This window comes from Vidua chalybeata, chromosome 1, assembly GCF_026979565.1.
Source record: "Vidua chalybeata isolate OUT-0048 chromosome 1, bVidCha1 merged haplotype, whole genome shotgun sequence".
Taxonomy (NCBI): domain Eukaryota; kingdom Metazoa; phylum Chordata; class Aves; order Passeriformes; family Viduidae; genus Vidua; species Vidua chalybeata.
This window is the reverse complement of record NC_071530.1, coordinates 151,707,750-152,195,829: the sequence shown is the minus strand read 5'-3', so window position 1 is coordinate 152,195,829 and position 488,080 is coordinate 151,707,750. Positions and strand designations below refer to the sequence as shown.

At 50.3% G+C, this 488,080-nt stretch overlaps 33 protein-coding genes, 1 long non-coding RNA gene and 14 pseudogenes across 47 annotated transcripts; 32 read left to right on the top strand and 16 right to left on the bottom strand.

Annotated features, from left to right (window-relative positions):
* Window positions 1-954: 954 nt before the first annotated feature.
* LRRC14 (leucine rich repeat containing 14) lies at window positions 955-10,289 on the top strand. The gene is made up of 4 exons (XM_053962841.1): window positions 955-990; window positions 2,137-2,455; window positions 5,442-6,071; window positions 9,381-10,289. The coding sequence occupies exons 2-4, from the start codon at window positions 2,163-2,165 to the stop codon at window positions 9,943-9,945; spliced, it is 1,488 nt and encodes a 495-aa protein (XP_053818816.1). The 5' UTR covers window positions 955-990; window positions 2,137-2,162; the 3' UTR covers window positions 9,946-10,289.
* Window positions 10,290-13,031: 2,742 nt separating this feature from the next.
* On the bottom strand, window positions 13,032-21,918 carry C1H8orf82 (chromosome 1 C8orf82 homolog). Its single transcript, XM_053959344.1, has 3 exons — window positions 21,663-21,918; window positions 21,108-21,156; window positions 13,032-13,575 (listed from the first exon to the last, which is right to left on the bottom strand). Exons 1-3 carry the CDS (start codon window positions 21,777-21,779, stop codon window positions 13,100-13,102), a joined length of 642 nt encoding a protein of 213 aa, XP_053815319.1. The 5' UTR covers window positions 21,780-21,918; the 3' UTR covers window positions 13,032-13,099.
* Window positions 21,919-23,227: 1,309 nt separating this feature from the next.
* On the bottom strand, window positions 23,228-32,804 carry LOC128801731 (leucine-rich repeat-containing protein 14-like). 2 transcript variants are annotated; one of them, XM_053967817.1, is made up of 5 exons: window positions 32,730-32,804; window positions 31,614-32,046; window positions 29,512-29,950; window positions 27,338-27,979; window positions 23,228-24,986 (listed from the first exon to the last, which is right to left on the bottom strand). In XM_053967817.1, the coding sequence occupies exons 3-5, from the start codon at window positions 29,883-29,885 to the stop codon at window positions 24,413-24,415; spliced, it is 1,590 nt and encodes a 529-aa protein (XP_053823792.1). In that variant the 5' UTR covers window positions 29,886-29,950; window positions 31,614-32,046; window positions 32,730-32,804; the 3' UTR covers window positions 23,228-24,412. The 2 variants fall into 2 exon arrangements, with proteins under 2 accessions (XP_053823792.1, XP_053823794.1); XM_053967819.1 differs by lacking the exons at window positions 31,614-32,046; window positions 32,730-32,804 and adding an exon at window positions 31,567-31,580.
* A 1,158-nt stretch (window positions 32,805-33,962) lies between these two features.
* ARHGAP39 (Rho GTPase activating protein 39) lies at window positions 33,963-150,687 on the bottom strand. Its single transcript, XM_053967832.1, has 11 exons — window positions 150,621-150,687; window positions 84,661-85,092; window positions 73,049-73,129; window positions 62,650-64,051; window positions 56,986-57,547; window positions 53,678-53,770; window positions 44,262-44,335; window positions 42,650-42,849; window positions 41,752-41,843; window positions 41,496-41,665; window positions 33,963-40,017 (listed from the first exon to the last, which is right to left on the bottom strand). Exons 1-11 carry the CDS (start codon window positions 150,629-150,631, stop codon window positions 39,823-39,825), a joined length of 3,312 nt encoding a protein of 1,103 aa, XP_053823807.1. The 5' UTR covers window positions 150,632-150,687; the 3' UTR covers window positions 33,963-39,822.
* Window positions 150,688-158,835: 8,148 nt separating this feature from the next.
* On the bottom strand, window positions 158,836-160,368 carry LOC128789508 (feather beta keratin-like; annotated as a pseudogene).
* A 2,524-nt stretch (window positions 160,369-162,892) lies between these two features.
* LOC128790834 (feather beta keratin-like) lies at window positions 162,893-163,495 on the bottom strand. Its single transcript, XM_053947947.1, has 2 exons — window positions 163,450-163,495; window positions 162,893-163,266 (listed from the first exon to the last, which is right to left on the bottom strand). Exon 2 carries the CDS (start codon window positions 163,244-163,246, stop codon window positions 162,893-162,895), a length of 354 nt encoding a protein of 117 aa, XP_053803922.1. The 5' UTR covers window positions 163,247-163,266; window positions 163,450-163,495.
* Window positions 163,496-165,296: 1,801 nt separating this feature from the next.
* Window positions 165,297-166,411, top strand: LOC128789451 (feather beta keratin-like). The gene is made up of 2 exons (XM_053945494.1): window positions 165,297-165,421; window positions 165,611-166,411. Exons 1-2 carry the CDS (start codon window positions 165,297-165,299, stop codon window positions 165,981-165,983), a joined length of 498 nt encoding a protein of 165 aa, XP_053801469.1. The 3' UTR covers window positions 165,984-166,411.
* Window positions 166,412-168,434: 2,023 nt separating this feature from the next.
* On the bottom strand, window positions 168,435-169,525 carry LOC128791184 (feather beta keratin-like). The gene is made up of 2 exons (XM_053948549.1): window positions 169,409-169,525; window positions 168,435-169,218 (listed from the first exon to the last, which is right to left on the bottom strand). The coding sequence occupies exon 2, from the start codon at window positions 169,196-169,198 to the stop codon at window positions 168,860-168,862; it is 339 nt and encodes a 112-aa protein (XP_053804524.1). The 5' UTR covers window positions 169,199-169,218; window positions 169,409-169,525; the 3' UTR covers window positions 168,435-168,859.
* A 2,762-nt stretch (window positions 169,526-172,287) lies between these two features.
* Window positions 172,288-172,957, bottom strand: LOC128791084 (feather beta keratin-like; annotated as a pseudogene).
* A 2,774-nt stretch (window positions 172,958-175,731) lies between these two features.
* LOC128783533 (feather beta keratin-like) lies at window positions 175,732-176,401 on the top strand (annotated as a pseudogene).
* Window positions 175,799-209,870, top strand: LOC128783652 (feather beta keratin-like). Its single transcript, XM_053934601.1, has 2 exons — window positions 175,799-175,850; window positions 209,515-209,870. The coding sequence occupies exon 2, from the start codon at window positions 209,535-209,537 to the stop codon at window positions 209,868-209,870; it is 336 nt and encodes a 111-aa protein (XP_053790576.1). The 5' UTR covers window positions 175,799-175,850; window positions 209,515-209,534.
* Window positions 179,712-180,334, top strand: LOC128783637 (feather beta keratin-like). The gene is made up of 2 exons (XM_053934576.1): window positions 179,712-179,782; window positions 179,976-180,334. The coding sequence occupies exon 2, from the start codon at window positions 179,996-179,998 to the stop codon at window positions 180,332-180,334; it is 339 nt and encodes a 112-aa protein (XP_053790551.1). The 5' UTR covers window positions 179,712-179,782; window positions 179,976-179,995.
* LOC128783632 (feather beta keratin-like) lies at window positions 183,824-184,543 on the bottom strand. Its single transcript, XM_053934562.1, has 2 exons — window positions 184,455-184,543; window positions 183,824-184,262 (listed from the first exon to the last, which is right to left on the bottom strand). Exon 2 carries the CDS (start codon window positions 184,240-184,242, stop codon window positions 183,901-183,903), a length of 342 nt encoding a protein of 113 aa, XP_053790537.1. The 5' UTR covers window positions 184,243-184,262; window positions 184,455-184,543; the 3' UTR covers window positions 183,824-183,900.
* Window positions 186,448-187,114, top strand: LOC128783549 (feather beta keratin-like; annotated as a pseudogene).
* On the bottom strand, window positions 191,698-192,033 carry LOC128789389 (feather beta keratin-like). The gene has a single exon (XM_053945373.1). It carries the CDS (start codon window positions 192,031-192,033, stop codon window positions 191,698-191,700), a length of 336 nt encoding a protein of 111 aa, XP_053801348.1.
* LOC128783643 (feather beta keratin-like) lies at window positions 194,525-194,912 on the top strand. Its single transcript, XM_053934589.1, has one exon. It carries the CDS (start codon window positions 194,574-194,576, stop codon window positions 194,910-194,912), a length of 339 nt encoding a protein of 112 aa, XP_053790564.1. The 5' UTR covers window positions 194,525-194,573.
* On the bottom strand, window positions 197,582-198,394 carry LOC128783621 (feather beta keratin-like). Its single transcript, XM_053934536.1, has one exon. The coding sequence runs from the start codon at window positions 198,359-198,361 to the stop codon at window positions 198,011-198,013; it is 351 nt and encodes a 116-aa protein (XP_053790511.1). The 5' UTR covers window positions 198,362-198,394; the 3' UTR covers window positions 197,582-198,010.
* LOC128783542 (feather keratin B-4-like) lies at window positions 201,158-201,851 on the top strand (annotated as a pseudogene).
* LOC128783525 (feather beta keratin-like) lies at window positions 204,810-205,925 on the bottom strand (annotated as a pseudogene).
* A 2,518-nt stretch (window positions 209,871-212,388) lies between the features above and the next one.
* On the bottom strand, window positions 212,389-271,553 carry LOC128783602 (feather beta keratin-like). 5 transcript variants are annotated; one of them, XM_053934491.1, is made up of 5 exons: window positions 271,405-271,553; window positions 236,091-236,239; window positions 235,847-235,985; window positions 220,242-220,645; window positions 218,770-219,299 (listed from the first exon to the last, which is right to left on the bottom strand). In XM_053934491.1, the coding sequence occupies exons 4-5, from the start codon at window positions 220,285-220,287 to the stop codon at window positions 218,953-218,955; spliced, it is 393 nt and encodes a 130-aa protein (XP_053790466.1). In that variant the 5' UTR covers window positions 220,288-220,645; window positions 235,847-235,985; window positions 236,091-236,239; window positions 271,405-271,553; the 3' UTR covers window positions 218,770-218,952. The 5 variants fall into 5 exon arrangements, with proteins under 5 accessions (XP_053790475.1, XP_053790494.1, XP_053790485.1 ...); XM_053934500.1 differs by lacking the exons at window positions 218,770-219,299; window positions 220,242-220,645 and adding an exon at window positions 212,389-213,206; XM_053934519.1 differs by lacking the exons at window positions 218,770-219,299; window positions 220,242-220,645; window positions 235,847-235,985; window positions 236,091-236,239 and adding exons at window positions 212,389-213,206; window positions 259,933-260,019.
* LOC128783564 (feather beta keratin-like) lies at window positions 214,924-215,902 on the top strand (annotated as a pseudogene).
* Window positions 221,497-221,893, top strand: LOC128783627 (feather beta keratin-like). The gene has a single exon (XM_053934549.1). The coding sequence runs from the start codon at window positions 221,530-221,532 to the stop codon at window positions 221,875-221,877; it is 348 nt and encodes a 115-aa protein (XP_053790524.1). The 5' UTR covers window positions 221,497-221,529; the 3' UTR covers window positions 221,878-221,893.
* Window positions 222,828-224,494, top strand: LOC128783556 (feather beta keratin-like; annotated as a pseudogene).
* Window positions 226,822-227,648, top strand: LOC128783536 (feather beta keratin-like; annotated as a pseudogene).
* Window positions 229,619-230,903, top strand: LOC128789341 (feather beta keratin-like). Its single transcript, XM_053945242.1, has 3 exons — window positions 229,619-229,632; window positions 230,276-230,347; window positions 230,537-230,903. Exons 1-3 carry the CDS (start codon window positions 229,619-229,621, stop codon window positions 230,901-230,903), a joined length of 453 nt encoding a protein of 150 aa, XP_053801217.1.
* Window positions 233,348-234,042, top strand: LOC128783585 (feather beta keratin-like; annotated as a pseudogene).
* LOC128789292 (feather beta keratin-like) lies at window positions 235,696-237,175 on the top strand. The gene is made up of 3 exons (XM_053945099.1): window positions 235,696-235,739; window positions 236,459-236,534; window positions 236,726-237,175. Exons 1-3 carry the CDS (start codon window positions 235,696-235,698, stop codon window positions 237,062-237,064), a joined length of 459 nt encoding a protein of 152 aa, XP_053801074.1. The 3' UTR covers window positions 237,065-237,175.
* LOC128783581 (feather beta keratin-like) lies at window positions 239,357-239,998 on the top strand. Its single transcript, XM_053934437.1, has 2 exons — window positions 239,357-239,460; window positions 239,647-239,998. The coding sequence occupies exons 1-2, from the start codon at window positions 239,357-239,359 to the stop codon at window positions 239,996-239,998; spliced, it is 456 nt and encodes a 151-aa protein (XP_053790412.1).
* LOC128783591 (feather beta keratin-like) lies at window positions 242,449-243,160 on the top strand (annotated as a pseudogene).
* Window positions 245,379-246,017, top strand: LOC128783599 (feather beta keratin-like; annotated as a pseudogene).
* Window positions 248,771-249,197, top strand: LOC128783680 (feather beta keratin-like). The gene has a single exon (XM_053934668.1). It carries the CDS (start codon window positions 248,792-248,794, stop codon window positions 249,101-249,103), a length of 312 nt encoding a protein of 103 aa, XP_053790643.1. The 5' UTR covers window positions 248,771-248,791; the 3' UTR covers window positions 249,104-249,197.
* LOC128783575 (feather beta keratin-like) lies at window positions 251,397-252,038 on the top strand (annotated as a pseudogene).
* LOC128783569 (feather beta keratin-like) lies at window positions 254,560-254,971 on the top strand. The gene has a single exon (XM_053934397.1). It carries the CDS (start codon window positions 254,601-254,603, stop codon window positions 254,910-254,912), a length of 312 nt encoding a protein of 103 aa, XP_053790372.1. The 5' UTR covers window positions 254,560-254,600; the 3' UTR covers window positions 254,913-254,971.
* Window positions 257,372-258,183, top strand: LOC128783574 (feather beta keratin-like; annotated as a pseudogene).
* LOC128783664 (feather beta keratin-like) lies at window positions 260,768-261,241 on the top strand. Its single transcript, XM_053934628.1, has one exon. The coding sequence runs from the start codon at window positions 260,930-260,932 to the stop codon at window positions 261,239-261,241; it is 312 nt and encodes a 103-aa protein (XP_053790603.1). The 5' UTR covers window positions 260,768-260,929.
* On the top strand, window positions 263,862-264,511 carry LOC128783660 (feather beta keratin-like). Its single transcript, XM_053934614.1, has 2 exons — window positions 263,862-263,997; window positions 264,180-264,511. Exon 2 carries the CDS (start codon window positions 264,200-264,202, stop codon window positions 264,509-264,511), a length of 312 nt encoding a protein of 103 aa, XP_053790589.1. The 5' UTR covers window positions 263,862-263,997; window positions 264,180-264,199.
* LOC128783674 (feather beta keratin-like) lies at window positions 267,192-267,939 on the top strand. The gene is made up of 2 exons (XM_053934654.1): window positions 267,192-267,270; window positions 267,461-267,939. The coding sequence occupies exon 2, from the start codon at window positions 267,481-267,483 to the stop codon at window positions 267,787-267,789; it is 309 nt and encodes a 102-aa protein (XP_053790629.1). The 5' UTR covers window positions 267,192-267,270; window positions 267,461-267,480; the 3' UTR covers window positions 267,790-267,939.
* Window positions 269,976-271,101, top strand: LOC128783669 (feather beta keratin-like). The gene is made up of 2 exons (XM_053934642.1): window positions 269,976-270,429; window positions 270,597-271,101. The coding sequence occupies exon 2, from the start codon at window positions 270,617-270,619 to the stop codon at window positions 270,923-270,925; it is 309 nt and encodes a 102-aa protein (XP_053790617.1). The 5' UTR covers window positions 269,976-270,429; window positions 270,597-270,616; the 3' UTR covers window positions 270,926-271,101.
* Window positions 271,554-275,066: 3,513 nt separating the features above from the next.
* Window positions 275,067-280,250, top strand: GFUS (GDP-L-fucose synthase). 4 transcript variants are annotated; one of them, XM_053944401.1, is made up of 11 exons: window positions 275,076-275,534; window positions 276,396-276,545; window positions 277,455-277,569; window positions 277,777-277,905; window positions 277,982-278,055; window positions 278,252-278,369; window positions 278,473-278,574; window positions 278,749-278,815; window positions 278,887-278,966; window positions 279,097-279,196; window positions 279,720-280,250. In XM_053944401.1, the coding sequence occupies exons 2-11, from the start codon at window positions 276,406-276,408 to the stop codon at window positions 279,773-279,775; spliced, it is 981 nt and encodes a 326-aa protein (XP_053800376.1). In that variant the 5' UTR covers window positions 275,076-275,534; window positions 276,396-276,405; the 3' UTR covers window positions 279,776-280,250. The 4 variants fall into 4 exon arrangements, with proteins under 4 accessions (XP_053800396.1, XP_053800376.1, XP_053800386.1 ...); XM_053944411.1 differs by having other exon boundaries at window positions 275,078-275,534; window positions 278,252-278,385; window positions 278,510-278,574; XM_053944421.1 differs by lacking the exon at window positions 279,720-280,250 and having other exon boundaries at window positions 275,067-275,534; window positions 278,887-278,982; window positions 279,097-279,184.
* LOC128789002 (uncharacterized) lies at window positions 280,202-283,495 on the bottom strand. 2 transcript variants are annotated; one of them, XM_053944376.1, is made up of 10 exons: window positions 283,286-283,495; window positions 282,816-282,900; window positions 282,629-282,736; window positions 282,373-282,516; window positions 282,125-282,295; window positions 281,939-282,038; window positions 281,265-281,344; window positions 280,960-281,069; window positions 280,612-280,682; window positions 280,202-280,501 (listed from the first exon to the last, which is right to left on the bottom strand). In XM_053944376.1, the coding sequence occupies exons 1-10, from the start codon at window positions 283,433-283,435 to the stop codon at window positions 280,375-280,377; spliced, it is 1,146 nt and encodes a 381-aa protein (XP_053800351.1). In that variant the 5' UTR covers window positions 283,436-283,495; the 3' UTR covers window positions 280,202-280,374. The 2 variants fall into 2 exon arrangements, with proteins under 2 accessions (XP_053800351.1, XP_053800361.1); XM_053944386.1 differs by having other exon boundaries at window positions 281,276-281,344.
* A 471-nt stretch (window positions 283,496-283,966) lies between these two features.
* On the top strand, window positions 283,967-287,544 carry PYCR3 (pyrroline-5-carboxylate reductase 3). Its single transcript, XM_053937344.1, has 6 exons — window positions 283,967-284,078; window positions 285,283-285,347; window positions 285,608-285,787; window positions 286,532-286,744; window positions 286,837-286,929; window positions 287,202-287,544. Exons 1-6 carry the CDS (start codon window positions 283,997-283,999, stop codon window positions 287,382-287,384), a joined length of 816 nt encoding a protein of 271 aa, XP_053793319.1. The 5' UTR covers window positions 283,967-283,996; the 3' UTR covers window positions 287,385-287,544.
* Window positions 287,545-288,723: 1,179 nt separating this feature from the next.
* TIGD5 (tigger transposable element derived 5) lies at window positions 288,724-291,436 on the bottom strand. The gene has a single exon (XM_053937332.1). It carries the CDS (start codon window positions 291,363-291,365, stop codon window positions 289,722-289,724), a length of 1,644 nt encoding a protein of 547 aa, XP_053793307.1. The 5' UTR covers window positions 291,366-291,436; the 3' UTR covers window positions 288,724-289,721.
* A 5,210-nt stretch (window positions 291,437-296,646) lies between these two features.
* Window positions 296,647-307,363, top strand: EEF1D (eukaryotic translation elongation factor 1 delta). 4 transcript variants are annotated; one of them, XM_053937278.1, is made up of 9 exons: window positions 296,647-297,803; window positions 299,493-299,616; window positions 301,288-301,359; window positions 304,459-304,527; window positions 305,629-305,725; window positions 305,817-305,920; window positions 306,150-306,386; window positions 306,955-307,149; window positions 307,262-307,363. In XM_053937278.1, the coding sequence occupies exons 1-9, from the start codon at window positions 296,647-296,649 to the stop codon at window positions 307,298-307,300; spliced, it is 2,094 nt and encodes a 697-aa protein (XP_053793253.1). In that variant the 3' UTR covers window positions 307,301-307,363. The 4 variants fall into 4 exon arrangements, with proteins under 4 accessions (XP_053793253.1, XP_053793274.1, XP_053793263.1 ...); XM_053937299.1 differs by lacking the exon at window positions 301,288-301,359; XM_053937288.1 differs by lacking the exon at window positions 304,459-304,527.
* A 1,183-nt stretch (window positions 307,364-308,546) lies between these two features.
* Window positions 308,547-315,170, top strand: NAPRT (nicotinate phosphoribosyltransferase). Its single transcript, XM_053937323.1, has 13 exons — window positions 308,547-308,744; window positions 309,728-309,855; window positions 310,393-310,475; window positions 310,956-311,086; window positions 311,164-311,279; window positions 311,857-312,050; window positions 312,215-312,355; window positions 312,509-312,593; window positions 312,723-312,803; window positions 313,654-313,756; window positions 313,834-313,991; window positions 314,179-314,286; window positions 314,404-315,170. The coding sequence occupies exons 1-13, from the start codon at window positions 308,558-308,560 to the stop codon at window positions 314,461-314,463; spliced, it is 1,575 nt and encodes a 524-aa protein (XP_053793298.1). The 5' UTR covers window positions 308,547-308,557; the 3' UTR covers window positions 314,464-315,170.
* Window positions 315,171-315,427: 257 nt separating this feature from the next.
* LOC128799545 (ubiquitin carboxyl-terminal hydrolase CYLD-like) lies at window positions 315,428-327,399 on the bottom strand. Of its 2 annotated transcripts, none has more exons than XM_053964052.1 (15): window positions 327,285-327,399; window positions 325,130-325,596; window positions 324,762-325,046; window positions 324,479-324,548; window positions 323,623-323,843; window positions 322,953-323,106; window positions 322,469-322,607; window positions 321,758-321,868; window positions 321,272-321,363; window positions 320,481-320,547; window positions 319,314-319,446; window positions 318,986-319,094; window positions 318,718-318,836; window positions 317,900-318,119; window positions 315,428-317,155 (listed from the first exon to the last, which is right to left on the bottom strand). In XM_053964052.1, exons 2-15 carry the CDS (start codon window positions 325,583-325,585, stop codon window positions 316,971-316,973), a joined length of 2,361 nt encoding a protein of 786 aa, XP_053820027.1. In that variant the 5' UTR covers window positions 325,586-325,596; window positions 327,285-327,399; the 3' UTR covers window positions 315,428-316,970. The 2 variants fall into 2 exon arrangements, with proteins under 2 accessions (XP_053820027.1, XP_053820023.1); XM_053964048.1 differs by lacking the exon at window positions 327,285-327,399 and adding an exon at window positions 325,822-326,102.
* A 1,802-nt stretch (window positions 327,400-329,201) lies between these two features.
* On the bottom strand, window positions 329,202-347,907 carry LOC128792415 (1-phosphatidylinositol 4,5-bisphosphate phosphodiesterase gamma-1-like). Its single transcript, XM_053950826.1, has 32 exons — window positions 347,362-347,907; window positions 341,818-341,967; window positions 341,614-341,707; window positions 341,453-341,500; window positions 340,639-340,723; window positions 340,428-340,508; window positions 340,302-340,336; window positions 339,776-339,848; window positions 339,580-339,681; window positions 339,378-339,496; window positions 339,222-339,307; window positions 338,914-339,034; window positions 338,655-338,823; window positions 338,341-338,460; window positions 338,055-338,162; window positions 337,773-337,960; window positions 337,383-337,583; window positions 337,145-337,264; window positions 336,688-336,871; window positions 336,341-336,418; window positions 335,044-335,147; window positions 334,742-334,838; window positions 333,777-333,843; window positions 333,325-333,488; window positions 333,111-333,207; window positions 332,781-333,005; window positions 332,012-332,160; window positions 331,685-331,799; window positions 331,350-331,511; window positions 330,552-330,640; window positions 330,267-330,451; window positions 329,202-330,188 (listed from the first exon to the last, which is right to left on the bottom strand). Exons 1-32 carry the CDS (start codon window positions 347,579-347,581, stop codon window positions 330,137-330,139), a joined length of 3,888 nt encoding a protein of 1,295 aa, XP_053806801.1. The 5' UTR covers window positions 347,582-347,907; the 3' UTR covers window positions 329,202-330,136.
* Window positions 347,908-357,626: 9,719 nt separating this feature from the next.
* ZC3H3 (zinc finger CCCH-type containing 3) lies at window positions 357,627-484,342 on the top strand. The gene is made up of 13 exons (XM_053938266.1): window positions 357,627-357,733; window positions 359,724-361,038; window positions 362,696-362,889; window positions 407,931-408,081; window positions 442,027-442,220; window positions 453,592-453,673; window positions 455,242-455,397; window positions 457,117-457,186; window positions 461,977-462,108; window positions 473,967-474,145; window positions 475,702-475,910; window positions 483,843-483,917; window positions 484,073-484,342. Exons 1-13 carry the CDS (start codon window positions 357,688-357,690, stop codon window positions 484,102-484,104), a joined length of 2,835 nt encoding a protein of 944 aa, XP_053794241.1. The 5' UTR covers window positions 357,627-357,687; the 3' UTR covers window positions 484,105-484,342.
* LOC128785565 (uncharacterized) lies at window positions 470,024-471,995 on the top strand. Its single transcript, XR_008429926.1, has 4 exons — window positions 470,024-470,207; window positions 470,968-471,119; window positions 471,469-471,630; window positions 471,740-471,995. It is a non-coding gene; the product is annotated as an uncharacterized LOC128785565 (long non-coding RNA).
* Window positions 484,343-488,080: the final 3,738 nt, after the last annotated feature.

The following is a 488,080-nucleotide window of genomic DNA, read 5'->3' as shown; positions in this document are numbered from 1 at the left end:
CCCCGAACCAACTCCCTCCAATCCATGACCCCCCTTAAACCACCCCAAAGACCCCAAAGCCACCTCAAGGTCACCCCAAAATCACCCCCAAAACCAGCTCGACCCCAATTCCCGGGGTTCCCCTCAGGAATTCCTCCCTCGGGAATTTTCCCCTCAGGAATTTTCCCCTCACGAATTTCCCCCATCACGAATTTCCCCTCAGGAATTTTCCCCTCACGAATTTCCCCCTCAGGAATTCCTCCTCATGAATTTTCCCCCTCAGGAATTCCCCCCTCACGAATTTCCCCCATCACGAATTTCCCCTCAGGAATTCCTCCCTCAGGAATTTCCCCTCACGAGTTTCCCCCCTCACGAATTTCCCCCTCACGAATTCCTCCCTCACGAATTTTCCCCCTCAGAATTTCCCCCTCACGAATTCATCCCTCACGAATTTTCCCCCTCAGAAATTCCTCCCCTCACGGATTCCTCCTTCACGAATTCCCCCCTCAGGAATTCCCGCCGCGGCCCCTCAGGAGTACCTGGGTGGGTTTGCGTCGCCGCTCCCGCAGGAATTCCGCTTCCCAGCGCTTCAGCAGCACCTTCAGCTCCTGCTGCCGCTCCATGGCCGCGGGATCGGGATCGGGACCGGGATCGGGGATCTGGGATCGGGGATTTGGGATCGGGGATTGAGGGAGGCTCCGCCGTGGAACCCTAAAGTCTCCTCAGAGCGAACCTCCCGCTCCCGCCAAGCGCCAGCCAATAGGAAGGCAGGGATTAGTGATTGACAGCAAAGCAAGCCGATGGGAATGCGGAATGTGAAAGCGCCCCGCCCATCTCGCTTGGAGCCAATGAGAATTAAACAAAACACTGACAGACAGCTGTAGCAGCCAATTAGAGGAAAGGAATCCGCCCCCAGGGCGGGTCTCGCTCGTTGATTGGTCGCCACAATGAGCAGACACGGAAGTGGCGCTTCCGTACGGGCAGGGACCAGCGGGGGCTGCGGGCGGGGCGGTGAGTGGGGGGCGCCATGTTGGGGGGGGCGCTTTTTGGGGATCCCTGAGGGGACTTCGGGATCCTTTGGGGATCCCTGAGGGGATTTTGGGATCATTTGGGGATCCCTGAGGGGACTTTGGGATCATTTGAGGATCCCTGAGGGGATTTCGGGATCATTTGGGGACCCCTGAGGGGATTTTGGGATCATTTGGGGATCCCTGAGGGGACTTTGGGATCATTTGAGGATCCCTGAGGGGATTTTGGGATCATTTGGGGATTCCTGAGGGGGCTTTGAGATCATTTGGGGATCCCTGAGGGGATTTTGGGATCATTTGGGGATCCCTGAGGGGATTTTGGGATAATTTCGGGATCCCTGAGGGGATTTTGGGGATCTCTGAGGGGACCTCGGGATCATTTGAAGATCCCTGAGGGGTCTTTCAGATAATTTGGGGATCCTTGAGAGGATTTTGGGTATCCCTGAGGGGATTTTGGGATCGTTTGGGGATTTCTGTGGGGACTTTGAGATCATTTGGGGATCCCTGAGAGGATTTTGGGTATCCCTGAGGGGATTTGGGGATCATTTGGGGATCTCTGAGGGGATTTTGGGATAATTTGGGGATCTCTGAGTGGATTTTGGGGATCCCTGAGGGGATTTCGGGATCATTTGGGGATCCCTGAGGGGACTTTGGGATCATTTGGGGATCCCTGAGGGGATTTTGGGATCATTTGGGGATCCCTGAGTGGATTTTTGCGATAGTTGGGGGATCCCTGAGAGGATTTTGGGATCATTTGGGGATCCCTGAGGGGACTTTGGGATTATTTGGGGATCCCTGAGGGGACTTTGAGATAATTTAGGGATCCCTGAGGGGGCTTTGGGATCATTTGGGGATCCCTGAGGGGATTTTGGGATAATTTCAGGATCCCTGAGGGGATTTTGGGATCATTTGGGGATCCCTGAGAGGATTTTGGGATAATTTTGGGATCTCTGCGGGAATTTCCACATCCCCGGGGGGAGGATTTTGGGATCCCTTTGGGATTTTGGGTGGGGTGAGGACAACTCCGGGACCCCCCATTTTGGCGAGCGCCGCTGGGGGGGTCCCCTCACACGGCGGCGCCGCCATCTTGTCGGCCTTGAGGTCACCTTGGAATCCTTTGGTTCTCCAGCGTCCAAAACGCCACCAAAACCCGCCATGGATTCCCTCCTGTTCCTCTGCGCCCGCCGCGTCGTCACCCAGCGCCCTCTCCCCGCCCTCCCCGCCGATCTCCAGCCCGTCCTCTTCCAAGCGGCGTTCCTGGACGGGAGGCCCCTGGTCCTGTGCGATTTGGTGGCCGCGTGGCCTTTCCCGGTGCTCAACTTCCGGCGCCTCGTGGGGCGCCAGGAGCTGCTCCGCGATCACCCCTGCAAGCTCTGCGTCCAGGCCATCATCCTGGCCGTGGTGGCGCAGCTCCGGCGGCAGCTGGAGGAGCCCGGCCACCATTCCAGGTGGGTTCTTGGCGACGTGGCGATGGCGGCCACCTCCGTTCCTCCGCGTCCTCCGCGGCTTTCGCTGCTTTCGTCTCGGTTTTGGAGCTTCTTCTCCTTTTTGATGGTTCCTTCCCGTTTTCGATGGTTTCATCTTGGTTTCGATGGTTTCTTCTTGGTTGTGATGGTTTCATCCCATTTTGATGGTTTCTTCTCATTTTTCGATGGTTTCATCCCATTTTGATGGTTTCTTCTCATTTTTCGGTGGTTTCTTCCCATTTTTGATGGTTCCTTCTTAGTTTTGATGGTTTCTTCTCATTTTTGATGGTTTCATCCCATTTTGATGGTTTCTTCTCATTTTTCGGAGGTTTCTTCCTATTTTTGATGGTTCCTTCTCATTTTTTATGGTTTCTTCTTGGTTTTGATGGTTTCATCCCATTTTTGATGGTTTCTTCCTGTTTTTCAGGGCTTCTTCCCATTCTTGATGGTTTCCTCCTTTTTTGGATGGTTTCTTTCCATTTTTTATGGTTCCTTCCCTTTTTTCATGGTTCCTTCCTGTTTTCAATGGTTTTCACCTGTCTTTGATGGTTTCCTCCTGTTTTTCATGGTTCCTTCCCATTTTTGATGGTTTCCTCCTGTTTTTGATTGTTTCTTCTCCTTTTTGATGGTTCCTTCCCTGTTTGGATGGTTTCCTTTCCGTTTTAGATGGTTTCATCTTGGTTTCGATGGTTTCTTCTTGGTTGTGATGGTTTCATCCCATTTTGATGGTTTCTTCTCATTTTTCGGTGGTTTCTTCCCATTTTTGATGGTTCCTTCTTAGTTTTGATGCTTCCTTCTCATTTTTGATGGTTCCTTCTCATTATTGATGGTTTCTTCTTTGTTTTGATGGTTCCTTCCCCATTTTTGATGGTTTCTTCCTGTTTTTCATGGCTTCTTCCCATTCTTGATGGTTTCCTCCTTTTTTGGATGGTTTCATCCCATTTTGATGGTTTCTTCTCATTTTTCGATGGTTTCATCCCATTTTGATGGTTTCTTCTCATTTTTCGGTGGTTTCTTCCCATTTTTGATGGTTCCTTCTCATTTTTGATGGTTTCTTCTTGGTTTTGATAGTTTAATCCCATTTTTGATGGTTTCTTCCTGTTTTTCATGGCTTCTTCCCATTCTTGATGGTTTCCTCCTTTTTTGGATGGTTTCTTTCCATTATTTATGGTTCCTTCCCTTTTTTCATGGTTCCTTCCTGTTTTCAATGGTTTCCTCCTGTCTTTGATGGTTTCCTCCTGTTTTTCATGGTTCCTTCCCATTTTTGATGGTTTCCTCCTGTTTTTGATTGTTTCTTCTCCTTTTTGATGGTTCCTTCCCTGTTTGGATGGTTTCCTTCCCGTTTTCGATGGTTTCATCTTGGTTTCGATGGTTTCTTCTTGGTTGTGATGGTTTCATCCCATTTTGATGGTTTCTTCTCATTTTTCGGTGGTTTCTTCCCATTTTTGAAGGTTCCTTCTTAGTTTTGATGGTTCCTTCTCATTTTTGATGGTTTCTTCTTGGTTTCGATGGTTTCTTCTTCGTTTTGATGGTTTCATCCCATTTTTGATGCTTCTATCCTGTTTTTTGTGGTTTCCTCCTGTCTTTGATGGTTCCTTCCCATTGGTGATGGTTCCTTCCAGTTTTTGATGACTCCTTCCCATTTTCGATGGTTTCGTCCTGCATTTGATGGTTTCCTCCCATTTTTTATGGTTTCCTTCTGTTTTTGAAGGTTTCTTCCCTTTTTTGATGGTTTCTTTCCTATTTTGATGGTTTCCTTTCTGTTTTTGATGGTTTCTTCCCATTTTTGATGGCTTCTTCCTGTTTTTCATGGCTTCTTCCCATTCTTGATGGTTTCCTCCTTTTTTGGATGGTTTCATCCCATTTTTTGATGGTTCCTTCCCTTTTTAGATGGGTCCTTCCTGTTTTCAATGGTTTTCTCCTGTCTTTGATGGTTTCCTCCTGTTCTGGATGGTTCCTTCCTGTTTTTGATTGTTTCTTCTTGTTTTTGATGGTTTCTTCCCCTTTTTCATGATTTCTTCCCATTTTTGATGGTTCTATCCTGGTTTTTTTATGGTTTCCTCCTCTTTTTGATGGTTCCTTCCCATTTTCGATTGTTTTGTCCTGCATTTGGTGGTTTCTTCTCATTTTTCCGTGGTTTCATCCCATTGTGATGGTTTCTTCTCATTTTTCGATGGTTTCATCCAATTTTGATGGTTTCTTCTCATTTTTCAGTGGTTCCTTCTCATTTTTGATGGTTTCTTCTTGGTTTTGATGGTTTCCTCCCATTTTAATGGCTTCTTTCCTCCTGTGTTTGAAGGTTCCTTCCCCTTTTTGATGGTATCTTTCCAATTTTGATGGTTTTCTCCCATTTTTGATGGTTCTTTCCTCTTTTTGATGGTTCCTTCTCATTTTTGATGGTTTCTTGCCATTTTTGATGGTTTCATCCCATTTTGATGTTTTTTTTTTTTGTTTTTTTATGGTTCCTTCCCATTTTTGATGGTTTCTTCTCGGTTTTGACGGTTTCTTCCATTTTTTATGGTTCCTCCACGTTTTTGATGGTTTCCTCCTTTTTTTGATGGTTTCTTCCCTTTTTTGACATTTCCTTCATGTTTTTGATGGTTTCCTCCCCATTTCTGATATTTTCCTCCATTTTTTCATGGTTTCTTCTTGGCTTTGATGGCTTCCTCCCATTTTTGATGGTTTCTCCCTCCCATTTTTGACGGTTCCTTCCTGTTTTTGATGGTTTCCTCCAGTTTTTTGATGGTTCCTTCCCACTCTGCATGGTTTTTTTGTTGTTTTTGATCGTTCCTAATTTTGATAGTTTCTTCCCATCTTTGATGATTTTTTTCCTCCTGTTTTCGATGGTTTCTTCACATTATTGATGGTTTCCTCCCATTTTTTATGGCTTTCTTCCAATTTCTGATGGTTCTTTCCCATTTTTGATGGTTTCATCCCACTTTTGACTGTTTCCTCCTGTTCTTTCCAGCCTACGCGTGCTGGACATGACCGGGATTCCGGATTCAACGTCCGGCCGCGCTCCGGACGGGATGAGCGTCTGGTCCAGCACGGTGGCTTTGGCCAAGGCTTGCGTGGAGGTGTCCAAGCACCAGCGGGAATTCCAGAGGCGCGGATCCAAGCGGCACAAAGGCCGCTCCGGAGCCGCCGTTGCCGCGGCAGCTGCACAGCCCCCGGGCGTGGAGGTCCACGCCGACCTGTTCGTCAACGGAACGTCCTACGGGATCCTGCGCGACGCCCTCCAGACCGGAGCCGCCAGCCCGCTGCGCCTCAAGTGCCGCGAATTCCAAGCAGAGGAGCTCTCGGCCTCCGGGATCGTGGCTTTGTTGGAATCCTTGGATCCGTCCTTCGTGCGGAGGGTGGATCTGCGCTTCAACAACTTGGGATTGGCCGGGCTCTCGGTGATCCTGCCGCACCTCTCGCGCTTCCCGGAGCTGCGTAGCCTCAAGCTCCAGTACAGCAACGTGGACGTGCGGCGCCCGACGCCGGAATCGGCCATCGGAATCCGGTGCCTGGCCGGGCAGCTGGGAATGCTGCCCAGCCTCCGCGAGCTCAACCTGGGATCCTCCCGGCTCTCCGGGAATCTGCGCCAGATCCTCTGGTGAGTTCCCCACGGAGCAGGGCTCGGCCGGGCCCTTCCCGTGCTCCGCGGGGATTCCCAAGGGTTGGGGATCTTGGGGGTCTTTTCCAGCCTGAGTGTTCCCGTGGTTCCAGGATTTCATTATCCCGATGTTCCCATGATTCCGTTATCCCAGTAGTTCACGAATCAGGGGTTCCATTCTCCCATAGTTCCATGATCACAAATTCCAAGATCCCAGGATTCTCAAAGGCTGAACTTGACGATCTCGGGAGTCTTTTCCAATCTTAGTGGCCCCATGATTCCAGAATGTTGTTATCCCAATATTCCCATGATCCCGTGATTCCGTTATCCCGATAGTTTATGACTCAACGATTCCGTTATCCCATAATTCCATGATCCCATAATTTCAGGAGTCTCCAAGGTTAGGCTCAATGGTTTTGGGTGTCTTTCCCAAGCTGAGTAATCCCATGACTCCAGGATTTCATGATCCCGATGTTCCCATGATTCCCGTATCCCAAGAGTTCGTGACTCAGTGATTCCATTATCCCATAATTCTATGATCCCAGAATTCTGTGAGTCCAAGATTCTCAAAGGCTGAACTTGACAATCTGGGAGGTGTTTTCCAACCTCAGTGATCCCGTAATTCCAGGACTTTGCTATCCCAACATTCCCACGATCCCATCATCCCGATATCTTCTGACTCAACGATTCCATCATCCCATAAATTCAAGTTCCCATAATTCCTTAATTTCAGGATTCCCAAAGGTTGGGCTTGAGAGTCTTTCCCAACCTGAATGATCCATTGATTCCAGAAATTCTTTATCCCAATGTTCCCATAATCCGGTTACTCCATTGTCCCAAAAGTTTACAACTCAAAGATTCCGTCATCCCATAATTTCATGATCCCATCATTCCTTGTTCCATGATTCCCCACGTTTGGGCTCGATGGTCTTGGAGATCTTTTCCACCCTTAACGATCCCAGGTTCCCATGATCCCATAATCCCAATAGTCCGTGACTCCACGATCCCATAACTCTACGATTTTGTAACTCCATGATCCCATAATTCCTTGATTCCAGGATTCCCAAAGGTTGGACTTGATGATCTTGAGGTGTTTTCCAACTTCAATGGCTCCATGACCTCGTAACTCCACGATCCCATCATTTCATAACTCCCTGATCCCAGAATCCCAATATCCCATGATTCCATAACTCCATGATCCCAAAACCTCAGAACTCCACAATTCCACAATTCCCTGGCTCCGTGACCCCAAAATTCCCTGATTCTCAAAGGTACAAATTGACAGCCTTGGAGATCTTTCCCAACCTCCGCCATCCCATAATTCCATGATTCCATGACCACATAACTCCATGACCTCATAATCTCATGGATCCATCATTCCATAACTCCATGATCCTCAAATGTCAAACCTGATGGTCTTGGAGACCTTTCCCAACCTGAGTCATTCCATAATTCCAAAACCCCAGGATTTTCAGAGGTTGAACGCGACGTTCTTGGAGATCTTTCCCAACCTCAGTCATTCCAAAATTCCATGATTCCGTGATCCCATCATTCCATGATTCTCAAACCTTGACCTTGATGTTCGTGGAGACCTTTCCCAACCCCAGCCATTATGTACCTCCATGATCCCATTGTTCCAAAATCCCAGGATTTTCAGGGGTCAAACTCGATTTTCTAGGAACTCTTTACCAACTTCAGCCTTTCGACAATTCCATGGGTCCCATAATTCCATGATTTTCAAATTTTGAACTTGATGAACTTGGAGATGTTTCCCAACCTCAGCCATCTCATAATTCCATGATTCCATGACCATGTAACTCCATGACCCCATAATCTCATGGATCCATCATTCCATAACTCCATGATCCTCAAATGTCAGACCTGATGGACTTGGAGACTTTTCCCAACCTGAGTCATTCCATAATTCCAAAACCCCAAAATTTTCAGAGGTTGAACGCGACGTTCTTGGAGATCTTTCCCAACCTCAGTCATTCCAAAATTCCATGGCTACGTGATCCCATCATTCCATGATGTTCAAACCTTGACCTTGATGTTCGTGGAGACCTTTCCCAACCCCAGCCATTCCGTACTCTATGATCCCATCATTCCAAAATCCCAGGATTTTCAGGGGTCAAACTTGATGTCCTTGGAGATCTTTCCCAAATTTAGTCATTCCACAATTCCATGGTTACATCATTCCATGATTCTCAAACCTTGAACTTGATGGTCTTGGAGATGTTTGCCAACCTCATCCATTCCATAATTCCACTATTGGATTCCACAATTCCACAACCCCATGATCCCATCATTCCATGATTCTCAAACCTTGACCTTGATGTTCTTGGAGACCTTTCCCAACCCCAGCCATTCCGTACTCCATGATCCCATCATTCCAAAATCCCAGGATTTTCTGAGGTGAAACTCGATCTTCTTGGAACTCTTTCCCAAATTCAGTCATTCCACAATTCCCATGACCCCATAATCTCATGGATCCATAATTCCATAACTCCATGATCCTCAAATGGCAAACCTGATGGACTTGGAGACCTTTCCCAACCTGAGTCATTCCATAATTCCAAAACCCCAGGATTTTCAGAGGTTGAACGCAACGTTCTTGCAGCACTTCCCCAACCTCAGTCATTCCACAATTCCATGGCTACGTGATCCCATCATTCCATGATTTTCAAACCTTGACCTTGATGTTCGTGGAGACCTTTCCCAACCCCAGCCATTCTGTACTCCATGATCCCATCATTCCAAAATCCCAGGATTTTCAGGGGTCAAACTTGATGTTCTTGCAATTCTTTCCCAACTTCAGCCATTCCACAAATCAGTGGCTCCGTGATCCCATCATTCCCTGATTTTCAAACCTTGACCTTGATGTTCGTGGAGACCTTTCCCAACCCCAGCCATTCTGTAAGTCCATGATCCCATCGTTCCAAAATCCCAGGATTTTCATGTGTCAAACTTGATGTCCTTGGAGCTCTTTCCCAAATTCAGTCATTCCACAATTCCACAATTCCATGATTCCATGATTCTCAAACCTTGACCTTGATGTTCGTGGAGACCTTTCCCAACCCCAGCCATTCCGTAACTCCATGATCCCATCGCTGCAAAATCCCAGGATTTTCAGGGGTCACACTCAATCTTCTTGGAGCTCTTTCCCAACATCTCCCCCATCCCACAATCCCACAATCCCAGGGATGCAACCCCAGCTCTCCTTCCCCGCGTTCCCCCCTGGAATCCCGACGTTCCCGGCTGCCGCGGATCCTCCCTGGGGCCTCACCTCTCCCTTTTCCCTCCCGCCAGCGACCTCCAGGCTCCGTTGGAAAGCTTGGAATTGGCCTTCTGCTCCCTCGTTCCCGCCGACCTCGCCTTCCTCTCCCAAAGCTTCCACGCTCCGGCCCTCAAAAGGTTGGATCTGAGCGGCCACGACTTCTCCCAAGGCCTCCTGGAGCCGCTGCGGCTGCTCCTGGAGGAAACCTCGGCCTCGCTGCTGCACCTGGATCTCATGGAATGCCGCATGGCCGACTCCCACCTGGACGCGCTGCTGCCGACGCTGCGGCGCTGCTCCCGCCTGCGCTTCCTGGGACTCTACGGCAATTCCCTGTCCACGGCCGCGCTCAAGGATCTGCTCCAGAAAACCTTGGAGCTGCCCGATCTCCACCTGGTCGTGTATCCCTTCCCCGTGGATTGCTACAAGCCGGAGCCGCCGTCGGAATCCGGTTGGAATTTTGAGGAACCCGTGGACGAGGAACTTTTGGTGGCGACCACCGCCGAGTTCTCCCAAATGTTGGCCGATTCCGGGAGAACCGACCTCGTCTGGACTTCCAACCCCTACGGCCACGGGACCCTGGACTACTTCTCCTTGTGATTTGGGAAAAGCTCGGAAGCTCCGGCGCGGAAAAGCGCCGCCGCCGCCGCCTTCCCAAAAACGTGGAGTTTTTTTCCCTTTATTTCGGTGTTTTCTGCCTGGTTTTTATATTTTTCCACCTCATCCCGGTGTTTTCTGTCTTATTTTAGGATTTTTCCATCCCATCCCGATGTTTTCTCCCTCATCCCAATATTTTTCCACCCCGTTTTGGTGTCTTCCCACCCCAACCCCAAAGTTTTTCCCAGATCTTTTATTGTTCAGAGGGAAAAAAAATCTCTGGAATTTGCTTCATTCTCATGGGACATGAAGTAATTGTTAAATAAATATTAATTATTCATCGGTTATTAATTATTAATTAATAAGCTGCCACCACTCAACTTGTATCCAAATCCCTGCCAAATTCCCAAATCCTCAAATGCTTCATCCCAAATCCTTCATGCCAAATCCCCAAATCCTTCACCCCAAAATTCCCAAATCCCCAAATCCTTCCTCCCCAATCCTCAAATCCTTCATCCCAAATCCTCAAATCCTTCATCCCCAAGTTCCCAAACTCTTCATCCCCAATCCCTAACCCTTCATCCCCAAATTCCCAAATCTTTCATCCCAAATCCCGAAATCCTTCATCCCAAATCCTCAAATCCGCAAAACCCTTAATCCCAAGATCTGCAAAACCTTCATCCCAAATTCCCAAATCCTTCATCCCAAATCCTCTAATCCCAAATCCTCAAATCCTTCATCCCAAAATTTCCAAACTCTTCACCCCAAATCCTTCATCCCAAATACCAAATTCCCAAATCCTTCATCCCAAATCCCCAAACCCTCAAATCCTTTATCCCAAATCCTTCAGACCAAATCCTCAAATCTTTCATCCCAAAATTCCCAAACTCTTCATCCCAAAGCCTTCATCTTAAATCCCCAAATCCTTCCTCCAAATCCTTCATCCCAATCCCCAAACCCTTCATCTCAAAATTCCCAAATCCCCAAATCCGTCATCCCAAATCCCCAAATCCTTCATCCCAAATTCCGAAATCCTACTTCCCGAATCCTTCATGCCAAATCCCCAAATCTTCAATCCCAAACCCTTCCTCCCAAATCCCCCAAGCCTCAGGTTCTTCATCCCAAAATCCCCAAACCCTTCATCCCAAATCCTCAAATCCTAAATCCCCAAATCCTAAATCCCCAAATCCTTTATCCCAAACTCTCCATCCCTAATCCCCAAACCCTTCCACCCAAATCCCCAAATGCTTCATCCCAAAATTCCCAAATCCTTCATCCCAAATCCCCAAACCCTTCCATCCAAGTCCCCAAAGCCTTCATCCCAAACCCCAAAATCCTTCACCCCAAAATTCCCAAACTCTTCACCCCAAATTCCCAAATCCTTCATCCCAAATCTGCAAAACCTTCATCCCAAATCCTTCATCCCAAATCCCCAAACTCTTCATCCCAAATCCTTCATGCCAAATCCCCCAACCCTTCATCCTTCATCCCAAAAGTCCCAAACCCTTCATCCCAAAAATCTCAAATCCTTCATCCCAAATCCCCAAATCCTTCATCCCAAATCCTCAAATCCTTAATCCCAAAATTCCCAAACCCTTCATCTCAAACCCTTCATCCCAAACCCCAAATCCTTCATCCCAAAATTCCCAGAATCTTCATCCCAAATCCCCAAAATCCTTTATCCCAAAATCTTCATCCCAAATCCTCAAATCCTTCATCCCAGATCCTTCATCCCAAAATTCCCAAATCCTTCATCCCAAAAATCCCAAACCCTTCATCCCAAATCCCCAAATCCTTCATCCCAAAATTTCCAGAATCTTCATCCCAAATCCCCAAATCCTTTATCCCAAATCCCCAAATCCTCAAATCCTTCATCCCAAAATTCCCAAATCCTTCATCCCAAATCCCCAAATCCTTCATCCCAAATCCTCAAATCCTTAATCCCAAAATTCCCAAACCCTTCATCCCAAAAGTCCCAAACCCTTCATCCCTAAAGTCCCAAACCCTTCATCCCAAAATTCCCAAACCCTTCATCTCAAACCCTTCATCCCAAATCCCCAAATCCTTCATCCCAAAATTTCCAGAATCTTCATCCCAAATCCCCAAATCCTTTATCCCAAATCCCCAAATCCTCAAATCCTTCATCCCAAAATTCCTAAATCCTTCATCCCAAATCCTCAAACTCTTCATCCTAAATCCCCAAATCCTTCATCCCAAAATTCACAAATCCTTCATCCCAAAAATCCCAGAATCGTCATCCCAAACCCTTCATCCCAAAATCCCCAACCCTTCATCTCAAATCCCCAAATCCTCAAATCCTTCATCCCAAAATTCCCAAATCCTTCATCCCAAATCCTCAAACTCTTCATCTCAAATCCCCAATTCCTTCATCCCAAAATTTGCAAATCCTTCATCCCAAAAATCCCAGAATCTTCATCCCAAACCCTTCATCCCAAAATTCCCAAACTCTTCATCCCAATTCCTTCATCCCAAAATTCTGAAATCCTTCATCCCAAAATTCCCAAACCCTTCATCCCAAAGGTCCCAAATCCTTCATCTCAAACCCTTCATCCCAAACCCTTCATCCCAAAAGTCCCAAATCCTTCATCCCAAAATCCCAAACCCTTCATCCCAAAGGTCCCAAATCCTTCATCCCAAAAGTCCCAAACCCTTCATCCCAAAATCCCAAACCCTTCATCCCAAAAATCCCAAATCCTTCATCCCAGAAATCCCAAATCCTTCATCCCAAAATCCCCAAATCCCCAAATTCCCAAACCCTTCATCCCAAATCCCCAAATCCTCAAATCCTTCATCCCAAACCCCAACCCCGCAATGAGCAATCAGAATTTTTTTGGGGAATTTCACGGGAAAACCGCGGCGTTGGCCGGCCTGGAATTCTGGGATGCTCCGATTCCTCGGGAATTCCCATTTTCCGGGGCGGGGGAAAAATCGGGCGTTTCACCTCATTCCACGCGGGATTTCAAGAAGGTTTTTGGGATTTTTCTGGGAATTTTAAGGAGGAAACGGGGATTTGGGAAGGGGGGAACGCTTCCTGAAATCAATCTTTAAATCCAAACCAGACTTCTTAATTAATTAATTAACGATTTAATGAACGAGGCAACGAGCCCGTCGGGATTTGCTGGGCGTCTTCACCGATTCAGGAGGCGGAAACCGAAGCTTCCGCCTCCAACGCCGATTTCTCCGCCCGCAGAACGCCCAAAATTTCCCCGGAGAGCCGATACTCCTTCCCTTCCCACCAAAAATGCGTCGGCGGCTTCTCGGGCCCGTCCTCGAAGCGAAACGCCGAGCTCAACTCTTCGGCCAACGCCGAACGCACCAAGCCGACGCCGCCGGCGTTTTCCGGCGCCGGGTGATAGAGGCGCCCGTTCTCCGGGAGCACGGCCAACGCCTCCGGCCGGAAGGGCACCGTCAGCTCGGCGCCGCCGCCGCAGTAGGACAGGAGGGAGCGGCCGCGGGAGCCGGGCAGGATTTGGGTGAAAACCACGGCCAGGTCGGAGCAGCGGAGGAAATTCCGCTCGCGGCCGCAGCGCGACACGAAGGGGAAGCGCTGCCGGTAGCGCCCGCCGCGGTTCCGCTCCAGGTGCCGGAAGAAGAAGGAAAGGAACGCGACGTCTGCGGGGCGGGAGAATTCGGGGCTCAGCGCCGCCCATTGGAGGGGTTCTGGGGCTTTTTGGGTTTTTTTTGGGGATTTTTGGGGTTTTTTTGGGGTTTTTTTGGGGTTTTTTTTGGTGTTTTTCGGGTTTTTTTTGTGTTTTTCGAGGGGTTTTCCGATGATTTTTTGGGGTTTTTTTTGGATGTGTTTTGGCGTTTCTTGGAGGCGTTTTGGGATTTTTTGGGGGTTTTCCGATGATTTTTTTTGGGTTTTCTGGTGGTTTTTGGGATTTTTTTATGGTGTTTTTGGGGTTTCCTTGGGGTTTTCCAGTGTTTTTTTTGGGGTTGTTTTTTGGGTTTTTTTCTGGGTTTTTTGGGTGTTTTGGGGGTTTTTCCAGTGATTTTCTGGGATTTTTTCAGGGGTTTTGGGTTTTTTTCCAGTGGTTTTTTGGGATTTCTTTGGGTTGCCTCCAGAGTCTTTTGGGGTTTTTCTTGAGGTTTATTCTGGTGTTTTTTGGGGTTTTTAGGGTGTCTTTTGGGGTTTCTTAGGTGGTTTTCATGATTTTCCAATGTCTTTTTGGTGGGTTTCTTTTTAATTTTTTGGTGTTTTTTTGGGTATTTTCCTGTGGTTTCTTTTTGATTCTTTTGAGGTTTTCATGGAGCTTTTTTAATGGTTTTGGGGTTTTTGGGGGGATTTTTTGGGGAGTTTTCTGAAGGTTTTTAGGGGTTTTTTTTGGGTGTGTTTTGGCGTTTCTTGGAGGCGTTTTGGGATTTTTTGGGGGTTTTCCAATGTTTTTTTTTGGGTTTTCTGGTGTTTTTTGGGATTTTTTTATGATGTTTTTGGGGTTTCCTTGGGGTTTTCCAGTGGTTTTTTTGGGGTTGTTTTTTTTGGTTTTTTTCTGGGTTTTTTTGGGTGTTTTGGGGGTTTTTCCAGTGATTTCTTGCGATTTTTTCAGGGGTTTTGGGTTTTTTTTCAGTGGTTATTTGGGATTTCTTTGGGTTGCCTCCAGAGTCTTTTGGGGTTTTTCTTGAGGTTTATTCTGGTGTTTTTTGGGGTTTTTAGGGTGTCTTTTGGGGTTTTTCAGGTGGTTTTCAGGATTTTTCCAATGTCTTTTTGGTAGTTTTTTTTTTTTATTTTTTGGTGTTTTTTTGGGTATTTTCCTGTGGTTTCTTTTTGATTTTTTGGAGGTTTTCATGGAGCTTTTTTAATGGTTTTGGGGTTTTTTGGGGGATTTTTTGGGGGGTTTTCTGAAGGTTTTTTGGGTTTTTTTTTGGATGTGTTTTGGCGTTTCTTGGAGGCGTTTTGGGATTTTTTGGGGGTTTTCCGATGATTTTTTTTTGGTTTTCTGGTGTTTTTTGGGATTTTTTTATGGTGTTTTTGGGGTTTTCTTGGGGTTTTCCAGTGGTTTTTTTTGGGGTTGTTTCTTGGGTTTTTTTCCGGTTTTTTTGGGTGTTTTGGGGGTTTTTCCAGTGTGTTCTTGGGGGTGTTTTGGGGTATTTTTAGGGTTTTTTTCTGCGTTTTCTGGTGGCTTTTGGGATGTTTTTTATGGTGCTTTTGTGTTTTCTTGGGGTTTTCCAGTGTTTTTTTGGGGTTGTTTTTTCGACTTTTTTTTTCCAAGTTTTTTTTGGGATTATTTTTGGTGCTTTTGGTGGCGCTATTGTGGCGTTTTCTGATGCTTTTTTGGGTTTTTTGGGGATATTTTTTGGGTTTTTTTTTGGGTTTTCTGGTGGTTTTTTGGGATGTTTTTACGATGTTTTTGGGGTTTTCTTGGGGTTTTTCCAGTGTTTTTTGGGGTTGTTTTCCCAGGGTTTTTTGAGATTATTTTTGGTGGTTCTTGTAGCGCTATTGTGGCGTTTTCCGGCGGTTTTCCGATGCTTTTTCGGGGTTTTTTTGCGTGTATTTTGAGTTAATTTTTGGGGTTTTTTTTGGGTTTTCTGGTGTTTTTTGGGATTTTTTTACGGTGTTTTTGGGGTTTTCTTGGGGTTTTCCAGTGGTTTTTTTTGGGGTTGTTTCTTGGGTTTTTTTCTGGGTTTTTTGGGTGTTTTGGGGGTTTTTCCAGTGTTTTCTTGGGGGTGTTTTGGGGTATTTTTAGGGTTTTTTTCTGCGTTTTCTGGTGGCTTTTGGGATGTTTTTTATGGTGCTTTTGTGTTTGCTTGGGGTTTTCCAGTGGATTTTTGGGGTTGTTTTTTCGACTTTTTTTTCCAAGTTTTTTTGGGATTATTTTTGGTGCTTTTTGCGGCGTTATTGTGGCGTTTCCTGGCGGTTTTCCGATGCTTTTTTGGGGGTGTTTTGGGGTATTTTTGGGGGGTTTTTTTGCATTTTCTGGTGGTTTTTGGGATGTTTTTACGATGTTTTTGGGGTTTTCTTGGGGTTTTTCCAGTGTTTTTTGGGGTTGTTTTCCCAGGGTTTTTTGAGATTATTTTTGGTGGTTCTTGTAGCGCTATTGTGGCGTTTTCCGGCGGTTTTCTGATGCTTTTTCTGTTTTTTTTTGCGTATATTTTGAGTTAATTTTTGGGGTTTTTTTTGGGTTTTCTGGTGGTTTTGGGGATTTTTTTATGGTGCTTTTGGGGTTTTCTTGGGGTTTTCCAGTGGTTTTTTTGGGTTTTTTTCTTGGGTTTTTTTCTGGGTTTTTTGGGTGTTTTTTCCAGTGATTTTTTGGGATTTTTTTCAGGGGTTTTGGGTTTTTTTCCCGTGGTTATTTGGGATTTCTTTGGGGTTTTTCCAGCGTCTTTTGGGGTTTTTCTTGAGGTTTATTCTGGTGTTTTCTGGGGTTTTTAGGGTGTCTTTTGGGGTTTTTTAGGTGGTTTTCATGATTTTTCCAATGTCTTTTTGGTGGGTTTTTTTTAAATTTTTTGGTGTTTTTTTGGGTATTTTCCTGTGGTTTCTTTTTGATTTTTTGGAGGTTTTCATGGAGCTTTTTTAATGGTTTTGGGGTTTTTTTGGATTTTTTTTGGGTTTTTTTTGGTTTTTTTTAGCGTTTTTTGGGGGGTTTTCCGATGATTTTTTGGGTTTTTCTTGGGTGTGTTTTGGCGTTTCTTGGAGACGTTTTGGGATTTTTTGGGGGTTTTCCAATTTTTTTTTTGGGTTTTCTGGTGGTTTTTGGGGTTTTCTTGGGGTTTTCCAGTGGTTTTTTTGGGGTTGATTTTTGGGGTTTTTTTTCCAGGTTTTTTTGGGTGCTTTTTGGGTTTTTCCAGTGATTTTTTTGAGGTTCATTGGGGTTTTTCCGGGCTCTTTTTGGGATTTTGGGGGGATTTTTTTAAGGTTTTTGTGGTGGGTTTTGGGTTTCTTTTTGGGGTTTTTTGGGGGTTTTTGGGGAAATTTTTGTGGATTATATGGAGGTTTTTTGGGGTTTTTTTGGTGTCTTTTTGGGTTTTTTTGGCGGTTTTTGGGGTTTCTTGGGGGTTTTTCCTGGGACTTTTTCAGGTCTTTTTCGGTTTTTCTTGAGGTTTTATTGATGGTTTTTGTGGTGATTTTCAGGATTTTTCCCGTGTCTTTTTGACATTTTTTTGGTCGTTTTTTTTGGGTCTTTTCCTGTGGTTTTTTTTTATTTTAATTTTTTTTTTTTTTTTCCAGTTTTTATGGAGTTTTTTTGGTGCATTTCTGGGAATTTTAAGGATGAATTCTGAGGCATTTGGGGCTTTTTTGGGGTTTTTTTTCAGGATTTTTTGGTGGTTTTTGTGGCGTTATTGTGGCGTTTTCTGTGGGTTTTCTGATGGTCTTTTGGGGTTTTTTGGGGTTTTCTCGTGGTTTTCAGGACGTTTTTATGGTGGTTTTGGGGTTTGAGGTTTTTCAGGGTTTTTGGATTTTCCAGTGGTTTTTTGGGGTTTTTCCAGACTCTTTTTGGCTTTTTGGGGTTTTGTTTTTTTGGGTTTTTTTGAGGTCTTTCTGGAGGTTTTTGGGGTGGTTTTTGGGGGTCTTTTTTGGGGTTTTTTTGGGGGTTTTCTTGAGGTTTTTGTGGTGTCTTTTTGTGGTTTTTGTGAACTTTTTGTGGCGTTTTCAAAATTTTTTTTGGGGGTGTTTTAGGGTTTTTTGGGGTTTTCTGGTTTTGGGGTATTTTTATATTGTTTTTTTTTGGGTTTTTCCAGTGTCTTTTTAGGGATTTTCAAGGGGTTTTCCAGGGTTTTTTTAGTTTTTTTCGGTGGTTTTTTGGAGTTTTTGTGGCACTTTCTGGGGTTTCCCAATGGGGTTTTTTTGGGTTTTTTTTGGGGGGGGTATTTTGAGGTTTTGGGGATTTTTTTTTTTTTTAGGGTTTTCTGGTGTTTTTATGGTATTTTTTTGGGGTTTTTTAATGGTGGTTTTTGTGGTGTTTTTTTGGGGTTTTCCAGTGCTTTTTTTCAGGTTATTTTAAGTTTTCATGGAGTTTTCTTTAGGGTTTTCTGGGCAATTTGGGAGGGTTTTATTGGGGTTTTCCAGGAGTTTTTTTTGGGTTTTCTGGTGGATTTTAGGGTGGTTTTATGGGTTTTTTTTGGTGTTTTTGTGCTGTTTTTTTGGGTCTTTTCCTTTTTTAATTTGGGGATTTTTTTTTGGGTTTTCCAGTGTATTTTTAGGATTTTTATGGGTTTTTTTAGGGTTTTCTGGTGGTTTCTTGGGTTGTTTTGGGGTTTTTTTGGGGGGAATTTTTTGGGGTTCTCCTGTGCTTTTTTGGATGTTTTTATAATGGATTTTTGGTGCTTTTTGATTTTTTGGGGGATTTTTCCAGAGTTGTTTTTAATTTTTGTTGAGGTTTTTATGGAGGTTTTTTGGGGTTTTTGTGGAGTTTTTGTGGCATTTTTTCGGGGTTTTCCAATGGTTTCTTGGGCTTTTTTTGGTGTCTCTTTGGGGTTTTTTGGGGCATTTTGGGGTTTTTTTTTGAGTGTATTTTTGTTTTTTTTTCAATGGTTTCCTACTGGATTTTTAGGGCTTTTTTTTTGGGTTTTTTTGGTGTTTTTTGTGATGTTTTTGTGGCATTTTTTGGGGCTTTTCAAATGTTTTTTTAGGGTTTTTTTTAGGGGTGTTTTGAGGTTTTTTTGGAGGGTTTTATTGGGATTTTCCAGGAGTTTTTTTGGGTTTTCTGGTGGATTTTAGGGTGGTTTTATGGGTTTTTTTTGGTGTTTTTTTTGTGCTGTTTCTTTGGGTCTTTTCCTTGTCTTTTTGGGGATTTTTTTGGGGTTTTCCAGTGTTTTTTTAGAATTTTTATGGTTTTTTTTAGGGTTTTCTGGTGGTTTCTTGGGTTGTTTTGGGGTTTTTTTGGGGGGATTTTTTTGGGGTTCTCCTGTGCTTTTTTGGATGTTTTTATAATGGATTTTTGGTGCTTTTTGATTTTTTTGGGGTTTTTTTCCAGAGTTGTTTTTAATTTTTGTTGAGGTTTTTATGGAGGTTTTTTGGGGTTTTTGTGGAGTTTTTGTGGCATTTTTTGGGGTTTTCCAATGTTTTTTTGGGGTTTTTTTGGTGTCTCTTTGGGGTTTTTTGGGGCATTTTTGGGTTTTTTTTTGAGTGTATTTTTGGTTTTTTTTCAATGGTTTCCTACTGGATTTTTGGGGCTTTTTTTGGGTTTTTTTTGGTGATTTTTGTGATGTTTTTGTGGCATTTTTTGGGGCTTTTCCAATGTTTTTTTAGGGTTTTTTTAGGGGTGTTTAGAGGATTTCTGGAGGGTTTTATTGGGATTTTCCAGGAGTTTTTTTTTGGGTTTTCTGGTGGATTTTGGGGAATTTTTATGGGGTATTTTTTCTGCTTTTTTTTGGGTCTTTTCCTTTTTTAATTTGGGGATTTTTTTGGGGTTTTCCAGTGTATTTTTAGGATTTTTATGGGGTTTTTTTAGGGTTTTCTGGTGGTTTCTTGGGTTGTTTTGGGGTTTTTTGGGGGATTTTTTGGGGTTCTCCTGTGCTTTTTTGGATGTTTTTATAATGGATTTTTTGTGCTTTTTGATTTTTTTGGGGGTTTTTTCCAGAGTTGTTTTTAATTTTTGTTGAGGTTTTTATGGAGGTTTTTTGGGGTTTTTGTGGAGTTTTTGTGGCATTTTTTGGGGTTTTCCAATGTTTTTTTGGGTTTTTTTTTGGTGTCTCTTTGGGGTTTTTTGGGGCATTTTTGGGTTTTTTTTTGAGTGTATTTTTGGTTTTTTTTCAATGGTTTCCTACTGGATTTTTGGGGCTTTTTTTTGGGTTTTTTTTGGTGATTTTTGTGATGTTTTTGTGGCATTTTTTGGGGCTTTTCCAATGTTTTTTTAGGGTTTTTTTAGGGGTGTTTAGAGGATTTCTGGAGGGTTTTATTGGGATTTTCCAGGAGTTTTTTTTTGGGTTTTCTGGTGGATTTTGGGGAATTTTTATGGGGTATTTTTTCTGCTTTTTTTTGGGTCTTTTCCTTTTTTAATTTGGGGATTTTTTTGGGGTTTTCCAGTGTATTTTTAGGATTTTTATGGGGTTTTTTTAGGGTTTTCTGGTGGTTTCTTGGGTTGTTTTGGGGTTTTTTTGGGGGGATTTTTTGGGGTTCTCCTGTGCTTTTTTGGATGTTTTTATAATGGATTTTTTGTGCTTTTTGATTTTTTTGGGGGTTTTTTCCAGAGTTGTTTTTAATTTTTGTTGAGGTTTTTATGGAGGTTTTTTGGGGTTTTTGTGGAGTTTTTGTGGCATTTTTTGGGGTTTTCCAATGTTTTTTTGGGTTTTTTTTTGGTGTCTCTTTGGGGTTTTTTGGGGCATTTTTGGGTTTTTTTTTTGAGTGTATTTTTGGTTTTTTTCAATGGTTTCCTACTGGATTTTTGGGGCTTTATTTGGGTTTTTTGTGATGTTTTTGTGGCATTTTTTGGGGCTTTTCCAATGTTTTTCTAGGGTTTTTTTAGGAGTGTTTTGAGGTTTTTTTTGAAGGGTTTTATTGGGATTTTCCAGGAGTTTTTTTGGGTTTTGTGGTGGCCTTTGGGGTATTTTTATGGGGTTTTTTGGTGTTTTTGTGCTGGTTTTTTTGGGTCTTTTCCTTGTCTTTTTGGGGATTTTTTTTTTTGTTTTCCTGTGTTTTTTTGGGGTTTTTTTTCAGGATGTTTTTGGGGTTTTTCCAGTGTTTTTTTTTTAAGGTTTCATTGGTGTTTTTCTGGTGTCTTTTTTGGTTTTTTGAGGTTTTTTTTTTCAGTTTTTTTGGGGTTTTTTGGGTGTTTTTCCCTGGAATTTTTTTTTTTTTTTTTTTTTTTTTTTGTGTTTTTTATGGAGTTTTTTTTGGGGTTTTCTGGGAATTTTAGGGATGAGGGAAAAGAAAAATTGGGAAGGGGAAACGCTCCCTGAAATTAATTTTTGAAATTTAATCCGAATTTCTTAATTAACTAATTAGGCAATTTCTTAATTCATTAGCAATTTAATAATTAAGGACTTTAACAACAGAAATTAACGATTAAGCAATCAGGGAGTGATTAATTAATGAGCAATTAATATGCAAATGAGGGGCTTCCACTTTTCCCACCCCCTCCCAAAAAATAAAAAATTAAGGATTAAATCCTAATTAAAGCTCAAAGTCCAATTAATAACCAAATCCTATTGCCATTCCGCTCCCAATTAACAAGGGGAATAATTAAGGAGCTTAATGAGGGCGGTACCTTTGAAGCAGGTGACGAAATTCTTGACTTTGGTGTCGTCCAGGAAAAGCTGCAGGGGGGGGGGGAAAAAAAAACAAAAACGGGAAAAAGCCTCAAAACGCTCGAGTTTTCCCCCCAAAAAACGCCGGGATCAATCCTGGATATTTTTGGGTTTTTTTTTTTAGGGCGATCCAGCTGGGATTTGCCGCGGGATTTTTGGGGTTTTTTTTCAGGGATCTCTTCCGAGTCTATGGAAAGGTTTTTTTTTGGGATTCCTTTGGAATGCGGGTGGGATTTGTCTGGGATCTGGTCAGGATCCATCTGCGATGAGTTTGGGATTTTTTTTCTGGCTTTAATTCGGGTTTAATCCGGGTTTAATTCGGGTTTAATCCGGGTTTAATCTGACATTACTTTAGGATCGGAGCGGGATTTATCTGGGATCCATCCCGGATCCTCCCTGCGGTTTTTTTCGGGATCTGCCCAGAATCCAGACGGGATCCGTTCCCCAAAACCCCCTCCGGATCCCCCCCCAACAGTTATCGATCCCTTATCGATCCCTTATCGATCTCCCCTCACCTGGCCATGGTGATCTACGTAATAAAAATACTCGCGGATTCCAGGCCCCGGCCTCTGCCCCTGCTGGTACCGGAGCTCCGGGCGGGCGCAGAGCCGCAGCACCAACCCCGCCCTCATCGCGACAGCGACCGGCGACCCCCGACACGGCCGGGCCCCCTCCCTGTCGCGACAGGCGACAGCGACAGCAGCGCCACCGCCGCCACCCGGAAGTGACCACCTGGGGGACCGCAATGTGTGAGCACCTCGGTTGGTGCGGCGGCGAAAAGGTTCCGGGGGAAAGCGGAAGTTGGAAGGAGAAGGGCCGGCGCGGGGCGTCCCGCCGCTATAGGGGATCCTATAGATTTCCAGATCCTATAGAATCGCCCTAAAGACACCCCCCCCCCCCCAGGCATTCTCTGTAGGGGTTCAGAGCCCTACAAAGCCTCAGCGACCCCATAAAAATCCCCTATAGAGCTGCGTGCTCTCATCCCCCCCCATCCCCGCAGTTTCCCGCCATTTTCCCCTCAGGGCCCCGCAGGCGCCGGGAGAAGCTCCGGGATGAGGGGGAAAAAAGTTGGAAAATGAGGCGGAAAAATCTCGGCGTGAGGGAAAAAGCACCGGGATGAGGTAGAAAACCACTTGGGGTAGGGCGGAGAAATTGAAAAACGAGGGGGAAATTGGGAAATGAGGGGAAAAAAATTGGGGAAATGAAGGGGAAAGTTGGAAACTGAGGCGGGAAAACGCCAAAATGGAGGGGGGGGGGGGGGGAAACACCGGGATGAGGGGAAAAACACTGGGATAAGGGGGAAAATACCGAAATTGGGTGAAAAATCAAAAAAATAAGCACTGAAATGAGGTAAAAACCCGGAAAAAAAGAGGTGGAAAAGCACCAGGAGTTGGTGGGGAAACACTGGGATGAGGCAAAAATATGAAAATGAGATGGAAAAACAGCGGGATGAGGGGAAAAAATGACTGGGATAAAGGGAAAAAAACCAAAATTATGTAGAAATCTGAGGGGATAAGGGACAAAGCACCAAGATTAGGTGAAAAAAAAATCAAAATGATGTGGAAAAACAGCAGAATAAGGCCCAAAATGTTAAAATGAAGTTGAAAACTGCAGGAATGAGGGGGAAAATACTTGGGTAAGGTAAAAATCTCCCGAATTTAGGTGGAAAATCATCAAAAGGAGAGGGAAAAATATTGGAATGAGAGGGAAAAAAACGGGATGAGGGGAAAATACCGAAATGAGGTGGAAAAGCACCGAAATGAGGTGGAAAAGCACCAAAATGAGGGGGGAAATACAAAATTGAGGTTGGAAACAACCAGGATGAGGGGGAAAACATTGGGAAAAGGTGGGAAAATTCTGGGAAAAAGTGGAAAAATACAAGGATGAGGCAAAGCCCGCCAAAATAAAGTGGAAAAACAGCGGTATAAAGGGGAAAAAAACCTGGAATGAGGTGGAAAATCACCAAAATGAGGTGGAAAATCACCAAAACGAGGTGGAAATGAAGGAAATAATGGAGGAATTTCGGATCGGGATAAGGATCGGGAGGGATCCCACGGGAAATCCCATCCGGGCACGACAGACTCGGGATTTGGGGTAGGATGAGTTTATTTCCAACGGAATCAGAGCAGGATAAGAAGACCCCAAATCCAACTTTTCCCTCCCCCAATTCCCTCGTTCCCGGCTTTCCCTCGATCCCTCTGGCAGCGCTGGAGGCCATCGCAGAGGAGTTTTCCATGGATTTCTCTGAGGTGAATCCATCCCACAGCGAGTTTTCCATGGATTTCTCCGAGGTGAATCCATCCCACAGTGAGTTTTCCATGGTTTTCTCGGCGATGGGAAAGAGTTTTCCATGGATTTCTCCGTGAATTCATCCCAAGGTAAGTTTTCCATGCATTTTCTGACGCAAATCCATCCCACGGCAAGAGTTTTCCATGGATTTCTCCAAGGCGTCGTTCCCGTGGAAGACAATTCCTCGTGGATTTTTCCAAGGGGTCAATCCTTTGGGAATATCCTGCTCCAAAGGTTTTTTTCCTCCGTGGGATTCCTCGCAAGAATCTGCTCCCTTTTTTTCCACGGATCCACAGGTCCTCGCCAAGGTCCAGCTCCAGGATGAGCTTCCCGTGGGATGCGCCACGGAATTTTTGGGAATTTCCACTCCAGCGCCTCGGAATCACCTCCGGAGTCGTTCCTTTGCAAAATTCCTGCTCCGGAATTCCATCTGTGCCTGGATTGGTTTCTCCCAACTTAATTCTTACTCCAAGGGCGTCGCCGCCGTTCCTGACGGGATCGGCCGGACACGGGAGAAGCTTCTGGAAGCTTCCCATGAAATCCAGCCCCGGAGCCTCCCGGAATTTGGCCATGCAAAGCCAATCCTGATGGAAAAACACTGGGATGGATTGGAAAAATCATAAAATGGGAGGAAAACCATCGGGATGAGGCGGAAAAATAATGAAATGGATGGAAAAATACCGGGATGAGGGGGGAGATATCGGGAGGAGAGGAAAACTATTGGGATGGGAAGGAAAAAACTCCAAAAGGCAGCAGAAAAGCTACGAAATCGGGAAAAACTTGGGATGAGGAGGAAAAAAAGCGGGATGAACTGGAAAAATACCAAGAACTGGTGGAAAAGCACCGAAATAAGGGGAAAAAAAAAACCACTGGAATGAGGCGGAAAAGCACCGGGACGCGGCGGAGAACGCCCGGATTTTGGGAAGGCGGCGGCGGCGGCGCTTTTCCGCCACGGAGGCTCCGAGCTTTTCCCAAATCACAAGGAGAAGTAGTCCAGGGTCCCGTGGCCGTAGGGGTTGTAAGTCCAGACGAGGTCGGTTCTCCCGGAATTCGCCAGCAGCTGGGAAATCTCCGCCGTCGCCGCGGCCAAACGTTCGCCGTCCATGGGCTCCTCGTAAATCCGTCGGGATCCGGGCACTCGGCGCGGAGGCTCCGGCTTGTAGCAATCCACGGGGAAGGGATACACGACCAGGTGGAGATCGGGCAGCTCCAAGGTTTTCTGGAGCAGATCCTTGAGCGCAGCCGTGGACAGGGAATTGCCGTAGAGTCCCAGGAAGCGCAGGCGGGAGCAGCGCCGCAGCGTCGGCAGCAGCGCGTCCAGGTGGGAGTCGGCCATGCGGCATTCCATGAGATCCAGGTGCAGCAGCGAGGCCGAGGTTTCCTCCAGGAGCAGCCGCAGCGGCTCCAGGAGGCCTTGGGAGAAGTCGTGGCCGCTCAGATCCAACCTTTTGAGGGCCGGAGCGTGGAAGCTTTGGGAGAGGAAGGCGAGGTCGGCGGGAACGAGGGAGCAGAAGGCCAATTCCAAGCTTTCCAACGGAGCCTGGAGGTCGCTGGCGGGAGGGAAAAGGGAGAGGTGAGGCCCCAGGGAGGATCCGCGGCAGCCGGGAACGTCGGGATTCCTGGGGGGAACGCGGGGAAGGAGAGCTGGGGTTGCATCCCTGGGATTGTGGGATTGTGGGATGGGGGAGATGTTGGGAAAGAGCTCCAAGAAGATCAAGTGTGACCCCTGAAAATCCTGGGATTTTGGAACAATGGGATCATGGACTTACGGAATGGCTGGGGTTGGGAAAGGTCTCCACGAACATCAAGGTCAAGGTTTGAGAATCATGGAATTGTGGAATGACTGAATTTGGGCAAGATCTCCAAGAACATCAAGGTCAAGGTTTGAGAATCATGGAATGATGGGATCATGGGGTCGTGGAATTGTGGAATCCAATAGTGGAATTATGGAATGGATGAGGTTGGCAAACATATCCAAGACCATCAAACTTAAGGTTTGAGAATCATGGAATGATGGGATCATGGAATTGTGGAATGACTGAATTTGGGCAAGATCTCCAAGAACATCAGGTTTGACCCCTGAAAATACTGGGATTTTGGAATGATGGGATCATGGAGTACGGAATGGCTTGGGTTGGGAAAAGTCTCCAAGAACATCAAGGTCAAGGTTTGAGAATCATGGAATGATGGAACCATGGAATTGTGGAAGGACTAAATTTGGGAAAGAGCTCCAAGGACATCAAGTTTGACCCCTGAAAATCCTGGGATTTTGGAATGATGGGATCATGGAGTACGGAATGGCTGGGGTTGGGAAAGGTCTCCAAGAACATCAAGGTCAAGGTTTGAAAATCATGGAATGATGGGATCACGGAATCATGGAATTGTGGAATGACTGAGGTTGGGGAAGTGCTGCAAGAACGTCGCGTTCAACCTCTGAAAATCCTGGGGTTTTGGAATTATGGAATGACTCAGGTTGGGAAAGGGCTCCAAGTCCATCAGGTTTGACATTTGAGGATCATGGAGTTATGGAATGATGGATCCATGAGATTATGGGGTCATGGAGTTATGTGGTCATGGGAACATGGAATTATGGGATGGATGAGGTTGGGAAAGATCTCTAAGGCTGTCAATTTGTACCCTTGAGAATCAGGGAATTTTGGAGCCAGGGAATTGTGGAATTGTGAGGTTCTGGGGTTTTGGGATCATGGAGTTATGGAATCATGGGATATTGGGATTCTGGGATCAGGGAGTTATGAAATGATGGGATCGTGGAGTTACGAGGTCATGGAGCCATTGAAGTTGGAAAACACCTCAAGATCATCAGGTCCAACCTTTGGGAATCCTGGAATCAAGGAATTACGAGATCATGGAGCTACAAAATCGTAGAGTTATGGGATCGTGGAGTCGCGGACTATTGGGATTATGGGATCATGGGAACCTGGGATCGTTAAGGGTGGAAAAGATCTCCAAGACCATCGAGCCCAAACCTGGGGAATCATGGAACAAGGAATGATGGGATCATGAAATTATGGGATGACGGAATCTTTGAGTTGTAAACTATTGGGACAATGGAGTCACAGGATTATGGGAACATTGGGATAAAGAATTTCTGGGAAAAAATGGATCATTCAGGTTGGGAAAGACTCTCAAGCCCAACCTTTGGGAATCCTGAAATTAAGGAATTATGGGAACTTGAATTTATGGGAAGATGGAATCGATGAGTCAGAAGATATCAGGATGATGGGATCATGGGAATGTTGGGATAGCGAAGTCCTGGAATTACGGGATCACTGAGGTTGGAAAACACGTCCAAGATTGTCAAGTTCAGCCTTTGAGAATCTTGGACTCACAGAATTCTGGGATCACAGAATTATGGGATAATGGAATCACAGAGTTACGAACCCTTGGGACAAGGGAATCATGGGAACATCGGGATCATGAAATCCTGGAGTCATGGGATTACTCAGCTTGGGAAAGACACCCAAAACCATTGAGCCTAACCTTGGAGACTCCTGAAATTATGGGATCATGGAATTATGGGATAACGGAATCGTTGAGTCATAAACTATCGGGATAACGGAATCACGGGATCATGGGAATATTGGGATAACAACATTCTGGAATCATGGGGCCACTAAGATTGGAAAAGACTCCCGAGATTGTCAAGTTCCGCCTTTGAGAATCCTGGGATCTTGGAATTTGTGATCATGGAATTATGGGAGAATGGAACCCCTGATTCGTGAACTACTGGGATAACGGAATCATGGGAACATCGGGATAATGAAATCCTGGAACCACGGGAACACTCAGGCTGGAAAAGACCCCCAAGATCCCCAACCCTTGGGAATCCCCGCGGAGCACGGGAAGGGCCCGGCCGAGCCCTGCTCGGTGGGGAACTCACCAGAGGATCTGGCGCAGATTCCCGGAGAGCCGGGAGGATCCCAGGTTGAGCTCGCGGAGGCTGGGCAGCATTCCCAGCTGCCCGGCCAGGCACCGGATTCCGATGGCCGATTCCGGCGTCGGGCGCCGCACGTCCACGTTGCTGTACTGGAGCTTGAGGCTACGCAGCTCCGGGAAGCGCGAGAGGTGCGGCAGGATCACCGAGAGCCCGGTCAATCCCAAATTCCGGAAGCGCAGATCCACCCTCCGCACGCAGGAGGGATCCAGAGTTTCCAGCAGGCTCACGATGCCGGCCAGGGAGAGCTTTTCTGCTTGGAATTCGCGGCACTTGAGGCGCAGCGGGCTGGCGGCTCCGGTCTGGAGGGCGTCGCGCAGGATCCCGTAGGACATTCCGTTGACGAACAGGTCGGCGTGGACATCCACGCCCGGGGGCTGTGGAGCCGCCGCGGCAACGGCGGCTCCGGAGCGGCCTTTGTGCCGCTTGGATCCGCGCCTCTGGAATTCCCGCTGGTGCTTGGACACCTCCACGCAAGCCTTGGCCAAAGCCACCGTGCCGGACCAGGGCGTGCTCATCCCGTCTGGAGTGCGGCCGGCGGGATCGTCCGGAACTCCCGTCACGTCCAGCACGCGTAGGCGACATGCGCTGGGAAAAATGGGAAGAAACCATCAAAAATGAGAAGAAAGCATCAATACCTTGAAGAAATCATCCGAAATGGGAAGAAAGCATCAAAAACATGAGGAAACCATCAAAAATGGCAGGAAATCATCAAAAACTGGTAGGAACCGTCAAAAACGGGAGGAAAGCATAAAAAACGAGAGGTACCCATCAAACAAGAAAAGAAACCATGAAAAAATGGAGGAAACCATCAAAAATGGGGAGAAACCATCAAAAGTGGGAAGTAGACATAAACAGGAAGATCAAGAAATGGGAAAGAACTGTAAAAAATAGGAAGGAATCATTAAAAACAGGAAGGAACTGTAAAAAATGTGAAGAAACCATCAAAAACTGCAGGAAACCATCAAAAACGGGAAGAAACCTTCAAAAACCAGAAGAAAACCATCAAAAAAAAGAGGAAACAATCAAAAAGTGGGAAGAAACCGTCAAAGACAGGAAGGAACCATCAAAAATGGGAAGGAACCATCCAAAAAAGGAGGAAACCATTGAAAACGGGAAGGAACCATTAAAAACAGGATGAAACCATAAAAAAATGGGATAGAACCATCAAAAACGGGAAGAAGTCATGAAAAGGGGAAGAAACAATCAAAAATGGGAAGAAACAGTCAAAAACAGGAGGAAACAACCAAAAACGGGAAGGAATCATCAAAAACAGGAGAAAACCATCAAAGATGGGAAGGAACCATCAAAAACAGGAGAAAACCATAAAAATGGGAAGAAACCATCAAATGCAGGAGGAAACCACCGAAAATGGGAAGGAACCGTCAAAAACTGGAAGGAACCATCCCAAATGGGAAGGAACCATCAAAGACAGGAGGAAACCATAAAAAAACAGGATAGAAGCATCAAAAATGGGAAGAAGCCATGAAAAACAGGAGAAAACCATCAAAAACGGGAAGAAACCATCAAAAACAGGTGAAAACCATTGAAAACAGGAAGGACCCATCAAAAAAGGGAAGGAGCCATAAATAATGGAAAGAAACCATCCAAAAAAGGAGGAAACCATCAAGAACGGGAAGAAGGCATGAAAAATAGGAAGAAATCATCAAAAATGGGAAGAAACCGTCAAAAACATGAGGAAACCATCAAAAACGAGAAGAAACAATCAAAAAGAGTAGGAAGCCATCAAAAACGGGAAGGAACCATGAAAAACAGGAAGAAATCATCAAAAACGGGAAGGAACCATGAAAAACAGGAAGAAACCATCAAAGACAGGAGAAAACCATTGAAAACAGGAAGGACCCATCTAAAAAGGGAAGGAACCATAAAAACTGGGAAGAAACCATCCAAAAAAGGAGGAAAGCATCAAAATGGGATGAAACCATCACAAGCAAGAAGAAACCAAGGGAAACCATCGAAAACGGGAAGGAAACCATCAAAATAGGGAAGGAACCATCAAAAAGGAGAAGAAGCTCCAAAACCGAGACGAAAGCACCGAAAGCCGCGGAGGACGCGGAGGAACGGAGGTGGCCGCCATCGCCACGTCGCCAAGAACCCACCTGGAATGGTGGCCGGGCTCCTCCAGCTGCCGCCGGAGCTGCGCCACCACGGCCAGGATGACGGCCTGGACGCAGAGCTTGCAGGGGTGATCGCGGAGCAGCTCCTGGCGCCCCACGAGGCGCTGGAAGTTGAGCACCGGGAAAGGCCACGCGGCCACCAAATCGCGCAGGACCAGGGGCCTCCCGTCCAGGAACGCCGCTTGGAAGAGGATGGGGTAGAGGTGGGCGGGGAGGGCGGGGAGGACGGGCAGGGGGTGGTGGGCGACGATGCGGCGGGCGCAGAGGAAGAGGAGGGAATCGGAATATCCCGGCGGGAATTGGCGCTTGGGGATGCACGGCGGGATGTGGGTGGAGCGGCTGCGCGACGGAGCCATGGCGGCAGTCGGGGGAACGTTCCGGAATTCCAGCGATTTCTTCCCGCCGCCGCCGCCGAGGGAAGCTGGGGGAGAAAAGGGGTGGGGGAAGGGAGGTGAAGGGGGAGTTTGGGGGAAAGGCGGAGTGGAGAGTCCCTAAAAATGGGACTGGAGCGTCCCCAAGTGAGGCGCACCCCCAAACCAGTCTGGGGACCCCAAAACCAGTCCGGGGACCCCAAAACCAGTCCAGGGACCCCCAAACCAGTCCAGGGACCCCAAAACCAGTCCAGGGACCCCCAAACCAGTCCAGGGACCCCAAAACCAGTCCAGGGACCCCCAAACCAGTCCAGGGATACCAAAACCAGTCAAAAAACCCCATAACCACTTTGGGGACCCCCCAAACCGGTTTGGGGACCCCAAAACCAGTCCAGGGATCCCCAAACCCGGCCCAGGGACCCCTAAACCAGTTTAGAGACCCCACAAAGCAGTCCATGGACCCTAAACCTGTCCAGGGACCCCCGAACCAGTGCAGGGACCCCACAAACCAGTCCAGGGACCCCCAAACCAATTTGGGGACCCCTAAACCAGTCCAGGGACCCCCAAACCAATTTGGGGACGTCAAAACCAGTCCAGGGACCCCCAAAACCAGTGTGGGGATCCCCAAACCAGTCCAAAAACCCCATAACCAGTTTGGGGACCCCTAAACCAGTCCAGGGACCCCCAAATCCGGTCCAGGAACCCCAAAATCAGTCCAGAGATACCCAAACCACTCCAGGGACCCCCAAACCAGACCAGGGATCCCCCAAAACCAGTTCAGAGACCCCAAATCCAGCCCAGGAACCCCAAAACCAGTCCAGGGATCCTCAAACCACTCTAAGGACCCCAAAACCTGCCTAGGACACCCTAAAACAGTCCAGGGACCCCAAAAACAGTCCAGGGACCCCCTAAGCCACTCCAGGGACCCCCAAACCAGACCAGGGAACCCCCAAAACCAGTTCAGAGACCCCAAATCCAGACCAGGAACCCCAAAAACAGACCAGGGATGCCCAAAACCACTCTTAAGAACCCCAAAAATAGTCCAGGACCCCCCCAAACCACTCCAGGGACCCTCAAACCAGTCCAGGGGTCCCCAAAACCACTCCAAGGACCCCAAATCTGGCCCAGGAACCCCAAAATCAGTCCAGGGATGCCCAAACCAGTCCGGGGACCCCAAAAATGGTCCAGGACCCCCTAAACCACTCCAGGGACCCCCAAACCAGTCCAGGGACGCCCCAACTTCCCCCAAATCAGCCCCGGCACCCCCAAACCTTTCACGGGACTCCCCAAATCCCCCCCAACCCAGCCCAGAGACCCCTCCCGGCCCCCCCAAAACCCTCCCCAGGGATGTCCACAAACCAGACCGAGGAACCCCAAAACCCAACCCCCCCCCCTCAGGGCTCCCCCTTCCTCTGGGGACCCCAAAATCCCCTCAGGGACCCCCCCCCCCCGACCCCCCAATCCAGCCCGTCCCACCCACAGGGTCCTTCTCATCCTTCCCAATCCAGCCCGGGACCCCTCCCCAACCCCCCTAAACCCCCCCATGAAGCGCCCCCAGACCCCCTAAACTCCCACAGGGTCCCCCCAACCTCCTGAACCCCCCAGGGACCCCCCGAACCCCCAAACCCGCCCCGCCGCCCCCCCCAACATGGCGCCCCCCACTCACCGCCTGCCCGCAGCCCCCACCCGCCCCTGCCCGTACGGAAGCTCCACCTCCGGGTCTGCGCGCTGCGTCGGCCAATCAGCGAGCGAGATCCACCCTAGGGGCGGAGCCTCGCGGTTTTATTGGCTCTTCTAGCTGTCCATCAAGGTTCATCGTAGCTTCTGATTGGTCGTGGTTGTGTGGGCGGGTGCTTTGCTGTACTCTGATGTTCATTGGCTCGTTTTGCTGTCGATCACGAATCCTTGCCTTGCTATTGGCTAGCGCGCGGCAGGAGCGGGAGGTTCGCTCTGAGGCGGCCCCGGCGTCCTCCCCGGAGCTTCTCTCGATTCCCGGTCCTGGTCCCGATCTTGATCCCGATCCCGGTCCCGATCCCGGTCCCGATCCCGGTCCTGGTCCCGGTCCCGATCTTGATCCCGATCCCGGTCCCGATCCCGGTCCCGAGGCCGCTGAGCCGCACCGGGAGCTGAGGGCGCTGCCGAAGCGCTGAGAAGCGGAATATTCTGCGGGAACGGCGGCGGAAACGCAGCCCGGTCCTCCCGAGGGCCCGCGGCGGGAATTCGTGAGGGGGGAATTCCTGAGGGGAACCTCGGGAATTGGGGGCGAGCGGGTTTTGGGGTCCTTGGCGTGGTTATGGCGTCTGTGGGGGTTTTTAGGGTGGTTTAGGGGGAGTGGGAGGACTTGGTTTAGGGAGGTCTTGGGTTTTTTTTGGGGTGACCTTGGGGTGGTTTTGGGGGGTCCTGTATTGGGGGGAATTGGTTTAAGGGAGTTCCTGAGGGGAACCCCTGGAATTGGAGGGGGTGTGGGGCTGGTTTGAGGGTCCCTGGGGTGGTTTTAGGGGGGCTCTGCGATGGTTTTGGGGGTCCCGCGGAAGTCTCTGGGGTGGTTTTGGGGCGCTGGAGAGGGGGAGGATCCCTGGGCTGGTTTGGGGTTCCCTGAGGGGTTTTAGGGGGGCTCAGGGAGTCCCTGCGATGGGCGGGGCCGTTTGGGGCTTTCCTCTATAGATTCCCCTATAAAAATCCCCCACTGGCCCCACTGATCCGGGTCATAAAAGCACTCGCGGCTTCTTTGTCGCGACAGCGAGCGGCGACCCCGCGGGGCCGCGCCCTGTCGCGACAGCGGCCACCGGAAGTAGCGGCCTGGGGGACCGCAATGCGGGGAGCACCTACCCCGCTGAGGTGCCGCAGTAAAAAGGCTCCGGGCGGGAACGGGCAGCGGGGGGACCGGAGGAACACGGCCTTGGGGACATTTGGGGACATTTGGGGACAGCCGGAATCCCAAATCCCCGCCTCTCATCCCAAATCCCCGTCTCTCATCCCAAATTCCAGCCTCTCATCCCGAATCCCCACCTCTCATCCCGAATCCCCGCCTCTCATCCCGAATCCCCGCCTCTCATCCCAAATCCCCGCCTCTCATCCCGAATTCCAGCCTCTCATCCCAAATCCCCGCCTCTCATCCCAAATCCCCGCCTCTCATCCCAAATCCCCGCCTCTCATCCCGAATTCCCGCCTCTCATCCCAAATTCCAGCCTCTCATCCCGAATTCCAGCCTCTCATCCCAAATCCCCGCCTCTCATCCCGAATTCCCGCCTCTCATCCCAAATCCCCGCCTCTCATCCCAAATCCCCGCCTCTCATCCCGAATTCCCGTCTCTCATCCCAAATTCCAGCCTCTCATCCCGAATCCCCGCCTCTCATCCTGAATCCCCGCCTCTCATCCCAAATCCCCGCCTCTCATCCCAAATCCCCGCCTCTCATCCCAAATCCCCGCCTCTCATCCCGAATTCCCGCCTCTCATCCCAAATCCCCGCCTCTCATCCCAAATCCCCGCCTCTCATCCCGAATTCCCGCCTCTCATCCCGAATCGCTGCCTCTCATCCCAAATCCCCGCCTCTCATCCCGAATTCCCGCCTCTCATCCCAAATCCCCGCCTCTCATCCCAAATCCCCGCCTCTCGTCCCGAATCCCCGCCTCTCATCCCAAATTCCAGCCTCTCATCCCGAATCCCCGCCTCTCATCCCGAATCCCCGCCTCTCGTCCCAAATCCCCGCCTCTCGTCCCAAATCCCCGCCTCTCGTCCCGAATCCCCGCCTCTCATCCCAAATTCCAGCCTCTCATCCCAAATTCCAGCCTCTCATCCCGAATCCCCGCCTCTCATCCCGAATCCCCGCCTCTCATCCCAAATTCCAGCCTCTCATCCCAAATCCCGGCCTCTCATCCCGAATCCCCGCCTCTCGTCCCAAATCCCCGCCTCTCGTCCCGAATCCCCGCCTCTCATCCCAAATTCCAGCCTCTCATCCCGAATCCCCGCCTCTCATCCCGAATTCCAGCCTCTCATCCCAAATTCCCGCCTCTCATCCCGAATTCCCGCCTTTTCCCGCTCCAAAGGCACCGGGAACGAGCAGCGCTTTCCATACGGAGCTTTATTCACACGCGGGGGGGAGGCCGGAGCCCCCCCAAGTACAGAATTCGGCGGCCCCTTTTTGGGGGGACCCCAAAATCCAAACCCCCCCCCCATCTGTTGGGGGGGTGGGGTGGGGGGAGGGGAGGAAAATTCCCGTAGGAATTCCCGAGGGAATTCCCCGGATCGGGGGAATCCTGGGAAAGCCCCGGGGAGGGAGCGAGGGCCGGGTCCGTCCCTTAAATTCGGATTTTTATTTTTTTTCCGGTCGCTTTTTTTTTTTTTTTTTAATAATAATAATAATAAATAAAAAACCTCGAGGTTTTAAAAGGAAAAAAAAACAAAACAAAACAAAAACCGGCGGAAAGAAAGGAGGGGAAATGATTTAAAAATGAAAACGAACGAAGGGCAGGAATTAATTAAGAATTAATTAAAACTTAACGAAGCGGAGGCGGAGGAAAAGGGGGGGTCCCCTGGCAGTGAGCAGAGCTGGGAGGTAGCGCTGGCTTGTCCCCACCACCCCCAGTTTGGGGACCCCCCCCACACCCTAATTTGGGGACCCCCACCCTAATTTGGGAACACCCCCCCCCCCATTTTGGGGACCTTCTCCACTTTGGGGATCCCTCAGGCCTTGGGGACCCCCCCATTTTGGGGACCCCCTCCAGAGGACGCCCCCCCCCATTTTGGAGACCATCCCCATTTTGGGGGTATCACCCATGGGACCCCCCATTTTGGGACCGCCCATTTTGGGGACTGTCCCCCCTTTGGTGACCCCATTTTGGGGACCTTCTCCACTTTGGGGAACCCCTCCATGGGATCCCCTCATTTTGGGGACCCCCCCCCCATTTTGGGGACTGTCCCCCCTTTGGTGACCCCATTTTGGGGACCTTCTCCACTTTGGGGAACCCCTCCATGGGATCCCCTCATTTTGGGGACCCCCTCTTTTTGGGGACCCCCCCCCCATTTTGGGGACTGTCCCCCCCTTTGGTGACCCCATTTTGGGGACCTTCTCCACTTTGGGGAACCCCTCCATGGGATCCCCTCATTTTGGGGACCCCCCCCTTTTTGGGGACCCCCTATGGGGCCCCCCCCATTTTAGGGACATCCCCACCTTGGTGACCCCCTCCATTTTGGGGATCTTCTCCACTTTGGGGACCCCCACCCTAATTTGTGCCCCCCCCCCCATTTTGGGGACATCCCCACCTTCATTTTGGGAACTTCTTCCAATTTGGGGACCCCCTCCCATTTTGGGGACCCCCCCTTTTGGAGACATCACCCATGGGACCCCCATTTTGGGGAACATCCCAATTTTGGGGACCCCCTTCATGGGACCCCCCCCCCCATTTTGGGGACTCCCCACCGTGGTGACCCCATTTTGGGCGCCTGCCATCCATGGGACTCTCCATGGGACCTCCCCACTTCAGGGACTGTCCCCGTTTTGGGGACCTCCAACCCATGGGACCCCCATTTTGGGGACCCCCCCCCCCATTTTGGGGACTGTTCCCACCTTGATGACCCCACCATTTTGGGGACCTTCTCCACTTTGGGGACCCTCCGGGCCTTGGGGACCCCCTCCCATTTTGGGACACCCCCATTTTGGGGTCCTCACCCATGGGACCCCCATTTTGGGGACCATCCCCATTTTGGGGACCCCCTCCATGGGAACCCCCCCCCCTTTTTGGGGACCTTCTCCACTTCAGGACCCCCCCCCCCATTTTGGGGACCTCCCCCATTTTGGGGATCATCCCCATTTTGGGGATCTCTCCATGGACCCCCCATTTTGGGGTCCCCCCTCGCACCTTGGGGACCCTCCCAGGGTCTTGGGGACCCCTTCATGGGACCCCCCCCTTTGGGACCAACCCCCATTTTGGGGACCCCCCAGTGTGGGGACCTGATGGACATTGGGGGTCATCAAGGTGGGACCTGGTGGAGATTTGGGGTCACCAAGGTGGGACCTGTAGAGATTTGGGATCACCAAGGTGGGACCTGGTGGAGATTTGGGGTCACCAAGGTGGGACCTGGTGGAGATTTGGGGTCACCAAGGTGGGACCTGGTGGAGATTTGGGGTCACCAAGGTGGGACCTGTAGAGATTTGGGGGTCACCAAGGTGGGACCTGTAGAGATTTGGGATCACCAAGGTGGGACCTGGTGGAGATTTGGGGGTCACCAAGGTGGGACCTGGTGGAGATTTGGGGTCACCAAGGTGGGACCTGTAGAGATTTGGGGGTCACCAAGGTGGGACCTGTAGAGATTTGGGATCACCAAGGTGGGACCTGGTGGAGATTTGGGGGTCACCAAGGTGGGACCTGGTGGAGATTTGGGGTCACCAAGGTGGGATCTGTAGAGATTTGGGGGTCACCAAGGTGGGACCTGGAGGAGAATTAGAGGTCACCAAGGTGAGACCTGGTGGAGATTTGGGGTCACCAAGGTGGGACCTGGAAGAGATCTGGGATCACCAAGGTGGGACCTGGAGATTTGGGGTCACCAAGGTGGGACCTGTAGAGATTTGGGGGTCACCAAGGTGGGACCTGGAGGAGATTTAGAGGTCACCAAGGTGGGACCTGGAGGAGATTTGGGGTCACCAAGGTGGGACCTGTAGAGATTTGGGGGTCACCAAGGTGGGACCTGGTGGAGATTTGGGGTCACCAAGGTGGGACCTGTAGAGATTTGGGGGTCACCAAGGTGGGACCTGGAAGAGATCTGGGATCACCAAGGTGGGACCTGGAGATTTGGGGTCACCAAGGTGGGACCTGGTGGAGATCTGGGGTCACCAAGGTGGAACCTGGTGGAGATTTGGGGTCACCAAGGGGGTCCTGCTGGAAGTTGGAGGGTGCCAAGGTGGGACCTGGTGGAGGTTGAGGGGCACCAAGGTGGGACCTGGAAGATCTGAAGAAGTTTAAAGGGCACCAAGGTGGAAACTGGAGGAGATTTGGGGTCACCAAGGTGGGACCCGGTGGAGACTGGGTGCTCCATCAGGACGGGATGTGGAGGACCTGGAGGAGATTTGGGAGCACCAAGGTGGGACCTGGAAGTGGTGGGGTCACCGAGGTGGGACCTGCTGGAGATTGGGGGTCACCAAGTGGGACCTGGAGGATCTGAAGAAGATTGTGGACCAAGGTGGTCCTGCTGGAGGTTGGGGGTCACCAAGGTCAAACCTGGAGAAGATTTGGGGTCACCGAGGTGGGACTTGGAAGAGGTGGGGTCACCAGGATGGGACCTGGTGGACATTGGGGGTCACCAAGGTAGGACCTGGAAGAGGTTGGGGTCCATCAGGGTGGGACCTGGAGGACCTGAAGGAGATTCAGGAGCACCAAGGTGGGACCTGGAAGTGGTGGGGACACCAAGGGAGTCCTGCTGGAAGTTGGGGGGGCACCAAGGTGGGACCTGGTGGAGATTTGGGATCACCAAGGTGGGATCTACAAGACATGGAAGAGGTGGAGACACCAAGGTGGGACCTGCTGGAGGTTGGGGGGCACCAAGGTGGGTCCTGGAGGACCTGGTGGAAGTTAGGGGGTGCTCTGGTGGGACCTGGAGCAGATGATGGTGTCCTAAAGAAGACTGAGGGCACCAAGGTGTGACCTGGAGGAGATTGGGGGTCACCAAGATTTGGGTCCTGGAAGTGATGGGGGAACCAAGGTGGGACCTGGAGGACCTGGAGAAGATTTGGGGTCACCAAGGTGAAACCTGGAAGAGGTGGAGGCACCAAGGTTGGTTGGGGTCACCAAGGTGGGACCTGGTGAAGATCTGGGGAGACCAGGAGGACCTGGAGGGATCTGGGGGGTGCTCAGGTGGGATCTGGAGCAGATGATGGTGCCCAGGTGGAGATTTGAGGGCACCAGGGTTGGACCTGGAGGAGATGGGGGCCACCAAGGTGGGTCCAGGAGGAGATCAGGGACACCAAGGTGAGTCCTGGAGGACACCGGGGACACCAAGGTGGGCTGGGCAGAACCAAGTGGAGATGGGTGCCCAGGTGGGTCCTGGAGGAGATGATGGACACTAAGAAGGGTCAAGGAGATGATGGACACCAAGCTGGGTCCAGAAGGGTCAAGCTGTCCTGGGTGGATTTTCCAGGACCAAGAGAAGCTGGTGGGTGCCAAGGTGGGTCCAGGAGGAGATCTGGGCCACCAAGAGCGGTTGGGCTGGATCTGGAGGAGGGGAAGGGCACCAAAACTGGTCCAGGAGAAGCTGGGGGAGATGATGAGGGCCATGATGGGTCCAGGAGGACCAGGAGGAGATGATGGACCCCAAAATGGCTCCAGGAGATGATGGTGGACCCCAAGATGGATCCAGGAGGACCAGGGAGAGATGATAGACCCCAGGATGGCTCCAGGAGTCAATGGTGGACTCCAAGATGGGTTCAGGAGATGTTGGACCCCAAGACAGGTCCTGTAGGACCAGGAGGAGATGATGGACTCCATGATGGGCCCAGGAGAACCAGGAGGAGATGGGAGGTCCTGGGACAGGTCCTGGTGGTGCCAACGTGTGTGGGACAGGATGGACATGGTGACACGGGGGACATCCAGCCCACCCAGCTCTTCCAGAATGGACAATCGGCCACTGCGACCCCCCCCAGGCCACCACTCCCATGGGGACCTCCCAGGTCTCTTCCCTGTGGGGGGCAATTGTCACTGCAGTCCCCTGGTGTCCAGGTGAACTTCTCCCGCCTTCCCAAGCCCATGGAGACCCCACAGAGCCAGGATGTTCCTCGTGACTCCCCCAGCGAAGAACCAGGCAGTGACACAGCCAGAAGGTCGGGATGGACCTCAAGGACTTCTCCTTGTCCAGGTGGGAAAGGACGGAGACAATCCCTGGACGCCCTCTGTCCATGAGAGCTGACTGGAGATGGAGCTCACCACATGGTGAAGTTGGAGAACCTCATGGATCTCCTGGTTCTTGGTGAAGATGGAGCTCACCACGTGGTGGAGTTGGAGAACCTCATGGATCTCCTGGTTCTTGGTGAAGATGGAACTCACCACGTGGTGGAGTTGGAGAACCTCATGGATCTCCTGGTTCTTGGTGAAGATGGAACTCACCACATGCACAGTGAAAAACCACATGGACTTCCTGATTCTTAGTGGAGATGGAGCTCACCACGTGGTGGAGAACTGCATGGACCTCCTGGTTCTTGGTGGAGATGGAACTCACCACATGGTGAAGAACCTCACAGACCTCCTGGTTCTTGGTGGAGATGGAACTCACCACATGGTGAAGAACCTCACAGACCTCCTGGTTCTTGGTGGAGATGGAGCTCACCACATGGTGAAGAACCTCACAGACCTCCTGGTTCTTGGTGGAGATGGAACTCACCACATGGTGAAGAACCTCACAGACCTCCTGGTTCTTGGTGGAGATGGAACTCACCACGTGGTGGAGAACCTCACAGACCTCCTGGTTCTTGGTGGAGATGGAACTCACCACGTGGTGGAGAACCTCACAGACCTCCTGGTTCTTGGTGGAGATAGAGTTCCCCACATGGTGAAGAACCTCACAGACTTCTGGTTCTTGGTAGAGATGGAGCTCACCACGTGGTGGAGAACCGCATGGACCTCCTGGTTCTTGGTGGAGATGGAGCTCACCACATGGTGAAGAACCTCACAGACCTCCTGGTTCTTGGTGGAGATGGAACTCACCACGTGGTGGAGAACCTCACAGACCTCCTGGTTCTTGGTGGAGATGGAACTCACCACATGGTGGAGAACCTCACAGACCTCCTGGTTCTTGGTGGAGATGGAACTCACCACGTGGTGGAGAACCTCACAGACCTCCTGGTTCTTGATGGAGATAGGTGCCACCACCTGGGGACTTTGACCCTCGGAGGGGACAGGGGGCCGGTGGCGGGGTGGGGACAGCGCGGTGGCAGCCGCTATAGGACGCCCTCCATGAAGCTGGTGTCCAGGTGCTGGATGAGGACACGGATGAAGGACATCTCCTTGCGCGTGTTCTCGAAGATGATCCGCGGGTCGTCCGATTGGCAGCGCAGGCAGTTGGGGGCCATCACCATGGCCAGGTTATTGACGTCCATCTTGGTGACGGCCACGTTGGCCGGCTGCACGAAGACCTGGAGGTGGTGGGAGGAGAAAGGTGGAGGTCAAGGGGTTGGTGGGAGATGGGTGGAAGGACCAGGTGGACTTGGTTCTTCACCACGTGGTGACCTTAGAGAACCCAAAACCATCTCAAGAGAAGGAAGCAGGAGGGTCATCCAGGAGGCCACGAACACCTGGGGTGGGTGGAGGTGATGGGACTGGAGGGAGATAGGTGGAAGGACCACATGGACCACCCAGTTCTTGAGGAGATGGGGGTCACCAGGTGGTGATCTTGGAGAACCCAAGAAGACCTCAGGAGAAGGAACCAGGAGGGTGACTGGGCACGTGAATATCTGGAGTGGGTGGAGGTGATGGCACTGGTGGGAGATGGGTGGAAGGACCACATGGACCTCCTGCTTCTTGAGGGAGATGAGGGTCACCATGTGGTGAGGTGGGAGAACCTAAAACCACCTCAGGAGAATCAACCAGGAGAATGAGCTCATGGGGTGGGAGGAGGAAGATGGAGGTGATGGGGTTGGTGGGAGATGGGTAGAAGGACCACATGGACATCCTGGTTCTTGGGGAAAATGGGAGTCACCACATGGTGACCTTGGAGAACATAAAACCACCTCAAGGAACCAGAACGGTCAACCCGGAACACAAATTCATGGGGTGGGAGGAGGAAGATGGAAGTGATAGGATTGGTGGAACTCCTGGTTCTTGGCTACCACATGATGACCATGGAGAACCCAAAACCACCTCAGGAGAAGAACCAGGAGGGTCACTGGAAACACCAACTCGTGGGGTGGGAGGAGGAAAATGGAGATGGTGGGGTTGGTGGAACTCCTGGTTCTTGCCACCGCATGGTGACCTTGGAGAACCCAAAATCTTCTCAAGAGACGGAACCAGGAAGGTCACCAGGAACAGCAAGTCATGGGGTGGGAAGAGGAAGATGGAGGTGATGGGATTGGTGGAACTCCTCGTTCTTGAAGGAGATGGGGGTCACCATGTGGTGACCTTGGAGAACCCAAAACCATCTCAGGAGAAGGAACCAGGAGAATCCACCAGGAGGATGAACTCATGGGGTGGGAGAAGGAAGATGGAGGTGATGGGATTGGTGGAACTCCTGGTTCTTGAGGGAGATGGGGGTCACCATGTGGTGAAGTTGGAGAACCCCAAACCCCCTCAGGACAAGGAACCAGGAGAGTCACCAGAAGCACAAACTCATGGGGTGGGAGAAGGAAGATGGAGGTCATGGAGCTGGTGGAACTCCTGGTTCTTGCCACCACATGGTGACCTTGGAGAACCCAAAATCTTCTCAAGAGACGGAACCAGGAAGGTCACCAGGAACAGCAAGTCATGGGGTGGGAGGAGGAAGATGGAGGTGATGGGATTGGTGGAACTCCTGGTTCTTGGCCACCACGTGGTGACCTTGAAGAACCCATAACCACCTCAAGAGAAGGAACCAGAGCTGGAGGTCGCCTGGTGGGCCAGCAGAAGGCGCTGCTCGTACCTGGAGGAAGCGGATGAGGTAGCACAGCACCATCTTGTTGATCCGGGGCAGGGAGTGGACGACGGCGATGGCGGCCTCGGGGTTCTCGTAGTGGGAGATGCACTGCTCGTAGAACTCGTGGGGGATCAACGGCTCCTCCAGCTCGCGGTACCACAGCTTCAGCAGCGACGCTGGAGAGGACACGGAGAAGAGGACAAGATGTGAGATCTTCTAGATGGAGGTTCTGGTCCCACCAAACATCGCCCCAAGATCCTACCGGGAACGTGCGGGTCCTCCAAGCCGGTGGGGATCTTCCATTGGTCCACCTGCAGCTTGAGGGCGTTGACCTCATCGATGTCACCGGGGACCCTGTGGGAGGAAGAGGTGTCGGTGGCCGAGTGACCAATGGGGACCTCCCAGCTCAACAGCTTTGGGTGCTCCAGGAGAACCAGGGGGGGACATCAGCTGGGCATGGAGCTGGTTGGTGCCACCAAGACCCCATTGTGGGGGACACCATGGAGAAATCTCCATGGCCTTGGAACTGTTTTGTGAGCTTGGTGGCACCAAAACCCCACCATAACTCTGGTGGCCACTGTGGAGAAACCTCTATGGTCTTGGACCAAGGAGAAGCTGGAGGAACCCACTGGATGGTGCCACCAAGACACTGCCATGACTTTGGTGGTCACGATGGAAAAATCTCCATGACGTTGTAGTAAGGAGAAGTTGGGAGGATCCACCTGGTTGGCGGCACCAAGACCCCACCATGACTCTGGTGGCCACTGTGGAGAAATCCCCATGGAGCAAGGAGAAGTTGGAGGGACCCAGGGATGATGCCACCAAGTTGCTGCCATGAGAGGTGGCCACCATGAAGAAACCTCCATGGCCTTGGAGCTCTTTTGGAAGCTTGGTGCCACCAAGACCTCACCATGACTGTGGTGATGATCATGGAGAAACCCTCATGGAGCAAGGAGAAGTTGGAGGTACCCTCTGCATGGTGCCACCAAGACCTTGCCATGACTCTGGTGGCCACCATGAAGAAACCCTCATGGCCTTGGAGAACCCACCGGAGAAGAACACCCAGAAACGTGAACTTGCCCCGTTTTGAGACAATTCTTATGAGAACCTCCAGCTTGCCACCACCACGAGATGTCCCTGTGACCGTGGGGTGGCTTTACCTGAAGATGCCCTCGGTCTGGTCCCCGTTGAGCGCCAGGACCTCCTCGGAGAGCCGGGTCTGCACCCAGGGCAGCTGCCGGTCCGGGTACCGCTCCTTCTGCATGGCCACGATGTCCTGCAGGGAGCTGCCGAACATGGACGGGTTGAAGACGGCGTTCTTGGCGTGACGGATCTCCTCGATGTTCGGCTTCTTCAGGCCCTGCAGGAGACACCAGAGGTCACCGGTGGCCTCCGTGGTGGCCAGGGTGGGATCTGCTCAATCCCACCACCCCCCCCCCGGTTGAGCTTCCTGGAGATGGTGATGGAGACATGGATGGACTCCAGGCAACTTGGTCAAGGTGGTTCCACCATCCATCCATCCATCCATCCATCCATCCATCCATCCATCCACCATTGATTCGGAAGTGGATCCAACCCTTTGGAGCTTGGTGGGACCATGGACACTCTGGAGGATCTCCACCAATGGATTCTGCCAGGAGGAGAACGAGCCACAACTCTGGGATGCTTCTGGAAAGCTGAACATCGGCGCTGGGCTTCCAGAAGGTCTCCAGAAGTTCCTTAGAAAGTTCCCAGAAGGTCCCTCCCTGTAAGGTTTTCAGAAGGTCTCCAGAGAGTTTCCAGAAGATCTCCAGAAGTTCCTTAGAGAGTTCCCAGGAGGTCTCCAGAGAGTTTGCAGAAGGTCTCCTGAAGATCACCAGATGGTCTCTGGAATGTCTTCAGAAAGTCCCCAGAAAATCCCCAAAAGGTTTCCAGAAGGTTTCCAGAAAGTCTTCAGAAGGTCACTAGAAGACTCTCAGAAGTTCTCCTGAAGATCCTTAAAACGTTCCCAGAAGATCCCTACAAGATCTTCAGAGAGTTCCCAGAGGATCTCCAGAAAGTTTCCACAAGACCTCCAGAAGATCCTCCGTCAGTCTCCAGGACGTCTTCAGAAGATCCACAGAAGGTCCTTAAAAGGTCTCCAGAAAGTCTTCAGAAGGTCTCCAGAAGAATCCCAAAAATTCTCCGGAAGTTCCTTAGAAAATTCCCAGAAGGTCCTCCCTGCAAGGTTTTTGGAAGGTCTCCTGAAGATCTCCAGATGGTCTCTGGAATGTCTTCTGAAGGCCCACAGAAGATCCTTTAAAGGTTTCCAGAAGGTTCCTTAAAGTTCTTCACAAGGTTCTCAGAAATTCTCCAGAAAATTTCCAGAAGGTCTCCAAAAGTCTTCAGAAAGCTCTCAGAAGTTCTCCAGAAGGTCTCCAGAAGATCCCCAGACAGGTTTTAAGAGGTGCCCAGAAGGTCCTTTCAAGCTTTCCAAAAACTTCCCAGAAGGTTCTTGGAAGTTCTCTAGAAGATCCTTAAAAGCTTCCCAGAAGCTCCCTACAAGAAGTTCTCCTGGAAACATTCCAGAAGGTTCCCAGAAGTTCTCCAGAAGGTCCTTAGAAGATCCTCAGTTGCTCCCAAGAAGATCTCCTGGTCTCCAGCAGATCCCCAAGAGTTCTCCAGAAGTTCTCCTCACCACAATCACCACCCCCTCCCTCCTCCAGCCCCTTCCCCAATCCCAGAAGCTCCTGGATGACCCTGGTGGGAGGTGACCTCCTTGTCCACCCCTTCCCAAACCCCATTTTCTGGTACCTTCTTGGCCCCGGTCAGCGCCGCCTTCTGGAGTTTGTTGTAGCAGTACTTGGCGTAAGTGCTGATGGCCACCCCTGCAAGAGAAGACACGCTGGGTGGCGGGATGTCACCTCCAGGATGGTGGCATGTCACCTCCAGGACCTGGAAGAGGTCCTGTCCCCTCCCTTTCCCCTCCCCGTGGTGCTGCTCCATCTCCATCCTTGCCACCACTCGCAGGGGGTTTGAGGAGGACCTCATCCTCCTCAAACCTCCCAAGAACTTTGGAGGAACCACCAAACGTGGAGCTCTGGAGCTCCGTGGTGGCTTCATCTTGGGTGGCTTTTGAGGGCCACCACTGCCATGGTCACCACTCCCATCCCATCTGTCTTCTCCAGATCCCACTGCTTCCATCTTCATCCCATCCCTTCTTCCTGATGTCCTCCAGGGAGGAGATGACGCCTGTCCCAACAACCCTGCAGGCTTGATGGGACCTTCTGGACCATCCCAGAAGAAGCCCGGGAGACCTGGTGGCACCTTCTGGATCATCCCAACAGCCCCAGGGACCTGGTGGAACCTTCTGGATCATCCCAGGAGAAGCTCTGGGGACCTGATGGAACCTTCTGGATCATTCCCAGAGCCTTGGGGACCTGGTGGGACCTTCTGGACTATCCCAGAGGAAGCCCTGGAGACCTGGTGGGGCGTTCTGGACCATCCTAGAACAAGCTCTGGGACCTGGTGGACACTTCTGGACCATCCCGACAACCCTGGGGGACCTGGTGGAGCCTTCTGGATCATTCCCAGAACCTTGGAGACCTGGTGGAACCTTCAACCTTCTGGACCATGCCAGAAGTAGCCCTGGAGACCTGGCGGGACCTTCTGGACTGTCCCAAAAGAAGCTCTGGGACCTACTGGCACCTTCTGGACCATCCCAGCAACCCTGGGGACTTGATGGAACTTTTCTGGACCATCCCTGAAGGAGCTCTGGGGACCTGGTGGGACCTTCTGGACCATCCAAGACCAGGTGGCCTCGAATCACGGGATCTGCTCATGGACGGATGGAATGGTTGGGGTGGGAAGGGACCTCTTGAGGACCAACTCGTCCAAACCCCTGCCAGGAGAGCGGGCTGGATTTCGGGATCTCCAGAGGACCTCCAGAGGGTGGGGTTGGTGGAATCTGATGGGGTTTGGTGGGATCTGATGAGATCCAATGGGATCTCGTGGGACTTGATGGGGTATGGTGGGACTTGGTGGGATCCGGTGGGATTTGATGGGATCCAATGGGATTCAGTGGGACCTGATGGGATTTGGTGGGATCTGATGGGACTTGGTGGGATTTGATGGGATCTGGTGGGGATCTGATGGAATTCGGTGGGATCTGGTGAGGATCCGATGGGGCTTGGTGGGATCTGGCGGGGTTTGATGGGATCCAATGGGATCTGGTGGGATCCGATGGGATTTGATAGGATCTGATGGGATTTGGTGGGATCTGGTGGGATCTGGTGGGACGTGGTGGGATCTGGTGGTGTTTGATGGGATTCAATGGGATTTAGTGGGATCTGACGGGATTTGATAGTATCTGATGTGATTTGGTGGGATCTGGTGGGATTTGATGGGACGTGGTGGGATCTGGTGGTGTTTGATGGGATCCAATGGGATTTAGTGGGATCTGATGGGACTCGATAGGATCTGATGGGATTCGGTGGGATCTGGTGGGGTTTGATGGGATCTGGTGGGTTTTGATGTGATCCAATGGGATTTGATGGGATCTGGTGGGATCTGGTGGGATTTGGTGGGCTCTGATGTAGTTTGGTGGGGTTTGATAGGATCTGATGTGATTTGGTGGGATCTGGTGGGATTTGATGGGACGTGGTGGGATCTGGTGGTGTTTGATGGGATCCAATGGGATTTAGTGGGATCTGATGGGATTTGGTGGGATCTGGTGAGGATCTGATGGGATTTGGTGGGATCTGGTGGGGTTTGATGTGATCAAATGGGATTTGGTGGGATCTGGTGGGATCTGATGTAGTTTGGTGGGATTTGATAGGATCTGATGGGATTTGGTGGGATCTGGTGGGATTTTATGGGACGTGGTGGGATCTGGTGGTGTTTTATGGGATCCAATGGGATTTGGTGGGATCTGATGGGATTTGGTGGGATCTGGTGAGGATCTGATGGGACTTGGTGGGATCTGGTGGTGTTTGATGGGATCCAATGGGATTTAGTGGGATTTGATAGGACTCGATAGGATCTGATGTGATTTGGTGGGATCTGGTGGTGTTTTATGGGATCCAATGGGATTTGGTGGGATCTGATGTAGTTTGGTGGGGTTTGATAGGATCTGATGGGATTTGGTGGGATCTGGTGGGATTTGATGGGACGTGGTGGGATCTGGTGGTGTTTGATGGGATCCAATGGGATTTAGTGGGATCTGATGGGATTCGGTGGGATCTGGTGGGGTTTGATGGGATCTGGTGGGGTTTGATGTGATCCAATGGGATTTGATGGGATCTGGTGGGATTTGGTGGGCTCTGATGTAGTTTGGTGGGGTTTGATAGGATCTGATGGGATTTGCTGGGATCTGGTGGGATTTGATGGGACATGGTGGGATCTGGTGGGGTTTGATGGGATCCAATGGGATTTAGTGGGAATCTGGTGGGATCTGGTGGGATCTGATGGAGTTTGGTGGTGTTTGATAGGATCTGATGGGATTTGGTGGGATCTGGTGGGATTTGAATGGGATCCGGTGGGATTTGAATGGGATCCGGTGGGATTTGAATGGGATCTGGTGGAATCTGGTGGGGATCTGGTGGGATCTGATGAAGTTTGGTGGGGTTTGATGGGATTTGGTGGGATCTGATGGGAGCTGGTGGGGTTTGGTGGGGATCTGGTGGGACTTGAATGGGATTTGGTGGGATCTGGTGAGGATCTGGTGGGGATCTGGTGGGATCTGATGGAGTTTGGTGGGGTTTGATAGGATCTGATGGGATTTGGCGGGATCTGATGGGATTTGAATGGGATCTGGTGGGATCCGATCCCGTTTTTCGAAGGACCGGCCCCACCCGGAGCTCCTGGAGCTCCCCAGGCCCCTCCTGGGTGTCCCCTGGAGGCTCCTCCCGGGGGATCCCCGTTGTCTTAAATTAATGGTACTAATTAATTACATTAGTAGCGTCAATTAATTCAATTAATTACATGAATTAATTCAATAGATTATATAAATTCTCTTATTAAATTATATTATTCAAATGATAGTACATCTATTAACTCTATTAATTAGATTAAAGTAGTAAATAAATTAATAAAATTATTTAATTAACTGCAATTTCCTTGATTAATTATATTCAATTGATGGATTTATAAATAGTATATGTATTAAAAAATATTAATAATAAAATAGTTTTCTATTTAAGGTTAAAATTATACAAAAATTAGAAATTCATCATTATTAACTTTTAATAATTATTGCCATTATTAATACTAGAATTAATAATCTATATTATAACTTATTTTAGGGGACTTTCTCAATTAAATTAATTATTTAATTATATGAATTAATTAAATATATATGAATAATATATATATAGATTATATATATTAATTATAAAGTAATTAGATTATTTGAATAAATTAAATTATTTTATCACTCATATTAATTAAACTATATTATAAAATTAATATTTGGTAGTAGACATAGTAATAGAATTAATTAATTATTAAAATTATTGGTATTAAATGGACGAATTTATGAATAATATTGCATGTATTAATAATTAATACATTAATTATAAAATAATTAGATGTAATAATGTAAAGTATAATATTAAGGACAAAATTCTATATATTATGTATTAATTGTTATTAATAACTCTCAATAATGAATACAATTATAAGTATTATAATTATTGCTAATTAATATAAATACTTATTTCAATAATTTAAATTAATTATAGTAAGTTTAATTATTGTATTATATAGAAATACATCACTGTGTATACTCTATATATTAAATATATTATACTCTATATAATAAATAATAAATGTTTATTAACAAGAAAATTGTTTAAGATGAGAATTATTATTTAATAAGAAAATATTGTGTATAATGCTATATTTATTAAAATATATGTTATTTATTACTATGTCTATATAATGATAATTAAAGTATAAAGTAATGATAAATAAAGTAAAAATATATAATTTATAAATAGGTATATATAATTAGAATTAGTATATAATACAAATGCATATATATAATATATAACATATAACATAAACATAAACATATATAATATATAATATATAATATATAATATATAATATATAATATATAATATATAATATATAATATATAATATATGATATATAATGGTATATTATATATTATATATTATTTATATATTATTTATTGTATATTATATTATATATAATTATAAAATATATAATATATGTGTTATATATGATATATAGATGCTGATTTTATAATATTATATAATATTATTATGTAATTATATAATTACATTATACTACATAATGTTTAATAACCTATCATATATAATAAGTTGCATTATATGTTATTATGTTATATATTTGATGTATTAATTATTAGAAGTATACAATTAATAGAATAAAATTAATATTACTATAATTAATAATGTAGTAATAATATATTGATGTAGCAATAGTAACAGTAATAATTATAGTAAAATTAATTTAGTATATAATTATACATTATATATATAATATATATAATATAATACATATATGTATATAATATAATATAATATATATAATATACATAGATACATATTATGTATATTATTTATATAATATAAACTATTTTATCATAAAATAATAACGTTATTAATAATAGTAATAATAATGATAATAAAAATAATAACTATGAAAATAATAATGATAATGATGATAACAATAATAAATATATAATGGAATAGGATATACTATAAATTATAAATATACAATCAGTCCCTGTGTGTTCCACATATTATAGAACATAACCCTATACATTCTATTTATAGAAATGATAGAGATATTAATTATATCTAATTATTCTTTATTATTTCAATGCAATGATAATAAAGATTTTAAATTATAATATACTTAAAAGTAAAATTATAATATAATTGTTATAATATAGAAATAGAATATAAATAATTATAATTATAAATGAAAATATAATAACGAGATTATTATTATTATTATTATTATTATTATTATTATTATTATTATTATTATACTAAAACTAGTATTTATAATTCTATTAATATTATTTGTTACTTTTACCATTTCTATTACTACTTCCAACATTATTATTTAACAATATTACTATTTATTTTTAATATTAATTTTAACGTCCAAATTGTGATTTTTCGAATATAGTACTAACACTAACACAAATATTAATACAAATAGTAATATTACTATTAATATTTATAATATTTTAATTAATATTTCTAATATTTTTGTTGCTATTACTACTCCTACCATTATTATTTACTAATATGACTGTTATTAATAATGCCATTAATATTATCATCCATATTACTATTTGTTATTAATGAAACAGTAATATTATCCTAATGCTAATTATACTATTAATATTAATACTACTAATAAAACCAATATTTATAATTCTAATAATATCATTATTGCATTATTTATTAATATTGCTATTTGTTTTTGCTATTAGTATTACTACTAACTCCATATTATAAATTATTAGTTATTTAATAGTGATGCTGATATAAAATTAATTCTTGTATTAATACTAATAATAGCAACTATATGACGGCATTATTTAATTATATTAATATTTTTATTAATATTAATACTAACATCTCTATTACAAGTTGTTGTTAGTATAACCCTAATACTACAATTAATGCTTATAGTACTACTAATATTAATAATAATATTATTACTACATAATTCACACCAACTGTATCGCACCCCTATTAATTACCCCAATTAATAGAATACTATTAATACTAACAGTGCTACCAATAGCAATGCTAATGTTAATCTTAATAATAACACTAATTATATTAATACTTCTACTACTACTACAATTACATAAATTACACCAACTGTATCGCACCCCATTAATTACCCCAATTAATATTAATACTAATACCAATAGTAATATTAATACTAACACAAATTATATTCATCCTGCTAATAATACTATTATTACATAAATTAAACCAACTTTCTTACCCCTATTAATTACCCCAATGAATATATTAGTGTTAATACTGACACTAATAATACTATCACTTCCAATCCTAATAAATACTATCACTAATTATATTAATACAACTACTACTACTAAGATTATTGCATAAATTACACCCACTCTATCTCACCCCTATTAATTACCCCAATTAATGGAATAATAACTAATACTAATACCAATACTAAGAATACCAATGCTAGTATTAATACCAACACTAATATTACCAATATGAATAATGTAAGGATTAATATTATTAATTCATAAATTACACCAGCACTATCTCAACCCTATTAATTACCCCAATTAATATAATATTAATACTGATACTAATAGTGTTGCCAATACTAATACCAATACTAATAGTAATTATATTTATGCTACTAATATTGCTATGTAAATTACACCAGCTCTATCTCACCCCTATTAATTACCCCAATTAATAGAATAATACTACTAATAATACTAACACTAATTATATTAATACTACTAATACTACTTCGTAAATTACACCAGCTTTATCTCACCCCTACTGATTACCCCAATTAATATAATAATGTTTGTACTAATGCTAATAGTGCTACCAATACCAAAACCAGTACTAATACTATTATTAATATTAACACTGATTATATTAATACTACTAATATTTCAACATAAATTACACCAGCTTTATCTCACCCCTATTAATTACCCCAATTAATAGAACAATACTAACATTAATTTTATTAATGCTAGTAATACTGCTACGTAAATTACACCAGCTCTATTTCACTCCTATTAATTACCCCAATTAATAGAATAATACTAACACTAACATTAATTTTCTTAGTACTACTACTACAACATAAGTTACACCAGCTTCATCTGACCCCTATTAATTACCCCAATTAATAGAACACTATTAATATAATAGTGCTGCCAAAAACAATACCAATACCAATACGAATATTAATATTAACACTAATTATATTAATGCTAGTAATACTGCTATGTAAATTACACCAGCTCTATCTCACTCCTATTAATTACCCCAATTAATAGAATAATATTAATACTAATAGTGCTCCTAATAGTGCTACTAATAGTGCTCCTAATAGTGCTCCTAATAGTGCTCCTAATAGTGCTCCTAATAGTGCTACTAATACCAATATCAATATTAATTAATATTAATATCAACACTAACTATATTAATATTGCTAATACTACTACTACAACATGAATGACGCCATCTCTATCTCACCCCTATTAATGACCCCAATTAATAGAATAATATTAATACTAATAGTGCTACTAATAGTGCTACTAACAGTGCTACTAATACCAATATTAATATTAATTAATATTAATATCAACACTAACTGTATTAATATTACTAATACTATTACTACAACATGAATGATGTCATCTCTGTCTCACCCCTATTAATGACCCCAATTAATAGAATAATATTAATACTAATAGTGCTACTAATAGTGCTACTAATACCAATATTAATATTAATTAATATTAATATCAACACTAATTATATTAATATTGCTAATACTACTACTACTACATGAATGACGCCATCTCTGTCTCACCCCTATTAATGACCCCAATTAATAGAGTAATATTAATACTAATAGTGCTACTAATAGTGCTCCTAATAGTGCTACTAATACCAATATTAATATTAATTAATATTAATATCAACACTAATTATAGTAATATTACTACTACTACTACTACTACTACATGAATGACGCCATCTCTGTCTCACCCCTATTAATGACCCCAATTAATAGAATAATATTAATACTAATAGTGCTACTAATAGTGCTACTAATAGTGCTACTAATACCAATATTAATATTAATTATTAACACTAATTATATTAATATTACTAATACTACTACTACAACATGAATGACGCCATCTCTATCTCACCCCTATTAATGACCCCAATTAATAGAATAATATTAATACTAATAGTGCTACTAATAGTGCTACTAATAGTGCTACTAATACCAATATTAATAATAATTAATATTAATATTAACACTAACTGTATTAATATTGCTAATACTATTAACACAACATGAATGATGTCATCTCTGTCTCACCCCTATTAATGACCCCAATTAATAGAATAATATTAATACTAATAGTGCTACTAATAGTGGTACTAATACCAATATTAATATTAATTAATATTAATATTAACACGAATTATATTAATATTACTAATACTACTACTACAACATGAATGACGTCATCTCTGTCTCACCCCTATTAATGACCCCAATTAATAGAATAATATTAATACTAATAGTGCTACTAATAGTGCTCCTAATAGTGCTTCTAATAGTGCTACTAATACTAATATTAATATTAATATCAACACTAACTATATTAATATTGCTAATACTACTACTACAACATGAATGACGCCATCTCTGTCTCACCCCTATTAATGACCCCAATTAACAGAATAATATTAATACTAATAGTGCTACTAATAGTGCTCCTAATAGTGCTACTAATAGTGCTACTAATACCAATATTAATATTAATTAATATTATTATTAACACTAATTATATTAATATTACTACTACTACTAGTTCTACATGAATGACGCCATCTCTATCTCACCCCTATTAATGACCCCAGTTAATAGAATAATATTAATACTAATAGTGCTACTAATAGTGCTACTAATACCAATATTAATATTAATTATTAACACTAATTATATTAATATTACTAATACTACTACTACAACATGAATGACGCCATCTCTATCTCACCCCTATTAATGACCCCAATTAATAGAATAATATTAATACTAATAGTGCTACTAATAGTGCTACTAATAGTGCTACTAATACCAATATTAATATTAATATTAATATTAATATTAATATCAACACTAATTATATTAATATTGCTAATACTATTAACACAACATGAATGATGTCATCTCTGTCTCACCCCTATTAATGACCCCAATTAATAGAATAATATTAATACTAATAGTGCTACTAATAGTGGTACTAATACCAATATTAATATTAATTAATATTAATATTACTAATACTACTACTACAACATGAATGACGCCATCTCTGTCTCACCCCTATTAATGACCCCAATTAATTAATGAAGCCCCATCCCTCTGCCCTCCCTGGGGAATTCCGGGCTCCCTACCCGGGATCTCCTCGCTCTGGGGCTTTGGTTTCTTTCGCAATTTGGGTTTCTTCTGATTGGTCCTTGCCAGGAGGTGCCGGAGGTGCCGCGAGACTGGGGAAAAGCACCGGGAATTCCCGCGGGGAACGACAGCGGGGGCGGGAGAACAACGGGAATGGGCGTGGGATTGAAATGAAATGGAAATGAAAACAAGAAATTACAATCGAAATTAAAATCGAAATTAAAATCGAAATTAAAATCAAAATCAAAATTAAAATTAAAATTATTTTTTTTAATATTTAAATTAAAACTAAGACTTAAAAAATTAAATTAAAACAAAAAATTGAATTAAATTTGAAAATACAATTGAAATGAAAATAGAAATAATTTATATATAAATATAAATATATTGAAACTGAAATTAAAATTTGAAACGAAATGGAAAGGGAAAAAATAAATTAAAATCGAAATTAAAATGGAAATTAAATTTAGAATCGAAAATTGAAATTGAAATTAAAATTAAAATGTAAAAAAGGAAATGAAATTTGTAATTACAATTGAAATAGAAATAGAAATAAATTAAATTGAAACTGAAATGAAAATTTGAAACGAAATGGAAAGGGAAAAATAAATTAAAATTGAAATTAAAATGGAAATTAAATTTAGAATTAAAATTAAAATGTAAAATGGAAATGAAATTTGTTATTACAATTGAAATTAAAATAGAAAAAAATAAATAGGAATAGAAATTGAAAAAAAAAATTAATTGAAACTGAAATTAAAATTTGAAACTAAATGGAAATTGAGATGGAAATCTAAAAATTGAATTTGAAATTAAAATTGAAATTTGAAACTAAATGCAAATTGAAATAAAAAATAAAAATAGAAAATTGGAATTACAATTTAAATGGGAGTTGACACTAAAATAAAAATTGATACAAAATTAAAAATTAAAAACTGAAATGTATTACAATTTGAAATTAAATGAAAATTGGAAAGAAAACAAAACTTGAAATGAAACAAAAAAAATTTAAATTAAATTTTGAAATTAAATTCAAATTAAAACTGAAAAAATGAAATTACTGTAAAATTGTAATAAAACGAAATTAAAAAACTGAAATGAAAAATTGAAATTAATGAAAATTAATAATTGAACTTCAAACTGAAATTAAAACATTGAAATGAGATTAAAATTGAAATTAAAAAACAAAATTAAATTAAAGGAGAAATTCAAGGGAAAATTGAAATGAAAAAGAAATTTAAATTAAAGCTGAAATTAAAAGAAAAAATGGAAATAAAAGGAAAAACTGAAAGGAAAATGAAAAAATAAAATGGAAATGAAAATAAAACACTGAAATGAAGTGAAAATGGGAATGGAAATAAAAATTAAAATATAAAGTTCAATAAAAATGAAAACATAATTAAATGAAAACATAAAAATAAAAAAAATCCATTAATAAAATGAAAATAATCAAAAAATCAAATAAAAATAAGTAAGCAACGATTAAAAAAGTAAAAAAAAGTCTTAAAATTTAATGGAATAGAAATAAAAAATGAAAATAAAAATAAAATTGGTATTAAAGCAATTATTACAGAAAATAAAGATGAAAATAAAAATTACAAAGGAAATCAATTCAAATGGAAAATAAAGTAAGAAAATGAAAAATAAATAAGATAGAAATTAAAATACAGATTAAGAACAGAAAAGTTAATAAGAAATTTAATGAAAAAAATAAGAAATAGAGAAATTAAAAATTAAAACAAAAATTAGATTTAAAACCGAAACTAAAAGGAAGAAAATAAAAATAAAACTGAAATAAAAACCCGATTAAAATGACAATGAAAATGCAAATTCAAGCAAATGAGATGGAATCGAAAACGCAAATTCAAACAAATCAACACCGACAACGAAACCAATCAACAGAAAGACAACGAAATCCCCGGAAAAACCACGGAAAAGTCAGAACGAGGGTGGAATTCGGGAATTCCCAGGGAAGGGCTCTGATTGGCTGGGGGGGAGTTGGGGGCGGAGCCTCTCCTTTGGCGGGAAATGACTTTGACACCTCTGGTGGGACCAACTCAAGCCATCGCGACATTCCCGGGAATTCCCATCGGGAATGCTCCGGCGTGGGGTCATCTCCACCTTCCGTGGCCACCTGGGGTGGGATCATCTCCTTGTGTCCCCACCATGTCCCTGCTGGTGTCCTCCAGGAGCTGAAGGACACCTCGGAAGCCCGGGAGAAATTTGGGATCCAAAATCCCAAATCCTCCTGGATTCTTGATCCCACCTCATCCCCGACCCACTGGGAGGTGGCGTCAACTCACGGGGACGTCCAGATGATGAAGGATTTGGGACAACCGATCCCAAGGCTGGAGAGGATCTCCTAAAATTCCCAAATTTCCCAAATTTCAGTCTCCTTCTGTGGCCATGACCAAAAACCTCAGGAGATGGGAATCTTCTGGGTTCCATCTCAACATTGGGGATTTTTTGGGATCCAAAGCTACTCGAGAAGAAACATCTGGAGGTGGGAATGATGGAAACCATGGAATCACGGAATTTTGGATCCGAAGCTACTAGAGATGAAACACCTGGAGGTGGGAATGATGGTGAAACCATGGAATTGTGGAATGGTTTGGGTTGGAAGGAACCTCTGAAGGTTGGGTTGGAAGGAACTTCAGGAGACAGGAGAAGTTCCAGAAGTGGAGGTGACGCTGATCCCACAAAAGTGTCAAAGCTCATTTCCTCTTGGATCTCCCGTTGGATTTCCGGGAAGGAGAAGGGTGGGAAAGGTCCCACAGCACCGGGTGCACCTCCAGGAGGTGTTTTGGACAAGTTCCTCATCCACGAGGAGATCAGCCAAGAGGAAAGGAACCAAATCACCGGGTTGGGACATGGAATCAAGGAATGGTTTGGGCTGGAAGGGACCTCTGAAGGTTGGGTTGGAAGGAACTTGAGGGGATGGGAGAAGTTCCAGGAGCAGAGGTGAGGATGATCCCACAGCAAAGGTGTCAAAACTTGGTTCCTGTTGGATTTCCGGGAAGGAGAAGGGTGGGAAAGGTCCCACAGCACTGGGTGCACCTCCAGGAGATGTTTTGGATGAGTTCCTCATCCGCCTTTCCACAAGGAGACTCAGCCAAGGGGAAAGGAACCAAATCAACGAGTTGGGACATGGAATCATGGAATGGGTTGGGCTGGAAGGGACCACAAAGACCATCCAGGGACACCTTCCACTATCCCAGGTCCTCCAATCCCCATCCAACCCAGCCTGGAACACTTCCAGGGATCGAGGACCACCACAGAAGCCACCGGGCCGCGGTTCCTCACTTACCTTTGGTGTCATTCACCGGATCCATGTGCCGGTAAATGTATCCTTCAAGGTAGGAATGGAATTTGGGAGTGGGTGGGAAAAAGGCCAAACAAATGGCCATGAGCTCCCAGCCGCGGGCCAGGCTCTCGTAACGGAAGTTCTCGGTGGTCTGCCGGCACAGCTGGATGTAGAGCTCGTCTCGCAGCCCCTGCATGCTCCAACCTTTGGTGGCGATCTCCAAGGCCACGTTGAGCTGGTCCGTCTTGGCCCGCCGGTCGCCCATGTACATCTGGATGAGCTTGAAGATCTCGCACGCCTCCTTCTTGACGTTGCGGTCGTTGGTCATGATCATGGGTTTCTTGATGGATTCGCTGCTCCAGGCCAGCATGTTGGCGATGGAGACCTTGCGCCGGAAGAGCCCTTGGGTGTGCTTGTTGAAGTGCTTGGAGGCCCAGTTCTCAATGTCCGTCTCCGAGGAGGGCTTGCGCAGGTTGAAGGTGGGGAAGACGCAGCTGGCGCTCGGCATCATGTTCCGCGTCTGCCGGCTGCTCTCGAACTGCGCGCAGGCACCGAGGTCCTCGGACTGGGGGACAACAGGCGGGACAGGTCAGCGGTGCTGGTGGGGTGGGAGTGCCGATGGAACGATCGATCCATCGATCAATCGAGCAACAGATCAAAAAACCGACCAGCCAATAAACCAATGAACCAACCAACCGATGGCTCATTCAATCAACCAACCAACCACTGGCTCAGTCAATGAACCAACCAACGGCTCAATCAATCAACCAATCAACCAATGGCTCAATCAATGAACCAACCAACCAATGGCTCAATCAATGAACCAACCAACCAATGGCTCAATCAATGAACCAACCAACCAACCAATGGCTCAATCAGCCAACCAATCAACCAATGGCTCAATCAATCAACCAATCAATCAATGAACCAACCAACCAATGGCTCAATCAGCCAACCAACCAACCAATGGCTCAATCAATGAACCAACCAACCAATGGCTCAATCAATGAACCAACCAACCAATGGCTCAATCAATCAACCAACCAACCAATGGCTCAATCAATCAACCAACCAACCAATGGCTCAATCAATGAACCAACCAACCAATGGCTCAATCAGCCAACCAACCAACCACTGGCTCAGTCAATGAACCAACCAACCAATGGCTCAATCAATGAACCAACCAACCACTGGCTCAGTCAATGAACCAACCAACCAATGGCTCAATCAATGAACCAACCAACCAATGGCTCAATCAATGAACCAACCAACCAATGGCTCAATCAATGAACCAACCAACCAACCAATGGCTCAATCAGCCAACCAACCAACCACTGGCTCAGTCAATGAACCAACCAACCAATGGCTCAATCAATCAACCAACCAACCACTGGCTCAGTCAATGAACCAACCAACCAATGGCTCAATCAATCAACCAACCAACCAATGGCTCAATCAATCAACCAACCGACCAATGGCTCAATCAGCCAACCAACTGATCAATCAATCAACAAACCAATCAACGAACAAACCAACCAATGAAACAACCACTAAACCAATCAGTCAACCAATCAAGAGATCAATCAATGAACCAATCAACCAACAAATCAACCAGTCAACCAACCAACAAACGGATCAATCAACCAAGCAACCAACCAATGAATCAACCAACAAACCTATTGATTAATCAATCAATCAATCGAGCAATCCATCAACCAACAGATCAAAAAACTTACAAAAAAAACTTACAAAAAACAAGCAACCAATAAACCAATCAACAAACTGATCAATCAACAAACTCATCAATGAAACAACCAGTAAACCAATCAATCAACCAACCAACAAATGGATCAGGCAACCAAGCAATCAACCAATGAATCAATCAGTCAGCCAATGAACCAACCAAGAAATCAACAGACCAACAAACCAATCAATAAGGCAATTGATGAAGAAACCAATGGATCAATCAACCAAGCAACCAACCAACAAACTGATCAATCAACCAAGCAACGAACCAACCAAGCAACCAACTAATCATCCAACCAATAAATCTGCCAACAAACTGATCAATCAACCTAGCGACCAAGCAACAAACCAATGAACCAACCACCCACTCCATTAATCAATCAATCAAGAAACCAATCAATCATCCAACAAATCAATCGATCAACCAACTGAGCAGTGGAGAAACCAACAGACCAACCAACCAACCAATGCATGAATGATTGAACCAACCAACCAATGAATTGATCCACCAAACCAATCAATCAGTCAGTCAACTAACCAACAAACCAACTGACCAGCCAACAAACATGAACCAACCAGACAAAAAAAAAAATCAATCAATCAACCAACCAACCAATAAATTAGCCAACAAGCCGATCAATCAACCAACTGACCAGTGGAGAAACCAAGAGACAAATCAACCAACCAACCATCCAATGAATTGATCCAACAAACCAATCAATCAGCCAGTCAGCCAACAAATCGATCAGTCAATCAACCCAACCAACCAACCGTTGCAGCATTCAGAGGTCTTCCCATAAGGCTCGTCCTCTCCAAGGAGGTTCTCCTCAATCCCATCATGGCCAGGTGGAGCTGACCCAGTGCCAGCAGCCAAGGTGGGCTGTGGCACCGATTGGCATCAGGAGGGAGGGGACTGGTGGGGACAAGTGACAGGCTGGGCTCTCTTCACACTTGGTCAGTGGAGTCGTGGACAGAAGAAGTTGGTGGCAACGTGGGGGAAGCAAAGGCCAAGTGGTTTTGGGTTCCACCTGTCCTTTGGGGACACATCCACCTTTAACAGCCCCCCAGGAAACCCCCTCTACCCAAAATCACCTTCCAGGGCGGTTCTCCAGCAGCCACAGGAGGAGGCTGGTGACTCCTCCAAGGCATGAGCAACATGGATGGTCCTTCTGAACATCCTGAGGGACAGGAGATGCTCAGGGTTTAACTTTGACCTGCAGGACAGCCAGTTGGGAAGGACCCAGAGGACCCCTGTGGACCAGTGTCCTCCTCCTCCAGGAACCAGCACAGCTTGTGGATGTCACCCCAGGAGGTGGAGGGACACCCCAACAGCTGGTGACCAGCATGGAGGAGGTCAAGGGACAATTGGGATGGACAATTCTGTGGTCCTGCAGCCAGCCAAGGTGGCTTCATCATCTCTTCTGCAGCAGCCAGGCCGGGACCACGTGGGTTTGGGGTCCCTGGGGATGTGACCCATGGCAGGGAAGGACATGCCACACCATCCAGAGGTGACACCGCTCTCCCCACCTCGTGTGGACGAGCAGTGTGGTGGCCCTGAGCAGAGTCTGTGGGCAAGGTGACTCCAGTGCTGCCATGGACTTGGGGTGGGGCTTCATATGAGGAACAGGAGAAAAGCAGAAGGTGGAAAGACCCAAGGGGTGGAAAATCCAGGAGAGGACAAGGAAGCCACCCAAAGAGCCACCAGAGCTGCTGTCAGATGACTGAGCTTCTACTCCTTCAAACAAGTCAAGCTTCTTGTCTCTTCAGCAACTCTTCCAATGTCGAGATCTTTCCATCGACATCGCTCCACTCCCATCTTGACCACGGTGACGATGGATGGGACATGGGATGGGGACACGGGAGCTTCATCCCTCAAAGGGACCCAGCCCTGCTGTCCCTGCGGAGGCCACTTCACCCCAAAGGTCCTTCTGTGTCCTCCAGCCTGGTCAGCTGAAGGCCTGTGGCATTTCCTGGGCGGAAGGAGATGCAGGAGATGCTCGAAGGGCTCTCACTTGGCAGCTGCTGGGGACGTGGCTCTTCCAAAAACTGGTCCATGGGCTGCACCAGAGCCACCAAGAACACCCAGGGAGAAGGAAAGGACCACATTGGTTGAGGACAGCAACCTTCTCCAGCCAAGGAGAGTGTGGTCAGGCCAGGGAGTGGCACCAGAAGTGAAATGTGATGGATCTTCTGCTGCCAGAGCTAATAGGAAATTAACTTCAGCCCTAATTAGCTCTAATTAGCACCTAAATGAACTTGGGGGATGCCCTGGCCTACAAGAAGGGAATAAACCATCGGGTGTCCACTGCAAATAGCCGTGACCTCCTGCCTGTCCCATGGGGTGACCATGGTGTCACCTCAGGAATTCGGGAATCCTCAAGGGAGAAGGTCCTGGAGCCACATGGATGGGGCTGGGATGCACCTCAGTGTGGGGACACTCCACTGGTGACAATCACAGCCATGACCATGGAAGGGGCTGGGTTGGAAGGGACCTTCAAGATCGTCCCGTTCCAATGGCCAGGGACACCTTCCACAATCCCAGGTTGCTCCAAGCTCTGTCCAGCCTGGCCTTGGACACTTCCAGGGATGGGGCAGCCACAGCTTCTCTGGGAAACTGGTGCCAGTGTCCCACCGCCTTGGTGTCCCTGAGGTCGAAGAGAACAGATGGGACCACCAGGACAGAAATCTCTGGGGAGTGGAGAAGATTCCTACCACGTCCCTAGCTCTGTGAAGAAGGTGTAGGATCACTAATGGTGGCAGCTTTTTCTCCTGGCATGAAGATCCAAAGCGGATCTGGAGCTCTCCAGTTTTGGGTTTGGACCTCCTCGTGCAGCACGGAGTCCTTGTGCTTCAGGAATCTTCTTCTGCTGCCTTTCGATGCAACGCTCCACCGATTTCACTGCACATTTCCATGGACAAAAAAAGGAATTTTCCAGATGGTTTGCTGTTTCCCAGGTCCATGTCCAGGGTCTCCTTCCTGCTGACACCAAATTCCACCTTCCAGGAAGTTTTCCAGGTGGGGTTTATCCCCACGTGTGGCGTCATCACCTGTTTTTTTGGAAGCCCTGACAGCCTTTCCCTGGAGGAGAAGGGACTGATGGAGGACATCCAGAAGCTGATGGAGGAAATCCAAGAACCAGGGAAACACCTGATGGGCTGGAATCTGGGCACATGGGATGCACCAGCTCCAGCAACTCCAGGTCAGAGCCTCAGGGTCTCCTCTGGAATGGGAGTTTGGGGCTGGAGGGATCTCCAGGGAAGGAACAGGCAGTCCACAACGCTGGGAAACAAATCCTGGAGAACTGGTGGCTCTTTCATCCCAAGGTTTTGAGGGACCACCTTGCCAAGGACCAACTTTGAAGGACCACCTTGGCAAGGACCAGTTTCTTTGAGGGACCACCTTGCTAAGGCCCAACATTGAGGGACCACCTTGCCAAGGACCAACTTTGAGGGACCACCTTGCCAAGGACCAATATCTTTGAGGGACCACCTTGGTAAGGACCAACTCTAAAGGGCCACCTTGACAAGGACCAACATCTTTGAGGGACCACCTTGCCAAGGACCAACATCTTTGAGGGACCAGCTTGGTAAGAACCAACTCTGAAGGGCCACCTTGACAAGGAACAACATCCCTGAGGGACCACCTTGGCAAGGACCAACTTCCCTGAGGGATCAGCTAGGGATGGGCACTCAGGAACCTCCTGGGATCTGCTTGGATCCAGGATCTGCCCCACACCGAGGCAGGAGAAGCCACGGCACAGAGCTGAGGCCACCATGGCACGGGGTTCCCCTGCCCAATCCTGGTGTGGGATCACCGCAGGGACCATCCCACTGGATCTACACTGGAGGAGAAGGACCTTCAACCAGGATTGGCCATGCGGTGAAGACCCCCAAGACCGAGAACCTTCCCAAGGGCGTTACCTGAGATGGATGCAGGTAGGGCTCGGGCGAGGCCAGGTTGGTCTGGACGGAGACGCTCTTCTCCAGCAGGATCTGGGGGAAGCCCAGCTTCTCGAAGGTGTTCCTCTTCCAGTGCTTGTTCTCCTGCTGCGCCAACGCCTCGTCCTCGCTGAAGGCTCGCACCACCGGGCCCGGCATGGGCAGCGGGAGGGCTCCGTCACTCTCGTAGCCCGAACCGTCCTTTTGGGAATCCCAGCTGCTCCGTTGCTTCATGTGGTAGTGGGCCTGCTGCGCTTCCCACGCCAGGCGCGCCTGCGCCAGGAACGGCTCCGGGAAGCCCCGCGCCGCCTCCGCCTCGGCCGCCTTGCTCTCCGTCCGGTTCATCGGCGACCTGTTGGGCCCCGGCGTGGCTCGTTCCTCACCCAGCTCGCCCAACACCTCCCGCTCCCCCGAGCCGTCCGTGGAGGAGGCGTTGGCGTCGTGGTTCACCGAAGGCTTCCGGCTTTTCCTCTTCCGGGTGGAGGGTGAGTAACCGGTGGAGGACAAGGTGTCCTGCTGGCTGGACCACGACATGGAGTCCTCGCCCTGGGCCACCTGGGCCCCGGTGGGGCCGGGGCAGAAGTCGGGTCCCTCCATGCTGCTGTAGTCGCCCGATTTGATGTCCAGGCGTTGGTCCCGCACCAGGCAGGGGCTGTGCTGCAGCGAGTAGGAGCCGCCGATGGGGTTGGGGGAATATTTGTGCCTCAAGCCCGTCTTCATCTTGGGGCTGGAGCCCGACTGCTCCACGTAGACCAACTGCCGGACGTACTCCTTGCCGGCCGGGCTGTATTCCAGGCTCATGAAGCGGTCGGGACACTTCTGCTTGGTGAGCACCAACTGTTGGTAGGGCGAGTTGGAGCCTTGCTTGGGCGACTGAAGGAAAGGGTGAGGCTTCCGGATGGGCGATTTCTGCGGCGACCCGGCCTTGTAGCTCCCGCTGGCTTCGTACTGCATGTCCACGGGCGGCTCGTCGTAGATGGGAGCCTGGTATTCCATGGGGGGCTCCTCGTAGAGCGGGGGCTCGTAGGCGTAGCGGGGCGACGAGGGCTGGGATTCGCTGGAATGTTTGCGGTGCTGGGCTTGGAGCGGCGAGCAGAAGGAATCGCCCCGGCCCAGCAGCGGCGAGCAGCTGCCCACGTGCTCGGCCCTCTTCAGGAAGGGCGACTGCTTCCTCTCTGGGAAGAAGACGGAGTTGTCGGCGTCCGAGGAGAAGGTTTGGAGGTTGGGCGACTGTTGGCCGCCCGAGGGCCGGCGGGAGCGGGAGCCCGGTTGGTTTTCCGGGGCGTAGCCGTTGCCTTGGTGGAGGAGGAAGCTGGGCTCCCGATCCGTCACCTTGATCAGCATCCGCTCCTTGGTGCCGGCGTTCCATCGGAGGGATGAGGTCCTGCGGGGAGAAACATCACGGAGGGGGGAGAGGGGTCAGAATGCCACCAAAATTTGGGATCGCTGGTCCCAAACCTCCCGAACCGCCGCAGAGCTTGGAGGATGGATATTCCCGTGAGATGGAGATGGGAGGGGTTGGATGGGACAAGGCATGGAGGGACAGGACAAAGGGAATGGTTTCCCACTTCCAGAGGGCAGGGTTGGATGGGATAATGGGAAGGAATTCTCGGCTGTGAGGGTGGAGGCTCTAGAGTGGAATTCTCAGAGAAGCTGTGGCTTCTCCATCCCTGGAATTGTCCAAGGCCAGGTTGGACAGGACTTGGAGCAACCTGGGATAGCGGAATGTGTCCCTGGCCTTGGGATTGGATATTGGGAAGAAATTCTCCCGTGAGGAATTCTTCCCTGGCATGGTGGATTTTCATCTCCTCTCTCCCTGTTCCAAGCCCTTGGGACACTCAGGAGGAAGAGCAAAGATGGATTTTATGGAGCTGCCCGGCTCACAGGAGGGATCCGAGCTGGAATTCGCTGTTCCCAAGGCACAGGGAAGCACATCCTGTCACCAATCCCACGCTGGAACAGAAGATGCCGGAGGCACCGTCTGCTCTCCCACTTCATCCCTCTCCAGTTCTCGTTTATTCCCAGCCATTTGTCCCTTCTGTCCCCCAGGGAAAGGTGGAGTGAGTTCAATCACTGCGGTTTGAGAGAAAAATTCCCACAAAAAGCCACAAATCCCTGCAGGAGGCTCCACAGTCTCTCCTTGTTTGTCCACGACTTTGTCCTCGCTCCAAGGGATTTGGGAACAATTTATTCCTTCCTTTTCCACCTTTGGAAGCGCCTCTGGAGCTCCTGGGGATTTGAGCCTCCTGCCAACTTCTTGCTGCCGAAAACCTGGATGAGTTTGGGTTCTTCCGCCTTGGTTTGATGGATCTCAACCCCTTATGGAGCCCTTCCAGACCTCAAAATTCCATCCATGACCACAAAATCATGGATTCATGGAATGGTTTGGGTTGCAAGGGGCCTTAAAGCTCATCCAGTTCCTGCCATGGGCTGGGACAACTTCCACTATCCCAGGTTGCTCCAAGCCCCTTCCAACCTTGCTCTGCTCCTGAAAAATCTGCTTTTCCTGCTCAAACCATGCACAAAAATCTTGGATGGCTCCATGTTTCTTCTGGAAGAGGTGGAGGTCTTTAATCCTCATGAATAACCTGATTTTTATACACAAAAATCATGAGGAAAGAAAATAGAAGACCCACAGAGGATTCCCAGCGGAACTGGACTGGAATTCCCAGAGAAGCCGTGGCTGCCTCATCCCTGGAAGTGTCCAAACCCAGGGCTTGGAGCAACCTGAGATGGTGGAAGTTGTCCCTGCCCATGGAAAAGGGTTGGAATGAGCTGATCCGGAAGTTCCGTGCAGAAATCCACGTTTCCACATTTTCGCCACCCCCACCCGAACTCAAATCCCTCCTAAATCCAGGTGTTTTCACTCAAACCAGGTGAAAACACCACTTAATTCCCAGATTTGCAGCTGGCATTAATACTCCAGCCCGCGGCATCTGGCAGCAGCGGATCCGAATAAAAATCCCCAGCGGAGCAGCGGCGCTTCCGTCAGATCACCTCGTCCGGGCCGAGCTTTCAATCCCAAATATTAAATATTTGGAAGCAATATTCCTGAAAGCTCCGTGGATTATGGCTAACCCCCCACCAAAAAAAAAAACCAAAACAAAACAAAACATGGAATAAGTGGAATTTTCTGCTGGTAAAAAGAATCCCAAAAAGGCAATTTTTGGGCTGAAATCGCTGCCCACGAGCGGCGCGGCCGCTCCAGGAAATTCAAGGGATGCTGGCACGGGGCATCGGGCAGAAATTCCAAGTATTCCTGTTATTTCTGGCTTGGCACCGGCTTCTCCTCTCCCTGCTGCTTTCTCCACGTGGGGAAGGTTTTTTTCTACTCCGTACATTTCCATGACAAAACTGCTTCCCAAATTCCTCTGCATCTCCTCTCCAAGAAATGGATTTCTCTGGAAATTTGCGTGATTCCCGCATCATTTCCATCTGGTTTAGGGCAGGATTTTCCCATGGTCTCCTAAATTTCATTCCCTGCTCCAACGCCTCCTCCTCGATCTTCTTCCAACCTTTGGGAAGCCAGCAAGGGAGGGGAGAGGAGGAACTTGGATCCCTCATCCAGGAATTCCTTTGCTTCCTGTTTTTTTTTTTTCCTGGAGAGACCCCACACCTGCAGGTAACCCCCCCCCTCATTTACATATCATTATTCATTCCAGCAAGAGTTCCAACCATACACAGCTCAGAATTCCTTAAAACCCCATGAAAGCAACCAAAATTACGGATTTTTCACATTCCTGATGCTTTTAACGGGGCTGAGGGGCAGCTCCACTCCATCAAGGTGGGACTGAGGGAATAAATCACATCCGGGCTTAAGCAGAATTATTTTAAAATAATATTTCATTATTTTAAGCCAAAATTATTTGGTTTTTGATGGAATGAGGCAGAGACCTGAGGTTTTAAAAACAAGAATATTTCCAAGACCGACCCAAACCATGCATTTTTCCAAGATTTCTTCCTCTGCCTTGGTGTTGTTTAGACTTTGCAGGTGAAGATTAAAATTTAGAGCTGGGATTAAGTGGATTTTCCCCTCCCTGGGAAAAGGGGAAAAAACCCTGATTTGAATAATTCCAATACCGGAACGCAGTGGGATTCTCCAGGAAAACCAAAAAATCCCTGGGCACCCCCCACCATCCCGGCTCCTGGTGCCATCCCAAATTCCCAAAATCCCAAATTCCCACCGTGCCCTTGCTCTTCCTCACCTTCCTCCCCCGGCCGCGGGATTTGGGAGCATCTTCTCCCTCCGCCTTCCACCTGAGCTTAAAATTCCCTTTTCCAGGGCTAAACTGGGATGGGAATGAGGGAAGCAGCCCGGCCCCTCTTCCCTCCCAGCTGGGCACCGCCTGCTCCGAGCGCATCCCGCTGGGAGCTCCGGGGTCACGGATGAGCCGGCGGCGGAAAAAAACCCTCCCTGTGCCTGGCACGGTGCCCGGCGCCGCTCCGGCAGCACGAAAATCTCCGTGAAAAAAAAAGCAGGGAATGGTGAGCAGCGGAGCCTGAAGACGGCGAGGCTTCTACCTGGAATATCCTGTGATCCATCCGGAATTTTCCAGCTGGGAAAACGTCCTGAGGACAGGAATCCAGCGTCTAAAATAGTGCAAAACCTCGTATTTTATGTTAATTTATAACTCAATTAAACTATATGATGAAACGCTGAAAACCTCCGTCCTTACGGCTTCGCTGCTCTTCACCTGCAAGTAGTGCTGTTCCCAAAAATTGACACGGAATTCTGTGGAATTCCATATATATAAATATCCCAGGGCTTGGACTGGAATTTTAAACCCTGCATTTTAAAATTTCGAATTTTGAATTCCTGCCCAAGCCCTCGATTCTCAGTTTTTGTGGGATTTGGGGTTCTCACAACCCCACCATGGCCTCTTCAACCCTTTTCCCACACTTGCAATCCCTTTTCCCATCTTTAGGAGCCTGGAAGCGTCATTTCCTCCTTGGAGTTCATTTTTTTAGGAAGCCTTTTGATTGGTTGAAGCTGATTCTTAGAAAAACCGGAATGACCAAGGTGAAATTTGCGTAATTTGGGCAATAAAATTGATATTTGGGAAGAAGGTGAGCACCAGGATGGAGTTTTCCCAGGATGATTTGACGGATACAACACAATCCATGGGATATCCAGGAAGGGGAAAATCCAGTTTGGTGTCCCTGTGGGAATTTTGGAGCGATGGGAATGTTGAAGCCCAAAGTCTGTTGACATCCAATCTTGGTTTGATGGATGTCCACGACCTCCTGAAGCTCCTCCGGACACAATTCCGTTCTCCAGCTAAAATATTCCCAAAGGATTATACCCATCAAAATACCATTTAAAAAAAAAAAAAATTCCTATTATTTTTCCAAAATTCTCAGGGATTGTCCAGTCCCTGTCTCCGGATGGCGCCATGGCATCACTTCTAGCTCCAAGCCCTCAACACCAAATCTCTCCGCGAAACATCTCCGATGTTCTGCTGCGCCGGTGGCATCGTCGCTAATTAACATCCACGTAAGTTGATCAAGACCGGAGGGAGGTAATGACCCATCCCAATCCCTTGCTATCCCATTCCCACTGTTTTTTTCAGGAGAAGCAGGGCCTGGAGGATGAGTTTTTGCCATTTTCAGGCAGCTGTTGGGGTGGGATGTTCAGGTCGGGCCGTTGGAGGCCACGAATCCATAACCAAAGGATTTTATGGGATGTCGATGATGAGGAAAACACCAAAACGAACTCGGATGATTGCTCTTGATGAGTCCCTTGGCTGAAGATCAGGTTGACCTTGCTGAAGGTCACCCACCTTGTCCTCTTGGTTTGGGACATCAAGATGGCCGCGGGGGTCCCCAGTGAGCTCCTCCGGGATCAATCCCATCAGGAACCCACCAGGAGGAAGCACAAGACCAACACAACTGAGCCGGGCACGGACGACACGGACGCCAAATTCCCGGGAGCCAGTCGGGGCTGCTCATCACAATTAAAGCAATCCCCCAAAAATAGCTTCATTCCCGAAAATCCAAATGTCACCGAAAACAAGAGGAGATCTTTCCAGACTGGGGAGGGAGGAGGGAATGCTGCGAAAGGAGCACAGAGGAGCCTTTATCGTTCTGAGGAATCAGCTGGGAAGAACAAAGAGACCAGAAGTGACATTTCCCGAAATAGCCGATCAATAGGGAATCTGTCCCGCTGGCTCCGGGAGCGCAACAAAGGGTTCCAAAAATGGTGATTTTTTTTTTTTTAGCTCTTGCCTATTCCGAGTGGATTTCACATTCCCCTGTGCCAAAGCCTTTCCTCCTCTTGGTGTCTCCAGCCTGAATCGTTCATCCCCGACGGGACACAGGGAATGGCTTCCCACTCCCAGAGGGCAGGGTTAGGGGGGATTTTGGGAAGGAATTCTTCCCTGTGAAGGGTTGGAATGGAATTCCCAGAAAAGCTGTGGCTGCTCCATCCTGGAAGTGTCCAAGGCCAGGTTGGATGAGGGTTGGGCAGAAAGCCCAGCCCAGGAGGTCCCACCACTCTGATACCACCAAGAGCAACCATCAACCCTCATCCCTTTTTTCCTAAAAGATGGGATTTTCATCTCACGACTCCCCAGGGGATCACTGGTGTCAGTTCTGCTCCTCTTCCTCACTTCCAAGGGAACCAGGGAATGGATTGACCACTGAAAATCAGGAACGGTCACATTTATTAACTCGTGGTTGGAACCGTGCTCAAAATCTGGCTTGGTGGTTCCTCACCTCCTTCCCAGGTTTCTCCAAAGCTCCTGCAAGTCTCCTCCTGAAGTTTGGGCCTGGATTTACACAACTCTGCCGAATTACGGCCATTCCCTGAATCCACATGGCACTAGGACAACAAATCGGGATGGAGAAGGGCAGAACATGGCCAGGGCAGGACTTGGACACTGAACCATTTGGACACTGAACCTCCAACCACGGAGGATGAATCCAAAAACTCCTGTGGGAGCCAAGAGGTGAAAACAGACGGAAAATCACAAAATTTTGGCAAATTACGGCTGTCTCCCAAAACACAGGTGGCCCCACCACCATGACCACCTCCTAAACCCAGCAGACACCAACCCACCTCCGAAACCACCTCAGGTGCCTCCACGTGAGGTTCTGTGGAGCTCCGAAAGGCGGTGCCAGGATTTTTGGGAGCCAACCCCGATTCTCTCCTTATTTCCCCAATTTCTTCGCTGTGAAGTGATTCCTGTTGACCGCAAGAAGACTGAAGACCTCTTCAAACATTCCTGGATGTGGAGGTCCAGGAGAAATGGAGGAAGACCAAGCCAAGGATCCTGTGCAGGTGAAGCAGCCACCATCTGCTCTCCTAAAACACCCATGGAAGGACCGGGATTCTCCCTGCTCATGGATTGGACATCCCAACTCTCTACAAAGAGCTGGAACACAACAGGGAACCTTCTCCTGCTCCAAAGCCTGGAATGACGGATTCCCCGCAGCTTTGGAGCCATCCCTGCTGTCGGGAGGAGAAAAGGAGAAGAAGGTCCTTAATGTCGAAGGTTTTTGGTTTAAAGTCCAGCTTGAGCAGCCCTGGACCTTTCATCCATCGATTAGCCAATGCAACCGTGGGATGAAGACAGAAATTTGGGATTTCTCCCACAAACAAGCGGATTTCCTGATGGGAATATTGATTGATTGATTGATTGATTGATTGATTGATTTTGGATTAGCAAAGAGTTCAACTCCCTCAACGGGACGAGGACATGAAGCAGCTCTGGGGACCACAAATCCAGAGGGAATGAAGAGGGAAATGGTTAAGAGCAGGGAATTATGGGATTTGGGATTCCAGGGCTTCCCGACAAAAGCCTTCCAGGCAGACGGAGCACGACGTCGTTCTCTTAATGACACCCACTAATCCTCATTACTTAGGAAAAATCTCCCGTAGGAATTGTTGGCCGGGAGCTCCAAGGAAGTGGAAAAATCCTTCCCTGCTCCCGAGGATGTTGCTGCAGCTCCTGGGGTGATCCACCAGAGCTGCACCTGGAGGTGGTGGTGATGATTCCATGGGTGAGGATCCCCAGCTGAATCCCACGGGATTTCTCAGTCAAGATCCAGCTTCTCTCCACAAGCCACCTTGAACCCACACTTTGTCCCAACATCTGGGAGTTCTCCTTTCCCGTCAGAGGGGGTGGAGGAAGGCAGGAACCATGAGCTGGGTCTCACCATGCTTTCCCAGAGAAAGAGAACCATGGATGAGTTGTGGGACTCAATCCTGTGTCCCTCTGCCATTTTCCAGAGGAAAACCTCTGGAATTAATGCCAGACTCAAGGATAAGAGGGTTGGAAAAGACTGTTGGCTGGCAGACCTGATTTTTCCAGCTGACCCCGGAACCTCCAGGATCGATTCACAAACAGGGTTTGAAAGCGAGGGAGGTGTGGCAGCTCCAGTGGAAGCATTTTGGATCCATCATCCCATTCCATGATGGATCGATGAGGCTCTGGTTGGGTTCCGTCCAGCTCCAAATCTGTCATCTCCATGCTGGGACAACCAGAGACTTCCCAATCCCTGTCCAAAGGTCCTGGAGCACCACTGCACTTCCATCCCAGGAAGTGTCCCAGGCCAGGATGGACAGGGCTTGGAGCAACCTGGGATATTGGAAGGTGTCCCTGCCCTTGGAATGGTTTGGCTGGGATTGGACAATCTTTGAGGTCCCACCCAACCCATTCCATGATTCCATGATTAATTACCCCCCTCACAATTAATCCCATTAACAGGAATTCATCACGAGCTCTGATTCCGGCTCATGGCGCTCACGGGGTTAAACCAAAGGATGTCCACTCACAGCTAATTAAGCAAAGCTGCTAATTAGCTCCTTGGCTGGCGGCGGGCAGGGGGAAGGGCGGCCAGGGCTGCTCCGTGGGTTTTTATGGGATTGGGAAGACGGAGGCGCCTCCTGCGGCACGGCTGATGCCAACAGCTCATGAGTGCGGTGACACCCAAGCTTTTAATTGCCACCAGCCCAAATCCGCGTTGTCCCTGTCACCGACAAATCCCTCCGGATTCTGGCTTGGCTCCCGCTGCCAATCCCTCTTTCCCAACCGAACATCTCCACGCTTCCCAGTTCTCGCTCCTTCCCACCCTTCCTGGGAATTGCATCTGCCCAGCTCGCGGGTGGGATCAGGTTGTCCATGGATTCATGGACAGCGTTCAGCCGGCCAGGATAAAAAACCCGATCCCAACGCCCTGCTGGTTTTCCCTCCTGGAAAGGTCAGATTTTTTTTCCCCTCTTTTCATAAAGTGGCGATTAATTCCGACGCTTCCCAGGAGATCACTCGGCGGCAGTGAATTCCGGGGAAAAGTGGGATGGAATGTGATTTTTCACCCGCACGTGTCTTGGATCAGTACGGAGATCAGCTTGGAACGGCTGGAAAATGTGCCGGGAAAAGGGATGAGGAGCATCCCTTGGGGCCTTCCCGGTCACCATTTCCAACTTGGAAAGCAAAGGAAGAGCTGGAGGTGCCTCCACTCGTCCCCAACTCCTGAAAAAATCTGGGAATTTGGGGTTTTATCAAAACCTGGAGCAACCAGGCAGGGTTACTCCATAAATCCCCAAAATCTGTTCTTATTCCCATCTTGGATTTTTGGGGTTTGACAAGGACCTGTTGGGGTCCAATGGTGACTTGTGGGGTTCAGTGAGGACTTGGGGGATTCAAGAAGGACTTGGGGGGGGGGTTCAAGAAGGACTTTTGGGGGTTCCGTGAGGATTTTTGGAGCTCAAGAAGGACTTGGTGGGGTTCAGTGTTTGGGGTTCAGTGAGGATTTGGGGTTCAGGAAGGAATTTTGGGGTTCAGTGAGGATTTGGAGTTCAAGAAGGAATTTTGGGGTTCAGAGAGGATTTGGGGTTCAAGAAGGAATTTTGGGGCTCAATGAGGATTTTGGGGGTTCAGTGAGGATTTGGAGTTCAATGAGGATTTTGGGGGTTCAGTGAGGATTTGGAGTTCACTGAGGATTTGTGGTTCAAGAAGGACTTTTGGGGTTCAATGAGGATTTTAGGGGTTCAGTGAGGATTTGGGGTTCAAAAAGGAATTTTGGGGCTCAATGAGGATATTTGGAGTTCACTGAGGATTTGTGGTTCAAGAAGGAATTTTGGGGTTCAATGAGGATTTTGGGGTTCAGTGAGGATTTTGGGGGTTCAATGAGAATTTTGGGTGTTCAATGAGGATTTGGGGTCCAAGATGGACTTGGTAGGGTTCAAGAAGGATTTTAGGGGTTCAGTGAGGACTTTTTGAGTTCCTTGAGGACTTTTGGAGTTCCACAAAGACCTGAAGGCAACACACGAAGGGCAGGGATGAGAAGAAGGATTGAAAAATCCTTCGGGAATAAAACATCAGTGATGTTCACTTCCCCACCCATCCCAACCCCGATCCCGGAGGGAAATTCCGGCTACCTGTAGTGCAGGAGTTGTCCTTCCGTGCTGTAATCCCGATAAATGTCGTACTCCTTCTCGAACACTCCGGAAGGCGACGAACTGGAAAACAGGAACGGTGGACGAGGAGTTACCAACGGAGACATCAATGTCTCCTCTAGGATTCATGGAGATTAATCCCCATCAGGATGGGATCCACCTGTCCTGGATCTGCTCCTGGGACCTGCTCGAGCTTGGAGTCATTGATTTTTTTTTATTTTGAGTTGTTGGCCGGATGATGACCAAGCCACCCATGTCCTACCCTTCAAAGACCAAATTTTCCCTTAAAACATCTGAGAAGGTACCAAACATCTCCCGGCTTCATCCCACCCTTTCTGAGTGCCGCTACCGCTCTTCAACAACCTCGGATGGTCAGAGCCAATGTGGGAAGAGGAAAATCCAAAAAAAACCCCATTTTTGCCACATTTTCATCAAAATCTGAGCATGCAGAGCTCTTGTTCCCAGAAGATGGGAGATGGTCACATCACCAACCCACTCCAAGAGACACCACACTTGGAAAAACATGGCGGGGGGAAAAAACCCCATCTGGAAGTGCGGGATGGAATTTCCAAACTGATTTTTGGACTTGGTGGGGTCAGGAATTCAGACTTGGAGTCCAAGAAGGATTTTGTGGGATTCGAGAAGGATCAAACCCACTCTTGCTCCATATTTTTGGCTCCACACTTTTCCAACAGCCGTGAATCCATGCCGAGACCCTCCGACACTCCCCAAAAACCAGGTATTGATCATTGTCTTTCCGATATTATCCAATCCTACTGCAAATGAGCACAGGAAAAGGTTTATTTTTGCCTTAACAGCCCTTCCCGGTGGGAATGTGCTCGGATTCGGTCCCGTTTGGAAAACACAGAGCAAATATTTCTCCAAAAAAAAAAAAACCCACCCCTAAAATCCCCCCACGTTTCCTCGTTAAGACTCTCCCGTTAATAAAATTCCGATCCGATGTTGGTTTCGGGAGGAAAAAAAGAGGGAAAAGAAACAAATCTTCCTAATAGGATAAAGCTCCAAAATTTTAGTGGAGCAAGGAGGCAATAAAATTAAGCTTCTGTCAAAGCTAATTTTAATGGGATTTAGCCCTGGAATTACGGCTGTGTGGAATTGCTTAATCCCTTTTTCCTCGCCAGTGTGTGTGAATGGAATTCCTCCTCCTCCTCCTCCTCCTGCTCCTCCTCCTCCTGCTCCTCCTCCTCCTCCTCCTCCTCCTCCAGGATTCCTGAGACAAAGGCATCACCTCTGATCCCGGTGTTGTACCTAAATCCATGGTGGAATTTAGATAGATCCTCAATTCCATGGCGGAATCCAGATGGATTCCCACATCCATGGTGGAATCCAGATGGATCCCCACATCCATGGTGGAATCCAGATGGATCTCCACATCCATGGTGGAATCCAGATAGATCCCATCCCTGGAAGTGTCCAAGGCCAGGTTGGAGCAACCTGGGATAGGGGAAAGTGTCCCTGCCCAGGAACTGGATGAGCTTTAAGGTCCTTTCGAACCCAAACCATTCCGTGATTCCAGGAGAGTTCAGGAGCTGTTCAAGGTCCTTCCCTACGGATCTGCTTCCCATCATTCCACCCCCTCCCATCCCGTACAGAAGCATCCCTGGGGAAAGTCTGGCAGGAACTTTGGTTTTTCCATCTAAAAACTCCACTGGAATTCCCCGTGTGGGATGGACCAAGAGCTCCTCCCACTGCTCTCAGCAAGGTCCACACCGCTCCAGGACGGAATTCCCACTCCTCTGGATCCCAGGTTTCTGTTCCAGGTGCCAGGATCAAGCTCCACATGCTCCTCCATCCTTTATTTTGGCTGAGCCCGAGGATGGGTGGCTTTTTTTTGGGAGTTTTTTGGAGTTGTTGCTTCCAAGATTTTCCCAATCCATCGGAGCCGTGTCTTGGTTTCCATCCCTCCTTTCTCCCGCTGTTCCGTTTCCCATCAGCACTAATTATCCCCGTCCAAACGAACTCCAGGCCTCCTGCCATCCATCTCCGACGAGGTTTCTGCGCAGACGGAGCTGATGGATGAGCGAATCCGTCCCAGAGATTCCGACTGGGTGGGGCTGGGCAGGGAATCTCCGCAGGGATCCGCGGGAGGACGGAGCCGTGGTTGCACATTCCCACCGGCGGCCGAGCCGGCCGCGTTCGCTTTTCCGGGATGAGCCGAGTTTTTGGGAATCATTAAAAACCACCTGCTGAAGTTCCAGCGTTAACGAGCAGCCTCTGGAATTGGCCGGAAAGCCTGGGGCAGGATTCCCAGCTGGTTCCTGGTTAATATTTAAACAACAGCTCTGCTGGATTCCGGCTATCCCGGCTTCCTGCGGGCAGGGATGCGACGGAGCGTGGCCCCTACCCTTGGCCAGCTGTTTTTCCAAGGTTTTTAAGCCAAATCCTTATGGATTTTGCTCGACTAACAGAGTCGTTGGATTAAAGGAGGAATTTTACTATGAGGGTGGTGAAACACGGGAGAATCTGTGGATGCTCCATCCCTGGAATATTGCAGGCCGGGTGGGATGGGGCTTGGAGCAACCTGGGATAGTGGAAGGTGGCCCTGCCCATGGAAGGGGGGTGGAACTGGATGGTTTTGAGGTCCCTTCCAAGCCGAACAATTCCATGTTCAAGGTCCTGCAATCTCCACCTTGGCCCGGTTTGTGTCCTCAAGCCAGACACTCCCACCCAACCTGGCCTCGGCCAACCCGGAACAAGCGGGATAATCTGGAAAGCTCAACCCAAACGAATTCCCAAAGTGGGCATCAAGGGCTCCCACAAGCACGGGGCTACAGGCACTGGATCGCATCCCAGAAATCCCGACGGATAAAATCACACCGAGCTGATCGCAGGAGGCAAAACCGGTTCCAACCAAAAACCCGACCGGTTTGGAAACCCGGCATTGGTTTTGGAGAAGTGCCCTGAGGTCTCCCCAAAATCCTTCTCCATGCGAAACCAGCTCGGCTCCCTCATTTTCTCCTCACACATCCTGTGTGCTCCATCCCGGTGATTCCCCACTGGATTCTCCCAGGTTTTTCGGGTTTTGGATAACCCAGAGGTTGCCCAGTTGTGGTCAAACGAGTACTAAAACTTCGCTGGACCTTCTGAGGTGTTCCCAACTTCCCTTCCTCACCTGCCCTCGGGATAACGCTTCCCAGCATTCCTGAATCCTTGGGCGGCCACCGGTTTGTCCATCCCGTGGCTACACCCGGCCTTGCTGAGCTTCAGGAAGTTCTTCCCAACCTGTCCTTGATCCATAGAATCCCTCAGAGCTCCAGCCCTGCCCTCCAGCTTGTCTGGAGCCGGGGGCGGCTCCGCAGATAATTATTGATAAGGATGTCCAGATTATTGATAAGGATCGTGAGAGGAGCCGGGATCGGCCTGGGAGGAGCCAAACAGTGGGAATGAACCCCAACCGCCACCCTCCGAGCCGGACAATCCGGTTTTTATCCATCAAATCGTGTCCCTGGCTGTATGAGGGATACATCCAAAACCTTTCTGGGACACTTTGAAGGTGGTTTTCCATAACTAAAGGTGATTTTCCATTAATAAGGGTGATTTTCCAATGAAAAAGCGTTTTTTCCAAAAATTAATCTGATTTTTCCACTAATAAAAGTGATTTTCCTGTAATCAAGACGGTTTTCCATTAATAAGTGTGATTTTGCAATAATTAAGGTGATTTTCCAATAATAAAGGTGATTTTCCATTAATAAATGTGATTTTCCAATGAAAAAGGTGATTTTCCACTAATAAAGGTGATTTTCCACTAACCGAGGTGCTTTTACATCAATAAAATTAATTTTCCCTCAACAATTTTCCCTAAACCACGGCTTACAAAGCCTCCAGCACGGACCCGTATTTATCCTGGGAACCTCTGGCGCAGCAACAAAACCTAACGAATTTTTTTTAGCAAAAATCAATAAATCCAGCAGGTTTTTTTTTTTTTTTTCCCCTGCCTAGAACAGGAAACGGCACCATTCCCCAGCTTTTGGAAAATCAGGGAAAGTGAGCGGCCTGAAATAGCTCGGCTCCATGGCAAAAGCCAGGAATAGAAATGAAATCCCGGCTCCAAATCCTCGGCTTTAATCGCCGCCCTTCATACTCTTAATTACGGCCCCCGCTTCCGATAAAATTTCAAAGATGGTTTTCTTTGGAATTATGCAACCGGAATTTTTGGGGCCGGCCGCCGACGCAAGCACTCCGAGGAATTAGGCAAATATCCGCCTAATCCGGGGCCGCGTTTCGCAACGGGAAGCGGGGAATTCAAGGAAAGGATATTAAAAAGCTTCAGCCCCCGAGTTCCACCCCGGCTCGGAGCAAGAAATGCCGGATATGAGTGTTTGTTTGTTTGTTTTTGTTTTTTTTCTTTTCCTGGGAAATATTTGAGTATGGAATGAGGGAGTTCAATCTTGTTTGGGTTATGCCGGGAATGTGTTTTCCACTGGTTATCCCCAAATATTTCCTTGGATGGTTCCATCCCTCCGGAGCTTTACGGTCTCAGTAAACTCAAGGATCATGGCGAGGAATTGGATTAAGGAAGGAGCCTGGAAAACGGATTTGAGGATCTCGGAAGTCTTTTCCAACCTTAACAATTCCATGGAAAACTCGCCCGGCACTGTTGGAGCACCCCCAGTGCTAGAGAAGGGGAAAGGAAGTTGAAGCCAAAGGAATTTTGGAGTAGGGAAATCGCCCGTGGAGAGGGGGAAATCAAATCTTTGCATAAATTTGGGAATGCTGGGAGATCCTCTCAAAGAATTCCGGCAATGCCCCTTCCCTGGAAGTGTCCAAGGCCAGGTTTGGAGCAACCCAAACTGTTGGAAGGGACCTCAAAGACCACGGAATTCCGACCCCTTTGCCATGGACAGGGACATCCAGCGTCACTCGGAGCTGGATTTTTGCTGTGAAATGGGTGGGAATAAATCAAAACCCGGGATAAAACACCACAAAAAAACATTGGAAGACTGAATTTGGGATCCTTCCCAACATCCGGCCTCATGATTTGGGAAATTGAGGATCTCGTGGAACCAGAGGAATAGGCTGAAGCCGGGGAATTTCCAGGTGATCCTTAAATGAAAAAAATCTCCAGGACAACTCAGCTGGGATGGATCCGGCTCCTTGTCATGGATTCCAGAAGGGTGGAAAGAGGAGATAATTCCATGTCCTGAGGACAGGGATCCTTGGATTGTGCAAGGTGTGTCCAAAAGAGGTGAAAATGGGAAAAAGCAAAGTGAAAAAAGACTGGAATGGAATTCCCAGAAAAACTGTGGCTGCCCTGTCCTTGGAATCATCCATGGCCAAGTCGGATAGAGCTTGGAGCAACCTGGGATTTTGGGAAAGTTGTGCCAGGGGGATGGAACTGGAAAAAGCAGGGATTTATTGCCACAGGCAGCAAATAAAAGGGAGGAAAAAAAATATTCTAAATTGCAAGAATTCCAAGAATTCCATCCAACATTCCCTTCCAGAGCTGGATTCAGGGATTGGGATTCCTTGGAGCCTGCTCCAAGGGCAGGAAGAGCCTGTGATTTTCCTGGCCACTGGAGCCAGGGGGACGGCGGGGCCCCGACCTCCCGCTCTGCCCATCCACCCCGTGGATAAAACATCGGGAAGAGAAGGATTTCCAGTGGAATGCCACAGTTTGGGAATGGGATGAGGCTCCCACAGCGCCGGGGAATGGAAAGATGGAGAAATTCCAGGCCATCCTTTGTCCTTAAGGGATGGGAGGGATGAGGCAGGTTTTGGGGTTGATCCGGATCCGCGTGGGAGTTTCAACGGGATCAACAATTCCAGGCTTAAAAAAAAATTCCTTCTTCTTTTTTTTTTTTTTTTTTTTTTTTCTCTTCTCTAATAGTGGAGCAAAAACTTCAGCAGATAATGGAAATTTCATGGAAAAACTTCATCAAATGCTCAAAACCATGGTTTGGGTTGGAAGGGAAAATCCCTCTCCCAGGTGGCTCCAACCTGGCTTTGGACACTTCCAGGGATCCAGGGGCAGCCACAGCTTCTCTGGGAATTCCATTCCAGGGCCTCACCACCCTCCCAGCCAGGAATTCCTTCCCAATATCCCGTCTATCCCTGCCCTGTGGCAGTGGGAAGCCATTCCCTGTGTCCTGTCCCTCCATCCCTTGTCCCAAATTCCCTCTCCAGCTCTCCTGGAGCCCCTTCAGGCACTGGAAGGGGCTCTGAGGTCTCCCAGGATCCTTCTCCAGATGAACATTCCCAGTTTTCCTGAGTTTCTCCTGGCTCCTCACACCAGGAGACGTCATTCCGCTGTGAAAATCCAACATTTGGGTGAAGAAAGGCTTGGAATTCCAAGCCTTACGCTCCGGCTGGGGGCTGGACATGGGGAAGGAAAACCCTTCAGGATCCTCTCCGTGCCTCAGTCCTTCCGCGCGGTTTTCCAGAGCAGCTCCGAGTCCTCGGTTTCTCTTCCTTCTCCTCTTGGAGGAAGGCTGGGAATCCCTGCAGGGACCTGGAAAACCCTGGGGCAGCAGGTGCTCCAGAGATTTATGTCATTGATCCACCATTTTCCAAACCCGGGTACTGCAGGTTCTTCCCAGCGCCTCCCGGGAAAGGAAATAAACGGAGAGAATTCCAAGGAAAAATCCTGGGACACTCAAATTGGATATTTTAGAGCTTTGAGGCGTCTTTTATTCCACAAACCTGCTTTTTTGGGGGGGATCTTTTGAAGTCAGGAAACGGCTGCTGCCTGTAAGGGGGGGGAGATTTTGATTCCAGAGAGATCCGGCAGGCGCATTCCAGGGATTGGATTTGGAGAGAATTCCCCTTGGATATTCCAGCTCAGCCACACTTAATCCAGGAAGATTTAAATGCTGCGTTTTATCTCCGGTATCCCGGTGCCTTCAGAACGGGGAGGTGCTAAAAAAAAGTGGGAATCCTGAGGAATAACTTGGGCACAGTTTCCCAGCAGATGGGATTTGGGTGAAGACCCCTCGCATTCCAAGATTCCTGCGTTTTGGTCCAAGGAAAACGCTCCAGATGGTCAAAAATCCACTTCCTTGTCCTTCAAGCTTCCACTTGGAATTCCTCCTCGGAGAAGCATCAGCAGAGCTGAGTTTTCCATGGAAAAGGCTTCTTTTTCCCTGCCTGACACCTTCTCCAAGGATTTCAAGGCAATAACCTCAGACACTTCCCAACGATGCGGAAAATCCCAGCGACCTGACACAAAATCCGGCTGACGTTCCCGCTCCGAGGTTTCACGGCTGTCAAGTCACGCTCCGGAGAGAAGCCACCATTTTAAGACAAGCGTGGAAAACACCAGGGAAAAGCTGGGAAATCCCGCTGGGAAGGCTCTGCTGACCACCAGGACAAAGCTGCTGTTGAGATCCCAGGGTTGATTCCCGAGCCAGATCCGGCCGCTAATTAGAGCAAATCCCACCTCACCATGGAAGCGCGAGGTGAATCCGGCGGGATCCAGGCACTTGGGAATGGCAAATTCCCTGTGAATTCCAAGGGCTGACCCATCCCTGACCCACACGGGTGGGATGGAACATCCTCGTGGATGTGAGGAATGGATTGGGAGAGGCCTCCAGTATCTCCAGCCAAATGTGGAGATGCTCTGGTTCCTAAATCCTAAATTTTAAGGGAAGTCCCGGGTGTGAATTCCAATAAAAACTTTCCCACTTATCCCGAATTCCCTTTTCCAACCAGATGAGCTGAGCTTAGCCGGAAACCTTTAAATAAAATTTCATGGGATGAAACCTGGACTGGGAGGTTCCACCAGGAAACCTCCGGCGCTCCTTCCCAGCTGCGGATCTTCCGCGAGAAACGCAACCGAGATCTTGGAACCACGGAATCTCATAGAATCATGGAATGGCTGGGGTTGGAAGGGGCCTTCAAGATCATGGAATTACACAGGGACACCTTCCACTACCCCAGGTTGCTCCAAGCTCCTTCCAACCTGGCCTTGGACACTTCCAGGGATGGGAAAAATGCGGGAATGGGTTTTTTTTTTCCAGATAGAATACGAGGATCAAGAGTGGGATGCAGCCATGGTTTGGCTGAGCAGACGGGACTCATCCCTGTCACCTCCAGGGATGCAGGTGGAAATTCCAGCCAGCAGGAATTTCTGCTCCCTCTAGTGGCATGTGAATTAAAAAAAAAAAAAAAATTGTTGAATTTTTAAAGCTCCAAGACCTGAGATCTGCTCAATCCCAAACCCGGGAAAGGCCAAGACCTGGAATTCCTGGAGATTCGAGGACACACAACGCCTCATCAACCAAACCCGGGCCAGGGCTGAATTCCTTTTCTCTTCCAGGAGATTCCAGGGATTAACCCTTTTTATTTGAGAGTCCAGCCCTCCTCCCACCTGATCCAGCAGATTTCCATCCCATAATGGGAACAGGGAATGTGTGGGTGGAGGACACCAAGGATTGTGTCCTCATGGAGCGTCCATGTGATGTGGGAATCGGATCCCATCTGGGAATACCCCCAGAGAGTTGCTGATCCCACTTCAGGAAGGATCCTTTCCCCAGGAAATTCCTGATTCCACCTTGGGAATGATTCTTTCCCCAGGAAATTCCTCATCCCACCTTGGGAATGATCCTTTCCCCAGGAAATTCCTGCATTCCACCTTGGGAATGATCTTTTCCCCAGGAAACTCCTGATCCCACCTTGGGAACAATCCTTTCCCCAGGAAACTCCTGATCCCATCTCAAGAATGATCCATTCCCCAGGAAGTTCCTGATCCCACCTTGGGAATGATCCCTTCCCCAGGAAATTACTGATCCCATCTCCAGAATGATCCTTTCCCCAGGAAACTTCTGATCCCACCTCGGGAATGATCCTTTCCCCAGGAAATTCCTGATCCCATCTCAAGAATGATCCATTCCCCAGGAAATTCCTGATCCCACCTCGGGAATGAACCTTTCCCCAGGAAACTCCTGATCCCATCTCAAGAATGATCCATTCCCCAGGAAATTCCTGATCCCACCTCGGGAATGAACCTTTCCCCAGGAAACTCCTGATCCCATCTCAAGAATGATCCATTCCCCAGGAAATTCCTGATTCCACCTTGGGAATGATCCCTTCCCCAGGAAACTTCTGATCCCAGCTTGGGAATGATCCTTTCCCCAGGAAATTCCTCATCCCACCTTGGGAATGATCCTTTCCCCAGGAAATTCCTGCATTCCACCTTGGGAATGATCTTTTCCCCAGGAAATTCCTGCATTCCACCTTGGGAATGATCTTTTCCCCAGGAAACTCCTGATCCCACCTTGGGAACAATCCTTTCCCCAGGAAACTCCTGATCCCATCTCAAGAATGATCCTTTCCCCAGGAAATTCCTGATCCCACCTCGGGAATGAACCTTTCCCCAGGAAACTCCTGATCCCATCTCAAGAATGATCCATTCCCCAGGAAATTCCTGATTCCACCTTGGGAATGATCCCTTCCCCAGGAAACTTCTGATCCCAGCTTGGGAATGATCCTTTCCCCAGGAAATTCCTGATTCCACCTTGGGAATGATCCTTTCCCCAGGAAATTCCTGATTCCACCTTGGGAATGATCCCTTCCCCAGGAAACTCCTGATCCCAGCTTGTGAACAATCCTTTCCCCAGGAAACTCCTGATCCCACCTCGGGAATGATCCATTCCCCAGGAAACTCCTGATCCCACCTCGGGAATGATCCATTCCCCAAGAAACTCCTGATCCCACCTTGGGAATGATCCCTTCCCCAGGAAACTCCTGATCCCAGCTTGGGAATGATCCTTTCCCCAGGAAATTCCTGATTCCACCTTGGGAATGATCCCTTCCCCAGGAAACTTCTGATCCCAGCTTGGGAATGATCCCTTCCCCAGGAAACTCCTGATCCCACCTCGGGAATGATCCCTTCCCCAGGAAACTCCTGATTCCACCACTGTTCTTGCAGCAAATCCCAGGGAATTTAAAATCCATCCCCCGATCCTTGTTAACCCCTCACGCCGCTTTGGGAACGGGATCCTGCTCCATCAACATCTCCTGGGCTCATTTCCCACCAGCAAAGGGGGAATTCTGCCCCTCTGACCTGCTCAGGTGAGGCCCCACCTGGAATTCTGCATCCAGCTCCAGGATCCAACAGCAGGAGGATGTGGAGATGTTGGAGCAATTCCAGAGGAGGCCACAGAAATTCTCCAAGAGCTGGAGCCCCTCTGCTCTGGAACCAGGCTGGGAGAGCTGGGAATGTCCAGCCTGGAGAAGGGAAGGATCCAGGGAGAGCTCAGAGCCCCATCCAGTGCCTGAAGGAGCTCCAGGAGAGCTGGAGAGGGACTTGGGACAAGGGATGGAGGGACAGGACACAGGGAATGGCTTCCCACTGCCAGAGGGCAGGGATAGATGAGATTTTGGGAAGGAATTCCTGGCTGGGAGGGTGATGAGGGGCTGGGATGGAATTCCTGGAGAAGCTGTGACTGCTCCTGGATCTCTGGAAATGTCCCAGGCTAGGTTGGACGGGGCTTGGAGCAACCTGGGATAGTGGAAGGTGTCCCTGCCCATGGAAAAGGCTGAAATTCCATGATCTTTCAGGCCTCTTCCAACCCAAACCATTCCATGATTCTGTAACTCCACGACCCCCTGATTCCACATCCGCCTGCCGTGAGCGACCCCAAATCCATCTCCCTCCCCAAAATCCCCCTGCCCCACGAGGACCCCTCCATTCCCAGGCTCAGAGATTCCATCAGAGCCTCTCCCGGGACCTCGGGAAGGTGGAACCTCCCCCGAGGTGCGGAGCCGAGGCCGCCTCTGTTGTCCCACATGAAAGCACTTGCCGAGCCGGGAATTCCTGTTCCCATCCAGCCGCAGTTTCTGGCAGCAGGAGCTGGGAATGGGAATTCCACCCCGGGTTGGTCTCCTCAGCCTGGCTGGGTCCCTAACGTGGTCAAAAGCATCAATTAAGAGGAGACAAATACATTAATTAACGACCCGCCTCAGGTCTCCCAGAAAAGCTGTGGCTGCTCCATCCCTGGAATTGTCCCAGGTCAGGTTGGGATGGTGGGAGGTGTCCCTGCCCATGGCAAGAGGTGGAAAAAGATGGATTTTAAGGCTCCTTTACAACCCAAACCACTCCATGATTCCCTGATTTGCAGCTTTTAATCCGTAAAAGATGAAACGACCACGGAGGAGTGACACGAACATCTCCGAATGTTGCCCTTGGGAACTGAGCACTGACTCCCTTCTCCTTCCCGAGGGAAATTATCCCTGCCAGGAGCTCCCCAGACCTGTGGGACAAGCCGTGGTTGTGGCATGAATCATCCCGACTCCTCAGGCAGATCTTACCCAGAGAAATAATTTAAAACCACGCCGGGCTCTAAACCCGAATTTCCAATCCTAAAAACGTATTTCAGAGGACGAGAAATTATTCCTTTAGGGGACCTTCCCGCAGGGAACATCTAAAATATCCCTACGGTGGAGAAACACCTTTTCCGGATGTTTTTCCCCTCTTCCTCCTCGTTTTGTGGAGGATCCAACTCGGTGGAGACCCACCAAGGCTCGAGCAGGAGGAACCACCCACAAAAACATCTTTACCCAAGACCTGCAGGATCGCTCTTGGAGACCACCAGCACCGGAAATTCCCGATTCTCTCCCACCCGTCCCACCTTTACCTTTCCGTTTCCTCCTTCACCACGGAATACTGGCTGGACTGGCGGCTCGACCGCTGCTCCTGCACCTTCTCGTTGCCCTCCAGCTCCTGCTCCAAGGACGAGCTGGTGCTTCCCTCCCTGCTGACATTGCTGCTCCTGCCGGGGCTGTTTTCCGTGGAAGCCCGCGGCGACTCCGTGTTCTGCTTCAGCGTCTGCAGCTTGGCCAGCGGGATGATGTCGCAGTTCTGGGGACGGTGCCACACCGTCCTCTGCGTGGTGGCATTGTAGTAGTAGAAGCGGGAGGTGTTGGGGTCGAAGAGCTCCCACCACTGGTTCTCATTGGTGCGTTTGATCCGCACCCCGGCGGGGGGGTCCCACACGCACTCCCCCGTGATGAGGTTGGCGTACATGCGCTCCCGGGTCCGAGGCTCGATGATTTCCACCCATTCCAGCCTGGGGAAGGACAAGGAGAGAAGGGAAACGTCAGCCTTGAGCCATCTTGGAAGGTCGCCCAAACTGGATGATTTCGTGATTTGACGCGAGCGCGGGATGGAGAAGAGCGACTTCTCAGCTCTTCCTCCCACCCCCATCGAGCCTCCCGTGTCCAAGGCTCGATGATTCCCACCCGTTCCAGCCTGGAAAAGAACAGGGAGAGAGGGGAAGCATCAACCAAGGTCCCTCCCAACCCCAACCATCCGATGGTTCCGTGACTCGGTGCTCACGGGGTGGAGAAGAGCAATTTGACAACTTGTCCTTCCACCCCTATAAAGTCTCCCATGTCCAAAGCTCAGTGATTCCCACCCATTCCAGCCTGGAAAAAAACAAGGAGAGAGGGGAAATTCAACCAAGATCTCTTCCAACCCCAACCATCCGATGGTTCCGTGATCAATGCGCGCAGCGAGTGCGGGATGAAGAGCGACCTCACAACGCTTTCTTCCACCCCCATCGAGTCCCGCAGAATTATTTACACAAAACAGAGAATTTTCCAAAGGGTTTCCAACCAATCCCTGATTTTCAGCTCCCAGGGAAACCCAACAAGTCTGCAAAACACACGCCTGGGTTGGAGCACCCAACGTCCACCCGGGATCGCGGCGTCCACCCCAAACCCTTGAAGGTCCAGAGCCAGGGATCAAAGCACATTCCGTGAGGGAATGGGAAGGACTGGAGGGAATGGAATCACCAACCTGGAGATGAACTTCTGCGTGACCCCGCAGCCCGGCGCTGCCACCCACACCACCAAACCTGGCAGCATTTCCCACAAAAACTCCAAAATTGGGGATTCGACCTCCCCCGGTCCAGCTGGAGCAGCGCAGCTCCGGAGATCCCAGAGCTCCTTCCCTCTGTCCCGATTTCGACACCGGGAAAAGGCGTCGGCTCCGCGGGTTCCACCTCCGGCACCATCCCAAAACCACTGGCCCCAACACACCCGGGCAGGGTGACAACCACGGGCGGCACCAACACCGAAACCTGACGGTGACGGGGACGGAGATGGTGAGGGCTGAACAGGCCCAACCGCCTCCCGGGCTCCTTGGGAAGGGATGGAATGGGATGGAATCGGGATGGGATGGGATGGGATGGGATGGGATGGGATGGGATGGGATGGGATGGTCCCATGGGCAAGGGGCACCTTCCCCTCTCCCAGAGTGCTCCAAGCCCTGTCCAACCTGGCCTTGGACATTTCCAGAGATCCAGGAGCAGTCACAGCTTCTCCAGGAATTCCATCCCAGCCCCTCATCACCCTCCCAGCCAGGAATTCCTTCCCAAAATCTCATCTATCCCTGCCCTCTGGCAGTGGGAAGCCATTCCCTGTGTCCTGTCCCTCCATCCCTTGTCCCAAGTCCCTCTCCAGCTCTCCTGGAGCCCCTTCAGGCACTGGAAAGGTTCTGAGCTCTCCCTGGATCCTTCCCTTCTCCAGGCTGGACATTCCCAGCTCTCCCAGGCTCTCTCCATCCCTTGGAGCATCTCCGTGGCCTCCTCTGGATCTGCTCCAGCAACTCCAGGTCCTCCTGCTGTCGGATCCTGGAGCTGGGTGCAGAATTCCAGGTGGGATCTCACCTGAGCGGGGCAGAGGGGCAGAATTCCCCTTCTCCTGCTGCCCACGCTGTGGGATGAGCCCAGAACATTGGGAATTTCCAGGACTGGAGCATGGATGCGTCCTGTGGGGCTTCTCACCCACCAACACCCCCAAATCCCTTCTCCCCCAGGGCTGCTCTCCATCCTTTCCCCGCATCCGTGTTTCCCTGGAATTGCCCTGACCCCCCCCCCAACTCAGAAACACAACAAAAGGGATTTTTGGGATCATCCGGCAGCAAACGGGAGCTTAGAAATTCCAAGGAGGATTAAAAGAAGTCGTAATCCCAAGAAACCGAGAATTCCATCGATTTTTCACATTACCCCAAACACTGCACTTGTCACCTCTGGATAATCCAGAGGGTACCTGAGACGTTCCGGGATCCGCATCTTTATTAAAATTCCTCTTTTGTGTGGGTTTTTATAGAAGAAAAAAAAAATAGAAAGGAAGGAATTTAATGAAGTTATTTGGGATTTATCCTTGTCTACATTTCCAAGGCTTTTAAGGAATGTCTAGAAATAGATGAGGAGGAAGAAAAAGCTGAGTGAGGCTTATCAAGGAAGGTGCCACTTAAACCTGACACATCCAGGGAGTCAGACAATGATGGATCACATGGATCGCATCCCGACGCCTTTTCCTGGGAATGAACCCCTGGAGGCTCTTGAGAGACGCCGAAATTGCAAGGGAAAAAAATCCCTGGAAGTGGGGGGGTCCCAGGTGTCAGCCCTCAGCTGGTCCAGCTCATTTTCCAACGGGATTTAAAAACGTCTGGATGGGGAAAAAAGAGTGGGATTTTCACGGTGTGGGATTCCCAGCTTGGATCAAACCCCCCCTAAAGGAGGAAAACGTGTCCAGCTCCTCTTGGAAATGAGAGGAAAATCCATAAGTGAGCTTTTCCCTGCAGAACAGAGACTAAAAGCAGTTGGAGGAGAGTCGGTCCTAAATCGTGGCTCGTCTCGTTCCGCAAAACTTGGATCCGATCCAGCACGGAACCGAAACTGGAAGCCACGTCCGGGTTTGGAGAACTGGGATTGGCCAAAGAACCGGCCAAGGTGGCCAACGGCACCTGGTGTGTCTCAGCCCAGGGAAGGTTTGGGATTCCCAGGAGATTGAGGGGCTGGGGCGTGGCCAGGGAAGGGAACGGGATGATCTTGAAGATCCGTTCCGACCTAAAGCATTCCATGTTTTTATGAGGAGCAATTCGAATTCCCGATTGCCGGCAAGGTTTTGGAAACCTTGGAAGTGGCTCTCCAGCACTGGGGTGGGGGGGGGGCTCTGCTCCCCAAATTTCCCACTCCCAGGTGATCCCTTTGGAATCACGAACCAAAATATCCAAGATTTCCAAGAACCCAAAATCTCCAAGAAGCCAAATCCCCCCATCAGTGCAAAATTCCCAGGAGAAGACAATTCCCATCTTATTTCCCTGCTTAAAATTAATTAAAACCTCCTGCAAAACTTCATAAAAATTTAAATTAATAATGGAATTATTAAATGGGTTGGGGTGAAAGGAGCTTTTAAAGCTCATCTGTTCCAACCCCTGCCTGATATTTTATTTATTACTGATTAACTAATTAACATTCATTATTGCACCCTTTCTTTTATTCATTATCCCCATTATTTTATTTTTCATCCGCTTCATTAATATTCCTTTAATTATTACACCCATTATTTTATTTATTACTGATTTTTCAGGAATATTTGACTTAAAATATGGGACGAAAACCACAATTCCTTGATGCCAGGCGTGGAAAACCCGGAACCGTGATGTTAAATGGAAAAAAAATCATGGAATGAGGGCCGGGAGAGGGGTGGATCCTCAGCCACTCCGTGGGGAATGGGAAAACTGCTCCGGTGGTTTTGCCATGGAATCGCTGTGGTCCCATCCCTGGCCATGGGATTTTGGGGAACTGAGTGTCCTCTCCCCAAAATTCTAAGGCAACCCTGTGGTAGGCGTGACTCCGGGTCCACCATGCCTCAGTAATGGTGATTATCAAGGAAAATCATGGAATTTTTCCATGTGGGAAGGGACCTTTGAGGGTCATCTTCTGCCAACACCTTTCCATGAGCAGGGACAGCTTCCGCTATCCCAACCAGCTCCAACCTGGCCTTGGACAATTCCAGGGATCCAGGGGCAGCCACAGATTCTCTGGGAATTCCATCCCAGGGCCTCACCACCCTCATAGGGAAGAATTCCTTCCCAATATCCCACCTAAATTTCCACTTTTCCACTGGGAAGCCATTCCCTGTGTCCTGTCCCTCCATCCCTTGTCCCAAATCCCTCTCCAGCTCTCCTGGAGCCCCTTCAGGCACTGGAAAGGTTCTGAGTTTTCCCTGGATCCTTCCCTTCTCCAGGGTGGACATTCCCAACTCTCCCAGCCTGGTTCCAGCCCTTGGAGCATCTCCATGGCCTCCCCTGGATCTTCTCCAACATCTCCACATCCTCCTGATATTGGATCCTGGAGTTGGAAGAAGATTCCAGGTGGGGTCTCCCCTGAGCAGGGCAGAGGGGCAGAATTCCCCCTTTCCTGCTGTCCACTGGGAATTCCTGGGATGTGGCCACACACTGCCAGGTCAAATCCTGGTTTTTATCAATCCCTGAGGACAGGAGGGAATGTCCGGCAAAATCAGAGCTCGGGACCCAGGCGGATGCTCCGGGATCTCCCGGCCGTGATCCGTAACAACGCAAACACCGAGAGCTGTGGGGTTTGGAAGAATCCGGAAAAGAATCCTGCATTCCCTGCTGGGAAAAGCTATTCCAGGACGGCGGGAGAAACCCGAGCCCTCTGCTCCATCCTGGATCCGCGGCAATTCCAGCGATGGAAAAGCGCTGACAAGGCAGAGCGCCGACCCTAAACCCGCCTCAGGGAAGAAGAAACTCCTCCATCAAAGCGAATCCGTCGTCGATCCGCCCCGGCCGCTGCTCGTTCCTTTCCAATTAAATAAAAAGAGGGAAAAATCCAGCTCCGTGAGGCAGGGGCCATTGGATCCGGGTGTTCACGCGACGCTGCTTTGATGGAGAAGGGACGTGACTCCCTGGGCAATGTCGGGAGAAGGTTCAAGGGCGGCCGCGGTGGAGAGGAGATGTCAGCAGGAATATCGTGGGATGGTCGGGAGGAATCGTGGAATGGTTTGGAAGGGGCCTAAAGATCACGGAATTCCATGGGCAGGGACACCTTCTGCTCTCCCAGGTTGCTCCGAGCCCTGTCCAATCTGGCCATGGACAATTCCAGGGACGGGGCAGCCACAGATTCTCCGGGAATTCCATTCCAGTGCCTCACCACCCTTCCAGGGAAGGATTCCTTCCCCAATTCCAATCTAAACCTCTCCATTTTTAATTCCAAACCCTTCCCCCCATCCCCGTTCCTCTGACAACCTGAAGCCTGAACTCTGGGTAAAGCCGATCCTGCTTGAACTTAATTTCCGTCTTTTTGGACCGTTCAGGAATTTAAAACAACTCCTCCAACTTCTTCCCCTCAGGTCTCCGAAAGGAGCTGCTCCTTTCCGACCAAAATCCCAGGAATCGATGCGGAAATCTGATCCCATTTCTCTCTGATCCCCAGAAAAGGCTTGTTCAGCTGTTTTTCCCCCCCCGGGATGCAGCGATCGATAAATTCCAAATCATTTTAGGTGTGGGACGCTGGGAAATTTAAGCTCGTCCTGAGCCGGGTCGGCTGATGGAGTTTAACCCCGGCGCCAGGAGTGGCACCGAGGTGACGCCGAGGGAGGGGTCAGGTCCCAAGGGGCCAAATTAACCTCAGTGAATTTGAATTCCAGCTCCTTAAAACCCAGCTTAAATCCAGCTTGGAGTGGGACTGGAGCAACCCGGTCCAGTGGAAGACCGGGCTTGATGAGCTCCAAAAGTCCTTCCCAACCCAATCCATCCGTTCCCGTGATCCTATGAGAACTTTAATGACCTTATTACCACAAAAATAAAAAAAAAAAAACCAACAACATTATCCTACAAATTAAAACATCAACACGAGGAGGTTTTTGGGGTTTTTTTTTTGTTTTTTTTTCTGGGAAAAGCATCTCCAAAGGCTGATCCAACAGAAAAATCCTCCTCTGGATGTTGATGATGACAAAGAGCTTTGTCCCTGCCTGGCTCAGCAGATTCCCGGCTGGTGACTCCCGGGAACAGGCGTCAGATCGATCCCTGAGCAGTGAAATAAATCCATAAAGGACTGGGAGGAAATCTGGGAGCTGATCCAGCTCCTGCGAGAGCTGGGATGGGAAAAAAAAATCCGGGGCTGGGAACACAGAAATGGGAGGAATTCCAAGGATGGAGAAGTCAAGGTGCTTAAAAAAGGAGGAGGAATCATTAATTAAGGGAAAGTTGTCGTTAATTAGAGCTGCCCCATCCCCTTGGGGCAGCCACAGTTTCTCTGGGAATTACATTCCAGGGTCTCCCGGGGAGGAATTCCTTCCCCATGGGAGAAGCCTGGGAATGATGATTCCCAATTTCACACCATCGAACCGCCGCGTTTCATGGAACCATGGAATGGTTTGGGTGGGAAGGGACCTTAAAGCTCACCTGGATGTGAGTGGTGACACCTTCCCCCATGCCAGGCTGCTCCAACCTGGATTTGGACACTTCCAGGGATGGGGCAGCCACAGCTTCTCTGGGAATTCCATTCCAGGCCCTCACCAACCAAATCCCTTCCCAGTCTCTCCATTTTCAGTTTCAATTTCCCTGCCTTGACGTGAGGAGCTCCTTTCCCTTTCCACCGCCATTCCAAGGACTTTGGGGATCCTTTTTCCTGTTCCATGGGGGGGGGTTTGAAGGCACCTCAAGAGTTTTTATTCCGCCCTGCGCCATCCCAGCCATTCCCTCTGCTGCTGACCGCGACGGTTGGAAAACCATCGGATATTTAACTGCCCCAAGAAAATTTAACAGCAAAAAAAAGGGAGTGGTAGGACCCTGAGGATCATTTATTTATCCACAGACCACCAGAGATCCAAATCTGGGACATTCCTGCTCATCCAGCTGCTCTGGAAGAGGCGGAATGCGGGGATAACACGGCCCGACGGATCCGGCAGCTTCAGAGCTCAACTTCCCACTTCGGTTTTCCGGAGATACAACTCCGGGATTTGAAACTCGGGAATGATTTGCACCCCAAATGACACCGCCAGCGTAATTCCTGGACCCAGATAAACCGGGATAACGCGTCCTGGGATGTGCCACGGCTCGGAATGCGCTCTGGGAAAGCTCCCGGCTGGCCAAGCTCTTCCTCAGCACTTTTGGGAGCCAAACCGCGGAGGAGGAATTTTTTTGCATAGGGATGAAGCTCCCGGATTTCTCTGCCAGCTTGGAATTGCAGCTCCTGCCAGCTCCTTCCTGAAGGAGTAAATATCTGGATAATTTTAAATATTGATTCCCAGATCCAATGGATCTGCAGAGGCCTCGCTTGTGCTTTGGTGCTCAAGCGACTGAGGGTGGCTACACATGGAATTCATGGAATTCCGACTTCCCTGAGTGGGGAAACCCATGGAAAACGAGCATCTCCGTTAGCTGATTCCGACGGAGAATCAGGAGATGGAATCCAAGAGGGAATCTGACGTTCCCCGGTGTTGGATCAAGCACCATCCAAAGGTTCCAAAATAAGTGACGTTCTACGAAACCCAAAATCCCATCCCTGCTGCAAACGCCCTGATTCCACTGGGAATCAAAATCCCTGAGATTTGGGATGAGTTGAGCCATGGAATGGTTTGGGTTGGAAGGGACCTCCAAGACCATCTCGCTCAACCCCATTCCATGGGCAGGGACAGCTCCCACTATCCCAGGCTGCTCCAATCCTTTTCCAACTTGCCCTTGGACACTCCCAGAGATGGGACATCCACAACTTCTCTGGGAAGTTCCACAGATCACACCCTCGGAGGAAAAGAATTCCCAAAGAAGCCTTAGGAAAAACCAAAGACTATTTCAGAAGTGCGAAGCCCCGGTTTTCCCCGTTGTTCCTGAAAAGCGCCGTGGAGAAGAGGAGCAGGGAATGACTCCACACTTTTTCCCCCTCCCCTTTAATTGCTTGCTCCGGAGTTTAAAAGACAACTCCGGGAAATGACTTTCCGTAGCTCCTAATTAAGCCGTGGAATTCGGCAACGCAGCCAAATCCCATAAATAGGTTCAAAGGAGAATTAGATGAGTTCAAGGAGGACAAGAGCTTTTTAAACGGGATATTCCAAGGTCAGGAAATCCCCAGGAGCAGGGAAGGTTCACCCTTCCCTTTTTCAGAGGAATTTTTCCCCTTTTTCGGAGGAATTTTCGCCGTGGAGAATGGAACGCAGCCACGAAAAACATTCCTACCCCTCCCATCTCCCAGCATCCCACTTTGCATCCGTGTCTTTGGCATCGTCCCATCCCTTCTGGCCTGGAGGACACAGGGATAAGACTCCCAAAAAAAAAAAAAAAAAACCCTGGAGGCTTCAAAGAGCAGCTTCAGAAAAGGGAAAGGACGGATATTTTTTCCGTCTTATCGGAGCGCGTGAGGCCGCTTTCCAACGCTCCCGATCCGAACTTCACAGCTCCGGCATCTCCTTTAAACTCCAGGGAGGAAAAAAAATGGAATTTAGGAAGCTGCCGGAGAGCTGATAAGGCAAAGGATGAGTGGAGGATCCGCATGAAAGCAGCGAAATCGCCAGGATGACCTCGAGCCTCTCAAAGGAGCTCTGGAATTTTATCCGGAGGCTTTTGTGATCTGATATCTCTCCCGACGCCAATTAATCACTTTTTTTAGCCTCTCGCCTTATTAAACCTCGGAGAGGTCAAGGGCTTGGGATATCAGCCCTGGAAAAGTTTGGATTTAAAGAGGGCGAGTGAGGACGGAAGGATGGGAATTCTTTTTGCCGAGGGGTGGGAGACCAAACGGGATCGGGATTGAGCTGGAAGAGCCGTTTGTCATCCCAAAATGGTGGGAGAGGAGCTGGAAAACCCCATGGGATGGGATGGGATGGGATGGGATGGGATGGGATGGGATGGGAGGGAAAGAGGAGCTGGAGATCCCAGGGAAGGGGCTGGCGGGTGGCGGGACGCCCATCCAACATCTTCTCCAAGGTTCTGGGACAGCATTCCCCAAAAAAACCTCGGAGTGTTTCAATTGATAAGAAGCTTCATGAGCTGAAGATGCCCCAGAAGATCCATTATCCCAGGAGAACTTTGTGATCCATGTTTTTTTAATAAACCTTTAGGTCCTCATTGGTTTCCATCCAAAGCAAATCCAAACCAGACCCAAACCAATGGATCCAAATTCCCCCTTTCCAACCAAGAGGACACCTTCCCTTGACTCGTCCTCCCGGAAAAGCCACATTCCCAGGCTTTGTGGGACAATTTTGGGATGGGAAGAGCCGTTTTTCCAACCTCCGAGGTGGGACCAGGGAGGGGGTTGGGTGAAGCTGGAGCAGGTGATTCCCACCTTGAGGACGGATCATTTTGGATGGTGGCATTCCACGAAATCCCACTCCTGAAATCAGCTAAAATTTGCTCCCAAATCCCAAATTTTCATTCCTGAACTTTCCAGAAATCGGAGCGAAGATTATCTGAGTGGGACTTTCCAACACCGACTCAAACGCTGCCTAAAAATCCGTAATAAATTCATCTCATTTTGCTTTTCCAGTCGGAATTTTCCGAGGAAAAGACGATTGATGGGAATAAGCTCTTTGGAAATGGGGATTATTGCAGGGAATGCTTTGAACTCTGAGCCAAAAGCCGGGGAACAAGCAACAACCTGCACCAATCCGAGAAAAACCCGGAATGATGAGGACTGAGGGAAGGAAGTTTCTCCCCGCCCCGAAAATTCCTGCAGAAAAAGGAATTCTGCCAACCTCAGGTGTCTCCATTTCGTATTCCGTGTAAAGAAAAACATCAGGGCCCGGAAATCCAATACCACAAAAACTCCTGGCCAGAAAATTCCGTAAAAATACTGGAAAGGGTGTTATTTTTCCTTATCTTCCCGGAATTCCTGGTGGTTTTGCTGCTGCCTTGATGAGAGGGATTCAGGAATCACCCTGGCTCAGCTAAACTGTTGCTTTTTTTTTTTTTGTTTTTCTTTTTAGAATTCCCAATTTTTGCCCTCTTGGATCATCAGGACACAGGGAATGGCTTCCCACTGCCAGAGGGCAGGGATAGATGGGATATTGGGAAGGAATTCCTGGCTGGGAGGGTGGTGAGGCCCCAGAATGGAATTCCCGGAGAAGCTGTGGCTGCCTCTTCCCTGGAATTGTCCAAGGCCAGGTCGGAGCAACCTGGGATAGTGGAAGGTGTCCAGGGGACTGGATGGGATTTTCCCTTCCCAAACCATTCCATGATTGTTATCCCTGATTTTCCCCTAAGGATGTTTTGTTTTTTTTTAAGGGAAAAAAGGCCAAGTTTGGCTTTTTGGGGCAGTGGCAGCTGGGGGGGGGAGGCAGAGAGGGAGAGGAGCAGGGAAAAATTCCGGTGGTGGCAGCTGCTGAATCCCGACCCTCCTCACCACATGTCCAAAACACCCTTTCCTTGAACTCCTATTTTTTTAACTCCTTAGGGAAAACCTCATTTCCATTAAAAAAAAAAAAAAATCCATTTGTCTCAATCCCGAGGGAAAAAGATTCAATTTAAAGCTTTAAACTTAAAAAGGTTGAGCCTGGATGCAGGAAAAGCCCAAGTGTGGGATGAAGATTGGAAAAGCGGGATCCCCAAAGTTACAGGGGTAGGAAAACAGCAGGAAAAGGACAAAAATTCCAACAAAACAGTAAAAAATGCACTTTTTTTTTGGGAATTCAAGAGGTATCAGAGCATGGGAGGTGGATATTTTATGGATTTAACGTGGGGAAAATAAAATCTAAACATGCATCCCTAAATTAAATTCCAGAATGGATTAACTTTAAACCCCAGTTCCAAGTCTGCCTTTCCTGAGATTTGCCACTGGGAGGAAAAAGGGAATATTCGATAACAGCACAGAACAAGGAATAATCCACAACAAGCCTAAGGGAAAAGCAGCACCGAGGGAAAACTTGGAAAAAGTTTTGTTTTCCTTGCTAAGCCCAGCCCTGAGAGGAAAACGAGGCTCGGAGCACATCCCGTGCTTTCTGAACTCCAAAACATTCATGGAATGAGGTCGGGAAAAGAGCAGGGAACTGCAAACAGCAAATCTGAGCCGGAGAGAAAAATATTCCTCCTCCTCCTCCTCCTCCTCCTCCTCCTCCTCCTCCCCCCTCCTTGCCAGAACCACAGCAAACATCGGGCACAGCTCCTCCGGGGAGGGGGGGTCGAATTCCTTGGAAATCCTGAGCTGGGGCTTTGGAATGGTTTTTCCTTGTCCTCGGGAAGCGGCAGCTGGCGGGGAGCAGGTGATTCCGAGGCCACCTGTCGCCATTTGATTCCCCCACCACGGCTGGGATCGGGATGAGGGAGGAACCCAGGAGGAGGAGGAGGATTTGGGATGGAAACAAGGAATCCTTGTTTCCCCAGGACGTCAACTGCGTTCAACTCCCTGTGGAATTCGATCCCGGAAAAAAAAAAAAAAAAAAAAACACCCCTGGGATGATGGGAGCAATTAGAAGGTGAAAAATGAGACGGCCTTCCCGAGGTCACCGATGACCTCCCGCTCCTTCTCCGAGAGGGAGAAAAACATGGAAGCAGCTCTCCCCCTCTTCCCGCCGGGATATTTTTAGGACTGGGAGATAAGGCTGGAAAACATTCCAAGCTCCAAGACAGGCGCTCCAGACAGCAAATCCCATTTGGGAAAAGAACTTCCCCCTCCCCACTTCCCCCCGCCTCGCTCCGCTGCTGCTGAGCGGAGCCGCAAAATCCTTCAATCCTTCGCGGGAGGAAAATTACGGGATCCGCGCGGCTGTCGGAGTTCGCGCTGCTTCCCTACTCCCTTTCCCGCTCCCAAATCCAGAAAAAAAGAGCCAGGATTGTTCCTCCGGACATAAGCAGGGTTGAAAAGCAAGAGGGAAAATGGAGGGAAGCGTTTGTTATCCGCAGGGAAGCGGGGCCATATGTTCTGTGGATATAAACGGCTCCGATAGCGTGACTCGTGCCCGGGATCCACGATCCGAGGGCTCGGCACAGTTGGTGTGGAATCTGTCGTCCCGGCTGCCAGGCGGAGGGGAAGGGAGGTGGAAAAAGCGGGATGTTGCCCAGCTTTTCACCTTTTCCCAAACCTTCTCCTCATCCTGGGGAAATACTGATCCGCAGGCTTCCCGCCGGAGACGTGGGGAGCGGGAAAAGGGGGGAATTCTGCCGCACTCAGGTGAGATCCCACCTGGAATTCTGCATCCAGCTCTGGGGTGCAAAAGCAGGAGGATGTGGAGATGTTGGAGCAAATCCAGAGGAGGTCATGGAGATGCTCCAAGGGATGGAGAGAGCCTGGGAGAGCTGGGAATGTCCATCCTGGAGAAGGGAAGGATCCAGGGAAACTTCAGAGCTCCTTCCAGTGCCTGAAGGGGCTCCAGGAGAGCTGGAGAGGAACTTTGGAAAAGGGATGGAGGGACAGGACACAGGGAATAGTTTAAACTGGCAGAGGGAATTTGGGATGTTGGGAAGGAATTCCTGGCTGGGAGGGTGGTGAGGGGCTGGGATGGAATTCCCAGAGAATCTGTGGCTGCCCCATCCCTGGAATTGTCCAAGGCCAGAAATTGGAGCATCCTGGAATAGTGGAAGCATTCCATCCTGCCCATGGAATTCCATGATCTTGAAGGTCCCTTCCCACCTGAACCATTCCATGATTTTGTGCTGCTGTTAGACCACGCTTGGAGCATCCGGAGTTTGTATCCAGAGCTGCCGATGGATCCATCCTCACATTCCAGTGGACCCCAGTGGATCCAGTTCCCTCTGGATGCTGGAGAAAAATCCCTCTAAAAACCATCCCTCGAGCTCCGAGGGTTCCCACAGGCAATTATGACTTCATTCCAAAGCTTTAAAGGGAATTAAAACGCCCCAAATCCAGGACTAGACCAGCTCATAAACTTCGAGGAAAATTCCGAACGGGCCTAAATATCCTTGAAACTTCAAAAAACAAAAACACCAAACCTGGAATGCCAGAAATAGATGTGGGTTTTTCCACCCCCAGTCCATTATTAAAACACAGATATTGCACTTTGGGAACTAAATCAGGGAATCCAGTAACAGGAATTCCACCCAAAAACGCTCCTTTGGCACCGAAATCACGTGAGGAACCCAAACACTTCCACGTTCTGCCACTCCTTGGAAGGAACTTTGCCGGAGGAATTCCCGAAGAGCAAAAGCCTCATCCCAAACCCACCCCGGGAGAGTGACTTGGCAGGTGCGGGAGCATCTGCTGCTTCCAGAGGCTCCTCTGGCAGGAGGAGCGGATTCCAGAGGCTCCCACCCATTGGATACTCCTCAAAACTTGGCCTGGATGGGCAGCGAGGATGAGGAAGGCTCATTTTCCACTAAAAATCTTGGATATTTGGGCTGCAGGAGCTTCCGTAGGCACGGGAGAAAAGGAAAACTCAGCGTCCCCATCGGAGAGGGAAAAGGGGGAAGGAATTTAGGGATTTTTTGGGAATCTTTCCCAAAAAAAACCCCAAGCCAGGAGAGCCGGAACATCCCCCCCGCCCCTCCCTTTTCCAAAGTTTCGGTCCTTATTCCAGGTGGGAGATGGGAAACTGCAGTTCCCCAATACCTTTTTTCCCTGTTTTTATAACCATGTTTCCCTAATATTTTAGGACGGGTTTGGAGGTGACCCTTCCTCCCCCAAGCACAGGAAACTTGGAATTCTCCCATTCAGCGCCCAAATTCCACCATCCCCAAGGATGGACATCTCCCCACCATTCCTTCTGGCCAAAACCATGGAAAACGACCAATGGGAGACCCCTCCGTGCTGCAGCCGTGTGGCCCTTCCATGGAAAATCCTGTTTTTTTCCCTTCCCCACCACCCCTTTAGGACACTTGGATCCATTCCCAGTCTCCTCTCCGGGCTGGAGGCGCTCGTTAAGCGCCGGCGTTAACGCGGTGCCCTCTCGGAATCCGCAGCGGATCCATCTGGGAGAGGCTCTGCCCCAGTCCCAGTTATCCGACGGTTTGGGATGACATTCCGGGAATGATCAGGAGGCACCATCTGGGCCGGAGCTTCAGCTCCACCGCCAGAGCCATGCCCAGAGCCCGGTCCTGGACGCTCCTCACAGAATCTGGGAGAGATCCCAGCGATCCGACCTTTCCATAATCTGTTTTTTGGGATCTCTGCCATTCGAAGTTATCCGTATGTGGCTCTGTTATCCCAGCCCGCTCAAGCGTGGCAAAAAGCAGGAAAAATCCATGGGGAAGGGTCCCAGATTGTCCAGCCCATGGAAGCTGGACCCATCACGTTCCTGCTCCCGTGGCACGGCCTTCATTCCCATTTTTCCGAGGGTTTTGTGGGCAGGAATCCCATTTGGAGGATTTAGAGCTGTTCCTGTGCTGTCCCCAGCCTGGAAAAATTTGGCTTCACCCCCAGATTTCTCCTCCCTTCTCTGGTGGTGCCGGGTAGGGAAAACTGGGGACACTCGGGAACAGCAGCCAAGGAATGTGGGAGGTGGAATAAAATCCATCCCGGTCATCACAGGGAGCCATGGAATGGTTTGGGTGGGAAGGGACATTAAGGATCATGGAATTCCACCCCTTTCCATGGGCAGGGACAACTTCCACTATTCCAGGATGCTCCAAGCCCTGTCCAACCTGGGCTTGGACACTTCCAGGGATCCAGGAGCAGCCACAGCTTCTCTGGGAATTCCATCCCAGGGCCTCACCGCCCTCCCAGCCAGGAATTCCTTCCCAAATCCCATCTCTCCCTGCCCTGTGGCAGTGGAAAGCCATTCCCTGTGTCCTGTCCCTCCATCCCCTGTCCCAAATCCCTCTCCAGCTCTCCTGGAGCCCCTTCTGGCACTGGAAGGAGCTCTGAAGTTTCCCTGGATCCTTCCCTTCTCCAGGCTGGACATTCCCAGCTCTCCCAGGCTCTCTCCAGCCCTTGGAACATCTCCGTGGCCTCCTCTGGATCTGCTCCAGCAACTCCACGTCCTCCTGATGTTGGAGCCCAGAGCTGGATGCAGGATTCCAGGTGGGATCTCACCTGAGTGGGGCACAATTCCCCCCTTTCCTGCTTCCCTGCTGCGGAATGGGCCCGGGACACTGGGAATTTCTGGGATGTGAGAGGACACGGAATGGGGCAGGTCCCGTTTTTCACCCACCAACACCCAAAATTCCCTCTGCTTGGAACTGCTCCCCATCCCTTCATCCCCCAGCCTGGATCCAGGAAGGAAAGGAGCAGCTCCTCCAGCACCAGGAGGGCTTTCCCATATTCCCCTCCATCCTTGCTCCAGAGAGAGCTTGGGATGCTGAAATCCCTTTTTTTTTTTTTTGTTTTTGCCGAAGAGGAATTCTCCAGCCGTGCGGCAAGAAGGACAAAACATTCCGGAGTCGAGGGGATCCTCTGGAGAACAGCAGGAGGAGAAGCCCACGTGTTCCACTCCCCTTAAACCTCCTGCATCCTCCACATCCCAAAATCCGCGGAATTGGCTGCAGCCGCCTCGGGGTTTCCTGGGAGCCGCTCCCTCAATCCCAGCTGTTGATCCCATTTATGGAGATTTTGTGTCCACCCCATTCCATGGGATCGATGGGGCACATCAAACATTTAAAGCTTGAAAATTCCGAGGATCCCAACCCTCCGGAGGATTCCGATTGGGGAAAAAAGCGCGGAAACCCGCCATTACATCCCATTTTTCCAGGGTTTGGAAGCGGGCTGGGCACAACCAGGTTTATCAACGGCTCCGTGCTGATTCCAAAATTATATCCATGGCTCAGGGCTTTTGTTCCTGTTCCTCCTCCTCCTCCTCCTCTTCCCCCAAAATTCCGGGAGAGCCACGCGGGAATAAAAGAGCCGCGTTCGTTAATTCGGGATTAAACACAAAAGATAATGGGGAAAAAAAATCACAGAGGCCTCCAACCTCCTGGATTTTCCATTCATCCTGAGCTATTCCAGGCTCTGCCTGCTGCTGGGCACCCTCGGAGAAAAACATTCCCGGAGCAAAATCCGATGGTTCCGTCGGCGCCGCCCCCAAAATTACCGCAGCGGCTGCTCCGGGCCTGGAGTGGCAGCGGCTCCTCCTTCCCTGTGGCAGCTCCTGGGGTAATTCCTCGCTCCTGCTGGGAGCCCAAGAAAAGCTTTTTGGAGGGTTTGTTTTTGGGTAATATCCACGTTTTTTTCCGTAGAGGGATCGGCACCAGCTCGTGTGGAATCGCGTTGGCGATAAACAGGAAAAAAAAGTCCCAAAGCGCTCTCAAGTCTCGATTCCATCTTATAGATGGAAGGAAAAGGCTTCTGGAATTTAAAAATTGAGGTCTGGATCCCAAACTTCAGGTTTGGACCCTAAAACCTGAGGGTTTGATCCTAAAATCTGCGGTTTCGATCCCAAATCTGAGGTTTTCATCCCAAACCTGAGGTTTGGATCCCAAACTGAAGGTTTTGATCCTAAACCAGAGATTTGGATACTAAACCTGAAGGTTTTGATCCCAAACTTGAGGTTTTGATCCTAAAATCAGAGGTTTTCATCCTAAACCTGAGGTTTGGATCCTAAAATTGAGGTTTGGATCCCAAACTGAAGGTTTTGATCCTAAACCAGAGATTTGGATACTAAACCTGAGGGTTTTGATCCCAAACTTGAGGTTTTGATCCTAAAATCAGAGGTTTTCATCCTAAACCTGAGGTTTGGATCCTAAAATTGAGGTTTGGATCCCAAACTGAAGGTTTTGATCCCAAACTTGAGGTTTTGATCCTAAACCTGAGTTTTTAATCCCAAACCCGATGTTTTGATCCTAAAATCTGGGGTTTGGATCCCAAACTGAAGGTTTTGATCCTAAACCAGAGATTTGGATACTAAACCTGAAGGTTTTGATCCTAAACTTGAGGTTTTGATCCTAAAATCTGAGGTTTGGATCTTAATCCTGCAGTTTTGATCCCAAACCTGAGGTTTTGATCCTAAACTTGTGGTTTGGGTGCTAAACCTGAGGCTTTGCTCCTGAAATCAGAGGTTTTGATCCTAAATCTTAAGTTTTGATCCCAAACTTGAGGTTTTGAACCTACACTTGAGGTTTGGATCCTAATCCTGAGGTTTTGATCCCAAACCTGAGGTTTTGCTCCTAAAATCAGAGGTTTTGATCCTAAATCTTAAGTTTGGATCCCAAACCTGAGGTTTTGATCCTAAACCTGAGCTTTGATCCACTAAAAAGGCCCTGAACCGACGTCATCGTCGCCCTTGGTGGGCCGGGATTTGTTCCGGCGAGGCCCCTGATAAGAAGGGCCCCGTGGCAGGACTCGTTATCAGCTCGTAATTGATAACGACTTTTAATTACCCAAATCCTCTTAATAACTCATTTTCCTCAAACGAACCAGATCGACGGCTCCGATAGCGCCGATTCCGCTCGGATTCCCGGTTTTTCACCCAGTTCTCCGGGATACCCCACAACTTCCTGGGGTGGGAACGTGCAGGAACACGAGGCGCTCCTCCAATCCCCCAAAAACTCTTCCCGACATTCAAAAAATGGGAGAAGCGATCCCGGGAAGTTTTTTTTAGCTCGGGATAAGGAGCTGAACAAGCTGTGGATGAATTCCTGGGTTTTTTTTTTTTTTTTTCTGTTTTTCCAGGGATAGACGGAGCGGCTGCGCTCCATCCCTGGATCCGTCTGGAGAACGCTCCGGTGTTTTTATCGGGATCTCGGAGCACACGGAGGCGAGGTCGGCCAGCTCCCCCTTCCCTCTATCCCACAGACGGCTTGGGCAGCTGCCAGAGCATCCATTCCAGCCTTTCCCGAGTCATTCCCACTCCTCCTGCACCTCCCTTCCCGGTTTTCCTCAGGTTGCATCCCAAGGGATGCACATCCGAGGCTGATCCGACATCAATCCAACTTCCCTTTGCTGTTGGGATGATGGGAAAACAGGCTGGAGAACCAAGCTGGAATCTCCATTAAATTCCCATATTTTATCAGGAGAATCCCAAATCCTGACAGCAAGGGCTGTGCTATGTGGGTGAGCCTGGAATTCCCACCTGGAATTCCCACCTGGAATTCCCACCTGGAAGCTGGACCCAAAGTGACTTTTGAAGTTCCTAAAGAGATCACGCCACCAAGTCAATTTTTTTGGATACAAGGCGGGTAATGAAGGATGTTAAGCAAGGAAAAATCCTGGACAAATAAGGAAATAGGAAAAAAGAGGGAATACGGAATGAAGGCATGAGGAATCGCATGGCGGGGAAGGGAACCGGGCTGGCAGCTCCATTTCCTAAGGGATTTTCCCAGCAAAAATCCTGAACTTTGACACTCCCGCGCCCCAGATTTCCCCCTCAGATGAAAAGAATTCCCTGTGGCACCTTTCCCTGCAGGATTTTTCCAGGCTCTGGCAAAGAATTCCTAGGAAGTGCACATCCCTTCCTTGTTTTCCCCCATTTCATGGATATTTCCCTGATTTTTTTTTTTTTTTCAGCCACCACCATCATTTTTTGGGATTTTTGTGAAATTTGCAGCCAGGAGGTGAATTTCACGGAATCATGGAATGGTTTGGAAGATGATCCAATCCCACCCTTTTCCATGGGCAGGGACACTTCCCGTTATCCCAGGTTGCTCCAAGCCCTGCCCAACCTGGCCTTGGACACTTCCAGGGATGAGGCAGCCACTGAATTCCCTGGGAATTCCATCCCAGCCCCTCACCACCCTCCCAGCCAGGAATTCCTTCCCAATATCCCAAATTCCCTCTGCCAGTTTAAACCATTCCCTGTGTCCTGTCCCTCCATCCCTTTTCCAAAATCCCTTCCCAGCTCTCCTGGAACCCCTTGAGGGGATCCCCTCTCCCAGGGAACAATTTCCGAAGCCTTTGGATCATGGGAACTCTCATCCCTGGTAAACTTCCAGCTCTCCCAGTGCTGTTTAATCCCTAATTTTCCACAGCTTCGTTAGGCAACCACATGCAAATCACTTCCCTCTTCTCGCTGCTTTCCGTGGCTCAGCATTCCAGGAAAAAGGCTGGGAATGTGCCGAAGACCGGAGCACTTCTGTGTCAAGCCCAGGCATGGAATAAATCCTCCCAAATTAATTCCCAGTGCCCAGGGAGCGACACTCCGGGCACCTGCACAACTCCAGGGCGTGTTCGGAATTAATTATCATAAACCCTGGATATTTATTAGTTGAGTCAGGCAGGGAAATACTTGGAAAGCAGAGCGGGGGAGGGGGTGGGTTGATCCCGATCCCATTTTATCCGATCCCGTTTCTCCTGTGGCTGAAATGGGGATGGGGAAACGTTCTAGAGCGGGAAAAGGGGGGAATCCTGCCCCTCTGCTGGAATTTGCCACCTGGAATTCTGCATCCAGCTCTGGGGTGCAAAAGCAGAAGGATGTGGAGATGTCGGGGAAGGTCCAGAGGAGGCCAAAGAGTTGCTCCAAGGGTTGGAGGGATAGAAATGTCCCACCTGGAGAAGGGAAGGATCCAGGGAAAACTCAGAGCCCCTTCCAGTGCCTGAAGGGGCTCCAGGAGAGCTGGAGAGGGATTTGGGACAAAGGATGGAGGGACAGGACACAGGGAATGGTTTAAACTGGCAGAGGGAATTTGGGATATTGGGAAGGAATTCCTGGCTGGGAGGGTGGTGAGCGGCTGAGATGGAATTCCCAGAGAAGCTGTGGCTGCCCCTGGATCCCTGGAAGTGTCCAAAGCCAGGTTGGAGCAACTTGGGAGAGGGATTTTCCCTTCCAACCCAAACCTCGGGTTTGAGCATTTGGTGAAGTTTTTCTGTGAAATTTCCACGAAATTTCCACAAGTTGATGAAGTTTTTGCTCCACTACCAGAGCCAAAAAAAAAAAAAAAAAAAAAAAAGAAGAAGGAATTTTTTTTTAAGCCTGGAATTGTTGATCCCGTTGAAACTCCCACCCGGATCTGGATCAACCCCAAAACCTGCCTCATCCCTCCCATCCCTGAAGGACAAAGAGGATGGCCTGGAATTTCTCCATCTTTCCATTCCCCGGCGCTGTGGGAGCCTCATCCCATTCCCAGACCGTGGCATTCCACTGGAAATCCTTCTCTTCCCCATGTTTTATCCACGGGGTGGATGGGCAGAGCAAGAAGTCGGGGCTGGAGCCCCTCTGCTCTGGATTCAGCCTCGGAGAGCTGGGAATGTCCAGCCTGGAGAAGGGAAGGATCCAGGGAAACCTCAGAGCCCCTTCCAGTGCCTGAAGGGGCTCCAGGAGAGCTGGAGAGGGATTTGGGACAAGGGATGGAGGGACAGGACACAGGGAATGGCCTCAGGCTGGACATTCCCACTTTTCTCAGCCTGTTTTCCTCTCCTTTATTAATATTTTTCCAGCCTTCCAACGCATTTTTTCTGCCCAAAACAACCCCCAGGTTTCCAGAACAATCACCTGGATCTTTGTCTTTGCCCTTTTTATCGGTGTAAAAATCAGCTTTTATTCAGATTTTCTGGTTTCTTTAACTTCCAGGACTCTGGTCTGAAGAGATTTTCCTACAGTTGCTCCATTCCCATGAAATCTTGGATCTTTTGAGGTCCCAGCCTGGCCCAGTCTATGATTTATTTGCTGTAAATTATCCGACTTTTTAAAAAATTCACCTAAACTGTCCAGCATCCCACCCAAATCTCCCCTTTCCCAGTGGGAAGCCATTCCCTGTGTCCTGCCCTTCCATCCTTTGTCCCAAGTCCCTCTCCAGCTCTCCCAGCTACAAACCATCCCGAATCTGCCGTTCCAATGAAACCAACAGCCGCAATTCCCAGAGGAACCGCGGATTTTAATTCCTTCGGCAAACCCAGCTCCCACAGAAAGTCACACCCAGCTCCCGAAATTGGATTTGTTTGGGTTTTATTCCCTTTGTTTGTTTGTTTGTTTTTAAAGGAGGAGGATGGGGGATACCCTTCCCTTCCCTTCCCAAGTCTCCCTGCTCCTTGCCGTCTCCCAGGCTTGGCTCATCCGGCAGCTCCTGAACTCCCACCGGGAATTAGGGGCGGAGGCAGCATTTTTCTGGCTCCTCAACCTCCCCCGTGGGGCTAATTAATATTCCTTAAGCACCACACCCCTAATTACAATAGACAAAAAGCGCTTTGGTCTCCGAAGTTCTCTCGACTCCGGATTTTCCCGGCGAATTTACATCCCGCGGAACACCCATTAACTCCATGTTTTTAATTACGGCATCAAAACCCTCTTGATTAGAGCACAAAAAAAAGCCGTCGACTCTCAAATTAAGAGCACAAAAAAACCCCAAAAACCACACCCCCAGCTCATTCCCCTGGTCCCAGCTCACCAGGAAAACATTCCCAATCCCGAGCAAAGCATTCCAGACGGTGACACACGCCATGGAAGAGCTCGGAGACGGGATGAGAGCTCCCCTCATTAGCATAAATTAGGATAGAGCAGATTTAGCAATGAAAGGACTTGGGGCAGCTCTGGGCTCTTGGAGTTTTGTAGCCTTTCCCAGAGGATCCCGTCGCCTCCAGGATAATTCCGTACGGATCGCGGCCCTTGACCGCATCCGCCGGGATGAGAACAGAGCCTTCAGTGTTCCTCCCAGCCCTTTTCCATCCTCACCCTGCCTGGAAAAGGGCTTGGACAAAGCTGTCCCACTTCCAGGGAGTGTTTTGCTCCCAGTAATCCTTAAGCATTCCCAAAACCCGTCAGTCCGGGGTGTATTCGGGAGCCGACCGCGCGAGCGCGAGGGTTTAATGGGAAGCATTAAATTTGAGGGAATTTTTCACGTTCTCCTGCCTCGCTTTAAGCACCAGTTCCCCTGAACCGTGATCCTCATCAAAACGCCACGGGGAAAAAAAAACAAAACATGGGAAACGGATAATCACCACCAAAAAATGCAGGAAAATTGTGCTCTGAAGGAATTTCAGGATGGAGGCGAAGCTCGGCCCAGGAGCCCCCGTTGTCAAAACTGCTCCACCTGCCCAGGAAAAGGGACCCTGGATGTCCCCTCCTTCCGTCATTCCCGCTCTCCCTGAAGCCGATTCCAGCTTCAAAGAGGGAAGTTTGGGAATTACAGCCCCACGCAGCTGCGGGGTGGCACCGAGGAGCTTTTGGGGCAGCGTGAAGCCGGGGAAGACGGGTTTGAGTGGGGAAATTAGAGAGGAAATTCTTCCCTGGGAGAGTGGGAAGGCTCTGGAATGGGATTCCCAGGGAATTCATCCCTGGAAGTGCCCAAGGCCAGCTTGGATGAGGCTTGGAGCAACCTGGGATTTTGGAAGGTTGGAAGCAGCGCAGGGGTGGAATTTCATGAGCTTTAAACCCCCTTCCGACCCAAACCACTCAACCATTCCACCCTTCCACCTTTTACTACCTAATTTTCTCCTCCCGAAGCGTCGCCGAGCCCAGGGAAGCGGGAGGAAAAAAAATCCCAAAATCCGCCAAAAAACAACCGCGCCAAACCCGCTCCCGGTGCCGCCGAGCCCGACGCCCACCTCCTTCCACGGAGAGATCCCATCATTCCTTCATCTGCCATCTCCCACCATCCCTCCGGGGCTCCTCAGGACACGCCGGGGCCACCTTCTCCCTCCTCTCTCCGTTGACGCCGCATCCACCCCGAAGGGTCTAATTTGCGGGGGGGGGGCGATTCCCAAATCCGCGAGCGAGCCTCCGCACGCCTTTCCCGAGGAGACGGAGCCTCCAGAGGGCCTGGCAGAGAGCCCTCCCCTCCGGAGCCGTGTGGGTGACGGCGCTGCCCTCCCCGATCCGGCCTCCCCTGGGATTTTGCAACAGAAAGGAACCACAGAGAAGTTTTTTGGGGTTTTTTTCCGGCTTTTTTCAGAAGAGTTTAATTAGTTGGGAGATGGGAAACAAGGGGTTGCTTTTTTTTTTTTTTTTTTTTTTTTTTGGTGGTGGTGTTATTTGGGGTTTTCTTGTTTTGTTCCCTTTTTTTCCTACCCCCCCCCACCCCGGAAAGTTTCCGATCTTCCCACTTCAACCAGGAGGCGACCCCATGAGTTATTCCCTAATCCTGATGCTTAAGACCAGACCGGCCTCAGATCCGCCTTTTTTCAGGAAAAAAAAAAAAAAAAGGGGAAAAAAAAAAAAAAAGTTTGACCTCGCTGCGCTTTGGTTCTGAAGATCGGTGGGGAAGGTGATGGAGAAAAGGCTCAAAAATTTTAAAAATTGGTAAAAAAAGACTTGACACAAGCAGAGGCTCCCCTGCCAAGCCACAAGGTGGGCTCCGCGCAAGGTAAAATCCTGTTATCCCCAGGAAAAAGCAGTTTGGAAAAGACCTGGAAAGCCTCAGATCCGTGGAGAAATCGAGATCAAACCTGGGATTCAAATCCTAAATATTTAATAGCTCAGGCAAGGAGTCCAGAAGTGAGACCGTGTAATCCATTTTTAATGCTCCGTATTCTTCTTCACGATTTGTCTTTCTGCCTAAAAAATTTTCGGAGCGACGATTTATCCGGAGTGGTTTAATACGAAATTAAAATTACGGCAGGGGTGGGATCGGGAGTTTAAGGATTCTCTCAGCTGGAAGGATCTGTGGCATAAATGAATTATTTCCTGAAAGAGGCTTTTTTTTTTTATTCCTTCCAGGCAGAGAAATTCCAGGGAGTCGATACGGGCCTGGATTAGACACGAGATTTATGGATTTATACTAAGAAAAGGGAAGATTCCGAGAAGATAGAAGGAAAATGTGTTTGTTGAGGGTGGGGAGGAGCTGGAATGGAATTCCCGGAGAAGCTGTGGCTGCCCCTGGATCCCTGGAAGTGTCCAAGGCCAGGTTGGACAGGGCTTGGAACAACCTGGGATAGTGGAAGGCTTCCCTGCCCATGGAAAGGGGTGGAAGTGGATGGGCTTTAAGGTCTATTCCCAGCCAAACCATTCCATGATTATCCATGCACAATTCCAGGGGAATTGCTCTGGAAAGCAGAGCAATTAATAAATTAATACAGCAGTTTATTAATCCGGTCTCATGGATTAAGTTTGGTCACAGAACCATGGAATGGTTTGGGTGGGAAGGGACTTTCAAGATCCACTTGTTCCCAAGGGCAGGGACATCTTCCAAGATTCCAAGTTGCTCCAAGGCCCTGTCCTGGCCTTGGACACTCCCAGGGGCAGCCACAGTTTCTCCGGGAATTCCATTCCAGCTCCTCACCACCCTCACGGGGAAGAATTCCGTTCCAATATCCCACCCAAATCTCCCTTTTCCCAGCAGGAAGCCATTCCCTGCGCCCTGTCCCTCCATCCCAAATCCCTCTCCAGCTCTCCTGGAGTCCCTTCAGGCACTGGAAGGAGCCCCAAGGTCTCTTCCCTTCTCCAGGTTGGACATTCCCAACCTCATCTGACAGAGGTGGTGACACCGCACCCACATTCCATATCCTGGAGATTCCATGTCCAGGCATTCCTTCCTTGCTGTATTTCTGGCAAAAAAAAAAAACAAAAAAACCAACAAACCCCCAATCCAACAGCGGCAGCTCAACCATTCCAGCTTTTCCTCCGGGAAAAGCTTGCGGTGGCGCTTCCCACAGCTTAAAATGCCCGGAGGGATCTCTGTCCCATTTTAGGCAGCCCCAATTCCCCACTCTTCCCTTCTTCCAGGCCGTGTCGTCCCAATCCTGCAGCTTTTCCCGCAGGGAAAAACCCAGGAATGCGTCACTTGTTTTCCTGGATTTCACCAATATTTATTTTAATCCGGCCCTGATTAATTGGGACGGTTTTACTGTCCCTGAAATTCCAGCCTTGGAGAAACACTTGCAACCTCTTCTGTGCTTCCAGTTGTCTTCAACTCATCAAAAAAAGACTTGGAAAAAGTCACTCCGAATAACGTCTCTGCTTCCCAAACCATCCAACTGGGAAGAGCCTGACCTACTTGGCAGGAGCGTGGAGAGCCTGCGCTCTTCTCTTTACTTTATTTTTTTTTTTTTTTTAACTTTTTATTTCTTTTTCATGATTTAAGAGAATCCAAACGGGAGGCGCTGGAGAGGCGGGAATTCCGCAAAGTCATTAAGAGACCACCAGAGGGGCTGGAAGCCCCTGATCCGCGTTTTTCCCTGTAATCCACATTCCCTTCGTCAATTTGCCAAAAAAGGGAACTTTACTCTGGGTTCTGACAGTTCCCAAACTGAGGTTTGGGGATGAGGAGAGGAATCCTGAGGAAAAGGACAACCAGCAGGAAAATCAGGATGGAAATTTATCAGGAAGCACAAAATATAGATGGGGGGGGGAAAAAAAAGGAGAGGCCTAAAAGGCAAGGGGAAGGAAAATACCTGGAATTTGTTCCCTTTTGATAATTCCTAAAACACTGAGAACAAGCGGGAAGAAAAAAGACTGGGATAGGATGGGGTGGAATGGAATGGGATTCCTTCTCATGCTGGAGAAGAGAACGATCCAGGGAAACCTCAGAACCCCTTCCAGTGCCTGAAGGGGATCCAGGAGAGCTGGAGAGGGACTTGGAATGAGGAATGGAGGGAGAGGACACAGGGAATGGCTTCCTATTGCCAGAAGGCAGGGATAGATGGGATATTGGGAAGGAATTCTTCCCTTTCAGGGGCTGGGATGGAATTCCCAGAGAATCTGTGGCTGCCCCTGGCTCCCTGGAAGTGTCCAAGGGGAGTTTGGAGCAACCTGGGACAGTGGAAGATTGGGGGTTGGAATTCCATGATCCTTTACATCCCTTCCAACCCAAATTCCACGATTCCACGATCCTACCACATCCCTCTTCTTCATCCACATGGAAAGTGGGGGATGGTAATGACATAACCTCATCCCAGTTATCCATAAAAACGAGATGAGGGACGATCACTAATCCCATAAAATCCAATACCGAGCCGCAGCTTTGGGCACGCAAATAGGTCACGGAAACGATGCAGCACCTCGTAATTCCCACTGGGAACAGAGCGGGTGGGATAAACAGGAATCTGCTCTTTTCCCGGGAGAATTTGGCCCCTTGCACTCAAATCCCTCCTGAGAAGCCGAATTCCTCCAGGAAATTCGTCCTGCAGCGCTCAGGAGCAACAAACAGGGAGAGGTTTGGATCCTGTGGATGGAGAGCCGGGATAAAAGGCCAGGAAATTGCCGAGTGCTGATCCTGCTTCTCCCGGAGTGTGGAATCTTTTTTGGCGCCTTGAGCTTCCGGGGGTGAAGGACGGTCCTTCAAGATGAATAACTCGAAATAACGGCACAGAACACGGCAAATTTAGCAGGTTTTTGTCCGGCTCCAAGTCAGCTGTTTGCAGCTAATTATAGGGATGTCAGGGAATTCAGGATTTGTCAGCCGGATTGAAGATGGGAGAACGTTGCTTGGGAAAATGTCTCGATTAAACTCCGCAAAAATCCTGCAAAAAATCCCGCAAAAAGAGCCGGATCTTTGCGGGGTTTTGGGGGGTCTGGCTTGGGGTTTTTTTTCTGGCCTTGGACACTTCCAGGGATCCAGAGGCAGCCACAGATTCTCTGGGAATTCTATTCCAGTGGAATTTCCACTCTCACAGAGAAGAAATCCTTCCCAATATGCCAGATATCCCTCTGGCAGTGGGAAGCCATTCCCTGTCTCCTGTCCCTCCATCCCTTGTCCTAAATTCCCTCTCCAGCTCTCCTGGAGCCCCTTCAGGCACTGGAAGGGGCTCTGAGCTCTCCCTGGATCCTTCCCTTCTCCAGGATGGACATTCCCAGCTCTTCCAGACTGGCTCCAGCCCTTGGAGCATCTCCATGACCTCCTCTGGATCTGCTCCAGCAGCTCCACATCCTCCTGATGTTGGGCCCCCGAGCTGGATGCAGAATTCCAGGCGGCAATTCCGGCAGAGGGGCAGAATTCTAAAAATTCCGCTCCAAATTGCAAGGAATTGCCTAAAATTCCGCTCTCAATCTCGAAGCTTGGAATTGCAGAACCAACGCGAGAGCGGCAAGGGCGACAAATCAGAGCCTGGAGTTGAATTTCCATCAACACCCAGCGCCTCCAAGTTCAGGGTCATGGTGTCAAACCCACTTAAGCGTGGCCTAAAATAGTTAAGCAAGAGCTGAGTCTGCACCTGGATCCTCCTGACCTTCATCCCATCCCATTAATTTCATCCCATCCCATCCATTAATTTCGATCGCTCCGAGCGTTTCATACTTGATCGCCAGGGAAGATAATTTGCTGCGCGAGCCCTGCTATCAAATCCCAGGCACCGAGCATGGATTTGGGGCAGGGAGATCCCAAAAAAATCGCCAGGGACAGCCATTCCCTGTGAGGAATGTGCGGTTTCTTCCCCAGAGAAGCCCACCAGAAATCATGGATTAATAGGGAAAACCACAAAAGCGGGGAAAATAGGCGAATTTTTTTGATGTGACCAATGCAGAGAATGCGGAGATTCCTCCACTTGGCAAATCTCAACTGGTGGAACGAGTTTTCCCAGTCCAACTCGGGCTTGGTGGATCAAGGAAAAGTTTGGAATTGCTTCCAAAACATTCCTGTAATGATCTTAATGAAGGCAATAAAAATCCTTCTCACAGATCCGATATATTTTTTGGAGACGAGGATTTTTCCTCAAAAGCCTGGAAATATTTTCTGGAAACCAAGCCTGTGAGTTTTTCCTGATAACTCCTGATAAATAAATTTCCTGATAAATCTTTCTGGCGACTAAATGGGATCTAAGAGGGCTGGAGAGGGAATTCACTTTGGAAAAGTTGACAGGACACAGGGAATGGCGTGCTCCGACAAGAGGGCAGGGATAGGGCGGGATACTGGGAAGGAATTCTTCCCTGGGAGGGTGGTGGATACCTAAACCCACACCCCTAAAAGGGATTTTGTCCTGGAACCACTTCACGTCCTGTTGGAACTCAAACGCTTAAAACAAACAAAAAAAAACCAAACCAAAACAAAAGAAAAAAACCCAACAACAACAACAACAACAACAACAACAACAACAACAACAACAATAATAATAATAATAATAATAATATTTTTATATATTATTTATATATTATAATATTATATATATTTATATATTATAATAATAATTATTATAATATATTATATATATATAAAATATATATATACTATATTATATATAGTATATAATAATAATAATAATAATAATAATAATAATAATAATAATAATAATTATTATTATTATTATTATTATTATTATTATTATTATTATTATTATTATTATTATATTCTGTAATATTTTCAGAGCAGAAATGGAATTGGGAGAGGTCAGAAAGTGCTTGGCCACCCAAGGGGAGACGATTTTATTCATTTCCGTGACGTTACTTCAGGCCCTGGCGGCTGCCGAGCGTCGTTTCCCCCGCGGAATTTCCGAGGGAAAACGAAGGCATCGCCCCTGAGGAAAACGAGCTTTTATCAACACCCACGACCGCGTCAGCGAGCGGATCTCGAGTCTTTTATTATGCAAAAAATGCGCAATCCCCTCACTCCACAGGGGTTGTGCTCTCCGCAGCGGAGTTTTAGCCGTTTCCAGAATTTTATTTCCAGTTTAGCAGCGGGAATTGAGCAGGGATGAGTGGGAAGAAGCAGAAGGATAAAGAGCTGGAAGAAATCTGGTTTTGGAGGAATTCCCAGAGCAGTTGTGGCTGCCCCTGGATCCCTGGAAGTGTCCAAGGCCAGGTTGGAGCAACCTGGGATAGTGAAAGGTGTCCCTTGCCCATGGAATGGGAGTGGGATGAGATGATCTTGAAGATCCCTTTTCCAACTCAAACCATTCCATGGCTTTCCCCGCCCTGGATTTCTACATCCTAAGGAAGCCCCGTTTCCCTTGGATGACTTAAAGAGGGGAAAAAACAGCGCCAGCCACGCTCCCAGCCCACTTCCCACCCAGTTTTGTTTCCCAGAATTATTTAACAGCATCTCCTATGGAATAACTACAAACATCAAATTTAGAGGTGAGACAACTCCCCTCCCAATTAAAAAAAAAAAAAAAAATCCAGGAAGCAACTTAGACCCTCAGCCAGATGAGGAAGCAGGAGATCTCCCAAAGACAGGACTTTTCTTGGCCAAACTGGGGGCTCTTGGCTTCAATGAGACAGGTTGACAACTGGAAAAGCAGGAAAATCTCCTTAATGGCTCTTCCAACCACAAGTTGTGGCGTTGCCCAGGTCCTGATGCTATCAGGGCTTCAAATATCCACAGGAGGGTTGTGTTATCCTGGTTTAATTCCCTGGCTTTGGTCTGGCCGGGCAATTACAGGAATTTTGCAAACACTTAATCCTTAAATGAACTCGACTCCAGGTTTAGCTTCCCGCAGAGCCCGGCGGGCGCCTCTCAAAGAGGTGATCCGTGGAGGAGCCGGTTGGATCCCATTGTGCCGGGACGGAGCCAAGCACTCCAGGAAAAATAAACAACCTGATGCCATCAGGCCTGCTCAACGCAATCCAAAGGCCGGGAGAATGAATGGAAGCGCTGGGGTGAAACCTCACCCCCCTGTGCAGGAGGTGATTATCCAAAGCTGCCAGACAGGAGCCAGGTCCTGCTTCCAGCCTTCCTGAAAACACAGGGAGGATAAAACATCCCCATCCCATTTTCAAGAGGCTCAGGAAATCCAACGACACAAACGCGGCCACTTTCGCTAGGCCGCGGCCTTGTTTGGATGCAATAAATCCCTCAAAAGAAAAAAAAAAAATGGTTTTGGATGAGAACTAATCAATGCATATTAGTTCAGTGCACCAGACAGGATCCAGGTCCTGCTTCCCAAAGAGGCAGGGAGGGATAAAACAGCCCCATCCCATTTTCAAGAGGCTCAGGAGTTCCGAGGACACAAACGTAGCCACTTCCGTCAGGCTGCGGCCTTGTTTAGGTGCAATAAATCCCTCAAAAGAAAGAAAAACCCGGCTTTGGCTGATAACTAATCTGCTTTGATAAGAATCAGTGCACCAGACAGAATCCATGTCCTGCTTCCCAAAGAGGCAGGGAGGGATAAAACAGCCCCATCCCATTTTCAAGAGGCTCAGGACCTCCTAACTTCCGCTAGGCCGCAGCTTTGTTTGGATGCGATAAATCCCTGGAAAGAATGAAAAAGTCAGCTTTGGCTGATAACTAATCTGCTTTGATAAGAATCAGTGCACCAGACAGGATCCAGGTCCTGCTTCCAGCCTTCCTGAAGAGGCAGGGAAGGATAAAACATCCCCATCCCATTTTCAAGAAGCTCAGGAAATCCAACGACACAAACGTGGCCACTTCCGCTAGGCCGCGGCCTTGTTTGGGTGCAATAAATCCCTGGAAAGAAAGAAAAACCTGGCTTTGGGTGAGAACTAATCAATGCAGATTAGTTCAGTGCACCAGACAGGATCCATGTCCTGCTTCCCAAAGAGACAGGGAGGGATAAAACAGCCCCGTCCCATTTTCAAGAGACTCAGGACCTCCTAACTTCTGCTAGGCCGCAGCTTTGTTTGGATGCAATAAATCCCTGGAAAGAAAGAAAAGCCTGGCTTTGGGTGAGAACTAATCAATGCAGATTAGTTCAGTGCACCAGACAGAATCCATGTCCTGCTTCCCAAAGAGGCAGGGAGGGATAAAACAGCCCCGTCCCATTTTCAAGAGGCTCAGGACCTCCTAACTTTCGCTAGGCCGCAGCTTTGTTTGGATGCGATAAATCCCTGGAAAGAACGAAAAAGTCAGCTTTGGCTGATAACTAATCTGCTTTGATAAGAATCAGTGCACCAGACAGAATCCATGTCCTGCTTCCCAAAGAGGCAGGGAGGGATAAAACAGCCCCGTCCCATTTTCAAGAGGCTCAGGACCTCCTAACTTCCGCTAGGCCGCAGCTTTGTTTGGATGCGATAAATCCCTGGAAAGAAAGAAAAACCTGGCTTTGGGTGAGAACTAATCAATGCAGATTAGTTCAGTGCACCAGACAGGATCCAGGTCCTGCTTCCCAAAGAGACAGGGAGGGATAAACCAGCCCCATCCCATTTTCAAGAGGCTCAGGAATTCTGAGGACACAAACGTGGCCACTTCCGCCAGGCCGCGGCCTTGTTTGGATGCCATAAATCCCTGGAAAGAAAGAAAAACCCGGCTTTGGCTGATAACTAATCTGCTTTGATAAGAATCAGCGTGGGAACTGGGAGCTCCAGTAACAACCGGTCAAAGTCTATTTATACAAGTCATCCCTGCCAGGGATCCATAGGAGAACGAACACCGGGAAGTCTACGGGGGGAAAAAAATCTCCGTTAATGTGCTTGTTTCAGCAAACGAGGATCGGGGGAAAAGCAGTTGCAGCAGATTCATGAAGCTCTGTCTAGAAACTGTTGTCTCACTGGGTGTTTTTATCAGGGAATTATGGATTTTGGATGGTAGCAAATCGTGATGGTGAGGCCAATATCCGATTATTTGGAAATGGGATGAGGTTTTGCAGCCAAATCCAGGTCGCAGTCTGGACATCCACCCAAGGCTTTACCTTGAGCTTAGGTGAACTCCAGGTGTTTTTTCATTTCCACACCTGCACAGCCATGGAATCCACCCTTCCATCCCCCTTCAGTATGGAATTCTGGCTGATCAGGCCATTCCCATTAAAAGAATATTCATTCCTTCAGGTAGATTTGGAGGGAAGAATCCCAGACAACACAATAACTACAACTAATCCATAATTTTATTTCGTTTATCCCCAATTTTTTGGAGCCTTTTTTATCCAAATCCCAAGTCCTTCAGAGCAACTCCTCTGCCACATCCGAGGTGTGAGCGCTGAGCTCCGCACCCGGAATTCCGCATCCACTTAAACACCAACTTCCTTCCACTGCGGCTCTTTGAACGTTATGAATAAAAAATCCGGATAATTCCTGAGGCAGGCAATGCTATTCCAGCTTTACCACCCGCAGCTCCGGCACTTCATTAGGAACTCACAACACCGCCTGCCTTTGAGCTGATTATTTTGTTGTCGGAGCCACATTCCCGCTCGGAGCTGAGCACGCGTCAGAAAAATACACAGATGGGTTTTTCGGGGATGATTTTTTTTTGCCCTTTTAGAAAAGCAAATCACCTCAAATTAAGGTGAACAAGATAAGGATGAGACAGCCTGGAAGAGCTGGGAATGTCCATCCTGGAGAAGGGAAGGATCCAGGGAGAGCTCAGAGCCCCTTCCAGTGCCTAAAGGGGCTCCAGGAGAGCTGGAGAGGGAATTTGGACAAGGGATGGAGGGACAGGACACAGGGAATGGCTTCCCACTGCCAGAATGCAGGGATAGATTGGATTTGGGAAGGAATTCTTCCCTGGGAGGGTGGTGAGGGGCTGGGATGGAATTCCCAGAGAAGCTGTGGCTGCCCCTGGATCCCTGGAAGTGTCCAAGGCCAGGCTGGAGCAACCTGGGATGGTGAAAAGTGTCCCTGTCCATGGCAGGAGGTTGGATTGGGATGATCTTGAAGGTGCCTTCCCACCACACCATTCCGTAACTCCACTTTAATTCCAAACGTGACGCGACACAACCCCACCCATTCTTCCCGAAAAACTTCCGATTCTTTTCTCCCAGAAAACAGCCCCCCCCCCAAAAAAATCACTTTTGACAACACACGAGAACACCGGGGTCGGCTCTCAAAAAACAACCGATCTCCATCCGAATTTTCGGCATTTTTGACAGGATCTCTCTGCTGAACAGAAATCAATCCCAGCTCCGAATGATTCATCCCGCTCTCCCGCAGCGGCTGCTTTGATGTTTTGTTATTCCCTAAAATCCCCCGCGCTTTTCCTTCTGCGACGCCGCAACTTTTTTGATCAACAAACCCATCAGAGGCGCCGTCACGTGCTTCAGAAGTGCCCTCAGGTTCTAAAATAAGAATTTTATCTCCAAAACCGAGGATATATTGAAATTCCGAGATAATTTCAGGAGGCTCCTGTATCAGGTGATACAAATAGAAAAGTCCTTCAGATTCCTGCTCTGCACTGAGCTTTTGAAACTTCAAATCCTGTTTGGGGTGTGTTTCGTGAGCCTGAAATTCCACAAAAAAAATCACGTATTTGGGTCTAAATCACATCCGTTATTTTTTCCCAAGCCCCTCACGTCACTATCCCAAGGTTCCCCCTGCGCTTTATTATCCGTATCCATAATTCTCCGGAGCGCAGCTCTGGTGGATAAATCGCTGTTTATTTCCCTGTTAAGTTATGAATTCGTAAACAATTCCTCTGCTCTGCCCCGGCGCCGTGACTGGAGAGGGATCTGCGTGGAATTAACAGGAAATGGGGTCGGGATTCGAGAGGAAAACTCAAATAATCAAGCGCGAGTTTATGGTGAACTTCAAATTACCCCAGACATTCCTGAAGCGTTGGAAATTTCGGAGCTGCGGCTCTGGAGGGGAAAATCAGGGCTGCGTCCTTCATCTCTGGAATAAAAGTTTCCTCTTCCTCACCTGCCTCTGGGATGTGCGGAAATTTAGGACAATCCATTCCCTGGCGCTGAGCAAGGATTCAAATCTCTCAGAAAAGAGAATTAAAAGGTCTCAAAATGGGGAAAAAAAAAAAAAAAGTTGATGTGAGACTGTCAAAGCACTGCGAGACTCAAATTTAGATTTTTGCCAATTCGGCGGTTTGGGCTTTTTTTTTTTTTTTTTTTTGGGCAGTTTTTAATTTATTTATGGAATAATTAGGGATAAAATGATTAAGCAATGGTGAAAATTCTCTTCCTGAAGTCGTAATGAAAAATGTGGAAAAAACCAATGAGCAGAGCCTTGAACTCTGCTCTGGCTGTTCGATATCTGAGAGCAGCATAAATTTTCTTATTTTAAAGCCAACTTCATTTTTAAGGGCGGCCTTTAATTACAATTATTTCCTTTAACCTTGACAGCTTCCCATTTTATTGGATATCATTGGATATTAGCCGGGAGAGCTCTTCATCTCACCCTAGGAAGTTACAAAGTAGTTCTTGGAGGGTGCAATAAAACTCCATTTCCAATTTAAATCCAATTTTAGAAGGGAAATTGTGCACCCACACTTCCGCTCCTGCAGATAATCGGGAACTGCTTCTCCTACAAAGGACATTCCTGTAAGGAATGATGGGGGGAAAGAACCCCAGAATGGTTTGGATCCGTGGGATCATCTAGTTCCACCTCCATTTTTCCACACCTTCCACTATCCCAGGTTGCTCCAAGCCCTGTCCAACCTGGACTTGGACAATTCCAGGGATGGGGCAGCCACAGATTCTCTGGGAATTCCATCCCAGCCCCTCACCACACATGGAAAAATCCCTTCCCAATATCCAACATAAACCAAATATTTCTTCTGGTCCCAGCCTCTCTCCGGCTCACGCGGATCCTCAGGGTCACCTCTGGCCCGGTTTATTCTGGAAACCATTAACTCGAGGATCCACGTGGGCCTCTCCAACCGTTCTCCACAGAAACGGAAACAAGAAATAAAATCAAGGAATTGCAAGGCAGCAATTCGAGCACCGACTGAAGAGTTCTGACACATCCAAATCATGGAATTCAGCCGTTTATTGGTGAAGATGGGAGACACCCTCGCCGGGCCGGAACGGATCCGTGCTTTTCCGGCTGTGGCAGCAGCAGAGCTGTTTCATAGGATTATGGAATGTTTTGGGTTGGATGGGGCTTTCAAATCTTCCAATTCCATGGGCTCGGGCACTTTCCGCTATCCCAGCTTGCTCCAAGCCCTGTCCAGCCTGGCTTTGAACATTTCCAGGGAAGGGGCAGCCAAGGATTTTCTGGGAAAACTGTGCCAGGGTCGTCTGCCTTGTTCCAAACTCATCTCCTGCTCACTCCTGTGACATTCCCAATTCCCAGCCTGGGAAGTTTCGAGTCCCTCTGGATTCACCGGAACATCATCCTCCTGAATCCATAAACATCCCGCTCCTTAATCACCCAACTTTTCCGTAACTGGAGCAGCTCCAGCCTTTCCACGGTTGTTACCATCCTCTATCCAGACAAATCCCTAATAATTCCCCATGAAAAAGGCAATCCATCCTCATCCAGGTCATTTACAGCACAAACATCCAATAAAAACGTGTTTCTCTGGAATCTGATTTATCTCCATTTCAGCTCAAAACCACAGTTCAGCCTCAGTCCTCTGTGCAAAAATCAGCTCCAGAGGATTCCTCCCAGTGGATCCACACAAGAGGCACTGGGAACTTCCCGAAAAAACCACAACGGGAGAGCTCCTGCCTGGGTAGGATGAGTTGGAAAAGCTCCCACATCCCCAAAAATGGAGTCCTGCATCCTAAAAGAGCTTTTTTTTTCATGGAATGAGAGAACACCCGAGGCTTGCAGGCACCTCTGGAGATCACCTAATCCAACCACGGAAGGTCCATCCAGAGCGGATGGATCAGGATTGTGTCCGGTTGGATTCTGGACATCTCCAAGGATGGAGATTCCGTGAGCTCTCCAAATTATTCGTGGACCTTCCAACACTTTCTCCACGGATTAACAACAGACAAGGATTCACACCTTGAGCTTCAAAGCATCTGGAACAACTTCCAGAGGGACCTTCAAGGAAGGAATGTGGGAGGAATGTTGGAAGGCACCATGGAATGGTTTGGTTTGGAACAGACCTTAAAAATAAACCAGATCCAACCCCCAGGAATTGTGGTGTTACATGGGAATTGCTGTGTCACACGGGACACCTGCAACAATTGCAGAACGGCAAAACCTGGAGCAAAATTCAGGAAATTCATGGAGTTGGGAAAATCCGAGACCAAATCTGCGACAAAACAAACACCTTGGACAAATGTCACCGTCGAAGGGCCTCAGAAATCCAACCCACAGAACATTTCCCCCCAAATCCCCCAAAGAAAAAAGACGTCAGGACCAGATTTCGCTTTTTTTTTTAGGGAATCCAACAGATTGAGGATATTCATTTTCTCTTCCACGGAATTCCCAACAGTTCAGAGGCATCTTTTTTATCCTTTTGTCCTGGGATTTTCACTCCCATGAGGAGCCTCCCACCCGGCAGCTCCATCAACCACCACGATCCTCCCTCCTCGCCCCGGATTCCGGCCGGAGCTCGGGCCCAGGAAATGAAAGGACTATTGTGAAACTCCCTGAAAATGTAGGAAATTCAGGAAATTCACGGAGTTGGGAAAATCCGAGACCAAATTTGGGACAAAACAAACACCTTGGACAAATGTCACCGTCGAAGGGCCTCAGAAATCCAACCCAGAGAACATTTCCCCCCAAGTCCCCCAAAGAAAAAGGAAGTCAGGACCAGATTTCCCATTTTTTTAGGGAATCCAACAGATTGAGGATATTCATTTTCTCTTCCACGGAATTCCCAACAGTTCAGAGGCACCTCTTTTATCCTTTTGTCCTGGGATTTTCACTCCCATGAGGAGTCTCCCACCCGGCAGCTCCATCAACCACCACGATCCTCCCTCCTCGCCCCGGATTCCGGCCGGAGCTCGGGCCCAGGAAATGAAAGGACTATTGTGAAACTCCCTGAAAACATCTGGCCGAGCACCCACACCCTCAATGCCCGCCTTGTTCCGCCCGCCACATCCCAGGATGAGCCATTCCAAGGGGGTGAGGCAATCTCGGAGAGGTTCACAACTTCAAACTTCCACTTCTCCAACCCAGACCCGGGATAAATTTTGAGTCCTCAGGCGAGAGCAGAGCTCTTTTCCGCAGACCCTCAGCCTAAATTCCAGTTTTTTGTTTTTTTTTTTTTTTAATCCCTGTCCCCACTCAACCTTTCACCTCAACAAGTGAAATGTTGAGAGGATGAGGAATCAAATATTCAGGAGAGCTTTTTGTCTCCTCTCTCCTGTTGATGATCCCTGTTAATCATCACCACGCTGATGATTTAAACGGGATGGGCTCGTTTTTGTCCGTCAGCTGGGAAGCTGGATAAAGGGCGAGCGGGATCTTGGGAACACCAGGGATAAAGTTACGTCTGGCACTGTCTCTTTGTTTTGAGAGGAACAAATTCAGACCTTTGTTTAAACACAGAGATGCCCAGGGAGGGGGAATTAAACCCAGCTCCACCAGAACCAGGCTGGTGTCTCCAAATTCCTTGTGTTTTCCTTCTTGGAGCTTCCCAGCTGAGCCTGAACACCCTGAGGTGCCGTCATTGTGACACCAGTTAGAAAAAAAAAAGGGAGTCAAAGGAATTTTGTGTGGCCTTGGAAACGAATCCATGTCCAAAGCTCGTATTTGGGACAAAACAAGGATTTGGGACAAATATCAGCTTTTAAGCAGCTCAAAAATCCAACCAATGCAATATTTACCCAAAAGTCTCGCCAAAATAATGGAACAAGACCCAAAACCTGCTCTCCCAGCAAAACCTCCACATCCTTTGATCCTCCACCAGCTTTTCCATCTTTTTAGGCCGGGAACGAAGGTTGGAAGGTGACGCCACCCAAAAATCAACCCCTGATCCAAGAGGAGATGCTCCGTGACATTTGAGATGTAGGAATTTGGTTTAGTGTGGGCTTGGCAGTGCTGGGTTAATGGTTGGGCTCCGTGGCCTTAGAGGGCTTTTCCAATCACGATTCCGTGATTCCAGGAATTTCCAGGCTGAATGTTGCACCCAGACCGGCACCAGATTAAGTCACCGGCAACAGGGATAACGGATATGGTGGGGAATCGTGGAATCACGGAATATCCTGAGCCGGAAGGGACCTATGAGATCAACCAGATCCAGACCCTAGGAATTGTGGTGTCCCATGGGACACCTGTAACAGGTGTAGAACGACAAAACCTGGAGCAAATTTGGGAAATTGATGGAGTTAGGAAAATCCGAGACCAGATTTCAAGGTCCCACAAGGTCTGTCCCTGCCAGTAAATTTCACTCAGAATCTGGGATACGTGGATTATTAAATTAGGGAATCTGTCCCGTCCCATCCCATCCCATCCCATCCCATCCCATCCCATCCCATCCCATCCCTTTCCACTACCACCATCAAGTGCCACAGAAATAACACCCAGTAAATACCCAAAAATGGGGTTTAGTCCTTAAAACCAAGGGACTAAACCCAGTCTGCAGTACAGAAGGGTTTAGCAAAGCCAGGGATGAGACCTAATCCATCCGAGAGGTCTCCCAGTTTTTTCTGGAGGTTTACTCCCTCCTTCCAACTTTGCAAATTGAAGGATTGACCTCGGAACAAAGAAAGCCTGGAAAAATCTCTTCCCTCGGGCAGATTTTGGCTTTAAGGAATGATTTTTCCAAGGCTGAATTCCGATGGAAAAGGGCTGAGAGAAGGGGACATGGGGATCCAGGTTTTACCCAGAGCGATTCCACAAAATTCCAAATATTGCCACCAGGAGCCACCAGGGATGAAAAGAACGTTTCCACAAATGGGGAGAGTTTTGCTTTTACAACCAGAGACACTAAAAGCATGGAATCACAATAAAATCATGGAATAGTTTGGGTTGGAAGGGACCTTCAAGATCATGGAATTCCACGGGCAGGGACACCTTCCACTATCCCAGGTTGCTCCAAGCCCCATCCAACCTGGCCTTGGACACTTCCAGGGATGGGGCAGCCACAGCTTCTCTGGGAATTCCATTCCAGGGCCTCACAGGGTGGAATTCCTTCCCAACTTCCCATCTCCGAAGGTCTGAAACCATTCCCTGTGTCCTGTCCCACCATCCTCAGAATAATTCGGGTTGGAAAAGACCTCGAAGATGCCCCAGCTCCACACACCAACCCTCAAAAGCCACCCACTCCTCCTCACGTTTGGGACCAAATTCCCAAGGGTTTCCTCCCGAGCCAGCAGGTCACGGGAGCCGCGACAGCTTGCGGATGACAAATCCCGTTTCCCTCAGGGAAAAATGTTCCCGTTGGCTCCTCGGGAAAACTGCGATGCCGATGACAAGAGGGCGCAGTATTTTTAGAAAGCCCACGAGGGACTTTTATCACTTGTTCTAAATTTTATCTTCAACTCCGGTTCACCCAGCTGGGAGATGCTACTCCGTGGAAGCACGGATGGGGTGGGATCTGGCAGAATTCCTGCCGGGCGCCGCGGATTTGCAGGATTACTCAAAGAGAAACACAAAATGATTCATGTTTGTCCTTCTAGAAAAGGAAATTTTTCTCTTTTTTGTCTCTTTCCCGTTCCTGCACGCCTAGGACAACATGTCCATGGAGATCTCATGGATTAGCGCTTCCTGCCCGTCAGAACCTCCATCCAAAATGTTGGACTGGAATTCTGGGGGAGAATTGGGACTAAAAAAATGATTGGATGCTAATTGGGAATATGTCAATCACGTTGGAAGAGCAACCTGGAGGGATGGAGCGTGCTGAGAGATGGGAATGGAGCTGGGAAGGGTCTGGAGAACCAGGAGAGGCTGAGGGAGCTTGAGAGGCTCATCCTGGAGAAAAACTGGATCAAAAGGATCCCAGGGTAAATCCAGGTGGGGGTGGGGATCTGGTCCCAGGAAACAAGGGACGGGATGAGAAGAAACAGCCTCAAGTTGTGCCAGGGAAGGTTTAGGTTGGGTTTTAGGGAATATTCCTCCTGGAAAGGGCTTTCCAGCTTGGAATTCATGGAAAACGGGGAGTCTGTGGCCTCTGGAAGGAAGCATAAGGATGGCGGGAGGTTGGTCAGGGAGAAAATGGGAAAAGGCGCAAATCCCAACTGGAATTAATCAGGGTTCTTGCAGCTAAAAGGCAATGGAAGATATTCCCATGGATCCATGGAAAATGGGGCAGAGGGGAATTTCCATCCTTTGTGGGATGGACAGAGAAAGGGGACAAAGGATGAGGGAAAGGCTGAGGCACTTCCTGACTTCTTTCCCTTGGCTGGGAAGGGATTTCCAAGGATCATCTGAGGGAGCTGGGGGGCTCATCCCAGACAAAAGGGGAATCGGAGCTCTTCCTAAAGTCCCACCCCACAAGAAATTGAGCTCTCATGGAATTCCCAACCCCACAAGAGGGTGAGCTCCTGATGAATTCCCAATCCCACAAAAGGTTGAGCTCTCCTGGGATTCCCAACTCCACAGGAGGTTGAGCTGCCCCTGAATTCCCAACCCCACAAGAGGTTGAGCTCCTGCTGAATTCCCAACCCCACAAGAGGTTGAGCTCCTGCTGAATTCCCAATCCCACAAGAGTTTGAGCTCTCCTGGGATTCCTAACCCCATAGGAGGTTGAGCTCCTGCTGAATTCCCAACCCCACAAGAGTTTGAGCTCCTCTGGAATTCCCAACCCCACAAGAAATTGAGCTGCCCCTGAATTCCCAATCCCACAGGAGGATGAGCTCCTGATGAATTCCCAACTCCACAAGAGTTTGAGCTCTCCTGGAATTCCCAACCCCACAAGAGCAGCCTGAATCCCAGGAAGGGAGGGTGCTGGCATTTTTCCAGTGCTTTGAGCTTTCCTGGGAAAACACCCACCTCTGTCCCAGTCCTCACAACATTTATTTGTTCCCCAGCCATATTTCAGCTCCCGTGACATCATCCCATGGCTCGTACATCACAGGGAGAGAAAAGAGGAGCAATAAAAGGAATATTCATCCCTAAAGGTTGACAGGGCAGGAAAACCCACTCGCCTGGTGGATTCCGGGAAAGCGTAGGAAGAGCAGTCAAAATGTTAAAGTTGACATTCATGGATTTCCCGCCGGGAGACCATTCCCTCTACAACAATAATATCTTGTCACACTGCCTTTTAAAACTCTCTGACCGATTCCTGGAGTTTTTGCGGGCAAAGGTGGGAATTTCAGTTAAGCAAAACACGATTTACTTCACCTGCACCAAAATAAACAAATTAAAAAAAAAAAAAAAAAGGGCGACTTGGAAGAGTGAAAATGAAATATTTAGGATGCGTTAAACTAAAAGGCCATGGGAGGTGACTCCACCATGCTCCATGACCCCTTTTCCCAGTCTTCCCTTGGGAGGGATGGATTTGTAAATAAATTCTTAGTCAGAAAGAGCCACAAAACTGTGTTACAAAAGCCATATTACAAAACATTCCCAAAAAAAAAAAAAAAAAACCACAGGGAGTGGAGCACGGCCCAGTCCACAGGCAGGATACCACGACTTTGCTCATTCCGAGAGATTATTGTTAAACCCTTCTTAATTAGGGCTTTACTCCGCTAATTCCATTTAATAAAATTAAAGGTTCAGTTTGGTCCTGGTCCTCATCAAAAGGAGGTTGGGGGAAGTTGCTTCCATCCCTGGAAAATGCAGATGCAGATTCCGGACCTAAGGGTTGGGAATGCCAGGACAAGGTGGTGGGGGGGGGGGGGGGGGGCTTTAAATGGACAAAGAGTGGGACTATATGGAATATTGGGAAGGAATTCCACCCTGTGAGGGTGTTGAGGCACTGGAATAGAATTCCAAGAAAAGCTGTGGCTGCCCCTGGATCCCTGGAAGTGTCCACGGCCAGACTAGACTGGGCTTGGAGCAACCTGGGATAGTGGAAGGTGCCCTTTGCAGAAGGGTGGGACTGGATGATCCTTGAGATCCCTCCCAACCCAAACCATTCCATGATTCCATCGTTCCACGATTCCGTGACTTGCTCAAAGCCTGCCATACTGGTTCCTCGTTAGCTGCTCCGGAGCTAACGAAGCATCAAGGCCTGCATGTGCAAAATCCACCAGGCACGGAGAGAAATTCCCAATCCGTCGGGAGCCAGCCAGGAGCCCTCACTCCGCCGGACTTTTAGGACGCAGCGGCCGTCCTAAAAACAGGAGGGGGTGATCAATGCTGCTGCAGAGTGATTATTTTAATGATCTCCCAGTAATCCATTAAAGCACCACATTAGGACAGCTCCTTCCTTTCGGGGACACCTGGAATCCTGGAAGTCCAGGAAAAGGATTCTTGTCCTGGGTTTCCGACCAAATCTCTGTTTGTTTGCTCACCTTAAATATCACCTAAAAACCTGTGCTGACCTTTCCAGCTGAAAGGACGTCTCTGTGCAGTTAACAGTTGGAATTTATGAACTTGGAGGTCTTTTCCAACCAAAATAATTCCAGCAACAACAGCAGCAATATTTTGGTTAAGAGAGGAAGTTTGGCATCGTTATTCCTCCACAGGAGATGTCACTTAGATTCTCCTCCCTCTACTAATTAAAATTCCTATAAATCAAAATTAAATTAAATTCCTTCAAAAAGGCACCAGGAACAACAGGAGCCCTCAGAGAAATGCTGCTGCTACAATTTAAAATGGAATCATGGAATCCTTTAAGTTGGAAAATACCTTCAAGATCAATCTCGTTCCAAACTCGCTCCACCACCCCAGGTTGCTCCAAGCCCCGTCCAACCCGGCCTTGGGCACTTCCAGGGATCCAGGGGCAGCCACAGCTTCCCTGGGAATTCCATTCCAGCCCCTCACCACCCTCACAGGGAGGAATTCATTCCCAATATCCCAAATTCCCTCTTAATTTAAAGCCATTCCCCTTGTCCTGTCACTCCAGGTTCTTTCCAAAAGATTTCACTCAAACTTTTCACGGGAAACAAAGGAAGCAAATCCATTGGCCAGGATCCCACTGTCAGCATCCCGTTATTCCTGGGGGGCTGCAGCCGACCCCGGGAAGGGAGCCCAAGTCTCTCCACCTTGGAAACCCTCTGGAGTGATGGCTCTGCCTAAACCAAATCCCACGGCCATGGAATTCACCTTGCTGGAGAAAAGCTGCCCGAACAAAGGGATTGGGATAATCAGGGCATGGAACCGGGCGGGCTTTAGGGTCCTCCCCGACCCAAACCATTCCGTAAGGATTTAGGAGCCCAACCCGTTCACCTCAACAGGGCGACCCTTTAAAGGGAATTTTCCGGGATTCCTCCTGGGCCTCCTTTGGCCTGTGCACACCAGGACGCTCCGAGCCTTCCTCTCCTCCCAGGTTTCGTTATTCCCTGGCAGGATTGCTCAAGAACCAGGAGAGGACTCAGGCGCAGGCTCTCGAGGACTGAAATTGTATTTTCCACTCCCAAAATCCGGTGTTACTCAAGAGGACTTTGTGCCTGAATTCCTGCGGCTCCCGCTCCCAGGCGGGACAACAACAGCATTTCCCAATTTCCCAGCTGGACACGGACACCTTTCGGAGAAGCCAAGCAATCAGAAATGAAGATTTTATATGGATTTAGAAACTACTCAGGGTTGTGTGAACATCAGGAGAGCCAGGAAAGCAAATTCACCCACATGGAAAAAAATCATCCCAAAAAACGCCCTCCAGTCCTGAAGGAGTCTTGTTCTCCAGCTTCATTCCTTAAGGTTGGATTTGGAACAGGCCGGGGGGAGCGGAGAGGGAGCAGTGCGTTAAAAGATGGGATTAAAACATCAGCACTCCAAGATTTGGGCTCTGGAGACGCAGTGGAATAAATGGGATTGGATTTTATTCCCAGTGTGTGCAGCAAAACAGGAAAAAAAAACCATCAGAGCATCACAGAAAAGGTCGCGGTAGAGCGAATGATTTTTACAGCATTAAACGCCACGGTGGACACCGGCCAAATCCGATTTCGTTACGGAATTGTGGAATGGTTTGGGCTGAAATGGATCTTAAACTCCTCTCATTCCTCCCCCCTGTCGTGGGCAGGGACACCTTTCACCATCCCAGGTTGCTCCAAGCCCTGTCCAACCTGGCCTTGGACAATTCCAGGGACGGGGCAGCCATAGATTCCCTTGGAATTCCATCCCAGCCCCTCACCACCCTCCCAGGGAAGAATTCCTCCCCAATATCCCGTCTATCCCTGCCCTCTGGCAGTGGGAAGCCATTCCCTGTGTCCTGTCCCTCCATCCCTTGTCCCAAGTCCCTCTCCAGCTCTCCTGGAGCCCCTTTAAGGGGCTCCGAGGTCTCCCTGGATCCTTCCCTTCTCCAGGTTGGACATTCCCAGCTCTTCCCAGCCTGGCTCCAGAGCTGAGGGGCTCCATCCCTTGGAGCAGCTCCGTGGCCTCCTCTGGACTTGCTCCAGCAGCTCCACATCCCTACAGTGCTGGACACCCCAGAACTGGACACCAGCTATCCGCAAGCGGAGAACCGCAGGATCCCATTTCCCGTAATTCTCAAGACCACGGGGACTCTGTCCAAGCAGAAGGTCCCAAACCCTTGGAATCTGAAATTCCAGGGAATAACTGCCCCAGCTCCGTGGCCTGGCAGCAGCAGCCAGCGGGTTCCCGGAGCAGAGGACGTCGATGGCCGTCTCCCACCACTCCAAGCCAGCAGGAAGCTTCCTGGCTGGCGCCATCCCAAAGGAAGAGAGAGGACGCTGGGATCGTGCCAAAGCCAACCACACGCGGTTGCCTGGAAACCTTTGAAAACTACACTGAAAATTCAGATTTCGATGAAGAGCAGCACGGGCAAAACAAGACCAAGTTGTGCTTTAAATCTGCCTTTTCCCGGAGCCAACGGCGCTGTCACCGCCGTGTTCCCGCTTCCCAAAAAGCCTGCAGAGCTCTGCAGGTCACCTTTGGGCCTGGAGGCTTCAAGGTTTTCACAAGTTCAGGCAGCAAAGAGGGAGCTGCCCCCAGCAGTGAATCTTTCCAGAGAATCAAAAACCACCCAGCGCAACGACATTTCAAGAGAAGAGGGAAAAGAAAGACGGAAGGGAAGGGAAAGAATGGAATTCCTGTCGCACGGTGCCGCCCTGGCATCTAATCAGGGAGCCAGATGAAGGCAGCAATCTGTCTCCTTAAAATATGCTTTTTTTTTTTTTTTTTTTTTTTTTTTTTTTTTTTTTTTCCTTCCAGTGCTGCAGAACCGTGTTGGAAGGCGCTCGTTAAGAGGCTGCGCCAGGAGCGTCCCTCTGCAATCACGAGGGACGGAACGAGCGATTCCGTCGTTAGCGGGGTTTAATTGCCGGGAGCCAGAGCGCTCCTCAGCATCCGCCGCGGGATTTGGGATGGACCTGAGGGCCGGGAGGATAAAACCAGGTTTTGGTTGTGAGTTTAAATCCTGCTGTAGCTGCACTGGGGGAGGTCTGGCTCAGGGCTGGCACAGAACGAGCGCTGCACGTGGCTTGTGGGGGCCATGGAACACCAGGAGATTGCGGGATCACAGGCACGAGGCCCGTCCAGCCCACCCCAAATGGTTCTTTGGGTTGTCTTCTACAGCAGGCTCTTCCTCACCTTCCACACTGGAACGTTCCTCACCTTCCACATAAAATCCATCCCCACCTTCCACGCAGGATTGCTCCTCACCCTCCACACTGGAGCTTTCCTCACTTTCCACATGGGATTGCTCCTCACCCTCCACACTGGAGCTTTCCTCACCTTCCACGCAGGATTGCTCCTCACCTTCCACACTGGAGCTTTCCTAACTTTCCACACGGGATTGCTCCTCACCCTCCACACTGGAGCTTTCCTCACTTTCCACGCAGGATTGCTCCTCACCCTCCGCACTGGAGCTTTCCTCACTTTCCACACGGGTTTGCTCCTCACCCTCCACACTGGAGCTTTCCTCACTTTCCACGTGGGATTGCTCCTCACCCTCCACACTGGAGCTTTCCTCACTTTCCACACGGGATTGCTCCTCACCCTCCGCACTGGAGCTTTCCTCACTTTCCACATGGGATTGCTCCTCACCCTCCACACTGGAGCTTTCCTCACTTTCCACACAGGATTGCTCACCTTCCATACTGGAGCTTTCCTCACTTTCCACATGGGATTGCTCCTCACCCTCCACACTGGAGCTTTCCTCACTTTCCACACAGGATTGCTCCTCACCCTCCACACTGGAGCTTTCCTAACTTTCCACACAGGATTGCTCACCTTCCATACTGGAGCTTTCCTCACTTTCCACATGGGATTGCTCCTCACCCTCCACACTGGAGCTTTCCTCACTTTCCACACGGGATTGCTCCTCACCCTCCGCACTGGAGCTTTCCTCACTTTCCACATGGGATTGCTCCTCACCCTCCACACTGGAGCTTTCCTCACCTTCCACACAGGATTGCTCCTCACCCTCTGCACTGGAGCTTTCCTCACTTTCCACACGGGTTTGCTCCTCACCCTCCACACTGGAGCTTTCCTCACTTTCCACGTGGGATTGCTCCTCACCCTCCACACTGGAGCTTTCCTCACCTTCCACACAGGATTGCTCCTCACCTTCCACACTGGAGCTTTCCTCACTTTCCACATGGGATTGCTCCTCACCCTCCACACTGGAGCTTTCCTCACTTTCCACACAGGATTGCTCCTCACCTTCCACACTGGAGCTTTCCTCACCTTCCACACCAGACTCTTCATCACCTTCCATATGGGATTCTTCCTCACCTTCCATGGCCCCCAGCTCCCACAGAGGACCATTCCTCACCAATCCCACAAACACGGGATTGTTCCTCATCTTCCCCACTGAACCCTTCCTCACCTTCCATACTGAACTCCTCTTCCCCTTTCAAACCAGACTCTTCCTCACCTTCCACACCAGATCAGTCCCCACAGGAGCCTTCCTCACCTTCCACACAGGATCGGTCCCCACCTTCCACATGGGATTGCTCCTCACCTTCCACATGGGATTGCTCCTCATCTTCCACACCAGACTCTTCCTCACCTTCCAGAATAATCACTCCCAACCTTCCACACTGGACCGACCCTTCCTTGCCTTCCCACCCAACCCCTTCCCACCGACTCCAAAAATATCTCACGGAGCAATCCATGGCAATCCATGGCAATCCATGGCAATCCATGGCATGTGGGATTGCTCCTCAAGTTCCACCTCCCACATGGGATTGTCCCTCATTTTCCACACCAGAGCCTTCCTCACCAAATCATTCCTCACCTTCCACACTGAGCTGCTCCTCATCTCCCACACCAGACCCTTCCTCACCTTCCTCACTGAATCATTCCTCACCTTCCACAAAGTCCTTCCACACTGGACCATTCCCCACCTTCCACAATGACCATTCCCAACATTCCACATCCCATCATTCCTCACCTTCCACACCAGACCCTTCTTCACCTTCTACAACAACCATTCCCAAACTTCCACGCCAGACCCTTCCTCGCTTTCCACAATGACCATTCCCAATGTTCCACATCCCATCATTCCTCACCTTCCACACCAGACCCTTCCTCACCTTCTACAACGACCATTCCAAACCTTCCACACCAGAACATTCCAAACCTTCCAAACCAGACCCTTCCTCACCTTCCACACCAGATCATTCCTCATCTTCCACACCAGACTCATCCTCACCTTCCAGAATAACCATTCCCAACTTTCCACACTGGACCGACCCTTCCTCACCTCCCCACCCAACCCCTTCCCACCGACTCCAAAAATGGAGCAATCCATGGCAGGGCAGGACAACGCTGCCCGTCAACACTCCAGAAGCAAACAGGGAATTCATCATCAGATTCCATGCAAGAATTCCGGGTTAAATTCCTCCCGTTTGAGGCTTGAATCGACTCCGCACCAATCTACACCGGATTTTGTTCCCTGTCACATCAAAATTCCTACTCCACGTTGTTTATTTTGGCTTCCCAGCCAGCCCATTGGCTGCACGGCACGGACCGCATTCCCATCGCCATCGGAAGGAAACGTGCCGTATCCATAAAAAAAACTTGGATACAAGGAGCTCAGTGGCTGCTCCAGACTTCTCCTTCCTTCAGAACACCCTCAAACTTTAAGTTCTTCCACGGAGGGATTGTGTTGCATTTTTCCTCGAGGAAAATGGGATGGATATCCGTGGATGGGAGTCACTTTCCCAACAGACGGGGAAATGGATACTCAGCAACGATTTGGAATGGGATCTTTAAGGTCCCTTCCAACCCAAACCATTCCGTGATTCCATGAATTGCAACTGAGACAGAGCCCTCCAACCCCAACTTTGAGGGATCCTCATCCAGCAGGGAAAGTGCCTCAAACCACCCATGAAACTCCCAAGTTCTTCCCAAGGAATCCTGCCGAAACCAACAGAAAGTTTTATCATTTCCTCTCAATTTGACACAACCAGGGCCTGCTTTGCTCCAGCAGAAGGAAGATCACAGGATATCCTTGCCACAACTTCTCTTTTCCGTACATTTTTTCCAAATTCCACACCCCGAATCTTCCCTCCAGCCTCTTGTTCACGACTCACAGCAGCCAAAAAACTCCGTGCTAAAATTGGCAGAAATTAATGCAGTTTTTTTGGGTTTTTTTGGTTGTTTTTTTTTTTTCCCTATGGATTAACAGCTACCAGTAGTCTCCCAGCATGAGGGTTAATTCCCACCGGGATACAGCGGAGCTGGATCAACAATCCAGCACCTGAAAGACGCAGCAAGGTACCAGCAGCACAAAGGAGATGCAAATAAATTTGCATATCCGAGCATCAAAGACTCCACGAGATCCCGGAGTATGAAAACATCTTTTCCCTGCGAGATACTGAAGGAATGGCAGCGGGAGTGATGGGAGTGGGAGGACAGGAGAATGGCGGGGGGGGGGGGGGAGAAAAAAAAAAAAAAGGAAGACAAAAAAGTGTGACTGTAGCAGGAGCTCGACAGCTGGAGAAATTCCAAGGGAACGGCAGAGCCTGGGCACGAGGAAAACAGTTGGGAAGATGCTGACGGGATGTTGGAGCCAGATGGGGGTTGGGATCTGCTCCCAGGGAACAAGGATGAGAGGATGACACGGCCTCAGGCTGTGCCAGGGGAGGTTTAGGTTAGATATTGGGAATATTCAGGCTGTCCAGCTCTGGCACAGAGGTGGAATCCCCATCCCTGGAGGGATTCAACATCCCTGTGGATGTGGCGCTTGGGACATGGCTGGTGGTGGCCTTGGCAGTGCTGAAGGAATGGTTGGACTCCTTGGGCATGGAAATATTTCCCAACCCCAACAATTCCGTCATTCTAAGAGAGGCATTAAACGCCTGATACGAAACAATTCCAACAGGGAATGACCAAAAAACGATGGGAGGAGAAGGAAACTCAAAGGTCGATCCCAAGGGAAAAGGACAGAAAAAGGCACAGAAAAATGAGGAGCAACTCCGTGAAACACCTGAGGATGGAGTTCACACATCCCTGTGGCTCCACCAGACTCCAGGAGCTCCGTGAAAAGCAGCCAGAAGGGATATTTTTGTGCTTCTGCAGCTTTCCGACAGAATTCCGAGTCTCTCCTCGCGGGGATGAAGGAGTTTCTGCCGGAGCCGTGAAGGAGGACGCGGAAGGTGTGAAAAAAGCAAGCGAGGAGAAATGGAGCAGAAGGAAAACGTGAGAAATAAAGGCAGGAGGGGGCAAATTTTCCAGCAAATCCCACAGGGCTTCTCAATAAACTTCTCAGACCTTCCAGGCCTGTAAAAAGTTTGGGATAGGCGGGAAAATCCTGGTTTAGCGGCCCTGTATTCCGCAGGTAGGAGAAGAACCAAGGCTTGAGTAGAACGCTCTGGTTGAAGGCCTTGGAAGGGGAAAGATGAGGAGAAGACAAAAACCCTTCCAAAATCCCCCCCTCCAAAAAAAAAAGGCAGAATGAGGTTTTCAGGGAGATGGAGCCCAGGAATGGTGAGGAGTTGAAGAAAATTGAATAATTGGTTGGGATTTTTTATGTCTTGCTGGAGCATGGCTGAGCCAGAAATAAATATCATGGGATGGTTTGGGTGGGAAGGAACCTTCAGGATCATCCAGTCCCACCCCCTGCCATGGGCATGGAAGTCTTTCCCAGATTCCCAGAATCTTATCCCATGGCATAGTGGACCTTCCTCTATCCCAGGTTGCTCCAACTTGGCCTTGGACACTCCTAGGGATGGGGTGGCCACAGATTCTCCTGGAATTCCATTCCAGGCCTCACCACCCTCACAGACAGAAATTCCATCCCAGTATTCCCATCTATCCCTGCCTTCTGTCAGTGGGAAGCCATTCCCAGTGTCCTGTCCCTCCATCCCTTGTCCACAGGCTCTCCTGGAGGCCCTTTAGGCACTGGAAGGGGCTCATTGGTCTCCTTGGAGCCTTCTCTCCTCCAGGCTGGACATTCCCAGCTCTCCCAGCCTCTCTCCAGCCCTTGGAGCATCTCCTGGATTTGCTCCAAGAGATCCAAGCCTGTCTTAAACAAGCAGCAAAGGAAAGGAGGAAGAGCAGGCGACTGGCGAAGGCAGACACGATAAATAAGATTTTGTCTCGTCCCGTTTAAATCAGGTGGCCTGGAAGCCATCACGGAGCTGTCAGGATGATTAATCCCTATTTTTCCACCACCAGAGCAGGGAACGATTGCTGGGCTGGCAAGTGGGAAAGCCAAGGGAAAGAGGAGCCGGGTGCGTGTGGGAGAGAAGCGCTCCGGAGGCAGCTGGGACGAGGAGCTGACTCAAAACTTGGGGATTTGTGGTTGGAGCTGCAGACGGGAGCCGAAAACGTAGGAGAAACTGTTGTGGGATTATCAGGCCGTAAAACAAGGGAATACCTGCGGCACCAGTCGAGTCAGGAGCTCCACTTTGCATAAGGAATATTTAAATAAGGATTTTCCCAGTCTTTAGGGCTCAAAGCAGAGTTTTAAACCAGTTTGGGGAGGTTTAAGTGCCAGGAACTCATTTCTCCCAAGGAAGAATATTTTGGAACAGAAGTCAGGGTGGTCTTGTGTGCTCATGAAGAGGATCCTTAAAATAAAGCATTTTTAGGAATTCTGAGGGTGCTGGGGCTACTCTACAGCAAAGAGCCCATTTCCATCACCCACACTCCATCCAAAGTGGAATTATTCCCTGCTTTAAGTCCAGTAATTTGATTTTAAGAGTAAAATTATTCCTTCCCCGTATTCCCAGGTTTTTCCAACTCCTAGCACCCCAAAACAAAGGGTGAGAATCACGGAAAGATTCTCAAAGACATGGAATCAAAACCATGGAATAACCTGAGCTATTCCACAAGGGCTGTCGAGTCCCCCATGGGACAGCCCCCAAAATCCCAGGATATCCTAGAGAGCCATTTCCCCAAGGTTCCTTGGACCAGGAGGCCAAACTCCACCACTCTGGAGAACAAAAGAGGAGAGAAACCACCACGGAACAGGAGGAGTTTCATCCAGTCCACCCATCACCCACATCTTGGAAGCCCTGGAGCTGTGGACTGGAAAAACAGGGAATTATCATCGGGAAAATGATTCATTTTTCGTGTTGTCATTTTTGGAACTACAACGTTGGGAATGGTTTACCTGTCACGGTAATTTTGGCATGACAACAAGAACTTGTAGCAATTAGGATCTGTTTTTATTTCGCAGGAAGAACAAATGACCCAAATCCCAACTCCCACACCCTCCCCGAAAGGGTGAGGTGACCAAATCCTCCTCCTGAACCTGCCTCCCTTTGAATTCCAGCCTTCCAAACCCTTTGTGAGAGTTCACAGCAGCCTCCTTTCCCAATAATAGGTGCCTGGAACAAAGCAGCTGGAAGGTTTGATTATCCCAGCGATGCCTTCCGTGAGCGAATCAGGCTCCCGGCCCCGTGGGAGAGCAGAAAATTTCCCTTCTTGTCCGTGTCACCCTCGCGACGGAGCTGCCGAGGGAAAATAGGGCAGAGGAAACGCAGGGATCCCTCTGAAAGCCCACAGGAAAAGCAGGTAACCAGGTTAAAGGGATGCTACGTCATGGAATTTTTACGGATGACAGGAGAATTCGGCGGATTTAACGCGATTCCCGAGGGTTCGAGCTGGATGTGGCTGAGTCACGGGGTGGGGGGGGGGGCTTTTCACGGAAAGGCTCCTCCTCACCTGGAAAGATTCAAAGAACCCAAAATGCTTCCTGTGGTTAAACAAAGTTTGCTCTCCTGGAGAAGCTGCTCAAACCAGCAGGTCCTGTGTTCCCAAAGCCTTTAATCCCGCTAATTCCGCCCTCAAAGAAGTTTGGGAGCTCATCCCGAAACGACAAAGCCAAGCAGGGCCCTTGAACCCGAGCAGCAAGGCCGGGAGATAAGGCGGGAATCAGCCAGGCCTGCAATTTGCTGGCTGATTAAACCCTTGGAGCAGCAGGAAAATCAGGGAAATCATCCCCCAGACACTTGAAGGAACCACAGCGGCTGCCTCCCGGGATAAACGATCTCATCCCAACATTTGGGGGATGGCAGTGGTTGTTTGGGCATGGATGAGACGTTGTTGGAGCCTCCAGGACTCGCTCGGCCTGTCTGGCGCGGGGGACGGGTTTCGGGCGACGCGGGCGACTCACCCGAGTGAGTTCACCAGGAATGTTTCCCACCACAAACCGTCCAAAAAGTTGTTTGTCCGTAAGTCTGAGCCGCTTGGGATGTTCTCCAAGCACGCTGAGCGTCCATGGAGAAGGTCCACAGCCAGCTGGACCTTGGCCACACAATGGCCACAGCTCTGAGGTGTTGGACGAGGAGCTGATCTCGTTATCCGGCAGGATCCCCCTTCCAAAGTGGCACCAGCAGGACAAAATCCCGGAATGGGTTGGGTTGGAAACGACCTTCGAGACCATCCCAATCCAACTCCCTGCCTTGGACAACTTCCACTATCCCAGGTTGCTCCAAGCCCTGTCCAAGCTGGCATTGGACACTTCCAGGAATGGGACAGCCACAGCTTCTCTGGGAATTTCATTCCAGGGCCTCACCACCCTCACAGGGAAGAATTCCTTCCCAATATCCCATCTAACCCTGCCCTCTGGCAGTGGGAAGCCATTCCCTGTGTCCTGTCCCTCCATCCCTTGTCCCACGTCCCTCTCCAGCTCTCCTGGAGCCCCTTCAGGCACTGGAAAGGTTCTGAGGTCTCCCTGGATCCTTCTCTTCTCCAGGATGGACATTCCCAGCTCTCCCAGCCCGTTCCAACACGATCCAATTTTTTCAGGGAAAGGAAAATCAATACCAACCCTCAGGGCCTTCCCAACTGAGACCCTTTAATCCCAAACATTTGAGCAGAAACTTATCAAGAGCCACCCGACACCCCTGCTCAGAAACTGAGGCAGAGATTCCAGGATGACGCGACGTTCCAAGATGCCGGGAGTCTGACCTCAACTCCAACCCCCCAAAAAAATCCCCTTCCAACTGCCTGGGACACAAATTTCCAGGGAAGAGTAGGAATTGCCAGACATTGCCGCGCTCCGAGGGCGTTTCCAACCCCCCGGCAATGCCTCCGTTGGGTTCTTCACCCAACGGTGCCCACCCGGCTCAATTCCGCCTGTCCGGACACGGATTCCTCGGAGCGACGTCGGAGCCAGAGGGAATCTCATCCGCCAATCTCAAAGTCAATGACCCGTGCTCTTGGAAGCTACGGTTGAAAAGTGCAGCTAAAAATGAGGGAAGACGATGAGGCGAGCAGGAAAATTCCTTAAACATCAAGATTTGGGGTTTGTTTCGGGGTTTGGGTTTTGGTTTTTTTGCGATGTTTATAATTTACTCTCCTCAGGCTGACAAATGCCACTTGCACCCAGGCGAGGGTGAGACAGAAATTTAGGATTAAAAAGCTCCGATCTGAGGTTGGGGAAGGAGGAGACATCTCCTAAATCAGGGTCCCGATCAGATCCGCCCACTCCTCCCTTTTTTCTCCTTTGAAACGCGACAAAATAAATCCCTGCTGGCTTTAAATAGAAACCAAATTAACCATGAAGAGCCATAGCAACTCCGTGATGGCCCAGCCATCGCTGGGTGTGCTCAGAAATCTTTTTAGAAAACGTTTTCCTCCCTCCCTGCACAACGAACAAATTGGAGCGACAAATCAATACCGAGAGAGCTCCAAAACCCAAATCTTATTCCGGCTGCATTAGAAATGTTCTTGGAGCGCTTCTCGTGAAGGGTTGAATATTTTAAATTATTCTTCCTCCTCCTCCAGCTGACAGAGGAGTTCCTGAGTCAGATGTGGGGAAAAAAAACAAATCTGCTCCAAGTGTTTTTGCCCTTTGGAGTAGTTCAAGGCCTTTTTTAGGGATAAAAGGAAATTTGTCAAGGGGAAGTGAATCTAAAACTGGGAAAGGAATAAGTGCAACACACGGAGCAGGCTGGAAAAGTTTCCAATTGAGTCGAGGAATAGGGAAAAACAGGCATTCCTTGGAAATATGTTTTGGTGGATTAAAGGGTTGGAAGCTCAACTGGAGCTTCTCCCTCTGATTTAGAAGAAGACAAGGAGAGATCCCACACCCTTTGTCATTCCTATTTCTCCGTCCTGGGATTTTTAACTGGACTTCTTCTGATCCCCTGCATCAAACGGATCCTGCCTCAAATGGATTCCGCGTTATCGTTCCCAGCCAAAAATATTCCCGAGTCTCTCTGTGCCAAGCCCTTTCCAGGAGGAATTTTCCCCAAATCCAGCCTAAACCTCTCCTGGTACGGCTGGAGTTTCTCCTTGTCCTGTCCCTTTTTCATCCCAACCCCCAGCCAGCTCCAATGTTCCATCAGCATCTTCCCAAATGTTCTCCTCGTGCCCAAGTTCTACTTGGAATTTCTCCAAATGTGAAGCTCCTGCTACGGTCACACTTTTTGTCCTTTTTCCCCCCAATTTTCCTGCCTTCCCACTCCCATTGCTTCCTCTGCCATTCCTTCGGTATCTCGCAGGGAAAAGATGGGATTAAAAAAAAACATTTCCAGGCAAATTTTGTCGAAAATACTGAAGTTCATTCATGGAGAAGGATCCCAAAAAAATAAATCTGTTCTGGGGCACCCTCAGACCATCTCTGTGGGATCACATCCTGCCTGTTCCCTTGTCCCTCAGATGTTCGGGATGAACGGCAGAACCTCTCCCAATCCCGAGCTTTCCCTTGGAATTCTCGGTTCTTTGAAGGAGCCAGAAGTGCGAGGTGCAAGAGCCTCAAATCATGGAATGGTTTCTTGGTGATTTGACCCTTGCTCCAAGGTTTCTACTGTTCCTGCTCCAGCAATTCCTGCTGTAAATCTTCCTGATTAAAAAAAAGGGATTTTTACGCATTTATCTGATGACAGAAAATACTACCCACCATTCCAGAAGCTCCAAACAAGGCTCTTCCTTAAAAAGCCTGTCTGGTCCACTCTCATTCCCACAATTTCAGGCAGATCCAAAAACTCCTTTATTCCTGCCCTTCCTACCTCAAAGGCCTCCCTAATTCCACGACTTTCCAGGAACAACAATTCCTAAAAAACCCACGGAGGCGGCACCAAATCTGCCTTCATTCCCTGGGATTTAAGTTTGGCTGGAATATTTTCGCATTCTCCACAAACAGGGATTTAGGAACTGAAGCGCTGCCCGTTTTTTTCCTCCCAACCATTCCAAACTTCCCTGTTTTTTCTCCCGAGCCTGCACTTCATTCCCGATCACAATCAAAGAGCCTCCACGTCCCTCTCCGCGCACGCAACTTCCACGCGTAGCCCGGAGCACCCTCGGCCTCCTTCACATCCAGTTTTCTTCTCCCGGGTTTCTGTCCCTTTGGATTAATTCCACACGTATTGGGTTTTTCCCCCCCGCAATTTTCTGCTCCGAGGCTGGAGCCGGGTGAAGGTCGGGATTTTCTCCCAAGGGAACGAGGGACAGGACAAGAGGAAACGGCCTCAAGTGGCATCAGAAGAGGTTCGGGTGGGATATTTTTGGGAGAATTCCTCCTGGAAAGGGCTGTCCGGGAAAGATCCAAAATCCACTTGGGGACATGGTCGGTGGCGGCCTTGGAAGAGCTGGGGCTCAACCTCAAAGCTCCTTTCCAGCCTAAACAATTCCACAATTCTACTTTTTCCCTACATAGGTCCCAAGTAATTTAGTCCTCATTCCCCGCTCATCTTTTCCTTCCCAGTCCCTGTTTTTTCTCAGAGTTTTCCAGTTTTTTGCAGACCCCCTCGGACATTTGTGCCTTTCCATCCCCGCTCTAAATCCTGCTTGAGCCAGAATTCCATGGAGCTTTAAGTTCTTCCGTTTAAGTTCACAAAACCGTGGAATGGGTTGGGTTGGAAGGGATTGGATCAGAGCCCATTCAGCTCCAACCCCTTTCCACGATCCCAGGTGGCTCCAAGCCCCATCCAACCTGGCCTTGAGCACTTCCAGGGATGGGACAGCCACGGCTTCTCTGGGAATTCCATTCCAGCCCCTCAAAGTGAAGAATTCCTTCCCAATATCCCATCCAACCATTGGGAAGCCATTCCCTGTGTCCTGTCCCTTCACCCCTTATCCCAAATCCCTCTCCAGCATTCCTGGAGCCCCTTCAGGCACTGGAAGAAGCTCCGAGGTGCCCTCAGAGCGTTCCTGAAGGTGAAATGATTTCTGCCACCCAGGAAAATCTGACATGAATCAGGAAAAGACGCTTGGATCAGGGAATGTGGGTGGAGGGAGATCCATGAGTCACCGACAACCTTTAATCGCTGCCACGGGCAGGTTTGTACCCTCTGAAATTCTCTTTTCCAGGTTCTCCGGAACAAAACCAACCGCAGGAAAAATTCTCGCGGCACTGAAATATCCAGGCTCTCAGTTTTCCAAATTTAGGAGTTTTCCATGGTCCATTGGAGGGAAAGGGAACAAGGAATGGAATCGGAATACCCGGTTTTGCAGTGGGGTTTGCAGGAGGGACAACTCTTAAGCTCAGCCTATTTATCCCTAAAATAACTCCTTTTTTCCTCCCCCACCAGCTGCTCCTGGTGTTCCAGACCTTTCCCCAAACCCATTCCCACTCCTGGACACGCTCCAGCCCCTCAATGTCCTTCTTGTCATGAAGGGCCCGAAACCGATCCCGGGATTTGAGGTCCCTCGGCACAGTGGGAATGTCACTCCCCTGATCCAGGAATTCCCACAAAATTATCCCCACAAAAAAAGCCACTTTTTTCCATAGTTAAAAGCCTTAAGGGAAGATTTTTGCGCATGCCAGGAGTATCCCGATTTTTCTATGATCCCTACTGCCCAAAGGATGGGCGCCTCAGAATTCTAAAGGCCACAGATCCCTCCTGATAAGGCACTTCATGAGCTGATAAGGCTGAGGCAATGCCCGAGGAACACATGGAATGAAGCAAATCCCACCTGTGGCTTAGAAGTCTGGATCGGGATTTTCCTACGTGGAAAAAGCACCGGGATCTATTGCCAAACCTGCTCCTCCTGCACACCCAGCTTGGCTTTTCCCAAGGGTTTTGCGTTGATTTCCTGCTTGGAGCTTCCCAAAAAAACACTCTGGGGGATTACGGACATGATTCGTTAAGATCTGTTTTCCTCCCTGTGTTATTCCCGTGGGTTTTCCCACAAAAAACCTTCCCAACCTCGTTCTGTGCTCCGAGCATTGCGATGAGGGTGGTGAAGGGCTGGAATGGAATTCCCAGAAAAGCTGTGGCTGCTCCATCCCTGGAAGTGTCCAAGGCCAGGTTGGACGGGATTGGAGCAGCCTGGGATAGTGGAAGGTGTTCCTGCCCTTGGAAGGGGGTTGGGAATTCTTTTTAAGGTCCTCCTTTCCAACCCAACCCATTCTTTGATCTTATTCCCGCTTCCATCCTGATAAAAATCCCTTTCCATGCGCCTCCCAGCCGAGGAAAAAAGGGGGAATTGTTCAGGTGAGCCGGAGCGTGACAGAACAGGAATAATTCCAGACTCACTTATCGGGGTTTGGAGAGTCCTGAGCACAGGATTTTCCTCAATTAAAAAAAAAAAAAAAAAAAAAAAAAAAAAAAAAAAAAAAAAAAAAAAAATCAGGAATTTCCCGTTAAAACAGAAAATTAAACAGAAAATTCCCAGACAGAAAATGTGTTCTCTGGATCAACGTGGGATTGGTTTTTGGGTTTTTTTGTTTGTTTGTTTTTTTGGGTTTTTTTTTTTTTTTTTTTTTTTTTTTGTGGGGCGGGGAGCAGCACCCACTTCCAAAAAGAAAATCCCTGGCACGGAACCACCACGCTCCGATATGGATTCCTGAAGGTGACTTTCAGGAGATGCCAGAGAGGCAGGAGAAGAAGGGGCGGAAAAGAAAAAGGCTCCTAAAAGGATGGATTAGTTTGGAATTTTCTCCTTCCTGACAGCTCTGACAGATCCGACGGCGTCTCCCAGAAATGGCACGGAAGGTGGGAATAGGGAAGGGAACGATCTCTGCTCCTTGGGAGAGGCAGAGGTTGCAATGAAAATCAATTTGATGTGGAATTACTGGAAAATAAAGAGGCTTTTCCATGTTTTTGTTGCCTGACTGCTCCATTTAATCCAGACACACTTAATTAGGGACACACCAATCCCGAGGGAAGCCGCTCCCGTCCTGGCACCATCCCCACAGGAATCAGCAACCCAAGACCTCCAACCCAGCAGGATTCCTGATCCATCCAGACTGGATTTAAGGAAGGAATTTTTTACAGCGAGGGTGGAGAGGCCTGGAATGGAATTCCCAGGGAGTTCCATGGCTGCCCCATCCCTGGAAGTGTCCAAGGCCAGGCTGGAGAGGATTTGGAGCAGCCTGGAAGAGGGGAAAGTGTCCCTGCCCATGGCAGGAGTTGGAATGAGGTGGTTTTTAGTCCAACCCCTTCCAACCCATTCCATGACTCCATGATTAAGAAGAATTCCTGCCCTGTGGACGATTCCCAGTCCAGTGGCCTCAGCCAACAACCTCTGACCCAAATCCCACTATTTTTTCTGGGAAGTGGAAGAAAATCCCTCCCACCTCACCCAGAGCCCACTGAAGTGGTCAGAGATCTGTGAGCACGAATCCAATTCCTCTTCTTCCAAAAGGAATTTTTCCTCTTTTCCAAATTATTTTTTCCCCCTTTTCCCTAATTATTCCCAAATATTCCCGACTACGTTAAATCTTGCCGATGATTTTTCTTCCGTTATTCTTTTTTTTTTTTTTTTTTTTTCAAGCAGCCCAACTGGGAAAGGGCTCCATGGAATTCCTCCTTTCCGTGTCTTTGAGAGGACATGGATCCATGGATGCACCATTTGGATTTTAGGGAGCAAAGAACCTTAGGAAGCATCCAGAAAATCCAAGTCCAGGTCGAAAAATGGATCCAGGAAACCCCTAAGAGGCAGCTTAATTCCCAGTAAAATTGAGGATGCATCCACAGATCCACCAAATCCCTGTGTCCGTGCTTGGGGCAGCTTGGGGTGCGTCCCTGAGGGCGAGGAATTTAAAAACAGACACCAAAAATATCAAAAATAACCCTGGAATATGGAAAAGAAGGAAGACGGGCTCTTCAAGGAGCAGCATTTTCCCTTCCGAGCCCACCTGGAACTCGGAATCCAGGGACAGCTTCACTTGGAGCCTTTGAAAGGATTTAGAGTCCAAAGACATCCCAAAAAAAAGCTGGGAAGGAGTTTTCCCAAAAGAGTTTTGGGAAAAGGCATGGAATGACAGGATAACGGGGAATGGAGGCAAGAGGGCAGGGTTAGGTGGGATATTGGGAAGAAATTCCTTTCTGGGAGCATGGTGAGGACCTGGGACGGAATTCCCAGAGAAGCTGTGGCTGCCTCGTCCCTGGAAGTGTCCAAGGCCAGGCTGGAGCAACCTGGGAGAGCGGGAATTATCCCTTCCCATGGCAAAGGGAGTGGAATTGGGTGATCTTTACATCCTCATCCAACCCAATTCCATGATTCCATGACTTCAGCGGTCCCAGCACCCCGGACCGACGTCAGCTTTAAATTCCAAAGCAACAGAAATTCCCACGTTATTCCACGTATGTCCATCCTCCTCTTCCAGACAGGAAACACCCCCAATTTCCATCCCATAATTGCACTTTTCCGTGCTTTTCCATGACCTCTCCCAGCCGGGCGTGAAGCGCGCGAGGAAGATCAGTAAAGACGACCGTAATTCCGTGGTGGCGCTTCCCACGGCAACGTTTTCCAACGTCCTTCCCGACAACGCGGACCCGCTGGAAGTCGTTTCCAGTCCGGCACGGAGCAGAGAGGGAAGGTCAATAAAAACACAACGAGGCCGGCAGGGAAACATCAGCACCTCGGGAAGAGGCGCAAACGGATCGGCCGCGCGGGATTTCCGTAGGGAAAAGACCGTAAGGAAGGAGCCGTGCCTCAATCCACGGGTTTTTCCGTGCTTTTTGGAGGTGAAGAATAAAGGGACAGCGTGGGCGAAGGCAGCTGTGGCCCAGGAGACGAAATCCCAGGAAAACGGGAAGAGGGTTGGGGGTGTTCACGTGGAGAAGGGAAGAAAACTTCGGAGATGTTCCCAGTGCCTGGTGGGGCTCCAGGAGAGCTGGAGAAGGGCTTGGGACAAGGGATGGAGGGACAGGACACAGGGAATGGCTTCCCACTGCCAGAGGGCAGGGATAGATGGGATATTGGGAAGGAATTTTTCCCTGGGAGGGTGGTGAGGGGCTGGGATGGAATTTTCCCAGAGAAGCTGTGGCTGCCCCTGGATCCCCTGGAAGTGTCCAAGGTTTGGAGCCCCCTGGGATTTTGGAAGGTGTCCCTGCCCAGGGGTGGTCTTGAAGGTCCCCTTCCCACCCAAACCATTCCGAAAGCTCTGCTCCAACCCAGAACCCCAGACTTCCAGCCAGGAATAAAACCTGCCAGGATCCCCCCTGCCAGGAAAATCCAACAGGCAAAACCTTTTCCCTCTGTGAGTCCATTCCAGGCCTCATTTGCTCCAAGTCTTACGCGACCTTCCTCAACAATCAGAAATTTCCACGTCCTTCCCTGTGGGAACGGCGGATCCTGGTCTTGGAACGACACCACCGGGTCACTCCACCGCCTCTTCCCGTTTATTGCTGGGAAAGACTTGGAAAAAAAAAAACAAACTGGAAATAAGATTTATTTTCCTCTCGGGAATATGGAGATGGAGGTACCCAGCTTCCCAAAAGTCAGGGTGACGTTTTTAGCTCGCTAAAAAAAAAAATGGGATTGGTGGGTTTATTCCCTAAAAATCAGGATGGAGGAGCTGGATATGGGAATGTTTAAAGGGCCAGGAGCAGGAGGAAGGAAATAAACCAAATCCCTGGATCTGTGAAGGTCAAGGAAAGAGCGAGGGGTGAAGAATTTGAGACATGGGAGGCACCTCCCATTGGAACAGCACAATGTGATCCTTTCAGGAGCTGGAAAACTAATAAAAAAAACCCAAAAACCCAGGATTTGGGGATCCCTGGGAGCAATTTCAGGGATAACAACAAATTCCCAAGGGCACTGGCAGGTCTGGAGCGCTCCGCTTCTTCCCCTCAGCACCTGGAGCACATTTATCCCTCAAACCCTTCTTGGCGGCTGGAATTAAAAATAGCCAGCATGGATGAGTTGGAAAGTGGAGTGGGGCGGGGGGGGGGGGAAAGAAATAAATTCCAGCCGGAATGTTTATTTTTGGGAAGAGCCAGAGGAGGAAGAGGAAAGGTCGGGGTTCAATGCATTATTTAGAGCATGTAAGGAAATAATCACTGGAGCAAAAATGCGTGAGGGAGAGGATGGAGGAAGAGCAAGGAATGGTAATTTAAAGGATTTTTTTTTTTTTTTTTAAGGAAGAGTTCACCGGAACAACTTTGGAATCATCTTAACCAAATCCTGATCATCTAAACGAAATTCCCACCGATATTTATCATCCGGAGCAAACATTCCTGAATGAAAACCTCCATAAAACAGCGACGGCAGCCAAAGCACAGCCCCAAAAATCCCAGATAATTTGGGATCTTTCTCCTAAATCCAGGGGCAGAGCAAGGAATGGTAATGTAAAGGATTTTTTTTTTTTTTGAAGGAAGAGTTCACCGGAACAACTTTGGAATCATCTTAACCAAATCTTGATCATCTAAATGAAATTCCCACCGATATTTATCATCCGGAGCAAACATTCCTGAATGAAAAACTCCATAAAACAGCGACAGCAGCCAAAGCACAGCCCCAAAAATCCCAGATGATTTGGGATCCCTCCCCTAAATCCAGGGGCAGAGCAAGGAATGGTAATTTAAAGGATTTTTTTTTTTTTTTTTGAAGGAAGAGTTCACCGGAACAACTTTGGAATCATCTTAACCAAATCCTGATCATCTAAACGAAATTCCCACCGATATTTATCATCGGGAGCAAACATTCCTGAATAAAACCTCCATAAAACACCAACGGCAGCCAAAGCACAGCCCCAAAAATCCCAGATCCGATGATTTGGGATCCCTCCCCTAAATCCAGGCCCCTCCATGGCTCTGTTCCACCATCAGGGAACGTGTGGTTTTACGGGATTTGACATCAACTTGACTCTGGAATCTGCCTGAATTCCCAGCTGTATTTTGTGGTTTGGATCCGGGATTTTTTTTGAAAGGCTTTGGGGTCATTATTTGGTTGGGTTTTTTGTGGTGTCTGTCCCCAAATTCCCAGAGGCGGGACTCTAAAAATCCATCGCTTCTCAGGAAAGGAACGACGGCGCCGCAAACCTTTGGTTTCCTGGGAATGGTTTAAGGAGTCCCGAAAAGCCTGGAATTTTGGGATCAAGGCCTAAGTAGGTCACCATCAAATCCAGGTAAAGAACTACGGGTTCATCCAAATTTTCTGGGAAAAGGGGTGGGGGGGAAGCCTTAAATGAGCACAAAGTTGAGGGAATTCCTTCCCTGGAGCTCTACCTGGGAACATCAGGATTATCCATAGGGAGGACCTATGGGATGCATCAGGAATTCTCCAACTTCCCTCTAAAGAAGGGATTTGGTGGCCCACAGGACGGGATTTTTCATGGAGTGCATTCCACACGTTCCCAGGAGTTGCGATGCCCCACCAACCACACACGCACGACATTCCCGCATTTTCCAGAAGCCTGGAATTCCATGAAACGCCTCTTTCAAAATGATTGTGGATCATTTGGGATGATCCAGCGATATAAGAAGGCCTGGAAACCCTACAAAGGTTGGACAATCCATAAAAAACCACCTGGGGCTGCATCCGGGGTAAAAAAAAGCAGCTCCTTGTCCCAAGAAAACAGCGGCACCAATGGAAAAAATTCCAAAAAAAAAAAAAAAAAAAAAAAATCGGGATAAAACTGAACTGACCAATTTTCATGGATATCAGGAAAACCCATCGGGAAACACAAGCTGAGTCAGGATTTGGAAAACCTTCAGGAGCCTCCCTTTCCTTCCAACCTTTTTAGGGTTGAACTCCATGGTTTTAAGGGTATTTTTCCAGCCTAAACAATTCCATAAATCCCTGACCCCTCGTTGCTCCCACCACGCCAAGCAGCCAATCCCACGGCACAGCGGGACATTCCCAAAAATCCCTTTGAACCCACCTCCAGCCCCTCTGGAAAAGAGCAGCCCGAGGACATCTGGCTCACAGACAGCCCAGACGTTGGAATGTGTGGATTTGCAGCTGGAAAAATCCAGGATTTGGGTGGGAAAAGCAAAGACTTCCCTGGAAAACGAGGGCCTCCCCACAGGCCTTTCTTCCCAAAGGAAGCACCGAAATGCTCTTCCCCAATGGGATTAATGTTGGGATTATCCTGAAAACCCATCCCTGGTTCTGGTGGGATGAGTCGTGCCACCACCAGTGACACAAAACTCCAATTTTTGGAGTTAAATTCACCCAAATTTAGGATTTTTAGGCCTGGAATTCGACCCCAAGATCCCACACTCCAATTCCAGGACAGGTTGGATCGAGCTTGGAGAAACCTGGGATTGTGGAACATGGGATTAGGTGGGATTCCTGTGGGATCAGGCGGGCTTTAAGGCCTCTTCCAACCCAAACCATTCCAGGATTCTGTAATTCAGGATATCCCAAGAAAATCCCTTTGGAGGAAAGGGAAGGCCGCTGGATGCTCTCCCTCCTCCTCCACCCATCCCGCGGGAATACAACCCTCGATCCCCCTCCACTAAAATCCACACGGAATAACACTTGGGAGAACTCCAAAAATCCAACGCAAAACCACACAAACAACCCGAGGTCCCGCGTTCCCGAACGAATCCACACCCGCGGCCCAACCCCGCCGCTCTCCCCCTTCCCCAAAACCACCGGCAGCACCAAACATTTCGCAATCCCGACGATTCGGTGAACTTCCAACCGGGAGAAGACATTCCATGGGGGAGGGAGCCCAACCAACCCCCGGATCCCTGGATGGGCCACGGAGGGAAGCGCCACATCCCAATTCCAACCCTGCCCGAGCCACCTGCTGCTCCCTCCAAACATCCCAAATCCGTCCATTTTCTATGGAAAATGTGTTTTTTGGGGTTTTTTTTTTTGGTGTTTTTTCCCCCCTTAATCCCACCCAGCTGCGTGTGCCAGGTGAGGCTCCGGAGCCGCGGAGCAGCTGCGGATTTCTCCGTAGAGGTCACTCAAGGGGTTGATTAAAGTGGGAATAAATAAGAGGATAAATAAATGACTCGATAAATGATGGAACAAATGAGTGACGGGACAGATAAGCGAGAAAAATAAATACAAAAAAAAACCCGAGGGAACAAATAAGGGGTGGGAATAAGCAAATGGGGAAATAAACGAATGAATGAGGAAATAAATAAGCGAGGAAATAAATAAATAACTCCACTCCCATCCTGCAGTTTTCGCAGCCGGAGGGAAATGCAAGGAATGGGGGAAAGGGCGAAGGGAAGAGGAGGTGGTGGGGAGGGGGAAAAAAAAAAAAAAAAAAAAAAAATCCCGAACCGGCGGCTCCGTCGTCCTCGTGAAATAAAATAAATCCCAAACAACTCTGCCCCTCCACCTTTCCAAAACCGGCGGATTTGATCCTCCAGATCCCCGCCCCAAATTCCGGCGCTGCGCATCCCGCTGCAGCCCCCTCCCCTCCTCTCCATCCCACCCGGCTCCATCCCTGCCCGCTCCCCTTTCCCGGCGCATCCCCGCATCCATCCACACCCACTCCCCGCCGGGAGCTGCCCCCCAACCCCCCCCACCCCCCCCCGCTCCTCGCCCTGCCACACCTTACACCTCCATGAAAACACCTCCCGCATCCCATGGGATCCATCCCGGGCAGCAGCAGCCGCCTCCCCCCCGGCCCCATCCCGAGCAGGGGAGCGGGATGGGGTTGGATCCAGCCCTTCCATCACCTTTCCGAGGGAGGAGGGTGGGATTTAAACCACCCCCCCCCACCACACACACACCCCCCCATCCTCCGGAGGGTGGGATCCAGCCCTTCCCATGGGGAGCGGGATGGGATCCGGCAGCTCCAAACGCTCCCAAAAAAGGGGAAGCAGGGTGGGATTTGAGCCCTCCGGAGGGGGCAGGGTGGGATCCGGCACCTTCCGAAGGAGCAGGGTGGGATCCAGCCCCTCCAAATCCCTCTCAGGAAGGGCAGGGTGGGATCCAGCCCCTCCATATGGATCAGGATGGGATCCAGCCCCTCCATATGGATCAGGATGGGATCCAGCCCCTCCAACCCCCTCCCCCCACCCAAAAAAGGGAAGCAGGACGGGATTTAATCCCTCTGGAGGGAGCAGGATGGGGCCCAGCAGCTCCAGGAAACCCCTCAAGGAGAACGGGGTGGGATCCAGCACCTTCCAAAGGGAGCAGGGTGGGATCCAGCCCCTCCAAAACCCCTTCAAAAAGGGAAGCAGGGTGGGATTTAACCCTTCCAAAGGGAGCAGGGTGGGATCCAGCCCCTCCAAAACCCCTCCAAAAAGGGAAGCAGGGTGGGATTTAACCCTTCCATAGGGAGCAGGGTGGGATCCAGCCCCTCCAAACCCCTCTCAGGATGTCAGGGTGGCATCCAGCCCCTCCATGAACCAGGGAACAGGGATCCAGCCCCGGCCAGGGGGAGCAGGATGGGATCCAGCCCCTCCATAAAACCCCCTGGAGAGGAGCTGCGTGGGATCCAGCCCCTCCATAAAACCCCCTGGAGAGGAGCTGGGTGGGATCCAGCCCCTCCATAACCCCTTCCAAAGGGAGCTGGGTGGGATCCAGCCCCTCCACCGGGAGCAGGATGGGATCCAATCCCCCCCCCCCTCCCCGCCCCGACTCCTTTCCCAATTCTCCCCGAAATCCAGGGTGGGGTTGAGCTCCATCCCCCTTTTTCCATCCCCTTCCTGCAGCCACGGGGAACCAGGTGGGCGCATCCAGCCCCCCCCCCCCCCCCCCTCCCTGCACCAAAATTTGGGAGGGGGGTTTGGAATTCTCCAGCCAAACCAACACCTGGACGCAGCGCAGGTGGGGATGCCCCCACCCAGCACCCCGAAATCGAAGTGGAGCCCCCGGAAGGGAGCCAGAGGAGGAGGGAACACCTCCTTTCCCAAAAAAAGGGCTGAGACCCCCCCCCAAAGTGGTGATGGGGGGGGGGGTAAAGAGCCCCCCCCCAAGGGCACCTCAAAGAGGGGGGGGTCACCCCCACAAGCGCCATATGAAGAGGAGGGCGATGCAGGAAGGGGTGCCCAAAGGGGGTTTGGGGATGGGGTTTGGACCCCCCCCCCCCTCCCCAAATCCCCCCCCCCCACCCCCCCCCCCACCCTTTCCCCGCCGCGATGCCGCTTCTCACCTCTCCGCCATGATCCCCGGCGGCTCTACCGCTCGCCGCCGCCGCCGCCGGTCCCGGTCCGGGCTCCCATGGCCACCCCCCCCCCCCACCACCCCGTGACCGACCCCGAGCCGCCCCCCCCTCCCCCCCCCGGCCCCTCCTCGCTCCGCGCCCGCCGCGGCCGCTCCCGGCGCGCTCCGAGCGCGGCGGCCCCGCCGCGTCCCCGTCACCAGCGACAACGGCGGCGCGGCCAATGGGGGCAGCGCGGGGGGGCGGGGACGCGCGGGGACACGCCCCTTGCCTGCCCCCCCCGAAACCACGCCCCTATTCAAATGACGGAAGGGCGGGGTGGGGGGGGGGAGAGAGAGCGTCCCGCGGGGGGTGATGGGTGCGCGTGCGTTCTGGGAATTACGGTAACCGCGGTTAACTGCGATGACGGGCGTTTCATTGTGCGCATGCGTACTTGAAAATACGGTGGCTGTATGCGACGCGCACTTGGAATTACGGTAGTGGTGTTGGATGCGCATTAGGAAATACGGTAGTTGTGTCCCGATGCGCGCTCGGAAATACGGTAGTGGTGTTGCATGCGCATTAGGAAATACGGTAGTTGTGTTGCCATGCGCACTCGGAAATACGGTAGCCGCGGCGGGCAAGCGCATTGTGCTGCTCTTTGGGAAATACGGTAATGCTGCGCATGCGCGTTTAGGAACACCGTAGTTCTGGTATTATATGCGGTTGGAATTACGGTAGTTGTGGTGCGCATGCGCGATGCGAGATACACTGCGGGCGCGATACACGCTTGGAAATACGGTAGTGATGGCGCGCAGGCGCGTTTGGAAACGGTGGTTACGATGCGCATGAGCATGGGGAAATACGGTACCTTTGGAATCTCGGCGCCTTTGGAATCACGGCGCTTGAAATGTGACGCGCGTTTGTAGTTACGGTAGCTGTGCTCGGAGGAGCACTCGGGATTACGGCAGTCGTGGTGCGCACGCGTGTTTGAAAACGAGGTAGTTGTGGCTGCGCATTTGGAATTACGGTATCGCGTCGGGATCCACGGCAGCTGGGGCGCGCATGCGCACTTGTAAATACGGTACTGCGTGAGCCTCATTTGGAGCTGCGCCGCTTCTTGTGCGCGCATGCGCTCTTGGACACACGGCAATAGCTCGATTCGCATTGGGCATTACGGTACTTGAGGTGCGCATGCGCCTGTCGAGGTACGGTAATTGTGTGATGCGCAACCAGAATTGCTGTGGTTGTGGTGCGCGCGCGCATCTGGAATTACGGTAACCGTGTGATGCGCGTTTAGAATACGTTCCTTTCAGTGCGCATGCGCAAAATGAAATTACGGTAGCGGTCCGACGCGCACGTTAAAAAAAAAAAAAATCCGGTATTTATTTTGCACATGCGCATTTGAAATAACGCCGGCGACACTGCGCATGCGCGATGGAAATTACGGTACCAGCGCGATGCGCATGTGGAAAAAAATTACGGTACCCGCGGCGCGCAGGCACATTTGTAAATACGGTAATCCCGCATTTCCCGAGGCGCGGGAAGCGCAGGAAGTGGGCAGAGGGGAGGAACACGCGTGGGAGCTGCCCCGTGTGCACCTCCGCCAGGCTCACACCTGCGGATCCCCCAGCACCCCGGCACCCACGGGTCCCCCCGGGACCTTCACCCCTCGGTGCCACCCCCCCCCGGGGTCTGTGACACTCCCCCCCCCCCTTTACCCCCCGTGTCCCCCAGCATCCCAAAACACCCCGCTGTACCCTGTGGGACCTGCGGCCCCGTGTCCCCACCCCCCTGTGCCCCCCATCCACATCCACGGTCCCATTCCCTCCCCCGGTGCATTTGGGATGGGGATGGAGACCCCCAAAATGCGAGGCTCCGACCCCTCCGGGCCCCCCCCAGCGCTGCCCCGCTCTGTTCAGCCTGGGGCTTCGCCGCTGAAATTTGCCCACCCCAAACTTTTCCCTCGATGCCGCCACCCCCTTCCTGCTGCTCCCTCAGACATTCCCTCACCGCGATGTCCATCAGCACACCCCAAAACTCAACACACCCCGAGGACGAAGCCCAAAAATGTGTTTTCGGGAGGATAAAGGACAGCTTGAGCACACCGCGAGACCTTCGGAGCAGCCCTCACCCCGCGGCCAGAACTTGGGGAATTCAATTTGCCAGGAGGGGACAAGTTCGGTCACGGTGCGAAACCGACCACAAAACCCTTTTATTCCCTTTCCAGCCTCAGCGTAATCCCTGACTCGCAGTTTTTCCAGGAATTTGGCCGGCTGTCTCAGCAGGATCGGCGGCTCCGCCGTGCCCGGGGTGCTGCTCACATGGTTCTCTTTTCCACGGCTGCGAGAGCTTCCTCACGTCCAGCCCGTGTTTTGTTGTTTTTTTGGTTTTTTTTTTTTTTTTTTTTTTTTTTTTGTTTTGGTTTTTGGTTTTTTTTTTTTTTTTTTTTTTTGGAGCAGAAGGACCCAAAACCCGTCAGGTTTTCTCCTCTGAGCTCCTTTGGGACGTGCATGGATGGGGATGGAGGCTGGGAAAGGGTGAGTCAGTAAAATTTTGGGGTTTTTTTTCTCCTGCTCCTGTTGCTCTTTAGGTTTAATGTTGGAAACATTTCGTTTTGGGGCTGATTGGTTTTTTTTTGGGTGCTTTTTTTTTTTTTTTTTTTTTTCAATTTTACCTGATTTGCGCAGAATAAAAGAGCAGCTTTGTCCTTTTCTCTAAGCATCCTGACCCGAGAAGATCCATTCCATCACCACATCATGGAATGGTTTGGGTTGGAAGGGAATTTCGTCGAGTTCCACCCCCCCTGCCATGGGCAGGGACACCTCCCACCACCCCGGGGTGCTCCAAGCCCCGTCCAACCTGGCCTTGGACGCTTCCAGAGGAAAATCAGGATGCCTCTGAGGGGTGTGATGCGGCACTTGGGGGACATGGTCGAGGTCCCTTCCAACCCAAAACCCCATTCCATGATTCTATTCCTGGACACGGCCTCTCTTTGTTCTGCCTGGAGCTTTTCAGGGAGGCTCCAAGGAAATTTCTCTGACTTTTAAACCTTGATTAAAAACGAGATGCCAGCGACTCGAGCCCATGAATTCCCGCTGTCTCCGTCACCATGGAAACGTGAGGCTGTTGTCTTTTAATATTTTTAAGTTATATAAAGGCTTGGAACAACTCTGAAACGCCCTCAACGATTAAACGAGAGGAAAAGTGGAAAAATTAAATCCACTTTTCCATCAAGGAGATGATGGGAATGGATGATCATGAAGGTCTCTCCCAGCCCGAACCATTCCATGAAAAAAATCCGATCCCATTTATTCCACTGCGTCTCCAGAGCCCAAATCTTGGAGTGCTGATGTTTTAATCCCATCTTTTAACGCGCTGCTCCCTCTCCGCTCCCCCCGGGCCTGTTCCAAATCCAACCTTAAGGAATGAAGCTGGATCCAGGGAGATCTCAGAGCCCCTTCCAGTGCCTGGTGGGGTTCCAGGAGAGCTGGAGAGGGACTTGGGACAAGGGATGGAGGGACAGGACACAGGGAATGGCTTCCCACTGCCAGAGGGCAGGGATAGACGGGATATTGGGGAGGAATTCTTCCCTGGGAGGGTGGTGAGGGGCTGGGATGGAATTCCAAGGGAATCTATGGCTGCCCCGTCTCTGGAATTGTCCAAAGCCAGGTTGGACAGGGCTTGGAGCAACCTGGGATGGTGAAAGGTGTCCCTGCCCACGACAGGGGGGAGGAATGAGAGGAGTTTAAGATCCATTTCAGCCCAAACCATTCCACAATTCCGTAACGAAATCGGATTTGGCCGGTGTCCACCGTGGCGTTTAATGCTGTAAAAATCATTCGCTCTACCGCGACCTTTTCTGTGATGCTCTGATGGGTTTTTTTTCCTGTTTTGCTGCACATGCTGGGAATAAAATCCAATCCCATTTATTCCACTGCGTCTCCAGAGCCCAAATCTTGGAGTGCTGATGTTTTAATCCCATCTTTTAATGCGCTGCTCCCTCTCCGCTCCCCCCCGGCCTGTTCCAAATCCAACCTTAAGGAATGAAGCTGGAGAACAAGACTCCTTCAGGACTGGAGGGCGTTTTTTGGGATGATTTTTTTCCATGTTGGTGAATTTGCTTTCCTGGCTCTCCTGATGTTCACACAACCCTGAGTAGTTTCTAAATCCATATAAAATCTTCATTTCTGATTGCTTGGCTTCTCCGAAAGGTGTCCGTGTCCAGCTGGGAAATTGGGAAATGCTGTTGTTGTCCTGCCTGGGAGCGGGAGCCGCAGGAATTCAGGCACAAAGTCCTCTTGAGTAACACCGGATTTTGGGAGTGGAAAATACAATTTCAGTCCTCGAGAGCCTGCGCCTGAGTCCTCTCCTGGTTCTTGAGCAATCCTGCCAGGGAATAACGAAACCTGGGAGGAGAGGAAGGCTCGGAGCGTCCTGGTGTGCACAGGCCAAAGGAGGCCCAGGAGGAATCCCGGAAAATTCCCTTTAAAGGGTCGCCCTGTTGAGGTGAACGGGTTGGGCTCCTAAATCCTTACGGAATGGTTTGGGTCGGGGAGGACCCTAAAGCCCGCCCTGTTCCATGCCCTGATTATCCCAATCCCTTTGTTCGGGCAGCTTTTCTCCAGCAAGGTGAATTCCATGGCCGTGGGATTTGGTTTAGGCAGAGCCATCACTCCAGAGGCTTTTCCAAGGTGGAGGGACTTGGGCTCCCTTCCCGGGGTCGGCTGCAGCCCCCCAGGAATAACGGGATGCTGACAGTGGGATCCTGGAGGGATCCTGGCCGATGGATTTGCTTCCTTTGTTTCCCGTGAAAAGTTTGATTTGAGTGAAATCTTTTGGAAAGAACCTGGAGTGACAGGACAAGGGGAATGGCTTTAAATTAAGAGGGAATTTGGGATATTGGGAATGAATTCCTCCCTGTGAGGGTGGTGAGGGGCTGGAATGGAATTCCCAGGGAAGCTGTGGCTGCCCCCGGATCCCTGGAAGTGCCCAAGGCCGGGTTGGACGGGGCTTGGAGCAACCTGGGATGGTGGAAGGTGTCGCTGCCCAGGCAAAATGTTGGAATTAAAGGTCTTGAAGTTCCCTTCCCACCCAAACCCTTCCTGAATTCCCTGACCTGGGTGCTCTGGATTGCCCCAGTCTTTCTGTCAGGGTGGGGACAGGGAGAGCAGGAGGTGACAACACCCAAAATCCGTGGTCCAAGGAATCTCTGGATGGTGAATTCTGACATGGAATTGGTGCTGAACTGGGTGTGTGGGGGGGGGTCTGTGGCACCCAGCAGATTTGCTTTGGAAGAATTCAGAGTTTGTTCTTGTTATCAACATTTTTAGGAACTTTGGATCGTTGTTCTTCCCCCTTTCCCACAGTTTATATTTTGTGGGGTTTTGCCATTTCCCCCCTCTTTTTGTTAAAATCGATCCTTTTCCCTTTCTCCCTCTATTTTTTCTGGGCTCATTGCTCAGTCTTAATAATTTCTTTAGGTGGAGTTTTCTAACCAGGTGTTTTCTATTTTTTTTGGCAGCCTTTCTCCCCCAGAAGGCTTTTGCTGGGTGGTTTGGTTTTGGCATTTATTCTGATTTATTCTGGTGGGGCTTTATGGAGTTACTTAAAACAGGAGGGTTTTGGGGATTTTTTTTTTTTTTAAATCTTCATGGGGTTATTTTTCCTTCCCCATGTCCTTGCAGGGATCTGTCGATGGATTTATCAATTGCAGATGGTTTTGAGGGTATTATTATTATTATTATTATTATTAAGTGGAAAATCAGGGGCCATGATTCCACAGGACATGGAAAAGGTGAACAGCACTTTCACCTCCACACCAAAGTGTGGTGAAACTAATTGTTCAAGTTGGTTCAACTCTCACTGTCAAAGGCACCAACAAAAGCTGATAATATATAAATTACATTTATAATATAAATTATTTATAATATAAATTTATAATATAAATTTAGTTATAATATAAATTGCATTTCATTATATTTTGTCAATATAGGGTTTGATGGGAAGGTCCACTCTACTAATTAAAATCATATCCTAAAATGATTGTGGTTGGGAAAGGCCTCCAAGATCGTCGACATGGATGAGACATAAAAGGGAACATCAAATTAGAATTAATTTAGAATTATTTATGTGGATAACGAAGGGTTAAGAAGGCTTAGTGGCATTTTATCATGGGGTTATCGTTGGCTTATCGTTGTCTTATCACTGGCTTATCGTTCTTATCAATTAAGTGGTTCATTAGGATTGGCCACAATTAGAAGAGGGACCGAGCCACAGGTTCCAGCTGGCAAAACTGGTTCTGTATTTACTGCAAGGAATTGAAATCTCGGAATCAGCTTCCACAGGGGCGTAGAATCGTGGAATTGCTGAGGTTGGGAAAGCCCCCCCTGAGACCGAGTCCGACTCTCCTGTCCCCAAGTGCCAGACCCACATGGACCTTGATCCCTCTCAGGGATGGGCACTCGTGCCAGGGCTGGACAGCCCTCTCCAGGAAGGAATTTTTCCTAATATCCAACTGAATCTCGCCTGGCACAACCTGACACCAGTTCTTCTTCTCCCTTGTTCCCTGGGAACAGAACCCAACCCCCACCTGGCTCCACCCTCCTTCCAGAAGGTTCCCCCCGAGCCTTCTTTTGTCCAGCCTGAGCCCCTCCTGTGTGTAGGGTCTCAAGATGATTCCCTCTACTCATCCACGATTTTTCCGGTCTCTGGGTCACTAAATCGCTGAAGTTTCCAAAGCAAATTATTTCCAACACCACGGGAAATTGTTTTCAAGCCAACCCAGCCTGGCCTTGAGCACTTCCAGGGATGGAAGTGAGGCACGGGATGGTTTTTGTGGCCATTCTTTTGCCATTCCTCAGCGCAGGACACAGGAGATGCCTCGGAGGGTGATGGTCCCTGTGGAAAAGGGGCCAGAGCCCGTTTGGTCGGTGCTTTACAGATTATGGAATGGGTACTGGAAAATAACATGTTTTTATAACTCCATTTTCTTCAGTGGTGGAAAAAGCCCATTTTTTAAATTCACGTAACTCACTTTTATCCAGTTTTACAGACTCCAACTGGTTAGTAATTTCTTGCCAGTTTATTGATTATTAACAAGGTGCTACCATGTATTGATCGGTCACTCAAACCCCCCCGGTGTGTACGTGCAGGAAAAGTTGTTTGTGAGAGAGAGCTCTGATTTTTCTATCTAAAGGTGTAAAAACAGTTTTTTACAGGTGCTGGTTGTTTTTTTCACCCAGGAACAGATTGTTATGCTAACGACCTGCCCACACCAGGATTGCTTTCACATGGGAACTTGCAGAGTGCTGGCTTGACAAGGCCAGCCACTGATTTTAGGAGAGCAGGCTTGAATTTATGAGGCTTTTCTTTATAATATTTCTAACTTACTGCAAAAAACGGGGACGTTGAAGTCCGTGCTGAACCCATGGAAAGGAATAATGCGTTTTTTCCGCTTCTTTTCCCTCCTCTTCCTTCCCCCCCCGCATCCATAATTCCTTTCTGTTTCTCCTTATGGATCTTGAGTGGTGTTAGGGAAGGAAGATGGTCAACAAGGAAGGAAAAATTTCACCAAAAGTTGTTTGGGGTGAAATATTTGGGGTGAAATATGGGGTGAATAAGCCTCGGCACCTTGGAAGGTCATGTCTGGGATGAGTGGCTTGGCCAGAATGGAAAAAGGGTGAACACCGAACCCGAGGCCTGCTGAATGGGATGGAAAATTGAGCTGGATTCAGGCTGTGAGAGGTTGGAACAGTCTTGGGAGACGAAGGAAAAAGGAGTCATCTGAGGCTAGGATGCAGAGAAATTTTATTGAGGCAAAAAGAAAAAAAAAGGTAAAAAGCAGGAAAATTAAATAAAATTGAGCTGGTCTGAGGTGCAAGAGGACAAACATCAGCACAGATCCCCTGATTGCAGGAAGTCTGGCCAGAGCATCAAGGCCTTCCTGGCCTGCAATGGGAGCAGCTCAGCAGAGGTGCCCGATGGTCTCTGGCCTGGGACAAGGGGTTTGTCCAGCGGGGAATGGAGAGATCCAAAGGGTCCATGGAGAGCAGGGAGTGGGAGAAGAGCAGGAATAGAGATGGGCCATGTTTGCAGGCAGCCCGGGCTGGCCCCTTGGCTACTGAATTCATTGCTGGCCTGAGAGCAGGAGCTGGAAGAGTTGAGCCCCTTTGAGAACCTTGGCCCAGAGAGGCGTCCTCAATGCCTGGGGTGTGTTCCAGGGCGTGGGTGGTTGGTGTCAGGAGTGGTGCTGAGGGCCCTTAGCAGTTGTAGCCGTAGCCCCTTCTGCCATAGCAGCCCAGGCCTCCCAGCCCATAGCCACAGCCATAGCCAAACCCACGGCCGTAGCCAAGGCCGTAGCCACCAAATCCACCAAATCCACCAGAGATGGGCTGTCCCTGCACACTGAGCTCAGTGCCCACGGCAGCCGAGGAGGTGGATCCGACGGCGGTGTTCTGGGGGAAGGAGGTCATGATGGGTCCTGGCAGGGTGACCAGCACGGGAGAAGGCTGGATAACGACGCGGGAATCCTGGCATTGCAGGGCACAGGGCTCGTTGCAGCTGTTGGCCAGCGGGGTGGGTCCGCAGGGTCGGCAGAGGGTGTTGCAGGCCATGGCTGTGGGGTGGACAGTCCCTGGAAGAGAGAAGGGATGAGGTAAGTTAGAGGTGTGGGGGCACAAGGGACAAAGCATCAGAAGGAAAAGGAGTGTGGAGGCTGTTGTGGGGCTGTGGGGAGGCGTGAGGGCTGCTGAGGCTGGGGCTGAGCCTGTTGGAAGAGAGGGACCAGGGGTGCAGGAGCAGGAGGGTCAGGGGATTGAGGCTCACCTGGTTCTCTGCAGGAGCAGGAGGAGAAGGTGTCAGGAGAAGTGTGTGAGGGAGAGAGGCTCTGGGCCGGCTTTTATGCTGGTTCTGGAGGGGTGGGACAGCCTTGTCCCATGGCCTTGGGGTAATTTTTTAGGCAGCAGCTCTTTCGTTACTGGTGAGTCATTGTGTGGGGAGTGTTTTTCCCTCCCACAATTGTGCAGTTTCGTGACTAGCACTTGTTGCTGTGTCCATCTGACCTTGGCTGCAACTTCAATAATTTGGTGTTTGCGTGGATGTGATTGTTCTGTGTGTTTCTGGGAGGGCTTAGTAAACAGGGCCCTGAAGAGCCCTGAAGATCTGCGATGTCATCGGTGATGTCATTTTGTGGCACTCGAGTGCTGTGGTTTGTGGGTGACTTGTGAAGGCCGGGACTCTGTTCTGTGCCGCTGGATGTCCGTCAGTCGTTGTGTTGCACCCAGGAATGCTGAGGGAGCCACTCTGGAACAGCTGGGAGGTCCAGGTTCCTGAGAGTTCTTAGTGATGGATGAAAGAGAGCTCCTGACCTTGTGTCTTGAGTGGGATCGAGAGAGAATCTGGGAAATGAGAGCACGGTCGGGCTGAGCTTGTTCCAATGTTTGGGTCCATTTGTTTTTCTCAAATTTACACGACAGCATTCTCTGTCATTTAAAGTGCATTCCTTGACCTGGTTTAGAAATCCAGTAAACAACAAACCTGTGCCCGATCCCTTTTTGCCGAGGCTGTGACCTCAATTCTCTCATTCCGCATTCATGCCACGAGGTTTCATAACTCGTGTTCTGTAGATGTTAGTGTTGTGTCCCTCTACAAAACCTAATAATTACTAACGGGCAGTCAGTGTGATCCTCTTCCCTCCCCTCTCACGGTTCTGGCGTGTCTTTGTAAATTCTGTGATTCCACGTCCCTCTCCTGAGGCCATGTCCATCTGACCTTGGTGGCAGCTTTTAATTCTTTTAACTGCAAATTATAGCGACCAAATTCTGCTGTTGATGGTTCACGTCAGGGCAGGCTGAAGACGTGACCAAAACTTTTGGAAAGCTGGGGTGTCATCATTTAGGCCATCCCGTGGCCCTCGTGTGCTGTGGCTTGTGGGTGTGTTGTAAAGAGTTGCCCCCAGCTTCACTCAGCCTTGCCAGGCCGGTCTGAGCTTTGCAGCTGTTCCAAGTATCTGCTGCTGCCCCTTCCATCACATTCCCTTCTTCTCTGCGTTTCCCCAGTCGGGCAAACCCTGACATCAAACCTTGTCTTTCGTGTTGGTCGTGCTCTTCGGGTTTCTGTGTGCCCCTCTTGATTTTACAGTTTTGATATCCAGGGAATTTTAGGTCCCAACTTGGGTTGAGGTGTGAGGTCACTTCTCTGGGCAGCACCTGATAGTCCAAATGAGGATTTGGAGGTTGCGCAGTGTTCTTGGAGACAAGCATTGCATGATCCTCAACAATCGTGGGAATCCAGGACATCCCTCTCTGGCTGCCCTGGAAGGTCTGGGACCCTGGCAGGGGTCAGAAATCCCCCTGCACAGAGCCCCGAGAGACGCTGTCTCTGATCTCTGTCCATGGAAAAGAGTTTTCAATCTTACAGGATGAATTACAAGCTCTGAGTGTTTGATATAAGTAGCAATTAGTGTGGCACGGGTGCAAAAGTAGAATTTTAGGGTTCTAGATAAGGGGTTCAAAGGAGGTAAGATGGAGGAAAATTGGGCATGCCTTGTCCTTTTCCTTCTTCTTCATGCCCTCCATGTCTCACTGTGGTGTTGGCATTTTTCTGTTGGTTTAGGCTGGGGACACACCGTTCAACATGGGTGATAGATATTGGCACGTTATTGTAAATATAGCTCACGTAGTTTCTAGCATATAATGTTTGTAACATCCCACTTGAGGGGCAGAGCCCTGCACGCTGTCCTGCGAGACAGACCTGCTGCAGGTCAGAGAGAAAATACTTTAGATAAAGAAGAAATAAACAACCTTGAGAACCAGCACAGACGAATTACGACTCCTTCTTTGGCAGCGGGGCTGAAAGACAGAGACTTTCTACAGTCTCGGGAGCATTTAAATATCACAGATCCCAACACGACCAGGCAAGCCCGAGTTGTCTCAGTGACCAGCGTGGTGGCCTGAGAAGGCTCTGAAGAGTGGGCCCAGAGACTTGTGGTCAGTGTGCCAAAGTCCCCAGTGCTTGTAGCCCAAGAGTTGGATCCTTTTGGCCAACGCTGAAAGCCTGAGTGGTCCTGGACATCTGCTGGAGCTCAGCAAGGACAGGTGCCAAGCCCTGCTTCTTGGTGGGAGGGAGTCATCCTGGATGAGATAAAATGTCTGAGTGTCAGTTGGAACAATTGTTTTCTTCTCCAAAATAGCCTTTGTGGTTGTGGTTGAGGCGAAATGGAGCCGGAGTTCTCCCCGTGCCATCGTGGGAGAAGGGACCTCAAGTGTCCAGGATCTGGAATATTGTTATGACCAAACAGGGAGAGGGGATTCTTGCTGTCTGTTTAGGGGTGGGGTCACATGTGAGGGGTTGTGGGCAGCCCTGGCCAGCCCAGTGTGGAGATGAAGTCAATTTAGTGAATCCAGACCATTTCAGGGCCAGCAATGCTCTAAAGGAGGATCTGTCCTAGAGGAGAGGCTGAGAGCTGGGACTCCCAGCCATCAGTGTGTGCAAATCTCTGATGGCAGAAGATGAAGTCGAGGGAGCCCGGCTGTTCTCTGCAGTGCACACGTGGAGGACAAGAGGGCAGGAGCACAAGGGAAAACAGATGGAATTCTGTGGGAAAAGAAAGCAAGGATTTTTCAGTGTGAGGTTGGTCGCAGAGGGGAAGCGGCCGTGCTGGGAGATCAAAACATGAACTGTCCGTGGTGCTGGGAAACTCCGCTCTTCCCGGGCCTGCTTGAGCTGAAGGGAATGAAGGACTTGCGCTCCAGAGTTCCTGCCCAAGTGGGAGATTTTCTGATTGCTTGTTCAGAGGGTCCTGCTGGGAAGAGAGTTTGTGTGCTGCCAGAGCCATGAGCAATAATGTGTCAAAGCCTTTGGTACAGCAGGTGTTTGGCTGGTAAAATATTTTGGAAGATTCCCACCCCCCCTTCTCTGCTTCCTTTGCAGGTGTTGTTTGTTAATGGCGGTGGTGGCTCTGTTAAATATTGCCGAACGTATTTCCTAGAGAAAAGTCTTGTGCCCCTTTTCCTTTAACCAAACTCCTGTTGAGCCCTGGCACTGTGCTGGGTGAGGATGTGAGACCACAAAAATTCAAAAAATAAACAGGAGGCATCTCAGGTTTCCATGCAGAAAAATTTTATTGAAGCAAGAGAATGAAGAGACAGGAGAATGAAATGGAAGGGATCCAGAGTGAGCTGCAAGCAGGAAGACCATCAGCCGAGGTCAAAGCTCCTGCTTTGCTTGCAGGAGCTGTTGCCAGAGCCCAGAGCTGGTGGTGTCAGGGCTGGTGCTGAGGGCCCTTAGCAGTTGTAGCCATAGCCCCTTCTGCCATAGCAGCCCAGGCCTCCCAGCCCATAGCCACAGCCATAGCCAAATCCACGGCCATAGCCCAGGCCGTAGCCACCAAAGCCACCAAATCCACCAGAGATGGGCTGTCCCTGCACACTGAGCTCAGTGCCCACGGCAGCCGAGGAGGTGGATCCGACGGCGGTGTTCTGGGGGAAGGAGGTCATGATGGGTCCTGGCAGGGTGACCAGCACGGGAGAAGGCTGGATAACGACGCGGGAATCCTGGCATTGCAGGGCACAGGGCTCGTTGCAGCTGTTGGCCAGCGGGCTGGGTCCGCAGGGCTGGCAGAGGGTGTTGCAGGCCATGGCTGAGGTGTGGAGGGTGCCTGGAAGAGAAGGGGGTGAGGCAGGGCAGGGGCTTGGGGTGTGAGGGCAGTGATGCAGGAGGGTGAGGGAGTGTGGAGGCTGTTGTGGGGCTGTGGGGAGGCGTGAAGGCTGCTGAGGCTGGGGCTGAGCATGCTGGAAGAGAAGGGCCAGGGGTACAGGAGGTTCAGGGGTTTGAGACTCACCTGGCTGTCGGCAGGAGCAGGAGGAGAAGGCGTCAGGAGAAGTGTGTGAGGGAGAGAGGCTCTGGGTTGGCTTTTATGCTGGTCCTGGAGGGGCGGGACTGCCTTGTCCCATAGCCTTGGGGCATTTTTAGGCAGCAGCTCTTGCTTGGCCCAGCCTGGTGAGTCCTGAGGTGGGGAGTGTTTTCCTTCCTGGAATTCTGCAGTTTCTGGTCCTTCCCTTGGGGCGGTGTCCATCTGACCTTGGCGGGACCTCTTAACTGCCGGAATTAGAGACCAGTGTGTGGTTGTTGACGTCGCGTGCCAGGGCACGTAGAAGATTCAGCCAAAGCTGAGGAGAATTCGGGTGTCATCCAAGGTCATTCCATGGCGTATTGAGAACGTGTCCAATTTGCTTTCTTGCCTCTGGCCTGAAAGAACTCGCAGCTCTCTCAGCTTCTGCCCATTTTAAAGGACATCCTGGACCTCGACCCTCTGGGCCCTGCCATTCAGACCCTTCTCAGGCCACCACACAGGACACCTGGTCTCGACTGGGTTGTTCAGGATTGTGCAACACTCGCCTCCAAAAACCCGGGACAACTTCCAAATCCTCTTTCTGACAATCAGACAATGCCCAGAGGAGTGACCCCGCTCCTCCACACTCAGTCCAAGTAAAGATCCAAAAGACCCTGAGTATCAAATCCTTACAGGCAAAAGGGACACCAAGAGCACGACCAGTGGTGAAGGTGACGTCTCCAGTCAGGCTTTGACAGTTGGGGAAATAGCGTGGAGAGAGGGAATGGTGTGGAAGGGGCAACACTGGATATTGGGAAGAGCTGCAAAGCCCAGAGCAGCTTGTCAGGGCTGAGAGAGGCTGGTGGCAACTCTTCACAACCCACCCACAAGCCAGTGCTGCAGAGTGGCCTCAGTTCTCCAAAGCTTTGGTCACGTCTTCCTGCTGTCCCCGCAACACCAAAATTTCATCTCTAAATGCACACCTCAAGGCTGCCCCCAAGGTGAGATGGACACGGCCTCTAGAGGTGAACGTGGAATCTGAGAATCCCACAAAGGAATGCCCAAGTAATGGCAGAGAAGGAAAGAGGAGGTTGTTGACCATCCCTTAGTAATTAATGGTTATTTGCTAAGAGGAACATAATACTAAGACTCGAGGGATATAAATTATGAAACCTTACGGCTTGAATGCGGAATAAAGGAATTGATGTCACAGAGAAGCCTGGAAACAAAGGGATGGGCCCCATTTGTTGTTTATTTCTTAGATTTTGGAATGAGGTCAGGAAATACATTTTAAATGACAGATGAGGTTGTTGTTTAAATTTAGAATATCCAAATGGATCGTAACATTGTAACAAGTGTAGCCTGAGCAGCCTTGCATTTCCCAGATCCTCTCCCTTGACCCCAGTCAAGACACAGGGTCAGGAGCTCTCTTTCATCCATCAGGAAACACTCCCAGGCAGCGGAATCTTCCAAGTCTTTGCAGAGTGACCTCCCCAAAACATCAGCAGCTCCCTCAGCATTCCTGGGTACAACACAATGACTGATGGACATCCAGTGGCACAGAACAGAGTCCAGGTCTCCACAGGGCACCCACAAACCACAGCATACGAGGGCCACAAAATGACCTCACTGATGACATTGCACCTTTCCAGAAGTCTGCTTGTTTATTCAGCCCTGCTTGACAAACACTGAACAATCAAGTCCACCCAAATACCAACTCCCGATTGAAAGCCGCCCCCAAGGTCACCTGGACATGTCCTCAAGAGCAGGACATGGAATTGCAGAATTGCATGAAGAAAAACACTCCCCACCTCATGATTCACCTGGCTTGGCCAGGCAAGAGCTGCTGCCTCAAAATGCCCCAAGGCCATGGGACAAGGCTGTCCCGCCCCTCCAGGACCAGCATAAAAGCCAGCCCAGAGCCTCTCTCCCTCACACACTTCTCCACACTCCTTCTGCTCCTGCTCCTGCCAACAACCAGGTGAGTCTAAAACCGCTGATCCTCCTGCTCCTGCACCCCTGGCGCCTCTCTGCCGGCACGCTCAGCCCCAGCCTCAGCAGCCCTCACACCTCCCCACAGCCCCACAGCAGCCTCTGCCCTCCCTCACCCTTCTGCATCACTGCCGCTTGTGCCACTCACCCCTGCCCTGCCCCACTCCCTCTTTTCCAGGACCCTCCACCCCACAGCCATGGCCTGCAACACCCTCTGCCGACCCTGCGGACCCACCCCGCTGGCCAACAGCTGCAACGAGCCCTGTGCCCTGCAATGCCAGGATTCCCGCGTCGTTATCCAGCCTTCTCCCGTGCTGGTCACCCTGCCAGGACCCATCATGACTTCTTTCCCCCAGAACACCGCTGTCGGATCCACCTCCTCGGCTGCCGTGGGCACTGAGCTCAGTGTGCAGGGACAGCCCATCTCTGGTGGATTTGGTGGCTTTGGTGGCTACGGCCTTGGCTATGGCCGTGGATTTGGCTATGGCTGTGGCTATGGGCTGGGAGGCCTGGGCTGCTATGGCAGAAGGGGCTATGGCTACAACTGCTAAGGGCCCTCAGCACCAGCCCTGACACCAACCGACCACTCCCTGGAACACATCTCAGGCATTGAGGACGCCTCTCTGGGCCAAGGCTCTCAAAGGGGTCAGCACTTCCAGCTCCTGCTCTCAGGCCACCAGCAAGGCAGCAGCCAAAAGGCCAGCCCGAGCTGCCTGCAAACATGGCCCATCTCTATTCCTGCTTTCTCCCACTCCCTGCTCTCCATTGGATCCATTCCTCCTTTGGATCTCTCCATTCCTCTCTGGACAAACCCCTTGTCCCAAGCCAGAGACCATCTGGCACCTCTGCTGGGCTGCTCCCATTGCAGGCCAGGCAAGGCCTTGATGCTCTGGTCAAACCTCACCAAAGGAAGGGACCTTGGCTGATGGTCACCCTCCTTGCACCTCAGACCAGCTCCCTCCCACTGGCTGCTCCTGAGTTTTCACCCTTCTACCTCAATAAAGTTTTCTTGCATCACTACTTCAGATGACTCCTTCTTTCTTCTCCCAAGCTTCTTCCAGTCCCACTCAGCACTATGCCAGGGTTGTAGAGGCCACTGGGGTGGGTGAAAAAGTGTACCAAGATCACTCTTAGTTCTTATTTCTGCTGTTCCACTACTCACTGCCACACTTTGCTCTTCCAGTGCATTATCACACAACCCCTCCAGCTGTTGAAACACAAATCTGGACACACGAATGCGGGTCTCTCCTTGCCTCTGCCGCAAGCTCCTCGTGGGTGGTGTGTTCAATTTTTATGGACACCAGTTGCCCCTGCCCATAATTATCTTCCAGGGCTATGTCCCGCTGTGGTTGAGCAGGTCCATGTCTTCCTTGTTTCCAGCTCCCAGAGCTGAACACACATCTCCAGTCTTGCCAGAGTGGAGCAGAATCAGTTCTGAGTCCTCACCTGCTGCCCACGCTCTGGGGATGAGCCCAGGGCACAGCAGGGTTTCTGTTCGGCGCATTCACGTGGCTGGGCATGGCCATTACTTAATCCATAAGCTCTCCAAGTGCTCGTCCTTGGGCTCAATCCCCTCAACGCCCAGCCTTTATCCTGCATGTTTGGGATTGCTCCAATCCAGGTGCAGCAGGTCCTGCCCCTCTGCTCTGCTCTGGTGGTTTTGGAGAACTCTGATAATCTCTGGGTTACTGGGAACAAGGAAGACAAGGCTCTGGTGAGGGGTATCCAGAGCATGTCCTCAAGGATGATCCGTGGCTGAAGGTTTGGGACAGCCATTGCCCACGACATTGGGGCATTTTTCATTTTTCAGGCTCGCTGCTCTTGCCTGGCACAGCCTGGTGAGTCCCGAGGTTGGGAACGCTTTGCTTCCCACAGCTCTGCTATTCCACATCCCGCGCCCAAGGCCGTGCCCATCTGACCTTGGCAGGAGCTTTGATGAGTTGGTATCTGTTCCAGCATGGGTGGATGAGGGAATAGATGCCAGTGTCCTGTACCTGGACTTGTGCAAGTCCTTTATTCCCGTGCCAGACAACATCCTTGTTTCTAAGCCGGAGAGATGTGGAGTTGATGGCTGGACCATTTGGTGGGTAAGGAATGGGCGGGATGGTTTCACTCAAAGAGTTGTGGTTAACGGCTCCACGTCCCTGTGTGGAGAACAGGGATGAGTGGTGACCCACAGAGACTCCTGGTGGGATGGTTATAATTGTGAATCATAGGCAGAAATCAGGGTAATGGGATTTAATGGGATGATCAGCAAAAGCAGGGACCACTCCAAGCTGAGTAGTGGGGTTGGCTGTCTGGAGGGAAGGGATGGCATCCAGAGGGGCTGGAACAGGTTGGGGATGTGGGACATTGTCCATCTCATGAAGCTGAACAAGGCCAAGTGCAAGGTCCTGCATGTGGTTTGCAGCAATGCCAAACATGGCTGTAGACGGGACAATGCGTGGATTGAGAGCAGCCCAGAGGAGAAAGACTTGGGGTGGTTTTGGATGAAGAACTGGACATGCCCCACCATGTGAATGAGCTGACCAGAAACTCCCCTGAGCTCAGGTCCATGTCATGGGCAGAAGGTGATGGGGGGGATTCTGCCCCTCTGCTCTGGTTGGGATGGACTGGAGTTGTGTGTTTGACTCTGGGATGCGAACATAAGGGAGACATGCAGCAGCTGGAGCGGATCTGTAAATGGGCCAGGAAGATGATGAGGGTCTGGAGCAACTGATGTCCGGCCAAAATGAAGACAGCACCCATGAGGGGCTTGTTCCAGAATCAAGGATGGAGCTGCATTATGGAATCCAGACCTGTGATTAAGGCAGTGAGGTTCTCCTCTGTGATGGACACAAAACGTGCCAGTGTGTCCCAGTGGGGAGTGGAAGTGCAGAACCAATTCCACAAGAGGTATTGGTGCAATTTGCACCCTCCACAAACGGTGTGCAGACACATGGATTTGTGCCAAGTGTGGTTGGCACACCTTTGCCAGAAAAAAGTTGGAGAAGACGTCTCAGGTTGCGAGGCAATGGTATTTTATTGAGGCAAAAGAAGTGTGAGAGGTCATGAGCAGCCAGTAGAAGGGGCAAGTAGGGCCAACCATCAGCCAAGTTCCTTTAATTGCAGTAGGTTTGGCCAGAGCATGAAGGCTTTCCTGCTTTGCAGTATAAGCAACCTGATGGTGAAGGTTCCCAATGGTCTCCGGCCTGGGAGAAGAGGTTTGCAGAAGAAGGGACTGGAGAGATATGAAAGGAAGAGGGAAAAGAGCAGGAGGCAGATGAGACACACCAAGCACCATCGCTCTTAAGGCGTTGCCTTAAGATGTCACACGAACAGGAATCGCTGGGCGCATAGAAGAGCCTTGGCCCAGAGAGGCGTCCTCAATGCCTGGGGTGTGTTCCAGGGAGTGGGTGGCTGGTGTCAGGAGAGGTGCTGAGGACCCTTAGCAATTGTAGCCATAGCCCCTTCTGCCATAGCAGCCCAGGCCTCCCAGCCCATAGCCAAATCCACGGCCGTAGCCAAGGCCGTAGCCAAAGCCACCAAATCCACCAGAGACGGGCTGTCCCTGCACACTGAGCTCAGTGCCCACGGCAGCCGAGGAGGTGGATCCAACGGCGGTGTTCTGGGGGAAGGAGGTCATGATGGGTCCTGGCAGGGTGACCAGCACGGGGGAAGGGTCGATGACGACGCGGGAATCCTGGCATTGCAGGGCACAGGGCTCGTTGCAGCTGTTGGCCAGCGGGGTGGGTCCGCAGGGTCGGCAGAGGGTGTTGCAGGCCATGGCTGTGGTGTGGAGGGTCCCTGGAAAAGAAGGGAGTGAGGCAGGGCAGGGGCATAAGGGTGCATGGGGTAGTGATGCAGGAGGGTGAGAGAATGTGGAGGCTGTTGTGGGGCTGTGGGGAGGTGTGAGGGCTGCTGAGGCTGGGGCTGAGTGTGCTGGAAAAGAGGGGCCAGGGGTGGAGGAGCAAGAGGGTCAGGGGATGAGGCTTACCTGGTTGTCTGCAGGAGCAGAAGGCGTCAGGAGAAGTGTGTGAGGGAGAGAGGCTCTGGGCCGGCTTTTATGCTGGTCCTGGAGGGGCGGGACTGCCTTGTCCCATGGCCTTGGGGCATTTTTGGGGCAGCAGCTCTTGCCTCACCCCGCCTGGCATGAGGTCATGAGGTAGGGAGTGTTTTCCTTTGTGATGTTCTCCAATTCCATGTCCAGCTCTTGATGCTGTGTCTCTCTGATCTTGGCAGCATTTTTCATGGGTTGGAATTTGGCAGGATTTCATTGTCAGATGTGTGTCAGGGAGGAATGAATAAACAACCAGAGCCCTGGAGATTTGCAACGTCATCAGTGATGTCACTTTGTGGCCCTTGGGTGCTGTGGTTTGCGGGTGACCTGTGAAGACTGGGACTCTGTTTTGTGCTGCTGGATGTCCATCAGTCATTGTGTTGCACCCAGGAATGCTGAGGGAGCTGCTGATGTCCTGGGGAGGTCACTCTGGAAGAGCTTGGAAAGATCCCAGTGCCTGGGAGCTGTTCCTGATGGATGAAAGAGAGCTCTTGGCTTTGCGTCTTGAATGGGCTCACAAGATCTGGTGAACCAGAGGCTGTTCAGGCTGAACCTGTTCCGTTTTTTTGGTCCTCTTGGATTCCTCAAATTCTAATTTCAACACGCTCTTGCATGCAAAGTGTATTCCTTGACCTCATTCAGAAATCCAATAAGAAACAACAAGCAGGGTCCAATCCCTTTGTTCCCAGGCTGGTCTGTGGTGTCAATTTTCTTATTCCACATTCAGGCCATCAGGTTTCTTAATGATTTCTATCCTGTAAATCACAATATTGTGTTCCTGTGAGCAAAACCCAGTAATTGCTACCTGATGGTCAGCGTGCTCCGCTTTCCCTCTCTGTCATGATGAGGGTGTGCCTTTATGGAATTCCACGATTCCACGTCCTTCTCTTGAGGCCCTGTCCTTCTGACCTTGAGCGTGGCTTTTAAGTGTGACTTATTGGTATGTGAGGGTTGGTGGCATTTGGGAGGGTTTGCTCTGAAGATGAGTGTCAGGGAGGGTGGAATAAACAACTAAAACTTCGGGGAGGTGCGGTTGTCATCGGCAAGGTGACCCTGTGGCAGGGGTGTGCTGTGATTTGTGGGTTTGTTGTGAAGAGGAGCCCCATTCCCTCCCAGCCCTGTCCATCTGGTTGGGGATTTGCAGCTGTGCCAGAGGTGTTCCCCCTTCCCTCTCATTTCTTGCCTTCCCACCTTGATCCCACCTGGCTAAGCCTGACAGTAGATTTGAACTTTCCTGTTAACTGTGCTATGAGGATGTATTGGTGCCCCTCTTGCCTTTAAGGTTTTGGTATCCAGGGCCTTTGGGGTCTTTACTGGGGCTGAGTGCAAAGGGGTGAGGCCACTTGTGATGGTCTGAAAGAGTGATGGTCTGAAAGAGGATTTGGCGTTTCCCAAGGTTTTTGGCAGAGAGCATTGCCTGATCCTGGACAATCAGGCAGTCCTGGTTGTGTCAGTGGCTTGAGAAGGGTCTGAATAACTGGGCCCAGAGGCCTGTCCCAATGTCCAAATGGCAGCAAGGCCCAGGAGTTGGATCCTTTTGGCCAAGAATGAAAACCTGAGTGGTCCTGGACCTCAGCTGGAGCTCAGCAAGGGCATCTGCCAAGGGCTGTTTCTTGGGAGGAACGAGGAAGTCATCCCAGGTAGGAAGGAAGAGGTGGGTACCAATTGGAACAATTGCTTTCTTTTGCAAAAAGCCTTTGGCGTTGTGGATGAGAAGAAATGGAGCTGGCGGTGTTCCTGTGCCCTTGTGGCAAAAGGGACCCCAAGGTTCCAGGGCAGGATATGGAAAAGGGTTGGGATGAGGCAGTGAGAGGTGACTGTCGCTGTTTGCTCAGCACCGGTGAGGTCCCGTGTGAGGTGTTGTGGGCAGTTCTGGGCTCCCCACTGAGATGAGCTCAGGGCCACCCAGATACAAACGGGTCTGAAAGACGATTGCTAGATGGGAAAGGGAGAGAGCCAGGACTGCCAGGGGACAAGGATGGACATCAGTGACCATCAGTGTCCTGGACATCAGTGTGTGCAAATCCCTGATGGTGGCGGGTGAAGACAAGGGAGCCTGGCTGTCCTCAGCAGTGCAAACGTGCAGGGCATGACAGCAAGAGCACGAGTGAAATAAGATGGAATTCCATGGGCAAAGAAGCCAAGAATTTTTCATAATGGGGATGATCAGAGATCGGAAGTGGTGGTGGAGTCTCTGACTTGGGAGATCCAAATCTGCACTGTCCGTGGTTCTGGAAATGTTCCTCTGTTGGTCTTGCTGGAGCAGGGCAGTTGAGGCACTTGCACTCCAGAGCTCCTGCCCAAGAGGTTGATGTTGTTTCTCTCTTTGCTGGAAGGCTTCAGGAGTCCTGGCCAGGAAGAGAGTTTGTCAAGTGTGCACTGGCATGGAGTGACTTTTCCAGTTTTGTGCCAAGGAGAACATTGATGTGTCAATGCCTTTGGTGTAGCAGTTTGCAGGGTGTGTGACATGTTCTGGAAGATGTTCCCTCCTGTGCTTCCTGTGCCAGAATAGGTTTTTAGTTGTTTTGTATATGTAAGGAAAATTGTTGCTGCCCTGTTGCAGGTACCCTCAATGGCCTGTTGAGCTCTAGAGAGTGGTCAGTGAAGATGCAAGACCACTGAAATAAAAAAGGTCAGGACAAACCCCAGGTTTGATGCAGGAAAACTTTATTGGTGCAAAAGAATGAAAAGTCTGGGGAAAGAAGGAAAATAATCTGTTGTGAGGTGTGAATAGGCCGACCATCAACCGAGGTTTGCTTGCAGGGGCTGTTGCCAGAGCCCAGAGCTGGTGGTGTCAGGAGTGGTGCTGAAGGCCTTTAGCAGTTGTAGCCATAGCCCCTTCTGCCATAGCAGCCCAGGCCTCCCAGCCCATAGCCAAATCCACAGCCATAGCCAAGGCCATAGCCAAAGCCACCAAATCCACCAGAGATGGGCTGTCCCTGCACACTGAGCTCAGTGCCCAGAGCAGCCGAGGAGGTGGATCCAACGGCGGTGTTCTGGGGGAAGGAGGTCATGATGGGTCCTGGCAGGGTGACCAGCACAGGGGAAGGGTCGATGATGACGCGGGAATCCTGGCATTGCAGGGCACAGGGCTCGTTGCAGCTGTTGGCCAGCGGGGTGGGTCCGCAGGGTCGGCAGAGGTTGTTGCAGGCCATGGCTGTGGTGTGGAGAGTCCCTGGAAGAGAGGGGGGTGATGCAGAGCAGGAGTGCAGGGGTGTGAGGCGCAGAGATGCATGAAGGGGAAGAAGTGTGGAGGCTGTTGTGGGGCTGTGGGGAGGTGTGAGGGCTGCTGAGGCTGGGGCTGAGCGTGCTGGGAAGAGAGGGACCAGGGCTGCAGGAGCAGAAGGGTCATGGGCTTGAGACTCACCTGGTTGTCTGCAGGAGCAGAAGGCGTCAGGAGAAGTGTGTGAGGGAGAGAGGCTCTGGGCTGGCTTTTATGCTGGTCCTGACGGGGTGGGACAGCCTTGTCCCATGGCCTTAGGGCATTTTGCAGGCAGCCGCTCTCGTCTGACACAGCCTAACATGAGGTCATGAGGTGGGGAGTGATTACATTCATGTCATTCTGCAATTCCATGTCATGCTCTTGAGGCTGTTTGCATCTGGCCTTGGCGGCAGCTTTCGTGAGATCATGTTTGGGTAGATTTGATTGTCCCATGTGTGTCATGGAGGGCTGAATAAACAACCAGAGCCCTGGAAAGGTGCAATGTCATCAGTGATGTCATTTTATGGCACTCATCTACTGTGGTTTGCCGGTGCCTTGTGAAGACTGGGACTCTTTTCTGTGGCACTGGATGTCCGTCAGTCATTGTGTCACCCAGGAATGCTGATGGAGCTGCTGATGTCCTGGGGAGGTCACTCTGCAGTAACTTTAATGGTCTGAGTGCTTGGGTGAAAGAGAACTCCTAGGCTTGAGTCTTGAATAGGATCAAGAGAGAGGATCAGGAAAGCGAGACCCTGTTTAGGCTGAACTTGTTCCGGTGTTCTGGTTCATTTGCATTTTTCAAAATTACACCTCAGCATATTCTGCCATATGAAGTGTGTTTCTAGACCTCATTCAGAAATCTAATACTGAGGAATAAACCCGATCCATTCAATTTCTTGCCACGGCTCGTCTGTGATGTCAATTTCCGCATTCTGCATTGAAGGCATTAGGATTCATAACTTTTATCCTGTAATCTTAATTTTGTGTTTCTCTTAGCAAAACCCAATATTTACTAGAGAAGGGTCACCAAGGTCCTCTTCTCTCCCAGTCACGGTGGCGGCAAAATACTCCAGCAGTTAGCAGGACAGGATTAAGAAATTAAATACAAGCGGGTTGAGGGCAGTGTCCATCCTTTCACTCACCACTCTTGGGACTCCACAGTGGATCAAGGATCTGGACTTGGATGACCAAGTGCAGTGCAGGGAGATCAAGACAATGATAGAACTGGAACATCCTTAAAACGAGATGCCGAGAGAGCTGGGAGTTCTTTCAGGCAGGAGGCAAGGTTGGCATCACTTCTTAATGGAGAGAATTAGTGACCATTATCTCATTGGTGACAGCATGTGTCAGGACATGTAGACGATTCCACCAAAGCTTTGGAGAAGTGGGAAGTCATCACTCAAGTCATTCCATGGCATTTTGACAATATGTCCCATGTGCATCCTTGCCTCCTGCCTGAAAGGACTCCCAGCTCTCTCGGCATCTCGTTTTAAGGATGTTCCAGTTCTATCATTGTCATGATCTCCCTGCCCTGCACTTGGTCAGCCAAGTCCAGATCCTTGATCCACTGTGGAGTCACAGCAGTGGTGGGTGAAAGGATGGACACTGCCCTCAACCCGCTTGTATTTAATTTCTTAATCCTGTCCTGGTAACTGCTGAAATTTTTTTGCAGCTATGGGTACATGGCCAAAAGGATGGATTAATCAACGGATGAGGAATTTTTCTCCTCACACGTCTTGTTCTCCTTATCCTTCACAACATTTCCTTTACAGAAAGAGTCCAGAGCCCAGCACTGTGACCCCACAGCACAACCTTACTTAGCCCAGGTGAGACGAGCTTTACAGATTGACCAACACGCAACTTTGAGCAGCATGGGAAGCCTCCCTGTATCCCAGGGATTGCTTTCCTATATCCAGCAGGAATTACCAGTCATGTGGAAAGGCATGGAGAGATGGCAACATGGTGAGGAGGCAGACAATGTGATGGAAGTAGCAGCCCTGCAAAAGCAGCGCTCCTCCAAACGCAAGATCAGCCTGACGGTGTGGAGGGGTTAGAAGGTCTGAGGCCCCTCCTCAAAACACAGCAGCACGCAATGCCACGCGGTGACTCCACTGATGATACTCCACCTCTCCTAAGCCTTGGTCATGTTTTCAGCCCTCTCTGGCTCGCATCCTTAACACCACCTTAGCATCTAATATTAGCATTTAATTTTTTTCTCCAAGGTCAAATAGAAAGGGTATCAAGAGAAGGACATGGAATAGCAACATTCCAAAAATACGTGACCCCACCGCGATGGAGGAGAGAAGAGGACCTTGCTGAGCCTCCTCTAGTAATTACTGGCTTTTGCAAACAGACACACAAAATTAAGATTACAGGATAAAAGTTGTGAAACATGATGGCCTGAATGCAGAATGCAGAAATTGATATCACAGATCTGCCACAGCAAGAAATGCATTGGACCAGGTTTGTTCCTCATTATTAGATTTCTGAATGAGGTGTAGAAATACACTTCATATGACAGCGTATGCTGTTATATAAATTTGAGAAATCCAGATAAACCAAAAAAACAGAACAAGTTCAGCCTAAACAGAGTCTCACTATCCAGATCCTCTCTCTTGATTTCATTCAAGACAGAAGGCCAGGAGTTCTCTTTCATCCAAGCATTCAGACCTTTAAAGTTACTGCAGAGTGACCTCCCCAGGATATCAGCAGCTCCATCAGCATTCCTGGGTGACACAATGACTGATGGACATCCAGTGCCACAGAAAAGAGTCCCAGTCTTCACAAGGCACCGACAAAGCACAGCACATGAGTGCCATGAAATGACATCACTGATGACATTGCACCTTTCCAGGGCTCTGGTTGTTTATTCAGCCCTCCATGACACACATGGAACAATCAAATCTACCCAAACACTACCCCATGAAAGCTGCCACCAAGGTCAGATGGAACCAGCCTCAAGAGCATGACATGGAATTGCAGAATGACATGAATTAAATCACTCCCCACCTCATGACCTCATGTTAGGCTGTGTCAGACAAGAGCGGCTGCCTGCAAAATGCCCCAAGGCCATGGGACAAGGCTGTCCCACCCCGTCAGGATCAGCATAAAACCCAGCCCAGAGCCTCTCTCCCTCACACACTTCTCCTGACGCCTTCTGCTCCTGCAGACAACCAGGTGAGTCTCAAGCCCATGACCCTCCTGCTCCTGCAGCCCTGGTCCCTCTCTTCCCAGCACGCTCAGCCCCAGCCTCAGCAGCCCTCACACCTCCCCACAGCCTCACAACAGCCTCCACACTTCTTCCCCTTCATGCATCTCTGCGCCTCACACCCCTGAACTCCTGCTCTGCCTCACCCCCCTCTCTTCCAGGGACCCTCCACACCACAGCCATGGCCTGCAACACCCTCTGCCAACCCTGCGGACCCACCCCGCTGGCCAACAGCTGCAACGAGCCCTGTGCCCTGCAATGCCAGGATTCCCGCGTCATCATCGACCCTTCCCCTGTGCTGGTCACCCTGCCAGGACCCATCATGACCTCCTTCCCCCAGAACACTGCCGTCGGATCCACCTCCTCGGCTGCCGTGGGCACTGAGCTCAGTGTGCAGGGACAGCCCATCTCTGGTGGATTTGGTGGCTTTGGCTATGGCCTTGGCTATGGCCGTGGATTTGGGTATGGGCTGGGAGGCCTGGGCTGCTATGGCAGAAGGGGCTACGGCTACAACTGCTAAGGGCCCTCAGCACCACTCCTGACACCACCAGCTCTGGGCTCTGGCATCAGCTCCTGCAAGCAAAGCACCTCAGCTGATGGTTGCCCTACTCGCACCTCACAACAGATTATTTCCACCGCTTTCCTCTGCCTTTTTATTCTTCTGCAACAATAAAGTTTTCCTGCAACAAACCTGTGACATGTCTTTTTTTTTTTTTTTCAATGGTCTCGTATCTTCACCCACCACTCTGTAGAGCTCAACAGGCCATTGAGGGTACCTGCAACAGGGCAGCAACAATTTTCCTTACATATACAAAACAACTAAAAACCTATTCTGGCACAGGAAGCACAGGAGGGAACATCTTCCAGAACATGTCACACACCCTGCAAACTGCTACACCAAAGACTTTGACACATCAATGTTCTCCTTGGCACAAAACTGGAAAAGTCACTCCATGCCAGTGCACACTTGACAAACTCTCTTCCTGGCCAGGACTCCTGAAGCCTTCCAGCAAAGAGAGAAACAACATCAACCTCTTGGGCAGGAGCTCTGGAGTGCAAGTGCCTCAACTGCCCTGCTCCAGCAAGACCAACAGAGGAACATTTCCAGAACCACGGACAGTGCAGATTTGGATCTCCCAAGTCAGAGACTCCACCACCGCTTCCGATCTCTGATCATCCCCATTATGAAAAATTCTTGGCTTCTTTGCCCATGGAATTCCATCTTATTTCACTCGTGCTCTTGCTGTCATGCCCTGCACGTTTGCACTGCTGAGGACAGCCAGGCTCCCTTGTCTTCACCCGCCACCATCAGGGATTTGCACACACTGATGTCCAGGACACTGATGGTCACTGATGTCCATCCTTGTCCCCTGGCAGTCCTGGCTCTCTCCCTTTCCCATCTAGCAAATGTCTTTCAGACCCGTTTGTATCTGGGTGGCCCTGAGCTCATCTCAGTGGGGAGCCCAGAACTGCCCACAACACCTCACACGGGACCTCACCGGTGCTGAGCAAACAGCGACAGTCACCTCTCACTGCCTCATCCCAACCCTTTTCCATATCCTGCCCGTGAACCTTGGGGTCCTTTTTCCCACAAGGGCACAGGAACACCGCCAGCTCCATTTCTTCTCATCCTCAACGCCAAAGGCTTTTTGCAAAAGAAAGCAATTGTTCCAATTGATACCCACCTCTTCCTTCCTACCTGGGATGACTTCCTCGTTCCTCCCAAGAAACAGCCCTTGGCAGATGCCCTTGCTGAGCTCCAGCCGAGGTCCACGTGTAAAAGTCGGTCCAAAGTTGCCCACATTTTTGCCTCAGAATCATTGCAATGGCAGAGACAAAGTTCCTGAGGACCCCGACTGGATTTCTGACCTAGTTGAGGTGGATGCTTGCCAAGTGGTTATTTGCAGGTGTGTTTGCTGTACCAGCATGGTACACTGGTTTGAGCAGGGCCTGGCAAGGACCTGGCAAGGACCTGGCAAGGAGTGGCTTGTTCCACATCCTTACACCTGCTTCAGGATACTTGCTGAGCCCAGGAATTTTCCCACCTCTTGGCCAAATGAACTTTTTGGGGTAACTTTGGTGATCTCCCACTTAAGATCCCTCATCTGCCTATATGCCCCCCGCTCTTTCTCTCTCCCTCTCCTTAATCTCCTTTCTGATTCCTTCTATTGCATTTGCTGTTGGCACTGAATAAAAGGTGCATTTGTTGTGATTAAACTGATGGTCCCCTGCTGTTTGCCTTTTGCACTTTTGGGATTGGTAAATGAACAATCACGACACCCCGCTTGTTCTAGCGGATCATAACACCAGGACCACTCAGGTTTTCAGTGTTGGCCAAAAAGATCCAACTCCTAGGCCTTGCTGCGGTCTGGACATTAGGACAGGCCTCTGGGCCCAGTTATTCAGAACCTTCTCAAGCCACTGACACTATCAGGACTTGCCTGGTTGTCCAGGATCAGGCAAGGCTCACCTCCAACTACCCTGGGCAAATACCAAATCCTCTTAGTGACCATCACAAGTGGCCTCACCCCTTTGCACTCAGCCCCAGTAAAGACCCCAAAGGCCCTGGATACCAAAACCTTAAAGGCAAGTGGGGCCACAGAGCACTGTCAACAAGAAAGGTCAGGTGTAGTGTCAGGCCTAGCCAGGTGGGATCAAGTTGGGAAGGCAAGAAATGAGAGGGAAGGGGGAACACCTCCGGCACAGCTGCAAATCCCCAACCAGATGGACAGGGCTGGGAGGGAATGGGGCTCCTCTTCACAACAAACCCACAAACCACAGCACACAGGGTCACCTTGTCGATGACAACCGCACCTCCCCGAAGTTTTGGTTGCTTATTCCACCCTCCCTGACACTCATCTTCAGAGCAAACCCTCCCAAATGCCACCAACACTCACATACCAATAAGTCACACTTAAAAGCCACGCTCAAGGTCAGAAGGACAGGGCCTCAAGAGAAGGACGTGGAATTCCATACAGGCACACCCTCATCATGACAGAGAGGGAAAGCAGAGCACGCTGACCATCAGGTAGCAATTACTGGGTTTTGCTCACAGGAACACAATATTGTGATTTACAGGATATAAATCATTAAGAAACCTGATGGCCTGAATGTGGAATAAGGGAATTGACACCACAGACCAGCCTGGGAACAAAGGGATTGGACCCTGCTTGTTGTTTCTTATTGGATTTCTGAATGAGGTCAAGGAATACACTTTGCATGCAAGAGTGTGTTGAAATTAGAATTTGAGGAATCCAAGAGGACCATAAAAATGGAACAGGTTCAGCCTGAACAGCCTCTGGTTCACCAGATCTTGTGAGCCCATTCAAGACGCAAAGCCAAGAGCTCTCTTTCATCCATCAGGAACAGCTCCCAGGCACTGGGATCTTTCCAAGCTCTTCCAGAGTGACCTCCCCAGGACATCAGCAGCTCCCTCAGCATTCCTGGGTGCAACACAATGACTGATGGACATCCAGCAGCACAAAACAGAGTCCCAGTCTTCACAAGTCACCCGCAAACCACAGCACCCAAGGGCCACAAAGTGACATCACTGATGACGTTGCAAATCTCCAGGGCTCTGGTTGTTTATTCATTCCTCCCTGACACACATCTGACAATGAAATCCTGCCAAATTCCAACCCATGAAAAATGCTGCCAAGATCAGAGAGACACAGCATCAAGAGCTGGACATGGAATTGGAGAACATCACAAAGGAAAACACTCCCTACCTCATGACCTCATGCCAGGCGGGGTGAGGCAAGAGCTGCTGCCTAAAAATGCCCCAAGGCCATGGGACAAGGCTGTCCCAACCCTCCAGGACCAGCATAAAAGCCGGCCCAGAGCCTCTCTCCCTCACACACTTCTCCACACTCCTTCTGCTCCTGCCCCTGCCAACAACCAGGTAAGCCTCATGCCCCTGACCTTCCTGGTCCTGCTCTCTTGGCCCATCTCTTCCAGCACGCTCAGCCCCAGCCTCAGCAGCCCTCATGCTTCCCCACAGCCCCACAACAGCCTCCACACTCCCTCACCCTCCTGCATCACCACCCCTCACATCCCCACACCCCTGTCCTGCCTCACACCCCCGTCTCTTCCAGGGACCCTCCACACCACAGCCATGGCCTGCAACACCCTCTGCCAACCCTGCGGACCCAGCCCGCTGGCCAACAGCTGCAACGAGCCCTGTGCCCTGCAATGCCAGGATTCCCGCGTCGTCATCGACCCTTCCCCTGTGCTGATCACCCTGCCAGGACCCATCATGACCTCCTTCCCCCAGAACACCGCCGTTGGATCCACCTCCTCGGCTGCCGTGGGCACTGAGCTCAGTGTGCAGGGACAGCCCATCTCTGGTGGATTTGGTGGCTTTGGCTACGGCCTTGGCTATGGCTGTGGATTTGGGTATGGGCTGGGAGGCCTGGGCTGCTATGGCAGAAGGGGCTATGGCTACAACTGCTAAGGGCCCTCAGCACCACCCCTGACACCAACCGCCCCTTCCCTGGAACACATCTCAGGCATTGAGGAAGCATCTCTGGACCTGGAATCTCCCATGGGCTCAGTGATTCCAGTTCCTGTGATGCCTTAAGGCGTCACCTGCTCTCAGGGCACCAAGCAAGGCAGTAGCCAAGCGGCCAGCACAAGCTGGCTTCAAACATGGCCCATCTGCCTCCTCCTTCCACTCCCTGCTCTGCATTGCCCCTTTAGTTGTGTCCAGTCCCCTGTGCTGCAAACCCCTTCTCCCAAGCCAGATCCCATTGGGTATCTCCGGTGTGCGGCTCCCAGTGTGGGGCTTCCAGGCCTTGATGCTCTGGCCAAACCTATAAGCAAAGCTTCTGCTGCTCATGGTCACCCTGCTCGCAACCCAGACCAGCTCTCTTCCACTGGCTGCTCCTGAGTTTTCACTCTTCATCCTCAATAAAGTTTTCTTGCATCACAACCTCACATGGCTCATTCTTTTTTTCTCCCAGGACTCTTCCAAGTCTCACTCAGTGCTAAAGCAAGTTAGTGCAGGCAATTGGCGTGGATGAAAAAGCACACCAAGTCCTGTCTTAGGAAATATTCCTCCAGTTGCACTACCCCTAGTGAAACATAAATTTTAAGAGATTTAGAGATTTTAAAGGAGCTAAGATTTTAGTTAGAGATAAGCTTTACTAGAGTTAATTAAAATAAAAGGATTTTGTAAGTAGGCCTTGATGAAGTTAAGAGTTAGTAGTTAACTAATAATTGATTGCTTGTCAACACAATGTTTAGTTAGCTGGGTTTATAATGAAGAATATAGAAACTGACAAATTGCTTTTAGGAACATAAGGCAATTGTGGGCCTCCTCTGCTCTGAAACCGATTGAAGACAAGGAATGGGAGTTCTACCAAGGTTCACTTGTCTTATTTGCATTGAAAAGGTAGAAAGGTCAGAATGAGGAAGACTTCATTTACTTCCTCATTTTGGGACCCCTCTCCACGAAAGGGACCACCGACCCATTTCAAGGAACAAACTACGCACGCTTAATAGCTTTTGAAATGATTAGCATACGAAGCGAGGAATGGGATGTACCAAAATGATGAATATGTATTTGTATTTTGGGTATTCAATTCTTGTGTAGATAAAAGGACTCTGTAATCATTTGAAAGGCGCGGTGTGTATTTGGGAGCTATCCCACACACTGCCCGGCATTGCAATAAACATACACTTTCTAACTTTAAACTGTTAGAGAGTTTTTGTCCGTCATAGTTGGATATCGTTGCTAGATCAATATCCATATTTCTTTAATAAATCACTAGCACACTTTGGTCTTCCATTGCACCACACATACCCTTCACATCCTTGAGATCAGGCCTGTATGCTCTAGTGCAGGTCTTTGCCTGCTTCTGACACAAACCTCTTGTGGTCTCTGTGTTCACTTTTGGTTCCAGTGCCTCATCATCTCTGAGGCTCATCTGCATGTCTGCTTGAGCTGGTCCTTTTCTTCCTTCTCATGGATGGTCCTACCTAGCAAGTCACGAGCTGGGGATTCCTTGCCTTCCCCCACATCCACAGTGTCATGTCCTTCTCTTGGGGTCATGTCCTTCTGACCTTGGAGGCAGCTTTTACGTGTGAGTTTTGGAGAACATATTCTAGTATTTATGGCTCGTGTCAGGGTGGGCTCAAGACGTAACCAAAGCGTTGGACAAGTGGGGTGTAATCACTGGGTCACCCCGTGGTACTTTTGTGCTGTGGTTTGTGGTTGTGTGGGGAGGAGTTGCCCCCACTCTCTGGCAGCCCTGTCAGGCTGGTCTGCATTTTGCAGCTGTGCTAAGTAGGAGGTGTTGTACCTTCAATCGCACACCCTCCCTCCATGCTTTTCTCCCAGCTGGCAATGGCTGACACTGGGCCATCTTTTTCCTGTTGGCTGTGCTTTGTGTGTGTCTTGGTGCCCCTCTTGCTTTTAGAGTTTTGATATCCCGGGTCTTTTGGGTCATTTCTTGGTCTAAGGACTGAGGTCGCTTCTCTGGGCAATGTCTGGTTGTCAGAAAGAGAATTGGGCAGTTGCCCTGGGTTGTTGGAGGAGAGCATTGCATAATCCTTGACAATACCCCAGGCTCGTCCAGATTGTGTCAGTGGTGGCCGGAGAAGGCTCTGAAGGGCTGGGTCCAGTGGCTTGTGGTCAGTGTCCCAAAGTCCAGACGGCAGCAAACCCCAGTGCTGTGGCCCAGGAGTTGGATCTTTTTGGCCAACACTGAAAGCCTGAGTGGTCCTGGACATCTGCTGGAGCTCAGCAAGGACGGGGTGCCAAGTGCTGTTTGTTGGTAGGAGTCATCCCAGGTAGGATGTAAAGTCTTGGAGCCGCTTGGAACAATGGTTTTCTTCTCTGAAAAAGCCTTTGGGGTTGTGGCTGAGAAGAAATGGACCAGGGGGTGCCCTTGGGTGGGAAAAGGGACCCCAAGGTTCAAGGGAAGAAGTGGGAAAAGTGTTGTGATGGGACAGGGGGAGGTGAATCCTGCTGTCTCCTGAAAGCTGGTGACATCCCATGTGAGGTATTATGACTGGTCCTGGCCTCCCCAGCATGAAAATGAAGTCCATTTAATGAATCTAAACTATTTCAGGGCCAGCAATGTTCTAAAGGGGCTGGGGGAACTTTCCTAGAGGAGAGGATGGGATAGCTGAGACTTCCAGGGGACAAAGATGGACAGGGGTGTGCCACCAGTGTGTGCAAATCCCGCATGATGGAGGATGAAGACAAAGGAGCCTGGCTGTTCTTAGCAGTGCACACATGCAGAGCGAGAGAGCAAGGGCACAAGTGAAAAGAGATGGAATTCCATGGACAAAGAAGACAAGAATCTTTCATCGTGAGGGCAGCCACAGAGTGGAAGAGGTTGTAGAGCGGAAGAGGTGGTGGAGCCTCGATCCTTGGAGATCCAAATCTGCACTGTCCGTGGTTCTGGAAATGTTCCTCTGTTGGTCTTGCTTGAGCAGGGCAGTTGAGGCATTTGCACTCCAGAGCTCCTGCCCAAGAGGTTGATGTTGTTTCTCTCTTTGCTGGAAGGCTTCAGGAGTCCTGGCCAGGAAGAGAGTTTGTCAAGTGTGCACTGGCATGGAGTGACTTTTCCAGTTTTGTGCCAAGGAGAACATTGATGTGTCAAAGTCTTTGGTGTAGCAGTTGGCAGGGTGTGTGACATGTCCTGGAAGGTGTTCCCTCCTGTTCTTCCTATGCCTATTAGGTACTCCTACAACTAATTTGTTATTAGTTGTAATGAGATATATGTAAGCAAAAGTATTGTTGCCCTGTTCCACATACTCCCAGTGGCTTGTTCAGCTCTAGAATGTGGTAGGTGAGGATGTGAGATCACTGGAAAAAAAAAAGATAAGGAGGCATTGGAGGTTTGATGAAGGTAACATTTATTGATGTGAAACAATGAAAAGTCAGGAGAAAGAAGTGGAAATAATCTGTTGTGAGGTGCGAGTAGGGCAACCATCAGCTGAGGTGCTTTGCTTGCAGGAGTTGTTGCCAGAGCCCAGAGCTGGTGGTGTCAGGAGTGGTGCTGAGGGCCCTTAGCAGTTGTAGCCATAGCCCCTTCTGCCATAGCAGCCCAGGCCTCCCAGCCCATAGCCAAATCCACGGCCGTAGCCAAGGCCATAGCCAAGGCCAAAGCCAAATCCACCAGAGATGGGCTGTCCCTGGGCACTGAGCTCACTGCCCACGGCAGCCGAGGAGGTGGATCCGACGGCAGTGTTCTGGGGGAAGGAGGTCATGATGGGTCCTGGCAGGGTGACCAGCACAGGGGAAGGGTCGATGATGACGCGGGAATCCTGGCATTGCAGGGCACAGGGCTCGTTGCAGCTATTGGCCAGCGGGGTGGGTCCGCAGGGTCGGCAGAGGTTGTTGCAGGCCATGGCTGTGGTATGGAGGGTCCCTGGAAGAGAGGAGGGGTGAGGCAGGGCAGGGTGTGGGGGTGTGAAGGGCAGTGATGCAGGAGGGTGAGGGAATGTGAAGGCTTTTGTGGGGCTGTGGGGAGGCGTGAGGGCTGCTGAGGCTGGGGCTGAGCCTGCTGGCAGAGAGGGGCCAGGGGGTGCAGAAGCAGGAGGATCAGGGGTTTGAGACTCACCTGGTTGTCTGCAAGAGCAGAAGGTGTCAGGAGAAGTGTGTGAGGGAGAGAGTCACTGGCCCGGCTTTTATGCTGGTCCTGGAGGGGCAGGACAGCCTTGTCCCATGGTCTTGGGGCATTTTGCAGGCAGCTGCTCTTGCCTGTCCCAGCTTGGTGAGTCATGAGGTGCGGAATGTTTTCATTCATACAATTCTGCAGTTCCATGTTCCACACTTGATGCCGTGCCCATATGACCTTGGCGGCAGCTTTAGGGTGAGAATTGGTTTTGGGCGGATTTGATTGTTCCATGTGTGTCAGGGAGGGCTGAATAAACAACCAGAGCCCTGGAGACGTGCAGTGTCATCACTGAGGTCATTTTGTGGTACTCATGTGCTGTGCTTTGTCAGTGCCTTGTGAAGACTGGGACTCTTTTCTGTGGCACTGGATGTCCATCGGTCATTGTGTCACCCAGGAATGCTGATGGAGCTGCTGATGTCCTGAGGAGGTCACTCTGCAATAACCTGGCAGGATTCCGGTGCCTTTGAGTGCTTCCTAATGTATGAAAGAGAGCTCTTGGCCTTGAATCAGATCAAGGGTGAGGATCCGGCAAAGCAGAGGCTGTTCAGGCTGAACTTGTTCCATTTTTCAGGTCCATTTGGATTTCTGCAATCTACACGACAGCGTACACTGTCATTTAAAGCATATTCCTTGACCTCATTCATGAATCTTATAAACAAACAACAAGCCTGTGTTTGCCCAGGCTGCTCTGTGATGTCAATTCTCTTATTCTGCATCCAAGCCACAAGGTTTCATAATTTGAAACCTCTAAATCTTAATATTTTCTTCCTGTTAGCAAAAGCTAATTGTTACTAATGGACAATCAGTGAGCTCCTCCTCCCTCCTGTGTCATGGTGCTGGCATTCCTTTTTGGAATTCTGAGATTCTAAGCCATTTTGTTAAAGGTCTTGTCCATCTGACTTTGATGGCAATATTTAAATGCAAGTAGCAGAGGTTAAATGCTGTGTTGTTGGCCTTGTCAGGGCAAGGTGAAGACGTGACCAAAGCCACCTCATCAAGTGAGGACGCCCCAGGGCACTCATGTTCTGTAGTTTGTGGGTGCATTGTGAAGATGGGCCCCAAACCATCACGGCTCTGTCAGGCTGTTCTGGGCTTCGCAGGAGAGTTGCTTTTGAGAGTCTGCTCCTTTCATCCCATTGTTTCCATCCCCACCATGTTGCCATCTCTCCACGTGTTTTTCTATACCAGACCTTTCCAGCTGCAGATGGGAAAGCAATCTTGTTGTTTAGGGAGGAGCCCATGCTGCCCTAAGTTTTGTGTTGGTTCATCCATAGCGCTCGTCTCATCTGGGCTCAGCAAGGTCACACTGTGGGGTCACAGTGCTGAGCTCTGCCTGACGCATGGAAAGGGAAAATGGTGAAGGATACAGAGGACAAGACATGTGAGGAGAACTATTCCTCAACCAGTGATTAATCCACTCTTTGGCCACGTATCCTTTGCTGCAAAAAACTCCAGCAGCTACCAGGACAGGATTAGGAAAAGAAATAAAAGTGCGTTGAGGGCAGTGTCCATCCTTTCAGCCACCACTGCTGGGACTCCACAGTGGAACATGGACATGGACATGGTAGACCAAGAGCAACTCAGGGAGACCAAGACAATGATGGAATTGGAACACCCCTAAAATTAGATTAAACTAGGGACCTGGAATTTCAGGCAGGAGACAAAATGCAATTGGGAGATGTTGTCAATATGCCATGGCATGACCTAGCATTAAATCCCCGGTTCTGCAAAGCATTTGGTAAGTCCTCTGCATGTCCTGACACTTGGTATCAACAACAAGATATAGGTTGTTAATTCTCTCAACTAAGAGGTTATGCCAAGGTCAGATGGACACAGCCTCAAGGGAAAGAACACAGAATTGCAGAGTTGCAGGAAAGAAAACACTCCCCACCTCATGACTCACCACGCTGGGCAAGGCAAGAGCTGTTGCCTAAAAATGCCCCAAGGCCATGGGACAAGGCTGTCCCACCCCTCCAGGACCAGCATAAAAGCCGGCCCAGTGACTCTCTCCCTCACACACTTCTCCTGACACCTTCTCCTGTGCAGACAGCAAGGTGAGTCTCAATCCCCTGATCCTCCGGCTCCTGCACCTCTGGCCCCTTTCTCTCCGTCCACTCGGCCCCAGCCTCAGCAGCCCTCACGCCTCCCCACAGCCCCACAACAGCCCCCACATTCTCTCACTCTCCTGCATCACTGCCCCTTGCTTCATTCACACCTGCCCTGCCTCACCCCCCTCTCTTCCAGGCACCCTCCACACCACAACCATGGCCTGCAACACCCTCTGCCGACCCTGCGGACCCACCCCGCTGGCCAACAGCTGCAACGAGCCCTGTGCCCTGCAATGCCAGGATTCCCGCGTCATCATCGACCCTTCCCCTGTGCTGGTCACCCTGCCAGGACCCATCATGACCTCCTTCCCCCAGAACACCGCCGTTGGATCCACCTCCTCGGCTGCCGTGGGCACTGAGCTCAGTGTGCAGGGACAGCCCATCTCTGGTGGATTTGGTGGCTTTGGCTATGGCCTTGGCTACGACCGTGGATTTGGCTATGGGCTGGGAGGCCTGGGCTGCTATGGCAGAAGGGGCTATGGCTACAACTGCTAAAGGCCCTCAGCACCACCCCTGACACCAACCAACCACTCCCTGGAACACATCTCAGGCATTGAGGACGCCTCTCTGGGCCAAGAGTCTCAAACTGGCTCAGCTCTTCCAGCTCCTGCTCTGAGGGTACCAAGCAAGGCAGTAGCCAAGGGGCCTGCCTGGGCTTCCTGCAAACATGGCCCATCTGCCTCCTGCTCTTCTCCTCTCCCTGCTTCCTGCTCTCTGCTCTCCCTTTTGGCTCTCTCCAGTCCCCTCTGCTGCAAACCCCTTCTTCCAGGCCAGAGACCATTGGGCACCTATGGTGGGCTGCTGCCACTGTGGGGCAGGAAGTCCTTGATGCTCTGGCCAAATATTCTACAAGCAATGGACCTCAGCTGTTGGTCACTCTGACTGCACCTCAGCCCAATTCCCTTCCACTGGCTGCTCCTGCTTTTTCACTATTTTGTCCCAATAAAATTTTTCTTGCATCACAATTTCAGATGTCTGTTTTCTGAATGGACTCACTCGTAATAAACTGGATGTGAAACCTGTTTCCCCTGTGCTGTGGCACAGGAGAGCAGGAATCAATAGTCCAAGTGTCTTCAGAAGTTTAGGTTGGATATTAAGGAATCCTCCTTCATGGAGAGGGTTGCCATTGGTGTCACAGACTGCACAGCATAATGGTGGAGTCATCATCCCTGCAGGGATTTAATATCCCTGTAGATGTGTCATTTGAGGACATGGGTTAATGCTGGCTTTGGTAGTGCAGAGGGAATGGTTAGACTTTGTACTTAAAATTTAGATCTTCTGCAACAAAACTGTTTCTAAGATGTGATCGTTTAGTGGCCAATTTTGTAGTCCTGCTTTAACAGTTGTACTCCATGTCAAGAGGCTTTTCCATCAGAACTGACCTGACTCCATGTGTGTTGGTGGCCGCTGTGCAAGGGAGCAGAGGCCAAAGGGGAGCGGCAGCAGGGGAGGGGTGAGCCGGGACTTTGGGGTCTTGAGTTGTGGCAAATGCTGAGGGGTGAGGCCAGTTCTCTTGGAGGATTTCCCTTGGGGAAATGGTGCTTGGCCGAGCTGTGTGTCTACTCTGTGCCAGTGACTCAGCCTGGGCATGAGGAGGGAGCTGTGGCTAGTGTTGGACACAGCCCTTTTGTGAAGCCTTTGAGGCTCCTTCCCCTTCCATGCTCCCAGAGCAACCAAGGAAATCCAGGTTGCCTGAGAGGGCAGTGAGTGGCCTGAGAGTGGCTGTGGGGCTGGGCCCAGAGGCTGGGCATCAGTGGCCCAAAATTCAAATTGAAGCAAATCTCAAGGGAAGGAAGTCAAGAGTTATATCCATGAGGCCAACCCTGTTCAACATCCTCAACAATGACGTGGGCAGTGGGGACGGTTGTCCCCTCAGCGAGCTGGCAGCCGATGGAGTGGCTGAGGCACCACTTGGGTCTCCCACCAGTCAGAGACACCTGGAGACTGAGGGTTGGAGGCATCTCCTGAAGTTCAAGCAAGGAAAATGTGAAGTTCTGCATCTGGGCAGGAATGGCAGTGGGTCCCAGGTCATGCTGGGGGCTGAGAGGCTGGAAAGGAGCTTTGCAGAGGCAGGACCCTGTGGTGCTGGTGGAGAACAAAGGGATCACAAAATCTCAATGCTTTCCTTCCTGGAAAAGGTATCACCAGTATCCAAGATAGATTTTAGACAATTCTTGCCCTGAAATTGGGAGAAGCGACCTTTCCTCTCTTTAGAGCACTGGTGGGGTCCTGTGTGGGGTGGTGTGGGCAGTTTTGGGCTGTCCAGCGAAAGAAGCACAAGGGCTTAGTGAAACAAGACCAGATTGGGGCAACCGAGATGCTGAAAGGGTGGAGAATCATTCCTAGAGGGCAGAGAGAGCTGGGATTCCCAGGAGACAAGGCAGATCCCTGATGGCAGGAAATGAAGTTGAGGAAGCCTGGCTGTTCTCAACAGTGCACACAGGAGAAGGAAAGTGAGGAAGGGAAGAAGGGAAAACAGATGGAATTCCATGGGGAAAGAAGGCAAGACTTTTTGAGTGTGATAGTGGTCTCGGAGTGGAAAAGCTGGTGGAGTCTGCTGGGAGAACCAAAACTGAGCTGGCCATGGTCCTGGAAATGCTGCCCTTGCTGACTTTCCTTGAGGAGAGGGAAATGAAGCACTTGTATTCCAGAGTCCATGCCAAAGTGGATGACGTTGTTCCTCCTGTTCGCTGGGTGGGTTCAAGAGTGCTGATGGGGAAGAGAGTTTTCCAAGTGTGTGCTGGCACAGAGAGATTCTACCAGAGCCATGAGCAGGAGAGCATGGATGTGTCAAAACATTTGGGGCAGTGGTCCAAGGTTTGCATCATGTTTTGGAAAGTGTGCCCTCAACCCCTGCTTCCAGTGCCTGTCTTGGTTATTGCTGGGGGTGACATCTTACCTAAGAGAGGTGTTCTGCTTCTTTCCCATCCACGCCAACAGCCTATCTGGCATTTTACTGGGTGAGGATATGAAACGATAGGAATTGAAAAAGATGAGGAGCTATATCAGACTTTGATGCACGTAAACTTTATTGAGGGGAAAAAAATGAAGACAGGAGAAAGAACTAGAAGGAATCCAGTGTGAGACGCAAGCAGGGCGACGATCAGCCGAGGTGATTTGCTTGCAGGAGCTGTTGCCAGAGCCGCAAGCATATTGTTGATATCAGGGGTGGTGCTGAGGGCCCTTAGCAGTTGTAGCCATAGCCCCTTCTGCCATAGCAGCCCAGGCCTCTCAGCCCATAGCCAAATCCATGGCCATAGCCAAGGCCGTAGCCAAAGCCACAAAATCCACCAGAGCATGTAATTGACAATAGAAAATAAACAACCTTGAGAAGCCGACCCTATGCATTCCGACTTCTTCTTTGGCTGCACGGGCTGGGAGGAAAAGACTTTTTTACAATCTCGGGGTCATCTCGACCTCCATATCCCTGACACATTGAATTCACCCCTCCATGCATTTATGCCAGTTGGCAAAGCCTGCCCTCAGACCTCACCTTTCAATTTGGACATGCTCAGTGGGTGCACAAGTGATAGTCTCACTTCAGAAGTTTTGATATTTCCGGTCATCCCTTGGGCTGAGTGCTAAAGGCTGAGGCCACTTGTGATTGTCTGAATGAGGATCTGGAGGCTGACCAGGGCTGTTGGAGACAAGTATTTCATGATCCTCAACAACCCAGGCAAGTCCAGCTGGCGTCAGTGCCCGGCGCAGTGGACTGAGAAAGGTCTGCAGGGCTGGGCCCAGTGGTTTGTGGCCAGTGTCCCAAAGTCCAGATGGCAGCAAGTCCCCAGTGCTGTAGCCCAGGAGATGGATCCACTGGGCCAACACTGAGAACGTGCCAGCTTCTGGACATCTGCTGGATTTCAGCAAGGGCAGCTGCCAAGTGCTTTTTCCTGGGAGGACCCATCCCGGGTAGGAAGAAATACCCCGTGTGTCACTTGGAACAATTGTTTTCTTCTCTGAAAACGCCTTTGTGGTTCTGGCTTAGAAGGAATGGGGCAGGAGGTGTCCCTGTGTTGTTGTGGAAGAAGTCACCCTCGGTCTCCAGATCAGGACTGGGGAGAATTGTTGTGATAAGGCAGGGAGAGAAGACTCTTGGTGTCTTCTGAGCACTGGTGAGGTGCCATGTGAGGTGGTGTGTGCAATTCGAGTCTCCCCAGTGTGAAAATGAAGTCAGTTTAGTGAAGAGCGACCAGTTCTGAACCACCGAGATTCCAAAAGGGTTGGTGAATCATTCCTGGATGAGAAACTGGGACACCCGGGGGACAAGGGTGGACAGGGAGGTGCCATCAGCATGCGCAAATGCCTGATTGCATAGAATGAAGTCAAGGGAGCCCGGCTGTTCTCAGCAGTGCACGCGTGCAGGACAAGAAGGCAAGGGCAAAGGGAAAACAGATGGAATGCAATTGCTAGAGAAGGCAAGAATTTCTCATTTTGAGGGTGCTCACAGAACAGAAAAGGTGTTTTGCTGTCGGTCCTGGGAGATCCAAGACTGAACTGTCCGTGGTGCTGGGAATGCTGCTCGTGTTGGTCTTGCTTGAGCAGGGAAGTTGAAGCACTTGCACTCCAGATTTCCTGCCCAAGCAGAGGCTTTTGGCAATCTCTTTGCTGGAAGAGTTCAAGAGTCCTGGTGGGGAAGAGAGTTTGCCAAGTGTGTGCTGACACAGAAGGACTTGACCAGGAGAGCATGGATGTGTCCAAGGCTTTGGTCTATCAGGTGATTGGTTTGTGTCATGTTCTGGAAAGTGTCACCTCCTGTGCTTCCTATGCCAGACTTTCTTCTAAGTTGTTTTGATATATTTGTGAGGGATGTGTTGTTGCACATAGCCCAGTGGCCTGTTGAGGTGTGGAATGTGCTTGGTAAGGATGTGAGACCACTGGAATTAGAGAAGCAAAGGAGGCGTCTCAGGCTTTGATTCAAGAAAACTTTATTGAGGCACAAGAATGTAGAGACAGGAGAAAGGAGAAGTCGGGATCCAGTGTGAGGAGCAAGTGGAGCAACCATGAGCTGTGGTAGTTTGCTGGCAGGAGTTGTTGCGAGAACCCAGAGCAGGTGATGTCAGGAGTGGTGCTGAGGAGCCTTACCAGTTGTAGCCATAGCCCCTTCTGCCATTCCAGCCCAGCCCACAGCCATAGCCCTGCCCATAGCCAAATCCACGGCCGTAGCCAAAGCCACCAAATCCACCAGAGATGGGCTGTCCCTGCACACTGAGCTCACTGCCCACGGCAGCCGAGGAGGTGGATCCGACGGCGGTGTTCTGGGGGAAGGAGGTCATGATGGGTCCTGGCAGGGTGACCAGCACAGGGGAAGGGTTGATGATGACGCGGGAATCCTGGCATTGCAGGGCACAGGGCTCGTTGCAGCTGTTGGCCAGCGGGGTGGGTCCGCAGGGTCGCCAGAGGGTGTTGCAGGCCATGGCTGTGGTGTGGAGGGTTCCTGGAAGAGAGGAAGGTGAGGCAGGGCAGGGATGTGAGGGTGTGAAGGGCAGTGATGTAGAGGGTTGAAAGAGTGTGCAGGCTGTTGTGGGGCTGTGGGGAGGTGTGAGGGCTGCTGAGGCTGGGGCTGAGCCTGCTGCAATAGAGGGACCAGGGGTGGGCAGGACCAGGAGGGTCAGGGGCTTGAGACTCACCTGGTTGTTGGCAGGAGCAGGAGGGGAAGGCGTCAGGAGAAGTGTGTGAGGGAGAGAGGCTCTGCGTTGGCTTTTATGCTGGTCCTGGAGGGGTGGGACAGCTCTGTCCCATGGCCTTGGGGCATTTTTTAGGCAGCAACTCTTGCCTGTCCCAGCCTGGTGAGTCATGAGGTGGGGAGTGTTTTCCTTCATGTATTCTTGCAATTTTCTCTTCTTCCTTTGAGGCTGTGTCCATCTGACCTTGGCAGAACATCATAATTGGGAGAATTGATGACCAGTATCTCATTGTTTATGGTGTGTGTCAGGACATGTAAAATACTCAGCCGAATCTTAGGATAATTGTGTTGTCAGTAAGGTCATACCATGGCATATTGATGACATCTCCCATTTGCATTCTTGCTTCCTGCCTGAAAGAACTCCCAGTTTTCTCATCTTGTCCTCGTTTTGAGGATACCCCAGTCCTGTCAGTGTCATGGTGTCCCTGCAGCCTTCTTGGTCAACCATGTCCATATCCTTGTTCCGCCAGGGAGTCCCTGCAGTGGTGGGGACCAGGACTGTCCCCTGCCTCAACTTTTCTCTAGCTCAGGCACATGGATTTCAAGGGTGGATTAATCAATGGATGGGGAACTGTGCTCCTCATGTGTCTCGTTGTCCTTATCCTTCAGCATTTTTTCCTTTCCAATGGTCAGTCACAGTCTAGCACTGGGACCCCACAGTGTGACCTTGCTGGTCACAGCTGAGGTGAGCATTATGGATGAACCAGCTCAAGACTTTGGGGAGCATGGGAGGCCATCCTAAATCACAGGGATTGCTTTTGCATTTCCAGCAGGAAAGGCTGGGAATATAGACAGGCTCTGAATGTTTGCAGCATGGTGGGGATGGAGAGAATATCATGGAAAGGGCAGCTCCTCACAAGCAGTGCTCCTGCAAAGCCAGACAATCCTGACAGAGCTGGCCCCAGACGACTCGGGGCGCCACTTCACACTGTACCCAAAAACCAGGGCACACCAGTGCCATGGGTTGACCTCGCTGATGACACCCCTTCTCTCCAAGGCTTTGGACATGTTTTCAGCCCGCCATGACACATGCCATCAACACCTGCCCCTAACCTCTAAGACGCTTAAAATCTGCCGCCAAGGTCAGATGGACATGGCCTCAAAAGAAGGACATGGAGCTGCAGAATTCCAGAAAGGAATGTCCGCACCATAACATAGGAGGGAAGAAAACTGTGCTGTCCAACCATTAGTAATTACTGGGTTTTGCTAGCAGGAACAGATTATTAAGACTAAAAGAATATGAGATATAAAACCTCATGGCTTGAATGCGGAATAAAAGCAAGGACATCACAGCCCAGCCTGGGAAAGAATGGATCAAGCTGGGTTGGGTCTTTGCTTAATGGATTTCTAAATGAGGTCAAGGAATACACTTTAAATGACAGAGCACAATGCCATGTAAAGATGAGAAGTCCAAATGGACCACGACACCAGAACAAGTTCAGTTGGACCAGACTCTACTATTCCACATGTTCTCTCTTGATTCAATTCAAGACACAAGGCCATGAGCTGTCTTTCATTTTTAGGAACACTCCTACGCAATAGAACATTTCCATGTTATTGCAGTGTGACCTCCCCAGGACATCAGCAGCTCCCTCAGCATTCCTGGGAGAAACACAATCAGGGATGGACATCCAGCAGCATAGAAAAGACTCCCAGTCTTCACAAGCCACCCACAAAACACAGGACGTGTGCCACAAAATGACCTCACTGATGATATCACAACCCTGCTGTGCTCTGGTTGCTTCTTCAGCCTGCCCTGACACACATCAAACAATCAAAACCTCCCAAATGCCAACTCTTACTTTAAAGCTGCTGCCAAGGTCAGATGGACATGGCCTCAAGAACTGATCATGACACTGTGGAATTCCAGGAAGGAAAATACTCTCCAGATCATGACTCACAAGGCTGGGTCAGCAAAGAGCTGCTGCCTGCAAAATGCCCCAAGGCCATGGGACAAGACTGTCCCACCCCTCCAGGACCAGCATAAAAGCCAGCCCAGAGCCTCTCTCCCTCACACACTTCTCCTGACACCTTCTCCGTCCTGCTTCTGCTGACAGCAAGGTGAGCCTCAAGCCCCTGACCCTCCTGCTCCGGCACCCCTGGCCCTTCTCTTCCAGCAGGCTCAGCCCCAGCCTCAGCAGCCCTCACACCTCCCCACAGCCCCACAACAGACTCCATACTCTCTCACTCTCCTGCATCACTGCCCCTTGCACCCTCACAACCCTGTCCTACCTCATCCCTTCTCTTCCAGGAAACCTCCACACCACAGCCATGGCCTGCAACACCCTCTGCCGACCCTGCGGACCCACCCCGCTGGCCAACAGCTGCAACGAGCCCTGTGCCCTGCAATGCCAGGATTCCCGCGTCATCATCGACCCTTCCCCTGTGCTGGTCACCCTGCCAGGACCCATCATGACCTCCTTCCCCCAGAACACCGCCGTCGGATCCACCTCCTCGGCTGCCGTGGGCAGTGAGCTCAGTGTGCAGGGACAGCCCATCTCTGGTGGATTTGGTGGCTTTGGCTATGGCCTTGGCTACGGCTGTGGATTTGGCTATGGGCTGGGAGGCCTGGGCTGCTATGGCAGAAGGGGCTATGGCTACAACTGCTAAGGTCTCTCGGCACCTCTCCTGACACCAACCACCCACTCTCCGCAACACACACCAGTTGTTGCAGACCCCTCTCTGAGCCAAAGCTGTCAACCAGCTCAGCACTTCCAGCTCCTGCTCTCAGGGCACCAAGCAAGGCAGTAGCCAAGGGGCCTGCCTGGGCTGCCGGCAAACATGGCCCATCTGCCTCCTGGTCTTCTCTCACTCTCTTTTAGGTCTGTCCAGCTCCCTCTGCTGCATATCTCTTCTCCCAAGTCAGAGACTATTAGCAACATTCACCATCAGGTTGTTTCTACTGCGGAGCAGGAAGTCCTTGATGCTCTGGCTGAACTACCGGCAAGCAAAGGATCTTGGCTGATGGCCTCCCTACTTGCCCCTCAGACCAGTTCCCTTCCTCTTGGCACTCATGACCTCTCACTTTTTTGCCTCAATAAAATTCTCTTGCATTGCAGCATTGTTACGCCTCTTTTTCCTTCGCGGGCACACACTGGCAGTTTCCTCTTCCAGTGCATGCCACAAACCTTTCACTTCCATGATTCTACGCCTGGATACACTAAGGCAGATCTATCCCTGCCTCTGACACAAGCCCCCTGGGCCACGTTTTTACATTGGCTACACAGCTGTTGCTCCAGTCCCTCGCTATCTCTTCAGCCCATATACAGATCCATGCAAGCAGGTCCTTACCCTTGTGTTGTTCTGTTCTTTTAAAAGTTTTAAAGTTCTTTTAAAAGTTTTCTGTTTTTTAATGTTTATATCTTTTTACTAGAGTTTTCATGCACTGTTCATGGAAATAATGATTGTTTTACATTTTTCTTTGTGGGAGGAGAGAATTGATAGACTGTTAGTTTAACTAGTGTAGTTAAAGAAGTGATTATTTCATCTTCTAATCTACTGTGACTTTTAGAATTCTACATATGGTGAGGTTAGAAATAAAAGTTGCTTCCTTTTATCCTTTTAATTTTAGTGTAAGTGCGTGAGTTATTTTGTGCTGTAGTGCAACCCCCTTGATGCCCCAGAGCTGAGCACAGAACTCCAATCTCACCAGAGCAGAGCAGAGCAGAGCAGAGGGTCAGAATTCCCTCCTCGCCTGCTGCCCACACTGTGGCAATGAGCCCATGGCGTGGGCAGTTTCTGTTTGGCATGTACACATGGCCAGGGCATGTCCAATTCTTCATCCACCAACATCCCAAGTCCTTCTCCTCGAGGATGCTCTTAATCAATTAATTAGCCATCCATTACTGAGATTGCTCCAATTCAGATCTAGGATGTTGCACTTCATCCTGTTGGCCCTCATGACAATCACAGCACCCCAGCCTGTCAAAAGCTCTCTGGATGCCATCCCTTGCCTCCAGACAATCAACCACACCGCTCACCTAGATGTCATTCCCATTCTTGATAAGGGGACACTCAACTGCACTGTCCCTGTGCCTGACAAAATGGGAAGTGATAATGGATAAGGAGCCTCTGTAGGTCACCACTCATCCCTGTTCTCACAGACACGGAGCTGTTGACCACAGTTCTGTGAGTGAGACCATCCCGTCCATTTTCCACCCCACAGCTGATGCTCCAGCTACCAACTCCACATCTCTCCAGGTCAGAGATAAGGATGTTGTCTGCCACAGGAAGAAATGTTTTGCACGAGTCCATGTACATGATATCAGTTGCTCTTCCGTCATTCACCAGCGTTGGAACCCCATCAAAGTTTTCAGGAAGAATTTATCCTTCATGAAAATGCGAGCAGCAGCAGGGGAGGGGTGAGCCAGGCCTCTGGGGTCTTGTGTTGTGGCAAGTGCCCAGAGCTGAGGTCACTTCTCTTGGAGCATTTCCCTTGAGGAAATGGGGCTTGGCTGAGCTGTGTGTCTACTCTGTGCCAGTGACTCAGCCTGGGCATGACGAGAGAACTGTGGCTGCTGTTGGACACAACCATTTTTGTGAAGCCTTTGAGGCTCCTACCCATTCTACACTCTCAGAGCAGCTGAGAAGGTCCAGGTTGCCTGAGAGTGGCTGAGGGGCTGAGGCCAGAGGCTTCTGATCAGTGGCCCAAAGTGCAAATGGAGGTGAGTCCCCAGTACTGCAGCCCTGGAGTCAGATCCGTGGGGTCAGCTCTGTGCAAGATCCTAAATAATGAGCTTGGCAGTGTTGTCCCCTCAGACACGTAGGAATCTCAGTAATGGATAACAGATGGGAAATTAATTGATTGAGAACATGCCCAAGGAGGACTTGGGGTGTTGGTGGATGAAGACTTGGGCATGCCCTGGCCATGTGGACTCACAGATCTAAACCCTTTCGTGTCCTGGGCTTATCACCGCAGTGTAGGCAGCAGGTGAGGGGGCAACTCTGACCCTCTGCTCAGCTCTTCAGAGACTGGAGATGTGTTCAACTATGGGCACCCAAGTATATGGAAGATATGGATGTGCTGAAGCAGAGCTGTAGATGGCCCTGGAAGGTGATGAGGTTGTGGAGTAATTGGTGTCCAGCCAAAGTAAAAACAAGACCCATACACAGCTTCTGTAAGAGGCAGGGATAGACTTGCATCAGTGTATCCAGGCCCGGGATCAAGCAAGTGAGGGGTTTGTGGAATGCACCAGAAAGGCAAAATGTGCCAGTGTGTGTCAGTGAAGGAAAGGAGACATCTGAAGTTGTAATGCAAGAGAATTTTATTGAGCTAACAGAGCAGTGGGTGGTCATGAGCATCCACTGGAAGAGAGCAGTGCAAGTAGGACGTGCAAGTAGGGCAAAAATCACCTGAGCTGCTTTGCTTGCAGATGGTTTGGCCAGAGCATCAAGGCATCCCAACCCCATAGTGGGAGCAGCCAGGCAGAGGTGCCCAACTGTCTCTGGCTTGAGAGAAGCAGAACAGAAAGGGCAATGACAGAGCTGAAAGGGCGATGCAGAGCAGGGAGTGGGAGAAGGAACAGAGATGGGCCATGCTTGCAGGCAGCGCGGGCTGGCCCCTTGGCTACTGCCTTGCTTGGTGCCCTGAGAGCAGGAGCTGGAATTGCTGAACCGCTTTGACAACCTTTGCCAGAGATGCATCTTCAATGCCTGGGGTGTGTTCCAGGGTGGTGGTTGGTGTGAGGAGTGGTGCCAAGGCGGGCCCCTTAGCAGTTGTAGCCATAGCCCCTTCTGCCATAGCAGCCCAGGCCTCCCAGCCCATAGCCACAGCCATAGCCAAATCCACGACCGTAGCCAAGGCCGTAGCCAAGGCCACCAAATCCACCAGAGATGGGCTGTCCCTGCACACTGAGCTCAGTGCCCACGGCAGCCGAGGAGGTGGATCCGACGGCGGTGTTCTGGGGGAAGGAGGTCATGATGGGTCCTGGCAGGGTGACCAGCACAGGGGAAGGCTGGATAACGACGCGGGAATCCTGGCATTGCAGGGCACAGGGCTCGTTGCAGCTGTTGGCCAGCGGGGTGGGTCCGCAGGGTCGGCAGAGGGTGTTGCAGGCCATGGCTGTGGTGTGGAGGGTTCCTGGAAGAGAAGGGATGAGGTACGACAGGAGTGAGGGGGTGTGAGGGGTGGTGATGCACTAGGGTGAGGGAGTGTGGAGGCTGTTGTTGGGCTGTGGGGAGGCGTGAGGCTGTGGTGCTGAGGCTGGGGCTGAGCCTGCTGGAAGAGAGGGGCCAGGGGTGCTGGAGCAGGAGGGTCAGGGGCCTGAGACTCACCTGGTTGTTGGCAGGAGCAGGAGCAGAAGGTGTCAGGAGAAGTGTGTGAGGGAGAGAGGCTCTGGGCCGGCTTTTATGCTGGTCCTGCAGGGGCGGGACGGTCTTGTCCCATGGCCTTGGGGCATTTTTTAGACAGCAGCTCTTGCTTGGCCCAGCTTGGTGAGTCATGAGGTGGGGAGTGTTTTCCTCCACGGAATTCTGCAGTGTCATGTCATGCCCTTGAGGCTGTGTCCATCTGACCTTGCCGGCAGCTTTAGAGGGAGAATTGGTCTTCAGGAGGATTTGATTGTAAGATACAATCTAACAATCTGGGAAGGTTGAATAAACAAGCAGAGACCAGCAGAGTTGCAATGTCATCAGTGAGGTCATTGTGTGGCCCTTGTGGGCTGAGGTTTGCAGGTGCCTTGTGAAGACTGGGACTCTGTTCTGTGCCACTGGATGTCCATCAGTGATTGTGTTTCTCCCAGGAATGCTTAGGGAGCTGCTGATGTCCTGGCAAGGTCACTCTGCAATTATTTGTCAAGGTCCCAGTGCCTGGGACTTCCTCCTCATTGATGAAACTGGGCTCTTGCTCTTGTGTCTTGAGTGGGATCAAGAGAGGATCTTGGACAGCAGAGGCTGTTCAGACTAAACTTGTTCCAATCTTACATTACATTTAGATTTCTAAAATTTACCCAACAAGCCACTCTATCATTTAAATCGTATTTCTTGACCTCATTTAGAAATCCAATAGCCAACAACAAATGTGGGCCCATCCCTTTTTTCTCAGCCTGGTGTGTGACGTCAATTCATTTATTCTGCGTTCAAGCCAACGGATTTCATAACTTATATCCTGTAAATGTAATACTGTGTTCCTATTAGCAAAAAGGATTAATTACTAATGGACAGTTAGTGAGTTGCTCTTTCCTTCTCTGTCATGGTGCTGGCATTCCTTTGTGTGATTCTGTGATTCCACATCCTTCTCTTGAGGCTGTCTCCTTCTGACCTTGGCGGTAGCTTTTAAAGTGTGATTATTAGAGGTTAAATGTTGGTCTTGATGGTTTATGTCAGGATGGGTTGAAGATGTGACCAAAGCTTTGTGGAGATGGGGTGTCATCGGTGAGGTCACCCCACGGCACTGGTGTGCTGTGTTTTGTGTGTGTGGTGAAGAGGGACCCATTTCCTCACAGAGCTTTTCACAGAATTCACAGAATCACCAGGTTGGAAGAGACCTTCAAGATCATCGAGTCCAACCCATGCCCTAACACCTCAACTAAACCCTGGCACCCAGTGCCACATCCAGTCTTATTTTAAACACATCCAGGGACAGTGACTCCACCACCTCCCCGGGCTGACCATTCCAGTACTTTATCACTCTTTCAGTGAAAAACTTTTTCCTAGTATCCAGACGATATTTCCCATGATATAGCTTGAGACTGCATCCTCTCATTCTGTCAGAAGCTGGGGAAAGAGACCAACCCCCACCTGACTACAACCACCTTTCAGGAAGTAGTAGAGAGTGATAAGGTCACCCCTGAGTCTCGTTTTCTCCAGGCTAAACAACCCCAGCTCCCCTTTTTAGGCTGCTCTAAGCTTTGCAGGTGTTCTGGGGGTGAGCATCTGCCCCTTTCATCACATTCTCTTCCTCCCTATCTTGGCTACCTCTCTCCAGGCTTGTCTATATTCCTGGGCTTTGCCATTGGAGATGGGAAAGCAATCCATATGACTTAGGGAGGTGCTCCTATGCTCCTCGCAGTCTTGTGTGTGTTCATCCGTAGCGCTCGTCTCAGCTGGGCCCAGCAAGGTCACAATGTGGGGTCCCATTGCTGGGCTGTGACTGACACATGGAAAGGAAACCTCATGGAGGATGAGGAGAGGAAGAAGCATGAGGGGAACAATTTCTCATCCATTGGTTAGTCAACCCTTCAAGCCCACATGTCTGCAGTTTAGAGATAAGGATGTCCTGTGGGACTGTTTTAAGGCCCTGATAGAACTCCAGGAACATGACACCGGTTGCCATTCCCTTGTCAAAAATAGCATTCTGCCTTGTGATCCTGATGGAGCATAAATGGATCCTGAGGTGCCCATGGACCCTCTGATGGAAAAAGCTCCGGCAATTAACCGGGAGAGAATTAGGAAATACGTAATAACGAAAGTAATATGAGGAAGATAAGAACGTCGACTGTCTTATCATGCACGACTGATGGGGCTGCAGAACGCAACAAGGACATGGAGATGGTTGACCAAGAGCAGTGCCAGGAGAAGGATGGGACTAGAGTACCCTTAAAACAAGAAGTTGACAGAGCTGAGGGCTCTTTCAAGCAGGAGGAAAGAAGGCAAATGGGACATGATGTAATTATGGCACGGAATGTCCTCATCGATGACACATCAGTTGTCCTCAGGGTTATTTGAATTTTCGACATGTCCTGAAAGGCAACAGCAACAAGAAAGTGGTCACTAATTCTTGCAATTAAAAGCTGCCACCAAGGTCAGATGGACACGGCCTCAGGGTCAGGACATGCAATTGCAGAATTGCATAGAGGAAAACACTCCCCACCTCATGACACACCAAGCTGGGACAGGCAAGAGTTGCTGCCTAAAAAATGCCCCAAGGCCATGGGACAAGGCTGTCCCACCCCTCCAGGACAAGCATAAAAGCCGGCCCAGAGCCTCTCTCCCTCACACACATCTCCTGACTCCTTGTCCTCCTGCTCCTGCCAGCAGCCAGGTGAGTCTCAATCCCCTGACCCTTCTGCTCCAGCACTCCTGGCCCTTCTCTGCCAGCACGCTCAGCCCCAGCCTCAGCAGCCCTCACACCTCCCCACAGCCCCACAACAGCCTCCATGCTCCCTCACTCTCCTGCATCACTGCCCCTTGCACCCCCACACCCCTGCCCTGACTGACCCCCCTCTCTTCCAGGCACCCTCCACCCCACAGCCATGGCCTGCAACACACTCTGCCGACCCTGCGGACCCACCCCACTGGCCAACAGCTGCAACGAGCCCTGTGCCCTGCAATGCCAGGATTCCCGCGTCGTTATCCAGCCTTCTCCCGTGCTGGTCACCCTGCCAGGACCCATCATGACCTCCTTCCCCCAGAACACTGCCGTCGGATCCACCTCCTCGGCTGCCGTGGGCACTGAGCTCAGTGTGCAGGGACAGCCCATCTCTGGTGGATTTGGTGGCTTTGGCTACGGCCTTGGCTACAGCCGTGGGTTTGGCTATGGCTGTGGCTATGGGCTGGGAGGCCTGGGCTGCTATGGCAGAAGGGGCTATGGCTACAACTGCTAAGGGCCCTCAGCACCACCCCTGACACCAGCCAACCACTCCCTGGAACACATTTCAGGCATTGAGGACGCCTCTCAGGGCCAAGGCTCTCAAACTGGCTCAGCTTTTCCAGCTCCTGCTCGGAGGGTACCAAGCAAGGCAGTAGCCAAGGGGCCAGCCCAGACTGCCTGCAAGCATGGCCCATCTCTGTTCCTGCTCTCCTCCCACTCCATGCTCTGCATTGCCCCTTCAGCTCTGTCCAGCTCCCTCGGCTGCAAACCCCTTGTCCCAAGCCAGCGACCATTGGGCACCTCTGCCTGGCTGCTCCCACTGTGGGGCAGCAAGGCCTTGGTGCTCTGGCCAAACCATCTGCAAGCAAAGGGGCCTTGGTTGTTAGTTGCTCTCCCTGTACCTCAGCCTGGCCTCTTCCACTTAATGCTCACGACTTTCACTGTTCTTTATGCCTCAATAAAATTCTTTTGCATTGCACATTGTGAAGTGTCCTCTTCCTTCACGGGCGCACACTGGCACACTTCGCTTTTCCATTGCATCCTACAAACTGTTAGCTTGCTTGATCCCAGGCCTGGATACACTAATGCTGGTCTATCCCTGCCTCTGATAGACTCTGTACGGGTCTTGATTTCACTTTGGCTGGACACCAATTGCTCCAGACCCTCATCATCTTCCAGGGTCATCTACAGCTCTGCTTGAGCACGTCCATGTCTTCCAAACACGCATTGCCAGTCTCTGAGGAGCAGAGCAGAGGGACAGAATTCCCCTCTCATTGCTGCTCCCACTGTGGGGAGGAGGCCAGGACATGGGGAGTTTCTCGTGTGTGAGTGTTCATGGCCAGGGCATGTTCAATTTTTCATCCACCAACATCTCAGGTCCTTCTCCTCTGGGCTGCTCTCAACCCCTGCATTGTCTAGTCTACAGTCATGTTTGGCACTGCTCCATACCACTTGCATTTGGCCATGTTCAGCTTCATGAAACTGACAATATCCCACTGCCCCAACCTCTTCCAGCCCCTCTGAATGCCATCCCTTCCTTCCTTCCTTCCTTCCTTCCAGACAACTAACCCCACTACTCAGCTTATTCTGGTCTCTGATTTTGCTGAACATCCCACTCAATCCCACCGCCATGTCCCTGACAAAGACAGGAAATAATACTGGTCCCAATAGGTGTGGATATTCTCAGCTCAGTCAGAGAAAAAGAGAAAGGTATTTCTAACCAGGCAAGAACCTAAGAAGCAGTTGGGAAAGAATGTAAATAATTCTCTAATCTATCTTGTTGTTCACATTGTTTATAAATATGTTCTGCCACTGTGCGTCATTCACTGCACACCAATGGTGTGAGATGTTTTTACTCTAAGACCAATGAAATTAGTCTGCACGATGTTCTCTATATATAGAGCAGTGCATTTGAAATAAATCAGAGTTCATTCCCTTTACCTTCTAACTTGGAGTCATTCTGTTCCCGTCCTGCTCAACAGTGACAAATAGGAGCTTCTGCCTATTTGTAATTGCTTTTCTCCACACACATGGAGCCACAACGGCTTGACTTAGACTGTCCTCTTTGAGTTAGACCATCCCATCCATGCCTTATCAACCACATGGTCCAACCACAAGTCCACATCTTTCCAGAGTGAATACACAGATGTCTTCTGGTACAGGAACAAATGCTATGCACAAGTCCAGGTACATGATATTGTTCCCTCTCCCCTCATCCAACAAGGCTGGAACCAATACCAGCTCATTAAAAGGTGCCACCAAGGTCAGACAGACACATCCCCAATAGCTGGACATGATACAGGAGAGCTGAGGGAAGCAAAACACTTCCCACCTTATGAATTGCCAGAGATGATGCCTGAAAAAATGCCCCATGACATGGCCAATGGCTGTCTCAAACCTTCAGCCCCAGATCATCCTCAAGGTCATACTCTGGATATTATCCAGCAGAGTCTTGTCTTCCTTGTTCCCAGTAAGCCAGAGACAAACATAGTTCTCTAGTGTGAGCAGAGAAGAGCAGAGGGGCAGAATCTCCCTCACCTGGAATGGAGCAATCCCAAACATGCACGATACAGGCTGAGTGAGGAGAGGATTGAGAGCAGGCCCAAGGAGGAGCGCTTGGGGTGTTGGATGAAGAATTGGATGTGCCCCACCCATATGCACTCACTGACCAGAAATTCCCCCTGTGTCCTGGGCTCATCCCCCACAGCACAGGAGAGTGGGGGAATCTTGGCCTCTGCTCTCCTGTACTAAGATCAGAGTTCTGTGTTGAACTCTGAGCCCACAAAGACAAGGAATGTTGTTGTCGAGCAGGACGGGAACACAGAATTCTAGATCAGAAGGCAAAGAAAATGAGCTCTCTTCTTATTTCAAATGTACCACTCCATATATGGAGAACATCGAGAAGACTAATTTAATTGGTCTTAGAGTAAAAACGTGTCACACCATTGGTGTGCAGTGAATGATGTACAGTAGCAGAACATATCTATAAACAATGTGAATAACAAGATAGATTAGAGAATTATTTATATTCTTTCCCAACTGTTTCCCAGGCTCTTGCCTGGTTAGAAAACCTTTCTCTTTCTCTCTGACTGAGCTGAGAATACCCACAAAGGAAGACATGGACCTGCTTGAGCAGATATGTAGAAGGGCCTGGAAGATGATGAGGGTCAGGAGCAACGGGTGTCCAGCCAAAGGGATCACACAGCCTGGATGATGAGGGGCTTGTGTCAGAGGCAGGAAGAGATCTGCATTAGTGTATGCAGGCTTGTGATTCAGTAGCTGAAGGTTTGATGGAATGCACTAGAAGAGCAAAGTGTGCCAGTGGGTGGTAGAACTGGGGAAGTAACATATAAAAGAGGTCTTGGAGCACTTTTTAACCCACCCCAGTGGTCTCTACAAGCCTGGAACAGTACTGAGCAGGGATTGGAAGCATCTTGGGAGAAAAACAAAGAAGGACTCATCTGAAGCTATGATGCAGGAAAATTTTATTGAGGTAGGACAGTGAAAACTCAGGAGCAGCCAGTGGAAGGGAGATGGTCTGAGATGCAAGTAGGGCGACCATCAGCCGAGCTGCTTTGAATGCAGCTTTGAATGCAGGAGGTTGTGCCAGGCTTTCTGCCTTACTGACGGAGCAGCCCAGCAGAGGTGTCTCATGGTCTCTGGCTTGGGAGAAGGGGTTTGCAGCAGAGGAGACCACACATACACAAAGAGGTGATGCAGAGCAGGGAATGGAGGAAGAGGAGGAGGAAGATAGGCGTGTTTTGCATGCAGCTCAGGCTGGCCATGTGGCTACTGCCCTGCTTGGTGCCCTGAGAGCAGGAGCTGGAAGGGATGAGCCAGTTTGAGAGCCTCGACACAGAGAGGTGTCCTCAATGCCTGAGATGTGTTCCAGGGAGTGGCCATCAGGAGAGGTGCTGAGGGTCCTTAGCAGTTGTAGCCGCCCCTTCTGCCATAGCAGCCCAGGCCTCCCAGCCCGTAGCCACAGCCATAGCCAAATCCACGGCCATAGCCAAAGCCACCAAATCCACCAGAGATGGGCTGTCCCTGCACACTGAGCTCAGTGCCCACGGCAGCCGAGGAGGTGGATCCGACGGCGGTGTTCTGGGGGAAGGAGGTCATGATGGGTCCTGGCAGGGTGACCAGCACAGGGGAAGGCTGGATAACGACGCGGGAATCCTGGCATTGCAGGGCACAGGGCTCGTTGCAGCTGTTGGCCAGCGGGGTGGGTCCGCAGGGTCGGCAGAGGGTGTTGCAGGCCATGGCTGTGGTGTGGGGAGTCCCTGGAAGAGAAGGGATGAGGTAGGGCAGGGGTGTGGGCTGTGAGGGGCAGTGATGCAGGAGGGTGAGGGAATGTGGAGGCTGTTGTGGGGCTGTGGGGAGGCGTGAGGGCTGCTGAGGCTGGGGCTGAGTGTGCTGGCAAGGAGGGGCCAGGAGTGCTGGAGCAGGAGGGTCAGGGGATTGAGGCTTACCTGGTTGTCTGCAGGAGCAGGATGGAGAAGGCGTCAGGAGAAGTGTGTGAGCGACAGAGGCTCTGGGCCGGCTTTTATGCTGGTCATGGAGGGGTGGAACAGCCTTGTCTCATGGCCTTGGGGCATTTTGCAGACAGCAGCTCTTGCCTGTCCCAGCCTGGTGAGTCATGAGTTGGGGAGTGTTTTCCTTCCCACAGCTCTGCAGTGTCATATCCAGCTCTTGAGGCTGTGTCCATCTGACCTTGGCGGCAGCTTGTAGAGATGGTATTTGGGCGGATTTGATTCTTAGATGTGTGTCAGGGAGAGCTGAATAAGCAGTCAGAGTGCAGCAGAAATGCGATGTCATCAGTGCCGTCATTTTTTGGCCTTCGTGTTCTGTGGTTTGTGGCTGCCCTGTGAAGACTGGGCTCCTCTTCTGTGCCACTGGATGTCCATCAGTCATTTTGTTGCACCCAGGAATGTTGAGGGAGCTTCTGATGTCCTGGGGAGGTCACTGAGAAATATGTTGGAAAGGTTCTGGTGCCTGGGAGCTGCTCCTGATTTCTGAAATAGAGCTTATTCTCTTGTGTCTTGTATGCGAGCAAGAGGGACAATCTGGAAAACGGAGGCTGATTAGGCTGAACGTGTTCCATTGTTATGGTACATTTGGATTTCCGAAATGTATTCAACCATGTACTCTGTCAATTAAAGTGTATTCCTTGGCCTCATTACGAAATCTGGTAAATAACAACAAACCAGGCTTGATCCCTTTTTTCCCAAACTTATATGTGACATCAATTCACTTATTCCGCATTCAAGCCACAGGGTGTCATAACTTATAATCATAAGTCTTAATGTTTTGTTTCTATGAGCAAAACCAAATAATTAGTAATGGACAGCCAGCAAGCTCCTCTTTCCTTCTTTGCCATGGTTTGGTTGTTCCTTTGTGGAATTGTGCAATTTCATGTTTTGCTCCTGAGGCCATCTCCACCTGACCTTGGTGATACTTTTTAGTGGCGAGAATTAGAGGCCAAGGTGGTGTTGTGGATGATGCATGCCAGGACGTGCACATGGCCAATGGCTGTCAGGACATGTAGAAGATTCAAGCAAAGCTTACAAGGATTGGGGTGCCGTCACTGAGGTCATCCCATGGCATATTGACACCATCTCCCATTTGCATTCTTGCCTCCTGCCTGGAAGAACTCCCAGCTCTCTCAGCTTCTCCTCATCTTGAGGATACGCCACTCCCATCAGTGCCTCCCTGCACTGCTCTTGGTGTACCACGTTCGTGTCCATGTGGCCTCACCTGTGGTGGGGAACAGGATGTTCAACTCCCTCAATCTGCTTTATTTCTGTTCCTAATCCTGTCCTGGTAACTGCTGGAGTTTTTTAAAGGGTACATGGTGACCGCAAGATCCTTTTATTCTCTAGCAGGAACAGGAGGTCCTTCCCTTCTAGAATGCTTTGGTTGCCAAGGGAAGGGCAACTGGTGCCATCCTGAACCTCTGTCAGGGCTTTAACACAGTCTCAAGTAACATCTTTATCTCTGAACTGCAGGCACGTGTGTTTCAAAGGTGGTCTAATGAATGGATGAGGAGCAGACAGAGTGTGATGGTCGAGGCTCTCTGTACAGGTGGAGAACAGTGATGAGGCCTCCAGGCCTCTGCCTTGGTCTGATGATTTTGAATACCTTTATCAAGGAGATGAGCAGTGAGACTGAGACCACCCTCAGCATGTTGGCAGGTGCCAGGGAGCAGAGCAGTGCAGTTGACACAAGAACAGTGAGGGATCCCACCAGGAGGGACACTGGGAATGTTGAGAACATAAGAACCTCATGTGGTTCAACAACTCCAAGTTCAAGGTCCTGCACCTGGGCTTGGGACAGTCCCAGACATGAGCACAGCTATGGAGAGGGAATCCTTAAGAGCAGTTCTACAGAGAATGACCTGAGGATTCTGGTGGACCAAAATCTTAAAAGGAAACAGCAACATGAATTTTCAGCCCAGGCCACCAGCCATTTCCTGGGCTGCATAGAAAGAAGTGTGGCCAGCAGAAATAGCTGGGGGTTAATTGGAGACATGAGAATGTCATTACTGTCACCAACAGGTGACAAAATAGGGACCAGAATAGGGACAACAACAGAGACCAAAAGGTTCAAGAGAAGGCCATGCATCCTTGCAGCAAAAGAGCTTCAGGAAAAGGGTTTCTAGCAGATTGACACTTCCTGTCTCCTCAGAGATAAGGATATCTGATTTGGGGTGATGTGCTGGGCTTTACAGTAGAAGAAAGACATGCACTTAGTGAAGAAAGAAGAGTGCAGGAACTGCAAGAGGTTGAGGGGACTGAAGAATCCTTGTTGTGATTGGAAATGGGAAATGTGTTAGGTTTATTTTTGCAAGAAGGGAAGAATGGACAAAGGAGATGCTGCAAGTATTCCATAGCATGACCTCACTCATAACACCCCAATTCTTGTAGGCTTTGTTGTTGTCTTTTTCGTGCCTGACACAAACCAATAATGCGGCCAATCCTTTGACCTCTACTCCTCAAAATTAAAAACTGCCACAAAGGTCAGATGGACACAACCTTTGGAGAAGGACACAGAATCACAGAATTCCACAAAAACACGCCGGCACCATGACAGAGGAGGAAATGGGATCACAATGACCATCAAGGAGCAATTAGTGTTTTTTCCTAACAGGGACAAAATATTACATCTGACAGGATATAAGTTATGAACCATATGGCTTGAATGCAGAATATGCTAATTCACGTCAGAGACCAGCCTGGGCAAAACGTGATCAAGCATCACTGGTTAGTTGTTTATTTGATTTCTTAAAGAGGTAAAGAAATACACTTTAAATGACAGAGTAGGTTTCCAGGTAAAGTTGAGAAATCCAAATGGACCACAGCATTGGACCAAGTTCAACCTAAGGAGGCTTTAATTTCTAGATCCTCTCTCTTGATCCTACACAAGAAACAATTGCATGGGGTCTCCTTCATCCATCACGAAGATGGATGGAACCAGGAACCCAGTTCCGAGGAACTGGGAACTTTCCAACCTCTTGCAGACTCACCTCCCCAGGACATAAGCAGCTCCCTCAGCATTCCTGGGTGCAACACAATCACTGATGGACATCCAGTGGAACAGAAGAGTCCTGGTACCCTCAAACCACAGGATGTGTGCCACAAAATGACAGCACTGATGACATTGAATTTCTGCTGGGCTCTGGTTGTTTATTCAGCCCTCCCTGACTCACATCTAACAATTAAATCTGCCCAAATACAAATGCAATGAAGTTGCTGCCAAGATCAGATGGAAATGGTTTCAAGAGCATGACACAGAGTTGCAGAACTACATGGAGGAAAACACTCCCCCACCTCATGACTCCCTAAGCTGGCCCAGGCAAGAGTTGCTGCCTAAAAAATGCCCCAAGGCCAAGGAACAAGGCTGTCCCGCCCCTCTAGGACAAGCATAAAAGCTGGCCCAGAGCCTCTCTCCCTCACACGCTTCTGACTCCTTCTGCTCCTGCTCCTGCAGACAACCAGGTGAGCCTCAATCCCCTGACCCTCCTGATCCAGTACTCCTGGCCCCTCTCTTCCAGCACGCTCAGCTCCAGCCTCAGCAGCCCTCACGCCTCCCCACAGCCCCACAACAGCCTCCACATTCCCTCACCCTCCTGCATCACTGTCCTTCACACCCTCACATCCCAGCCCTGCCTCACCCCCTCTCTTCCAGGAACCCTCCACACCACAGCCATGGCCTGCAACACCCTCTGCCGACCCTGCGGACCCACCCCGCTGGCCAACAGCTGCAACGAGCCCTGTGCCCTGCAATGCCAGGATTCCCGCGTCATCATCAACCCTTCCCCTGTGCTGGTCACCCTGCCAGGACCCATCATGACCTCCTTCCCCCAGAACACCGCCGTCGGATCCACCTCCTCGGCTGCCGTGGGCACTGAACTCAGTGTGCAGGGACAGCCCATCTCTGGTGGATTTGGTGGATTTGGCTACAGCCGTGGATTTGGCTATGGCTATGGCTATGGGCTGGGAGGCCTGGGCTGCTATGGCAGAAGGGGCGGCTACAACTGCTAAGGGCCAGCCCAGGCTGCCTGCAAGCATGGCTCATCTGGCTCCTCTTCTCCCACTCCCTGCTCTGCATGGCCCCTTTGGCTCTGTCCAGTCCCCTCTGCTGCAAACCCCTTCTCCCAGGCTAGAGAACATTGGGCACCTCTGGCCAGCTCTGGCAGGCTGCTCCCACTGTGGGGCTGGAAGTCCTTGCTGCTCTGGAAAAACCTCCTGCGAGGAAAGGAGGTTTGGCTGATGGTCACCCTACTTGCACCTCAGCCTGCTCTTTTCTACTGGTATGCTCATGATCTTTCATTCTTCTACGTCAATAAAGTTTTCTTGCATCATAGCCTCTGATGACTCCTCCTTCTTTTTTCTCCCAAGACTTTTCCAGTCTCACTCAGCACTAAGCCAGGATTGTAGTTATCACTGGGGTTAAAAAGTGTACCAAGACCTCTTTTAGGATTTATTTCCCCAGTTCTACAGGCATGCTTTGGTCTTCCAGTGCGTCCCACAAACCCTTCTGTTAATAGAACACAGGGCTGGATAGACTAATGCAGGTCACTCCCTGCTGCTGGCACAAGTCCCTCTGGGTGGTGTGTTTGCTTTGGGTGGACACCAGTTGCTCCAGCCCCTCGTCATCTCCTCAGCCCACTAAGTGATCTGCTCAAGCAGGTCCATGTCTTTCTTATCATGGCCATGCGTCCTTGCAGCAAAATAACTTCTGGAAAAGGGTTTCTAGCAGATTGACACTTCCTGTCTCCTCAGAGATAAGGATATCTGATTTGGGATGATGTGCTGCGCTTTACAGTGAAAGAAAGACATGGATTTAGTGAAGTAAGAAGAGTGCAGGAACAGCAAGAGGTTGAGGGGACCAAAGAAACCTTGTTGTGATTAGAAATGGGAGACGTGCAAGGTTTATTTATTGTAGGGGTCCTACAGTTGAACACACAATTCCAGTTGTGCCAGAGATGAGAGGAAGCTATGAATCCCCTGCTCACCTGCCACCCACGCTGTGGGGATGAGCACAGGACACAGGGGGTTTCTGGTCTGCAAGTGCACATGGTAAGGGCATGTCCAATTCTTCATCCACCAACACCCCAAATCCTTCCCCCTTGGGACTGCTCTCAATCCCCTCATGACCCAGTCTTTATCCTGCATGTTTGGGATCGCTCCAATCCAGGTGCAGCAGATCCTGCCCCTCGGCTCCTCTCTAGTGACAGGGGAGAACTCTTGATCTATGGGCTACTGGGAATAAGGAAGACAAGATTCTGGTTAGAAGATCCGGAGCACAGCCTTGAGGACAATCTATGGCTGGAGGTTTGGGACAGCCTCGGCCAGTTATCCCAGGGTGATTTTTCAGGCAGCAACTTTTGCATGGCACAGCCTGGCGAATCATAAGGTGGGAGGGTTTTTCTCCCCACAGCTCTGCATTGTTATGTCCTGCTCTTGAGACCGTGTCCATCTGACCTTGGCAGCAGATTTGATGAGTTTGTGTTGGTTCCAGCATTGCTGGATGAGGGAAGAGGGACCAATAGCATGTACCTGGACTTGTGCAAAACTGTTGTTCCTTTGCCAGAAAACATCCTTGTCTCTAACCTGGAGAGATGTGGATGTTGGTTGGACCATTTGGTTAAGAAGGAAATGGGTGGGATGGTCTCACTGAGAGAGTTATGAAGGAGTCAATGGCTCCATGTGTGCGTGGAGAACAGGGATGAGTGGTGACCCTCAGAGACTCGTGTTCACCCATTATCACTTCCCATCTCTGTCAGGGACACGGGGAGAACAATTGAGTGTCCCCAAAGAAAGAATGTGAGTAACAGTCAAGTGAGTGCTGTGGTTTATGGTCTGAGGGAAGGGATGGTATCCAAAGGGTTCTGGACAGGCTGGAGAGATGAGCTGGTGTGAAGCTCGTGAAGGTCAACAGGGCCAAGAGGAAGGTCCTGCACCTGGATTGGATCAATCTCAGTAATGGATGTTGGATGGGTAATGAGTTAATTAACAGCATCCCTGAGGAGAAGGACTTGGGATGTTGGTGGATGAAGAATTGGACGTGTCCTGGCCACGTGAATGAGCTGAGCAAAAATCCCCCATGTCCTGGGGTTATCACCCCACAGTGCACATTCTGCCCCTCTGCTGCACTCTGATGAGGCTGGACTTGTGTGTTCACTCTGAACACACAAAAATAAGGGAAGACATGGAACTCCTCCAGCAGATCTGAAAATGGCCTTGGGAGATGATGGGGGTCTGGAGGAGCTGGTGCCCAGGCAAAGTGAGCACACCAGCCAGGAGGGCCTTGTGTCAGAGTCATGGATAGACCTGCATTGGGGTATCCAGGCGTGTGTTCAAGCAACTGAAAAGTTGCTGTGGCACAATGGAAGGGCAAAGTGCACCAGTGGGTAATGGAATTGAGGAAATAATTCCTAAAAGAGGTCTTGGAGCACTTTTTCAACAATCCCAACAGCCTCAACAGCATTGGCTTAGTCTCAAAGTGTCTAAGGAGAAGAATGAAGAAGGAGTCTTGTGATGCTATGATGCAGGAAAATTTTATTAAGGTAGAACAGAGAAAACTCAGGAGCAGAAAGTGGAAGGGAGCTGGTCTGAGGTGCAAGGAGGGCGACCATCAGCCAAGGCAGCTTGCATGCAGATGGTTTGGCCAGAGCACCAAGGCCTTGCTGCCCCACAGTGGGAGCAGCCAGGCAGAGGTGCCCAATGGTCGCTGGCTTGGGAGAAGGGGTTTGCAGCAGAGGGAGCTGGACAGAGCTGAAGGGGCCATGCAGAGCATGGAGTGGAAAAAGAGCAGGAACAGAGATGGGCCATGTTTGCAGACAGTCTGGTCTGGTGCCTTGGCTACTGCCTTGCTTGGTGGCCTGAGAGCAGGAGCTGGAAGTGCTGAGCCCATTTGAGAGCCTTGACCCAGAGATGTTTCCTCAATGCCTGAGATGTGTTCCAGGGAGTGGTTGGCTGGTGTCAGGGGTGGTGCTGAGGGCCCTTAGCAGTTGTAGCCATAGCCCCTTCTGCCATAGCAGCCCAGGCCTCCCAGCCCATAGCCAAATCCACGGCCATAGCCAAGGCCGTAGCCAAGGCCGTAGCCAAAGCCACCAAATCCACCAGAGATGGGCTGTCCCTGGGCGTTGAGTTCACTGCCCACGGCAGCCGAGGAGGTGGATCCGACGGCGGTGTTCTGGGGGAAGGAGGTCATGATGGGTCCTGGCAGGGTGACCAGCACAGGGGAAGGGTTGATGATGACGTGGGAATCCTGGCATTGCAGGGCACAGGGCTCGTTGCAGCTGTTGGCCAGCGGGGTGGGTCCGCAGGGTCGGCAGAGGGTGTTGCAGGCCATGGCTGTGGTGTGGAGGGTTCCTGGAAGAGATGGGGTAAGGCAGGGCAGGGGTGGGGGGTGTGAGGAGCAGTCATGGATGAGGGCAAAGGAGTCTGGAGGCTGTTGTGGGGGTGTGGGGAGGTGTGAGGGCTGCTGAGGCCAGGGGTGAGTGTGCTGGAAGAGAGAGGTCAGGGTTGCAGGAGGAGGAGGGTCAGGGTCTTGAGGCTCACCTGGTTGTTAGTGCAGGAGAAGGAGAAGGCGTCGGGAGAAGTGTGTGAGGGAGAGAGGCTCTGGGCCGGCTTTTATGCTGGTCCTGGAAGGGTGGGACAGCCTTGTCCCATGGCCTTGGGGCATTTTGTAGGCAGCAGCTCTTTGCTGACCCAGCCTTGTGAGTCATGGTGTGGGTCGTGTTTTCCTTCCCGATATTCTGTGATTCTATGCCCTTCCCTTGATGCTGTACCCATCTGACCTTGGCAGAAGCTTTTAACTGGGAGCATTACAGGTCAAGGGTTTGGTATTTTTTTGACTCAGGAATGTAGAAGAAGCAAACAAAGCTGACAGAAATTTGGCTGTTTTCTCCTGTCTTCAAATGACCCCCAGGCATTCCTGTTGACCACACCTGTTTTTACACCAGGATGTGGTTGTTTTTTCTGGGCAAAAAAAATCCACATTGCTGTGTTGTTTTGGTCCACCAGAACCGGCAATTCTTCTCTGTGGTCTTGCTCTCAAGGAGTTCTTCTCCATAGCTGTGCTCATGTCTGGGACTGTCCCAGCCCAGGTGCAGGACCTTGAACTTGGAGTTGTTGAACCACACGAGGTTCTTGTGTTCTCAACATTCCCAGTGTCCCTCCTGGTCGGAATCCCTCACTGTTCTTGTGTCAACTGCACTGCTCTGCTCCCTGGCACCTGCCAACATGCTGAGGGTGGTCTCAGTCTCACTGCTCATCTCCTTGATAAAGGTATTCAAAATCATCAGACCAAGGCAGAGGCCTGGAGGCCTCGTCACTGGTCTCCACCTGTACAGAGAGCCATCGACCATCACACTCTGTCTGCTCCTCATCCATTCATTAGACCACCTTTGAAACACACGTGCCTGCAGTTCAGAGATAAAGATGTTACTTGAGACTGTGTTAAAGCCCTGACAGAAGTTCAGGATGGCACCAGTTGCCCTTCCCTTGGCAACCAAAGCATTCTAGAAGGGAAGGTCCTTGTAGTCCTGCTGGAGCTTAAGTGGATCATGAGGTGGACATGTACTCTTTGGAATAAAAATCTCCAGCAGTTACCAGGACAGGTAATCTAGGAGAAGAAATACAAGCAGGCTGGAGGAGTTGACATTCCTGTCCCCCACCACTGTTGGGGCTCCAGAGTGGAACAAGGACGTGGACATGGTTGACCAAGAGCAGTACAGGGAGACCATGACATTGATAATACTGGGGTATCCTCAAAATGTGGAGAAGCTTGAAGATCTGGGAGTTTCTTGAGATGGGAGGCAAGAATGCAAATGGGACATGTTGTCAATATAGCATGACCTCACTGATGTCTCCCCCGTTCTCCTCAGCTTTGAATCTTCTACGTGTCTTGATTTATGTCACCAAAAAAACACACGCTGGTCTCTAATTCTTGAATTATGAGCCGCCGTCAATGTCACATGGACACAAACAAAAGAAGAAGACATGACACTGCAGAACAACAGGAAGGAAAACACTCCCCTGCTCTTGACTCAAGAGGCTGAGCAAGGCAAGAGCTGCTGCCTAAAAAATGCCCCAAGGCCATGGGACAAGGCAGTCCCACCCCTCTAGGACCTGCATAAAAGCCGGCCCAGAGCCTCTCTCCCTCACACACTTCTCCTGACACCTTCTCCGTCCTGCTTCTGCTGACAACCAGGTAAGCCTCAAGACCCTGACCCTCCTGCTCCTGCAGCCCTGGCCCTTCTCTGCCTGCAGGCTCAGCCCCAGCCCCTGCAGCCCTCACGCCTCCTCACAGCCCAACAACAGCCTCCACATTCCCTCGCCTGCCAGCCCCCCACCCCTGCCCTGCCTCACCCCCTTCTCTTCCAGGCAACCTCCACACCACAGCCATGGCCTGCAACACCCTCTGCCAGCCCTGCGGACCCACCCCGCTGGCCAACAGCTGCAACGAGCCTTGTGCCCTGCAATGCCAGGATTCCCGCGTCATCATCAACCCCTCCCCTGTGCTGGTCACCCTGCCAGGACCCATCATGACCTCCTTCCCCCAGAACACCGCCGTCGGATCCACCTCCTCGGCTGCTCTGGGCAGTGAGCTCAGTGCCCAGGGACAGCCCATCTCTGGTGGATTTGGTGGCTTTGGCTACGGCCTTGGCTATGGCCGTGGGTTTGGCTATGGCTGTGGCTATGGGCTGGGAGGCCTGGGCTGCTATGGCAGAAGGGGCTATGGCTACAACTGCTAAGGGCCCTCAGCACCACCCCTGACACCAACCAACCGCACCCTGGAACACATCTCAGGCATTGAGGAAACATCTCTGGGTCAAGGCTCTCAAATGGGCTCAGCACTTCCAGCTCCTGCTCTCAGGCCACCAAGCAAGGCAGTAGCCAAGGCACCAGACCAGACTGTCTGCAAACATGGCCCATCTCTGTTCCTGCTCTTTTTCCACTCCATGCTCTGCATGGCCCCTTCAGCTCTGTCCAGCTCCCTCTGCTGCAAACCCCTTCTCCCAAGCCAGCGACCATTGGGCACCTCTGCCTGGCTGCTCCCACTGTGGGGCAGCAAGGACTTGGTGCTCTGGACAAACCATCTGCAAGCAAGCTGCCTTGGCTGATGGTCGCCCTCCTTGCACCTCAGACCAGCTCCCTTCCACTGGCTGCTCCTGAGTTTTCTCTGTTCTACCTTAATAAAATTTTCCTGCATCATAACATCACAAGACTCCTTCTTCATTCTTCTCCTTAGACACTTTGAGACTAAGCCAATGCTGTTGAGGCTGTTGGGATTGTTGAAAAAGTGTTCCCAAGACCTCTTTTAGGAATTATTTCCTCAATTCCATTACCCACTGGTGCACTTTGCCCTTCCATTGTGCCACAGCAACTTTTCAGTTGCTTGAACACACGCCTGGATACCCCAATGCAGGTCTATCCATGACTCTGACACAAGGCCCTCCTGGCTGGTGTGCTCACTTTGCCTGGGCACCAGCTCCTCCAGACCCCCATCATCTCCCAAGGCCATTTTCAGATCTGCTGGAGGAGTTCCATGTCTTCCCTTATTTTTGTGTGTTCAGAGTGAACACACAAGTCCAGCCTCATCAGAGTGCAGCAGAGGGGCAGAATGTAAGAGTCCGTCTGAAGCCCCTCATTTTCCATTCTGCCTTCCGATTGCCACGAGAAAGAATCCCTTCCCCCACTGCAGTTCCGGCTTAGAACAGGACACAGTGCAGGTGCAACCACTGAACCGTCATGCTAGCTGTTCCGAACAAGGCCTGGCAAGAACTTGGCAAGGAGTTGGCAAGGACTTGGCAAAGCCAGCACGGGACAGCCTGATGCGCGGCCTGCTTCTAATCTCCGTTCTTAAGCCAAATGAACTTTTGGGGTGACTCCTGTGGTCCTTCATTGAAGACCCCTCATCTGCCTCGTTACCAGTGTGACAAACAAAGAATGAGAACCCTCCTCCCAAGGGCTGAGACTGAGACCCCTGCTATAGGGAGGAGGGGAAATTGGTGGTCTGACCACTAATGACATGACCTGTTTCCCTTCAGTAATTTTACACTTGTTCCCCCCTCTTTCCTCTGTGGACTATAATTGGACCCCCGAGTCGACCAGAACTTCGAAGACTTCCCCGACACGACAGACGGATCCCCATCGTCCGGACCACTGAGGATCTCGCCTGTGTTGGTAGCTATTCCCATACCCCTCTTCTCTCTCTCTCTCTATCCTTCTATCTCCTTTCTGATCCCCACTATCGCATTTACTGTTTTGGCCCCTAATAAAGGTGCATTTGTTGTGATTAACTGATAGTCCCTTGTTGTTTGCCTTGGTTGCACTTTTGGGATTGGTGAAAAGAACCATCACGACACCCCGCAATAAGCGGATCGTGACAGCACTGTGGGGTGATAACCCCAGGACATGGGGGATTTTTGCTCAGCTCATTCACGTGGCCAGGACACGTCCAATTCTTCATCCACCAACATCCCAAGTCCTTCTCCTCAGGGATGCTGTTAATTAACTCATTACCCATCCAACATCCATTACTGAGATTGATCCAATCCAGGTGCAGGACCTTCCTCTTGGCCCTGTTGACCTTCACGAGCTTCACACCAGCTCATCTCTCCAGCCTGTCCAGAACCCTTTGGATACCATCCCTTCCCTCAGACCATAAACCACAGCACTCACTTTGGTGTCATCCCCAATGTTGCCAAGGGGACACTTAAACCCACACTCCATATCCCTGACAAAGACGGCGAGCTGCAATGGTTCCAATATGAATCCCTCTTGGTCATCACTAATTCCGGCACTCCACACTGGGACATGGAGCTAGTGATCACAACTTTTGAGTGAGACCATCCTGCCCATTTCTTATCCAGCTAGAGGTCCAACCATCAGGTCCAGCTTAGAGACAAGGATGTTTTCTGGCAAAGGAACAACAGTTTTGCACAAGTCCAGGTACAGGCTACTGGTCCACCTTCCCTCATCCACCCATAGTGGAACCAATACCAACCCATTAAAGCTATCACCAAGGTCTCATGGACATGACCTCAAGAGCAGGACATGGAATTTCAGAGCTGTTTGAAGCAAAACAGGCCCAACCTCATGACTCACCAAGCTGTGCCAGGCAACAGCTTCTGCCTGGAAAATGTCCCAATGTCATGGGCCAAGGCTGTCCCAGACCTTCACCCATGGATCATCCTCAAGGCCATACTCTTGATATTATCCAGCAGAGTCTCATCTTCTTTGTTCCCAGTAACCCAGAGATTAAGAGTTCTCCAATACCACCAGAACAGAGCAGAGCAGAACCTGCTGCACCTGGATTGGAGCAATCCCAAACAAGCAGGATAAAGGCTGGGCGATGAGGGGATTGAGAGCAGGCCCAAGGAGGAGCGCTTGGGGTGTTGGTGAATGAAGAATTGGATATTAGATGTGCCCCAGCCATGTGCACTCACTGACCAGAAATTCCCCCTATGTCCTGGGCTCATCTCCGCAGCGTGGGCAGCATAAGAGAATGGGGGAATCTCAGCCTCTGCTCTCCTGTACTAAGATTAGAGTTCTGTGTTGAACTCTGAGCCCACAAAGACAAGGAAGACATGGACCTACTTCATAGGATCTGTAGAAGGGCATGGAAGAGGATGAGGGACAGAAACAACTGTTCTCCAGCAAAAGTGAACCCACCACCCAGAGAGGCTTGGGCCAGAGGCAGAGATAGATCTGTCTTAGTGTATCCAGGTCTGTGATTTAGTAGCTGAAGGATTTGTGGGATGCACTAGAAGAGCAAAGTGTGTCAGTGGATAGTAGAACTGGGAATTAAATCATAAAAGACGTCTTGGAGGACTTTTTCATCCAACCTCAGTGAACTCTGGAAACCTGGATGAGAGCTGAGTGAGACTGGGAGGGTCTTGGGATCAGAAAGAAGAAGGACTTATCATAAAATGTGGTGCAGAAAAACTTTATTGAGGTGGAAGACTGAAAGGCCATAAGGAGCAAATGGAAGGGAGCCAGGCTGAAGCGCAAGTAGGGCGAGCAGCCGAAGCCCATTGCTTGGAGGAGGTTTTGCCAGACCATCAGTGCCTTCCTGCCCCACAGTTGGAGCATGGTGTGCCGAGGGCCATTAGCAGATGTAGCTGCCCCTTCTGCCATACCAGCCCAGGCCGCCCAGCCCATAGCCAAATCCACGGCCGTAGCCAAGGCCAAAGCCAAATCCACCAGAGATGGGCTGTCCCTGCACACTGAGCTCACTGCCCAGAGCAGCCGAGGAGGTGGATCCGACGGCGGTGTTCTGGGGGAAGGAGGTCATGATGGGTCCTGGCAGGGTGACCAGCACAGGGGAAGGGTTGATGATGACGTGGGAATCCTGGCATTGCAGGGCACAGGGCTCATTGCAGCTGTTGGCCAGCGGGGTGGGTCCGCAGGGCTGGCAGAGGGTGTTGCAGGCCATGGCTGTGGTGTGGAGGGTCCCTGGAAGAGACGGGGGTGAGGCAGGGCAGGGGTGAGGGATGCAAGGGGTGGTGATGCAGGAGGGTGAGGGAATGTGGAGGCTGTTTTGGGGTTGTGGGGAGGTGTGAGGGCTGCTGAGGCTGGGGCTGAGCATGCTGGAAGAGAGGGGCCAGGGGGTACAGGAGGAGAAGGGTCAGGGGCTTGAGGCTCATCTGGTAGTTGACAGGAACAGGAGGAGAAGGTATCAGGAGAAGTGTGTGAGGGAGAGAGGTGCTGGGCTGGTTTTTTTGCTCGTCCTGTATGGGCAGGACAATTTTGTCCCATGGCCTTGGGGCATTTTGCAGGTAGCAGCTCTCGCCTGGCCCAGCCTGGTGAGTCATGAGGTGGGGAGTGTTCTCCTTTGTCCATTTCTGCAATTCCATGTCCTGCTCTTGAGGCTGTGTCCATCTGACCTTGGTGGCAGCTTCTAAGTAGGAGTTGGTCTTTGGGAGGATCTGACTGTTTAGTGCGTGTCAGGGAGGGGTGAATGTGGAAGCAGCACCCAGGAAATGTGCAATGTCATCAGTGTGGTCATTTTGTGGCAGTTGTGTTCTGTGGTTTGTGGGTGCTTTGTGAAGACTTGGACTCTGTTTTGTGCCACTGGATGTCCATCGGTCATTGTGTTGCACCCCCAAATGCTGAGGGAGCTGCTGATGTCCTGGGGAGGTCACTCTGCAATAATTTGGAAATGTCACAGTGCCTGAGAGCCCTTCCTGACAGAGGAAAGAGAGCTCCTCCCTTTTGTGTTTTAAATGACATCAAGAAGGAAGATCTGGAAAACAAGAGCCAATTCAGGGCTGAACTTGTTCCAGTCTACTTGTATTTTGAAATTTACACAATTTACATGACAATATACTCTGTCATTTAGAGTGTATTCCTTGACCTCATTCAGGAATCCAGTAAAGAACAAAGAGAGCCCGATACCTTTTTTCGCAGGCTGGTCTCTGACATCAATTCCTTTTTTCCGCATTCAAGCCACAAGTTTTCAGAACTTATAATTAGTAAGTCTTAATGTGTTGTTCCTGCGAGCAAAACCCAATAATTACTAACGGACAGCCAGTAAGCTCCTCTTTCCTTCTGTGTCATGGAGCAGTTGTTCCTCTGTGGAATTGTGCAATTTCATGTTCTGCTCCTGAGGCCATCTCCATCTAAATTTGGTGGCAGGTTTTAGTTGCAAGAATTAGAGACCAAGGTGTTGATGTTGATTGTGCATGTCTTGACACATCGAAGATTCAACCACAGCTTAGGAGATCTGCGGTGTCATCACGGAGGACATTCCATGGTACGCTGACATGGATTATTGTCCCATTTGCATTCTTGCCTCCTGCCTGAAAGAAATTCCAGCTCTCTCAGCTTATCCTCATCTTAAGGACCCTCCACTCCCATCTGTTTCATGGTTTTCCTGCACTGCTCTTGGCCAACTGTGTTCATGGCCTTATTCCACAGAGGAGCCCCAACAGTGGTGTGGAACAGGAGGATCAAATCCCTCAACCTGCTTGTATTTCTTTTCCTATCCCTGTCTAAATACCTGCTGGAGCTTTTCATAGCCAAGGGTACATGGCCACCTCATGACCCATTTATGAAATTTCAGCCCAGAGCAGCGACCATATCCCAGGCCGCAGGGAAGTAGGTTTGGCCAGAAGGAATGGCTGGGGGTTAGCTGAAGACATGAAACAACACCCAGATTCCTGTAGGCTTTGTTTGCCTCTACTACATTTAAAACAAAACCAGTACCAATCCATTGGCTTTTTTTTCTCCCGATTGGTCAAGGTCAAATGGACACGGACTCAGGGGAAGGACACAGAATTGCAGAACATAAGGAAGGAAAAACACTCCCCACTTCATGACTCACCAACTGGGCCAGCCAAGGGATGCTGCCTAAAAAATGCCCCAAGGCCATGGGACAAGGCTGTCCCACCCCTCCAGGACCAGCATAAAAGCCAACCCAGTGCCTCTGTCTTTCAGACTCTTCTGATTCCTTCTCCTTCTGCTCCTGCCAACAACCAGGTGAGTCTCAAGCCCCTGACCCTCCTGCTCCTGCCCCCTTGGCCCCTCTCTTCCAGCATGCTTGGACCCAGCCTCAGCAGCCCTCACACCTCCCCACAGCCCCACAACAGCCTCCACATTCCCTCACCCTCCTGCATCATCACCCATTGCACCCCAATAGCCCTGCCTCATCCCTTCTCTTCCAGGCACCCTCCATACCACAGCCATGGCCTGCAACACCCTCTGCCGACCCTGCGGACCCACCCCGCTGGCCAACAGCTGCAACGAGCCCTGTGCCCTGCAATGCCAGGATTCCCGCGTCATCATCAACCCCTCCCCTGTGCTGGTCACCCTGCCAGGACCCATCATGACCTCCTTCCCCCAGAACACCGCCGTCGGATCCACCTCCTCGGCTGCCGTGGGCAGTGAGCTCAGTGCCCAGGGACAGCCCATCTCTGGTGGATTTGGTGGCTTTGGCTACGGCCTTGGCTACGGCCGTGGGTTTGGCTATGGCTGTGGCTATGGGCTGGGAGGCCTGGGCTGCTATGGCAGAAGGGGCTACTACACCTGCTAAGGACTGGTTCACCACCTTGGTGCTGTGGCAACAGCTCTTGCTAGCAAAGCACCTTGGCTGATGTTTGCCCTACTTGCAACTTGTACTGGATGCGTTCCATCTTTTTCTCCTCTGTCTTCAGTCTTTTACCTCAATAAAGTTTTCCTGCATCAAAGCCTGAGATGTCTCCTCTTCTTTTTGATTTCAAATTGTCTCACATCTTTACCCAGCACAGTGTGTGGCCTTAACAGGTCATTGGCATAGGCAGAAAAAGGGCTGAACACCTTTCTTAGGACATATGTCCCCACCAGTAATCACAAGAATTGCACAGGAAGCAGGGTGGGAGTGTGACCTTCCAGAATATGTCACAAACCCTTCACCTGCTACACCAAAAGCTTTGACACACCAATGCTCTCCTGCTCACGGCTCTGAAAAAGCTGCTACATGGCAGTAGATACTTGACAAACTCTCTTTCCCAGCTGGATCCTCAAACCCTCCCTGTAAACAGTCACAAAATCATACATTTTGGGAGGAACACCGGAGTGCAAGAGCTTCATTCCCTTCTGCCCAAGTCAGACCAACAAGATCAGGAATTCCAGGACCATGGGCAGTTCCAGTTCTGGATCTCCCAGGACAGACTCCAATACCTTTTCCATTCTGTGCCCACTCTCACACTGAAAAATACTTCTCTTCCATGCCCCTGGAATTACATCTGTTTTCACTTGTGTCGTTGCCCTATTATCCTTCACATTTGGACTGCTGAGGATGGCTGTGATCCCTCATCTTCATTCCCTACCGTCAGGGATTTGCACTCACTGATGACATGCCTCTCTCCATCCTTGTCTCCTGGGAGTCACAGCTCTCTCGGTCTCTCATCTGTGAAAGATCTCCCAGCCCCTTTAGAATCTTGTTGGCCATGAACTGGTTTTGTTTCTAAGTCCATGAGCATCTTCCACTGGGGAGCCCAGAAGTGCCCAAACCATACCACATGGGACCCAGTTAGTGCTCTAAAGAGAGGAAGGGCCACCTCTCCTGAATTCATGGCAAGCAGTGTCTGAAATCTATTTTGGACACTGATGATGCCTTTTCAACTAAAGCTTCAGTGCAATCTTGTGGTCCCTTTTCTCTCCATCAGCATCACAGGGTCCTGCTCAGCAGAGCTGCTTTCCAGATTCTCAGCCCACAGCATGACCCAGGGCCCAGTGCTATTCCTGCCCAGATCCAGAACTTCACATTTCTCCCTCATGAAATGCAGGAGATTCCCTTTACCCTCAGTCTCCAGCTCCCTCAGACTGGTGGCACAACCAAGTGGTGCCTCAGACACTCCACCATCGGCCAGCTCGCTGAGGAGGCAACTCTCCAACTGCCCACATGGAATGGAAGAGTCCAGGTGCTCACACCTGGCACAGACACAAAGCCCAGACCAGCCTGACAGACCTGGGACAGTTTGGGACCCTGCTAGATAACACAAGCACAAACCCAAAACCATGAGTTCCACAGAATGACCTCACTGATGACACCCCAGCTCTACAAATCTTGGTCACATCTTCAGTCACGCACCATCAACACCTGCCTTTGGTCTCAAATACACGTTTTAAAGGAGGAATGACTGCAATGGAAGGGGCAGCTCCTCATGCACAGCACAGCCGAAAAGCCCACAGCAGCCTGACATGGCTGCGATGGAATGGGGCCCCTCTTCACAACACACCCACAAAAAAATCCCATAAGAGTGCCACAAAATGACCTCACTGATGACACCTGTAATTTTCCTAGGCTTTTTTGGAATATTCTGGTTTCTCTGACACACGTTTTCCATGTCAGTGCTCCCAAATACAAATTCTCACTTTAAAGCTGACGCCAAGGTCAGATGGACATGGTCTCCTTAGAGCAAGACAAGACACGGCAGAGTTGTGAGAAGGAAAACACTCCCCACATCATGACCTGCCAGGCTGGGCCTGGCAAAACCTGCTACCTGCAAAATGCCCCAAGGCCACGGGACAAGGCTGTCCCACCCCTGCAGGACCAGCATAAAAGCCGACCCAGAGCCTCTCTCCCTCACACACTTCTCCTGACACCTACTGCTCCGGTGCTGACAACCAGGTGGGCCTCAAGCCCCTGACCCTCCCACTCCTGCCCCCTTGGCCCCTCTCTTCCAGCAGGCTCAGCCCCAGCCTCAGCAGCCTTCACATCTCCCCACAGCCCCACAACAGACTCCACACTCCCTCACCCTCCTGCATCACTGCCCCTCACACCCCCATAGCCCTGCCCTGCCTCACCCCCTTCTCTTCCAGGGACTCTCCACACCACAGCCATGGCCTGCAACAACCTCTGCCGACCCTGCGGACCCACCCCGCTGGCCAACAGCTGCAACGAGCCCTGTGCCCTGCAATGCCAGGATTCCCGCGTCATCATCAACCCCTCCCCTGTGCTGGTCACCCTGCCAGGACCCATCATGACCTCCTTCCCCCAGAACACCGCCGTCGGATCTACCTCCTCGGCTGCTCTGGGCAGTGAGCTCAGTGCCCAGGGACAGCCCATCTCTGGTGGATTTGGTGGCTTTGACTATGGCCTTGGCTATGGCCATTGGTATGGCTATGGGCTGGGCTGCTATGGCAGAAGGGGCTGCTACACCTGCTAAAGGCACCACCTTGGGGTTCCGGCAACAGCTCCTGCAAGCAAAGCACCTCAGTGATGGTCTTCCTACTTGCACCTCACACTGGATCAGTTCTGCTTCTTCCTTCTGCCTTTTAATTCTTTTGCCTCAATAAAGTTGTCCTGCATCAGAGCCAGACATGTCTCCTCATGTTTGTAAATTCTGGTGGTCTCACATCCTCACCTCTCACAGTGTCAGTCAGACAGGGCATTGGGGTGAACGGAAAAGGGGCACAACACATTTCTTAGTAAATATATCACCACCATTAACAACCAAGACTGACACAGGTAGCACAGGACTGGGAGGACCTTCCAGAACCTGGCACAAGCCCATCATCTGCTATACCAGACTTTTGACACATTAATGGTCTCCTGAGCACAGCTCTGGTAGAGTGACTCCATGCCAGCACACACTAGGCAAACTCTCTTCCCAGCAGAACTCTTGCACCCTCTCAGCAGAGTCACAAAATCACCCAGTTGGGCAGGAATTCTGGCATGCAAGTTCTTCATTCCCCTCTGCTCGAGAAAGACTAACAAGTGCAGGATTTCCCGTACCATGGAAGTTCAGGTTTGGCTCTCCTAGGACTGAGACTCCACCACGTCTTCTGCGCTCTGTCCACCCTCACACTGAAAAATTCTTCCCTTCTTTGCCCATGGAATTCCATCTGTTTTCACTTGTGTCCTTGCCCTCCTTTCCTACATGGTTGCACTGCTGTGAATAAATGGACTCCCTTGACTTCATTCCCTGCCATCAGGGATTTTCATACATTGATGATACCCTGCTGTCTATCCTTGTCTCCCAGCTCTCCCAGCCTCTCCTAAATGACAGATTCTCCAGCCCTTTCAGTATGTTGGTTGTCCTGCGTGTCCGTGAATTAAATTTCCCTATTAGGAAACGAAACCTCCGCTAAGGAAACCTAAGTTCATTCCCTCTTCTCTACAGCTTGGTGAAAGGGAGACAAGACTGGTGTTAAAAAAATTCCATTCAGACAATTTCAGAGAGCAATAAGGTCAATCCTCTTCTTCTGAAAATTGAACAGCTCCAATTCCTTCAACTTCTCCTCACCTGTCTTGTTCTCCTTATCTTTCAGCTGTTTTCCTTTCCGTGTGTCAGTCAGAACTCGGCACTGTGACCCCACAGTGTGACCATGCTGGGCCCAGCTGAGACGACTGCCATGGATCAACCAGAACTGGACTTTGAGGAGCTTGGGTGACCTTCATAAATCTCAGGAACTGCTTTCCCATCTCCATTGAGAAAGGCCTGGCATATAGACTGGTCAGGAGAGATGGAGCCAAGGCAGGCAGGAATGTAGTGGAAGGAGCAGCCCCTCAGCCCCAGAACACAGGCAAAGCCCAGACCATCCTGACATGGCTGGCAGGGAATGGGGCCCCTCTTCACAACACACACAAAAACCACAGCACACCAGTATCACAGGGTGACATCAGCGATGATATCCCACCTCTCCCAAGCTTTGGTAACATCTTCACCCCACCCTGACATGCACCATCAGCACCAGTCTTTAACCTCTAATAATCACATTAAAAAGCTCCAGCCAAGGTCAGATGGACACAGACTCAAGAGAAGGACTTGGAATAACAGAATTCCAAAAACAAACACCTGCACCATGACAGGGAAAGGAAGATGATGTTGCTGAGCAGAGCTAGTAATTCTTGGGTTTTGCTCACAGGAACACAATGTTAAGCCTTAAAGGATACAAGTTATGAAACCATACAACCTTAATGTGGAATAAGACAACTGATGTGACAGACCTGCCGAGGCACCCATTTCTTGTTTGTTTAATGGGTTTCTTAATGAGGTCAAGGAATACAATTTAAATGACAGAGTACATTATCATGTACAGCTGAGAATTCCAAAAGGGCAATAACTTTGGAACAAGTTCAGCCTGAACAGCCTCTCCTTTTCCAGATGCTCTCCCTTCACTGCATTCAAGACAGAATGCCACAAACTCTCTTTACTCCATCAGGCACTCCCAGGCACTGTAACCCTTCCAAGCTATACTGCAGTGACCTCCCCAGGACATCAGAGGCTCCCTCAGCATTCCTGGGTGCAACACAATGACTGATGGACATCCAGTGGCACAGAATAGGGGCCCAGTCATCAGAAGGAAGCCACAAACCACAGCACACAAGTGCCACAAAATGACTTCACTGATGACATTGTAGTTCTCCAGGGCTATGGTTGCTTATTCAGTCCTCCCTCACACACATTTAATATTTAAATACTCCCAAACACCAACTCTCCCTTGAAAACTGCCGCCAAGGTCAGATGGACATGGACTCAAGGGCTGGCAGAGTTGCAGAGTTGTGGGAAGAAAAACACTCCCCAAATCATGACTCAGCAGTCTGGGCCAGCCAAGACCTGCTGCCTAAAAAATGCCCCAAGGCCATGGGACAAGGCAGTCCCGCCCCTCCAGGACCTGCATAAAAGCCAGCCCAGAGCCTCTCTCCCTCACACACTTCTCCTGACGCCTTCTCCTCCTGCAGACAACCAGGTAAGCCTCAAGCCCCAGACCCTCCAACCCTTGCTCCCCTGACCCCTCTGCCAGCATGCTAAGCCCCAGCCTCTGCAGCCCTCATGCTTCCCCACAGGTCCACAACAGCCTCCACACTCCATCATTCTCCTACATCACTGCCCCTTGCACCCCCACATCCCTTCCCTGCCTCACCCCTTCTCTTCTAGGAACCCTCCACATCACAGCCATGGCCTGCAACAACCTCTGCCGACCCTGTGGACCCACCCCGCTGGCCAACAGCTGCAACGAGCCCTGTGCCCTGCAATGCCAGGATTCCCGCGTCATCATCGACCCTTCCCCTGTGCTGGTCACCCTGCCAGGACCCATCATGACCTCCTTCCCCCAGAACACCGCCGTCGGATCCACCTCCTCGGCTGCTCTGGGCACTGAGCTCAGTGTGCAGGGACAGCCCATCTCTGGTGGATTTGGTGGCTTTGGCTACGGCCTTGGCTACGGCCGTGGATTTGGCTATGGGCTGGGAGGCCTGGGCTGCTATGGCAGAAGGGGCTATGGCTACAACTGCTAAGGGCCCTCAGCACCACCCCTGACACCACCATCTCTGGGCTCTGACAACAGCTCCTGCAAGCAAAGCATCTTGGCTGATGGTTGCCCTACTTCTACCTCAGACCGATCCTTTCAAATACTTTCTCTTGCCTGTTTTTTTGTTTTGTTTTGTTTTTTTTTTTTCTTTTGACTTAGTAAAGATTTCTTGCATCAAAGCCTTACATGTCTCCTCATTTTTCTGAATTCCCGTGGTCTCACCTCCTTACCCAACACAGTGCCAATAAACAGACTATTGAATAAATAGAATAAACTGAATAAATAGACTACTGGACTGAACGGAAAAAGATCTCAAACCTTGCTTAGAAAATACATCACCCTGGTAACAATCAAGACTGGTATGGCAAGCAGGGATTGAGGTGAGGTACAAACCCTTCACCTACTACACCAAAGGCATTGACACAACAAATCTCTCTTGCTCATGGCTCTCTCCAGGTCTCTCTGGGCCAGTACACACTTTTGCAGTAGACACTTGACAAACTCTCTTCCTAGCAGGACTCCCTAACCCTCCCCAAAAAATAGGAACAAAGTCATCCCAATTAGGCAAGAACTCTGGAGTGCAATTGCTTCATTCTCTTCTGCTCTGTCATAGTCAGCAAGAGCCGGATTTCCAAGACCTTGGACAGTTCAGAGTTGGCTCTCCCAGAACAGGTACTCAACCACCTCTTTTACTCTGGGACAAGCCTTGTACTGAAAAGGGCTTTTCTGCCTTTCCCAGGGAATTCCATCTGTTTTCACTTGTGCCCTTGCTCTCTTGTCCTGCACGTGTGCATTGCTGAGAACAGCCAGGCTCCCTCGGCTTCATTCTCTGCAGTCTGGAATTTGCACACATTGATGACACCCCCCCTGTCCAGCCTTGTCCCTGGAAATCCCAGCTCTCACAGCCTCTGCTCTGGGAAAGACCCTCCAAGGCCCTTTAGAATCTTTTTGGCCCTGAACTGGTGTCAGTTCACTAAATCTACTTCATTTACATTTGGGAAGCCCAGAACTGCTCAGAACACCTCACATGGGACCTCACCAATGCTCAGGAGACACCAGCCTCCTCCTGCTTCATCACAACACTTTTCCCAATCCTGACCTGAAGACTTGGGGTCCCTTTTCCCACAGGGAAAAGGTACGGGGACATCTCCTGCTCCACTTTTTCTCACCCAGAAACACAAGGGTGATTTCTCAGAAGAAAACTATTCTTACATTTGACACTCATACATTCCTTCCTACCTGGGATGACTCCTCCCAACAAACAGCCCTTGGCAGATGCCCTTACTGAGCTTCAGCACCAGATTTTCAGGGTTGCCCCAATGGATCCAACCTCCTGGGCTACAGCACTGGGGGCTTGCTGCCATCTGGACTTTGGACACTGGCCACAAGCCTCCGGGTCCAGCTCTTCAGACCTTTCTCAGACCACCAGGCTGGGTACTGACACAACCTGGACTTGCCTGGTTGTCAAAGATCACGAAATGCTCACCTGCAACAACCCTGGCTGACCTCTCAATCCTCTTTCTGACAGCCACAAGTGGCCTGAGCCCTTTGCACTCAGCCCAAGTTGAAACCTAATTACCCTGGATAGCAAAAGCTTAAAAGCAAGAGGAGCACCAAGATATCCACAGAGGAGAGTGAACAGGAAAAGTCAGGTTTAGTGTCAGGTTTATCCAGGTGGGATCAAGGTGGGGAGCAATGGAATGTGAGGGAAGGGGCAACACCTCCAGCACAGCTGCAAATCCCAGAGCAGTGAGACAGGGCTGGGAGGGGATGGGGCTCCTCATCACAGCACACCCACAAACCACAGCAAAAGAGTGTCACGGGGTCATTTCATTGATGACACCACACCTCTCCTAAATTTTGGCTTTTTATTGGGCCCAGCCTAACACTAATCTTCCATTCAAACCCTTTCAAATACTAACTTGCACTTAAAAGCTGCTGTCAAGGTTAGATGGACAAGACCTCAAGAAAATGACATGGAATCATAGAATTTCATGAAGAAATGCCCATACCATGACAAAGAAGGAAAGAGGAGCATGCTGACCCTCAGGTAGTAATTACTGGTTTTTGCTAACAGGAGCACAGTATTAAGGTTTAAGGGATGTAAGATATGAAACCTTACAGTTTGAATGCAGAATAACAGAATTGAAGTCACAGACCAGCCATTATGAAAAAAGGATCAGACACTGTTGACTGGTGGGTTTTTTTGATTTCTTAATGATGTTAAGATGTACACTTAAAATGAAAGAGTTCATTGTCATGTAATTTTCTGAAATACAAATGGACCATAAAAATTAAACAAATCTTGACCAGCACCTGGTATTCCAGTTTCTCTCCCTTGATTTCATTCAAGACACAAAGGGATGAGTCCAGGCTTCATAAGGCACTTGAAAACCACAGTAAATGAGTGCCACAAAATTACCTCACTGATGACATTGCAACTTTCCAGGGCTCTGGTTGTTTATTTAGCCATCCCTGACACACACGGAACAATCACAACCTCCCAAATACCAACTCACTCTAAAGCTGCCGCCAAGATCAGATGGACACAGCATCAACAGCTGAACAAGGAATTGCAGAATTACATGAAGAAAAACACTCCCCACCTCATGACTCACCAAGCTGGGACAGGCGAGAGCTTCAGCCTGCAAAACGCCCCAAGGCCATGGGACAAGGCTGTCCCACCCCTCCAGAACCTGCATAAAAGCCAGCACAGACTCTCTCTCCCTCACACACTTCTCACACCTTCTCCTCCTGCTCCTGACAACAACCAGGTGAGCCTCAAGCCCCTGACCCTCCTCCTGCTGCACTCCTGGTCCCTCTCTTCCAGCATGCTCAGCCCCAGCCTCAGCAGCCCTCACGCCTCCCCACAGCCCCACAACAGCCTCCATACTCCCTTACTCTCCTGCATCACTGTCCCTTGCACCCCCACATCCCTGCCCTGCCTCACCCCGATCTCTTCCAGGGAACCTCCACACCACACCCATGGCCTGCAACAACCTCTGCCAGCCCTGCGGACCCAGCCCGCTGGCCAACAGCTGCAACGAGCCCTGTGCCCTGCAATGCCAGGATTCCCGCGTCATCATCGACCCTTCCCCTGTGCTGATCACCCTGCCAGGACCCATCATGACCTCCTTCCCCCAGAACACCGCCGTCGGATCCACCTCCTCGGCTGCTCTGGGCAGTGAGCTCAGTGCCCAGGGACAGCCCATCTCTGGTGGATTTGGTGGCTTTGGCTATGGCTTTGGCTACGGTCGTGGATTTGGCTATGGGTTGGGAGGCCTGGGCTGCTACGGCAGAAGGGGCGGCTACATCTGCTAAGGGCCCTCAGCACCACCCCTGACAACACCACCTTGGTGCTGTGGCAACAGCTCCTGCAAGCAAAGCACCTTTGCTTTGCAAAGGTCACCCTATTGCAGCTCACATCACCTCCCTTCCCACTTCTTTCTCCTGTCTTTTAATTCTTTTGCCTCAATAAAGTTTTCCTGGAATATAGCCTCACACGTCTCCTCCTCCTTTGTTCTACCAAGGCTCTTGCAACTTCAGCTCGCACAAAGCCAAGGGTCAACAGCCCATCAGTGTGTTTGGAAAAGGGGCCACAAGACCTCTCCTGGGATGTCTGTCAACAATAGAACCATCCACTGGGCGTCCAGGATGCAGCACAGGCCCTTCCTTTTCCCAAAGCCTTGGACACACCGATGTATTTGTGCCCATATCCCCAGCACAAACTCCCGATGGCAGCATACATTTGTCCAACTCTTCCCCACCAGGACTCTCTAAACATCCCAGAACTGGAATCCAGGAGTGCACACGGAACCCGGGGAAATCCATTGGTTCAAGCTAGCCTGATCCCCAGACAAAGCAACCACGCTTCCCTCAGCTGCCCCTTACAGAAATGGTTCTGTACATTCTTCACCAACATCCTTGTTCTTCTTTGGACATCCTCAAGCACCTCAATGTCTTTCTTGTTGTGAGGGACCTAAAACTGAACTCAGATTCAGGGTGTGGCCTCACCAGTACCCTACACAGTGGGACAGTCACTGTGGTGGTCCTGCTGGCCCCACCACAGGTAATACAAGCCAGGACGCCACTGATTTTTGTGGCCACCTGGGAACACATTGGATCATGTTCAGCTACTGCCAACCAGCACCCCCTGATCCTTTTCCCATAGGCAGCTTCCTTGTCACTCCTTCCCAAACCTGGAGATTTAAGTCTTTACTAAATTCCAAGCAAAAATCATCATCCACAGCCTTTTCCTCACTTACTAAGGAGGTCACATTGACACCTCAGGTGACTGAGGTTGGCCAAGCAGGACCTGACTTTGCTAAAGCCAGGCTGGCTGGGCCTGATCACCTGGTGGTCCTGCAGGGGCCATTAAATACTCTCAAGATGATCTGCTCCAGCAGCTTCTGCAGCACTGGGCTCAGACTGACAGGCCTGGAGTTGCCCAGACCCTTCTTCTGGCCCTTCTTCTAGGAAAGAGTCCCATTTTCAAGCCTGCATCAACTGGGACCTCTCCAGTTAGCCAGGAGTGCTGGCAAAAGAGAGCAAGTGGCTTGGGAGCACTTTCACCAGCTCCCTCAGAGCCCTTAGGTGGATCAATTCAGTGCCACACACAAGTCTGTCACTGACCATCCTCATTGCATTAGGAGGAACTGAATTTTGCTCCCTGGTAAGGAACCTTCTTCCTCAGCAGGACACTGTGCCCATCCCAGGAAGCAGAATCACAGCAAAAGGAACCATTAGTGCTCAAGGAACTTCTTGGAGGTGACCAAAGACTCATTGTAGAATGGTTTTGCTTGGAAAGGACCTTGAGGATTCTCTTGTCCAAACCCCTGCAGTGGACAAAGACACCTTCCACTATCCCAGGTTGCTCGAAGCCCTGGCCAACCTGACCTTGATCATTACCAGGGTTGGAGAAGTCACAGCTTCTCTGGGCAACCTGTGCCAGGCCCTCATCACCCACACAGGGAAGAATTTCTTCACAATATCCCATCTAATTCTACCCTCTGGGAGTGGGAAGACATTTCCCTTTGTTTCATCACTCTCTGTGTAGGAGATCCTGGAGTTCAACCCAACCTGCTCAAGGAAGGACAGTTCAACAAGGCTGCCCACAACCTTTGTCAACTCAAAGTTTAGTAACTTGAAGCCTTTTCCACTTTTCCTATCACTTGCTAAAAGGGAGGAAAGAAAAATAATAGTCTTTAAAAAAAATTCCTTTCAGAGAGCTGAAGAAAGGGAGACAATTTCTCCTTTGGCTACCTTGTCGGCATCTATAAATCTGTAGTTCCTAAAACCATGACTCAAAATCTTGTTCTCCAGATCCCTCAGCAGCTGTTCCTAGGATGTGTCACACCACAGAAGAACCATTGTAACATCAGGGTGGCAAAGCTGGAGCAGAACCAAGGAGAAAGGCAAGTCCAAAAGACAGGTCTACTGGCCAGGTGGTGATGTGAGGAAGGATGACCATGATGGAAAGGTCAGCTCCTCACTCATGGCACAGCTGCAAAGACTAGACCATCCTGACAGGGCTGTAATGGAATGGGGCCCCTTTCCACAACACACCCACAAACCGAACCACACAAGAGCAACAGGGTGAGGACTCTGATGACACCTCTAAACTATTGTTGTCTATTCTGCATTCTCGACACACATCTGAAATGCAAATCCTCCCAAAATAAAAACTCTCACATTAAAGCTGCCGCCAAGGTCGGATGAACACGGACTCAAGAGCAGGACATGACACTGCAGAGTTGGGGGAAAGAAAACACTCCCCACCTCATGACTCACCAGGCTGGTGAGCTGCTGCCTGCAAAATGCCCCAAAGCCATGGGACAAGGCTGTCCCGCCTCTCCAGGACCAGCATAAAAGCCGGCCCAGTGCCTCTGTCCCTCACACACTTCTGACGCCTTCTGCTTCAGTGCTGACAACCAGGTGAGTCTCAAGACCCTGAGCCTCCCTCCTTTCTTGTGGCCCTGCTCTTCCAGCATGCTCAGCCCCAGCCTCAGCAGCCCTCACGCCTCCCCACAGCCCCACAACAGCCTCCACACTCTCCTGCCTCCCTTGCCCTCTTGCATCACCACACCTCTCACCCCCATGGCCCTGCCCTGCCTCACCCTCCTCTCTTCCAGGCAACCTCCACACCACAGCCATGGCCTGCAACACCCTCTGCCAGCCCTGCGGACCCACCCCGCTGGCCAACAGCTGCAACGAGCCCTGTGCCCTGCAATGCCAGAACTCCAGCGTCATCATCAACCCTTCCCCTGTGCTGGTCACCCTGCCAGGACCCATCATGACCTCCTTCCCCCAGAACACCGCCGTCGGATCCACCTCCTCGGCTGCTCTGGGCAGTGAACTCAACGCCCAGGGACAGCCCATCTCTGGTGGATTTGGCTTTGGCCTTGGATATGGCTTGGGAGGCCTGGGCTGCTATGGCAGAAGGGGCGGCTACATCTGCTAAGGGCCCTCAGCACCAGCCCTGACACCACCAGCTCTGGGTTCTGGCATCAGCTCCTGCAAGCAAAGCAGGTGTTTGGCTGGTGTTTGCCCTACCTGCTCTGCCAACTTGCTCCCTTCAATTTCTTTCTCCTTTCTCTTCATTTTTATTGCCTCAATAAAGTTCTGTTGCATCAAAACCTGAGATGCCTCCTTTAGTTTTTGAATCCCTGTGGTCTCACCTCCTTACCCAGCACAGTGTCAGGAGTTAAAAAGGCCATTGGGGTACATGGAAAAGGGGCAAAACAACTTTCTTAGCAAAGATGTCACCATCCGTACCTCCCGTGACTGGCAAAGTATATAAGGGAGGAGAGGGACGAATTTCCAAAACATGAGACAAGCCCATCACTTGATAACACCAAAGGCTTTGACACATCCATGCTCTCCTGTGCGTGGTTCCGGCAAAGATGCTCCATGCCAGAACATTCTTGATAAATTCTCTTCCCAGTCGGACTCTCAAACCCTCACTACAAACAGAAAAACATCAGCACTTCGGGCAGGAACCCTGGGGAACCCTCCTGCTCAAGCAAGACCAGCATTTCCAGAACCATGGACAGTTCAGGTTTGGACTGCTGAGGAAAGAGACTCCACCACTTCTTCCCCTCTCTGACTACCTCCACAATGTAAAGTTCTTTCTTTGCCCAGGAAATTCAATCTGTTTTCCCTTTGTCCTTGCCCTCTTGTCCTGCACGTCTGCACTGCTGAGAACAGACAGGCTCCCTCGACTTCATTCCCTGCCGTCAGGGATTTGCACACACTGATGACACTCCCCAATCCATCCTTGTCTCCTGGGAGTCCCAGGTATCTCAATCCTCTGTGAAAGAGCCCTTATATTATCTTGGTGGCCTTGTACCAGTTTTGTTTCAAGACGTTAATGGGGTTCTTCTGCTGGGGAGCCCAGAAGTGCCCACACCAACCCACCTAAATGGTGAGGATGTTGCACAGTATTGGCTCTGTGGATACAACTCTTGACCTATGTCTCTTGAGACTTGACTTCACCCAGACTTTGGATCTTGCCCAGAATGTTAGATATGATATAAATCTTGCAGTCCAATTCATTGACCATTTACACAACCTGTCCATTCTGGGATTATCTGGAATGATGCTGTAGGAGACACAGTAAAAACTGTGAAAAGTGTGAGGTTAACACCAGCCGTGTCTCTCATAATCCTCAGTTAGCTGCTCTTCTCTGTAGGTAATACAGAGGTCACTAAAATACAGAGGTCACTAAAACTACTGCTAATGTCTCCTGATTATCTTCTTGTCTGACCTGCTCTTTGCAGTGCTTAACAGAATTAAAAAAACTGTCCCATCCTTGTCTGCAGGAACAAGGTCCCTGGAAAGCCATTAGGAAAGTCACGGGGAGTAAATGCACTGCAAGGGGCTGGTGTGAATGCCCAGCACAGCTGCAAAGCCCAGAGCAGCCTGGCAGGGTGAAGAGGGCTCCCCTTCACAAAACACCCTCAAACTAAACCACACAGGTGCCACAAAATGACTTCACTGATGACACCCATATTATTCCTAGGTTTTGCTGGATATTCTGGCTTCCCTGACACACGCCTTCCAAGCAAATCTTCCCAAATACTAACTCTTACTTAAAAGTTGCTGCCTAGATCAGATGGACACCGACTCAAGGACAGGACATGGAGTTGTACAGTTGCTGTAAGGAAAACACTCTCCACCTCCCCATCACTTGCACAGCTGCACCAGGCAAAACAGATGTTATGATTTCCATTCAGGTGTCTCTAGAGAGTAACAAGGTTACTCACTTTTTCTGAAAATTCAACATCTCCAGTTCCTTCAACTGCTCCTCACGCCTTGTTCTTCTTATCTTTCACCAGCTATGAAGAATCAACACAAGACTTCGGGGAGCACAGGAGGCAGCCTTAAACACCTAAATGGGGTAGCCTGCCCATTCATTTCCAGTAAATAAATCATGGCATACAGACAGGTTTAGAAAGTTTGAAACATGGTAGGGAGGGAGAGAATGTAATGGGAGGGGACGCTGCTCACCTCGAAAAGAGCTGCAAAGCCCAGACCAGCTTGGTGTGGCTGTGGGGGGATGATGCACCTCTTCACAAGACACCAACAAAGCACAGCACACACGGTGACCTCACTGATGACACCCGACTGTCCAAAGCTTTGGTCATTACTTCAGCCCTCTGAAAAACATCATCACCACCAAAATCTGGTCTCTTAAACTCACACATTAAAGCTGCCGCCAAGGACAGATGTAGACAGACCCAAGAACAGGACATGGAATTGCAGAGTTTTGGGAAGGAAAATACTCCCTAACTCATAACTCAGCAGGCTGGGCCAGACAAGACCTGCAGGCTCCAAAATGCCCCAGGGTCAAGGGAAGGGTTACCCCACCCATTCAGGACCAGCATAAAAGCCAGTGCAAAGCCACTCACCCTCACACACTTCTCCTCACGCCTTCTCCTCCGGGTCCTGCAGACAATCAGGTGAGTCTCAAGCCCCTGACCCTCCTGCTCCTGCAACCCTGAGTCCCTCTAACAGCATGCACAGCCCCAGCCTCCAAAATACTCACGCCTCCCCACAGCCCCAAAACACCGTCCACACTCCCTCACCTTCCTGCATCATCACTCCTAACACTCCTATACCCCTGCCCTGCCTCACCTCCCTCTCTTCCAGGCAACGTCCACACCACAGCCATGGCCTGCAACAACCTCTGCCAGCCCTGTGGACCCACCCCGCTGGCCAACAGCTGCAACGAGCCCTGTGCCCTGCAATGCCAGAACTCCAGCGTCATCATCAACCCTTCCCCTGTGCTGGTCACCCTGCCAGGACCCATCATGACCTCCTTCCCCCAGAACACCGCCGTCGGATCCACCTCCTCGGCTGCTCTGGGCACTGAGCTCAGTGCCCAGGGACAGCCCATCTCTGGTGGATTTGGCTTTGGCCTTGGCTACGGCCTGGGAGGCCTGGGCTGCTATGGCAGAAGGGGCTATGGCTACATCTGCTAAGGGCCCTCAGCACCAGCCCTGGCACCACCAGCTCTGGCCTCTGGCAACAGCTCCTGCAAGCAAAGCACCTCGGCTGGTGGTAGCCAGCCTTGCACATCAGACCAGCTCTTCTCAGTTTCTTCATCTTCCTTCATCATTCTTTTGCCTCAATAAACTTCTGCTGCATCAAAGCCTTACACGCCTCCTCTTCTTTTTGAATTCTTCCTCACATGCTTACCCAGCACAGCGCCACAAATAAACAGGCCATTGGTGTAGATGGAAAATGGGACAATACATTTTTTAGGAAATACGTGCACACCAGAAACAACCAAGAATGGTAGGAGAAAACTGGATGAGGGAGGACGGTCCAAACCAGGACCCAAAGCCATCACTTTCTACACCAAAGGCACAGACACATCAATGCTCTCCAGCTCATCAGTGCTTCTGGTTAAGTCTCTCCATGCCAGCACACACCTGACAAAGTCTCTTCCCAGCAGGAATCACAAGCCTTTCCAGCAAAGAGGGGAAATTATATCACATCCACTTAGGCACAAACTCTGGAGCGTAAGAGCTTCAAATGCCCTGCTCAAGCAGAGTCAGCAAGAGCTAGATTTCCAGCACCATGGGCAGCTCAGATTTGGCTCACCCCACACAGACACTCCACCACCTCTTCCAGTTGCAGATCACCCTCGTTTTGAAAAATGCTTCCCTTCCTTGACCAAAGATTTCCATCTCTTTTCCCTTTTGCCCTTGTGCATCTGTCCTCGACATGTGCACTGCTGAGAACAGCCAGGCTCCTTCACTTCATTCCCTGCCAGCAGGAATTTGCACACTCTGATAGCACCCTCATCCATCCTTGTCTCCTGAGAGTCACAGCTTTCTCAGCCTCTCCTCTACGAACCATCCTCCAGCCCCTTAAGAATCTCTCTGGCTCTGAACTGGACTCACTTCACTGAGCCTATGGACTTCCTCCAACAATTTTATGAAACCTATCTTGAACACTGGTGACACCCTTTTAAGTGAGGCTTCATTGAGACCTTGTGGTCCCTTTGTTCTCCACCAGCACCACAGCATCCTGCTCTCCAAGGCTCCTACCCAGCCTCTCAGCCCCCGGCATGACCTGGGGCCCATTGCCACCCTGCCCAGAGGCATAATTTCACATTTTCCCCTGTGGAACTTCAGGAGATGCCTTCAACACTCAGTCTCCAGTTCCCTCTGACTGGTGGCACAACCAAGTGATGCCTCAGCCACTCCATGGGCTGCCAACTTGCTGAGGGGACAACCCTCCCACAGCCCACGTCCTTTTTGAGGAGGTTGAACAGGGCTGGCCTCAGGGATACAACTCTTGACCTACTTCCCTTGAGACCTTACTCCTTCTGGACTCTGTGCAACTGAATAACAGCCTCTGAGCTCAGCCCCTCAAACTAAACACCCACAGTTCCTTCACCTGCCCCTCATGTGTCTTGTTCTCCTTATCCTTCACCACATTCCCTTTCCATGCATATAGCCCAGCTCTGTGACCCCACAGTGAAATTCCTGGGCCCAGGTAAAATGAGCGCTATGGATGAACCAACACAAAACTGTGGTGAGCATGGGAGGCCTCCCTAAATCACAGAAATCACTTTGCCATCACCCACATGAGAAGGCAGGCATGTAGACAGGCTTGGAGAGATGGAGGTAGGGAGAGGAAGGGGTGAATGGAATGGAAGAGTCCAGGTGCTCACAGCTAAACAGAGACAAAGCCCAGATCAGCCTGACACACCTGCGATAGTTTCACACCCCTCTTTACAACACAACCACAAACCCAAAACCATGAGCTCCAATGGGTGACCTCACAGATGAACACCCCAGCTCTACAAAGTATCAGTCATCTCTTCAGTCCCCTTTGACACACACCATCAATACCAGCCTTTGGTTTCAAACACTCAGACTTGAAAGGAGGAATGACCACGATGGAAGGGGCAGCTCCTCATGCACAGCACAGCTGCAAAGGCCACAGCAGCCTGACATGGCTGTGGTGGCATGGGGCCGCTCTTCACAGAATACTCACAAATTGAACCACTCAAGTGCCACAAAATAACCTCACTGATGACAACAGTATTTTTCCTAGACTTTTCTTGTTTATTCTGGTTTCTCTGACACACATCTTCTTTGCTAATGCTCCCAAATACCAACTATCACTTAAAAGCTGCTGTCCAGGTCAGATGGACATGGTCTCAAAAGAGGGTCATGACACTGCAGAGTTGTGGGAAGGAAAACAATCTCCACCTCGTGACTCATCAAGAGGGGACAGCAGAGGAAGCTCCCTGCAAAATGCCCCAAGGCCAAGGGACAAGACTGTCCTGCCCCTCCACGACCTGCATAAAAGCCGGCCAAGAGCCTCACTCCCTCACACACTTCTCCTCACGCTTTCTCCTCCAGCAGACAACCAGGTGAGCCTCAAGCCCTTGACCCTCCTCCTCACGCAACCCTGCACCCTCTCTTCCAGCATGCTCAGCCCCAGCCTCAGCAGCCCTCACATCTCCCCACAGCCCCACAACAGCCTCCACACTCCATCACCCCCCTGCATCACTGCCCCTCACACCCCCACAACTCCACCCTGCCTCACTCCCTTCTCTTCCAGGCACCATCCACATCACAGCCATGGCCTGCAACAACCTCTGCCAGCCCTGCGGACCCACCCCGCTGGCCAACAGCTGCAACGAGCCCTGTGCCCTGCAATGCCAGAACTCCAGCGTCATCATCAACCCTTCCCCTGTGCTGATCACCCTGCCAGGACCCATCATGACCTCCTTCCCCCAGAACACCGCCGTCGGATCCACCTCCTCGGCTGCTCTGGGCAGTGAGCTCAGTGCTCAGGGACAGCCCGTCTCTGGTGGATTTGGCTTTGGCCTTGGCTACGGCCTGGGAGGCCTGAGCTGCTATGGCAGAAGGGGCTATGGCTACATCTGCTAAGGGCCCTCAGCACCACCCTCACACAGGAAATTTGATCCTCCGGCAACAGCTCCTGCAAACAAAGCACCTCAGCTAATGGTTGCCCTACTTGCACCTTACACAATCCCTTCCCCTTTTTTCTTTTGTCTTTTCAATCTTTTGCCTCAATAAAGTTCTCTTGCATCAAAGCCTCAGATTACTCTCTTTGTTTCGAATTCCAATGCTCTCCCACCCTCCTCCGGCACATTTCGTGCAATGAACTGGCCATTGGGGTGGATGGAAAAGGAGAACAAAACCTTTCTTAGCAAATCGGTCACCACCAGGAACCACCAAGTCTGTTATGGGAAGCAGGGACTGGGCGGGGGCCACCTTCTAAAACATGACACAAGCCCATTCCCTGATACACCAAAGCATTTGGCCCAATCCCCTCCTGAGCATAAAACTGCAAGTCTCACCCCGTGCCAGCACACACTTGACAAAATCTCTTCCCAGCAAGACACTTCAATTTCCTCCATAAAAAAGAAATAACATCATTCACTTGGGCACAAACTCTGGAGTGCAAGTGCTTCCACCCCACTGATCAAGCAGAGTCAGCAAGAGCCGGATTTCCAGCACAATGGACAGCTCAGTTTTGGATCTCCCAGGACATCAGATGGGGTCTCCCAGACCCCATCACCTCTTATACTGTCTTACCACTCCCACAATGAAAACTTAATGCCTTCTTTGCCCATTGAATTGCATCCAGTTTCATTTGTGCCCTTCCCCCTTCTCCTTCACTGCTGAGAACAGCCGAGCTCCCTGGATTCATTCTTTGCCATCAGGGATTCATACACACTCATGACACCCCCATCCATCCTTGGCCCCTGGGAATCCCAGCTCTCTCAGCTCTCCTCCAGGAAACCTTCTCCACCCTTTCAGGACCTTGCTGGTCCACTACTCGCCTTCTTTCACGGTCCACAGCCCCCATCGTTGCTGAGGATCTTGAACAGGGTTGGCCTCATGGATGCAACTCCTGACATGCTTCCCTTGAGACTTGACTCCATCTGGACTTCATGCCACTGATCCCCAGCCTCTGGGCCAGCCTCTCAGCCACTCTCTGGCCACTCACTGCACTCTCGGGCAACCTGGGCTTCTTCAGGTGCTCCGGGAGTCGAGAATGGGAAGGAGCACCAAAGGCTTCACAAAAGGGTTGACTTCAACAGCAGCCACAGCTCTCCCCTCATGCCCAGGCTGAGTCACTGGCACAGAGCAGACACACACCTCAGCCAAGCACCATTTCCTCAAGGGAAATCCTCCATGTGGCCTCACCCATCGGCACTTGCCACAGCTCAAGACCACCAAGGCCTGGCTCACCCCTCACCTGCTGCTGCTCCCATCTACCCTCTCCTCCCTTGCTCAGCTGCCCCCAACACCCATGGAATCCCTTCAACTGGAACAAACTCTTCACATTCAGTCCAACTGGAAAACTAATCTGTGAATGCCACCAATCTCAGAAATGTTCCATTTGTAGAAGACTTACATGTAAAATGGCATCAAGTCCAACTGTTCCTCCATCACTTCTAAGGCCACCATGAAACTTCCCAAAGTCCAAATCTCCAGGGCTTCTAAATCCATTCACAAATGGTGACTATTCAACTGTCCTGGGCAGTCATGTACAGGGCCTGAAATCTCTTCATGTGAAGAAATTTCCCCTAATTCCACACTCAACCTACCTTGCAGCAAATTGACTCCATTCCCTCTTTGCTAATGGCTGAATAAAAGGAAGACAAGACTTAGGTCAAATTATTTCCATTCAGGTAACTCCAAAGGGCAACAAGGATAACATTTCTTTGAAAATGGAACATCCTCAGTTCCCTCACCTTCTCTTCATGTCTCTTGCTCTCCTTTCCTTTCACCAGTTTCCCTTTCTGTGTTTAAGAGCCCAGCTCTGTGACCCCACAGTGTGACCATTCTGGGCCCGGGTAAGATGAGCACTATGGATGAACCAACACAAGACTTTGGGGAGCATGGGAGACCTCCCGAAATCACAGGGATCACCTTCCCATCTCCAAGGGGAAAGGAGAGGCATAGAGACATGGAGCCAAGGTGGGGAATCAGAAAACATGATGAAAAGTCCAGATCTGTCACCCCAAGTACACCTGTATATCCCAGACCATCCTAACAGACAGGGGAGGGAACGGGGCCCGTCCACAAAAGACAACCACAAACCACAGCACACCAGTGTTGTGGAGTGACTTCATGGATGACGCCTCACAGTCCAAAGCTTTGGTCATGGTGTCAGCCCTCCCCGAAAAACATCAACATCATCATCAAATTTTGGTCTTTATTACTCGCATTTAAAAGCTGCCGCCAAGGTCAGATGGAGACACAGATTCAAGACCAGGATACGGAATTGCAGAAATGTGGCAAAGAAAATAATTCCCAACACATCATTCACCACACTGGGTCAGCAAAGAGGTGCTGCATGCAAAATGCCCCAAGGCCATGGGACAAGACTGTCCCGCCCATCCAGAACCAGCATAAAAGCCAGCCAAGAGCCACTCTTCCTCACACACTTCTCCTGACACCTTCTGCTCCTGCCAACAACCAGGTGAGTCGCAAGCCCTTGATCCTCCTCCTCCTGTACTCTGGGCCCTTCACTTCCATCAGGCTCAGCCCCAGCCTCCGCAGCCCTCACACCTCCCCACAGCCCCACAACAGCCTCCACACTCCATTACCCTCCTGCATCACTGCCCCTCACACCCCTACAACTCTGCCCTGCCTCACTCCCTTCTAATCCAGGCACCATCCACATCACAGCCATGGCCTGCAACAACCTCTGCCAGCCCTGCGGACCCACCCCGCTGGCCAACAGCTGCAACGAGCCCTGTGCCCTGCAATGCCAGAACTCCAGCGTCATCATCAACCCTTCCCCTGTGCTGGTCACCCTGCCAGGACCCATCATGACCTCCTTCCCCCAGAACACCGCCGTCGGATCCACCTCCTCGGCTGCTCTGGGCAGTGAGCTCAGTGCCCAGGGACAGCCCATCTCTGGTGGATTTGGCTTTGGCCTTGGCTACGGCCTGGGAGGCCTGGGCTGCTATGGCAGAAGGGGCGGCTACATCTGCTAAGGGCCCTCAGCACCAGCCCTGGCACCACCAGCTCTGGCCTCTGGCAACAGCTCCTGCAAGCAAAGCACCTTGGCTGGTGGTAGCCAGCCTTGCACATCAGACCAGCTCTTCTCAGTTTCTTCATCTTCCTTCATCATTCTTTTGCCTCAATAAACTTCTGCTGCATCAAAGCCTTACACGCCTCCTCTTCTTTTTGAATTCTGCCTCACATGCTTACCCAGCACAGCGCCACAAATAAACAGGCCATTGGTGTAGATGGAAAATGGGACAATACATTTTTTAGGAAATACGTGCACACCAGAAGCAACCAAGAATGGTAGGGGAAAACTGGTTGAGGGAGGACGTTCCAAACCAGGACCCAAAGCCATCACTTTCTACACCAAAGGCACAGACACATCAATGCTCTCCAGCTCATCAATGCTTCTGGTTAAGTCTCTCCATGCCAGCAGACACCTGACAAAGTCTCTTCCCAGCAGGAATCACAAGCTTTTCCAGCAAAGAGGGGAAACTATATCACATCCACTTAGGCACAAACTCTGGAGCGGAAGTGCTTCAACTGCCCTGCTCAAGCAGAGTCAGCAAGAGCTAGATTTCCAGCACCATGGGCAGCTCAGATTTGGCTCACACAGCGCAGTCACTCCACCACCTCTTCCATTTTGTGACCACCCTGACACTGAAAAATGCTTCCTTTCCTTGACCAAGGAATTCCACCTCTTTTCCCTTTTCCCCTTGTGCATCTGTCCTCGACATGTGCACTGCTGAGAACAGCCAGGCTCCTTCACTTCATTCCCTGCCAGCAGGAATTTGCACACTCTGATAGCACCCTCATCCATCCTTGTCTCCTGAGAGTCACAGCTTTCTCAGCCTCTCATCTACGAATCATCCTCCAGCCCCTTAAGAATCTCTCTGGCTCTGAACTGGACTCACTTCACTGAGCCTATGGACTTCCTCCAACAATTTTATGAAACCTATCTTGAACATGGTGACACCCTTTTAAGTGAGGCTTGATTGAGACCTTGTGGTCCCTTTGTTCTCCACCAGCACCACAGCATCCTGCTCTCCAAGGCTCCTACCCAGCCTCTCAGCCCCCGGCATGACCTGGGGCCCATTGCCACCCTGCCCAGAGGCATGATTTCACATTTTCCCCTGTGGAACTTCAGGAGATGCCTTTAACCCTCAGTCTCCAGTTCCCTCTGACTGGTGGCACAACCAAGTGATGCCTCAGCCACTCCATGGGCTGCCAACTTGCTGAGGGGACAACCCTCCCACAGCCCACGTCCTTTTTGAGGAGGTTGAACAGGGCTGGCCTCATGGATACAACTCTTGACCTACTTCCCTTGAGACCTTACTCCTTCTGGACTCTGTGCAACTGAATAACAAACTCTGAGCTCAGCCCCTCAAACTAAACACCCACAGTTCCTTCACCTGCCCCTCATGTGTCTTGTTCTCCTTATCCTTCACCACATTCCCTTTCCATGCATATAGCCCAGCTCTGTGACCCCACAGTGAAATTCCTGGGCCCAGGTAAAATGAGCGCTATGGATGAACCAACACAAAACTGTGGTGAGCATGGGAGGCCTCCCTAAATCACAGAAATCACTTTGCCATCACCCACATGAGAAGGCAGGCATGTAGACAGGCTTGGAGAGATGGAGGTAGGGAGAGGAAGGGGTGAATGGAATGGAAGAGTCCAGGTGCTCACAGCTAAACAGAGACAAAGCCCAGATCAGCCTGACACACCTGCGATAGTTTCAGACCCCTCTTTACAACACAACCACAAACCCAAAACCATGAGCTCCAATGGGTGACCTCACAGATGAACACCCCAGCTCTACAAAGTATCAGTCATCTCTTCAGTCCCCTTTGACACACACCATCAATACCAGCCTTTGGTTTCAAACACTCAGACTTGAAAGGAGGAATGACCACGATGGAAGGGGCAGCTCCTCATGCACAGCACAGCTGCAAAGGCCACAGCAGCCTGACATGGCTGTGGTGGCATGGGGCCGCTCTTCACAGAATACCCACAAATCGAATCACTCAAGTGCCACAAAATAACCTCACTGATGACAACAGTATTTCTCCTAGACTTTTCTTGTTTATTCTGGTTTCTCTGACACACATCTTCCTTGCTAATGCTCCCAAATACCAACTCTCACTTAAAAGCTGCTGTCCAGGTCAGATGGACATGGTCTCAAAAGAGGGTCATGACACTGCAGAGTTGTGGGAAGGAAAACAATCTCCACCTCGTGACTCATCAAGCGGGGTCAGCAGAGGAAGCTCCCTGCAAAATGCCCCAAGGCCATGGGACAAGACTGTCCCGCCCCTCCAGAACCTGCATAAAAGCCAGCCAAGAGCCTCACTCCCTCACACACTTCTCCTCACGCTTTCTCCTCCAGCAGACAACCAGGTGAGCCTCAAGTCCCTGACCCTCCTCCTCCTGCAACCCTGCACCCTCTCTTCCAGCATGCTCAGCCCCAGCCTCAGCAGCCCTCACATCTCCCCACAGCCCCACAACAGCCTCCACACTCCATCACCCTCCTGCATCACTGCCCCTCACACCCCCACAACTCCACCCTGCCTCACTCCCTTCTCTTCCAGGCACCATCCACACCACAGCCATGGCCTGCAACACCCTCTGCCGACCCTGCGGACCCACCCCGCTGGCCAACAGCTGCAACGAGCCCTGTGCCCTGCAATGCCAGGATTCCCGCGTCATCATCAACCCTTCCCCTGTGCTGATCACCCTGCCAGGACCCATCATGACCTCCTTCCCCCAGAACACCGCCGTCGGATCCACCTCCTCGGCTGCTCTGGGCAGTGAGCTCAGTGCCCAGGGACAGCCCATCTCTGGTGGATTTGGCTTTGGCCTTGGCTATGGCCTGGGAGGCCTGGGCTGCTATGGCAGAAGGGGTGGCTACATCTGCTAAGGGCCCTCAGCACCACCCCCAGACAGGAAATTTGATCCTCCGGCAACAGCTCCTGCAAACAAAGCACCTCAGCTAATGGTTGCCCTACTTGCACCTTACACAAACCCTTCCCCTTTTTTCTTTTGTCTTTTCAATCTTTTGCCTCAATAAAGTTCTCTTGCATCACAGCCTCAGATGACTCTCTTTGTTTCGAATTCCAGTGCTCTCCCACCCTCCTCCGGCACATTTCGTGCAATGAACTGGCCATTGGGGTGGATGGAAAAGGAGAACAAAACCTTTCTTAGCAAATCGGTCACCACCAGGAACCACCAAGTCTGTTATGGGAAGCAGGGACTGGGTGGGGGCCACCTTCTGAAACACGACACAAGCCCATTCCCTGATACACCAAAGCATTTGGCCCAATCCCCTCCTGAGCATAAAACTGCAAGTCTCACCCCGTGCCAGCACACACTTGACAAAATCTCTTCCCAGCAAGACACTTCAATTTCCTCCATAAAAAAGAAATAACATCATTCACTTGGGCACAAGCTCTGGAGTGCAAGTGCTTCAACCCCACTGATCAAGCAGAGTCAGCAAGATCCGGATTTCCAGCACAATGGACAGCTCAGTTTTGGATCTCCCAGGACATCAGATGGGGTCTCCCAGACCCCATCACCTCTTATACTGTCTTACCACTCCCACAATGAAAACTTCTTGCCTTCTTTGCCCATTGAATTGCATCCAGTTTCATTTGTGCCCTTCCCCCTTCTCCTTCACTGCTGAGAACAGCCGAGCTCCCTGGATTCATTCTTTGCCATCAGGGATTCATACACACTCATGACACCCCCATCCATCCTTGGCCCCTGGGAATCCCAGCTCTCTCAGCTCTCCTCCAGGAAACCTTCTCCACCCTTTCAGGACCTTGCTGGTCCACTACTCGCCTTCTTTCACGGTCCACAGCCCCCATCGTTGCTGAGGATCTTGAACAGGGTTGGCCTCATGGATGCAACTCCTGACATGCTTCCCTTGAGACTTGACTCCATCTGGACTTCATGCCACTGATCCCCAGCCTCTGGGCCAGCCTCTCAGCCACTCTCTGGCCACTCACTGCACTCTCGGGCAACCTGGGCTTCTTCAGGTGCTCCGGGAGTCGAGAATGGGAAGGAGCACCAAAGGCTTCACAAAAGGGTTGACTTCAACAGCAGCCACAGCTCTCCCCTCATGCCCAGGCTGAGTCACTGGCACAGAGCAGACACACACCTCAGCCAAGCACCATTTCCTCAAGGGAAATCCTCCATGTGGCCTCACCCATCGGCACTTGCCACAGCTCAAGACCACCAAGGCCTGGCTCACCCCTCACCTGCTGCTGCTCCCATCTACCCTCTCCTCCCTTGCTCAGCTGCCCCCAACACCCATGGAATCCCTTCAACTGGAACAGACTCTTCACATTCAGTCCAACTGGAAAACTAATCTGTGAATGCCACCAATCTCAGAAATGTTCCATTTGTAGAAGACTTACATGTAAAATGGCATCAAGTCCAACTGTTCCTCCATCACTTCTAAGGCCACCATGAAACTTCCCAAAGTCCAGATCTCCAGGGCTTCTAAATCCATTCACAAATGGTGACTATTCAACTGTCCTGGGCAGTCATGTACAGGGCCTGAAATCTCTTCATGTGAAGAAATTTCCCCTAATTCCACACTCAACCTACCTTGCAGCAAATTGACTCCATTCCCTCTTTGCTAATGGCTGAATAAAAGGAAGACAAGACTTAGGTCAAATTATTTCCATTCAGGTAACTCCAAAGGGCAACAAGGATAACATTTCTTTGAAAATGGAACATCCTCAGTTCCCTCACCTTCTCTTCATGTCTCTTGCTCTCCTTTCCTTTCACCAGTTTCCCTTTCTGTGTTTAAGAGCCCAGCTCTGTGACCCCACAGTGTGACCATTCTGGGCCCGAGTAAGATGAGCACTATGGATGAACCAACACAAGACTTTGGGGAGCATGGGAGACCTCCCAAAATCACAGGGATCACCGTCCCATCTCCAAGGGGAAAGGAGAGGCATAGAGACATGGAGCCAAGGTGGGGAATCAGAAAACATGATGAAAAGTCCAGATCTGTCACCCCAAGTACACCTGTATATCCCAGACCATCCTAACAGACAGGGGAGGGAACGGGGCCCATCTTCAAAAGACAACCACAAACCACAGCACACCAGTGTTGTGGAGTGACTTCATGGATGACGCCTCACAGTCCAAAGCTTTGGTCATGGTGTCAGCCCTCCCCGAAAAACATCAACATCATCATCAAATTTTGGTCTTTATTACTCGCATTTAAAAGCTGCCGCCAAGGTCAGATGGAGACACAAGACCAGGATATGGAATTGCAGAAATGTGGCAAAGAAAATAATTCCCAACACATCATTCACCACACTGGGTCAGCAAAGAGGTGCTGCATGCAAAATGCCCCAAGGCCATGGGACAAGACTGTCCTGCCCCTCCAGAACCAGCATAAAAGCCAGCCAAGAGCCACTCTTCCTCACACAATTCTCCTGACACCTTCCGCTCCTGCCAACAACCAGGTGAGTCTCAAGCCCCTGACCCTCCTCCTCCTGCACTCTGGGCCCTTCACTTCCATCAGGCTCAGCCCCAGCCTCCGCAGCCCTCACACCTCCCCACAGCCCCACAACAGCCTCCACACTCCATTACCCTCCTGCATCACTGCCCCTCACACCCCCACAACTCTGCCCTGCCTCACTCCCTTCTCTTCCAGGCACCATCCACATCACAGCCATGGCCTGCAACAACCTCTGCCAGCCCTGCGGACCCACCCCGCTGGCCAACAGCTGCAACGAGCCCTGTGCCCTGCAATGCCAGAACTCCAGCGTCATCATCAACCCTTCCCCTGTGCTGGTCACCCTGCCAGGACCCATCATGACCTCCTTCCCCCAGAACACCGCCGTCGGATCCACCTCCTCGGCTGCTCTGGGCACTGAGCTCAGTGCCCAGGGACAGCCCATCTCTGGTGGATTTGGCTTTGGCCTTGGCTACGGCCTGGGAGGCCTGGGCTGCTATGGCAGAAGGGGCTATGGCTACATCTGCTAAGGGCCCTCAGCACCAGCCCTGGCACCACCAGCTCTGGCCTCTGGCAACAGCTCCTGCAAGCAAAGCACCTCGGCTGGTGGTAGCCAGCCTTGCACATCAGACCAGCTCTTCTCAGTTTCTTCATCTTCCTTCATCATTCTTTTGCCTCAATAAACTTCTGCTGCATCAAAGCCTTACACGCCTCCTCTTCTTTTTGAATTCTGCCTCACATGCTTACCCAGCACAGCGCCACAAATAAACAGGCCATTGGTGTAGATGGAAAACGGGACAATACATTTTTTAGGAAATAAGTGCACACCAGAAGCAACCAAGAATGGTAGGGGAAAACTGGTTGAGGGGGGACGGTCCAAACCAGGACCCAAAGCCATCACTTTCTACACCAAAGGTACAGACACATCAATGCTCTCCAGCTCATCAATGCTTCTGGTTAAGTCTCTCCATGCCAGCACACACCTGACAAAGTCTCTTCCCAGCAGGAATCACAAGCTTTTCCAGCAAAGAGGGGAAACTATATCACATCCACTTAGGCACAAACTCTGGAGCGGAAGTGCTTCAACTGCCCTGCTCAAGCAGAGTCAGCAAGAGCTAGATTTCCAGCACCATGGACAGCTCAGATTTGGCTCACCCCACACAGACACTCCACCACCTCTTCCAGTCGCAGATCACCCTCGTTTTGAAAAATGCTTCCATTCCTTGACCAAAGATTTCCATCTCTTTTCCCTTTTGCGCTTGTGCATCTGTCCTCGACATGTGCACTGCTGAGAACAGCCAGGCTCCTTCACTTCATTCCCTGCCAGCAGGAATTTGCACACTCTGATAGCACCCTCATCCATCCTTGTCTCCTGAGAGTCACAGCTTTCTCAGCCTCTCATCTACGAATCATCCTCCAGCCCCTTAAGAATCTCTCTGGCCCTGAACTGGACTCACTTCACTGAGCCTATGGACTTCCTCCAACAATTTTATGAAACCTATCTTGAACACTGGTGACAACCTTTTTAAGTGAGGCTTGATTGAGACCTTGCGGTCCCTTTGTTCTCCACCAGCACCACAGCATCCTGCTCTCCAAGGCTCCTACCCAGCCTCTCAGCCCCCGGCATGACCTGGGGCCCATTACCACCCTGCCCAGAGGCATAATTTCACATTTTCCCCTGTGGAACTTCAGGAGATGCCTTTAACCCTCAGTCTCCAGTTCCCTCTGACTGGTGGCACAACCAAGTGATGCCTCAGCCACTCCATGGGCTGCCAACTTGCTGAGGGGACAACCCTCCCACAGCCCACATCCTTTCTGAGGAGGTTGAACAGGGCTGGCCTCAGGGATACAACTCTTGACCTACTTCCCTTGAGACCTTACTCCTTCTGGACTCTGCGCAACTGAATAACAAACTCTGAGCTCAGCCCCTCAAACTAAACACCCACAGTTCCTTCACCTGCCCCTCATGTGTCTTGTTCTCCTTATCCTTCACCACATTCCCTTTCCATGCATATAGCCCAGCTCTGTGACCCCACAGTGACCTTCCTGGGCCCAAGTAAAGTGAGCGCTATGGATGAACCAACACAAAACTGTGGTGAGCATGGGAGGCCTCCCTAAATCACAGAAATCACTTTGCCACCACCCACATGAGAAGGCAGGCATGTAGACAGGCTTGGAGAGATGGAGGTAGGGAGAGGAAGGGGTGAATGGAATGGAAGAGTCCAGGTGCTCACAGCTAAACAGAGACAAAGCCCAGATCAGCCTGACACACCTGCAATAGTTTCAGACCCCTCTTTACAACACAACCACAAACCCAAAACCATGAGCTCCAATGGGTGACCTCACAGATGAACACCCCAGCTCTACAAAGTATCAGTCATCTCTTCAGTCCCCTTTGACACACACCATCAATACCAGCCTTTGGTTTCAAACACTCAGACTTGAAAGGAGGAATGACCACGATGGAAGGGGCAGCTCCTCATGCACAGCACAGCTGCAAAGGCCACAGCAGCCTGACATGGCTGTGGTGGCATGGGGCCGCTCTTCACAGAATACCCACAAATTGAATCACTCAAGTGCCACAAAATAACCTCACTGATGACAACAGTATTTCTCCTAGACTTTTCTTGTTTATTCTGGTTTCTCTGACACACATCTTCTTTGCTAAAGCTCCCAAATACCAACTCTCACTTAAAAGCTGCTGTCCAGGTCAGATGGACATGGTCTCAAAAGAGGGTCATGACACTGCAGAGTTGTGGGAAGGAAAACAATCTCCACCTCGTGACTCATCAAGCGGGGTCAGCAGAGGAAGCTCCCTGCAAAATGCCCCAAGGCCATGGGACAAGACTGTCCCGCCCCTCCAGAACCTGCATAAAAGCCAGCCAAGAGCCTCACTCCCTCACACACTTCTCCTGACGCCTTCTCCTCCAGCAGACAACCAGGTGAGTCTCAAGCCCCTGACCCTCCTCCTCCTGCAACCCTGCACCCTCTCTTCCAGCATGCTCAGCCCCAGCCTCAGCAGCCCTCACATCTCCCCACAACCCCACAACAGCCTCCATGCTCCCTTCCCCTTCTGACATTTTGCCCCTTGCTTCACCTTGTCTCTGCCCTGTGTCACCCCCCTCTCTTCCAGGCACCCTTCACATCACAGCCATGGCCTGCAACACCCTCTGCCGACCCTGCGGACCCACCCCGCTGGCCAACAGCTGCAACGAGCCCTGTGCCCTGCAATGCCAGGATTCCCGCGTCATCATCAACCCTTCCCCTGTGCTGATCACCCTGCCAGGACCCATCATGACCTCCTTCCCCCAGAACACCGCCGTTGGATCCACCTCCTCGGCTGCTCTGGGCAGTGAGCTCAGTGCCCAGGGACAGCCCATCTCTGGTGGATTTGGCTTTGGCCTTGGCTACGGCCTGGGAGGCCTGGGCTGCTATGGCAGAAGGGGCTATGGCTACATCTGCTAAGGACACTCAGCACCAGCCCTGACACCACCAGCTCTGGCCTCTGGCAACAGCTCCTGCAAGCAAAGCACCTCAGCTGGTGGCCTCTCTACTTGTACCTCTCTCCTGATTACTTCAGCTTCTTTGTTCTTATCATTCTTGCACTTAAATAAAGTTCTCTTGCATCACAACCTGAGTTGCTCCCTCTTCTTTTTCAATTCCTACGGTTTCACATCCTCACGCTGTGCAATGCCAGCACTCAACCAGTATGTTGTATGGAAGGGAAGCAAAGAACATTACTTAGCAAATATGTCCCCACCAACCAGTAACAACCCACGCTGACATGAGATACAGGACAGAGGGGAGACTTTCCAAAACACAACACAAGGCCATCTCCTGATCTACCAAAGGCTTTGACAGAACAATTCTCTCCTGGCCACTGCTCTGCCAAAGTCACTCTAGGCCAGCAGAGCCATGAAAAATTCTCTCCCCAGCAGCACTCTCAGATAACACAGGAACAAGAGCACCCACTTGGAAAAGAAATCTGGAGAGCAAGTACTTCCAACCCCTTTGCTCAAGACGATCCAGGAAGAGCAGGATTTGCAGGACTATGGCCAGATCTGTTTTGGACCTCCAAGAAGAGGGACCCCATTGCGTCTTACTCTCCGTGACCATCTGCACTCTGAAGAATTCTTGCTTCCTTTGCCTATGGTATTACCTTTGGTTTCAAATGTGCACGTGCCTTCTTTCCCCTCATGTGTGCAGTGCCAAGAACAACTGGGCTCCCACACATTGTGACACCCCTCTGACCAGCCTTGTCTCCTCAGAGTCCCAGCTCTCTCATTCTCTCCTCTAGCAAAGATTCTCCAGCCCTTGCACCATCTGGTGGCCTTCAACTGGTCTTTGTCCACTACCCCCTTGTGCTTCTTCACCTGTGGAGGCCAGAACAGTCCACACCACTCCACACGGAATTCCACCAGTGCCCTAAAAAGAGGAAGGACCACCTCTCCTCACTTCATAGCAACAACTTTCAGAAATCTATCTTGGACACTGGGGCCATCCTTTGAAGTAAAGCTCCACTGCAAACTTGCGGTTTCTTCATTCTCTACCACCCACTTTCCACACTCTCAGCCCAGAGCATGACTTGGGGCCCAAAGCCTTTCTTGTCCAGATGCAGAACTTTACATTTTCCGCACTTGAAATGCAGGAGATTCCATTAATCCCTAGACTCCAGATCCCTCTGAATGGTGGATCAACCAAGTGGGGTCTCAAACACTCCATCACCTTCCAGCTCGCTAAAGGGGCAACTCTCCCACTACCCACAAGGAATGGAAGAGTCCAGGTGCTCACACCCGGCACAGAAGCAAAGCCCAGACTAGGCTGACAGGCCTGGAATAGTTTGGGGACCCTCTTCATCACACAATCACAAACCAAACCCATGAGTTCCCCAGAATGACCTCACTGATGACACCCCAGCTCTCAAAGCTTGGTCACATCTTCAGTCCCCTTTGACACGCACCATAAACACCAGCCTTTGGTCGCAAACACTCACACTTGAAAGGAGGAATAACCACAAGGGAAGGGGCATCTTCTCATGCACAGCACTGCTGTAAAGCTCGCACCAGCCTGATATGGCTGCAGTGGAATGGGGCTCCTCTTCACAACACGCCCACAAACTGAAGCACAAAAGTGCCACAAAATGACCTCACTGATGACAACCATATTTTTCTTGGGCTCCTGTTGTATATTCTGGTTTCACACATCACCCATGCCAACGCTCCCAAATACCAAGTCTCACATTAAAGCTGACACCAAAGTCACACAGACACGGCCTCAAATGCCATGACAGGTTCAGAATTTTGGCACCGGGATAGGGAAGGAGAGAATGGAATAGGATGGAATGGGACACCCATCACACCCAGAAGAGCTGTAAAGCCCAGATGATCCTGACGTGGCTGTGGGGGAATGAGGACCCTCTCCACAAGACATCCACAAACCACAGCACAACAGGGCCAGGGGATCACTTGAGTGATGACACCCCACTGTCCAAAGCTCTGGTCACGTCTCCAGTCCTCCAAAAAAAATATCATCATCAACAGCCTTTGGTCTCTAATACTTGCATTTACAAGCTGCTGACAAGGTGACATGGACACGGACTTGAAACTGGACGTGACACTGCAGAGTTGCAGGATGGAAAACACTCCCAACCTCAGGACTCACCACTCTGAGCCAACCAGGAACTGTGGCCTGCAAAATGCCCCAAGGCCATGGGACAAGGCTGTCCCGCCCCTCCAGAACCTGCATAAAAGCCGGCCCAGAGCCTCTCTCCCTCACACACTTCTCCTGACGCCTTCTCCTTCTGCTCCAGCTGACAAGGTGAGTCTCAAATCCCTGACCCTGCTGCTCCTGCACTCCTGGCCCTTCTCTTCCAGCACGCTCAGCCCCAGCCTCAGCAGCCCTCACGCCTCCCCACAGCCCCACAACAGCCTCCACACTCCCTTGCCCTTCTAACATTTGACCCTTTGCACCCCTACACCCCTGCCCTGCCTCATCCCTTCTCTTCCAGGCAACCTCCACACCTCAGCCATGGCCTGCAACAACCTCTGCCGACCCTGCGGACCCACCCCGCTGGCCAACAGCTGCAACGAGCCCTGTGCCCTGCAATGCCAGGATTCCCACGTCATCATCAACCCCTCCCCTGTGCTGGTCACCCTGCCAGGACCCATCATGACCTCCTTCCCCCAGAACACCGCCGTCGGATCCACCTCCTCGGCTGCTCTGGGCAGTGAACTCAATGCCCAGGGACAGCCCATCTCTGGTGGATTTGGCTTTGGCCTTGGCTACGGCCTGGGAGGCCTGGGCTGCTATGGCAGAAGGGGCTATGGCTACATCTGCTAAGGGCCCTCAGCACCAGCCCTGACACCACCAGCTCTGGCCTCTGGCAACAGCTCCTGCAAGCAAAGCACGTCGGCTGGTGATCGTCCTACTCGCACCTCATCCTTGATCTCTTCAATTTCTCTCCCTTGCCTTTTCATTCTTCTGCAGCAATAAAGTTTTCCTGCATCAAAGCCTCACATGTTTCCTCTTCTTTTTTCAATTCCAAACATCTCATACCCTCATCCATGGGGTGGATGGCAAAGGGGCACAACACCTTCCGAAACAAGTAGGCCCCCACCGGTAATAACCAAGACTGGCATGGAAGCAGGGTTGAAGGGTGACCTTTCAGAACATGAAAAAACACATCGCCTGCCATACCAAAGGCCTTGACACAACAGTGTTCTCCTGCTTATTGCTCTTGAAAAGTCTCTCCATGCCAGCATAACTTTGACAATATCTTCTCTCATCAGAACTCTCAAGCCATACAAACATCCACTCTCAGAGAAACTCGGGAAGGGCTGCAAGCACTTCCATCTCCTCTGCTCAAGTAAGGTGACCCAGAGAAGGATTTACAGAGACATGGACAGTTCAGGTTTTCATCTCCCTGGACAGAGAGACTCCTGCACCTCTTCCACTCTCTGACCACTCTCACACTAAAAAAGGCTTGTCTGCTCTGCCCATGGAATTCCATCTCTTTTCACTTCTGCCATTGACAACTTCTCCTTTGCATCTGCAGCACTGAGAACAGCTGTGATCCCTCGGCTTCATTCCATGCCATCAGGGATTTACACACACTTTTAACAACCCCCCAGCCAGCCTTGTCTCCTGGAACTCCCTCGCTCTCAGTCCTCTGTGAAAAATCCTCCAGCCCTTTAAATACCTGGGTAGCCCTGAACTGGCCTTGTTTCACTAACTCTGTGGGCTTCCTTTCCTGGGAAGCCCAGAACTGCTCACACTGACCACAACATTTTTGAGCATGTTGAACAGTGTTGGCCTCATGGATATGACTCTTGAGTTACTTCATTTGAAGTTTGACTCCAGCTTGACTTTGGATCACAAGGCTCCAGGTCATGTTGTTTAAATATTCTATAAATAGAGCAGTCCACCTCACTGACCCTTTACACCACCTGTACATCCTTGCACACTCTGGCATGATGCAGTAGGAGACAGGGCCAAAGACACTGCCAAGAGGTGGAGGTAAACACCAGCCATGGCTCCCTCATCATCCACACAATAATTTTTTCTTTCTGTAGATAACACGGAGGTCACTAAGACATGATTTTGCCCTTCAAAAGCAACTCTAACTGCTCCTCATCACCTTGTACGAGCTGCACTTGGAAATGCACTGTAGGGGAGAGAATTGTCCCATCCTTGTGTGCAGGAACAAGAGCCCTGGAAATCCATGGGCAAGGTGGGAGGCTGTAAATGCCCTGGAAAGGGCAGGTCCTAAAGTCCGGCACAGCCACAAAGGCCAGACCAGCCAGACAGGGTTGTAAAGGAATGGGGTCCCTCTCTCAAACGCAACCACAAACCAAAACACACTTTTCCTATGGGAGGACATCAGTGATGACATCCCAGTTTTCATAGGCTTTTGTGGTTTATTCTGCTTTCTCTGATGCACACCTTCCAAGCAAACGCTCCCAAATATCAACTCGCACTTTAAAGCTGCTGCCAAGGTCAGATGGACACAGGCACAGCAGCAGGATACGGAATTGTAGAGTTGCAGGAAGGGAAACAGTCCATAGTTCATGACTTGCTAGGTTGGGCCAGGTAAAATGAAAGTTATGATTTTCATTCAGGTACCTTGAGAGAGTAAAAAGGTCAATACATTTGTACTGAAAATGGAACGCACCCAGGTCCTCCAACTGCTCCTGACACGTTGTCTTCTTATCCTTCACCATTTTTCCTATCTAGGTCTCACTCACAGCCCAGCAATGAGACCACAGAGTGTGACTTTGCTGGGCCCAGCTGAGACGAGCGCTATGGATGAATAAAACAAAAGACATTGGACAGCAGGGGAGGTATCACAGGGGTTGTTCTCCTGCATCCGGAAGGAAAGGTCTGACATATAAACAGGTTTAGAATGTTGGCAACAGAACAGGGAGGGAGAGAATGTGATGGAAGGGGACACCCATCACTCCCAGAAGAGCTGCAAAGAGCAGACGATCCTGACGTGGCTGTGGGGGAATGATGACCCTCTCCACAAGACACCCACAAACCACAGCACAACAGGGCCAGGGGGTGACTTCACTCATCACACCCCACTGTCCAAAGCTCAGGTCACGTCCACAGCCCTCCTCAAAAAACATCTTCATCATCAAAAGCCTTTGGACTCTAATAGTTTCATTTAAAAGCTGCCGCCAATGTCACATGGACAAGGGCTCAAAAGTAGGATATGACACTGCAGAGTTGCAGGATGGAAAACACTGCCCGCCTCAGGACTCACCACTCTGAGCCAACCAGGAACTGTGGCCTGCAAAATGCCCCAAGGCCATGGGACAAGGCTGTCCCGCCCCTCCAAAACCTGCATAAAAGCCAGCCAAGAGCCTCTCTCCCTCACACACTTCACCTGACACCTTCTCCTCCTGCTCCTGCCGACAACCAGGTGAGTCTCAATCCCCCAAACCTCCTGCTCCTACACCACCAGCCCCTCTCTTCCACCATGCTCACACCTCCCCACAGCCCCACAACAGCCTTTACACTCCATCACCCTCCTGCATCAGTGCCCCTTGCACCACCATAGCCCTGCCCTACTTCTATCCCGTCTCTTCCAGGAACCCTCCACACCACAGCCATGGCCTGCAACAACCGCTGCCAGCCCTGCGGACCCACCCCGCTGGCCAACAGCTGCAACGAGCCCTGTGCCCTGCAATGCCAGGATTCCCGCGTCATCATCAACCCTTCCCCTGTGCTGGTCACCCTGCCAGGACCCATCATGACCTCCTTCCCCCAGAACACCGCCGTCGGATCCACCTCCTCGGCTGCTCTGGGCAGTGAGCTCAGTGCCCAGGGACAGCCCATCTCTGGTGGATTTGGCTTTGGCCTTGGCTACGGCCTGGGAGGCCTGGGCTGCTATGGCAGAAGGGGCTATGGCTACATCTGCTAAGGGCCCTCAGCACCAGCCCTGACACCACCAGCTCTGGCCTCTGGCAACAGCTCCTGCAAGCAAAGCACCTCAGCTGGTGGCCTCTCTACTTGTACTTCACTCCTGATTCCTTCATCTTCTTCGTTCTTATCATTCTCTTACTTCAATAAAGTTCTCTTGCATCACAACCTGAGTTGCTGCCTGTTTCTTTTGAATTCCAATGGTCTCAAATCCTCACTCTGTGCAATGCCAGCACTCAACCATTTTGTTGGATGGAAAGGGAGCAAAGAACATTTCTTATCACATATGTCCCCAGCAGTAACAGCCAACACCAATATGAGAAATAGGGGAATAGCGGGGAAGCTTCCAGAACATGACACAGGGCCATCACCTCATCAACCAAAGGCTTGGACACAACAATTCTCTCCTGGACACTGCAATGCCAAAGTCACTCATGCCAGGAAAGCCATGAAAAATTCTCTTCCCAGAAGTGCCCTCAGATAACAGAGGAACAAGAGCACCCACTTGGAAAAGAAATCTGGAGAGCAAGTACTTCCAACCCCTGTGCTCAAGCAGACCCAGGAAGAGCAGGATTTCCAGGACTATGGCCAGTTCAGTTTTGGACTTCCAAGAAGAGGGACCCCATTGCCTCCTACACTCTCTGACCATCCACACACACTGAAAAATTCTTCCTTCCTTTGCACACGGAATTCCATCTCTTTCACTGGTGCACGCTCCCCCTTTCTCTCCATGTCTGTCGCACTGAGAACAGCTGGGCTCCCACACACTGGTGACATCCCCTGCCCAGCCTTGTCTCCTCAGCCTTGTCCCAGCTCTCACAGTCTCTCTTCTAGCAAAGATCCACCAGGCCTTGCAATATCTCATAGCCCTCAACTGCTCTTTGATCCCCTTCTGCTTCTTCACCTATCGAGGCCAGAACTGTCCACACCACACACATGGGATCTCAGCACTGCTCTAAAGACAGGAAGGGCCACCTCTCACAATATCATGGCAACAATTTTCAGAAATCTGTCTTGGACACTGCTGACACCTCACTGAAGTAATTCCTCACTGCAACCTTCTGGTCACTCTGTCCTCAATCAGCATCACAGGTTTCTGCTCACAAAAGCCACATTACAGACTCTCAGTCCACAGCATTATCCAGGGCCAGTACAGTTCCTGTACAGATGCACATTTCCCTTGCTTGAAATTTGGGAGATTCCTTGAATCCTTAATCTCGAGGTCCTTCTGACTGGTGGAACAGACAAGTGGGGCCGCAGACACTCCTTCACCTGCCACCTTCCTGAAGGGGTAACTCCTCCTACTACCCACATGGAATGGAGGAGTCCAGGTGCTCACACCAGGCACAGATGCAAAGCCCGGACCAGCCTAATAGACCTGGGATAGTTTGGGGCCCCTCTAAAGAACACACCCACAAACCCAAAACCATGAGTTCCACAGGATGACCTCAATGATGACACCACACCTCTACAAATCTTGGTCACATCTTCCATCCCCTTTGACACGCACCACCAACACCAGCCTTTGGTTTCAAACACTCACACTTTAAAAGAGGAATGACCACGATGGAAGGGGCAGCTGCTCATGCACAGCACTGCTGCAAAACCTGCACCAGCCTGACATGGCTGCAGTGGAACAGGGCTCCTCTTCAAAACACACCCACAAACAGAAGCACAAAAATGCCACAAAATGACCTCACTGATGACAACCATATTTTTCTTGGGCTTCTGTTGTATATTCTGCTTTCTCAGACACACATCACCCATGCCAATATTCCCAAATACTAAGTCTCACATTAAAGCTGACAACAAGGTCACACAGACATGGCCTCAAAAGCCATGACAGGGCAGAGTCGTGGGGAGGAATACTCTCCCCACCTCACGACTTGCAAGGCTGTGTCTGGCAAAACAGATATGATAACTCTAGATATGGTACCTCTGGGGAGTTCCAAGTTCAACCCTCTTCTTCTGCAAAGTGAATGTCTGCAGTTCCTTCAACTGCCCTTCATGTCTTCTTCTTATCCTGCAACAGTTTTCCATTTTAGGTCTCACTCAGAGCCCAGCAATGGGACCACAGAGTGTGACCTTGATGGGCCCACTTGAGACGAGCGCTACGGATGAACCAGCACAAGACATTGGACAGAGGGAAGGTGTCACAGGGATTGTTCTGTCATATCCAGCAGGAAAGGCCTGACATATACACAGGTTTAGAATGTTGGCAGCCGGATAGGGAAGGAGAGAATGGAATAGGATGGAATGGGACACCCATCACACCCAGAAGAGCTGCAAAGCCCAGATGATCCTGACGTGGCTGTGTGGGAATGAGGACCCTCTCCACAAGACATCCACAAACCACAGCACAACAGGGCCAGGGCATCACTTGAGTGATGACACCCCACTGTCCAAAGCTCTGGTCACGTCTCCAGTCCTCCAAAAAAAAACCATCATCAAAAGACTTTGGTCTCTAATACTTGCATTTAAAAGCTGCCGACAAGATGACATGGACACAGACTTTAAACTGGACATGACACTGCAGAGTTGCAGGAAGGAAAACACTCCCAACCTCAGGACTCACCACTCTGAGCCAACCAGGAACTGTGGCCTGCAAAATGCCCCAAGGCCATGGGACAAGGCTGTCCCGCCCCTCCAGAACCTGCATAAAAGCCGGCCCAGAGCCTCTCTCCCTCACACACTTCTCCTGACGCCTTCTCCTCCTGCTCCTGCTGACAAGGTGAGTCTCAAGTCCCTGACCCTGCTGCTCCTGCACTCCTGGCCCTCCTCTTCAGGCCAGCTGGGCCCCAGCCTCAGCAGCCTTCACGCCTCCCCACAGCCCCACAACAGCCTCCACACACCCTTGCCCTTCTAAAACTTGACCCTTTGCAACCCTGCCCTGACCCATCCCTTCTTTTCCAGGGACCCTCCACATCACAGCCATGGCCTGCAACAACCTCTGCCGACCCTGCGGACCCACCCCGCTGGCCAACAGCTGCAACGAGCCCTGTGCCCTGCAATGCCAGGATTCCCACGTCATCATCAACCCTTCCCCTGTGCTGGTCACCCTGCCAGGACCCATCATGACCTCCTTCCCCCAGAACACCGCCGTCGGATCCACCTCCTCGGCTGCTCTGGGCAGTGAGCTCAGTGCCCAGGGACAGCCCATCTCTGGTGGATTTGGCTTTGGCCTTGGCTACGGCCTGGGAGGCCTGGGCTGCTATGGCAGAAGGGGCTATGGCTACATCTGCTAAAGACCCTCAGCACCAGCCCTGACACCACCAGCTCTGGCCTCTGGCAACAGCTCCTGCAAGCAAAGCACCTCAGCTGGTGGCCTCTCTACTTGTACTTCACTCCTGATTCCTTCAGCTTCTTCCTTCTCAGCATTCTTTTACTTCAATAAAGTTCTCTTGCATCACAACCTGAGTTGCTGCCTGTTTGTTTTGAATCCCAATGGCCTCACATCCTCACCATGTGCAATGCCAGCACTCAACTGTTATGTTGGATGGAAAGGGAGCAAAGAACATTTCTTAGGAAATATATCCCCACCAACCAGTAACAACCAACACTGACATGGCAAACAGGGGAGAGGGGCAACCTTCAGGAACAAGACACAAAGCCATCACCTGGTCTAACAAAGGCTTGGACACAAAAATTCTCTCCTGGACACTGCTCTGCCAAAGTCACTCTAGGCCAGCAGAGACTTCAAAAATTCTCTTCCCAGCCATGCTATTGAGTCCTCCCCATGAACAGAGGAATAACATCATGCACTTGGGCAGGAACTCCAGAGTGCAAATGCTTCCATCCCTCTTGGTCAAGCAGGCCCAGAGGAGCACGATTTTCAGGATTATGGCTAATTCAATTTTGGAGCTCCCAGCAGGGAAAACCCATTATCTCCTATACTCTATGAGAAACGACACACACTGAAAAATTCTTGCCTCCTTTGCCCATGGAATATTGTGTCTTTTCACTTCTGCATGTGACCCCTTTCCCTTCATGTGTGCAGTGCTGACAACAGCTGGGCTCCCAGACACGGGTGACACCCCTCTGCCCAGCCTTGTTTCCTCAGACTCCCAGCTCTCTCAGTGTCTCCTCAAGCAAAGATTCTCCAGCCCTTGCAATATCTCATAGCCCTCAGCTGGTCTTCGTCCACTATCACCATGTGCTTCTTCACCTGTGGAGGACAGAACTGTCCACACCAATCCACACAGGATCCTGCCAGCGCTCTAAAGAGAGGAAGGGCCACCTCCCCTGACTTCATGGCAACAATTTTCAGAAATCTGTCTTGGACACGGGTGACACACTGGTTGAAGTAATGCCCCACAGCAACTGCCTGGTCTTTTTGTTCTCCACCAGCACCACAGGGCCCTGCTCACAAAAAACACTCCTCAGACTCTGAGCCAACAGCATTACCCAGGGCCCAGTGCCATTCCTGTCCGGATGCACAACTTCACATTTCCCTTGCATGAAATCTGATTGATTCCTTTAAGCCTTAGTCTTGAGGTCCTTCTGGCTGGTGGAAAGGACAAGAAACACCTCAAACACTCCATCACTGGCCACCTCGCTAAAGGGACAACTCTCACACAGCTTACAAGGAATGGAAGAGTCCAGGAACTCAAACCTGGCACAGATGCAAAGCCCAGACCAGCCTGACAAAACTGGGATAATTTGGGCACCTCTTCACAACACAACCACAAACCCAAAACCCATGAGTTCTACAGGCTGACCTCACTGATGACACCCCAGCTCCCAAAATGTTGGTCACATCTTCAGTCCCCTTTGACACACACCATCAAAACCAGCCTTTGGTTTCAAACACTCACACTTTAAAGGAGGAATGACCACGATGGAAGGGGCAGCTGCTCATGCACAGCACTGCTGTAAAGCTCGCACCGGCCTGATATGGTTGCAGTGGAATGGGGCCCCTCTTCACAACACACCCACAAACAGAAGCACAAAAGTGCCATAAAATTACCTCACTGATGACAACCATATATTTCTTGGGGTTTTGTTGTATATTCTGCTTTCTCAGACACACATCACCCATGCCAATATTCCCAAATACTAAGTCTCACATTAAAGCTGACAACAAGGTCACACAGACATGGCCTCAAAAGCCATGACAGGGCAGAGTCGTGGGGAGGAATACTCTCCCCACCTCATGACTTGCAAGGCTGAGTCTGACAAAACAGATATGATAACCCTAGATATGGTACATCTGGGGAGTTCCAAGTTCAACCCTCTTCTTCTGAAAAGTGAATGTCTGCAGTTCCTTCAACTGCCCTTCATGTCTTCTTCTTATCCTGCAACAGTTTTCCATTTTAGGTCTCACTCAGAGCCCAGCAATGGGACCACAGAGTGTGACCTTGATGGGCCCAGTTGAGACGAGCGCTACGGATGAACCAGCACAAGACATTGGACAGCAGGGGAGGTGTCACAGGAATTGTTCTCCCACATTCAGCAGGAAAAGGCTGGCATATACACAGGTTTAGAATGTTGGCAGCCGGATAGGGAAGGAGAGAATGGAATAGGATTGAATGGGACACCCATCACACCCAGAAGAGCTGTAAAGCCCAGATGATCCTGACCTGGCTGTGTGGGAATGAGGACCCTCTCCACAAGACATCCACAAACCACAGCACAACAGGGCCAGGGCATCACTTGAGTGATGACACCCCACTGTCCAAAGCTCTGGTCACGTCTCCAGTCCTCCAAAAAAAATATCATCAAAAGACTTTGGTCTCTAATACTTGCATTTAAAAGCTGCTGACAAGGTGACATGGACACAGACTTTAAACTGGACATGACACTGCAGAGTTGCAGGAAGGAAAACACTCCCAACCTCAGGACTCACCACTCTGAGCCAACCAGGAACTGTGGCCTGCAAAATGCCCCGAGGCCAAGGGACAAGGCTGTCCCGCCCCTCCAGAACCTGCATAGAAGCCGGCCCAGAGCCTCTCTCCCTCACACACTTCTCCTGACGCCTTCTCCTCCTGCTCCTGCTGACAAGGTGAGTCTCAAGTCCCTGACCCTGCTGCTCCTGCACTCCTGGCCCTCCTCTTCAGGCCAGCTGGGCCCCAGCCTCAGCAGCCTTCACGCCTCCCCACAGCCCCACAACAGCCTCCACACACCCTTGCCCTTCTAACACTTGACCCTTTGCAACCCTGCCCTGACCCATCCCTTCTTTTCCAGGGACCCTCCACATCACAGCCATGGCCTGCAACAACCGCTGCCAGCCCTGCGGACCCACCCCGCTGGCCAACAGCTGCAACGAGCCCTGTGCCCTGCAATGCCAGGATTCCCACGTCATCATCAACCCTTCCCCTGTGCTGATCACCCTGCCAGGACCCATCATGACCTCCTTCCCCCAGAACACCGCCGTCGGATCCACCTCCTCGGCTGCTCTGGGCAGTGAACTCAGTGCCCAGGGACAGCCCATCTCTGGTGGATTTGGCTTTGGCCTTGGCTACGGCCTGGGAGGCCTGGGCTGCTATGGCAGAAGGGGCTATGGCTACATCTGCTAAGGACCCTCAGCACCAGCCCTGACACCACCAGCTCTGGCCTCTGGCAACAGCTCCTGCAAGCAAAGCACCTCAGCTGGTGGCCTCTCTACTTGTACTTCACTCCTGATTCCTTCAGCTTCTTCCTTCTCAGCATTCTTTTACTTCAATAAAGTTCTCTTGCATCACAACCTGAGTTGCTGCCTGTTTGTTTTGAATTTCAATGGTCTCACATCCTCACCATGTGCAATGCCGGCACTCAACCATTTTGTTGGATGGAAAGGGAGCAAAGAACATTTCTTAGGAAATATATCCCCACCAACCAGTAACAACCAACACTGACATGGCAAACAGGGGAGAGGGGCAACCTTCAGGAACAAGACACAAAGCCATCACCTGGTCTAACAAAGGCTTGGACACAACAATTCTCTCCTGGACACAGCTCAGCCAAAGTCACTCTAGGCCAGCAGAGACTTCAAAAATTCTCTTCCCAGCCATGCTATTGAGTCCTCCCCATGAACAGAGGAATAACATCATGCACTTGGGCAGAAACTCCAGAGTGCAAATGCTTCCATCCCTCTTGGTCAAGCAGGCCCAGAAGGAGCACGATTTTCAGGATTATGGCTAATTCAATTTTGGAGCTCCCAGCAGGGCAAAACCATTATCTCCTATACTCTATGAGAAACGACACACATTGAAAAATTCTTGCCTCCTTTGCCCATGGAATATTGTGTCTTTTCACTTCTGCATGTGACCCCTTTCCCTTCATGTGTGCAGTGCTGACAACAGCTGGGCTCCCACACACGGGTGACACCCCTCTGCCCAGCCTTGTTTCCTCAGACTCCCAGCTCTCTCAGTGTCTCCTCAAGCAAAGATTCTCCAGCCCTTGCAATATCTCATAGCCCTCAGCTGGTCTTCGTCCACTATCACCATGTGCTTCTTCACCTGTGGAGGACAGAACTGTCCACACCAATCCACACAGGATCCTGCCAGCGCTCTAAAGAGAGGAAGGGCCACCTCCCCTGACTTCATGGCAACAATTTTCAGAAATCTGTCTTGGACACGGGTGACACACTGGTTGAAGTAATGCCCCACGGCAACTGTCTGGTCTTTTTGTTCTCCACCAGCACCACAGGGCCCTGCTCACAAAAAACACTCCTCAGACTCTGAGCCAACAGCATTACCCAGGGCCCAGTGCCATTCCTGTCCGGATGCACAACTTCACATTTCCCTTGCATGAAATCTGATTGATTCCTTTAAGCCTTAGTCTTGAGGTCCTTCTGGCTGGTGGAAAGGACAAGAAACACCTCAAACACTCCATCACTGGCCACCTCGCTAAAGGGACAACTCTCACACAGCTTACAAGGAATGGAAGAGTCCAGGAACTCAAACCTGGCACAGATGCAAAGCCCAGACCAGCCTGACAAAACTGGGATAATTTGGGCACCTCTTCACAACACAACCACAAACCCAAAACCCATGAGTTCTACAGGCTGACCTCACTGATGACACCCCAGCTCCCAAAATGTTGGTCACATCTTCAGTCCCCTTTGACACACACCATCAACACCAGCCTTTGGTGTCAAACACTCACACTTTAAAGGAGGAATGACCACGATGGAAGGGGCAGCTGCTCATACACAGCAGTGCTGCAAAACCTGCACCAGCCTGACATGGCTGCAGTGGAATGGGGCCCCTCTTCACAACACACCCACAAACAGAAGCACAAAAGTGCCATAAAATTACCTCACTGATGACAACCATATTTTTCTTGGGCTTCTGTTGTATATTCTGCTTTCTCAGACACACATCACCCATGCCAATATTCCCAAATACTAAGTCTCACATTAAAGCTGACAACAAGGTCACACAGACATGGCCTCAAAAGCCATGACAGGGCAGAGTCGTGGGGAGGAATACTCTCCCCACCTCATGACTTGCAAGGCTGAGTCTGACAAAACAGATATGATAACCCTAGATATGGTACCTCTGGGGAGTTCCAAGTTCAACCCTCTTCTTCTGAAAAGTGAATGTCTGCAGTTCCTTCAACTGCCCTTCATGTCTTCTTCTTATCCTGCAACAGTTTTCCATTTTAGGTCTCACTCAGAGCCCAGCAATGGGACCACAGAGTGTGACCTTGATGGGCCCACTTGAGACGAGCGCTACGGATGAGCCAGCACAAGACATGGGACAGCAGGGGAGGTGTCACAGGAATTGTTCTTCCGTATCCAGCATGAAAAGCCAGGTATATACACAGGTTTAGAATGTTGGCAGTGGGATAGGGAAGGAGAGAATGGAATGGAAGAGGACACCCATCACCCCAAGAAGAGCTGCAAAGCCCAGATGAGCCTGATGTGGTTGGGGGAGAATGAGGACCCTCTCCACAAGACACCCAAAAAACACAGCACACCAGGGCCAGGGGGTGACTTCAGTGATGACAACCCACTGTCCAAAGCTCAGGTCACGTCCACAGTCCTCCATAGAAAACAACTTCATCATCAAAAGATTTCGGGCTCTAATACTTGCATTTAAAAGCTGCCGACAATGTCACATGGACAAGGGCTCAAAAGTAGGACATGACACTGCAGAGTTGCAGCATGGAAAACACTCCCAACCTCAGGACTCACCACTCTGAGCCAACCAGGAACTGTGGCCTGCAAAATGCCCCAAGGCCAAGGGACAAGGCTGTCCCACCCACCCAGAACCTGCATAAAAGCCAGCCCAGAGCCTCTCTCCCTCACACACTTCTCCTGACGCCTTCTCCTTCTGCTCCGGCTGACAAGGTGAGTCTCAAGTCCCTGACCCTCCTTCTTCTGCACTCCTGGCCCCTGTCTGCCAGCACACTCAGCCCCAGCCTCAGCAGACCTCACACCTCCCCACGGCCCCACAACAGCCTCCACACTCCCTTGCCCTTCTAACGCTTGACCCTTTGAACCCCTACACCCCTGCCCTGCCTCATTCCTTCTCTTCCAGGCAACCTCCACACCACAGCCATGGCCTGCAACAACCTCTGCCGACCCTGCGGACCCACCCCGCTGGCCAACAGCTGCAACGAGCCCTGTGCCCTGCAATGCCAGGATTCCCACGTCATCATCAACCCTTCCCCTGTGCTGATCACCCTGCCAGGACCCATCATGACATCCTTCCCCCAGAACACCGCCGTCGGATCCACCTCCTCGGCTGCTCTGGGCAGTGAGCTCAGTGCCCAGGGACAGCCCATCTCTGGTGGATTTGGCTTTGGCCTTGGCTACGGCCTGGGAGGCCTGGGCTGCTATGGCAGAAGGGGTGGCTACATCTGCTAAGGGCCCTCAGCACCACCCCTGGCACCACCAGCTCTGGCCTCTGGCAACAGCTCCTGCAAGCAAAGCACCTCAGCTGGTGGCCTCTCTACTTGTACTTCACTCCTGATTCCTTCAGCTTCTTCCTTCTCAGCATTCTTTTACTTCAATAAAGTTCTCTTGCATCACAACCTGTGTTGCTGCCTGTTTGTTTTGAATTTCAATGGTCTCACATCCTCACCCTGTGCAATGCCAGCACTCAACTGTTATGTTGTATGGAAAGGGAGCAAAGAACATTTCTTAGGAAATATATCCCCACCAACCAGTAACAACCAACACTGACATGGCAAACAGGGGAGAGGGGCAACCTTCAGGAACAAGACACAAAGCCATCACCTGGTCTAACAAAGGCTTGGACACAACAATTCTCTCCTGGGCACTGCTCTGCCAAAGTCACTCTAGGCCAGCAGAGACTTCAAAAATTCTCTTCCCAGCCATGCTATTGAGTCCTCCCCATGAACAGAGGAATAACATCATGCACTTGGGCAGGAACTCCAGAGTGCAAATGCTTCCATCCCTCTTGGTCAAGCAGGCCCAGAGGAGCACGATTTTCAGGATTATGGCTAATTCAATTTTAGAGCTCCCAGGAGAGCAAACTCATTATCTCCTATATTCTATGAGAAACGACACACACTGAAAAATTCTTGCCTCCTTTGCCCATGGAATATTGTGTCTTTTCACTTCTGCATGTGACCCCTTTCCCTTCATGTGTGCAGTGCTGACAACAGCTGGGCTCCCACACACGGGTGACACCCCTCTGCCCAGCCTTGTTTCCTCAGACTCCCAGCTCTCTCAGTGTCTCCTCAAGCAAAGATTCTCCAGCCCTTGCAATATCTCATAGCCCTCAGCTGGTCTTTGTCCACTATCACCATGTGCTTCTTCACCTGTGGAGGACAGAACTGTCCACACCAATCCACACAGGATCCTGCCAGCGCTCTAAAGAGAGGAAGGGCCACCTCCCCTGACTTCATGGCAACAATTTTCAGAAATCTGTCTTGGACACGGGTGACACACTGGTTGAAGTAATGCCCCACGGCAACTGCCTGGTCTTTTTGTTCTCCACCAGCACCACAGGGCCCTGCTCACAAAAGCCACTTTCCAGACTTTCAGCCCACAGCATGATCTGGGGCCCAGTGCCATTCCTGCCCGGATGCACAACTTCATATTTCCATTGCTTGAACTTTGATTGATTCCTTTAACCCTTAGTCTTGAGGTCCTTCTGGCTGGTGGAAAGGCCAAGAAGTGCCTCAGACACTCCATCACCTGCCAGCTCTCTGAAGGGGCAACTTTCCCACTGCTTACAAGGAATGGAAGAGTCTAGGGGCTCACATCTGGCACAGATGCAAAGCCCAGACCAACCTGACAAACCAGGGATAATTTGGGCACCTCTTCACAACACAACCACAAACCCAAAACCATGAGTTCTACAGGCTGACCTCACTGCCCTCCAAATCTTGCTCACGTCTTCAGTCCCCTTTGACACACACCATCAAAACCAGCCTTTGGTTTCAAACACTCACACTTTAAAAGAGGAATGACCATGATGGAAGGGGCAGCTCCTCACGCACAGCACAGCGGCAAAGCTCGCACCAGCCTGACATGGCTGCAATGGAATGGGGCCCCTCTTCACAAGACACCCACAAAACAACCCCATACGAGTGTCACAAAATTACCTCACTGATGACACCCATATTTTCTGTAGGCTTTTGTTGGTTATTTTGGTTTCTCTGACATGCATTTTCCAAGAAAATCCTCCCAAATACCAGCTCTCACTTACAAGCTGACACCAAGGTCACACGGACATGGCCTCAAGAGCAGGACATGACACTGCAGAGCTGTGGGGAGGAAAACACTCCCCACATCGTGACTTGCAAGGCTGTGTCAGACAAAACTGATATTACAACTTCCACTCTGGTACCTCTAGAGCTTAACCAGGTCAACCCTCCTCATGTGAAAAGTGAATGTCTGTAGTTCCATCAGCTGCTCCTCACACATCTTCTCCTCATCCATCACCAACTATGGATGAACCAACAGGAGACCTTGGGGAGTATGGGAGACAGCTGTAAATCACAGGAACAGCTTCCCATCTTTAGTGAGAAAGGGCTGGAATATGGAAAGGTTTAGAAATTGCACAACATGGTTGGGAGACTGAAAATATGATGGAAGGGGACACCTGTCATCTCCAGAAGAGCTGCAAAGCCCAAACGAGCCTGACGTGGCTGTGGGGGAATGAGGCCCCTCTTCACGACGCACCCACAAAACCACAGCACACCACTACCACGATGACGACGTCCCACACCTCCAAAGCTCTGGTCATGTCTTCAGACCTCCCAGGCAAACAACTTCAACAGCAGCCTTTGGTCTTTAAAACTTGCATTTAAAAGCTGCCGCCATGGTCATGGCCTCAAGAGCAGGACATGACACTGCAGAGTTGTGGGGAGCAAAACACTCCCAACCTCAGCACTCACCAGGCCTGCAAAATGCCCCAAGGCCAAGGGACAAGGCTGTCCCGCCCTCCAGGACCAGCATAAAAGCCGGCCCAGAGCCTCTCTCCCTCACAGCCTTCTCCTGACACCTCCTGCTCCTACTCCTGCTGACAACCAGGTAAGGCTCAAGCCCCCAAACCTCCTGCTCCTGCACCCCTGGCCCCTCTCTTCCAGCACGCTCAGCCCCAGCCTCAGCAGCGCTCACTCCTCCCCGCAACAGCCTCCACACTCCATCGCTCCCTCGCACCCCCACAACCCTGTCCTACCTCATCCCTTCTCTTCCAGGCACCCTCCACATCACAGCCATGGCCTGCAACACCCTCTGCCGAGGGTGTTGCAGACCCACCCCGCTGGCCAACAGCTGCAACGAGCCCTGTGCCCTGCAATGCCAGGATTCCCACGTCATCATCAACCCTTCCCCTGTGCTGGTCACCCTGCCAGGACCCATCATGACCTCCTTCCCCCAGAACACCGCCGTCGGATCCACCTCCTCGGCTGCTCTGGGCAGTGAGCTCAGTGCCCAGGGACAGCCCATCTCTGGTGGATTTGGTGGCTTTGGCTACGGCCTGGGAGGCCTGGGCTGCTATGGCAGAAGGGGCGGCTACATCTGCTAAGGGCCCTCAGCACCAGCCCTGACACCACCAGCTCTGGCCTCTGGCAACAGCTCCTGCAAGCAAAGCACCTTGGCTGGTGGTCGTCCTACTTGAACCTGACATTGGATCCCTCCCACTCTCTGCTTCTGTCTAGTTATTCTTTTGCCTAAATAAAATTTTCCTGCAGCAAAGCCTCAGATGCCTCCTGTTCTTATGCCAGACTTCTTGCAACTACACCCAGCACAGATACTTTGCTCCCAGCCTAAATAGCTGCAGTCTCCCTGACACCATCTTCACCCTCAGAGGTGTGCCAGGACCACCCAAGGAAGGTCCCATTTCCTTGTCCCCTTTTCCTGCAAGTGCCTCGGTTTACCAGGATTTCCAGGCCATCACATCCCTTTCTGCAAGTTCCCCAGTGGACCCAGGTTATTGTTGCCTTGTCCACCTGGCTGGACAGTCCCCATTCCACCTCCCTGGGAGTCTCCAGGCCAGGATCTCACCTTGTTATGAGGTCTTCAACTGATCCCGGATGGAGATCCTCCTTTCCCCCCTCACTGCAGGGACCCACTAAGGGAGCTTCCAGGGCACCTTCCTCCCTGTTCAGGGTCCCTGGATCATCTGTGCTGGTGACCCCAAGCCACCAACCCTCTGCTCTGAGGTCACACATCACATCCCCATTATGACTTGACTCCCACCGAGTCACTGTGGATTCCTGAGGTGCAGCATGGAGACCTGGCAACAAGGTGCAGGAACAAGCCTGTGACCCTGCTGAGAAGATGGTGCCCCTTGTGCCACCTTCTTGCCTCTTTGCCTCCCAGTTTTGACACTCCAACATGGATTTTTTGGGTCATAAAGATCTTTGCTCTCCCCAAATTGCTTCTTACCACTGACGTTCACTCTTTCTTCTCCTTTGATGTGTTTTTTTTTCTCTGTACAAAGGCTCCCGGCAAAGAGGTGAGCTCTGGGCTGACACACGAGTTCAAAGTCTCCAGGGCTATTGGCAGCACTAAAATATTCATCAAAAGCAAATTAAAATAACATCTCTGGAGCAGCTGGAGCCCAGAGAGCCAGAGAACTCCAAGCACAGCTGGATTCGGATTTGGTTCAAAGAAGAAGAGTTTGCTGACGAACAAAGCCCTTCCTTAAAACCAAAACTAAACAGCCCCTGCAGTTGAGCTGGGAAAGGAGAGAGGGAATAGTTTGGAACTGTTTGGCCTTTTTATTTCTCGATTTAGTTAAATAGTGCATTTCCCCTGGTTGGCCTTGAGGCACCAACTTCAGCTCATCTTAAAATAAAGTCTAACCCATAAAAAGACAAATTTAAGTAATCCGTGCTCTTATACTCATTCACCTTGGAGTTCATCCAGCTTGACATCAACACTTGGACTGAAACAAGAGCAGGATTTCACCTTCCCAAGGTCCTGGGACATGCCCAAGCAGCCAGGCCCAGCGGGATGTCTGCCTCATCCCAAACCTGCGCCAGAGACGCTCTTTTTGGGCACAGTCAGCTCACGTGGGTTCCAGGGAACACTGGGAGGAGGCTCAGATCCACATCCACAGTGCCCTGTGCCCACATTCCTCTCTCCCATCCACCCTGGGAAATCCAGGTCCCTTGGGTTGCTTCCTGCCCGGTTCTCTGCACTCCATCCGAGGAGACCCCGGTGGGTTGGGCTGGAAGAGTGAGAAGAGAGGCACTCTTCCAGTGCCTCTCACGATGGGATTCACACCCACCTAGCCAAGATCCCACTCCCAGAATAACCCCAAACCCCATCATGGTTTGCAGTGGCAGGTTCATCTCCCTCCTCCAGAGGACTGGACTCGACAAGACACAAATCCAAAATGATGGTGGAAAGGACATTCTTGTGCAGCAGCTGCTCCCAATCCAGTGAAGAGAGTTTCTTGGAATATCTGTGGCCCATCACCCCCATCCCCATCCCAGTCTTCCCCCTCTGTGCTTTTGGATAATTCCCACTGCCAAAGGGCTGCACATTGTGGGGAGCGACCCCAAATCCCTATGGAAACTGGCACAGGCCATCCTGTGGGACAAGGCCTGGAAAAGGGGTCACTGCTGGTGTGCTGCTCCCTAAAAAAGAGCCGCAAAGCTGGAATTTTAGCAGGGAAGAGATGCTTAGAGCTGTCTCACCTGGGCTCCTGGAGCTTGGCTGCAGCCGTAAAGCATCATCCTCGGACAGCTTCCACCTGGGATAGGCTGTACCTGGGGATCTCATACCCATCTGCCCCACTTTCCTACGAGGCACGGGGAGGGCAGAGCAGGGAGTGGAGCTGGACCCAAAACCGGGCCCGTTCCAGAGAAATAGGTCACCCACAAGGAAGCTTCGTTACGGAAACGACGCCTCACACGAAGCAGCGGTTCTCCGACAGGATCTGGCCAAGCCACCCGAGCTTTATCCTGCCGGCTGGAAGGTCCTCTGGGATGTCCTCTGGATCATGTCACGCAGACGCCCTGCCCAGATGAGCTAATGGGTCTGCTGCAGGCTTTGATCCTCAAATCCCAAGGCCTTGTTAGATAACATCAGAAGCCTGGGTGATATTTCATTAACAAACGAGTCTGTCCCATGTGGTCGCTGCAACTTTATCCCTTTCCCCTGTGATCCTCCCTCATGTTCCAACATTTCTTTGGTTAATTAGCCCCAGAATTAGCATATTTAAGCTCCAAAATTACTACATTTAATGCAACACCGTGGTTATTCGAGTGCTGTCACAGCAGCTCTTGGCTGCACCACCTCCCAGCAATTCCTTGGCCGAAATACGGGTTTATCCCTAATTAGTCTCCCAAAACTTGCAGGAGGCAGCAGGGAGATCTTATTCTCCCACCAGCAGGTGGAAAATCTTCCTTGGCTTTTCCCCCCATCCCTGGGATTGTTCAAGGTCACGTTGGAGCAACCTGGCCTAGTGGAAGGTGTCCCTGCCTGTGGCAGGGGATTGGAATGGGATGATTTTTATTTATGGGAATTATTTTATTCCAACCCAAACCCTTTTATTCCATAATTTCGCCGTGAAGTGAGGTGGAAGCGTGGACGCAGCTGGATCTGACTCATCCCGACACCAAGGTGAGGTTTCTTCTTGCCAAACCTCAGTGTCTTGTGGAGGATGCAGGACTGACGTGGAATTAGCTGGCATGGAGAAGGAGCTTCAGCGTCCATCCCTGGCTCCCTGGGTGAGATCAGCCAGGGAATCCTCTAAAACACCAGGTGGGAACAACACCAAGACCCCTGGGAGTGGGATTTTGGAACTGGGAAAGGCCTGGGCACATTCTGGGACTCAGCCAGCTGGGAGAGGGGATGGGCACTTCCAGGGGACAGAGGCACAAGGTGACATCTTTTAATATGCAAATGACCCCCCAATTCCCAGCAAGGAGGTCCTCAAGGATTCAGCCTTCCCTGAGACTTTCCCAGAGGAACAGGGAACATTTCCAGGTCTCAGCCAGGAGAAAAGGAATGAAAAACTCTCATTCTATCGCTCCTCGACACTGGGGCTATCCAGGGCTTTGGCGGGAGGACTGTGGGAGTTCCTGGCTGGGTCTCCCTTAATTCCACTTTCAAAATTTTAATTTAGAGCAAAGCCCTGCTTTTGCCTCGCAAAAAAATCCCAAAGGAAAAGCCAGCTGGATGTGGGGGTGGAGGGGGTGCCTTCAAAACCATCCCCCACATGCAGGAAAGCTCTGCTCATTTTTAGTCTCAGCTTAAGTGCATTAAAAGTGATTAAAACGTTTTCACATCGAAATCCCTTTTGATGAGCCCCTTGCGGGGGGGGTCACCTAGGAACCCCCTTTCCCTGCACCCCCTTCCTTTCCTGCACCCCTTCCCATGAACTCCCTTAAAACCCTTTCCTTTCCTTTCCTTTCCTTTCCTTTCCTTTCCTTTCCTTTCCTTTCCTTTCCTTTCCTTTCCTTTCCTTTCCTTTCCTTTCCTTTCCTTTCCTTTCCTTTCCTTTCCTTTCCTTTCCTTTCCTTTCCTTTCCTTTCCTTTCCTTTCCTTTCCTTTCCTTTCCTTTCCTTTCCTTTCCTTTCCTTTCCTTTCCTTTCCTTTCCTCATGCATCCCCTTCCCATCCACCCTTCCCTGTCCCTGCACCTCCATTCCCTTCTCTGCACCCCCATTCCCTTCCCCTGCACCTCATTTCCCCACCCGCTTCTCTTCCCCTACACCCCTTTCCCTTATCCCTCTTCCCTTCCCAAAATCTTCTCCCCTGCTCTCCCTCATTTCCCCTCCTCCTGGGCACGGACTACATTTCCCGAAGAGCCAAGCGGCAGCGCCCCATGACGATGCGGAAGAAGCCGAGCGCAGCCGAACCCTCACCGGGCCGAGACGAAGCGATTCGAAGCGAAGCCGAACTCAGCCGAGCCCCATGACGAGCTGACCCGAGTGAGCCCGAAAGCAGCCGAGCCGCCACCTAGCCGAGCGCAGCCGAACCTAGCCGAGCCTCCACGAAGCGCTGCCGAGCAGACCCGAGCACAGCCGAACCTAGCCGAGCCTCCACCGAGCCGAGCCGCGCGCAGCCGAACACAGCCGAGCCCCCTCCGACTCAACCCGAACCCGAGCCGAGCCGAGAGCAGCCGAACTCAACCGAGCGGATCCGAGCGCACCCGAGTGGCCCCGAATCCAGCCGAGGGTGAGACGCGCCCCTCACCCCATTGCGGGACATTTGAGGGGACAGGAGCCCCCCCAGGCCGGTGGGGACGAGAAGCGGGGGGTCCCCAAAGTGGGGGGACAGGACGGCGGGGAGGGCAGGGGGACGGGAGGTTGTGGGTTGGGAGGGGGGACGCGCTGCGGGACGGAAGGGTGTGTGGGGAGATGGGGGTGCAGGAGTGGGATTTGGGGTGCAGGGGAGGTGGGGAGGGGTTAGGACTGGGTTCAGAGCTGGGATTTGGGGTGCAGTTCTGAGGTTTGAGGGGCAGGGGAGGCTTGGGATGCAATCCTGGGTGCGGACCTGGGATTTGGGGTGCAGGGAAGGGTTAGGTTGCAAACATAGGACCTGGGGTGCAGGGGGAAATTTGAGGTTCAGGGGGAGATCTGCAGTGCAGACCCGGGGTGCAGAGGGAGATTTGGGGTACAGAAGGAGAATCTGGGGTGCAGGGGGAGATTTGGGCTGTAGAGACAAGACTTGGGGGTTCAGGAGTAGATCTGGGATGCAGCCCTGAGGTGCGGGGGGGGGGGATCTGGGGGTGTGGGAGGCGATTTGGGGGTGCAGAAGGAGATTTGGGGCACACACCTGGGGGTGCAGGTGGCCCTCCCTTTCCAGAGGCCGGGCCAGTGCCACGTGGCAGGTCTGGCCCTGGCCCAGGTGGCCTCCAGCTGAGGAGTTTCAGCCCCGTCACAGCCAAACACGCCCCTTTTTGCCCAGAAACGCAGAAATTTCCCCCCAAAACCCCCATCCCACCCGCCTGGGCTGTGGGGGATGCCCGTGGGTGCCCGCACCAGGGTGGTCCGTGCCGAGGCGATCCCAGCTCGTCCCCCCGGCTCCTCCCTGCAGGGTTTTGGCCATGACGGAGGTGACCAAGCGCATCCTGGTGACAGGTGGCACCGGCCTGGTGGGCAGAGCCATCGAGAAGGTGGTGGCCGATGGAGAGGGGCGGCCGGACGAGGAGTGGATCTTCGTGTCCTCCCGAGACGCCGACTTGACGTGAGTCGGGCTTTTTCCCTTGGAAATTTGCTCTACCAACCCCAACAAACCCCAGAATTTCCCATCCCTGGACTCGGTTTTTCCTCGGAATCTCCCCAGTCTGCTCTGGTGACCCCAAAATTTCCCATCCCAGAATTTGGTTTTTCCTTGGAAATGCCTCAATTTGCTCTGTTGACCCCAATGAATCCCAAATTTCCCCATTCCAGTGTTTGATTTTTCCTTGGAAACAACCCAATCTACTCTGTTGACCCTGACAAACCCCAAAATTTCCCATCCCTGGACTTGGTTTTTCCTCTGAATCTCCCCAGTCTGCTCTGGTGACCCCAAAATTTCTTATTCCCAAATTTTGTTTTTCCTTGGAAAGAACCCAATCTGCTCTGTTGACCCTGACAAATCCCAAAATTTCCCATCCTGGGATTTGGTTTTTCCACTAAAAGATCCCAGGCTGCTCTGTTGACCTCACTGAACCCCCAAATTTTCCCATCCCAGGATTGGGTTTTTCCTTGGAATTGCCCCAATCTGCTCTGGTGACCCCAAACTTTCCTATCCCTGGTTTTGGATTTTCCTTTGAAACACCTCCGTCTGCTCTGTTTACCCCACTGAATCCCAAATTTCCCCATTCCAGGATTTGACTTTTCCTTGGAAACAGCCCAGTCTGCTCTGTTGGCCCTGACAAACCCCAAAATTTTCCATTCCAGAATTTGGGTTTTCCTTGGAAAGACCCCAATCTGCTCTGTTGACCTCACCCAATCCCAAATTTTCCCATCCCGAGGTTGGGTTTTTCCTTAGAAACTCCCCAATCTGCCGCCACCGAACCCCAACATTTCCTCTTCTAGGATTGGATTTTTCCTTGGAAACACCTCCATTTGCTCTGCTGACCCCACTGAATCCCAAAATTTCCCATTCCAGGAGCAGCTCCGAGACCAAAGCCCTGTTTGAGAGGCACAAGCCCACCCACGTCATCCACCTGGCCGCCATGGTCGGAGGCCTTTTCAAAAACATCCGCTCCAACCTGGATTTTTGGGTGAGCACCCACAGAATTGGCACTGCTGGGATCCCCGTGGGTCCTGTGCTCCCTAAACTGGGATAGGGGCACACAAGGATGTGGCTTGCTTTGCTCTCCTGGAGCCAAACCGGAGCTCCAGTGGTTTCTGGAGTTATTAATGAGTTGTTGGTGAAGGGATTTGGGGATCCTCGACCCCACAATCTTGATAAATGCCCCTTTTCCCAGAGGACAAACATCCACATCAATGACAACGTCCTGCACTCGGCCCACGAGTCAGGGGTGCAGAAGGTGGTCTCCTGCCTCTCCACCTGCATCTTCCCGGACAAGACCACCTACCCCATTGACGAGACCATGGTGAGAATCCCCATTCCCACGCAAAATCCAGGGAAAGTCCCTGCCCTGCTTAATTTATCTGCTCTGATGTTCCCAGATCCACAACGGGCCGCCTCATAGCTCCAACTTTGGCTACTCCTACGCCAAGAGGATGATTGATGTCCAAAACAGGTGAACTGGGGACAATGGGAGCAGCCATTGGTTTTCAAGGCAAGGGGAATCCAGTGGGATTTCCAGTTGGAAGCTGGGGAGATACCTGGGCTCAGCAGGTGAAGGTGCTGCTGGCCGGGGTTTTTTTGGGGGCACATCAGTGCTGGAGGAAGGGGCTTGACAGCCCACCCACCATCCCTTCCCTGCTCTCATCCAGGGGTTATTCCGAGCAGCATGGCCGACGCTTCACCGCCGTCATTCCCACCAACGTCTTCGGGCCGCACGACAACTTCAACATCGAGGACGGCCACGTCCTGCCGGGGCTCATCCACAAGGTCTACCTGGCCAAACGTGAGGGTGGCAGGACTTCCAGGGATTTTCTGGGGAGAAATGAGGGTTTTTTTTTTTTCTTTCCCACCTGCTCTGTGGGGTGGCTAGAGGTGGCTCTGGTGGTCATGGCTCCTTCCTCCTTCAGAGTCCGGCTCTGCTCTGACCGTCTGGGGAACGGGCAAGCCCAGGAGACAGTTCATCTATTCCCTGGTAGGTGTGGCCTTGGGAAGCAGGGAATGGGGCTGGAGGACCCACTGGCAGGACCCCAGAGGGGTCTGAACCCCCCCCGGCTTCTCCTGGGCCATCCGCAGAGTTGTGTCCCCTTGGGATGGGAGGGATGGGGGACATCAGTGACCCCTCCAAGAGTTGTCTGCTTTTCCACAGGACCTGGCCCGACTTTTCCTTTGGGTCCTGCGGGAATACGATGAGGTGGAACCAATCATTTTGTCAGGTAAGCCCTGGCTGCCCCCAAGAAGTCCCCTCTCCATGAGGGAACAGCCACGATCTTTCCCTTCTCCACAGTGGGAGAAGAAGATGAAGTCTCCATCCAGGAAGCGGCAGAGGCCATCGCGGAGGCCATGGAATTCAGGGGAGAGCTCGTTGTATCCTTCACAAAAGGTTAAGCCCCTCTTCCCACCAGCTCCCCTGGGAGATTCCATGATCCAGAGGATCCTTCCCACCAAAAGAGCAAAAGCAAGACCTGTTCTTCCTCCTTAATTCTTCCCATCCCAGTTTGACGCCACCAAGTCCGATGGGCAGTTCAAGAAGACGGCCAGCAATGCCAAGCTCCGGCGGTACCTGCCCGGATTCCAGTTCACACCTTTCAGGAAAGGTGAGGTGGGGGAGTCTTCAGGAGACACCGGGGGTCCTACCCCGTGCCATCAGCCTTGGTGGCATTGAGGTGGTCCATCCTTCCCGGGTGAAGAATGAAGGTGGTGAAACTCCTTGCCCAGGGAGGTGGTGGTTTCTCCATCCCTGGAAATATCCAAGGTCAGGTTGGATGGGGGATGGAGCAACCTGGTCTCTTGGGAGGTATCTCCTTGCATGGTGGTTGGATGAGAAGACCTAAAGAAGTCCCTTCCAACCCACCCTATTCCATGATTCTCTGACCAAAATCCATTCCAAATCCCTCAAACTAGTCCCGTGATTCTCTGACCAAAATCCATTCCTAATCCCTCAAACTAGTCCCGTGATTCTCTGACTAAAATCCATTCCCAGTCCCCCAAACCCATCCCATGATTCTCTGACCAAAATCCATTCCCAATCCCAAAACCCATCCAGTGATTCTCTGACCAAAATCCGTTCCCAAAATCCATTCCCAATCCCCAAACCCATCCCATTTTCTCCCTCCCCAGCCGTGAAGGAAACCTGTGCCTGGTTCAACGCCAACTATGCCAACGCCAGGAAGTGACGGCACCGGGACTGGCACCACCCGGCGCCGGGATCGTCCTCTTCAACTCAGGGTTGTCCTTTGCTGGGGCAGAGGATGGGGCTGGGGGTGGGGTGACAGTGACATTTCCAAAGTAAAAGTGGGAGCCCGGGGAGCCCACATTCCTGCCCCACTGCTGGGAGCGGCGCAGGATGCCCAGGGCAGCGGGGGAGGAAAGTTGGAGCATCCCAAAAAGATCCCAAATCAAGTGGTAGGAGCCAACTGTGTCCAAGAGGGTGGTGGCTCTGAGCTGTTAATGAGCTACACTAATTACCTGCAATTAGGTGTAGTAAAGGGAAGGCAATCGGGATTCCAGGGCATGGAAATGGCAGCAGGGAATTTGCTGCTGCTCTTGGCATGTGGGGATGATCCCACAGCCCCCTGTCTCAGGATAGGAATGGGAAAGACTCCAGCTGTAAATGTGGCATTTATTAAAATATATGCAAACAGCTTAAAACTGGTGGGATAATGAACATCTGCCCTGTACCCACATCCAGTGGCATCCTTAGGGTCCATGATCTCCACCAGGATCTGGAATAGCCATAAAAAGAGTTAAAACCCCTCAGGGAGGGGGTAGAGGGTCAAAAATGGTGGGAGGAATCCATGGCCAAGCTACTGCTGGTGGTGTGGATGTGACAGAATTCCTGCCCGGGAATCGCTTTCTTCCGGCACCGCTGCCCAGCCCTGGTGAGCCCCTGGCACAGGGACCTACAGAGGAGACACCCATCAGCACCCCAGGAAGCCACCAGCAGTGGGGTCTCCCCCTGAGGTGACAACCAAGACATGGAGAAGGGACATTCTGGGTGGTTGGTGCTCACATGTTGGCCCTTGGGCTGCAGGGTTTGGGCTCCCAGAGCTTCCCAGCATCCATGAGTGGCTCCGGTGTCACCTGGTTTGGGAAGAAGGGGGTTCCTGCAGATGTCCCTTGTCCCCTGGGATGCCTGGGCCATCCTTCAGGACACCCTATTCCACCCCAAATTCCTCCCTGTATGTCATATCCCCAGCCCTGTCTGTCTCCCAGTGGGTTGTCCCACCACCCAGAGGTGCCACCATGGTGAGGACACCCCAACCTTGGAGGACCTGACCCTCAGTGAGACCCAGGTGGCCCCCAAGAGCAGGTTTTGGGGGACAACACCAACATGGGGACATCCCACCCAGCACCTTACCCCACACGAGGTCGGTGTTGTCCTCTGGCCACCGGGGTTGGGTGACACCTGCCCTGTGAATTCGGGAATGTCCCTGGCCACCTCTTGGGGCTGCTCCAGGTGTGAGGGGTCTGCAAGAACATGGCAGGGGTGGAGATACCCTCCCAGTGCTCCTGTCCCCAGGCAGAGGATGGGGACACTCTGGGGTGGTGTCACATGCCCTGGCAGAGCTTGGGGACACTCTGGGATTAACACACGTGTCCCAGCACAAGGTGGGGACGTGTCAGGGTTTCGGATCCGTGTCCTACAGCCACCACACCTCCCACCTTGTGGGCACCTCTCATCTCGCAGGCAGCTCATCTCCATCCTGTCCAGCTCCTCTTGCAGCAGCTCCATATCGCATTCCCTGTGTGGGAAGAAGGAAAACCGGACTCCTGTCACCTTGGTGGCTTCTGTGTCACCACCACCACGTAGACATGCACCTCTCCAGCCTCTCCACACCCTTCTCTGGGCAGAAATAGGTCAGGGAGTTGGGAAGAGGCCCAGAAGCCATAGGAAAGCCATCAGGATACATCCTGTCCTTTCCTGGAGACCTCTGCCAAATGGCTCCAGGATGGGACACCCAGGGATGGGACTTTGAGCAGAAACAGGACATGGAGTTGGGATGAGATGCCCCAAAACCACAGGAAACCCATCCAAGATGTGTCCTGTCCTTCCCTGGAGACCTCTGCCAGATGGCTCCAGGGTGGAACACCCAGGATGGGAAATTCAGGATGAGGCACCAAGGATGGGATGCCCAGGATGGAACATCTGAACAGAAATGGTGCAAGGAGTTGGGATGAGGTGTCCAAAAGCCATAGGGAGGCCACCAAGATGTGTCCTGTCCCTTCCTGAGAACTTCTGCCAGATGGCTCCAGGGTGGAAAATCCAGGGTGGGACACCAAGGATGGCACCCAGCAGCTCCCAAGGGTTCCATGCCACCTCCTCAACCATCTCCTACCTCTCCGGGGTGGAGGTGAGCCGGTACCGGGGCTCTTCCCGAGGAACCACTGGCCGGATCCTTCCGGCACCACGGCAGGCAGATGCCAGCAGCCAATGCCCTGTGGGAAAACGAGAGGGTGGGAGAGGACAGAGCTCCCCCTCGGGTGGTGTGTCCCCAACCACTGCCCCCACAACTTGTCCCCACCTGCCGCAGCAAGGACCAGGAAAGTGGAGATCGCTGGGATGCCGAGAGCGCTGGAAGCGAGGAAGAGGAGGAGAAAGATGGCCCGGAATGACGCCGGCACCAGTGGGAGAACCAGGAGCGTGAAGTATGAGCCGTATGGGACGCAGGAGGAGGTGGCACTTTGGCTCTGACCTGTGGGACGGGGAAGAAGAGCCTGGTGTTGGCACCCATCAGCTCCCATCAATCCTCCAGCCCCCATTCCCGCTCACCACCCAGGTCAGGGATGGCTTTGAGGTGCTCCAGGTGCTTTTCCAGCCGGCTTCGTGCATCTTCCAAGGCCGTCAGCATCAGCTCCAGGCTCTGGTTGACCCTCCGCAGCTTCTCCATCACTTCCTGAAGGACCAGGATGTTGTCTGCATATGAAAAAGATGGATACAGCAGTGGGATGAGCCAGGGGAAATGCACCCCGGTGTGAAAAATGGGATTCCATGAATCCCATTGGAATGGGATTTGCCGTGTTCCCACCTGGTTGGGGACGAACGTCCTGAGGTCTTTCCTGCTCCTGATGGAGGTTGGATGGGACAACCTGGTGCCCTCCCCGGAGCTCCGCAGCCCCACGGCTGCTCACATTCCCTGTGAGGAGGTAAAAGAGGTCGCATCAATCCTGAAGTGGGATATGGGAATGTTGCAGCATCCCAACGCTGGCTCGTACCCATCCGGTGGGCGATGTCCTGCACGAGCTGGGCCACGGGGGTCTCATCCAGTGCCAACCTCATCCAAGTCTCCCAGAGCTGCTCCTGAGGCGAATATTTGGGGGGTGATGATGGGGGAATGCTGATTTTCCCCATGGACACCCCAAATGCACCCCTGGGTACTCCCAGCACGGGATGGGAAGACAGAGGAGGGGGTTTGGGGACATAAAGTATGGAAAAAGCTGCAAACTCACCCCAGAACTTGGCCTTCACCCCCCAAAAAACATCCCTACACCAAGCAAAGAGGCTGCCCAGGATGAGGAATCCCAGAATCCAAATTTCCCAGCCAGAGGGAGTCCCACAGCCACCAGACAGTAACAGGAGTCCAGGTGTGACATCTCCTGGGATGTGGCTTCATCCTAGAACTGGCTGTCACCCGTGGTTGCTGTGATTTGTGGGGGGAACCCCAGCTCTGGGGGCGGGTCCCCACCTTCTCTGAGAGGGCAGCGAGGCCCAGCCACCCCAAAAACCCGGCAGTGGCGCAGAGGAGCAGCACAGCCCGGGAGCTTTGGAGCAGCATGATGGGAATGGAGGGGGTCCTGTGGAGAAAAGAGGGTAAGGAAAAGCCCGCCATACTCATGGAAAAATTACAGGACCCCCCCTCCCCAAATTTCAGGGTCCCCTCCACCAAGGGAACCTCCCCTAGTCCCAGGGATGCCAGTGGGTGAGGAGAACCCTGGAGTGGGAAGCAGCTCCTACATCCACCGAGAAATTAGGGGACACCCCCTCGGAGGGTACCCCCCACAAACCCGTGGATGCCGACGGGTGGGGGACCTGTGGGGCGAGGAGCGTGGGGAGCACCTCCCACATCCACGGACAACTTTGGGGGACCTCCCCCACGCCAAATTTACTCCCCCACCCCCGTGGTGGGGATCCCCCCGTGGCCCTAAAGGTGCTGGGGCACCGCTGAGCGCTGCGGGGAAGGTTTGGAAAGGTTTGGGAGCAGCCGGGAATTCCCTCCAGGACCCCCACGCGTGGACCTGCGCTAACCACGTGGCGCCGGCGCCTGCGCAGTTTCCCTTCCTTGCTCCTTTCACCCCGCCCCTTAAAGGCGGATCCACCAATAGGAGAACGGGGTGTGTCTACGCGAGGCCAATCAGTGCCGGGGGTGTGGCTCCGGGGGGCGTGGCCTCGCGTAGCGATGGAGGCGTCCGAGCTCTGGGTCGGGTTCGTGGGCGCCGGGCGCATGGCCGGGGGACTCGTCCGGGGGCTGCTGCAGGCGGGTACGGCATGGGGGGAGACAGGAGGGTCCGTGACACACGGGCAGGGGGGGGGACATGGGGACAGTCCTGGCCTGGCGCCTTCCCGGCGTCCCTGCGCGTCCTGCGGCGCGGGGGTGTGTGGGGGGACATGGGGACAGCGCTGGTCTGGACGCTCCCTGCACTCCCTTCCCTGTTGTCCAGTGGAGGGACATGGGGACAGTCGCGCCCTGACCCGTTCCGAAAGTCCCAGCCCGCCCCTGAGTCCGTGTCCTCCAGTGCAGGGACGTGGGGACAACCCTGTCCCTGTCCTCGTTCCCAAGGCCCGAGCCCTTCCTGAGGTCTCTGTGCTCCACTGGAGGGACATGGGGACAGCCCTGCCTTGGCCTGTTCCCAAGGTCCCAGCCCTTCCCCGGGTTCCTGTCCTGCACTGGAAGGACACGGGGACAGCCCTTTCCTGCTGCTCTCCGCCGGGGACCCTGCTCTTTTCTGGTGTCCCTGTCCCCCAGATTAGTGTGGGGACATGGGGACAGCCCTTTCCTGCTGCTCTCCGCCGGGGACCCTGCTCTTTCCTGGTGTCCCTGTCCCCCAGATTAGTGTGGGGACATGGGGACAGCCCTTTCCTGCTGCTCTCCCCCGGGGACCCTGCTCTTTTCTGGTGTCCCTGTCCCCCAGATTAGTGTGGGGACATGGGGACAGCCCTTTCCTGCTGCTCTCCGCCGGGGACCCTGCTCTTTTCTGGTGTCCCTGTCCCCCAGATTAGTGTGGGGACATGGGGACAGCCCTTTTCTGCAGTCCTCCCCAAGGTTCCTGCTCTCCCCAGGGTCCCTGCCCTCTGTGAGGTTCCTGTCCCCCATATCAGTGTGGGGACATTGGGACAGCCCTGTCCTGCCTCTCTCCCTGACATCCCTGTCCCACAGATAGTGAGAGCACAGCCCTGTCCTTGCTCCCCGTGTGTCCCAGATTGTCCCTGTCCCATAGCACAGTGTGGGGACAGCCCTGCCCATTAGGGCCACCTCCATTGTCACTGCACCCTGCCACAGCTGGTGCCAGCCACCACAGCAGGATCCATCCCCAGCCCCCTTTGCTCCATGTCCCCCTTTGGGATCGTGCTGGGATTGGAGGAATCACATCCCAGTGGAAATTGGGGTGTCTGGGCTGTGCTGGGGTGTCCCCCCAACCCTGGGGCCACCCTGGCCACTCACCCTCATTCCCTGTGTCCCCCAAGGGAAAGTTCCAGCCAGCAACGTCCTGGCCAGCGCTCCCTCGGACAAAAACCTGGATGCTTGGCGGGTGAGTGGGGCCAAGGGGGTGGGAGATTTTGGGGTGTCCCTCACTGTGGGGTCAGAGCACCCTTTCCCCCACACTGGGGGTTTGGCTCATCCTTCCCAGGTCTGGGTGAGATCCAGGCAGAGCCTCGGTGGCTTTGTGACCAGAGCAGGTCCCTGGGCCGTGTCCCTGCCTCTGGACGTGCCGTTACCGTGGGGGTGCTGTTTTTGGGATGCTGTTTTTGGGGGTGCCAGGCTGTGATCCCTCTCCCTGTCCCCGGGCAGGAGTTGGGCTGCCGGACCACGCACTGCAACTTGGAAGTGGTGCACAGGAGCACCCTGGTCTTCCTGGCCACCAAACCTCACATCCTGCCGGGTGTCCTGGAGGAGATCCGTCCTGCTGTGGGGTCCCACCACGTCGTCGTGTCACTGGTGGCCGGCGTCACCATCCAGACGCTGCAGCGGGTGAGACTCCTCCTTTTTCTTCTCCTCCTTTTCTCCTTCTCCTCCTTCTCCTTTTCCTTCTCCTTCTTTTCTCCTCCTCTCCTGCTTCTCCTTTTCTCCTTCTCCTCCTTCTTATTTTCCTTCTTTTTTTCTCCTTTTCCTTCTCCTCTTCTCCTTTTGCTTCTGTTTCCTCTTTCCTTCTCCTCCTCCTCTCCTTTCTTTTTCCTCTTCCTCTTCCTCCTTCTCCTCTCTCTTCTCCTTCTCTTCCTCCTCATCCTCCTCCTTCTCTCCTCCTTTTTCCTTGTCCTCATCCTGGTTCTCCTCTTCCTCTTCCTCTTCCTCTTCCTCTTCCTTCTCCTTCTCCTTCTCCTTCTCCTTCTCCTTCTCCTTCTCCTTCTCCTTCTCCTTCTCCTTCTCCTTCTCCTTCTCCCTCTCCTCCTCCTCCTTCTCCTTCTCCTTCTCCTTCTCCTTCTCCTTCTCCTTCTCCTTCTCCTTCTCCTTCTCCTTTCTCTCTTCCTTCTTTTTCATCTCTCATTCTCCTCTTCCTCCTTTTCCTCCTCCTCCTCTCCTTTCTCCTCCATTTGCACCCAGGCCCATGCAGGACACACCACTGCAGCCTTGTCCCCACCCGGCTGCACCTCCAGCTCCCTCCCCGTGCTCCTCACTTCTCCACCAGCCTGACGGGTGACACCCTCCAGTGTCCCCGGTCACCCTTGGGTACTTCCTGGGGCTGGCACCCCTTCTCCCATCCCCATCTTTTCCCAGCTCCTCCCGCCCTGGACCAAAGTGCTGCGGATCATGCCCAACCTGCCCTGCGTGGTGCAGGCAGGGGCCATGGTCTTCTCCCGGGGCAGCAACGCGGGTGACGAGGAAGCCGCGCTCCTCAAGAGCCTCCTGTCCTCCTGCGGCCTCTGCGAGGAGGTCCCCGAATCCTACATCGACATCCACACCGGGCTCAGCGGCAGCGGCGTGGCCTACGTAAGCCAGCGGGACGGGGGACACTGTCCTGGGATTTGGGGTCCCCCCTCCCCTTGCTCCAGGCTCACCCCTGGGTGCTCCCCTCTTCCCAGGTGTACCTGTTTGCCGAGGCGCTGGCCGAGGGCGCGGTGAAGATGGGAATGCCGGGCGCCTTGGCCAGCAGGATCGCGGCGCAGACGCTGCTGGTGAGTCCTTGCCACACACCGGCATCGCCCCCCTTCCCTCCTGCCCCTGGGCTCCACAACATCCGTGGGGATGAGGGAGGAGGTGCTGGATGCCGCTCTGCCTCGGTTTCCCCTCTTGGAAGCAAAAATGAGGCCACCAGAAGGACGAAGAGCATGGCGGTGGGAACAGTCCCTCGCCACGGGGGTGTTGGGATGGTGATGCCATCCAACCATGGAAAGGGGAGTTTGGGAAGTCCCAGATGTCACCTTCTGGGTGTCCTGGTGTGCCGTAGGGTGCAGCGAAGATGCTGCTGGAGACGGGGGAGCACCCGGCCAAGCTGCGGGGGGACGTCTGCACGCCCGGGGGCACCACGATCTACGCCCTGCACCAGCTGGAGAAGGGAGCGCTCCGGGCCACCGTCATGGATGCCGTGGAGGCGGCCACCAACCGGGCGTGTGACATGGCCAAGGACTAGTGGATGAGCCCCTTCTGGGACAGGAGGGGTGATGGGGACCAAAGCAAGCTCCTCTGAGGAGTAAGATCCTGACGTCTTCAATGTGGATGAGGGTGGGAGGTGGTGTGGACACGTGTTACCTCTGCAGGGCCGGAACCAAATAAACGTGGCCAGAGCAATGGGGGCTGTGGCTTTTTGTGGTCCATGTGGCCCCTGGGGGGCTGTGGAAGCCACCACTTCCGTGGGGAGGTGACATCCATGACTTCCGGGGATGGAGTTGGTGCCACGCTGGCTCTGTGCTTGCTGGGGATAGTCCTGGCACCAAGGTCACCACAAGGATGAAGCTGGTGTGGGATGTGTGGCACTGGGGAGAGACTTTTTGGAATGAGGTGATCCCAGTTTAACCCTGCTGGGGCTGGGAGAGTGGCTGGATCCCTATGGTCAGAGCCACATCCATGAGGATGCTGCCCACGTTCCGGAACTATGGGCAAGAGCTCAACCAGCCACAATCCCTCCCTAGCACCAGGGAATGGGATGGAAGCCCTGATCTGCTCCCATCTCCAGGAATATCGAGGGGGTAGAAACTCAAACTTGCCCATCAGGAGAGGATCTGAGCCTTTTGCACGCCCTAATTAAGCTCTGCTTGCTTCCCAGCACCTGCACAGATGCAATTAGAGATGATTTGGGAACTGCTTTGAGGATAAAAGGGTTTTTTCCGGGCAAAACATCACTGGTGGGAACATCTGGATGCTGAGCCCTGATTTTGGATAAGGGCCTGGAGTGCCAGGACACTGGGAAAGGCTTCCTACTGCCAGAGGACGGGGTTAGATGGGATATTGGGAAGGAATTCCTCCCTGGGAAGGTGGTGAGGAACTGGAATGGAATTCCCAGAGAAGCTGTGGCTGCCTCATTCCTGGAAGTGTCCAAGGCCAGGTTGGACTGAGGTTGGAGCAACCTGGGATGGTGTAAGGTGTCCCTGACCACAGCAGAGGTTTGGAATTTGATGGCCTCGCAGGTCCCTTCCAACCCAAACCGTTCTATAATTTTACATTCACAAACCAGTTCAAAGCCCTCCAGCCCAGCACCTTCTGCTGATCTTTGCAACATTTCTGTCACACAACTGAAGCCTCCTTTCATTCACAAACTCCTGTTTGAAATGAGCCACATCCCAAGCTCCAGAATATTTTTGTGGGGTGATTTTAGTGTAAAAGATGATAAACAGGAATGTGATTTTACATGATTACACTCCGTTGGCGTGGAGAAGGCCACACTGAGAGGACACAACCCCCTGGTGCCACCCCAAATTCCCTCTGGGATGGCTCCACGTGACAGTTCAAAGACGACAACGTCCACATGGGAATAAAAATCCATTTAATTTCCATAAATTCTGCAGCGAGGAGACAAAGACCCAACGAGTAAAAACCCCCACCTGCCCGCTGACATGGGACACAGCAGCACTGAGGAGTTCATTTAATTTCCCTCTTCCAGTAATTAGGCTAAACACCCTAAAATTTCATCCAAATCAGGTCAGGAGCTGCTAAATTCCTATCAGATGCCTCCAATATTCCAAGGTAGTGCCAGGAGCCCTCCCTGCTCCAACCTCAACTCTCCCAAAGGTGTCCTCCAGCCCCAGCCACCCCACAAACCCTGTGAGGAACACCTCAACCCCCATCCCTGGAGCCTTCGGCTCCATGAGGATGTTCGGATGATGGTACCTGGTTCAGCAGGTCCAGGTGTTCCCAGCTGTGATGGGAATCATGGTGGTGACTCTCCCTTGTGGATGCCACCCAAGTGTCCCTTTCCCAATCCATTGCCTGAAGGAAGCTGTCTTAAACCAGCCCCAAACCATCCTGGTTTAACAGGATTCCGTTTCGGCAGTGGGAAGGGCGTCACCAGCCTCTTCCAAGGTGGAATATTTCCCCTGCAGCACCTCAGGAGTGGCCCATGAGCTGGCTGTGCCCACCTCAACCCTGCTCTGGGATTTGTCAGTGTAACATCCCCCATTATCCCATGGACACTGAGCAGGTCCTTCCCTCGCCCCTTCTCCCCATGGAATTGGGGGAACTGGGCAATGTTGGGGGGGGGGAACATCCACCCCCCTTTCTGGCAGTGCCAGTGACCAGGGGCCACAAGGGACGTAAAAAATAGCACCTCCTAAATATATTTAGGTAAGGAACAACCCTGGAATTGGAGTTGTTGCACAAAAATCCCCTGAATTGTGACCCACAGGCATCTGGGCTCTCTGATCCCCAGGGAGTCACGGTCACAGAGGGGCGAGTGGCACCTCCACCGCCATCCCCCCTGGGACAACTGGGGTGTCCCCAGCTCCGTGGCCAAAAAGTGGCGGTCGCCCCTGGCCTAGGATTGGGGGCTGCGGCCGCGGCGCAGCCGCTGGGCCATGGAGATGAGGGAGCGGAGCTGCACCAGCTTCAGCGGCCCCACTTCCCGGGGGTCCTGTCCCTCCAGCCAGCGCAGCGCCGTCTCCAGACCCTGGATGGCTTCCCGAGCCGTGGGCAGCAAAGGGTCTCCCCCTTCCCCAACCCTTTTGCCACCAGCTGCTTCCTCCTCATCCTCTTCCGCCCCGCAGCCCTCGGTGCCTTCCTCCTCGGCGTCCTCCTCGCCGTCATCGTTCTCCTCCGCACCTGGAGCTGCGTCATCCAAGTGCAACCAGTCGGACACTTCCTCGGGAGCCAAGCGCTTGAAGGCCAAGGCGGCCAGGTGGGTCAGGTCACTGAAGACCTTGCTGTCCCCTCTGCCTTCCTCCCCTCCCGGGGGGTCCCCGTGCTCTTCCTCGCCGGGCTGGGGCTCGAAGGCGGCGCGCAGCCCCAGCAGCCAGCACTTCTCGATGGATCCGGGCGGGATGAGATCCCAAGAGAGGCCAGCCAGGTACAACATGTCCTTGAGGAGGAAGGAGCGCACGAAGTCCGCGGGACTGCCGGGGCCGCCGCAGGACACGGCCAAGCGCAGCAGTTCCCGCTTGTAGAGCTGCTTGAAGGCCGACACCACCCCTTGCTCCAGCGGCGCCGGGATTCGGCCTCCTGCTCCAGCCGGGCCACTCCCGGAGGCACCCTTGGAGAGGAAGAGCGCGCGGATGGACCCATCCGGAGTCTGGAGCGGTGGAGAATCCTCAGCCCCCGCTCCCGAGCGGGACGGAGCGGAGCTGAGCAGCAGCACGGCCTTCTGCTGCAGGCAGCTCCGCCGCAGGTACCGCTTGACCCCCGGCACGAAGTCCTCGAAGAACCAAGCCCGCAGAAGCGCCGGCGCCAGCCGGGCCTCGGGGCTGTAGCGGTAGCAAGCCGGGAATTTCTCCTGGTTGTGATGCCGGAGGCTGGCGGGATCGCGGAGACCCCCGACCACCAAGGGCTTGAGTTTGTGGGAGCCGGTCAAGTTGGCGGCCAGCAGCACCGTGACGCGCTCGCCGCGGGCCGGACGCCTTGCCGTGATTCCGGCACCGGGAAGAAGCTTCCAGAAGAGCCTGGTGATGTTGGCGTTGTAGATCTGCTCATCCCCGTAGCCGCCGGCATCGGGCAGGACCTCGGCGCGGGTGGCCGGGGCGCGCTCGGGCTCGGCGGGGAGGCCGCCCTCGCCGTAGATGCGTTGGCTGGAGATGCCGTGGCGCTTCTGCCAGCGCCAGAACCAGCCGTGGCTCGCCTTGAAGGTGCATTCGGGCCCGTAGATCTGCCGGGCGAAGGCTTCCGCCTGCGCCTGGATAAGGGGTCCGGAGAGCGGCACGCCGTGCTGGCGCAGGGCGAGGAACCAGGCGTAGACGGCGCGGTCGATCTCCTCCTCGTTGGCCAAGCGCATCTTCTTGCGCTGGGTGCCCACCTCGCCGCCGAGCTGCTCCAGGAACCAGCGGAGCTTCGCCTCGTCCTTCAGCCACCCCCGGAGCGTGCCCCCCGGCACCCCAAAAGCCCGGCACACCGACGCCTGGCGCTCGCCCTTCTTCACCCTCTCGATGGCCTGGAGCTTGTCCTTGATGGAGTAGGCGCGGCGAAGCGACATCTTCACCGACACCCCCCCGGGTGATGCGCTGCTGCCTCCACCTCCACCACCTCCTCCTCCTCCTCCTCCTGCCCGCCGCCCTCCCGCCATTCCCCCGCCCTCCTCCGGCTCCCCCTCGGGCATGGAGCGACCCCCGCGTCCATGGGAATGGGGGGCGCGTTATAACCGGGGAGGAATGCGGAGATGGGGTGGGGGGGGCGCGGCGGCGCCTTTGTCTCCGCTCCGGTCCCCCGCATGCGCGCACCCCACCGCAGCCACTAAGTTGCGCCGCTCCCCCCCCCTCCGCCCCCCTTTTCTTGCCAAGTTGGTTTCTTCCTCCTAGCTCCAGCAGCGCCTGTGGGTTGTACCACTCTGCGAAAAGGGGGGAGAGCGCGCCACCCCGCTGCCCCCCCCCCACCACGTCGCTTTCCCCCTTGAGCTGTTCCACTTGGCTGTCACGGGAGGGAGAAGAAGTGCGCGGAAGGAGACAACGCGCCGCGCGCACAGCGCGGAGCCTCCTCTGCCCCGTAACGCCCCCCGTAAAATATAGGGGATCATCCTGGCGGAGGCAGGGAAGTAGCGTGGGGGAAGCAGCGAGGTGTCGCATCCCCCTTTTCGCAGAGTGGTACAACCCACGGGCGTTAGCGGAGGCACGAGGACGAATCCAAGTTGTCAAGGAAAAGGGGGGTAGGCTCATCGTAGTAGTTACGGGGAGGTGGTTCGCGCATCCCGCTTCCACCCTCGCCGTGATGTTCCACATGTCCCTTTTATTGTGGGGGGGACAGGCCCCGCGCTGTGCGTGTGAGACGCTGTCTCCCAGCAGCGCGCCCCCTTCGCCACCCCCCCCCACGCGCCACGTGTGGTACGCGCCTCCCCCATAACCCTCCGCGCGGCGCACGCCGCCCTTCTCTATCCCGGCGGCGGCCAAAGGGAGCGGAGGGGGTCTTAAGAGGTCAACGCTGCCGGTGAGTCCTGGTTTCCAGCCCCTTGCAGCCCCCAGGAATCCTTATACCCCCCAGTTAGGGTCCTTTATCCCTCTCCCTGAGCCTCGGTAATGGGGGTTTCGGGGGTCTCCGGAGCGTCCTTTATCCCTCTAGGGCGGGAGGTGGTGGGGGGCCCCTCTTGATATATGGGGGGGAAGGGGCTTAGGGGGCCCTTGAGGGTGTGTTGGGTTCCTTTATCGTTTCAGAGTCCCCAAGAAGGAGATTGTGGTCACCCCTTTCATTCTCTTTAGCGCACTTTTCCCGCGGAAAGAGGGATTTGGGGCTCTCCTCATAGGGAATGAGGCTCCTTCCCTCACAGTGGTGGGAAGACGGAGTTTTGGGGCTCCTTCCTTTTATGTTGGGGTCTTTGTCCCTGTTAAAGCCTCAGAAAAGGGAGTTTGGGGCGGTTCTCCCAATGTCTTTAGGGTCCATTCTATTCCTCCAGAATCCTAAGGGAGAGGATGTGGGGTGCTCTTGGTTTTTGGGATAACTTTTCCATGCCTAGAATCCTAGGGAATACTGGGGTGATTCCCCCCCCTTTCCCTGCGTTTTCGGTCCCTTTTCCCTTAGTAGGTCTGAAAAGGGGGTGATGGGAGTCCCTAAGAGTCCTGAAGGAAAGGTTTTGGGGGTGCCCTTGTTTCTTGGGATTACTTTCCCCACTTTAAATCCCGGGGAACGTTGTGGGGTGACACTCCCCGCTGCCAATGTTTCAGGTTCCTTTTCCCTTAAAAGTTCTGGGAAGGGGCATGTGGAAGCCCCCTCCACATTCCCTGTGGGGTCTCTCCTCCCCTCACACCCCAAAAAAGAGGATGTGGGAGATCCCTTTCCCCTTGCCAGGCACAGGGTAGGGGGGATTTTAGGATTCTCCATGTCTTTGTGGTCCTTTTCCTTTCCCAGGATTTAGGAACTCTCTTTTACAGGTAAGGGGTGGGTGGGCTCATTCTGGGAGTCTCCCTTAAACCTTTGTGGTTTTCCACAGATTGTGGGGACATATTCCCTGTTTTTTTGGGAATATTCCTGATGTATTAAAGCCTCGCCTTTTCAAGCCTGCATTGGGGGGTGGTGGGGAAAGGGATCAGTGTTATTCCTGCCTGGGTAAGGAAGGGAATTTAGGGATGCCACACTTCCCCAGCTGCTCCAGGTGCCTCAAGGATCTGCTCCTCCCCCCATTCCTGGGAATTTTTTTGTCCAGTCACTTGCTGCAAAGGGAAACCGGAGCCGCTGCCGTGTCCTGGCAGGGAGCAGCTGATCCATCCCATATGCCAACCCCCTTGGCTGCCTTTCCAAACTTATCCCGGAGCTGGAAAACCTGGAAAATCAACTCTAGGTGCTCCCGGGCTCTGCTTATCTCACCTGCCCCTCTTTCCCCGTGCTGTTCCCAAATTTCCGTCACCTTGGTGGGATTTGTCCTCTCTGTGTTTTTTTTTTTTTTTTTTTTTTGATCTTGATGCTCAGGAGGGGAGGGATCCATTTCCAAACTATTTTGGGAACGGGCAGAGCCTGCTGTTGTGCTCCATGGGGTTTTTGAAGGATTACATCCCTGACTAAACTTGCTGAGGCTGCCACATCGGCGTTCCCAGAAATCCCGTGTGGATTTGTTCTTGTCGCATCCAGGTCGCCGATGATCTGGAATTGATTGGGATCCCGAAGATCACAATCCTTAGGCATGAGAAATTCCCTTTTCTGAGCTGTTTTGCTGTAATTCTTTCCTTTTCCAGGTGTGTCCCATTTCTCCCTGACCTTCAGGTAGGATTTTTCCTCACCTGAGCTGTTCATTCCCAACCCTTTCTTTTTTTTTTCCCTATTTCTTTTGAAGGTGACACTTTTCCAAGTCTTTCCCTTCTGCTGATTTCCCATATCCATGATTGTCTCACTAGGAATTTTCAGCTTGGAGCAGAAAGTTGTGTTTTTAGGTGGTCAAGGATGGGAATTCTGGTGTTTTCCTGGAATGCGGAGCTTTGTCTCATAGCAAAGGTGATGATAACTTAGGGAAGAGCCAGTTTTAGGGAATGAAACCAGCAGGAATTTAGGAACAGCCAATTTTAGGGAATGAAACCAGCAGAAAAGGTAGTTTTAAATGAACAAAATATTAGATACAAGTGTTAATATTTTGATTTATTTTGATTTCCTTGATAGTTCTTTGACTCATCCTGAATTTCTGGGCCGTGACATCTCCCAGGGGAGAACATTCCCAACGCCACAGTGTGGTTTTTAATCCTAAAACTTTGTTTTTGTAGAGGTAAAAATGGCAATTTTGAGTGGAAAATGTTGAAAGTTGATGGTTTGTGTGATTAAAATTCCTTTTTCCCAGGTTCTTCCAGGAAAATTGGTGGACAGAAGAGAAAATACTTTTTTTTCCCCCCAATTTTTCCTTGCTTAGAAGCTTTATTTCCGTGGAAATTTGGGGTTTTTCAGGACTGAACGTAAGGTTTGGCTGCTCACGGAAGCAGAAAGGTGCTGCAGGAATGTTTGGGATCACCCAAAAATTGAGATCCTGAATTCCATCAGCACGTGCCAGGATTGGGATGGCAGGTTAGGAATTCTCAGGCTTGCTGGGATGGGAAAGTACTTTTGGATAGCATCACAGTAATATTCCTTGTTATTAAAATGAAAATAAACTCATTTTCTGTGGTGTCGGTTCGCAAACTTCATGGAGTTCTGGGTAGTTCATTAGCTCCAAGCTTCATTATATGTGGTAATTAATGAACCCATTAATTGTTAATTAAATGATTTGGCTGAGGAGCTGCTGCATCCACAGAAATTGGAATTTTTCTCTAAATTTGTCCTGTGTTTTTTTTTAATGCTGTCATAGGAGCAAAAGAAAGTAAGTACCTTCTAATTGTTGTTTGGTTTTTTTGGGAATTCTGGAAAATCTGGGAATGTCAGCATCAGTGGGATATTTATTACACAGATTCCTGCGGAGTTTTCTTGGAAATAATTAATTTTAAAGAGTATTTTTTAAATTAATTTCAGCGCTGTCAATGGGAGGGAATGTCCTGGGACTTCCTCATTATGGAATTCCTACTCCATAATTCACCTCATCCATGAGGGCTGCAGTTCCAGGGCTTGGAGCTGCTTAAAAACTGGAACAAAATCACTTAAAAAAATTAATAATGGGGGAAAATTTTATTTTCGAAATTATTTTTTAAAAAAAGAAATTGTAGGAATTTTTTGTGCAAAATCCTATAATTTTTTATTATTTTACGCATTATTTAATATAATAAATTTATTGCTATGAAAAGATCCTAACACTAATTTATTCCTCTATAAAATAAATTTTAAAATTCCAAATAAGCTCTAATTTTGAATTTTTTCTTTAAATTCAGAATTGAAATTTCAATTTTTAAGCATTTTTAGCTGTATCAAGGTTTCCCAACTCTAAGGAAAAAAAAAAAGAAAAAATCTTCATTTGCCATTCCTAATAATTTGTCTAATTGGAATCTAATTAATATTTTAAACTATCAATTTGAATGTTTAAAGGCAAAGCTTTATTAATATATACATTAAAATGGAAATACTCAAGGCCCAAAAAAAGCATTTATGTATAAATTTTAAATTAGATTTTAAATTTAAATAAATAAATTTGAAATTAAAATATTAATTAAAAGCAATACATTTTAAATTAAATTTTAATGAAAATTGAAAATTAAATTGAAATTTAGAGTTAAGCCTTGGACTTGAGGCTTCCAAAATCTTCCAGGAATTATTTGAATTGCAAACTTTTGAGGATATTTCATCTGTGTGGGAATTTTATTTGGCAGCCTCCCCCAGGTCAATATTTATTAATTAATTATTCAATTAACCACGAGATTTCCAGCTCCCGGACAACTTTAATTTGCCAATAACTTGGATTATATCCCAGAATTCAATCCCAGTTTTTCAGCAGCTGCCTTTTACTATGAAAACCCAATCGGGAGTAAACAACAACCTCCAGAAACTCAAAAATTGGAGCCAGTTTTCCCAAAATTTTGCCTCACTGGGAATAAGTATCGAATAATTAATTAGTAATCCACTAACTTGGAATAATATCCTATTTTTCCCGCAGATTTGAATAAAATCCTGTGGGTTTTTTTCCCAGCCTTAAAATTTCAAATAACAGGGGGAATTCTTGGCAGGAATATTTTAGGAGGAAGGCGTTTCAAACACATTAAATTCCTTGGAGTTCAAACTTGTCCCAAAGGGGAGAAATAAATGGAATATTTGCGCTTTTTCCCGGGAATGTTAATGGATAAAAACGTCTCCTGCATGCCCTTGCTTTGCTCTGCTGCCACTACATTTGTTGTGCTTATCTCTCCATGCTGCCCATTTTTTTTGGGAAGATGAGGACACGGAAAAATCCCTGCTCCGTGGACAAAGCTTGGCCGGAAAAGCACCGGAACGACGAAGCCGAGCGGGAAGCGCCGGAGCGGGAAGCGCCGGAGGCTGAGGCCATCAACGGGATCTGCCACGAGGACTCCATCGAGGGGGAATTCAAGGGGGACCCAAAAAAAACCAGGAATGGCAAAAAACAACGGAAACGGAAGCGCTCCCCAAAACCCAAAGCTCAGGATTCCAAGCTGGAGGCGATCCTGGTGGGAATGTCGGCGGAGCACGTGTGGTTTGACAAGCCCTTGTATGACCGCGCCGAGTACGCCTACAGGATAAAATTAGCCAGTTCCCAGAGTTGGGAATCACCTGGGACTGGAAAAATGGCTCAGGAATCTCCTGCCGTGACCAGGTCGAAATCCAGCCAAGATATTCCCAAGGCAAAGATGCTCCCGGCGTGTTCCCACGGAAACCTGGCCGCCTGTCACCACGTTGTCCAAGGGGTTTGGATCAACAAGTTTGACTTCGATAAGGCCGAGAGGGCGTTCATGGAAAAATCCCAGTTTTTCCTTCCTCCCAACGTCTTGGCCATCCCATCTGTGTGGGCAAATTCCAGGCTGGGAACGCCGGACGAGGGCTACGGCACGGCCTTGCCCACTCCTGCCACGCCAGGCTTGGCTCCCGGCATTCCCAACTCTCCCGTGGCCTCCGTTCCCAGTTTGCCCGGCTCCGACCAGCAGACGGTCAATGGGAAGCCGCAGATTTCCAACTGGGAAGTTCTGGCGTCCGAGGTGTGGCTGGAAAAGCCTCTCTACGATGATGCCGAGAAGAATTTTTATGAGAAGATGTTGGACGGGCACCCCTCGGATAAAACCCAGCGGCGGCAACGCGGCTGCCCGGAAGAATCCAAGAACCACAACCCTGGGAAGCAAACGGGAATCGCCTCCACCAACCCTCAGCTTCCCGATATTCCCAAGGAAAATCCCACCTGCTTTTTCCTGCACAAGGACAGCGAATCCGTGTGGCTGAACAAGGTGACCTACGACAGGGCCGAATCCCGATATTTTGCCCTGGAAGCGGCCAGAGCAGCGGAGAAAACAGGGATCCAGGAATCTGCTGCAGGAAATCCCTCCCATCCAGCTGCTCCGAGCATTCCCGCTCCAGAAATGAAGTAGGAGAAGTTTCTTTGGGGGTAACACCCATGCAAAAAAAACCAAAAACAAACAAACAAACAAAAAAAAACGGCCAGGTCGGGATTGAGCCAGAAGGAATTTGCATGTGGAGAAGACTTGGAAATGATCCCAATGGGCAGGGAGCAGGGGGAAAAAAATCCTTCAAGGAGTTCCCCTTCTCCTGAGGAATTCTGGTGGATAAAGGCTGTGTTTGTGGGGATCTAGAGGTTGAATGTTTAAAGGCAGGGCTGGGAAGTGAGCTCATTATCCCCCTTTTTGCATGGATACAGCACCATCCTCCTTTCCATCCTCTCATTCCATATAGAAATCAGCATCATAACCAGGATCCAGCTTGCAGAAGGTTTGGAAATGATTGGAGTACGATTTAGGGAATCACTCTGGTGGGAGCATGTGCTGTAGTTTGGTTTTTTGAGGGAATTTATAGCCAGTCTGTTAATTTTTGGAATGCCCTTGGACTTTCTCCAAAGGCAGAGCTAAGGTAGAGACAGATATTCCTGGAAAAAAAAGACTATTGGAGCATCTGTCATTATTTCTGACACTTCTGATCCATGAATTTTGTTGGGATTTGTTGGAAAGCTTTTAGGATCTTTGTGCCAAGGGATTTAGGGGTCATTTACCTTTCACCTGGTCCTGTTCGGGATCATTCCCTCTTTAGTTGGTCATAATTGGATGTTTGGGAAAATCCACATGTCTCTGTAAAAACGTGGGATAAATTTGGCTGTATTTGGGATTTTCTGCGAATGATCCTGGTTGGAGTTCCAGCAGGTCCTGGAGATTTGGGTGTGGAAAGTGGTTTTGCTGCAGCTCCTGTGTCTGGTGGCCTTTGGTCTCTTCCAAGTGGGTAGATAAGGACGGATTTGATTTCAGGAAAATCATCTCTGGCTTCTATGGAAGTGTTTTAGGGAAAACTATGGGATTTGGGACGATGAGGAGAGGCTTTGTGAAACATTCTCCAGTTGTGGTTTTCTTGTGCTGCTCTCCACCTCCTCAAACTTCTGCTGGCTCTGTCCCTTCCTGGAATTCAGGGCATTTCCTCTTTTCCTCTGTTTCCCTTCAAATTAAGACTTTAACCCACCTTTGGAAGCTGCGCCATAAAAATCCCCAATTCTCACTCAGCAGGATTTGGGGTGTTTTTTTCTGTTTTTCCATGTAGTGCCAGGTCTGTCCCCTCCAAGTGTTGCTGATTTTTAATAAAGATTTCCCGGTGAACTTGTGGATGCCCCATCCCTTGAAGTATCCAGGGAAAAGCTGCATGAGGCTTGGAGCAACCTGGGATAGTGGAAGGTGTCCCATAGCAGGGGGTTGGAACTAAATGATCTTTATGGTCTTTTCCAACCCAAACCATTCCATGATTTCAATTCCCTTTTTATTCTCCTACACAAGACATTTTCCTTAGCATGAACTAGAAAAATCCTGGGTTTTTTTTATTTTTTTTTCTTGTTTTGTGGAATAAAGTCTGGATCAGCTGATTCATCCCATCCCCACTCCACACCCAGGTCAGGCAGGTGGGTGATTAATCTGTCCTGCTTTTTTAAGAGGATCCTGGATACTTAAATCCGCAGCCAAGCCGAGCTGCAGGCACAGAACCCGCTCCTGACGAGCTGTTAGCCTTCAGTCCTTGCTGGAATTCACTTTTTGTGGATATTTTCCCCCCCTCCTTTTCCCAGGAAAATGGCTGTGGATTACTTCCTGCACGACAAGATCTGGTTCGAGAAGTTCAAATACGACGACGCCGAGCGAAGGTTCTACGAGCAGATGAACGGCCCCATGGGTGGCCCCTCCCACCAGCAGGTAATTCCCAATCCCAGGAATTCCAGAGTAAGTCAAAGGACATGATCCACCTGGATTTTTGTGGGATTTCCACTCTCAGTGTTGGTTTTTCCCCCAGATCTTCCTGGAGCTCTCTAAGCTGTTTTAAGACCCATTTGGGTTTTTTTCTTTCCCCACTGTTTTCTGTGGAATCTGAAGGGTTTGATCCCAAGGAACTGGGAGATCAGGTGCCCTTCTAACAGGTGAACCAGTCTCAGCTTCCAGGAGTTATCCATAATTTTTCCAGGCTGCTGGGATCTGTGGGGGCAGAGTTTGAGCTGGAAATCCCCAAACCCCCAATTTTATTGGCAAAGAGCATCCCTGACTCCCCTTCATCCAGGGAAAATGCTGCTGTGCTTCTATTTTGGAGCAGTCCTTTGGGATATTCCAAGGGAATACAAACCTAAAGTTTGAACAGCGGCACCACAGCCCCAAAGATTTTTGGGGGGGATTTTTTTATTCCTCTCTTTGTGCTCCTGGAAATATTCCAGGTGTTCCAGTGGAAGACTCTGTTCGTGGTACCGGTGAGTTGGGGAGGGGAAGGTGGAGGGGGAAGCATGATCCTGCTGAGCTGAAATATTTCCAGCTTCAATATTATCCCAAAATTATTCCTGATCCAAGGTTCAGAGCTTTCCTAACTTCTTCCTGCACCTAACTGCTTGTGCCTTTGGAATGCTGAGTGTTCTGTGCCTCTTTCCAAGTGTTTACAGGGAAGCTTTTTGCTGAAATTACAACTTTTAGGCACATTCCAGCTATTCCTGCTGCCCATCCTGGCTTAGGTGCTGGCACAGCACCTGGGAGACTGGGAATAAAAAAAATTGGGAGCTCTGGATGAGTGCTGGAAGTAGGTTTTGGAGTGAAAACCTCTTGGAACAGTTCAACTATTTCAAGGCACATCAGGAGCTTCCAGTGAAGGAGTTTGGCCTGGGAGAGGTGGTTTGAAGGATGTCTGGAGGAATTCATCAGCCACTTCCACCATGGAAAAATGTTCTTAAAACCTCCTTGGAAGCAGCAGGAAGTGGAGCCCACCTAGATGTGTCCAGGCTGTTTTTTCCTTTATTTTCTGTTTAACTCAGGATTTGGGGGTTTGTGGGAAATTTCACATCTCAAGTCTTGCTGGTGAGGATTGCAGTCTGGGAAAGGCAAGGAGTGAACAGATTGTGGAATTTCCAGGGAGGGAATCTTGAAATACAGGCTAAGGCATGGCAGCAGGAGCATAGGGAAAAAATTCCTGGTGTTCTGGGTCCCGCCTCTCTGGATAGAGCAGAGTCAGGGTTGTCACTTCCTGCCTGAACTCAGGTAATAATATGGAAAAATCCTGCCGGAGGCTGGGATCTTAAGGAGTTCTGGAGTCACTCCAACCTTCTGGCAGCATCCCAAACTTTTCAGGGTAATTATAGGGAATTTAAAAGCTCTTTGACTGGATGATCCTTCTGTACACGTGACCAGGGATTGCCCGATTTAGCCCCAATCCTTATGGCAAAAATCACTGAATCATGGAAAGGACAATTCCCAATTTTCCCAATTCCCTCGCTCCTTCCTTTTGTTTTATTTTTTTTTTAACTTCCTTGATGAATTTTTTTTTTTCCCCCCCCATGTTTTAATATCTTTTTTTAAAAAAGAAACTCTTGGTTCTTTCTGCGCTGTTTGCAGGAGAACGGAGCCAGCACGATCCTCCGCGACATTGCCAGAGCCAGGGAGAATATCCAGAAATCGCTGGCCGGAGTGAGTACCCAAGCTCTCACCAGCTGGCTGCCTGCATCCCCATTTTTTTCTTTTTATGGAATTCTAATCCCAGAGATCGTTTGGCTTCTTGGTTGGAAGTTAGAGGAGAAGACCAAGGTGTGCAGCGCCGTGTGCCACCAGCTCCGCCCCGTCCCCACGTGCTGCTCGCCTGCAGCGCTGCCAAAACTGGATTTGGGTTAAAAGGATTCCCTGAATTGGGCTTTTCCTTCCTTTCTTTTTGTTTTTGGTTTTTTTGTTTTGTTTTGTTTTGTTTTAGTTTTTGTTTTTTTTCCTGGTGGGATGTTCCCATGGGTCTTAACTAGCAGGTTCCAACTCGCTGAGCGCGTGGCTCTTTTTTGGGATACACTGGGCTGCCACCTTCTCTTCCCCGTTTTGCTTCCAGTTTAGGGGATGTGCAAAAAAACACCAAAAAAAAAAAAGGTGTTTTCCATCTGCTGCATCCAGGGAATTCAGCTTGGCTACAAGCTCTGAGGCTGGAGCATCCTGGAGGAGCTCAGGAATTTACTTTGTGGAGGTGTTTTTGTGCTGAGTGCAGACAAGACCGTTAAAAAAAAAATCATTTTTGTAAAAGAAAGTTAAAATATTAATTAGTGGTTTTATGGGAAAGGAAGATCCATGGAATACAGCCCAGGTGTCTTGATTTCCTGCCTCTGCAGTGGGACTCCCAAAGGAATCCATCCATTATTTGGTCTCATAATTCCCTCTTGGAATGTTTAGCACCCTCAGTTTCTATCTTTGATCAGTCCAATATCAGGGAATAACAAAGGATTCCCCCTTTCCCAAGGGGAATATTCCATATTCCTCCTTACACCAGCAGAAAGGAGACGAGCATTTGGGATGAATATAAGGAATCAGGATTTCAGCCAGCAGCTTAAGGAAAAATTTTCTTGAACTGGCTCATTTTATAAAAAAAAATACGGCTAAAGGAGGCCCCCATCCCAAACAGGGTAAAAAGTTCCTTTGGGAGAAACTTTTGGAATTGGGCAAGGGGCAGGGGATCTAAACCCAAACCACCTGGAAGTGCTGCTCATCCTCATCTTCCAGAGTGTTTTGCCAAAGATGAGGAATTTCTTTCCTGACTCCTGTTAAAGAGCTTTTTTGGGAGGGAATCCCAGAAGTTTGGGTCATCCAGGTGGTGTAACAGGGAATTGGTAAAGCAACAGCCCAAAGCCAGGTCAGGAATTTTGGGATATAAATTGTTTGGAGACCTTTTTGGGGATTAGTGCTGGATGTAAAAAATTCCTCTGCTAGATATTTTTTTTTTTTTTTCCCTGGGGAAGGGGTTGGATCTTCCATGTGGCTGAAAAATAGTCGGAATATCCCTCAAGGATCATCATTAATGTTGGGTAACCAGGCTGGACTTTAGGACATTCCTAAACTTCTTCCTTGCATTCCCAACCCCCACATTTACACTGTGTGATCCAGAGAAAAGCGGGAAGAGCAAACATCCCAGGATTTTTGTCTTTCCTTCTTCCAGAGTTATTGTCAGGAGTCTTAGGATGTGACAAGGGAAGAGCTGGCTGTAAAAAGATGGGAAAATGGGAGTTTAGTGCCTTTTTGCTGGGAATTTCAGGCTGGGATTGCGTTATAAAACGTAGGAATGAGCATTTGGAATATGATGAGATTCTGGAGTTCCTTGATTATGAGGAGAAGCAGCAAGTAGAATAGGAACTTGCACCTGAACGTGAGGAAAAATTTTGTTGTTTCTGATATTTAAAATGTATTTTAGGGATTCAAACTTCAGGGAATAACAGATGTTTATATCCCAAGTTGTTAGTCCGAAGTCCCGTTTTATACCCTTCATAATTCCCAGGGATTTGATTTCTTTGGAGAATTAAGTTTATGCACAATTCCAGCCTTCCCAACCACTTCAGCTGCACAGAATATTTGAGATAGGCTGCAGCTTTAAGGTGGGTTCAGCACAAAAATTGTGGCTTAAAAATAAAGGATTTTAGGGCTTTATACAAAGAGTGCAGAGGAAGGGAGGAAAGTGATGCTGTGGAACTCCCCACCTTTGGAATTTTGAATTCTTATCCCTGATAAAATTAATGGATGCTTGTGTGGAGCTGGAAGTTGGAAGAGGGAATGGTTTTTGTGTGCTGTAACGGAGGTATGGTGTCCACATTCCCAAAGCTTGGAGCATCCTCTCCTCGGGGAAGATCTCACAGTCTCATAAAGGCAATTTTTCCATAATTTTTGAGGATCTGGGACATGGTTGTGCCTCTTGCATTGTCTTATGGGATCCAATTACGATTTCTTTATTGCTTCAGCTTGGGACAGGTATCCCTTGCTCTTCCCATGCTCTTCCCTCTTTTTTTTTTTTAATTATTATTGACAGGGAAGAGAAATCTCTCCTTGTGTTGGCACTGCTGGGGCACCTCCAATCCTGGGATCAGTTTAGGGTCCTCGTGACAAGAAGGACATTGAGGGACTGGAGTGTTTCCAGGGAAGAGAATGGACTGGGAAGGGTCTGGAGCACCAGGAGCAGCTGTGGGAGCTGGGAGGGCTCAGCCTGGAAAAAAAAGAGGTTCAGGAGGGACCTTCTCACTTCCATAAATCCCTGATGGGATTCCCAAGTGGGAATCAGGATCTACTCCCAGGGAATGGCAGGATGAGAGGAAACCATGAGAGGGGAAATTTAGCTGGAATATTTGGAAAATTCCTCATGGAAAGGGCTGTCCAGTCCTGGCACAGAGGTGGAGTCCCCATCCCTGGAGGGATTTAAGGTCCCTGTGGATGTGGCACTTGGGGACGCGCTCAGTGGTGGCCCCGGGGGAACTGTTGGGACTCGATGGGCTCAGAGGGATTTTCCCACCTCCGTAATTCCATGATTTCCATCCTTGGAGCATCAGGGCTGGCATGGTGTGATGAGCCCACAGCGCTGCACGAGCTCCCTGCAGATACTGAGATGTTGGTGGAGAAGATCCCAGAATTCCTGGGGGAACGTTTGCGTGCAGTGCAAGGCTGTTTCCCACCGCTCCATAACTTCCCCTTGCATGCAGCTCTTCCCTGCGCTTGAGCTCCCTCTGGAATTGCGAAACCTTTTCCCATCTTCCCAAACTTTTTCCCACCCTGCAGCAGAAGACCCCTGCTCGGAGCAAGGAAGCTCCTTGTGCCCGTCCCAAGAAACAGTCGGGACGCTCCGCTGTAAGTGAGCCGTGCATGGATGGAGCCTGTGGAAAAACGGGAGAGGATTTGGTGGGACGAGGATGGAGCAAGTTCTCCTTCCTCAGGGTTTGTCCTTTGGCACTGGGATAAACCTGGATAATGGGATCTCATCCCAGCTCCGTGTCCAGGGATCTGCACTCATCTTTCTGAGCCTGAATCCACAGCTGAGGCATCGGAGATGGAATTTTTTCCTACCCCTTTGATATTTCCCAGCCTCATCCTTGGAAGTGTCCAAGGCCAGGTTGGACAGGGCTTGGAACAGCTTGGGATAGTGGAACATGGTCTGGATGATCCTTAAAATCCCAACCTCAACCATTCCATGATTCAGACCTTTCCTTGTGCCTTGTATTCTTCATCTTATCCCTGCTTTTCCCTCTTTCCATCCTACGTGACTGCTGAGAATCCACACTGGAATAAAAGAGAATAAATTATTCTCTCTTCACTGAGAAATTACAATTCAAGGGCAAATCCTGTTATTTTCTTTCCCTTTGTTGCCTGAAATTGATGGATAAGGAACCTCCTTAGCATTAAAAAAAAAAAAGAAGAAGCTCTTTTTTTTTGCTGTCAAAAAATCCATTGAAACCAGAGTTGGAATAATTACTCCCTCAGGATGTGTTGAAGCAGATTGAAATTGTTAGGAATTAAAGGGTGGTCTGGGGAAGGTGGGAGTGTAGAATTCCTGGGATCTTTCCAGCTTTCCTAGTGTGACCTTAGGCAGGTCATTCCTGTCCTTCAGTGGGTTGGGAGAGGAGACCAAGGGACTCCAAGATTTTTAAGGGGCTTGGTGTGAAACTTTATATAAATTTTACATGGGTTTAGTGGCATTTTGGGATCTGAGAGTGGAAAATGTGATTTTATCCTTTGCTCCTTGGTGCCAGCTGAAATTCCTCGGGATTTAGTCCATGCTTCATCGTATAGAGCTGCTCCATTAGTTTCTATCCTAATTTAGAGAAAATATCCTTGGTTTTAGTTCAGCTCGTGAACTTCCTCTCTCCCTGAAGACACAACTCTGCCTTGCTTCATGGATTTTTTGGGAGGAGGGGAAACAACTCAATTTCATCCCGGTTTTCCTCATTGCAGAGTGCAAGCACAACCTCCTCTGGAGCTGCTGGTGACCAAAATGAGCTCCTGTCCCGAATTTCCCACCTGGAAGTGGAAAACCAGAACCTCCGTAGTGGTGAGTGGGAGAATTCCTTGTCCTGGCTGGAGACCTGATGTGCAACTGGGAATTTAAGCTCATTTTTCCTGTTTTTCCCTCCTTTTCCCAGTTGTTGCAGACCTCCAGATGGCCATTTTCAAGCTGGAAAGCCGCCTGAATGCTCTGGAGAAATCCTCAACTTCCCACCAGCCCTCATCTGTTCCTCCAACCCAGGTGAGCCTTGGAAAAATGCTGGAATTTTTTCTCTAGGAATGATAACCAAAGATCCGTGTGGACAAACATCCTGTTTTGATAAATCCATATAAATCCCACAGCACAAGGATTGTTCAGTGTCCTGAGCAGTGGAGATTCCCATTCCTGGGCTTTTTTTGGCTGCTCTGCTCCAGCTCCAGGTTGATCTTTTCCCTCTTTTTCCCTTTAAAAATCCTTGGATCTGGTGAAGAAAGTGGAACCGTTCAGCGTTCCCTCAAAAAAAGTGGAGCTCCCGGCCAAGAAAGCCGAGCCAGCTGCTGCTGAGGAGGATGAGGATGATGACATTGACCTTTTTGGGAGTGATGATGAGGAGGAAGACCAGGAAGCTGCCAAAGTCCGGGAAGAGCGGCTCCGGCAGTACGCGGAGAAGAAGGCCAAGAAGCCGGGACTCATCGCCAAGTCTTCCATCCTGCTGGATGTGAAGCCGGTGAGTGGCTTTGGGAATTTGGGAGCTCTGGGAGTGGGGCTGGGAATCCTCTCTCGTCCAAATGGATGCTGGTGGCACCTGTGGAATTCCAAACAATTGCTCGGAGCCAGGTGGGATTTGTTGCCGTGGAAGCCTGGAGTGGGTTTGGATAGATGTGACCTTAAATCCCATCTCATTCCATAGGCAGGGACACTTTTCACTATCCCAGGTTGCTCCAACCTGGCCTTGGGCCAGGGGGGCAGCCACAGCTTCTCTGGGAATTCCATTCCAGGGCCTCACCACCCTCCCAGGAAGGAATTTCTTCCCAATATTCCATCTAATCTTACCCTATTCCAGTTAAAAACCATTCCCCCTTGTTCTGTCATTCCATCCTTGTCCAAAGTCCCTCTCCAGCTTTCTTGGATCTCCTTGAGGCAGTGGAAGGGGCTCTGAGGTCTCCTGGAGCCTTCTCCAGCCAAGAAAGGGCACTTCGGATCAGTTGTGACATTCCCAAAGATGTCACCTGGATACCCCTTGGATGATGATCTCCAGGAAAACACTAAAACCTCCCGATTCCCTTTTTTTCCAGTGGGATGATGAGACCGACATGGCCAAGATGGAGGAGTGTGTCCGGTCCATCCACATGGACGGGTTGGTGTGGGGAGCCTCCAAACTGGTCCCGGTTGGATATGGAATCAAGAAACTCCAAATCCAGTGCGTGGTGGAGGACGAGAAAGTCGGGACAGACATCCTGGAGGAGGAGATCACCAAGTTTGAGGACTACGTAAGTCTTGGAATGGGATGTGGGAAGGGCCTGGAACCCACGGGAGGGGGGGTTAACTCAGGTGTGTTTTCCTGGGAACACCTGGATGACTCCAGCTTTTGTCCCCTTCCAGGTGCAGAGCGTGGATATTGCTGCTTTTAACAAGATTTAGAAGGGAAAACTGTATCCCCCTCATCCGAACCTGGAATTAATAAAGATGAACATTGGGAGTGCATTTGGGAGTTGGGTTGTGGGTTTTTTCCCTCGGGTGCAGCTTCTCCGGGGAGATTTGATTGGAGATTTTGGGATGTTGGAGCAACCTGGGCTAGTGGAATGGTGTCCCTGCTTGTTGCAGGGGACTGGAATGAGAGATATTTAAGGTGTCTTCCAGCCTAAACCATTCCATCATTTCCCCATCCTTCATGGAAGGAAAGATCTCAAGACATGGACCTGTGTGAATTTTGGGGCTGGAATGAAGGCCTCAGGGTGTTTCCAGTCACCTTTCCCAAGATTCAGAGACCCCAGTCACTCTCTACAAAAAAACAGGATGAATAACCAGGAATTGCTGGTTTGGGATGGATTTCATCCCTCTTTCCCCACTGACTCCCTGCCCAGGTCACTTTCGCTGAGTGTGGCCTGGGGAGAGCACAGGTGCCATTCCTGAGGTCTGTCCCAGTGCCAGAGTCCAAGGTCTGGGGCCACCAAGGGACGCAGGGAAGCTCCATGGGACTGTGCTGCGAGGGGACGAGAGACATTCCTGACTTTGGGAACACGAGGTCTGGCCCAGTGCCAGAGTCCAAGGTCTGGTGCCGCCAAGGGACATGGGAAGCTCCATGGGATTGTGCTGCAAGCCTGTCCCTTGTCCTGGCGGGGCCAGTCACTTGATACGTGACACGTGTCCCTCCGCAGGGTCCTGCCACCCCCAGAGCACTGCTGGCAGTGCCCCTTGTCCCCTGTGCTGCCATCCTGAGTCCCTGCTGGTCCAGGTGGTGCCACGTGTGCCTTCTGTGTCCCATTTTTGTCATGTCACCACCCCAGCGTCCCCCATGGGCCACCATCCCTGTGCCGTATCCTCCACGTGCTGCCATGCCCAGTCTGTCACCATCCCAGTGTCACCCGTGCGTTGCCATCCCTGTCCCGTATCCCCCGTGTGCTGCCATCCCTGGTGCTCTGTCCCCGTTGTCCCCCGTGTCCCGCTGTCCCTGTGTCCTCCCTCTGCTGCTATCCCGGTCTCCCCCTTGCGCTGCCATCCCTGCGCCACATCTCCTCTGTGCGCTGCCACCCCGCGTGTCCAGCTGTGTCGCCAGCCCTGCCCCGCGTCCCCCTTGCGCTGCCATCCCCGCGTGCCCCCACCCCGCGCTTCCGTATCCCTCCTATTTCCCCGCTCCTCCCCGCGTCCCCACCCCTGTCCCCTTGTCCCCGCCCCGCCATGGCGCCGCTGGCGGACCTGTACCAGGTGTCCATGGCCTACGGGCACTGGCGGGCCGGGCGACACCTCGCCCCGGCCGCCGCCGAGCTCTTCTTCCGCCGCCCGCCCTTCCGCGGCTCCTTCGCGCTCGGCGCCGGCCTGGCCGAGGGGCTGCGGGGGCTCCGAGCCTTCCGCTTCTCCGCTGCCGGTGCGTGGTGACAGCGGGGGACAAGAGGGGGACACGGCGCGGGGGGGAAAGAGACAGAGCTGTAGGGAGAAGTGGTGGGCGAAGGGACCGTGCCAGTGGGACTTGGAGGGACAGGGGGACAACTCCAGGGGACAGGGCGGGACAGAGGAGAGGATGAAGAAGGGACGGGAGAAGCGTTGTGGGGAAGGGTGAAGGGGGAGGGAAGGGGGAGCAACTCAAGGGGACAGCGGGGACGGGAGGGGACCGAGGAGAGGATGAGGAAGGGACGGGAGAAGCATTGTGGGGAACGGTGGTGGGAGAGGGAGAAGGGAACCTTCCCAGGGAGGCTTTGGAACAGCTCCAGGGAACAGGAGGGGAAAGGGCAGAGGATGAGGAAGGGATAGCAGAGAGAGCGGTGGGAGGGATGCGGGGGAAGGGGGGATATTCTCCCCGGAGGAGGATGGGGGAACAACTCAAGGAGACTTGTAAGGGATGGGACAGCATCCAGGGGGACTTAAGTGGGGCAGAGACATCTCTCAGAGTGATCTGGGGATGGGGAACCACCCCAGGGGGACTTGGGGAGGACGGGAATCCCTCAAGAGGACTTGAGTGGGACAGGGATTGTCTCTCAGAGGGACCTGGGGGACTGGGGACCTGCGGTGGGGGAGCGGGACAGCATTTGAGGGGGACTTGGGGGACGGGGACTGCGGGGGATCAGGACAACTCATCAAGGGACAGGGACATCTCTCAGATGAACTTAGGGACACCCTTCAGGGGACACAGGGCAGGGGTGGACACAGCCCTCAGGGAAACTTGAGGTGACACTGGGACACCCTCTAGAGATGTCCCTCAGAGGGGACTTGGGCCACCCCACCCTGTCGTGCTCCGTGCTGGGGCTGCTGTCACTCACCTGCTGTCACTCACCTGTCCATGGGAGGCTCAGTGTTCCCCCCCCACCTCCCCCTGAGTCCCTTGTCCCCGGTGTCACCGCGCTGTCCCCACAGACGTCGCGTACCTGCGCTCTGTCCTGCCCAGCACCATAGACGATGCCTTCTTTGACTACCTGGCCACCCTGGACGCCTCCGAGGTGACCGTCACCGCCATTCCCGAGGGCTCCGTCGTCTTTGCCAGGGTGGGACACCCCTCCATCTTCTTTCCTGACCATCCCACCTCTCCCAGCTCCCAGACCTCCCCTTTTCCTTGAACCTGGGATCCCCTGGAACTCAAATCCTGCTTTTCCTAGTGCCCTCCTTTTCCCTGACCCTGGGAGCCCCTGGACCCCCATTCCCACCTTCCCACCCCCCCAGCCCCTCCCCACCATGGAGCCCTTGAATGCCCATCCTGGCCATGCTGGGTGTCTCCACCCCGTGACCCCCTTTTCCTTCACACTGGGAACCCCTGGATCCCCTTTCCCGGGCACAGGGACAATCTGGACCCTCATTCCTGGGCAATAGGATCCCCCTGCACCCCCTTCCCAGGCACTGGAATCCTCTTGTACCCCCTTTTCCTTCACCAATATCCCCCTGCAACCCCTTTCCTGACCATCCCACCTCTCCCAGGCCCAGGCCTTCCCTTTTCCTTGACTCTGGGATCCCCTGGACCCCCATTCCTGCTTTTCCCAGCTCTTCCCTGCTCCAGAGGGACCAGGATGAAGCTTCTGTTCCCGCAGGTGCCACTCCTGCAGGTGAAGGGGCCGCTCCTGGTGGTGCAGCTGCTGGAGACCACCTTGCTGTGCCTGGTCAACTACGCCAGGTATTTTGTGGGATTGATTTTGGGGATGATGCCAAAGCCCCTGGAAGGTGGAAGGGGGCAGGGAAGGGAGTGCAGCACCCCCCAGTCCAAAGGGAGATGTGAGGTTGGGGACACCCCAGTCCTGGGGGTACCATGACCCCACAAGTTCCCTACTGGAATTCAACTGCTGGAATTCTACAAGTTGAATTTAACTACTGGAGGGTGTCCCGGTGCCCCACTAAGTTTTCCTGAGGGCTTTCCATGTCCAGCCCCCCCTGTGGTCTCCTGAAGAGTCTCCCTGTCCCTCAGGTTCTCCTGAGAGATGTCCTGGTCCCCCACAGACCACCTTTAGGATCTCCCTGTCCCCAAAGTCCCCTTGGTGAACTCCACCTGTCCACCGAATCCCACGGTGATCCCGGCGTTGTCCAAGCAGGGAGGGTCCTGGAGCCCCTTCCCCTTGGCTGTGCTGGCTCTGTGTGACCTGTCCCCTTTGTCCTCCAGCCTGGTGGCCACCAACGCTGCCAGATTCCGTCTCCTCGCCGGCCCGGACATGAAGCTCATAGAGATGGGGCTCCGCTGCGCGCAGGGGCCGGACGGAGCCCTCTCGGCGTCCAAATATTCCTACATTGGGGGTGAGTCCCACCCCACGGTGCTCGGTGTCACCGTGGCCCTGCCATCACCTGGGTGTCCCCCCTGTCCCCCCTCGCAGGCTTCGACTGCACCAGCAACATCCTGGCGGGAAAACTCTACGGAATTCCCGTGCGCGGCACCATCGCCCACTCCTTCATCATGTCCTTCAGGTGCCTGGAGGAGGTGCAGCCACGGGTGAGCGGGGCCTGGGATAGGATGGGATGGGAATGGGAATGAATATTTGATGGGGGTGGGATGAGGATAGGGATGGGAGTGAGGATAGGGTGAGGGTGGGATGGGGATGGGATAGGGATCTCATGGAGTTGGGGATGTAGAGGGGGATAGGAACGGAGATGGGAAGGGGTTGGGATGGGGTAGGGGATGGGATGTGGATGAAGATGGGATATGGGTGGAATTGGGATGGGGATAGGGATGGACAGAGGAAAGTGGGATGGGGATGGGGTTTGTACGGAGTTAGGGATGGGAGGAGATGGAATGGAGATGGGATAGGGATGTGATGGGAATTGGGGTAAGGTGGGATGGAGATGGGGATGGGATGGGAATGAGGATGTGGATGGGGGTGGGAATGGGATGTGGGATGGGGATGGGAATGCAGACAGGGATTAGATGTGGGATGGATGGGAACACTCCACCTGTTCCCACACTCCTGGCACCTTGGATGATGCCACGGGCTGTGCAAATCCCATGTTCCCACACTCCTGGCACCTTGGATGATGCCACGGGCTGTGCAAATCCCATGTTCCCCCGGCAGGAGCTGCCACCTCGCTCCGGAGGAGATCCCGTGGATCTGGCAGGCCTGGCTGTGTCCTGGCTGCAGCGGGTTTGTGACCTGCTCCAGACTCCTCCAGACAAGGCCAACCAGGGCGAGCTGGCTGCCTTCGTGTCCTACGCTGTCACCTTCCCGTGTGACTTCCAGGGATTGCTGGACACCTATTGTGTCAGGAGGTGAGGGCTCCAGGACTTTGCCACCATGGCACGGGGGATGGATGTCCCTCCTCGCTGGTGGCCCTGAAGTAGGAATGTTGGCTGGCGCAGGGCTTGGAAATAATGCTGGATCCAGCCTGGATCTGCGTTCCAGTTGTCATTAACGCTTTCCCTGCCCATGCCAGGAGTGGTTTGCCCAATTTCTGTGCCGTGGCCTTGGCACTGCACCAGCTGGGATACCAGGCCATCGGAGTGCGCCTGGACAGTGGGGACCTGGCCCAGCAATCCAAGGAAATCCGGGGAGTGTTCCAAGCATGCGGAGCTCAGTGAGTCCCCACGTCAGCTCTGGGATGGATGTCACTTGATCCCTGTCATCCTCACCTGCACCCAGCCCCTCATCCTGCCAGGATTTGGGAGCCCTCATGGCTTTGGGTACTGCGGGTAGATCCGTGGATCCTCCCAAATCCTGCTCCTTCCAGCTTCCAGGTGCCCTGGTTTGGGACCATCCCCATCGCTGTCAGCAACAACATCAGCGAGCAGAGCCTGGAGGAGTTCAGGAGGGAGGTGAGGAACCTGCTGGCATGGCTGGGATGTCACCTGGGTGGTGCTGGCAGGGCTGGGATGTCACCTGGGCTGTCCCTGGTGCTGGCAGGGCTGGGATGTTGATGGTCTCTGTCTTCTCGGCTGCCTCAGGGGAGCGAGATCGACATGATCGGCATCGGGACCAACCTGGTGACGTGTCCCCTGCAGCCATCGCTGGGCTGTGTCTACAAGGTAAAGGTGGCAGCCTAAATCCCAAATATCCCCATCCTCACTGAGCCACTTCCAGGTGGTCCATGCCTGCTCCATGGCCATCCAGCCCCACTGGAGTCACAGAGTCCCAAAAGAATTTGCCTTGGAAGGGGTTTTTAGAGGTCCTCCACCACCATGGGCAGGGACACCTTCCACTATCCCAGGTTGCTCCAAACCCCATCCAACCTGGCCTTGGACACTTTCAGGGATGGGGCAGCCACAGCTTCTCTGGGAATTCCATTCCAGCCCCTCACCACCCTTACAGGGTGGAATTCCTTCCCAGTATCCCATCCAGCCCTGCATTCTGGCAGTGGGAAGCCATTCCTCCTCATCCTGTCACTCCATCCCTTGTCCCAAATCCCTCTCCAGCTCTTCTGGAGCCCCTTCAGGCACTGGAAGGGGCTCTGAGGTCTCCCTGGAGCCTTCTCCAGGCAGGACATTCCCAGCTCTCCCAGCCTGGCTCCAGAGCAGAGGGGCTCCAGCCCTTGGAGCATCTCCGGGGCCTCCTCTGGTCCTGCTCCAGCATTTCCAGGTCCTCCTGATGTTGGACCCCAGGGCTGGAGCAGTTCTGCAGGTGGGGTCTCACCTGAGCAGAGCAGAGGGGAAGAATTCCCCCTCTCCTTCTGCCCCAGGACGTGGGGAAATTCCGGGTGCCAGTGCTGGGTCATGGCCAATTCTTTGCTCACCAGAAGCCCCGAGTCCTCCACAGGCAGGAGGAGACAGAATGGCCAACTTTGGGGTGGTTTTAGGGTTTTTTAATTGTCTTTTTTCAGCTGATTTGCATCAGTTGCCTCCCCAGAGGAGTCACAGGTTCTCTTCCCTTCTCCCACAGCTGGTGGAGGTCAATGGCTCCCCATGCCTGAAGCTCACAGAGGACGAGGAGAAGGTGACAATCCCGGGGATGAAGACGATCTATCGGCTCTATGACGCTGCTGGTGAGTCTGGAGACCCTTCCCAGAGTCCTGGGGGAATCTCCTGCTCCATAATTCCCTCCCGGATGTCCTCCTGGCAGGCCACCCCTTCATGGACCTCATGGCCCTGGAAGAGGAGCCGTCACCCAGCGCGGGGCAGGAGCTGGGGATCCGTGTCCTGGGGCGGCTTGGGGAGACCACCAAGGTCATCCCCAGCACCGTGGAGCCCCTCCATCGCACCTACTTCAGGGATGGCCAGGTCAGGGGTGGTCCCATCTCCTGAGAGAGGTCTCCTCTTCCGCGCTGGAGGATGGATCAAGGGCGGTGGTGGCTTCTGAGATGTGCCAACAACTCTGGTGCCAACCCGGATGCGGTGGCTCGTTGGGATTGGTGCCGGGTGGTGGCTTCCCACATGGATCTTCCCACATGGACCTCCATCCCTGCAGGTGTGTGAGCCCCTGCCCAGCCTGCCCGAGGTGAGGACCCACGCCCAGGTGTCCCTCAACCTGCTCAACCCCGCTCACCGCCGGCTCCACGAGCCACAGCCCTACCCGGTATGTCCAGCACTTCCCACATCCCACTGGCACACACCTGGGAATGCCACTGGATTTGGTGGCCTGAGCAAAGCCACCACGGAGCTGCTCTCTGACCCTTCTTGTTCCCATTCCCAGGTGGCTGTGACGGAACGGCTGCACCAGCTCTTCCAGGAGCTGCGTCAGGGCAGCCACTGAGGGGGTCCCTGCTCATCCCCAGCTCCTGCTCTGCCCTTTTTTGGGAAGCCCAGGTGCCTCGTTAGGAATTAACGGCTCTAATTTAGACCTTTCCGCTGCCTGGTGCTAACCCGAGGAACCTGCAGGAGCTGGGAGAGCGCCCTGGGGTCCCAGTAGGGAAGCTGGGAACATGGGGATGGGGAAGGCAAAGCTGTCCCTGCATCCCCTGGAAGTGACAGTCCTGTGCCCAGCTTGGTGGCCCTGCCAGCCTTGTGCCTTATCTTGGTGGCCCTGCCATTCCTGTGCCTTCCTTGGTGGCCCTGCCACTCCTGTGTCCAGCTTGGTGGCCCTGCCAGCCCTGTGCCCTCTGTGGTGGCTCCCCATCCTGAGGCTCCTTGGTGGCACTGGAACAAAGTCTGGTGTGCCACCAGAAGGGTGACATGGGACACCCATGGGATACCCATGGCAGACAATCTTTGCTTTGGCAATTCTAAGCTTCACCTCCGTGGCCACATTCCAGCTCTTTCCATTCTGGCCAAATTCCCCAGGATGTGGAGGCCGGCTCTGGGTTGATCCCGGTTCCAGGCTGATCCCAGCTCCAGGTTGATCCCAGCTCCAGGTTGCCACCTGCACTCTCTAACCCCTGTTCCCACTGGAAATGTGGCTCTAACCCACATTGAGCTTCAGACTGAGCAAAAAAATTAAAATAAAGGCCTTTTCCCACCATGGCTCTGACCCTATTTCCAGGGAAAAATCCTTTGAAGCTCCACTGGGAATGGGAAGGCGAGAGGGAAATTCCCAGGGATCAAACCTGTGGCTTTGCTGTCTGTCCTCCTCTCCATGGTTTGGATCTTGGCAGAAATTACAGGGAAGAAAATTAAGAGCTTAACAAAGCATGGCCTGATGGTCTTGGATTTCTGGGAACTCCAACAGCATTGTATCCCATTTTAAGACAAGAAAAAAAAAAACTCCAGGAAATCCAGGATCAGTTTGCTAAAAATTAGATTTTTTTTTTTCTTTTAAGCAAAGCACCAAAGATAAGGAGTCCATAGTACCTGAGTAGAGATTTTCCTGAGTTTCTGGGAGAGGAGGAATGAGGAACAAGGAGAGTGACCTGTGCCAGCATTTGTCACCCTCACGGATAAGATGCAATTCCTGATGTTTAGGAACCATTTTGGTGGGCAGAGAAGCTCCTGGGTGTCTCTGCACTTTCTCCTCAGGTATTTATGGATATTGAGGAGATTTCCTGAGCCTTTCCTTCCCCAGGCTGGGCAATTCCAGCTCCCTCAGCCTCTCCTCACAGGAGATGCTCCAGTCCCTTCATCATCTCTGTGGTTTTTCCTTGGATTTTGTCTCTCATGTACTGGGGAGCTCCAAACTGGACCCAGTATTCAAGGTGTGACCTATCAGAGCTGAGAAGGGGGAAAGAATCCTTCCAGGACCTGCTGGCAACACCTGGAATGCCAGGAAGATCCCAAATCACGCATCCCAAGCCACCAGGACCGATCCAAATATCCAGGCTTTGTTAAAATTACTCCACTCTGCATTAAAGAGGGAGGAAAAAGAGCAGGAACGGGGTTAAACCTGCACATCTGGGACTCCTGGCTGCTTTCCTTGAGGTTTTTGTGGAATTTGGGCATCCCACTGACTCAACTTCCCACTTCATAGCAGAGAACCCCCAAGTTTACAAATTTATTTAACTTAAGGAACACCAGTTCCCAACCAAAACGAAACCCTCCTGCAGAAAATCCCAGAGTGCTCATTTTTTTCCCCTATTTTTGCCCTCAGAATTCTGGTATTTGACCCCAGAACTTGGAAGTGGATGCAAAGATGGGACAGAAAGTGCTAGAAGTGAGGATGTTAACACTGAATCCTGTGCAGATTTTGCCAAGAAGAGGAAGCAGCAGGAGCCCAGGTGTTGCTCCTCTGCTCCCATCCTCCTTTCAGTTTTGTTCTTGGAAAAATATCTGTTTTTAAAGCATAGCTTCAGCTCAGGATATCCGTGATTGGAAATTAGGGATGGTGGGTAAAAGTGACAGTTTGTGCTGGATAAGGGAAGTGCAGGGAATTGAGGGACACAGGTGAGGAAAATCGATCCTGACCTGATTTTCCTCACTCCACAAATCCAGGTGAGGATGTCTTAGGAAAGGTTGTGGTTTCCTGGTAAACCTGTGGATAATTCCTTGTGTTTTGATTTCTGCTGGTCCCCAGCTTTGGAGGGAAGGGATGGCAAGGAAACAAGGATGTGGGGATGCTCCAGCTGCAGAGTACCCAGAGAGGGAGAACTGTGGAATGTGGGGAATGAGAATGAATTTGAGCATCAATAATTCCAAGTCCAGCTGTGCCCAAGGACCAACCACCACTGGATAAAGCCAGGATTTAACAAACCCAGCTTGACTTGGATAATTTGACACCGAGAGAGGTGAGAAGAGGCAGCTCAGAGCATCCGGACTCGGCTGCTTCCACCTTCTGGGATGATCCAAGCTCCCATTCCTGACGTTGCTCCGTGCCATCGGCCCGGGACGGTGTCACTTGTAAAGTGCCATTTTCCTGCTCTGGTACAGGTACATGTAGGCGTCACAAAAGAGGCGTTTGGCCACCCCATCCATGTCCCGAGGCTGCTCCAGGGCCAGCACAGCCAGGGGCAAGTCCAGGTATTTGGCAACTTCCGGGCACAGCGTCACCGTGGGAATGTTGAAGCCGTTTTCGCCACCTAAGGTAGAAAGGAGGAGAAAAGTCCCAAACCAGATCCCAAAGGGATGAGTTCCTACAGCTCCAGCAGATCCCAGCACACTCAAGGGTCATGCAGAGCCTCAGCTGGGAGATGTGGAGGCCAAAAGGACTGGAAGAGGCTGGATTAGGAGAGACCATTCAACCTAAAGGGGCTCCAGGGAGAGCTGGAGAGGGATTTTGGACAAGGGATGGAGGGACAGGACACAGGGAATGGCTTCCCACTGCCAGAGGGCAGGGTTAGATGGGATATTGGGATGGAATTCTTCCTTGTGAGGGGCTGGAATGGAATTTCCAGAGGAGCTGTGGCTGCCCCATCACTGGAATTGTCCATGTCCAGGTTGGCTGAGGCTTGGAGCAACCTGGGATAGTGGAAGGTGCCCATAGCAGAGGGGTTGGAACTGGATGAGTTTTAAGGTCCCTTCCAATCCAAACCATTCCATGATTCTGTGATAAAAGCACAGTGGGGAAGCACAGGAGAAGCAATCTGTGCCCACAAGCTGAGCCAGCTCCGACAGGATCCCAAATCCCTTGTTTGACCACAACCAGCAGCTGGAAGCACCTGGAAAAACTCCCACCTGCTTGGCTTGGCCCCTCTGGAACCTAATTAAAGGAAAGCCAAATCCAGAGGAAGCCTAAATAGGAGAACTTGAGAGGAAAAGGTGGACTGAGCAGGCCCTGGCAGCTTCCCACATCCCATTCCCACATCCCATTCCCATTCCCTCACCGTGCCGGTCGGCCATGCTGTCGAAGAACATCCAGTGCTCGTTGCCAGGGCCGTATTTCACGAAGGACACGTAGTGACTGGTCTCGATGCAGAGCACTGCAAACAGCTCCAGCTTCTCCCGTGGCACCTGCTGGCAGCCCCGGGCGCTCCAGCTCTGGAATTCCTCTGGAATGTGCAGCCTCCTGGGTTTGTGCGCTTTGCGGCGGCGATGGGAGTGAACCTGAGGAGAGGGGACAGGGTGGCATTGGCACAACTGGCCCTGGCCTGCCAGGAAGTGGGGGCAGAGGTCAGATTCCCAGTTTATTCCCTGCTGATGTGGTTCCCGTGCTCCCTGCTTGCCTGGGAATGGCGTTGTGGGAACAGCCTGGCTGCAGGAAGCTGAAATGGGAGCTTGCCACCCTGCAAGAGGCAGAAACTGTGGGAATGCTCATGGAGAAGCAGCAGGGAGGGACCAGCACTCAGTTCCTGCAGGATTACACCTTATTTATGGAACAGGTTGTCCAGGGAAGCTGTGGATGTCCCATCCCTGGAATTGTCCAAGGCCAGGTAGGACAGAGCTTGGAGCAACCTGGGATAGTGAGCAACAGCCAGGGGGTGGAACTGGAATGAGCTTCAAGGTCCTTTCCAAATTTTCTATGATTCCATTATTATTTAGGCTCCGTGTAAGCAGAGGGTGCACAATCTCTGGCTCCTGGTGGGAATGACCCTCAGGAAAGGGCTGAGCAGCTGCAGAGACAGCCAGGAGAATGTGGGGATTTTGGGAGGGTTCATTCCTCTGCCAGCTTCCGAGGTGGATTTTGGGAATAGCCATGGAATACCTGTCTGGAGCAGGAGCTGCAGAACTGCTTCAGGCCCGTGGCTGCGAACACCTTGTCCTTGAAACACTCCGAGCACTCCAGAGTGGCAACATCTCCACACAGGCAGCATTCCCTGGGACCTGCCAGGGAAACAGAGCTCAAAGGGAGTTTCTCCTCCAGATCCCACCTAAAATCCAGCTTGTCCTGCCAAAACTGGGACTCAAGGAAGAAGAATCCCACCCCAGAGAGCCCAGAGCTGGTTGCTCACAGCCCATCGTCCATCACTCACTGTCCAGCAGCAGATCTGTTATATCCAGCTCCAAGGAAGGGTTGATTTTGCTGAACATTTTATATTCCTTCCCAAAACGTGGCATTTGGATAATGAAGCAAGATGGGATCTGGGGGGCAAAAAAAAGGGAAAGGAGTCACCCTGCCAGAAGAGCCAAATCCCAGAGATTTTTTGCTGTCTCAATTTGCTGTCATTATTCACAGGACAAAAGGGAAACAGGGAAAGCAGAGGCCTTTTCCTAAGTCAGTGTTGGATATAAAACATCCAAGGCCTCGCAGGCATTTTGGGAAGCAAGAAAAGCAGGAAAGCAGAAGGAAACTGGACTCACCTCCACCAGCTTCAGATCTGAGGACAGGAAGGAGCGTTCCACCAACTGCTGCACGTCGGGAACCACCAAATCCTCCTGTTTATCCATAAATATCTGGTAGCAGTAACATTCCTGCTCCTTCTGGCCTCCTGACCTGCAAGGAGAGCTCATGGGATTGGGGATGTGGTGACACAGAAATTGGAGTTTCCCAAAGTTTGTCCTGGGAGAGCTCCTGGGCTCAAGGCACCAAGGGTGGTTTGGTGCAACACAAAGCCCTTTTTCCACCCAAAAATACCAAATTTATGCCAGGGGAGCAGTAGATAAGTAGGAATTTTGGCCTAAGTAGGAATTGTCCCTTTGGAGCAGCACATCCTATTAGCAACATTCCATTTCCCCTCGATATAAATCCAAAAGATAATTTAGTATTAGTAAATGCAGTATTTAAATTGACAAATGGATGCTTCGATGAAGGATTAATTAAAAAACGCATCCAGAAAGCCAAACTCAAGGTGAGTTGTGTGCAGATCTCCCACAATCCCTAAAGAAAGCAGGGAAAGGATTTCCTTGGGATGACCCCGTGCAGGGGAGCTGCAGCACAGAGTCCTCTTTGTGCTCGGCCTTTCCCAGCACTCCACGATCCACGGCTCGAGCGGCGGCTCCACAAAGGAGCACAGAAATCCAACAATTCCCTTTCTGTGCTCACAAACAGCACAGTTATTTTTGGCTTCCTCCAGCCTCTCATCCTCTTTGTAGAGTCCCCAAAAAACTGGGACTGCATCCATGGGCTGCCTGTTTTGAGAGGCTGCGGGAGCTGAGCCAGCTTGGCAGCCTGGACACATCCCAAAATCATCCAAAGGCTGTCGGATACTGCTGGATCTGCCCTAAAGTCGGGCATCGCCTTTCTCAAACCCCTTCTGGCTCTCCCTCAGGATGGCACACGGTTTTTATCCTGATTTTCTGAAGGCAGCACCCTCCAGGGAGGGATAAGAAGTATCTTTGCCCAGATGGGAAGATCACAACAAGCAGGATCAGAGTCTGTTCCTAAGGAGCTGTGAAAAACTCAAGAGCTGTGATTCCAAAAAACTTTAGTGGAAAGGGACAAGTGACCCCCATCCGCCCAGGAATTCTGAGGTGGAGAATTAATGAGCCTGGCCCTGGGAATTGTATCCCTCAGCTGTGGAAACTTACTGGAGTTTCAATAGTGGCTCAATTCCCAGGATCTGCTGCATTATGAGATTGAGGAACTCCTCAGGATCTGGAAAGTGAGAGGAAAGGATGGATCAGACCATGCCAGGAACTGCCTTGTCCCACTGCATCCAAGAGCTGCCAGGTAAACATGAGCCAGGGTTCCAGGGGCCTGGAATTTTCTCTTCAGGTTCGGGGACAATTGGGATAAAGGCTGAGAGCACGTGGCTAAGGAGCAAATCCCAAAGGGGAACATGGGAAAGGCCAAGCAGCCTTCAGAGACTGCACTTCCATGGAATTCCAGGATGGTTTGGGTGGGAAAGGACCTTCAAGATCATGGAATTACAGCCATTGCTATGGAAGGGATGCCTTCTGCTGTGCCACGTTGCTCCAAGCCTCATACAACCTGGACTTGGACAATTCCAGGGATGGGGCAGCCACAGCTTCTCTGGGAATTCCATTCCAGCTCCTCACCACCCTCACAAGGAAGAATTCCTTCCCAAAATCCCATCTAACCCTGCCCTCTGGCAGTGGGAAGCCCTTCTCTGTGTCCTGTCCCTCCATCCCTTGTGCAAAGTCCCTCTCCAGCTCTCCTAGGCACTGGAAGGGGCTCTGAGGGTACAGAGAGATTTAAAAGCTGAAAGAATCCTACAAGTGAATTTTTACACCAATTAACATCTGCACCCAATTAAAGCACATTCCCGGGAGAAGCACAAAGGGAAGTTGCCAGCTGGGGCCTGGATGAGGCAAAACACAGGGAAGCAGCTGGGGAAAGGCCCCAGGGAGCTCCTTACCTTTCTCAGCGTTGGTGAAGCTGGAGCACTGGCCCTTGTCCGTGAGCTGCTCCCGGAGGTGCATCACACTGCTGGCCCTAACAAAGCCAGTCCTGGGAACAACAACCAGCTGCAGGTGAGGGAAATCATGGAATGGCTGGGCTTGGAAGGGATCTTCAACTTCATCCAGTTCAACCCCATGCCATGGGCAGGGATGCCACCAATGAGACCAGGTTGCTCCAAGCCCCACCCAGCCTGGCTTGGGACACTTCCAGGGTTGGGGCAGCCACAGATTCTCTGGGAATTCCATTCCAGGCCCTCACCACCCTCACACAGAAAATTCCTTCCCATCTCAATCCATGCTCTGTCAATTTAAAACCATTCCTCCTTGTCCTGAACACCTTTGGATGTGGCTGCCAGGTTTCCCTCAGTGCCAGGTACCACCTTTAAGGCAGCAGGGAAGGAATGAAGGCAAATGGGACAACTTCCAGCATTCCCTACACTCACCTACGGAGGGGATTGACAATCTCATCCCGCAGAATTCCCTGGACATTCCTGTCACACAGTGGGAAGGGCATGAAGAGCATGGAGTCCAGCACGGAGGTACAGGAGAAGAGGCTGTGGGAAGAGTGGGATGGGTTTGAGTTTGAGGGCTTGGAAACAACAGCTGGAACCAAAATGTGGTGGCTGGTGATAGTCAATGGCTTTGATGCCCAACAATCCATGCATGGAATTACAGGGAGGTGAGGGAAGCACATCTGCACAGTGAGGCACATCTGGAATGATGAACACTGGGATAAAGCAAGGGAACGGCTCAGGGAGAAGGAAATTCCTACTTTGCAGCCAAAACTGCTCAGGGAAGGGCACCACTGAGGTCTTTTTCCTCTCCAAGCAGGGAAGTTGGGACCTCCTGGGTGGGTTCTTTGGAATGATTCCAGCCAGAACTTCCAGGGACAGAGTCAGCACAGTCCAAATCCGGAAAACTACAAGCTCTCAGCACCCTGAATGACAGACACAGGGGTACCGGGGGTCTTCAGGACTGAAAAACCTGCTGGATTTGGGAAGGAGATCAAAAAGCAGCCTGGAGGTTACATCCTGCTCTACACCAGGTAAACTTCCAGCGATCTTGGAAATCCAGGGAAGTGCTGCAATTTGGGGCTTAGCTTAATTAAAAAGCCATTCATTTAAGGAGCCTGCGCCACCCAAGCAAGTCCTTACCTGAAGAGAGCTACATCCATATAGCAGGAATTACAATGGCCTTGGATGCCCTTCATCCGCCCTTGGAGAACACGGACTGCTGCCTCATTCCTGAGGGGAGGAAAACTCTCTGGACCCTCTGGAAGAATTTCTTGTCCTCCTGCAAGAAAAGGAATTGCCTTCACCTTCTCATCTGGGTCAACTCTGCCCTTCCTTGATGACTCAAAACCCTGAGGTGAGTCTACAACTCTCAGACCTAAGGTGGCTTCTCAATCCAGCTTTTCATGAATCCCAATCTTTCAGACTTGAGGGATATTCCCTAAGGAATCATTTAGGTTGGAAAAGACCTCTAGGATTGAGTCCAGCTGTTAATCCAGCCAAAGATGTGGTGTGGGACAAACACCAAAAACCAAGATTCGAAGGAAGGGAAGAAACTCTGCCCACGGGGTTTTTCCACATCCCTTCCCCAGCACAGCCCTGTTTTCCTGCTTCCCAGAGGACTCACTGTAATCCCTGAGGGAGAGATCAGAGTTGGGAAAGCTCTGGAAGCGCACGTCGGGCTGGCAGGAATTCAGCCTCACGAAGAGGCCGCGCTTCGGGGCGCAGTGGAAGTAGGACTTGCCCAGCCACTCTCCAGCTGTGACCCCTTTGTCTTCATCCTGGGAAAACAGCACCAGAGACGAGCCTGAGAGTGGGATTTATGGAATTATGGTTGGAAAAGAGGTCTGAGATCCAGTCTAGCTATGCAATGATGCTGAGGCCGCCATGAGATCCGTGTCACCAAGTGCCACATCCACAGGGATGGGGACCTCACCCCTACCCTGGGCAGGTGTGCTAGGGCTGGACAACTCCATCCATAAAGGATTTTTCCCAATATCCAACCTAAACACCCACTGGAGCAGTTTGAGGCTGTTTCCTGTTGTTCTGTCCCTTGTTCCCTAGGAGCAGAGCCCAACTCCCACCCTCCTGTTAGGGAATTGTAGGGATCCAGATGGTTCTCCCTGAGCCTCCATTTCTCCAGGATGAGCCCTCCCAGCTGCTCCTGGTGCTCCAGACCCTTCCCATCTCTATTCCAGCCCCTCAATATCCTGTACCTGGGGATCCCAAAATTCCACCCTCCATATTCAGCCACTGCCACCAGCACTCCCAGGCCCTTCCCAGCATTCCAGCCTCACCAGTTCAACTCCAGCCATTTTGTCCTTGATTTGGGGCAGGAAGCCCAACCAGCGGATGATTCCTGAAACTTGATTCCCTTTGTCCAAGGTAATCTGGACCATGGAATTCACTCCCAGGGGTGAATTTCCACCTTCCCCTTCCTCGCTGCTCTCGCTGATCTCTCGTTTCACTGGGTTTGGTTTTCCAAAGCCCACGTCGGGGTTGAACGTTGGGAAAAAACCTGATGGGCAACACAAAATGTCAGGAGAGCTGGGATCCTCTGGATCTAATTCCAGGTCTATTTTGGAAATTCCAGGCTACACACACAAGCAAGAAGCTGAGCACCAGGGACACAAGGTGTAATTCCCAGTGTGTCCAAGCTGGTTTGTCAGGATGAGAGGGAATGATCCTGCTCCCTGTTTCCCTGCTCAAAGCTTCACATTCCAACCTCTCACTGGCCCTGGAGCTAATCCAGCCCTTCCCAGGCTACTGGAATGGCAGCAGGGGGGTTATTTCCTAAATTTTCCTGCTAATTTCTTGTCTTGTTTAACAATTCCCACCATTGCTGCTGGTACCTGAGCCTTTCCCACCAGGATGAAGCTCCTGCTCCATCTTTTACAGGTGAATTAAAGACTTTTTAACCAGTGGTGCCTCTTCCCTGAGGGAATTCTCTGCTACCATCAGCCTCTCCTTCCTGACGAATGGGATTCAGCTTTAGCTTTGTGTGGAACTTGAGATTTTTCCGTAAATCCTGGTCCATTAAGACAAGCTGTAGGTTTTATTGGAATTTCAGCTCCTCAGTACCCTGCAGAGAGGGAATAAATTCCAAATTCCCCCAGAAGGGGATCAGGAGAGACACATCCAAAGATCACCTACTTTGCAAGCTCTCCTTCACAACAGAATCCATGGGGATTTCCCTGAAAATGTCAGTCGTTCCTTCTTCTTCCTGAAAGGAGTGAAAAATCCATCAGCTAGGGAAAAACCCATCAGCAAAACATTGGAATATGAAGGATTTTTTTTTTTTAAAGAAGCCAGGAAAGTTTGCACAGAACATCACATCCCTTTTGGATATTCCTTCTACTTCTCTTTCATGTCCAACCATAATGTGATTTTTTTCCTTTAAAATCCCAAGAAAAACCCATGGAAAAGCTGCTCTTACCGGGCAAACCTTCACGAACCACTGGCTCCCTTCCCTGTAAACTGCCATGGCAATTCCTTTGGTGGGGATCTCATCCACGAGGAAGCTGACGGCGTCTCCCACTTTCACGGGCACCACCTCCTCCGTGTCCTGTTTTCCCGGCTTCTGCTTCCCATAGTCGTTGACTGATGTGGGAATAAACTGGATTCTGCTGAAGGGCAGGAAGATCCCACAGTTCCTCTTGCACTTGAAGTACTCGGTGCCGTGGTAGGACCCGTCGCTTCTCCCTCTGTTTTCCCCCTCTCCCTGAAAACACGCCAGGAAGGGATGTCACACACAGAAATTCCATGGAAAAAACGAGGAATTCGCTGCTTTGGGCCCCCGCTTACCTGCAATTCCACCCCGAAAAACACCGGAGTCAGCACAGCCAAGCTGGGCTTGTAGATGCTCCCGATGTAGCGCACGACTCCCGGGAAATATTCCCTCTCCACCTCCACCATTACATTTTGACCCGGCACGGCTCGGAGAGCTCCTTCCAGGCTCAGCCTCTCCAGGAAAAAATCCAAGCGCTCGCTGTGGCTCCCGATGGCCAGGAGGAATCCGGCAGCCTCCTGGCGCACGGGCTGCAGGATTTCCAGGTTGATGGTGACCGTGGAGCTGTCGTCCAGCATGACGACCTTCAGGAAGCAAGCCGGAGGCCCATCCTCGGAAAAATTCCGCAGGTAGCTCCTCTCGCTGCAGAAGCACAAGTTCCCAGCTTGGAAGTACTTGCTTCCATAGGCACAGTCCTCTGTCAGGATGTAGAAACAATTCCTGTCCGCTGCTGGAGGCGGGAGGTTGGACATGGCAGATTCCCCTGGGTTGGGAGAGTCACAGCAATGGAGATTTGTGAGCGTTGGCGAAGAATTCCCGAAGGATCCGGGGTTGGAAGAGGTTTTGGATCCAACCCCGCGCTCAAAGCCTCGCCCAGCTGAGTTTGAGCGTCTCCCAGAGCTTCCCTGCTCCCCTTTTTCCAGGTGTTTAATCACCCTGGTGGTGATTCAGAATTCCATCTAACCCGGTTTCCCACATTCCTGCTCACCCCTGCTCCCTCACTGTGTTTCCATGGGAAAAGTCCAGCTCTGCCTTCTCCACTAAACCCTCCCAGGATGAGGCTGTACAGGAAAAAAAAAAAAAAACAAAAAAAACATGGAATGGTTTGGGTTGGCAGGTTTGGGTTTGGAGGAACCTTAAAGATCATCTCATTCCACGGGCAGGGACATCTTCCCCTATCCCAGAGTGCTCCAAGCTCCATCCAACCACACCTGGAATAATTCCAGGGATGGAAAGGCTGCTCCAGCTGGTCCAACCTGTTCTGACACTGTCCAGCCTCATTAAATTCCACATTTTCTTTCCTTACTCACTGGAGTGAGGCAAAGGATCAATCCTGCCTTTTAAAATTCCTTGGAAAAGGGATTCCCGCTCCTCTGGTGTCCTACAGCTAATGAATATTCATTAATATTTTGAATATTCATTCAAAACATATGCAAATCACCTGCTGAGGTACCAGAGATCTCCAGCTTTCCTAGCAAATATTTATTTATTATATAATTTATATTAAAAGAAATGAAAGCATTTGGAAGCAGGAATATATTTTGGTGCTTATTTTTTAGTTCAATTCCGACAAGTGAAAATTCTTGTTAAAATTCCACTAGGTGGAATTCCAGTTAAATTCCACTGGTGACATTCTAATATTTAAATTCCAGCGATAATTAAAATTCAGCCATTGAATTCCACTTTTTATCCTCCTCCATCTTCTCCTTCGATGGAAAATCAGGATCCAAAATTTTTGTTTCAACATGAAGAAAGGGCGAATAAAAAAAAAATTTAAAAAGCCATTTTCCTCACTAAAAGCCCAAAATAAATTGACTTTTCTCATGAAATTCCCAATAATAAACTACTTAATTAACCAAAACCCCAAGAATAATTTTTCTCATAAAAATAACCAAGAACAAACGTTCCTCATCAAGGCCATTTTCCTCATGAAAGCTCCAGAATAAACCACTTCCCTCATCAAAACCACATAAATAAACCATTTTCCTCGTAAAAAGCAAAAAATAAACACATTTGTCTCACAAAACCGGCAAGACTAAACAATTTTCCTCATCAAAAAAGCAAGAATAAACCATTTTATTAATCAAACCCCAAGAATAAACAATTTTCTTCATCATAACCCTCCAAGAATAAATAATTTTCCTCATAAAAAACCCACAAAGAAATAATTTTCTTCCTTAAAAGCCAAAAAATTAACTTTTTTTTTTCCTCAAGAAAAACGTAAAAATAAACCACGTTCCTCATCAAAAACTATGAATAAATCATGTTCCTCATTTTCAAAAAAAACCAAAAGTAATTTCCTTTCCTCATCAAAATGCCGGACTAGACCCTTTTTGTCATTAAAAAAAAACAAAAAAAAAAAACCCAGAGAATAAACAGTTTTATTCGCCAAACCCCAAGAATAAATAGCTCCTCTCACCAAAATAAACAAGAATAAACTAATTTCCTCACCAAAACCGCCAAATAAACCATTTTCCTCGCGGAAACACAGCAATAAACCCCTTTCCTCATCAAAACCCAAGTGTAACCCGGGTATTTAAAGCAGAATATTCCCAATTTCCCCCGATTTATGGGAATAAATCCCATAAATCCCAGGGCTCCGAGCGGGGCTTGGCCCCGACCCCTCCCCCCTCCCCTCACCGTCTCCGCTGCCGCTCCGGCCCCGGCACTTCCGCGTCCGAGCGCGCGCGCGGCCCCACAGCCAATAGGAAGCGGCGGGGGGAGGCGGGCGACCAATAGGAGTGAGGGGGCGGGGCCACAAGGCGGCGAGGGGGCGTGGCTCCGCAGCGGGCCCCGCCCCCTGTCGGCCGGCCTTTGGGGGAAGGCGGGAAGTGCGTGAGGGGCGGCGGGCGGGGGGTGTTTCCATGGACCCAAATCCCTTGGAATTCGCGTGTGTTTCCATGGACCCAAAGCCCTGTGGATCCCTGAATCTGCATCCCCATGGACCCAAGTCCTTGTGTATCCAGGGTGTGTGTCCCCATGGACCCAAATCCCAATGGATTCACATGTGTTTCCATGGACCCAAATCCCTGTGGATTCACGTGTGTTTCCACAGTCCCAAAGCCCTACGGATCCTGGAGTGTGTGTTCCCATGGACCCAAATCCCTATGGACTCGTGTGTATTATAATGGACCCAAATTCTAATGGGTCTTTCCATGGGCCTAAATCCCTGCGGATTCACGTGTGTTTCCACGATCCCAAAGCCCTGTGGATCCCTGAATCTGCATCCCCATGGACCCAAGTCCCTTTGTATCCAGGGGGTGTGTGCCCATGGACCCAATCCCAATGGATTCACATGTGTTTCCATGGACCCAAATCCCTGTGGATTTGCGTGTGTTTCCATAGACCAAATCCCTATGGATCCCTGAATCTGCATCCCCATGGACCCAAATTCTAGTGGGTTCACATGTGTTTTCATGGACCCAAATCCCTTGGAATCCGCGTGTGTTTCCATGGTCTCAAAGCCCTATGGATCCTGGAGTGTGTGTTCTCATGGACCCAAATCCCTATGGACTCGTGTGTATTATAATGGACCCAAATTCTAATGGGTCTTTCCATGGGCCTAAATCCCTGCGGATTCACATGTGTTTCCATGGACCCAAAGCCCTGTGGATCCCTGAATCTGCGTCCCCATGGACCCAAGTCCTTGTGTATCCAGGGTGTGTGTCTCCATGGACCCAAATCCCAATGGATTCACATGTGTTTCCATGGACCCAAATTCCTATGGATTCACATGTGTCCCCATGGTGCCATGTCCTTATGGATCTGTGTGTGTATTCCCATGGGCCCAAATCCCTATGTATCCATGAGTTTGTGTTCCCATGGACCCAAATCCCTATGGATCTGTGAATTTGTGTCCCCATGGACCCATGTACCTATGGATCTGTGTGTATTTCCCGATGGACCCAAATCCCCACGGATTTGTGTGCGTCCTAGTGGACCCAAATCCTAATGGATTCATATGTGTTTCCATCATCCCATGTCCTGTGTCCTTATAGATCCATGTGTGTGTCTCCATGGACCTAAATCCCTATGGATCCGTGAATTTGTGCCCCCATGGACCCGTGTGTGTCCCCATGGCATGGCCCTGTGATCCTGCATCCCCATAGCTGTGTGTCCCCAGAGCCCTCTGTCCCCATGGCCCTGTGTCCCCACAACCTTGTACCCATTGTCCCTCTGTCCCTCTGCCTTTTGTCCTTCCTGGGTGGCCCTGCACACCCCCAAGTGTCCCCACTGCTGCTGGGACAAGGGTGACACACTGGATCTGGGACTACCAAGCCACCTCCTGGGGGATATCACCCAGCCTGGGGACACGGAGGTGGCACCAGAGCAGGGAGGGGACACCAGGTCACAGCAGCAAGGTATAAATATTGGCTAAATAGATTTATTTTCATACAAAGAATACACAGGTCCCCCCTGCTGGGACACCCCAACCCTGGGGGACACCCCAAGATGTCCCCAGCCACCGCCGGGCTGGCCACCACCTCAGCTTTACCGGTAGGATCTGTCCCCTTGCCCAGAGTTTGGTGACAACTCTGGGTCACCTTGGGGACATCCCTGTCCCCTCTGGGGCCACCTTGCTGCCTGTATTTACCAGATGCCTACTCAGGGCACCCTGTCACAGGCCACTCTGCCTTGTGGGACAGCCCCAGACGTGGTCCCCTGCTCCCTTGGTCCCATGCTGGGACATGTCTGGACATTTTGGGGTCCCCCCTTGTGCCCTAATACTGTGGCTGGTACAGACACTCCCTCCCCCCACGCCATATGTACACGCTGGATAAAAGAAGAAAATACAGGTATTTATAGCGGGGGAGCAAAATACCCCCCCCACACCCCCCCCAAAAGTGTCCCCTGTGTCCCCATCCTGGTGCCTCACCACCAGCCAGTCCTGACACCTGTGCCCAGGATGGAGGTGGCTGGTCCTGCCCCATCCTGGGCCAGCTGGACCCCTGTGCCTCAGTTTTCCCATCGGTCATGGGGCTGCCATGGGGTGATGGGACATTGAGAACGTTGGGTGAGGAAGAGCCACTGTGGCCACCTTGTGAGGATAAGGATGTGGCCACGAGCCCCAGGGAACATGGGATGAAGCTGGAGGCACCTGGGATTGAAGCCAGAGTGTCCCACCTCCTGCCTCACCCCCATCACAGGCACAGCTACCCAAGATGCCCTTTCATCCCCGAATTTGTCACGCTGCTGTCACCCATCTCTGGGCGTGGTGGGAGGTCTGGATGTGGCCACCCCACCTCCCTCTGTGGCAGGAGAGGAGGTGGCTGGGGGAGCTCCTCAGCTCGAGTCCCTCCAGCTCAGCTGCGTTTGGTGACCATCTGCCGGTCCCTCTTCTTCTTCTCCATCAACCTGGTGGGGAGCAGGGTGGTGACCTTAGGGACCCTCCCCAAGAGGGACCTCCCAAAGCCACGGTGGGGGACAACTCACTTGCGGTTGCGGACTTCAGTGAGCTCCATGAGCCTCTCCTGGGCTGCCCGGAGCTCATCCAGGCGCTGCTGGTAGCGGGAATCGCAGCCGTTGGTGCGCTCGTAGCTGGAGACCTGGCTGGAGAGCTCGCTGGCACGGTCCCGGAGCTGCTGGATGGACGAGTAGAGGTTCTCCTCATCTTCCTCCTGCTCCAAAACAAGCGTGTGAGGCTGGTGTGGTGGGCAGGACACCCCAAAGAGTTGGTTCCCCTTGTTCCAGGTTTCCCAAGCCGCCTGGGCCACCTGCCTTGGCGTTGATGATTTCGATGTGGATGAGGAGGGAGGCGAGCTCCAGGTCCTCGGTGTAGCTGTTCTTCAAAGGCACCGACCGGTAGCCTGGACACAACATCACAACAGGAGCTCAGCAAGATCCAAGCCCCTCACCATGGCCAGGACCCCAGGGAGATAATGATGATGATTGCAGGGGTTTGCACTAAAAGACCTTTAGAGGTCCATTTCAACCCAAACCCTTCTATGACTCCATGACTTAATGATGGAGGTCATGATGATGATGATGACAATGCAGGGGAGCTGGACTCAATGACTTTTAGAGGTCCCTTCCAACCCAAACCCTTCTATTATTCCATGATCTATGACGGAGATGATGAAGATGATGGTTCAAGGAGATTTGGACTGGATGACCTCTAAAAGCCCCTTCCAACCCAAAGCCTTCAATGATTCCATGATCTATGACAGAGATGGTGAAGATGGTGGTTCAAGGAGATTTGGACTGGATGACCTTTAAAAGCCCCTTCCAACCCAAACCCTTCTATGATTCCATGACTCAGTGACGGAGATCACGATGATGACAATTGCAGGAGGGTTGCACTAGAAGAACTTTAAAGGTCCCTTCCAACCCAAACCCCTTTCATGACTCCATGACTTAATCATGGAGATCATGGTGATGGTAATGATGGAGATAATGATGATTGCAGGGGGGTTGGACAAGATGACCTTTAAAAGCCCCATCCAACCCAAACCCTTCTGTGATTCCATGACTATGATGGGGATGATGACAATGATGATGATGATGGAAAGACCATACCTGTTTTGAGGCCCTTGACGGGGAAGGTGGCTTGTGCCAAGAAGTTGGGGTCACTGAACATGTCCTCCTCATACACCACGAAGCGGAGGAAGGCAAACTCAGGGTTGTTGATGTCGAAGACGAACTGCTTGAAGAGCCAGACGGGGTTGAAGCCATTGTCGGCTGTGGGAGAGAGCACAAAACCCGGCCCCATCACCCACATGTCCTCTCAAGAGGACTACAGAGGGCAGAGTCAGGGGTGTCCCTAAGGACAAAGAATACACAGGTCCCCCCTGCTGGGACACCCCAACCCTGGGGGACACCCTAGGTGTCACATCACCCGTGTGGTCTCTCACCTACGACATCCGTCTTGTTCTTGCTGTTGTCATACTCGGAGCCGCAAACCTCCACCTCCACGAAGGGGCACACGATGCTCCTCCCATTCTTGGGCAGGTGCCGGGCACCGAGGATCTGTGGGAGAAAGGGGAGGAAGAAGAGGGTGAGGTCTGGCCACACTGGATGGAGAAGACCTCCCAAGAGTAACAAGCTCCATAGAGCAAATATGTAGCAAATATGTAGCTGGAAGAGGTAAAAACCACCCCTGGTTGACCCAAAAATAAGGAAGGCGTTCCCATCTTGATGGTGACCACCTCAAGGTGGTCTTGCTGTCCTTGCACACTTGCCTGCAGCTGGACTGTGATGGGCTCCACAATCTTCAGGCTGTTCTTGTCAAAGGGGTCAAAGGTCTCGTCCCTCATGATGTCCGGCTGTAGGACGTAGCCGCTGCGGCCACCGAGCATGAAGAGCGCCTGGTTCAGCTGCATTGGTTTGTCTGTGGCCGTGGGGACAGAGCAGATCTGAGCGTGGGGCTCAGGGACCTCCCCAAGGTCCTTGGTTATAAGGTTCTACCCTGCAAACCCAACTAAGAGGCCCCAGCTGTGATTGGAGGAGGGATGCAGCCGAATTTTGCATGAATCACCCAAGGATTGTATGGAGATATCCCCACTGGGATGAGGACAAAGGCTTGAGAGCATCCAAACCACTCTTGTCCCCACCAGGATAAGGACAAAGCTTGGAGAGATCTTTCAAACCACCCCCTGCATCCCCATGAGGATGAGACACAGGTTGGAGAGCATCCAAACCACCTCCTGTGTCTCCATCAGGATGAGGACAAAGCTTGGAGAGATCATCCAAACCACCTCCTCTATCCCTATCAGGATGAGGACAAAGCTTGGAAAGATCATCTAAACCACCTCCTGTGTTCGCATCAGGATGAGGAAAAGGCTGAAGAGCATCCAAACCACTTCTGTCCCCATGAGGATGGAGACAAAGGTTGGAGATATCACCCAAACCACCTCCAACAAGACAACCCAGGGCAGAAGCATTGGGAATGCGAATTTTGAGACAACCTTCAGGGATGAGCCCAACAACAACCCCAGGAGCAGGATTTACCGGGCGTCTGGAAGTTGAGGGCCACGAGTTGGCTCCCACAGATCCACATGGGCAGTGGGTCATAGTTGGAGGAGTCCAGGCGCTGTCCTTTGGGGTAGATGCGGCTCAGCTGGCGGCGGTTGTACTGCAGGAACTTCTTGCCCTTGCTGCGGTTGGCGTATTTCTCCGCCTTGGTCTCCGGGAAGGAGGACATATCCCGGTAACACGCCTTGTCCGTGCCAATCTCTGCAAGCACCAAGTGGCCATCAGGGAAGGAATGAGACCTGGATAGTTCTTCCCACCTGTCTCTTTCCACGCTTCATCCCTTTATCCCACTTCTCCAGGACTTACTGTCCTCATCGAACGGCACTGGCCGGCAATACACGACCAGCTCCGAGAGCTCCAGGGCGATCTTCTTCCTCCGCTCCATGATCTTCCCCTCTTGCATCTGCACCAGGAAAAAACAGGAGCTGCAAGTCGTCCCCCAGACTCTTCCTTTGGAGATTATTAGAAACAATCTCCAAGAGAAAGGGACCATCCAGCCCCATCCTCTGCATCCCCTCACCCTGGCGTCGGCGTTCTGCGTGGCCTCTCGGATCTTGGCCACCCACTCGCTGAGTTCCTCCTGCGTGTCTGCGGCCACATCCAGCGACTGGGCTGCGTGGGACATCTGCTGGGAATGGATGGTGAAGACAAATGGTTTGGAGCTCCTCCCGTCTTTGGAGATAACTATAAGGACATCAGAGGGGGGCTTTACTTGAAGACATTCCCAACGGATGGCTCTGTGGAGCAAACGAAACCTCAGCGGTCCCGCTCCCGGGCCCCCACCAGCCCCTCCTGGCACCCCACCATCCATCAGGATCCTCCTCCTGTGAGGATCCCATTTTTTTTCCAGTTTGTGGCTTCAGCTTTCCATGCTGAAACATGCCCTTGGAATCAAGGGAAAATGTCCCCTGAATCATCTGGACATCCCAATTCCTCCAAATTCCCCCCAAATCCATAAGTAGGGACACTCACCGACGTGGCAGGACGGGACATCAATGAAGCCCTTCAGGAAGTTCCCCAGGGGGCTGTTTTCTGATGACTGCAAGAGAGGAAGGAAGAGATAAAATGGGGGAGGCTTGTGGGTTACAGGCAGCCACCACCCAACCCTCCGAATTGGACAAATCTGAAGAAAAGAAGGGAAAAAACATCAGGAGCATCACTCCAAGAGCTGGGTTGGAGTAGGACCAGGAGCATCCCCCAGCCTCTGAATAAGGGTCTGGGCTGGTACAGGGCTGGGAGCATCCCCCAGATTCTGGATAAAGGTCTGGGTTGGAGAAGGACCAAGAGCATCCCCTGACTCTGTGGGACCAGGAGCACTGCCCAGATTCTGGATAAGAGTCTGCGCTGGCGCAAGGCTGGGAGCATCCTCCAGTTTCCAGGAAAGGATCCAAGCTGGAGTGTGGCCAAGATTATCACCCAGCCTCCAGACAGAGATCAGGGCTGGAACAGGACTGGGAGCATCCTCTAGCTTCTAATAAATTGTCTAAGTGGGAGTGGGGCCAAGAACATCCCTCAGCCTCCAGATGAGAATCTGGACAGGAGCAGCAGCACGAGCATCCCCCAGCCTCATGGTAAGGGTCTGGGCTGGAGAGGACCAGGAGCATTCCTCAGCCATTGGATGAGGATCTGGGCTTGTACAAGACTTGGAATACCCTGCAGCTTCCAGAAAAGGGTCCAAGCTGGAGCGGGGCTGGGAGCATCCCACAGCCTCTGGATAAAGATATGGGCTGGAACAGAACCAGGAGCATTTCCCAACTCCCAGAAATAGGTCCAAGTTGGAGTAGAGCCAGGAACGTTCCTCAGCCTCTGGATAAGGGCCTAGGCCGGAGCAGGATCGTGAGCATCTCCCAGCCTCAGGATAAGGGTCTGGATTTGGTCAAGGCTCTTGGGAGCCTCCATTGTCCTTGCTCCCAGGATCCCGGGGAGGTGGCACTCACAGCCTCATCCTGCTCCTGCGCCTGGGTGCCGACGATCTCCTCCACGTAGTTGGCTGGGAACCAGAGCTGCTTCTTGCCCCCGTAGTCCCCCCGCCACCTGCAAGGGGTGAGAGGATCAAGGCGAGCGGACAGATTTTGGGGAGGGGGGGACAGGGCTGTCCCTGCTGCATGCGGTGCCAGGGGGTGGTTGGAGAAAGGGTGGGGGGACAAAGAAGGAGGTTGAGTTAAAACCCACTGTGGGAAATACCCGGGGTGTCCCCTCCATCTCCCGCCCACGGTGACAGCCAAGTGACCGCCCTCACCAGCCGCCGTCCTGCTTGTCCACGTTGTGGATGATGGCCTGCTTGCAGAATGACAGCTCGTCCTCCCGTTGTGCTTTGTAGTCGTACAGAGCCTTCACCGTACACTGGGGACACCGGGAAGAGGGACAAGGGTGTCACCACCCAGCACCTGGTGCCCCACTCAGCCCAGCCCCTCGAGCCCCCATAGTGGAGTGTGGGGGATCCTGACCCCAAATCATGGCATCACAGAATGTTAAGGGGTTGGAATAGACTTTAAAGGTCATCACATTCCAACCCATCCCACCATGGGCAGAGACACTTTCCACTAGATGCTCCAAGCTCTTGTCCAACCTGGCCTTGGGTACTTCCAGGGATGGGGCATCCACAACTTCTCTATTCTGCCATCTCACCACCCTCACAGTAAAAAAATTCTTCCTAATACCTAACCTGAATTTCCTCCATTTTGTATCCATTGCACCTTGACCTATCTGCAGTTCCTGACAAAAAGTTCCTCTCCAGCTTCCAAATTGCTCACGGCAGTGGGATGGGTTAGAGGGGACAGGAGGGCTGGAGGTGCCTGTGGTCTTGCAAGATCACCACATTCAGAGCAGATCAGGTTCCTTTTTTTGGAATTCCCAGTGGGTTCTCCTGGTGCACTGAAGGGTTAATCCTCTGATATTACCACATTCCCTGGAAAAAACCCCTCTGGGTTAAGTTTTCCTGTGTGTGGTCTTACCTAGCTTCAAAGGGACCATTAAGGCACCAGCAGTGCTGGGCCATGGGATTGTAGGATCACGGGAAAGGAACCTTAAGGCTCCAGTCCAGCCTCTTCCATGGTCAACTCCAAGATATGTCCAGTTGCCAAAACCCCCAAGGGTGGAGACTGGGTCAACTCCAAGAACAATCAAGTCCCAAAAACCTCTGAGGATGCACCACGTGGGAACTGACCCTAGACCTGCTTTTTAGGGGTTCCTGCTTTTTTAGGGGTTGTTTCAGCAAACAAAGGAATTTCCTTGCTGTTGGGGCAAACTTCTGCCAGGACCCTGCTCCAGGCTGGGGTCTTTCCAGCCCTGTCCCCCACCACACTTTGACAGTGTTGTCACTGGAGCTCGGACTGTCCCCAAGTGATGGTGATGGTGGCTGGGTCCAGCTCCAGCATCACTTGAGGGTCAAAGAAATGGAGCGCAACTCAACCATTTCTCTGGTCAGCGGTGCTGAGAGTTGTGGATCTGGGGAGGGACCACCCAGGAACCCCAGCACTCAAATTGCCATATCCCACCACCCACCACCTCCCCAGGACACCAGCTTGGCCCCTTACCCTGGCCATTGGCATCTTGTTGGCCTCTACGTAGAAGTGGGGGGTCCGCACCTCATACAGGGCTCCATAGTCCAGTTCCTGCAAGGAGAAATACCTGAGGGGGTCACCTGGGCGTGGGCAGGGGCTACGAGGGGATGAGAAGAGGCTGAGTGGGATCTAATATCCCCTTGCAAATTGTTGGAAAAGGGAATTATGGGCGCGTTTTAATGCTGGGTGATGACAGTGGAATGAGCTTGGCCGGTTCTGGTTGGGCTCTAATCAAAGTTCTGAAGATGGTGGAGCTGAGGATGGGGTTTGGTTGCCTGTGGCACAGAACCCCCACCATCCCCACTGCTGGGAGAACTCACAGTGGTGCCCATCTTCTCCAGGGTCTCCTCGTTGATGGGGTAGCGCAGCTTCATCTTGCGGTACAGCGGGTGCTTCTCGTAGTAGCTGATGAGGTCCACGAGGCTCTCGAACTCGGCTGAGCTGCCCAGCATGAAGAGCCGCCCTTCCTGCTGGATGCGGCAGTGCTTGATCTTCCCCTCCGCCCTGGGGCCAGGAGAGACAGGAGTGAGATGGGTGAGGGGTGGCCGAATCCTGGCTCCATGATGGGGATGGGCAGGAGGTGATGCTTGGGGATGCCACCAAAGGTGACCACCCCGAGGTTGTCATGGAGAGGGTTTCCCCTTCATGATACCATCATGTGTCCCACCGTGTCACCCACAGCAAACCCCTGCCACCTAGCTCGGGGTCACAACACACAAGTTATCACAAGTCCTCAGCTTGGCCAAGCCCAAGTGGCCTTGTGGTGGCCACACTCACCGGAAGGAGATGGCGTAGGAGTTGGGTTCGCTGCGCTTCCGCACCAGGAATGCTCCGTCCCGCGGGACCCGCATCAGCATGTGCTCGGCCTGGAGACGCGTTAAGCTGGCGTGGTACCACCTGCCCAGGGAGAACATGGAGACAGGGGGCTGGAATTGGCATCTCCACACCCTGATGGGGCTGGAGGAGTCTGGTGGACCCATTGGATCAAGGGGATGGGGATTGGAAGGATCCTCACTCTTTGCTCTCGTGGGCATTGGGTTGGGGGACGGGGTCGGTGAGGCGCATCTCAAACTCGTTGCAGCGCAGCGGCACCTCCCGGTAGTGGCAGATGAGGCTGTAGAGGCTGTCGAAGACCAGGTTGTCCGTCAGGTAGAACTTGGTGGCTCCGGCCTCCTGCCGTGAGTGGATCCGGCAGTGCTGCACCCGGCTGGACCTCCTGCCATGGGGGTGGGAGAAAGCCAAGTCAATCTGGGTCCACATCTCCACCATCCCACACTTTGGGGTCTACGAGCTGCACAAAAAGGTGACATTTCCCCCAAAAAAGCCACTCCAGCTACCAAACCAGGCACTGACTGGAGGGTCACCCAGGGAGGGTGGGATCCTGCCTCCCTGATGGAGCTCCTACCAGAAGGAGAGGGTGTAGTCGCCCACGAAGGTCTCGCTCTCGCGCACCAGGAAGGTGCCGTCCTTGCCGCCCGTCTCGGTGCAGTACTCGTGCAGCAGCTTCTCTGCAATCTGTCGCCCGTCACGGCCACCCCCGAGCTTGCCGTGGAACCACTTCTCCGTGAAGTGCAGCTCGTTATTGTTGAACTCCTGCAAGTTCATCCCAAAGTGGGTGTTGTCACCCTGTGACCCTTCCCACGGAGCTGTCACCTCGCCCTGTGGGTGCGTCCTGCCCCTCACACACCTCCTTCTGCTCCACCTCCTCTTCATCCTCGTTGAACTGGTAGCGGGATGTCTCCTCTGAGTAGTAAATCTTGTTGCTTGTCAGGACAAAATAATGAGGGCTCCAGGTCTGGGAAGGAGGAAGAGCATCAGTGGGGTGAGGAAGAGGATGACACAGAGGGATGGAGCTTTGGGATGGGGTTTTTAATCCCTTTCTTCCCCCTCACAGCATCACAGTGGTCTAGGAGAGCCCACCCCAAACCCCAATGTCTGACAGATCCCACTCAGCCCCCGAGGCCCTCCCTTACGTGGTCGATGGGGTCTTCAAGGTAGAGAATTCCATTCTTGATGGAGTTGCTGATGTCGTTCTCTGAGTAACTGGCAGTGGAGACCTCCTCGTACAGGTTCCCTTCGACCAGTTTCTTGTGCTGGGGGACACCAAGGGAGGGGAGCTCAGTGGTGGCCATGGTGTCCTTGTCACCAGCCCAGCCCTCCCAGCCCTCAGGATCAACCTCCCACAGGTGTCTTCCCACCATCCCTTATTCTCCTTGACCATCTCTTGGTGTAGAACCCAACACAATCTGTGTCCCTCCTGCAAAGAGGGGTTTTGCCGGCTCCACACCTTGATTAGGATTTTCTTCTTGAGCTGGGTGGGCGAGGGCAACTCATCAGCATTGATGTCCACTGGCTTGGTGAGGAGCATGTCCCCAAAAACCTTCTTGAAGTGGCAGGCCATATTCCTCTGCTGGACGATGCTGCAGTGGTCTTCGATGGAGAGGATGATGGGGAACCTGGAGCAAGCAGGTGGGAAAGGTGGCCTCAGATGAAGGTGAGGGAGAGGTTCCCAGAATTCAGAGATCATTGGGAGAGCTGGGGCTTACTCAGAGGTGACGAAGGCGTGCTCCTTGATGGTGTGCAGCACATCCAGGAATTTGATCTTGGAGGTGAGCGTGTGGCCGTGGTAGATGATGGGGAGATCGTCCGGGCCATCCCAGCAATCCACTGAGAAGGAAAACACCTTGGTTAATTCATGTTTGCCACCAACTACGTGCTGGGAACCATTTTTTTGAGCACCCAGATGACAGGGAAAGACCCTCTGCCCTGGTGCCATGGGATGGGGGCAGGGAATGGTCTGTTTGATGGGACATGAGGGGTTCCAGCATCCCCGAGAAGGGCTGGTGGGACTCACACTCGATGCAGCGGCAGCCCATCCGCAGGCACCGGGCGTACGCCTCCAGGGAGGACTCACTGGAGAATTGGTCTCCTGTCAGATACCTGCAGAAGAGAGACAAGGATGACGGGATGCTCATGGATGTCCTTGAGGAACACCCGTGCGGTTCCTTACGTGTTGTGGGATGAGGAGATCCAGTACTGGGACAAGGGGTGGTTCATCTCTTCAGGCACCACACGCTCATACTTAGCATCCATCACCATGTTTTCCTTGGAGAAGAGGTATGTGAGGAACTGGGGGGGGGGGAGAAACGGAGAGGTCAGAGCCTGATGGTGCCGGGGAGATCCCTGTGGGAATACAATGTGGGGCCACCCACCTCATCCAGCTGGAAGGAGGGATCCGACGCTTCGTTGGAGCTCTCCTTGAGGTAGGAGCACATGTAGTCCCGCACCACACCCACGTCACTGGCCCAGGATTCCTGGGATACAAACATGGCTGTTGTTAGTGGGGGAACTGGGCTGGAGCATCCCATGTGTGTTCCTTAGGCTGCAGAGTTCTCAGGGAAACCCCACCTTCTGGTCGTGCAGCAGGAACTTCTGGAAGTCGTAGAGGGACACTTGGCACAGCTCAGGGCGGTCCACATTCCTGGGACAAGGAGCAGCCACCAGTGAGGAGCAGGAGAAGGAATTGGGATAGAGCCCATGGCAGAGTTGAGGCCATCAGTGCCCATCTGCAGCTCAGCCCCATGACCTCCATTCCCACTCCAGTCCCTCCACCCTGTGACTGGGAGAGGCCAGAATGTGCAGCTTTGTCTGAGGATACTGGGAGGAGGGCAGGTTGACATGTCCCTGCATCCCTGGCAGCTGCCCCATCTCCCATCCCTGCTCCATCTTTGCTTCCATCCCAGCTCCCATCATTGCTCCCATCCCTTCTGCACCCATATTCCCATCCCCTCTCCCATCCCCTCTCCCATCCTTGCTCCCATCCCCTCTCTCATCCCCATTCCCATTCTCTGCTCTGCCCCACAGCCTGGCTGTATTTCTCACTCTATGGATCCAGCTCTTGGAATATTGATTGGGATGGGAGCTGGGAACTCACCGTAAGGGGAAAGAGAGCTCCAGCTGCTCAATGACCTGGAAGGCAGAGAAGGGGTCCAGGCTTAGCTGGAGGGGGACACATCCCACCAGGATGGGGACATTTCGGAGGCCAAACCATGGGTCTTACCGACTTCTGGGCATCAAACATCAGATTTTTGTAGAACTGGATGAAGTGGGAGAAAGTCATCTCATTCCTGGCTTCCACTTCCTGTGGGAGACGGGGCTGGATGAGAGTGGGGCCACTCCATCGGAACCAGGGACACCACGGTGGCCCCAGCCCATGTGGGGTGGGTTGAAGAGCATCTCCCTCATAGCTGGGGTGTCCAGAGGGTCCTTACCACGAGTTTATCCCGCAGGAATCTCATGTTGGGAACGCGGTAGTTGACCTGGGGCAGCATCGCCTTCAGGTCCTTCACCGTGATGCTGCCAGAGGGAAAACTGGAGTCAGGGTACTGCCAAATCCCTGGATGAGTCTCAGCTCCCAACACCAAGGGTCCCACCCCAAATCTTGGTGCCTGGCATAGGGATCCTACCCTCCTGGCCTGTGGATCCCTGCTGTGGCATAGGACCCAAGGAAATTGTGGATGTCTCATTCTGGGAGGTGTCCAAGGCCAGGTTGGATGGGGCTTGGAGCAACCTGGTCTAGTGGAAGGTGGAACTAGATGATTTTTAATGTCTTTTCCAACACAAACCATTCCATGATTTCATGTTTCTGAGATTAATTACGTGGTGCCTGGCACGAGTGTGAGCAGAGGGACAAGGAGAGGAAGTGCATCCAAGAACCAACTGGGCACTCTTAAGACTCCTACTTGGAGGTGATGCCCATTCCCATTCCCATAATAATTTAAGTCCAAATTCCCTTGGTTTTTGGGTTTTCCTGTCTTGGAAAGATAATTATGGGCTGGACAAATGCCCTGGCCCCTCTAACACTGGTGAAGATGTGGCACTGGGGATGGGTCCCAGTGGTCCTCACTGTCACAAGGATGTGACCTGCACCCAATCTCCCATTTTTGGTGCCTTCAAGCATCCCAAAAAGCCTAGTGCTCCCTTGTCCCACAAACCTCACCCCCAGCCTGGCTCAACCTCCAGATTTGGGATGCAACAGGGGGAATATGGTTCTGTCCAGCTGAACCCACCGTACTGGTGGCTCACCTGCCTTCCCTGGCCCGGTCCATCCCATCAAACTGCTTCCGTAGCCACCTGGGAAGAAAAAGATGGACAGACAGTGCTCAGTCCCAAAGAGGACCAAGCCCAGGGCAGGTTTTCTTCCCAAAACAGGGACAAGGAAATGGGATCTGCTGGTCCTTCCTCACCTCTCGATCTGCAGTGGGGTCTGGGCTCTCTGGGTATCAGCCACCAGCCAGTTGAGCCCCGTTATCCATAGGTTGATGTCCTCCTCGCAGAAAGCTGTTGGAGGAAGAGGAGGGTGATGAGGTTGGGATGGGGATGATGGGATGTTGGGAAGTGGGTGGAACTCCAAGGATGGACACAGGGTATGGGGAGGGACCCAAACGCACCAGCCACGCTGAGCGTCCGCAGCCTGAAGTCCATCCCGTAGAGGATGATGAAGCACATGGTGAAGTCCAGCTTGCGAGCATCCTCGGGGTAGCGCTCAAAATCCCGGGAATTCTTCCCCAGGCGGATCTCCTTGATCTCCCGAATGTCGACTGTGGGGAGAGAGGAACGTGAAACTGTCCCCTGCCACCACAACTTCGTGTGAGTGGTTCAGGATTTCCAGAACATGTGTCCTCTGGAGAACCTCGTTCCCAGGATGGGATACCCTCAGGAGCGTGTGATGGAATTATGGGTGCTGTGGCCACGTGTCTTTGAGGGTGACATTTTCCCAGTGTCCTCCAGTGATGTGTGATGGCACCATGGGTATGGCATGTCCATTCAGGGAATCATTTTCCCAGGATGGGATGTCCCTGTGGCACTGCCCGCTGGAGTGGGATGGCACCAGGGTGCCACGGCCTTGTGTCCTCCAGGGATCTGTGTCCCAGGATGTCCCCAGGATGGGGTCCCTGCAGTGCTGCTACAGCTGTGTGAGAGGACCAGGTTGACATAGCCACGTGTCCTCCAGGGATCTGTGTCTGAGGATGTCCCCAGGATGAGGTCCCTGCAATGAGTGACAGCACCACGGATGCCACGGAAAAGTCTCATCCAGGGATCTGTGTCCCAAGGAAGGGTGTCCCTGCAGCCCTGCCTCCATGTGTCTGATGGCCCCCATCCCTGTGTGTCCCTCCAGGAGCTCGTGTGCCCAGGACGTGGCATCCCGACAGCGCTGCCCACTCTTTTCCCAGCTTTGTGGCTGCCACGCATCCTCCAGGCTCATCCCACCCCATCCCAACCAGCAAATCTCCAGCCACCTTTCCTCCCCATGCCAGACCCTGCTCTGGGATAGGCTGAGCTCGTGTTTTCCTTGGAGAACTCGTCCCAAAAGTGGCAATTTGGAGCCCCAGCAGCTGGGACCGCAGGGCGTTGCTTTCCTGCTGCTCTGCTCCCTCATTATCCCGCTAAATAAAGCTCCAACTGCGGCGGCAGGGCCGGGTTTCCGGACCACGCTCTTCCTCACTGCTACTCCACCAAGGGACATTTCCCAGTTTTCCCAGTGGACGTATCCCACTGGGAGCAAGAATAATAACATAATATTAGGAACAACACACAAAATTGTTCTTGATTTCACAACCATCACCCCCCGGGCAGGTTTGTCCTCTGGGAATGAGCCACCGACACCAGAAAGGGCTTTGTGTGACCCAGGGCGGCCGGACCACCTCGCCAGGGGTATTGTCCTGCCGAGGAAATGGGTCATTTCCCGGAGAATTTCCAGCCCGGCTGCGTTTCCGATGTGGTGGGGAAGGCTGCAGACGTGCCTTGGTGGAAACCCTCGGCTGAATCCAAAGAGGGGATCGAAAGGGGAAAGAAAAACTGAATGCAGGGAGGAATAAGGGATGGGGGAGGAATTGGGCTGATTAAGCAAGAAAAGAGGGGAAGAATAGTTTTTCTTGGCGGGAAAGCTCCAGAAAACAGTGGAGGCTTTATCCAGTCTTCTTTTGCTGGATGACCGCAAGCCAAATTTCACGGATCAGGGTGGGATTTTAGCACAAGTGACACAAGATCTCAAGGAAAGAAACTCCGTTGTCACCGCATGGCTCTCGGAGTAAAGTCTCTTCCATAAGAACAGGCAGATTTTAGGGATAAAAATGGGTTTATAGGTTAAAACCGACCCCAAGCCTGCCCATCCACAGGGTGCCAGGGACTGGTGAGAAGCCAGTGGCTACCAGGGCTTTGCTAACAACTTGCAGTGCTGCTGTTCCTTGGATTTAACTCCTCCAGGATCTGGCCTTGCACCCAAACTCTGGGAGCTGTTCCTCATTCCAGGAATGGTTTGTGTTGGAAGAAACCTTAAAGCTCATGTCATTCCAACCTCTGCCATAGGCAGGGACACCTTCCACTATCCCAGTTTGCTCCAATCTCATCCAACCTAGCCTTGGACACTTCAGGGATCCAGGAGCAGCCACAACTTCTCTGAGCAACCTGTGCCAGGGCCCCAGCACCCTCACAGGGAAGAATTCCTTCCCAATATCCCATCTAACCCTGCCCTCTGGCAGTGGGAAGCCATTCCCTGTGTCCTGTCCCTCCATCCCTTGTCCCAAGTCCCTCTCCAGCTCTCCTGGAGCCCCTTTAGGCACTGGAAGGGGCTCTGAGGTCTCCCTGGAGCCTTCCCTTCTCCAGGCTGGACATTCCCAGCTCTCCTAGCCTGGCTCCAGAGCAGAGGGCCTCCAGGCCTTGGAGCATCTCCGTGGCTTCCTCTGGACTCACTCCAGCATTTCCACATCCTTCTGCTTTTGGATCCCAGAGCTGGAGGCAGCTCCACACGTTGGGTCTCACCTGAGCAGGGCAGTGGGGCAGAATTCCCATTTTCCTGCTGCCTATGCTGTGGGATGAACCGAGGGCATGGGGAATTTCTGGGCTGCCAGCAGCAGTTTTTCATCCACCAACACCCTGAAATCCTTCTCCCCAGGGCAAATAGCCCGTTCCCATGAAAAACCAGGGGAAAAGGGAGAGGCGAGGGGCTGCACAATACACCCGAGCAGCAGCTTCCTGGAAACCACATCTGCAGCGGATTTGCCTCGATCCTGTCAGAACTCTGTCTCCAAACTCCTCCCTGCATTGTCTCCATTGTCCTGGGCGATTAAAACACTCTGGAAGTCAGTTCCAGCTGCGAAAATCCTTTTTCTAATGCAAAGCGAGCAGCGCGGTGCAAAAAAAAGGCTTGGAATGGTGGGGAGATGCTGGAGGAGCAGGTTCTGCCCAGTGGGATTTTAGGGATGCTGAGAGCCTGGGAGATTTTTTTCAGGCGTTAGGAGGGGAGCAAAGGGGTTGGAGGGAATGGTTGTGCTGGGAATTCCTGCTGGCCTGGGCACCTGGGTCATGCCTTCTTGCAGGATGTGGCAGCTCAGACCCTCCTGGACAGGGGAAATTGGAAGACCATATCCTGCCAGGATCCTGTGGTGTGGTTTAAAACCTGGAATAAAATATTTCTTCCTTTTCCAGTGATAAATCCCAACTGGATTTTCTCCTCCCCAAAAAGTCCTAATTCCAGTTATTTGCCATTAACAAGGCTGGAGATGTTGTCAAACCACCTCTTGGATTTTTCATGCTGCCTTCGCCCCCCCTTTCCTTTAATTTCTTGTAAAGATCCTTTTTTGGGGGGCTGTTTTCCACCAGATTCCTTGCGCTGGGAACTGGGGTGTGCTGAGGGTGACGAGCTGAAAGCCCTCCAGGACCAGGTTAATTTTGGAGGCCATGCTCCAGGCATTCCCAGGCATGGACACATGGAAATGTGTCGAGAGGCTGCTTAACCAAGCGTGTAATTATCCTGGGGGTCCAGGGGAGAGCCAGGATCCGTGTCCTGGCCCTGACAATCCCTAACAGAGACATCAGCACTTCCCACTAATCCCTCTCCAAGAAGGATGCTGGCTTGAAAGGGGGGATTTAAAATGGTCCGGGGCAGGCGTGAGGTCTGGGAGATCCCGATACTTCCATAAAATCCCAGAGAGTGGGAAGAGAGGGATGGACCAGGGGCTGAGGATGCTCCAGCCCAGCACCAGGATGGGGATTTCTCCCACTCCAGACTAGGAAAAGTGAATGGTGGGACAGGATGGCAGGATTGCATATTTACAGAAAGATTTTCATCCTTCTGGATGACCTTGGAGGATGCCTACTCATTTCCATGGGGGAGATTAGGCTTTTGTATGGGAAAGATCCTAAGGCTCCAGAGGGGAAACTGAGGCACAGCATGTGAGTAACCTGAGATCCTGACCTGGCAGCTCACAGTGCTTCTGGAAAAAACAAGGAGCTGGAAATGCATTATTTCCATGACTGGATAACAAGTTCTTCCCCATGAGGACCTAAAATACCTCTCCAAAACTGGGTGCCCTTCCTCCCATCATCTTCTGCTCCCACAGATCTGCTCCTGTATCCAGAAGGTCCAGACGAGCATGGATCCTGTGCTCAGCTCTGAGTGCCACCCTCCTTTTCCTGGCTCAAAGCTGGAATTCCACCTTGGGATCAGCACCTCCAGGCAGGAGCTGAAGTTTCCTGGGGATTTTGCTGGATTTTGCACAGAATCAGCAGTGGGTGGTGATTTTTTGAAGGGGGGTCATTGGTGATTTTGGAGGAGCCTCTCCAGGAAAAAGGTACCTCCCAAACCTCTGGGTTGGGTTTTGCCATCACCCAGGTGAGGTGACATCCCAAAATTGAGTTCCTTCCTTGCACAGGATTGTGGGATGAGGTGATGGTGTAGCTCCATGGCACCCCAATCCCAGCTTTCATCAACTGGATTTTTTTAGCTCAATTAAAGCTTTGAGGTAATGAGCACCAAGACGTGCATCCCCAACAATTCCCACTGTTGGGAGTCACAACAACCTCCTAACCACCGGTGAATCCACACAGAAGGGTGATTTTTATGGATGCTCCAGTGGGGTTTTGGGGTTAAAAAACCACCATGAGCAGGAACAGGGATGGTCATTCTTTTCCCTCTTTGCCAGGGAGGATATAAATCCCCAGGGATGAAACAGAAGCAGCTTAATCCCACAGAACAACTTCCAAGGTGGGATGGAGGAGGTGAGGGATGCTCAGCCCGGCAGCTCCTGTTTTTATGGGAATCACCCTGTGGCCAGGCACCCTGACAAGGTTGCACATTCCCCAGGGGCGAATATCCCACCGTGGTAGGACATTCCATAGGGGGGAACATCCCACCATGGTAGAACATCCCCCTGTGGCCAGGAATTCCACAACCGGTCAGCCCACCATGGCAGAACGCTCCACCACATCCAGGCACCCCACAAACCATCACCCCACCTCTGCAGGACATCCCACCAAGACCAAGCACCCCACAACCAGTTACCACACCATGGAAGGACATCCCACCACAGCCTGGAACTCCACAACCAGTTACTCCACCATGGAAGGACATCCCACCACAGCCAGGAACCCCACAGTCAGGCACCCCACCACAGTGGAACCTCCCGACATGGCCACAAACCCCACAGGCAGTCTCCCCATGGCAGGACATCCCAACAACAACCGAGAACCCCAAAACCAGTTACCCCACCGCTGTAGGACACCCCAACACAGTCAGGCACCCCACAAACAGTTGCCCCATCATGGCTGGGAAGCCCAGCACGCCCAGAAACCCCCCCCAGCCAATCATTCCACCACTGTAGAACACCCAAAATGACCCAGGCACCCCACAACCAATTACCCCACCACTGTAGGACATCCCACAAAACCCAGGCACCCCACCATATCCAGGCACCCCAGCACATCCAGGCACCCCACAATCAGTCCCCCCACTACAGCAGGACATCCCAACACATCCAAGCACCCCACAACCGCTCACCCCACTGTGGCAGGACACCCCAACACACCCAGAACACCCCCAGCCAGTCTCCCCAGTACAGCTCAGCACCCCCACCAGCACATCCCCAGCCCCCCAACACCGCTGCCACCGATATTGCCCTGTCCCCCCCAGTCCTCCCTGTCCCCCCGATACTCACTGTCCCCCTCCACCTTCTCGGGCGTCCGGCTCCAGATGATCTGGCGCGTCTCCAGCTTCACCTGGAAGGTCCTTCTCTCCGGCCTCTGCGACTTCTTCTGGTAGAACAAGGTGAGGACGGTGCCCATCTCCAGGCAGCGCAGGATCCTGCCCATGTCCCCCGGCTCCATCCTGGTGTCCTCCAAGAAGCCATTGACGCTGTTGAGCCTGGCCATGGACATCTTCACTGCTCGGCCATCGCCCGGCGGAGCCGCACAGCCGGGATTGTCTCATGCAGGAGAGGACGGAACCAAAGGGCCGAAAGCTTCCCCTGGGGATTTTCTGGGATCGCCCCGGGCGTGGGTTTCCTCTACGGACGAGCGGAGCACGGGCAGGACACGCAGCCGGGATTGGCGACAGCGGGGAGGAAAAGGCCGGGCTGGAGGTACCGTGACCTTCGTGTCACCAAGGCTGGATCCGGCCCTGGCGCTGGCATCCAGCGGCGGTGGGAAAAGACAACGCCGGCCTTGCTCGCGGATGAGATTCTGGACGTGGGGAAGGGAAAAATTCAGCTCCCCCCACCTCCAAAAAAAAAAAAAAAAAAAAAAAAAAAAAAGCCAAGTCACCCCAAAAGTGATGGTGGTGAGGTGGCAAAAAAAAAAATCCTCCCCCCGGCCTCCGGGCTAAGCGGGGCCGGGGTTGGGAATGGGGTGTCGCGAGGTGTTTGGGAAGCTTTGGGGAGCAGCGGGATGGCGGTGGGAAGGGATGTGGGATGCGGGGTTGGGGTGGTTGGTGGTGGGTGGGGAGGTGGGATTGGGGGGGGGGGGAAGGGGAGGGGGTTCCCACCGTCCACCCGCCCGCCGCCCCCTTTTTTTTTTTTTTTTCTCCCCTGCTGCTCCTTAATTTCGGGCTGATGAAATGGACGCCCGGAGGAAACTGCAATCACACATGGCCGGAAAGAGATCAGAAAGGAATTTAAAAAAAAAAAAAAAAAAAAAGATCTTGGAGAAAGGAAAATGCGAGCCGGGGGAGGGGGGGGGGGTGTGGTGTGTGGGTGTGTGTGTGTGTGGAAAAGATGGCTGAGGGTGACATCTAGAGGAATTCCAGATGGGAATCGCATTTGGGGGTGGGGGGGTATCCCAGCGGCTGGGGGGCACCCTGAGGTGGGGCTGCCTAGGTGGAAAAGTGGGGTTTCTTTGGGGAAAAAATGGATTAAAGGAAAGCAGCTGCCGTGGGTTTAGTTCATGGCTGTCCCTGCTGTGACGCTGAGATGGGAATGAAGCTCCAGGAGTGACCGGGATTGGAATCACTTCTGTCATGAGTTTTATCCAGCCTCAGCTCGATGGGAAGGGGGTGGGAAGTGCAGTGTGGGGAAGGAACATATGGAGAGAAGGGGGAAGGCAGCAGGGCACAGATATTGATGTCACAGCCCCTGTTTTGTCCCTTTGGTGGATTTTGGGTAGGAAAAGACCAGCTGGCACTCTGGGAATTGTGCAGGGATTTGCAGGAGGCAGAGGGTGAGGGGGGCACGCAGGGTGGGCAGGGGATTCCTTCCTGGCTCCACGCTTTGAGAATTTGGACCAGGAGGGGATTTTGTGGTGCTGGGCTCTCATGGGGAATATTTGGGATTCTAGTGATGGATGCTACAGGAGATGCTGGTCCAGTGATGGACGCTCAAGAACTTGGGGATTGCAGTGATGGAGGTTCAGGAATCCAGAGATCCATGTCCGAGGCTCATTCCACAGCGTGGGCAGGAGGAAAAGAGGAAATTCTGCCCCTCTGCCCTGCTCAGGTGAGACCCCACCTGTAGAGCTTCCTCCAGCTCTGGGATCCAAGAGCAGGAGGATGTGGAAGTGCTGGAGCAAATCCAGACGAGGCCATGGAGATGCTCCAAGGGCTGGAGCTCCTCTGCTCTGGAGCCAGGCTGGGAGAGCTGGGAATGTCCAGCCTGGAGAAGAGAAGGATCCATGGAGATCTCAGAGCCCCTTCCAGTGCCTAAAGGGGCTCCAGAAGAGCTGGAGAGGGATTTGGGACAAGGGATAGAGGGACAGGACACAGGGAATGGCTTCCCACTGCCAGAGGGCAGGGTTAGATGGGATATTGGGAAGGAATTCTTCCCTGTGAGGGTGGTGAAGGGCTGGGATGGAATTCCCAGAGTAGCTGTGGCTGACCCTGGATCCCTGGAAGTGCCCAAGGACAGGGTGGGTGGGGCTTGGAGCAACCTGGGATAGTGGAAGGTGTCCTTGCCTGTGGCAGGGGTTTGGAACTGGATGCCCTTCAAAAATCCCTTCCAATCCAAATTGTTTTGTGATTCCATGACTCCAGTGGGGCTGGATGGCCATGGAGCAGGTTTGCACCACCTGGCAGTGGCTCGGTGAGGATTGGGATATTTAGGATTTTACCCCCATGAGGGTTGGAGTTGCAGAGAGAGAGAGAGAGGCAGAGAGATAGAGTCCATCTTTCCACTGGCTGCCTGCAAATCTCCACTTTCCCAAAGAATCTGTGGACATACACAGTGGAAAGGAGATTGTGAAGGGATTTTATTTTCCTTGCTTTATCCATGAATTAACTTCTGTTTCCCCCCGCCTCCTCTGGAGCAGAATAAGCTTTTGTTCAGGGCAATAAGCTGCAGAGATAGTGGCTGCTTGTGTTTATGTTTTCCATTTCCAGGCAAATCCCATTTCAGAGCCCCCTGAATGCCAGGCTGGGAACTGAACATCCCGACCGGAGCGAGCTGCGGTGGATGGAGGATCAGAATAGAAGATTGTTTTTCCACATGGGGCTGAGCAGCCGGGGTTTGGCTTCTGATGTCCATCCAGAACACGTGGGTGGAGAAGGAATGCTCTGTTTTCAGTCAGCAATGGAATCACTGGTTTAATTTTAGTCTCTCTGGAGCAAAGCTTGAAGAAAGGAGTTCCCAGAGCAAAGCCCCCTGCAGAGGCTGGAAGGGGCAGAGGAGCTGGAATTTCCATGTGGCCCCCAGGAATAGTGGTGTGCCCCCAAACTGGTGCTGCTGAGCACCCAAAATTCATGGATCTTCTTAAAAACATGGATGTGACTCATCTGTGCAGGTCAAGAGAAGCACTGGGACATTGTGGAGCTGTCAGCAGGACAAGGAAAAGCCATGGATGTGCCAAGCTCCATCAAAAGGTGCCCCACCAATACACAGGGAGCTTCAGTGGGTGAAATGTCAGGAAAAATTGTTCCCAGGAGGAATCAAGCAAGTTGAATTCCCTCTGTGACTTTTGGATGTGCATCAACCTCTGTTTTGCTGAGTGGTGCTGCCCACAGAACTCCAGAGATCCAGCTGGGAGAGGAATCAGGTCAAAAAATAAACCCCAGAAAGGTCTCAAAAATTCACCTCCTTCTTCCTGAACATCCTTCCCTCTCATCCAGGGCTTGCAAAGGAGCATCTGATGCTGCTTTCCCCTCAGCTTTTCCAGCAAAAGCCACGGCTCAGATTGTCAGGAAGTTTGTTTCCCCTCTCTGTGGTGCTTTTGTGAAATTTCCTGAAACCAAAAGGATTTGCAAATGTTTTTTGACAGGAACACTGCAGTGGCAGGTCCTGCAAGGTGGGAATTTTGCTGTGGCATTAAATTGGGATAGAACCAGATCCCTGTATGGCCACACGCTCCTGGAAGAGCTCTGCTGGACAATGCTGACCATCCAAACCATATTCCCAATCCAAATATTTACAACTGGCAGCGTATGGATTTCTTTCTCAACCTTTACAAGCAAGGAAAGTCCAAGGCCCGAGCGGTTGGGGAGCAAAGTCCTCTCCCCTCCACAGCTGAAGCTGGATCAATATGGATGTTTTCACATGAACAAATATTTTTGGGAATTCTGCCACGGTGGATTGATTCTATCCCTTGGAATTGGCAAGGGAAAAGCCATGTTTTCATTGACAGGATATGGTGGAGTCATATCAGAATCATGGAATGGTTGGAAGGGACCTTCACATTCATCCAGTTCTACCCCTTGCCATGGGCAGGGACACCTTCCACTACCCCAGGTTGCTCCAAGCCTCATCCAAGCTGGCCTTGGACACTTCAGGGATGGGGCAGCTACAGATTCTCTGGGGATTCCATCCCAGCCCCTCACCACCCTCACATCAAAGAATTCCTTCCCAGTATCCCATCTATCTCTGCTCTCTGGCAGTGGGAAGCCGTTCCCCATATCCTGTCCCTCCATCCCTCTATCCCTTGTCCCAAGTCCCTCTCCAGCTCTCCTGGAGCCCTTTTAGGCACTGGAAGGGGCTCTGAGGTCTCCCTGGATCCTTCCCTTCTCCCAGCTCTCCCAGGCTGGCTCCAGAGCAGAGGAACTCCAGCTCATGGAGCACCTCCAGGGCTTCCTCTGGACTTGCTCCAGCATCTCCACATCCTTCTGCTCTTAGGGATCCCAGAGCTGGATCCTGTAAAGGAAACTCATTTTGCCATGGGATGTCACAGCCCCCATGATCCCGTTCCCAGAGTACCAGAGGATTTAGGACATTTTTGGATTAATTGATCCGTAGCTGAGGTTTTTGATCCATGGTTGGGCCTTCTGCCTCCATGGAATTGCCAAATGAGCCATCCTGAATTCAGTGGGTGAACACAAAAGAGAAGTAAGAGGATTTGCTCTCTGTCCTCACTTGAAATACCTTGGAAAATAATTCCTACTGGGAATGACAATGACATGGAAGCACAGAGATCATCCCTCTGGTTTCTCCCTTTCCCAAACACGTGGATTCAGGTCTGTGTGCAGCTCCTGCCCTGGCAGTGCTACCAGAGGCAAGAAACATCCCCAAAAACCAGACCAAGGAAAAAACCAGCACCCACTCGATAAATGACAGCAGCTTTTCCTTTAGGATCCTGCAGCCATTTCTTCTCCCGTTCCTGACATTTTCCTCTCTGTTTTCCATCTAACCCAGGAGACATCTCCTTCCCTTGAGCCCCACTCCGGAACCTTGCTGTTATCAGCAAAAAAATGTGAGTTGAGAATTTTTTTGCCCTTGGGAAGCACTTTTTTCTCTCCCCTCCCCATTGGAGTTAAAATAGGAGAAACATTTTGGAGAAGAAGAAGCAAATTTCTTCAGTGGTGGATAATTGCTGAGTTCCTCTTGGAGCTGGGGCTGTGTCCATGGATTTCTGTAGGAATGGGAGGAAGTGTTTTTAGAAGGGCGTGGAATGACAGGATGAGGGGTGATGGATTTAAACAGAAAGGGGAGAGGTTTAGATTGGAGATAAAGAAGAAATTTTTCACTATGAGGATGGTGAGATGCTGGATCAGGCTGCTCAGGGAAGTTGTGGATGCCCCATCCCTGAAAATGTTGAGAAGAAGAAAGGTGAGAAGGGGAAAGGAGAAAGACAAAAAAGAAGAAGGAAAAGGAGGGTGGGGAGGAAGAGAAGGAGAGAAAAATGGGAAGGAGAAACAAAAATAAGGAGAAGGACAGGAGGAAGAGAAGGAAGAGAAGGAGGAGAAGGAGAAGAAAAAGGAGAAGGAGAAGGAAAAGGAAAAGGAAAAGGAAAAGGAAAAGGGAAAAGGAAAAGGCAAAGTCCTGCAGCCAGGACTCACATCCCATGAGTCCATGCCATGGATGGTGCTGGCACAGGAGGGAATGGGTCACTCACCTCCAGACTCTTCCCAATCCTTCAGGAAAAGGATGCAGGGAACAACCACTGACCTTGGGACTACACAGGTTTTAAACCTTCACTCTCTTGATTTTCCACTTCCTCCTGGATTCTCTCCCATTTTTTTTTACAATTTAAGTAAGGCATCTCCCTGAAATCTTGACACAACGATCCCAGAGACTCACAAGTGCTGGAAGACATTCCAGAGGAGCTGGAATTCCATCCCTGGAATTGTTCCAGGCCAGGTTGGACAGGGCTTGGAGCAACCTGGGATAGTGGAAAGTGTCCCTGCCCAGGTGGGGGGTGGAATTCCGTGACTTTGAAGGTCCCTTCCAATCCAAACCATTCCACGATTCTGTGATGTCCCACACGTGCTGCTCCTGCAAATGGATCCCTGGCAGTACTGGGTGTTTCAGGAACCAGGGATCCTCTGCCACACTTGTCATTGGATCTGCACTGGGATGATGTTTTAGGACTTTGAAAGGATTTATTTTTGGGCTGAACGTGACAATTTAATTCCTCTTCCATGTGTTCCCTTCCCTGGGATGTTTACTCACACTCAAAACCCTGCACTTGCCTTTTTTTTTTTTTTTTCCCTCTTTTTTTAAAAATTAAATTAGACTTTCAAAGTGTCATAGAAACTTAGTGCTGTGAATTAAAAGTGCCATGAATTCTTTTTGGATATGTTGCTTGTGACAGTAATGGGCTGGAAAGCCAGAAGAAAAAGAAAGGTTTCTTTTAATATTTTAGCATCCTCCTGTGTCCTTTGCCCTCTGCACAAATCCCAGGAGAGATTTCTGCCAGCTGCTTGTCCCGAGGCAGGATGCTCCTCTCCGTTCCCTGGAGAAGATCCAGTTCATGCTGAAAATGCTGCTTCTCCCATCTCTGGATACCCCCATCCCAAAGCTCTCCCGATGGAAAACATCCGAGGATGACCCCAAGTGGTCCAAGGTCCTCCAAACTTTGCATTTTCTCCTTACAAATTTTGATGTAAATTGGTAAAACAACTTTGACTTCGCCTTTTCCCGAGGTTGGATTTTGTGGGAGTGGTGGATGCACGGCTTCCCTGGGTTAAAAATGAGCTTTTCCTCCACGTGTGCTGAATTAATTTCAATTCAGAGCAGCTCGTTCCGAGCTCATTTATGCAAAGCACTCGACTCCCTGTGCCAGCACGAGGGAGGGAAGGAGCAGCTGGGAGTGGAGGAGGATTTTTTTTGGCACAAGTGACAATTCCTGTCAGTTTAAAGCCATTATGAAACTCTGGGTGGGATTTGGGATAAATTGAAGCTGATCTGAGGCCGCCCAAAGGGAGGAGATCTGTCATTCCTGCCTGCCTGGTTCCCAGCCTGTTCCCATGTGTGCAAGACTTGGAAAAAAGAGAAGGATTTGGGGTATTTTTTAGCAGTTTTAGGGTCAGACTCCCTAAATTCTTTGTATTTTGAAGCCTTTTCTCCCAAAATATTTTATCCCAACAAGCTGGTTCTTCCCATATTCCACTTAAAAATGCCACAAAACACCAAAAAAAAAAATTTACTAAATCTCCCTTTGCAAGCAGGGAAATCGTGGACTCATCCCAGAGATGTGATTTGATCAGAGCTGGGACAGGCAGAACTCCCTGGCTGCATTGGGAAGTGAGATATCCCAAGGGACAGCGTCTGTTTTAAAGGATTTGAGGTTGATAATGGGTTGCTTTTCCAAAGGTTCCATCCTGGTGTCATGTTGCTCCAGCTCCTTGGCTCGGCTTTTTGTTCCCTGAATAATTTTAGGCTGGAGTTTTATCTCCTTTGCACACTTGAGGCTCTGCTGCTCTTTGTTTATGGGGTTTATTCCCTTGGGGAAGAACGAAATTATTTGGAAAACCAGCTCCTTGAGGATTTTCTTCACTTCCACAGAAAATTTGAAATTCTGGGACCGGTTTTCCTGCGAAACATTTTAAAAATGGCAGCCAAAGTGTGGGAAATAAGGAATCACGAGGCTGATGGGTGGAATTAACGTTTCCTTGCTGGAGATTTTCCTTTGGATCAGCAGGAAAATCTCCCCCTCATGCCTGGCTGTGGGAGGACACTGGTGATGGGAGAGGGCACAGGGGATGGGGACAGCTGGGAAAGTTGGATAAGGCTGGAAAGAGGACAGGGAACAGGAGTCAGGGAATGGGGACAGCCAGGGCTGGGGACAGGGCCTGGGGACAGCTGGGCCAGGTTTACCTCGATACAGGAAAATCCTGGAATGGTTTGTGCTGGAAGAAACCTTGAAGATCATCCCATTCCAATCCCTGCCATGGGCAGGGACACCATTGTAAAAAACGCGTATTTTGTGATTGGCTTTTCGCAAATGTTACAATGAATATTACATGTGTAATGTTGGAAAGTTATGCTGTATTAATTCTCTCAAGTAGTGTTTTGAATGTATTTTTAAGTTATAACACAATTGTAAAATAGAAACTATACTATGTAAGATACTTTATAACTAGCTCAAGAAAGAGATGGGATAATCAAAGAATTCTTCGCACAAAGATAACAATTACAGAAACCTCTAAATTTTCCAGAGGAGAGGAATTTATGGCTTTCCTTATCTACAGAAACAAACTTCTTCAAGCCTGACTTAGACTCGAAGGCGCCTAGGAATTAACAGAAACTTTTTGACAAGTACCAGACGAATTTCTTGTTTTAAATAAAATATATACATAATCATGAAGTGTTTTGTATATGCAACAGGCTATTGCTTTTAAGGTTATTCCTTTATTCACAAAGCATGCTTGTCGTGGCTTAAGTGCCCAAGAGCATCCAGATGTCCGTAAGTCTTTGCTTTTTATTGTCTTGTAATTGTCCTAAATCTAAATTTTTATTACTCTAATTGTATTACTATTTTTATAACCATTTTATTATTATTAAACTTTAAAAAATTTAAAAACCAAGTGATTGGCGTTTTTCACACCTTCCACTGTTCCAGGTTGCTCCAAGCCCCATCCAACCTGGCCTTGGACACTTCCAGGGGTGGGGCAGCCGCAGCTTCTCTGGGAATTCCATTCCAGAGCCTCACCACCCTCCCAGGGAAGAAATTTTTCCAATATCCCATTTAACTCTGTCTTGTGTCAGTTTGAAGCCATTCCCTCCATCTCTTGTCCCAAATCCCTCTCCAGCTCTCCTGGAGGCCCTTCAGGCACTGGAAGGAGCTCTGAGGTCTCCCTGGAGCCTTCTCTTCTCCAGGCTGGACATTCCCAGCTCTCCCAGCCTGGCTCCAAGATTTCCAGTTTCCAAAGAGATAAATTGTGTTTCACACATCTTGGTAATTGCAGCCTTAGTGAAGCCTTGGGACCTCCGGTGTGGAGAAAAGAGGGAAGAAGAAACTTGGGATAAAATATCACCTAAACCCCAACCCAGCTGAACATGGAACCAATGGACCAGGGAGAGGTGGAGAAACAACCAAGGCCAGGAGAAGGAAAAACCGGCTCCTCCTTTTCTGTCCAGAATGGTAAACAATTCCAGAATTTTGGCTTAGTTTGTGGATCAGGCTCTTGCACACTGTGTGGAAGAGCCATTTTTGGGACAACAGTCATAGGAGAAATGCTGCAGCCATATGATCACTGGGAGATGAGGACAGATGGACCAACCAGGCAGGGATGAGGACAGGAGAAATGGGGACAGCTGGGCCAGGCTGGGGTGGGGACAGGAAAAATGGGGACAGCTGGGCCAGGCTGGGGTGGGGACAGGAGAAATGGGGACAACTGGGCCAGGCTGGGATGGGGACAGGAGAAATAGGGACAACTGGACCAGGCTGGGATGGGGACAGGAGAAATGGGGACAGCTGGGCCAGGCTGGGGTGGGGACAGGAGAAATGGGGACAACTGGACCAGGCTGGGGTGGGGACAGGAGAAATGGGGACAACTGGACCAGGCTGGGGTGGGGACAGGAGAAATGGGGACAGCTAGGCCAGGCTGGGATGGGGACAGGAGAAATGGGGACAGCTAGGTCAGGCTGGGATGGGGACAGGAGAAATAGGGACAACTGGACCAGGCTGGGATGGGAACAGGAGAAATGGGGACAGCTGGGCCAGGCTGGGATGGGGACAGGAGAAGTAGGGACAACTGGACCAGGCTGGGGTGGGGACAGGAGAAATAGGGACAACTGGACCAGGCTGGGGTGGGGACAGGACAAATGGGGACAGCTGGACCAGGCTGGGGTGGGGACAGGAGAAATGGGGACAGCTAGGCCAGGCTGGGATGGGGACAGGAGAAATAGGGACAACTGGACCAGGCTGGGATGGGAACAGGAGAAATGGGGACAGCTGGGCCAGGCTGGGATGGGAACAGGAGAAATGGGGACAGCTGGGCCAGGCTGGGATGGGGACAGGAGATGGCTGGATGAGGTTGTGGAAGGAAGAGGCTGGGGACGAGAAGAGCCACGGTGGCCCAGGCTGAGGACAGGGGCTAGGGACAGTTGGTCCAGACTAAGATGGGAACAGGGGACAGGGTCTGGTGACAGCTGGACCAGGCTGGGATGGGAACAGGGGACAACCGGGCTACTACCCCAGGCCGGGGACAGAGGCCGGGGACAGCCAGGCCGTGCTGGGTTAGGCCCAGGCCCAGGCCCAGGCCCAGTTTAGGCCGCGCTGTCCCGTCCCCGTTGCCCGGCAACGGTCGCGGGCGTCACGTGACCGTTGAGGAGCGCTCACGTGGGTCCGTTGGCGGCGCCGGTTGATGACGTCACAGCGCCGCGAGGCCGTGCGGGAGCGCTGCAGGAATGGAGGAACGGGAGCGGCTGTGCCGGGAGATCCGAGTGCTCCAGGGTGCGGGAATTGCGGGGGAATCGGGAAAATCGGGAATGGGAGCGGCTGTGCCGGGAGATCCGAGTGCTCCAGGGTGTGAAGGAATTGGGGGAAATGGGGAAAATCGGGAATGGGAGCGGCTGTGCCGGGAGATCCGAGTGCTCCAGGGTGTGAAGGAATTGGGGGAAATGGGGAAAATCGGGAATGGGAGCGGCTGTGCCGGGAGACCCGAGTGCTCCAGGGTGCGGGAATTGCGGGGAATCGGGAAAATCGGGAATGGGAGCGGCTGTGCCGGGAGACCCGAGTGCTCCAGGGTGCGGGAATTGGGGGGAATCGGGAATGGGAGAAGCTATACCGGGAATTCCGAGTGCTCCAGGGTGCGGGAATTTGGGGAGAATCGGGAAAATCGGGAATGGGTGCAGCTGTGCCAGGAGATCCGAGTGAAGGGATCGGGGAGACACCGGGAAACGAGGGGACACTGAGGGGAAAAAAGGGAGGGAGGGACGAGGAAAAAAATCTGGGGTCGGGAAGCAGGGAGTGGCTGGGAGCAATGTGAGAGGACCTGGAGGAGGGATCAGGGGAAATGTGGGCATTTTGGGGGGGCGGCGCGGTGTTTTAAGGGAATTTTGGGAATCTGCGGTGGGACAGGGACAGGTTGTGACGGGATCTGGGGGGTTTTGGTGGGGGTGGGACGTTGGATTTTAGGGTGGGAGTGGGGGGAGTGTGAGAGGGATGGGGATGGAGAAGATCCCAGAGTGCTGGCAGAAGGAAGGAAAAGGGGAGAAGAGAGGATTCAGGAGTTTTGGGAGAGGAGGGAAGTGATCCAGGGAGTGCTGGGAAAAGGTGGAAAGGGAAAAGACCCAGGAAAGCCCAGTGGGCCAAGGCAGGGAGGGAACAGAGCCCATGGAGTGCTGTGGGATTTTGGGGTCCCCACACCAGGGAATTCCCACAGTGCTGCTCTTGGCAGGATCTGGAATTATCCTGGCTTTGGGAAGGGGCTTTTCCCTGTCCCACAGCCCCGGGCTGGGAGCACAGAGGTGGGATGTGTATCCATGTGCCCTTCCCAAGCTCTGGAAAGCACCAGAGCTTCTTTTAGCACCAAATCCCTCTATTTTTGTCCTTCAAAGTAAATTTTCCTCGCTAGTGAGGCCACAACCTCCGCTCAGGACTTGGGATTTGCCTCTCCAGGAGCTCCTACGTGGCGGAATGATGAGAGGGAGGAAAACAATCCTTGCTTTTCCATGAGGAATGTGCTGACTCGGCTCTCCTGGCAGCACCGTGACCCCGGTGAAGGAAAAACTCTGCCTGAAACACCGGGCTCCAAATTCCTTAGGGAATCACTCATGGGAAAGGTTTTCTAAACACTGAGGCTGGACAAGGGCAGAAATTCCCGAATTAATGGGGATTTTGGCTTCCAGAGGGACACAACAGCAAAGCCTTGGAGTGTCCTTGTTGCTGCTTTGGAAAGAAGCAAGGAAGGGAACTTGGAAGGGTCTGGAGCACCAAGAGCAGCTGAGGGAGATGGGGGACTCATCCTGGAGGAAAGGAGGCTCAGGGGGAACCTTCTGGCTCCCTAAAATTCCCTGACAGGAGGGTGGAGTTCAGGTGGGATCAGGATCTGCCAGGAAATGGGGAATGGCTTCCCACGGCCAGAGGGCAGGGGTAGATGGGATATTAGGAAGGAATTCTTCCCTGTGAGGGGCTGGAATGGAATTCCCAGAGAAGCTGTGGCTGCTCCTGGATCCCTGGAAGTGTCTGAGGCCAAACTAGATGGGGCTTGGAGCAACCTGTGGAATCCAGGAATATGGCAGGGAAGTGGAACCGGCTGTTCTGGAAGGTCCCTTCCAACCCAGACCATTCCTGCACGCTGTGATTCCATGACTTCTCCTTCCACCCCGGCTCATCCGAAACCCGAGTGATGATGGAATTCCAGCGCAAGGAAGAGCAGCTCTTTGTTGCTCTCAGATTCCCACGGGATCAGGGAATGAATGCTCTGTCTTCTCTCCCTCAGGTCTCATAAACAGCCACAGGAACATGCACGGGAATGTCCCACGTCCGGCGGCATCGGCTCCTCCGAGGTGGAACAACCCCCGCCAGCCCGGCTACGCCAGGAGAGGAGCCTTTTCCACCAGGTACCCCCAGCAGGCTCCCAGGAATTTCCACCCTCCATGCCAGACTCACTCCTGGAGGAAAAAATACTCCCTGGACAACCGGCTGCCGGGATCGGGCTATGACGTTGGAAGTGCTTCCAGCACTTCCCAGGGTTTTGGGAGCCTTGGGGACAGCCAGACTCCTGAGGCACCGGAATCGTCCCCGGAGAGACACGTGGACTTCACCACGGATGGGAACATCGTCGTGGATATCCAGGTGCCACAAAGGGCTGGCCAGGAAAATGTGGGTCCTTACGGCGAGTTTTCCGGGCGGGAAGTGGCGGTGGCTCCTTTGGCGGATGGAAATAGCCAGAAATCCCTTCTTCAGGAAAAAGAGAGAAGACCTTCCCTATCCATTTCCTTCAGTTCCACGTCGAGGACTGTGTGCCTGCCTGGCAGCGGAGCCGGGAGCTCCTTTTCCGCCTCTGGAAGCACCAGTGAAAGTGCCGTGGCGCTGAAGTCGGAGCCACAAAATCCTTTGGAATTTCCAGGTCAGGAGCCAGCCCAGCACTCGGTACAGATCAAGGCAGAGCCACTCTCGCCGGGGCAGCCGAGTGGTGAGGAAGTCCGGGATGCTTCCCTACATCCCAAACTCTTTGGGAATGCCGAGATGCTCTCTCGACCTGCTCAGGCTGGGGTGACTCCGGTGAAGAGCAGACTTCCCATAATTCCCAAAGCTCCCGCTCTCCAAAAAGCTGCCTCAGCACCCATCTCCAGCAAATCTCAGAAATTCAGGAAAAACAACTACACCTGGGTGGCAAACCCTGGGAAAAGCTCTCGGATTGTGAAGAGGTGGGCGAGCCCTCGAGCCGAAAATTCCAAGAAGGGCACTGGGGGAGCGGACAAAGGTGCTAAAATCTCCCCCAAGGCGGATTTGGGAACGAAGATAAAGAAATTGGGATTGCAATCCAAGCTGGGGGTTTCTCCCAGTAAATATAAGTGGAAAGCCTCCAGCTTGCAGACTTTGCCTTCCACTTCCAAGTCAGCATTCCAGTGGAGATCCGAGGACCAGAAGAAGGCTCCAGCCCCAAATACCTCTCGAATCGTCTCTGTCCCACCGGCTCCGGGTGCGGCATCCGTTGTTCCCGGTGGGATGAAATCCTTTGGAGAGGCTGCCCTGTCCAGTTACAAAGTGAAGAGTCGGACAAAAATCATCAAGAGGAAAGGGAATGTTGGGTAAGTTGTTCATTTGGATTTTGTGTCCGTGGGTTTCATGTCAGGTTGTGGCTGCGGGGGAAATTCCAGTGAGGGTTGTTGTGTGCTGGAGGATTTATGGAATCATGGGATGGTTTGGGTTGGAAGACCTTAAAAATCATGGAATTCCACACCCTTGCTATAAACAGGGACACCTTCCACTATCCCAGGTTGCTCCAAGCCCTGTCCAACCTGGCCTTGGACACTTCAGGGATGGGGCAGCCACAGCTTCTCTGGGAATTTCATTCCAGGGCCTCACTACCCTCACAAGGAGGAATTCCTTCCCAATATCCCATCTATCCCTGCCCTCTGGCAGTGGGAAGCCATTCCCTGTGTTCTGTCCCTTCATCCCTTGTCCCAAATCCCTCTCCAGCTCTTCTGGAGCCCCTTTAGGCCTTGAAAGAGGCTCTGAGCTCTCCCTGGATCCTTCTCTTCTCCAGGTTGAACACCCCCAGCTCTCCCAGCCTGGCTCCAGAGCAGAGGGGCTCCAGCCCTTGGAGCATCTCTGTGGCCTCCTCTGGATTTGCTCCAGCAGTTCCATGTCCTCCTGATGTTGGGTGATCCAGAGCTGGATCCTGTGAATCTCTGTGGTCACCAACACTTTCCCACTCAGCAAAGGAAGCTGCATTTTCCTTGATTTAATTTCAAATTCTCGTAATTGTTGTGTTGATTCCTGCTTCTGTTTCCCACATCCCTTCAGTGCTTCCCAGCAGGTTTCCATCCTTGCCTTGCCCTCCTGCTTTGCCTGGAAAACTATCAGTGGGTGGATTGTGCTGGGAAAATCACTCTGGAGCAGACTGGAGAAGTTGGGAATGTTTGGGATTTTTTGGCAGTTCAGGGAGACCTCCCACACCTTGGTAAATTCCAGCAGAGCCAGGGAAGGGATCATCCCCCTGTGCTGGGCACTGCTGAGGCTCCTCAGATCCTGGAGGGAGGATATTGAGTATCTGGAGCATGTCCGGAGTTGGGAATGGAGCTGGGGAAGGGTCTGGAGCACCAGGAGCAGCTGAAGGAACTGGGAGAGCTCAGCCTGGAGAAAAGGAGGCTGAGGGGGGACCTTCTTTCTCCCTAAATTCCCTGACAGGTGGGTGAAGTCAGGAAGGATCAGGATCTCCCAGGGAACAAGGGACAGGGTGTGAGCAAACAGCCTCAAACTGCTCCGGGGGACGTTTAGTTTGGATATTGGGAACATTCCTTTGTGTAAAGGGTGGTCAGGCATTGGGAATCCCCATCCCTGGAGGGATTTAAGATCCCTGTGGATGTGGAACTTGGGGATGTGGTCAGTGGTGGCCTTGCTGGGAAATTTCACTGCTGGGAAAGGCTTGGACTTGACGATCTCAGAGATCCTTTCCAGCCTAAACCATTCCATGATCCCATGACTCAATCCCTCACATCTGTTGAGCAGAAGGCAGCGAGTAAGTTTGGCTGTCAAACACCTCATTCTCCATCTGTTCCTTGCCAGGAATTCCTCAGATTTGCCCGTTTCCTTGGAATTTTCTCTTCAGAGCTTCTCCTCCCCCCTCAGCCAGAGGAGAATCCTGGTGGGATTTGACTCCTCTTGGAGCGCTGGAGAAGGACACCAGGAGCGTTTTGGCCACTTCCCTGCTCCCTCCTAACCGTGTGACGTTCCCTTTCCCAGTTCCCCCACGGATAAGAAGAACATCTCCCCCACCACAGCTCTGAAGAGCCGCTTCCACCTCCGGAGGAGAAATTCCACGCGGGGAAAACCTTCGGTGACGGCGAAACGCTCCTCGCCCCGGGGCCTGGTGCAGATTTCCAAGCACCGGCTCTGCCGGATGCCGGCGACCAGGACACAGGTGGCCACCAAGGAAGGTAGGATCAAGCATTCCAAGGGCTCACTGGACTCGGTGGAGTGATTCCAAGAGTTCTTGGCTTTGGGAATGTGCTGCTGAGTCCTCCTGGAGGTGTTGTTGGTCCTGGAGCAAACACTTAGGAGAAGTTTGACTCCATGTCCGTGCTGTCCTTTTGGCGTCTCCACAAAAAAAATCTGTTTCCTGCTTTTCCTGGGGTTTCCCTGGAATTTCAGGAAGGTTTTCCAAGAAGGAAGAGGTTGGCAGAGGCATGAATACACAAATCTCTCACCTGTATCCCAGTGTGCTGTCCAGTTTTGGATCTAATTTGCTTAAAACACCAGTAATAGTAGAATACTGAATCCATCGTGTTTGGGAACAGGGAATTTGCATCCATATCCTGCTGCCTTGGAGCAGAGCTCAGAGCTCAGTGTCTGGAATGTTGTTGGGATGTTGCTGGCTCCAAGTCTGGTTCTTCTGTTCCCTAGGGATATTTTTATGGATAAAAGGCTTCCCCTGCCCGGGATTCAGTTGTTTCAGGTGGATATGAGGCACATTTTTCCTGTGGCCCCATGAAATTCCCTGTGGGAATTGCGGGAGCTGGGAGAGGGGTTTGGATCAGATGTAGCTGGGATTTGTCTCCAGTTATATTTTGGGATTATTTGGTGTTTAAACAGCTCCATTGAGATGTTGTTGAATTTTCCTGGATGAGGGGTTTTGGACAAGGGATGGAGTGCCAGGACACAGGGAATGGCTTCCCACTGCCATTCCAATGGGCAAGGTTAGATGGGAAATTGGAAAGGAATTCTTCCCTGGGAGGGTGGTAAGGCCCTGAATGGAATTCCCAGAGAAGCTGTGGCTGTCCCTGGATCCCTGGAAGTGACCATGGCCAGCTGGGATGGAGCTTGGAGCAGCCTGGGGTAGTGGAAGGTGTCCCTGTTCATAGCAGGGGTGTGGAATTCCATGATCTTTGAGCTCTTCCAAGCCAAATCATTCCATGATTCCATGAAAAGACAGAAAGCTCTGGAGACACGGAGCAATTTGGGATTGCCACAGCATTTTAACCTTGGAGGGAATTGAGGCAGTGATGCTTCCAGGGATATCAACTTGTTTGGAATCCCAGTTCCTTGATTGAAGGGAATGTTCACACACTGAAAAAAATCTTATCTTGATTTTAAGTGGATACGAATGAGAAAATAAAGCAGGAATGCGGTTTTGCTCCAGGCTTTGGGAAGTTGGCAAATAAAGAAGGTTGGAGAATAGAAGAAAAAAAGGGAATAGGTCTGGAAGTGACCTTGGGAGAGCAGGGAGTTCATTCCCCCCTCCAAAAGTGGATCCAATTATCCAGCCTTTCCTGGCAGATGCTTCTCTGTGTGGCACCTTCTCCTTTGCAGAGAAATTCAGGAAGGGCCTGGATTGACTTGGAATTCCCTCCGTGAATTTTGGATTTGCTCCCTTTGATTAAAATTGACTTTCTGGATTTGAATCCTTTTGTACTTCAAGATTTTTCTTGGGAGGGCTTCAATCCCAGACAGAGGATTTGCAGCTTTGTGTGTTGGAATATTCTTAAACTCTGGGTTTGGAAAGCTGTGGAATTATTCCAGGGCTGTTCCTCTGTGTGTGCTCCAGGACTCCTGTGGGGCTTTCCCCCTTCCAGGTTTAGTAGGAAAAGATTATTGGGTGGTGGATGGGGCAGAGATATTCCCAAGTTTGGGAGGTCCTGGATGCTCACAGGGATTGGGACAACTCCCATGTTCCCTGTAAGTGTATAATTATGGATGTGGTGCCAGTGTCTTCTGGTTCCACAGGGAGCTGGGAATAAGTGAAGTCTTGTGGATTCAATTCCTGGCTCCCAGGTTATCCAAGAGGTTTTGGGAAGGTTGTTTTGGTTTCTTTTGGGGCAAAGTGTGGATATTAATCCCAGCAAAAATATTGTGGATATTAATCACCACAAAGTGGTGGAATTTCCAGTCTTTTCCATTTCTCCTTGGACAGGTGTGAGGGAAGTAAATGGTGTTACTGGGATACACTGGGAGCAGAGTGGGGCAGGAATGGAGCAGGGAGATGAATCCATTTCAGGAGGGAAAGACGAGGGGAGGAATGCTCCCAACTTCCTGCACGGCAGCATGGCTGGAAAAGCTGGATCAGTCCCTCCCATCCCCATGGATGTGGGGCCTGTGGTGACACAGCCTGGCTGGTGTCCTGTTTGTCCTGTTCCACGGGATTTTGGGACCTGTGGGAGCTGTGACACAGCTCTGTGGGCTGGATAAAGACATTGCTCCTGCTTTTCCCAAGTGCTGGTCTGTCTCCTGACTTTCCAATTCCCTTCTTGGTCCCAAATGGATCTGTTTGGTGTCATTGGTAGGGAAGCTCTTCCAGAAATTGCTGAGTCTTGAAATGGGATTGGTGTTTTCCAATGCTCTGTCCACTTCCCTCTGTGGGAATTGCTTTTATTTAGGGATCAGGGAGCCAATGGGAAAGTGGCAGATTGGTAGGAATTTTCTTGGCATTACTTGGGCTGTTCCATGAGAGATCCACCTGCAGCTCTTATCAATTAATTCCGAAATACTTGATTAAATGAGATGTTTAATAACAGCTCAGATATTGGAGTGTGTCCCAAATGGAAGTTTTTCCAATGGGATGGTGGAGTAGGGAGAAAGTTCCAGGTCAGGCTGCCTCCCTCACCTCTGGGATCCTCAGGGATGTGATGGGAGAGGGATAAAAGATGGTGGTTGTTTCTCTCCTTATCCAGGGAAAAGCTGGAGGACCAAAAAGGGTCATCAGGGTCTCAGGTCCCACTGTGTTGCATAAAATCATGGAATGGTTTGGGTGGGAAGTGACCTTGGAGATCAAGGAATTCCAATCCTCTGCCATGGGCAGGGACACTTGCCACTGTCCCAGGTTGCTCCAAGCTCCATCCAAGCTGGCCTTGGACACTTCCAGGGATGGGGCAGCCACAGCTTCTCTGGGAGTTCTGTTCCAGCACATTCCCAATGTCACAGGGAGGAATTCCTTCCCAAATCCCATCTATCCCTGCCCTTTGGCAGTGGGGAGCTATTCCCTGTCTCCTGTCCCTCCATCCCTTGTCCCAAATCCCTCTCCAGCTCTCCTGGGGCTCTGAGGTCTCCCTGGATCCTTCCCTTCTCCAGGCTGGACATTCCCAGCTCTCCCAGCCAGTCTAAATGCCAAATGAGCTTTTTGTCCATGTCCTGTCCCATCACCTTGGGAATCCTTTATCCACTTTCTCCAAACTGAAGATGGAATAGTCCCAAAAGTTCAGGGATGGCATCTTTTTTCTCAGCAGTTTTGAGGGAAAACGCCAACTTCTAAGTGAGGTTTGAGTGATCCAGGTATGATAACAGCAGGATATTCCTGGTTTTCCCATCCTAAAAGTCCCATGCCAGAGGATATGGGAGTCCCATGCTTTCCCAACAGCTTTTTCCTATCTTTATCTGGGATTTCTTGCAGGATGAGGCTTATTCCCAATCTATTTTTTGATGACAGACAAATGAGTTCTGGTAGTTGGGAACTTTTCCTCACCATTCCTTGGCTCATCCTGCTTGGGCATCCAAGCCATTATTTCTTCTTCCCAGGATTTTTCCCTTGGAAAAAACTAGGAATAAGTGCTTCAAAGGAAGATTTCTTGATTTTTTTTTTCTAATTCATTTTGATGTCAGAGATGTGGCAAATGTATGGACGAGGAGAATGAGAGTGACGACTGTGTGGTACATGTGGGAAAATTGGGATTTTTGCAGGAGAATCGGGGGCTTTTCCAGGAGAATTGGGGATTTTGGGAAGAGCACACAGCCCTGCAGAGGGCACTCGTGCCTCTCCCATCTCCTCAGTCCACCTTTTTCTGGTTATTGATGGCCTAATTTCGTCTTTATGTGAAAGAAAGCAGATCTGGAGTAATTTGCAGCAATAACCTGCTAATGCCGGGCCAGTATCAAAATTCCCATGTTCATTCCCGGTGGCAGATAAAACACTAATATATAATTATCCTTGCAAATTGGATTGTTTTAAATAACCAAAAGGCTACGGCCGGGGAGAAAACCATCCCATTTCCCTGGAGTTCCTATTGCGGGGTAATTGCTGCGTTCAATCAATTTCCTTGGCATTAGAAATTCCATCACAATCAACATTAAGCTTTATTCATTGTGATGGCAAAGAGCCGGATCATTTCTCCTCTTTTCCTTAACTGGCAAAATTAATCAGGGAAAAGATTTTAAACATTTACCCGTGCGAAAGAGGTCAGCTCTGCCACTATATTGCTCAGCAGATAAGGGGGCTAATAAAAAGAAAATTGAATTACTAATGATCGCCAGGAACAGAGTATATAAAACCTGGCAATCGCCCGGTGCAGGAAAAAAAGGGAATCAATTTTCTCCGGACAAGGTGCGCTCGTTTTTTATTTTGGCTCATATTATCAGCAATTTAATTGGAGAGAGCATAAACAGGAGGAAACAGTTAGGGAATAATGAGGCTGGAGGTGTAAAATCCTGCAGGATAGATGCTGGACACAATTTATTTGGCACAACAGATAATCACTTTAATTGAATCCAAAAGTGCAGCGTTCAGCAGCGCCGGCTCTGCGCCTCGCCCGGGGGGATCATGGAATATTACAAAGAGGCTCCTCCGTGTCTTTTCCACCTCTGTAATGTCCCCTTCCAGGCAGGACTGCTCCGGGATTGCTTCGGCACGGTCACAGCTGGCTGGAAGCAGGAGATGGAGAAAGCAGGAGGGAGATTCTCCAGGGACTTTTCTTTATTTATGTTGCGTTTGTTCCTTAAATAATTTGGTGCTTGCCAGGTTGGGTGGTTCCGGTCGTGTCCTGCTTGAGGTGAACTTGGAATCATGGAATGGTTTGGGCTGTGGGGGGGACCTCAGGGATCAACTTATTTTGCTGTGTCCCGAGTTCAAAGCCCGGCTCCTTTTTCCTGCTGTGACTTCCAGGTCTGGGTATTAAAGGAACTTCTAAAGAACTTTGGGATTTTTTCCTGGGAGAGGTGGGTGGTTCATCATGGAATTTAGATCCCAGAATGGTTTGGGTTGGAAGGGACCTTGAAGATCATCCAATTCCACCCTTTTGCCATAGACAGGGACACCTTCCACGATCCCAGGTTGTTCCAAGCCTCACCCAACCTGGCCTTGGACACTTCCAGGTATCCAGGGGCAGCCACAGCTTCTCTGGGAATTCCATTCCAGGGCCTCAGCACCCTCCCAGGGAAGAATTCCTTCCCAGTTTCCCACTAAACCTTCCCTCCTTCAGCTTAAGTAGATGGGGAATTGTTGCAATTTTTGCAATTCCCCATCTGTGGCTGTGCAACTCCATGGCCAGAGGAGGAGAAATTTGGGAGCACGTCCTTGTCGGATCCACTACATCCAACCTGGATTTGTGTTGCTTCCCTTGAAAATATTCCTTCCCTGCTTATCTTCCCCTTTCTGCTCCAAACTGAGATAAGCCAGTGGTTTGTGTTATCAGCTTCCTGCTTTTCCTGTGCTGCCACCCCACTGTTGAAACTGCCGAACAGAAGGAATCCTGTTTACTTTCCCATCTTCCTAAAGAGAAATTCCATAGGATTCTGAAATCTCGTTTCACTCTGCGTCTGCAGAAGCTTCTCCAACTCTTTACTACCAGAATCATCCTCCAAAAAATTCCCTAAACCCTCATTTTTCTCCTCCTCGCTCCACAGGATGTGACATGAGGGGGTTGGGATGGGCAAGGAGTGTTTGCTTGGAAAAACGCTGGAGGCAAAAGTGGCAGGAGCTGCTTTGCATTACTCGGGCGAGTAAAGGGGGTGTAAATGGTGAGGAGCAAGTTATGGGTGGCATCCGAATGAGCAGCTGCTGATGATTTTATTGACACCGGGTGTTTGGATCCCTCTGGCAGCTCTGAAAATCTCAGCCCTGGATTTTATACCCTCTCCTATTTTTTTTTCTTGATGTTTCCAGCGGGTTGATTCCCAGTGGGACAGCAACTGAGGGAATTTTGGAGTTTTTTTCCACTTGTTTGGTGTTTTATTTTATATTTGTTTTATTTTTCTTCCGAGTTGCGTGAGGTTTTGCTGCTCTTCGAGGTGACGCCTCCGATCGCGTTACGGCTGAGTTAAGCTCTTGATCCCTTCCCTCAGGGAAGCCCTTGGATCACACACAGAACTCCTCGGAGTTCATCACATCTTTTTCTTTGCTCCATCATTTCCCTAGTTCCTTCCGGCTGATCCAAAACTCCCGTTTTCCCGAGTTCCTTCCAGCTGATCCAAACCCTTCCAAGGTCGCTGCTCTCTGTCGTTCCTCTGTCCCACCTAAGTTTGACCTTGCTTGGAAATCATTCCATTGCCAGCTCTCTCTTCCCTTTGGCTCTTTCCCCTTGTCCTTGGGAGACAGGGGTGGAGCGTGGCTGGCGAGGTGGCTCCTCACTCCTTCAGGAATTGGGAAAAGTTCACATTCTTGGCTCTTTGCCGGGCCTGGTTACGTCAGTGGTCGTAAGTAACGGTTTTGGGTTTCCGCCTTGACTTGGCATTTCCAGGTGACTCGTCCCGAGCTGCAAGAGGAGCTGCAGGCGTGGAGCCAGGATTGGGAATTCTCTTTGCAGAGCCCTCTTTTAAAAATAACAGCCTGCTGGGAGCGAGGGGATGGGCCTTGCTCAAGGAATTGTTCCCGTGTAGATGTTGGATTTGGGATCGGGGAAATTGGCGACTGTGACAGAGGGAACATCCAGAGGGAAATGGGGATCCTGAAAGTGACAATTCCTGGGTGTCTCTTTCCCCGTGGAATTTGACCTGCACACTCAATTTGTTGTGGAAGCTGCATCCCTGGAAGACTTCCAGGCCAGGTTAGATGGGACTTGGAGCAGCCTGGTCCAGTGGAATGTGTCCCACGGAAGGAGATGACCTTGAAGGTCCCTTCCCACCCAAACCATTCCATGTTTTAGTGAAAGTCACCTCTCAATCCCTGTTTTAGGTAGTTTTACCTCAATATTTTTATCTCAGTCCCTATTTTAGACCCTCTCCTGTGCAGCTCCAGCTCTGTTGGATTGGGAAATTCCATTGGTAGCCAGCAGCTCTGTGGGGAATAGTCTATTTATACACTAATAGGAAAAATATTTGACTTTGGGGATGGATGAGATCCTTCCATTGGCTCTGACCCTTGATATTTCCAGGTCTGTAGGGGGCTTTGTGTAAGACTCCAAACCTTTCAGGGACGGCACGGTGTGGAACTAAAATAGACAGGGGAAAAAAAAACGGAGGGGAAAAAAAAGGGAAACAGAGCAATAGATCCTGAACTCCTCATTTGGCCTCCTGGGGCTTGCCTGGCCCTTAAATATTTCCAGGGATAGAGCATCCACAAATTCTCTGGGCAGCCAGGACCTCACCACCCTCACAGGGAGGAATTTCTACCCAATATCCCATCTGAACTTACTCCCAGTTTGAAGCAAATCCCCCTTATCCTGTCAACTCTGTGATCTTGGAAACAGATCTTTATCTTGGAAATAGATATTTATTTGTCCATGGAATGCTTTGGCCTGGAAGGGACCTCTAGGAGTCTCCTAATCCAACCAAAAATGAAGCTTTTAAACCGGTTTTGGACCTGCTGCTTGGAATTGGGCGGAATTTCAGTGCTGATCCCTCTTATCCCTCTGCTTGTCTTTCCTTGGGCTCCTAAATAAAAATAAGGAAAATAAAAATGGGTCAAGGTTCTTACAAAAAAACATAACCTGAAAAGTGACAATGAGTCCCTTTTCCCTGGTTCTTTTTTCCTTCCTTTTGCTATTTTCTTGCACTTAATAAACTGTCTGATGGCATTCCCAGCATGGTCACAGTTGGAATTACTGATGCCGGCGTGGATGATCGGAGTATCTTCCGCTGCTCTGTCAGGATTCCCAAAATCCCGCCCTGGCAGATGCTCAATTCCCCGTAAAACCTGTGTAGGTTTCTCTGTTCTGCTTTCTGCTTCCAGTTCTTTCCCAAATCCCGGTTTACACCCTTAGTTTTTAAATTTTCTCGTGGAAATCTTCCCATTTGATTTTCCTTGTAACGACTTGGAAGCGTCGGAGGGAAATTCCTCTCCCTGGCTGCTGAGCTGAGTTAAGCCGTTCATTCCAGGACTTGCTGGATCGCTCCGTGTGCTCTACAAAGCCCTGGAAACGAGCAAAACCCCTTGGAATATGGAACAGATGCCAGAGTGCACCTGGAATAAGGGATTTGTGGACTCGGCAGCATCTCCTGAGCCCTACAAAACTCTGCTGTTCCAGCAGCTTTGCCGGAGTTTCTGCTTCAGCCTGAGGGGTGGGGAAATGCCTTGACTTCGCTTGTCAACGGGAATTTTGCTGTCATCCCTCAGGAAATCTGAGTTCAAGGAACGTTTCCTCCTCCCCTGTGCCTCTGGATAATCCCCATGCGTGCGATTTTCGGGGTGCTGTTTCTATTTTGGATTGTTTGGAGCGGTGTCAAGTGGGGATTTTGTGGAGGTGTGGACGGGATCGGCTCCAAAGCTGATCCCACGTGTTATCAGCCCTTAAGCTGCCCTCCGGCGGGGGCTCTGTTGGAAAAGGGCATGGGAATTCTTGGAGATTTAGTGTGGGCTGTAAAGTCCAGTGTTGGTTGCAATGGGGAACTCCGTGTTGTCCCTCACGGCACCGGCAAATGTCCTGGGACATCTTGTCCTTGGATGGGGCAGAGAGAGCCCAGGGAAGCCTGAGTGGGTGTGATGTGCCATCAAACTTTTTTTTTTTTCCCCCGTGGAATCACAGAATGGTTTGGGAAGGATCTTGAATATCATCCAGTTCCAATCCCCTGCCATGGGCAGGGACATCTTCCACTATCCCAGGTTGCTCCAAGCCTCATCCAACCTGGGCTTGGATACTTACAGGGATAGGGCAACCACAGCTTCTCTGGGAATTCCATTACAGGGCTTCCCCACTCTTCCAGAGAAGAATTCCTTCCCAATATCCCATCTAACCCTGCCCTCTGGCAGTGGGAAGCCATTCCCTGTGTCCTGTCCCTCCATCCCTTTTCCTCAGTCCCTCTCCAGCTCTCCTGGAGCCCCTTCAGGCACTGGAAGGAGCTCTGAGCTCTCCCTGGATCCTTCTCTTCTCCAGGCTGGACATTCCCAGCTCTCCCAGCCTGGCTCCAGAGCAGAGGAGCTCCAGCCCTTGGAGCATCTCCGTGGCCTCCTCTGGCTCTGTTCCAGCGTCTCCACATCCTCCTGATGTTGGGTCCCAGAGCTGGATGCAGAATTCCAGGTGGGGTCTCACCTGAGCAGGGCAGAGGGGCAGAATTCCCCTTCTCCTCCTGCCCACGCTGTGGGATGAGCCCAGGATATGGGGGATTTCTGGGATGTGAGCACACATGGATGGGGCATGTCCAGTTTTTCATCCACCAAATCCCCCAAGTACTTCTCCTTGGAGCTGCTCCCAATCCATTTTTTATCCAGCTTTGGGGTGGGAAAATGTGCTTGAATCCCATGGCTCAGGTGGATCAGTGCCAAGTGCTCCTTTTGGGATTAAAAAAAGCAAGGAATCCTTTCCTTCTGAAGAAGAGCCCAACATGCCACCCAAATAATGTGGGTTCCTGGCTGGGTCGAGGTGTTTGCAGTGATTGGTGACCTTAATTTAGCAGTGATGACTTCCAAATGCTTTCCCTGTTACCAGGAATCAAGGAGTGGAGCCCTCCCTTATCAGGAAGCAAATCAAAAGGGAATTTGATGGGGTGAAACGAGTCCATCAGAGATCCCGCTCTGTTTTTAAAACAAGATTTACTCTGCTCTCTCCACATTAACTGGGGCATTTTACGGTGCTCCCCTTTCCGTGAGCTTCCGTGATCCATCATTTCCCGGCTCGCCTGCCGGAGTGGCTGTTAGATTTTACTACAGCAAACACTGTAAAAGGGCATTAGAGCAGTTAAATCTGGAGTCTTGCTTCCATAAGGAAAAAGAAAATGCTGAATTAGGCACCAGAAAAGGCAACCACAGCGATACTTTAATCTTGCATAAATTATCAGAAGAGTCAGAGGCGAGTGATTTTATGTATTGTTAGAGCTTTGCTAATTAATTATTCCAGAATAATTGATGTTTAGAAGCACCAAAGTTGGGTCCTCTCCTGGCTTAATGGACTTTCAATATGGCAGCTGGATTTTTATTTCTTTCTTAATTTTAACCCTCCCTTCCATGGGGTTAATGAAGTCGCTTTCCCAAATATGAAGAAGTCTAAATAATAATTAATCAAGGAAATATCGCTTCACAAATTGTGGGTGTAAGTCAGTGGTGGTTTTGGAAACTTTTCCTGACATCCAGGGGAAGCTGAGTCCCCAGTGGGAATATTTGAAGGATGAAATGCCCTAAAGAAATGGATAAATGTAAATAAGCTGAAGAATAGCAGGGTTAGATGGGATATTGGGAAGGAATCATTTCCTGGGAGGGTGGTGAGGAGCTGGAATGGAATTCCCAGAGAAGCTGTGGCTGCCCCATCCCTGGAAGTGTCCAAGGCCAGGTTAGATTTGGCTTGGAGCAACCTGGGATAGTGGAAGGTGTCCCTGCCCGTGGCACGGGGGTGGAACTGGATGGTCTTGAAGGTCCTTTCCAGCCCAAACCATTCCATGATTCCCTTTGACAGGAAAGGATGGCCTTCCTTGGATCTCTGGCATTGGAAAGACCTTCTCATCAATTTCTTAATCTCTTTCTGGAGAGTTTGGATTCACTGTTTCCAAAGGATTTCAGATCCCGGTAAACCCAGAACCCTGAGATGGGGTTTAGGAATCACAGAATTCCAGGTGGCATTAGCCCTCTTTGTGGCACTGGTGGGGCCATGGTGGTAACCAGTGGCTGCTTTGGGCCATCCCAGTTCGAGAAGGACACAAAGAGATGATCCCACTGGATTTTGGGATTACCTTGAGAATGTGACAAGGGATGGAGGGACAGGACACAGGGAATGGCTTCCCACTGCCAGAGGGTGGGGATAGATGGGATATTAGGAAGGAATTCTTCCTTGTGAGGGTGGTGAGGAGCTGGAATGGAATTCCCAGAGAAGCTGTAGCTGCCCCTGGATCCCTGGAAATGTCCAAGGCCGGGTTGGATGGGAATTTGAGCAATAGGGATAGTGGAAGTTGTCCGTGCCCATGGCAGGGAGTTGGATTGTGATGATCTTTAAGATCCTTTCCAACCCAAACCATTCCATGATTTCATGATCATGACCCCGCAGGGATCCTGCACCTTCCTGCTGCCTCTGGACATGGAGGAATCAGTGGTAAAATCCACCCAGGCAGATTGGACTTCCCAGTTTCTTTCCAGAGCTTGGGAATCATCTGCTTGATTGGATTTTGTAGCACACCCAGTTTTTTGGGATCTTTTGGGGAAGATGGGGCCTGCAAAGGACAGGTGAGGACAGGGCATGAAGTGAACAAACACTTGTTGAGCCGAAGGGGTTTAGGAAAACAATGTTTAGGACATACAATGCCGGTAAGGCGATCCCTGCTCCTGAGCAATTCCAGCCCCCGGAGCAGGGGGATGCCCAGCCCCAGCGACTCTCCCACTGTCACCACTCTCCTTGTGGGGCCGGGCAGGGCGTGGGTGACAGACATTCCATGGCCTGGACACAACGTGGGGAAAGCAGCTTTGTGGAAAAGCATCCTGAACTTGATATCCTTGTTTATCTCTTCCCAGGCCCTGCCTGGCCCCTCGAGATAAACAGGTGCCAGTGCCTGCGATTCCCAACAGCCGCTCCGCTGCCGGAATAATTCCAAAAGGAGGTTGTGTTTATGTGGGGAGTTATTCCTGCCTCCCTTCAGGGCTGGAGCATCCCTGTGGCAAATGGGCTGGGAGTGGACACAGCCCCAGGACCTGGAGTTGCTCCAACCTGGCCTTGGACGCTTCCAGGGATGGGGCAGCCACAGGTTCTCTGGGAATCCTGTGCCAGGGCCTCACCACCCTCACAGGGAAGGATTTCTTCCCAATATCTCATCTAACACTGCCCTCTGCCAGTGGGAAGCCATTCTCTTTGTTCCTGGCATTCTATCCATTATCCAAAGTCCCCGTCCAGCTCTCTTGGAGCTCCTTTAGGCACTGGAAGAGGCTCTGAGGTCTCCACAGAGTCTTCCCTTTTCTCCCAGCCTATCTCCAGCCTCTGGAGCAACTCCTTGGTTTTGTTTGCTTCCCTCACTTTCTGGATGCATCCAAGACATTCCAGCCCCTTGGACTCATGGATAACTTAAACCTCAGGATCCCATGCCTGGATTTTTTTCCTTTATTTCCGTTTTTCCACTCTCTCACACTGCTTAGTGGGATCCCTGCTCATTCTCCCTGCTCTGGCCCAGCTCTCATGTGCCTTGGCTTAGCACAGGGAATCCCCAGCTCCTCCTGGGTGCTCCCAGCATTGCTGTCATTCCCTGAGGGAGCATTGTGCCCCGCTCCAGGGCTGTTTAGTGTCTCGACTTAGAGACATTCCTGAATGGAACATCCTTAATTCCCACACAGATGCTGCGGGAGCAGCGTCAAGCCCAGCAGTAAAACGTAGTAAAGAATTCCAGAGTGAAATCGAGATGGGAAACCTCTGCTGCTGCCAGGTCGGAAATCTCCAGCCTGGAGTTTCCCTGGACTTTTTAATGGAAGCAGGAGCTTGTTTTGTGTTGTCTCATGTCATGGGCTCTGAAGTGAAGCTGGGATCCGTTCTGGAATTCTGGGATCCGTTCTAGCCCCTCATAACAAGAAAGACATTGAGGGTTTGGAGCATATCCAGAGAAGGGAATGGAGCTGGGGAAGGGTCTGGAGCAACCAGGAGCAGCTGAGGGAGCTCAGCCTGGAGAAAAGGAGTCTCAGGGGGGACCTTTTCACTCTCCACAACTCCCTGAGGGTGGAGTCAGGTGGGGATCAGGCTCTGCTTCCAGGGGATAAGGGACAGGACCACAGGAAACAGCCTCAAGTTGTGCCAGGGAAGCTTTAGTTGGGATATTGGGAAAATGTTTTTCATGGAAAGGGTTGTAAAGCATTGGAACGGGCTTCCTGGGGAAGTGGGGGAGTCACATCCCTGCAAGTGTCCAAAAATATGTGGATGTGGCACTTGAGGACAGGGATTAGTGGTGGGCTTGGTGGTGGTGCTGGGCTGGGGTTTGGACTCGATGATATTGGAGCTCTTTTCCAGCTTTCAGTTCCATGAATCCAGACTTTGCTCTGTGTTATTCCTCTTGCTCTCACTCTCTGCCTTGACCCTGTGCCTGACAGCAATGGTTGGGAATTTGGACATGGAATTTGATTTCTTTTTTGGAGTATCCCAGAATCACAGAATGGTGTGAACTGGGAGGGACCTTCAAGACCATCCAGTTCCACCCCCTGCCATGGGCAGCGACACCTTCCACTATCCCAGATTGCTTCAAGCCCCGTCCAGCCTGGTCTTGGACGCTTCCAGAGATCCAGGGGCAGCCACAGCTTCTCTGGGAATTCCATTCCAGCTCCTCACCACCCTCAAAGGGAAGAATTCCTTCCCAATATCCCATCTATCCCTCCCTGTGTCCTGTCCCTCCAGTCCTTATCCAAAGTCCCTCTCCAGCTCTCTTGGAGCCCCTTTAGGCACTGGAAGGAATAATTCAGATTTATTCCTGTTTTTTTTTCTTTTTTTTTAAAATTTCATTCCTTAACACATTCCCAGATATTTCTAGTAACACATGGTAGGAGACATCAATTCCAATTTTTTTTTTTTGCCGTGTTATTCCATCCCCACAATTCCCAGCCAGTTTTCCCTTTCAACTGAAAGGACATTTTCCTCTTTGTTGCATTTCCATTAATGGGTTCTCACCATGGACCCACTTCCCATTGCGTGTCAGTCGCTGCCTGTTCCCAAGGGCTCATTCCACACTAAGTGGTGTCGGAAAAGACTTTTCCTTTCCCATTCCATCTTCTTAAAACCCAATCCTGGACATCACAGTGGCCACTTTGGCTGTGCTGACACTTCCTTTGTCCTGTCCTCTCTTCCCAGGGATCTTAGTGCACATTCCAGGTTGCCTCATTCCCTAATGCTTTGCTTTTTCTCCTTTAAATATTCATAGGAGCAGAGTGGCTGAGTTATTTAATGGAGCAGCATTATCCTTGGAATTCAAAGCAGGAGTGTGCTTGTTGTCAATATGTTTTAAAAACTTTTCCCAAATCTTGAATCCTGTAGGATTGAGGTATTTTCCCAATTTTAAAGTTTAAATGAATTCTGGACTTGATGGTTGTGGATGTGCTGTGTTGGGAGAAGGAGAAATTCCATAAACTTCCAGTTTCTCACTAGACAAGGATGTTTTATCCTATGAAAAGGGTCACTGACATTCCTGAGGGATTTTTAGTGGTTGGCTTTTCCTGTAAAACCTGGATAAGAAGTACTCAGAAGGAATCTAGAATCACAGAGTCATGGAATAGTTTGGATTGGAAGGGACCTTAAAGATCATGGAATTCCAACCCCTGCCATGGGCAGGGACACCTTCCACTATCCCAGGTTGATTTGAGCCCCATCCAGCCTGGAATCTGGACTCGAGTCAGGATTTGCAGCTCCAGATGCTCTTGGATATCCCGTGGATTACTGAAGAGTAAAATTAAGGGATGCCAGAGATTTTTCAGGGAATGGTTTTTTCCTTCCAGCTTTGCCAACCAGTCAGCTCCCAGTTCATTCAGGTCACTGGTGGGATGAGGGCTGGAAGTCTTGACTCTCCTGCTGCTTCAATATTCCATATATTTAGGAGATGGTTCCTGACACATGGCCTGGAGAGAATAATTGGATGTGGCAGCTGAGTGAAAAAGGCTGGATGGGATTTTTCCTTCCAGTCCATGCGGATGGATGAAGTTAGGGGTGATTTGTTTTATTTTTATTTATGGAAAAAATAAAGGGAAACAAAATGAATTCCCGCAAAACCACCAATAAAACCTTTTATGTTCAAATCAACTGGGATCAAATGGGGATTCAGCCAAGACAGTGGGAGACAGGAGGAATTTATTTTCCCAGTTCTGGAATTTCTGGTGGCCTAGAAAGGGGTTTTCCATTTGGAAATACTCTTAAATTGGAATGCAATCAATCCCTGGAATACCTGGGGAATGTCCTTCAAATCCAATTGGAGCTGATTAAAACCAAAGAGTCTTTACTGTTGCTGGACCTCCGTAACCTTGGGATAAATGATTTTACTGCTGTTCCTGGGTTTTCCTGCCTGGAAGAGGGGAGCAGATCTGGGAAAAAGAGTTCGGTGAGATCTGGCCTCAGGCAGATCCCAGTGCTGTGGGATCTGGGCAAAAATTTCCCCTTTTGGGAAGGAATTCTTCCCTGTGAGGGTGGGGAGGCCCTGGCTCAGGTTTCACAGAGATGCTGTGGTTGTCCCATTTCTGGAAGCGTTCCAGGACAAGTTGGATGGGTCTTGGAGAAATCTAGGATAGTGGAAGGTGTCCCTGACCATGTCAGGGGGGTGGAACGGGATGAGCTTTAAGGTCCCTTCCAGAGCATTCCAAGATTCTGTTCCCTGTGCTCTCAGTCCCTCCTGGGTGTGGCTGATGATCCTTTAGGCCCCCATTCCTGTAGGATCAGAGCAGTGTTGGGAAGATCAAGCAAAAGAAAATGGGGAGAAAATCAAAAGGGTTTGGAGATGGCAGATGGAAGTGGATGAGGACCAAAGAAATAATGGAATCATTGAGGTTGGAAAAGGCCTCTTAAGATCATCAAGTCCAGCCATTAACCCAGCACCAGCCCATGTTCCAAGTTCCACATCCACACGTTTTTTTAACCCTTCCAGTATTTGTGGAATGCTCTGGGAATGCCATGCTAGGGCTTGTCAACTCTTTCCATGGAAAAATTTTTTTCCCTGATATCCAAGCTGGACCTCCACTGGTGCAATTTGAGGTTGTTCCCTCCCATCCTTGTTCCCTGGGAGCAGATCCTAACTCCCACCTGGCTCCACCCTCCTGTCAGGGAATTGCAGAGTAAAAAGATACTTCCAGAGCCTCCTTTTCTCCAGGCTGAGCCCCTTTCCCAGCTCCCTCAGCTGCTCCTGGTGCTCCAGACCTTTCCCAGCTCCATTCCCTTCTCTTGGACTCACTAACCTTAGAGGCCTTTTCCAACCTTATCAATTCCTTGAAAAGGAAGGACTCAGGATCAGTGTTGGGAAGAGCTGGATCAGTGAGAAAGATGCTGAGGATATTTTGTGACCAGGATTTTAAGGAATGATAGGAAACCTGGAGTTGCCACCCAGGAAAAGCATCAAAGCCTGGCTTGTTTTTCCTCCCCTCCAGTTTTGTCCGAGTTTGGAAAGTTTATTTCTGAGGGAGAAGAGAAGAGCAGCTTTTTTTCCCAGCCTGGAGTGGTGTTAATTGGTTTTTGTTTGAAATATTTACGGGATGGGAACATCAAGGATGAGCTGCTCTCCCTCTAAGTGGCCTTGACAGGTGACATTCCCTGGCAGCTCCAAGTCCCCACGGTGCAATCGGGTGGATTTGAGAAGTGCTGACTCTCCAAATAAACCAGGTTTATGGATTGGCCTCAATCTTGTCCTAAGTCTTGTTTTCTTCTGGATTTCACGTGAATGTTTTGTGTGGACTGGTCGTAGTTTGGGATCTTTGGAAGTTTTTTTGTTCAGGTTGATTTGTCTAAAATACAGTGCTAAAATCACAGAATTTAGGGAAAGGTTTTAATCTGGGAAGTCGGATCTGAGGATTGGTGGGATCTCAGCACAAGGAGAAGGTGTGGTTTTAGGGACTGGAATGTGTGTGGAATGTGGGATGGCCCTGGAAACAGGTGGGAAGTACCAGAGGACCACAGTGAGCCACAGCTGTGTCTTTGACGGCAAATCTGCACCTGGAAATGTGGGAATCTTTTGGAAAAGGGTGTTAAAGGAGTCTGTGCTCTATTATTTATCTTTCTGGCCTTTTCCAGGCCAGGTTGGACAGGACTTGGAGCAACTTGGGATAGTGAAGGTGTCCCTACCCATGGCACAGGAGTTGGAATGTGATGGTCTTGGGGCTACCTCCCAACCCACAACCATTCCATCATTCTGTGAATTTATTTTTTGTTTTCTGTGGAACATTTTCGTCCTGGAGTCTCCAAAGATAGTGTGTCTCTTCTCCAAGGGAAGTGTGTCCCTTCTCCCAGAAATCTGAAAATTGAGAGGCTTGGCTGGAGGGATATCCTTGGAGCAAACTTTCCCTGTGTGTCCACCGGAGTATTTCTTTCCTGTGCTCTTGTGCTGCCCGTGTTGTTTCCAGCCCTGGGAAGCTGCTGTGTGTATCCAGCACGTTCCTCTGGAATGTGGTAACCCCATTCCTTGGGAATACAATTTGAGCTATGACATAATCCCTGGAGCAAGTGAGGAGCCATTAGCAGCTTCTTCCTTACGGCAGTTGGTGGAGCGGAGCTGTGCCTTGGGATTCTGCTCATTCCTGGGTATTTTCTCAGGCTCCAAACTCCGACAGGTGGCACCCGGGAATGACTGGGCAGGGAATTCTGTTTTAAATCATTCAGCACCTCGGAATGGCTTCCCCTGTTTGTCTGAATTATAGTGTTGACCTCCAGAATTCCTTAGGAATATGCCCTTAATCGGCTCCGTGCAATGGGAGAATCCTCATCCAGAGCGTGATGTTACGTGTGTCCCATCTGCTATCCAAAGAATCCCATCTTGGGAAAGGGAAAAATTGGGATAAATGAGAAGGAAAAGGAGCTTGAGGTGGTCCCAGCTTGGATTACAGCTGGGTCACAAGTGTTAGAAAACATTTACGGAGGAGATCCGGGACCATGTGGATGTGCTCCACGGATTCAGCGCATTCCAGGGCCCATCTCTCAAGCTGACACGTCCCACAATCCCTCAAACCTGTTGGGATGTGGATGTGGTCCATGGGTGGGCATCTCCTCTCTCTGCCCAGCTTTCCCTTTGAAAATTTGGGGTAAAAATTAAATAATTAGGGATGTTAGCAAGGGATCTTGGAGCACTTGATGGGAAGAGCTGTTGGCGTGGGAGTGGGAAAAAAAGGACTGGAAGAAGAAACGCTGGTGTTTCCCTTTTTAACTGGGAATTAGGGAACTGTTGGATTGATGTGGCCAAAATGTTGCTTTTCCCAGCTGTCCCTGCTGCCAGCCAGTCTCTTTCCTGGGATTTTCTCTGAATTTCCATGTCTGGAAGCAAATACATGTTTGAATTCCATGAGAATCTGTGCTCAGTCCTTCATCATCCCATTCCTGTGGGATTTGTCGTTGCTTCTTCCACAGCTCCAGAGAAAGGAACAAAATGAGGTGGTGGTTTGGAAGTTTATCCCTAAAATTCTTGAATGTTGAGTCCTGAGAGAATGGGAATTGCATGTGGGAAGTAAAAAGCTTAAGGTGGAAGTCAAGGAAGAGAGAAAAATGAGATATCCACCTGTGGGATGTTCCTGGTGTCCAGGTCATGGAGCATCACTTGGAGCTGGCATGGAAAACAAGAGTTGGGAAGCAGCAGCATCTCCACAATTCTCCCTCCTTGCTATCTCCAGGAGCTCCTTCCACGGGTGAAACGAGAGGGAATGGATTAAAAATTCCATAATTAGCACAGCCAGGGCTCTGCTCCAGGCTGCAGCCGGCATTAATTAGTTATCCCAACAATGAGGGCATTGTTAGGAAAAATCAACTCATTCAAGCTCTTTGTTTTGGATTTGTTTGGCACCTCCTGGGATGGGATCCCGGACAATGACTGTGGGATGCTGAGCAGCTGCCAGTGGAGTGATCCCATTAAAATACGGAGATCTCATCCTCGATTCAATTCCGGCTCCAAAGACTATCCCGGGAAGTCGTTTTGTTGCTCCCAAGAGCATCTCGAGTTCTGGTGTCACATTGTCACCCCTTGGAATAGGCTGAGTTATGGCTGTTGTTATTTAAGGAGAAATATTAATGGAGCATTTCCTTTTAATCCCATAACTCTTCCTTATTTTCCCTCCTGTAAACCTGCTTTTCCTTCTGCTCTTCCTTGCAGCATTCCCTGCTGGATTTCAGTGCAGGAGCAGGAAATTCGCCCCTCTAAAATGCACTTTATTGTCTTTATTTGCTCTCAGATTCTGGGTCACTGCTCCCTTCCCTCCCTGATGCTGCCCAGGGACAGATGAATCCTTATGTTGTTCATCAGCTCTTGGGAATTGTTGGGAATGCTCCAAGTATTTTATACCTGTAATGGAAAATAATAAGTGCTGCTTCCCTGGGTTTTTGTGGGATTTCAGGGAATTTTTGTGCAGTGGAGGAGCAGAGGTTGAAGTAGTGATTCCTGTGATTTCCTTGGAATGCTGCTGATTGCGTTGCAGCCAAGCTTTGACATTGGGAATGTTCAGCATTTGTGGGAATATTTATGTCTGGATTTGGTCCTGAGAACAAACCTCCTGTGAATAATTGTCCTGATTTAGTAAAATTTAGAGTTTATTTTCAAGTGGCAGTTTGGCAATCCAGGAAAATAAAGCATTTCCTCATCCATGGGATGAACAGAGGATGGTTTGGGAATTTTGGAAGTCATCCACTTCCAACCCCTGCCATGGGCAGGGACACCTTCCACTATCCCAGGTTGCTCCAAGCCCCACCCAGCCTGGTCTTGGACACTTCCAGGGATCCAGGGTCAGCCACAGCTTCTCTGGGAATTCCATTCCAGCTCCTTAACACCCTCACAAGGGAGAATTCCTTCCCAATATCCCATCTAACCCTGCCCTCTGGCAGTGGGAAGCCATTCCCTGTGTCCTGTCCCTTCATCCCTTGTCCTAAGTCCCTCTCCAGCTCTCTTGGAGCCCTTTTAGGCACTGGAAGGGGCTCTGAGGTCTCCCTGGAGGTTTCCCTTTTCCAGGCTGGACATTCCCAGCTCCCCCAGCCTGGCTCCAGCCCTTGGAGCATCTCTGTGGCCTCCTCTGGACTCGGTCCAGGATACCCACGGGTTGGGATGGAGCTGGAATTAGAACCAAGGTTATGACCCCACATCCTACGGTCCTGGCAGGTTCTTGGCCTCAGTGGGTCTGGAAAAAGCTGGAATGATCCACCTCCACAGCTGTGATGCTCCAGGATATTCTTCCATCCAATTTTTCCATGTAACAGGAATATTTGCGGGTGTGAAGTGCCAAGTGCAGGTACAGGAAGGTGTAGGAGATGAAAGATCTTTCTCTTTCTCTAGGATTACTTAGAGGAATTAGAATTCCTGCTAATAAAGACTTATTTCCCCCCTGTGCTATTCCATATATTTTTATTATTTTCCAGTGGAGGAAAACTAATGGAATTTTTCTGTATCCACGAACAGAAAAGAACATTCCAAGAGCATCCCACAGATTTTTGAGGTGACACATGTGGTTCTTATTCCTTTGAGTGACATTTGTACATCTCCAGAGGTTGTCTCATCCCTCAACTCCAGAATCAGCCCATGGAAAAGGAACCAGGAATGTCCTGAACTGCTCCTTTCCAGGGCTGTGCCTTGGTTTTGACTCCTGGAAGCTGGTTTCGGCAGGCTGCGGAAATATTCCCGCTGAAATCCTTAATGAAAACACCTGTTCCGAGTCGTCATCTCTTCCCTTTTCCATCTCTTGTGTCCATATATAACAGCGGGAGTGATGAAAATTCCCAATTAGCTGCCTGTGAGAAAACGAGGGGATGCCAGCTGTGAGCAAGCCACTTCTTCCTCCCCAGGGATAGAGTAACCTTATCCCATTCCCAACTTTCCTCCCAATACTCCCAAGCGGGGGGATCACTTGTGAGGGAGAACAGGGAGACGGCGCACAAGGAAAAAGGGGAAAACTGGGAACAAGAGGAACTCCAACTGCGGGTTTGTCCTGGCGTGCTGGATCTATCTTTACCCTCCTTGGCTCGGGACAGCGCTGGGGTTTGTCGAGTCCCTACGGAAACATCCAGCTTGGCATCCAACTCACGCCAGGAACGTCGACCCTGGCTCGGCCTCCGCTCCGCAGCCTCGGGAAGTTCCTCGCTCCTTTCACAGGTGCCTTTCCAATTTTAAGATTTGGTTCGGATGCGTCGAATTGATGGGATTCGTCATGGAAAGCTCCGGGCAAGATGTGATTCCCGTAAATTAAAAAAGCATCCCAAGCTGGAGAGGGTGGGAGGTCAGGGGCTCTTGAGGCCAACAGGGAATAGTGTGGGATTCGATTCCCGACGCCTCCTGGGGTAATTTTTGCGGATGATCTCATCCTGATTCTGTTGTTGATTTGCCACTTGGCTCATCTGATTCCTTGTGGATTGACCCCTCCTTCCCTTGTCTGTCATTCCATGAGGGCTGGGAAGGAGTTGAGGCAGTGATGGGAGGTGGGTGTTATTGCTGTGCTCCCTTCCCCTTTTCCTGGGATAAAATCCCTGCTCGCTGTCAGCTCGGTGACCCTCACCTCCCTAAAATCCTGGAATAGTTTGGGTTGGAAAGCACCTTATTGCTCATCCAGTTTCACCCCCTGCCTTGGGCAGGGACACATTTCGCTATCCCAGGTGTTCAAAGCCCCATCCAGCCTGGCCTGGAAAATTCCAGGGATGGAGACTCCACAACTTCTCCAAGTTCCTGTGCATCTCCCTCAAAAAGCAGAGCTGCTGGTGGGGAAAATCCCTGGAAGTTGTGTCGCAATTGCAATCCAATCCCAGAGCTCCTTTTTCCTTTCTTCCCCTTGAATGCAGTGCCAGGACACAGGGAATGGCTTCCCACTGCCAGAAGGCAGGGGTTAGATGGGAAATTGGGAAAGAATTCCTCCCTGGGAGGCTGGTGAGGGGCTGGAATGTAATTCCCAGAGAAGCTGCCCCTGGATCCCTGGAAGTATCCAAGGCAAAGTCGGATTTGGCTTGGAGCAGCCTGGGATAGTGGAAGGTGTCCCTGCCCATGGCAGGGGTTGCAATTCCATGATCTTGAAGATTCTCTCCAACCCAAACCATTCCATAATCCTGTAATTTGGAGCCTGGATGTTCCAGTCTGGCTCTGGTACCACCTTGCTCCCTGCAGTGCTAAGAACTTCCCAGGTGCCACTTCCCAAAGGTGTTATTCCAAATACACACCCACAGCTGCAAATCCCCTTTCCCTTTTTTTTTTTTTTTCCTTGGACCTTTCCCAAAGCTCCCAAACAAATGGGAAGCTCCCAGTCAGAATCTGCAGCTGTCCCTCAACTCAGGCTAGTGGTGAAACAAGTGGGGTGGAGTTTATTTTCCCTCCCCTTTTCCCGCCGGGAATGTCACAGGGCTGGATAATTCCAGGTGTCTGATTAGCCACGCTTAATTAAGAGCCAGGGATGTTGGAATGAGCCTGAGGGAGTCAGCTGAAGGAAACCTGAAGGGAAGGCTCATCTCCTTCCCTGTGGGAATGTCAGCTCCAGGCTACCCAGTCCTTTCAGATTGCTGTGTCCTCATCTTCCCAGTTCCATGGTTTTCTTGGAATAACCAGTTGGAAGAGCTTGGGGAAGTAGCAGAGTTGTTGCTGACAGCAGAGCAGGACATGCCTGTGCCCCATGGAAAGCATGGTTTGGGATTTGGGATGAACCAGGGCTGCTGCCTGTGCAAAATCTGGGATTTTTGGCTCCTTAAATTCCACCAGGAAAACACTCCCCCCACAACCCCCCACCTTCCAGACAGTACATTTAAAGAGGAGCAAACATCCCCCTCCTCATCTGTGGATGCTTCTCGAGCTCTATCCCGTGTCAGGATATTTATTCCCTTTCCATCCCTTTCCCGGGATGGATCCTTCACCTTGGCAGCTCCCCGAGGCAGGAGCAGCATTTTCCTTGTATTTCTGTGCCTCATTGACTCCCATCTGTTCCCACTCTCCGGCTTCAAACCTATTCCTTTTGGCTTTTCCCTGTTTTTCCCCTTCCACTTTCCCGTTTAATCGTAGCTGTGTTGTTGGACTCAGCATTTTCCCAGCACTGAAATGCAGGAAGAGATTCGGGAATGGGAGATGAGTTGGTGAATAAGCCCCACCCTGAGGCTTTGAGCAAGACCACATCCCAAAGGGATCCTTTCGGGATGATTTTTAGGGATAACTGGACTCAGCCCAGCTTCCTTGGAGACCTTAATTCCATGTGTGTCACTCCAGCAAAACAAGAAGGGATCTCTTCCCTGTATTCCTTGGTTTGGGATAGATTTTTTTCCCCTGGATTCCTTGGTTTGGGGTTTAATTACACCAGTTATCCAGTTGGAAAGGAAAGTTTTTGGGGGGATAAAATTTGGAGCCTGTACTGCAAAGTTCAGAATTCCCAGATGCATTTCTCCCTTTCCCAATTCTTTACAAAGCATATTCAGGCACAGGTGTGGAAATCTATGGGACAAAATTGATTTTTCCTTCCATCTTTTTCCCGCTGGGATACGGAGGAGCAGGATCTGACACCAGGACCCGCCGTGGTACCCTCTAGGGGGCACGATGCCTCTGCCGTTTTTCTGGAGAAAGGTTTTTTTTTTTTTTCCCCTAGGGAAAAACGAACTGAGAGTTACAAGAGGCAGCAAAATATCCGTGTGTTCAGCAGGAATTGCAGCCGGGCCGGAGCTGCTTGGAATTTCCCCGGCAGTCGTGCTCTGCCTTCATTTTTGTGGGACTTTCAGGGTAAATTTGGGTTTAATCCCTAATTTTGCCCTTCAGTCCCAAATAAAGTGAGGCGTATCCCGGCTTCTCTTTAGTTAAACCCTCTGGGGTCTCCATGCATCCTAGATAATTTGGGATATCCTGGATAATCTGTGAGGTGCAAGAATTGAATTTAAACACTGTGTTGTTTTTTTTAACTCCTTCATTCCCGCTATTCCTGAACTATTGGGAGTGAGAGCGGAATAAGACGCTGAGAAAATTATGCTCCGTAAAAAACCCCTTTGGGAATAAATCCTGTTTTCCAGTGCTCCTGTAATTACCTTTTCCCACTCCGTGTGGGATTCCTGCCTTAGGGACAGAGCTGGGGTTGCTTTTTTGCTGCCTCTGGGATGTTTCCCACACGGAGCCGATTCCTGTCTCGTTAATTGATTCCCAAGAACGGTGAGTTTTTTACTGGATCCGGGAATTTTTTATTGGATCAGATTATTTTATTTCCCTGCCTTCCCCAAACTTTCACCCTGTCCTTAGCCACAATTAATTAATTAATCACTGCTTTAAATGCTCCACATGAGAGGGAATGAGGTGGCATCACCTCCGGACCCTGTGGAGAAGAACAAGAGCGCAAAAGGCTCCGTCGGAAAATCAAATCCATCTTTTCCAATCGGTCCTTGCCGACCCGGATTGTCTTGGATTTTCTGGCAAAGAGCTTCGTGCTAGAGTGACCGAATTAAGGAGTGAGGGGATCCCTGTTAAGGGTAAAAATGGGATGTGCATCCCTGGCTTTTCACGGACAAAAAATCGGGGTTTTAAAAAATCCCAAACCACCTTCAATTATAATTTGCGTAAATGGGAACATTCCCTTTTTATGACATAAAATTCCTTGTGCAAAATAAAAAAAGCAACCTCCAAACCCTCATTTTTCCATTAAATATCCTTGTGCTGGGATTTTTTTCCCCCTTTTTTCCCCTATTTTATACATATCCAGGAGGATTTTGTCCTGGAGAGGGGAATGTTGAGGCACAAGCTCCGTGCTGGAACTCGGCTTCAGCCCGATCCTGCTGCATCTGCTTCCCTCTGCCTCATCCTGCTCCATTTTTCCTGCTGGGTCAGGATTTTTCCGGTTCATAATCATTCCAGCAGATGGTGGGATAAAGGGATGCTGACCAGGAAATTACCTGGGAGCCGGGAGCAGCAGCACCTTTATGTCACAGAGTGCCAAAAATCCGTTTTCAGCACGGCTTGGCTTGTCCACGGAGGGCACGGATTTATGGAAAAGAGTGGGAAAAGCTCTCCAACTATTTTCTGGGAATCGGATAAGGGTTTTTTTTTTTTTTTGGGAAAAGGATGAATTGGTGATGTAAACCTGCTCTGGTGGTGATTTAAGGTAGGGTGTGGTGATGTCCTGCAAAGTTTCCACAGGGAAAATCGGCTGCTCCTGCAACTTGAGCAGGAATTCCATGTGGGAGAGTGAGATCTCCAGGAAATTCCTGGTGGAGCAGGGCAGAACCTTTGGGATTTGTTGTCCAGTCGGGAAAACTGAACTATCCTGTGGATTCAGGTGTTTGGTGTTTGGTGTAGGGGAGGGTGGGATTTCCAGGAGATTCCCATAGAAGCAGGGCAGACCCTTTAGGATGTATCATCCTGCCAGGAAAACTGGGTTTTCCCATGTTTTGAGGCTCCTGGTGTTTGATTCAGTGGAATTGTATTTCTAGGAGATTGCTGGAAAAGCAGGCAGAGCCTTTGGGATGTGTTGTCCAGCCAGGAAAAGCGAGCTGTCCTTGGATTCAGGCATTTGGTGTAGGAGAACGGGATCTGCAGGAGATTCCCAGAGGAGCAGGGCAGACCCTTTTGGGATGTGCTGTCCTTCCAGGGAGCGCATTTCTCCCAGGATTTTACCACCCAAAAAGAGGGAAGTGGAAAACCACATCATTCCATAGGATGAATCCCTTCCCCCCTCCTGCCCCGTGCCCCTTTTTAAGGAATATCAGCGGGACAGGTCCCGCTTTGGGAATACAAAGCTCCCATTTTCCCGGTGCCTTCCCCGAAGCTCAGGAAGTATCCGGTAAATCAGACACTCCCGGCTCACTCCATCCAGTAATGAAGTGGGAATGAACTCTGGAAAAGGGAAAGGGGAGGGGGGGGGATGAACTCCCCGGAGATTGATGGGATGTGCTGACGTCGGGGACCAAACACGACCATCTCACTTTTCCAAGCAATCCATCTGGAGCTTTGGTGATCTGTCATCCCGGCGAGCCGGGAAATTCGTTAGGAGACTTGGAAAAGAGCTCCCACCTTTGCGGTTTTTCCGGCCGCTCGCTCCCTCCCTTTGGGAAAGAGTTGAGGGGGGGATGCAAAGGAATCTTGGGAGCTTTTTCCCGGGATTCCTGAGGGTGTTAATTTGGTGGCACAGGAGTTTTAAGTGGGCTTAAACACTCGGATGAATCAAGGAATTCCTTGATATTTGGTGTATTAAAAATTGTTTTTTTCTGGATTTTTTTTTTTTTTTAAAGCAGGGCCAGAACGGGGAATAGGAAGGAGATTCCTTAGAATTTAGGGCAGTCAAGAAAGTGTTAAAGCAGCTTTGGAAGGAAAAAAAGGTGATTTGGGGATTTTTTTTTGAGTTTTATCCTTGTTTTTGCTTTTGATTCTTCTGTCTGCTAGGAAGAGTCTGTTTGTCGTTCTGCTTCCTAGTTTTCTTGCTTTTAAATGAGGAAAAGTGGGATGTTGAGGGCTGTGCTAAAAAATTCCTCTGAGATATCCTAAGGGAAGACCAAAGTATTCCCCATTGTGCTCATTCCTGCCTGGATTTGCATCAGAATTAATCCCAAATTCCATGTAATGATCCAGATTAACCACTTTTTAAATGGAGAGAGAATGATTCCTGGAATCTGAGACCTGGGATGTGACAGGGTCTAAAACCCCTTTAAAACTGAATTTGAGATTTTCCTACAGGGATTCGCGGGAGAATTAATCCCAAATTTTGTGTAAAAATTTGTCCTAAAATGATCCATATTTTTAAGGATGAATCTCTTGAAGTGAGGGGCAGAACTTGGGATTTGACAGAGGGTAAAGCTCCTTTAAACCTCGTCTTGAGGTTTTCCTGCAAGGATTTGCAGCAGAATTAACCCCAAATTCAATGTAAAGATCCAGATGAATCATTTATAAAGCGTGAAATTTTGGGAAGTGGAGAGCAGAGCAGTCCCTGGATCCTGAGATCTGTCCCTAGATTCTGACACCTGGAATCTGGCCAGGGCTAAAGCTCTTTTAGACTTCAGCTTGAGGTTTTTCTGCATGGATTTAGTGAAATCCCATGTAATGATCCAGATTATTAACCACTTTTTAAGGATGAATTTTGGGAATTGGAGGGCAAAGCTATCGCTGGATCAGGGATGATCAGTGGGATCAGTGCTGGGGCTGGGACTGGTTTTATGGAAAGGGCCACACAGTCCTTGGTCCAGACTTCCAGCACGCAGTTGTTCCCAATCCAGAGGCACAGCTGGCATGCCATGGCCCTGTCCCAGCATCCCGGGATGTATTAATAGCCCCACAATTTGGGAATTCACGGCTGGACCGAAACCCGACTCCAGCCACTTTCCCACCCTGCACATGGACACAATTATCTTGGGAGACTCCAGCCATTTCCAGCACTCATGTTGGAAAAGTGCAGCTCTTTTGTTTGTATCCTGCTTTTATCCTCTCTCCTGAATTCCTGGAGAAAGGATCAGGTGTTAATTGAAGGGAGGGAAATCCTGGGAAGTCAGGGCAGCAGTGATGTCTCCTTGCTTTTCAGCAAAGTATCCTGGATGCTGCCTCAGTTTCCCCACCTGATTCCCTCCTTCCTAATCCTCCCACATGGTTGTTCCCAGGAAGCTGCATGGAGAAAGGAATTTCTCCTTCCCTCCATGAAAAGCAGTGGCTGGAGGCCTCAGGGACAAATCAATGTGGAGATGGGTGCAAATATCAGGTGGCAAAATGCAAAGTCCACAAGATAAAATCATGGAATCATTAAGGTTGGAAAAACCTCAGAGCCCACCGAGTTCAGGTGTTCCCTCAGCATTTCCAAGGCCACCACTGACCAGGTCCCCAAGTGCCACATCCACATGGATTTTAAATCCTTCCAGGGATGGGGACTCCACCACTACCCTGGGCAACTGTGCCAGTGCCTGACCACCTTTTCCATGAAGAAATTTTCCCAATATCCGACTTAAACCTCTCCTAGTGCAGCTTGAGGCTGTGTCCTCTCATCCTGTCCCTTCTTCCCTGGGAGCAGATCCTGATCCCACCTGGCTCCACCCTCCTGTCAGGGAGTTGCAGAGTGAGAAGGTCCCTCCTGAGCCTCCTTTTCTCCAGGATGAGCCCCCCCCACCACCCAGCTCCCATTTGTATTCCAGAGGTTTTCCACAGAAATTATCCCTGCAAGTCCACCCTCATTCTCCCTTTTTATTCCTGCAAATCCTGTAAATCCCCTGAATCCCAGAATGGTTTGGAATGGTTTTGGAAGGGACCTTAAAGACCACGTCATTCCAACCTTTTCCATGGACAGGGACAGCTTCCACTAGACCAGGTTTCTGGGATTCTCTTTTGTGGGAGCAGGGAATAGAATATTTATGGAATAAACACACCCATGGTGTATTTTGGCAGTGGTGCTGTCGTTGCTTTGCGTTCAGTTTGCTGCAAATTCCTGATCCCTGTATCAATAATCACTTCCCAGCTCGTTATAAATTTCCATCAGATAAATATTGATATTCCACTCCAGCTTTATGGATAAACATCCTCCCTGGTTTCCATATTGTCCCAGGTTTTATGGATAGGAAAAAAATCAAAGGTGGTTTATGATTTGAAACAGCCTCGAGTTGGTTTGGGTTGTTTTATGTCCACTTGTGTTAATCACGGGGGAGGTTTGGGATTTATTCCAAGAGAGGTTTTGGTGACATTTGAGGTATTGGATGGTGTTATCCATGAGGGAATCCAGAGGGATTCTGGGAAGTGGCAAGTTAACAGAGAAGTTCTGGAGTTTTGAGCAGGACATGGATATTTTTTCCCACCTGAGAGCCACTTTGTGAACTTCCCGGGAGCCTGCAGCGCCGCTTGATGTTTGTGTCACCCTCGGATCCAGAGGAGCTCCTGGAGGGGCTGGAAAATCTTTGGCTCCAAATGAAGCTCCGATGGAAAGCTCTGCTCCCGGGGTGCCTCTTCCCGTGTTCCTTGGGGCGGGAAGCAGATCCCGCAGGCACCTCCCGTGTGATGTCTGTGCCCAGCAGGAAGGGAAAAAACTGGAGACAAAGGAGAAGAGGAGGTGTGCCATGTGCTGCTCCTCTGGCTCTCCCCAGCCTCAAATTGCTCGGAGACATGGCATCAGCTCCATAGATTCCTAGGAGCCACCACCCTGAAGGAAGCACTTTTCTTCCCCTAAGAGCCGAGGGATGTCTGGGGACTTTCCTGCTGCTTCTGGGACTCGCACAGGTACATCAAGAGGAGAAAATCAGCCTGGAGAAGCCTCTTCCTGAGGTTTGTGCTGAGCTTGGAGGAAGATTTTGCTTAGCTGCTTGGCTTTTATCCTCGAGGATGTTTAGCCCCCTCTGGAAGATTCATTCCTTGGGCTGGAGCTGGTGGGAGGAGGAGTTGGGCAGACACGGGGGACAGCACGTGTTGAGTTCCTGGAGAAAAACGGCTGGAACGTGTAATCCCAGAAATAAGGAATAAGGATCTAAATAAGAAATAAGGATCTAAAGCTGTCCCAAAGGGACATGATGAAGGGCCTGGAGGGGAGAAACCTGGAGAAGAGGAGACTGCGGGAAGAATCATTGGGATCTTGAGTTTCCTCAGGAGTGGCAGCTCCAATGTCTGCTCTCTGTGACCATGGCCAGGACCTGAGGGAATGGCTGGAAATGTGTTAGGGAGGGTTTATGTTGGATATCAGGAAAAAGTTCTTCCTCCAGAGGGTGTTTGGGTGCTGGGACAGGATCCCCAGGGAATGGTCATGGCCCCAAGGCTCCCAGAGCCATTGGAAAGGGCTCTCTGGCACAGGGTGAGATTTTTGGGATATCCTGTGCAGGGCCAGATGTTGGACTCGATCCTTGTGATTTCCTTCCAACTCAGGATATCCTATGCATCCAGAGGGTGTTTTGGCTGGTGGAAAAATGCCTTTGACCCTTAAGTCTATTCCACATCAGGCACAACTATCCAAGGAATATTTTAACAGGAGATTCAGTTGTTTTCTGCCTTGAACACCTTAAACCCATGGTAAAATCACCACCTGCTCAGCTATTTTCTCCTCGAGCCCATCTTTTCTATGAGCATCTGATTCCCAAGTTCTCAGCTTTTTTTCCCCTCCTGTTAATTATTATAATTACTTCTAAAACCTGGCCCCTGATTAGGCACTAGGTGGACACGGTGGCTGGGTTTTATTGCAGAACCTGCTCCTGCTCAAGGAGTTATTTTTGCTGAAGGCTTCCCTGGAATTGCTGAGTCAAGACAATGCTTTGATGGGATAAACATCTTCCCGCTCCCTTCTGTTCAGACCCTGGAGCCTCATTTGCCTGAGTAAAGACGTTGAGTTTCTTGGAATGCAGCTCCTGTTAAAGGAGCCCTGGAGCAAACACTGCAAGCTCTTGCTGTAATTTAAGAGTTTATCCCAAATCCATGAACCATGGACCCAAATTTGGGGGCTAAAAGTTGCTTCCGTATCTTGTCTCTCCCAAAACCTGCAGGTGGGTTTGAATTCCCACTGACCTTGGAGCTGGTCAGCACTTTCCTCATGGAGGCACCACCTCGGAGCCACTGCTGGTCACCTGCTCCTAATGTGGCTTTTCCAGAAGGGTTTGGCCAAAAGGTCAGCGCTCAACTGCTCAACGGAGCCATTCCTGATGGATGCGCAGAGAGGCTTCCAGGGGGAGCGTTTGGGGTTTACACAGAAATATAGTCGCTCATCCGACTGAATCGTTAATGCCCGTTGCCCGCGGAGACTAATTAAGGAGAGCTGCAGCTGTTTTGGGAAGCACTTTGTGGGGATTACGCGGGCTGGAGGAGCTCTCGGAGTGTGAAACATTAGGAAAGGCGTTTTGTGCCGCTGCGCTCCGAGGAGTTAGGGGAAGGGGGGGTTGTGGGGACAGAGTTTTCCAAATTGTTTTCTTGGAGACGGTTTGTGTTTGGCCAAACAACGGGATGTGAGCAGTGACAGCCCGGCTTCGGTGTGGACACGTCAGGAACCGTGGGAGAGAAAGGTTAATAGAGTGTCCCTGCTGCCTTTCCCTAAAATCCTGCTGCCTTTTCCATGTGCTCCTGTGGGAATTGAGGAAGCTGGGGGGGTTGGTGCTTTCCTCTGTCATGTTGGTGGCTCTGAAGAGCTCACCCAAAGACCTTGGGTTTGTTATTATCCAGAGAAGGGAGTGGAGCTGGGAAGGGTCTGGAGCACCAGGAGCAGCTGAGGGAGCTGAGGGGGCTCAGCCTGGATAAAGGGAGGCTCAGGAGGGACCTTCTGGCTCTCTACAACATCCTGCTCCAAGCCCCATGTCCAACCTGGACTTCAACACTTCCAGGAATGGGGCAGCCACAGCTTCTCTGAGAATTCCATCCCAGCCCCTCCCCACCCTCCCAGGAAAGAATTCTTTCCCAATATCCTGTCTAACCCTGCCCTCTGGCAGTGGAAACCCTCTACCCCATCGTGCTAAAATTGTGTGATACAAGATTTCCTTTATTCCTCCTTCTGAATTTTCCAGTGGTTTTATTTGGTCATTTAATTTATGTATCTTCATTTACATAAGATCAAGTTTTCCTGCACATGGGACATAAATTCTCCAAGACCATGGATCACTTTGGGTTATTGTGAAAGAAAATATACGGACACTTTGTAAAACCTTGTACCTGGTTTTGTGGAACTCCCGAGTCATCCTGGAAATCTTTGATTCCTTGGTCATAAACCCTCCTGAAGGATTTGCTGTACTGGATTAAATCCTGAGGAACTGAAACAACCAGTTCATGGGTCTTCTGGGAGCCAACGGGAAAACTTTGGGGAGGCATTACTGCAGTTGAGATTCAGGCTGGGAGTCTGGCTGTTCACACTCCCAGTGGCATGTGCAGAATCCCTGGAGCTCCAGGGATTATGGCTTTATGGTTCACACGTGGGATTTGCTGTGAGCTCCTGGTTCTTTTTATAGAGAATCTATTCTGGGGGGATTTCGGAGAGGGAATTTCTGACCTTTGGACAAGAAGCCATCAAGCTGTGAACCAGCAGGAAATCCAAAGTTATTTAGCCCATGGTCCTTTTTAAAATCCAGCTGTTTCCTGGTTTAGGATGTTGTTTGTTGGGTGATTGTTGTTGGCAGGACCTGGAGCTGTGCTGAGGCAGGGTCTTGGTGCCCTTGTGTCCTAGGGTGATGTTATGGTGCCTTGTGTCTTCCTGGAATCTGGGAATGGTTTGGGTGGGAAGGGATCTTTCAAGACCATCTCATTCCATCCCCTGCCATGGGCAGGGACACCTTCCACTATCCCAGGGTGCTCCAAGCCCAATCCAGCCTGGCCTTGGACACTTCCAGGAATGAGGCAGCCACAGCTTCTCTGGAAAACCTGTGCCTCACCACCCTCACAGAGAATTCCTTCCCAATATCCCATCTAAACCTGCCCTCTGGCAGTGGGAAGGCATTCCCCCTTGTCCTGTCCCTCCATCCCTTGTCCCAGGTCCCTCTCCAGCTCTCCTGCAGCCCCTTCAGGCACTGGAAGGGGCTCCAAGGTCTCCCTGGTACCTTCTTTCCCCCAGGCTGGACTTTTCCAGCTCTCCCAGCCTGACTCCAGAGCAAAGGGCCTCTTGGACCATGGTGATGGAATCTCCATCCCTGGAAGTGTTGAAGAAATGTGTGGATGTGGCACTTGGGGGTGTAGTTTAGTGGTGAACGTGGCAATGCTGAGTTAACAGTTGGACTTGGATGTATTTTCCAGTCACAACAATTCCATGATTCTGGGTTTATCTTCCCTCCATCATCCCTCCTGGGTTCAGGGGGCATGAACCGGCCTCCCACGTGGCTTGTGAGATGTATGGAATTCTGCTGGACTCATACCCGGAGGATTTATTTGGAGGAGGTGGTGAACTGTAGCTGTTTCTCCCTCCAAAATATATATTTGGTTTAATAACAAGCAAGAGCATGTGCCCTTTTCCCTGACACTATGGATAACCCTGGAGTGCTGTCAATAAAAAGATTCCCTGAAAGCTTCGTAAAGAAAATTAAAATTTATCAAATATTTCCCCCCCCCCCCCCCCCAGTCTGGAGCAGCTCTTCAGATGTGGAGGCTGGAAAAGTGAGATTTGTTCTTGTTTCCCTCTCTCACACTGACACCCCTGGGCGATCCTGATAATGTGACAAAGGGAATGCTCTGCTCACCTATCACTCAGCCTTTGGAAAATTAATTTTTTTGTTGGAATAGAATCCAGGTGCCCCCAGAAGTTTAGAGTCACAGGAAGAGATTGAAGGAAATTGATTTGGGTTGAAAGAGACTTTAAAGATCATCTCATTCCAGCTGTCTTCTGTGGGCAGGGACACCTTCCATGAGTCCAGGTTGCTCCAAGCCCATTCCAACCTGGCCTTGGCCAGATGCCGTTTCCTTCAAGCTATGCTGTTGGAGAGGCACATGCTCCAACATGGGATGGCACATGCTCCAGGATGATGCTCAGGGATGCAGGGCTAGAAACCTGAATGTAAAGCGCTGGATCAGAGGGTAGAGATGAAATTATGGACATTTTGGGTAAAAGAGCTTTTGCTTTCCACCAAAAATAGAATTCTTTTTCTTTGTTTTGTTCCCTTCTTCATTAGTAGGCTTGGATTTAGCAGAGTTGATTGGAATCAGGTGACCTGGAGGTCTGATATTTCCTTATTAAGATATTATTGACCTCAGGAGCTGAAGAGCCACCAGTGCCAAAGCTTTCTTCTTTTCCCTTTCCTAAAAAACAGTGATGCGGGCTCATCTTTATGCCTTTATGCTTCAAAACCATGGCTGAAAGGAATTATGGAATATCCTGAGTTGGAAAGGGCCCACACAAGTCATCCAGTCCAACTCCTGGCCCTGCACAGGACACCCCATGAATTCCACCATGTGCCTGAGAGGACCTTGATTCGAAATTATTCCAGTCTTGTGGTGTGGTGCTTACTTGGGATTTTCTGAGGAGGATTGGCTCTCCTGCGCCATCCAGGTAGCCAGTGGGAAGTTCCTTCTTGTAATCCTGTTTTCCACATCATAAATTTCAGTGGCCCTGGTCCCCATGTGGATTTGATCCAAGAGAAAGTCTTGGCATTGTGTTTCCATGATTTAAGCTCCCTCTCACTGCACCCCATCCTGAAGAGGACGTTTTTTAGGATCAGACCTAAGAGAAAATTCCATCTCTGGTGCACAAATGGTGGTTTGGGGCCATCTGGTCCCATTTAAGCCCTAGTGGTCAATTCCTTAAGTTCTGCCCATGGAATAGGATGGTGGGTAGGGTTTGGGTGCCTTTTGGTGCCATCCAACCCCATGCTGAGCATGGAATGCCGTTGGATTCTTTCTCCTCCAGCACAGCTGAAGCCGTGGTCTTTGGGGAGGTGGGAGAAGTGGATGAGTGCCAAACCCATCCAGCTGGATCACCCAAATGGGCAATCCAAGGAAATCAACCACATGCCCTGATGCTCATGCACAGCTTAGGCTGTGAAATTCCTTATTTATAGGAACTTAACGGATCCTGTAACAGCTTCAAGAAGATGAACACATTTCTTTAAAGCAACAGCAACATTTTTCCTCCTCGAGGGGGAAAGTTTTAACTGAAAGAGGGAAGATTTAGAGCAGAAATAAGGAAGGAATTCTTCCCTGGGAGGGTGGGGGGGCCCTGGCACAGATTGCGCCAAGAAGTTGTGGCTGCCCCATCCCTGGAAGTTGTCCAAGGCCAGGTTGGACAGGGCTCTGAGCAACCTGGGATAGTGGAAGGTGTCCCTGCCCATGGTAGGGCTTCAGAACTGGGTAATCTTCAAGGTCTCTTCCCACCCAAACCATTCTGGGATTCTCTGAAGTTGCTTTGAAGGGAAAGAGCTGGGATAGAAACAGCACTGAAAAGACCGCACGCGTTTTCCTCTTCTTCCCTCCCATCCATCCCGAGCTTTGTCGAGCGATGGATAAAAAGGGGGGAAAAAAAACAACCAACCCACCCACAATAATCTATAGCAACTGTCAGCCAGCAAACTACTCCCATTTCATAGGGATAGGTTGGATGTCAGCGCGGGATCGATGGCTCTCGCGCCGTAATTATAAAAACTCGTGGGTTGTGTTGCTTGAGTGAGTTTGGGAAGAGTAGGGTCTCAATCTTCCCTCTAATGGGGCTTTGGCAGTCGGTGGCGCAGCGGCTTCGTCTTAGTCTGACAGTGTTGTCATTAAACACCAGGTAGCGTGGAACAACAGGGAACACGGCTCCGGAGCGGCCGGGAACACGCGGCTTTGACAGGAGTGATTTGTCATCGAGGAGCTGCCCAAACTCCTGAGCCTGGAATACGGGCGGCTGCTTAAAGTGACTTATTGCCCCTGTCGGCAGCTGCAGTTGTGATTTGATAATCGGTAAATGTTTGTCAAAGATGAATTCCCTCCCTGATGCAGTGCAGTGCTGGAAAAGCAAATGAAAAGCAGGGGGAAAGAACATATTGGATGGATTAAAGACTAGGGCAGGATAAGGGTGATGGAAACAACAGGTTTCCCTTTAACTTGGCTTCCTTCCTTCAGGGAGGTGAAGTGTTGAGGTTTGGGATACTGAGATGGGGACTGGCTGTCAACACGGGTGCTGGGGGACTGGGAGTGCTGAAACATTAACTCAATTTCAGGAGAAATTTCTTCATGGAAAGGGTTGTTCAGCATTGGAAGGGGCTGCCCAGGGAGGTGGTGGAGTCCCCATCCCTAGAGGTGTTCGAGGAATAACTGGATGTGGCACTCAGGGCTCTGGTGTGGGTGACAAGGTGAGGATCGATCACAAATTGGACTCGGATTATCTTGGAGGTCTTTCCCAGCCTTAATGGTTTTGTGATTATAAGTAGTTTTTTTCCCAGATTTCAAGGATCCTGGAGCTGTGCTTGGTCTTGAGGGACTGTAGACTGATGTGGAGAAATGGTTCTCCTTTTCTTAAGCACATGGAATCATGGAATGGTTTGAGTTGGAAGAGACCTTAAAGATCATCTCATTCCAACCCCACATTCCATGGTCAGGGAACCATTGTGGTGTGTCTGACTTCAGCTCCGTTGCCTTCTGTCTGGGAGGTTTCGAGAGTGGTTTTTTGCTAAGGAAAACAATGTCCTGGTTCTTTCTTTCCATGGACGTGATACTTTTCTGGGTTTTTGGCAAATAGTTTCCTTGGGAAACCCTTGTGTGCCTACTCAGTGGTTACAACATGTAGTTGAATCCCTTTGTTTCTCGTAGGGATGGATTTTGAGCCTGTCCATCGCCTGCTTTATATCAAAGTTTAGAAAGGAGAACTAAAAGGATCTTAATGAACCTTCTGCCTGCAAAGTTTTCCTCCCATCTCCCTGAGTTTATCCAAGTTCCTCTGCTGAATGCCAGAGTCAGGTCAGGTTCTTTTTAAGTCGAAGCTTAGAAAGCTAAAAGCTGGCCTTCGTTGGATAAGTGGCTTTGAGGGTGGGGAATACCTAAGAGATTCAAATTTTTCCTTGTTAAATTTAAATAAAATAAAATAAAATAAAAAAGTGAAGTCAATCCTAAAGCACAAATGCAAATGGAATTCCAGCCCCCTGAGCGCTCCCGTCGTTTCCCGAGGCAGAGCCACCTCTCCCCGTGCCACGGTGAGGCGTGAACACGAGATCCCTGAACCCATTTGATTATAGCCGGGGTTTTTCTGGTGTCTGAAGTGCTGGAAACGATCAAGAGCAGGAAAAGTGGAGTGATTTATTAGACTCATAAAAATTCATACTTTGTTATTCCAGTTGTCTTCCATCTGCAGCTTGTTAGAACGAGCACCCCTGGCAGCTCCTGCCGCGAGGCCGGGGGGAGGAGGGCATTTATCAGCTTTCCTCCTGCCATCTCGCTCTCATTTAGAGGAATGGATCCAGCTCCTGGAAACACATTAATAATCATTCATCGAGGGAAGGGGGGAAGGAAAACCCACCACCCTCTTTTGTTATAATAATAAGGGTTGTGTTTGAACAAGGGCCGATGCTCCAGAGACCCATTCAGGCGCTTTAACATGGGCTGGAGCTGGGGAAACGGTGTTCAGAGCCTTTAGTGTGACCTCCTCTTGCCAATCCAGGTGGATAACGTGGGGTCTCCTCATCCTTGGAAGGCTCTTCTGCTCCTGTGATGTTTGGAAGGGCCATCCTGTGGCTTTTTGGCAGTGGGGATGGGGATGTGACAGAGCTACTGAGGTTACTGGATTTACTGGGAGGTTGGTGATGTGTCCTCCTGTCCCCACCGAGACCTTGTTGGACACCTCTGTTTCTGCCTCTCTCCGTATTTTGGGATTGGAGGGAATAAACCAAGATATTTGCCGGCGTTTCTGTTGTAGTTGAAATATTGGTGTTGGAATTGTAGGGCTGAGTCAAAGGCACGGTTCTTCCCCTTATTTTCTATGGCTTCCCAAATCACCTGGCTCCAGGGGCTGGCGGGACTGAAGTGACCCAAACCCCTTTGGAAAACGATACGGATTGTTCTTGCGTGTATAAATGTAGGATGGCTTCGGTTGGGAAAGATCTCTGAGATCCTCGAGTCCCAACCGTTCCCCCACCACTGCCAGGGCTACCACTAATCCATGTCCCCAAATGCCACATCCACACATTCTTGAACACTTCCAGGGATGGTATTCCACAAAGAATGGGAAGGGTCTGGAGCAGCAGGAGCAGCTGAGGGTGCTGGAGGGGTTCCGCCTGGAGAAAAGGAGGCTCAGGGGGGACCTTCTGGCTCTGCACAACTCCCTGACAGGAGGGTGCAGCCAGATGGGGGTCGGGCTCAAGGGAAAGGACAAGATGAAATGACCTCAAGTTGTGCCAGGAAAGATTTAGTTTGGATACTGGAGAAAAAAATTCTTCATGGAAAGGTGGTCAGGTGTTGGAATAGGCTCCCTTGGCAGTTGTGGAGTTACCATCCCTAGAAGAGTTCAAAAAATGTGTAGATGTGGCACTTGGGGACATGGTTTAGCAGTGGCCTTGGCACTGCTGAGGAAACAGTTAGACTCAATGATCTTGGTGCTCTTTTCTTTTCAAACGAAACCATTCCATGATTCCATGCTGGATGTTGTGGCATCCTGGGAACACCCAAACCTCAATGACACCACATCCACTAAACCAGATCCACTAAAATCCATCCTGTGCAGCATCCCAGCTGCAGATGAAAATTGGGATTGCACCAGTGGGCTGGAAAGGGAGTACAGGTCCTCAGCCTTTTGAGAGGCTGATCCTGAGTGTCTCTTGCAGCAGCATTTTTTCCAGGGAATTTCTTGGAGCTCTGTGATTTTCATGTCTGCTGCTTTTCTTTCTGCTTCTCTCCTGTCACGCTCACTGCCAGTGTTTCCTCGCTGTTGGATTTCTCCTGGCTGTGCCATCCCCAGCTTTTCCAGATGCTCTTCTCCTCGCTCCCCTTCTTTTTTCTCAACAGCTCAGGCATCACTTTGTTCCCTCATGACATCTCCACGCATCGTGGTGCTTTCCGAAACATTTGGATTTTTGAAAGGCTCTAATAAGGTCTGCCTGGAACCTTCCCTTCTCCAGGCTGGACATTCCCAGCTGTCCCAGCTGTCTCCAGAGCAGAGAGGCTCCAGCCCTTGGAGCATCTCCTCTGGACCTTCTATAGCAGCTCCAAATCCTTCTGCTGTTGGACCCCAGAGCTGGATGTAGAATTGCAGGTAGGGTCTCACCTGAGCAGAGCAGAGGGGCAGAATCCCTCCCTTTCCTGCTGCTGGAATTTTTCTCTTCAAGTTGGGTGATGTTTTCCCACTCTGTATTTCCTGGAAACAAAAGTTCTGTATTTTTCACCTAAACCCAGGAATTTTGGATGCAGACCCAGACCCATGGAATTTATTTGAGCAGGATATGTGGATTTGCCCAGAGGGGTTGTGAATCCTCATCCCTGGAAGTGTCCAAGGCCATGTTGTGAGGGTTTTGGAATAAAGTGGTCTTAAAGGCCTCTTCCAAGCCAAACAATTCCATGAATTTAATACTTTGCCTGATAAAATGAGTGTTTCCTTACAGTTCATCTCCAAGTGCCAGTGCCCAGTGCAGCCTTGCTCCTGGTGGATTCCGTGAACTTCCTCTTTTCCTGTGGTCTGACTGACATAACGGAATTAGCCAAGCAGATTTGGTATTAATTTCCCAAATATTCCCAGCTGAAAGCAGCTGCCATGCTAAGCAAATTTTCCAATGGGTTTGGAGCTCTCTAAAATGTTTCACCTCCAAATCCCGCCCTTCTCCCGTCCTCTCAAAATGTGACAACAAGAGCAGCTGTTGTGCTCCGGGTCCCAGGTAAAGCAGTTTGGATCAATTGGATTTATTTCCTATTAAGCAGCAGTTCATGATCATAAAGCATCGTTTACACGCTGGCATAAAGGGCCGTCGCTCTTGAAAGAGCTCGGAACTGAATGAGTGTGAAAATTAAATTCCCCTCTTAAACCCAAGGATGGTCCTTTTGGAAGCTGATTCCAGTCGCAACATAATTAACCTCTTGCTGTGCCATTCTGTGGGAACATATTGAACCTGCTCCGGGATAATCATCCCTAATACTGGTGTCTGCTTTCACACTGAATTCCTAACAGCATTACAGTAATCCCAAAGCTTTTGTTAACTCCAGGGACTTGGCCAAGTTGGCAGCCAGGACAAAAGGTGTTGGAGCCGTGTGGCTCAGGGGTGATGCTTTCCAGGTGTGGTGGGACGGGAAACACCAGAACCATTTGCTTTTGGGTGGAGGAGCTGTAGTGGAACTTTATTCAGGTTTTCCCATGGACCCCTGTTGAGGGTCATTTCCATATGCTTGGAGCAACCTGGTCTAGTGGAAGGTGTCCCTGCCCATAGCAGACGGTTGGAACTCAATGCTGTTAAAGGTCCCTTCCAACCCAAACCATTCCATGATTCTTGTTTTAGCCCAACTTCTCTCCGTTTTTCCCTCCATTGCTCTTCCCTTCCCATCCACAGTTTTTCTCATCCAGGGAAGCAATCCAGGTGTTGGGGATAATCCCCAGAAGGTTTGGGTGTATTTCCACCTCTGCACCCAATGATGAGCTGAAGTCTAAGACTGGAGAAGAGAAGGATTCAGGGAGACCTTTGAGCCCCTTCCAGTGCCTGAAGGGGCTCCAAGAGAACCAGAGAGGAACTTCGGACAAGCGAATGGGGTGACAGGACACGGGGGAATTGCTTCCCACTGCCAGAGGGCAGGGACACATGGGATATTGGGAAGGAATTCTTCCCTGTGAGGGTGATGAGGGGCTGGAATGGAATTCCCAGAGAAGCTATGGCTGCTCCATCCCTGGAAGTGTCCAAGGCCAGCTTGGATGGGGCTTGGAGCAACCTGGCTCTCGGTTGATGTGAAGGGCAGTGATTGGGATTCCCAATCCCTGTAATCTGCTGTTGCAGTGGGAGTGAGGCTGATCCATCCTGGCCATCAGAGTTTCCTGTGGCGCTTCTGCTGTTGAGGTTGCTCCTGGCTTCAAACTCCTCTGCTGCCCCCAAATTTGCCCTTGGACCTTCTTCCTGAAATCCTGAATAGCTCCTCCACCAGCTTTCCTTCATCCATGAGGTGGGAGACAGTGCGGAATGATCAGATCCATTAGGAAATGGTCTTCCAGGGATTTTACAAGCAGCAGATGTGGGGGCCTCATTCCATGCCTTGGCATTGGTCATCCCAAAACCCACATGATGGAAGCCAGCAGCAAATTGTTTTGAGTCAGGGATGCCTTTTCCCATGGAAAAGAGGGAAGTTTGATCCCATACCATCCCAGGTCATCACTGGATGTGTGTGATGGTCCTGCTGCAGCCTGGAATATCTTTAGTTGAGTGTCCTCTTCCTTCTGGAATTTGAGGGTAACAGTGGGTTTTGCTGAATCTTCCCTTCCTGACCTGGAGCAAATCCCATGGCGAGGGATTCATCTTCCTTTTGGGAAGGGTTTGCTTCCAGAAAACCCTTTGGCAGAGATTTTCAGTCCTTTTTGGAGCTGCTTTGGGTTCCAAATGGGAGTTTTTTACCCCCTGTCAGCAGCTGGGACGTGCTGGTGGCTCTTTCACACGTGTCCTAATAGTCCTTGACCCTTTTATTTTCTTCCCTCTTGCCTGTTTGGAAAGAGCAATTTGGTTTTATCAGAGGTTTTTGTTCTCTGCTTTGCGTTTTTCCTTGGGGTAGTTCTGCTGCATCCCTTTAATCTCTGAGGTTTTCCCCAGCGCTGGGGACGATCCTGGCAGCGTATCCACGGTTCAGCTTCTGCTCCCCAATTTGCATTCGTCCCTGCTCCCATCTCACTTCCAAGTGCTGGAAGATCTATGTACCTGTCACTCACTGCTTCCCGTCTCGCCTCCGATTGGGATTAATGGCACAGCTCGGCACTGAGATAGAGATGCACGGGAAGGGTCGTGGTGGCCAAGGATTGATAATGGGCGACCTTGTGGCACCCAGGTCATGGCTTAATTTAGTTCTTTTCCCCATTCCTGTGCCCGTACAGGAAGCTTTTCTATCCCATACCCTGTTCCTAAAGCAGCAGTAATCTCTTGGATTTGGGAATCTGCCCTCCTGAAGTTCCCCTTGCTTATTCAACTTCCTTTTTCCCGTCAGTGTCTGGACAGGATTTACTCCACCATTATTGTGGCTTCCCTAATCCATCCTGAGCAGCATCATCTTCCTCTTGCCTCACGGATTTAGAATCACAGACTCATGGAATAATCATTAAGGTTGGAAAAGAGCTCTGAGGTCATCAAGTCCAAATGTTAACACTTCCAAGGCCACCACTAAACTCTGTCCCCAAGTGCCACATCAACACGGCTTTTTGGGACGTTTCACTAGACCAGGTTGCTCCAAGCCCCATCCAATCCATGGATGAAGCAGGCACAACTTCTCTGGGCAACCTGTGCCAGGGCCTCTCCACCCTCACATGGAAGAATTCCTTCCCAATATTCCATCTAACCCTGCCCTCTGGCCATGGGAAGGCATTCCCCCTCGTCCTGTCACTCTAGGACCTTGTCCAAAGTATTTTCCCATCTTTCTTTTAAGCCGCCTTTAAAAGAAGGTTTCTCCAGACCCTTCTCCAGGTGAAATAGTCCAGGTGCAAACTCTTTTTATGCCCTCCCTCCTTCAACTTCCCCAGGGCGTCAATTCCTGGTACTTCTCTCAGGAAAATAAGAGAAGAACTAAGGACCCTTGCATCCAACCCCTTTCCTAAGGGATGTCTTTGCTGGTGGTTCCTGGATCCTACCTGCTTGAAGCACCCTGGTAAGAGATATTGGCAATAAATTCCCCATCTCAAGGTCATCATTGGACAAGAGGAAACAGTTTTAAGTTGTACCAGAGGAAGTTTTGTTTGGATATTAGGAAAGATTTCTTCACTGAAGGGATGCTTGGGCTGCCCAGGGAAGTGGTGGAATCATCATTCCTTGAGGGATTTAAAAGCCGCGTGGATGTGGCACTTGGGGACATCATTTAGTGATGAACTTGGCAGCCCTGAGTTGATGACCTTAGAGGTCTTTTCCAACCTTAACAATTCTACATTTAGAGTTTACACCAGGATTTTTTTTTTTTTCCCTGGGAACAGGAGGCGTGAGTGGTGCCCGCGGGATTCGCGGCTCCACAGAAAGCCCCGAGCTCAGCAGCGCGCGGCCCTGGCTGATAAATGATGCTCATATCCCATTCGAATATGATGCAAGCAGTTTTTTTGTAGTTTGTCTTCCATGGCGGTAGTAAAGTTTTTAATTAGGAAAGCTAATGAGATCGATTAGTCATTAGAAGTGACCTCTGGATCGCGGCGAGGAGTGGGGATGTGTGTGCCGGGCTGATAACGGGGGACGCTGGGGTATTGTTTGTAATAAAAGCGTGAAGTGTTTGATTTGAGTGAAATGTGCCACGGGGAATACATCACGCGGAGAGGAAAAAATTACAACCCTGGGAGCCTGTAATGAAGGGAATTAAACCAACATCCTGTCTAAATAACATGATTATCTACACAAAACCCCTCAGCTAGCAAGTAATAATAGAAAACGGAGCTCTTCGGAGAGGCTCTTTGAGGAGGTGGTTAATGCCGGAGTCGCGCATCAGGCACTTTCCAAGGAGCAGTTTCGGAATGAATACACCATCCAATTACCTCTGGGAATAGAGTTTACCAGGTGCCAGCTTGTTTTGGGGAAGGAGGAGGAGGAGGGGGATGCCTGCAATAATTCGGGATCTCTCTTTCTTGTCAGGCAGGAGTTTGATGCAATTCTGGGTTGATTGGTGGCAGCTCAAGCTTGTGTGAGGGCAAAAAACTGTTAATTATGTATTCAGCAAATTCCCAGCTTAGTTATTCTGTGAGGTTGGAGTGGAGGAGGGAAAGGGGCAACTTGTGCTGCTGCTGGTTGGGGAGGACGTGGGATTGTGGCTCTCATCCCTTCCCTGGTGGGATGGAAGTGCTTTGGGTACGTGGTTGGTGCTGTATCCATGAGAGGTTGGGTGTGTCCACATGTTCTGCATGACAAAACTGACAGAAGACAGATTTAGGTGGGGTACTAGGGAGCAATTCTTCCTTGAAAGTGTGGTGAGACCCTGGCAGACATTGCCCAGAGAAGCTGTGGCTGCTCCATCCCTGGATGTGTCCAAGGCCAGGTTGGACAGGGTTTGGAGCAACCTGGGATAGTGAAAGACGTCCTTGCCCATGGCAATGGGTTGAACTGGGTGATCTTCAAGGTCCCTTCCAACCCAAACCATTCCATGAGTCCATGATTTCAGGACAGTCCCACCATCACCATAGCTGGGATTTTGTGTGTGTGGTGTTGGTCCCTGCAGGGGTTAGCACCTCTGTTCTTTTGTTGTCCCCATTTTCCTGTCCTAAATACAGTTCCCTGAAGGAAAAAACTCCAAGTTTGCTGGTACTTGGGAGCAATTTTAATTGTAATTAGAGCTTCAATCTTGCAAAGGCTTTAAAAACCCCCGCAGAGGTTTGGTCACTGCACTGAAGAATTTGGTCTGCTCCAAAAAAAAATTGTGAGATAGGGAAAGAAGAGTGAGATCCCATTTGCTTTCTATGTTCTTTCCTCTCTCCCTTCTTGCCTCACCTCTAAAGTGACCTCTGAAATGCCTCACCTCTAAAGTGGCTGCAATTCCTCCAGTCATTGAATCATCAGATGGTTTCTACTGGAAGAGAACTTGGAAGATCCTTTAGTTCCATGATTTATCCCATGGGCTCAGATTGCGGAACATTGTGAGCGTCATCTTTACCACAAAAAAATTCCAATGATTTTTCTGTCATGGCAGAGCCTGGTTTTTGCCTTTTTCCATCACCAGGGGTTATAACTTTCTTTCTGAATTTCTGAATGGAAATTTGTGTTGCCTGATCCCTCCCAAAGCCAACACAAGTCATCAACTTGCTGGGAATGCTCAAGAAGGGAAATATTCCCTGTATGAAACTGTAAAGCTGTGAATTGATGTTGCCACTGTTTCAGGGCAATGGGGGAGCTGTTCCCTTCTTTCTAGGGAATGATGTCAGCTCTAAAATGTATTTCCTTATTTTTCCTAGTTTACCTGGGAATCCACCTTATTCTCCCTCCTCTCACAGAGATAAACATGGGGATGGGTCGAACGTTTTCCATGGAAATAATGCTCCCACTTCTCCCCTCCCAACCTCTCCATAATTTTAATGAGAGGTTCTCCAAGAAAAACAGCCGGGCCTTTAAATCAGTTATAAAACCCAGAGACCGAGGCTCAGCATGGAGTGTCAGCTTTAATTATCTGGGCAGTTACAGCTGTATGTTATGAAAGTCGGCCAATTAGGTGCATTCCTGAAAGCTTGGGGGAAAAAAAAAAAAAAAAACCCAGCTCGTGGAAGAAAACCACAGTCAAATGTAGAAATGTTAATTGCACTAAACATTCTGCAGAATAACCCGGGATGTAGATCATCCTGCAACATAGAGAATCTGGGAATGGGTAGGGTTGGAAGGGAGCTTAAAGCTCATCCAATTCGCTGTACATGGAAGGGACCTTCCATTATCCCAGGTTGCTCCAAGTCTTGTCCAATCTGGCCTTCAACACTTCAGGGGATGAAAGATATGAAAATGCCAAGGATTAAAGGCATACATTTATTTCCAGCGTGGATGTTGGGATCAAGGTGTTGTTGAATCCATGATTCCTGTGGTAGGGTTTTGCTGATGGGCTGGTGAAACCCAAGCACATCAAGACCTTTCTGTTGCCATCAGCTGTACTGGACCCATTCCTGAATTTTCACCCCTTTTTTCAGGCACTAAAATGTTGGATGTAGGACTTAAGTTGGATGTGGGACCAACGACCATTGAACTTGATGATCTTAAAGGCCTTTTCCAATCTTAAAAATTCCATGGTTCTGTGAGAATGTTGGTGAGATCCCTCCTGTGCCCATCCACACCTGAATTTCAGGCCTGTTTTTCCATGTTTTTTCTCTTAGGATCCAACTTCCACTTCGTAAGGAGCCCCCCAGCCAACAAGGTGATAAAGACACGCTACAGGATCGTGAAGAAGAATGTGGTGTCTCCAGTCTTATCATCCTTCACCAGCCCCATTCCCACCTGGAAGACCAGGCGCCCCGTGACATCCAGGTAATTCTTCCATCCCTGGAATGCGGCTGGTTGGGATGTAGGAGCCGTGGGAACTCCCACATCGGCTCCGTGTTTTTCTCTTGCATCTTCACTGTTTAATTTCTCTCTTTGTTTGGTCTACTCTGAGTTTATTGACTTAAAGTGTAAAATCATATTAGGAATTGTGTTATCCTGAGCTGGTGCCAACGGCTTACGCCTTTGGCTTCTTATGTATTCCCTCTTGGAATTAATTGTTTCCATGGAGCAGTTAAGTAAGCTGAAAAGAGGATGAATAAACGTGTGGATGTTGGTGATGAAGGGGAGCATGTTGAAAGCTCCAAACTTCCACTAGGATGTAGGTGCTATCCCAAACTCCTTTATTCCCAATTATCTGGATGGGTAAAACATCTGGAAATATTTTGTCACTGCCTAGAGAAGGGAGGCACTGAAGGTGCCGTAACCTTGTGTTGGAATATTCCTAAATCAATGGAGGTGGAGATGTTTCCAGGGAGCGTCTCAGAGGCCAAGACAAGACCCAGAGCTTGTGTAAAGCAGGAAGATCATTAAAATAATTGATTTTTTTAGAACAAGGTACAATTAGAAGCGATGGGTTTGGTGAAAATACAGATTTTGGCTATTTTTTTGGTCAGAAATAGCTTGTCCACCCACTGAAATGCCAGGAGTCACGGGCAGTATTTTGGGCAAAGAGAGCCTGCTCTGCTCTTCTCCAGCTTTATTCTCCCTGCTCCAGGTGGTTTCCTCCAAAAGTCATTCCTCATCAATGCCCTGAGGATTGGTGGCTTTTATGGTAGAACTGTGGAGGGACAAAAATTATGGTGATTGTTTTTAAAGCCTGACTTTGCTTGATATTTCCCTTTAAAAGTGATGTTTGGGATTCCCAAATCGGTATCTGAAGGGAGGGTGGGTTTCAGAAGAGTTCAGGGTGATGAAGCAAAGTATGGGATAAACAGATTGGTAAAAAAGATTGGGTCAATTATTTTGTCTGTTTTCCAAGCTCTTGGTTGAGAAACTCCTCATCTCCTGTACTCTAGTGGTCTCAAAGTGTTTCTTCCAGTATGGGATCCTTTTGGGCTCATGGTCAACCTTGCCTGCACCACCTCGTCCTTTGTTTTCACATTCTACTTTTGCCTGTGGTATTTTCCCACTTGGGCATCATCCCTGAGATCCATAGATCTCCTTTTGTTCTAGTTTGCCACTTCCATTTGCACATCCTTGGGACCAAATTCCTGCATTTCCCTTTCCAGAAACAAAAAACCATGTAGTTTTTTGCCTGCTCCATCATCCTGCAATTTCATGGAATCACAGGAGGTTTGTGTAGGAAGAGACCTTTAAGATCCTTGAGTTCCAACCCCCTGCCATGGGCAGGGACACCTTCCACTACCCCAGGTTGCTCCAACCTGGCCTTGGACACTTCTAGGGATGAGGCAGCCACAGCTTCTCTGGGAAACCTGTGCCAGGGGCTTACCACCCTGGAAGTGTCCATGGCCAGGTTGGATTGGGGCTTGGAGCAACCTGGGATAGTGGAAGGTGTCCCTGCCCACGGCAGAAGTTTGAAACAAAATGATCTTGAAGGTCCCTCCCAACTCAAATGATTCTGTGACTTTGAGCCTCAATTAATAGAAAACAACTCATCCTCCAGCTGTTTGGCTCAGCTTCTTCCCTCACACCTTGTTACTCCAGATCTGCATGGTGGATGGATGGAGGATCCATGCTGAGAATCAAGGCAGGGATAAGCTTCAGGCATGGAAGTCAGAGCAGGAACGTCTGGAATCTGTGAGGTGGCTCTTGCTCAACCCAGTGGTGATTTTCCAAGGAACGACCTCGTTCTGCCGCGATTGGCTGAGAGCTCCCACTTGTAGGATCATTTTCTCTGTATTAATCTCCGACTCCATTAAATTGGTGTAGTTTAGATCTTACAGCTGCTTGAGACAAATCTTGATAAAATGCCATCAGCAAATTAAAACAATTATGTTTTAAAGAAGCCATAAATCTCCATCTCCCAATTACCTTTGTTGGGAGTGATCAATCATCTGGCCTGTCTGGAGGAAGCACATGGCAAATGCTTCTCCTGGAGTTTTTACGGGATTTTTTGTTCCATCGTTCCTATCGTCATCTTGGATCTGTCACAAGCAACACACCAGGATCTGCTTTTTTCCTGATTTTCTTTGCTCTTCCCAAAGCAAGGAGAAGCTCTGGTGACGATGGGACACCCCTTTAGTCACCTCAGTTTCATTTTTCATACTGAGTAGTTAATTATTTTTAATATTTATATTTTTAATTTTAATAATTATAATGTTTTTATAATAATTTTATATTTTTAATATCCTCTTCCCATTAAGCCAGCGGTGGGATGTCAACTGGTGGTGCTGCCCTCCAGTGCTACTCCCAAACTGGTTCCCAACTGGCACTAAGGAGCAATTTCTTCCATGAAGTCCAGGTTTTTGGGTATCTGGAAGTAATGTGCCAAGGTTTTATTTTGCCAGGACATCCAGTATGTCGCCCTTTTTGCCAATAAATCCTCAAATCACCAGACTAAGATGAAAAGGGATGTGGCTTTGGGAAATGAGTGACAGAGAGAGTTGCTGGAGGTACATGATGTCAGTCCCTTGGGAATGAATTCCATCCTCCTCTTCATGCTGGGTTCCATAAAACTGGGCCCTGCTGCTGACTTTTCTTTGAGGTGATAGGTGGGAGTATATTTTAAATTAATTTTACTCCACTTTTTGTAATATTTTTGTTTTAAATAGATTTATAAGCAACTCGGGGCCTATTTCTCCAAATTTATGAAGATAATTTTCACTCTCTTGATAAGGTGAAATTTACACCTGCTATTTCCATATTAATTCACATTGCTAAGTGGATCTAATTTTCTTCCGTTCTTCTATCTGGTGAGTGTGGCCTTTCCTAATGCAATTTCCCCCTCACTAAATCACTGTGATCGGGAGTCATGATCGAGTTAAATTAACTTAAATTAATTTACTTAATAAGAGCTCCAGATCATTGTGAATGAGGTTAAGATTTATTGATTCTCCTTTTCACTCCTCCCCCTTATCTCCCGCGGCTTTGCTGGGAGCGCAGCTCACAAGGGCTGCGATTTGCTGGCCTTAAATTTTGGTTGCTCCTGGTGACATTGAGGTTGGTCATCCATTAAAAATCCTGGAGGGAGATGTGCTCTCTCCTCACAGCCTCCCTCTGCTGGGAAAGGGATGAGGGATTTGCCGTGGAGGAGTTGGGATGGATGAAGTGTCATACTGAGATTTGGCAGTGATGGTTCTCCTGCTTCCAACCTCTTTCCATGGTCCATGTGGATGTGGCCACCAAAAAAAATGGGATGTCCACATGTCACAGACCTTGCACAGAGGCAGCAGAAGACTTCTGGGGCTGATGATCAGAGGGATGGAGCACCTTTCCTACAAGGAAATGCTTAGAAAATTGGGATTGTTCAGCATGGAGAAGAGAAGCTTCAGGGTGAGCTCAGTGCAGCCTTTGAGTGCCTGAAGGGGCTGACAGGAAAGATGGAGAGGGAATTTTTGCAAGGAGCGACAGGACAAGGGGGAATGGCTTCCCACTGAAAATAGGTTTAACCCATTAAGTGTTAGATTGGATATCAGGAAGTTCTTCCCTGTGAGGGTGGTGAGGCCCTTACACAGGTTTCCCAGAGAAGCTGGATTCCCAGGAAAGTGGTCATGGTCCCAAAGCTCTCAGAGCTCAAGGAGCATTTGGACAACACTCTCAGGCATGGAGTGGGATTTTTGAGATGTCCTGTGCAGGACCAGGAGTTGGACTAGATGATCCTTGTGTATCCCTTCCAACTCAGAATATTCTAGGATTCTATAAACTCCTTCAGAAGAGTCCAGTCTCCCTCTGGAGAGACAGAACCACTTTTAAGACACATTTTTGGGAACAGAGTTGAGTTATAGTTGAGCTTATAGACCCCCAGTGGGGGAATGAAACACTGACCCACTTTGAAGAGTTTTCTTCTCAAATCCTGCTGCAAGTGTGCAAAACAAAAGTCACCTGTCTGCAAATAATGAGTTGTGTCTGGTACTGCTGGGGAAACTCTGATATTTCTTCCTGAAAACTTTGCGGCACCTCTTGAGGGAGAATCCTACCCCTCCAGCATTATAAATAAGTAAAGAACAAGATAATCCAACATTTGTCAGAGAAATGCCAGCTCAGGAGAAAGGAACTCGTCAGTGGAGGATTTGCTCATGTAGTTCTGTTTAGTTTTCTTTTTTCCTTTTATTTTCTTCTCCTTTGTTCTGTTCCATGGCCTGGAGCGCATTGAACAGATTAAGATGGAAGCAGTTGTCACCATCCCTGGGGGTGTTCAAGAAATGACTGGATGTGGCACTCAGTGCTCTGATCTGGTTGACAAGGTGGTGATTGGTCAAAGTTTGGACTTGATGGTCTTTTCCAGCCTAAATGATTCTGTGATACGTTGATGACAAGGATTTCTCCCCCAGGTTTCAAAGATCTGAAGCCTTCAGGGATTCGAGCTGAAAGATGAAGTGGGTGATGCAGGTTTTGAAGTGGGGTTCAGCCACATTGGTGGGTGCAAGGGCCACTTCCCTGGGAAAGGGGAGATACAGCTGAGCATCCAAGAGGAGGACGAACCACCATCCCTTCCAGTCATCCTCTGCAGGAGGTTGGGATATTGTGTTCCAGGTCACTTGGACGCACCAACCTCCTTGTCCCATCCCTTCCTTTCCTTCACAGTGGGTCGTTTTGGGTTTCCAATTTTCTTTTGCTCCCTTAACAGCATCTTTTAGGCACCAATTGCCAACGGGCTGACCCAACTCATGATCTGGTTCAGAGAATCATGGAATGGTTTGGCTTAGAAGGGACCTTGGAAGGGCATCTGGTCCAACCCCCCTGCCATGGGCAGGGATGCCTTCCACTAGACCAGGTTTTTCCAATCCCTACCCAGCCTGGCCTTGAACACTTCCATGGGATGGGACCATTTCATGCAGCCCGTGTCATCCGTTCCCAGGGAAGCCTTCCTGATTTTCTTTTCCATTTTTCTGGCATTCCTTGAGTGCTGTTACAAGTTTCCCTGCAGAAATGATTTCACCACCTTGGGACAAAAGGATTGTGTGGTGGGGAAGGGCACTTGGCTTTCCTGCTGTGGTAGATTATTTTCCATGTTATTCTGTAGTGGGTGGAGCCACAGGTGTCAGTCCTGGTGTGCTGTTAGTGTGTAATTAACCCTTTCTCCCTAAATCCATGGGAATCTGGTGAGGACGGGAATCTTGGTTACGGAATAGAGTCCCGTGTTTCCCATTGGATGCATTCCAGTTGCTGTGACTCATTCCCACAGAATGGTGTGGTTGACTTGCCGTGGATGAAGTGAGTGCTAAAATTCAATTTATCACCTCTCTTTTGGGGAGGAGAACGTATCCTTGGGAATTCCGGGGAAGCTTTCTCATCCTTTCCATCTTCCTCTTGTTGTGTTGGAGACTGGGGCAATCAGGGTCTGCACCGAGTCATCCACCATAGTCCCACTGATGGACAGGAATGGGTTAAACCAGACTAATTCCATCACTTCTGAGCTTTTTGGTTGTACTCTGAGGGTGCCTAAGAAGTACATCCATTCAGGAAACGGGATGGGGTCACCCAACACTTCTGGGAATTGTTGGGAAGCACTTGGAATATATTGGTTGCTCGTTGTACAACCCAGCATTGGGCTGGGGAGGTGGTGAGACCCTGGCACAGGTTGCCCAGGAAAGTTGTAACTAGCCCATCCCTGAAAGTATTCCAGGCCAGGTTGGACGGGGCTTGGAGCAACCTGGGACAATGGAAGGGGTCCCTGTCCATGGTTGGAACTTGATGGTTTTTAATGCCCATTTCAACCCAAACTGTTCTGGGATTCTTTGTTCACGATCCTGGAAGTTCAGCAGTTGGAGCTGAGAACAGGGAGCAGAGTGTGGGGCTGTAATTCACAGTGGATGGAGCAAATCCGCATTTTCTGGGGTGTCATCTCAAAAGTTGCAGAGAAAACAGGGAAAACTGTTAACGTCGGCTTCCACGGCAGAAAATTGCCGAGTGCTCCGACGGGAGAGGCTTTAATCGACGTTCCCATATATTGTGAGCAGACAGGGATGGGCATTTTAAAGGTCTCAGCAAATGCTGTCTTTTCTCCTTGATCCATTTATTTTTTCCGCCGGTCTGTACCTTCTAGGGTCCAAGAGGTGGGATCCCAACCTCCCAAAACCAGTTTGGAGTACAAACTGGACCGATGTTTTGAGCCACATGCTGCTTTAAGTAGTGCAAGTGGTTCAATCTCCCAGTTTAGGGGGCTTTCAAGCACAGCTTTTTATGTTGTTTATTTCATTGGGATGATGCTCCAGTGGGATTTTACCTCCCCGTGCTGATTGCTCTGGGATATTCCCGAACGGAGGCGAGGGAATCGTGAGCAGAGGGCAGAGGTTGGGACACGGGGAGTTAATTTCCTTTTATCAAGATGATAAAATCCCCCCTCCGCGTTCCCGGCTTTTGCCGCGTTAATCTGCGAACGGAGTCGGAATGTGACGAATGGCCTTAAAGTTCCTGTCAGTATTTTCTTCCCAAATTCATTTGACATGAAAGTGAGAAGTAAACAGAAAGCCTGTGGTTAAGCAGATAACTTGGAAAGCCTTTTCCATCACATTTAAAAACGGCCGTGTCATGGATTCTGCGAATTGGCGGCTCCTATTTTGTTTGATTTTATTTTGTCTGTGTGGTAAATTTTCTTTTAATAATCCCGACGTGGTTTGACGAGGTTTTAGGCCTCGGATTTTTTTTGAAGGGATGTTAAACCATTCTCCAAAATGACATCTCATTAAAGTGAAATTCATCTGCTGGGATTGGAGCCGTTACAGGCAGGAGGGAACAGTAACTCCCATTTGGAAATCCATATTTTTTGTTTCTATAGGAAGTACTTTTAATCCCTTTAATGAGGCTGGGATGAGATGCACAACCCGGATTGTTTCGGAGCAGCCCTGACATCTGGCCCAGCTTAATCCAGTTTCTGTTCTGGTCTGGTTTAGAGGCTTTAAAAAACAATGGCACCTCTTTGGGGCAAGGCTGGGGATTAATCCTCCCTGTTCCTGGTGCTCCCCTCCTTCCCAAGAGAGAAGTGACTGGGGAAAAGTCACTCCTCTCTTCTGTCTTCCTTTGCTTTTTATTTCTTATTTCCTACTTTTTACTTCTGTTTCTTCTTCTTTTTATTTTCTCTTTTCTCTTTTTCCTCTTTCTCTTTTTCTTGTTATTTTCTTTTTCTTCTTTCTCTTCCCCTTTTCCATTTCTTGTTTCCCTTTTTAATTTGTTTTGCCTTTGCTATATTTTTTGTTTTCCCCTTTTACTAGATTTTTCCCCCTTTTACTTTTAATCTTTTTTCTTTTTCCTTTTTTTTGTCTTCTTCTTTTTTCACCATCTTGCCTTTTTTCTCTTTTCCTTTTTCCTCCTTTCCTTTTCTCCTTTTTCTTTTTTCCCCCTTTTCCCTTTTTTCTTTACTCTTTTTATCTCCTGCCCTCCTTTCCCTTACTTCCTTTTTCCTTTGTTTTTTCTCCTTTGCTTTATTTCTTTTTTCTTTTCCCTATTTCCTCTTTCCTTTTTTCTTTTTCCCCATTCCATCCTTTTTTACCTATTTTCCTTTTTTTCTTATTTTTCTTTTTCCTCTTTCTTCTTTTTTTCTTTTTTCTTTTTCATTATTCTATTGCCTTCTCCCTGTTTTTTATTTCCTTTTTTCCTTTATTTCCCTCTTTTAACTTTTCCTTTTTTTCTCTTTACCCATTTTATCTCCTTCCCTCCTTTTTCACCTTTCCTTCTTGTTTTTCTTTTTAATTTTCCTTATTTTTCTTTTTCCTCTTTCCTTTTTTCCTCCTCGTTTTTCCCTTTTCCCCTTTCCTCCTTTTTTCCTTTCTCTTTCTCCTTTCCCCATTTTCCCCTTTTCTCATTTTTGCCTTTTTCACTTTTCATTTTTTCTCTAATTTCATTCCTCCCCTTTAAATATTTTTCATATTTTCCCTAATTTCTTTTTTTCTCCTTTTCTTTTTTTCTCCTTGCTCCACTTTTCATTTTTTCCCTCTTTTTTCCCCTTGTCTTTCTCCCAAACATCTCTCCCAGCCGATTGCTTTCCTACCCGGCAAACTCAGCAGCAAATCCAAGTTGTGCAGCTTCCAGCAGGATTCAGGGACTCCACCACTCATACTCCCTGCCCTGACCCCCAGTCCTCCCAGTCTGCCCAGTCCTGTCCAGTTCCTGGGCAACCCTATGTTGGGAGCTTGGATTTTTCCTGCTTTTCCATGAATTCCAGGCTGCTGGCGCTGGGGAGAAGCGCTCCCATTCCCTCCTCCTGGGTCAGCCGCAGTAATTGAGCTCCACTTCGGAGGAAGTAATGAAACCAAAATAAAAGCAGGACTTAGGGGTTAATGACCAGCTCTAAATGCACATGAACATCCTCAGGAATAATGGGATTTTCCTTTTTTAATTTTGGTTAATGGAGTCGTCGCGTTTCGAATGGATTCCATTAAAAAGAAAACTGCCACATCCGATCCCGGGGACAGTGAGGGGTTATTTACTCGGCAGGGTTTTGTGTGAATCTTGGATCAGCTCTTCCCTGGAGCCTGGAGCATCCTTGTTGGGGAGCCCAGCATTCTGTAAACCAGATCTTTTCTTCCTGGGAAATCTTGCAGCTTCATCCCATGCTGGAGCTGTGCTGGATTTGACGACCTGAAAAGGCTTTTCCAACTCAATCCATTGAGAACCCCCAACATGGCACCGGGTTCCTGCCGCGTGAGATGTTGGATTTGCTGCACCCTTTGGCATGAGATTACAAAATCCCAGGATTGCTTAGGTTGGAAAAGACCTCCAAGATCATCAAGTCCAACCTGCAACTGATCTCCACCTTGTCACCCAGACCAGAGCACTGAGTGCCACGTCCAGCTGTTCCTTGATTCCACCACGTCCCTAACAGCCCATTCCGGTTTATCATTTTTTTGTGAAAAATTTCCTTTTAAGATTCCCAGGTTGGATGGAAGTCATCTGGAAGTCATCCATAGCTTGGATAACATAATTGGTGTGTCTTCCTTCTGTCTCGTTTCCCCCCATTCCAAACCAAATTTGATGGTGCAAAATCACTGTCGGAGAGCACAAGTGCCACTGTTCCCAACAGGAATCGGCGGCATCCTCAGTGGGATTTTCACCTGTGTCAGGACAGAGTTTCAAAATTGGTCCCCTGAGTGAGACATCTTCAGTTGTTGGGCTTCACAGATCAGTCTTGGTGGTTCAAACTCGACCCCTGGTAGATAAAACCATTCCCGAGGTTATTCAGCAGCTTCTGGTGGACTTTGGATTGTCAAGGCCAGGCGGGAGCAAAGCAAGGGATGTGGTTTTGTTTGAATGGGTTTGATTTGCAGTGTGAATTTCAGATCCTCAGCACCAGGTTGGCTCTCTAGATCTACTCTGAAGGGTCCCCACTACTTTTGGGATGCTGTGGGTCAGGGACAAGGAGATTCTGGCGCCCTGATAGAGTTTGCAACCAAAGGATCCTATGGAAAAAGATGAACTGAGATGATAAGTGAGATAAAAAAAGGAGACTCTGCATTCCAGGAAATGCTTGTTTGGAGAGGTGCAGGGGGCTCGTGAGTGTTTTGCGATGAGGAACCATGTCCCATTTCCATCAGGGTGCTCCACAAGCGTTCCCAGCCCCCAGGGCTGGACAAACCAAGTGGAAAGATCCCATAGGGAGTAAAACCAGGCTGGAGGGCATCACCTCTGTTGTGCCACAGAGCAGAGGTGCCACTTGTGGTGCTGCCACTCCTCAATGAGCTCCTGGGCAACGTCTTCCTGCCTGGCTGCTCCCACCATTCCATCCCATGGAATTTTGGGTTAATATGTTTTCCTTAGTGTTTCTAGTAGGCTGAGAGCACCTGCAGGGGTGGCTCGAGGAGGATTTGCTCAGGAGCGGTTTTCATTAGCCAGGATTTCTTTTCCTCTGCTTTTGTGAGGCGTTTCCGTGTTTTCCAAGTCCAGCAGCTGTCAGAGAAAAGTGGAACATCCTTAGCAAGGAGCTTTAGAGGGATTAAAAGTTGGGAGTTTGCAGCTGTGGATCAGCAGTTTTTTCTGATGGCCGGGGATGGATCATCTGGTGCAGACACTCAGGTGGGAGAGGTGAAAATATAGCCGCAGGTAACTGAAGAGCTTTTCTCCAGTGTTAGGTGCCATCTCCAGGTGCTGGGACACCAGATTGGAGATGGTCCTGCCCCATCCTATGGTGGAAAAAGTCAAAAATTCTCTGAGTGCTCTGCAGCCAGGCTGGGAGAGCTGGGTGTGTCCAACTTGGAGAGAAGAAGGCTCCAGGGAGACCTCAGAGCCCCTTCCAGTGCCTGAAGGGGATCCAAGAGGGCTGGAGAGGGAATTTGGACAAGGGGTGGAGGGACAGGACACAGGGAATGGCTTCCCACTGCCAGAGGGCAGAGTTAGATGGGATATTGGGAAGGAATTCTTTCCTGTGAGGGTGATGAGGGGCTGTGATGGAATTCCCAGAGTAGCTGTGGCTGCCCCTGGATCCCTGGAAGTGTCCAGGGCCAGGTTGGATGGGATTTGGAGCAACCTGGGATAGTGGAAGGTGTCCCTGCCCATGGCAGGGGGTGGAACTGGATGGTCTTTAAGGTCTCTTCCCACCCAAACCATTTCATGTTTCTATAAAAAATGTTAATTACAGCTGTAATGCTGTGTTTTTTTTGTGAATTAGTGCCAGGGCAGATGCCCTGGGAAGGCAGCAGAGGATTGATCCTTCCTCTTCCAGTCTTGGGATTCATCTTGTTCCAAGTCCCCCAGGGACTGAATGTGGTTCTGTTGGGATTTGGAGCCAATCTCTAAAACCCTGTAACCCTCTTGTTGCTGCTCCCTCTGTCCCAGGACATCCATTTATTCCTGCCCAGGTGCTCCAGGATAAAATCTCTCATGGGACCATGAAATTCTAAGTTCAGCTCTTCCTTTTCTCCATCCAAATTCCCTAAACTCCAGCTGTAATTTTAAATAAGATAAATTTTGTGGGACATTAGTCACCTTTTCTGACCCAGGCTTCAACAGCAATGGAGTAGCTTAGCCAGATGAAATCTCCCCATGGATAAAGTTTTCCAAATTTGCCACATGCTGTATTTAAAACTCATTTTGAAGTGGTTTGGACCCTTTGGAAGTGTTTTTTCTAAGGCTAATTATCCCTCCTAACAGAATATATTTTCCAGTGCTGGATATTTACACACTCCCTGTTTTTTCACCTGACAGTGACAGCTGTGGGAGTGAGGAATGTATTTAATTCCTAAATATCTACTCTAATAAGAGATTAGTAATGGCAGAGCTGCTTTTTTTCCACCCTTTTCCCAGATGGTTTTTCCTACAAAGGGTCATAACTTCTCCAAGCTTTTAGCAGATCGAACCCCGACGTTCTCCTGTGCCAATTCCAGTGTAAAAGTTGGGATTTAAAAGAAAAAACACCCAAAAAAGGAAGAAGAGGGAAGCAGAGCATGGCTGAATGGCAGCTCCACAAGGCACAAACTCCCCGAGTTACTTCTTATCCCGATAAAATTGGGATAAATTCCTTTAAACTTTTCCGTGAGCTGCTGCGCTGAGCCGAGTCCAACTGGTGCCAGCATCTGGGCTGAGCTCCGGGCTGTGCCCGGGCAGGTCTCGGAGCTCAGGAATGAGCAATCCGGTTTTTGGGGGCAAAAAAGGTCACTTGGCAAGTGCTGGAGCATCGTTTTCCACTGATTAATTCTGTCTGGGCTAAATAAACATTTAGGCTTCTTTCAGGCCGAAGGAGGGATCCATCTGTTTCATCCTGGTGGGGGAAATCAGGGAGTATCCTGAGCTGGAAGGCCCATTAAATCCAGCTTCTGGTCCTGCATGGGAACATCCCCCCCCCCCCCCTCAAAAAAAAAGGTATAAAATACTCTAAAAAGGCTGGAGAAAACTCCTGGATTGGCAAATGCAGAGGGGTCCTAAATAAGATCTCTGAGTGCTTTACTGGGCAGCAGGATCTGTTTTCCAGGAGCTGGAAAGGGCTTCATGCAATGGAGGGAAGGAAAGGAAGGAAGGAATTTGTACATCTCTCCCATGGGTCAAATTTCACCCTTGGGCTCAGTTAAATGAAATTTCTAGTTGAGTTTAAGTGTCTGTTGTACTAAACATGGAGAAAAAAAATCCTAAATAATTATATATTCATGTCCAAAACCTACATAATGTTTGGAAGATCTACTGAAAGGTTCCCTGCCCGTGGCAGGGGGTTGGAATGACATGATCTTTAAGGTCGCTTCCAACTCAAATTATTCTGGGATTGTGTAATCAGCTTTCTCAGTCCCTGGGTGTTTATTTTCTTCTGCTGCCTTGGAAATAATTGGAATTAGCTCGTTAATACCAACTAATATCCCTCCTACCAGGTCTGGTCTCTCCCCAGCCGAGCACTGAGATTTCCTCTTTCTACACCCAAATTCTCTGTCTGACGGAGCTTCCTTTGGGATGAAGCCATTGTGTTCCCTTCCAAACCTTGGTTTTATTCCATTAGGGAATGTGTGGATGATGCAGGACCATCCAGCCTCTCCTTGGCTCTTCCTGGGCTGGATCCTGGCACCTCTGTGTGGATTTCAGCATGAGGCCGGATTCGCCACCGCCCTTGGCACCGGCAAAGCCGACCATCTGCATCCGGCAGCTTCCCTGTTCCCGGTCCATCCATCCATCCATCCCCAGGTGCCAGTCGGGCTCCGCAGCATCTGCAGCTCCTGCTGCCCTCTGGGCTCGCCTGGAAGGAGGATTTGCAGGAGGATACGGGGAGGTCTGAGAGGTCACAGCTGTTAAAGCTGGGAAAGTGGGGAAAAAAAGAGCAGAGGGATTCCCGAAGTTGGCACGGATCCCGCGGCCACCTGTCTGTGAGCAGGAATGGTTTTCTGAGCTGAAATAACGTTTTGATTGCAGATAATTTCCTTTAATTCCCACCCCTCCCCCCCCCCCCCCCCCAAAATTAGTGGAGATTTAAGAAGTGCTTCTGGAATTGCTGGTAGTGAATCCAGGTCTGTGTTCTTGCCATTCCCTGGTGTGGAAAGGAGGATGTAAACATGGGCAATGAGGGGTGAATCTCCGGGGAAACCCCAAAGCTATTCCAGTTAAGGATATTTTATATCGGAAAAGGTTTTATGGCTCAATAAGGAGGAGCAGGGAGTGTTGAAGGTGATGTCTGTGCTGCTTTGAATTCCTTTTTAAGCACAGGGATAAAACAGGGCAAAAGGGAAACATTATTTTTGTCATGGGAAGGAACTTTGTGGGAGTTGTGGGAGACAGAGGGAATGTTTTTCTATTCCCTCCCTCAAACAAATTCCTGGTCTCTTCTGCATCTAAAATGACACTGTTCCAACTCAAATCAGGGTGTGGAATCATGGAATCATTGAGTCTGGGTAAGCCCTCATCAAGTCAAACCATTCCTTCAGCACTGCCAACATCATCACTAAACCGTGTCCCCAAGTGCCACATCCTCACAGCTTTTAAATCCCTCCAAAAATGGAGATTCCACCCCTGCTGGGGGCAGCTGTGCCATGGCTTGATAACCCTTTCCATGAAAAAATTCATCCTGATGTCCATCCTGAACCTCTCCTGGCACAGCTTTGAGGCCATTTCCTCTTGTCCTGTCCCTTGTTCCCTGGGAACAGATCCCAAACCCCACCTGGCTGCACCCTCCTGTCCAGGAGTTGTGGAGAGCCAGAAGGTCCCCCCTGAGCCTCCTACTCTCCAACCTGAGCCTCCCCAGCTCCCTCAGCACTTCCTGGTGCTCCAGACCCTCCCGAAGCTCCATTCCCATCTCTGGACATGCTCCAGCCCTCAATGTCTGTTTTTCTGAACTCCTGGATTTTTAAAAATAAAAAGCTGATGAATAAGGAGGAAGAAAAAGGGACTTCCTTGTACAACATGTGAAGATGTGGGATTAGAATCGTGGAATCATGGAATGATTTGGATTGGAAGGGAGATTTAAGACCAGTTTCACCTCCTGCCGAGGGCAGGGACACCTTCTACTATCCCAGGTTGCTCCAAGCCCTGTGCAACCTGGCCTTGGACACTTGCAGGGATGGGTAAGTCCACACCCTCTCTGGGCAATCTGTTTCAATCCAACAGGATTGACTGGATGCACTGCCCCTGTCTGTAATCCCTGACATTAATCCTGTGTCATCCATGGGTTTGTGGATGGACAGGGAATTAGGTAGGATGAATTTTACCCTGGACCTGCTTTTTGGTCCCAGGGTGGGCAGCTCCTCATGGATCTGCATCATTCCCACCTGTGCACGGGTGACACCAACCACCTTGCAAACATGAGGGAGGGGTTGCATTGGCCACATCTGGAGCTGTGGCAAAATCCTCTGGGGGCTGGGATCCATCTGAGAGGGCATCTTGGCAAATCCTCTGTGTGAAATCCAGCAGAAAGCACTTTGTGGAGCATCCAAGAATGCTCTGCCTGCCTGGGGAGCACAGCTTTGCGAGCCTTTTTGCCTGTGTTGGTGAAACTCTCGCCTGCTATTTTTCCCCTCTTTTTTTTTTCCCCGTCAGCGCTGCTGAAGTGAGGCTTCCTAAGGCAGGTTTTTTACAATTTGGATTTGATGAGAACAGTCGGTTACAACTCCCCGAGTGCCGTAAAAGTTGATGCGATGGTCGCTCCGCGCCTGTGCTCATTTTTATAATTTTTTATTTTATGAAACAGGACAGGGAGCTTAGTGACTTATTACTATTCATTTCGTTTCAATGCAGTAAATATTGATTCAGTTGGGGCTTTTCAATTTAAACCACTTGCCGATTATATAAAATATTACCAGCCTCTGGAATTATGCTTACGGATCCCTTCGGCTGCTCATTAGCGAAGGAGTGCAATTTTTAGATCCCTTTGCTTTCATCATCCAAATAAATGGGCTGAGCTCCCTCTTCCCAGGGAAGGTGCTGTAGACTCAGCTCACGGGGGCTTGACAGCCTCGATGGAGCTCTTAATTTGGAGCCGCTTTCAAAGGATTTTGTACGTGGGGATTTTTTTTCATTTTGAGACATTGAGGTCTCTTCCTCTGATTTTTTCAGAGATGGAATGACAGCTGGGATAAATGGAGCTGGTTCATCCTGCTCAAAGCAGCTTCTCCTACTGGTGGGTGGTTGGATATTGCTTAAACTCCAAGAATCTGTTTACACGAGTCGTGAGAAGCAGGATCAGAGGTGTGGGAAGAGGGAGATGGGTGAAATTCCAGCGGTGGAAAGATCTTGTTAGCTGTGATCACTTGGGGTCATCTGTGATGGGCATCCCCATGGCAAAACTTCCCACTGAACCAGCTCGGACAACTCACAGAGTGTGGCTTCAGCATTGTGAGGAGGTGTTGGAGCCCATCCGTGTAGGGATGGGGTTAAATAAGCTTTGGGAAAACGCCGTTGGTGCCACCAGAGCTCAGGGTGGTTGGACTGTGGGCTTGGGATGTTGCCCATCCATAGATGAGCCCACTTCAGGAGTTCTCCCTTCCCATTGTTGGACCTTTCCATCCCCACTGCCTCCTGTTGAGCCCTTTGGAGTGTGAGCTCCTTGCCATGCTCCTCCTGGCATCTCCTCACTAGAATGACATGAGGTCGGGATCATGAAAATCAGGAGAAGCTCCTTCTCCAACCCGTTTTTCCTGGGGACACGGAGAGTGGGACATGGGCAGATCCAGGATATTCTGATGGGATTTGAAAGAAATAAAACAAATCATGCCTAGGGGAGCATCCCCACAATTGAGAATTGTCACTTTTGGGGGTTAATTATTGGGGAAGGAACCACCTTCACGTGGTTTCAGGTGCCATCACGATGAAAAGAGAGAAGAGCTGGGACTGACCTCAACTTCTTGACCACTTTTAAACCCAACCAAGAACACGCAATGCTCAGGAGGAGACTCAGAAATTGTCTGGTTTAGCAAGAGCTGCATTAATTGGATCAATGTAAAAATGTGGTTTAAAGCACGTTGTCAGTGGGGCAGGGTATCTGGCCAAGGACCTGGTTCCAAGGGTGAGTTACGATGCTGGATCTTGGGGCCAAAATGTTCTTCACGTTATGCATTGTGCAGCACTTATCCCGTGGTGGATTCCCCTCAAAATAACTAATGATGTGACCAGAAAGAACCTGAATGAGGCTTCAAATTGGAAAAGGAAGAGCTGAAAACTCCACCGCTGTGGAGCCAACTTACATAATTAAACACTGGTTTAAATACCGCTTTTAGGCCAGGTTTAAGGGTGGTAGTAAACCAACTTTACAATAATCAATAGTTTTTAGTCTGCCTGCATAATTCAAATTCATCAGCCCCTTCTCCCCCTCTTCAGAGCTAATCTCACCAATTGGTTGCAGTAGGACGTCGTGGTGAAGGTGACCTGGAATCCCTTTGTGTGAGTGGGGTTTTGTCAGCTAAATTCAAGGAATTTATCCTTTTTAATGCAAAACCTAAGGGTAATGTATTCATCAGGTTGCTGGCTCACCTATTGCTGGAGATGAATGTGTATTATTTTAATGCTAAGATTAATAAGGACTTTCTGAAGTCCTGCTTAAAGTATTCCCTGATGGTATTTGAGGACTTAATTTGAGTGTAAAGCTGGGATAATTGTGTGGCATCGCAGCTCATGGAAAGCACTGGGAGTTTTGGAGCGGGGCAGAGCTTCCATGGGAGACTGGCACAAATCGGGTGAAGGCTTCCCCAGATCCCCTTGGAGTCCCTGTGTACACTTCAACCACTTTGGGATTTTTAATTGCTTTGAAAAAGCATAGAAGCATCATATGATATGGGTTAAAAAGGAATTTTTAAGATCATCTTGTTCCAAGCCCCTGCCATGGGGAGAGATTTCCTTCCACTATCCCAGGTTTCTCCAAGACCCACCCAACCTGGCCTTGAACACTTCCAGGGATTGGGCAACCACAGCTTCTCTGGGCAACCTGTGCCAGGGCCTCAGCACCCTCACAGCGAAGAATTTATTCTCAATACCTCATCTATCCCTGCCCTCTGGCAGTGGGAAGCCATTCCGTGTCTCCTGTCCCTCCATCCCTTGTCCAAAGTCCTTCTTCAGCTCTCCTGGAGCCCCTTCAGGCACTGGAAGGAGCTCTGAGGTCTTCCTGGAGCCTTTTCTTCTTCAGGGACAAGTTCCTTTTATTGCGATGGAGACGCAGGGTCGTTTGTCCTTGTTGATTGAGTATTTACGATGGGAGCTCCGGACGGTGTTTCCCTCAGATTGGATTTCTGCAGCTGGCAGGAATTGCTCCTGTCCTCCCCAAAGGTCCCTTTTCACCTGTCAGGACACGCTGCAGCCTTTTAATTCTGTTTATTCTTATTTAATCCCTGGCCACTGGGGTGGCTGTAACACCATGATCTTTGGAATTTCCACTCTGCCCTATATGTATGAGTTGGATTTCTCCTACTCTTTTATTTTTAATTATTTTTAAAATCCTACTCAATATTCAAGGACCATAAAAACGTTCCCCACTTATCATGAGCTGTTATCTCAACGACTCCTCACCATTATTAATAATCACTCTCAGTGTCGTGTATTGCTCTTCCTTATGGCTCCCAAGGCAAATTATGGATGCAGGGAAGGATTTCTAATGGTTGAGTCGCAGGCTGGGGAGGAGCAGAGCTGTTTCGCTTCTTTCTGAAAGCAGGACAACAGGTTTGGAATAATTTCTGTGGTTCCTGGTGGCCACCTGCCAAAGGAGAACCTCCTGAGCATGGTCATGCTGTGTCCTCCTGCAGATGGTGACATCCATGGAGATGCTCCATGGGCATTTTGGTGCCTCCCTGGCATAGGGATGTGCAAATGTGAGCTGGTATCCAGATGCATCCAAGGTGATGGAGCACCAAGTCCCACCAGTCCCAGTCCCACCAAGATACTGGGGAACCCCACAACGTCTCCCTCTTTGGTGTGAAATCTTCCCCCTTAAGGTATTTGAAAACCATAGAAGGGTTTGGGTGGGAAGGGACTTTCAAGATCATCGAGTTCCACTCACTGCCATGGGCAGGGATGCCTCCCTTTATCCCAGATTGCTCCAAGCCCTGTCCAACCTGCCTTTGGACACTTCCGAGGATGGGGCAGCCACAGCTTCTCTGGGAATCCCATTTTAGGGCCTCACCACCCTCCCTGGGAACAATTCCTTCCCAATATCCCATCTAATCCTTCCCTCTGCCAGTTTAAAACGATCATCTAGACCTGGTGGTTGGCAACTGGTTCTGGATGTCCCTGCTTGAGCCAAACTTCCAGGGATTCCTTCCAGCCTCAAACATTTTGTGATCTCTCCTGAAAACATCTGGGCATTTCTGTTGTTGATCATGGCACATCCTGTCTTGGGGCATTGGGACATCCAGAGGAATTTGAGATTTGTCCAGAGAAACTTTGGCTGTCCCATCCCTGTAAGTGTCCAGGGTCAGGTTGGATGAGGCTTAGAGCAACCTGGTCTAGTGGAAGGTATCCCTGCCCATGGCAGAGGGGCTGAAATGAGATGATCTTTAAGGTCTCTTCCAACCCAAACCATTCCAGGACTTGATGATTTCACATCAAAAATTAACCCTGGGCTGGTGGTTGGACTCTCCTACAAACCTGGAGACAACTTGATCTTGCATGAACTCTGGGATACCTGGAGTTGCTGGTGGATCAAAGAGCTCCCATTCCCACTTTTAGTCTTCCAGATATATATTTCCAAACCCACTCTTGAATTCCTAATCCATATTCCTCCTGCTGCCTGGTTTTCATTGCTGGGTGATGGCCCCAAAAATAGTGACCCCCCTCAAAGCTTGACTGATGAGCACCATCCCACTGGGAAAGGCAACATCCTTCTTTCCTTCTCCAGGTGGATTTTATTTTTTCCCGTTGTTTTGGGGGTTATTTTTGTTTCCTGTTTTCCCAGCTCGGCACGGTTCAGCGCTTCGGCCTTGTGAACAACTTGAACGCCCGGATTAATTTGTGGTTAGATCTCTGTTAAGATTGCATCCACTTCCCCAGTCAGCACTTAATTGGCAGTCGCTTGATTTAACAGCGTGGGAGCCGGCTCCGGAAAAATGGCTTGGATAAATCACTGCCTGACGCCAGAAAATAGATATAATCTCAACATTAACTACATTAATAGTAGCAGGAGCCGAATTAAGAAAGCCATAAAGTAGAGGCAGGAGAGTATAAATTACGGCCATCTCGCTGTCTTCTTCTCCAGGCTCTGCTTTCCGTCCTCTCCCTGCCGGTGGGATGGGATCGGTGCCGGTCTTGGGTCCAGTTGGGTTGCAGTCGGCTCTGCTGGGGACAGGGAGAAGAGCAATTCCCACAATTCACACCATTCCCAGTTCATAGTCCATCTCTGGGACAGCACCAGAGTGGGTGGCTTAGTTGATTACAGGGATCCAGAATGTTGAAGTCATGGAGTTGATTCTTCCCTCCAGAGTCCTGATCTGGGATAGAGGGTCTTTTATGGTCCTCTGGTCAGAGGGATTTCTAAGATATTTATTTGGGGTTGGATAAGGGGAGAAAAGATGTTTTAATTATGTGGATGGAAATCTCTGTAGGACATGTGGTGAGGTGGCCAACTCCCAGCTCCTGGAGAACCCCCAGCAGATCCCCTGCTTGTGGGTGTCCATGCTGTTCTTCCCAGGGGAAGCTTTGCCTTTATTTCCCATCTGTGAAAACCAGGGAAATCAACTCAGGATAAATGCTGTGACGGCATGTTTTTCCCGATGCTCTGGATAATGGTGAACTTCACAACTTCTCCTGCTCGTCAGGAGTCCCAGAAAAAGTGTTCCTCCAGCTTCTGTGTGCCATGGGATGCCAAAAACCTTCCCAGCTCTTCCAGCTGTTGCTTCACCCATTTGTGCCGGTGTTGACTGTTTATAAATTCAGAAGCACATCTGGTTGGTTGTTCCTTTTTCCCCTTCATTCAGGTGTTAGATCCAGCTTTGGTTCAGGTGGTGACATTTTAGGATTTTCTGTGCACATATTGGAGTGGAGATGCTCCACATGGAGATATTTGGGAGTCCTGGGCTGGGGGTAGAGGCTGAGCAGCTTCATGAGGACCTAACCCTCAGTGGGAACTGAGGTGCTGGTGGTACCTGCCTGCTGGTGAGAGGGGTTCCAGAGCAGGTAATGAAGCCCTGGAGCATCATACAAATTCTTTTCCATTCACTTCTCCATGGAAAAATGGGAAGAGAGGGATGATGATGCCAGGGAAGTTGCCTTGGAAGTTACATCCCATCATGAGGAGGGTTGGGTCAGTACTACGAGCTGGAGGCAAGTTTTGGGTTCATTTAGGAAGTTTTCCCTGTTTTTTTTTTTTTTTTTTGGTTGTCCTGGAGATTTTTGTGAGGTTTTTGGGAGTTTGAGAATTGCTCTGTATCTGATGTCAGCAGAGGGAGACAGCTCTGTACGAGTCTGCCTAATTTGGACTTAATGAGAGAGCAAGAATTAATTTGTTTCGTCTTTGGGCATGTGTTGAACACAATGCACCAAGTTTTGATGGAGCCATCAAAATCCTATAAAACCCAAACCTTGCCCAAATTTTCCCCCACAATCCCTGTCTAAAAGCATCTCTGGGCTGTTTGGAAGTGCAAATGCTGCCAGGGCTTTTATTTTATTTATTATTTTCATTATTATTTTATTTATTGATAAATTTATTTTCTTTACTGATAAATTATTTTATTTATTTTTATTTATTTTATAAATGTAGCTTGTTATCTATCTCAGTGAAACATCCACATTATAAAATCATGGAATGGTTTGGGTTGGAAGGGAATATCATCCCATTCCAAACCCCAGCCATGGGCAGGGACACCTTCCACTATTCCAGGTTACTCCAAGCCCCATCTAACCCACCCCTGAACACTTCCAGGGATTGGGCAGCCACAGCTTCTCTGGGCATCCTGTGCCAGGGTCTCACCACCCTCACAGGAAAGGATTTCTTCCCGATATCCCATCTATCCCTGCCCTCTGGCAGTGGGAAGCCATTCCCTGTGTCCTGTCCCTCCATCCCTTGTCCCAAGTCCCTCTCCAGCTCTCACGGAACCCCTTCAGGCACTGGAAGGGGCTCTGAGGTCTCCCTGGAGCCTTCTCCAGGCTGGACATTCCCATCTCTCCCAGCCTGGCCCCAGAGCAGAGGAGCTCCAAACCTTGGAGCATCTCTGTGGCTTCCTCTGGACTTGCTCCAGCAGCTCCACATCCTCCCGATGTTAGCTTCAGGGCTGGATGCAGAATTCCAGGTGGGGTCTCACCTGAGCGGGGCAGAGGGGCAGAATTCCCTTTTTTCTCAGGTTTATCCTGACCTTTTCAACTTTGATTTCCAGATTTTTGGTTCATTTGCACCCCCCCCCCCCCCCTTCACCACGTCCCGTTTTCTCCCCTGGAAATGGATTTTTAAAAGCGTCATCTTCCAGCGAATATTCCTCTCCATCTTGTTGTTTATTAGGCTCTTAAAGGCAAAGCTTGTAATGCATCCATTGATCCAAATTCCAATTGAAGAGATGTGAGCACATAAAATGGTCCCGACCCTTTAATAATGGAGCGATATCCTTTGGAATGTAGGCGATGCAATTAGGACAAGGAACCAACCCCCTGCCCCTTGACGGGGGCCTTTGAATCATTTTTATCCATTCCATATATTCCGAGTCGGAGCTGAGTTCCTTTAAGTGTCTTCCTGGTGAGTATCTGATGGACTGACGCTCTCAGAAGTGTTGGACGTTTTTTTTTTCCCCTTCTCTTTCTTTTGGAAGCAGATCCAAATTTTTATAGATCCGTATTTATTAATTATGCATGTCTACATGTATAAAATATATATATATAATATGTATTTTATATGTGGATGGAAAGTGGGTGGATGGGCCGAGTCCAGCGGTGTGAAGGTCAACGAAGCCAAGTGTTGGATTTAGCACTTGGATCACAACAACCTCATGGAATGCTCCAGTCTTGTGGATAAAGGGCTGGAGAGATGGAAATGGACTTGGAGGTGCTGGTGGCAGTGGCTAAATGTGAGTCCAGGTGGGCAAGGAGACCACTGGCACCTGGCTTGTAGCAGTCTTGTTGTATCCATAGGCCCAGGGCAGTGTCCACCACCCTGGTCTGGTAGTGCTGGGACACCTCCAGTCCTGGCGGGAATTTTGGGTCCCTCACAAAACAGACATGGAAGGGCTGGAATGTGTTCAGGGAAGGGAATGGAGCTGGGAAGAATCTGGGGCACCAGGAGTGGCTGAGGGAGCTGGGAGGGCTCAGCCTGGTGAGAAGGAGGCTCAGGGGGGACCTTCTGGCTCTCCACAACTCCCTGACGGGACTCAGATCCAGGTGGGGGTCAGAATCTGCTCCCAGGGAACAAGGGACAGGAAAAGAGGAAATGGCCTCGAGCTACACCAGGAGAGGTTCAGGATGGACATCAAGAGAAATTTCTTCATGGAAAGGGTTGGAATGTGCTGCCCAGGGAGGTGGTGGAGTCCCCATCCCTAGAGGTGTTCAAGGAATGCCTGGATGTGGCACTCAGTGCTCTGGTCTGGGTGACAAGTTTGGGATCACGGGTTGGACTTCATGATCTTCGTGGTTTTTCCGACCTAAATGATTCCATGATTCCATATATGTTATGTATACACTTATCCAGGTGTAGACAGCGTTGAAATTAAATATTTGCTGGATCATGGAATTGCAGGGATGCCGAGAATTCATGCCAAGGAGTCAGAGCTGACAACACCACTCCAGTTGTTTTGTGGGTCAGCTTATAAATGGTAAGGAGACCACCAGACAGATATGCAACCACCTGCTTAAAATTTGGAGAAATAAGCTTGGAGTCAACATCTGAATTTCTTATTTATTCCTTAAGTTTAATATTATGTCAGGAAAACCAATTCTTTAGAGAGGAAAAAATAATTTATACACTGTTTTCTCTGCCTTTCTAGCTAAATTTAAATTAAATTTTAATTAATTAAACAAATCTAAACTTAGTTTTCAAAATGCATCACCCGTGGATGTGTATCCATCCCTAGTCCAACCCATGGACATGAGGTTTTCCAGAGGCAGCCAGTAGCTGGTGTTTTCCCAGCGGATAATTCCCTTTAGTGCAGCGCCAGTGAACTTCTTTAACCTCTTCCATGCTGAGTTCCTGCTTTTCCATAGAATCCTGCTCCTTGTCCGAGATACTTGCTTTAATTAAAATGTGCCAGCTGTTCTGGCTCTTCATAGTAATATTGCTGTTTCCTGCATGAGAAAAAGAGCATTTAAAGGGAAAATATCTTTGGAAAAAGCAATTATCCCAGGTATTTTTGGGAAACAGGCAGGAGGGAAAGCCTCCAGTGGGATTTGGCTCCGTGTCTGAGTGATTATTGTGATAAATATTCAGAGTTGGAACTGTTTGGGTCGGGATACGGACACAGCATTGGAATGATCCTCGGCAATTAGCCTTCCTGGGATATTCCAGTGCTTGGAGCACATCCAGAGCTCTGAAATGGGATTTACAAATGGGGATGAGCAGAGGGAGGAATATCACTTCTGTGCCAGGACAGGGGAAGGTCTAGGAGCTGCTCTCGCTTTCCCTCTGGTTTTAGCCCATCACTGAGGGTGGTAGGACACTGTCTGGGAGGGAATTAAGGATTAATCCATGTGGGCACAGGTTCTGGAGCTTCCCAAACGGAGCCACTGAATCCGGCAACACCTGCGTGGAGCGCCGCGAGCTCCATTTCAGTTAATCAGAGTTAAACCCTAATGAACTTTGTCCAATCGCCTGAGCTAATGGGGGTAAAAGGAATCTAATTAACGGGACAATAGTTCCCGGTCTTCCCGGTGTAATCACTGATCCGCCGCCGGCATTAGAGCAGCGGGATGGAAAGCCGAGTATTAGGGACCGTCAGCATTTCCATTCTCAGGCTCAGCCTAAGCGGTTTAACGGGACCTTGGCAGGGGGGTTTGGGCTGAGACTTGACCTACCTTGAAAACAGCTTTACACTGGGAAATTGTCTTCTCCGGTGGGTCTTTTGTCTCATCTCCAGGGAGGTGTTTTCATAGCGCAAACTTTGCTGGAGAAGTTGGAGTTTTTCCCGAGGATCCTCCCGTGGCTTGCTGTGGGTGGGATCAGGCCCAGGGCTGGAGGGAAACCAAGGAGATGGTTTGGAGTTGGGCTGTCGGGGGGTGGGGAGGACAAGAGGAAATGACCTGAAGTTGTGCCAAGGGAGGTTTAGATTGGATATCAGGGAGAATTTCTTAATGGAAAGGGTTGTCAAGCCCTGGAACAGGGCAGTGGTAGAGGAAGGAAGGCAGATGGGATACTGGGGAAAAGTTCATTCCTGTGAGTGTGGCGAGGCCCTGGCACAGGCTTAAAGAATTGTTTGGGTTGGAAGGGATCTTGAAGGTCCCAACCTCCTGCCGTGGCCAGGGACACCTTCCACTATCCCAGGTTGTTCCATACCCTGTCCAACCAGGCCTTGGACACTTCCAGGGATGAGACAGCCACAGCTTCTCTGGACAACCTGTGCAAGGGCCTCCCCACCCTCACAGGGAAGAATTCCTTCCCAGTATCCCATCTTTCCTTGCCCTCTGGCAGTGGGAAGCCGTTCCCTGTCACTCCATCCTTTGTCCCAAATCCCTCTCCAGCTCTCTTGGAGCCCCTTTAGGCACTGGAAGAGGCTCTAAGGTCTCCCTGGATCCTTCTTTTCTCCAGGCTGGACCCCCCCAGCTCTCCCAAGACAGTTCCATCCCTGCCCTCCTTACCTGGCTACACCAATCCTTCAGCACAGCCGATAACAAGGCAAATTCTTCTTTTCCAATTTCTTTCAAATGTTTTCCGTGCTTGGCACATGGAGCTGGGTTTGCATCCAGGCTCTCCATCTCCTGCAGGAATGAATTGGGTTACAAACAATAGTAGGGATTTAGGAAACAGGGCCAGGGAAGAGAGCTCTCCTCTCCCACTGCTTTGAGCTCCTCGAGGTGTTACTGGATCTCGTGTGTTTTTTGGAAGGTTTTGGCAGGATTTCAGGGCTTTCTCTGGCTTCAAGCGGGATCATGAGCCCTGCAGGAGCTGCCAAGTGCCATGTGGAGCTCTGGCTTTTCATGGACACAATGGAGAGATGAAAGGGAATGGCAGTGTGGGGCTGAATGGCTTTCAGAGGGAAATGGCAATAAATCCAGTGGGAGGGAATAATGATACTTGAGGGAAGAGATGGCATCCAGAGGGACTGTTACAGGCTGGGCCAGTGCAAACCTCAGGAAGCCCACGGCCAAGGTCCTGCAAGTGGACAGGACAATCCCAAGGAAAGACCCAGGCTGGATGGGGAATGCATTGAGAGCAGCCCTGAGAAGGATTTGGGGGTGTTAGTGGATGAAAAACTGAATGTGCCTCATCCATGTGTGTTGAAACCCAGAAATTCCCTGTGCCCTGGGCTCATCTCACAGTGTGGGCAGCGGGAGAGGAGGAATTTCTGCCCCTCCACCCAGAGACCCCACCTACAGAGCTGCCTCCAGCTCTGGGGTCTAACAGCAAAGGAATGTGGAGCTGCTGGAGCAAATTCAGAGGAGGCCATGAAGATGCTCCAAGGGCTGGAGCCCCTCTGCTCTGGAGCCAGGCTGGGAGAGCTGGGAATGTCCAGCCTGGAGAAGAGAAGGCTCCAGGGTGACCTCAGAGCCCCTTCCAGTGCCTGAAGGGGCTCCGTGAGAGCTGGAGAGGGACTTGGGACAAGGGATGGAGGGACAGGAGACAGGGAATGGCTTCCCACTGCCAGAGGACAGGGTTAGATGGGATATTGGAAAAAATTCTTCCCTGTGAAGGTAGGGAGGAACTAGAATGGGATTCCCAGAAAAGCTGTAGCTGTCCCATCCCTGGAAGCATCCAAGGCCAGGTTGGACGGGGCTTGGAGAAACCTTGGGTAGTGGAAGGTGTCCCTGCCCATGGCAGGGGGTGGGACTGGGTGATCTTGAAGGTCCCTTCCTACCCAAATCATCCCATGATTCTGTGGAATGTTCCCCCTCAGGTTAGCCCAAAGCTGCCTGTAAATTTTGCAGCCCTTTGGGAAGCCACTGCAAGGAGATCAGGATATTTTGTTCATACCTGGGTCTTTCCAAGTGGAATTATTTGAAAAGCTACCCAGTCTATGTAAGGATTGGCAAGAGGCATCCTTCTATGGGATGTGGAAACTGGGGAAAACCATGAAAAACCCCTCCACAATCCTACTTGCAGGTGTAATCCCATGTTTCTGATTTTTTGAGGGTTTTCTTTTGGAGGAATCTCTGTTCTCATTGGTTGATAACCATTAAATTTATTTGCAACTATTTTCCTTTCCAGGTCAGGGGGATTTATTGGGAAGGTACATCTTTATTTAGGTAATTAAGGAGCTTAATAGGTGCTCATTGAAATTCATAATTTTTCCCAGGTTTTGAAAATGCTAAATGAGATCTGGGATGGATTATTATTTTTTTTTCCTTGAGATTAACATTAAGCTGCATTTGAATGGAAATTCAGATTCAATTGAACCAAATTAAAATAGGGCCAGTTTTTTTTAAGTGTTTGTTTCATAATTAGAAGTAATTATTGAAAGGAGGAAATTGTTTATGGGTAAATTAATGCGGTTTTGCCCATCACTGTGTATTTAAAATGAACGGATCCTCTGTATTTGTGGATGTATGTGGGGAAAAGACACATCCCTTTCTATTTTTAATTTTCAATCACTTTTCCAACCTCAAATATCATCAACAATGGACTGAATTATTTGAATTATCCCAATCGGGTTCTTTAAATAAATTAAATCTTAAAGTGTTTATTTGAGGTTTGACCTTTATTATTTTAAGGAGAAAGCATCAATAGCTGATAAAAATCCCATAAATCAAAGTTTAGTGGAATTACTTGCTTTTAGCTGTAGATTTGGGGTCTTCAGGGATCTAGCAGGTGAGGATAGAGATGGAGAAGCTTCCAAGGGTCATCTTGGAGCATTCCTGGTGTGTTTGAGGATCACTTCTAGCCCTAAATCCTGTGTTGTTTGCTAAAGAATGATGAATGACTGAGGAAGATGTGATTTTTTTGGAGTTTTTTTTTCCCTCCCGAATGAAGATTTTCCATTGCCACCTTCCAGGCTTGTTGGCAGACAAGCTCCCTCTTTCCTCACGTCTCTCCCTGTTGCTTTCCATAACCATTGCCCCCGCGATGATCCGCTCTTTCCTCGGGATTCAAATGCCAGCATGCAAATGTGATTTCTGACTATGTAAGGATTACTTTAAAAAAAAAAAAAAAAAAAAATAAAGCTAAGCCCAAAGAAGAAATCCAGTAGTAAAAGAAAACCATTCTTTAAGAGCCACTTGTATCGCCGCCAGTGCAGGGAAATCCTCTCCGTTTCAGCCAGCTGGAAACGCCGCCGGGATGTTCCTGCTCTGCTCGTGGGGTTGTGTTTAACTTAGAGGCATCAAGTACTCTAAAAATGTTACATTTCAAGTATAGGGGAATTTTTGCAGGTGTTTGGGTGGGGTTTTTGGATCACCTGGTCTTGTGTTGATGAGGGGATGGGGGCGTTAAATGTGAGCACGCTGGAGCGATTCATCCTTGTTTTTAAACTTCGTTTTCCATGTTAGCTTGGAAATCTCTCGGGCTTTTTTTTTTTTTATTTAGATTACTATATAAAATAATAATCTTAAACATAGGTTATTTGAAGAGGGAGTGTATTTTCCCAGCATTATTTGCTAGATCTTGGCTGAAATGTTGGTGGTTTTATTCCATTCTGAGCAGGTTTGGAGCTCTAGTCTGAGAAGGGAATGGAGCTAGGGACAGGTCTGGAGCAGCAGGAGCAGCTGAGGGAGCTGGGGGGGCTCAGCCTGGAGAAAAGGAGGCTCAGGGGGGACCTTCTGGCTCTCCACAACTCCCTGACAGGATGGTGGATCCAGGTGGGGTTCAGGATCTGTTTCCAGGGAACAAGAGACAAGAAAAGAGGAAGCAGCCTCAGGTTGTTCCAGGAAGGGTTTAGTTTGGATATTGGGAAGCTTTTTTCATGGAAGGTTGGGCAGGCTGCACAAGCCAGTGGTGGAATCCCCATCCCGTAGGAATTCAATGTCTGTGTGGATGTGGCACTTTGGAATGTGGCTTAGTGGTGGCCTTGGCAGTGCTGGGGGAATGGTTGGGCTGGATGATCTTGGGGAACTTTTCCTACCTAAATGCCTCTGGAATTCTCTGAAGGACACATTTCCTTGGATTTCCTGGGAAATCCAAGTCTGGTTTCCCAGGATTGAACATCAATCCTACAGAACCTCATCCTACAGAATCATGGAGTGTTTTGGGTTGGAAGGGACCTTAGCGATCATCTTGTCCAAACCCCTGCCATGGACAGGGACACCTTCCACTAGCCCAGGTTGCTCCAAACCCCATCCAGCCTGGGACATTAAGTGTTTTATGAGCCTGGGACCTCCCTTTGTAACATTTTTAGTATCAGGTTCTGATTTTCCCCGTAGTCGACGTCGAACCTGCGCCAGCTACGCTGCCATTTTAAAACATTTTTATGCCATTCCTCCACCCCCTCTTCATTAAAAATTTTTCTTCCGCTGTCCACCCTGGGGGTGGGGGAAAGACAACCCTCAACCTTGTATAGTCAAGGTTATGGCGATAAATTCCGGAGCATTGTCACTTCTATTCGGAGTAAATTGGCCGGCCGCTCTTGGGCTGAAGGGGAGATAATTTGCTGTAGTATTTCAAATGGATTAGAAATGGATTTGAAGGGAAAGTTCATGCCTCCCATTACAAAGGCTAGAAAGAAGACTATCTTAAGGCACTGTTCACACTCTAGCCTTCATTATCCACGCTTAATACCTTTCCTATTTTCCAGCGTTAATGAAATTTCCTGCCGGAGCGGGGCCTTGTGGACGGACGGGAGGACTCTTTAGATCCGCGGGATGCGCGGCAGAAAGGGAATTACAAGGCCCTCGTGTCGTGGGGCCCAGTGTATTCTTCAGGTCCTTGGCCCGGCTATTATCTCGTTAATTTTATCCTATTTTGTCAATACGGTTCATTTCCAAAGGCCGTCCTTTCCATTAGGGTAACAATTCTATGGAGAGCTGGGATCCCGCCACCGATGAAAAGCGATGGGCGTTCGGCTCCGTGCCCTCGGGGGTGGCTTTTCCCTGCCACCACCAGCTTGGATGTCACTAAGAGGGAGGTGGGGCACGCACGCTGGTGGCTGTGTTGGGCACGCACGCTGGTGGCTGTGTTGGGCCCACACAAGCACTTGGGAGCAAGAACTTGGATTCAGAGGGAAATAAAGGGTTCCTGTAAGTGAAGCTTGGGAAGTTGAGTTCCCTCCCCGCTCTTCTGTGTGGGCACGGTTTTTCCATATAAAACATAATTTCCCTTAAATTTTAAATCTCTTAAGGCTCCTATAATATAATGAATATCCTGTCTAATATAATAAATAATAAATACAGTAAGTATTCTAGTAAGTATTACTTTATATATATATGTAAAAGGATGAGGGGACATCACTGCTTGGACATTTGCACTGCCAGAAGGTGGAAATGGAGGTAGCCAAACCTCCAGTGAGCTCAAACTGAGCTCCTGATTGGGACTCCCCATCCCTGGAAGTGTTCAAGGCCAGGTTGAATGGGGCTTGGAGTAACATGTTCTACTGGCCCTGCCCATGGAGGGGGATTGGAACTTGGTGATTTTGAAGATGCCTTTCAACCCAAATCATTCTGTGATGATTCCATGGCTTCGGTCCGGTGGCCCTTGGGGCTTTGGCAGCCTGAGCAGATGTTCTGCAGAAGCTTTGCTTGGAGACCACCCGGAGGTCACTTGTCTCCCTCAAAAATACAACAACTCTAAATTAGAGGAGGTTCAGCCCCACTCCCTTTGGGGAATGGGATGAGTTTTGATGTTGTTTGTCAAAATCCTTGAAAAAATAATAGATTGGTGGAATGGATTGGAAGGAACTTTAAAAATCATCCTGTTCCAACTCCCTGCCTCAGTGGGGATGTTCTGATACAGCATCTGCATTTGAAGGCTCCCTCAGTTTGGAGCTTGGCCATCCCTAAGGAATTATAAAGAAGAGAGTGGTGTGCGACCACTTTGGTGAGCTGAGAGAAGCAAGGCAGGCAAATAAATATCCCGAGGATTTGGGGGATTCAACCAATTGGATCTTAAACTGGTGCTTAAACCAGTGACTTTGGCTCAGGTGGCGCGAGCAGCCCGTGGGGCTTTGCAGGGTTTGGAGTGGGTTGGGGTTTATTGACGTTACAGCCAAAAAAGGTTTAATTTAATGTATTATCTCATATATGTGTGTCTCTGTGATAATATAATGTATTAGGGCATATATGTAAATTTATATTCAACAGATATGGAATGTATCTCTATAGATATAGAATATTTTTAATATATACCAATATATCTACATATAATATATAGCTATAATTATATAGATACAATATCTATTTCAATAATTTAAATACATTAAATAGCTATTTAAATATGTTTATCCTATATATAAATATATATGTCTGCATATACTATATAGATATAGATATAGATATAGATATATAGTGTATCTATATATTTATAGATCTATAAATCTGTATATCCATGCCCTGAGTGCTTCCACAGCTGTGCCACATCCCAGCCTTTCCCTACAAACCAGAGTGGGGAATGTTGGCTAAACCTCTGACTTCTTCCCTTCCCTCTACTAGAGTTAAGGAAAATATAAAATGTATAATATATAGAAAACAATATCTATATATTACATGTATTACCTATATTAGTGAATATATGCCATTCAATATATATTCTATATATATTCTATATAGAATATATATTCTATATATTCTATATATTCAATAATATATCAACAATATAAAGTGATAAGAATAAAAATAGTGTCTGGGCCTCATATAAATTATCTCTAGGTAGTATTAAATACATATATTGAACATATCTAGATGTTATTGAACATATTTAATTCAATATATGCATTCAGTACATGTATTCAATAATATCTAGAGATAATTGATGGATATAGGAGGCCCAGAGAATATTGGTGATAATATATAGATTTATGTATGAAGGTATCAATATTTGTTATTCTATACAATATATAGATCTTGTATTTCAATACATATACTCAGGCTATATATATTCAATTATGTGTGTATCTGTGTGGAAATAGATGCGTGTGGATATCTCTATGTATTACCCAGAGATAACATAGAGGAAATATATATGGAATTACAGAAATCCTTGAAGGGACTGATTCAGCTGGGAAAAAGGAGCCCCAAATCCAGGCACTACAGTCCCTGTGAACGGAGGAATGGAGCATCCTGGGGTCTTCCCAGGGATGTGTCTCTGGGAGGAAGAGGAGATGGATGGAGCTGGTTTTGGGTCTTGTCACAACCATGGTGGTGTTTTGCAATACCTTCATTAGAATCCTGGAATAGGTTGGGTTGGAAGGTTCAAGATCATCCAGTTCCATGCAAGCCATGGGGAAGGATACATTCCACTATCCCAGGTTGCTCCGAGCCCTGTCCAACTTGGCCTTGGACGCTTCCAGGGATGGGGCAGCTGCAGCTTTTCTGGGAGCTCCATTCCAGCACCTCACCACTATTCCAAGGAAGAATTCATTCCCAGTATCTTACCTAATTCTGCCCTCTGGCAGTGGGAAGCCATTCCCTGTGTCCTGGCACTGCATCCCTTTTCCACGGACTCTCTCCAGCTCCCCTGGAGTCCCTTTAGGCACAGCAAGGTCTCCCTGGATCCTTCCCTTATCCAGGTTGAACACCCCTAGCTCTCCCAGCCTGACTCCAGAGCAGAGTTGCTCCAGCCCTCGGAGCATCTCCATGGCCTCCTCTGGTCTTGCTCCAGCAGGTCCACGTCCTTCTACTGCTGGGACCCCAGAGCTGGACACAAAACTCCAGATGGGATCTCAGACAAGCAGAGAAGAGGGTGAGAATCATCTCCGTCACCCTCCCGGCTGTTGGATAGCTGATATTATTTTTATTGCCCCTGATGTGGCCACAAGACCTTTCTTCAGGTCCTGCAGCCAGTGCTGGATGCACCCGTAGCCTTGCTGGAGTTTTCTGGGATGTGCTGGGTGATCCGTGAGTGACCCTCATGCCCTTGTCGCCTTCACCCAATGATGCCACTGCCATGACTCCTTTTCAAATCACTAGGACTTGATGCTCCTCTCCGGAGCAGTTCCGTGAGGAGGAAACCCTGGGGGAATTGAAACAAGGAATTTATCGAATTCCCATCCCCTTCCACAAAAAACAGGCAGCAAATTTTCTGAGCTCGGTAGCCAGTGGCAACAGCCCTCCGGAATGAATAGGCTGTCACGCTCGGCATTAGGAAATGTAACTATTCCATTTTCCAGCTCTCTTTTTCTTTGGAGCACATGTTCATTTAAAGGAAATGCTCATCGGGGTTTGCATTCCGCTGATAGGATAGCGGGATCTTAATTTACGGATATTCTCCGGTAATGCGCGGTTTATATACGTTCTGCTAATAGCATTATGAGCATAGTTTGGGCTAATACAAAATTAGAGCTCTAATTTGCATAAACAAATTACTGTTTGGATTAGCGCTAAATGAGGAAGGCGACTGATATTGGAGGAGATTTGATTTGGCTGCAGTGGCTCTGTTTGGATAATGGGGGATGGATAGGATTGAGCTGGGAAGAGGCTGCCTTGTGGGTTGGGAGGGAGGTGGGATGGTGCAGGAGGTATCAGGTCATGGAGTGGACAAGATTTTGGGTGACAGAGGAGCCTCTCTGGGACATGCAGCAAGGTGTGGGTTGGCCTCTTTTCCCTGTCAAACAGCAACAGGATGAGAGGAAATAGCTTCAAGCTGTGCCAGGGGAGGTTCAGTTTGGACATCAGAAGGCATTTCTTCATGGAAAGGGTTGTTAAACATTGGGATGAACTGTCCAGTGAGGTGGAATGGAGTCTCCATCCCTGGAGGTGCTCAGGGAATGCCTGGACATGGCACCCCGTGCTCTGGTTTAATTGACAAACTGATAGTTAGTCACAGGTTGGACTTCATGGCCTTGGAGGTCTTTTCAGACCTAAAATATTTTGGGATTCTGTGATATTTATCCCTCAGGTGTCACTTCAGAACTTACTGGTGCTTCAGAATAACATTATGGGCAACAGTAATTGGACTGTGATTCCCAATCCATCTCCATCCCACTGCCTCAATACGTGAATTTAGGGAGAGTTAAGGAGATGGGAAGAGGTCCCCAGTCCTGCCCACTGGACCCTGCTGAGGTCCAGCATCAGTTCCAGGTGACAGGTGGGGATGGAAATGCTCTTGGGTGATTTGTCCCATGCAGGGATTGAGGAAAATCCTTCCAAGAGCCAGATTTGGGGGCAGAATAAAAATAATAAAGTTGTTGTATCTGATTCATAATAGTAGTAGCAATAAAAAAAATACAGACTCATGGAATGTTTTTGGTTGGAATGGACCTTAAAGACCATCTAGTTATAAACCCCTGCCATGGACAGGGATGCCACCCACTGGATCAGGTTGCTCAGAGTCCCATCCCACCTGGCTTTGATGTACTTCCAGGGATGTCAAAGCTTGTAGAACTCCGTAAAACTTGGCTAAGCTCAGTGAAGGTCCCACCTGGCTGATTCTCTCATGGGATTGCATCCGTATTTCTTTGTTTCTGCTGGGGCTAGAGGTGCAAGCAAGGGTGGGAGAAGTTTGGGGAGAGTACCTGAAGGTCATTTTTTTGGTGTCAGTCATGAGGAATCGGAGCTTTTCATCTGTCAACAGCAAGAACATCCCTGCCTCTTCCATACATTTCCTCCATTCTAGTGGGAGCTGTCCCTGCCCTTGGCGATGGGATTGGAATGAGATGATCTTGAAGGTCCGTTCGAACCCAAACCATTCCATGAGTCTCCGATCTCATGGTTTGCTGATGAAGCAGCACCTCCTTGTGACAATTTCCCAAATTTGGGCTGACCTTGACTTTGTTTTTCCTGCAGATCCCCATTGTTAAACCAAACCCGACTCTCACTCCAAGGTGGCAAATCCCAGCTCGTCCAACAGCGCTGGAGGAACAAAGGCTTCCGCTGCATCGGTGGGGTCATGTACCGGGTGTCGGCCAACAAACTCTCCAAAACTTCCAGCAGCCCTCTCCGGGCCAGGGACCTGAGCACCAAAACTCCCATCAGAGCAGGTGAGCAGGAATTTGTCCCAGTTCGTGTCCAAAATCCGTTGAGTTCAGTTTTTAGTTGTTTCTTCCCAGCCTGTGGGTTGCGACTCATCCTTCGGCCTCATAGAATTCCAGATGGGAAGGTAGTGGACATCCCATGGTGCCAAGTGCTCTTCTTGCTTTATAGTAGCCCCGAAGGGGAAATAATGTTTGGGAAATTAAAGGTTTAGGAGAATTGAGTTTTTCTTAAATCAGACTTAATTCAAGCTTGTGGAGACACGCCGTTAAACTTGGTTTAACAGGCAAAGTCTTGGATGAATTCAAACAGCACCACAAGGTTGAATGTGCTTGAGATGCTCATCAAGTTATGCTCAATATTGACCTAAAAAATTGGGAAGATCATTCTGCAGATAATTGTGGAATGATACCCCCATTTTGATGAATTCCCAGCTTTACATCGCGGCTTTGATTAAATTTGTGTTTCAGCTCCTCCTGTGTTTGATGCCTCAAGTGTGGCTCTTAAAAAAAAGAAGATTTTAACTGTGTTTAAAGTATTTTTTAAATTTCTTCTTAGTCTCAAATATTTTTGCTCCCTAGCTGATTTATTGAGAGTTTTTGTGGATAGTTAAACTGGGGAAGGCAAAACCAGTGGCTTTGTGATGATTTTCCTGGCTGGAAGGATGAATGGAGCAGCGATGAGGATTTCTATGGATGATGCTGGAAATCAGGCAATGAGGCGTGGCTTTGATTTGGAAGGCATCTTCAAGATCATCCAGTTCCATCCTCCTGGGATGCCTTCCACCAGACCATGTTGCTCCCAGCCCTGTCCAGCCTGGCCTTGAATGCCAAAATATGATGAGAAAGCAGATGAAGAGCCTTCGAAACCACCTGCACCACAATTCCTGTGGGAATTCTGGGGCATCCTGGGTGATTTTAAACCCACAAAGAGCAGGATTAGGGAGGGAAGGATGGGATGGGAAGTGGAGCTGCCTGTTGATGATGGCAGAGATGAGGATGAGGCGGTGGCCGAGGGATGTGGAGCCAATGGAATGTCACTTCCAGGTAATTTCCCTTCTGAGGGCAACAAAGGAAGGCTCAGCAGGAGTTTGGGAATGGTTTGTGGATATTTTCACAACTCAGCCCTTCTCAGGACAGATTTTTGATGTCTGACTCTCCTGCTGCCTTCTCCTTGCTGCCAACTCCTCAAATAGGGATGAGCATGCTCAGGAGCACATCTATAATGGATTCTTTCGGAATCTGGGATCCTGCCTGGTAAATCCTTGCCTTTGGTGCTGCCTCTGAGGAGGAGGGGCAAGGATCAGAGTTTGGAGACAGAAAAAGCAGCCATAAAACAGCTCGGGGGTTTGTAGAAAAAAAAAAAAATCTGTTTTTTTCCAAGAGCTTTGCTACTGGTACTGGGATTTTCCAGTGTCTGGATCAGGATAATTGAGGGTGGTTCTGCCTTAAGCACCATCTCTGGGCATTGAAGATGTCACCAAAGGCAGAAAATATCCTGAAGGAATGGAAGGGGTGAAACCCCAGGACATGGACAGGGATCTTGTTGGATGGAGCAGGGGATGGATTTCAGGACAGAGTTGGACCACTAGGAAGAGTCCTGGGCAGAAGTGATGGCTGGAAGGACTGGAAAAGTGGAAGATCTGGAGCTGCCAAGCTAAGGAAGGATGTCTCTCCATGGCCAGTGGAGCAGCCAAAAACCAAGGGGCTTAAACTGGTGGGAGCACTTTCCAAGGACAAGGATGATGAAATGCTAGACTCATTTGGCTCTAAAATCTCCATGATTTTAAAGATTTTTTTTTGAAGAACAGGTTTAGTGAACTTCTTTTTGGGGAGGATGTAGGTGGAAAAGGTCCTGCCTTCCAGCAAGAAGGTGATTTTTTTATTTATCTAAGTGCAAGGAAGTCTCTAAATTTGTCTGAAAATAGACAAATGAGCAAAGTCTCATTTGGGCAACTCAGCCAAGGCTGATGGATTTGGCCTGTCCATGAATATCCATCACTGGATTGGGACCAAGCAGAGAAACACCAACTTAGAGGCAAATTTCTGGAAGAGTGATGAAGCCAAAGGTATCATGGGAGGATTACTGCAGATACAGGCCTTGGAATTGCTTTTGGGGGGTTCCTGAGGGGATTTGGGGTGACAACACATGGAAGAGATGTGATGCCCCCATTTTTCCTTTCTCACTGAAACCACATCTTCTAGCGAGGTCTCATTCAGAGAATTGGGTTTAATTAGTCCCACTTTGGAAGGGAAGATCCCTTCCAGGGTTATTCCCTATAAAATACAATCCCATCTAATTATTACTTTGAAGGTGTTCTTTTTTTTTGCTGTTGCCTCTTTCCCCCTGCCAGATAGCGCGTAGGCTTTGTAACCACAAAACCTGAGGAACTGCTGTGAATCAGTATTTTCATGTCATCTTTCATCTCTCCCCATAATTCATCCTCCTTCCCAAGGATGGATTCCACAGATTCCTCTTGCCTTAGGATAACTGGGCCTGGCAGGGCGGAAGATTTGTGTGTTCTCATTGGCTGCGAACGTTTGCTCAACGCTCTGTGTTTTCAGCACTTGACAAAGTTTATTTAAAAGATGGAAAAAAAACGGCTTTTCCTTTCCCTTTCAGTGCCAGGCACCGTGTGTTTGGAATAGTGGAGAGACGGGAAATGCTCCTGACAGTTTAATAGCTTGGAGTTTACTTCCAGTGGGTTATAATTCTGCCCTTTCCCTGGATTTATAGTGTTGGGGTTTTATCTCTGCAGTACAAAATCTGATGCCGGGTGCTGGGGCTGATCCATCCACACCATCGTAGCATTCCCAAGTGATTTATTTATGGATGCTGGTGGTAAGTGAGGGTTTGATCCAGGGGATGCACTTCCTGCATCCCTGTGCTGTATTGGGATCAATCTTGAGGCTACCAGGAGCAATGAGAAGAGCAGTTTCCTATGGCTCTTCTGGAATTGGCTTTGTTGGTGCTGGAGAGATGAGGAGGGCACATGGCTTGGGGACAAGGAAAGTGGCACTGCAATCCCAGGAAAAACTTTTGGAGGTGGTTTGAACATAAAAAGACTCCCTGGAGCAATCACAGCATCACCATGGCCTGTGCAGCTGCTGAGAACTTTGCTCTCATCTCATGTGTGGCTCTGCTCCCAAAGGATTTCTGTGCCTTCCACACTTGCCTCTGTAAAACTGCAAATTAAATACAGAAATAAAAATACTTTTTTTTTTTTGGCTTCCCAGCTGGATAGGGATCTTGCATGTGGCATAATTCATTACTTGGGCAAGGATGAAGAAGAAAACCTAGAGCTGAAACACTCTCTGCTCATCCTTGTGAGACAAAGATGTGGAATCACACGTGGAGAGGCTCTTTCCCTTTGGGATAACTTGTATTTCAGCACCCATGTATTTTTTCACTTTGCAGAAGTCTTGGAAAATCAGCAGTGGGATGGTGTGGAAAGCATTTACTACGTGGCAATTAATTAAACAAGCAGAATAACTGGGTTTCTCCGCTCACAAGGAACCTTTCCTTCATTTCTTTCTCCAGCTGCTAAGGTGTTTTCCAGACTCTTAAGGAATTTCCATGAAATCAGGGAGAGAAGCAAAAGGTCCTGGGCAATGTAGAGTTTCACAATGAAATACAGAAGGGGAAATACAAGATTGAAAGCAGCAGAAAGCAAATTAAGGTTTGACATTGTCCGGAAACCAGCCCTGACCCCAATCTCTGCACGAGCTGCTGCTGCTGCTGCTGCTGAGAGAGGAATTGCACTCCATGAGCTGGGGCTGGCTCCAGCAGGCTTTTCCAACTGTCCAGGCTATTTTTCCATGGGCAAATCCTCACCTGCATGATTTCCTCATGCTGAGGTTTTAGCTCTTAGTTGGAGAAAGTCTGGTGGCTTTGGGGACTCCAGAGGTGACAGCTGGCCCCTTGAACAACGTGATTTTATTTATTGGGGTTTTCGAATTGTCTCCATGGCCGTAGATTCCAGAGCCTTGGAGATATCCAGGATTGCTGAGCTCCCAAAGGTGGAGGCTTAAGAGGAGTTTTTAGTCCTCCTGAGCTGAGGCATCTCCCACACATTGTGACGGTGGCTGTGATCCCAGAGAAACAAATTATTAATTAAAACATGGTTGAGTTCAGCCTTCCACAACTATGAGGGACTTTCCCTGCATCCAGATGCACTTTCTGTCTCCGTCCTGCTGTGTAACATCCCCTCCTGCCTCAGTTTCCCCTCTCTGCAAAGGTGATCAGCTGGGGAGATGGAAGGTCATGGAGAATAGTTTGGGTCGGAAAGGAGCTTAAAGACAATCTCATTCCAAGCCCCTGCTATGGGCAAGGACACCTTCCACTATCCCAGGTTGATCCAAGCCCCACACAACCTGGTCTTGGATGCTTCCGGGGATGAGACAACCACAGCTTCTCTGGGCAACCTGTGTCAGGGTCTCCCCACCCTCACAGGGAAGGATTTCTTCCCAATATCCTACCTATCCCTGCCCTCTGGCATTAGGAAGCTATTCCCTGTCTCCTGTCCCTCCATCCCTTGCCCAGAGTCGCTCTCCAGCTCTCTTGGAGCCCCTTTAGGCACTGGAAGGGGCTCTGAGATCTCCCTGGATCCTTCTCTTCTCCAAGCTGGACATTCCCAGCTGTCTCAGCCTGGCTCTAGAGCAGAGGGGCTCCAAACCTCGGAGCATCTCTGGACCCCCCTCCTCCACTGCATCAGGCTGGGGACAGGTGACGGATGCTCCTGAAGGATTTGGGCTGCAGTGGGAGAACTCAACACTCAGAGATCTCCACAGTGCTGGAAGAAAGTGCTCTTTGGCCTCCCTGTTTACCAACTAATTTTAGAAGTGCTGAATGTCATGGGAGCACGCTTCCCACTTTTTCAAGGATAAGGAAATGCTCAGTGCTGCTGTTGGCCCAGCGCTGAATGATGCTCCTTCTTCTGAGCCACTCCTTTTTACAGAAGGAAAGGAGGGATTCAGGACTAGAATGTTTCCACCACCCATCTTCTGCCTCTGCTTTTAATTTTAAGAGGAATTAGGGAGGATTTGCTCCGGTGTGCCGGGCTTTGCCTTTTCCCCATGTCCATGGAAACATCCTAAGCTTCTTGTTTGTCCATCATGACCTTGTCTTCTGTCTTCGATATACCTTGAGTGTGTTGGGATCATACTGGAGGGATAAGGAAGATTTTGGTGCAGGAGAGACCAGCCCAATGCACCAAAGTGTGAGAGCAGGGAAATTTGGAATGTTACTTTCCGCAGGTGAATTCCTTGGGCTTGGGATTGCGCAGTCTCTTGCCTCTTTTTGAGCTCAATTCCTTGGCTTCTTCAGGATCAGTCCCTTGTTTTGGGATTGCTTAATCCCTCAAACACTTCAATCTCAATCTCTTGCTTTTGGGATTGCTCTGTCCCTTACCCATCTTGAATTAAATCCATTGGCCTCTTTGGAAGTCATTCCCTTGGCTTTGGGATTGCTCAATCCCTTACCTCTTCTGACCTCAGTTCCCTGGTTCCCTCAATCTCAGTGCTTTTTCTTTGGGATTGTGGGATCCCTTGGTCCCTTTTGATCTCAATCCCATGGCCCCTTTTTTACTCAGTCCTTTGTCTTTGGGATTCCTCAATTCTTTCCTCTTTTCTGATTAGTTCTTTCTCTTTGGGGTTGCTCAGTCCCTTGACCCCTTTTGAGCTCAGTTTCGTAGCCCCTTCAATCTCAAGGCTTTTTCTTTGGGATTGGGGAATCCTTTCAATCTCAATGCATTCCATCTCAATCCCATAGTTTTGGGATTCTTCAATCCCTTACCCCTTTTGAGCTCAATTCCTTTGCGCCTTCATTCTCAATGCCATCCTTGTCTTTGGGATTGAGGGATCCCTTGGCCCCTTTAATCTCAATCCCTTGTTTGTGGAATTGTTCTGTGTCTTTGAGCTCAGTCCCTCAATTTCTTTAAACTCAATCCCTTGGTTTTGGGATTCCTCAATCCCTTACACTTTTTGAGGTCAGCTCCGTGGCCCCCTCAATCTTAGTGCATTGTCTTTGGGATTGTGGGATCTCTTGCCCCCTTTGATCTCAATCCCTTGATTTTGGGATTGCTCAATCCCTCAACCCTTTTGAGCTCAATCCCTTGGCCCCTTTTGAGCTCTATCCCTTGGTTTTGGGATTGTTCAATCCCTTTGACCTCTTCACTCTCAGTCCCTTGATTTTGGGATTGTTCAATCCTTTTATTCCTCTGGAGCTCAATCCTTTGGCCCCTTTTGAACTCTGTCCCTTGATTTTGGGATTGTTCAATCCTTTTATCCCTCTGGAGCTCAATCCTTTGTCCCCTTCACTCTCAATGCCTTGGCTTTGGGATTGCTCAGTCCCTTTCCCTTTATGAGCTCAATTCCTCAACTCTGGAATTGCAGGGATCAGATCCTGCTCCGGGCCCACATCTGCTTGTACAATATCCAGCCCAGAGCTGCTTCATTAATTGAAGTCGATTCATTAATTGAAGTTGCTTTGTTAATGAAACACTCGTGACCACCTGACTCAGGGACATTCATTGGATGCAGGGACAGTCAGGCAGGAAAAGGGGAAAATCTCTGCTTGTTTAGCAGCAACTCATCCCTTCTTTTTCTGTTGTCTTCTCCGGAATGAGGACTTGTGCTGTCCAGTGAGGGAAATAAATGACCCCCAGCAGCTGCGAGTGCTGATCCTCGAAATCTGCGGAACCCACTTAAATGAATAATAATTAAAGAAATAAATTTCCCCAAGTGCAGCCTCAAAACTTTCGGTTCAGCAATAAAGCCAAGGAGAGACTCAGAAAATGAATCGCTCGGCTCTTTCCGAAGGAGGCTGCAGTGGACGAGGTGGGATGATAATGGAAAATATTAAAGGAGCCAGCGTGGTTTTAGGAAGCCTTTTCCAGGTCGTGTGGGAACAGGCTGAGAAGAGGTTGTGTGGTGATGCTGACACCTGAGGGATAAAAGGATTGAGCAATCCCAAAATCATGGAATTGAGGGGGAAGGAGCCAAGGGATTGAGGAATCTCAAAACTAAGGGATTGAGCTCAAAAGGGACCAAGGGATTGATCTCAAAGGATATAAGGAATTGAGTAATCCCAAAGAAAAGGCACTGAGATTCAAGGGGACATGGAATTGAGCTCAAAAGGGGTCAGGGGCTGAGGAATCCCAAACCCAAGGAATGGTACTCAATGAGCCAAAGGACTGAGCTCAAAAGGGATAAGGGACTGAACAATTCCAAAACCATGGGATTGGTGAGCAAAAAATGGAATGACCCCGTTGTGGTCATCCCCAGTTTGGAGCACTGAGCGGTGGAGCTGATCACCTGCCTGCCATTGCTTGGGCAAACCCCTGGTTGGTTCCCTCTGTGTGTAAGATTTCCATGAATTATCCTTGACATGGGATAGTGGAAGTAGATGGGAAGCAATGGGCTTGATACTCAACACTCATCATTCTGACAATGTTCTCACCCTCCTCTTGGCCCTACCACACCCCAGCTCTGAATATCTTCCTTTTTTTCTGCCTGTTTCAGTTTTCTACTGATTGTTTCCCTCCATGAGGAAGTTTTCCACAAATTAGCCTTGATTTGGGATTGTGGAAATAGATGGGAAGCAATGGGCTTGAGAGTCAATACTCATCACTCTAACAGTGTTCTTACTCTCTTGCCTATCATCCCTTGGTCCTGGCTCACTCCAGCTCTGGATTTCTCCCTTTTCTGGATTTCTCTCTCTCTTTTTTTTTTTTTTTCCCAGTTTTTTACAGCTTTTCCACCATTTAAAAAAAGTAAATAATTGGATAAGATGCTCCAACAGACCTTTCCATAAGATGAGGTCCTGATCCTTGAGCTGTGCCTTGGAGCAATAAAATCCTTCCTAAATAATTAAACAGGTGATAATTAACTGTGATATTTGCAGCCAATTTTTAACTCAAAGGAATAGTTGGAATGTTGTTTTCGGGGTGTGTTTGTTGCATCCCAAGCCCCTGGGTGATGGGGAGCTGAGCAGGAGTGTTGGGTTGGATGGGAACATCCTGATATCCATGTGGGAATGTTGGAAAGCGGCGAGTGTTGCTCCTGAGTGCAGTTCCTGGGCTGCCAAGGGAAATCTCTTCCCTGGAGAAGAAAGACCTTGAGCCTTGAGCTGTGTTTTGGGGTTATGGGAAAAAAAAAAAACCCCGGATGCCAGAGATGGACCTGGATCCGCTTGAGCTGAGTTTTAGGATTAAGGATATGGTCCTAATTAATTTACGGATGTTGGTGCAGGGGTGCAGCATCCAACCCGCTTGTTTTAAGCATTTTGTTGTTTGACAAGGATAAATTGTGCCTTTTCCCCCTTTTCCATCAAAAGCTGGAATTCCAAACGTCGAGCCAAACGCTGCGGAAAACACCGCGGGACTGCTTGGCTGTGGATTCCTTCCTAGGAGCAGGGGAAAAAAAGAAGGAGTTAGGCTGCAGCCCCCGCTATTAATCATAGCTGTAATCATGCATTTAATGAACATGACAGCTCCCGCTCCCTCCGGAGAGACGCGCGGAGTCTCCCGGCTGGATTGGGAACAACAATCACTTCTCACCGCGAGCCACCGGAGCTGCCAGCGTCGGGCTGGGATGATGCATTAAGAGAAACATCCCTGTTTGCACGGGCTGTGGGTTTCCTTACGGATGATGCTCTCCCAGGCGACTGAATCATCAGGAAAGGGGGAGAGAAATCCAACCTGTCCTTTCCAGAGGGTGGAAAATATCCCGGCTGACACTGCTGTGCTGGGTGTAATCACTTCAAAAGCCCTCAATGTGCAGTTCTTGATGCTCTCTGTGGCAGCTTTTCTTACTTTCCTGCTTTTTTTTCCCCCCCCTCTCCATTCTGTTCCCGCTGCCTTGGAGTGTGCATGTGGGAGGAATTTGCCGTGGCACCACTTTAAATTTCCATAGTAAGGGACTTTGGCAATGCCAAGGATGCGGGAGTTGCTCTCCTGATCTGACAGCACCACTGTGTCCTGAAGTTCTCCCCGGCTGGGAAGCGACTGAGGAGAAAAACGGGACAGATCTGGGACTGGGATGTGCCCAGTGTTTTGTCTGGATCAAACGAGACTTCCAAAGTCAAGCCCTGGGGGCATAGTTTCAGCTTTTTGTTTAATTTAGGCCAGACTGCAGCAAATTTCGGCTCCTGATGTTGGGATTTAACCCTTATCCCATTTTCCAGTGTCTTTTGATGTCCCAATTTCAATAATGCACCCTCCAATGCCAGGAATATTTATTTATTAATGTATTTATTAGTACAAATCTCTTGTAGTGACCAGTTGGGAATTCCGAGTTGACAACCACCCTAAAAATCCAAATTTAGACTCCTTGGACCTCCTGAAAAGTTGAGAACATCCAATCCCCTCTCCTGCACCCCCTTCTTGATACTTGGATGTACACAAGGCTTTTACTTTTATTTAAACTTTTTTTTTCCACAGTGCAAAAGCTTCCAAAAGTACCCTCATGACAGAGCCCGAGTTTTCTCCATAAATCCCAATGGATGTTTAATTACGGAGCTTTCTTGGCTTGTCTCCTCCTGGAGAAATATTTGGGTGATTTTCTAATAGTTTGGGGAGGATTTGCACATGGGATGAATAATTAGAGAGTGGGAAAATGTGGATGGGGGTTTTCTTTGCCAGCTTCCAGGTGCTTTGCCAGACCTGGATGGATCTCACATGGATTTTGTCATGGATGGGACCAGCTCTTGGATAGTTAAACTGCCTTTGGGATGCGAGTTAATTCCTGGAATGGGAGATGCACTTCATGTTGTTGCATGGCTTCTTACTAGAAGAAGAAAACTTACTAGAAGATGAAAACTGGGGAAAAATAGCAAAAAAAAAAAAGTTGTTGATGTATTTTTGCTACATAAAAATTCCAACCCAGTGGCAGGAGGCTGTTGACCCCTTTATTTATCCTCTATTTATCTCTTTAGTGATTCCTCCTTTCTGGCCAAGATGACCTGTAAAGACCCTTCCAGCCCTAACCATTCCATGATTCTGTGATTCCCAACTTGTTCATCCCTGTGTATCTGCTTTTATCCGCAAATATTAAGTATTTAGGGGGACTATGTGCTGCCCTCAGGAGCTGATTCCTGGTGTAGCTTTAAGGAATATTAAACAGAATTCCCAAGGGCTGAGGATGCTCCAGCCCTATCCTAATGGATTTTAATTTGGGGCTTTCTCCCCACATCGTTTGGGAAGTCAACCTTGCTCTAAACGGAGTACCTTCAATGGCATCTTCGGAGCATCCCAAAGCTGACAAATGTTTATTGAGGCACTAAAAAAGATGCTCCTACAGCTTGGGACGAGAAGGAATTAAAAAAAAAAAACAGGGAAAAAAGCTATCTCAGTGGTGGCTCAAATGCCCTGTTGATGGAATTTGATGTGCAGAGGGAACAGATGGGGCTTCGCCGACGCCGGCAGCCGAGTGACAGCTCGCGGTGCCGCGCAATCAAATTCCACTCACTCAACTTCCCAACACGCCCGGGCTGGCAGGTGAGTGACTGAGCTGCACTCATCCTACCTGGAAAACTGAAACCCAGCCTTTCTTTCCCATTCATTCTTCCCTGCACCAGTCAAGGATGATTTAATTCCATGCGTGCATGGATGGGAGCGGGCGCTGAGCTTCCCTGTCTGGCTGCGGGGAGCGGCCAAGCCAAGCGTGGAAATTTGTTGGATTGATGGTGGAAGCGTGGGATTTGCTTAGGGAAGTGTTCTGGCACGTTTGGGTGCTGAGGGGAAAAATTCCTGCTGTGTTTGGGGCTGGCAAGGAGCCCTTCTGCTGGGGCTGCTCCAGAGGTGGGAAGTCCCTGAAGGGCATCTTTGTCCCTTGGTTCTCTGGGAGCTCTGTGCTTTGGGTTAAGTAAGTTCGTGGAATCATGGAATGGTTTGGGTTGGGAGGGAGCTTGACAATCATCCAGTTCCAACACTCTGCCAGGGGCAGGGACACTTTCCATTATCCCAGGTTGCTCCAAGTCCTGTCCTTGGACACTTTCAGGGGTGAGGCATCCATAGTTTCTCTGGGCAATTTGTGCCAGGGCCTCCCCACCCTCCCAGGGAAGAATTTCTTCCCCATAGCCCATCTAACCCTGCCCTCTGGCAATGGGAAACCATTCCCTCTGTTTTGCCACTCCAGATTCTTGTCCATAGTTCCTCTCCAGCTCTCCTGGAACCCCTTTAGGCAATGGAGGGGGCTCCAAGTTCTCCCTGGAGCCTTTTTTTTTACCAGGCTGAACAACCCCAGATCTCCCAGCTTTTCCTCATAGCAAGGTGTCTCCATCCCTCCGATCATTTTTATGGACCTAAGGTATTGAGGCTGTGTGAATTCCTGCAAAATTTCTCGATTCCAAGCAATGATCCATGTTTCTCTCTCTCTCCAGCACTGAGATTGCACTCCACACCCAGTCCTGGGGTCTTTTCACCCAGCCTGAGCAGATCCTCAACATGCCGATACATTGCCAGGTCTGTACTCATGGGAAGCAGGAATGATGTGCTCCATCTTTGGAATTATGCTCAGGAGGGAATCAGGAGCTTCTGGAGCAGCTGTTGAACTGGAGGATGATTTGGTGAAGCTCTGGCTGCTGCTTTTCCGCAGCTTCTACTTCAATGTGGTTTTAAGCCCAGCCAGAGTTTCCCCACCCTCCCAGGGAAGAATTTATTCCCAAAATCCCATCTATCCCTGACAGTGGGAAACCATTCCCCCTTCTCCTGCCACTCCAGCCCTTGTCCAAAGTCCCACTCCAGCTCTCCTGGAGCCCCTTCAGGCACTGGAAGGGACTCCAAGGTCTGCCTGGACAGCCAGGCTGGATATTCCCAGCTCTCCCAGCCTGGCTGCAGAGCAGAGGGGCTCCAGCCCTTGGAGCATCTCCGTGGCCTCCTGGATCTGCTCCAGCAGCTCCACATCCTCCTGCCATTGGACCCCAGAGCTGGAGGCAGCTCCGCAGGTGAGATCTCACCTGAGTGGGGCTGAGGGGCAGAAATTCCCTCTCTTCTTCTGCTGCCCATGCTGTGGGATGAGCCTGGGACATTCCGGGCTCCCGTGGCTGGATCATGTGGAGCTTCTCATCCACCAGCTCCCTCGAGTCCTTCTCCTCAGGGCTGCTCTCAATCCATTCCCCACCCAGCCTGGATTTGTGCTTGGGATTGCTCACGACACATCCAGGACCTTACACTTGGCCTTGCACCTCCTTTTAATCCAGGAGCTGCAGACAACCAACAATTACAGAGGTAAAAATGTGCATTTCCTCTGAAAATAAGTTCCTTGAACCTGTGTTTTTCATGGATAATGCATTGCGTCCTCATCAAACCAGATCTGACTGTACCCTAACACTGAATTATCTCCTTGGAGAGATCTGATGTGCTCCCCATGGTTTGTGTTCACTTCCCCACTTCCACCTGGTCCCACACATCCCAAGAGCTTCTGGATAATTCCCTCTCCAGCTGGAAGCTCATGGAAAACATGTGCTAAGCAACTTCTGAGCTGTTTAAGTAACTTCTAGTGGGACCAGGCAATTAGAAAGGAGCTTTTCTGCTCTTTGGTGGTACTTTTTGTTCCTGTGGCCATCATGTAGATGCTCGTTCTTTGAGGTTCATGAGCAGGTGCCCACTTGAAGGCCATGAATAGCATCAGGCCCAGCTGGTGGGACATGTGCTGAAGAGCCCTCCGAGTCATTCAGCCTTGGCATCCTGTGCTGCACCAGGAGAGGATGTTTCCTTCCTCACCATATTCCCCAAAAGTGTGGGAAACCCTTTCCATGCTCATAAAATCCGAGGAGAGAATCAGAGTTATGGGGGTGGGAAGGGATCTCAGTGGTGACTTCGGTGTTACCTTGCAGATTTTTAATTATTTGGGGTAAAATCAGCCAAAAATTGAAAATACGTATGGGCTTATGAGCATGAACTTCCTAAATATTTCACTCTCCAAAGATGGGCTCCTCTCTGGTTTCAGGTATTGTTGAGGTGTCTTCTCCATGTCCTTGTGGTGTTGGAGCTGGAGATTTTCCCTGAGCTTGTCCCTCTTTCTCCCTCAGCCGTGCTGTGCAGAGGAGCTTGGCCATCATCCGCCAAGCCAAGCAGAAGAAGAAAAAGAAGGAATATTGTATGTACTACAACCGCTTTGGGAAGTGCAATCGGGGCGAGAGCTGCCCCTACATCCATGATCCAGAGAAAGTGGCCGTCTGCACCAGGTAGGGATGGACACGGAATTGTGCTGAACTGGGACATTGGGTGGCTTTGGTGCTTCCTTGTGAGATATTCCTAAGGGAAACAAACTGATAACAGAGATGTAGGACAACAGGGATGGGAGTTCTTGGTCAGGTGTAGGTTCTGCACTGTTGGGTTGGAAGGAGGAGGACAAGAAGGGGCCAGAGAATCATGGAATTGTTTTGTTTGGAAGGAGCATCAAAGATCATTGAATTCCAAACCGCTGACATTGGCAGGGACACCTTCCACTATCCCAGGTTGCTCCAAGCACTGTCCAACCTGGCCAACTTTCAAGGATGGGGCAGCCACAGCTTCTCTGGGAATTCCATTCCAGGGCCTCACCAGCCTCACAGGGAAAAGTATCTTCCTAATATCTTCCTATCTATCCCTCTGGCAGTGGGAAGCCATTCTCCTTGTCCTGTCACTCCATCCCTTGTCCCAAGTCCCTCTTTGGCTCTCTTGGAGCCTGTTTAGGCACTGGAAGGGGCTCTAAGGTCCCTTTGGAGCCTTCTTTTCTGGGCTGGGTGACTTGAGCCCCTGCCCTGACCACACTCAAGGTTACTCCTTCAGGAGCATTCCTCAGATCCATTTGGATCAGTCCAGCAGGTTTGAATCCCTCAGCCTGTGACGTCGTGCAGCTCCGAGACTCGGTGATTTATTCCAGGAGAACTGATCCATGTTGGCAGTTCATTAGACCTGCCCAAGAGTTGATTAAACTCTATTATGAGTCATTTAAAAAGTGCAGAAGAGCCAACTCCACTGATGAACTCCTGGAGTAATTTCTCCATAAAATTGCTGCTGTGCTGGAATCACTTGGAAGTTGCTCAAAGCTCGATGGGAGACGATAGAGGAGGGGAAGGTGATTTATTGTTTTTTTAACTGATTTTACTCCTTCTCACTCTTTCTCCCATAACAAATCCCTTAACTCCTTGCCTACTTTAGGAATTGTGCTCCTTGAAGTCTTTTGGGTCTCCAACCTGTCTCATTTCCATGGATCATTGGAGGACAACATTGATTTCTCCTAGTTTTGTGTCTCCTCATCCTTGTTCCTTTATCTCCAATCCCATTCTTTAGCTTTCCCTTATAATTTCTTATTTTTGTTAATCTGCTCTCACAGTGGTCAATCCTAGGAAAACTCCTGACATCCTCATGTGCTTTGGGATCTTGGTTGCTGTTCTGGACCTGTCTTTGCTTCTTCTGGTCATTGGCCACTCCCACCTGGAGCTTCATCCAGCATCTCATAGAATGGGATCATAGAATCCTGGAATGGTTTGGACTGGAAAAGACCTTCAAGATCATCCAATCCACCCCCTTGCCATTGGCAGGGACACCATCCACTACCCCAGGTTCCTCTAAGCCTTGTCCAGCCTGACCTTGAACACTTCCAAGAATGGGAAATCCACAACTTTTCTTGCAACTTGGAATAATCAGGGCTCTAGGAAGGACTTTTCTCCTTTGGGAGTATCATATCTGAATTTTGGGGTACAAGCCTTGCTCTACCTACTAACGAGCAGCCAAATGTGATGAAAGAATAAAATCTATCAGGAATCATCGGCTGCTCTTCCAGCAAGGGGGATCTGTACTAATTTAGGGTGTGAAATGGGTTTATGGATGAGCTCGGCAGCGATTGTGTGGTTTTGTATAAAACCATGCATTTTGTGACCCACCTCGTGTCCAACCTGCTCCATCTGCTTTATCTCCAGGTTTCTCCGTGGCACGTGCAAGAAGACGGATGGGACCTGTCCCTTTTCCCACAAGGTGTCCAAGGACAAGGTCTGTGTGACTTCCCAACGGGAATATGGCTCTGTGTGCAAAGGGGTGGTTGTAGGAAGGTTCTTCCTCACTGAGTCCTTCCAACTGAGTTTGGAGTTTCCTTGCTGAGCTGTTCAGGCTCCTGAGTCGTGACAGAGCCATGGAATGGTTTGGGATGGATGAGACCTTCAAGATCATCTCATTCCTGCCTCTCTGCCGTGGTCAGGGACCACTATCCCAGGTTACTCCAAGCCCCATCCAACTTGGCCTTGAATTTTTCCAGGGATGGGGCATCCACAGCTTCTCTGGGCCACCTGTGCCAGGGCCTCTCCACACTATGGCTGAGGTCTAGAAAAGACCTATGAGGTCTTAGAGGTCTAAAAATGACCTCCAAGATCATCAAGTCCATTTAGTTGCATCTAATCCTTCCCTACTTCCATAAGATCACATTTCCCTGGAAATCCCTTTGTGCTGGGGTCAGAGGAAGTTTTAACAAACATAACTTGGAGATATAAATTAATAAAAACCAATTCTAAAATGCCAAGCAGCACAACCAGGTTGAAACCATGGCAAAACAACTTTGGAGTTCATTGTTTTCCACCTTCTTGATGCATTTGGAGCTCTGTAGTTTTATTGCACAAGGTGGAAAAATAATCCAGGGTTTTTATTTTGGGTTTATCAGTGATGATTTAGCACTTCACTAAACTGTGTTTAGTGGCTGGGATCTCCACTTGGATGTAGCTTTGGAGACTCCAGCACGGAAGCCAAGGTGCCTGAGGCACGTTCCTTGTCCGTGGGGAGCTCATAAGTTATCTGGGAAGTTGCTCTGAATGAGACACGGATCACCAGATGTTTTTTACATGGATTTCTCTTCAGAGTCGCTTAATCACGAGTACATAAAATAGGGACGGGGACAGCTGCATTCCCTGGCTCGTGGCATGTCAGAGCAGGAATGGGGATGAAGACTGATAGATGGAAAAAAAGTTTGGGTTTTTTTTCTTTCATCCTGTAACAGCGTCAGACTTTCAGAAATAAGGAAGCCAAGAATGAAGGAAGCTTTGCAGTGGGATTGGCTGTTGGTTTATCCAAATTTATTGTAATTAGTGAGGCCAACTACTTCTTGTCATCCAAGTAAACAAAGTGCAACTCTCTGCCTGCACCTCTGAGGCAAAGGATTGAAATTCATCCACAGAGCCATAAACTCCAAATTAAAAGGAATTTCAGAAGGTGGTGAAGTCTTTTTTGGTCCCAGGATAGAAAACCTAGATGAAACTTGGGAATTGGACACGCCCAAGGAGCTGTTGCAGTTGGTGGTTTATCCACCAAAGAATGTGATGGTTGGATGTGGATGAATTTATGGTCTCTCTACCCAGGAATATTCCTTGGCATGTTTAAATTCCTGATGGAGATGTGGCCTCAGTTTCCCCTCCAGAAACACTTGGTCCCTCAAGGAGGACCTCCAGATTTGGCTTCTGGGCTCTGGTTTGGGTGAATAAATGGAGAACGATGGAATACTCAACCTTTAGCAGCACCTCACCAGTTTGAGAAGAAGAGCAGTGATATTGTGGTAATAAAACTGAATTAAAAAGGAGTGACCATGTCAAGGAGCTGTTTGCCAATAGCATTTTGGGGACAGAATCCTTGGGATGGGATCACATGGGATGCAGTGACCTCAGCCCATCTCACCTTTTTCCTGAGCTAATGAAGCATCACCTAAACTCAAGACGAATCATTAATTAACAAACCAAAATCAAAGCAGGCAGCGCCAGCTCTGAAAAGCTTTCGGAGCTCGTTTTTCCTGCCATGCTCCATTGGGAAGGGGAATTATTTTTCACAGGATTAACCAACCTGAGGGTGGCTCAAAGGTCTCCCTGTTTGCCACCTTGTCATCAGCAAGGGCTGGAAGAGAAACAACCTCCTCCATAGAGTTCAAACTTGTTCCAGGGTGATTTATTGCCATGGGAATGCTGCTTCCTAAAGCGGGAAGCAACTTCACTTTCCAAGTCCTGGAGCTCCCTGTTAAGCCGGGTGATTCTTGGCAAAGGTGGCTTTTCCCTCATTTATCAGGGCTGGGAAAAGCAGGTGGAGGCACTCAGCAGAGGAAGCAAGCATTTTTCCTCCTGCTCGTGGAGTTTTTGGAGTAAATCTCCACCTTTTCCTCAGGTGAAGGATTGTGCAGGGTTGGTTTTTGGCTGTTTGAGCTGAGGTTTTAATGCGATCCATGTTTTTTTTCCATGTGGGATGATGTGGTGGTTTGGGGATTCCTGATTTTGTTGGTCCCATGGATTTCACTGTGTGATTACTGGAAAGGGACACCCCTAAACCTCCTCATCAGAGAAAAACCTCCTCATCAGGTTGTTGTGTATCTCACCTCAGTGGGATTTCACTGGGATGGGATATCCAGTCCAGGAGGTGAAGGATCAAAGGCTTGCAGGGCTTGGCTCTTGGTGTCAGGACAAAACTGTTTCTCAGCCTTTGTGCACTCCCATGCCTCAGTGTCCCCACTGAGAAATGGGAATAATCACTATTTTCTATGGGAAAAATCACTGTTTTCTATGGAAAACTGCATGGATTCAGCTGTTACAGCGGCAGGGAGCTTTTCCCTATCCTAGAGCAGCAAACCCCTTGCTCCAAGCTGGGAATGGTGTCCAGGATGGAAGATGGCTCCAGATTGTCATGGAGCTTTGCAGATCCAAACTCCAGTGGTTTTCATCACCCTCTGGTGATGGAAGAAAGAGCCTGGGGAAAAGGGAAAGCTCTTCTTGTTCTGCCATGGGCAGGAACACCTTTCACTATCCCACGTTGCTCCAAGCCCTGTCCAACCTGGCTTTGGGCACTTCCAGGGATGGGGCAGCCACAGCTTCTCTGGGCAACTTGTGCCAGGGCCTCACAGTTTAAAGAATTTTGCTCCACAAGAGGCTCAGGCAGAGCCTTTGGTGAGAAGCACCCGCTGAAGCGACACACAGGGAATTTTTCCATAGTGGGTCAGAGGCACTGATACATCCCAGCAATGGGAAGAAACCAGGAAACCTGAAGGAAGCAAAGGTTGCGAGAGGCCGGGACTCGAGAAGCCGCCTGCTGCTGTTCCAACAGCTTTTCCCCTTGAGGAACTCGGAAAGAATCAGCATTTTTCTCCCTAATAGAGCTTCAAAACTCAGTTGTGAGCAATTTGGAGGCTCACGTGGAGTTTCGGGTTCATTTAGCTGCTGCCTCCAGAGCTTGTAGAGAGTCAAAGCTGTCGAAGGCGGCCGCAGCGCCCCAGTGCCTTGAATTAATGTTATTGTTATTTGTGTGGACGTGCTGGGGTGCAAACAAGGTTAATTGAAATGAGAGCGCTGCTTCCTCTTGATAATGGCTCGGGCTTGACAGCGAGGAGGAGTTTATTTTTGTCAGAGAGCTGCCTTTATTATCCCTTTTTATTAGAGCTAATTTGGGCTCTATATCAAAAACTACATTAAGGGAATCGTTTACGGTCACACCACCAGCACTGCCAAAGATCGCCCCAGAGCCCTGTCCTTTATGTTAATGTCTGCAGTTAAAAGACAATTAAAAATAAACTCTCCTCTTTTAAAGCACCCTTTGTTTTCTTTCCTCTCGGCCTCCAGCGAGGCAATTTAGTTCAACCCTTAATGTGCCCTTCAGGGATAAGGGATTTTTCCGAATAGCCCCGGCCATGGTTATTGCAGCATTGTAAATATTACTTGGGGATGCCTGAACTGGTGGGACCAGGATGCTACTGGTGAATGAGGAGATCAATACCACGCTGAGCAGTGAGGAAATTTGGGATGTAGGAGCAGGAGGAGCCGGACCTTCGGGAAGTGCACATTCCAGGCAGCAGCTGCCTGGTCGGGGCGGGAAGCGGGAAGCTGCCGGTGGTTGCCGGTGAGTTAAGGATGCTGAAATATGGCAGCAGGCTGGTAATTTGTTTTTAATGATAACAGCTGGCAGAAGGTGAAGTTTGTGCTTTGAGGACGATGAGGAGAATCCTTGCTCCGTCGGTTTTCCCTGTCAGCTGTCGCGCTTCGGGAACGCAGGAGCGCGGGATCGGGGATCTGCTCCATGTATGCCACTGCTCTCGTTCTCCAATGCTCAGGGCAGGATACTGGGCTGTCCTCCTCATTTCACTCCCTCCTGGAGCATCCCTGCCCGACTCAGTGCGCAGGGACAGGCATCATAGTGCTGGGGAATTCCAGGATAATGCCTTGGAATGATGCAGCCTCCCCAAATCCTTGCAGAGGTGCATTTTTCCTCCCTTTCTAAGAAACATCTTTTGGAGACTTTATCAAACTCCTTTCCAGCCAGGTCTGTACCCACAGAAGAGCCAAACGGGTGCTGTTTTGGCCTTTGTGATGGCCAAAATTTCCTCTGGGATGTTGGGATTCCCTCTGAGAATTCCCTATGGGATGCTGCAGCCGGGCTGGGTGTGATCTCTGCGCCGCTTTTCCCATCTCCACCACTGCATCATTCCTTGCGAAAGATGTTCCCTGAATTTATGACATTTCCCTCTCCCTTCCCTACACTTTACAGAGGGAATTTTCTTCCTGGTGGCAGTTCCCTCTATCCAGCATCCTGAAGGATGCTGAGGGAAGCGCCTTCGCTCCCTGCGTATCCAAACACCGGGAACACGTAATACCAGGGAACTGTCTTGCAGGAGACCAATGGAAGAGCTAAAAACACCTCTGGGATCGGTGGCTGGCAAAAGATTCCTATTTATTTTACGCTTGTCACGCTTTTATATCAGGTCTGGGGGTTGCAGTGATTCCGAGTCACGGGTTTAGGGAATTGCTGACGGATTTCTCCTCCTCTTGCAGATGCCGGTGTGTTCCTACTACTTGAAGGGGATCTGCAGCAACAGCAATTGCCCTTACAGTCATGTCTACGTGTCCAGGAAGGCAGAAGTGTGCCAAGATTTCCTTAAAGGATATTGTCCCATGGGAGAAAAGGTAAAGGGGGATTTTTCCCAGCTGTTTTGGGCCAAAGCCAAAGCCATGAGCAGCGTCCTGCACCAGCTACAGCACTGCAGGGAAGAGCTGGAAGCTGCTCAGCACCTGGATGTGATGAGCAACAGTCCTGTGCTTTTCCAAGGGTTTTGGCAAAGTGATTTTGGTTGGGAAAAAAGGGAGAGAAATCAAAGGCTTCAGCTCATCAAAATGCTGGTAAGAGCCTCCACGTGGTGTTTGTGTTATCAGTGTCTGAGCTGGAAGCACCTGCCCTGAAAACCCCTCACTGAAACAGATGAAAAATGTAGGAAAATATTTGGGATTCCCTGTTTTACCTAGAAAATCCATAGGCATTAATGCTTATTTTCCACTCTGGCTCTGTGACAGGTTAAAACTTGAGCCTTAAATCCTGTGGCTTAGTTTTAGGAGCAAGACCAGCCTTGCTCAGCCAGCTCAGCATCCAGCTGTGCCTGGGGGATTCATGGAGCCACCTCCAGGTCCTGGGGATGTTTTGGATCTGTGCAGTGGAGTCCTACATGGACTTCATGTCCACCTTGGGGAGAGTTGCAACCTCATCCATGAGCTTTTGGTACCCAATGTAACATGGAAATTGTGGGAGCAGCTTTCCTGGAGCTGGGCTTGGAGCCAGCTGCCATTTGTTGTTCCAAAGGAATTTGGAACACACGGGATCTCACCTTTCTGTGTCGTGGCTAACGGAGAGGGTTGGCCATGCTGGTGTTCCCTTGGGAATCCAAATGACTGTCCTGACTCCTCTTTGATGTTTTCCAAATGGGTTATGGGTTATGGTATGAGATTTCTGCTCATCTGTGGACAATTGTGACCAGCAGGAAGGGAGGGAATTCTGCCCCTCTGCCCCACTCAGGTGAGACCCCACCTGCAGAGCTGCCTCCAGCTCAGGATCCAACAGAAGAAGGAAGATGTGGAGCTGCTGGAGTGAGTCCAGAGGAGGCCACAGGGATGCCCCAAGGGCTGGAGCCCCTCTGCTCTGGAGCCAGACTGGGAGAGGAGGAAATGTCCAGCTTGGAAAAGGGAAGGCTTTGAGGAGACCTTAGAACCGTTTCTAAGGAGCTAAAGGGGCTCCAGGGGAGCTGGAGAGGGACTTGGGACAAGGGATGGAGGGACAGGACACAGGGAATGGCTTCCCACTGCCAGAAAGCAGGGATAGATGGGATATTGGGAAGAAGCTATTCCCTGTGAGAGTGGTGAGACCCTGGCACAGGTTGTCCAGAGGAGTTGTGAGTGCCCCAGAGGGCTCTTCTCCTTTTCTCCATCCTGGTAGCACTTGTTTGCAGAGGTATAACCCATCAGGAGAAGCCGTAGGTGCTCAGATTCCCCCAGCGTGGCCACCAGCCTGTCCCAGAATCCAAACACAACGTTGGATAGAATCCTAGCATCATTTAGGCTGGAAAAGACCTCTAAGATCATTGAGCCGAGCTTTGAACCCAGCACTGCCTCATCTGGTGTTTTCCCCATCCTTTCCCAAGGAGAAACCACCAAAGAGCCAGGGAAAAAAGCCAAAAGTGAGAGTTTTAAGGAAAGCAGGACATCAGCAGCAGCGGAGGGAAGCTCTAATAAATTAGTCTGGGCCTAATTACTTTTTGTGGCAGCGCGTGGAGGGGGACTTGATGCAGGATAAACATTCCCTCAGAAGGAAAACACAGGCATCCTGCCACCTCCCTCCAGCGCAGCGCCAACCACGCAGGCAGGGTCCCGACAATTATTTTTAAAATATTCCAATTTAAATGAAAATATAAAAGAGATATTTAGAATATTTATTCTATTAGGAAAAGTGCTTACGGCGTCACTTTTGGAATGTCGGGAAAGCATTCTCCTCCAGATGATGGATAGCAGCCTGTAATTATATATGGGGAGAAATTGCTGAGCGGGCCATATTTAACTGGGGAGGAGAAATTCCAGCTTGGGCCATTAAGGGTTAATTTTATTCTCTAAATAATATAAAAAGTGCTGAGTCCGTGCCTTTGCTCCAAGTAGAAAGTCCTCAAATGGACCCCGGAGAGTTTATAATATTCTACTGAATCAAGGAAAAATGTTAACCTTGCTTCATAAAACGATGGCTTGTTAAAGATGCGCAGTCCCTTTTCTTGTGAATTATTTAGGATGGGAGTAAATCTTCCCTCGTTCTGCCTTTCCCTGTCCGAGCAATGTTGGTTTGAAGCACAAAGAGCACGGAATGCAAAGGTGTGTGACTCCGGTGGAGCATCCTGGGTGGATACACTCCGACGAGGATGGTCCATAATTAGGAATTTAGGTTGTTTTATGCTGATTTTTGGCACGCTGGGCTCTTCTCCCAGTTGCGTTTTCCTCTTTGTGCCCTCCCAGACAAACACAATTCCTGATTTTTAGCAGACCTCCATCAAAAATGTCCATTATTATCCATAATTTATGATGTGTCCTTGGCAGTGTTGTCTCTTAAGGACTTCCTAGGGTGTGTTGCAGCATTCTCAGGACAAGTTGATCCACCTTTGACCCATTCCATGAACTCTAATTCCAGCTGATCTTCGTACAAATGACGCCAGGACTGACCTGCTCTGGCTTCACCAGGAATTTAGAATTAAGTGAGAAGGCTTTAATTTTGCATTCCCAAGTCCTTTTTTCAGGAATGTGAATTGTAAAGGGTCTAAATCCACCACTGGGGAAGGGGACAGCTCCAGTACAAGACCATGACCACATCTTTCGTAAAGGGAATGTTACTCCCAATATAATTAATTGGTCTAAAGTTGGACCTGATGATTTTGGAGAGTTTTTCCAACCTTAATGGTTCTGGGATTCTGTTTCCAGAAGGGAGCTGGTGGCAGAGCTAGGACCTTGGTTTCCAGCATTCTTACAGGTTCCTTGATCATGGGCTAGGAAGTTTCTCCACCATTTGTGCTTCCTAAAGGGATTGTCCCTATACACAACCTCATATGTGTCTCTTAAAGCCATGGAGTGATTCCCACCTCGGAGATCTCTGTCCCAGTTTTCCTGGAGCTCCCTGCCCTTCGCTGGCACCCTGACCTGGTCATGCTGGGAGGTCCCTCTGCACTAGAGGAAGCTCCAAGAGGGAAGTGGGAAGAGAGGGAGAAATGGGGCCTCTTGCAGGTTCTTTCCAGGCTTTTCCGGAGATGTTTTCATGAGCTGCTCTACAGTCAGAGTTCTCTGTGGTTTCACATCCCTCCTTCCATAATGGGGCCTTGTGGAGGGGCTTGGAGGAGGAATTCTCTAGGAGAGGATGGGATGAGGCTGGTGGGTGTGAGGGATGAGGCAGCACCAGTGAGTGAGGTGTCTGTGGTGATATGACCCCAGAGCAAGGGACAAGCAGGAGGAGACATTGGATGGAGACATTGTGGATGGCCCATCCCTGGAAGTGTCCAAGGCCAGGTTGGACGGGGCTTGGAGCAACCAGGGATAGTGGAAAGTGTCCCTGCCTATGCCAGGGGGTTGGAACAGGATGGGCTTTAAGGACCTTTCCAACCCAAACCAAATTTGATGGCAAAACATGGGCTGGGATCTCTGTGTGGCCGAGAGCCTGGAGGTGGGAGCTCATCCACAGATGACCCCAAGGAGCACCTTCCTTGGGATTTGCTTTCTAGGCACAAAAGATGAAGGAGGAAAGATTTAGGTGGGCTGTTGGGAAGAATTCCTTCCTGTGAGGTTGGTGAGGCCCTGGCAGAGGTTGCCCCGAGAAGCTGTGGCTGCTCTAGCCCTGGAAGTGTCCAAGGCCAGGTTGGACAGGGCTTGGAGCAACGTGGGATAGTGGAAGATGTCCCTGCCCACGGCAGGGATTTGGAATGAGATCACTGAGGTCCCTTCCTACTCAAACCACTCAACAATTCCATTGCTGCATCTGGAAAATTGTTTTGCATTAAATAATCTTCCCCTCTCCGTGCCCATTAGCGCCAGAGCAGCGTTAAATCCCTCTCTCCGTATTGTTTCCATCGGCTGCCTTGGAGCCTGTGGGTAAATTGTTCCCTCATGGGAGCTGTTAAACAGTGAGACACAGTGAGATTAAACAACGAAGCTTCACTGGAAAGGCACGGGGAGATGTACTGGAATAAATCATGGATAAGAGGAGAATCTGTTCCCATCCCTCTGGAATCCCAACTGGCACAACCAGCCTTGTGATAGTGAGGCTTGACATGGGGACCTGCCATGGCAGGAGGGTTGAGCTGTGCTGGGACCGCTCATCCCAGCTCATCTTATTCCTAAAATACATCTTTTTATTGGAGCAACAGCTTTCACTGAAGCTCTAATTTCCGCCTTATCTATGTAAAAAATATGGGACAGGGGCAGCACTGCCTGAGGAAGTGCTACTTCCTTGGGAAGAATAATTTTCCTCCCCCAAGTGGAGCTTGGTGGTTTTTGCAGTGGCAGCTGCTGGATTTTGCTGTAGAAAATCCAAATATGGGGATTTTTTCTCAGCTGAAACCTCCTTCTTATGTGTTTTTTTGTGTGTTTGGTTGGTTATTTTTTCCTTTTCTGGTGGAAGTTCAACAATTTCCCACCAGAAACGTAATGTGTGTCTGATACATTACATTTAACACATTTCTTTAGAAAAAGCCACATGAGCTGTGTTACAACAGTAAATATTAAATGTCTATGGGGTTTTCTCTTAATTATCCAGTGATGGAGAGCAGCAGCCTGGGATCCTTGTTTTCCTTAATCATTTATCATGGAAATGTGAAGTTCCACACTGTTCATGCTTTCTGATCTCAGCTGAGTTTTCTGGTTTAACCAGCATTTTTCTTTCCTCACAAACATCAGATCTTGGCATTTCTGGATCTTTTTTCCCCCTCCTTTGATCCCAGGTTGACTCCAAACCAGCTTGGCTTTTCCTTGAGGAACTCTTGAACGAAAGGTTGTCCAGCCCTGGCACAGGCTGACCTGGCAAGTTGTGGAATACTCATTCCTGGAGGGATTTAACAGCCCTGTGGAAGTGGCACTTGTGGACATGACTTAGTGGTGGCCTTGGCAGTCCTGGGGAAATGGGGTTTTTCAACCTGAACAATTCCCTGATTTTGTAACAATTTGGAAATAGCTGATGGAGAGCTCTGCCTTTGATAGCTCTTTTATAGTCCACTGCAGCTGTATGAAAATCAACTAGAAAAGCAACTTAATTTCATTTATCCTTAATTTTGGCTCTGGCTGACAGATGTTTTCTAGGAGCTTGATTTGGGATTTTTTTCCCCCATAATGTATAGCAGAAATCTTCAGTCACCAAACTGATGAGCAAGTGGAATTTTTATTTAAAATAAAGTATGTGTAGGATTAGTAATGAGGCTGTTTTTAATGTCATCAGTAGTGTCCAGGATGGATTTGAGCTGGCTGAAATCTCTCCAGATCCATCCTGTTGGTTTGCTGGGGATGTTGAGTCCTTGTCCACATCCTCTGGGCAATGAATGCTGCTGGTAATAAATGATAAATCCCAGTTGTGGCAATGGGATCTTCCCATTGGAAGCACTTTTTAACCTTCAGAAGAGGTTTAAAACTGATCAGGATTCTTTCATGGCCAATCCTATCCTTGTATCTCTGTGGAAATCTTGTGGGTTTCCAGTTGTATCTCGTGGTTTGTAATGGGATAATGAGGGTTCTTATTGCTCCTTTAATTTAACTGTAGCATCTCCAACGGAATTCTGATCCTTGCGTTAAAGATGGGGCTTATCAGGATGCACTGGAACTGCTTAATAGCCTGGGATTGTTGATAACAGCACCAAGATAAATCCCAGGCTGAGATTTCCTCTTTCTTACACTTTAATATCTTTGTAGAAGGAGGTGGGGCACAAAATGTGAAAATTGGGAAGTTTGGGAGAAGAGCAGCCACGAAATCACAGCTCTAAAGTGGGAGTGTAGTGATGAGGCAGAGACTTCCTGATTTCAACCTGAACTTCTGTAGAGATGAGCACAAAACCCAGCAGACTGGGGTTTTGCTCTTGTCTGGAATCTCCCTTTGATCTGATCTGTTCTCTGTTGGAAAATCCCCACATCCTGTGAGCAGTGGGTGATTCCCAGGATCACAGAATGGCTCAGGTTGGAAGGGGCCACAATGGGGCATCTGGTCCAAGCTCCCTGTTCCAGCAGGGTCATCCCAGAGCACATGGATTGTGTCCAGAGGGTTCTGGAATATTTACAGTGAGGGAGACTCCACACCTTCTCTGATCTCTGCTCAGGGCTTGGTCACTGTACAGGGAAGAAGTTCTTTCTCATGTCCAGGTGGAACTTCCTGGGATCAGTTCCTGCCTGTTCCTCTTGTGCCATTGCTGGGTCCCCCAGAGCAGAGCCTGGGCCCTGCTCTGAGCCCTCCCTGCAGACAGGGACACACAGGGATGAGCTCCCCTCTCAGCTGTGTCTCCTCTTGAGGCTGAACAGCCCCAGCTCCCTCAGCCTTTCCTTGGCAGAGATGCTCCAGTCCCTTCATCATCCTCATTGTCCTCCTCTGGACCTGCTCCAGGAGTTTCATGTCTCCAGCACTGGACAGAGCACTCCAGATGTGCCCCATCTGTGCTGAGGAGAGGGGCAGCATCACCTCCCTCACCTTGCTCTTCCCAATGCACCCCAGGATCCCACTGGTGGTTCCCTGAGCCACCTGGAACCAGGCATGAGGTGGAGCCCCATGATCCCTGATGGAGGTGACGCCGTTGGGAATGTCCAGTGGGTGTCTGCCTCATTCCACACCCAGAGGTGATGATTTGGGGTTGGGAATTACCACTGATGGGTAGACCATGTGAAAGTGGCTCTGTCGTGGCTTTCAAGTGGGATGGATGGGATCATGGAGGTCCCCGATGGAAATGGGGTTCCTCAAAGCAGTGCAGGGGAGGGTTGAATTCCAAAAAATTACAGTCAATGACTCAATTTCCAGTGGAAACCAGTGACAGGTGGTGTCCCTCAAGGGCCTGTACTGGGACCGATGCTAATTAATGCCTTCATTAATGACATAATGGGATTGGGTCCCCCCTTGGCAAGTTCGCAGATGACACCAAGTGGGTGGTGCCATTGTTCCACAGAATCCTGGGATTGCAGACTGGTTTGGGTTGGAAGGACCATCCAGTTCTAACCCCCTGCCATGAGCACAGATTCCCTTCCATCTCCTTTGCTGCCTCTTAAATATGATTTTCCCAATGATTTTCAAAACACCATCCTGAAACACCGTCTTGCTCCAGCTCCAGAGGTATTTTAGCTCAAATGTTGTTTTATTTCCTGGAAATACCAAAGAAGAGGGTTTATGGATTTGCAGGATCCTGGAGAGTTTTTAGATCCCAAATTCCTCTGATCATTTGGAGATGACCATCAGGAATCATCCCTTCACTGCAGGCATTTTGCTGGGCAAACTCTTTTGAGGGCAGAAACTTGTTTTGGAGCAAATTCCTTTGGATAACCACATCAACTAAATTTCTCCATCATTATTCCAGTCTGGATGATGTTCGGATGTATTGTCCTCCAGGTTTTAATGACAGGGAGCTGGGATTTTTTTTTTTTAAGGCCGTTTCCATCTGCACCCAATTATAAAAAAACAATCGGAAAAAAGCCATTTACTGGCTGTCACTTCAGAGTGGCATCAAAACAGCTCCAGCACCTCCAGCCATCACTTCCCAACAGCCACTTAGAAGGACATTAAAGCAGCCTGACATCCATCCAGTCCGTTAATCCCGCTGCTTGGCCATGGGGATACCTGGAATAGCTTTGGCGAAAGCTGCATGGATGCTCAAGAGGGCTTTAAAAAGTAGGAAGCACTGGAGTTGAGGCAGTTGAGTTTTGGGGATTTTAATGCTCTCCTTCCCCTGAAGGTCTGGTTGGTGGCATTTGTGTCCATCATGATGGATAGAGGGATAGACATGGATTCCAAGGAGATGGGAAGGTGCTCCAGCACTTTGTCATCTCTTCACAGAATCACTGAATATTCTGAGTTGGAAGGGACCCACAAGGATCATCAAAGTCCAGCCCTTGTCACCTGCTCTCCCGCAGCACTGGGAAAGGAGCAGGGGGTGAGATTAAGCCTGGAGATACTTGAGAAGTTCAACCTGGCCAAACTGCTGCCCAGGAACCAGGAATGTGAGGCTGGGTGGGATCTCTCCACCCCACCCCATACGGTCAGTGGGTTGGTTGTTGGTTGGCCCAGTGACCCAGCTTCACCTTTCTCCCAACCTCCATCCCCTCCTGCCAAGCTTGTTCATGGAAAATGTTCGTTAACATCATTCCCAAGACTAAGCCAGGACTTTCCACCAGTTGCTGCCTCCTCCTTTGCCAGCTTCATGCTAAAGAAGGCTGGGCCCTGCAAACCTCCTCATCCCTGTCTCACTCCTGGAGCACGTTGGGCCCCGTTGGACCATTTAAGGCCTTGTGGATCCTTGACAGCACCTGGAATTTCACCCAAAGCTGCCCTGGCAGCCAAGGAGGAGTCCTGGATATGGGATCTGCCAGCTGGGCACCATCCCAACCCTAGGCACTGTTGCTGGACAGGCTGTGAGGGGAACCCCACAGTGGGGAAACTGGGATTGGGACATATCCATGGGGATGTTGGCATGGAGCCGGAGTGGGGTGAGATTCCTCCTTGTGGTTTTTTAGGGATTCTCTGGGGTTTTCTCATCTCTCTGATGGAAGAGACCAAACTTTTTTTCCCTTTTTATGGCCCAACCTGTGGTCTGGCGGGGGTCCCGGGGGGGTATAATTAGCCACCCTGACAGGTGGCAGGGATCAGATGGCCCCCAGCACCACCCCACAGCCCCGCTCGGCTTCACCCCAGCTGACGCGTGGCCGGTGGCAAAATTCCCTATGGAAACCCAGCCCCAGCGTGCTGGATCTGGCAGGAGCAGGAGAGCTACTGTAAATAAACAGAAGGGGCTTTTCCAGCCTCCGAAGGCAATTCCAGCCTCACCATCCCAGCTGTGGGACAACGAGGATGGATGGGGAGTTGCGGAAGAAGGGCCGGAGCGCTGAGAACAGTGTGGAAAAGCCATTAGAAACCTGAGCTGGGGACGCGGCCCCGGGATTAGTCGCACATGGTTTGTTTTCTTTATTAAGTATCTTTTTACCATGGAGCCAATAAACATGGGCTGCTCCAAGGATTCACTTGGAGGCTGGGGCTGGGTGGAGCACTGGGGAGGCGGCACATCCCGATCCCGGTGCCCAGTTGGGATCACGGCACTGTCCCACCCCGTAATTGGTGCCCCGCTGGGAAGGAACAGCCACGTTTCTTGGCCTTTTCCCAGAATAGCTTAATTCCTCGATGTAGCAGTGATGCATCCGTGTGGCTTTTTGAGGTCAGGGCTCTTTTTTTCCTGCTCTTCTCCTTTCCAAGTTGATTTTGTGCTGGAAACCCCTTTAGAGAAGATGATTTCACATCCTTTTCAGGAGTCATCCAGAGCAGAGACAGAATTTGGACTTGATGATCCCTGGGAGTCCCTTTCAACTCAGGATATTCTGTGATTCCAGGAACTGGGGATGGTCAGACCAGGACCTGGCACCAAGACCCATCCCCACAATCTTGTGCTCCACTGGGATTGTCCCTTCCAGGTGAGCTTGGAAGGTTTGCCCATGCATTCATCCCAGTCTTCAATCCCTAATGGGCTGTTCCTTTATTTTTTTCTCTTCCCTAATTTTGTCCCATTTATTTTTAAATAAGTTGTCAGGTTGAGGAATTTGCTTTTCTGCTTGCTAATATTTTGGGAGAAATTCCTGTGTTTGAATTCCTGTCTGGTCGCTGCCTTTTCCAAGTGTTTGTCTTTGGTCCAGGATGTATCCTGTCTGCAGGTAAAGTGAGACAATTAAGGAAATATCCCGTGGAGCCAGGCTGGGAGAGCTGGGAATGTCCAGTCTAGAGACAAGAACGTTCCAGGGAGACCTTAGAGGCTCTCCCAGTGTCTAAAGGGGCTCCAAGAGAGCTGGAGAGGGACTTTGGACAAGGGATGGAGTACCAGGAAAAGGGAAAATGGTTTCCCACTGCCAGAGTGCATGATTAGATGGGATATTGGGAAGAAATCCTTCCCTGTGAGGGTGGTGAGGCCCTGGCACAGGTTGTCCAGAGAAGCTGTGGTTGCCCCATCCCTGGAAGTGTCTAAGGCCAGGTTGGACAGGGCTTGGATCAGCCTGGAACAGTGGAAAGTGTCCCTGCCCATGGCAGGAGGTTGGAACGAGATCTCTAAGTGCCTTGCAACCCAAAGCATTCCAGGATTCCACGTTCCTATAAAACACAGGATTTGGGAGTGATGGCAAAGCCAGGCCCTCTTCAGACCTGACTCTACTTCCAGGTTGCCCGTTGGTTGTAGAGTTACTTCCCATTCCAGCTCCTTGAAGTAAGAGGTGGAAAATCATAGGAACTGGAGTTTAAAATGTTTTTTTTATGGAAAAGCAGCACTATCACTGAGCTGTCCCTCCCCATCGAGCCCATATCCGTGTGTCCATGTGGATCCCAGCCCTCCTGCTGCTCAGCACCGTCCCCAACCTCCAGCACACGAGCTCCTTGCTCTGCCGCCGACTTCAGCGCTCAGCCCCGGGCGACGGAGCTGCCGAATCCTTCTGCTTTTCAAGGAGAGAGCTCGGCAGGGATCCCGCTTAATCCCAAAGGTCAGCATGGGGAGCTGCTCCCGTGTCCCCACAGTAAAGTTGCATTAAAAGGGCAGGAACTGACCTCCATCCCGCATTGTCGGCAAGATGGATTTTAATAAACAGGCCAGAATGGTGGTGCTGAAACCCTCCCTGTGTTTCTCTCCCCATGGATTGATCTCGTTTTCCCCAAATTTTGCATGTGTGTAGCACGGAGGAATGGGCATCCGAGTGTGGAGGGACCCACATTTCTCCTGGAGGAGGTCAACAAGGGAATGGATGTTGGAGTTGGGAATTTTTGGTTGTGCCACGTGTGTTGGGTTGTCTCTCCATGGATGTCACAATGTGATGCAGAAGCCAAACTGGTTGGGATGGAGCATCCTGGGTGGAAGTGGGTCCACATGGCACTATGAGGGGTCCAGGACTTGCTCCCACCCTTCATCCCTTGGGATAGGCTGGGATGAGCTCTCTGGATTGCTGGGAACAGAGATTAGAGAGAGGCTGTTCCTTTTCCTTCCTTCCACCTTCCATCCCAGGAACCCAGATAGAAATCCCAGCTGAAGGCATCCTTCCCTGCCTGCATCTCTTCCTGCCTTTCCCACTGCCAAAAAGTGCCATTTTCCAGCAGAAAGCCTTGTGGGGAAGCTCTGGGACACTGATGACACCTTGTTCCCACCAGAACCACGGGTGACTGCTGAGAGCTGCCAAAATCCAGAGCTGGGAGTGCAGGAGCATTTTTAGGAATCTCAATATTGTTGTTTTAATGGCCCCATTCCATGGCCACACTGAGCTTCCCTGGATGGGAGAGCATCCACCAAGCCTTGGGAAGAGCAGGTTGTGCTCCAGCCCTCATCCATCTTCTTCAGAAAGCTGGTCCAGGCAGCACTCCCAAAATAAGTCCTAAAAGGATTTTGTTCTGGCTCTTCCCTGCTCTTTCCCAAGTCCCAAGCATGTCTGGGACAACAAAACCCTGTGTTGTCTCCAAAACCAGCTTCTCCAGCCCAAATAACCTCTTTGTGACTTCTCCAGGGATAAATCACTGCTGTTAAGGCTTTGTTGGTTTGAATCCATAAAATCAAGTACTTGTTAAACCGTGGGCAGGTGTGGAATGTACCAGACTAAAAATACTATTTTTGGTAGAATTTTTTCTTGGAATATTGTTTTCATGCGGAGAAGGAAATGCCAACACATCCCTCTCTCCCTTCAGCAAGGTGCTGGTGCCACCTGAAGGAGCTCAGCTGTGGATTCCTGTGCTCCCACAGGGTTTTCCCTGCCTTTTCCAACTCTGCTTCCTCTTTCCCTGGCAGTGCAAGAAGAAGCACACGCTGGTTTGTCCCGACTTTGCCAAGAAAGGCGTCTGCCCCAAGGGTGCCCGGTGCAAACTCCTGCACCCCCAGAAGAGGCGTCACCCACAGCAGGTTGGAGGTGATGGAGACCACAACAACCCCCCTTCCAAGTGGAGACGGATCCAGGGGGCATCAGGCAGGTAGGAAAGAGCTCGTTTTGCTTCATTTAACAGTTTCCTTCCCAATCTGCTCCAGATTTTTCCTCTTCCAGGCGTGTTCCATCTGTATCCTGGTTTATTTTAAGATGTGTTGGTGTGGGTCACTGTGGTGTTTCCTGATGGAGACACCTCTGGGATGGGCAGTGTCCAGGCTTGAGGAATAGCTGATGGAGAGCAAAGAGTGGATTCACCCTTGGGAATGTGCCATCCAGGGCTTTAGCACCTCCAGGTACCTTTGAGGCTTTTGTAGACCTTCCTCTTGGAGATGGAGGAGTCCTGATGGAGATTCCACTGCTGAAAGTGGATCCATGTTGTCCATAATTACGTGGGAAACTGGAAAACATCATCCTTCTTCCTTGCATCCATGTTGGAGAGCAGAGCTGAGCCCTCTCCATGGCATGGAGGGGCTGGAGAATCAGAAATGGGGATGGACATGGAGATAAGAGGCTTTGGAAAAGTTTAGTGCCGGGCTGGGCACTTGGTTAATCCTTGGAAACTCTCTGAGTGCTCCCTGATGTTTTTGGGTGCTGGGATGGAGCCACAGGCTGCTGATGGATCTTTCCATCCTCATCCTCACAGGGAGATGGATTTTCCTGAGCTTGGCCCTCAATCTCAAGTCCTGCATGCAGGACAACAACATCCCAATGGAATTAAAACTAAAGCCAAATGGAAATTTGTCTTTAAAAGCCAAATTCTCCAAGTCCTGCACAGTGGGAGGAGGAAGGATCAGTCTGGGAGCGTGACTTCTCCATGGCTTTTTGCAGCAGGAGGTGGGAGTGAAGGTGGGATGGAAAGGGAGGGACCTGGGAGCTATGCCAGGCTGGTCCATGCTCCTGGAATCCTCCATGGTCTGGGCCTGGGCCTCATCCTGGCCCTGCCTTGTAAGGTAGCAGAGGGGGACGAGCAGCTCCGCGGGTTCTCCGAACTTATCCCGGGTGACAGAAGAGCCTTGGAATGACACCCAGCTCACGTTCCCGGTGTGAACGAGGTGTAAAATAGCTCCTTGCTCTTTTTAGAGAAGGAGGAATGAGTGCAGGCCTGGCTGGTTGGGAGGCTCCTGGCATCCTCCGCTGGGAAGGGAGCACACCCCAGCTTGGAAGCTGCTCCAGAGGGTTTTTTTTTCCTTTATTGGCACCGTCATGGGAGATGTCAAAGGAGCTGGAGTGTCAAGTTAGCTTGGAAGAAGAGAGTGGCAGGGCTGGGAATGAGCCAAGCCCAGCAGGACACCTCCAAGCCATCCCAACTCCCCACGCCTTCCAATCTCCCCTTCCCTCTGCTCGATCACAAACAGGAGCCCAGCACCTCCACAAGAATCTGAGGAGCTGGGAACCTTTCAGGGAAGTGCAGGACAGGGAATCCAGCTGGGGAAGGAGAAACTCCAGCTGAATCTGTGCTGGCTCCAGGGAAATCAGGGATACAGCATGGCCTTGGACGGAGACCTGGGAGCTCCAAGCCTGTTCCATTGCATATGATGCCCTGTCCAGCGTTGCCAAGTGGGATTGTTTTATTTTTCCTTATTATTTTTCTGATTCCTGCAGGAATGATCCAACTCAGCTCCAGGATGATGGGGAAATTCCCGGACCCTCCAGTGCGGAGCAAGAGGTGAAGTTTTGGAAAGAGGAGGACCCCAAGCCAAGCAGCTGCCTGCAAAAGCTGCCATCTTTCATCTCCCTCCGATCCCCAGAATCTCCTGGTTCCCAGGCCTGCAAAGAAGAGAGGGATGAGGATGAGCCAGAGGATGAACCAGGTGGGAATCACATCCTCTACTTCGAGCTGCTGTTGGTTTTCCAAGGAAAAAAAAAGTTTCTCTCTGCTGTTCTCCATGGGTTTTGGTGGGATCCGTGTTCCTTGTGAGTCACCAAAGCAGTTAAGACTGGGAGTCCAAACTGGGATGGCAGTTGAGATTCCCATCTGGGCACAAATCCTTGTGTCTGTTCCCAAAATTGTGTGTCAGGACTTTGTCCCCTTATTTTATCAACTCCTTCCTTATCCTGTAAATTACCCAGTGATGAATCCGGTCTCATTTCCATGGTGGAATCACATCACTGCCCCATAGAGAAGGTATTTAGTGGGATGCAAGGATGCTCTGCCTCTGGAGGACCTCTGGACCATCCATCACACCTGTTTCCTAGCAGGAAATAGCTTGGAAGCTTTCCAATAAAAACATTCCAGTGAGAGGTGGGGTGGAATTGTTTGCAGGTTGGAAATTTGCGGGAAGAGCTGTTAGTCTGGGATTATCTACTTTGGAAGTCAGTAAAATTTTTGGGAAATGCGGTTTAGGATGAGCAGAACTTTTTAGGAATTCTGACAAGAGAGAGCAAGCGGGTTCTGCTTCTCCAGTGTTCTCCTTGGTTCCTCCTCTCCTCTTTCAGCTCCTCCATGGGACAGTCCCTAAAGGGATGGGATTTTGGGGTGCTCCAGGGATGTACCCTCAGGAGCAGAGGTGATGGAGATGGTGAGGCTGGGATTGTGCCTAGTTCTTCTCAGTTCCCAACCTCCCCCGAGTGGGAGGTTTTTGACTGGATGATGCTCCACATTTCCCTTTTCTTCTCCCATCCTTCTCCAGAGGGATGAGCAGCCTCATCTCCAGAGCACCATCCAGGAATGGGCTCAGAAATCACAATATTTTGTGGGAGTAACAATGAAATTCCCATTGCCAGCTCTGCTGGCACAAGATTTGGCTCAGTGTGAGCCCTTCCCATCTTTGATCCCTGCTTTCCATGCAGCCAGAGCAGGATCCCACTGGAATAAGGGATGAATTCCATTGCAAAAGCCAGGCTGAAGCATTTACAGGATCATCCATAAGGATCTGCGAGGCTGTGCCTGGCTCAGCCACTTCAAGCCAGGGAGGGTTGAGATACCTTAACGCTGTCAGAAAGAGAATTCCCAGGATTAGCAACATGTTCCAGAAGTCACAGACAAGTGCGGATGCTGTTGAACCACGGTGTAGTGGACACAGCAAGGGGACCATTCCGGCTGGGAATGCTCCTCTCCACAACACGGAGTGAAACACTCAGCTTCCCTTTCCAAGGATTTCTTCTCCCCTTCTTCCTTTTCCTTGGCCCTGGTTCAACTCCCTTTTGATCTCGGGAAGTGTTCCCAAAGCAGCGACTTAATTGGGATTTTTGTCTCCATGAAGTTGGAACAATTAATTCATAGGCAAGAAGACTGTTGAAATGCTTTGGAATACACTTGGCAGCCGGGAGTAACTCAGGAGCAAGGGCATCCTTTTCCTCTTAATTCTAGTGTGTGCATCCAAGGGAGGATGATTTCCAGGAGTTTTGGGTGGGAGGATGAGGAGGAGGAGCTGGTTCATTTGGGAATGTCAGCAGGAAAGCTGGGTGAAGCTGGCAGGTATGAGGTCAGGGCACTCATCCCTCTGTGTTGCTTTGTCCAGGGAGGCTCAGGGCATTGGGAAAGGAGATGCTGGAGGATCCACAGGAAAGGAAAACCAGGCAGGAATCGCAGATGGCTGTTCATCTGATGATGAAGCAATTTCCCTGCCAAAGCAATAGCGTGCTGAGTCTGGACATGGGAATGTTGACCCATGGGTTTGCCCATCCTTGGGTCTCGTCTTAATCCCAGCACCTGGGAACCCCCAAATCCAATGGGATAAGAGGACCCCTGGTCACCATCCCTAGAGAACATGGGACTGATGCTTCTAAAGGACCAAATGCTTAGTGGTGGCCACATCACTTGGACTGAACTCCCTGACCCTTGTGGATCCCTTCCAATATTCCTGTATTCCTTTGGAATATTTGGTGATCCTGAGATTGAGTTTGGAGCTGAGCGGGTGGTCAGGATGAGTCCATGTGTAGCTCTAGGAAGTAGCCAGAGCCTGTGGTGGGATTTGGGGTGGGATCTGGGGAGCCGTGCCAGCCACAGTGTTGGGTTTGTGCTTGTGAAGCCTGAAGTTGACACACAAATTATTGGGATGGCAAATAAGGAGGAGGACAGGTTGTTATTAAGGAATGAGATTAATTCCTTGGTTAAACGGTCACAATTGGAGAAAATGCCCTTTTAATCCTGGGAAATGCAAGAGGAACGAGGAAAAACACGGGAGGGGCAGGGAGGGAGTTTGGAGATGACCTTTAAGGACCAGCGTGGGCAACAGCACGAGCTTGCAGGGTCTCAGTGGGGGTCTGGGCTTGGGATATAGGGAAAGGGGACTGGAAAGGAGGGATGTGTTATGTGTGCATGGAGCAGCGCCACTGTCGTGTTCCCAACCCTCCAGAGCTGCCTGGAAATTGGAGCTGGAAAAGTTGATTTGTTGACAAGGTAGTGATTGGGTAAAGGTTGATCTCGGAGGTCTTTTCCAACCTAAATGATTCCGGGATTCTGTAATTTGAGGCCCCTGGTTATTTCCAAGCATCCTCCAAAAAGCCAATGCGTGCAGCACAGGGACAGCCAACTGCTCCCAGTTGAGCATCCCAAATGGGAAGAGTGGGTTTGGTGGCATCCCATCCTTCACCTTGTGTTATCCACCCAGGAGCATGGAGCCGGAGGGAGAACAGGCTTCCCTACCCCTCTGATTCCTGTTTTCCAGGTAATGGGCTTTTCCATATTTCACCTTCCAGTTAAATCGCCTGTGCTGGAGCCTAACTGGCCTCCCCGCGCTAATTGCACCAATGCAAACCATTCCAATCGAGTGCTAATTTAATTAGAAAGCACCCATTTTAGTTAATTTGTTCGAGAAGATCACTGCAAACTCCTGGAGAGAACAGATGTTCCCCTCTCCCCCGATGAACATTCCGGGCTTTGTAAATGGCTCCGCTCAGCCTTGTTTAGGAGAGAAAAGAGGATTTTATAGCCGCAAACGACCCTTTCCGTAAACATTTTACAGCTCTCTGCACGTTTGAGTGACGATAAACCCCGAGCAGCTCGGCGGGCTGCAAATTTGGGACCATACGGCCGTCATTTTATTGTCATATTTCACGGTCGTAACGTTAATGGAAGATGCTCGCTCCAGTCTTTTTTAACGGCTCCGCTGAGCACGCTCAACCGCCTCGGCTTCCGAGGAATTCGGGGAGGTGCGGCAGCGGCTTCTGGGTTTGTTTACGGCTTCTACTTCTGGAGGGATAAGTTTGGGAATGTGGATTTTCGCCTCTTTTCTCGCCGTGGTTGAGATGACCCCAGCGGGGCACGGAACTGCCACTGTCACCGCCCCCTTGGTGATGGGTCTTGATCCAGCCATTCCCAGCTCCAGGAATCCGAGAATTAGAGAATCCCATTTAGAAGGGACTCTCAAGTCCAACTCCTGGTCCTGCACAGGACAGCGCCAGTTTAATTTAGGAGATACCCAGTGCTGCCGCCCTCCATGTGGATGTGGCCAGTCTCCCTTGGGTCCCATGGGATCTTCATCGCCTTCAGCATCTCCTTTGGTGCTTTTTCTGCCAGCAGATCTTTGTTCTGGGACTTTTTTTGGTAGCCAGGTGAGGCAACCAAGCCTTTGATAGTTGAGTTGGCAGCAGAAGATGCCCTGGAGCTTTCCACGAAGCATCTGCTTGGTTGGGGATGGAGGGCTTGGACACAAGGGGGTTGTCCCGGGATAACAGGAGCTGGCATCACTGTCAGCAGGATTTGGTGCAGTTTGTTCCTCTCGGGAGGAAGAAATGGGGATAAAATACAGGGAATTGATTTCTCTGTGTGGTCGCAAACACCTCCAGGGTGGTGAGGCCTTGGCACAGGTTTTCCAGAGAAGTTGTGGATGCCTCATCCCTGGAAGTGCTCAAGGCCAGTTTGGATGAGTCTTGGAGCAACCCGGACTAGTGGAAGATGTCCCTGCCCATGGGAATTGGTCCTTAAGGTCCCTTCCAACACAAACCATTTTAGGGTTCCATGAAAAAATGGGCAAAAAATCAATACGGAAGAAAAATATTTCAGTCTCGGCAAAGGAGTGAGACTTGGCAGGTCCTAAATTGGCCACTTCGCAATGAGGAAATTAAATCACAGCGAGGTTTCTGACTTTTGGAGCTTCTCAGAGCCACCAGGACACGAGGAGATCCAACCCCAGCCTCCAGCAGCACCTGGGTCATCAGTGACACCCCAAAGGCTGAAGGTATCCCAAGCCCAAAGGTGTCTGGTGGATGTAGGGGATGGAGATGGAGGGATCACAGAATTGTTAAGGTTGGAAAACACTTCTGAGATCATCAAGTCCAACCTGTGACCAATCCCCACCTTGTCACCAGACCAGAGCCCTGAGTGCCACATCCAGTCATTCCTTGGACACCTCCAGGAATGAGGACTCCAAACCTCCGTGGGCAGCCCCTTCCAATGCCTGACAGCCCTTTCCATGAAGAAATGTGATGGATCCATGTTGTTCTGCTTGAGGGATGGGTGCATTTAAACTCAGTTTTTAGGGTCTCATCCACCTGTGGCAGAAGGTTTGGGTGGAAGAGCAGCAGGATGAGTTTCTAGCGCAGGTTGTCACCACATGGATTTAGTGCAGGGTGGAGCCAAGGAGATCCAACCCTCCCCATATGCTTTTTCCATATGAAAAGCCATTTGTGGAAAAATTTGGGATGTAGCCCTTGCTGCTGGGCTTTCTACCCCATCTTTTGTTGTCGGGTTAATAATAATAATAATAATAATAATAATAATAATAATAAGGCATCTCCCAGCTCAAGTTTCTCCAGGAACACTTTGGCAATGAAAGGAAAAGACCTTTCCAAGGCAGATTCAGCCTCTGGACTCCCCTAAGGTGTCCTGGAAAGGGTTAAGAGATATTTTTCTTTTGGGAATAAGTAGGGAAAGTGTGTTTGAAGGGAGTTTCTCCTCATGGCTTTAAACCTTGAGCATCCAGCAGGGAAATTCTGGGATGCATCTCAGTGCTCTGAACCTTCCTGGAGGAAGATGCAGGACAGGATGAAACCCTTTGGTGGCATCAGGAGAACGATGGAGACCAAACATTTCATCAGGCCGGAGGTTGCTGAGGAAAGGAAACCAACAAAATTCCAGCTTTTCTTCTGCTGGATGGCAAAGTTTGGAAAGCTGCAAGGGAGTTATCTTTCCCTGCATCTCGCTGCTTTGGGGCTTGGGAATCTTCACCCCTGATGTGGGGCATCCCCAGCTGCCTTCCACCTCCCCACCTTGTGGAGAAATCCAATTTTTTAATCCCTCAGGGATCAGGAATGATGAGCAGGCAGAGGATTTGGGCCCCAGGCCCAGACCCAGCTCCTTTCACCCTTCATCCGAGAGGATTCCCCACCTTGAAATCCCTTTCAATCCCTCTCGGATCAGCATCTGGATGAAACAAATTTGGTTTTAACTTCCCTGTTGGATGCAGCTGGAGCTGCTCGGCTCCGGCTGGGGGAAAACCAGGTTTTATTGAAAAATCTAATGGTGCCACCTGAAGTGTGATTTACTGCACTGTCCACTCCTCAGACTTGATAATATATTTCTATTAGATTTCCTTCCTTCCCCTGTTTTTTCCTGGAGAAGAGTGGCAAGTTTCTCCATCTGCCTGACACCTTCTTAGGCTTAGGCAAAATAAATGTTGATTTCCATCAGGAGGAAGAGCGCTGGAAGTCCTAATTCTCCGACGAGCCTGACAAGCTCAGCGAAAACCGCCTGGGTTTCGATGGAAAACTCGTGATCCGGCCTCAGTTCTTCTCCTTCGGAAGCTGTTCAATCTTTGGAATGAAAAAGGGGTTGCTTTCGCTAACTAGAAATTATATACCTGGTTCCTTGGAAGATGGATTGCGCCGCTCCCGGAATGCCGGGAAAGGCGGTGGGGGGAGAGAGTGAAGGAGCTGGAGATGCGACCCAAGATTGATCACGCCATTTGCAGGATCTCCCAAGCACAAAACTGGAAAAATATCTTTTCCTTTGCCAGGGTTGGGTGGAGTGAGACCCCTGTTTGGTCCAGGTTTTCCCTCCTGGGGGTTTTTTGGGATGTGGTGTTCACCCCTTGGCTGCCCCATCCTTCTTCCATCTCCTTCCATGCAAGGGGAGAAACTGAACCAGTTTAGCCGTCTCACGACCTATTTTGGGTTTATTTTCTCATTCCTGCCATGATTTTTTTTTGAGGAATCTGTTGGAAATCAAGCATGGATGCTCTGGAAGTATCTTGGCGCTCCGTACCAAAGTCAGGAAGTTAACTATGGTCGATTTAAAAATCACCTTTTTGCTTCTTCTCCCAAAAAAAAAAAAAAATCCATGTTTCTACTTCTGTAATCACGCCTGCTTTGAGCTGCTTCATGGATATCAGCTAAGGAAGTTTTCCCTGGCTCATCCAAAAGGGAATTGAGCCCTTCCCACCATTCCCTTTGAACTCACACCATGGGGCAGGAAAGTGGAGTTGCTGATTTTGACCCCTTGAGGTGACAGCCAGCAGCTCCGGACCCTCATTCCAGCAACCAGGCTGGAATTCGCAGATCCCAGGCTGGAAAAACCACCTGGCTGGATGCCAAAGGGAGCAATTGGGAGGGTGGGGACCCAAGGGTGTTTCGCTCCATGTCACCATTCCCAAAAGCCGGATTCGGCTGCGTTGCCAGTGAGGAATATCCAGATCCGCTGTGTCTGCTGTGCATCCCGCTGATGTATGGGAGTTATATTAAGGGTGGAAAGGTGCTAAATGAGCCCTCTTTATTTTCCATAAATTAACTCTGGAGCGATGAATCACTGCCAGCGCTCCTTCGACTCCCAGCAAGTTTGTTTATTCAAGTTGGAAAGTGAAGGAAAACTCTTGGAGACTCCCTGTTGCTGGGTCCTCACCTGTCCTGCCTCCCCTGTCCCAAAAACTTTCTTGTTTGGGTTCTCAAGGCTGCTCGAAGGTGTCCTTGGTCCCACCTCCATGTTGGGTTCATTTTTTTTGGAGGTGCCATGCAGAATTTTGTGGGAACACGGGCAACAGAACATCTGGAGGGGGTTTGGGCTGGATTCCCTCCATCTTCTCCATGACCTTCTCCACCTCCATTAGTCCCAGGTGAAGGGGAACTTTTACCACTAAACCTGTGGGTCCTTTTTTTTTCCTGGGGAACCTCCATTTTTTGCCATCCTCATTCATTTTGGTGGCCAAGTGGCCACCACTTTCCTTCCCACCCATCACTCTGGTATTTGGAAGCCCTTTGGAGAGGGGAAAATGGAGAACTTGCAGAAAGGTACTCCCAACGTTGTGGTTGAAATGGAGAAGGATTTAACTCTGTCCACCTTGGTCCATGGGACAATGCTGGACTTGTCCTACAAGGAAGTCACCTCCCAGAGGCACTTCATGATGTTTTGGCTCTACATGAGGATCCAGAGCCCTTTTTGGAGGAAGCACCGTGTTCCAGCAAGCAGAAGACATCACTGGAGCATCCTAAATGGATGCTGGGAATCCTTGGGGAGATGATTGCTGGTGCTCAGCTCTTTCCAGCTCTATCCCAGCACCAAAGCAGGTCCTGATGTTCACCAGTGGGAAGGTTTGGATGCTTTTAAATTCTCTTTTTCACCCATAACTTGGGAATTTTGCAGCAGATTTGCTGCTCCATGGTGGGAAGTGACCTCTGAGTGCCACTTGTAGGGAGCTGAGGATGCTCAGGGATTTGGGGAATGAGCCACCTCCATCCTTGACATGCCAAGGGGGATGTGAAGCAGAAGAGGAACTTAGGACACTCCTACACCTGCATTCCAAGGGATTCCCAAGGTGACCCGAGCCAACCTCGATGACTTTCTCCTCTTTTCTTCCTTTCCTTCCCAGGCAACACCAAAAGGAGGAGAATGTTCCCAAGGGCATCCCTGCAGGATTCTGAGAGCTCCCTTGTGGGTGGCAGAGGTGAGTCCGGTGGGTGCTGCCAGGGCAGAGAACCACCCACATTCCCAATTTCCCAGTGCTTTAACCCCCTCCCATGATCAGGCAAGGAGAAGCCTGGGAATATCCAGCTGTGTTCCCCCGCTTCCCACCATCACCATTCCCTTCCCTCCCTCCAGGGAAACGGCTGCAGATCAAGCCCCGGCTGTGAGTTCCATCCCAATCCTGTGGCAGCCGACCAGCTCAGGAACTGGAGAGCCAGGGAACGACCTGGCACCTACCTCAGGATGCCATGTCCAGACATGGCACCCCCCTCCTCCTCTAGCTTTTCCGGGATGTCATTTGGACATGGAGTCGTGTGGCAGCGTGGGAATGCGCCGCTCATTCCTGCAGGGAAGAAGCTTTGTTTGGAATCTTTGAATTGACCAATAAATGACCTTTTCAGCTGGTTTGTTGAAAGCAAGTCCTGCCACCTCCTTGGATGCTTGTGGGGCTGGGAAGAGTTTCCCGTCCCCATCCATCCTCCTGTCCCAGCCATAAGGTGATAGGGGGGACCTGAGGTGGTTTAATGCCATCAGGTGACATTCCCACATCCAGGTCAGGATGTATTGAGGACAGGTCACCATGCTGGGATGTAATGGGTGTAAAGCCCTCACAGCCCTGATCCCACCATTCCAAGAGCTCATCCCCCTCCATCTCCTTGCTTTTGGGAGGAGATTTCCTGGAGCTGAGAGCATCCCTCATGGAAATGTGTTGGGAGTGGTGCTGAGATCACAGTCTGAATTTTGGGGTCTCCCATGGCCCGGTTGAACCCGACCTCCTCCTCTCCCTATCCCAGCAGGGATTTGGGCTCCATTCGGAAAGTCAAGCCAATTCTCCGGGGTTTGGGGGTTTTTGGGACTCTCCAAATCCAAGCAGGAACAGAGTGAAGGAACACTGGAACAACGGGGTTTTGCATCCATAAGTACCATTTCCAAGGAATTTTGGGGTGGCAGGTGCTGTTTCCCCACACAGGTGCAATTTATGGGATTTGCTCATCCACAGCCCCTCAGGCAAAACCCTGTGGGGAAAAGGCATCAGAGGGATTTGGGAAGGACTGGGGCTCCCTGGGGATGCAGTATCCAGGTGTGATCAGAGACGGAGTAGGAAATGCCAGTGGGCGGTGGCTTCATCCCCCAAACAGGTCCCCACGGGGGGGTTCCCTTCACCAAGTGACCTCCATGGAGGGGTTTTGTCACCATCCCAAATCCACAACATCCCCCAGGCGCTGGAGGACCAGCACATCCTCACCCTGGGATGTTACTTGTGCCCCAGGTTGTGTCCAACGAGTTGATTTTTAATAAAAACATTGTGGTTTTTGTTGATATGAAAACGTCTTTTGTTAACTCCTCTGTTTTGATATGTAAATAAAAGAGTTTCCTCCCCTGGGATGGAGAAGGCTCCCTGTGGCTTTCCTCTCTTTTCAGCAGTGCATGAACATCCCATCAAATATCCATTCAAATCCAGTGGAGAAGTCACTCTGATCCCTAAATCCTTGGTTTCTTTAATTATTAAAACTTTTCACCCAGAAACGATGATTCTTCACGTGGTGCTATCCTAAAAAAAACCCAACTAAATTCCCTAAAAACCACCCTGGAGGAGACGGTGCTGTTGTGAATCCTCAGGGATGGCCAGTGGTGGCTGGGAGCTTTGGTTTCCCCTGGATCCCTAACGAGGATAATCCTTGTGCTGCACTAATTAAATGAGGCAATGAGCAGCTCCACTCCACGGCCGCCCACCGGCACCGCTGCTCCCTTCCCAGGGAGGATTGGAATTTCCAGCCGGCTGTCACTAAAGCTTCTGCTTGGGGGTGATTAATTTCCAATCAGGGATAAACGCTGCCCCTGGAGAGGTGTCACTGAACTCCGGTGGGTTCTCCCTCTGTCTCCAACATCCTCAGTTCCTCGGCAATGGGTTCCAATGGGATTTATCCATCCTCGCTGTGAAGCTGGGGGTGCGCTGTTGGGCTCGGGGACCCGGCAAGGACATTCCCTGGGGCTGCCACGACTGGGAGGTTGGCACAGGGTGGAGTTTCTGGAGGGCTCCATAAACATTTCCCGGAAAATCCTTCCTGCGGCGGGTGCTGCTGGCACCGCTCTTGGTCCCCTGCCGGGGAAGCAGGTGCCGGGTGGACGTCACTCGCCGGGATCGGTTTTCTGCCTGTCATCAGGGTGGCTGTTCCCTGCCCTCCTCCTTCTCCACCTTCTCCTCCTCAGCCTCATCCTCATCCTCCTCCCAGCCTCTTCAGGTGATTTCCCCACTCCGTCAAAATTCCTGACCCTGCAGCCACACTGGGTTGCGGGGTAGGTGCTGGTGGAGCATCCCCAAGATGGTCCCACCCTCTGTCCATGGGGTGCATTGTGGTGGACACCACCCTCCCGTGGGGTGAGGTCACTGTCTCCAAGCCAACAACACCCCAAGTGGGAGCCGTGTGCCATCCAGGGAAACTGAGGCAGCCCCAGGTGGGCACCCGGCCCTGCTCCAAGGGGTGATGGGGCACACGAGCTCTAAAAGTGAAAGGTGACACCATCCTGCCACCATCCCGAGGCCACCAACCTGGTTATGTCACTTGACCGCCTGTGAGTAAACTTAGCTGACGGGCCCGGCGCGGCGGGGAGGGCTGGGGACATGCCATGGGCATTTCCTAAAAATACCCCGGGGGTGTCGCTGGGGAGCCACGGCCCCATTGGAGCCCGGCCCGGTCCTAATCCCTTGGTGGCTCCTGTCCCAGCGCGGGTGGCAGCTGCTGGTGGGGGCCAGGTGCCCCCAGGGTGGAGCAGCTCCGTGGAGGAAAGCGGTGCCAGGGAAAAGGAGGTGGCACCCCATCTTTTCCCAGTGCACGATCCCAGTATCCTGCTACACAGGTGGGATGATGATGGGTTTAGGGTGACACAGTGAAGCAAAAAGGGTTGAAACCACCCCACAAAAAAGGTTTTTTTGTTGTTCACTTCTTTGCCCCCTCCCTCAAGTCACGCCCAAGTTTGGGGACTCCGAAGTGGGATATCTGTGTCCAATATGGGATAACATCCAGGATCACCAGGGAATGGGGTCATGTTTAGGGCTTTGCCTGCATCCATAACCCTTCCCAAGGGGAATAAATGCCCCCCCCCCTGCCCTGACTCAATCAGCAGCAGAAAGATGGACCCTCCCCAGAGGCCAGATCCAGCATAAACTGATGTTCAAAGTGTGAGACAAGTGTGAAATTTTAACTGCTGGAGTTGCAGCGGGATAAATGTTTTCATCCTCAAAAACCACATTTTTTGCATTAATTTGACCCTATATCTAAAGGGTCAGTTAGCAGCCATGGAGAGCAGTGTCCCCTTGTCCCCAAGTCCCCAAGCAGCCATTGGCTGGATGAGGGGAATGTTCCCCCCCCATGCCGAGGCACAGCCTGTGGGATGCAGTAGGGTGGGATGCAGCCGGGTTGGGATGCAGTGGGACCCAGGATGCATCCTGCGGGTGACAGAGACAATCCTGGACCCCCAGGGGATGAGTGGGTGGGCATTGCCAGCCTCTGTGGGATGAAGCTGCTCATCCCTTGGGATTAGGTGGGACCACTCCATGGTGACTGCCCCGTGCCTCAGTTTCCCAGACCTGTTCCTCCCAGGCTGCAGCAGCCATGAGGTTTCAGATAGAGCAGCATGGCCACATCCCAGGAGGGCCTCATCCAGGGGTGGCATGAGCACCTCCAAAACCCCCTGACCTGTTGCCTCTGGGTGCCAGTGGGGCTGGCAATCCTGGTCATCCATCTGGTGACACTCCCGTTCATGTGTCAGTGTGGGTGTCACCTGTGCTAGGTGCGATGCCACCTCCGAAAACAGAGGCAGCGCTGGAGTACAGATTTGCACATGGCTGCACCCTGACCACCAATAGCTTATGGAAAATCCTGAAAAATACCCAAAAATTATATTTATTTGACTTTCTGCAAGGATAGAAGTGCTCCGGGAAGGATCCTGGGCTGTTCCTGAAGTGGGGAAGGGGCTGCATTCCGATACTGTGGTCCTTCAGCGAGGTGGCACCAAACCCGATTTAGGCTCAGTAACTCCTTTTCGGACATTTCCCCTTTTTGGGGAGTAGGAAATCAGGGTTTCTAGGATGTTTCTCCCCACTCCACGCTCAGTTCAGGGCGGAGGGTGGGAGATGAAGCC

Excerpts from the sequence above, each read along its gene's own strand:
- LRRC14 (XM_053962841.1), top strand. The coding sequence starts at position 2,163 with ATGGATTCCCTCCTGTTCCTCTGCGCCCGCCGCGTCGTCACCCAGCGC. Across the intron at positions 2,456-5,441 it reads GAGCCCGGCCACCATTCCAG|CCTACGCGTGCTGGACATGA; the intron begins GTGGGTTCTTGG and ends TGTTCTTTCCAG. Across the intron at positions 6,072-9,380 it reads AATCTGCGCCAGATCCTCTG|CGACCTCCAGGCTCCGTTGG; the intron begins GTGAGTTCCCCA and ends CCCTCCCGCCAG.
- C1H8orf82 (XM_053959344.1), bottom strand. The coding sequence starts at position 21,779 with ATGAGGGCGGGGTTGGTGCTGCGGCTCTGCGCCCGCCCGGAGCTCCGG. Across the intron at positions 21,157-21,662 it reads ACGTAGATCACCATGGCCAG|CTTTTCCTGGACGACACCAA; the intron begins GTGAGGGGAGAT and ends CCCCCCCTGCAG. Across the intron at positions 13,576-21,107 it reads TTTCGTCACCTGCTTCAAAG|ACGTCGCGTTCCTTTCCTTC; the intron begins GTACCGCCCTCA and ends CCCGCCCCGCAG.
- LOC128801731 (XM_053967817.1), bottom strand. The coding sequence starts at position 29,885 with ATGGCTCCGTCGCGCAGCCGCTCCACCCACATCCCGCCGTGCATCCCC. Across the intron at positions 27,980-29,511 it reads GAGCCCGGCCACCATTCCAG|CGCATGTCGCCTACGCGTGC; the intron begins GTGGGTTCTTGG and ends CATTTTTCCCAG. Across the intron at positions 24,987-27,337 it reads AATCTGCGCCAGATCCTCTG|CGACCTCCAGGCTCCGTTGG; the intron begins GTGAGTTCCCCA and ends CCCTCCCGCCAG.
- ARHGAP39 (XM_053967832.1), bottom strand. Across the intron at positions 73,130-84,660 it reads GTGAAGGAGGAAACGGAAAG|TTCGTCGCCTTCCGGAGTGT; the intron begins GTAAAGGTGGGA and ends CCTGTTTTCCAG. Across the intron at positions 57,548-62,649 it reads CCTACCTGCATCCATCTCAG|TCCGAGGACCTCGGTGCCTG; the intron begins GTAACGCCCTTG and ends GTTGTCCCCCAG.
- LOC128790834 (XM_053947947.1), bottom strand. The coding sequence starts at position 163,246 with ATGGCCTGCAACACCCTCTGCCAGCCCTGCGGACCCAGCCCGCTGGCC.
- LOC128789451 (XM_053945494.1), top strand. The coding sequence starts at position 165,297 with ATGCCCCAAGGCCATGGGACAAGGCTGTCCCGCCCCTCCAGGACCAGC. Across the intron at positions 165,422-165,610 it reads CTGCTCCTGCCAACAACCAG|GACCCTCCACCCCACAGCCA; the intron begins GTGAGTCTAAAA and ends CCTCTTTTCCAG.
- LOC128791184 (XM_053948549.1), bottom strand. The coding sequence starts at position 169,198 with ATGGCCTGCAACACCCTCTGCCGACCCTGCGGACCCACCCCGCTGGCC.
- LOC128783637 (XM_053934576.1), top strand. The coding sequence starts at position 179,996 with ATGGCCTGCAACACCCTCTGCCAACCCTGCGGACCCAGCCCGCTGGCC.
- LOC128783632 (XM_053934562.1), bottom strand. The coding sequence starts at position 184,242 with ATGGCCTGCAACAACCTCTGCCGACCCTGCGGACCCACCCCGCTGGCC.
- LOC128789389 (XM_053945373.1), bottom strand. The coding sequence starts at position 192,033 with ATGGCCTGCAACACCCTCTGGCGACCCTGCGGACCCACCCCGCTGGCC.
- LOC128783643 (XM_053934589.1), top strand. The coding sequence starts at position 194,574 with ATGGCCTGCAACACCCTCTGCCGACCCTGCGGACCCACCCCGCTGGCC.
- LOC128783621 (XM_053934536.1), bottom strand. The coding sequence starts at position 198,361 with ATGGCCTGCAACACCCTCTGCCGACCCTGCGGACCCACCCCGCTGGCC.
- LOC128783652 (XM_053934601.1), top strand. The coding sequence starts at position 209,535 with ATGGCCTGCAACACCCTCTGCCGACCCTGCGGACCCACCCCGCTGGCC.
- LOC128783602 (XM_053934491.1), bottom strand. The coding sequence starts at position 220,287 with ATGCGGAAAAAAGGAATTGATGTCAGAGACCAGCCTGCGAAAAAAG. Across the intron at positions 219,300-220,241 it reads AGACCAGCCTGCGAAAAAAG|GGACCCTCCACACCACAGCC; the intron begins GTATCGGGCTCT and ends CGTCTCTTCCAG.
- LOC128783627 (XM_053934549.1), top strand. The coding sequence starts at position 221,530 with ATGGCCTGCAACACCCTCTGCCGACCCTGCGGACCCACCCCGCTGGCC.
- LOC128789341 (XM_053945242.1), top strand. Across the intron at positions 230,348-230,536 it reads CTTCTCCTCCTGCTCCTGAC|ATCTCTTCCAGGGAACCTCC; the intron begins AACAACCAGGTG and ends TGCCTCACCCCG.
- LOC128789292 (XM_053945099.1), top strand. The coding sequence starts at position 235,696 with ATGGACACCGACTCAAGGACAGGACATGGAGTTGTACAGTTGCT. Across the intron at positions 235,740-236,458 it reads CATGGAGTTGTACAGTTGCT|GACCAGCATAAAAGCCAGTG; the intron begins GTAAGGAAAACA and ends CCACCCATTCAG. Across the intron at positions 236,535-236,725 it reads TTCTCCTCCGGGTCCTGCAG|CTTCCAGGCAACGTCCACAC; the intron begins ACAATCAGGTGA and ends TCACCTCCCTCT.
- LOC128783581 (XM_053934437.1), top strand. The coding sequence starts at position 239,357 with ATGCCCCAAGGCCAAGGGACAAGACTGTCCTGCCCCTCCACGACCTGC. Across the intron at positions 239,461-239,646 it reads TTCTCCTCACGCTTTCTCCT|CTCACTCCCTTCTCTTCCAG; the intron begins CCAGCAGACAAC and ends ACTCCACCCTGC.
- LOC128783680 (XM_053934668.1), top strand. The coding sequence starts at position 248,792 with ATGGCCTGCAACAACCTCTGCCAGCCCTGCGGACCCACCCCGCTGGCC.
- LOC128783569 (XM_053934397.1), top strand. The coding sequence starts at position 254,601 with ATGGCCTGCAACAACCTCTGCCGACCCTGCGGACCCACCCCGCTGGCC.
- LOC128783664 (XM_053934628.1), top strand. The coding sequence starts at position 260,930 with ATGGCCTGCAACAACCTCTGCCGACCCTGCGGACCCACCCCGCTGGCC.
- LOC128783660 (XM_053934614.1), top strand. The coding sequence starts at position 264,200 with ATGGCCTGCAACAACCGCTGCCAGCCCTGCGGACCCACCCCGCTGGCC.
- LOC128783674 (XM_053934654.1), top strand. The coding sequence starts at position 267,481 with ATGGCCTGCAACAACCTCTGCCGACCCTGCGGACCCACCCCGCTGGCC.
- LOC128783669 (XM_053934642.1), top strand. The coding sequence starts at position 270,617 with ATGGCCTGCAACACCCTCTGCCGAGGGTGTTGCAGACCCACCCCGCTG.
- GFUS (XM_053944401.1), top strand. The coding sequence starts at position 276,406 with ATGACGGAGGTGACCAAGCGCATCCTGGTGACAGGTGGCACCGGCCTG. Across the intron at positions 278,575-278,748 it reads GACAGTTCATCTATTCCCTG|GACCTGGCCCGACTTTTCCT; the intron begins GTAGGTGTGGCC and ends GCTTTTCCACAG. Across the intron at positions 278,967-279,096 it reads AATTCAGGGGAGAGCTCGTT|TTTGACGCCACCAAGTCCGA; the intron begins GTATCCTTCACA and ends TTCCCATCCCAG.
- LOC128789002 (XM_053944376.1), bottom strand. The coding sequence starts at position 283,435 with ATGAGTATGGCGGGCTTTTCCTTACCCTCTTTTCTCCACAGGACCCCC. Across the intron at positions 282,901-283,285 it reads TCGCTGCCCTCTCAGAGAAG|GAGCAGCTCTGGGAGACTTG; the intron begins GTGGGGACCCGC and ends TATTCGCCTCAG. Across the intron at positions 280,502-280,611 it reads TGCAGCCCAAGGGCCAACAT|GTCCCTGTGCCAGGGGCTCA; the intron begins GTGAGCACCAAC and ends TCTCCTCTGTAG.
- PYCR3 (XM_053937344.1), top strand. The coding sequence starts at position 283,997 with ATGGAGGCGTCCGAGCTCTGGGTCGGGTTCGTGGGCGCCGGGCGCATG. Across the intron at positions 284,079-285,282 it reads CCGGGGGCTGCTGCAGGCGG|GGAAAGTTCCAGCCAGCAAC; the intron begins GTACGGCATGGG and ends GTGTCCCCCAAG. Across the intron at positions 285,348-285,607 it reads AAAACCTGGATGCTTGGCGG|GAGTTGGGCTGCCGGACCAC; the intron begins GTGAGTGGGGCC and ends GTCCCCGGGCAG.
- TIGD5 (XM_053937332.1), bottom strand. The coding sequence starts at position 291,365 with ATGTCGCTTCGCCGCGCCTACTCCATCAAGGACAAGCTCCAGGCCATC.
- EEF1D (XM_053937278.1), top strand. The coding sequence starts at position 296,647 with ATGAGGACACGGAAAAATCCCTGCTCCGTGGACAAAGCTTGGCCGGAA. Across the intron at positions 304,528-305,628 it reads AACAGTCGGGACGCTCCGCT|AGTGCAAGCACAACCTCCTC; the intron begins GTAAGTGAGCCG and ends TCCTCATTGCAG. Across the intron at positions 307,150-307,261 it reads TCACCAAGTTTGAGGACTAC|GTGCAGAGCGTGGATATTGC; the intron begins GTAAGTCTTGGA and ends GTCCCCTTCCAG.
- NAPRT (XM_053937323.1), top strand. The coding sequence starts at position 308,558 with ATGGCGCCGCTGGCGGACCTGTACCAGGTGTCCATGGCCTACGGGCAC. Across the intron at positions 313,757-313,833 it reads TCGGCTCTATGACGCTGCTG|GCCACCCCTTCATGGACCTC; the intron begins GTGAGTCTGGAG and ends TCCTCCTGGCAG. Across the intron at positions 314,287-314,403 it reads ACGAGCCACAGCCCTACCCG|GTGGCTGTGACGGAACGGCT; the intron begins GTATGTCCAGCA and ends TCCCATTCCCAG.
- LOC128799545 (XM_053964052.1), bottom strand. The coding sequence starts at position 325,585 with ATGTCCAACCTCCCGCCTCCAGCAGCGGACAGGAATTGTTTCTACATC. Across the intron at positions 323,107-323,622 it reads AAATGGCTGGAGTTGAACTG|GATGAAGACAAAGGGGTCAC; the intron begins GTGAGGCTGGAA and ends CTGTTTTCCCAG. Across the intron at positions 322,608-322,952 it reads TCTCTCCCTCAGGGATTACA|GAGGACAAGAAATTCTTCCA; the intron begins GTGAGTCCTCTG and ends CTTTTCTTGCAG.
- LOC128792415 (XM_053950826.1), bottom strand. The coding sequence starts at position 347,581 with ATGTCCATGGCCAGGCTCAACAGCGTCAATGGCTTCTTGGAGGACACC. Across the intron at positions 340,724-341,452 it reads GACCGGGCCAGGGAAGGCAG|CATCACGGTGAAGGACCTGA; the intron begins GTGAGCCACCAG and ends TCCCTCTGGCAG. Across the intron at positions 339,849-340,301 it reads GAGCTCTCTTTCCCCTTACG|GAATGTGGACCGCCCTGAGC; the intron begins GTGAGTTCCCAG and ends TCCTTGTCCCAG.
- ZC3H3 (XM_053938266.1), top strand. The coding sequence starts at position 357,688 with ATGGAGGAACGGGAGCGGCTGTGCCGGGAGATCCGAGTGCTCCAGG. Across the intron at positions 442,221-453,591 it reads CAAAACTCCCATCAGAGCAG|CACTGAGATTGCACTCCACA; the intron begins GTGAGCAGGAAT and ends CTCTCTCTCCAG. Across the intron at positions 455,398-457,116 it reads AAAGTGGCCGTCTGCACCAG|GTTTCTCCGTGGCACGTGCA; the intron begins GTAGGGATGGAC and ends CTTTATCTCCAG.